At 45.5% G+C, this 487,587-nt stretch overlaps 1 protein-coding gene across 3 annotated transcripts; it reads left to right on the top strand.

Annotated features, from left to right (window-relative positions):
* Positions 1–698: 698 nt before the first annotated feature.
* On the top strand, positions 699–459,253 carry FCHO2 (FCH and mu domain containing endocytic adaptor 2). Of its 3 annotated transcripts, XM_030193296.1 has the most exons (27): positions 699–938; positions 39,108–39,199; positions 51,359–51,433; positions 51,517–51,658; positions 51,758–51,910; positions 62,732–62,836; positions 80,659–80,757; positions 105,068–105,164; positions 146,614–146,658; positions 154,401–154,473; positions 191,266–191,290; positions 201,658–201,684; positions 215,571–215,628; positions 219,616–219,794; positions 251,292–251,303; positions 259,799–259,823; positions 271,151–271,184; positions 316,358–316,434; positions 336,913–337,028; positions 357,795–357,924; positions 359,658–359,769; positions 360,107–360,262; positions 376,228–376,360; positions 395,185–395,384; positions 414,197–414,261; positions 430,037–430,201; positions 456,633–459,253. In XM_030193296.1, exons 1-27 carry the CDS (start codon positions 906–908, stop codon positions 456,653–456,655), a joined length of 2,451 nt encoding a protein of 816 aa, XP_030049156.1. In that variant the 5' UTR covers positions 699–905; the 3' UTR covers positions 456,656–459,253. The 3 variants fall into 3 exon arrangements, with proteins under 3 accessions (XP_030049156.1, XP_030049158.1, XP_030049157.1); XM_030193298.1 differs by lacking the exon at positions 201,658–201,684; XM_030193297.1 differs by lacking the exon at positions 251,292–251,303.
* The last annotated feature ends 28,334 nt before the right edge of the window (positions 459,254–487,587 follow it).

The raw sequence follows: 487,587 nt of genomic DNA, 5'->3' as shown, positions 1-487,587 counted from the left end.
ACAAAAAGGTAAAAATTACCTGCTTCTTGCTCCGAGCTGTAACAAACCGGTGTCCCAGTGAGTAGCTGCAATAAACGTTTAAATAAACGTTGAAATAAACGCCCTTAAGGACGTCCAAAAATTTTTTTTTTTTTTTTTTACGGAGCCAGCGGGAGGGGGGAGAAAAGGAGGGACCTGACACCACCAGGTTTGCACTTGCTCAAGAAGAGCCCTCAACCCCAGGTACTCAACAAAACCTAAAAATTAGGCTTGGAGACCTAGCCAGAGCTGCTGCTGTGTGTGACCACCACCTGCTGAGATAGAGAACATACTGAGGAGTTTCCGGCAGCACATGATCACATATAGGGAGGCAAAAGGATTGCTCTCTATCTCCACCTGCTGGTAGATGGACACAACCCACCACCAGTCTATGGATTGATCAGCATGATGATATGGAATTGCTTCTTCTTTCTACTTTCTGTCCGACTTGCTTTATCAATAAAATTTCTTGAATGTGAGATAGCAGTCCTTAGTGCACACATATTACATGAATGGTGGTTCGGGATTGGATAGCAGCTCAGAGAAAAAGGGTCACTAAACTCTCAATATCTACGCATGCGCGTAAAATTCTTGAAGTGCGAGGCTGCCCAAGCCCTCTACGCGCATGCGTATATTTTTCTTTTCTTCCCAATTTTTTTTTTTTTTTTTTTGGGCTTGGGCTGTCCTGAACGAGTTGGGACGTAACGACGAGTGTGGCGGTGTTTTCTAAGTCGCTTTTCTGGGAACACGGTTACAGGTCACCGCTCGGTTTTGTGTGGTATATCTGGGACACAGAATTGAAACGAGATCCTGAGCAGTGCCACCAACGGATTGGAGGGAGACTTAAAAAGACGAGCTTGTATCCGCTCCGAAAGCTACTTGGCATCATGATAATGGCGTATTTTGTGGAGAATTTTTGGGTAGGTTCCCTTTTATTAGGTTTAATGATGGTCGCAGGCACAACAGTAAACTGAAACTGCCTTCCGTGCCCATCAGAGCTGTCAGACTCTGGCCATTCGGTACAGGATGGAGAGCAGTGTTGCCTGCCTGAGTTACTGTGACCGGTGGCAAACGGCTCGGGCCTGGAAGTCACCCTAACTTGACCTCTTCCCTCTCCTCCTCCTCCCTTCCCGAATTAGGGGAGCGCAAGTTCTGGGCTGCTTGCTTATAAGTGGATATGAGTGGCAGAAAAGGTGGGGTAGTCTGGAAGCTGTATTCTTTGATTGGTTAAGTTAATTGCCTTTCGGATCACGGAAACGCTGACGGCGCTTCCGTAACGAAGTTAGTGTGATGGGACACTTAGGATTTGTATGTGTTTTGTCAAGATTTGTAAGCTGTTAATGTTGTAAGGTATATTTCCTTGCGCTTCTGTTTCTGAACTTAAGTGCTACAGTTCATGCTTTATACGTTGCACGATTATTGCTTAATGATGAAGAAGAAGAATGGAAATAAATGTGAATGAGACACATTAAAAAGTCCCATCTAGTGTGATGTGAACCAACAGTATTGTTACTTCAGTTTTGGGTTCTGAAACATCTTGTGACAGCATATTATGCATTTTTGTTGAAACTGTGTACATACTTTTCTGTATATGTTTATTTGCCTTTTAAAACAGATGACCATTAATTTAATTTCTGTGCATTGCTAAATGAAAATACATCCACTACAGGCCTCAATAGTATGTTTTTTTGTACACTGTGAATGTGACCTAGTCATAGTGTCTGGAAAAGTGAATTGAAATCTTTAATACTACGTCTCAGAACGTGTCATGATTTACTCCAGGGATCATCAAATAACTCCAGATTTTCCCAAAGTTGTGCTAGTAGTAATAGTTCTTATCATTCAAAACAATTACAATGACTGCTTATTTTTGTAGCATATGCAGCACTGTACACAAAGATGTAAGAAGCAATTCCTGCTCGATGGCTTTTACAATTGATATAAGAAAGAAATACAAAACAAATAAGAAATTATGGATTTTTGTTTATTATGGCAATGATTAAAACAGCATGGGTATTAAAGAGGCAAATAAGGAGTTAAAATTTAAAAGTAGTCTCAAAAAGATGGTGTTTTAGCCTGTATTTGAATAGTCCTAGAGGTAGAGCATGACATACCAGCTCAGGAGTACTATTCTTCTGTTCAGCAAGGTGAAAGAAATGGAGTCTGGAATCGGTGGAGAAGATCACAGATAAGAATAACTTATCTGATGAATAAAGCTCTCAAGGCGGGATGTATGTTGAAATAAGAGAGAAGAGGTTCTGAGGAGCTGCAGAATGAATGTACTTGTAGGTCAGCAAGAAAGGTTTGAACTGTATGTGGAAATGGAGCTAATCACTTGATTTGAGAAGAGGAGTTATGTGAGGGTAGTGACGGTTGTGCAACGGAATTTGTAATAGATTGAAGGGGAGAGAGCTTTGGTACAAGATCTATGAGGATCAGATTTTAGTAGTATAAGTAGGGGGTGATGGGGAGGGTAGGTAAGGGTTTAGAAAATTTCAGATAGTGTGTTCAGAAAAGCAAGGTCTAATTTTGTTGCTGTTTAAGAGAAATAATAGGTTTTAGCAGTATGTTGGATATGTGGAGATAAAGAGAAAAAAAATATAAAGATGACAGGATTTTGCTGAGGCGGTAGGGAGGATGAATCAGAGGAAAGAAGGCCAGATAAGGACCAAGGAGACGGGAAGGTGGTAGAACTAGAGGACATGAATTGAGGTTGAAGGGGGGCAGACTCAGGAGTAATGTCAGGAAGTATTTTTTCACAGAAAGGGTGGTGGATACGTGGAATGCCCTCCCGCGGGAAGTGGTGGAGATGAAAAAGGTAATGGAATTCAAACATGAGTGGGATAAACACAAAGGAATCCTGTTTAGAAGGAATGGATCTATGGAATGTTAGTGGAGATTGGGTGGCAACGCCGGTAAGTGGGAAGCAAAACCGGTGCTGGGCAGACTTCTATGGTCTTTGCCCCGATCATGGCTGAATAGATATGGATGGACTGGAGTGTAAATTTTAAGGGACTTTGACGTTAGCTTCAGAACTTTTAGTACAGGAACAGTGCTGGGCAGACACTTACAGTCTTTGCCCTGAGAAAGGCAGGGACAAATCAAACTCTGGTATAAAATATCATATAAATGAGTTTATCTTGTTGGGCAGACTGGATGGACCATTCAGGTGTTTATCTGCTGTCATTTACTATGTATGTTACTATTTTACTATGAGAGAGATCTGTACATGTTTGCTCTAGGTTAGTGAGTTGTTTAAGGTTGTTGTGTTTATTCTGAGATTAAAATGTGCGCACCATTATGTACTGATGAGATGTTGGAATATTGTTTCTGTAAACGGACCTAAATTAAAATCAGAGGCAACAAAGTTAGTAACCACTTTTAAAATGTAATGTTTTTTTTTTTTTTTTCTCATGGCATAAATATTTGTTTTAATGGTATGTGATGATATGTATTAATGACCATATGCTGACTTTGTACTTTACACGAGTAATAGTCATGCCTAATTTCAGCCATTCTAATTAACTGTCACATTGCCCATGCAAGCAATTACCCACCATGGACTGTGAGTTATAATGCAACAATTCCATACAAGTTCTACTTCTTGTGTCTTACTTACACAGGAAGTAAATTTTGTAATAGTGTAGGACACACTGGTGTCTTTTGTGCACTTAAATTTTATGCTACTGCAGAAACAAATATATAGATCCCCCAACTATTTCAGGAGAAGGGTTACAGGAGCATTTTGGATCACAGAAAGGACTGGTGGGCAGTCACATGTGGAGTTTGCTTAATTGGAGGGCCTTCCTCTTGTAGCCTGTTGTCATACCATATTTACTTCATTGTCTTTGACTGGTGAAGTCTGGGAACCCCTCCAGCTGTAATCTTTCTGCGTTTGTAATTGTTGTGCATGCAAGCAAAAAAAAAAAAAAGCAGGGCTTCTTTCTGAGCTGCAAGAATGATCTTTGTAGGCTGTAGTTTTGCTGGTAGGTGTAATAGAAGCTGCTAAAATCTGATTTAGACTCTCAAAGGAGTGGCCTTTTTATTTTTGTTTTTTTGGATTATTACTGGAAAGAGACACTGCATTCATTATTGTTTGCAATTTTTGGAAATAGTCCTTGTTTAAAATTTGTAATAGTTAATATGGTATTTATAATTGATGCCAACAGGCATTATGATAGTTCCTTTAGGAATGCAGCTCTTTATGGAGCTGTGGTGATGTTATGGTAGGCATGAAATTCCTGTATTAACATCAGAAGCAAAGGTCTCATGACCATAGTCCCACATTAAAAAAAATGTATAGATAAAAACAAAATGTATAAAGAAATTATTTTTTAGGTTTGACTTTCAAAATAATTTTCTTGTGGTAGGTGCCTTGTAATAACATCAAATATGTATTAGTCTCCTTTAAATTTCAAAGTACAAACTATAGTTTTAACCACTGTCCTTTTATTTATTTGTTTTCAAAGTTCACTGAAGATCAGAGAATACAGTACATTGAGTGATATTAAAACAGAGTTCCATATCATCAAGCAGATCAATCCATAGACTGGTGGGTTGTGTCCATCTACCAGCAGGTGGAGATAGAGAGCAATCTTTTGCCTCTCTATATGTGGTCATGTGCTACCAGGAAATCCTCAGTATTCTCTCTATCTAGCAGGTGTGTGGTCACACGCAGCAGCTCTGGCTTGGTCTCCATGTCTATTTACTTAGGCTTTGTTGAGTACCTGGGGTTGAGGGCTCTTCGTGTGCAAGTGCAAACCTGGTGGTGCCAGGTCCCTCCTTTTCTCCCCCCTCCCGCTGGCTCCGTTAAAAAAAAAAACAAAAAAAAGCCCAACATAACAATCTTGAAGCAGAAAAGATTTTACTTGCGGCTGCTCACTGGGACACCAATTCGTTGCAGCTCGGACCAAGAAGCAGGTAATTTTACCTTTTCCTAGCGGGCAGGGGTTCCCCGAACGTTTCCCTCGTAGATCATGGCATCAGATGGTAAGGGCGCGAAAAAGCGCTCCCCGGACCGCGATCGCGTGGCTAGTGGGGAGGCGCGGGGATCGGAGGCAGAGAAGCCCTTTTTGGGTGCCCTTCTGGACTTTGCTGATTTAGCTGGTTCTTCCTCCGCTGGGGCGTCGGTGGCCTTTCCCGCCTTAGGCGCCCATCACCCGATGTCCGCCCTTCCGATGTCGGCTGCTCATGCAGCTCGGACGGCCTCTGGTATGGCCGCTTTTGAGTTGGGCGGTGGTAAGAAGATGGCGAAGTTTAAGCGCCATGCTTCCCGCGCGGCTTCTCCGCGGAGTGACGCGCCGGACACCATTTTGGATGCGCAGTGCGCCTCTCCCCCGCTCTATGGGTGAGTACTGCTTGGGTACATCCCACTAGTCTATGAATTGATCTGCTTGATGATATGGAAGGTAAAATGATGTATCATACCTGATAATTTTTCTTTCCATTAATCATAGCAGATCAGTCCATAGGCCCTCCCAGATATCTGTACTGTTTGTTCTAGTTCAGTTATATTTCAGGTTCAAGTTTAGACTTCAGTTCCTGTTCAGGAGGACTTCGAGTTCAAGTTCTTCCACTTAGATTTCCCTGGAGTTGGGACGACTTTGTGTTACAGTGAGCTGCTGCTTCTTTCCCCCCGTTTTGACGGTGGTTGGATTCATAACTAAATTATGCCAGTGCTCCCTCCCGCTTCGTGTGGTAGTAGGGTAGCTTTGTTTCCCTCTCGCTTTGGCGGTGATGGGTTAAGCCAACTCCTCCTGCGGTTGCAATAGCAGGACATGCCAGTTCCCCCCGCGTTGGCGGGTGTGGGTGCCCCCCCTCCCCCCCGCTTTGGTGGTGGTTGGGTAGCGGAGTGTCCCTTTGTGGGTGTAATTCTCTATGTTTGGTGATTCCTACGGATGGAGCTTTGATATCGACTATACTGAGGATTTCCTGGTAGCACATGACCACATATAGAGAGGCAAAAGATTGCTCTCTATCTCCACCTGCTGGTAGATGGACACAACCCACCAGTCTATGGATTGATCTGCTATGATTAATGGAAAGAAAATTATCAGGTATGAAACATAATTTTACCTTGATCCCCATAATGCCCCCCATCCACTCAAGAACAGCTGATTAACAGCAACTCGTAGAGCACATCACATTGTTCCTTCACGGTGTTCCCTGAGAAGATGTATAAGAAAACCCCATTGCACCACCCACCCCAACCCTCCCCCAGTTCTCTAAACTACGTGCATTATGAGGAAATCTGTCCCAAATCGGAGACCACACTTGTTGAAATGTCCTTCACTCCCTAGGAGATCCCTGCTTGACATCCAGTCACTCCCACCTCCTCAGCTGAAAGAGGTCATTACACCACTTCGTTATGGAAGGTGGGGATGGTTGTCACAGGTTCTAGTAGAAAGCACTTTTGTAAGAGGGCATTAGCATGTCTATTAGTACTCAGCCTGACAAAATTGGAGAATAGAAGGACATTGACTCGCATCATAATATGTTCGCCCAGGGCAGCTGTCAAATAGGACACCACTCTTCTCCAGAACTATTGAATCTGGTCACCTGTCCAAAACATATGGGTCAAGTGAGCTGGACTGGCCCCACTTCTAGAGCAAACAGTAGACTATCTGGGCACGAAAAGCTCTTCTGAAGAGCAATATACATATGCATCAGAAATGTATGCTGCTGTTCCAAGAAAAGGGATGAACAAGCCAATTTCTTAATATTTTTCATCAGAATTCGTAACATATCCCCAGTCACATGCTCCGTTTCTGCTAACTCAATTCCAAGCCGTAACAAGTGGTTCATAGTCCCAAGGAGGATCCAAATTGTGCAAGCTAACTTGATAGACTGGCCCTAGCCTCTCTATAAGAGTAAACATTTCTACAGTCAGGTAGGCTGCATCTTCATTCAAGGGTGATAGTGTTAAGCACTAATATAGTGGGATATCTGTTACCAGTCTTGGGCACACAGAATACCCTTCTATAAGTCCTCAAAAAGTTTTACTATGCCCCTCTGGGGTGACGTGGAGGGGCATTTTCGAAAGGGAAGTCCAAATTGCGTTTGGACGTCCTTGCAAAACGGCGAAATCTAGGGGCGGGGAAACCTGTATTTTCGAAACAAGATGGACGTCCATTTTTCATTTTGAAAATACAGTCAGGGACGTCCCAATCCTTAAATTTCGATGTCCCTAGACATGGTTGTTTCTGATTTTCGGCGATTTTCGAAACCAAAGACGTCCATGTCAGAAATGACCAAATGCAAGCCATTTGGGCATGGGAGGAGCCAGCATTTGTAGTACACTGGTCCCTCTGACATGCCAGGAAACCAACCAGGCACCCTAGGGGGCATTCAGTGGACTTCATAAATTGCTCCCAGGTACATAGCTCCCTTACTTTGTTTGCTGAGCCCTCCAAAACCCACTACACCAACTGTACACCACTACCATAGCCCTTACGGGTGAAGGGGGGCACCTATATATGGGTACAGTGGGCTTATAGTAGGTTTTGGAGGGCTCGCTGTTTCCTCCACAAATGTAACAGGTAGGGAGGGTAAGACCTGGGTCTGCCTGTCTGAAGGGCACTGCAGTACCCACTAAAACTGCTCCAGGGACCTACATGTACTGTGATGGACCTGAGTATGACATCTGAGGCTGGCACGACATAGTTTGAAAGATGCTTTTTTGAGGGTGGGAGGGGGTTAGTGATCACTGGGGGAGTAATGGGAGGTCATCCCCAATTCTCTCCGGTGGTCATCTGGTCATTTTTGGCACCTTTTTGTGCCTTAGTCGTAATAAAAACACGTCCGGATGAAAACATCCAAGTGTTCATCAGGGACGTTCTTGTATTTTTTCGATTATGGGTCAAGGATGTCCAAGTGTTAGGTACGCCCCAATCCCTGCCTTCGGTATGCCTCCGACATGCCCCCTTGAACTTTGGCCGTCCTTGCGACAGAGTGCAGTTGGGGACGTCCTAAATCGGGTTTCGATTATACCGATTTGGATGTCCCTGGGAGAAGGACGTCCATCTTCCGATTTATGTCGAAAGATGGATGTCCTCTTTCGAAAATGAGCTCACAAGTCTCTCTCATACCATAAGCCTGTGGACCACCATCCTTGTAAATAAGACTTAAATATATCAGGGTCCAGATCCCTATTACCTGCCAAGGGTAATAATACAGTTGAATGTGGAGACAACTGAACTCGCTTGCAAATCCAATTCCACGCTTGTTGCATAGATTTTATTATTGGGTGATGTTGAGATGAAAGAAGCTGATAAGGTTTCCGAGTGTATAAATATGATAGGAAGTGAACTGGGGCCACAAGCTGAGACTCTAAAGCATAAGGTGTAAAAAAGTTCATGCCTTTGATCCAGTCCACCAGATAGAGCATCAAACAAGCCACATTGTATTTGCAGAGGTCTGGACAAGCCATACCGCTTCTACCCAGAGGCCTGGACAGTTGCATAAAGTATGTAGTAACAATTAACAACCCTCTTGCCTCTAAAGGGAAGCTAACCAAAACAGAAGACTGAAAGAAAGCCCTTCTGACAAAGGAAACACTCGAGATTAGTTTTTCTCTTTTATAATAATGCTAAAATTTATTAGAGTAAATAAATGGTTACAATAAAAATTCTTTTATCCCAGTGTTACAGGAATTCTTATTTATATCAGTCCAAATTTCAGTAGAAGGAAAATAAAATCTCTTTCTCTCTCTCTCTTTTTCCTTTGGAAGCTTAACAAAACCTGACTACTACAAGTTGTGCTTGATTACTGAAGCCTAATTTTGTCCAATCACTTAATGCCTTATATTTTCTCTTACTTATCTGGTATTCTTCAACTCTGACCTCTAAGGTCACCTTCACAAAATTCTATTTCTTTGGTATTTTTCTCAAATATTCATCATTTGCCCTTTGTAACCTCCTTCCCTCGAATACTTATCACTCATACTTGTCCTTCACTGAAAATGTCTCTGTTAATTCAGAGTCTGTTTGAAACAAACAAAGGTTTTAAAGTTTATGACCTATTATTTTAGGCCAAGCAAACCTGACTCTTAACTTGGCCCTGAGAAAGCCAAAAAGACACAGGCTATAGATCATAGATAAGTGTGGGCATCCTTAGGGGCGGTCTCACTGGCGCATCGTTGGTAGTCGAGAATCCCACCACCTGGAAGAGCCATCAAGACCCCTGACGACGCTAAATATAGCGAAACATGAACATGTCGGGTCCTGGTTTTTCAGTGGACTGATTATATTAAAGTTAAAGAACTGCTGATGGGAAGTTGTATAATAAATGCCAACAGCGATTAAATGACTATATCTGGAATGGAAAGTACTCGAGACTGTTGAGGTTTGCAGATTGAAGCTCTTGATGATCGGAGCTACCGTCACATAGAGTACAGAGATTGAGTCGGTGCAACTTGGAAAGTATTTCTGATGATGAGACTGGTGGTTTTGACCAGTTGAATAACATTTACCTCATCTTATCAGAGGATATCAATATATTATTGAATATGCGATGTTGTAATAATCTGTGAACTTGGATTACAATTGTGCAATATAGTGGGTTGCCAGCAGATATATGTCAATTAATTGTATGTTTGGGAAAAGTAAAAAGTTCTTATGAGTGGTGTTTTGGAGTATGAGTGATTATGATTGAAGTGAGTGGATGTAGAATTGTAGAATTATGGATTAGTTTATGTTGTAGTTAGGTTTTAGTATATTGAAATAATAAAGGAATTTTTTATATTTTCAAACGGTTGTTAGATGTAATTTCTATAGATAAGTGAATAAATTATATATACAAAGCTGGCTGATCTACAAAACCAGACAGCTTTATACTAAACAAGTAGCCATATGTTTCTTATTCCAAATAAATTTACGCAACAGTTTGAAATCTCACAGTGTCTCTATTAGTCATAAACATAAGGAATGTCTGCAAGTTGTAGAGCGATTTTGGGAATAACACCATCTTACAGAGTGCTATACGTCCCTGCAGACTTAAGGGTAGTGTAGACCATAAAGTTAGAACATCCATGGATGTCTGTAACAGAGTTTTAACATTTGCCTTATAGGCCTCACACGAGCAGTAAGGTAGACCCCCTAAGAAGATGAATCGTTGAAATACTTAAGGGGAAAAGTCCCTGACCAATCGGAGTAGTCATAAACGCCTAAAGGCATTGCCTCCAATTTATCCAAATTCAGCAAAAATACAGAGACTTCCCCATGTTGTCGGACCAGATGTAGCATTTTTTCCGTAGAATGGTAGGGTGGAGATAAAACTATAAGTAGATCATCGGCAAATGCCATGCACTTAACTAATTCCCTCCCCATCCAAAGACCCTGAACCTTCTCATCCTTCCGCGATTTAATCAACAAAGGTTCTAAAGCTAAAATAAACAACAAAGGAGAGAGAGGGCACCCCTGTCTCATCCCTCTGCCCAGGGGAAAGAAGACTGAAAGAAGCCTATTAACTCTAACAGCTGATGTAGGATTATAGTATAACAAATTATGCATGTCAGTAAAAGACCCCCCCCCCCCCCCCCCCACCGGCCCATACTTCCTCAAGAGTTGGAACAGGTACATAAGTATTGTCATACTGGGACAGACCGAAGGTCCATCAAGCCCAGCATCCTGTTTCCAACAGTGGCCAATCCTGGTCACAAGTACCTGGCAAGATCCCAAAACAGTACAAAACATTTTATGCTGCTTAATCTAGAAATAAGCAGTGGATTTTCCCCAAGTCCATTTTAATGATGGTCTATGGACTTGTCCTTTAGGAAGCCATCCAAACCTTTTTTAAACCCCGCTAAGCTAACCACTTTTACTACATTCTCTGGCAACGAATTCCAGAGTTTAATTACACTTGAGTGAAGATCAGACCAATGTACACAAAAGCTTTTTGGGCATCTAGGCTAATAATGCTGGGAGCCCTTGCATAGCACAATGGCCCATCACTGCCAAGGTGCAACACACATTCCAAACAGCCTGTCTATTTTGAACAGAACCTACCTGGGCCACGTTCACTACCCTTGGGAGATATTTAGCCAGATGAATGGCCAAGATTTTAGCTAATACAAGAAGACAGGAGGAGCCTCCACGGAAAGTCAAAGCAAAACAGCAAACGTAGAGGCTGACAAATGCGCAAACCAATAGGGAGATAATCTCAAAAACCAGTTTATTCAGAATATTCATATCAATATCAAGTTGTATGAATGTATTTTTTACTATTAGATCAGGATAAATATTTATGTAGATATGTTGATGTTTCATCAGCCTGACCTATGCCTTTCATTTATCAGTTCATTTATTTGACAGTTATCACTTTTCATTGTTTGATGTTTCTCTGTCCACAATATCTGCTCACATAATTATAATATATTAACATTTTTTTACATAATTTATCATTATACATTTACCAATTTGCAATACTATTATGAATGTCCGTATATGTTTGGCTACATATTTTATTAAGGCGGATATATTTTATTTGAAATCTCTTAATATTATGTTTTTAATTTGTCGTGTTTTTTTTGTAGAAAGTTGATTGTGACCCCTGAGGCAGGCGCTTTGGCGCCGAAACATGGACCATGTCGGGTCCTTGATATTGATATGAATATTCTGAATAAACTGGTTTTTGAGATTATCTCCCTATTGGTTTGCGCATTTGTCAGCCTCTACTTTTGCAAGATTTTAGCAAGCAATTTTAGTTCAAAATTTATTAATGAAATAGGGTGGTAGGATTCTAATTTGAATGGATTTTTACCAGGCTTAGGCAGGACTACTATGATAGAATAATTTTCATATGTGGACAAAATCTTCTGCTCCAGCCCTCTCTGAAAGTAAGTCTCCAAAGTCAGCGAGATCTGATCTTGCATGATTGTATAAAAACTAGTCTGTTAGGCCATCAGGTTCCGGAGCCTTGGCCAATGGGGTCTGTTTAATTGCTGCCAAAACGTCATAAGCTGAAATAGGCTTCCCCAAGGACTGGACCACCTCCTCCCCAAATTGAGGCAACTCCACAGATGACAGGTAGTCCTCATTAGCCCCCCCCCCCCCCCCCAGGGGTGTCCCTGCTCTGATAAAAAGATTAAAAATACTGACTAAACTAATATATGATGTCGAAATGTGATTGTCTCCCCTCACACAGTAAGCTTTTACAAAATTTGGGGTCTTGCCATGGGTGAACTAAATGAGCCAACAATTTGCATGTACGATTACCATATCTGTACAGCTTATGATTGTAGTACAAATGTGATTTAGTTGCTTTCTCTTGGATTTTCAAATTCAGAGTCACCCTAGAGGCCTGCAGATTGTCCAGAGCCAATGAGCGTTACAGGCCTGAATTTGACACTCTAAATATAATAGCTCCATAGCAGCCTGTTTTCATTTTTGAGCCACATATGCTATTGTTTCCCCCTGGAGAACTGACTTAACAGTCTCTTAAAACAGCACCACGTCATCTACGTGGTTAACATTGTCCTCAACATAATGCTTCCACTTATTGACTATACAGTCCTTGAAGTGGGGAGGTGAGAGCATTTTGTAGCTCCTCCGGGAAGGGCCCGCGTTTGGGACGATTTTGGTGCGAATCCGCCATTTTGAATTTCCGCCACTTTCGGCGATGGCTGCTGAGAAAGTTAAGCGCTGTTCCGTTTGTGGCAAGCGCAAATATGCAGCGGGGCTCTGTAAGGCGTGCTTTTCAGACGGTAGAGCCGGCCCGAGCATGCCAGAGAAATGTGGTAAAGGGTGGTTAGCTTAGCAGGGTTTAAAAAGGTTTGGACGGCTTCCTAAAGGAAAAGTCCATAGACCATTATTAAATGGACTTGGGGAAAATCCACTATTTCTGGGATAAGCAGTATAAAATGTTTTGTACTTTTTTGGGATCTTGCCAGGTATTTGTGACCTGGATTGGCCACTGTTTGAAACAGGATGCTGGGCTTGATGGACCTTTGGTCTTTCCCAGTATGGCAATACTTATGTACTTGTGAAAATTATCAGGTAAGGACTAATTTTACCTTCTGGAAGCACACGGCTCCTGCTTACAGAGAGCTGAGTTGTGATTGGGAAGCAAGAATCTCGCTGTAAGTAGCTCAAGCTTCTGAGTGCCAGAAAAAAGTGTTTGGTGGGCCTGGTTCTGGCCCTTGGGCCATGGGTTGGATAAGCCCGATATAGATTCTTACTAAAATAGGGTAAAGGCGTTCAGACACTGGTCTACACTGTGGATTGCCACTTAGAGGTCATGGCAGCCATTTTGAGAGCAGAGCCAGTATGGGTAGGAGCAACTGGTGATCACTACTGTTCTCACTACATCCCTAGACTGCCAGGGATTGTAAGATAAGTCCAAGGGGGAGAAGCAACTTCTGTTCGAAGGGAGGGAGAAAACAAGACAAAGCACACATTTTTGCTGAAAACAACATGGTCAGTTTCAACCGAAACTAAACAGAGGAAGGATTTTGGGCCATTTTCAGTACTGGAATTGAAACCAAAATTTGGTCGGCCTCTAAAATAAGGAGAACGCCTGAGGAACTCCACAGCCAGGTTTCCAGGTTTATTTATAATTTAATATCCCGCCCATTGAAAATCTTCTGAGCAGCCCAAAATAAAGGTTTGGATATAAAATTTCACACATTCACAGGTTAGGTATGATCTGATAGAAAAGGATGCAGCGAGGTCTACGCCTTGCCAGTAATTTTCACCTTTCCTTAGCGTCAGCAGCAGATGAATCCCGAGACTTGAGTTGTGACCATCTACCAGCAGGTGGAGATAGAGAGCACTGAACTGCAGTGTCTTATAGGCTATCTCCAGCAGGCAGGTGGATGGCAAGGTTGCCAGGTGGGCGGTTTTCCGCGACGGGAAATTTTTGCCCGCTGCGGGTCGCGTTTTTTTTGGGTTTATTTTTGTTTTTTTTTTCGCATTTTTTGTGCGGTTTTTCGGGGCGTGGGGGCGGGGTTAGATGACGTTTTGGGCGGGGTTAGATGCCGGAGGAGGTGGGGTCGATGACGGAGGAGGTGTGGTCGATGGCGGGGGCGGAGTTGATGACGGCGGGGGTGGGGGTGTGAACTTTTTGGGCGGGTTTGGGGACCTGGCAACCCTGGTGGATGGTCTCTCACAATCTCCTGGTCTCATCTGATGGTGGCTCTTGTTCTGGGTCTCAGTTCAGTAGAGCTTTAGGGTGTGTGGCTGAGCGGTGCCACTTTTAGGGGGGTACACCTGGTCATCCCAGGTCCCTCTCCCACTCTCCTCCATTCTCTTTCCTCACTGAAAAAAAATGGAGCATAATTCTTTAAAGCCCACAGCCTTGGCTGCAGGAGAGATACTGGTTTGGGCCAGTATAAAGGGCTTATTGATGGAGAGGATGTGTTCTTCCAGCAGCACGGAGTTCGACAGGCAGGACTCCTGATGGCTGACTCTCCCAGGGTGAGTGTATCTGTACATTTTCTTTCACTTTTGGGTCAGTTGTGGTATTACCTTTGTTTTCTTTACAGTTGGTGCCGAATTTGTTAAAAGCTGGACCCACTATGGGAAGCAGGGAGCAGCATTGGGGCAGTGTCCGAGTGGCTGTTCAGGTTCTCCTCAGGCAGAGGGGGCTGTGTTCTTGGAGTCTTCGTTAGCTTCTTGAGCAGGAGAGATGCGGGCTCATTCCCCTCAAGGGGCCGAAAGTGATTCGGCAACATTTTTAACAGCAGCGCGATTCGGGAGCAGCACTGTCAGCGGCTCCTTTACCTGGCACTGTGTCATAGGTTCTTACACATATGTCAGCCGCTGTGGGGGTTTCTCTGAGACTGGGATCTTTTGACCTCCTCCCCTCTCCCCCCCCCCCCCCCCCCCCCCCCCCGAGTTCATTCTGCTGCTCCATAATGTCTATATGTTGCAGAAGTCTGATAGGGGAACTGTCTGTTCCTTTTTAGCTCAGCCTTTGGAGATTTCTGGCTTGTTCCCTCCCTCAATCTCCACTTATGGACCCTGACCTGAAGAGGAGACGTTTGCACTCCAGAAGTAGTAGGGTCTATTCCTCCCCCATCTCCTTATCATTCTGAGGGAGTCATTTCAGGGCAGCCCCTTTCTGCACAATGCAGGAGGAATTGGAGGAGGGGAAGCTATTTACAGAGGACTCTGATGATTCCACCACAGTGTGAGTGTTTCATAAAGAGGAGTTGCCTTCCTTTATACCTAAGGCACAAAGGGTTCTTAATCTGCTAATCTTTAAAATGGTGAGCACTAGAAGACTGCTTCAGTATTTCTGGTGCATGAGGCTATGTAGGAAGCCATTTCTACTCAGTAGGTCACCCCATACATTGTCCTTCAATTGGTAGTGGCTATGTCGCATCTTTACCCCATTTCCATGCTTGAGCTGGAAAAGCTATGTTTGCCTAAAATGGATTTGTTAGTGGCAGCAGTCTCCAAAACGCCACGTTGTCTGTGGTGAGTTATGATTTTACTTATAGTTCAGAGTTGGTTAAATGCTATTCGTAGTGTTGGAGCTAGTGAACAGCATCAGGTCAGTGCACCATGTGTGTTAGGTCCTCTGAAAGGGCCTATTTGTGTTCTCATATTCTTAGGTACCTTTCATTTAAAGAACTTTGAGTAACCTCCAGTTTTTTTTCACAGAGGGCAGTTACTTTAACACCTTGAACGCTTACCTGACTTCTTTTGTGGAATTTTCTTGTTCTTACCAGAACTCTTATTTATATTGACAGTACAGGAATACCTTTTTTTATTTATATTGACAGTACAGGAATACCTTTTTTCATCACCTTTAGAAAGGAGTTTACTTAGTCAGGCTTAGTGCTGTTGGCTTCATGTTTCTGGAAATGTTACATATCGTTATTTTCTGAGTCTAGTGCACTGGTCTCCATGGTAACCATGGAACCTCAGTGCTGCCATGGGGGCATTTTCTCCAGGTGCAGTGTTTACAGCAAAATAGTTTTATTCTGGAAGGTGACTGGCTTTCAGCCTGAAGGTCATAGATTCAAGGCTGGTTTGTGCATCATATTTAAAAGCTCTGGAACTCAGCTCTGTTTCAAATGAGGCATATTTTACTTTACTCTCCCATTTTGCTTGCCTTGACAACAGTTCATTGCATGGTTGGGAAAGCTAAAACTAAACTTCAGTGCTTAAGGTAGCTATGTTGGTTTGCCACAGCTGCTCTGCTCTCTGTAATTGCACTCTGACACTGGCCAAAACTATTTTGTACCAGCGCCAGGCCCAGCCACCACTGTATCAGTGGCACCACTAGCTGTATGCTGTAGTGTCTCAAATGCTTCTATTGCACTTTTGCACCTTTTCATTGCATTGGACTTCTAGCAATTATTACATAGCTACTTCAATGTAGAGGAATAGCTTAATGGTTAAAGCAATCAGCTGAGAGTGAGCACAGAGATCTAGAAGTTGATGGTTCAAGTCCCACTGCACCTTGCCATCAATAGTGCACAATGGTACAAACAGCCATTTCTAATGCACAGCCACACAAGCCATTCTTGACCCTCTCAGCAAGAAGATAGCTCTGGCTTAGGCAGTGGACAGCTGATTTGACTTCTAGGTCACATATAGCAAGCTGCCTTTTAAAGGTAAACTTGTGTTTGGAGAAGATCTAGAGAAGTTGAGTAAAGACCTAGAGGACTTCAAGTCTCGGAGATTGCCAGAGGACAAGTCTAAAGATTCTTTTAAATCCTCTCAGTCTCATCTTAGGTTTCGTGAGGCCAAGTGCAGGCCAGGCAAATCCAATTTTCAAGATCCCCACTTCAACAAAGACAAACTGTCTTTCATTATGCCAGAAAGAACTTTGCTTCAAACTCCAGGTCTACCAATGCCTTCTGCATCTCCCAATCATGGGGTCTCAGTTCACTCCTTGGGTTTCATAATAGCAGAACTCCTCTCCAGGTTCCACAAGGAGTGGACCAAAATTATCTCAGACCAATGTGTCTTGGAAATACTAAAGCAAGGTTACAAACTGGAGTTCTCCCATTCCACTGCAGATTTTTTCTTGGAATCTCCATGCAAGCTCCAGCCCAAATATCAAGCAGTTCAAGCCACCTTGCAAATGCTTCTTCTTTTAGGCACAGTTGAGATTGTCCCCAGTTGCAATTGGGGAACAAGAAGTTATTCCATTTACTTTGTTGTTCCAAAGAAGTGAGCTTCCTTTTACCTGAGTTTGGACTTCAAAAAAGTCAGAGTGTTAAAGGTTCAGCATTTCACAATGGGAACATTGCAGTTGGTAATAGTTTGTCTAGCAGGAAGAGTTTCAAACCTCCCTGGATCTCAAGGAAGCGTTCTTTCATATTCCCATTTCACCTTCCCACAGAAGATTTGTGATTTGCAATCCTTGGTGAACATTATCATTTATGACCATGTCATTCAGCCTTTCCACATCGCCAAGGACATCTTTTCAAGGTCATGGTAGTAGTGGCAGCCTTCCTTTGCAAGGATGGATTGTAGGTTGGCCCCTGTGCGCACACTCTTCCTGATGCTGTCCTTTCCCAATCTACTTCTTAGCCCCAAAACACTTTACACTGCTGCTACACTTTACCCTCCCCTTACCCTCATCACCTCATCTTCTCTCCTATCCCTTTCCTTCTCCTTAGTCCTCAACCTTCAACATTTCCTTCCTGCTGTTAACCCATCTCCATTCCTCCTATGCACATCCCACCTTCGTCGCCCTACCTCCCCTACCCTTCTTCGTATTCTCTTACTCCTCCTGCTATCCGCAGGGGACATCAATCTCAATCCGGGTCCCCCACACCAATCCTCATCTTTATCTATACAGACCACTCCGGAATGTCTCCAACCTCATTTCTATTCCCCTCCTCTCCCCTTCTTCCCTCCCCTTCTCGTGCGCCCTATGGAATGCCCGATCTGTCTGCAACAAACTCTCCTTTACCCATGACCTCTTCATCTCCCGTTCTCTCCAACTCCTCGCCCTAACTGAAACCTGGATCCCACCTGACGACTCTGCCTCAGTCGCTGCCCTATGCCATGGAGGCTACCTCTTTTCCCACACTCCTCGCTCAGTTGGCCGCGAAGGCGGCGTCGGGTTTCTACTTTCACCCTCTTGCAGATTTCAGCCCCTTCTCATACCTCAGTCTCACTCCTTCTCATCCTTTGAAGTCCATTCCATCCGTTTATTTAACCCGCTGCCACTCTGAGTTGCATTCATTTACCGACCCCCCCGATAAGTCCCTTTCTTCTTTCCTCACTGACTTCGATGCCTGGCTTTCCGTTTTTCTTGAACCTTCATCTCCGTCCCTCATTCTTGGTGACTTCAACATCCACGCCAATGACGCATCCGACTCTTACGCTTCTCAATTTTTCACTCTGACATCCTCCGGTCTCCAGCTGGGCTCCACCGCCCCTACTCACCAGGGTGGTCACTGTCTTGATCTTGTCCTCTCCTCTATCTGCTCGCCCTCCAGCTTCTGCGCCTTGGCTCTTCCTCTCTCCGACCACCATCTGATCACCTTCACACTTCATCACCCTCCCCCTCAGTCCCGCCCGACGCTTATCACTTCTTTCAGAAATCTCCAGACTGTCGACCCTCCTTCCCTTTCCTCATGCGTCTCTAATCTCCTCTCTTCCATCTTGTCCTCCAAGTCTGTCAACAAGGCTGTCTCCTCCTACAATGCCACTCTTTCCTTTGCTCTGGACACCCTTGCACCCTCCACCACCCGTCCCATAAGACGTACCAACCCTCAACCCTGGCTGACCCCTAGTATCCCATACCTACGGTCCTGTGCCCGCTCTGCTGAACGCCTCTGGCTGAAGTCTCGCACCGATGCTGACTTCATTTACTTCAAATTTATGCTGACCTCCTTCCAGTCCTCCCTATTCCTCGCCAAGCAAAACTATTACACCCAACTGACTAATTCTCTTGGCTCTAACCCTCGTCATCTCTTTGCTACCTTGAACTCCCTCCTCAAAGTACCCTCAGCTCCTACCTCCCCCCTCTCTCTCCTCAATCACTGGCTGATTACTTTCATGACAAGGTCCAGAAGATCAATCTTGGATTCTCTGCCAAGCCACCTCCTCCTCTTCTTCCCTTAACCCACTCCCTCAATCACCCAACCAATGCCTCCTTCTCTTCCTTTCCTGATATCACTGAAGAGGAAACTGCCCACCTTCTTTCCTCCTCGAAATGCATTAGCTGCCCCTCTGATCCCATTCCCACCAACTTACTTAACTCCATTTCTCCCACTATCACCCCCTCTATCTGTCACATCCTCAACCTCTCTCTTTCCACCGCAACTGTCCCTGACACCTTCAAACATGCTGTAGTCACACCGCTCCTCAAAAAACCGTCATTAGACCCTTCCTGTCCTTCCAACTACCGTCCCATCTCTCTCCAAGTTACTTGAGCGTGCTGTTCACAGCCGCTGCCTTGATTTTCTCTCCTCTCATGCCATCCTTGATCCGCTTCAATCCGGCTTTTGCCCTCTACATTCGACTGAAACAGCGCTCACTAAAGTCTGTAATGATCTATTCCTCGCCAATCCAAAGGCCTTTACTCCATCCTTATCCTCCTAGATCTGTCCGTCAATCATAGTCTTCTTCTTGCCACACTGTCCTCATTTGGATTTCATGGCTCTGTTCTTTCCTGGTTCTCCTCTTATCTCTCCCACCGTACCTTCAGAGTATATTCTGCTGGATCATCCTCCACCCCTATCCCACTCTCAGTTGGAGTACCTCAGGGATCTGTCCTTGGACCCCTTCTTTTTTCCATTTACACTTCTTCCCTGGGTTCTCTGATTTGAACTCACGGTTTCCAATACCATCTTTATGCTGACGACACCCAGCTCTACCTCTACACACCTGGCATTTCTGCTGAAACCCAAGCCAAAGTTTCAGCCTGCTTGACCGACATAGCTGCCTGGATGTCACACCATCACCTGAAACTGAACATGGCCAAAACTGAGCTTATTGTCTTTCCCCCCAAACCCACCTCGCCTCTCCCCCCCCATTCTGTATTTCAGTAGATGGCACCCTCATCCTCCCTGTCTCATCTGCTCGCAACCTAGGAGTCATTTTTGATTCCTCCCTCTCCTTCTCCGCTCATATCCAGCAGAAGGCCAAAACCTGTCGCTTCTTTCTCTTTAACATCAACAAATTCCTTGTCATCAAGCAGATGAAGCCATTACGTATGGGTTATGTCCATCAACCAGCAGGGGAGATAGAGAGCACTCAAACTTTCACAGTGCCCTCTTGGCCAGCTAGCTCCACTGCCTCTTCAGTATTCTCTATCTCCCTTAGCAGGGTGGCTGCAGCTTGTTCGAGCTCCAGAAAAATCTGCCGGGAGGTGGTTCCTGGCTTGCCAGTTGTTAACCGGGGTGTTGGAGGCTATAGCAGCTTCACTTTAAAGGCACATAGGTTAGCCCTTTCCCTGCCTTACCCATACCTCTGTGGATGTGGACATATTGCCTTGCTTTCCCTGTCCTTACCCACCAACAGTGGATGCAGGCATATAGGTTCGCCCTTTCCCTGCCTTTCCCACTCATCTGAGCCTCCGGAGTCTTCAATACCTCTGCTTTCCTCACAGCTTAAAAAAAAAAAAAAAAAAAAAGTTGCGTCGCGTTTTTAAACGCAGAGACGCTGGAACAGAGGTTTTTGACCTGATTTTCAGCAGGATCGTAGTTGTACACTAGATCCTTTGAGGTAAGAGTGTTTTCCAACTCCTCCGGGTTGGACCCGCGATCGGGGCGATTTTGGCGCGAAACCGCCATTTTGGATTTTACCGCCGTTTTTCGGCGATGGCTGCGGACAATGTAAAGCGCTGTTCCACTTGTGGCAAGCGCAAATCAGCAGCAGGGCTCTATAAATCATGCTGTATTGGCGTAGGAGCCGGCCCGAGCATGGCGAGCGATGTTTCTTCCCGCTCTGAGCTGGCAGCGGGCGCCATTTTGCTTACACCGCATGGCGCGGCCTCCGTGGACACGGAGAGACCTGAGCCGGGTGGGGCACCTCGAGATGAGGTTAGTTCAGGAGTGGCTAGCACCGGACAGGATTTGGGTGCCCAGGGTGAGATTTTCTCCCCGGATTTTGTGCTTTTGCTGCTTAAAGCATACATGATGAAAAAAGCCCTTTCTCAAGGGTCGCCTGAGGCTCCTCTGATTGCCCCCCCGAAGGATTCTGGCCTGGGACTGCCCAGTGAGGCTTTTTTCCCGGATGCTTGGCCTAAAGATAAGCGCAGAAGGGTTAATTCCCCTTCAGATTGTGGTGCACCTTTTTCCCCCCCGTGGTCGGGGTGTGAGGATTCGGAGAACTCTGACAGACGTTCTTGGTCTGAGGAACCAGAGTCAGGTGCGGCTTTACCACAGGATCTGGATGATCCCTCCGCGGTGAGGATTTTCCACCGTGATGAGCTGCCAGCGCTTATTTCAGATACCCTGCAGGCCCTCTCGATTGAAGATCCTGACAGTGGCATGGCCTCCTCGGGTAATCCCAGGATGGCTAGTACCAAGAAAGCTGCTCGGGCCTTCCCTTTGCATTACTCCATCCTAGAGCTTGTTTCGGCTCAGTGGGCTGACCCTGAGGGACCTTTGAGAGTTTCCAGGGCTATGGGGCAGTTATACCCTCTGCGTGAGGGACATATGGCTCGTTTTCAAATGCCTACAGTGGATGCCCTAGTCACTGCGGTGACAAAGAGAACTACCCTCCCTGTTGAAGGAGGTGTTGCCCTGAAGGATGTTCAAGACCGTAGGCTGGAAACAGCGTTGAAACGGTCCTTTGAAATTGCAGGTCTCACTGTTCGGGCGTCTGCATGCAGCTGTTATGCTGTGAGAGCCTGCCTAGCTTGGCTGCAACAGGCAGTGGCTCAGCCCGGAGATGGAGCGGAGCCCTTCTTGGATGTGGCTCCGCGGATGGAGGTGACCTTGTCCTTTCTGGCTGATGCCCTTTATGACCTTGTCAGAGCTTCGGCTAAACAAATGGCAGTAGCAGTGGCGGCTCGCCGTCGTCTGTGGCTACGACACTGGGCAGCGGACATGGCCTCTAAGCAAAGGTTGGTGAAGTTGCCTTTTCAAGGACTTCTCCTATTTGGTGAGGAGTTAGAGAAAATTGTGAAAGGCCTGGTGATCCAAAACCCCAGCGCTTGCCCGAAGATAGGCAGAGGCCTTCCTCTAAGGGCCAGGCGGTCCACTCCTCGTACAGACCTCGCTTCCTTGAAGCTAGAAGGTACCGCCCGGGGCGTTCTGCTGGGTTCACTTCACGTGCCCGTGGTCAGCAGAGGAACTCCTTTCGCTCGGACAAGCGTTCCGCAGCCAGTGGCTCAAGACCAGGAGTTCAGGGGCGACCCTCTCAATGATGGTGCGCCGGCCCTCTCCGCGATGCCTGTCATCGGAGGACGGCTTTCCCTCTTTATCGAGGAGTGGGCCAAGATTTCCTCAGATCAGTGGGTTCTGGACCTGATCAGAGATGGATACAGAATAGAATTCAACGCCCCAGTAAGAGACGTGTTTGTGGAGTCCTGATGCGGTTCTGCCGTCAAACGGGCGGCGGTGGAGGAGACTTTACAAGGTCTGATTCAGTTAGGGGCAGTGACCCCGGTGCCTCCCGCCGAGCAAGGCTGCGGCCGATACTCCCATCTACTTTGTGGTGCCGCGAAAAGGTGGGTCCTTTCGCCCTATTCTGGACTTAAAAGAAGTGAACAAGTCCCTGAGAGTGCGGCATTTCCACATGGAATCCCTGCGCTCCCTCATTGTGGCGGTTCAGCCAGGAGAGTTTCTCACGTCTCTAGACCTGAAAGAAGCTTACTTGCACATACCGATTTGGCCCCCGCACCAGAAGTTTCTGAGGTTTGCGGTGTTGGGAAAACATTTCCAGTTCAGGGCCTTGCCTTTTGGCCTCGCCACAGCTCCCCGAACCTTTTCCAAGGTAATGGTGGTAGTAGCTGCTTTTCTCAGGCGAGAAGGTATCAGGGTTCACCCGTACCTAGACGACTGGCTCATCAGAGCAGCCTCTGCAACAGAGAGCTTACAAGCTACAGCCAGAGTGGTCTCAGTACTGCAATCTCTAGGCTGGGTCGTCAATATGGCCAAAAGTCACCTGTCCCCTTCACAATCTCTAGAGTTTTTGGGGGCCAGGTTCGACACAGTCTCAGGCTATGTGTTCCTACCCGAGCCAAGGCGGTGCAAGCTTCAGAATCAGGTCCGTCTGCTCCTGAGGATGCCCCGCCCGCGAGCTTGGGACATTGTCCAGCTGCTGGGATCGATGACAGCCATGATGGAAGTGGTACCCTGGGCGAGAGCGCACCTGAGACCTCTACAGTATTCTCTACTCCGGAGATGGTCTACTATTTCTCAGGATTACCAATGCAGACTTACTTGGCTCCCTGCGGCCCGTCTCAGCATGGAGCGGTGGCTCTCGGACAGCATGCTGCGGCGAGGAATGCCGCTGACGCTCCCTGTTTGGTGCCTAGTGGTAACAGATGCCAGCCTGAAGGGCTGGGGCGCACACTGCAAGGGGAAGCATGCCCAGGGTCTATGGACACCCGAGGAGTCGGAGTGGTCCATCAACCGCCTAGAGTTGAAAGCGGTGTTTCAGGTGCTTCTGGTCTTTCAAGTGACCCTGGAAGGATTGGCTGTCAGAGTGATGTCGGACAACACGACAACGGTGGCCTATATAAATCGACAAGGCGGAACAAGGTGCAGAGCACTAGCCGCACAGGCCGAACTGATTTGCCACTGGGCCGAGCTGCATCTTCAGTGTCTGTCGGCAGCTCATATTGCAGGTCAGAGCAATGTGCAGGCCGATTATCTGAGCAGGCATCAGATCGATCCAGCAGAATGGAATCTGGTAGACGAAGTATTCCTGCAGATCTGTGCCAAATGGGGCAAGCCCGTGATGGATCTAATGGCGACAAGTGCCAATACCAAAGTCCCGTGCTTCTTCAGCAGACGGAGAGATCCTCGCTCGGCGGGGTTGGATGCCTTGGCTCAACCCTGGCCTCCGGGTCTACTTTATGTGTTTCCCCCATGGCCCTTGATAGGGCGCCTGCTCTTGCGGATTCGGCTGCACCCAGGAGAAGTGGTCCTCATCGCCCCGGATTGGCCAAGGAGACCTTGGTATGCAGACCTCCGACAGATGCTCCTGGAGGCTCCTCTGCTGTTACCTCTGGTACCGAACCTGTTGACTCGGGGACCGGTAGCCATGGAGGACGCCGGCCGCTTTGGTCTTAGGGCATGGCTATTGAGAGGGCGCAATTGAGGGATAAAGGTTATTCCAATAAAGTTATTTCCACTCTCCTGCAAGCCCGCAAGCGGTCCACTTCCATGGCTTATGCCAGGATTTGGTGCCTGTTTGAGTCTTGGTGTGCTTCCAGAGCCATTGTTCCAATGCGGGCTCCTGTCTCGCCGATTCTGGACTTTTTGCAGGAAGGTGTACAAAAAGGCTTGGCCTATAATTCCCTGCGGGTGCAGGTGGCAGCGTTGGCCTCCCTTTGTGGTAAGGTGGAAGGCGTGTCTTTGGCTGCTCACCCAGATGTGGCACGGTTTCTTAGAGGGGTGCTTCGGCTCCGACCTCCAATGCGAGCACCCTGTCCAGCTTGGAACCTGGGGCTAGTTTTGAAAACCCTGCAGGCATCTCCTTTTGAGCCGCTTCGGCGAGCATCGGAGAAAGACTTGACACTGAAGGCCGTTTTTCTGGTGGCCATTACCTTGGCGAGACAGGTGTCAGAGCTCCAGGCGATGTCCTGTAGAGACCCATTTCTGCAATTTTCAGAGTCCGGAGTCACGGTTCGGACCGTGCCTTCCTTTATGCCTAAGGTGGTTTCAGCCTTTCACTTAAACCAGCCTATTTTCTTGCCCTCTTTTTCAGAGGAAGAGTTTCCAGAATCTTTTGGGCAGCTGCACCTTTTGGATGTGCGCAGGACTCTGCTGCAGTATCTGCGAATTACTAACTCTTTCAGGACTTCTGATCATCTGTTTGTTTTGCTATCCGGTTCTCGCAGAGGGTCTCCAGCGTCTAAAGCCACTATTGCCCGCTGGCTCAAAGAAACTATCTTTTCAGCTTATCTGCTGGCCGGCAGGGTTCCGCCTGTAGCCTTTAAGGCACATTCTACTAGAGCGATTTCTTCCTCTTGGGCTGAAACTGGAGCGCACTCTCTTCAAGAGATATGCAGTGCAGCAACATGGGCTTCTAAGCTCTCCTTTGCCCGACATTACAGGCTGGATGTGGCTGCCAGGAGGGATGCGCGTTTTGGTGCACAAGTGCTAGCGCGTGGTGTGGCTTGTTCCCACCCTATCTAGGGATTGCTTTGTTACATCCCATACGTAATGGCTTCATCTGCTTGATGACAAGGAAGGGAAAATTATGTTCTTACCTTGGTAATTTTCTTTCCTTTAGTCATAGCAGATGAAGCCATGAGCCCTCCCTGTATGATTGTCTGTATGCAGTGAATCTGTTTTTCAGGTTCTGTTCTAATTTCCTGAAGTTCCTTCCTTGGGAGAAAGTTGGAAAACAATCTTCAGGATTCATGTTCAGTTTTAATTTAGGAGGATGTGTTCATTCCCTCCAGCATGTTTTTTTTGGAGAATGTGTTGATTCTCTTCAGGAGGCGCGTGTGTTCCCCTCCAGTTCTATAAATAGGAGGATGAGTTCATTCCCTCCAGTGTGTTGGGAGGATGTGTGATTCCCTCCAGGAGGCGCGTGTGTTCCCCTCCACTTATACAATAAGGAGGATGAGTTTATTCTCTCCAGGAGGATGTGCATTCCCTCCTTTATGAGTTCATGCCCTTGTGATGGGCCATCGTTCGCTGTGAGGAAAGCTCTTGTGATTCCCATTGCGGTTTGCCATACTGCTTTGGAAGCTTCAAATACTGAAGAGGCAGTGGAGCTAGCTGGCCAAGAGGGCACTGTGAAAGTTTGAGTGCTCTCTATCTCCCCTGCTGGTTGATGGACATAACCCATATGTAATGGCTTCATCTGCTATGACTAAAGGAAAGAAAATTACCAAGGTAAGAACCTCATTTTCCCATTCGCCCTTTCCTCTCTGAGCACACCACACGCACCCTCATCCACACTCTTATTACCTCTCGCTTAGATAACTGCAACCTGCTCCTCACTGGCCTCCCACTTAGCCATCTATCCCCCCTTCAATCTGTTCAGAATTCCGCGGCACATCTTATTTTCCGCCAGAACCGATATGATCACATCAACCCTCTCCTGAAGTCACTTCACTGGCTTCCGATCCGTTACCGCATACAATTCAAGCTTCTCCTACTAACCTACAAATGCTCTCACTCTGCTACCCCTCCTTACCTCTCCACCCTCATCTCCCCCTACATTCCTACCCGGAACCTCCGCTCACTGGACAAATCCCTCCTTTCTGCTCCCTTCTCCACCTCCGCTAACTCCAGACTCCGCCCTTTCTGCCTCGCTTCACCCTTTGCCTGGAATAGACTTCCTGAACTGATACGTCTGGCCCCATCCCTACCCATCTTCAAATCCTTGCTCAAAGCCCATCTTTTTGACTCTGCTTTTGTTTGGTACTTAACCTAACCATTACTCCTCTATTCAATACCGCTATCAATCTGTCTGTATTATGCATTTGCATACCTTAATTGTGTTTAGCTGTTTAGATCTATTAGTCTGTCCCTATGAACTATTGTGCAATCAAATGTACTATGTCCTAATTTGATTGCCTCTGTTGTTATGTCCTTTAGATTGTAAGCTCTTTTGAGCAGGGACTGTCTCTCTTCGTGTTTGACTGTACAGCGTTGCATAAGTCTGGTAGCGCTTTAGAAATGTTGAGTAGTAGTAGGTTCAGCCATACCTCATGATTGGCAGATTGGCGACTCGTCCTTTCAAGAGAGTCTGCAAGTTTCATCCAAGATACCTACTCTTCTTCAGTCCTCTTGATTGGTATTCAATTTCACCAAGAGACTGTTGTTTCCAACACAAATTTTGGCATATCTGGGAGTGATATTAAACATAGGCGTAGGGAAGACATTTCTTCCTGTTGTTCATCAGCAATAGATTCACACCCAAGTCAGGTTCTACATTCCCTACCAGATCCTGGGGTCTGGGAATATGTTCAAGTTCTGGGTGCAATGGCCTCTATCTTTTACATTCTTCCATGGGCCAGATTCCACATTAGACCACTTCAGGGGTTCCTTCTCAGCTGTTGGTCTCCATCTCTCGTGGACCCTCCAAGCCAAACTCAGCCTCAACTGGTGGATTCAGCCAGCCTTCCTCTGACAATTCAGAAGTTCTTTCTCTCTGCAGGCAGCTATCTGCAGCAGCTCATATGTTGCTGGGGCATGCCTTAGCTGGGTGCAACAGATTTCATATTCCTTCCAGAAGTCCAACAGTCAACCTCCTCCTGAATTGCCAGATGTGGAGACAGGGCTGGCATTTTTGGCAGATTCCTTGTATGCCTTGATTTGGGCGTCGACCAAGCACATATCTTTGGTGGTCACAGCCTGTCATTTGCTGTGGTTGTGCCACTGGGCAGCAGATGCATCTTCAGACAGCGGCTGATTAAGCTCCCTTTTAATGGCAAGCTGTTTGGTGAGGATTTAGCAAAGCTGGTGAAAGATCTGGGTGACTCAAAGACTCAAGAATCTTCCTGAGGACATGTCTAAATGTGCTTTCTGGTCGGGTCAGACTCGCCCTCGTTCAGGGTAGCCTAGTTTTAATTAGAGATCCAGGTATCTGTCCAAGCAGAGTTTCGGAACTCCAGGCTTCGTCCTGTCGAGGTACTCCGGATTTCTCCTGAAGGAGTGACGGGGCACACAGTCCCATCTTTTCTTCCTAAGTTGGTTTCTGCCTTTCATCGCAACCTTTGTTGCTTCTGACTTCCTTGATGTTTACCATGTGCTCCTACACTGTTTGGAAGTGACCAATTAGTTCCGTTGGTCAGATCATTGTTTGTGCTTTGTTCAGGACTTCAGAAAGGTGATGCGTTTTCCAAAACCACGCTAGCTGGCTGGGTCAAGGAGGTTATCATGTTCACATATTTACTAGCTGGTAAACCACTTCCGACTGGATTCTGGGCACCTTCTACCTGAGCTGTCATGACTTCCTGGGCGGAAGCCTGTCTGTTCTCCCTGTAGGAAATATGTAGAGCAGCGACATGGCCTTCCTTGCATATCTTCTTCAGACACTACCATTTGGATGGCTCTGCTCGGTCAGATGCACCTTTTGGAGTATCGGTGCTATCTGCAGGAGCTTTAGGTTCCCACCCTATTTCAGGACTGCTTTGCTACATAAGTCTCCGGATTCATCTGTTGCTGATGCTAAGGAATGAAAAATGATTTCTTACCTGATAATTTTCTTTCCTTTAGACGCAGCAGATGAATCCAGAGGCCCACTCTGTTTTTCCGGTGGTTCCTATTGGTTACTTCTCTCTGTTGGAACTTGATGCTGCATTTTTATATTTTAGATGGACTGTTGTAAGCAGTTTATGTGTTTTCAGTTCTTGGTTTATCACTTTTCCCTATGGGGAAGGAGAAATGTTGTAATTCTGTTTGCTTCTGCTTTGTTATGAGAAATACTAACTGACCAAGGAGCATTCCATCCTATAAGACACTGCAGTTCAGTGCTCTCTATCTCCACCTGCTGGGAGATGGTTGCAACCCACAAGTCTCTGGATTCATCTGCTGCGACTAAAGGAAAGAAAATTATCAGGTAAGAAATAATTTTTCATTATTTGTCTGTCCTACTACTACTATTTAGCATTTCTATAGCGCTACAAAGCATACGCAGCGCTGCACAAACATAGAAGAAAGACAGTCCCTGCTCAAAGAGCTTACAATCTAATAGACAAAAAATAAAGTAATCAAATCAATTAATGTGTACAGGAAGGAGGAGAGGGAGGGTAGGTGGAGGCGAGTGGTTATGAGTCAAAAGCAATGTTAAAGAGGTAGGCTTTCAGTCTAGATTTAAAGGTGGCCAAGGATGGGGCAAGACGTAGGGGCTCAGGAAGTTATTCCAGGATTAGGGTGCAGCGAGACAGAAGGCGCGAAGTCTGAAGTTGGCAGTAGTGGAGAAGGGAACAGATAAGAAGGATTTATCCATGGAGCAGAGTGCACGGGAAGGGGTGTAGGGAAGGACGAGTGTGGAGAGATACTGGGGAGTAGCTGAGTGAGTACATTTATAGGTTAGTAGAAGAAGTTTGAACAGGATGCGAAAACGGATAGGGAGCAAGTGAAGCGACTTGAGCAGAGGGGTAGTATGAGTAAAGCGACCCTGGCGGAAGATGAGACGGGCAGCAGAGTTTTGAACCGACTGGAGAGGGGAGAGGTGACTAAGTGGGAGGCCAGCAAGAAGCAGATTGCAGTAGTCTAAACGAGACTAATAATAAAATAATAATAAAATTGTGTGGTCTGACACTGATGTCCAAAAGCTTTGGTGTCAGTCAAAGCTTGCAAACTCAAGGGAGGGGTCAAACCCAAGAGAGCCCTTCAAAGAGAAATCCAGTTGATCTGTATCCTCATCAGTGGCTTTTGCCACAAAGGGCGTGCTAACAGTAGGGCAATTTATATATCCTAGCATATCCAGCTGTGTGTGTGTTTTTTTTTTCAAGATTGGCATCAACTGACTGCTTTAGATTGGTTTACAGAATCCTATTCAATAAGGATAATGTAGCAATTGCTGTGAGACACTTTTAAGACATCAGCTGAGAACATCATTTTAGAGGGGCATAGATCAAACTTAAAAAAAAAAATTAGAGCTACCATTATAACATAGTTGTAAGCTAAACCCCCCCACAGTGCTTTAAAAATCTCCTGCTTAGAAGATACACAACATTAGGGAGTTTGTTTCATCACTTGTTTTAAAATAAGACCTCAGGCTGGTCTTGAATTTATAATCTAAAATCCTCCATAGAGATACAATATCCCCCCTCCCCAAAAAAGGAAGTGTCTTATAAACTGGGGATGTACTACCATTAGATGTCTCTCCCATAGACTTCCTGGCCCCCCCCCCCCCCCCCCCCAACCAAGAACTTTCTTATTTGTAACTTTTGATATATTTCAGTGGGCCTATAATAGGCATCTAAGCGGTTTAAGTTAAAATAAGACTGGGAGGGAGGGGAAAAAGAAAATAGGTAGGAACTGGGGAGAGAGAGAATTCATGGAGTGGTGGACCTGAAGGATTCTGTAAAGAGATGGATTTTGAGTAGTTTCTTGAAAGATATAACAGCTGATTTCTGATGTAGAGAGTAATTTGGGGCCTAAATATCTGAAAGCAGAATCATGTGAGATTGTGAGATAAAGGATGGACAGAGAGGGAGGGGAAATGGGACTTGATATACTGCCTTTCTGAGGTTTTTGCAACTGCATTCAAAGCGGTTTACATATATTCAAGTACTTATTTTGTACCAGGGGCAATGGAGGGTTAAGTGACTTGCCCAGAGTCACAAGAAGCTGCAGTGGGAATCGAACTCAGTTCCCCAGGATCAAAGTCCACTGTACTAACCACTAGGCTACTCCTCCACTCGTGAGGAGGTTTATTATCAGCTGAACAAAGATGGCGTAGGGGTTAAGCAGGTTGAGGTAGGCTGGAATACAGGGGAGATGAGATTTGTAAACCAATAAAAAGAATATTGTATTTAACGTGGACAGTGATCGTAAGCCAGTGCTCAAAATGGAGAAGAGGAGTAACGTGATCAAAATGATGGGAGTTGTAAAGTAGTTAAACAGCTGTGGACTAGATGAGTTGGAGGCATTTAAAAGGACATAAAGGGATACAAGCATAGAGTGATTTATAGTAATCCATGTGAGACATAATGAGTGCCAGGATTAGAGGGCAAAGGAGTGCAGCATGGGATATGATGGAGTGCAAAGGAGTGGTTTGAAAGTGAGCTTTGAATCAAAGATAACACTTAGAATTTTAATGGAGTCTTTTGAAAGACAAGAGATGGCCATCAATAGAAAGGGCAGGAAGAGTGGAGTTGCAAGAATTGGAAAAAAAGAATTTATTCACACTTAGTGGAGTTCAGAAGAGAAGATTGGGAGTGGAGGAGTGGCCTAGTGGTTAGGATGGTGGACTCTGGTCCTGGGGAACTGAGTTCGATTCCCACTTCAGGCACAGGCAGCTCCTTGTGACTCTGGGCAAGTCACTTAACCCTCCATTGCCCCATGTAAGCCGCATTGAGCCTGCCATGAGTGGGAAAGTGCGGGGTACAAATGTAACAAAAAAAAAAAAAAAAAGATTGTCTCACCTACGTTGTATCCTGGTTAAAATCCAGTCATTGAGCTGGGTGATGGAGGTGGGGTATGAGATGTGGCACAAGATCCTGTATGTCTTCTGCATAACAACAAGGAGTTCAAGCATGGTCTTGAATAATGGTGAGAAGGGGGGGGGGGGGGGAAGAAAATTATTAAAAGGGATAGGTGCAAGAATAGAGCCTTGAAGTACACCTGACTAGAGAGGAAAAAGAGGAGTTTCTGTGCGATTGAATGTAAGCTGGTAGGTGCGAATTTAGAGAGAGTTGGAGAACCAAGAGAGAACAGTTTCAGTGATGGCAATGGAATGAAGGTGGTGAAGAAGATGTAGTGAATGATTGACAAGTTAAATCAAGAGACAAAATGACAGTGGAGTACTACTGGTCCAGGGAGGTACGAATAGTCATAAAGAGCAAGAAGAAGAGTTTCTGTTCTGTGGTTACGTCTAAAGCCAGACTGGTATGGGTGAAGTATATTCCTGTTCTCAATGTGTTGGGTCAATTGAATGAGATCTAGTTTTTCAAGTATCTTGGAGAAAAATGGGAGGTTTGAAATGGGATGGAAACTAGACGGGAGGGCTCTCTCTCTCTCTAATATACTGTGCACTCCATTTAAGTGCACGTCAGATAAGAGCATGCTCTGTTTAACTGCATGCTGTACTTCGGTCCTGTTTTTGGCACCATCAATTTCTTTGGGGACAAACTTCGTTTTAGCGCACCACTGATAAATGCAAGATTTGCCTATACGCATGGTTCAAGACCGCTCCTCTGCAGGAAAGACTCCGCATAAGCGCATGCATGGAATATGGAAGCCGATTGGCGCGTGACAACCGAGATTTCAAATTTACTGCCTCTTTAACTGCCCCAGGCAGATTAGGGGAAAGAATGTTGTTGGAGCATACACCGGGGTCATCGTCACGGCGGCGGAACAGTAAGACTTTAACACTGGCTGAACGAATAGAAGTTCTTAAAAAATTAGAAAACAAAGAAAGTCAAGCATCTATTGCTAAAGAATATGGTGTCAATCCCAGTCAAATTTCACGTGTCTTGAAGCAGAAAGACCAGCTTCTGGAAGACTGGCAAAACAATAGAAATCCACAGTGGAAACGAAAACGGGCGGGAAAAGCTGAGGAAGTAGAAGATGCTCTTCGGTGGTTTTCTCAAGTCAGGAGCAGACAGTTTCCTGTCAGTGGTCCACTGCTTATGGAGAAAGCTAACCAGGTAGTAGAAAGTCTTGGACTGACTGAATTCAAAGCCACTGTTGGATGGTTGGAAAGATGGAAGGAAAGGAACAGCATAAAATTCAAGAAACAGCATGGTGAGAAACAAGATGCTGATGACTTTGGTGCTGAAAATTGGGTTGTTTCAGTTCTCCCTACCATCTTGAACGAGTTTGCACCTTGTGACATTTTCAATGCTGACGAAAATGGTCTCTACTGGCGAGCAATTCCCGATGGAACACTTGCATTCAAACATGCCGAAACTACTGGAGGTAAAACGTCGAAGTACCGACTGACAATCCTCCTTTGCTGCAATATGGATGGGAGTGAAGTTGGAACCCCTCGTCACTGGAAAGAGCAAACAGCCCCGTTGCTTCAAGAAAGTTAAGCGACTTCCTGTGTCATACGAGGCTAACGCAAATTCGTGGATGACTGGGGAAATTTGGAAGCAGTGGCTAAAGAAGTTAGACACTAGAATGCGGGCACAAAAGCGTCAGATTTTGCTGCTTTTTGATAACTGTGCTGCACACAGCGATGATGTCAGGCTGTCTAATGTCAAGGTGGTCTTCCTGCCACCAAACACTACCTCTCTGATCCAACCTCTGGATCAGGGCATAATAGCCAATTTCAAACAACATTATTGGGCTCTTGTGCTACGTCATCTGATGAGCGTTATGGATGACCAGACTGGGAAGGATAAATGTGCTGTTGAACTGGCTCGTAATCTATCACTGTTGGATTCCCTACATATGCAGAAAGAAGCCTGGAATCATGTTACACAGGCAACCATTGTGACCTGCTACAAGCGGGCAAGCATTGTTAAGGATGTGGAGAGGGACGAAACAGGTGCAGCTGTTGCAAACGCGTCAGATGAAGAGGTTATTGACATCCCAGCTGGTTTTACTGAAGAGGAGTTCCATCGCTATGTAACTGTTGATTACGATCTACAAACAGCTGAAGACAGCACTGATGTTGAGATATGCTCCTACATGCAGGCAACAACGGCTAATGATGGAACAGATGAAGAAATGAGCAGCGAGGCACATGCTGATGAAATACAAGAACCTCCTCCTGTCACTTTTCAAGAGCGCTGGAGAGTCTCAACACTGTGCAGGCCTATCTGGAGGCCGTTGGATGTCTGTGCTATGACGGTTTTTACTGTCTGACAGACACAGACGCAAGTGTACAGAGGACTATAACTGATTACTTCAAGCCAGCCTAATGTCAGTTAACTGAGACTGTATACTGTACGTATAATAATGTTTTATACATTTTTGGGATCTTGCCGGGTATTTGTGACCTGGATTGGCCACTGTTGGAAACAGGATGCTGGGCTCGATGGACCTTTGGTCTTTCCCAGTATGGCAATACTTATGTACTGTACATATGTTTATCAGATGTCAAGCTTCTTTGGGTCACAACGGTTAAGTGCACGCTCTGGTTAACTGCATGCTTTTCTTTGGTCCCAGACCCTTGCACTTAAGCGGATTGCACTGATATATATATATATAATTTTTTTTTTTTTTTTGAGCAAGGAATATATGAGGGCATGTTTCCAAGATGGAGGAACAGAGCCTTCGGTAAGGTTGCATTCAAGGAAATGCCTTATAAACTGTGGTACATCCCCTCTATTCTTGCACCTATCCAGACGTATCCCCTCCCCCCAATTGCTTCCTTGAAATAAGAAAAATATTATGAGCCATTCTCTACATTACTAACAACATAACATACTAGTCAACTGTATGGGCTTCCTTTTTTAATCCAAAAGAGCATAGGGGACATGGAGGCTAGGTGGCTTGTATCCTCAAATTCTCTTGAAAACATGGATGAAGATGTCATGATTCCCAATGGAGTCTTCTTTATTTTTTTGTTACATTTGTACCCCGCACTTTCCCACTCATGGCAGGCTCAATGCGGCTTACATGGGGCAATGGAGGGTTAAGTGACTTGCCCAGAGTCACAAGGAGCTGCCTGAGCCTGAAGTGGGAATCGAACTCAGTTCCTCAGTTCCCTAGGACCAAAGTCCACCACCCTAACCACTAGGCCACTCCTCCTCTCAGCCCAGGCCAGTGCATCTGCTGTCAACAGCAAGATAGCATAGGCCACACTGGACCCGTAGTCTGGGAAAGAAGAATGCTCTAGCATAGTCACAATGGAACATCCATGACAGGTGTTTGGATCGCTAGCAGAGCCTCGGGTTCCTTAGGATTCAGATCTAGTGCTGCCTCAGGCAAACACCAGAAGAGCAGGATCTGCATGCTGTGTTTGTATGGGATTTGTATTAAGCTCCTCACTTTGTACTTGCTGGTGATTTGAATGTTGGTTCATCTGTCACAATTTTTCTCATCTGTATAAAATAACTAGTAAAAAAAAAAAGCCTGTTTCTCAGTGAAATGAAACGGGCGCTAGCAAGGTAATCACCTTCTGCCATTAATGTTTTTAAGGGAAGTTCCAGCGTCCTCCCTCCCTGTTCCAGGGTCGTCCCTCTCTTCTTCCCAGTTCCAGGATCGTCCCTCCCTCCAAGTTCCAGGGTCGTTGTCCCTCCCTCCCTCCTTTCCAGTTCCAGGCCCCCTCCCTCCGAATTTTAAAAGTCATCCTGACTTACCTCGTCGGGGTTACGGCAGCCGGCAGCAGCGGTAAAAAGCGTGCAGGCTCGGCAGTTACTTCAGTTTTCCCTTCTCTGTCTCTTAGCTCTGGTCCCGCCCTCATTTCCTGTTTCCGCAAGGGCAGCACCAGAGCTGAGAGACAGAGAAGGGGAAACTGCAGTAAGTGCCAAGCCTGCACGCTTTTTAGCGCGCAAGGTAAGTCAGGATGACTTTTAAAATTTGGAGGGAGGGGGCCTATAACAGGGAGGGAGGGAGGGACGACGACCCTGGAACTGGGAGGGAGGGGCGACCCTGGAATTGGGAGAGAGGGAGGGAGGGGGGATGGATGACGACCCTGGAACTTGGAGGGAGGGAACGAACTTCTGGTGGGTGAATATTATATGCAGCCTTCCCTTCCCCCCGAGGGCAGGGCACTGAGAGCGAGTGCGAGGCCTGTGGTTGGTCCCTTCTCCTTCTGATGTCGCGTTTCTTTCCCTGGGCGATTACAAACCCTACAAACACTACACGGCTTCACTGCCACGGAGTCAGCTTCAGAACGTTGGAGGTGCGAATTATTATATTAGATTAGGTATGTTTTCAACAGACGTATATGTTCACCAGAGGCCAGGGGATATATAACTCTGCTAAATTTGTATTTTCATCTGCTTTACAGTAGTGGGGAGCAAGGGCAGTATCAAATTGTCTGTATAGTGGCATTGGCGCTGGCCATATCAATGCATTTAGTGCTGCTTAGTATATATATTAATTTAACTGCTGGTGTTTAAATTGATGCTGTGGCCACTGCTACTGAAAATTTACCCCAGTCTGTAGTCTAATACCTGCTGTCATATCTGTATTTTCCTTTTACAGACTGACTGAAAATTTACTCCAGTCTGCATTCTTATACCTTCCACCATATCTGTCTTTTACATTTAGAGATTGACTGACTGAATTTCATTTTCAGATTCGGCAATGAAACTGACCTCAAATCCAGGTTGGGGTTTTGGCTGAAACTGCCTGTGCATTTTCAACTGAAACAAACCTGTCTACCCCCCCTTCCTGTGTTTGCTGTCCTGCAAACCCCCCCCCCCCCACTTCCTGCCTGGGCCTACCTTGGTGAAACCCAGCTGATTTAGTGCAGTGTTTCCCAAGTCTGGTCCTGGAGTACCCCTTGCATATAATGGAGGCAGTGTATGCAAATGAAGTTCATGCACAAGATCTGTGACAGCTACAAAATGTTTAAAATATGACTGTGTTTTGAGATTTTTGAAGCTTGGAGATCATTTAGTCGATATTTAGCCAGGGTAGTCAGCCTGTTTTTAAATTACATAAGAACATAAAGAGTAACCATACTGGGTCAGACCAGTGGGCCATCTAGCCCAGTATCCTGTTTCCAACAGTGGCCAAGCCAGGTCACAAGTACCTGGCAGAAACCCAAATTGTGAAAAAATAGAGGGGAGAAGAAGTCAAACCCTCTTCCAAATAAATCTAATGAAAAAGAAAAGGGAAGGGGAATACAAGTATGAATGGCAATGCAAAAAACTGGTAATAACCAAGTGTCCTACAAAATAGACACCGAAAAACAGAGGCATCAGATGAATATAATAGGCTATTGGACCTCTTATTGCCCAAGGTAGTTCAGATCCTAGCTCCTCTTAGATGCATCAATCACTTGCCTCGAGGTCTTCAGCTCCTATTTTAATTTTATAAGTTTTATTTAATTCAAAATTTGTCATAATGTGAAAATTTGTCATAACAGCACAAAACAGGGTCAAAATATAATAAAGTACTAGCGGTGACAGCGTTGTGAGAATCTCAAAAAGCTCCCAAACCCAAATTGTGGCAAGATTCCATGCTATGAATTACAGGGCAAGCAGTTGCTTCCTCATGTCTGTCTCAATAGCAGACTATGGACATGTCCTCTAGGAAATTGTCCAAACCTTTTTTTAAACCCAGATATGCTAACCGCTTTTACCACATCCTCTGGCAGAGAGTTCCAGAGCTTAACTATTCGTTTTAAAAGTATTTCCATGTAACTTTGTTGAGTGTCCTATAGTCTTTGTACTTTTGGAATGAGTAAAAAATCGATTTACTTCTATTTGTTCTACACCACTCAGGATTTTGAGGACCTCAATCGTATCTCCCCTCAGCTTTCTCTTTTCCAAGCTAAAGAGCCCTAATCTCTTTAGTCTTTCCTCATACAAGAGGAGTTCCATCCCCTTTATTATTTTGGTTGCTCTTCTTTTGAAAATTTTCTAATTCCTCTATATCTTTTTTGAGATACGGCAACCAGAACTGAATGAAATACTGAAGGTGAGGTCACACCATGGAGCGATAAAGAGGCATTATAGTATTTTCATTCTTACCTTCCCTTTCTTAACAAGTCCTAGGATCCTATTTGCTTTCTTGGCCACCGCCTCCATGGACACTTAGATCTTTTTCTTGGGTGCAGACTCCCAAGGTGGACCCTAGCATTAGGTAAGATTATTCTTTCCAATGTGCATCACTTTGCATTTGTCCACATTAAATTTCATCTTCCATTTGGATAAAGGGGCTTGGCACATGAACTGCCTTAAAGCAGCTCTTCCCCCCCCCCCCCCCCACCCAAGAATCTTCCACAGTGTCCCTTACCAGAGCGGATCCCTGTTAGTCTAGTAGGATGGGGCAGGAGTTGCAATCTCTGCCTCTGCCCTCTTTGGCTCTGGGTGTAAAATGGCTACTATGACCCCTTAGCAGTAGTCTTGCGGTAATACTCCTAGGTGGCAGCCTTCCATATAAGGATAAATAGACTTGACTGGGCAAAGTTAGGACTGCTTTTTGTGCAGTTCTGTTTGCCCAGTTAACTTATCTAGGTCCTGGCTGAAAATCATCTGGTACCTGGATAAGTGTTGACTCTATCTCAGCTCCACCCCGGACTGCCCACACAATAGCCAGTTTGGCTTTAACTGATTAGGGGAGATATTCAGTGGCAGTATCCAGATAAGTGCCATTGAACATTGCCTTGGGACCCGCTCAGCATCAGTTTCATGTTTAAATCTCCTATCCATATAACTAGCTTTGAATTTCGACCCCAGAGGCACTTAAACTGGTTGCCAAAAAATCTTGTATTCAGTTTAAAGTGCCCACACTCATGGCCATTTTGATTATCAAATAGATGTGGAAATAAATTAGATCCTTGTGTAACTAAAAGATATTTTAAGTGAGAACAATAGCCTGTCTAGAAAAGGTGAAAAGGAAGGTTCTTTCAATAATTGGCCTCATCTTGTAAGTCTTAATGGCAGATATATATTTACACTAGTAAAAAAGCCCCGTTTCTGATGCAAATGAAACGGGGGCTAGCAATGTTTTCTTCTGTGTGCATGTGGGAGTGTGTGTGTCCCTGCCCTCTGGCCTCTCTCCCCTCCCCCCTCTGAGTCCTTCACTGTTACAGAGCCAGCGATTTGATTTCGTGCTCTGCTGTTTTCCTTCACTGACTGTGTTACAGAGAGGGCGGGGCAGACACTCATAGGGAAACCGGATATCTCGCCCCCTTCACACTTCCGGCTGGAGGCTTCATAGAACGTTGGTGTTGCTTTTTATATAGAGAGATAAGGACTATTGTGAACTACCATTTCTTTGGAGAGGTGGCCTATAAATATGGCAAATAAAATAATTGCTAAAATGATATATTTCTAAAATGATGGAAAAGCCAACAAAGACTATTTACATGATTTTTATGTTGATAGTCTCTATGTATTCCATCCTTATACCAACAATGCTATCTGCACGTTTTCAGGTGTCTAGTTTTCTCACTGTTATGGTTTCCTTTGTTCTGTTTTGCTCTATTTAATAGTTTTAAGGAAAATTTATCTCTGGTAAAGAAAAAGGGATTTTAGATACCCCATTTTGTGCTGCCTGGAGCTTCAGAATGCAGATTCAGACCTCAACACTTGTCTCTCAGGAAAATACTTTTATGTTTTGAAGAGAAGTAAATGTCTGCATTGTAGAACTGTTGTTCTTGAATTAGCTTCCTTCTTCAAGTTCTATCACAGAGATTTTCTGTTTGAGAAAGTATATTTTAAACTATAAGATGCTAAGTACAGTTTTGATAATGGATAAATGATAATATTTATTAACAAATTTAAATTCTTCATTTTAGGGAGAAAAGAACAATGGATTTGATGTCCTTTACCATAATATGAAACATGGGCATATATCAACAAAAGAATTAGCAGATTTTATCAGGGAAAGGTATGTATCTTGTTTGAATGCTGGCACATCTTAACCTTTTAAGTATGTAAGAATCATTTTTATTGCTTTAACTGTTATACAGAAAAATATTTTTTAATAGCTGAATGCCTGGAAGTTGGTTTGGTAATACTTCATCACATGACAGTTCATGACCACCTCACTTCATCACCGATCCAGATAAACACCTGACAATTCATCACATGACAATTCATCACCAGTAGACATTTTATGACATGACTCTTCTTTTCAAACAGAAAGATAAATGTAGTCAAAATTATATGCATGGAAACTTTGTGCAGCAAATTGAGCAAAGTTATTTACATTTTATGTAATGCACAGTTAATTAATAATTACTTCGAATTAGTCTCTACTTTTGTTCTTGGGTCGTGTAAACAACAAAAATCCAATAAGATTTCTGAGCATATAATTTGAATGCATTTAGTACTCATTTTCAAAGCACATAGAGTTACAAAGTTACATGGAGGGGCATACTCGAACGGCGCGGGCCATCTATATGGCTGGCGCCGCAAAAGACGCTCTCGAACCGTATTATCGAAAAAGATGGCCGGCCATCTTTCGTTTCGATAATACGGTTGGGACCAGCCAAATGTCAGAGATGGCTGGCATCGGTTTTCGCCGATAATGGAAACTAATGCCGGCGATATCAAACCCGGCCAAATCCAAGGCATTTGGTTGTGGGAGGAGCCAGCATTTGTAATGCATTGGCCCCCCTGACATGCCAGGACACCAACTGGGCACCCTAGGGGGCACTGAAGTGGACTTCAAAAATAGCTCCCAGGTGCATAGCTCCCTTACCTTGGGTGCTGAGCCCCCCAAATCCCCCCCAAAACCCACTCCCTACAACTGTACACCATTACCATAGCCCTTAGGGATGAAGGGGGGCACCTACATGTGGGTACAGTGGGTTTTGGGGTTTTTTGGAGGGCTTAACATTTACCACCACAAGTGTAACAGGTGGTGGTGGGGGGGGGGGGGGGGGGGGGAATGGGCCTCGGTCCACCTGCCTGAAGTGCACTGCACCCACTAAATACTGCTCCAGGGACCTGCATACTGCTGTCAGGGAGCTGGGTATGACATTTGAGGCTGGCAAAAAAAAAAAAAAAAAAAAAAAAATATATATATATATATATATATTTTTTTTTTGGGTGGGAGGGGGTTGGTGACCACTGGGGGAGTAAGGGGAGGTGATCCCCGATTCCCTCCGGTGGTCATTTGGTCAGTTGGGGCACCTTTTTGAAGCTTGGTCCTGAAAAATAAGGGACCAAGTGAAGCCGGAGAAATGCTTGTCAGGGCCGGCTTTCTTTTTTCCATTATCGGGCGAAGCCGGCCATCTCGTGAGCACGCCCTTGTCCCGCCTTCGCTATCTACCGACACGCCCCCTTGAAGTTTGGCCAGCTCCGCAACGGAAAGCAGTTGGTGCCGGCCAAAATCGGCTTTCGATTATACCGATTTGGCCGGGTTCAGGAGATCGCCGGTCATCTCCCGATTTGTGTCGGAAGATGGCCGGCGATCTCCTTCGAAAATAAGCTGGATAGTAACCTGTGTAACTTTGTAAATCTGTGTGCTTTGAAAATGAACCTCTTAGCTTTGTGCATTTGATGAAATATTGAACAGTCATGTGATGAAGTGCTGCGTGATTGGGTGTTCGTTTAAAATAGGACACAGCAGGCAATTTAAAATAACACATATCATATAATGTACAATTAATAATACAATTACTTTGAACTATTTAGTCTCGGTTTGTTTTATGCAGTGCAGAAAACTAAATGTATTGTATACATGGAAACTTGCACACAAAGGTGGTGATAGGCAGCAACTGAATAGTTCATCACCGGCAAGCAATCACATAGCACGTATCACAAAATGCACAATAATAAGTGTAAATGACTTTGAATTAGTTAGTCTCTGTTTTTGGCTGTGCAGAAAAAACATGGGAAAGAGCATTGGGGGTGGGGAAGCAGTTGAAAGGAAAATGAGTCAGATTTACCAGGGAAAAGGAGAGGATCCAGGTGGTTGGTACAGCCAGGGAATTACATGGAGCAAGATAATGCTCTGTTCATTTAGAGAAAATAAAGGAGGAAACGATAGTGGCTGGCATGAATAATAAACCACAGTACATGGACTAAAAAGGTAAAGAGACCCAGACGTTACCAGGCATAAATGATTCATGTATGTTGACATTGGAGAGGGGGCAGAAGCAAAATAGTGGGGGCCTGCAGAAGCAAAACTAAAAAAGACCATTCCTTAGCACCTGCACCAGATGAATCCAGGAACTGGTGGCTTATGTCAGTCTACCAGCAGGTGGAGATGGAGATAAACGAGACTGAAGGCAGAGAAACCAGACGGCCAGTTCCTGAATCAGTTAGTATATCTCTATCTCCAGCAGGTGGTGGATGGCTTCTCTCCAGCTCCTGGTTTCAAGGCCTCTAAGAGTGCTCCTGGGCCCAGTGGCTAGTTGAGCAAGGGGGTGTTTGGCCAAAGGTGCCAGCTTTAGAGGCTTACTTGGTTGCCAGGTCCCTGCTCACCCCACTTTACCTTCCTTCCAGGTGAATTGGGCTAGGCTGCTCAGACTCCCTTCCTCCTCACAAAAAAAACCAAAACCAAACAAAAAGAGGCATTTTGTGTGCGTTTTTTTTTTTTGTCTGAGCTCTGCTTTGTTCAGAGAGCTAGAGCTTCCTGCTCGGCTCTCTGTTGGGAGGTCCCATTTCAGCTGAGGTTGACAGCTGCAGTAAGTGCTGGCTCCTTTCTTCTCTCTCCCCAGGCGATTTGACTTCAGAGAATGGCGGTGGAGACTGTAAAACGCTGTTCCCGATGTGGGAAACGGCGCTCCTTGGCTGGTTTGTGCAGTGCGGAATGCGCTGAGTTTACTGGGGCAAGATGGCTGTCTTCCCTCCTCGGACGGTGCTGTTTCCTGCTCTGAACCGCATGGCGTGTATGCCATTTTTTTCTGGCGCCGCTGAGGTGGCTCCCGCTGTGGTTTCTATTCGGGCACCTTCCCCTCTTGGCAGTGAGGTATCGGGGGGGGGGGGGGGGGGGTCTGGGGTGACTGCTGGGCCTGGTTTTGGGATGACTGCAGTGCTGACAGGCTCGGGGGACTTTTTTTTCTCCTGAATTTGTCCTCCTTATGCACTAGGCCTATGTCCTGTAGCGGGCTGTCCCTCACACAGGTCCGACTCCATTCCTTGGGGTCCCGGTGGGGATCAAGGTCTGCCAGCCCCTTCTTCTGGGGATGATCCCACTCTCAAGAGGAGGCACTTGGTCTCGGAAGAGGGGTTTTTGGTTTCCGTGACAGCTGCCCGGTCTTTGGTGACGTCTCCTGAAGGATCTTGGAGACAGGTGGCCTGGATGGTGTGGGGGAGGGTGAGCTGCTACTACTACTACTTAGCATTTCTATAGCGCTGCCAGGGTTACGCAGCGCTGTACAATTTTAGCATGGGGAAGGACAGTCCCTGCTCAAGAGAGCTTACAATCTAAAGGTTACAAACTATGTAGTCAGTGTAGGTAACTTACTACTTATGTAGTCAATGTAGGTAGCTTACAATCTAAAGGTTATAAGCTATGTAGGGAAGGTGGTTAGGTGCCAAAAGCAAGGGAGAAGAGATGGGCTTTGAGTAAGGACTTGAAGATGGGCAGGGAGGGCGCATGGCGTATGGGCTTGGGAAGTCTGTTCCAGGCATAAGGTGATGCGAGGCAGAAGGGGCGGAGTCTGGAGTTAGCGGTGGTAGAGAAGGGTACAGATAGTAGTGATTTGTCCTGAGAGCGGAGGTTACGGGTGGGAACATATGGGGAGAGGAGGGTAGAGAGGTAAAGGGGGGCTGCAGATTGAGTGCACTTGAAGGTCAATAGGAGAAGCTTGAACTGTATACGGTAGCGGATCGGGAGCCAGTGAAGCGACTTGAGGAGAGGGGTGATATGAGAGTATCGATTCACGCGGTAGATAAGACGTGCGGCGGAATTTTGGATAGATTGAAGGGGGGATAGTTGGCTAAGTGGGAGGCCAGCGAGAAGAAGGTTGCAATAGTCAAGACGAGAGGTAACGAGCGAGTGGACGAGGGTTCGGGTGGTCTGTTCAGAGAGGAATGGGCGAATTTTGCTAATATTAAAGAGGAAGAAGCGACAGGTCTTAGCTGTCTGCTGGATATGGGCAGAGAAGGAGAGGGAGGAGTCGAAGATGACTCTGAGATTGCGGGCTGAAGAGACGGGGAGGATGAGGGCGTTGTCAACAGAGACGGAAAGTGGGGGAAGAGGAGAAGAGGGTTTGGGTGGAAAGACAAGGAGCTCGGTCTTTGCCATGTTCAGTTTCAGATGCCGGTTGGACATCCAGGCAGCGATGTCTGAGAGGCAGGCCGAAACTTTGGCCTGGGTTTCGACTGTGATGTCGGGAGTGGAGAGATAAAGCTGGGTGTCATCAGCATAGAGATGGTACTGGAAACCATGTGATGAGATCAGCGAGCCCAGGGAAGAGGTGTAGATCGAGAAAAGAAGCGGTCCAAGGACAGATCCTTGAGGAACCCCAACAGAGAGCGGGATGGGGGTGGAAGAAGAGCCATTAGAAAATACTCTGAAGGTGCGTTGGGAAAGGTACGAAGAGAACCAGGAGAGGACGGAGCCCTGGAACCCGAATGAGGACAGTGTGTCAAGAAGTAAATTATGATTAACCCCTCTGCGGTACAGCTATTTCACAAGGAGGAACTGCTGTCTTTATTTCTCAAGCCTTAGAGGCTTTGAATATTGTGGACCTGCAGGTTGCCGCTTCTCAGGCGATTAATCCTAAAATAGCTAGTACCCGGCGCCCATCAAGGGTGTTCCCGGTACATGTGGCTATTCAGGAACTCATTTCCGCGCAGTGGGCGAATCCAGATGGCGGCCTTAAGGTAGCTAAGACCATGGTGTGGCTTTATTCTGTGGGTGCAGATCAAGGGGAGCAGTTTTCTCTCCCTAAGGTAGACACCCTGGTGACGGTGGTCACCAAGAAGACGATGCTACAGGTGGAAGGTGGAGTAACGTTGAAGGACATACAGGACTGACGTCTGGAGGTGTCTCTGAAGCATTCATTTGAAGTGACCGCTCTGGCTTTTCAGGCTTCCGTTTGTAGTTCTTATGTGACTAGAGCTTTTCTTAGCTGGCTTCATTCGGTACTGGAGACTGACCTGTCTGATGCTCCTGGGTTTTCTCAGATGGACATGAGCCTTGCCTACCTGTCGGATGCCCTGTATGATTTAGTCCGAGCTTTGCCCAAGTTGATGGCATTGGCGGTTTCCTCTCAGCGACTTGTGGCTCTGTCATTGGTTGGCGGACATGGCTTCTAAACAGCACCTGATCAAATTGCCCTTTTGGGGTAAATTGCTGTTTGGGGAGGACCTTGAGAAGATTGTGAAGGACTTGGGAGATTCCAAGTCTCAATGCCTCCCCGAGGATAAACCCAAACCTGGTATATGGCAGGGGTCTTCGAGGTATCGGTTTTGTGAGGCATGCCGGTATTGTCCGTGACTGTCTAAGAGGCCTTTTCAGTGCTCTTGTTTTCAAAAGCACTCCTACTTTCGGAATGATAAACAAGCGTTGGGAGCACCTGCCCACCAGGGACCTGCGCCTCGATCCTCCCAATGATGGGGCACCAGCCCACTGTGGTGGAGCAGATAGGGGGGTCGGCTGACCCTTTTCTACCTGGAGTGGGTCAAGATCACTTCGGATCAGTGGGTTCTTGATGTGGTGCAGGAAGATTACAAGCTCAAATTCGACTATCCCATCACAGATTTTTTTTTCTGGAATTCTGTGCTACGCGCTCCAAGCGGACGGTGGTATTAGCCACTTTGCAAAACTTCCTACATTTGGGGGCCATCATTCCCATGCAGCCCCCTTGAGATTTGCACAGGTTGCTATTCCATTTATTTCGTAGTAAGCTCCTTGAGCAGGGACTGTCCCTCTATGTCAAATTGTACAGCGCTGCGTAACCCTAGTAGCGCTTTAGAAATGTTAAGTAGTAGTTCCCAAAAAGAGGGATGCCTTTCGGCCTATTCTCGATCTCAGAAAGGTGAATCAGTTTCTGAGGGTTCGGCACTTCCAGCTGCCTGGCCCGCCCAATGAGGGTGCACCGGCCTCAGTTGTCCTGGTGCGAGGCAGGCTGTCCCTGTTCCAGGACGAGTGGGCTCACATCACCTCGGATCAGTGGGTCCTGGAGGTGATAGGGGAGTAGTCCGTTGGAGTTTGCCCATCCAGTTCCTGAAGCTTTCTTTCATGGCCTCCTTTGGCTCCGCAATTAAAGAGATCCAAGAACTAAATATCCATGAAATTGGAAAAGTAAATATGAAGAAGGGGTCAATCGTATAATCTTTTAGTCAATGAGCCCGATTTGAGTGGAGCCCAGTAAACCCTGCAATATTTATTGAGGAAATGTAGTTGAAATTGAGCTCCCAAAGATAATACTTTAGATCTCATACCCAACAATTCCTTCTTCCTTTCATGTGTCCATTTGGAAACATCTGGGAATATTTGCATCCTGTTACCTAGAAAATTAGGTTGTGACTTCTGAAAATACAAACGAAACCAGAAGAGTAGCTCTTGACTTAATTTCTTCCACTGTCTGTCCTATCAGTAAGAATACATGCAAACTATCAAATGAATCATCCTTTCAAATCAAATTTAGTGGCATTAGTTGGTAAATAGTAGTCTTTGGATTGGAGGTAAAGCATTTTCTGAATATTTGAGCACCTCTTTTAACAGTCTGTTAAACATATCTGTAGATGAAATGGAGTAAGGAAAATTGAGTAAGAGTTAAGTTCCTCACAGTTTTTTTTCCAAGTTTTCAACTTTTTGATGAAGAATCAGTCTATCACCTGCGATCTGAGAATGATTTTCTTAAAATTTTTTTATCTATTGATGACACTGAGTCTGTTTGACCAAAATTGAATCTACTTGTGTTTGTACTCTTTTAACTTGCACTGTATTGTTTAAGGATACAGAGATATAAAGTGCAAAACCTTATGCAGCTGTCCAGATTGAGTCCATCGATATCGCAACAGGTCTTACTAAAGGTTGCAGTGCTGCTGAACATAAAGCAATTTTTCAGAAGAAATCTATTGTATCTGGGATGATATCTTCTCTTGAGATGCAACTGGTACTTCAACAAGACAATACTGGCTTCCTTCCATTCATTCTATTGTGTTGTGATTTATAGTCCACGCTAATCTCATGTTATGATCTGGCGAATGTGAGCCCTTGTGCCCCGACTGAGCACGGCAGAGATGGCGTGACACCGGACTCAGTCAGGCAGCCAGACAACCCCTAGCTTCACCTGGGAAGCGACCACCGTTCACCGGGAGTTGAGCTCCCAGCTGCAGGTGGCCACTAGGACTTCTGGAACCGGCGGGGTTGCACAGCCGCTGGCCGGGAACAGACACAGTCCAGAACCAGTACTCCGGCAGGCAAAGAATAGTCAGTCAGTCCAGGGTCAAGGCAGGCAGCAAACAAGCGAAATCCAAGAAACTAGCCAAAGTCCAGTACACAGGAAATCAGGAACAGAAGATAGCCGGCGAACAGCACTCCGACAGCAACTCCTCACACAATTGAGGCCGAAGCAATGAAGGCCTGGAGGCAGTGCTTTAAATAGTGAAGGAATCAGGTCAAAGCATATGCAGCTGAAACAAGATGGCTACTCCATCAGCAGAGAAACCTAACACCCAAATATGGAGTTCCTTCCTGTTCTCGTTATACAAGATGGCTGCCCCCTCCTGAGCTAGTCAAGATGGCTGCTGCCCTTTCTCCAAGCCAGATGACGGCTGCCAGACTAAAGGAAACCGAAACATGGCTGATTCCCCTGAGTCAACCAAGATGGCCGTGGTCTTGATCCAAGCTAGATGACAGCTGCCAGACTTAGGAAACAAACTGAATCAGATCTTCTGTCGGGAGGAGCGCCGACCAGGTGAGGAACGTGACATCTCATCAGTAGGAACTTCTCAGTAGGACCCTCTGGAAAGTTAACAACAAGAAAATTATGGATTGAAACTTTGGTTTCATATCTTCAACTATTTTGATCAAGAGACTAACAGTGATTTGCAGACTGCTGGAGGATATGAACATATTCACCTTCTGGAGATCCCTCTTATCGATCATATTTGTAACATCATCAGTTAGAGACATTGTCATAGGAACACTCATCAATGACCAGAGTAACCCTACTGAGTCATATGAGCCAACTTTTCAAAATGATTGGGGTGCTGAATGAATGCAGCCCAATATTCTCCCTCTACCTGCCACCACCAAAAAAGAAATAGTCTTAAGACGGCATTCACCTTTTTTTTTTTAAATATATTTTATTGTAACAGATAAAACAATAACAGAGCAATACGAAGTCGAAAATGAATACAATAAGTTAAAAGTCCACACTCAAACATTATAAAGGAGATTATACAGGAACATGAAGATCCCAAAGCTCAGTATCTGACCATTGTAATTTTAAATATAAAGTCCCCAAGATTCACTACCATAAGCTAGCACCACACAACATACTCGCACATTTCCCCCCACGCTCCAAGTACATTCACCCCCCCCTTCTCGACCCCTCCCCAAAAGGCTATGGTGTGCAAAATGAGTCTCCTGTTTAAGTAGTTGCACGGTACGAATGTAAAAACTTGCGCCACAGCATTTCTTATCAGCTGTGGGAGACAGTGGGACTGCTGATAGGTCCTAAGTTCAAAAGATGCCATTTCCCTCATATTGACTAACCAGTGGTGGTGAATCTTCTGCCACCCAATAGGACAGAATCAATTTCTTGATAAGCAAAAGAGCATTATGAAGGAAGTGGCACTGCGAAGCCAAGAGGCCCTGCTCCACAAAGTGTTCCTAAATGCCCAAACATAAAGAGCCATAGTCCCACTTGGGGGTGCACTGGACAACTCATGCCAACACCGAGAACACCTCCCCCAAATAGTCGAGTTCAACTTTCTGTTTATTAGTGATAATAAGATTTAATAAATTTTGTAGTATATCTGAAAATATTTTAGTCATCATATTTTGGTTAGATTATAAAGTGTTTGATGACAATAGAAGAGAGTGTTTAGCTCAGAGGTTTACTTGCATTGAATTCAATGGGGATATCCTAAAAAAACCCCGACTGGCTAGATGTTCTCTGAGGACTTGGTTGAAAACCTCTGTTCTAAAGGAGCTGTTGCTGATAAGTGGGAATTCTTCCCCACCCCTTTATGTTCTAATACATACACTCTAATTTCACTGTTAATAATGTTGGGTGTGGGGTGGAGAGGAAACAAAAGTTTTAGGGCTGGTCCCTAGATTTAGTGAAAATTTGTTGAGGCCTGCTCTGTAATATCATCAAAATTTGTTCCTTTCTGAGCACAGTACCAATCCCCTTATCCATACTCTCATCACCTCCCACTTAGTCTACTGCAACCTGCTTCTTACAAGTCCTCTCTTCCCTTTGAGCTGTTAAAATTAAAAGTTTCTTTTGATGAGGGTACAGATAGTGATGATCCTTGAGAAGACCTTAGAGGTCTCAAAGGTGTGTAAAGGGCTAGCTTATTTAAGTACTTTTGGCCCATTTTGCTGAGGCCCTTGAAAATCGAACATAGAGTTGTAAATTTAGCCCTGAAAGATACTGGTAGCCATAGTAGCTTTTGCAGGAAGGGTATGATGTGATCACGCAACGTAGCCTTCTATCGGTCATGCTGCAGCATTCTGAATTAGTTGGAGCTGGCACAAACTCTTTTTGGTTTGACCATTGTACAGGGCATTATAGTAGTGTAGTTGTGATGTTATCGTGACATGGACCACTGTTGTCAGACTCATCTTTTCAATATATGGAGAGAGATTTTGTAGCTGCTGTAGGTGATAGAGACAATTTTTGAAGATTGGTTGAATTTGTGAGATCAGAGTGAGTGAAGAGTCCAGCAGTATCCCAAGATTCCTGATCTGTGATTTTAGGGGGTGTTCATACTTCCCAAAAGGTATTTTGCAGTCGGTTATTTCTCCAGTTGTGTTTGGTATCCAAAGAATCAGTTTTATTTGGGTTCAGGCAAAATTTGTTGTTCGCCCATTCCTGAGTTGCGATTAGGCAGGCAGGTTACTCAGAGCTGTAGGTAGATCTGGTTCAATGGGTATGAGTAGTTGCACATCATCAGCATAGATGTACAGTTTTGTGTCCATTGACCGAAGCAGCTCAGCCAGAGGCTTGAGGTAGATATTAAATAAAATGGGAGACAGTATGGATCCCTGTGGCACTCCACACTTCAGTTCCCAAGGTAATGATGCGCTGCTGTTGTCTATCTTGACAGGATTTGAACAAAGTACTGTGCCACTGATACCTGCTTTTGCCAGTCTTGTAAGCATGATATTATGATCCATGGTGTTGAAGGCTTCCGAAAAATCGAGCAACGCTAGTATCGAGACAGAGCCCTTGTCACAATATCTGTGCAGATCATCAAGAAGGAACACAAGAACTCTCTGTTCCATACCCAGGTTTGAAGCCAGATTGACATGGGTCTAGTCAATTACTTTCAGTTAGCCAGTTGTTGAGTTGAGTGCAGAAAAGGAATGTTAGAAACTAGTCGGTAGTTTTTAAGCTTGTCCTGGTCCAGTGAGCTCTTTTTCTCAAGGGGGCACACCACAGCTGTTTTTAGTGGTGCTGGCAGCTGCCTTTCCATAAGAGAGGAGTTAGCAATTTTAGTTGCCCCTTCAATGAGGCCTGTGCTCACTCGTTGTACAATGCTTGATGGGCAGGGTTCAAAAGGGCAGGTTGTAGGCCTTAGACATTTCAGGATATTTTCAAGAGCTTCCTCTTTGATCTGGTTGAATGAGTCTCAGATGGCTGTGCATGGTGGGAAAGAGGGAGTGTTCTCTTCATTAGCTGGAAGGATCTTTAATGGGACTGTCTGTGGTTCCTGATTGGAGACCTTTAATTTTGTTGGCAAAGTAAGTGGCAAAGTCATTGTTGGTTAGTAGTGACTGGGAAGGCTGGTTCTGTTGTGAGGCATCTGGGCTTCTAGATTCCGTTAAAGAATACTGCCATAATCTGGTATCGTTGCACCTTATATTTACATGCCCACAGTTACACTAACTATAGACCTTGTGTAATGTGGGTGCCTAAATGTGGCTCAAAATCATTTGACTTACAGTATTCTGTAAATCAGGTGTTTAACTGGAAGCCCGCTTATGTCCTGACCATGCCTCGACCACGTAAGTGCTTCTTTTCCTTGTTTTTATGCGCACAAAGATATGCATAGTCACAGGGCGCCTATTTATAAATTTGCCCTTTTAGTGGATATGAAACCACTTTTTACATAGGACGTGTTTTAAATGGAATATCCAAGTCTAGCCTTTACATACGTAAGGATGTGCAGGAATGCACATGTATTTTCTGGCATAATGGAATAATGTTTACTGAATCAATTATGTACTAAGGTAGACAGTCTAGGGGCCTGTTTGCTCTTAGCCTGAGTCTAAGCAAATCCTGTTTTTTTTTTCTGTCTCCCCTTCCTTTAAACGTACCCCAAGCATTTCCACAGCTGTCTTAAACTGACCTAATTAATGTTTCTTCTGAGCTGCTTATTTTCTTTGTTTTTGCTAGAAAATATATATTTGTATATACTGCCTTTCTGTGGTACAATCAAAGCGGTTTACATATTGCATTCAAGCACGTTCAAGGGCAATATAAATGGTTATTACTAAGTAAGAAGAATGTTTTGTCTAAATATCTAATTTTTCTACCTAGTCATCTGGCTGCATCTGTTTGCTATGATCCCTGTGATGTCGCAAGATGCATTAATTCCTTGACTGGGGGGGGGGGGGGGGGGGCATTCCTTGCTTTGCTGCTGCATAAATTGCTATGCTGAGCAACTTGTTTTCAAGGTAAGAACATAAACCTGCTAGCCAGGAGGGTACATCACAGGAAACATACAATTTGCAAATTAGTCAAATTAGTTACTAATTTGGAATAAATACACTCTGACAACCTAGCAGGTGAAACGTGCAGTAGATTAATTGCATTTGAGTTTATTGCCCATTTTCTGATTTCTTAACTGCATGATCTCTCATTGAACCTCTTCCCCTTTATCCTCAAAAACATGAAAAGTGTTTTTAAGGCTTCTAAAGTTAATACATTGTATTATACCAACATTTTTGATTTAATAGGTCTACAATAGAAGAAGCATATTCAAGATCAATGATAAAACTTTCCAAATCAGCAAGTAATTATACACAGCTCGGGTAAGTTGGTCTTCCTTTGATCTAATATTAAATTGGTGTCTTATGAAAATGTTCTTTTGACCAGTGTATTTCTTCTGATACAGGACGTTTGGACCAGTTTGGGATATTTTTAAAACTTCTACAGAAAAATTAGCTAGTTGCCATTTAGAACTTGTTCGGAAATTACAGGAACTAATCAAAGAAGTTCAGAAGTATGGAGACGATCAACTGAAAGCCCATAAAAAGGTTGGTTTTCTTTTTATTTATATGTAAAGTCCTACAGTTATAAATAATGTATTTCAGTACAGTTCTAATTGGTATGGTGATAAATCTGATGTTTTGCAGACAAAAGAAGATGTGGCAGGAACTCTTGAAGCTGTTCAGAATATTCAGAGTATTACTCAAGCCCTACAGAAATACAAGGAAATTTATAACGCTAAATGTGTAGAACAAGAACGTTTAAAAAAGGAAGCTGCCACACAAAGAGAAATAGAAAAGGTAATTTTGCAGTTTGTGTGCCAAATTATGTCATGTTTTTATGCATATTGTGGGTTTCCTTTAAGAACCGATTCTCATCCTGGAACTGCTAAATATATTTTTTATTCAAAAGAAGAGCATGACACTTTGGTTCACAGGCTATCAGATAAGTCTGGCCTAGGAAAATCTGTGGTCATTTGGTGGTATTTTCTACTTTTAAATTTATTATATTTTATAAATGTGAAGGACTGGGACTGTGTCTTGAAAATCTAAATTGTGAAGTCATAACATTTGTGTTTACATATGTATTTTGTTCACAAAAGCTATAGAGCTGAATTTTAAAAATATTGACAATTATGATAGTAAATCAGTAAATATATATGATACTGGTAGAAAGTGAAGTATCATTTTTCTCCTCCCTGCTCATAAGCAAAGGAAAGGGACAAAGTAGCAATGCATAGGAAGCAGAGCCTAGAATGTCATTGAACGATGCTCGCATCTATGACACACTGCATATATGACCCTCATGGGCCTTTGGTCTGATACAGAATGTCCGTTCTTATATATTAAATGTAGATATGTTTTGCATCCACTAAAACCCTATCTCCCCCCAAACAATAGGTGCAGATCACAAGTACACATTTTCTCCATGGAAGTTACCATACAAGAATTTTAAAAAGATTCTGATTCTAACCTTATCTCAGTAATAGCTAAATACGTTTCTCCACTACCAGGCACATTGTGAAAATAACACAAAATCTGAAGAAAACAAAACACAACATCAATGTAGCAAATCTACCATAGAACAGTAGCACTAATTCTTATGATTTAAACAACAAGAACCCTACTTAAGGACAGGCAGCACTACAAATATTACACGGGGCCCTAGAATACCAGTACACCTACTACTAGTAAAACAGAACAAGTGGCACTGCTACAGAGTTCTACGCAGAAACTATTTACCAACAGAATACTACACCTCGCTCACACACCAATTATTTATTTATTTGTTGCATTTGTATCCCACATTTTCCCACCTATTTGCAGGCTCAATGTGGCTTACAATTTTCCACCGTAGCTTACGCCATTCCAGAATACAGATACAATCAAACATATAAACGGCACGTGACCGACTCACCTGCAAATGCGCAGTAGAGTCTGGAACGCTGAGAGTGTAGAAGTCTAAGCCCCGCCTCCACCAGCAGTACAGCCCAATAGGGAGGAGGGCTTCGACATGGGCGTGGAAATCGGAGGAGGAGGGAGCAGGGAGGGAAGGAGGGGGCGGAACTGAGGGTAACAGACGCTGGGGGGAGGGCAGGGGAGAGAGCAGGGTTGGTGGACGGGGGGAGGCCATAGGAAAACAAAAAACTAGCCCATTGTTACGGGCTTAATGGCTAGTTGGTATTATAAAGAAAGCATGGATGACATAATAAACAATCAGGTAAAAAGAGAAAACATTCAGATGGTATTACATATAGGACGTGGATGACATAGTAATAGTAAACAATCCGGTATAAGGCGAAAATATTTTAAATATTAAGTAAGTGATGGTGCATTACAGTTCCTATTATGAGTCATTATGGTATGTCTTGTTAAAGAGGTGAGTCTTCAGTGCTTTGCGGAAGTTAATTAGGTCGTGAACTATTTTCAGGTTAAATGGTAAAGCATTCCACAGCTGCGAACTCATGTATGAAAAACTGGATGCATGTATTAATCTGTATTTTAAACCTTTACAGCTGGGGAAGTGAAGATTCAGGAATGTGCGTGCTGATCTTTTAGCATTCCTGGGTGGTAAATCAATAAGGTCTAACATGTAGGCCGGGGCATCTCCGTGAATTATTTTATGCACCAGAGTGCATACTTTGAACATTATACGTTCTTTAACAGGAAGCCAGTGTACCTTTTCTCTTAGGAGTTTGGCACGTTCATATTTTGTTTTTCCATATATAAGTCTGGCTGCAGTGTTTTGGGCTGTTTGAAGTTTTTTGATGATTTGTTCTTTACAGCCAGCAAGAAGTCCATTGCAATAGTCTAAATGACTTAGTACCATTGAATTATGGAAAAAGGGATCACAAACTAGAAATATAAAGACAAAAATTGAACTGGAAAGCCCAAGAAATCAAACTAGGTGTGTACCACAACATAAGAAGAAATAAAAACAGAAAAACATTTCCTCTTGTACTGAAAGGAACCCCCCCACCCCCCCAAAGACATCCATGATGCACATTTCCCAAAGCTAACATATTCCACCAAATAAATTCAAAGTAATGCACTTTTTTCCTACCTTTGTTGTCTGAGTACTTTATTTTTCCAAGCATGTTGGTCCCAGTTTCTTCTCTTCTGTTTTCCTGTCTGTCCTCTGCTATTTTTCCAGCGAGTACGGTCCATTTGTCCTTACTCAACTTTCCTCTTATCTTTTTCTATTCCCTCACGATGTGTCTCTGATATATTTCCTCTGTCTCTTTTTTCCGTCTCTCCCCTTAAATTTCACCTTCTCGCTCTTCAGACTTCCACTTATATTTCACTTTCAGTATCTATCAAATTTTCATCTCCTTCTCTCATTCTCTTCTCTTGTCTCACTCCTTCCCTGGCCTTCTGTTCCCTTCTCTCTCATCTACTCCCTATCAGTATAATTCTACCCTCTGTACTTACTATCCTCCTCTTACTCATCTCCTTGAGAACCCCCATGGTTTCTCCAACGTGCCAAGTATCTTCCTTCCCTCTCCCTTCTTACACCCTTTTAGCCCAACATCTCTCTGCCCCCACCATCTCTCCTCCAACATTATGTTCCAGCAACTCCCCTGTCTTTCCCCTTTCCTCATTATGGTCCAGCAAGTCCCTGTCTCCTCTCCCTTCCCCTTCACTCCTATTCTGCAGCAAATCCATGTCCCCTGTCTCTCCCATTCCCCCTTATAGTCCAGCAGCTCCCTGTCCTTTCTCTCTCTCTCCCTTCCCCACCCCTCAAAAAAGTTTTAGTGTTCAGCAGGGCAGTGGCTCGGAGAGGAGAGCTTATTCAGGAAACCCAGCCTGGTGCCAGGAGACTCAGCTACACATAACCCATTGCCATGCACCTTCCCAGGTTGTATATTCGGCAAACTGCCCACCAAAAGTGAGTGGCTCGGAGAGGAGAGCCTATTCAGGAAACCCAGCCTGGTGCCAGGAGACTCAGTTACACATAACCCAATGCCATGCACCTTCCCAGGTTGTATATTCGGCAAACTGCACACCAAAAGTGAAAGCCTGCTAAGTGTGGTTTATTGCCTACACAACCCGGGAAGGAGCACAGCATCAGGGTTTGTGTACCTTCATCTCCTGTGGGTCCAGCATCCCTTCTCTTACCCACTCTCTTCCTCCCACTACGGTCTGCCATCTCCCTCTCTGCCCAGCATCCCCCATAGTCTGGCATCTCTCCTATCCCTCTACCTCTGCAGGTCCAGCACCTGTCCCATTCCCTCCCTTTCCCCCCCACCATGAGTTCAGCACATCTCCCTTCTCCCCTACGAGTCCTGGACCCTTTTCTTCCCTAAGCCCACCCCCCTTTGAATCCAGAACCTCTCCTTCTTCCCTCAGCCCCACCATTAGTCCAGCAACTTTCCCTCATGTTCCCTCAGCCTTCTCCATGAATCCAACAACTTTTCCCCTTCTTCCCTTAGCCTTCTCCATGAATCCAGCAACTTTCCCCCTTGTTCCCTCAGCCTCCTCCATTAGGGTTACCATACGTCCGAATTTCCCCGGACATGTCCTCTTTTTGAGGGCATGTCCGGGGCGTCCGGCGGATTTTGCCCCCGCCCACGTTTGTCCGGATTTCTGGACAAACGTGGGCGCGGGTGCGGGCAGGCGCGTGCGTGCGGTGGGCGGGCGATCGGCACGTGGTCTCCCGTCCCCTCCCCTCCCCTTCCTTACCATGTTCCCTGGTGGTCTAGTGACGTCTTCGGGGCAGGAAAGAGCCCCCTCTTTCCTGCCCGGAGCGCTGCCTCCCCTGTCTATCATCCTTCTCGGTCTGGCTGGGGATTCAAAATGGCCGCCGAGAGTTGAACTCTCGCGAGGCCGCTTCAACTCTCGGTGGCCATTTTGAATCCCCAGCCATACCGAGGAGGATGCAGCAGGCAAGGGCAGGCAGCGCTCCGGGCAGGAAAGAGGGGGCTCTTTCCTGCCCCGAAGAGAAGACGCTACTAGACCACCAGGGCTAGACAGTAAGTGAGGGGGGGGGTATGTGATGGGGGGGAGGGGACTATGTGACGGGGGGGGGGGGAATAGGGGCGGAACCCGGACCTGAAGGGGGCGTGGCAGGGGCGGGGCATGAGGCGGGGCGGGGGCGGGGTAGGGGGGCGTGACATGTGTCCTCTTTTTCAGAGGACACAAAATGGTAACCCTATCCTCCATGAGTCTAGCAACTTTCCCCCCTTGTTCCCTTAGCCTCCTCCGTGAGTCTAGCAGCTTTCCCCCCTTGTTCCCTCAGCCCCCTCCGTGAGTCTAGCAGCTTTCCCCCCTTGTTCCCTCAGCCCCCTCCGTGAGTCTAGCAGCTTTCCCCCCTTGTTCCCTCAGCCCCCTCCGTGAGTCTAGCAGCTTTCCCCCCTTGTTCCCTCAGCCCCCTCCGTGAGTCTAGCAGCTTTCCCCCCTTGTTCCCTCAGCCCCTTCCGTGAGTCTAGCAGCTTTCCCCCCTTGTTCCCTCAGCCCCTTCCGTGAGTCTAGCAGCTTTCCCCCCTTGTTCCCTCAGCCCCCTCCGTGAGTCTAGCAGCTTTCCCCCCTTGTTCCCTCAGCCCCCTCCGTGAGTCTAGCAGCTTTCCCTCCTTGTTCCCTCAGCCCCCTCCGTGAGTCTAGCAGCTTTCCCCCCTTGTTCCCTCAGCCCCCTCCGTGAGTCTAGCAGCTTTCCCCCCTTGTTCCCTCAGCCCCCTCCGTGAGTCTAGCAGCTTTCCCCCCTTGTTCCCTCAGCCCCCTCCGTGAGTCTAGCAGCTTTCCCCCCTTGTTCCCTCAGCCCCCTCCGTGAGTCTAGCAGCTTTCCCCCCTTGTTCCCTCAGCCCCCTCCGTGAGTCTAGCAGCTTTCCCCCCTTGTTCCCTCAGCCCCCTCCGTGAGTCCAGCACCTTTCCCCCCTTGTTCCCTCAGCCCCCTCCGTGAGTTCAGCACTACGCCTTCTTTTTCTGTCAGCCCCCGGCCTGAGTCCAGCACCTCCTTCTTCCCTCAGTCCTCTCCCCCCACCTTCGCGAGTCTAGCATCGCTTTCTCTTCTCCCTTCCCTTCCCATGGTCTGTCAAGCCTGTTTATGTAATGGCCCCTGCAATGATAAGAGGCTGCCTGATCTGGCACCGGATCCTTCCCTCTGCCACGCCCACCCCCGACATAACTTCCTTTGTATGTGAGAGTGGGACATGACAGAGAGAAGGATCCGGCGCTGGCTCAGGCCTGTTATCGTTGCAGAGGCTGCTACAGAAACAGGTTTGATGGACTGGGGGGAAGGGGAGGAAGAAGAAAAAGCGATGCTGGACTTGGTGGGGGGTGGTTTGATTAAAGAAGAGGGAGCAGTTCTAGTTCACGGCATGGCTGACACTCTTCTCCCCCCCCCCCCCCCCATGGAAACATAGTACTGTGTTTTGACCTACGACCTTCTTCAGGAGTCTAACCATAAATGGGTTGCAAAGTCTCCAATATCAAATCTTTCCAGTCGATAGTACAAAGGATTGGTCTTGAGAAAGACCTTTGAAACAATATTTCCAGTATCAGGAAATAAGTGCATCTTCTAATTGTGCGGCATGGAAGCCAAGTGACTTAGTCATTTTCCCGCTATCCCCTTACTTCTGCTTCTTCATGTGGAATTTCAGTTCTCCACCCAGGTGTATTTCTGCTGGAACTTTCTAATCCAGTTGGGAGCCATTGAGCTGGTGCCTGTACAGGAACAGTCTGGGAAGCTACTTAATTTACTTTGTGGTTACCAAGAAAGCGAGTACTTTCTTATTCATTCTGGATTTGAAGGGGGTTAATGCTTCTCTATTTTTTTAGGTTTATTAAAAGCAAGAAGCCGGCAAAAGAATCGGTTGGATCGCTAGATGACCGAGGGGTAAAAGGGGCAATCAGGGAAGCCAAAGCCAAAGCGGAGAGATTAAATGAATTCTTTGCTTCGGTTTTCACCAAGGAAGATTTGGGAGAGGTACCGGTGCCAGAAATGGTATTCAAATCTGAAGAGTCAGAAAAACTAAACAAAATCTCTGTAAACCTGGAGGATATAATGGCGCAATTTGACAAATTGAAGAGTAGCAGATTTCCTGAACCAGATGGTATTAATCCCAGAGTACAGATAGAATTGGAAAATGAACTTGCGGAACTATTGTTAGTAATATGTAATTTATCTTTAAAATCAAGCATGGTTCTGGAAGATTGGAGGGTGGCCAATGTAACGCCGATTTTTAAAAAAGGTTCCAGATGTGATCTGGGAAATTGTAGACCGGTGAGCTTGATGTCAGTGCCGGGCAAAATGGTAGAGATTATTATAAAGAACAAAATTACAGAGCATATTCAAAAGCATGGATTAATGAGACAAATCCAACATGGATTTATTGAAGGGAAATCTTGCCTCACCAATCTATTACATTTCTTTGAAGGGGTGAACAAACATGTAGATAAAGGTAAACTGGCTGATATTGTGTATCTGGATTTTCAAAAGGCATTTGACAAAGTACCCAATGAAACACTCCAGAGGAAATTGGAGACTCATGGGATAGGAGGTAGTGTCCTATTGTGGATTCAAAAGCAGTTGAAAGATAGAAAACGGAGAGTAGGGTTAAATGGTCAGTATTCTCAATGGAAAAGGGTAGATAGTTTGGGTTCCCCTGGGGTCTGTGCTGGGACTGCTGCTTTTTAACATATTTATAAATGCTCTAGAGATGGGAGTAACTAGTGAGATAATTAAATTTGCTGATGACACAAAGTTATTCAAAGTTGTTAAATTGCAAGAGGATTGTGGAAAATTACAAGAGGACCTTACGAGACTGGAAGACTGGGCATCTAAGTGGCAGATGATGTTTAATGTGAGCAAGTGCAAAGTGATGCATGTGGGAAAGAGGAACCCGAATTATAGCTACACTAGTAAAAAAGGCCCGTTTCCGAAACCAATGAAACGGGCGCTAGCATGTGGTTTTTTTTGTGTGTGTGTGTGTGTGTATGTGTCACAGAGTTATTTTGTGTGTGTGTGTGTGAGTGTGTGAGGGTGCGGTGTGTGTGCAGGTTGTTGATGTGTCTTTTTTTTGTTTTGTTTTGTTTTTTGCTTGGGGGTTGGGGGATGTGCTGTGCTGTGCTGGCAAAGTGGGTTGGATTGGTGTGTGGCTTTGAGGGTGTGTTTCTGTTGTATTGTGTGTGTGTGTGGTTTTGTCTGTCAAAGAGGTTTGTGGAGGGGGGGTCTTTCTGTTGGTGAAATGTAAATGTGGTTGTAGGGGGGTCAGCCTTTGTTGACTGTTGTTTTTTTTTTTTTTCCATGTTTTTTTTTTGTGTTGTGCTGAGGCAGCAGTGTTGTTTTAGATGGGCGGAAGGTAAAGGAGCACTTTCTTTGTCGGTATTTTTTGGCCATTTCAGGGCTGCTGTAGGGGAATGCTGGAAGAGAAATGTGCTGTTGGAAGCAGCGCCATCTTTTTCCATTGGGCTGGGGTTCTGGGCATCCTGGAGGTGGGTGACGGCTTGCCTGAGGACGGGGATGGTTGTTTTAAGTTGGCGGAAGGGAGAAGAGCACGGTCTCGGGCCTTCGGGGGGTGATCCGGTATGTTTGGTCCATTTCAGACCGGCTGCAGGGGAATGCTGGAACATTTATGCGCTGCAGGAATCAGCGCCGTCTTTTTCCGGGTGCTCGGGGAATCCCCGAGGTGGGAGACAGCTTGCCTGAGGCTGGGGATGGTTGGGCACGTCCTTGGCCGCTTCGGCAAAAGGGGAAGAGGAAGGGGGTGGGGAGTTACCTGCAGCCGCCTGAGAAACCATGTATTCTTTGTTTGTTTTGTATTATTAGTTTGCATTTCTGTTGAAGAAAGAGTGGATGCCTTTCGAATGATGGAGGTGGTGCGTCGGTGTGTGGTTGTTTCGTTAGTTTGGCAGCCAGTCTCCAGCGATTCCTAGGCAGGGAAGGAGTACTCCTCCCTCTTCCTTGGTCGCTGTTTGCTGCTGGCTGGGTCGCGGGTAATCCTTCCAGCTGGGCCGCAGCTTGTCCTGTTCTCCCACGTCCCAGATGGTGACGGGCACGTTGTTTTCCGGCTCCTCTGATTCCATGTCAAGCGATCCCAAATATAGTCTGTGCTATAGGCCCTCTGGCACTCTTCAGTACTGGCATTAGGCATTTAAAAATTTCTCCCCCCCCCCCCCCCCCCCCCCCCCCCCCCCGGTCTATTTTTGCACATACCCACAGCAGGAATATTCTTCTCTCGTTCCAGTGGAGGTTCTGTGCTCTCCGTGCTGCACAGATAATGAGCCATTCTGCTGGGGAATGCTCCTCCCTTATTGTCACGTAGTTTCCTCTGATTGGTCCGTCTTACGTTGCCTAGTGTTGCCTGGGAACGGTGTTGTGATGGTCCTTTGTGTTTCAGAATGTTGAGGGTGTTTTTTCTGATTGGTCCGTCATGCGATGGCGGGGCAGAGAGACATGGTCAGTGTTGTGGCTTCACCACCATGAATCCATGAACCCTTCAGTGAGTGACTGAGTGACTTCAGAACGTTGTCTTCAGAACGTTGAGGGTGAGTTTTATTATAGTAGATAGATAATGCAAGGTTCCACATTAGGAGTCACCGACCAGGAAAGGGATCTAGGCCTTATCGTTGATGATATGTTGAAACCCTCTGCTTAGTGTGCGGCAGCGGCTAAGAAAGCAAATAGAATGTTAGGTATTATTAGTAAAGGAATGCAAAACAAAAATGAGGACGTTATAATGCCTTTGTATTGCTCTATGGTGCAACTGCACCTCGAATATTGTGTTCAATTCTGGTCACCGCATCTCAAAAAAGATCTAGAGGAATTAGAAAAAGTACAGAGAAGGGCGACAAAAATGATAAAGGGGATGGGACGACTTTCCTATGAGGATAGGCTAAAGTGGCTAGGGCTCTTCAGTTTGGAGAAAAGATGGCTGAGGGGAGATAAGATAGATGTCTATAAAATAATGAGTGGAGTGGAATGGGTAGATGTCACCCACATGGTTATTTAAACTTGACTTGCTGACTTCGGAGAACACCTGCTACAGGTAAGTAACTTTGCTTTCACCATCCTGCCCTAGCTGTGCTAGTTGAGAGATAAGGAAATGTTTACTAACGAGTGGAAGGTTTTTTGCACTTAACTGCACCTTAAATACAAAACCTAAGGTCGGTAAATGCAAAGGTTCTATGTTAACTGTTAGTTTCGTAGTCAGTAAAGGTCCTACAGTTACAGGGCACACTTGTTTTGCACCTACCTATGTTTAACGCACCAGAAGTTAGTGCCATGAATGTACTATCTGCTGATTGCATTTAATATGGGACCTAATGCTTAAAAAAGAGACATCCTGTTCACCAGCAAAGCCTCACAGCCCCCACTCAATGGTCACTGACTTCCCCAAGACATAAACCAAAAAGCATCACCCATCCCACCCAAGACACAACCCCCATGTCGGTCTCGACCCCCAGATCCAAGCCCCCCCCCAATTATTTTATTTTATTTTTGTTACATTTGTACCCCGCGCTTTCCCACTCATGGCAGGCTCAATGCGGCGGGCAGTGGAGGGTTAAGTGACTTGCCCAGAGTCACAAGGAGCTGCCTGTGCCGGGAATCGAACTCAGTTCCTCAGTTCCCCAGGACCAAAGTCCACCACCTTAACCACTAGGCCACTCCTCCACTATGGGATCAATTCCCAAACTCTCCTTCCAGAACTTATCTATGGGGTATTTCTGATAGTCTACTGGATGGGGTGGGAGTGCTATCAAAATGGGGGCTATGACTCCTAGTGTTAGCATTGCAAATAAGCAAGAATATGCTTGTAATTTAAGGTAGTTATGTAAGGGGCCCTTTTACTCAGTTACATTAAGCAGCTGATATGACGTTGCCAGTGCGGTAGAAAGCTGCACAGGCCCGTGTTTCTGTATTCAGCACTAAACAGGATCCTTTATATTTAAAGTGCTGCGTTAGTTTCTTAATGCAGGAGTGGGCCAGGTCTGGGCATGTAAGGGGCGGGAGGAGATGTGGCTGACTGTGACAGCTAGTGCACAGGTCTTTACTGTGTGCTAGCTGTCCCAATGGTCAATAATGCATTGGAAAGCCCTACCTCAAGAGGAGGCAGTAAGTTCAGCTGTGCTAACAGCAGTCCCATAGCGCAGCGCGTTGTCACTGGCAGTGCAGTGGCTCAGACCCCTATCTCCCCAATCACCCCTCCAACACACACCTGCCTCCTATCTCCCCAATCCTCTCAACAGAAACCTGATGCTCCAAACACCCCTGAACCCCCCCTCCCCCATGACACTACCATAGCCTAGTGCAGAATTGAGTCTTTGAGATAATTCACTTGTCCCCTTCCCTAAATCCTGCCCCTCCAACCAAAATTCCATGTCCCCTCAAAGCCCTACCCTCCTCCAATATCTGATTCCTCATCTGGGACTTACCTGGGGTCTTCAGTGATGGGTCTGTGGAACCCATGTGGCAACAATCCTTCTCCTCCACTGCCACCTGGATCAGTGCCGCAAATTCAAAATGGCATGATGAGCACTAGGTACTACCACTAAGGAGGTATTCTGCCATATAGGGAAGAAATGTTTGGTTTATTTTCAAAGCAAAGCTTGTTCATAACCATCCTTTCTTTAGCAAAACAAATATGTAGTAATTTAGTCCTTTTCTGTAATCTTTCTGTTGTATAGGTGGGGCTAAAAGTAAAGAAAGCTACAGACACTTATAAACTCTCTGTTGAAAAATATGCTGCAGCTAAATTGGATTTCGAACAAAAAATGACTGAAACTGCCCAGGTCAGTAAATATTTTATAATTATGTGCCAGTAAATTCTTTTATGTGTATCAGAAAACATTGTGCAAAATCCCTATAACACTAGGTTCAAGGCGGGGTTACAGACATCAACAATAACAAATCATAAAAAAACAGCACACACCATATAAAACATTAGTTTTTCAAAAAAGCCAAGTTTTCACGTTTTTTTCTAAGATGAATTATGTCGAGTGTGCAAAGGTAAAGCATTCCATGTGCAGCCACAAAGCAACAAAAAGATCCTGCTTACAATCTCTTATAGCGTATACCTTTTATAAGATGGAAAAGACAAAAGCAAATGCTCGATATTATGAGTTCTCAAAAAATTACCCAGAACATTAATTAATAGGGGAAGATTATCAGGGACATCTCCAGCAAATGTCTTAAAAATCAAGCTACAGACTTTAAATTTAATTCGGGCCTCAGCCGTCAACCAGTGCAACTCAGAGAACAATGGAGTCACATGATCAAATTTGGATTTAGAATATATCAGTCTAGCTGCTGTATTTTGAATTATGCATAATTTATTCAGGAGTAACTTTCTTTCTCTCTTGCTGTATTCCCTCCCCCTTTCCAAGATATAATGCTGTTGCGTTTTATTCCTATATATATATTCTACCTGATTGCTAAGGATGTTGATTTGTGCTCTGACCTTTTGTATTTTATCAGCTAATTGCTTTGTTTGATTTGATCTATGATATTGTTCTAGTTCTAACTCCCCTTACAGTGATGTTAGTGGTGTTTGTTTTATTCTTCACTTTCACTCCAAATTCCACGCACTTGTCCTTTGCCACAGCTTTTGATGCATTCCCATACTACTTCTACTTTCATTTCCCCTGTATCATTCATTTTCAATAAATTTCTTAAGGAGATCCTCCTTTTCTTTTATAAATTATGGATTTGTCAGAAGTGAGTTATTGAATTTCTAAACTTTGTTTCCCATCTCGTGCTCTTTCCACCTTTTATAGCCAAGATTAACGAGGCATGATCTGACCAAACAATTTGTCAAATTTAATAGTTTATTACCTTATATAACTTGGGACATATTAGAAATAAATCAGTTCAGGAATATGTGTTGTGAGATAATGAAAACAGGTATAATTTCTTTTTAACATCTGCTGAGCTCATCACTTATCCATAAAAAAATTCTTTAAGAAGTGCAAAACTCCTCTCCCCCATCCTCCCTTCCCCTTCCCCCCCCAATCTATCTACTCTTTCATTTATCACACTATTAATATCTCCCCCCTCCCCCTTATTAAAATTGGGACATTTGTCTAGCCCTCTATCTTGTATCAGCACTTGAATAAAAACAATTGAGTTACTTTGCAGTCCATGAGGGCTTGGATTGATGCTAATCATTTTCAGTTGTCTGTTTCTAAATCGCAGATTTTATTTTTGTCTGGTAAGACTTCCCCTTCTTTGGTTTCAGAAACCCATTTGATTCTTTGAAAATTCCCATTGTGCGGAGCTTAAAGTATTTTGAGGTTCGGTTGGATTCTGATTTGTCATTTTCAACTCAGATATGTGCATCTGTTCAGAAGGGTTTTTTCAAATTACGTTTGATTAAGCGGCTGAAGTAGTAGTTGTCACCAGGGGCGTATCTGGAATCCGGCGGTAGGGGGGGGCCAGAGAGGGGGGGGCACATTTTTGCCTCCCTTCCCCCCCCCCCCCCCGCCGCCGCCGCCTCTCTCCACCCCCCTCCCCGCCGTCAACCCTTCCCCGCTGCTTACTTTTGCTGGCGGGGGGCCCCAACCCCCGCCAGCCGAGGTCCGACCCGAAGTCTTCACATTTCATCTTCCTCCGTGGCCATGCTGCAAGGAAGTAACGCTGCAGTGCTGATTCGTTGAATCCAGTTCGGAGTCTGACGTCGCAGCACGTTGTACGCGCGTACAACGTGCTGCGACGTCAGACTCCGAACTGGATTCAACGAATCAGCACTGCAGTGTTACTTCCTTGCAGCATGGCCACGGAGGAAGACGAAATGTGAAGACTTCGGGTTGGACCTCGGCTGGCGGGGGTTGGGGCCCCCCGCCAGCAAAAGTAAGCAGTGGGGGAGGGTTGACGGCGGGGAGGGGGGCCAGGGCGAAATCTGCGGGGGCCCAGGCCCCTGTGGCCCCACGCAGATACGCCCCTGGTTGTCACCCAATAACTTAGGTCTGTACTGCAGTGTGTGATCACTCCCTTGTTTGATTACTGTAATGTATTGTATCTTGGGTTACCTCTAGGTAAGATCTGTCCTTTAAAAATTGCTTAAAATGCTGCTTATTTGCTCACAGATACCTTTTGCTTGGCTCATATATTACACCAGTACTTAAGGAGCTGCACTGGTTTACCCATCCAGTGGAGAATCAGGTTTAAAAATCTTGCTGATTTTTAAGGCTTTAAGCAACGATGTGCTAGTTTCTGTGGCTAGTTCTTTGAAGTTCTATCAGCCTGCTCGTGCATTGCGTTCTTCAGACAAACTTTTGCTTGATATTCCTTCCTTTCATCATATTAGGCTAACTGAGTACCATTCGACTATTTTTTTTTTTATTGAGGGTGCGAGGCAGTGGAATTTGTTGCCCTTTAATTTGAGAGATATGACTTCACTTCTTCAGTTCAGTAAACATTTGAAGGTTTTCCTTTTTGCCCAAGCTTTTACGGTGGTTTAAAGCTGAGTGTTTAAGCTTCATATTGTTTTAGTGACGGATTTGTTTTAGTTGAGAATCTTTGCATATGTGTATGCCTTTTTTAAAATTATATTATGTATGTTATGCTGTGATCTGCCGAGAGTTGTAGGATCGTGCAGAATAGAAAGTTTTTAAATAAATTGCCCTTGTTTGGGGAGTAAATGTCTATTATATATATATATAGTATATCTTTACACTTTTAGTTCTATGGCTACTCCCCTTCCCATTGTTTCTCTACACCCCTGCACTTTTTGATCTTACCAGAGAATGAAGTGAATCTACAGTGTGGGCTGCTTGCAGCTTCCTTCTATTCCCATCTTCCAAAATGCATTTCCTAGATAGGGTACACTTCCACTTCTGTTCTATCTAACTCTAATAAGCCTTTTTTCCCCCCTATGTTTGCATTTCCCTAATATGAAAGAGCAAATTCTCAAAAAACTCCAGATAGCCCAGAACACAGCAGCCAGACTCATATTTGGAAAACCAAAATACGAAAGCGCAAAACCCCTACGAGAGAAACTACATTGGTTACCACTCAATGAACGCATCACGTTAAAGATATGCACCCTAGTACACAAAATCATCCATGGCGAGGCCCCAGCCTACATGGCGGACCTGATCGACCTACCACCCAGGAATGCTAAAAGATTGTCTTGCACATTCCTTAATCTTCATTTCCCTAACTGCAAAGGCCTCAAATATAAACTAATGCACGCATCAACCTTTTCCTATGTGAGCACGCAACTCTGGAATGCATTGCCACGGAACCTAAAAGCGACCTATGAACTGACCAACTTCCACAAACAACTGAAGACACATCTCTTCGACAAGATATACCATAAAAACCAAAACTTGTGAAATTCCCACATATATCTAGCAATGTAAGAATGCCTTATGTCATGTTATTATCTTGTTTTCCATTACCATGCTACCCAAACTACTTCTGTAACACCATATGTCAATTCTCCTCTCATTTCCACTATCCATGATCTATTGTAAGCCACATTGAGCCTGCAAAGAGGTGGGATAATGTGGGATACAAATGCAATAAATAAATAAATAAATAAATATTAAGAGGCTCATTTTTGAAATAGGAAAACATCCAAAAATTGGCACAAAGCGGCAGATGGACTTTTTTTTTTTTTGTTGCCGACATGTCCAGTCGCTATTTTTGAAACCCATTTAAAAATGTTTTTCTATGCAGTTTGTCTGCAGTGCATCCGAATTAGAAGGGAGTGTGTAGGGAGCGGGGTATGGGCATTCCCAGAACTTGGACCTTTTTCTGTCAAAGGAACAAAGCAAAAATGTCAAGGGCTAAACGTTAGACGTTTTGGTCTAGACCTGGTTCAGTCATAACTAAATCATAGAAAGATGCCCTAAATGACCAGATGACCACAGTAGGGATTAAGGCATGAACCCCTCCTCCCTTGCTCCCCCAGAGGTCGCTGACCCCCTCCCACCCCACAAACATGTGAAAGAAACAGTGCAAACCAGCTTCTATGATAGCTTCAGATGTTATGGCTAGTTCTGTTAGAGCAACAAGCAGGTCCCTGGAGTAGCCTAGTGACCGGTGCAGTGTACTTATAGATGAGGGCACCCAGGTCTGTATTCCATTCTGACTGGCACACTTGTGGTGGAAAGTGTTGAGCCCATCAAAATAAGGGCTATTGTAGTGGTGTATAGTTGGGTACAGTAGATTTTTGTTGGGCCTTGGAGGGCTCCCCATGCAATATAAAGGAGCAACGTGAGATGTGTATCTAGGACCTTTTATGTGGAGTCTACTGCAATGTCCCCTAGGGTGCCCTACTGCTCTTCAGGGATCTGCTCTTCTGGGGTGTCTATGTGGCCAGTCTACTAAGAATTTTAGTGCCCCCCCATACATCCCAATGACTTGTTTTTATGTGTTTTTCCTTTGGACTATTTTTTCCCCTGAAAATGGTCACAAAAAAACCCCAAAACATGCATTGAGCCCAAATGTCTAGGAACTGGACCTTTTTGAAATAAAAAGATAGACGTTTTTCTGGTTTGAAAATCGTTATGTTCGCCACTTGATTTTTGGACATTTTCAGCAAAATGTGCAAAATCAGATTTAGATATCATATTGAAAATGCCCCTCAGCATTCAACTGGGAACCTCTTACACTCATTCTTCCTGAATCACCTTATCTTGTTCATATTATTATTTTTTTTAATTTATGAAGTTTATTAAACATACTTCAAACATCTTCAATAACACAGTGCCTCAGCCTGTACAACATTAATACCTCCATACTTAAACTCAGACTACAAATTACAGACCGGTATTTCAGTATTTAATATCAGCCCCCTGGCACCTTCATTTTCCCCCCCTCCCCTTCCCTTCCCTCCCCCCCCCAAGCCTGAGTCACCGTAACTTCAGTCTCGCTCAGTCCTCACTCTGTTTCCCGTCTTCCCCCCTTTCAGTATAGTATTTCCCCAGTATCTGTTCAAAATGCGTCCATTCTGCAGCTTCAGGGTTATACCTCTCCCTCCGTTTGTCGGTCAGTTCTTCCATCATTTTCAGCCCCCTAATCCTCCCTATCCAATTGTGTACTGTGGGCCCCTCAGTCTTCTTCCAGAACGCTGCTATTAAAGATTTTGCAGCTGCCAAGCCTATTCGCTTGAGCCTTTGTTCCCATTTGGCCCCTCTCTGGTTTCCCTACCCCAGCAAACACCATTTAGAATCGTATATGAATGGGGTTTCCAAAACCTCGGTCAAGAGTCCTATGACCCCCCTTCCAAAATTGCTGAATTAACCCACAGTCTCACCACATATGATAAAATGTCCCATTTTCCTCCTGACATCTCCAGCATATCAATCACTAAATAGCTCCAGTCTTATTGAATACAAAATATCTTTATTAAACACGTGTGCTTCAAAACCTGCTCACGTGTGTTTAAAACCTTTATTCACAAACAATGTTCTCTTATATCTTCCATACTCATTCACACCTTATAGTACCTGCATAGAAAATCTATAACAAGGAGGATTTATATATACATGACTTTCTTGAATATCATTACACACTGTGTCAGAGTTCATAACTTCTTGTCTCTCAAAGAGACTTCACAGAATTAGAAATACGGGACCTTTGAATGTGTCCATTCACTCTGCTCTTCCGGTTTCCTGTTTCACATAAAGTTTCATGAAAGTTCAAGACAAGCCCCAACACACTTCTCTGGGGATGAACACCTCCACTTGCAATAGATTTCAGGCACTACATAAGCAGAATGAGACTTTCAATCTCATAACTGCTGTTACTCCAGTCCTTAAGCAAGCATCGGCTCCTCTATGCAGGACCGCATTTCGTTCTCTTCATCAGGAGGAACCACCATATCCCCTAAAATTACACAATTCCACTGTCACCCCTTCAATTCAAACCTCTAAACAAATTACTATCTCATCAAAATATAATGTTTTATATATAATAACTGCACTTACTTTAACCAATTCTGTTTGGCAGCGTGCCAACAAAGGACTTTCTCAGGCCGGGACCCAACTGCCGTGGCTCTGAACTAACCAGCAGGGTTGCCAGGTGGAAAATATTTTTCCAGCCTAAAGGAGCCCAAAATCCAGCCCAAAACCCGCCCAAACTCAAACCCCGCCCCTGACACCCCCGCCCCCGCGTCATCACCCCCGCCCCCGCCGTCATCAACCCCGCCTCCGCCGTCATCGGCCCCGCCTTCCCCGTCACTAACCCCGCCTCCCACATCTCTAACCCCGCCTCCCACGTCACTAACCCCGCCTCCCACGTCACTAACCCCGCCTCCCACGTCACTAACCCCGCCTCCCACGTCACTAACCCCGCCCAAAAACGTCACTAACCCCGCCCACCGCGGCCGAAAAAAGCCACCTAAAAAAACCGCCCGAAGCACAAAAACCAGCCCAAAAAACCGCAACCCGCCGCGGGCAAAAATTTCCCGCGGCGGGTCGCGGAAAACCGCCCAATTGGGCGGTAAAACCGCCCACCTGGCAACACTGCTAACCAGGGAGAATCAAAACCCCCACCCTTATATCTTCCCACAATGCATAGCTTCTTTTTTCTTTTTTTCTTCTCCCTTAAAGAAACAGGCACTTAAATCCATTCTACCTCTTGATTAAGCCCCATGGGTGTCACTGTTTGCCATGTATAAATATATCTCTGTTCTATGGCTAACAATCTAGAACTGATGTCACCCCCACGGCTCCTGTCTAGGGGAATTTGTGTTAGTATCACACACTTTAACTGATCTACAGTGTGATTACACTCATACCAATGAGCAACCAAAGGGCACATCATTTTCTTCAAACGTAAATTACTTACATGCTCTGCTAGTCTGTTCTTTAAGGGACGTTTAGTGTGACCTATATAATAAAGTTCACAAGGACACATTATGCAATACACCACTTGGGAGCTATTGCAGTTAGTATTATACCTTAATATGAATTCTTTATCACTGTGGGGTATACCAATCTTTTCAGTGTTTAGGGAAAAGCGGCAATATACACATCTCCCACATGGGGAGTGTCTGCCTTCCTCCTCTCTTTGTTTTGATTTCTTTAGTAATTCTCCCACATTAGCTTGTCGTCTATAAGCTACTTTGGGGTGTTCCCTAAATTCTGGGTGTATCGAAAGAACATGCCAGTGCTTATGTATAATACTGCTAATATTAGATGCTTTTAAAGAAAACGGAATAACACATGCCAATGCCTTCGAAGGAGATCTTGACTTAGGTAACATTAACCAGGGGCGGTGGGCGTATAATGCCCTTTTGTATGCATTTTTAAGGATCTTCATTGGGTAACCCCGAGCTCTAAATCTTTCTATCATTTCAGCAGCCTGTTTCTTGAATTCTGAGATAGAGGAGCATAATCGTCTAAGACGCAGTAATTGACCAACCGGTATCCCGGTATCTCCAGCATATGTCAGATGCTCCGGGAAACATGGTTTTTACTCTCTCTGGTGTAAAGTACCACCTGCTAAGTATTTTATATGCATTGATAAGTACACATAAAGAGGCTTTCTTTACCTCCCGACACACCCGTCTCCAATCCGAGTCTGATAGTTCCTGTTTCAAATCCCTTTCCCAAGCCTTCATGTTACTCGTGTTTTACAAAAGTAGTCCCTCGTATTTGATCATATAGTCTAGAAATGCCTTTCCCCCAAAGATCTATCTTCCCCCATGTGTCTTCCATGCTCTCCTTTGCCACTAGGCCATCTTTAATCTATCTAACCGACGCTATGTAATGTGTGACTTGTGCATACGCATATTTATCAGAAGATGGTAACTCGTATGCCTCCCGCAGTTCTTCAAAAGATTTAACTCCCTTCTCTGTCAGGACATCTCGGAACCTTATTAACCCCTTATCAAACCATGCTTTAAACACCCCTCCCTGAGTTCCTGGGGAAAACCCGGTTTCTGCGTAATCCAGGCATATGTAGATTTATTCCTAGAACCCCTCAACCTATATTTTAGTGCCCCCCACAAAGCCAAAAGATGTGAGACAAAGGGGTTCAGAGTTAACCTCTTATAGTATGTATCTGGGATTGAAGCCCACAACAATCCCTCCAATGCTCCCTCTCGGACAAATATCTGCTCCAATCTAGTTGTTGGTGACAGATCCACCTTGCTCCAGACTGCTATTTGTTTTAATTGAGAAGCCCAATAGTACCATAAGATGTTTGGCATCCCCCGTCCCCCTTGCTCTGGTGTTCCCCACATAATTTTCTGTGCTAATCTAGCTGACCCTCCCCCCCCCAAACAAATATCCCTAAATCTGATTGCAACTTCAATAGTTCCCTCTTAGGTACTGGGATTGGTAATGTTTGAAATAAAAACAAAAGCCGGGGTAAAATGTTCATCTTCACCGATGCAATGCGTCCCCACCAGGAAAGCCATCCCTTTTTCCATCTATTCATATCACTTCGCAAATCTTTCAATAGGGGTGTATAGTTAAGGTGATATAAATTACTCAGGTCTTTCGGAATCCTTATCCTTAAATATCGGAAATTAGCCGCTGCTTTTTTGAATTTAAACACCTCAGCTATTCTGTCCTCCTCTTCCCTAGATATGGTGACCCCCCATACTTTCAGACTTGTCATAGTTCACCTTAAACCCCAACACCCGGCCATAGGATTTAAGTTTCTTAATCAAATGTGGCATTGTTAACAATGGGGCGGAGATGTAAAATAAGATATCATCCGCAAAAAGCGCCATCTTATGCTCCCTCCCTCCCATCCGAACCCCTCTAATTTCCTGTCGTGAACGAACCCGTTGAGCAAATGGTTCAATGGCCAGGGCAAATAACAAGGGGGATAATGGACACCCCTGTCGGGTTCCCCTTTGAATACTAAATGGTTCAGAATACCCCCCATTGACTTTTATTTGGGCTACCGGATGCGCATATAGTTTCCTAACCCAACCCAAGAACCCTCTCCCTATCCCCATTTGGGCCATACCTTCCCATAAAAACTCCCAATCTACCCTGTCAAACGCTTTTTCAGCGTCGGTTGCTAACAGGGTCAAGGAGTCCTCTCTCCTCTGAGCCCCCCACATGATGTTCAAAGTCCGGCGAATATTATCCGCCACCTGTCTCTTGTTCATATTATACCGTCCCCAGTCCCTCATCCCTCACCTATCTTCTCCCCATGAGGTGAACCCAATACCAAGTATTCACCCACATCTAGACACTCATACTCAACCAATCAATCAAAACATCTAGAACAGTTTTAACAAAGACCAACAACTATGTGTTCCTACAAAGGCCCATGGTGGGATCTTCACCTCTCCTACACAAGGGATCTTCTGTCCTCTGTTGAGGAATCCCTTTATCCAATGAGAAACCCAGCTTTCCCTCCCTCCCAGTGCCACTTAAAACTGGGCAGCTGTTTCCCGTTGCCATATGAGTTTTTCTCTTGCCTGGTGCTCACACCAGTCTTAGTTCTTTTCTATATCATGCATTGACTTCTGTATTTTTCGACCAACACTATAATGTCAGAGTTTAAGTTAAACAGCAAATAAGAAATTCAAGGAGGAGATTAGTGTTTTCTCCTGAGGATTTCCACCATGCCACATGAATTAACCATTCTCCTCAATGTTGCTCTTGGAAAAGGGTTGAATTGGTTTTTTTTTTTTTTTACATATTGTTTAGAACATCTCATGCTTTTCTTCAGGCTGCTTTGCACAGTTGAACTGTCTGCTCTTCCCATATGTTGGGATGGGAAGAGAGGATCTTCGGGAAAATATAGTTTGAGGAATTTCCTCACTTCTCAGTTACCTGTAAAATGAATTGCCCCATCCTTCCACACCATCCTAAGTTTATCTGGGTAAAGCACAGCAAACTTAATGTTGCAATTATGCAGCCTTTTTTTAAAAACTTTCCTGAATTGTTGATACTTATGATCTAATTCAGAACTAAGATGGGAACAGTCATATCCATTTGTTCATATACTTAAGCCCTCCAATTTACCTCACTGCCATGAAGATTAATTATTTTGCCTAAAATTGAAAATTTTCGTAAATACTGGGTGTGGGTTACTGCCTGGTAGAGGGGGCTTCCTGGGGGACTCAGTTAGTGTCTTTCAATTGGTAGTTCCATGACGGACGAATTTGTTTAAGAAATCTTTCCAGAAAAGCAACTGTATTTCCTACTCTGTCCTTCTGAGATCTCCATTACCTGAACGTTGATATGTCCATATTTTGTCAGAGCTTCTGAACCATTGTGCCATGTGAGCCTGATTTCTTTATTTTCTTTTTTCCCACGATCATGATTTCATCTTCTGCCTTAGAAATGCTTTATTTATTTATTTGTTGCATTTGTATCCCGCATTTCCCCACCTATTTGCAGACTCAATGTGGCTTACAATAATACATCATAACAAGCGTTAATCAAGAGTAGATAAACAATTGGTTACATAAAGAACAAGTGTAACATAATGGATATAATCAATTCAATAAATCAGGAAATAGACAGGTTATCAAGTAAATAGTGATGTGCTAGAGATCCTATTATTGATTATTATGGTAAGTCTTGTTAAAAAGGAAAGTCTTTAATGATCGTGAATATTTTTCAGATCAAGTGGTAATGCATTCCACAACTGCGTGCCAATGTAAGAAAAGCAGGACGCATGTACTAGTTTGTATTTTAGACCTTTACAGCTAGGGAAGTGAAGTCCCAAGAATGTGCATGCTGATCTTTTAGCGTTCCTAGGTGGTAAATCAATAAGGTCTGACATGTATGCTGTTTTCTCTATTCTCTTCACCTCCTCTTTCAGTTCTTCCCAAACTCCCCTAAGCTTGACCTGAGTTTTATTCAGCTGTTCATTTAGGGCCCTGTTTACTAAGCAGCGTTATAGGTGCGTTAACATATTTAACGTGCCTATTATCCGTATAGGCGCCTTTCTCCGAGGACAAGCAGGCTGCTTGTTCTCACGACTGGGTGACGTCCGCGTCAGCCCCCACCAACCGGAAGAAGCTTCGCGGGCGGTCCGCACGCAGGGCACGCCCACCGCGCATGCGCGGCCGTCTTCCCGCCCGTGCGCGACCGCTCCCGTCAGTCCTTTTCTTTCCGCGCCTGGAGAGAGTCGTGCTACCGCCGCTCTCTCTTCGTCAGCCCCGGAAAGCCGTCGCGTTTATGCGAATTTTGTTTATTTTTCGCTTAGTTTTGATTGCCGCGCGCTCCGATTTTCTTTAAAAAAAAAAAAAAAAAAAAAGTGAGAGCACGCGCTCTATTTTTCCCTCGTTTTCGAGCGGGGGCGTCGCATTGCGGCCTTGTGGCCACGCGGTCGATTACTTTTTCGAGGTGTGATTTACCGCCACCATCGACGACTTTAACTTCGCCGACGCGATTTTTCCGTCGATGTCCTCGAAGGTCCCGAGTGGATTTAAGAAGTGTGGTCGGTGCGGCCGGCCGATCTCGCAGACCGACACCCACGCTTGGTGTCTCCAGTGCCTCGGGCGGGAGCACAATATCAAGTCGTGTTCTCTGTGTCTTGGTCTCCGGAAACGGACTCAGGTTGCGAGGCAAGTTCTGCGGGACCGTCTTTTTGGAACTTGCGCCGGCCCCTCGACGTCGACCTCGACGGCATCGGTATCGAAGGCCGGTTCTTCGGTACCGGTATCGATGCCCGAGAAATCGGCACCGATGGCATCGACCCCAGGAGCACAGGTCCCATCGGCCCGCCGGTCCTCCGGCGAATGTAGGGGTGAGAGGCCGCGTGGGCAATCGGCCCCGGTCACTCCCTCGGCCCATGGCCCTCGGGACCGAACCCTGTCTGACCCGGTTCCTCGGGACCGAGGGGGATCGACCTCCTCCTCCTCCATGCCACCTGGCACCGATGACGGGCACCGCAAGAAATCTAAAAAGCACAGTCATCGGTCGCCTTCCATGCATCGGCTCTCGGTTACGGAGCAGGAGTCGACGCCGAAACGTCCGCGTCGAGAGGAAAGGTACCCTCCGGTAGTGGACTGGGGTACCGACACGTCAGGGTCCAGCACTTCGGTGCAGTCTGCTGGACCCGACCAGCTTCACGGCACCGATGCCTCTACCGGCCCCCCCGTCTTTTCCCGGCACGAGGGCCTGGACGAGTGCCTCCGAGCCATCCTTCCCGGGGATCCTGGAAGGGCTGATGCGCCAGGCTGTGCCGGCGCGGGGGGTGCTTGCGCCCTCGGCGCCGTTGACTGTGGCGCCGGCGAGCTCTAGCCCCTGGTGCCGAGGCCGTCGGACACCGCCGCCGCTTGCGGCGCCGGTCTCGACCGCCATGCAGGTGGAGTCCCCGTCAACGTCGATGGAAGGAGCTTCGTCCCCGCCGGCGCGGGAGTCCACCGCTCGACGACACCGAGGCCTCGGTGCCTCGACGTCGAGCCGGGCCCGGTTAAGGACTCAGCTACATGAGCTTATGTCCGATACCGAGGAAGAGGCCTCGTGGGGGGAAGAGGAGGACCCCAGATATTTCTCCTCAGAGGAGTCTGCGGGTCTTCCCTCGGACCCCACGCCTTCACCAGAGAGGAAGCTCTCGCCCCCTGAGAGCCTCTCCTTTGCCTCCTTTGTAAGGGACATGTCTATTTGCATTCCCTTCCCCGTGGTCTCTGAGGATGAGCCGAGGGCTGAGATGCTCGAGGTCCTCGACTATCCATCACCACCTAGAGAGTCCTCCACGGTACCGTTGCACAATGTCCTCAAGGAGACACTGCTTCGGAACTGGATGAGACCACTATCTAATCCCATCATTCCCAAGAAAGCAGAGTCCCAGTACAGAATCCACTCGGACCCAGAGTTAATGCGGCCCCAATTGCCCCATGACTCGGCGGTTGTGGATTCTGCTCTCAAGAGGGCACGGAGTTCGAGGGATACCGCCTCGGCGCCCCCGGGGCGGGAGTCTCGCACTCTGCACTCGTTTGGGAGGAAGGCCTACCAATCCTCCATGCTCGTGACCCGCATCCAGTCATACCAGCTCTATACGAGCATCCACATGCGGAACAATGTGAAGCAGCTGGCGGACCTGGTCGATGAGCTCCCGCCGGAGCAGTCCAGGCCTTATCAGGAGGTGGTCAGGCAGCTGAAGGCGTGCAGAAAGTTCCTGTCCAGGGGTATCTATGACACCTGTGACGTGGCATCTCGTGCTTCGGCCCAAGGTATAGTGATGCGCAGGCTCTCATGGCTGCGTGCCTCTGACCTGGACAACCGCACCCAGCAGAGACTGGCCGACGTCCCTTGCCGGGGAGATAATATTTTTGGTGAGAAGGTCGAGCAGCTGGTGGACCAACTGCATCAGCGGGAAACCGCCCTCGACAAGCTCTCCCACCGGGCGCCTTCAGCATCCACCTCAGCAGGTGGACGTTTTTCCCGGGCCCGGCAGGCTGTGCCCTATTCTTTTGCAAAGCGTAGGTACACCCAGCCGGCCCGAAGGCCTCGCCAGGCACAGGGACAGCCCCAGCGCGCTCGTTCTCGTCAACAGCGTGCGCCTAAGCAGCCCCCTGCGCCTCCACAGGGCTTTTGACTGGGGACGGGCTTTGACTGGATCCACGGGAACATAGCCGCCCTCAAAGTGTCCGTACCGAACGATCTGCCGGTCGGAGGGAAGTTAAAATTTTTTCACCAAAGGTGGCCTCTCATAACCTCCGACCTGTGGGTTCTCCAAATAGTGCGGTGCGGATACGCCCTGAATTTGGCCTCCCTGCCACCAAATTGTCCTCCGGGAGCTCAATCCTTCAGCTCCCATCACAAGCAGGTACTTGCAGAGGAAACTCTCCGCCCTTCTCAGCGCCAATGCGGGTCGAGCCCGTACCACCCGGGCAAGAAGGGCAGGGATTCTATTCCAGGTACTTCCTTGTGGAAAAGAAAACAGGGGGGATGCGTCCCATCCTAGACCTGAGAGGCCTGAACAAATTCCTGGTCAAAGAAAAGTTCAGGATGCTTTCCTTGGGCACCCTTCTGCCAATGATTCAGAAAAACGATTGGCTATGTTCCCTGGATTTAAAGGACGCATACACTCACATCCCGATACTGCCAGCTCACAGACAGTATCTCAGATTCCGCCTGGGCGCACGGCACTTTCAGTATTGTGTGCTGACCTTTGGGCTCGCCTCTGCCCCACGAGTGTTTACAAAGTGCCTCGTGGTGGTAGCGGCCTACCTACGCAAGCTGGGAGTGCACGTGTTCCCATATCTCGACGATTGGCTGGTCAAGAGCACCTCGGAGGCAGGAGCCCTCCGGTCTATGCAGTGCACTATTCAACTTCTGGAGCTGCTGGGGTTTGTGATAAATTACCCAAAGTCCCATCTCCAGCCAACACAGTCTCTGGAATTCATAGGAGCTCTGCTGAATACCCAGACGGCTCAGGCCTTCCTTCCCGAAGCGAGGGCCAACAACCTCCTGTCCCTGGCTTCGCAGACCAGAGCGTCTCAGCAGATCATAGCTCGGCAGATGTTGAGACTTCTGGGTCATATGGCCTCCACAGTTCATGTGACTCCCATGGCTCGTCTTCACATGAGATCTGCTCAATGGACCCTAGCTTCCCAGTGGTTTCAAGCCACCGGGAATCTAGAAGATGTCATCCGCCTCTCCACCAGTTGCCGCACTTCACTGCTCTGGTGGACCATCCGAATCAATTTGACCCTGGGATGTCCATTCCAAATTCCGCAGCCCACGAAAGTGCTGATGACGGATGCATCTCGCCTGGGGTGGGGAGCTCATGTCGATGGGCTTCACACCCAGGGTCTGTGGTCCCTCCAGAAAAAGGATCTGCAGATCAACCTCCTGGAGCTCCGAGCGATCTGGAACGCACTGAAGGCTTTCAGAGACCGGCTGTCCTACCAAATTATTCAAATTCGGACAGACAATCAGGTTGCAATGTATTACACCAACAAGCAGGGGGGCACCGGATCTCGCCCCTTGTGTCAGGAAGCCGTCGGTATGTGGCGTTGGGCTTGCCAGTTCGGCATGCTCCTCCAAGCCACATACCTGGCAGGTGTAAACAACAGTCTGGCCGACAGACTGAGCAGAGTCATGCAACCGCACGAGTGGTCGCTTCATTCCAGAGTGGTACGAAGATCTTCGAGAGCTGGGGCACCCCCTCGGTGGACCCTTTTCGCCTCTCAGACCAACCACAAGCTGCCTCTGTTCTGTTCCAGACTACAGGCCCACGGCAGACTGGCGTCGGATGCCTTTCTCCTCTATTGGGGGATCGACCTCCTGTATGCTTATCCTCCCATACCTTTGGTGGGGAAGACCTTACTGAAGCTCAAGCAAGACCACGGCACCATGATTCTGATAGCGCCCTTTTGGCCCCGTCAGATCTGGTTCCCTCTTCTTCTGGAGTTGTCCTCAGAAGAACCGTGGAGATTGGAGTGTTTTCCGACTCTCATCTCGCAGAACGACGGAGCGTTGCTGCACCCCAACCTTCAGTCCCTGGCTCTCACGGCCTGGATGTTGAGGGCGTAGACTTCACTGCGTTGGGTCTGTCTGAGGGTGTCTCCCGTGTCTTGCCTCTAGGAAGGATTCCACTAAAAAGAGTTACTTTTTCAAGTGGAGGAGGTTTGTCGTTTGGTGTGAGAGCAAGGCCCTAGAACCTCGTTCTTGCCCTGCACAGAACCTGCTTGAATACCTTCTGCACTTATCAGAGTCTGGCCTCAAGACCAACTCAGTAAGGAATCACCTTAGTGCGATTAGTGCTTACCATTATCGTGTGGAAGGTAAAGCCATCTCTGGAGAGCCTTTAGTAGTTCGGTTCATGAGAGGCTTGCTCTTGTCAAAGCCCCCTGTCAAGCCTCCTACAGTGTCATGGGATCTCAACGTCGTCCTCACCCAGCTGATGAAACCTCCTTTTGAGCCACTGAATACCTGCCATCTGAAGTACTTGACCTGGAAGGTCATTTTCTTGGTGGCAGTCACTTCAGCTCGTAGGGTCAGTGAGCTTCAAGCCCTAGTAGCTCATGCTCCATATACCAAATTTCATCACAACAGAGTAGTGCTCCGCACCCACCCAAAGTTCCTGCCGAAGGTGGTGTCGGAGTTCCATCTTAACCAGTCAATTGTCTTGCCAACATTCTTCCCCAGGCCGCATACCCGCCCTGCTGAACGTCAGTTGCACACATTGGACTGCAAGAGAGCATTGGCCTTCTACTTGGAGCGGACACAGCCCCACAGACAGTCCGCCCAATTGTTTGTTTCTTTCGACCCTAACAGGCTAGGGGTCGCTGTCGGGAAACGCACCATCTCCAATTGGCTAGCAGATTGCATTTCCTTCACTTACGCACAGGCTGGGCTGGCTCTTGAGGGTCATGTCACGACTCATAGTGTTAGAGCCATGGCAGCGTCAGTGGCCCACTTGAAGTCAGCCACTATTGAAGAGATTTGCAAAGCTGCGACGTGGTCATCTGTCCACACATTCACATCACATTACTGCCTCCAGCAGGATACCCGACGCGACAGTCGGTTCGGGCAGTCGGTGCTGCAGAATCTGTTTGGGGTGTAAATCCAACTCACCCTCCAGGACCGAATTTATTCTGGTCAGGCTGCACTCTCAGTTAGTTGTTCTTCGTAGGTCAATTTTCTGTTGTACCCTCGCCGTTGCGAGGTTCAATTGACCTGGGTTCTTGTTTTGAGTGAGCCTGAGAGCTAGGGATACCCCAGTCGTGAGAACAAGCAGCCTGCTTGTCCTCGGAGAAAGTGAATGATACATACCTGTAGCAGGTGTTCTCCGAGGACAGCAGGCTTATTGTTCTCACCTACCCTCCCTCCTCCCCTTTGGAGTTGCGTTTTCATCAATTTTGCTTGTCATTCAACTGAGCAGGAGCGGTCGCGCACGGGCGGGAAGACGGCCGCACATGCGCGGTGGGCGTGCCCTGCGTGCGGACCGCCCGTGAAGCTTCTTCCGGTTGGTGGGGGCTGACGCGGACGTCACCCAGTCGTGAGAACAATCAGCTTGCTGTCCTCGGAGAACACCTGCTACAGGTATGTATCATTCACTATATGGTTAGCGCTAAAAACACTAATGCATCTTAGTAAACAGGGCCCTTAGTTCTGCATTCCTTTTTTTTATCGTATCCAGAGCTAACTCTGTTTCTCTTAATGGGGCTAGGCTCTTCCCCATGGCTAAATCATTTTGAACCTGGAGCTCCCTGCATACTTATCTGGGCGAGTCCTCTTTAGCTACTACTGTGGCACCATCTTGAAGATGCATGCATTCCTGCATTGTTTGCTGTCTGGAGGTTTTATGCAGTTTGCCATCAAGCACTGAGTTTTCATGATCTTTTTCTGTTCCAGCCGTATTAGCATCTCTTCAGGTAAGCTTCCTTGAAGTTTATAGGTTGCTGATTTGAAATATTAGTGCTTTGTTGATCGCGTCTTTCTCTCTGCTAGGCATCACGTGACCCCTTCACCAGCTTTTTTTTGTTGTTTTAATCCTTATTCATGGAGTTTCTTTTTCAGTTGGTTGTACTGTACTTAATTTTATATGCTAATGGTTGCCTGCTTTTGTGTAAACATAGCAACATTCTAATTTACTTATATTGAAACAGGGTGTGGCTAGCAGCAATCCCAGGAATGTAAAAATCAGCATGAAAGAGGCTTTGAATATAATGCCACCTGACTTCTATTTAAAGATACTTATAGATATTATTTTGTAATTTATTCTACAGAAATTTCAGGATATAGAAGAAGCTCATCTTATTCATATAAAAAAAATGATTGAATCCCTATCATATTCTGTCAATGAAATTCACTTACAAATAAGCCAGGTGAGTAATTTAAGTATTGAGGGTAATATTGTAAAATGGTGATTAGTCTATCATAAGATGTAGATACATATCTCACCTCTTTTATAAAGGCAACATATAGTGCCTTGTAAATATATTCACACCCTGCTACATGTTTCACATTCTGCTATCTGAATATACATTTGAAAATGCATTGGAATAGGAATCTTTCATTAACCTACACAATAGACTCTACACTTTCATTATGAAAGAACAATTATATAAGTATTACAAAAGTAATAAAGAAATCAAAAAGTCTTGATTACATAAGACTTTGTATTCCTTGTCTCTGTATTTGGTGGTAGCCAGTAACAGCTATGAGTGGCTTAGTGTAAGTGGAATGGTGCAGTTTTTGAACATTCTTCTTGGCAGAATAGTAACTTCAGGCTTTTTAAACATGACTGTAAATCATCTGTGAATTGCAGTCTGCAAGTCTTGAAACTGAGTTTTTGATTGGATTCAGGTCTGGGCTTGCGGCCATTCAAGACTGACTTTTTGCTGAGGTGATTGCATTGTTGCTTTGTTTTGTGCTTAGGGTCATTGTCCTAATAAAAGACGAATCTTTTCCCTAGTCCCAGGTCTTTGGCAGACTAGATCAGGTTCCACCAGGATCTGCCTGTACTTTGTTACATTTATCGTTCCCTTCATTCATTTCATTTTTTGTATATATAGACTACATATCATGCCACATATAAATGATTTACAGAAAATGAGTACAGGCACAGCAAACGAGGAACCTGTACAAAGAAGCAACACAAGAAGAAGAAATTAGAGGCTGACCGAAGGACGATCCAACACAGGAAATGGTGCTTAAATATACTTTATTTGCAGCTTGAGTAGAAGGACCCAACATAGTCCGTGTTTCGGCAGCACTAACCACCTTGCCATTGAGCGTCCACCTTTGAAAACTATGGTTTTCTTTCTTTGAAAATAAATGCGAGCATAAGCGACTTCCTCCTTGAGCCATTCTTCGACCTGTATTCTATTAAGAGCTTTATTATGTTTTCTAGAGGCCCTGAGCAGAGGTGTGATGCCTCCTAAACTCCCAACCACCTCTGGATCGAAGTAAATTCTGCTTAGGACTTTCTGGACCCAACTTCATAGGGCGTGCGCACTTCAACACTAATGCTGTAGGGTAGGGGGGAGTCATAGAAGGGAAGTGAATAGGGGACGTATGATTAGCTGCATGTTGCATCTCTCTGTGTACAGTGGCCTAACGCTCCTGGGAGAGGAGGAAAAAAAACAACCTATGTATAATATATAAACCAATTTGATTGTATGCTGTAACCAGGTACCTCTCTTGTGCAGCCAAGGATAGAACAATCTCCTCCAGCCACAGGCTCCCGGTACAATGAAGAAATAGATGTCCACCAGTAACTTCAATCTTAAGGACTTTTATTCCATGCAGGTTTCTAGTACACAGTTCCAACAGCAGCATAGCACATACCAGGATTCAATACAGGCTTACAGGCTCCAGTCTGGGCTCTTTATCCAGTGCACAATAAACAGTAATTCAATTCCCAAGACAAACAGTTCTTTCAGTTCATCATCACAGTTCAGTCACCAAGCAGCAGTTTCTACCTTCTATCCTCTTTACCTTCAGGAGAGTTCAATATTTTAGGGACCCCTTCTACCCAAGGGTTTTCCCCTGCATCAGCTTTCCAGTGAATTAAATACTTTTGGGACTTCCTCTCACCCAAGGAATTTCATCCTGCTTCAGTACTTTAGGGGACCTCCCTGCCCAAGGGTTTTCAGCCTGCAACTGTCTCTCTCCTTCTGCTTCTCTCTCCTGAACTGAACTCAACCCCTGGGACTCCTTCCCACCTGGCCTAATCCATCCCTGGCTTCAGCTACCACAACCAATCATTCTCCTTCCATTAGCTTCCTCACACCCAAACCAGCTGAGTTAAGCATTAGACTAATGAGGCCAAAGATGAGCTCCTGCACACAGGGTTTTCTAACTCTCCGCCTAGTGGCAGCCACTCTACACAACCTGCCAGCTTACACCCATGTCTTCCCTGATTGCAGCTAGGAGTCCAGTCCGGGTTCTTCATCTCCCCCTCTGGCTCCTTGCCTGCAATGCCTTCTGGGACTTGTATTTCAGACTGAAACTGCCTTAACCCAACTATCCTGGAGGTGACTTTATCACAATGCATAGAAAGGCAGTATTTCAAATCCCCCCATCGTGTTCTTAAAAAGCAAAAAAACAGCTCACACTGAAGTGTTACGGTTTCTTGAAAAGGTCATCCCTGTACGTTTGCTTATCTGTAATGCAAAACAACCCCTGTATAAAAAGCATTTTCTGTCTGACTGCAGCCGGATGGGCTGCTGATTTTGCTAAAGGAGAGGGATAATGGCTAGGGAAAGGGAGGGGTTAAGGGGGAAGCTGTAGACTGATCTTAACACAGACAGTACAGCATGCTTGCAAAGAAAACACTCACACAGAGTCGTTGCAGAGACTTTTGTACAGCACATTAGACAAAGTTTGCTTTTCTGTAACCATTTTCCTCAGTTGTGTTGTAACCACCAACTTTTTTTTTTTAAACATATGCTGTTTTCTTTTTTTGGTTTTAGGGATTTGTGATCTTAAAAAGCAAAACACAGTTCACACTGTGCCTTTACGGTTTCTTGAAAAGCAGAGAGGTCCCTGTAGGTTTGCTTATCTGTAACGCAAAACAATCCCTGTATATAACGTTTTCTGTCTGACTGCAGCCGGTTGGGCTGGTATTTTTGCTGAAGGAGAGACAGGAGAAGAGGAGCCAGGGGGGGATGCAGAGAGAGTATTTAAAAAGGAAACTGTGCCTTTATGGTCCATTGAAAAACAGGTAGGAACAGCCCATAATGTTCATAGTAGTTCTTTCTAAGGAGGATGGCTTAGAAGGGGAAAGTGGGGGGGGGGGGGGGGGGGGGGGTTGAGAGAAGCTGCTCTGTACAGTACACTAGTTCTTGGAAAGCAGATGGACCTAATTCGATCCAACTGAAAATAAACATAAGGTATCCTTTTGAAAGAAAAAAAACAAAAAAAAAATGGTGAATCTGTGGCTAAAAATGCCCATTTTCTTTCCAGTAAGAAAAAAAGTTAAGCTGCACACATTCCTCCAAGGCAGTAGGGGGTGGTGTCAAGGTTTTTTTTACATCACTTCCTGTCATGTCACTCCCATCCAAGATGGCGGCCAGTAGTGGAAACAGGAAGTGACACAGTATGTCCTGTGGTGGCTGCCATCTTAGAAAAGAGCTGTGGATATGATATCACTTACTGTGATATCACCAAAAGAGTGGGGTTATGCAAAAAAGGGGTGGAGTTTGGGGTAGGACTATGCAAATAAGACTGGTTTTGGTGGGGGTTATGCAAAAGGGGTGGGGCTGCTACATCACATCCAGTGATGTCATCAAAGGGGGTGGGGTGTGGGCAGGTCAGTGGGGCTTGGGCGTGGCCTTGCTTCTGACTGGCTGTCAGGACTGCAAGTGGGCATGGCCATTTGTCAAAACTATGCAAATTAGCTTTCACAAAAGGAGTGAGATACACTACTCACAGGTATAATGGTGCCATGCCACAAATGATCTTAACATATAATAACATGGAGGGGCATAATTGAACGTCGCCGGTCAAATAGAACGCCGGCGATCTATGTTGGTGGCGGCGCTACAGCTGGCCGGAACCGTATTATTGAAAAAGATGACCGGCCATCTTTTTTGTTGATAATATGGTTTAGCCTGGCCAAATGCCATGGAGTTTGCTGGGTTTGAGATGGCCGGGTTTGTTTTTCAGCGATAATGGAAAGTTACGTCGGCCATCTCAAACCCCGGCCAAATTCAAGGCATTTGGCCTTGGGAGGAGCCAGCATTTTTAGTGCACTGGCCCCCCTGACATGCCAGGACACCAACCAGCCACCCTAGGGGTCACTGCGGTGGACTTCAGAAAAGCTCCCACGTGCATAGCTCCCTTACTTTGGGAGCTGAGCCCCCCAAACCCACTACCCACAAATGTACTGCACCCACTAAATTTGCTCCAGGGACCTGCATACAGCCTCTAGGACTTACTGCTGCTGTATAACTTTGGCACACCAGTTCACACCTGAAGACTAATCTCTCTGAAAAGTCCTTTCTTGAAATAAGCACGTTTACTCACAGTTAACTGTAGATGAGAGGTTGTGCCCCACTGGCAAAGAGTCCCCTGGTACTAAGATTAGCAGTAGGTCAGAGCTGGCACAATGGTGTACAATGCCATCTTTCAGCACCATTCGAGGTAAGAACTACGTTCTCTAACGTGGGTAACACAGGAAAGGGAACTAAAACTGGCTTACAAAAATGGCCACTACCGCATGGACTACAACAGGAAACAAAACAGGGCACACTCTGACCCAGTTAGCAGGGGGGGAAAAGCACCATGGGAGTAGAGCCCAGTACCCTACACCCACCACAATGCATTGCTAATGTGACTCTCTGCAGGGCACCTAACAGAAAAGGTGTCACACTCACCCGAGAGCCACATCGCAACCAGGGAAAGGCTGTCGGAGGATACAACACATTCTGCTGTCATGGAGGTAGGTACGGCATTTGAGGCTGGCATACAGGCTGGCAAAAAAGGTTTTTAGTTTTATTTTTTTAGTATGGAAGGGGGTTGGTGACCACTGGGGGAGTATGGGGAGGTCATTCCCCATTCCCTCCAGTGGTCATCTGGTCAGTTGGGGCACCTTTTTGAGGCTTGGTCGTGAAAATAAAAGGACCAAGTAAACCCGGCGAAATACTGCTTAACGCCACTTTTTTTTTCCATTATCGGTGAAAGCCGGCCATCTGGTAGCCACGCCCATGCCCACCCATGTCCCGCCTTCGCTAATCTACCGGCACGCCCCCTTGAACTTTCGCCGACGAAGCGACGGGAAAGCGGCGATGCTGTCAAAAATGCTGCTTTCGATTATACCGATTTTGCCGCTTTTAAGAAATCGCCGGCCATCTCCCGATTTGTGTTGGAAGATGGCCGGCGATCACTTTCGATTATAAGCTGGATAGTAACATAGTAGATGATGGCAGAAAAAGACCTGCACAGTCCATCCAGTCTGCCCAACAAGACAACTCATATGTTCTACTTTTTGTGTATACCCTACTTTGATTTGTACTTGTGCTTTTCTTAACCGTTGTGATATACAGTTTAAACTGGACCCTAGCCCCACCGGAAACCAATGTAGCTTCACCAGTAGCGAAGTGGCTGATACAAATCTGCAAAACAATCAGTCGTGCCGCCATGTTCTGAATAAGCTGCAGGCGTTTGATAGGTGTCTTCGTACAACCATTGAATCTAATATTACAGTAATCCAATTTGGACAAGGTCAATGCTTGAACCAATAATCTAAATTTGTCTGCCTCAAAATAGTTTCAAATTGTTCTTAATTTCCTCTACGTATGGACTGACTTCCTAATTAAAGATTTAACATGATTAGAAAAGATTAGTAAACTATCCACTTTCACCCCCATAATTGTAGAACAGAACAGAAAATGAAAGTCTTCATTCCAAAGGAAAAATGAAGAGGAAACTTTGAAGCATCAAATGGACCCAACCAAAGAAACTTTGTTTTCTCTCGATTTAATATGAACAGTGGGTTAGAATCAAGTCCTCAATAACTTGTACACAGCTCCCAATATCTTTCAATGTACTGGTCCAAGCCCCAGTTACAGGGAACAGTGAAGTAATATCATTCACATAAATGAAGAATGGTATGCCAAAACCCTCCAACACTGGACCCGGGGGTTGGGTGCAGCACATTAAACAGTGATGAGGACAGTGGAAAGCCCTAAGGAACCCTGCAGGCCAAAGTCCAACGAACTGATAAATTGATTGCTTTTTGCACTTTATATATTCAAGTAGTCAGAAAGCCATTGAACCAGCTCAGTACATTCTTACTTATCCCTGTAGCATGCAACCTAGTCTGTAAAATATTGTAGTCGACTAGGTCAAATGCAGAAGATAGATCAAACTGAACTACAATTGCATTCTGACCTCAACAGTAGAGCTTTACCATAAGCAATGATTGAAGTAATCACTGTTTCAGTGTTATAATTCTTGCGAAAGCCTGACTGAGACGACTGCAAGATACTGCTTCTATCCAAATACATGTCTAACTTACATGGCCTTCCATAATTTTTACAAACAACGATATTAAAGCAATCAAATGATAATTGCTAACTGCCTGTAAATCTCTACTAGGATTTTTCGGGATCGTGTAAGTGCAATCTCCCCCCACAGAGATGTAAATTTATCATTAGTTAATCAATCATTAACCCATATGTTATTGCTGACAAAAATGTGTCATTTTAAAAAATTCATTAGGTATGAGGGCATGGATTCAAACTGCAGTTAGATTTAGCATATCTAGTTAACAACAACATAACCTCCCCTGTTGTCATAGATTCAAAACTATTCCTCATAATCCCAAGTGGTATTTAGGTCCAGCTTCCCAAGTAATGTCCTTAAAATAACTAGCCAGCATATCGGCTGACGGAGTACTTCTAGTGTTCTCTAATCGTAAATTGTCAGTATTCAACAGATTATCCACTAAATTAAATAATCTATGTGTGTGCCTAAAATATCTTCTTTTTAGCTATCAGTTGTTTATATAGAGATAGTGTGAAGAAACAATGTGTTTTAAGCCTCTAAAATGTATTGGATATTTTCCTGTCTTAAATGTGTCTGAAGTGTATTTCTCCTGTTTGGCCAGCAGATAGTGCATGTTTATTCTTAAAGCTGTTACAGAGGACTGACTTCTCTTTCTGGGCATCCAAATGGCAGATGAAATTTAACGTGGACAAATGCAAGGTGACGCACGTTGGACAGAATAATCCAAATCATAGTTATCTGATGTTAGGGTCCACCTTGGGGGTCAGCGCTCAAGAAAACGATCTGGGTGTCATTGTAGACAATATGCTGAAATCTTCTGCTCAGTATGCAGTGGCGGCCAAAAAAGCAAACAGGATGCTAGGAATTATTAGGAAAGGGATGGTGAATAAGAAAAAATACTATAATGCCTCTGTATTGCTCCATGGTACGCCCGCACCTTGAGTATTGCGTTCAGTTCTGGTCGCAGTTATCTCAAAAAAGATATAGCGGAATTAGAAAATGTTTAAATAACAGCAACTAAAATGATAAAGGGGATGGAACTCCTCTCGTATGAGGACAGGCTAAAGATGTTAGGGCTCTTCAGCTTGGAAAAGAGACTGTGAAGGGAAATAGGACTGAGGTCTACAAAATCCTGAGTCGTGTACAACGAAGAGAAGTAGACTGATTTTTTACTTGTTCCAAAAGTAGGGGACACTCGAGGAAGTAATCGCCCCATATGTATTTTGAATGCAATGTAAAAAATTTGACTAAAGTCTTAGCCAACCGGTTGGCTTTGTTCTCCCATCGCTTATTGACCCGGACCAGATTGGGTTTGTGCTGCATCATCAAGCTGTGGATAATGTCCAGTGGATGGTGGATTTGTTGTAAGTCTCTAAACAACTGACTATACCTATGTGCCTGCTTGGACTTGATGCCGAGAAGGCATTTGATAGAGTGCACTGTGCTTTCCTTGATAAGGTTTTGGAGACGTTTGGGGTGGGATTGTTTTATCGTTCTTAGATTAAAGGATTTTATGCTTTGCCTAAAGTTTGTGTGCAGGTTAACAGGGGCAATTCGGGGTGGTTATCCTTGTCACGTGGTACCTGTCAGGGATGCCCACCATCCCCTTTACTTTTGCGCTAGTTATAGAACCTTTTGTGGAGGATGTCTGAGTGAATCCAGATATTGGTGGGGTGGTGCAGGGTGATAGTAACATAGTAACATAGTAGATGACGGCAGAAAAAGACCTGCACGGTCCATCCAGTCTGCCCAACAAGACAAACTCATGTGTATACCTTACCTTGATTTGTACCTGCCTTATTCAGGGCACAGACCGTACAAGTCTGCCCAGCAGTACTTCCCGCCTCCCAACCACCAGTCCCGCCTCCCATCACTGGCTCTGGACAGACTGTATAAGTCTGCCCTCCGCTATCCTCGCCTCCCAACCACCAACCCCTCTTTCACCCACTTGCTCCGCCACCTAATTTCGGCTAAGCTTCTGAGGATCCATTCCTTCTGCACAGGATTCCTTTATGCATATCCCACGCATGTTTGAATTCCGTTACCGTTTTCATCTCCACCACCAGGAGCGGGAGGGCATTCCAAGCATCCACCACCCTCTCTGTGATAAAATACTTCCTGACATCTTTCCTGAGTCTGCCCCCCTTCAACCTCATTTCATGTCCTCTCGTTCTACCGGAAAAGATTTGTTTGCGGATTAATACCTTTCAAATATTTGAACGTCTGTATCATATCACCCCTGTTCCTCCTTTCCTCCAGGGTATACATGTTCAGGTCAGCAAGTCTCTCTTCATACGTCTTGGAAAGCAAATCCCTTACCATTCTCGTAGCTTTTCTTTGCACCGCTTTCATTTTTTTAACATCCTTTGCAAGATACGGCCTCCAAAACTGAACACAATACTCCAGGTGGGGCCTCACCAATGACTTATACAGGGGCATCAACACTTCCTTTCTTCTGCTGGTCACACCTCTCTCTATACAGCCTAGCAACCTTCTCGCTACTGCCACCGCCTTGTCACACTGTTTCATCGCCTTCAGATCCTCAGATACTATCACCCCAAGATCCCTCTCCCCCTCAGTACCTATCAGACTCTCCCCGCCTAACACATAAGTCTCTCTTGGGTTTCTACTCCCTAAGTGCATCACTTTGCATTTCTTCGCATTGAATTTTAATTGCCAAACCTTAGACCATTCTTCTAGCTTCCTCAGATCCTTTTTCATGCTTTCCACTCCCTCCCGGGTGTCCACTCTGTTGCAAATCTTAGTATCATCTGCAAATAGGCAAACTTTACCTTCTAACCTTTCGGCAATGTCACTCACAAATATATTGAACAGAATCGGCCCCAGCACCGATCCCTGAGGCACTCCACTACTCACCTTTCCCTCCGAGCGAACTCCATTTACCACCACCCTCTGTCGTCTGTCCGTCAACCAGTTCCTAATCCAGTTCACCACTTCGGGACCTATCTTCAGCCCATCGAGTTTATTTAAGAGCCTCCTGTGGGGAACCGTGTCAAAAGCTTTGCTAAAATCTAAGTAGATTACGTCTATAGCACATCGATGATTCAATTCTCCAGTTACCCAATCAAAGAATTCAATGAGATTCGTTTGGCACGATTTCCCTCTGGTAAAACCGTGTTGTCTCGTATCTTGCAACTTATTGGCTTCCAGGAAATTCACTATCCTTTCCTTCAGCATCGCTTCCATTACTTTTCCAATAATCGAAGTGAGGCTTACCGGCCTGTAGTTTCCAGCTTCTTCCCTATCACCACTTTTGTGAAGAGGGACCACATCCGCCGTTCTCCAATCCCTCGGAACCTCTCCTGTCTCCAAGGATTTATTAAACAAATCCCATCCGGTCCCATGGCTTTGTCCACTTTTAGCTTTCCAAGTTGTTGATACACACTCTTCCGTGAACGGTGCTTTATCCACTCCATTCTCAGGTGTACTTTTGCCAGTCCCTCGTGGTCCTTCTCCAGGATTTTCTTCAGTGAAAACAGAACAAAAGTATCTATTTAGCAAATTGGCTTTTTCTTCATCATTATCTACATAGCGGTTCGCTGTATCTTTTAGTCTCACAATTCCCTTTTTAGTCATTCTCCTTTCACTAATATACCTGAAGAAATTTTTGTCTCCCCTCCTTACATTTCTAGCCATTTGTTCTTGCGCCTTCGCCAGACGTACCTCTCTCTTGGCTTCTTTCAGTTTCATCCGGTATTCCTCCCCGTGTTCCTCTTCTTGAGATTTTCTGTATTTCTGGAACACTAACTCTTTAGCCTTTATTTTCTCAGCCACTTTCTTGGAGAACCATATCGGTTTCCTTTTTCTCTTGCTTTTCGAGGTGCGGTCACACCATGGAGCGATACAAAAGCATTATAACGTCCTCATTTTTGTTTTCCATTCCTTTCCTAATAAATACCTAATATTCTATTTGCTTTCTTAGCTGCCGCTGTACACTGAGGAAAGGCTTTCAACATTTTATCAACAGTAATGCCTAGATTCCTTTCACTGTAGTGAATACTGTGTATAATTCTGGTCACCACATCTCAAAAAAGATGTAGCAGAATTATAAAAGGTACAGACAAAAATAATAAAGGGAATGGGATGACTTCCTTATGAGGGGAGGTTAAAGTTGAAAATGACCACCTTCAGAGATGGTCGCATTGTGGCGAGCTCCGGGAGATCGCTTGAATAAGAAAAATCCAGGAACATCCAGGGACGTTGCCAGATTTGGATCCACATGTTGCAAGACTCCTTTTCATATGCACGAAGAACAGAGGGTGAAACGGCTTCCAAACTAGGCCCTCATGACCCCTAGCTCATGAAACAGGATGAGACAAGCAGCCATTGGGCCACGGCCATGGTACGAATTCTGTCGCAGTTTATCTGGTTTGAAACCAAGTGGCCTTCCCTGGTTTAAAGTCTCACTTACTTTGCTCAGCAACCAACTTGCGCTCCATGGCCGACTTGGTCTGAGACTCCATAACTTTGTTCCTGACTGGCGCTTCACAGTGAGGGACCCAGTTTCTCCCCTTACGACCCCAGCGCACTGAAGCCACCACACTGCTGAGCCTTAGTGGGGCTTACCAACTTGTAGGCTATCAGAGTAAAGAGCTCATGTCCTGCAGCAGGGGGAAGCACTTGAATGTGCTATCTGGCAGAAATGTAAAATCCAAAGGCAGAGGTAAAGGGGAAGGACAATCTAACTGCCCATGCCGAAGGTGAGGTTGAAAAGCCTGTGCAGGAGGTGGAATCTAGAGAAGGCAAGGTGGCTGGGCAGAGCGGGCAACGCAGAGGACAGAGTGGTAAATAAAGTGGGCAGGTAAGAACAGAGGGCTACGATTACAGTAAAAAAAAAAAAAATCAAACAACCCCCCCCCCCTCCCGCCCCACTACTAACATACAGAAAGGAAGCAGACTTGGCTGCTCGGCCTTTTCACCCACACAGACTTTAAAGACACCTGGGAACACAGGCACGGGAAGACAAACTGCGTGATACACAAAACAACCAGAAAGGCTACATCATACTAATCCCCAACCTGCCCTATTGATCATGATGAACGAATTATAAATAACCCATGATAACCCATGAGTGTTAGGACTAAAGAAACCCACATCCCATGTTGCCACGCACTTACATATAAGCCCACGTTCAAAGGTTGTGAGATCTGCCACATTTCCAGAGCACAGCCTGATCCAAGAACAGTCACTGCAGCACCCTAATTCACCCAAAAAAACAGCTCCGAATAGGAACGCATCATGGCTTCAATAAATATACTACTAATACTACTAATACTCCTACTCCTCGGAAGCAGCACCCACTCTTTTCTACACAGAGATGAAAAGACAATCCCTGTAATCACACAAAGCAGTAGGAGACTGAAAATTCACACAGAACATGAGGCAAATCACAACAAACAAAGCATGTCTGTCCCCACCAGGGGACACAATCCAGCAGAGAACCAGTATAATAAGGGAAACAGGAAATACCGAAACAAATACAAAAACCTTAATCAAAGACAGTTGACTAAGATAACACTAGAACCAATACTCAGGGAAAGTTATCTACCCATCCTCATAGACTATATTTAACGTAAGATCGGTACAAAACAAGGCAGAAATAAAAAAATGACTGCATTGAAGAAGAAAAACTAAGAGTAATTTTTATCACAGAAACATGGCTATGCTCCAAAGAGGACCCAATCCTATTAGAGTTATGCCCCCCAGGTTACAAAATATCACATCTGATCAGAGAAAAGAAAAGGGGAGAAGGAATAGCAGTACTATACAAATTCTTTTTCAAAATAGAGACAGTTTTGGAACTCGTAGCTCCACACCTAGAAACAACTGCTCTCAGAATAATCGATGAATCACTAATTGGCAATGTTTGTGTTATCCTATTTTATAGACCAGGCAACTGGAAGGAGTCCCAATAGGACTTTGTGGACTTCATCTCAAACACCTTTGTGACATATTCCAATACAATACTTATTGGGGACATCAACATACATGTGGATGACAGGAATGACAAAAACACCTGAGAATGTAGAGCAGTACTAAAAATGTGGGATTTCACTTATCCAACAGTAACTAAGACTCACGAAAAGTGCATGCACTAGACTTACTAGCTTACAGATTTAATACCAGCCAAAACCTACAGACTACAATTGGGGAGAAATACCATGGTTAGATCATCACAGACTACATCTCACACTTCACTGGAAAGAAACCTCATCATATATAAAAAACGCACTGACCCAATATGAAACCAGGGGGCACGATCAATGGAAAAGGGTTCTGGGATAAAATCCTATCTAATGAGACCACGTGACGCTATGAGCTGAGCAAGACGTGTGGTGCTCTGGCTCCAGGGCCCTCACTCCTTAAACATCTATTTTTGTACTCGCAAGAGGCTTCAAACGCGGTTTAGCAGAAGGCAAAGTGCTTATGGACAAGTATATTAACAAATCGCCAGCAGAGATGGCGCAAAGAACAGCAAAAAAAGAAAAAACAAGGTCGGGAGCTCAAGACGGCAAAATGGCGGACGGACAAGCTGTGGCGGCAACGTTGATAAGCTTTTCAGAACAACAATTGATTCAGCTGACCGCTGCCACTAAACAAGCATGGGAGCCAAAGTGGTCCGAGCTCCATGAAAAACTAGGTCATTATCAGACGGCGCTAGACGGCCTGGGAATTAGAACGGGAGACCTGGAGGCCAGAATGTCAGCGCTTGAAGACGAGACTCGGGAACACGGCCCAGATATTCAAAGTTTATATCCCAATTAAAAGAACAAGGAGAAAAACTTGAAGACTTAGAAGGCCGTTCTAGAAGGAATAATGTGCGTATAGTAGGGCTGCCGGAGCAACTACCAGAACGGAACTTAAGCACGTGGCTAGAAAGTTGGCTAGCAAAGGAACTGGCCCTCACGGATTCGGTGGGATCCCTGGTTATAGAGCGTGCCCACCGTGTGGGAAAAAAACCAGAAACAAATGCTAGACCACGGGTAGTAGTGGCGAAAATTCTTAACTATAAACACAAGATTGAGATTTTGCAAGGCTTTAAAGAGCGGAGAGACTCGCTGAAATATGGGGACCGAAATATACTGATTTTCCAGGATTATACAATGGCCGTGCAAGAGCAACGTAAAAAGTTTCACCCCCTTTGCTCGACTTTAATAGAGAAAAAGATTAAATTTGCGCTGCAATACCCGGCCAAATTGCGCCTATTTCTGCAAAACAGTTGGCATTCTTACTCTTTAGCAGAAGAAGCCCGGAAAGCACTGATAGACAAACAGCTCCTAGAAGATCCTTGAATATTTAATTGCATGTAATTGTAAGTGAAAGAGTAAAAGATTTTTTTTGCAGTGGGAATGTTGCTTATAAGATGTTGGGGAGTGGGGGTCTCAAAGCGAGGGATCGTGGTTCTCGCTTTTTCGTAGGCTGAGTGGCCTGGGAGGAGGCTATAGGGAATACTGGAGGCGAAAGGGGAAGAGGGGGGGGTAAACGGGGAAGGAGAGGGAGAGGGGGGGAGGGAGGGTATTAAGACATCAATATCCTCACCAGTGACAGGTACTAGATTTGCAAAGGAACACATAGATTGGCATTACATAAAAACTTGCGTTCTCGGGCGGCCCCTACTGGAGAAACCGGCAACAGATTACACTCATAGGCAGCTTTGGAAGTTAGTCATGATTTATTTAATACTACAGACATGCCTGCACGAATCATTACTTGGAATGTAGGGGGGATATCGTCCCCAATTAAGCGGGCAAAGATACTAACGGCACTCCGTAGGCATGGCGCCGACATTGCCTGCCTACAAGAAACCCGACTTTCCGAGGCAGAACATAACAAACTACAGAGAATGTGGGTGGGGGAGGTCTTGGCCAGTTCCTCGTCAGGCCGGAAGGGAGGAGTGGTAATTTTAATTAGGAAAGGCCTATCGTATAAAGCCACATTACTAGCTAGAGACCAAGAAGGACATTATTTGTTAGTAAAAATATGGCTCCAAGGGTTAGAGATGAACTTACTAGTGGTGTATGGGCCAAACAGACAAGATCCAGAGTTTTATCAAAAAATACAGCAACTAATCCATAAACATAGTGGTCTGCCCCTCTTGTTGGTAGGAGATTTAAATTTAATCATGGACCCAACCATGGACTGCACTAGCCCTACTTCACAACACTACCGAGGTAATAGAGGGGACATCTTGCCGAGTTTAGTGCAGGTCTTGGATTTGGTGGACACCTGGAGGGCACTACACCCATCAGAGAGAGATTTTACACACCGGTCTAGAGCCCATGGGACTCAGGCCAGATTGGACTATGCCCTGATAGCGCGAAACATGTTTCATAGAGTAACTAAGGTAACGATAGGCCCAGAGGAAATTTCGGACCACACCCCACTGTGGTTAGACCTGGAAACGAACATAGAGGGGATTGGAGAAAGGAGATGGCGGTTCCCAGCCTATTTATATAAGGACCAACACTTCCAGAAGTATCTTTCTGATAAATGGGAGGAATACGCAACACATAACGCCCAACACGAAGACCAGGCCTCTTTGTACTGGTCTGCCTCCAAAGCAGTTTTGCGAGGAGATATTATTGCATATGTGGGAAACATGAAAAAGAAAGCTGCGGCCAGTGTCCTGGGACTAGAAACACAATTGCAAATAGCTAGGAGGGCCCACGCCAAGCATCCATCGGCACAGACACTCGAAACTCTAAAAGCTACACAGGTGACCCTCAACACGTTATTACACGAAAGAGAAACACATTCTCAGTGGTATAGGAAATATAAGTTGGAGCGGTACGGGAATAGACCGGGACGGTTAATGGCCAGAATAATAAAAGCTGGAGGGGGTTCACGGGCAATAGACACGTTGAGGGACGACCACGGAAAAATAACAAATCAACCTGCAGAAATCACTCAAATATTGGCCAAACACTTTGCTCAGTTGTACACCAGGAAACATTTAGGGAGCCCACAAGACATAGAGCAGTATTTGACACAGGCCAGGCTTCCAAAATTAACAGAGGCTGAGAGGCAGGCACTGAATGACCCATTGACAATGAAAGAATTGCAGGCAGCCGTGAACAAATTAAAACTGTATTCAGCGCCAGGGCCTGACGGGTACTCGGAAGAGTACTTCAAGCTGCTACCATTGAAAGCTTAAGGTGCATTGTTGGAATACTATGATGAAGCCATAGAAAAAGGAGTCCTCCCGCGATATGCTAACACCTCCACTATCACACTTATCCCGAAGCCCAATAAACCAAAAGAGAAGGCCGAGTCCTATAGGCCGATATCACTACTAAACGTAGATACAAAATTAATAGCAAAAATCCTGGCAGAACGATTAGCTTTAGTTCTGCCTAGACTGATTGGGCCAGATCAAGTAGGGTTTGTCAGGAATCGGTCCTCCTCTTGGAATGTCAGGAAAGCGCTCCTGGCCATGGCCAGTTGTCAAGAAAGAGGAGACCCGGCGGTGTTGCTGAGTCTAGATGCGGACAAAGCATTTGACAGAGTAAGCTGGGATTTCCTCTTTCAAACTCTACAACACATGGGACTCGGGGATTGGTTTCAGAAAGCTGTAAAAACACTGTATAACCAGCCCAAGGCAGCCATAGTAGCTAATGGGGTCAACAGTACAGACTTTAACATAGAACGAGGTACACGTCAGGGGTGCCCCTTGTCTCCCCTCCTGTTTATACTCTCCTTAGAACCTCTGCTGCACCACATAAATCAGGCAGAGGCGGTGAAGGGAGTAGAAGTGGCAGGACATCACCTTAAAACAGTGGCATATGCAGATGACTTGCTGATAATGGTTTCAGATGTCCGAAGTTCCCTCAAGCCACTGTTAGAGCTGTTAGAATTATACGGGAGAGTGGCGGGATTCACCTTAAATTTGAATAAGTCCCAAGCCCTAATACTCACATCTGACCTGACGACAAAAGAAATCTTGGGGCTGCCAATCCCAGCAGCGGAGGGGGTGTTGAAATATTTGGGTGTGTCGATCCCGGCGGTATTAGATCAGTTATATACAATTAACATTCGTCAGTTACTAAAAGACACAAGGCAGAAATTACAGGGGTGGGAGTCCCTTCCACTGAATCTTTGGGGAAAGATAGCAATGTATAATATGTTTGTAGTACCAAAATGGTTATATATTTTTCAACTATTGCCACTGTCATTGAAATTCAGTGATGAATGTAAACTGAATAAAATGCTGAGACGCTTCTTGTGGAGTGGAAAAAAAGCACGCATATCTTTGCAAGTTATGTACACACCAACTGAGTATGGCGGGATGGGACTAATTAGTGTAAAGAGCATTACCGTGGCAAGTAGTATGCGCCACATACGGGACTGGTTCTGTCGGACATCTTATTACTCAAATACAGATTTGGAGCTGCAACTTCTGCCACAAGCGCACTTCAGTAACTGCTTGCATACAGGAGGAGCGGAGATTCCAAAAATTTTGAAACTAACAGGGATCATGAGTTCTGCAAAAGCAGCTTGGAGATGGATATGTCGTCTACATCGTTTCTCCGCTAAAGTAACACCGTTTTTGTCGGTGGCCAACAACCCAGACTTTTAGCCAGGGTGCCTTTATTCAGCCTTTAGTCATTGGAAACAAAAAGGGATTATATACTTGTTGCATGTACTGACTGCGGATGGAAACCCTAAAACGTTTCAAGAACTGGAAACGCAATATGCAATGTCTAAAGCAGATAATTTCCATTATATGCAGTTGAGGCATTACCTCCAATCTTTACCCTGGACAGACTTAACGGAAGATGTTCAAGAAGAATTATCGTCAGCCTTTTCTCTGGAGGCACAAGTGAAAGTACCCCTAGCCTACCACCACCGTCATATAAAGGATACGGTATCTGAAATGGATTACAAGCGACTGGCGGAAAGCTGGGAGAGAGACTTGTTAATTACACTAACGCCAGATCAACTTAGAGAACATATAATATCTATTCGACGACGTTCGGTTTATGCTACCCAATGGGATATACAATACAAAATAGCTTTGAGGATATATATAGCACCGAGGAGGGCATTCCACATGGGAGTGTCCCCCTGGGGCGAATGCCCGAAATGCAAAGCAGAAGGAGCAACATTGGGTCATATGTTATGGTCATGCAAGGGTATCAGAACCTTTTGGAGGACACTTATGGCCCAAGTATCAACTTTATGGAGGGTATGTTGGCAAAGCGATGCCAGGCTGTTGCTGGGCCGTTGGTCAATTCCGCAACAGGGCCCAAAGGGTATGAAGGCCTTTGTGGAAAAATCTATTATAACAGCAAAACAATACATCCTGGCTGAGTGGATTACAAATAGATACCCCACTTTGCAGGGGTGGAGATTGCGGATGATCCATTTAATTCGGATTGAGAGGATGGGCATAAAACAATTGTCCTCGGAAAGAGGCGAGAAGTGGATAAACTGTTGGAGCCTATTCATGGATACCTTGACACCAGCTGCTCGAAGCCGCCTTATGAACAGATAGTTGTTTGACCAGTACTGGTGGAGTGAATGTATTTTGACTAGTTAAAGAAGGGGTTTAATGGGAAGGGAAGGGTGGGATAAGGAAACGACTTTGACTCAAGATTGGGAATCTCATCCAGAAAGAGTAAGATGGAAAAGGTCAAGTCGGGGGATGGGGAGCTGGGGTATAAAAGTTTGAAAAAACAAAAGATCTTCAAGTTATAATGTTATGTACATACGTGATATGCTGACTGGTGAAATGTTTAGCTTGAAATGTCAGTTCTGTTGACTAATAAAAATGATTTAAACATAAAAAATCCTATCTAATACTAGAAACCTAGCAACTGAAACCACAGAATTCCTCACAACCTGGGACGAACAATGCAAATCCATAGTAGACTAAATCGCCCTGGAATAAAGAAGACGAAACGCAGAACCAAAACACCTACTTGGTTCAACGAAGATTTAAAGAAGCTGAAAAACCTCTGCAGAAAATGAGAACGGAGATGGCTCAAACACAAAACAGATGAGACAAAGCTGGAGTGGAAAAAAGCAATAAAAATCTACAAGGCGAGTATAAGACATGCAAAATGGAACCACTACAGAGAACAACTAGGAACACACTATAGAAACACAAAGAACCTATACAGAATAGTAAACAACCTAGTTGACAGAAATCCATGACATCACAGAATGAACTGACTCCATCTGCGCATAATATTCCAAAGTTCTTCGAGAATAAGATAGTAGACCTATGAAAAGGGCTAATGCAAGACAATAGAAACCTGGACACATACATAGAGGAAATAGAAGTGCAGCACAAAGGATTAGTCCTGAACAGTTTGGACATCATTCACCCCTCCCACATTTGACATTAATCAGGCTGTAAAAAAATTCTGAACAGCATTATGTTTGCTCGATGACTGTCATAACTATCTGATTAACGAAGCCCCTGCACATTTCAGAGACCAAATTCAATCTCACAGATCATACATGCTAACCAATGGCTTATTTCCATCAGAAAAGAGCAGAATAGTTCTCACTCCAATCCCAAAGAATACTCAAAAGAGTAAAAGTGAAATCTCAAACTACAGACCAGTGGCATCCACACCTCTCATGACCAAGGTCATGGAAGGCCTAGTAGCTAAACATCCTATGGACTGCCTCAACAGCTTCTCCATACTCCATAACTCACAATCAGGATTTCAGCCACAATGTAGCATAGAAACAATACTAATAACGCTATTAGCCAATTTTAAAAGGGAGATCAACAAAGGCAAGAAAATTTTGCTATTACAATTCGACATGTCAAGTGCCTTTGATATGGTTGATCACAAAATTCTGATAAGACTAATGGATAAAATCGGTATCTGTGGAGTAGTACTAAAATGGTTTAAGGGATTCTTGACATCAAGATCCTACCAAGTCAAGATGGGAAACACACTCCACACTCTCTCCCCCACCCCCCCATGGACGGCAGAGTCAGAGTCCCGCAAGGATCACCAGTCTCACCTATACTCTTCAACATAACTATGATCCAACTTGCCAAACGCACTTGCAAGCCACTTTGAACCAAAACTTGTTTTGGGATAATAGCGGGATATAAGAATGCATGCATGCATAAATAAATAAATAAAAAATGACTTCAATCCATTCATCCACACAGATGATGTGTTAAAAGGCATGACATACATTGCAACCAAAATAAACCAAGGAATGAATAATCTAGAATTCTGGGCAACTACATTCAAATTAAAATTAAACAAAGATAAAATACAATTCTTAATCATCACATTCACCTGTTGTAAGGACACCTTCTCCAGCACCGCTTTAAATGGGGTCACCCACCCAATATTAGAAAGCTTGAAAGTCCTAGATCACACTAGACTGAAACCTATCACTAGAACAACAGACAACGAATGTAGTAACAACAATGTTCTGAACAATGTGGAAACTAAGATGTATTAGAGGATACTTACTACTACTACTACTACTACTACTTAACATTTATAAAGCGCTACTAGGGTCATGCAGCGCTGTACAATTTTTAAACAATATTTGTAACAAGGAAGGACTGTCCCTGCTCAAAGGAGCTTACAATCTAAAGGACAATCTAAAGGACAATTATGCAGTAAATCAAATGGGGCAGTATAGGTTTCCAGAATAGAGGTAGGTGGTTATGTGCTGAAAGCTACAGTGAAGAGGTGGGCTTTAAGTAAGGATTTGAAGATGGGCAGGGAGGGGGCTAGGCGTATGTGCTCAGGAAGTTTATTCCAAGCATAGGGTGAGGCGAGACAGAAAGGGCGGAGCCTGGAGTTGGCGGTGGTGGAGAAGGGTACAGATAGGAGGGATTTGTCCTGTGAGCGGAGGTTTCGGGTGGGAACGTAAGGGGAGATGAGGGTAGAGAGGTAAGGAGGGGCTGCAGATTGAGTGCATTTGTAGGTTAGAAGGAGAAGCTTGAACTGTATACGGTATCTGATTGGGAGCCAAGAAACATCTTCAGAATGCTAGTGCAAACTCTTAATCTTTGCACACTTAGATTACTGCAATGCAATCTACGCTGAATGCAAAGATCAGACCCTGAGAAGATTACAGACGGCATGAAACACCGTCGCATGGAAAGTCTCGCTTCAACACACCCATCCCCACTACTCCAAGCTTTATATTGGCTCCCTGTCAAGGCAAAAATAACATTCAAGCTCTGCACACTATCTCACAGAATTATATTCGGTCTTGCCCCCAGTTACATGGCAGACCTAATAACTTTACGAATCCGCAACATCAGTAAGGAATCAAGACACTATCTCACACTCCACTTCCCCAATTGCAAGGCACTGCATTATGTATCAGTTTACTCGTTGAGTAAACCTCACATACCTACTGCATACAGAACTGGAACGCACTGCTGAAGGCCCTAAGAAATATAAACAACTACTTGCTATTCCACAAACAGCTCAATGCCGCCGCCTTTAAAACGTTCTTCTATGAAGACTTGGGATCACCAAGCTGAACATGTCAACCAGAAAGTACCTTATTAACTTGATTCTCTCCACTATTCTGAACTCAATCTTCCCTTCCTTGAACAGGCCACTAGCTGCCAACTCAAATACCGCCATTAAAAACGAGACTTACTCAACCACCATTTCTCATGAACATGCAACACTCTCAACTCTACCACAGAAACAGATCATTTCATCAAATGTAACAATTCTGTTTTGTTGGTAAGCCACATTGAAACAATCTAAATGGGGAAAATGTGGGATATAAATGTCAAACTAAATAAAGAAGCTAGGGATCTTCGAGGTTTGGACTCATATTGGGATTTAAACATCTCACTGCTGTGGAGATATGAATGAGCAGGAACAAATATAACTGGAGGTATGAGAACAGGAATAGTCTGTCACTACAGTGACAGATCAGGTACCCAGGTTTGCTTCCATCTTGCCTCCCAAAAAAAAAAAAAAAAAAAAAAAAAGAAAGAAAGAAAGAAAAAAGAGGTGTGGAGATGTCAGGATTGCAGGAGGTCAAAATTATTGCTGGACATACTTATATTAATATGAAATCAGTTTGACAATATTAAACCACCTTCTGACCTCTGATAAACTCTCCCCCCTCTCCTGCAGGAACCATTGAGGATGAAATGGGCCAAATGGTGCTCAGAGAGGCCTGATAGCCCTTTGGTTTCTCAATTACTCTTGATTAACATACCTTTTGTTTCATGGGGGAGCAGGGCTTCAGAGCAACCAAAGCTAGACAGTGTGGCTCCAGGACAACCTGTCAAAGTTGTCACCTTTCCTGACTTCAGAAAGTATCTGGAGTTCTGTAAAGGAAATAACTGGGAAAGAGAAGTCTTTGATCTCTCTCTGCTCCTGTTCCCTCTCAGTTCTTATTAGGTATAAAGCAGAGCTCACTAGGGCTCTCTCTAGCTCTGTCTTTCTCGGTGCAGCAGAGCACAGAGCTCGGGGTCTACTGCTCCCCCTCTCTCTGTCCCCGGGTACTTCTCTGTGTCCAGGGCACTAGGTCTCCCTCTTTCTTTCTCCCTGCAGCAGAGGGCACGGGACTCTGCTGGGCTGTCTTTGTTTCTTCTTTCTCTGCATACCTCCATCTTTAGCCACCAGAGCACCTGGCTCTGCTCCCCCCCCTTCTCAGACAAGCCCTAGTCCAAGGTTTCTTTCTTCCTATGAACAAACACCCTATCCTTTCTTTCTCCCTCCCTCTAAATACACACCCCAAGACAGCTTGTACCCTTTTCCTGTACTAAGTGCTGTGAGCCAATACATATATGCAAATAGAATATACTTTATATATCCAAATCTGTGTGGATTGCGTATTCTTTGGGAACCCACTGCCTCTGTGAAGGGGACCCCGGGACCAACCCTAGACAACGATAGCTGACATCTTCTACTTGGAGAAAAGATGGCTGAGGGGATATATGATAGAGGTCTATAAAATAATGAGTGGAGTGGAACAGATAGACGTGAATCGCTTGTTTACTCTTTCCAAAAATACTAGGACTTGGAGGCACGCAATGAAACTACAAAGTAGTAAATTTAAAACAAATTGGAGAAAATATTTCTTCACGCAACATAATTAAACTCTGGAATTTGTTGCCAGAGAATGTGGTAAAAACAGTTAGGTTAGCTGGGTTTAAAAAAGGTTTGGGTAACTTCCTAATAGAAAAGTCCATAAGCCATTATTAAGATGGACTTGGAGAAAATCTACTGCTTATTTCTTGGATAAGCAGCATAAAATGTATTGTTCTGTTTTGGAAACTTTCTAGGTACTTGTAACCTGGATTGGCCACTGTTGGAAACAGGATGCTAGGCTTGATGGACCTTTGGTCTGTCCCAGTATGGCAACGCTTATTTTATTAGGTTAAAATCATTCAGCCCGGTCTGAGTACGGTGAAGAGTCTGTGGGAACGTTCATGGAATTCAGAGGAGGATCCACATTACTTCTCGGAGGAGTCTTATAGGATACCCTCTGAGCCCTCCCCATCTCAAGAGAGATGTAAATCTTCACATGAGGGTTTCTCTTTCACTGATTTGTTAGGCAGATGGCTTCTGCCATCCCTTTAAGTTAGAGATGGAGGACAAGCCTAGGGCAGAAATGTTAACTGTCCTTGACTACGAGTTTCCTCCTAAGGAATCTGTCACTGTACCATTGCACCCTATCCTTATGGATGCACTGACAAACTGGGAACCTCCCCTCTCCCCTCTTGGTGCAGGTTGCACCTAAGAATGTGGATATACAGTATCGTATCCAGAAGGCTCCCAGATTTGAAAAGGCCCAGTGCCTCACCACTCTCTGGTGGTCAAATCTATCCTTAAATGAGCCTTGATGCCTCCAGGTAGAGACACTGAGACACTGGATTCATTTGGAAAGCTTTTCAGGGCTCGATGCTAATTGCCTACATCCAATCCCACCAGCTCTACAAGAGCCTTTACTTGCAGTCTTTGGTCCACAGTACACTACAGGTCTCATTTTCAAAGCACTTAGACTTACAAAGTTGCATAGTAACCTATGGAACTTTGTTGTAAGTCTAAGTTCTTTGAAAATACACTTCTAAGTCTTGTGGATTCTCTCCCACAGGAGCGGGCTGCAAAGCTTCACCAGTTTGCTAATAAGCAGCTGGAGTGTAGAAAATATCTGGTCAGGGATGTGTGCAAGTCTTTTGATATAACTTCCAGACTCTCTGCCATGGGTGTGGGGATGCGCAGACTTTTATGGCTGCGTGTCTCTGATATAGAACCAGCGGTTAAGGAGAGGTTGGCGGACGGTCCCTGTCGAGGGACAGCCTGTTTGATGATAAGGTAGAAGATACCATCCAAACCCTCTATTGCTTGGACTAGTCCATGATTGTTGGCGACACATTCTACTGAGTTGTTCTGGCCAACTTGCCTTCGTAAAATCAGCAACCCTCACATTCTTCTTTCTGATTGTTGCTTTTGGATAATGGATGATTGGGTAACCCTGAGCTTGAGAGCTACCTACTTGTGTGCCTGATTCAGTCCTGCTTGTCAACAGGAAAAGCATTGAAGCTTATCTGTAACAGATGTTTTCCATAAGCAGCTTTGATCAGGCATACAATCCCTCTTACATGTCTGAGAGCTGCATATTCCTTTTTGAGCTATGTAACTAAATTCTGGGGGCTGAGTGACTCCTGCATGGGGTAAGGGCCCCGTGCATGCTTAGAACTTATGCTACATTCTCAGCTCTGGGAGAATTGGTCCATCCTAGCATCGTCAGATATTAACCCACTTGTGTGCCTAGTCAATCCTGCTATCTACTGAATATATATTTTACTGTTGAACAGCAATGCTTTATGCATGTGTTGGATCAGTATCATGACACATTTTTTGAAATATGCATTTCCACTTCAGAATAGAACATGCACCTCTAATTGTAAGATATGCCTAAACCATGCTGTCTTCTTTCCAGATACATATACACACACACGCACATGCGCGCATACACCCACACACAAACCTATATCTATATATATCTATATATCTATATCTATATATATATATAATGTAAGCAGCACCTCTTTTGAAATTCTGTCTGGAAACTTCTAAAATCGCCTCCATTGCTATGACATGATATGTAATGATGTGTCAACAGAGGAACACTTTAGTATAATCCTTTTTATCTTTTTCTTATCATGTACATCTTTTATTTTGAAAGGTGCATGAAGAATTTATAAATAACATGGCAAACACCACAGCAGAAAGTTTGATACAAAAGTTTGCAGAATCTAAGGGCACTGGCAAGGAAAGACCTGGTAAGATCATTTAATATGAATAAAATTTTAAATAATTGTTTGTAGTATATGAAAACCCTTATATTGAGATCGAGTATCATTTCTTTTTTCTTATCTTTTATGCAGCAACACCTAGATCTTTCTCTCATTTCTTTCTTTCATGGCATCCATTATCAACAAGGTGTTTTCCTGTATTTCTTCTTTGTCTATTTAACCACCTTTGGAATGCAAGGAGGAGAGGAAATAGTGGAGTGTGTGGGAGAGGGAGAGAAAAGGGGAATGAATATGAGAAGGGGAGGAGGAGTAAAAATGTCCTGAGAAATAAAAAGCTAACATGGTTTCTTTTTTTTTTTTTGCAAATCCTTTTTATTCACAAGCAACATGAAACATATCAAAGGCATAACTGCACCATTACAAGGATTTCCAAAAGTAAAAAGCATGTATGAGGCAACTGTACAACAAATATAAAATGAGTTATTTTCTTATATTTATGGAACCAAGACAAAACAACACCCCTGCCCCCTCCTCCCCCCCAAGCATGGTTTCTTCTGCATTCACAGAAACACATCTCACCCCCACCATATAACCCATCCAACATCCAAACAAATGAAAACCCACAAACTCCCAGTGCAGACTACACACCCATAAGACATTCTCACACAGCACCCTCACACACACACAGAACTCCTCTACTCCACCCCACATAACTCACCAGCAACAATTTGCGTATATCCCATATACCTGCATTCATAGGTATAGGGACACCACTCATTGGTGGTCTGAATTCACACAGACCATCAGTCACAGACAGTTCCCAGATACTTCTCCCAGTCACCCACCCAGTGTCCGATAATCTATCGAGACCTGCTTTACCATGTCTTTCCCCATTGGCTCCGCCACATAGACCTGCCTGAGTCTATGCATGGAAGAGTGGGAAGTGTGCCATTGTGTTGCTCTGTAAGTGAGCACTTTTCAACTTGTCCTAATATTGTAAGACAGTATTTTTATTTAAAAATCACTTCCATTATGTAGTTTCCCACTATTCCAGAACCTGTGGGATAGTTGTGTCCATCAACCTGCAGGTCGACATAGAGAACTGAAAACTGAGCTGAGACATTTCTCTCTTGGCATCTAGTCCAGCTCCTCAGTATTTTCTGTCTCCAGCAGGTGGATGGACACACTTTTCAGCCTCTGGTTCTGAGTGATTTGCTCCTGATCCAGTTGGTCAACTAGTCCTCAATTGAGGTTTGCAGGTGGCGTGAGTCTTCATAGTCGTATCTGGAGGTCTTCAGACCCCTGTCTGTGGTTCTCCACGAATTTATTTATTCTCTCCTTTTACCTCTCCCCTGTTTCCTGTGGAGATCTCCTTTTGCAGCACAACAACCTTAGGAAAAAAAAAAAGAAAGGCGAAAGAAAGAGGTATACAGGAGAGTGTGGGGCAGATTATAAGTCCTGATCCTTTCTCATCTGGGATAAGACTTGTGCAGATAGTGAGCTTGTGGGGAGCAGCCGGCAGTGGTAAGTGTGACAAAAATTTGACTCGGAACTGCTTAGAAGGCTGCAAGTTCTCGTTGCAGGGGAGGTATCCTGACTCAGTGCTTGGGGACTGCATTGTGCTGCACTTGTGACAGTTGGCTTGAATGGCAACTCCTGTGGAAGCAGTTAAGCAGTGTTCTTGCTATGAGACCTGGCATTCGGGTGTTGCAGTGCATGCAAGCTAGGAATCCTGCGGGACACGGAGGAAATGGTTGGCGGCAACATGTCTTTGGATTTGGTGCAGCATCTGAATATTCTGGGGACTTTTGGTTCTCTGGCACGGTCGGTGTGCAGTTTGATGCAGGAGAGCACAAGAATGGGTGCCATTTTGTCGGGCCGACTGGCAGTGAGGAACACCCTTTGTCTGATCACGCACGGAGCACAGAGTGGAGGAGTAGCCTAGTGGTTAGTGCAGCGGACTTTGATCCTGGGGAACTGGGTTTGATTCCCACTGCAGCTCCTTGTGACTGTGGGCAAGCCACTGAACCCTCCATTGCCCCAGGTACAAAATAAGTACTGTATATATGTAAACGGCTTTGAATGTAGTTGCAAAATACCACAGAAAGGCGGTATATCAAGTCCCATTTCCCTTTTACAGCCTCAGGGCCCAACAGAGCAATCGGCTGCACCAGGATCTTTGTTTTCACTGGAGTTTATATTGCTCTTACACAAGGCCTATTTACTGAAGCAGGGACAGTGAGAGTTGCTTCAGATGCTTGTTTCTCACCTCACTGCCCCTCTGGCACCTGAGAAATCACGTTTAGACCTCCAGGAGTGGGCAAATGAGGCTATTTTTATTTATTTTTAGATTTGCTCACACCTTTTTCAGTAGTAGTTCAAGGTGAGTTACATTCAGGTACACTGGATATTTCTCTGTCCCAGGAGGGCTCACAATCTAAGTTTGTACCTGAGGCAATGGAGGATTAAGTGACTTGCCCAAGATCACAAGGAGCAACTGGCCACCTCTGGATTGCAAGACTGGTGCTCTAACCACTAGGCCACTCCTCCACTTTTTCTGTTTCTCTCTCCTTATCTGATGTATCCTTGGTCTGTTCAGAGGAACCATCATTGACGGAGCTGTTAGAGGAGGGAGAGTTCCCTTTTGAGGAGGGGGAAGATCTGAAAGTACTGACTTGGGATCCTGCCAGAAAGGGAGCAAAGTCACGTAAGGCATTCTGCATTATTACTCTGAGCTTCAAGCGATTTATCGACCACAGAGACTCCTGTTCCATCCAGGTGCTCTGTTCTAGATGGAACTTGTAATGAGCTCCTCATCCTGACTTGCTGGTGTCCGTTGTCACCACCTCTCATATTATCGGAGAGGGTGCTCAGTACTCTTATTTCTGAGGCACTGGCGGTGCTTTCCGTTGAGGAGCCTTCTGCTTCGGCATCAGGAGTTCCATCTTTGTCAATCATGAGGGAGCTTAGATGGACTTTTGAGACCTTCCCTATGCATCCAGACATTCAGGAACTGATTATAGCACAGTGGATATCACTGGATGTGGAGCTGAGAGTGGGAAGAGCTGTGACTCGCCTCTACCCTTTCGGTCCAGAGAAGAAAGTGGACTCCCTTGTTAGGGCAGTGACTAAGAAGACTACCTTGCTGGTGTAAGTGGGAGTTGCTATAAAAGACCTACAGGATAGGAAGCTAGAAGGCTCGCTGAAACAAGCCTTTGAAGTAGCCCCTTTGAGCCTTCAAGCAACAGTGTGCAGCTTATTTGTGGCAAGAGCATGCCTGAAGTGGCATCAGCAGTAAGCAACAGAAGATGGGCACCATAACGCCCAGCTGTAAGCGATTTTGGCCTATTTGGCAGATGCTATTTATGACATGTTATGGCCTGCAGTATGTCCTCGGCTGTCGCAGCATGTCGACAACTGTGGTAGTGGCATTGGGCAGTGGATGCGGCGTCAAAGTCATGTCTAGTTAAACTGCCTTTTCAGGGCAAGTAGCTATTTGAAGAAGATCTCAGTAGCTTGGTGCAGAAACTGGGGGAAACTAATCCACAGTGTTTATTAAAGGATTAGCCAGAAGCCTCGGGTCATCCGTCTTCAGGGGGTTCTCGATCTCGATTTTGATACAGCAGATGTACTGGTCTGGTTGTCAGCAATATGGCCAGAAGTCCCACTTTCAGGCACACCAATCTTCCTTTTGTGCAGAGAGGAAGTTCTCCTTTCAGTCAGCTAGAGCACCCAGTGCCTCCCGAACTTTGCAATGATGTGAAACTGATCCACTCTTCTCTTCCTCTGGTGGGAGGATATCTTCAGGATTTTTGGGAAGAATAGGCCAAAATTACGTCAGACCAGTGGATTCTGGATATTACAAAAGATTCTAAGTTGAAGTTCTGCCACCCATTGTCTCATGTCGTCTTCCATTCTTCTTGTTGAAATGAAACCTAGGCAGTTGAGGTTCAGGCCACCGTAGATAACTTGCTGGTGCTCCAGGTCATTGTTCCAGTTCCTGAGGCCAAACGAGGACTAGGCAGATAATCCATCTTCCTTATTGTCCCAAAGAAGGACGGCACCTTTTGTCTGGTCTTAGATCTCAAAGGTTTAAGCTTCTGCCTCAGACTATACTGCTTTCACATGGATACTCTTTAAGAGCAGTCATAGCCTTGGTTCAAGCAGGAGAATTTCTCACTGCCCTTGATCTCAAGGAGGCGTACTTGATTATACCCATATGGCCGCCGCATCAGAGGTTTCTATATTTTGCGGTGCTGGGCCATCGCTTCCAGTTGTGGGCTTTGCCCTTTGCTCTCGCCACAGCCTCAAGAATGTTTACCAGGGTAATGGTGGTTGTGGTGGCAGCTTTCCTTCTGTGCCAGAGAATCATCATATCTCGATGACTGGCTCATTCATGCATCATCCTATTCAGACAGCATGATGGCGACAGACAAAATTGTTCATCTTTTGCAGTCATTGAGTTGGGTGATCAATTTTTTTTTAAATTCTTTATTTATTAATTTTTCATTTACATCTATAGATATATATGGCAATATCAGAAAATTCAACACAAACAAATAACTGCTTACAGCCATTCCTGAAAAAATAAAAAGGAAAACTATTTTAAATTTGTCCACAATTAATGAATCAAGATACTAGGAAAAGTAAAGAAAGTATGAAAACAACTAAATAGTTGTAACCTAAATTCATAGCGGTTGAGCAAAACAGGATTTTACAGCCAACGTAACAGCGTTCTCAATTAGTGAGGCAAATCTTCAGGAGGTTTAACACCTTCCTTCAATACAAGAAATTCTAATAGTTTCGAGGGAGTAAAAAAATATGTAATTAACTGTGTCAAGAGTTACATGGCATTTACAAGGGAACTTCAACAAAAAAGTAGCCCCTATATTAATTATTCTAGACTTATACAGTAGGAATTCCTTTCTCCTCTTTTGTGTGCTCCTTGCAATGCCGGGGAAAATCAGAATTTTTTGTCCCAAGAAACAGTCATTTAAATGATGAAAATACAGTCTGAGAATATTATTTCTGTCAAATTCAAGAGCAAATGTCACTATTAAAGTTGTTCTCTTTGTAATCACATCCAAAGAATTTTCAAGAAATTCAGTCAAGTTTAGATTTGAAGTAGCCTGAGGCTGTTCTTTTGTAGGTCTCACTACTCCAGAGATATACTGGGCCCTTGTTACAGGGGGATAACTCTCTGCAGGGATCCCCAGTATCTCACTGAAGTATTTTCTAAGCATATCTATTGATGGAATTAAAGGGGATTTGGGAAAATTCAATAGCCGCAAATTATTCCTCCTTCCATTATTCTCCAGATACTCCATCCTTCTTTCCTGAATGTCTTTATCTTTGACCAAAGTCACAGTTAAATCCTGCAACTGTTTAATCTCAGTTTCCATCTTTAGAATCTTTTCATTTTGTTCCTGGACTTTTGTAGATAAGTTCTGAGTAGATTGTTTCAGTTCTACAATTTCGCCTTTTATAGAAGAGTTTATTTGAAGTAAGGTGTTATTTACCTGCTGGATTGCCTCCCATAGCGTATTCATAGTCACCTGGGTAGGTCTTTTCATTCCTCCGCCTTCCCCCGGAGCGACTCCATGGGAAATAGGGACCCCGACCAGCGTTTGTCCCTGAGATGTTGACTCCTTCCCTGGAGTTGAAGTACACGAGGGTCCTCCTTCCACAGACAGCATTTCTAGCTGTTGTGGTTCCACCGGTTCAGCTATGGTTCCGAGTTGTGGAGGAGCGGTGAGAGAAGGAGGACTCAGTGTCGCGCCCTCAACGCTGCGCTCTGCACCCGAATGGGGCGATCCCGTCGAAGCAAGATCCTGCCTGCCATGGGTCCCGATTCCAAAAGATTCCAGCGTCGTCTGATGAGAGACTAAGGATGGCGCTGGTGCCTTGGAGGTAGGTGCCTGCGTCTTTCCCTTTCTTTTCCCCATCTAAAAGTCGGGGATAGAATTTCTCTGTCAGGGTCGCTGTTGAGTCTCAGGAGCTCTGGAAACCTGCAACCGCTACTGACACCATCTTGATTCGCATTTCAGATCATTATTGAGTTGGGTGATCAATTTTGAGAAGAGCAGACTAACTCTGTTGCAGATGCTGGAGTGTCTGGGCATTCGGTTGAACACAGCAAGGAAGAGGTTCTTCCTCATGGAACACAGGCAATCAGAGCTGGTTCAGCAGATTCATCTTTTCCTCGGTCAAGGCAGGCACAGGGTCTGAGACTACATCCAGCCTCTGGGGTCAATGATGGTGGCGATGGAAGTGATACCATGGGCAAGGGCTTATATGCTGCCATTACAGGAGTCTCTTCTCAGCCACTGCTCTCCGGTGTCACAGAAGTACGACCTTCATCTTCCTTAGATGCCGGTTGCCAGATGGAGTATGCAGTGGTGTAGAAGCTGACCAAAATTGCAGCTGAAAATTATCGCCTAGTTTCGGCCAAAGCCGAAACCGAAAATTAAAGTTTGGATGTGTAACCAATGAGGCCCACTGGGGATTGTTAGAGCTTGCAGCTGGCAGCCCTCTTCTAAACCCACAGGATATTATTACTTTCCATTCCCAGGAACTGCAAGAACAGGCTGACAATTGGGAGAACCATTTTAACAAAGACTTCTCAACAGGTTTGTCTCATTTAAGTTCCCAAGTCAATGCAAATGTAGTTAATTATTTTCTGAGACAGGACCTTTGTGAGTACGTGTAAATAAATTCATGATTACCAGCTTTTTATGCTTACCCAAACTGTGCACACATAACAAGAGAATGTAGCACCAAGATGTTTGCTGTTTTGTATTTAGTTAAAGGACAAGCATGATATAGGTTCTTACTAAAATAGGATAAAGGAGTCCAAACGCTGGTCTGCACTGCAGACATTATAGAAGCCTGATGCACAATCTGGAATAAAAAAGCACATTGATTTTACTGAATGCGAGGACTATATGCTCTGAAAAATTACAATCAGGGCAATACATTTCTCAAACTATTTTCTAATATATAAACTTCATTTCATTGTAATATCATTTCCATACTAACACTATGTTTGACCAGTTCTTGTGTTTGAAAACACATTGCAGGTTCCTTTCTTATATAATCTAACTTCTGCACACCACAAGTTTGATTAAAATGCTGCATCTTTATCATACCCAACAGAGTCTGGAAATTCTTTAGAATCATCAAATTAGTATCCAAGCCAGAGTATATTATAATTTAAATAATGAAAGATCATATTTTACCTCCAAGCAAAAAAAGTGTTGCATACATGGACCTCAGATAATAAAAACTGAAAGTAAAAGCCACTGTGCTTTTACATTGGCTGACTTTCCACCACATTTATCAGCTTTGACCAAAAACGAAATTATAGCCATAGTCTTGACCGAAGCCGAAACCAGGCAGGAAAAGGATTTTGGCCCAGTTTCAGTACTTTAACTGAAATTCGGTCGGCCTCTACAGTGGTGGTTGTCACCCAGGAATTTGGCCATCAGAACTCCATTTCCGATAACACAATGGGAGGTAGTGACAACCGGTGCCAGCAAGTCGGGTTGGGGAGCTCATTACAAGTTCCATCTGGCACAGGGTACCTGAATTGAACAGGATTCTCGGTGGTTGATAAATCGCTTGGAGCTCAGGGCAGTGCAGAATGCCTTACGTGACTTTGCTCCCTTTCTTGCAAGGTTCTGGTCTGAGTTTTCTCTGACAAAAGCGATGGCAGTGGCTTATATTAACAGACAAGGTGGGACTCACAGCCATCCGATAGCAGTGGAGGCGGCCCCTCTCATGAGTTAGATGGAGAAAGTCTTCTTTCTTTGTGGGCAACTCACATTGCTGGGTCCTAGAATGTGGAGGCTGACTTTCTCAGCAGACACTCCTTGGATCCATGAGAATGGAAACTATCCAACCAGGGTTTCCGGCTGATAGTGGACCGATGGGGGTTATTCATTTCTCGACTTGATGGCAATGAAAAGGAATGCCAAAGTGCCCACGTTCTTCATCCATTGGAAAGAACTAGCATGTCTCTAGTCAGGTGTTCAGAAAGGATTTGTGTTAGGTTCTCTGAAAATTCAGGTTGCAGCTTTGGCCTGTTTCAGGGTTCGAGTATAGAAGACATCTGTTGTGGCTTACCCGGATATTGTTCGATTCTTGCAGGGAGCGGGCTGCTTGCGGCCTCCCTTTTGTACACCATGTCTAGAGTGGAACCTTAATTTAGTTCTTTGGGCTTTTCAGAAGCCTCCTTTTGAGCCACTCTGGAAGGCCTCCTTGAAAGATCCTACACGAAAGACAGTGTTCATGTTGGCTGTTGTGTTGGCATGTAGGATTTCAGAGCTTCAGGCTCTCTCTTGTCAGGATCCCTTTCTCTGCTTTTCAGGGGCAGGGGTCTCCTTTTGCATGGTTCCTTTCTTTTCTTCCAAATGTGGTATCAGCATTTCATCTCACCCAATCTGTGAAGCAGCTGCCATTTCGCAGACAGGGTGAGGAGGTCCAGTATTCTTCCTTGAAGCTTCTCAATGTGCATAGAGTCCTCATTAGATATCTGGAAGTTGAATTTCGCAAGTTAGACAGACAGTTTTTGCTTTTGGTAAACATTTAGCTTTTTAGTTGTCTTTGCAGAACTGTGTCAAAGACTTTGCTAAAATCTAAATATACCACATCTAGCAGCTTAAGATCATTACATATGATCACACCTAAGTCCAGCTCTTCTTTCATGCTCAAAAGTTCTTCACCCTCTAAGCTGTACTATCCCCATGGATTTTTGCAGCCCAAATGCATGACCCTGCATGTTTTAGCATTAATTCTTAGCTGCCAAATTCTGGACCATTCTTCAAGTTTTGGTACATCCACACCATCAGGGGTGTTTATCCTTTTGCAGATTTTGGTGTCATCTACAAAGAGGCAAACCTTACCAGACAGTCGTTCATCAATATCATTTACAAAATTGTTAAAAAGAAGCAGCCCAAAAACCGAACTTTGAAGCACACCACTGGTAGCATCCCTTTCCTCAGAGTGAGCTACATGTACCACTACTTTCTGTCCCGTTCTCCTCAACCAGTTTCTAACCCAGTCAGTCATTTTATGGCCCATACCGAGGTCACTGTTTATTAGTCTATGCAGAATTGTGTCAAAGGCTTTGCTAAAATGTAAATATACCACATCTAGCCCTCTCCCTCAATCCAGCTCTCTGGTCACCCAGACAAAGAAATTAATCAGGTTAGTCTGACAAGACCTGCCTCTAGTGAAACCATGTTGCCAAAAACTTTACTATTCTCTGTTTTAAAAGTGTTTACATTAATTTACTTACTGGCCTGTAGTTCCCAGCCTCTTCCTTCCTTCCACTTTTGTAGAGAAGAACCACATCTGCTCTTCTCCAGTCCTCCGGGACCACTCCTTACTCTAGAGAACCATTGGAAAGGTCAGCCAACAGAGCCACTAGAACTTTTCTAGTACCCTCGGATGTATTATTTGTCCCCCTTTAGTTTAGCCAGCTCATCATGAAAATCGTTCAGGAACTACAACCCCTCCATTCCTATTTGTGTTTGTCTTCTGCAGTCCTACTTCCGGCCCTTCAGCTGTGAACACAGAACAGGTATTTGTTAAGCAATTCCGCCTTGTCTTTATCAGCTTCTATATATTCCTTCCCTTCACCTGAGTCTCATAATGCCACTTTTGCACTTCCTCCTATCAGTAACATATCTAAAATAAAAATGTCTTGTCCCCCCCATTTTACCGTATAAGCTATTTTTTCTTCCATTTACATCTGCTTTCCTGACTCTCTACCACCTTCTCCTTGCTTTTTCCAGATGTTGCCATCTGTCTTCCTCTTTCTGCAATCTCTTTTAGTTTTATTTGAAATCATGTTTATTGAGTGAAAAAAACCCATGTGCTACAAAAGAACAGAGCAGAGCCATCTTACAAACAACCGTGAATAACTAATCATTTCAGCCAACTAAACATAGGGAATTTACACTCAAAGTTTAAAACATTTTCTCTGCCTCCTTACTGCCCCCTCTCCCCACCCCCCCCCAGCCACCTAAAGGAGACAGGCTAGGACAAGCCTGTAACGCAATCAAGCTACCCAAGTACAATAAAAATGTATAGGTTCAACAGTTCAGTATCCTGCTACGAGTAGTAGAAGTAAAAGTATTCCAGAATGGCTCCCAGATTGCCTGAAAGAGACACCCGACGGCCGGGAGGCAGCTGCATAAAGTGAACTCGGGTGTGGTTATATCAGAAAGGTCCAAAGGTAAGACACTAGCATTAAAACTGACTGCCATAGGCGCTGAATTCCCTGGCAGCTCCACACCACATGCCTCAAAGAGGCCTCAACATGTCCACACTTAGGGCAATCTGCAGAAGGGCAGATTTTCATCATAAAAGCTCTCTTGGTGAATAGTAAAGTCTCATAGTCAGTTTATAGTGTAGTTCCCCAAAAGAGGATGTGATCAGTGAGGTACCGCAACACCTGAAGCCGGGCTAGCAAACAGCCCTCCTGCAACTCGCTACCCAAATCCAGTGCTCATGTCTGCTCCAGGAGCACAAAGTTCAGTGGAGCTGCACTGTCTTTAAGATGATGATGATACGTCAGAGGAACTTACATTGAGATTCCAATGTTAAGGCAGTATCCAGTGTCTCGTAGACCTCTCTTGTCAAATGAGATTTATTCAGAGTGTCAATGTAGTGTTGCAATTGTAAATAAGAAAAGGTCTCCCTCTGTGGTGGGCGAAATTCAGTCTTCAAAGATTCAGAAGATTTCAGGATACCTCCTTCAGAACCTGATGCATATATAGTATTCCTTTTGCTTCCCAAGTCTTTAAAAGTTTTGAGTCAATCCCTGGGGAGGAGGGGACGGTTTATTATAGAGGATAGGCAGTAAGAGGCGTCATAGTACGATCAAGTCCATGGAATGTGCAAAGCCAGTGCCAAGTCGCTTGCAAGGGTCTATAATATACCAAAGCTTTAGGTATGGTAGGCAGATTCTTAGGGCTTGCATGTAAATAATAACTAAAGTGAACCTTGCAAAATTGTGCCAACTCCAAAGCAGTGCAGGTAAAATATTCAGTACCCCTAAACCAATCATTCAGATGTCTTATGCCACAACTTATTGTTAGGTAATTGAGGCTAAGGAGACCAAGTCCATCCTGCTTCCTGAGCAGAACCGCTATCCAGAGTGTCAAGCGTGGGTGTTTCTCCTGCTACAAAAATTGCTGTAGCAAGAAGTTCATAATTTTTTCCTATTTAACCCTCAAATTTAATGGCAGCATTTGAAAAATATATAGCTAGCAGGGGACAAGAAACATGTGAAATAAAGTAATCCTCCCTAACTGGGAAAGAGGATAGCCTCCCCTACCCCCGTCCTCCATCAACTCAATAGCCATAGGACGAGACTCTTGTGGACGACTGAGAATAAGAAGTCAATCATCTGCAAAAGCTAAGGTTTTCATGTGGCCAGGCCCACCTGCAATACGGTTACTCCCTCCTCCCCCCTCAAAGTGCAAAGTGAAGGCTCTAGAGACAGCACAAATAACAAGGGAGAGAGAGGGCACCCCTGTCACATACTCCACTTTATAGAAATCCTGCATGCAAATTCCATTAAAAGAGAAGCTCAAGGGTTGGCATACAGGGCCCGCACTTCCTGAAGAAACCACCCAGAAATGCCCACATATTCCAGGATGCGGAACAGAAAGGGCCAGTGGACTTGGTCGAAAGCCTTAGAGGCGTCAATACTAACCAACAGGGCAGGGTGGCCAGGCTCTTTGTAATGCCCGTGCTAATAATGCCTTGTGGACATTGTGAACTGATGGGCGACCAACCACAAAACTAGTCTGACCACCACCCACCACTGTAGGTAAAAATTCTGATAATCTGTCCAGTAAATGCGTGCAAGCAGCTTCACTTCCACATTAAGTAGTGAGATAGGGTGATAAGATCCCAGATCTTCACCTGACTTGCCTGGCTTCAACAACATCGTTATCAAAAGCCTCATTTGCCTCCCGGGGTAGGGCCTCATCTGTCACTACTGCTTGATAATAATCCAGTAAAGGCAATATGACCTGTACCCCCAACATTTTATAAAACTGTAGAGTAGCATCTATTCCATGAGCTGACCCTGGCTTCAGGCATGCAATCGCTCCATGAAGTTTCTTAGCCTGTAAGGGCCTGTTGAGAAAACGGCCGGCCTCATCTGACAGGTGAGGCATGCCCGATAGACGAAAATAGATGATTGCTCCTCCGAAAATTCTACCCTGCGCTTTACATTTCCCAAAAATAACCCATAAAAATTCACGTGATGTCCCCTTGGGAAGTTGCGTCCCATCCAGTCTTTTAAGAGTGAATATCAGATGTCGATGCCTCCATGTCTTGTGCAAGGAAGCCAGCAATTTACCTGGATTAATCCCGAAGCGGTAATAAAGGTACTTATATCCCAGCATCTTAGAGCAAAGAACTTTAGGTTGCTTGGGTAGACCATAGCTCCTTTCAGTTTTTCCCACTGATTTCTAACTTCTTGTAGATGTTCCCATCCAGACAATTCCTTGAGGTAATTCCCCATCTGAGCAAAGCTGGGTTTTTTTGAAGTCTAGAACCTTCACTTTTGAATGAACCCTCTCCACATCTATCTTAATATTAAACCACACCATCTGGTGACAACTGGATGCCAGATGATCTCCTACTATAACATCAGAAACACTCTCCTCATTAATAAGCACTAAGTCCAATATGGCCCAATTCCTTGTGGGTTCCACAACCAGCTGCTGGAATAGTTGTCCTTATGGAGAATCTGGGATCTCCCTGCTTCTAAAAGGCCCTGCAGTAGGGATACCCCAATCAACATCTGGCATATTAAAATCATCTATTAATAATACTTTCCCTTTCACAGCTATATTTTGAACGTCTTTAATTAAATCTCTGTCCATTCTGTCTGTGAAGGAGGCCTGTATATCACAACAATGTAAATACATTTGCCATTCCCTCTTTCCTGATTGACCCACAGTACCTCTTCCTTACCCTTGTAGGTTCTGCAGTTGTGTGCTTTAATACTATCTTTAACATTCAATGCCACTCCCCCCCACCTTTCTTCCTCCCCTGTCTTTCCTTAACAGATTATAGCCTGGTATATAACTATATCCCAGTCATGGTTCTCTGCAAACCATGTGTCTGTGATTGCCACTAAATCCAAATCAGCCTCTTCCATCACAGCCTCAAGATCTAAAACCTTATTTCCCATACTTTGGGCATTAGTATATACTGCTTTCCAGATGTTGCCCCTTTTTCCCATTTGTGTAGAGCTATTTAATGCATCACTTACCTGAGGGCTTGTACTTGGGGGCTGTGATCACCTTGCCCCAACAATTCTAGTTTAAAGCCCTCTTCAGTAGGTTAGCCAGTCTGTTGCTGAAGACACTACTTCCCTTCTTTGATAGATGGAAACCATCTTTGCTCAGCAGCCCTTGGATAAGCATCCCATAGTCCAGGAAGCCAAAATGCTCTTGACAACACCATCTATTCAGCCACATAATCATCTCCAGGATGTGAGCTTCTGTACCTTGGCCTTTACCCTCAGTGGGGAGGATAGACAAGAACACCACTTTTGCACCTGTCTGCTTCACCTTCTCTCCCAGAGCTATGAAGTGATTTTTGATATGTTCGGAGGGGTACCTAGCAATATCATTTGTACTAATATGGGTGATTAGCATTGGATAATAGTCATTAGGCTTGATAAGTCTTGAAAAGCTCTCTGCAACATCTTGAATTTTGGCCCCTGGCAGAAAGCGCACCTCTCGGGACATCATTTCTGGTCTGCAGATGGACACCTCTGTACCCTTTTCTTAAATTTCTCAAGCGATGTTTGTAAGCGAAGGGAAGTTGGAAGACTGTTCCAAAGTTGCGGGCCTTGTACACTGAAAATACTTTGTCTTGTGTGCTCGTGAATTATCTCTCAATAGCTTGTCCTCTTTCAGCATAGCTTCTTCTTCCCCATTATTGGAAATCTTTGAAGCTTTCTGAAACATTTCATTGATGTATTTCTCATTTTTTTTGAATATTTCTCAACCCTGACATCTCCTCTTTCAGTTCTTTTACTTCTTTTATGAGGGATTCAAACTGAAGACATCTTGCACATGGAACCAGCCCCTCTTCTTGGATCACATTTTCTGTCTGCACAGAGGCAGAAACTGTAAGTGGGGCCATAGCCTTGGTGACACATGTTCCCCAGCCATACTGCAGTTGCAGAAATATTTGTACCTGTAGATAGAAAATAGAAAAAGCCCTAGTAAAGTCCCTAACTTTTCCTTAGCTGTGCTGTGGGCTAAAAGTATTAGCTGTCATCTTTTTTGTAAGGTCTAACCCTCAAAAATGTGGGGTACTTCAAAAGAGATTAGTTAGATCACCTCTCCTTTTGAAATATAGGTAAAAAAATTCTGGAGCAAAGAAGCTTCTTAGAGAAAATTAAACTAGCCTCTCTACTAAGATCAGAAAAAGAAATAAAGCAACAGTTTCCCCAGCAATTTAAAATTAGAATTTAAATTGGGCACAGCACTTGTTGCAAAAAAAAAAAAAAAAGCTCCCCAAAATCTACTTCAGTCTACAGTGTCTTCCTCCTAATTGGCTGGAGAGCCTATAAAGATCAGCCTTGGGGGGGGGGGGGGGGGGGGGGAGGGAATTAAACAGTAAACAGAGGCTTCCCTCAACTGGTATCTGTGCTCTAAACTGATGTTATGCCAAGCTCTAAAATACTAAAGTAGACTCTAAAACACTATTTATATAATACCCTAATAGAGATGTAAAAGGCTAACTATTGTCTAAACCGACTTTGCTAAATAAGTAGAGTAACAAAAAAAGACAATGAAATTACCTATTCAACCCCAAGTTTACCTTTTCCCAAGTTTGAATGCAATTTCTAGCAGGTAAGATATACCAGTGAAGTGTTCCTGCCCTCAGCAGGTCTTCTCTAGGACAAATATAATGAGACAAATCATCATATGTTACTCTTGTTGACCAGTCAGTGCATTGAGTTGCCATTAACAGGCAGCCATGCAGAAAGACTGTGGTGATCAAGAGGCAGCCATGCTAGTGTGGCTGTTTGGATTATTGTTAGTCCTCATAATTGGAAATGGCAAATCAGGAAAAAAAAACCATACTCAATGGAAACAAAAAATGGAGATCCTTGTAGCTAAGCATGCTTCCTTAGCGTATGCAGCAGATGAATACAAGAACTGGTGGGTTGTGTCCATCTACCAGCAGGTGGAGATAGAGATTACAAAGCTGAAGGCAGTGATACCAGACAGCCAGCTCCTCCTTCACCTCAGTACATCTCTATCTCCAGCAGGAGGTAGACAGCGCTTCAGCAGCTCCTGGATTTGTCTGTTGGGGATACTCCTGGGTCCTGTGGGCCAGTTGAGTTTAGGGGTGTCTGGCTGGTGGTGCTGACTTTGGGGGCATACTCAGTCTTCTGGATCCCTGCTTCACCCTTCCCCCCCATGCAGTGGTGTGCTGGAGCCGGCTCGCACCGCCTCGCAAGAGCCGGTTGTTAAATTTACTGGCATCTTGCGAGCCGGTTGTTGGCCCGTGCGAGCCGGCTCGCCTCTGATCCCCTGCTCGTCCATCTTCCGTCTGCCCTCTGCAGATCTGCCGATAGTAGCCCTGGTTTCCTTCTTGCCCCGCCGCCCTGCCTTTAAAATTTTTATTTTCCCTCGAGGCGCACCAGTGTTGAAGCGAAGGCAGCAGGCTCAGCTCGGTTCCAGCCTTCGTTCCGTTCCTTCGCATCATGGCTCCGCCCTCTCGCAAACAGGAAATATGTCAGGAGGGCGGAGCCATGATGTGAAGGAACGGAACGAAGGCTGGAACCGAGCTGAGCCTGCTGCCTTCGCTTCAACGCTGGCGCGCCTCGAGGGAAAATAAAAATTTTAAAGGCAGGGCGGCGGGGCAAGAAGGAAACCAGGGCTACTATCGGGGAGCAGAGGGCAGACGGAAGATGGACGACCAGGGGAGTGGGGAGGGCTGGAAGAAGGCAGATGGAGGAGAGGAGGGCAGGGGGGAGATGAGGGTTGCTGGACATGGGTGGGTGGATGGAGGGCAGGGGAGAGGAGGGTTGCTGGACATGGGTGGGTGGATGGAGGACAGGGGGGAGATGAGGGTTGCTGGACATGGGTGGGTGGATGGAGGACAGGGGAGAGGAGGGCTGCTGGACATGGGTGGGTGGATGGAGGACAGGGGGGGAGACGAGGGTTGCTGGACATGGGTGGGTGGATGAAGGACAGGGGAGAGGAGGGTTGCTGGACGTGGGTGGATGGAGGACGGGGGAGACGAGGGTTGCTGGACATGGGTGGGTGGATGGAGGGCAGGGGAGAGGAGGGTTGCTGGACATGGGTGGGTGGATGGAGGACAGGGGGGAGACGAGGGTTGCTGGACATGGGTGGGTGGATGGAGGGCAGGGGAGAGCAGGGTTGCTGGACATGGGTGGGTGGATGGAGGGCAGGGGAGAGGAGGGTTGCTGGACATGGGTGGGTAGATGGAGGGCAGGGGAGAGCAGGGCTGCTGGACATGGGTGGGTGGATGGAGGGCAGGGGAGAGGAGGGTTGCTGGACATGGGTGGAGGAGAGGGAAGGGAGAGAGAAGAAATGCTGGACATGGGTGGAGGGGAGGGAAGAGTGAGGAATGAGATGAGAAGAGGGAAAAGGAAGAGAGGAGAATAACTGCAAATGGATGGAGAAAATAGGCAGAAGCTGAGGACCAGAAATGAAGAAGAAAGGAGGAAAGAAATAAATGGAAAGGAAGCCCTGGAAACGGAGTTAAGAGGACAGATAGCAGCAGAATCGGATACTGGGCCAGCATGAGCAGAAAAACGGTCACCAGACAACAAAGGTAGAAAAAAATCTCATTTTATTTTCATTATAGTGTTTGGAATATGTTCACCTTGAGAATCAGGTGCTCAACATTAAAAGTTTATATTTATTTACTTATTTATGGCGTTTTATCCCACATTAAACATGAATTAGATTGGAACCTGGGATCATTTAATAGTTTTTCCTGGAGAGAGTAATGCATTGCCCCCCCCCCCCCCCCCCGGCTATAGCCAGCTCTGCAATTTGGGGGGGGGCGCAGAGGTGGAGGGGGGGGGGGGGCGCTGAGGTGGACCGGGGAGAGAGCCTGTTGTTAAAAATTTACCAGCACACCACTGCCCCCATCCATGCCTCCCGGTCTTTAGAGCTCTAGTCTTCCTCACCAGTTAACCCCCCCCCCCCTAAAAAAAAACCCCAAAAAACAAGAGAGCTCCTTTGCCTTAATTCGATGTTTAAAAAACTCTACCAAAAACAGAAGAAACGGAAGATTTCTGACAGGACCGGGCAGTACAGGGTTTCCTTGTCTTAGTGCTGTGCTTTCAGTCTGTGTGCCGGTTAGGCAGCAGGCTACTGCGTCGGTGGGACTTTGTTTCTCCTCCGGAGCGGGACCCTGTTTGGTGGCATGTTTGAATGCTGGGGAGGGAAGTGCTGAAGTTCCCCTTCCCCGAGCAGCCTTTCCCCGCGCTAAAATGGGAACGCATGCCTTTTTGCTGGTGTGGCCTTCTCTTTTCTCCTGATTATTTATTTATTTATTTATTGCACTTGTATCCCACATTTTCCCACCTATTTGCAGGCTCAATGTGGCTTACAAAGACCTGTTATGGCGTCGCCATACCAGGGTAAAAGGTACAGTTGGTGTTCTCCGAGGACAAGCAGGCTGCTTGTTCTCACTGATGGGTGACGTCCGCGGCAGCCCCTCCAATCGGAATCTTCACTAGCAAAAGCCTTTGCTAGCCCTCGCGCGCCGATGCGCACCGCGCATGCGCGGCCGTCTTCCCGCCCGAAACCGGCTTGAGCCGGCCAGTCTTCTTTTCTCCGCGCTCGGTACGGTTGTGTTTTACCGTTCGTGCCCCAGAAAGTCGACCTCGTGCGTCGTTTTCGACATTTTTTCTGTGTGAAAACCAGAAATTGTTTGGATTAGCCTTTCGGTTTTTCCTTTTCCTCTACTTCGAGTTCTTTCGCCCCGTTAAGTTTTCTTTCGTCATCGGGGTAGGCCTTATTTAGGCCCCGGTCGAAATTTCCCTTTTTTCTGTGCCAAATTTCGCCATTTCGTCTTTCGACTTCGCCGGCGTGATTTTTCCACCCATGACATCGAAGCCTTCCAGCGGCTTCAAGAAGTGCACCCAGTGCGCCCGGGTAATCTCGCTCACTGACAGGCACGCGTCGTGTCTTCAGTGTCTGGGGGCTGGGCACCGCCCTCAGGCCTGTAGTCTGTGTTCCCTTTTGCAAAGGCGGACTCAGGTAGCGAGGTTAGCCCAGTGGAACATTTTGTTCTCGGGCTCTTCGTCGGCATCGGCACCGGGGGTATCGAGTGCATCGACGTCTTCAGCGTCCAGACCTTCAACCTCGGCGGCCAGTGCATCGAGTGCATCGAGGCATCGACCCTCTGCATCGGCGCCGAGACATCGGATAGCTGCATCGATGTCGGTGGTACCGGGACCTCGTCTGCTGATGTCGTCGGACGGTGGTGCGTCGTCTGGAGTGCAGGTGAGGGCTGTCCATTCCCCTGCTGGTGGCGGTGAGCCTTAGGGTGGGTCTCCCCCTACCCTGAGGGCTCCTGCGGTACAGCCCCCCCCGAGACCGACCCTCTTCGGTCTCGGCCCCGAGGAAGCGACGGCTGGATTCTACGTCCTCCTCATCGGTACCGGGAAGCTCCGGTGACATGCTTCGCAAGAAGTCGAAGAAGCATCGTCACCGGTCCCCTTCCCATGTCGGTACCGAGAGCTCTGGGTCGCCGAAGGAGTCGGCACCCAGCAGACCGCTCACCCTCTGTTCAGGAGGTGTCGATGCGCTCCACTCTGGACAGCCCGGAACAGCCTGCACGCCCGGAACAGGTTCTGACGTCGACGCCTGCATCGACTTCCATGCCTTTCTCTGCAGCCGCTCTGAACGAGAGCCTCCGGGCCGTTCTCCCAGAGATTCTGGGAGAGCTGTTGCGCCCTACCCCTCTGGTACCGGCGGTGCTTGCGCCACCGGTACCGTCGAGCGTGGCGCCGGCGGGCCCATCGCCCGAGGTGAGGTCTCCGGCGTCGGTGCCGGCTGCCGTCGCCTCCCAGGAAGGCTCCCCGACTACGTCGGCGGAGGGAGCTTCGCCGATGCGGGTGAGGGAGTCTACCTCTCGACGCCCCCATCGTGGACGTGGCTCCACGGAGTCGAGTCGGGCACGGTTGCAGACACAGATCCGTGAACTTGTGTCTGACACCGAGGGTGAGGCCTCGTGGGAGGAGGAAGAAGACCCCAGATATTTCTCTGACGAGGAGTCTGAGGGTCTTCCTTCCGATCCCACTCCCTCTCCTGAAAGGCAGCTTTCTCCTCCTGAGAGTTTGTCTTTCGCTTCCTTTGTCCGGGAGATGTCTACGGCCATCCCCTTCCCGGTGGTTGTGGAGGACGAGCCCAGGGCTGAAATGTTTGAGCTCCTGGACTATCCTTCTCCACCTAAGGAAGCGTCCACTGTTCCCTTGCACCATGTCCTAAAAAAGACATTGCTTGCGAACTGGACAAAACCTTTAACTAATCCCCACATCCCCAAGAAGATCGAGTCCCAGTACAGGATCTATGGGGACCCAGATCTGATGCGCACTCAGTTGCCTCATGATTCTGGAGTTGTGGATTTGGCCCTAAAGAAGGCTAAGAGTTCTAGGGAGCATGCTTCGGCGCCCCCGGGCAAAGACTCTAGAACCTTAGACTCCTTTGGGAGGAAGGCCTACCATTCTTCTATTCTCGTGGCCAAAATTCAGTCTTACCAGCTCTACACGAGCATACACATGCGGAACAATGTGCGGCAGTTGGCGGGCTTGGTTGATGCGCTCCCCCCTGAGCAAGCCAAGCCTTTTCAGGAGGTGGTCAGGCAGCTGAAGGCGTGCAGATAATTCCTGGCCAGAGGGGTGTATGACACCTTTGATGTTGCGTCCAGGGCCGCTGCTCAAGGTGTGGTGATGCGCAGGCTCTCATGGCTGCGTGCCTCCGACCTGGAGAATAGAATCCAGCAGCGGATTGCGGACTCGCCTTGCCGTGCGGATAACATTTTTGGAGAGAAAGTCGAACAGGTGGTAGAGCAGCTCCACCAGCGGGACACCGCATTCGACAAGTTCTCCCGCCGGCAGCCTTCAGCCTCTACCTCTACAGGTAGAAGATTTTTTGGGGGAAGGAAGACTGTTCCCTACTCTTCTGGCAAGCGTAGGTACAATCCTCCTTCTCGACAGCCTGCGGCCCAGGCTAAGCCCCAGCGTGCTCGCTCTCGTCAGCAGCGTGCGACTCAGCAAGGCCCCTCGGCTCCCCAGCAAAAGCAAGGGACGAGCTTTTGACTGGCTCCAGCAGAGCATAGCCGACATCCAAGTGTCAGTGCCGGGCGACCTGCCAGTCGGAGGGAGGTTGAAAGTTTTTCACCAAAGGTGGCCTCTCATAACCTCCGATCAGTGGGTTCTCCAAATAGTCCGGCAAGGATACACCCTCAATTTGGCCTCAAAACCTCCAAATTGTCCACCGGGAGCTCAGTCTTACAGCTTCCAGCACAAGCAGGTACTTGCAGAGGAACTCTCCGCCCTTCTCAGCGCCAATGCGGTCGAGCCCGTGCCATCTGGGCAAGAAGGGCTGGGATTCTATTCCAGGTACTTCCTTGTGGAAAAGAAAACAGGGGGGATGCGTCCCATCCTAGACCTAAGGGCCCTGAACAAATATCTGGTCAAAGAAAAGTTCAGGATGCTTTCCCTGGGCACCCTACTTCCCATGATTCAGGAAAACGATTGGCTATGCTCTCTGGACTTGAAGGATGCCTACACACACATCCCGATACTGCCAGCTCACAGACAGTATCTGCGATTTCGGCTGGGCACACGTCACTTCCAGTACTGTGTGCTACCCTTTGGGCTCGCCTCTGCGCCCAGGGTGTTCACAAAGTGCTTGGCTGTAGTAGCAGCAGCACTTCGCAGGCTGGGGGTGCACGTGTTCCCGTATCTCGACGATTGGCTGGTGAAGAACACGTCCGAGGCAGGAGCCCTGCAGTCCATGCAGATGACTATTCGCCTCCTGGAGCTACTGGGGTTTGTGATAAATTACCCAAAGTCCCATCTTCTCCCAGCGCAGAGACTAGAATTCATAGGAGCTCTGCTGGATTCTCGGACGGCTCGCGCCTATCTCCCAGAGGCGAGAGCCAACAACTTGTTGTCCCTCGTCTCGCGGGTGCGAGCGTCCCAGCAGATCACAGCTCGGCAGATGTTGAGATTGCTGGGCCACATGGCCTCCACAGTTCATGTGACTCCCATGGCCCGCCTTCACATGAGATCTGCTCAATGGACCCTAGCTTCCCAGTGGATTCAGGCTGCTGGGGATCTAGAAGACGTGATCCACCTGTCCACGAGTTTTCTCGAATCCCTGTATTGGTGGACGATTTGGTCCAATTCGACTCTGGGACGTCCTTTCCAAATTCCTCAGCCACAAAAAGTGCTGACCACGGATGCGTCTCTCCTGGGATGGGGAGCTCATGTCGATGGGCTTCACACCCAAGGAAGCTGGTCCCTCCAGGAACGCGATCTACAGATCAATCTTCTGGAGTTGCGAGCGATCTGGAACGCTCTGAAGGCTTTCAGAGATCGGCTGTCCCACCAAATTATCCAAATTCAGACAGACAACCAGGTTGCCATGTACTACGTCAACAAGCAGGGGGGCACCGGATCTCGCCCCCTGTGTCAGGAAGCCGTCAGCATGTGGCTCTGGGCTCGCCGTCACGGCATGGTGCTCCAAGCCACATATCTGGCAGGCGTAAACAGTCTGGCCGACAGACTGAGCAGGATTATGCAACCTCACGAGTGGTCGCTCAACTCCCGAGTGGTGCGCCAGATCTTCCAAGCGTGGGGCACCCCCTTGGTGGATCTCTTCGCATCTCGAGTCAACCACAAAGTCCCTCAGTTCTGTTCCAGGCTTCAGGCCCACGGCAGACTGGCATCGGATGCCTTCCTCCTGGATTGGGGGGAGGGTCTGCTGTATGCTTATCCTCCCATTCCTCTGGTGGGGAAGACTTTGTTGAAACTCAAGCAAGACCGAGGCACCATGATTCTGATTGCTCCTTTTTGGCCGCGTCAGATCTGGTTCCCTCTTCTTCTGGAGTTATCCTCCGAAGAACCGTGGAGATTGGAGTGTTTTCCGACCCTCATCACGCAGGACGAAGGGGCTCTTCTGCATCCCAGCCTCCGGTCCCTGGCTCTCACGGCCTGGATGTTGAGAGCGTAGACTTTGCCTCTTTGGGTCTGTCAGAGGGTGTCTCCCGCATCTTGCTTGCTTCCAGGAAAGATTCCACTAAGAGGAGTTACTTCTTTCATTGGAGGAGGTTTGCCGTCTGGTGTGACAGCAAGGCCCTAGATCCTCGCTCTTGTCCTACACAGACCCTGCTTGAATACCTTCTGCACTTGTCTGAGTCTGGTCTCAAGACCAACTCTGTAAGGGTTCACCTTAGTGCAATCAGTGCATACCATTACCATGTGGAAGGTAAGCCGATCTCGGGACAGCCTTTAGTTGTTCGCTTTATGAGAGGTTTGCTTTTGTCAAAGCCCCCTGTTAAGCCTCCTACAGTGTCATGGGATCTCAATGTCGTTCTCACCCAGCTGATGAAACCTCCTTTTGAGCCACTGAATTCCTGCCATCTGAAGTACTTGACCTTTAAGGTCATTTTCTTGGTGGCAGTTACTTCAGCTCGTAGGGTCAGTGAGCTTCAGGCCCTGGTAGCTCAGGCCCCTTACACCAAATTTCATCATAACAGAGTAGTCCTCCGCACTCACCCTAAGTTTCTGCCAAAGGTTGTGTCGGAGTTCCATCTGAACCAGTCAATTGTCTTGCCAACATTCTTTCCCCGTCCTCATTCCTGCCCTGCTGAACGTCAGCTGCACACATTGGACTGCAAGAGAGCATTGGCCTTCTATCTGGAGCGGACACAGCCCAACAGACAGTCCGCCCAATTGTTTGTTTCTTTTGATCCCAATAGGAGGGGAGCGGCTGTAGGGAAACGCACCATATCCAATTGGCTAGCAGATTGCATTTCCTTCACTTACGCCCAGGCGGGGCTGGCTCTTGAGGGTCATGTCACGGCTCATAATGTTAGAGCCATGGCTGCGTCGGTAGCCCACTTGAAGTCAGCCTCTATTGAGGAAATTTGCAAAGCTGCGACGTGGTCATCTGTCCACACATTCACATCTCATTACTGCCTGCAGCAGGATACCCGACGCGACAGTCGGTTCGGGCAGTCAGTTCTTCAGAACCTGTTTGGGCTTTAGGATCCAACTCCACCCCCCGAGGGCCCTGTTTGTTCTGTTCCAGGCTGCACTCTCAGTTAGTTGGTAAATTTTTTTAGGTCAATCTCAGTTATGTCCTCGCCGTTGCGAGGCCCAATTGACCATGGTTGTTGTTTTGAGTGAGCCTGGGGGCTAGGGATACCCCATCAGTGAGAACAAGCAGCCTGCTTGTCCTCGGAGAAAGCGAATGCTACATACCTGTAGAAGGTATTCTCCGAGGACAGCAGGCTGATTGTTCTCACAAACCCGCCCGCCTCCCCTTTGGAGTTGTGTCTTCCCTTGTTTTTTGTCTTGCTACAAATGAGACTGGCCGGCTCAAGCCGGTTTCGGGCGGGAAGACGGCCGCGCATGCGCGGTGCGCATCGGCGCGCGAGGGCTAGCAAAGGCTTTTGCTAGTGAAGATTCCGATTGGAGGGGCTGCCGTGGACGTCACCCATCAGTGAGAACAATCAGCCTGCTGTCCTCGGAGAATACCTTCTACAGGTATGTAGCATTCGCTTTATAAAGAGATCAAGGATGTTAAAGAAGAACTAAACAGACATTTATAGAAAGGCGTCATTCGAAGTAGGGGTGATGTGGTGAGGTGTTCTAGTTAGGCTAAGTATTCTCGTGGTAGGCTTTGTTGAAGAGGTAGGTTTTCAGAGATTTACGAAAGTTAGTGATTTCGTTAATTGTCTTCAGATTTGTTGGTAGTGCATTCCACAGCTGTGTGCTCATATAGGAAAAGCTGGAAGCATGTATTAGTTTGTATTTTAATCCTTTCTCTGATCCTTTCCCACCCTTCAGCCTTGATGTGGGGGGGGGGGGGGGGGGGGGGGGGAGAGAGGCGGCTTCTCCTAAAGGACCTTGTGTTCCATTAGAAACTGCTGGTACAGGAGATTCCCCTTTATTTTCTCAAGCCTTTGGTTTCCTTTACCAAAATCAGTGTTGAGTCAGAAACTGTTTGCATATAGCAGGGGCAGTGGCACAAATTCTTCTCATACTGCCCCCACTATGCAAGGGGATCCAAGGGAAGAACAGAATTACTTTAAGCTGTTTCTATATCTTCTGAGCAGGATCTCCTCTTCTCTGGGACCCTTAATTTGAACCTTTCTTCTTGAGAGCTTGGCCTCAGTAGCCCTTTTTGTGATTGGGGGAGTTTTTATGCCCATCTCGGGTGCTAGATGGCTACGTTTTCCAGAAGGAATCTGATGGTCCTGCGATGCGCCTTGTTTTTTTGGGATGCACGTCAGCCGCTCCGAGCTCATTCTGTTGCTCTGTATGTTGCAGAAGTCTGGTAGGGGAATTGTCAGTTCCTTTTTAGTTCAGTCTTTGGAGTTTTCTGGCTTGCTCCCTGTCTGTCTCTTCTGGTGGACCCTGCACCAAAGAGGGGATGTTTTCTCTCCGGCTCAGCAGTAGGGTCCATTTCTCCCCGTCTTCCTCTATTCGGAGGGAGTATTTTAATGGCAGTCACTTTCTGCACAAAGGCAGCAAGAATCACCTGGGCTGGAAAGCTGTGTTTGCCTAAGTGGGTACATTTATTTATTTGTTACATTTGTATCCCACATTTTCCCACCTATTTGCAGGCTCAATGTGGCTTACATAGTACCGTAAAGGCGTTCGCCAATTCCAGTTTGAACAAATACAGTAATGTTGTGGTAGAATAAGGTTCGTGTTTACAGACACATTAGGGAATCGTAGAGAGGAAGAGTTGTTATATGTCCATTTCGAGCTTAGGCATCACTGTCTGTGTTGAGTTTAGATTTTCTTATAGTTCCTGCGTTGGCTAAGGCTGTTCTGGTGTGGGAAGCAGTGAACTGCATCGGAGCAGGGCTCCTTTGTGTTGGGCCGCTGAAAGGGCCTATTTGGTATTTTTATTTACATACTTTTCTGTCCCCTCAGTTTTTCTCTGAGGGCTGTTTTCCTCCTTCCTTTGTGAAACTCTTTTATACTGGCAGTACAGGCTTTGCCTATGAGCATACCACCCTGAGTGTGCCTCATCTCTGATCTTGGAAGCTCAGCAGGGTTTTGCCTGGCTGGTTTCTACTTGGATGGGAGACTGCCTGAGAATACACCAGGTGCAGTAACATAGTAACATAGTAGATGATGGCAGAAAAAGACCTGCATGGTCCATCCAGTCTGCCCAACAAGATAAACTCATATGTGCTACTTTTTGTGTATACCTTACCTTGATTTGTACCTGTCCTTTTCAGGGCACAGACCATGTAAGTCTGCCCAGCACTCCCTCCCGGGTGTCCACTCTGTTACAGATCTTAGTATAATCCGCAAATAGGCAAACTTTACCTTCTAACCCTTCGGCAATGTCACTCACAAATATATTGAACAGAATCGGTCCCAGCACCGATCCTTGAGGCACACCACTACTCACCTTTCCCTCCTCCGAGCGAATTCCATTCACCACCACCCTCTGGCTTCTGTCCGTCAACCAGTTCCTAATCCAGTTCACCACTTCGGGTCCTATCTTCAGCCCATCCAGTTTATTTAAGAGCCTCCTGTGGGGAACCGTGTCAAAAGCTTTGCTGAAATCTAAGTAGATTACGTCTATAGCTCGTGCCTGATTTAATTCTCCTGTCACCCAATCAAAGAATTCAGTGAGATTCGTTTGACACGATTTCCCTTTGGTAAAACCATGTTGTCTCGGATCTTGCAACTTACTGGCTTCCAGGAAATTCCTTCAGCATCGCTTCCATTACTTTTCCAATAATTGAAGTGAGGCTTACCGGTCTGTAGTTTCCAGTTTCTTCCCTATCACCACTTTTGTGAAGAGAGACCACCTCCGCCGTTCTCCAATCCCTCGGAACCTCTCCCGTCTGCGAGGATATATTAAACGAATCTTTTTTTTTCCTGCATCTTTTGCTTCTTTACAGTGGGCGTTTCTAGGCTTAGTGCCTTTGGCTCCATGTTTCTGTGGGAAATATTACATATTGTTATTTTCTGGGGCTAGTGCTCTGGTCTCCATGGTAACCATGGAACCTCAGTGCTGTCATGGGGGCATTTTCTCCAGGTGCAGTAGTTTCAGCAAAATAGTTTTATTTTTCTGGATGATGGTTGGCTTTCAGCCTGAAGGTCACAGGTTTAAGGCTGGTTTGTGCATCATATTAGAAGCTGTGGCCCTCGGCTCCTTTTCTGTGGGGCATATTTTACTTCCCTCTCTCATATTGCTTGCCTTGACAAGCAGTTTTTTCCATAGCTGGGACAGTTTACACTATGCTACGGTGCCAATGGTTAGCTGTGGTGGTTTCCCACAGCAGCTCTGCTCTTCTAGTTTTGCTCTCTGACACTGATCAAACTGTTGCATTCCAGCTCCAGCTTCCACTGTATCTGTGACACCTCTAGCCAGCTGTTTGTTGCAGTGTCTCTAAGGCTTTTATTGCACTTTTTCTTTATATTGGACAGTAAGCTAAATTCAGAGCTACTTCAATTTAGCATTCTTCCCTGTACTTCTCCCTTAGGAAGCGTTTATTTTCTTTCCTCTTTGGCCCCCTCATCAGTGGTTTCTTTGTTTGGCTGTTTTGAGTCCTCATGTTCAGTTCCAGGCTTTGCCTGTCGGCTTGGCTATGACTCCAGTCACCTTTTCCTAGGTTTGGGAGTTTTGCGGCATTCTCCGCAAGGACAGCATATCTTCCCTGGTCTTCTCGGAATCCTTGAGCTGGGTGGTCACCCTTCAAATGAGCCACCTCGTCCCATTCCAGACAGCTCTGATACGATTTTTTTTCTTGACCGAGGACTGGAGGATCTAGGTTCAGATTTGGTGCGCAGTCTGCTCAGGGCGCTGAGTCCTCTGGCCTGGCTATGCATTCATGTCTTGGGATCTGTGGCGGACACTTTGGAGGTAGTGCTGTGGGCGGTGCTCATAGATGACATCTACAGCTCTTGCTTCTCGATGAGTGGTCTCCTGTGTTCCAGGAATGTCAGAAGTGCATTCCATCGCTGTTCTTGGTACGCCTGTGTATGAACTGATGGCTTCATAATTCCTCCCTGTGAAAAGGATGCCTTGGTGCTTCCGCAGTGGATGGTGGTGATCACGGATGCGAGTCTCTCGGACTGGAGAGCCCTTTGCCGCCTCCTTCTGTCTCGGGGGTGGTGGCTGGCACAGGGAACGGTGTAGCCGATCTCCCGCCTGGATCTTCTTTTGGTGCTGTTTGTCTTCTAACCTTTCAGGACACATTGCAGGCCAGGCTGTGCTTGTGCCATCTCCCCCGCCTGGACCTTCTTTTGGTGCTGTTCGTCTTCTAGCACTTCAGGACACGTTGCGGGCTAGGCGGTACTTGTGATTTGTGCCATCAGAGAAGATGAGGCGGTGGCTGCTTCTTCGACAGAGTGGGACTAGGAGTCAGACTGTGGCCATCAGGTCATGTCGCCCCCATGGAGTGGGCAGATGACCTCGTGTTCCGTTTCTACGTGGCCCACTTTGCGGGCTTTTCCTACAGTGAGTTCTCTTTTCTGCTGTCTTCTGGTCTCGGCAGAATGGTTATTCCACATCAGTGCTTCACCAACATGGCCTCAGGTATAGTGCTCCATGGGTAGATCTGATGGCATCTAGGCTGGACACCCATGTGCCTTCTTTCTTCTGTCATCAGAGAGAGGGTAATTCGGCAGGGCTGGGTTGTTCTATTGCTTCCTTAGCCGGAGGGCGTTCTTCGATAGTGTTTCCTCCGTGTCCTCTCTGCGGCCAAGTTCTTTTCGGATCGCTCTCCACCGGGGTCGGGTCATTCTGGTAGCTCCGCATTAACCACGACACCCTTGGTATGCGGATATGGTGAGGCTCCTGGTGTGGTGCCTTCATTTTGGATCCGCTTGACTCCGGGCTCTTCCTTCTGGGTCCGCTCCTGAGTGGATGATCCCTCTCGCTTTGGTCTTACGGCCTGGTTTTTTGAGAGGTGGACTCTGAGGAACAGAGTTCTTTGGATGCCATGGTTACTGTTCTGTTGCGATCTTGTATGTGGTCCATGTTCCTCTGCAACCGCGTATTCTCGGGTGTTGAGGATTTTTTGAGACTGGTTACGGCGTCTGTTCCTCAGCGATTGAGTTCTTTCTGCAGGATGGGTTGCAGAAGGGCCTGGCCTTGCACTCGGAGGTGGTGCATTGCTCCTCCACTACTGCAACCTTCTTCTCCCTGAAACCTTGTTTGTATTCTCCAAATCTAGCTTGGGGCTCCTTGTCTACCGAGCATTGCTTCGGACTCCTTTTGTTCCTTTACAGAATGCTTCGCTTAGGAACTTACATGCAGTGTTCTTGGTCGCCAGTTCTTTGGCACGCAGAGTTTCTGAATTTTTAGCATAGCCCTGCTGAGCTGTTTTTTCTGCAATTTGCCGAGTCTGGAGTGACCTTGCTTTCGGTCCCTTCTTTCTTTTCCGGCTGTGGTTTGGCTTTTCTTTTTCAGCCTCTCTTTGTTCCCTTCTTTTGGGAGGGGGATTTTCACACGGAGTACACAGCGCTTCGTCTTCTGGATGTTCAGAGAGCTCTCTGGTATTTTATTTTATTTATTTATTTATTTATTTATTTATTTATTGTATTTGTACCCCACATTATCCCACCTTTTTGCAGGCTCAATGTGGCTTACAGAGTGTGGAAATGAGAACGTCATTACATGATCTAAGAGAACAGTTGTTCGATCATAAGCTGAGGTGAAAGAGGAAATTAGGTAGGAGGTGTTAGGTAAGGTTGTGAGAGAGGTGATTTGGTGTACTTGGGTGGTTTAAGGAATGATTTGTTTCATTATGGGTGACTTTTGTAGGCTCTGTTGAAGAGATGCTTTTTCAAAGCTTTGCGAAAGCTGGTTTGATTGGTCATGGTTTTTAGGGCCTTGGGTAGTGCGTTCCAAAACTGTGTACTTTTGTACTCAAAGGTGGTAGCATACGCCTGTTTGTACTTCATTCCTTTACAGCTGGGAAAGTTCAGGTTGAGGAATTTGCGGGCCCATCTTTTGGCATTCCTGGGCGGTAAGTCCACTAAGTTTAGCATATAGAGCGGGGCATCTGCGTGAATGATTTTGTATACAGTTGTGCAGATCTTGAACTTAATTCGTTCCTTGAGCGGGAGCCAATGTAGTTTTTCTCTGAGGGGTTTCGCACTTCCTTATTTAGGTGTTCCAAAAATGAGTCTGGTTGCGGTGTTCTGGGCTGTTTGGAGTTTTTTGATGGTCTGTTCTTTGCAGCCTGCGTATAGAGCGTTACAATAGTCCAAGTGGCTTAATACCAATGACTGTACTAGGGTGCGGAAAATGTTTCGATTGGAACATTTTTTTCGTCGTGTTCTTCGCGTGGGTGTCGAGAGTAAGATTTCGATCGATAGTGACTCCAAGGATTTTCAGATTTTCTGAGATAGGGAGTGTGCAGTAGGGTGTGGTTATTGTGGGGTATTTGTTTGTGTTGTATTGGGAGGTGAGAACTAGACATTGAGTTTTTTCTGCGTTGAGTTTTAGCTTGAATGAGTCCACCCAAGAGTGCATAGTCTGGAAACTCTGGTTGATCTCGTTTGTTATTTCGTTTAAGTCACTTTTGAACGGGATGTTTTTCAGCGTTCAGATCTTCTCTTTGTCTTGGTCACTAGTTCTTGCTGTGGGACGGCAGCCTCTGATCTGATTTTTTTTCCTCGGATTGCAGATACTTTGTAGATTTCTTGGAAAGGTTGTGTCCCGCTGGTGGCATTCCAGGCTCGTTTCACGAGTTTGCTATCTACTTCTTGGAACGGGAGTGCTTTCACTATTCGGATGCTGCCTTTGCAGTGGCGGTTCTGTCTTGGGGAGCGACGAATTCATACCCTAGTTAGGGATTGGTTTGGTTAATCCCACCAGTTCTTGGATTCATCTGCTGCATGCACTAAGGAAGGTAAAATTATGCCTTACCCGCTGATAATTTTCTTTCCTTTAGTAGCAGCAGATGAATCCAGGATTCCGCTCTTTGTCAGCCGCGCTTGCTTTGCCTATCTGTTCTTGTTCTGGTCTTTAGTTTCCAAAAACAAAAAAGGAGAAGAGGAAAGAGAACAGAAACCACTGAAGAGGACTTAATCGCAGTCGTGGTTTCTCTTAAGTCAGACTGACAAGTTTCTGTTTTTTATGGTTGGTGAGGAAGGCTTCCTGGTTTCTTGTCTGATTCTGCTTGGTGATGAGACATGTACTAAGGTGAAAGAGGAGCTGGCTGTCTGGTATCACTGCCTTCAGCTTTGTAATCTCCATCTCCACCTGCTGGTAGATGGACACAACCCACCAGTTCTTGGATTCATCTGCTGCTTTTAAAGGAAAGAAAATTATCAGCAGGTATGGCATAATTTTACCTTAGTTACCTAGGAGAATGGAATACAGTAGAAGAAGTGGACAAATTGTCTTGGATAAGGGTGATTGTGCTCTGTATCTGGAATCCCTATGTTTAATAACAGGAGATGTGAAATGGTCATATTTCACCAATTTTTTGTGAATGTCGGTGACAACTCTTAGCTGTTCAAATAATTTAAAATGTGCTTGCTGCCTTTTAAATCATGACAGGGTCTTAGCTTGATGTATCTCCAATTCTTGCTTAACCCGGATGTTTCAGTGCATGCTTTGTACTCATCTTAGCAGCTGCTTCTTTTAGTTTATTCAAGAGATATGCCTAATACTGCCACAAGATCGAGAGCTTTCTTCAGTGGTTGACTGACCACTTTGGAATGCACTTCTTAATTCTCTCCATATCAGATCTGCTTTATTAAAATTTCAAAAGAGAGTGAAATGAAAGTCTTTTTTGAACAGGGTCTTATTGATTCCTAAATGATAAGTTGTTGTTGTTTTTTAAAGTAGTTTAGTTGCAATAATGTTTATCTTGTCCAGCTTGTTATGGTCTGATGTTTATTTTGTACACCACTTAGGATTGTTGTAAGATAGGACATACATTCTTTTAAACAAATACATATTTGTGGACTTGAATAACTGGATAGAGTGGATGGACCACTTGCTCTGTTTCAGTGATTATCTATTGTGGTATTCTGTTAAGACTTCACCTGCCAATTCATCCTATATACAGCGCACTTGGGCTTCTGACACCATGTAAATATTTCTTGAACTTAATATTTATTTTCTCTTTGAAAACTCTCATCAAATGCTTGTCTGATTTCAGCAGTTTAGTTGGGTACCGTTCCATACAATTGATACACTACAGTAGAATAATTAACTGTGACTTAATTTATATCACTCTAATTCCTTTAGTCACAGCCAAACTGGTTCATGAGTTTTGGGCTAATTGACCAGTATTTTGTTTACATATGAAGTTTTAGAAAAGGTGGACGACCTGCGGCCCGCCATTACATTTTATGCGGGCCCCTGATTCCATGGGAAGTATACACAGAAAATGTCATTAACCTGAGTTTGGGCGATTTTAAATATTGTATGGCAAATATTTTCAGAATAGCCACTCTCCTAGTTTGTTTCCTTCATTTTTAGTTAAAAGTTTACTTATTTATCTCAGAAGGTCTATGGAGCTCTGTACATTCTGGTTCTGACATTACATGATGTGGCCTACTAGGGGGTAGTACATTCATGCAGCCCTCTGTGTGTAAAGGTTGCCTACCCCTGTTTTAGAATATAGTAACATAGTACATAGTAAGTGATGGCAGATAAAAACCTGAACAGTCCATCCAGTCTGCCCAACAGTCATATTTATTATCATTCTAAGATTAAATCAACAATGAACGTGATTATATACTTAATCATGGTCTTTCTCTGGTGTTTCTGGGACATAGACCGTAGAAGTACACCCAGCTCTACCCTTATGTTCTAAGTATTGGAGTTGCTGTTAAATCTCAATCCAGTCTATCCAAATCCGTCTTGTCATTTGCTGGACACAGACTGTAAATGTCAGCTTGGCACTATCCTCACATCCCAAATAATTGGAGTGTCCATCGAAGCTCTCTCAAGCCCATCCTAAACCAGATCGCTATAAGTGGGTGTCTGACCGTAAAAGCCAGCCCAGCACCGGCCTTTAGTTGATGCAGCCAGAAATGCCATCTAAGCACCACTTGACACGCAAACACATATAAAAAAACAAAAATTTAAAGGGTTGCATCTCATTCATTTTCTAAATTAGAGATTCTCTTTGTTCATCCCACGCCGTTTTGAATTCTATCACAGTTTTTTTTCTCCACCTCCCTCGAGCGGGCATTCCAGGTATCAACCACCCTGTCCATGATATAGAATTTTCTGACATTTTCTACCACCCTGCAACTTCAATTCACGTCCTCTAGTTTTGCTGTTTTCCCTTCTCTTGAAAGTATTTGTTTCTATATTAATACCTTTCAAATATTTAAACATCCGTATCATACCTCCCCTGTCCCTTCTCTCTTCTAGGGTATATATATTCAGCAAGTTGGTGAGGCAAGACTTCCCTCAGCTGAACCCATGCTGACTCCTTATCTTCCCACCTAAACCAACCTCTCCCCTCCCCCCACTCTCTATTTCTGTCGACAACATGGTCATTCTTCCTGTCTTATCTGCTTGTAACCTTGGGATCATCTTCGACTCCTCCCTCTCCTCTGCACATATTCGATTGCTAAAACCTGTCGTTTCTTCCTGTATAATATCGCCAACATTTGCCCTCTCCTTTCTGAGCATGCTACCAGAACCCTCATCCACACTCTCATCACTTCTCGCTTGGACTACTGCAACTTGCTTCTCACAGGTCTTCCACTCAGCCATCTCTCTCCTCTGCAATCTGTTCAAAATTCTGCTGCACGTTTAATATTTCGCCAAAGACGCTATGCCCATATCAGCCTTCTTCTGAAGTCGCTTCACTGGCTCCCTATCCGTAAACAGTTCAAGCTCCTCTTATTAACCTATAAGTGCATTCACTCTGCTGCCCCTCACTACCTCTCCACCCTCATCTCTCCCTACACTCCTTGAACTCCATTCACTAGTCAAATCTCTCCTAATTGCACCCTTCTCCTCCATCGCTAACTCCAGACTCCGTTCCTTTTATCTCGCCGCACCTTATGCCTGGAATAGACTTCCTGAGCCATTACGTCAACCTCCATCCCTGGCCGCCTTCAAATCCGGGCTAAAGGCCTACCTATTTGATGCTGCTTTTAATTCCTAACTTGTCACCTGCTCGTACTTTATCTTGTCTTCCTATCTTCAATAGTCCCTTTTCCCTATGTATCCTAACTGTCTGTCCTACCCTTATCCCTTATTTGTCCTGTCTGTCCTGAATTAGGTTGTAAGCTCTTTTGAGCAGGGACTGTCTTTTCTTCATGTTCAATAGTGAAGCGCTGCGTACAACTTGTAGTGCTATAGAAATGATTTGTAGTAGTAGTAGTAGACTCTGTCCCATTAAACCATGTTTGTGTACGTGTTCTATAATTTTATACTTTATAATAGTTTCCATTATTTTGCCCGGCACAGACATCAGGCTTACCAGTCTATAATTTCCTGGATCAACTCTAGAACCCTTTAAAAAAAATCGGCATCACATTGGCCACCCTCCAATCTTCAGATACTACGGACGATTTTAACGATAGGTTACATATTACTAACAGCAGATCAACAATTCCATGCTTGAATTCTTTGAATACCCTTGGATGTATTCCATCGGTCCAGGTGATATACTACTCTTTAATTTGTAAATTTGGCTCATTACATCTTCCAGGTTCACTGGTATTTCTTTCAGTTCTTTTGCATCATCACCCTTGAAAACCATTTCCAGTACGGGCAGATCTCTTGCATCTTTTTTTAACCATTGTGAAGAAACAGTGTGTTTTAAGCCTGTAAAATGTATTGGATACTTTCCTGTCTTAAATATATCTGAAGTGTATTTGTCCTGTTTGGCCACCAGATGGTGCATGTTTATGGTTAAAGCTTTTACAGAGGACTGATATCTCTTTCTTTTATTTGGCACACAGATAATAGCAAGTGCCTGTAGTGATGTAACCGGTTTTTATTTGAAACTTGACTGTTCTGGGCTGTGATTGGCCTGGAGTTTTGAAATTACCAAGCAGATGCTGGCTGTTGATGCAGTCTTGGCCTGGAAGAAGAGGGAGAAAGATCTCTTTGCTAAGGCTCTGTGAACAATTATATGTCCTGATCTTCCCAGGTACTGTTTAGACGTTATGTAGATGTTTAGTTAGTGCTACCATTGATCCATATTTCAGTTACCTCTTTGCCAATTGCACATTTTTGTTCACTGTTCCGAGAAGAAGCACAATTGTATGTTCGTTCTGCCTATCTGGACAATCCTGGTGGTTTGTGTGTTGGGTCTGTGAGTGCTTTCTGGGAACCGTGGGACCACTGGGAGTGTGGTCCCAGTAACCTAGAAATCACTGGGGATAATTTGAGTGCGGGTGACTCACCCAGAGGTGGTTGTGACCCAGTCAGTGGGAGGAGGGTGCTAGTGTAGAGCACAAGTGGCACGTGCAGGCAGACCTGAGCTGCTCTGGGGATAGACTCTCTTAAGTGGCCACGGGACCCAGGCAGGTGGCTAGGTGTTTCGTCACACACATAAAAAAGGCCTTTTATATGAAATTCTATGGCCATTTATGTGCATTTTTGTACACACACTGAGAAGGTGTGTGCACATGCATTTCTTGGGGCATAGTTTGGGCAAAGCCGGAGGTAGAGTTTGTGTACATGGGTACTGTTTAGTATAGAGCTGTCTGGTTTTGCAGATCAGCAAGCTTTGTATATATAACTTATTCCCTTATTTATGATCTAGTAGGGCAATTAGCTAGATTGTGTCTTCTTGGTCTTCTCAGAGACCATAGACAGGCTTGCATAGCCCTAGTAATGGGCCATAAACTTTAACAAGTGTCTGTTTGCTTCAAACAGGCTCTAAACATAACACAGAGACATTCTCAGTGAAGGAGAAGTATGAGTGATAAATATTCGAGGGAGGGAGGTAATTGGGAAAAATACCAAAGAAGCAGAATTATGTGAAGGTGACCTTAGAGGTCAGAGTTGAAGAATACCAGATAAGTAAGAGAGAAATTATAAGGCATTAAGTGATTGGACAAAATTAAACTTCCGTAATCTGACGAGCATATTAACAGATTCACAGCACAACAGAAAATAATTTTGTGTGCTACTGGGCAAAAACCATTGTCCTATACTAAATTCAGTGTGCTTATTCCAAATCCGAAGTCAGAATTGTTGTAACACGTCAGGAAATTTTGTTATGCATAAGTTTGCCCAAATGAATTAAGCACTTGGAAAGCATTGAATAATTTTTTACAGAACGAGTTTTACTCCAACAATTTACCTGATCTACATCAAAGTTTTAAATGGAATGGAATAACAAAATTTCAAAAACGTCTCGTATTCCAGTTTAAAAGTCTTACTTTAGCAAGGCCCAGTACTGTTAAAAGTGCTTCAGGCATCTGCTTTTGCGTTTGTGACCGGTCATATTTTCCCGTTGCAAAAACCAGCAGTAGTCCCCCATCATGTTGGGATTCCAGCAGCCTTGATATCTGTTCTCCATTGTAGAAATATCTTTATGGAACCTCTCTCCATGTTTGTCACTTGCGTGTCCCAAATTGGGTGGGAAAAAGTCAAGATGGGAATGTAAGAAATGCATTTTCAATGACATTCGGCAGCCAAGTTGTTCATATGCTTTAAACATGTTGTCTACTAGTTCAGCATAGTTTTCAGCTCGTCTGTTCCCAAGGAAGTTCTGCACTACTAGCACAAATGCATCCCAAGCTGCAAGTTCCAGAGGGTTGAGTTTTGTTCTGAATGTGTCATCATGCATTAGTTTGTTGATTTTGGGGCCAATAAAAATTCCTGCATTTATTTTAGCCTCAGTTTTCAGTGTGCTAAACATCTCCTTCAAATACTGGAAACCATTTCCATCATGATCAAGTGCAATAAAAAATTTTTTTTATTAAACCAAGTTTAATGTGAAGTGGTGGAAGATAAACTTGAAGTGGATCGACCAGTGATTTGTGTTGTATATTGTACCGACCAACTGTGTGCTCTACTCTGAGAGGCCACTGTCTCAGTTTGTAATGATTTTTGTCATCACTACTGTTCCATAGGCACAAGAAATACATATGCTTCGTGTACCCTAACTGTAGGCCAAGCAGCAGTGCTACCACTTTCAGGTAAGCACAGATATTCCATTTATGTTCAGAGTATTTGATCATTTTCAAAATTAACTCCATAGAAGCATGGGTCTCTTTCTTTCCAACCCCATGAGCCAATGGAACAGATGGTTTTTCATTACCATTGTGCAACAAGACAGCTTATTAAACTCGTTTTGCTAGAGTCTATGAATAGCCTCCATTCATCGGGAACATATGTACCATCTAACTCCATCATAAGATCATGTACATCAGTACAGAAACAGACATCACTTTCCATTGCATAGTATGCAGCTAACTTGGTGTGACGATGACGAAAGTGTGAAGTTGTGGTGCTTCGTTGTAGCAAATTCTATTCCCGAAGTCTAGAAGCTAGCAGTTCTGACTTTTCTTTAGATAATGACAGATCTCTTACCAGATCATCTAAATCTGATTGGCTCAGGAAGTGTGGCTGACCCTCCAGTTGTTCTGGATCAGGAAACACATCATGCCAATCAACATCATCTTCTTCATCAGGATCAGAAGTGTCAGTTTCAATTGCCGTTCCTGCTGCGGGAGGAGCAGGCACGGGATTCTCTTCATCATGTGGTACTGGTTTAAGAGCAGACTCACAGTCAGGATACACAATTTGTGACTTGTTTCTCTTTGAATATCCGGTGATTTTAGTCATGCAAAAATAACAGTCTGAATGGTGATTTTTCTGCTCACGCCAAACCATAGGCACTGCAAAAGCCATTCTTTTCCTTTTACCATTCAACCACTGCGTTAGCCCAGAGTAACACACAGTGCAACAAACATGAGGTGCCCAGCTTTTATCTTGATCTCCAATTTGACAGTCAAAGTAATACTTGTAAGCAAGGCGCACTCGCTTTGTCACATTCTTGCGCTGATCAGTGTATTTGCCACATATGTGGCAGAAATTGTCCGGATCGTTAACACATTTGCGTCTATCCATCTTGCCTTATATACTTACTGCTGACATCAGCCAATAGACCTGCCTGAGCGTGTCCAGACAGGTCCGGGCATGTCCGTTGGAATATTTCCAATATATAATGCATTAATATTATAAGTGAATAGGCTTTGCATGTATAACTTAAAATCTAGACGTGTCAGGCAAATTCGGAGTTCATCTTTGGAATCGGCGGGTTCAATTAAGTATAAATCACATGTTTTTCTCTCAGTAGCAAAATCATTGTTGCATGTTAAGCTTCCAGGGAAATAGACCAGAGAGAGATTTTATTTTCCTTATACTGAAATTTGGACTGATATAAATAAGAATTCAATTCTCTGTAACACTGGGTTAAAAGAATTTTTATTGTAACCATTTATTTAATAAATTTTAGCATTATTATAAAAGCATAAAACTGAAGTGTTTTTCCTTTGCCAGAAGGGCTTTCTTTCAGTCTCTTCTGAAGTTGTTCAGCCCCCCCCCTTTAGAGGCGGGGGTGGGGTTATACAATACTACAATGCAAAAGGTATTTTCTTGGCATGGAGAAGGGAGCATACCTTATTAAACGTCTTCCACTTTGCCGACAATGGCCAAAAACTCTTGAAAGCAGAGAATCTTTTGGTTGTCATGCTGTAGAGGTCCTTCAGAGTGGGTAGCCCTGAGAATGTCCTGCTTATGGACAAAGTTTACGACTTTAAAAATCACCGTTCTCGGAAGAGAGTCATTGGTCCTTGATTGACAAAATTGGTGTGCAACGTTTTCTCTAAGGAGTGGCTTGGTGTGTGCAATTTTTTTTTTTTGTATGAGCAACATGTTTTTAACCAACAATTTTTGAGCGCCAGTATTAGCAATGCATTTCTGTATATAGCATTTTTGTGAGCAATCATGTAAAATCTGTGAGCGACGCTTCTAAAATATAAAATGGAGCGCAATTAGACATCCAGGTCATTCAGCATAGCTGATTGAATATGCATGGAAAATATATCCAGATAATAGCTCCAAACTTTAAGAAATCTCTTTTTAGCCAGCCAGCATCCAAGTTCCACTAATAGGTGCTCCATTCTTGACAGTTTGTGCATTTGGTTTCGCCATTGTGTCAAGGTGGGTGGGGAGGGTTGTATCCATTGGAGGAGAACACAGTGCTTAGCGATAAGACAGTCTTTACATTGAAAAAAAAGTATAAACTTGGGTACTCTCCACAATATCATCAAAGACATCTAATGCACTACATTGCGGAGTGGCTGCCCAAGTGTTGTGATGCATACAACTCAAATGAGCCCATAAATTATTCCAAAAAAATGTAAATCCTTGGGCAGTCCCATATGCAGTGTTTATACACTTGCCTTTAGATGGATGTACTATTTTCCTAGCACGTGAAGGATGGATATACATATGCATTTAACATTTATAGTTTACTCGAAGTTGTGCACATTCTCTCAGTGAGGACATTTCTCATAAACTTGTGAGTAAATATTCTACTGAATAAGATCCAAAGTCTCAAACCCATTGGGCAAACTTGAATACAAACATTTTAACACTTCGCTTACACCCAGTCTCCTTTCAGTTCTATTCATGCCCTCCTTTCTTCCCTGAAGAACAAACAGAGTGAAGAGTGAGGAGATGTTGTCAACTTCAGTGAATCAAGTAGGCTTTATTCCAACCAGCGTAGCATATCTTGAGTACAAGACCCAAAATAGCCATGTTTTGGCAACAGTGATGCCTGTGTCAGGGGTCAACAATGTTTCTCAAAGTGGATAGCTGGAATCAAAAAGTAAGTCAGCCGATCTTAGTTTTCTAACAGCAAGCACTATTGTTTGTCGTCGGAGACGCCAAAGTGGACAATAGATTTGATTCTTGTAAGTTGACAGCATCTCCTCACTTCGTTTGTTCTTCTTGCCTTCTTCGTGAAGTGTTTGCTCCAATTCATTTTTGCTATTTTTCTGCCGAGGCTTGCTCCTCTGGGTACCTCCTCCAGTAGGCCTGCCAAAGCTCCAGGTATGTTTTTTTTTTCTACTTTACTTTATCTCCCACAAATAATTCCTATCTAGCCATTTCATACATGTGCATTCCCTAAGCTGTACTGGGGGTGGATCTTCTTATATCCAATATTTTAAGATCTCTTTGGGGGCATGTTTATAAAGTGGCAGTACCTGTACCACTGCATTGCCACGCACCAAATCAGGCCTACCACTGGGCATGCTCAGGAGCCTGGCGGTAGTTTCAGCTTCTGGTACGTGGCAACTAGGGTGTGCCCAGAAGTAATGGACAGCGCCGTGCAGTAATTGCACTGCCAGGTTACCGCCAAAGCCCCTACCACCTTCTAAATAGGAGGCGTAAGGACTCCCCCAGGAAATGACTGCTCAGGAAGTGTTAAACTTTACCACACGACCATTTCCTTCTTTAAAACAAAAAAAAGCCTTTTACCTGTGGCAGTAAAAGGGGGTCTCAGCGTGTGGCAAACCCGAGTGCTGATGCCACTGCAGGGGGTCCTTTTATCGCCACTTGGTAAAAGGACTTCTTTGCAAAAAGCAATGCTATTTTGACAAAGCATTTCTCAGAACAGCTACATTCTAATTCTGCTTCTATATTAAGGTTTTTATATATTCTGAAGTGAAAAGTTACATGATATTTCTTTTGTTAAATTGTCACAATGTATACAAAAGGCCTTAGGCTTGCATAATGTTTTTTTTAAAGACACTTTTGTCATACGTGCATTATCAGTGGACAAAATACTGATTTAATAGAGAAATATCATCATTGTGTCAGAAATCCATGAAAGTCTCCTTGAGAAACTAGTGGTATTTACTTATATATTTGCTTTTATGAATATTTATTGTCGTGGATTTTATTTTTTATTTCTGTACTGTTGTTGTGAAGTTATCATCTTGAAATATTACTTTCAAATGTTTCCAGCAGAATTGTTAGAAATAATACAGCTATCCTTTTTTGTATTGTTTCTTATGCTTTAATGTGTTTTATTGTTTTGAGGTAGTGCTAAATCCTTATAGTTGGCATTTTTAGAAAAATCATTTTGGTAAATTAGTAGTAAAATCATCACTGAGATTTCTTGTACACCTGATAAAATTGCTGCCTGGCTATCTTCTAATGGGTTGAAACTTAATGGTTCTAAGACTATCACTGTTCTTTTTTTCTTCTAATCCATCTTCTGTGCTTTCTGTTTCACCTACCATCTTAGGTGAGCAAATTACCCTTGCCAAGTCTGTTAAAATCTTAGGGGTCATCTCGATTAGTCAGTTATCCTTCTCTTTTCAGGTTTCACTAAAGCAAATCCGATCAGTTTGCCCTTTCTTTGACAGGCCTTCTCTTTGGTTGCTTATTCATTCTTTAGTGCTCTCCTGTCTAGATTATTGCAACTCTGTTCTCTCTGGCACCCCACAATGCCAGCTGCACTATCTTCAGGTTATTCAGAACAGTGCTCTTAAACTTATTTATGGGGCTAAGAAATTTGACCGATATCCTACTTTCTTGTTGAGCACTGGCAACCTGTCCATTTCCGTTTACCATCTCTATATAACCAGCTGTTAACTATGTCCTTTCATGTTCTTCATTCAGGTTCTCCGTCTTTTCTGCATAGCTTTCCCTCTCCTTACCAGCTGACATACCCTGTACGTTCAGCCAATCAGCATTTTCTTGTTCCTTCTTTTCATCAGATTTGCTCAGCTTCATGCCTCTCTTCCTGCTTTAGTATTCTGGTCCCTTCCCTGGGGAACTCTTTACCTTTATACTTTTGTTCTGAATTGTCTTGTTTGAAATGTAAAGCCCTACTGAAAGCTTACTATTTCCATTGTGCTTTTCCTTTTTCCTAAGCTTGCCTTTTTTTTTTCCTTCATTCAGTTTCCATTTGGACTTGCAGTAGCCTCTTCACTTTGTCTCACTAGGGTCTTGTCTTTTGCACTTCCTCCATTCCTTTTGGTAATTTAGTCATGTGTTCCCCATCTCTTATAATTATTTATTTGTAACCTAGCCTCCTTACATATCTTTCCTAACCACTTTCCATATTTTTACTCTTTGTAAACCACTTAGATGGTTCCAGTATTTGTGATATACTAAATAAAGATGAAATGCTGAAAATCATTGTGTAAAGTATTTTGTATTAAAACCATGAAATGGAATAATTAAATTCTTATTCTTTTACTAAGGACTGATTGAATTTGAAGAATGTGACCCAGCCACTGCAGTAGAAGGTAAGTTTTTGAAAGGAAGCGTTTATGATTAGTAGCCCAGAAAAAGATCAGCTTTTGTAGTATTGAATTATTGTTTTTCAAATGCATGATTCAGATATAATGAGAAGCAGTTCTGAGTGTTTGTGATTCAGCAAAACTTTGTTATTATAGTCTCTGCACCTAAAAATAAGTTCTGTAGTGATGTGAAAAAGTCTCTTCCCCCCCCCCCCCCCCCCCACCATTTCTCCAGTAATTATTGCAATGGTTTATAAACTGTGTTGTGTTTACTGAGGTTCCCTTTACCTAATATTATATTAGAGAGAGAGAGAGAGCGAGATCTCATTTTTCACGTCTCTGTGTTCCCACGGTATCTTACTCTCTATTTTGTCCACTCAGACTGTTTGTTTAATATTATTTCTAGCTTGCGTAACTCAAGTACTAGGTGGGGTTCAACAAGCATAAGCAATATTCATTTTGTCCTACCTAGACCAGTCCAGAATGTAGAGGTTATTCCTATCTGCCAGTAAATGGAGACGGAGGCCAAAGAGCTGCAAGCTCAGATTATAAAAGGCACCATGTAGCATCAGTGCGTCAGCATTCTCTGATTCCAGCAGATGGTGTCAATGTATTCTGTGCAGCTGTGGACTAGAATGATAGGTTGCTCCTGGGCCCAGTTGAAGAACTGGTCACCAGTTGATCTGAGGTGGACAAAAAGAATACAGGATTCTGCACCTTCGGGAATATCTAGAGGAGACCAGGCTCCTCCCCTGTTATTAGCCATCTGGAGATCCTCTCAGGTACTTTCTTGGCTATAAGGATAATTGCTCAGTCAGAGTGTGCTTTGAGACTGGGATTATATGCAGGTACTGGGATTCATAGCTGCAACTCTGGGTTTGGTACCATGGGCTTGTGCTCAGCCTGTGCAGCCATTTCTTCTGAGTCAGTGGTTCCCTCAAATTCAGATTTTTGAAGTTCACCTAGCTTGGTTGACAAGAGTTAGAGTTTCCATGCTTTGGTGGTTGAGCACCCAGAATATGACAAGGGAATGCTTCTGGAGACTTCAGGTTGGTTAGTAATCGCCTCCTCAGCTGGAGAGCTCATGGTCTGTAACAGGTAGCTCAGGGTCGCAAGCTGAAAGTCGAGGCAACTTGCTCCATCAATTGATTAGAAACTTGAGTATCAGGAGAGCACTGGCGGCTTTTCTGTTCTCAGCCAATGTGAAGGCCAGTTGCTTCCTTCTCTCTGTTTACTAAGATCATGAAAGGAAGGGGTACAAAACAACTAGAGGATTATCTGGACAAATTTGATAGCTTTCACTCATCTCAGTCAGGATTCTGTAAAGAATGTAGCATGGAGACAATTGGATCTATCCTTTGCTTTTGATCTGGTGGATCAAGATCTCTTATTACAGATCTTAAATGAGATTGGAATCACAGGCGTGGTCTGGTACTGTTCCCTGGTCGGTGACTCCTAATGTGGAACCTTGCATTATGTAACTATAATTCGGGTTACTCTTTCCCACATGCATCACTTTGCACTTGCTGACATTAAATGGCATTGGCCATTTGAATGCCCAGTCTCCCAGCCTCGTAAGGTCCTCTTGTAATTTTTCACAATCCTCCTGCGACTCAACAACTGAATAACTTTGTTTCATCAGCAAATTGAATTACCTCACTAGTTATCCCATCTCTAGATCTTTGTTCATTGAGAATACTGACCATTTAACCCTACTCTCTGTTTTCTATCTTTTAACCAGTTTTTAATTCACAAAAGAACACTACCTCCTATCCCATGACTCTCCAATTTCCTCTGGAGTTTTTCATGAGGTACTTTGTCAAACGCCTTTTGAAAATCCAGATACACAATATCAACTGGCTCACCTTTGTCCACATGTTGGTTCACCCTTTCAAAGAAATGTAATAGATTGGTGAGGCAAGTTTTCCCTTCACTAAATCCATGGTGGCTTTGTCTCATTAATCCATTCTTTTGAATATGCGCTGTAATTTTGTTCTTTATAATAGTCTCTACCATTTTGCCCATCACCAACGTCAGGCTCACTGGTCTGTAATTTCCCGGATCACGTCTGGAATCTTTTTAAAAAATTTGTGTTACATTGGCCACCCTGCAATCATCCGGAACCATGCTTGATTTTAAAGTTAAATCACATATTACTTACAATAGTTCCACAAGTTAATTTTTCAATTCTATCAGTACTCTGGAATGAATATGTCCAGGCGATTTGCTACTCTTCAGTTTGTGAAATTGCGCTATTACATCTTCCACGTTTATAGAGATTTCATTCAGTTTCTCTGACTCGTCAGCTTTGAATACTATTTCTGGCACCGGTTTCTCTCCCAGATCTTTCTCGGTGAAGACCAAAGCAAAGAATTAATTTAATCTCTCCGCTATGGCTTTGTATTCCTTGAGTGCCCCTTTTACTCCTTGGTCATCTAGCGGTCCAGTTGATTCTTTTGCCGACTTTTTGCTTTTAATATACCTAAAAAATAGTTTTGCTATGTGTTTTTGCCTCCAGTGCAATCTTTTTTCTGGTCTGCATTTCCTTGTCTTGTGTCTGTGTTCCTTTTTAGTGGCTGCTTGGCAGCTTTCAGTCCTGACTCTCACCTGTCTGTGTTTCTGTCTTAGAGGCTGCCTGGCAGCTTTTAGTCCTGACTCTGTTGTGTGTTTCCTGTTGGTATCCAGTTCCTGCCCTGTCCTGTAAGTCCTGCCGGCTGCCTGCACCCAGGGGCTCAACTCCTGGGGAACGGCGGTCAAGGGCAGGTGAAGTCTAGCTGTTCCTGCTCTACCTGTCTCAGCTTGTTTGCCTCTGCTGAAACTCCAGTCTGGGGTTCCAGTCCTGTTCTGCCTTGCCTCTGGTTTGGGAATGGTTTTGCCTGCCACTGCCGCTCCACGGCAGTGGTCCGAGGGCTCACAAACCCTGTGCTTCCGTGAGAAGAATGACAGCAGCGTCTCTACGCAGACTAGGAGTGCATGTGTTCCCTTATGTCGACTGGCTGGTGAACAGCACCTCGAAGGAAGGTGCTCTGGAGTCCATGTGAATGACTGTTCAGGTGCTGGAGCTACTGGGGTTCATTATAAATTATCCCACCAAGTCCCATCTCACCCCAGTCCAAAACTTGGAATTTATTGGAGCACTGTTGAACACTCAGACAGCTCGAACTTATCTCCCCGAGGCAAGGGCGGACAACCTTCTGTCCCTGGTGTCCATGGTTTGAGCGTCTCGGCAGGTCACGGCTCGGCAGATGTTGAGGCTTCTGGGTCACATGGCCTCCATTGTTCATGTAACGCCCATGGCACGTCTACATATGAGATAGCTCAAAGGATTCTAGCTTCCCAGTGGTTTCAAGCTGTGGGGGATCTAGAGGATGTAATCCAACTGTCCACCGACTTTCGGAATTCTCTTCAGTGGTGGATGATTCGATGCAATTTGACTTTGGCGCGACCATTCCAAGTTCCTCAGCCACAAAAACTGCTGACAACGGATGCATCTCTCCTGGGGTGGGGAGCTCATGTAGATGGGCTCCACACTCAGGGAGACTGGTCCTTTCAGGAAAAAGGTGTGCAGATCAACTTCCTGGAATTAAGAGTGATCTGGAACGCTTTAAAGGCTTTCAGAGATCGACTGTCCAACCAAATCATTTTGATTCAGACAGACAATTAGGTTGCCATGTATTACACCAACAAGCAGGGGGGCACCGGATCTCGCCGTCTGTGTCAGGAAGCCGTCCAGATGTGGCTTTGGACACGCCGTCACAGCATGTTTCTCCAAGCCACTTATCTGGCAGGCGTAAACAACAGTCTGGCCGACAGGTTGAGCAGGATTATGCAACCTCACGAGTGGTCACTGGACATGGGTGTAGTCCGCAAGATCTTCCGAGCGTGGGGCACCCCCTTTGCTGGATCTTTTTGCCACTCAGATCAATCACAAGGTCCCTCATTTCTGTTCCAGGCTTCAGGCCCACGACAGACTAGTGTCAGATGCCTTTCTCCTTTATTGGGGGACAGGCCTTATGTATGCGTATCCTCCCAGACCTCTAGTGGGGAAGACTTTGCTGAAACTCAAGCAAGACTGCGGAATCATGATCCTGATTGCACCCTTCTGGCCGCGTCAGATTTGGTTCCCTCTTCTGGAGTTGTCCTCTGAGGAACCGTGGAGATTGGAATGTTTTCCAACCCTCTTCACCCAGAACGAGGGTTCGCTTCTACATCCCAACCTCCAGTCTCTGGCTCTCACGGCCTGGATGTTGAGAGCTTAGAATTCGCCTCCTTGGGTCTTTCAGAGGGTGTCTCCCGAGTCTTGCTTGCTTCCAGAAAAGATTCCACGAAGAAGTGTTACTCTTTCAAATGGAGGAGGTTTGCTGTCTGGTGTGACAGCAAGGCCCTAGATCCTCTTTCTTGTCCTACACATACCCTGCTTGAATACCTTCTACACTTATCAGAGTCTGGTCTCAAGACCAACTCTGTAAGAGTTCACCTTAGTGCTATTAGTGCTTTTCATCGTCGTGTAGAGAGTAAGCCTATATCTGGACAGCCTTTCATTGCTCGCTTTATGAAGTTTGCTTTTGTCAAAGCCCTCTTTCAAATCTCCACCAGTGTCATGGGATCTCAACGTCATTCTCACTCAGCTGATGAAAGCTCCTTTTGAGCCACTGAATACTTGCCATCTGAAATACTTGACCTGGAAGGCCATTTTCTTGGTGGCTGTTACTTCAGCTCATAGGGTCAGTGAGCTTCAGGCCTTGGTAGTACATGTACCTTATATCAGATTTCATCAGAACAGAGTAGTCCTCCACTGTGCAGAATCCTGTGCAGAAGGAATGGATCCTCAGAAGCTTAGCCGAGATTGGGAGGCGGGGCTGGTGTTTGGGTGGTGGGGCTAGTTCTGGGCAAGACTTCTATGGTCTGTGTCCTGAAAATGGCAGATGCAAATCAAGGTTAAGTATACACAAGAAGTAGCACATATGAGTTTATCTTTTTGGGCAGACTAGATGGACCGTGCTGGTCTTTTTCTGCCGTCATCTACTATGTTACTATATGTTACTTGCACCCTAAGTTCCTGCCAAAGGTGGTGTTGGAGTGTTACAAAGCAGCTGGGTTAACAAATAGAATACTTGAGAGCATAGGGGCCCTTTTACTAAGCCTTATCTGTGCGCTCCCAACGTGCGCCAATTTTGAGTTACTGCCCAGCTACCACATGGCCCTCACAGTAATTTTATTTTTGATGTGCACTGGAACATATTTTTATTTTCTGGCGTGCTGGTGGTAATCAGCATTTTACTTGCGTAGACCATTACCGCCCGGTTACCGCTTGAGACCTTATTGCTAGATCAGTGGCTGGTGGTAAGGTCTCAGACCCAAAATGGGCGCGCGTCAAATTTTCATTTTGCCACACGTCCATTTTTGGCAAAAATTTAAAAAAGGTATTTTTTACAGGTGCACTGAAAAATGATTCTACGTGTGCCAAAAACGCGCATCTACAGTACCACAGGCCATTTTTCAGCATGCCTTTGTAAAAGGGCCCCATAAAGAGGTATCGAAGAGCGATGTAATATTACTTCTCTAGAGTTCTCTTGTGATATCCTACGCAGAGTACTGTGTTCAGGTTTAGTCTTCCTCTATTAAATTTCATTGACAAGTTGGAGGCATTTCAAAATAGGCCACACATATACCATTTTGGTAGCCCTGCAATTTAATTGACTACAGAGAGGCTGAAAAAGTTAGATGAACTCTCTAGAAGAAAGAAGAACTATGATATAAACAGTCATATCAGGTTTTAATAAAATACCCAGAAAGAAGCATTCTCTGAGGACAAGCAGAACCCCTAAATCTTCACATATAGATTAAGGGGGTCTTTTACTAAGGTACGCTAGTCACTGACAGAGCCTGTTTTGGGAAGCACTACCCCAGCAGCTTTTCTAGAAGCCTTTGAGTAGGCTAACCGGCTCTTTTTCCATTTTACTATTGTTTTTAGGCCCCTTGTACCCTTCCCTAATTAGCATATACCAGCCATCCACAATTTGGGAGGATAAAAGAAACCAAGGCTACGTGTATATGAGAAAGTATAATTTTTTATTTGTTTACCAAGTACAGATACAATTTATAGTTTCTCATGAGAGATCAGTACAGTTACCTAAAGAGAGATTCACTGTCTGCATCTCTGAAGTACTGTTCTGATTCTGCTGCTTATATCGTTTGTTTCAGACAATGATTTACATGGCTTTTTCTGCAAATCATCCTTCTCATAGATTATTATCTGGTTCTCACCATCTGCTTTCCTAAACCTGTTTAAACCACATTCTCCCTTTTTGTTTACACTAGTTTCTTTCCCAAGCCTGCTTGCCAGTAAGGGTATCATAATAGATCATAAATTCCAGAGTCCTGCAGTCTCATCAATCTCTGGCCTTTTGACCCATTCCATAGTGCATGACTGTGCTCATAATTCTACACTATGCTGCTTTTTGTTATTGTAAACTGTTTTGATTTGTTAGTTAGTGAATGGCGGTATATCAAAAATAGCATACTAGATCAGACCAACGGTTCAGCTAGCCAAGTATCCTGCATCCAACAGTGGCCAATTTAGATCACAAGTACTTGACAGAATCCTAAATAGTAGCAAGATTCATGCTACTGATCAAGGGACAAGCAATGGCTTTCCTCCATGTCTTTCTCAGTAGCAGACTATGGACTTTTCTTCCAGGAACTTGCCCAAACCTTTTTTAATACTAACTACTGATACCACATCCTCTGGCAGTGAGTTCCAGAGCTTAATTATTTGTTGAGTGAAAAAATATTTCCTCCTATTTGTTTTAAAAGTAGTACCATGTAACTTCCTTGAGTGTCCCCTAATATCTGTACTTTTTGAAATAGTAAAAAATTGATTTATGTTTACCCATCTTATACCACTCAGTATTTTGTAGACCTCTATCATATCCCCTCTCAGCCATTTCTTTTCCAAGCTGAAGAGTCCTGACCTCTTAAGCCACTCTCCCTTGGGAGAAGGTCAACAAGCTTCAGCATCTAGTACGCAGGAGGAAGGAGTGTGAAAAATACATGGTCCTTGAAATCTATGATATTTTCAATATGACATTGAGAACCTCCTCAATGAGAATTGTTCTCTGCAGACTCACTTGGTTGTGGGCCTCAGGCCTCAAGCCAGACGTGCAGGAGAAGTTTGCTGAAAAGCCATGCTGTGAAGTGGAATTATGTTATCTTTTTAGCTGCAGAAAATCTGAATAATGTTATAATAGGTCCCGTGGATATAAACTACTATTTTCTATACATAAATGGCTTTTAAAATTGTCCCCAAAATTTACACCTCAAAGCACTTAAAATGAATTGGTAGTACCATGGTTAAATTGGTGAGGTGTGTTTTATTACAATACCTTAGAGAAACCTTTTTGAAAAAGGCCAAGAGGAATCTTCACCTGGATATACTTTGGAAGTAGGGCCACAGTATTTTAAACTGCAGTTTTTCTTTTTCATATACCCCTTATGATTGTCATTCTTTTGTGATTTCATTATTTTGTTAAAATCTTTTTGATTAATTGCATAGAAAATGGTTAACTAATGATCTTTAGTGATAGATAAAATGACACCACTGTCGAGTTCAGCAAAGAAAAAGAAGAGGAATGGTTAACATTGATATAAACAATTGTTTTTTTCTGTAGAGAACGCTCTTCTCTCAATGTAGATACAAACCAAAATAATTCTTTAATAAAGAAGAAAACCTTAACATTTCATTACAGGTATCAAACCACGGAAAAGAAAAACTTTTGGATTACCAGTAATAAGTAAGAAAGAAAAAGACCCAGAATCTGTGTAAGTATTAATGCTACCACTGAAAACAAAAAGGAGAAACCAACCCTTATGTAATCAAAACCACAAAACAAGAAAGAAATAGGGGTGGTGGACCCTTGGCATTGCCAACTTAAAAGAAAAAAAAGTGCCAAAACGAAAAAAAATGTGGAAATAACCAAGAGGCTTGTGATGATGAATAATGAACTTGACACGGATCTGTGTTTCGGCAATCACACACATATATATACACACATTTGTTTTTAGAGTTTATATATATATATATATATATATATATATATATATATATATATATAGTGAAAGATCCGTCCCTCCTCCAGGGGTTTTCAGGATCCCGTCTCTTCCTTTGGAGACTCCGGCTGTGGGCCAAGCTTCATGCCCGGCCCCATAACCCACTGTAATCCACAGGACACGACTCGGGTAACCAGTGCTTTTTTTGTGCCGGTACGCGCCGGTACGGCGTACCGGCACCTTTTTTCCCTAGGGTTCCTGACTTGCGTTCCTGCCGCCCGTCGAGATCCAGCGCCCCTGCCCCAGCTGCCCGCCCTCTTTGCTTCCCGACAGCCCTGCTTTCCGATCCAAACCTCCCCCCCCCGCGACGCGTTTCAATCTTTTATTTATTTTTTTTACTTGCAGTCACAGCGCCGGCGTTGTTGAGAGGACCAGGCTCGCCTCCTCATGCTTTCCTTCCCTTCGCTGTTCCGATTCACTGCCTCTCAGTGTCCCGCCTTCGCGGAAACAGGAAACACGTCACAGGAAGGCGGGACACTGAGAGGCAGCGAATCGGAACAGCGAAGGGAAGGAAAGCATGAGGAGGCGAGCCTGGTCCTCTCAACAACGCCGGCGCTGTGACTGCAAGTAAAAAAAATAAATAAAAGATTGAAACGCGTCGCGGGGGGGGGGGGGGGGGGGTTTGGACCGGAAAGCAGGGCTGTCGGGAAGCAAAGAGGGCGGGCAGCTGGGGCAGGGGTGCTGGATCTTGACGTCGGGTGGGGAGAAGGTCTGATGTGGGGGTTGGATGAATGGCAGACCCTGGGGATGGGAGAACAGGGCACATGCTGGGCGCTAGGGGTTGAGGAGAGAGAAGGGTATTTTGCTGGGGCTGGGAGAAGGGAGCTGATTTAGGGAGAAGAGTCTGACTCTGTGGCTGGGAGAAAAAGGGACCAAGGACAGACGCTGAGGTTTGGGGCTGAGGGTCTGATGCTGGGGCTGGAGAATAAGGGGAGGGCAGGGAAGAGAAAATTGCTGGACATGAAGGAGAGGGGAGGGGAGAGAGGATAATCAGTGGACATGGATGGCAGGGGAGGACAGGGGGCAGAGAAGAATGGGTCGCGGATGGCAGGGGAGGACGGAGCAGAGAAGAATGGCTGGTCACAGATGGCAGGGGAGGACAGGGGGCAGAGAAGAATGGGTCGCGGATGGCAGGGGAGGACGGAGCAGAGAAGAATGGCTGGTCACGGATGGCAGGGGAGGACGGAGCACAGAAGAATGGCTGGTCACGGATGGCAGGGGAGGACGGAGCACAGAAGAATGGTTGGTCACGGATGGCAGGGGAGGACAGGGGGCAGAGAAGAATAGCTGGTCACGGATGGCAGGGGAGGACGGAGCACAGAAGAATGGCTGGTCACGGATGGCAGGGGAGGACAGGGGGCAGAGAAGAATGGGTCGCGGATGGCAGGGGAGGATGGAGCAGAGAAGAATGGCTGGTCACAGATGGCAGGGGAGGACAGGGGGCAGAGAAGAATGGCTGGTCACGGATGGCAGGGGAGGACGGAGCACAGAAGAATGGCTGGTCACGGATGGCAGAGGAGGACAGGGGGCACAGAAGAATGGCTGGTCACGGATGGCGGGAGGACAGGGGGTAGAGAAGAATGGCTGGTCATGGATGGCAGGGGAGGACAGGGGACAGAGGAGAATGGCTGGTCATGGATGGCAGGGGAGGACAGGGGACAGAGGAGAATCGCTGGACATGGGAGGGGAGAGCAGGGGAGAGAGGAGACATGCTGGACATGGATGGAGGGGAGAGCAGGGGAGAGAGGAGAATTGCTGGACATGGATGGATGGAGGGGTTGGCAGGGAGAGAGGAGAAATGCACTTGGATGGAGGAGAGGGGAGAGAGAATTATTTCTTTATATGGATACAGGGGAGGGAAGAGAGAGGAGAAATGCTGGACATGGATGGAGCAGAGGAAAGAAAAAAAAGAAGATGCACATGGATGGAGATGAGGGAAAGGAAAGAGAGGAGAAAAACTGCACTTGGATGGAGAAAATAGGCAAAAGCTGGATCCATGTTGTACCTCCTCCAGTCAATTCCACAGAGGAGGATCCAGCTTTTACTTATGGATGTAGGGCAAGAAATGAAGAAGAGGAAAGGAAAGAAATAAATGGAAAGGAAGCTCTAGAAATGGAGTTAAGAGAACAGATAGAGAGCAGCAGAATCAGAGGCTGGGACCAATATGGATAGAAAAACAAAGTCACCAGACAACAAAGGTAGAAAAAATCATTTTATTTTCATTTTAGTGTTTACATCTGTTGTCTTATTTTGCACTGGGTATATTGGAGCTGTAGCAGCTTACAGAAATTATTTATAATGAAAAAAATCATGTTATTTTTTTCTCCTATACTAGTATATTTTCAATGATGTCTGTTTATATGCGCCATGGCTGCTATAAGGGGTGTGGCCAATGTGGGTGTGGCTATCATAGGGGTGGAGCCATATGTGGTGACCCCGCCCACAATGAGTACCGGCACCTTTTTTTCTACAAAAAAAGCACTGCGGGTAACTAATAATTTCAAAAGAAAAACCAGCAAGTTTTTATTTCCTTGGTGCTCACAGTCCAGCAGTTCAAAATAAAACAGGGACAAAAACACAGCCCCCACTGTTTTTCCTCTTCAATGGAATCAGCACAGCAGGGCAGAAAGAAACATAAACCCCACTGCTTCCAGAACTCAGTTCGTTCCCCTTAACCAGTCCTACAGCTTAACGCTTCCCCCCACTGGGGGAGCATCTGCAGGCTACAGCTCAAAAAAGGCAAAACCACTGCTACACGTCTTCCCCAGGTGCAATGGCAAACAGTTCCAAAAAAACATCGTCCTTTCTCTTTGAGTAGTCCACACAAGAAAAAACAATAATCCCTCCCAAAACAACACACTTTTCACTCTAAGTAGTTCAGCAGCACACAGTTCAAAACAGCTTGAAGTCTCTGGGGAGATACAAGGGTCCTACCCTTTCTGGGTCACACTTTCACTATCACTGACTCTCCTCCCGCATGACCCTTTTCTTCCCCCTTTCAGACCAGCTGCTATACCAAGAAGTCACCTGCTTCCTCAGCTTTTTCCCCAATGATTGAGCCCATGCTACTATGTCCATGGGTTCCTCCAGGCTTTCCCCCTTCTCTCTCTCTCCAGCCTCTTGCCACTCCATGGGTTCCTCGTCCCACCCTTTTCTCAGCTGTTCCTCCTCCTCCTCCTCCTGATTAACCCCAGGGGACACCTGCCTTGCCTTGTCATGGTTCTCCCCTGGAGGCTGCTGGGGAGGATAGTTTCTAAACCATGGTTTTCCCTGGGGCTGATGGGTATTGTAGTTATTTTCCAGCCTCCATTTTTCAGTGGGAAGAAACCCTTTTCTTTTCTCCCTCTGCGGAAGTAACATAGTAGATGACGGCAGAAAAAGACCAGCACGGTCCATCTAGTCTGCCCAAAAAGATAAACTCATATGTGCAAGTAGCACAGGCAAGGCTCTGTTCTGTCTCCCTTTCCTCTGGACCCTCTTCACTTCTTCTTCTTCCACTTCCATTTTATCCACCCCCTTGTTGTCCTCTTCACACAATATATATATAATACACCAAGAGAGAGAACTCAAATATAAAATGATTGTCATAAGTTGCACAAAAAATACAAATTTTAATAAATACAACATAACATATATAATATTAAGAAAGTAGAATAATAAAATCAATTCCACAAATACTGAAACTTGTTGGTTCAAACAATAGTATATACATATATCATGGCTGCCACAGAACAATATAATAAAACCCATAGGATATACAAAATTGCAAAGGATACAACACTCAAATAAATCAATTTGGACATAGTTACCAGATAGAAAAATACAGAAATAAAAATGGATAGAGAATGATATTATATGTAAAAGAAAAATAGGAACTTTCTTGATCATACTATTGAAGCTACCTAATTTAACGTTAAAATCTATAGAAGAATAATCCATAGAATGCTATATCAATATGAAATGTGATGGTGACTGTATTGTATCTTCTCATTATATTTAAGTGCTTTTTTAACCAAGGGCTGAATCGATCCTTCTCTATTAGTGATAAATTTACATACTTTTGATACAGCATTCTATGGATTATCATTCTACTAGAAAAAAGGCCCGTTTCTGAACACAATGAAACGGGCGCTAGCAAGGTTTTCCTCGGAGTGTGTATGTTTGAGAGAGTGTGTGTGAGAGTGACTGTGTGAGAGAGAGAGAGTGAATGTGCGTGTGTGTGTGTGTGACAGAGAGAGAGAGTGAGACTGGGTGCGAGTGTGTCTGTGAGAGAGTGTGTGTGTGAGAATGAGAGTGTGTGCCATGGGCCCCCCTCCCTCCAAGTTTCAGGGTCGTCCCCCCCCCTCCGAGTTCCAGGGTCATCCCCTCCCTCCCTCCCTCCGACTTTCAGGGTCGTCCCCTCCCTCCTTCCGAGTTCCTGGGTCGTCCCCCCCTCCCTCCGAGTTCAAGGGTCGTCCCCCTCCCTTCCCTCCAAGTTCCAGGGTCGTCCCCCTCCCTCCCTCTGTGTTCCAGGGTGGCTCCCCCTCCCTCCCTCCGAGTTTCAGGGTGGCTCCCCTCCCTCCAAGTTGCAGGGTCGCCCCCCCTCCCTCCCTCTGAGTTCCAGGTTCGTCCCGCTCCCTCCCTTCCTCCCTCCTAGTTTCAGGGTCCCCCTCCCTTCCTCCCTCCCAGTTCTATGGTCGTCGTCCCTTCCTCCCTCCCTCCCAGTTCCAGCCGCACTCGCTCCAAGTTTTAAAAATCTTCTTCACAGGAAAGCAGCGTTTAAAGACGTGCAGCCTCGGTCCTTCTCTCTGTGTTAGCTCTGGTTCCGCCCTCATTGCGGAAAGAGGAAATGAGGGCGGGACCAGTGCTAACAGAGAGAGAAGGGCCGAGCCTGCACGCCTGGTGGCGGCGACTTGGGGGGAGCGTGTCGTTGCAGCAAGGGCGGCAGGGGCGGTGCCTTGTGCGGTTGGTCAGTGCTGTGGCTGACGTTCCTGGAACTACATGACGTTCAGTAGCCTTACAGCAGAGCAGCGCACAAATGCCTCAGCCAGACAGACACGCAGTCAGCTTCATAACGTTGGAGGTGCGTTTTATTAGATAGGATAGATTTTAATGTTAAATTGGGTAGTTTCAGTATTATGAGCGAGAAAGTCTCCTCCTTTTTCCTGTTTTATATATCTATATCTCTGTTTTCCTATTTTATATCTATATCTATCTCTGTCTCTATATCTATATTTATCTATAGAGACACACACACACACACACATACGTTTGTATAGTTTATATATATACTAGTGGAACCAAGCCTGTTTCCTCAACAATGAAACGGGCCCTAGGAAGGCTGTCTAGTCATTTTTTTTCTCTTTCCCCTGTCCTCCCATCCATGTCCAGCTATTCTTCCCTTCCCTCCCATCCCATCCCCTCCCCTCCATGTCCAGCGATTCTCCTCTTCCCTGCCCTCCCATCCGTGCACCGCGATTCCCTCTCCTCTCTTCCCATCGATTCTCCTGTGCTCTGCTCTGCCCTCCCCTCCCTGCCCTCGATGTCCTGCAATTCTGTTCTTCTTTGTACTTGAACATTCTCTGGCTGGCTGGCTGGCTTTGTTCCGTTCGTAACATCCCCTGACGTGAGCTCGCCTCCAGCGTTGCCTTCCCTCTCACTGTTCCGCCCTCCTCTGACGTCATTACATTTTGACGCGAGGGCAGGACAGTGAGAGTGAAGGGAACGCTGGAGTCTGGCTGACGTCAGGAGATGTTACAAACCCAGCCAGCCAGCCAGCCATGGAACGTTGGAGGTATAAATTATTATATAGGATATTTTTTATGGTTGTAGATGTTGAGACTCCTGCCGCAGGCATGGTGGCTGAAACATGGACCACTGTTAAGTCCATTCATCATCACAAGCCTCTGGGGAAGAGTTGTGGATTGATTAATAAATTATTTACACATTTTCTTTGTTTTGGCACTTTTTTTAGTTGGGAAAGGGTCCATGCCAACTTCTTGTTTTGCTTTAAGTATTAATGCTAGAAATAAAAGAAAAAGGTAACGTATATTTACTTTTGTGTTCAGTCATAAGGTATCATCTTAGAACTTCATAAAATAACATGATAGCAAGTATTTACACCATCCAGTGCAAGCATAGCTGCATTATTTAGCATTGAGCAGTTATCACATTTTGTAGATGCTAGTACTATGGCAAGTTTAAATTTTATAAATCAAGTTTTACTTTAAAAATGCATTCTCCTATGCTGTGCATCATTTAGAAGTGTACTTAACAATATCTATAACAGTAGGGTTATCTAATTACATAAGTGTATTCTCACCAGAGTAAAGAAAAAACTTAGCTGGAAAGGTAAACGTTATTTTTTTTTTTAGGAAAAGGCCTCGAGAAGCCCCCAGCTTTATTTTTTGAAAGCGGGGGACTGGACTTCTTCATCATTGGCCTTAAAAAATCTCTGGCTTTCTAACTTATCTTTCTTGCCATCTTTATATAGGGAATCTTATAGATTACTTAGCTTAACATAGTAACATAGTAGATGACGGCAGAAAAAGACCTGCATGATCCATCCAGTCTGCCCAACAAGATAAACTCACATGTGCCATTTTTGTGTATACCTTACCTTGATTTGTACCTGTCTTTCTCCGAGGACAAGCAGGCTGCTTGTTCTCACTGATGGGTTGACGTCCTCGGCAGCCCCCTCCATCGGAAAGTTTACTAGCAAAGGCCTTTGCTAGTCCTCGCGCGCCCATGCGCACTGCGCATGCGCAGCCGTCTTCCCGCCCGAAACCGGCTCGAGCCGGCCAGTCTTCTTTCAGTCCGCGCTCGGTACGGTCGTGTTACGCCGTTCGTGCCCCAGAGAGTCGACCTCGCGCGTCCTTTTCGACGTGTTTTTCGGTATTTTCTTCTAAAAAAGTTTGGGAAGCGCTCCGGAAGTGTTCCGGAAGACCCTGTCGGGTTTTCTGCCCTTCCCGTATTTTTCAAGTTTTGCCCCGTAAGTTTTCTTTCGTTGTCGGGGTAGGCCTAGTTTGGCCTCGGTCGAGATTTTTCTCCCTCTAAATTTGGTGCTTCAATTTTCGCCATTTCGGCTTTTGATTTCGCCGGCGTGATTTTTCCGCCCATGACATCGAAGCCTTCCAGCGGCTTCAAGAAGTGCACCCAGTGCGCCCGGGTAATCTCGCTCACTGATAGGCACTCTGCATGTCTTCAGTGTCTAGGGGCCCAGCACCGCCCTCAGAACTGCAGTCTGTGTTCCCTGTTACAAAGGCGGACTCAGGTAGCGAGATTAGCCCAGTGGAACGTTTTGTTCTCGGGCTCTTCGTCGGCATCGGCACCGGAGGCATCGAGTGCATCGACGTCGTCAGCGTCCGGACCATCTCCCTTGGCTGCCGCTCCATCGACTGCATCGAGGCATCGGACCTCTGCATCGGCGCCGAGGCATCGGGCGACTGCATCGACGTCGGTGGTACCGAGACTTCGTCTGCTGATGTCGTCGGACGGAGGTGCATCGTCAGGAGTGCAGGTGAAGGCTGTCCATTCCCCTGCTGGTGGCGGTGAGCCTTCGGGTGGGTCTCCTCCTACCCTGAGGGCTCCTGCGGTACAGCCCCCCCGGGATCGACCCTCTTCGGTCTCGGCCCCGAGGAAGCGACGGATGGATTCTACGTCCTCCTCGTCGGTGCCGGGGAGTTCCGGTGACATGCTTCGGAAGAAGTCGAAGAAGCATCGACACCGGTCTCCTCCCCGTGTCGGCACCGAGAGCTCTGGGTCGCCGAGGGATTCGGCACCCAGTAGACATCGGCACCGAGAGGACCGCTCACCCTCTGTTCAGGAGGTGTCGATGCGCTCCACTCTGGACAGCCCGGAACAGCCTCCTCGCCCGGAACAGGTTCTGACGTCGACGCCTGCATCGACCTCTCAGCCTTTTTCTGCAGCCACTCTGAACGAGAGCCTCCGGGCCGTTCTCCCAGAGATTCTGGGAGAGCTGTTGCGCCCTACCCCTCCGGTACCGGCGGTGCTTGCGCCTCCGGTACCGTCGAGCGCGGCGCCGGCTGGCCCATCGCCCAGGTTGAGGTCCCCGACGTCGGTACCGCGTGCGGTGCCGACCGCGGCCACCTCCCAGGAGGGCTCCCCGACTACATCGGCGGAGGGAGCTTCGCCGATGCGGGCGAGGGAGTCTACCTCTCGACGCCCCCACCGTGGACGGGGTTCCACCGAGTCGAGCAGGGCGAGGTTGCAGACACAGGTCCGTGAACTTGTGTCTGACACCGAGGGTGAGGCCTCGTGGGAGGAAGAGGAAGATCCCAGATATTTCTCTGACGAGGAGTCTGAGGGTCTTCCGTCTGATCCCACTCCCTCTCCTGAGAGACAGCTTTCTCCTCCCGAGAGTCTGTCTTTTGCCTCCTTTGTCCGGGAGATGTCTACGGCCATCCCCTTCCCGGTGGTTGTGGAGGACGAGCCCAGGGCTGAAATGTTTGAGCTCCTGGACTATCCTTCTCCACCTAAGGAAGCGTCCACTGTTCCCTTGCACCATGTCCTGAAAAAGACATTGCTTGCGAACTGGACCAAGCCATTAACTAATCCCCACATTCCCAAGAAGATCAAGTCCCAGTACCGGATCCATGGGGACCCAGAGCTGATGCGCACTCAGTTGCCTCATGACTCTGGAGTTGTGGATTTGGCCCTAAAGAAGGCTAAGAGTTCTAGGGAACATGCTTCGGCGCCCCCGGGCAAGGACGCTAGAACCTTAGACTCCTTTGGGAGGAAGGCCTACCATTCCTCTATGCTCGTGTCCAAGATCCAGTCTTACCAGCTCTACACGAGCATACACATGCGGAACAATGTGCGGCAGTTGGCGGGCTTGGTTGATGCTCTTCCCCCTGAGCAAGCCAAGCCTTTTCAGGAGGTGGTCAGGCAGCTGAAGGCGTGCAGAAAATTCCTGGCCAGAGGAGTTTATGACACTTTTGATGTTGCGTCCAGGGCCGCTGCTCAAGGTGTGGTGATGCGCAGGCTCTCATGGCTGCGTGCCGCCGACCTGGAGAATAGAATCCAGCAGCGGATTGCGGACTCGCCTTGCCGTGCGGACAATATTTTTGGTGAAAAAGTCGAACAGGTGGTAGAGTCTCTCCACCAGCGGGACACCGCATTCGACAAATTCGCCCGCCGGCAGCCTTCAGCTTCTACCTCTACAGGTAGACGATTTTTCGGGGGAAGGAAGACTGTTCCCTACTCTTCTGGCAAGCGTAGGTACAATCCTCCTTCCCGACAGCCTGCGGCCCAGGCTAAGCCCCAGCGCGCTCGCTCTCGTCAGCAGCGTGCGCCTCAGCAAGGCCCCGCGGCTCCCCAGCAAAAGCAAGGGGCGAGCTTTTGACTGGCTCCAGCAGAGCATAGCCGACATCCAAGTGTCCGTGCCGGGCGACCTGCCAGTCGGAGGGAGGTTGAAAGTTTTTCACCAAAGGTGGCCTCTCATAACCTCCGATCAGTGGGTTCTGCAAATAGTCCGGCAGGGGTACACCCTCAATTTGACCTCAAAACCTCCAAATTGTCCACCGGGAGCTCAGTCTTACAGCTTCCAGCACAAGAAGGTACTTGCAGAGGAACTCTCCGCCCTTCTCAGCGCCAATGCGGTCGAGCCCTTGCCATCCGGGCAAGAAGGGCTGGGATTCTATTCCAGGTACTTCCTTGTGGAAAAGAAAACAGGGGGGATGCGTCCCATCCTAGACCTAAGGGCCCTGAACAAATTTATCGAAAAAGAAAAGTTCAGGATGCTTTCCCTGGGCACCCTTCTCCCCATGATTCAGCAAAACGATTGGCTATGCTCTCTGGACTTGAAGGATGCCTACACACACATCCCGATACTGCCAGCTCACAGACAGTATCTGCGATTTCAGTTGGGCACACGCCACTTCCAGTACTGTGTGCTACCCTTTGGGCTCGCCTCTGCGCCCAGGGTGTTCACCAAGTGCCTAGCTGTGGTAGCAGCGGCGCTTCGCAGGCTGGGGGTGCATGTGTTCCCATATCTCGACGATTGGCTGGTGAAGAACACATCCGAGGCAGGAGCCCTGCAGTCCATGCAGATGACTATTCGCCTACTGGAGCTACTGGGGTTTGTGATCAATTATCCAAAGTCCCACCTTCTCCCAGTGCAGAGACTCGAATTCATAGGAGCTCTGCTGGATTCTCGGACGGCTCACGCCTATCTCCCAGAGACGAGAGCCAACAACTTGTTGTCCCTCGTCTCGCGGGTGCGAGCGTCCCAGCAGATCACAGCTCGGCAGATGTTGAGATTGCTGGGCCACATGGCCTCCACAGTACATGTGACTCCCATGGCCCGCCTTCACATGAGATCTGCTCAATGGACCCTAGCCTCCCAGTGGTATCAGGCCGCCGGGGGTCTAGAGGACGTGATCCACCTGTCCACGAGTTTTCTCAAATCCCTACATTGGTGGACGATTTGCTCCAATTTGACTCTGGGACGTCCCTTCCAAATTCCTCAGCCACAAAAGGTGCTGACCACGGATGCGTCCCTCCTGGGATGGGGAGCTCATGTCGATGGGCTTCACACCCAAGGAAGCTGGTCACTCCAGGAACGCGATCTACAGATCAATCTTCTGGAGTTGCGAGCGATCTGGAACGCTCTGAAGGCTTTCAGAGATCGGCTGTCCCACCAAATTATCCAAATTCAGACAGACAACCAGGTTGCCATGTACTACGTCAACAAGCGGGGGCACCGGATCTCGCCCCCTGTGTCAGGAAGCCGTCAGCATGTGGCTCTGGGCTCGCCGGAACGGCATGGTGCTCCAAGCCACATATCTGGCAGGCGTAAACAACAGTCTGGCCGACAGGTTGAGCAGGATTATGCAACCTCACGAGTGGTCGCTCAACTCCCGAGTGGTGCGTCAGATCTTCCAAGAGTGGGGCACCCCCTTGGTGGATCTCTTTGCATCTCGAGCAAACCACAAAGTCCCTCAGTTCTGTTCCAGGCTTCAGGCCCACGGCAGACTGGCATCGGACGCCTTCCTCCTGGATTGGGGGGAGGGCCTGCTGTATGCTTATCCTCCCATCCCTCTGGTGGGGAAGACTTTGTTGAAACTCAAGCAAGACCGAGGCACCATGATTCTGATTGCTCCTTTTTGGCCGCGTCAGATCTGGTTCCCTCTTCTTCTGGAGTTATCCTCCGCAGAACCGTGGAGATTGGAGTGTTTTCCGACCCTCATCACGCAGGACGAAGGGGCTCTTCTGCATCCCAACCTCCAGTCTCTGGCTCTCACGGCCTGGATGTTGAGGGCGTAGACTTTGCCTCTTTGGGTCTGTCAGAGGGTGTCTCCCGCATCTTGCTTGCTTCCAGGAAAGACTCCACTAAGAAAAGTTACTTCTTTCATTGGAGGAGGTTTGCCGTCTGGTGTGACAGCAAGGCCCTAGATCCTCGCTCTTGTCCTACACAGACCCTGCTTGAATACCTTCTGCACTTGTCTGAGTCTGGTCTCAAGACTAACTCTGTAAGGATTCATCTTAGTGCAATCAGTGCATACCATTACCGTGTGGAAGGTAAGCCGATCTCGGGACAGCCTTTAGTTGTTCGCTTCATGAGAGGTTTGCTTTTGTCAAAGCCCCCTGTCAAGCCTCCTACAGTGTCATGGGATCTCAATGTCGTTCTCACCCAGCTGATGAAACCTCCTTTTGAGCCACTGAATTCCTGCCATCTGAAGTACTTGACCTGGAAGGTCATTTTCTTGGTGGCAGTTACTTCAGCTCGTAGAGTCAGTGAGCTTCAGGCCCTGGTAGCCCAGGCTCCTTATACCAAATTTCATCATAACAGAGTAGTCGTCCGCACTCACCCTAAGTTCCTGCCAAAGGTCGTGTCGGAGTTCCATCTGAACCAGTCAATTGTCTTGCCAACATTCTTTCCCCGTCCTCATTCCTGCCCTGCTGAACGTCAGCTGCACACATTGGACTGCAAGAGAGCATTGGCCTTCTACCTGGAGCGGACACAGCCCCACAGACAGTCCGCCCAATTGTTTGTTTCTTTTGATCCCAATAGGAGGGGAGTGGCTGTAGGGAAACGCACCATATCCAATTGGCTAGCAGATTGCATTTCCTTCACTTACGCCCAGGCGGGGCTGGCTCTTGAGGGTCATGTCACGGCTCATAATGTTAGAGCCATGGCTGCGTCGGTGGCCCACTTGAAGTCAGCCTCCATTGAAGAAATTTGCAAAGCTGCGACGTGGTCATCTGTCCACACATTCACATCTCATTACTGCCTGCAGCAGGATACCCGACGCGACAGTCGGTTCGGGCAGTCAGTTCTTCAGAACCTGTTTGGGCTTTAGGATCCAACTCCACCCCCCGAGGGCCCTGTTTGTTCTGTTTCAGGCTACACTCTCAGTTAGTTGGTAAATTTTTTAGGTCAATCTCTGTTATGTCCTCGCCGTTGCGAGGCCCAATTGACCTTGGTTGTTGTTTTGAGTGAGCCTGGGGGCTAGGGATACCCCATCAGTGAGAACAAGCAGCCTGCTTGTCCTCGGAGAAAGCGAATGCTACATACCTGTAGAAGGTATTCTCCGAGGACAGCAGGCTGATTGTTCTCACAAACCCGCCCGCCTCCCCTTTGGAGTTGAGTCTTCCCTTGAACTGTATTGTCTTGCTACATACTGGACTGGCCGGCTTGAGCCGGTTTCGGGCGGGAAGACGGCTGCGCATGCGCAGTGCGCATGGGCGCGCGAGGACTAGCAAAGGCCTTTGCTAGTAAACTTTCCGATGGAGGGGGCTGCCGAGGACGTCAACCCATCAGTGAGAACAATCAGCCTGCTGTCCTCGGAGAATACCTTCTACAGGTATGTAGCATTCGCTTTTTCAGGGCACAGACCGTATAAGTTTGCCCAGCACTATCCCCGCCCCCCAATCACCCGCCCCGCCTCCCACCACCGGCTGTGGCACAGACCGTATAAGTCTGCCCAGCACTATCCCCACCTCCCAACCACCAGCCCTGCCTCCCACCACCGGCTAAGCTTCTGGGGATTCCTTCCTTCTGAGCAGGATTCCTTTATGTTTATCCCACGCATGTTTGAATTCCGTTACTGGTTTCCTCTCCACCACCTTCCGCGGGAGGGCATTCCAAGCATCCACCACTCTCTCCGTGAAAAAAATACTTCCTGACATTTTTCTTGAGTCTGCCCCCTTCAATCTCATTTCATGTCCTCTAGTTCTACCGCCTTCCCATCTCCGGAAAAGGTTCATTTGCGGATTAATACCTTTCAAATATTTGAACGTCTGTATCATATCTTCTCCGAGGACAAGCAGGCTGCTTGTTCTCACGACTGGGTTGACGTCCACGGCAGCCCCCACCAACCGGAACAAAACTTTGCGGGCGGTCCCGCACGCAGGGCACGCCCACTGCGCATGCGCGGCTGTCTTCCCGCCCGTGCGCGACCGTTCCCGCTCAGTTCTTTCTTTTCCGCGCTGGAGAGAGCCGCATTCGTCTCTCTCTCTGTAAGCCCTGGAAACCGGATCGCGTTTCGCACAAATTTTCTTCTTTTCTTCTTTTTCCTTGTTTTCGTTTTCTATTTTTAGTTAAAAAAAAACAAACAAACGCTGAACTTTGTTTCCCTCGTCTCTTAGCAGGGACGTCACGTTGCGGCCTTGTGGCCGCGCGGTCAATTTATTTTCGAGGTGTGAATTTTACCGCCACCATCGACGACTTTGACTTCGCCGACGCGATTTTTCCGTCGATGTCCTCGAAGGTCCCGAGTGGATTTAAAAAGTGTGGTCGGTGCGGCCGGCATATCTCGCAGACCGACACTCACGCTTGGTGCCTCCAGTGCCTCGGGCCGGAGCACGATACCAAGTCGTGTACCTTGTGTCTCGGTCTCCGGAAACGGACACAAGTAGCAAGGCAAGTTCTTCGGGACCGTCTTTTTGGAACTTGCGCCGGCCCCTCGACGTCGACTTCGATGGCATCGGTATCGACGGCCGGTTCTTCGGTACCGGTATCGATGTCTACGAAATCGGCACCGATGGCATCGACCCCAGGAGTACAGGTCCCGTCGGCCCGCCGGTGACGGCAGGGGTGAGAGGCCGCGCGGGCAATCGGCCCTGGTCACTCCCTCTACCCAGGGCCCTCGGGACCGAACCCTGTCGGACCCGATCCCTCGAGGTAGAGGGGGATCTACTTCTTCCTCGTCAGTCCCACCGAGCGCCGATGACGGGCACCGCAAAAAGGCGAAGAAGCACCGTCATCGGTCGCCCCGCAAAAAGGCGAAGAAGCACCGTCATCGGTCGCCCTCGACGCATCAGGCTCCTGGCGCCAGAGATGAGTCGATGCCGAGGAAGCGGCAGCGTCGAGAGGAGAGGTCCCCCTCTGTAGTAGAGGTACCGCCACGGCACGGTGCCAGCACTTCGGTGCAGTCTCCTGGACCTGAACAGCTTCCGGCACCGACACCTCTACCGGCCCCCTCGCCTTTCCCGACAGCGGGCCTGGACGAGTGCCTCCGAGCCATCCTTCCGGGGATCCTGAAAGGGCTGATGCGCCAGACTGTGCCGGCGCCGGGGGTGCTTGCGCCCTCGGCACCGTTGATGGAGGCGCCGGCATGCTGTAGCCCGGTGCCGAGGCCCTCGACGTCGACGCCGCTTGCGGCGCCGGTCTCGACCGCCATGCAGGTAGAGTCTCCGTCGACGTCGATGGAGGGAGCTTCATCCCCGCCGGCGCGGGAGTCCACCGCTCGACGACGCCACCGAGGCCTCGGTGCCTCGATGTCGAGCCGGGCCCGGTTGAGGACTGAGCTGCAAGATCTCATGTCCGACACCGAGGAACAGGCCTCGTGGGGGGAGGAGGAGGACCCCAGATATTTCTCCTCAGAGGAGTCTGTGGGCCTTCCCTCCAACCCCACGCCTTCACCAGAGAGAAAGCTCTCGCCACCTGAGAGCCTCTCCTTTGCCTCCTTCGTCAGGGACATGTCTATATGCATTCCCTTCCCCGTGGTCTCTGTGGATGAGCCGAGGGCTGAGATGCTCGAGGTCCTCGATTATCCATCACCACTTAGAGAGTCCTCCACGGTGCCGTTGCATAATGTCCTCAAAGAGACACTGCTTCGGAACTGGTTGAGACCATTATCTAATCCCACCATCCCCAAGAAAGCAGATTCCCAATACAGAATCCACTCGGACCCAGAGTTAATGCGGCCCCAACTGCCTCATGACTCGGCGGTCGTGGACTCTGCTCTCAAGAGAGCATGGAGTTCGAGGGATACCGCTTCAGCGCCCCCGGGGCGGGAGTCTCGCACTCTGCACTCGTTTGGGAGGAAGGCCTACCAATCTTCCATGCTCGTGACCCGCATCCAGTCTTACCAGCTCTACACGAGCATCCACATGCGGAATAATGTGAAGCAACTGGCGGACCTGGTTGACAAGCTCCTGCCGGAGCAGTCCAGGCCTTTTCAGGAGGTGGTCAGGGAGCTGAAGGCGTGCAGAAAGTTCTTGTCCAGGGGTATATATGACACCTGTGACGTGGCATCTCGTGCTGCGGCCCAAGGTATAGTGATGCGCAGGCTCTCATTGCTGTATGCCTCTGACCTGGACAACCGCACCCAGCAGAGACTGGCCGACGTCCCTTGCCGGGGGGATAATATTTTTGGTGAGGTCGAGCAGCTGGTGGACCAACTGCATCAGCGGGAAACCGCCCTCGACAAGCTCTCCCACCGGGCGCCTTCAGCATCCACCTCAGCAGGTGGACGTTTTTCCCGGGCCAGGCAGGCTGCGCCATATGCCTATAACAAGCGTAGGTACACCCAGCCGGCCTGAAGGCCTCGCCAGGCACAGGGACAGTCCCAGCGCGCTCGTTCTCGTCAACAGCGTGCGCCTAAGCAGCCCCCTGCGCCTCCACAGCAAAAGCCGAGGACGGGCTTTTGACTGGATCCATGGGAACATAGCCGCCCTCAAAGTGTCCGTACCGGACGATCTGCCGGTCGGGGGGAGGTTAAAAGTTTTTCACCAAAGGTGGCCTCTCATAACCTCCGACCAGTGGGTTCTCCAAATAGTGCGGTGCGGATACGCCCTGAATTTGGCCTCCCTTCCACCAAATTGTCCTCCGGGAGCTCAATCCTTCAGCTCCCATCACAAGCAGGTACTTGCAAAGGAACTCTCCGCCCTTCTCAGCGCCAATGCGGTCGAGCCCGTACCAGCCAGGCAGGAAGGGCAGGGATTCTATTCCAGGTATTTCCTTGTGGAAAAGAAAACAGGGGGGATGCGTCCCATCCTAGACCTGAGAGGCCTGAACAAATTCCTGGTCAAAGAAAAGTTCAGGATGCTTTCCTTGGGCATCCTTCTGCCCATGATTCAGAAAAACGACTGGCTATGTTCCCTGGATTTAAAGGACGCATACACTCACATCCCGATACTGCCAGCTAACAGACAGTATCTCAGATTCCGCCTGGGCACACGGCACTTTCAGTATTGTGTGCTGCCCTTTGGGCTCGCCTCTGCCCCACGAGTGTTTACAAAGTGCCTCGTGGTGGTAGCGGCCTACCTACGCAAGCTGGGAGTGCACGTGTTCCCGTATCTCGACGATTGGCTGGTCAAGAACACCTCGGAGGCAGGAGCTCTCCGGTCCATGCAGTGCACTATTCACCTCCTGGAGCTGCTGGGGTTTGTGATAAATTACCCAAAGTCCCATCTCCAGCCTGCCCAATCTCTGGAATTCATAGGAGCTCTGCTGAATACTCAGACGGCTCAGGCCTTCCTTCCAGAAGTGAGGGCCAACAACCTCCTGTCCCTGGCTTCACAGACCAGAGCGTCTCAGCAGATCACAGCTCGGCAGATGTTGAGACTTCTGGGTCATATGGCCTCTACAGTTCATGTGACTCCCATGGCTCGTCTTCACATGAGATCTACTCAATGGACCCTAGCTTCCCAGTGGTATCAAGCCACCGGGAATCTAGAAGACGTCGTCCGCCTCTCCACCAGCTGCCGCAATTCACTGCACTGGTGGACCATTCGGACCAATTTGACCTTGGGACGCCCATTCCAAATTCCACAGCCCACGAAAGTGCTAACGACGGATGCGTCTCTCCTGGGCTGGGGGGCTCATGTCGATGGGCTTCACACCCAAGGACTGTGGTCCCTCCAGGAAAAGGATCTTCAGATCAACCTCCTGGAGCTCCGAGTGGTCTGGAACGCACTGAAGGCTTTCAGAGATCGGCTGTCCTGTCAAATTATCCAAATTCGGACAGACAATCAGGTTGCAATGTATTACATCAACAAACAGGGGGGCACCGGATCTCGCCCCTTGTGTCAGGAAGCCGTCGGGATGTGGCGTTGGGCCTGCCAGTTCGGCATGCTTCTCCAAGCCACATACCTGGCAGGCGTAAACAACAGTCTGGCCGACAGACTGAGCAGAGTCATGCAACCGCACGAATGGTCTCTCCATTCCAGAGTGGTACGCAAGATCTTCCGAGAGTGGGGCACCCCCTCGGTGGACCTTTTCGCCTCTCAGACCAACCACAAGCTGCCTCTGTTCTGTTCCAGACTTCAGGCACACAGCAGGCTAGCGTCGGATGCCTTTCTCCTCCATTGGGGGACCGGCCTCCTGTATGCTTATCCTCCCATACCTTTGGTGGGGAAGTCCATACTGAAGCTCAAGCAAGACCACGGCACCATGATTCTGATAGCGCCTTTTTGGCCCCGCCACATCTGGTTCCCTCTTCTTCTGGAGTTGTCCTCCGAAGAACCGTGGAGATTGGAGTGTTTTCCGACCCTCATTTCGCAGAACGACGGAGCGCTTCTGCACCCCAACCTTCAGTCTTTGGCTCTCACGGCCTGGATGTTGAGGGTGTAGACTTCACTTCGTTGGGTCTGACTGAGGGTGTCTCCCGTGTCTTGCTTGCCTCTAGGAAGGATTCCACTAAAAAGAGTTACTTTTTCAAGTGGAGGAGGTTTGTCGTTTGGTGTGAGAGCAAGGCCCTAGAACCTCATTCTTATCCTGCACAGAACCTGCTTGAATACCTTCTGCACTTATCAGAGTCTGGCCTCAAGACCAACTCAGTAAGGAATCACCTTAGTGCGATTAGTGCTTACCATTATCGTGTGGAGGGTAAAGCCATCTCTGGAGAGCCTTTAGTCGTTCGATTCATGAGAGGCTTGCTTTTGTCAAAGCCCCCTGTCAAGCCTCCTGCAGTGTCATGGGATCTCAACGTCGTCCTCACCCAGCTGATGAAACCTCCTTTTGAGCCACTGACTTCATGCCATCTGAAGTACTTGACCTGGAAGGTCATTTTCTTGGTGGCAGTTACTTCAGCTCGTAGGGTCAGTGAGCTTCAAGCCCTAGTAGCTCATGCTCCATATACTAAATTTCATCACAACAGAGTAGTCCTCCGCACTCACCCTAAGTTCCTGCCGAAGGTGGTGTCGGAGTTCCATCTTAACCAGTCAATTGTCTTGCCAACATTCTTTCCCAGACCGCATACCCGCCCTGCTGAACGTCAGTTTTACACATTGGACTGCAAGAGAGCATTGGCCTTCTATCTGGAGCGGACACAGCCCCACAGACAGTCCGCCCAATTGTTTATTTCTTTTGACCCCAATAGGAAAGGGGTCGCTGTCGAGAAACGCACCATCTCCAATTGGCTAGCAGATTGCATTTCCTTCACTTACACCCAGGCTGGGCTGATTTTTGAGGGTCATGTCACGGCTCATAGTGTCAGAGCCATGGCAGCGTCGGTGGCTCACTTGAAGTCAGCCACTATTGAAGAGATTTGCAAGGCTGCGACGTGGTCATCTGTCCACACATACACATCACATTACTGCCTCCAGCAGGATACCCGACGCGACAGTCGGTTCGGGCAGTTGGTGCTGCAGAATCTGTTTGGTGTTTAAATCCAACTCCACCCTCCAAGCCCCGAGTTTATTCTGGTCAGGCTGCACTCTGTTAGTTGTTCTTCGTAGGTCTATTTCTGTTATGGCCTCACCGTTGCGAGGTTCAATTGACCTGGGTTCTTGTTTTGAGTGAGCCTGAGAGCTAGGGATACCCCAGTCGTGAGAAGAAGCAGCCTGCTTGTCCTCGGAGAAAGCGAATGATACATACCTGTAGCAGGTGTTCTCCGAGGACAGCAGGCTGATTGTTCTCACCTACCCTTCCTCCTCCCCTTTGGAGTTGCGTTCTTGATCATTTTGCTTGTCATTCAACTGAGCGGGAACGGTCGCACACGGGCGGGAAGACGGCCGCGCATGCGCGGTGGGCGTGCCCTGCGTGCGGGACCGCTCGCAAAGTTTTGTTCCGGTTGGTGGGGGCTGTCGTGGACGTCAACCCAGTCGTGAGAACAATCAGCCTGCTGTCCTCGGAGAACACCTGCTACAGGTATGTATCATTCGCTACCCCTGTTTCTCCTTTCCTCCAAGGTATACATGTTCAAGTCAACAAGTCTCTCTTCATACGTCCTGCAACGCAAATCCCATACCATTCTCATAGCTTTTCTTTGCACAGCTTCCATTTTTTTAACATCCTTCGCAAGATACGGCCTCCAAAATTGAACACAATACTCCAGGTGGGGCCTCACCAACATCTTATACAGGGGTATTAAAACCTCTTTTCTTCTGTTGGTCACACCTCTCTCTATACAGCCTAGCAATCTTCTAGCTACGGCCACCGCCTTGTCACACTGTTTCGTCACCTTCAGGTCCTCAGATACTATCACCCCAAGATCCCTTTCCCCATCTGTACCTATCAGACTCTCACCGCCTAACATACGTCTCCTGTGGATTTCTACTCCCTAAGTGCATCACTTTGCATTTCTTCGCATTGAATTTTAATTGCCAAACGTTAGACCATTCTTCTAGCTTCCGCAGATCTTTTTTCATGCTTTCCATTCCCTCCGGGGTGTCCACTCTGTTGCAAATCTTGGTGTCATCCGCAAAAAGGCAAACCTTACCTTGTAAGCCTTCGGCAATGTCACTCACAAATATATTGAATAGAATCGGCCCCAGCACCGATCCTTGAGGCCCTCCACTACTCACCTTTCCCTCCTCCGAGCGAACTCCATTTACCACCACCCTCTGGCGTCTGCCCGTCAACCAGTTCCTAATCCAGTTCACCACTTCGGGTCTTATCTTCAGCCCATCTAGTTTATTCAAGAGCCTCCTGTGGGGAACCGTGTCAAAAGCTTTGCTGAAATCTAAGTAGATTACGTCCATAGCACGTCCTTGATTTAATTCTTAAGAAGTAGCTTAGCTTGCTTGCTCTTCTGCTCGTTTATTTTTTTCTTTCAACAAGCCACTCGATCTTTCAACCAGATTGAGTGGCTAGTTGAAAAAAAAGAAAAAGAAAAAATAAACCAGCAGAAGAGCAAGCAAGCTGGGGGCTTCACGAGGCCTTTTCCTAAAAAAAAAAAAAAACGTTTACCTTTCCAGCTAAGTTTTTTCTTTAGTCTGGTGAGAATACACTTATGTAATTAGATATCCCTACTGTTATAGATATTGTTAAGTCACAAGAAGGGGATCACCTCACAGTGTGATATAGTTAATGATTCATCATTTAGAAGTGCCCATTTATACCAGCCATAGATGTGGCATAAGTGGTTGTGCCTAAAGTTAGTCACCTAAATGTTGACATAAGCTAGTATTCTATAACAGATTCACTAATGTGCCATTATAGAATACTAGCTGAGCACCCCAGTTTTAGGCACTGAGTTCAAAAGGTCAGGGTCTTATTCTTACAGTATATTTTTCTCCCAGCTTAGGGCTGCCAACTTCCTAATCACCAGCCTCTAGTTCCAGTCCCTTTCATCCCTTCACAGAGCAATTAACTCCATGCAGATGGTAAAACTCTTGTACCAACACTTATCTCCAAATGACCTTGATGATCACACATGCAGCATGAACATGAATTGTATGGTTCATAAACTTCCAATTAAGGAAGAGGGAGGGTGAAGGTGGGTGCTTGGTGTCTTCTAGCTTGTGCTGGAATTTTTAATCTACAGTAAGAGAGATGTGTCTGCACCGCAGTGTCTGTATAATCTTACCATCAGCACACATACAGGCCCTCATATTCAGTAGGCCTTCATATTTCATAGTTGTGCCCCCAACACAACACTTCCAAGATCGATCATTTAATCCACTTACACAGATCACCTGGTTTGTACAGTTATGAAGTTTTACTGTTTTGCACAGCTCACTCAATGACAAAGGGACATTAGACAGCAATTTTACTCCACTTCAAAGTCTCTGTTTTGGGGGCACAGTGTATAATTCTAAACCCATTAAGCTCCCATCTTTCTTTATCCTAGCTGTGTATCTCATATTTTTGTGCTGTGTTGAGCCTGATGCTCTCTTATGGTTCTTAGCTAAGCAGTTGACTTTTCATGTCTGAATATGGCAATTTGGACACTAATTCCCGTATTCTGTATAGTGCGCCTAGATATCGGTGCGGATTCTATAACCATGCGCGTAATTTAACAAGCTAATGAGCACTGGTAACAGCGTTTAACAAACAATAATGAGCACTAATTGGCACTGATTAGAATTTAGACTCACGATTCACTAAGCATATTCTGTAATGATGTGTGCCGAACTTCTAATGCGCGCAGGCAAAAAGGGGCATGGTTATGGGCGGGGAAGTGGGTGTTCTGAAATTGATGCGCCTAGGTATAGAATATGGCCCAGTGCACCTAATCTTACGCGCTGGGATTTACACCACATTTTCATTGGTAGATCTAGGTGCTGAAATATCAATTAAGCATATTCTGTATTCAGCACCTAAATCTAATCACCAATTATAGTATATGTTTAGTCTGCACTGATTTCAGCGCCAATTTTTTAGGCGCCATATATAGAATCTCCACCTAAGGGGCTCATTTTCAGAGCTCTTAGACTTGCTCTGTAGGTTACTGTGTAACTTTGTAAGTCTGAGTGCTCTCACAATACGCCTCCAAGTCAACTCTAGCCATTTTCTTCAGGCCACATTGACCACTCTTCTTTACTCTACCCTAAAGGTACATAAGTACATGCCACACTGAGAAAAGACCAAGGGTCCATCGAGCCCAGCATCCTGTCCACGACAGCAGCCAATTCAGGCCAAGGGCACCTGGCAAGCTTCCCAAACGTACAAACATTCTATACATGTTATTCACAGAATTGTGGATTTTTCCCAAGTCCATTTAGTAGCGGTTTATGGACTTGTCCTTTAGGAAACCGTCTAACCCCCTTTTAAACTCTGCCAAGCTAACCGCCTTCACCACGTTCTCCGGCAACGAATTCCAGAGTTTAATTACGCGTTGGGTGAAGAAAACGTTTCTCCGATTTGTTTTAAATTTACTACACTGTAGTTTCATCGCATGCCCCCTAGTCCTAGTATTTTTGGAAAGCGTGAACAGACGCTTCCCAGCCACCTGTTCCACTCCACTCATTATTTTATATACCTCTATCATGTCTCCCGTCAGCCGTCTCTTCTCCAAGCTGAAAAGCCCTAGCCTCCAGTCTTTCTTCATAGGGAAGTCGTCCCATCCCCGCTATCATTTTAGTCGCCCTTCACTGCACCTTTTCCAATTCCACTATATCTTTCTTGAGATGCGGCGACCAGAATTGAACACAATACTCAAGGTGCGGTCACACCATGGAGCGATATAACGGCATTATAACATCCTCACACCTGTTTTCCATACCCTTCCTAATAATACCCAACATTCTATTCACTTGCCGAGCCGCAGCAGCACACTGAGCAGAAGGTTTCAGTGTATTATCGACAATGACACCCAGATCCCTTTCTTAGTCCGTAACTCCTAACGTGGAACCTTGCATGACGTAGCTATAATTCGGGTTCTTTTTTCCCACATGCATCACCTTGCACTTGCTCACATTAAACGTCATCTGCCATTTAGCCGCCCAGTCTACCAGTCTCGTAAGGTCCTTCTGTAATTTTTCACAATCCTGTCGCGAGTTAACGACTTTGAATAACTTTGTGTCATCAGCAAATTTAATTACCTCGCTAGTTACTCCCATCTCTAAATCATTTATAAATATATTAAAAAGCAGCAGTTCTAGCACAGACCCCTGAGGAACCCCACTAACTACCCTTCTCCATTGTGAATACTGCCCATTTAACCCCACTCTCGGTTTCCTATCCTTCAACCAGTTTTTAATCCACAGTAGGACTGTTCCTCCTATCACATGACCCTCCAATTTCCTCTGTAGCCTTTCATGAGGTACCTTGTCAAACACCTTTTGAAAATCCAGTTCCTTGTCATCAAGCAGATGAAGCCATTACGTATGGGTTATGTCCATCAACCAGCAGGGGAGATAGAGAGCACTCAAACTTTCACAGTGCCCTCTTGGCCAGCTAGCTCCATTGCCTCTTCAGTATTCTCTATCTCCCTTAGCAGGGTGGCTGCAGCTTGTTCGAGCTCCAGAAAAATCTGCCGGGAGGTGGTTCCTGGCTTGCCAGTTGTTAACCGGGGTGTTGGAGTCTATAGCAGCTTCACTTTAAAGGCACATAGGTTAGCCCTTTCCCTGCCTTACCCATACCTCTGTGGATGTGGACATATTGCCTTGCTTTCCCTGTCCTTACCCACCAACAGTGGATGCAGGCATATAGGTTCGCCCTTTCCCTGCCTTTCCCACTCATCTGAGCCTCCGGAGTCTTCAATACCTCTGCTTTCCTCACAGCTTTAAAAAAAAAAAAAAAAAGTTGCGTCGCGTTTTTAAACGCAGAGACGCTGGAACAGAGGTTTTTGACCTGATTTTCAGCAGGATCGTAGTTGTACACTAGATCCTTTGAGGTAAGAGTGTTTTCCAACTCCTCCGGGGTGGGCCCGCGATCGGGGCGATTTTGGCGCGAAACCGCCATTTTGGATTTTACCACCGTTTTTCGGCAATGGCTGCGGACAATGTAAAGCGCTGTTCCTCTTGTGGCAAGCGCAAATCAGCAGCAGGGCTCTGTAAATCGTGCTGTATTGGCGTAGGAGCCGGCCCGAGCATGGCGAGCGATGTTTCTTCCCTCTCTGAGCTGGCAGCGGGCGCCATTTTGCTTACACCGCATGGCGCGGCCTCCGTGGACACGGAGAGACCTGAGCCGGGTGGGGCACCTCGAGATGAGGTTATTTCAGGAGTGGCTAGCACCGGACAGGATTTGGGTGCCCAGGGTGAGAATTTCTCCCCAGATTTTGTGCTTTTGCTGCATAAAGCATACATGATGAAAAGAGCCCTTTCTCAAGGGTCGCCTGAGGCTCCTCTGATTGCCCCCCCGATGGATTCTGGCCTGGGACTGCCCAGTGAGGCTTTTTTCCCGGATGCTTGGCCTAAAGATAAGCGCAGAAGGGTTAATTCCCCTTCAGATTGTGGTGCACCTTTTCCCCCCCCGTGGTCGGGGTGTGAGGATTCGGAGAACTCTGACAGACGTTCTTGGTCTGAGGAACCAGAGTCAGGTGCGGATTTACCACAGGATCTGGATGATCCCTCCGCGGTGAGGATTTTCCACCATGATGAGCTGCCAGCGCTTATTTCAGATACCCTGCAGGCCCTCTCGATTGAAGATCCTGACAGTGGCATGGCCTCCTCAGGTAATCCCAGGATGGCTAGTACCAAGAAAGCTGCTTGGGCCTTCCCTTTGCATGACTCCATCCTAGAGCTCGTTTTGGCTCAGTGGGCTGACCCCGAGGGACCTTTGAGAGTTTCCAGGGCTATGGGGCAGTTATATCCTCTGCGTGTGGGACATATGGCTTGTTTTCAAATGCCTACAGTGGATGCCCTAGTCACTGCGGTGACAAAGAGAACTACCCTCCCTGTTGAAGGAGGTGTTGCCCTGAAGGATGTTCAAGACCGTAGGCTGGAAACAGCGTTGAAACGGTCCTTTGAAATTGCAGGTCTCACTGTTCGGGCATCTGCATGCAGCTGTTATGCTGTGAGAGCCTGCCTAGCTTGGCTGCAACAGGCAGTGGCTCAGCCCGGAGATGGAGTGGAGCCCTTCTTGGATGTGGCTCCGCGGATGGAGGTGGCCTTGTCCTTTCTGGCTGATGCCCTTTATGACCTTGTCAGAGCTTCGGCTAAACAAATGGCAGTAGCAGTGGCGGCTCGCCGTCGTCTGTGGCTACGACACTGGGTAGCGGACATGGCCTCTAAGCAAAGGTTGGTGAAGTTGCCTTTTCAAGGACTTCTCCTATTTGGTGAGGAGTTAGAGAAAATTGTGAAAGGCCTGGGTGATCCAAAACCCCAGCGCTTGCCCGAAGATAGGCAGAGGCCTTCCTCTAAGGGCCAGGCGGTCCATTCCTCGTATAGACCTCGCTTCCGTGAAGCTAGAAGGTACTGCCCGGGGCGTTCTGCTGGGTTCACTTCATGTGCCCGTGGTCAGCAGAGGAACTCCTTTCGCTCGGACAAGCGTTCCGCAGCCAGTGGCTCAAGACCAGGAGTTCAGGGGCGACCCTCTCAATGATGGTGCGCCGGCCCTCTCCTCGATGCCTGTCATCGGAGGACGGCCTTCCCTCTTTGTCGAGGAGTGGGCCAAGATTTCCTCAGATCAGTGGGTTCTGGACCTGATCAGAGATGGATACAGAATAGAATTCAACGGCCCAGTAAGAGACGTGTTTGTGGAGTCCCGATGCGGTTCTGCCGTCAAACGGGCGGCGGTAGAGGAGACTTTACAAGGTCTGATTCAGTTAGGGGCAGTGACCCCGGTGCCTCCCGTCGAGCAAGGCTGCGGCCGATACTCCATCTACTTTGTGGTGCCGCGAAAAGGTGGGTCCTTTCGCCCTATTCTGGACTTAAAAGAAGCGAACAAGTCCCTGAGAGTGCGGCATTTCCACATGGAATCCCTGCGCTCCCTCATTGCGGCGGTTCAGCCAGGAGAGTTTCTCACGTCTCTAGACCTGAAAGAAGCTTACTTGCACATACCGATTTGGACCCCGCACCAGAAGTTTCTGAGGTTTGCGGTGTTGGGAAAACATTTCCAGTTCAGGGCCTTGCCTTTTGGCCTCGCCACAGCTCCCCGAACCTTTCCCAAGTTAATGGTGGTAGTAGCTGCTTTTCTCAGGCAAGAAGGTATCAGGATTCACCCGTACCTAGACGACTGGCTCATCAGAGCAGACTCTGCAACAGAGAGCTTACAAGCTACAGCCAGAGTGGTCTCAGTACTGCAATCTCTAGGCTGGGTCGTCAATATGGCCAAAAGTCACCTGTCCCCTTCACAATCTCTAGAGTTTTGGGGGGCCAGGTTCGACACAGTCTCGGGCTATGTGTTCCTACCCGAGCCAAGGCGGTGCAAGCTTCAGAATCAGGTCCATCTGCTCCTGAGGATGCCCTGCCCGCGAGCTTGGGACATTGTCCAGCTGCTGGGATCGATGACAGCCACGATGGAAGTGGTACCCTGGGCGAGAGCGCACCTGAGACCTCTACAGTATTCCCTACTCCGGAGATGGTCTCCTATTTCTCAGGATTACCAATGCAGACTTACTTGGCTCCCTGCGGCCCGTCTCAGCATGGAGTGGTGGCTCTCAGACAGCATGCTGCGGCGAGGAGTGCCGCTGACGCTCCCCGTTTGGTGCCTAGTGGTAACAGATGCCAGCCTGAAGGGCTGGGGCGCACTCTGCAAGGGGAAGCATGCCCAGGGTCTATGGACACCCGAGGAGTCGGAGTGGTCCATCAACTGCCTAGAGTTGAAAGCTGTGTTTCAGGTGCTTCTGGCCTTTCAAGTGACCCTGGAAGGATTGGCTGTCAGAGTGATGTCGGACAACACGACAACGGTGGCCTATATAAATCGACAAGGCGGAACAAGGTGCAGAGCACTAGCCGCGCAGGCCGTACTGATTTGCCAGTGGGCCGAGCTGCATCTTCAGTGTCTGTCGGCAGCTCATATTGCAGGTCAGAGCAATGTGCAGGCCGATTATCTGAGCAGGCATCAGATCGATCCAGCAGAATGGAATCTGGCAGACGAAGTATTCCTGCAGATCTGTGCCAAATGGGGCAAGCCCGTGATGGATCTAATGGCGACAAGTGCCAATACCAAAGTCCCGTGCTTCTTCAGCAGACGGAGAGATCCTCGCTCGGCGGGGTTGGATGCCTTGGCTCAACCCTGGCCTCCGGGTCTACTTTATGTGTTTCCTCCATGGCCCTTGATAGGGCGCCTGCTCTTGCGGATTCGGCTGCACCCAGGAGAAGTGGTCCTCATCGCCCCGGATTGGCCAAGGAGACCTTGGTATGCAGTCCTCCGACAGATGCTCCTGGAGGCTCCTCTGCCGTTACCTCTGGTACCGAACCTGTTGACTCAGGGACCGGTAGCCATGGAGGACGCTGGCCGCTTTGGTCTTACGGCATGGCTATTGAGAGGGCGCAATTGAGGGATAAAGGTTATTCCAATAAAGTTATTTCCACTCTCCTGCAAGCCCGCAAGCGGTCCACTTCCGTGGCTTATGCCAGGATTTGGTGCCTGTTTGAGTCTTGGTGTGCTTCCTGAGCCATTGTTCCAATGCGGGCTCCTGTCTCGCCGATGCTGGACTTTTTGCAGGAAGGTGTACAAAAAGGCTTGGCCTATAATTCCCTGCGGGTGCAGGTGGCAGCGTTGGCCTCCCTTCGTGGTAAGGTGGAAGGCGTGTCTTTGGCTGCTCACCCAGATGTGGCACGGTTTCTTAGAGGGGTGCTTCGGCTCCGACCTCCAGTGCGAGCACCCTGTCCAGCTTGGAACCTGGGGCTAGTTTTGAAAACCCTGCAGGCATCTCCTTTTGAGCCGCTTCGGCGAGCATCGGAGAAAGACTTGACACTGAAGGCCGTTTTTCTGGTGGCCATTACCTCGGCGAGACGGGTGTCAGAGCTCCAGGCGCTGTCCTGTAGAGACCCATTTCTGCAATTTTCAGAGTCCGGAGTCACGGTTCGGACCGTGCCTTCCTTTATGCCTAAGGTGGTTTCAGCCTTTCACTTAAACCAGCCTATTTTCTTGCCCTCTTTTTCAGAGTAAGAGTTTCCAGAATCTTTTGGGCAGCTGCACCTTTTGGATGTGCGCAGGACTCTGCTGCAGTATCTGCGAGTTACTAACTCTTTCAGGACTTCTGATCATCTGTTTGTTTTGCTATCCGGTTCTCGCAGAGGGTCTCCAGCGTCTAAAGCCACTATTGCCCGCTGGCTCAAAGAAACTATCTTTTCAGCTTATCTGCTGGCCGGCAGGGTTCCGCCTGTAGCCTTTAAGGCACATTCTACTAGAGCGATTTCTTCCTCTTGGGCTGAAACTGGAGCACTCTCTCTTCAAGAGATATGCAGTGCAGGAACATGGGCTTCTAAGCTCTCCTTTGCCCGACAATACAGGCTGGATGTGGCTGAGCGTTTTGGTGCACAAGTGCTAGCGCGTGGTGTGGCTTGTTCCCACCCTATCTAGGGATTGCTTTGTTACATCCCATACGTAATGGCTTCATCTGCTTGATGACAAGGAAGGGAAAATTAGGTTCTTACCTTGGTAATTTTCTTTCCTTTAGTCATAGCAGATGAAGCCATGAGCCCTCCCTGTATGATTGTCTGTATGCTGTGAATCTGTTTTTCAGGTTCTGTTCTAATTTCCTGAAGTTCCTTCCTTGGGAGAAAGTTGGAAAACAATCTTCAGGATTCATGTTCAGTTTAAATTTAGGAGGATGTGTTCATTCCCTCCAGCATATTTTTTTTTGGAAGGATGTGTTGATTCTCTCCAGGAGGCGCGTGTGTTCCCCTCCAGTTCTATAAATAGGAGGATGAGTTCATTCCCTCCAGTGTGTTGGGAGGATGTGTGATTCCCTCCAGGAGCCGCGTGTGTTCCCCTCCACTTATACAATAAGGAGGATGAGTTTATTCCCTCCAGGAGGATGTGCATTCCCTCCTTTATGAGTTCATGCCCTTGTGATGGGCCATCGTTCACTGTGAGGAAAGCTCTTGTGATTCCCATTGCGGTTTGCCATACTGCTTTGGAAGCTTCAAATACTGAAGAGGCAGTGGAGCTAGCTGGCCAAGAGGGCACTGTGAAAGTTTGAGTGCTCTCTATCTCCCCTGCTGGTTGATGGACATAACCCATACGTAATGGCTTCATCTGCTATGACTAAAGGAAAGAAAATTACCAAGGTAAGAACCTAATTTTCCCATACACAATATCAACCGAGCCCCTTTGTCCACATGTTTGTTTACTCCTTCAAAGATTTGAAGTAAATTGGTCAGGCAAGATTTCCCCACACAAAAGCCGTGCTGACTCGGTCTCAGTAATCCATGTCCTCGGATGTGCTCTGTAATTTTGTTTTTAATAATAGCCTCTACCATTTTCCCTGGCGCCGACATCAGACTCACCGGTCTATAATTTCCCGGATCTCCCCTGGAACCTTTTTTAAAAATGGGCGTTGCATTGGCCACCCTCCAGTCTTCCGGTACCACGCTCGATTTTAAGGATAAATTGCATATCACTAGCAGTAGCTCCGCAAGCTTGTTTATATTATATTAGTTGGTTTCTACTCTTTGTCACAGATTTATTTATTTATTAGAATTTATTAACTGCCTTTATGAACAAAGTCACCCAAGGCGGTGTACAGCAGGTACAGTTTAACATAAAACTTACAATTTTGTTAACACATAACAATAGTAAAAATAACCAAGTATTAGCACAAATACAATAAATGAGGTAAACTCGAGAACAGCAAATTAAAACCAAATAATAGGCCTACCCATGAAACAGTATCAAAAATATACACATTTAACAGCACTGAAATTGACTGCTCATGTCTTTTGAATATTTTTCCCCTTGTTACAGCAATTAGAAAGCTAAAAAAATGTGTGGGCACACACAGCCAAGTAACTCAACCTGATGCTTATACACAAGAATTAATGCATGAAAACCTGGGAGGAAGGGGATTTTCATTTATTCCTTCTTGTCACTGGTAATTGATAAAAGTTTCCCTTTAAGGAAGAAAGCCCAGACGCAGTATCACAGCAGATTGATAGCTGAAACATTTGGTTGATGTTCAATTCCTGAGCAAGCTACTCGTCTGAGGAGTTGGCAAGGAAAGGACAGTTGTTCGTCAGCCCCTGATAGCTTTCTTCTTTTTCGTTCTCTGAATTGCTAGTCGATATTTAAAATGATTTATCCAGCCAGAAATGGCTGTTGACTGGTTAAATCGCTTGCTCAGGGCTATTTACTAATTTTTAGCGGCTTAACTGGTTATCACCGCTGAACATTAGTGGTTAGCACCTAAGTGAAAGCCAACTATTTAGGGGCATTCTTTAGGTCGATTCGGCACTTCGCAGGTTAAGGGCTGATATTGAGCACTTAACCAGGGTGACCTTATAAAACACTATCCTATCTTTATGTAGCAACCCATGGCCGCTTAAGTTCTGAATATCGACTTATGCAGCCATTTTTTTAGCTGGCACCTCATAAACCAGATATTCAGTGCTGATGCCTGAACATGGGTCAGCATTGAATATCCAGGAATAATGCCAGTGATAGCCAGCAAAATGCACACCACATCTGGATGAATATTGACCTCTTGGTTTCTATTCACAAAACTGTTCATTTTGAACCTTGCTTGAGTTCTTACATATTTTGCATGTTTTACAATTTTATTTCCTGTTATTCCTGACTTGTCATAGAACCCTCTCCCCCTCTTCCCTTGTCATGGAAACCTTTATCAGCTTTGCTTCCATAGCCTTTCTTTTTCTTCTTAATTAACATTTTTGCTTTGTGACATTGGTGCAATGTTTATTTGTAGAGTTTTTCTCTTTCTTGTAATTACATTTTAGACCCACCCTATCTGGGACACTGCTTTACTACACCCTACTTGTTCTGGACTGGTCAGATATGAATGAAAAGGAAGAAGAAATTATCTTACCTGATTGTCTTCCTTCCTTTAGTCCTACCACACCAGTCCAGAACCCTTTTTTGATTAATTTTTTGTGCGCGGACAAGCAGGCTGCTTGTTCTCACATGTGGGTCGACGTCCGCGTCGGCCCAGGAATCGGCATTTTGCAAGCAAAATATAATAAAGGTTTTGCCAGAGTCTTCTGGCACGCGTGCAGCGCACACTGTGCATGCGCAGACCAATTTCCCGCCCATTGCGTGAGCACGTTTCCTCAGTTGTTTTTTCTCCTCGTTGAGTTGCGGTGTTTGCTTTTGCTGCTCTTCTCAGGCCCAGGAGAGAGTCTTCGTTTTTTTTAATTTTTTTTTCTTTTATTATCATTTTAAAAAACAAAAGAAGAGAGAGTACCTTTACTTTTGTTAGTTTTTTCTCCCTTTTAAAGTTTCCTTTCTTTTTTGACGCGGCCAGGTTTTTCCCCTTATTTTTGTGCCTTTTTCTTTTAACAGGCACAATCGTGTCTTTTGATTTTTGCCGAAGCCGTTTTTCCTTCCCTGTCATCGAAGACTCCCAGTGGCTTCAAACTTTGTACTCGGTGCAACCGGACCATCTCAGCTACTGATACCCACGCCTAGTCTATCCAGTGCCTTGGGCCCGACCATAGCCCTGCCGCTTGTAGTCTTTTTCGACGCGGCCATGTTTTACACCAAGGAAGCCGTCCAGATGTGGCTTTGTGCTTGCTGTCACGGCATGTTTCTCCAAGCCACTTATCTGGCAGGCATAAACAACAGTCTGGCCGACAGGTTGAGCAGGATAATGCAACCTCACGAGTGGTCACTGAAAATGGGCGTGGTCCGCAAGATCTTCTGAGCTTGGGACACCCCCTCGGTGGATCTTTTTGCCACTCAGATCAATCACAAGGTCCCTCAGTTCTGTTTCAGGCTTCAGGCCCACGACAGACTAGCGTCCGATGCCTTTCTCCTACACTGGGGGGCAGGCCTTTTGTATGCGTATCCTCCCATACCTCTAGTAGGGCAGACTTTACTGAAACTCAAGCAAGACCGCGGAACATTGATCCTGATTGCACCCTTCTAGCCGCGTCAGATTTGGTTCCCTCTTCTTCTGGAGTTGTCCTCCGAAGAACCGTGGAGATTGGAGTGTTTTCCAACCCTCATCAGTAAGAACGAGGGGTCGCTTCTACAACCCAACCTCCAGTCTCTGGCTCTCACGGCCTGGATGTTGAGAGCTTAGAATTCGCCTCCTTGGGTCTTTCAGAGGGTGTCTCCCGAGTCTTGCTTGCTTCCAGAAAAGATTCCATGAAGAGGTGTTACTCTTTCAAATGGAGGAAGTTTGCCGTCAGGTGTGACAGCAAGGCCCTAGATCCACTTTTTTGTCCTACACATACCCTGCTTGAATACCTTCTATACTTGTCAGAGTCTGGTCTCAAGACCAACTCTGTAAGAGTTCACCTTAGTGCTATTAGTGCTTTTCATCGCCGTGTAGAGGGTAAGCCTATCTCTGGATAGCCTTTAGTTGTTTGCTTCATGAGAGGTTTGCTTTTGTCAAAGCCCCTTTCTGACCTCCACCTGTGTCATGGGATCTCAACGTCATTCTCACTCAGCTGATGAAAGCTCCTTTTGAGCCACTGAATACCTGCCATCTGAAGTATGGAAGGTCATTTTCTTGGTGGCTGTTACTTCAGCTCGTAGGGTCAGTGAGCTTCAGGCCTTAGTAGTATATGCACCTTATATCAAATTTCATCAGAACAGAGTAGTCCTCCACTTGCACCCTAAGTTCCTGCTAAAGGTGGTGTCGGAGTTTCATTTGAACCAGTCAATTGTCTTGCCAGCATTCTTTCCCTGTCCTCATACCCACCTTGGCGAAAGCAGTTTGGATACCTTGTACTGCAAGAGAGCATTGGCCTTTTATGTGGAGCGGACAAAGCCCTTCAGACAGTCCGCCTAAATGTTTGTTTCTTTCGATCCCAACAGGAAGGGGGTCGCCATCGGAAAACACACAGTCTCAAATTGGCTAGCAGATTGCATTTCCTTCACTTATGCCCAAGCTGGGCTGACTCTAGAGGGCCATGTCATGGCTCAGTGGAGTGGAGGAGTAGCCTAGTGGTTAGTGCAGTGGAGTTTGATCCTGGGGAACTGAGTTTGATTCCTACTGCAGCTCCTTGTGACTCTGGGCAAGTCAGTTAACCCCTCCATTGTCCCTTGTACAAAATAAGTACCTGAATATATGTAAACCACTTTGAATGTAGTTGAAAAAACCTCAGAAAGGCAGTATATCAAGTCCCATTTCCTTTTCCCTTTTGCTCATAATGTTAGAGCCATGGCTGCGTCAGTGGCTCACTTAGTCAGCCTCCATTGAAGAGATTTGCAAGGCTGCAACGTGGTCATCAGTCCACATATTCACATCTCACTACTGCCTTCAGTAGGATACCCGATGCGATAGTCGGTTTGGGCAGTCAGTGCTGCAGAATCTCTTCGGGGTTTAGAATCCAACTCCACCCCCCTAGACCCATTTTTGTTATGTTCTAGGCTGCACTCTCAGTTAGTTGTTTATGGTTTCAGGTCAATCTGTGTTATGTCCTCGCCGTTGTGAGGCCCAATTGACCAGTGTTCGTTGTTTTGAGTGAGCCTGATTGCTAGGGATACCCCACATGTGAGAACAAGCAGCCTCCTTGTCCTCGGAGAAAGCGAAGATACTTACCTGTAGCAGGTATTCTCCGAGGACAGCAGGTTGATTGTTCTCACAAACCCGCCCATCTCCCCTTTGGAGTTTTTTGCCTCTTTTTATGCTGTTTGATTTAACTGAGGGAACTTGCTCATGCGATGGGTAGGAAATCGGTCCGCGCATGTGCGGTGCGTGCTGCACGCACACCAGATGACTCTGGCAAAACTTTGTTTATATTTTGCTTGTAAAATGCTGATTCCTGGGCCGACGCGGACGTTGACCCACATGTGAGAACAATCAGCCTGCTGTCTTCGGAGAATACCTGCTACAGGTAAGTATCTTTGCTATTTTGGCTTATTTTTTCTTGGATATCCCTGCTTCTTCTTTTGGAATTCCCCTAACCATTGATTTTACACATCTCCTAACTCGGTGAAATACCTGTATGTTAATAAACGTTATACTTCAGTGCTAGATAAGACTCACACCTGAATGCCACATTTGGGGGTCTTTTTACTAAGGTGTACTGAAAATGGCCTGTGGTAGTGTAGATGCATGTTTTGGGCGTTTGCAGAATCATTTTTCAGCACACCTGCAAAAAATGGCTTTTTAAAAATTTTTTTCCTAAAGTGAATGTGCGGCAAAATGAAAATTGCTGCGTGTCTATTTTGAGTCTGAGACCTTACCAACAGCCACTGACCTAGCAGTAAAGTCTCATGTGGTAACTGGGCGGTAATGAACTACATGCGCCAAATGCCACTTGGCTTGCGTAGCTGATGCGCACCAGAAAATAAAAAATATTTTTCGGGCGCAAGAAACGGACATGCGCCAAATATGAAATTACCGCAAGGACCACGTGGTAGCTGGGCGATAACTCCATTTTGGTGCGCGTTGGGCGCGTGTAGATGCTTAAGGTCCCTTTAGTCTCTAGTTTTCAGTATAATCTGACAGAAGGATCCAAAGCACCATTGCTTTGCTATTTGAAATACAGAGCATTTTATGCTGCAGTGCTGCACAATATTCATGTCCTGTTCCTGGCCAGATCCAAAGATCTCTATTCTATCCTCATCCTTCTCGATCTATCTGCTGCTTTTGACACTGTTGATCACTGCCTACTCCTTGATACGCTGTCCTCACTTGGATTTCAGGGCTCTGTTCTTTCCTGGTTTTCTTCATATCTCTCCCATTGTACTTTTAGTGTATACTCTGGTGGATCCTCCTCCACTTCTATCCCAATATCAGTTGGTGTACCTCAGGGATCTGTCCTGGGACCTCTTCTTTTCTCCATCTATACTTCCTCCCTTGGTACTCTGATCTCATCCCATGGTTTTCAGTCTCACCTTTACGCAGATGACTCCCAGATCTACCTCTCCACACCAGAAATTTCAGCAGTAATCCAGGCCAAAGTATTAGCCTGGCTGTCTGACATTGCTGCCTGGATGTCTCACTACCATCTGAAACTAAACATGACCAAGACTGAGCTTCTTATCTTTCCCCCTAAACCAACCTGTCCTCTTCCCCCATTCTCTGTGGATAACACTCTCATCTTCCCCGTCTCATCTGCTCATAACCTTGGGGGTCATCTTCGACTTCTCTCTCTCTCTCCTTCTCTGCACATATTCAATAAACTGCTAAAACCTGACGATTCTTTCTCTATAATATCACCCAAATTCATACTTTCCTTTCTGAGCACACTACCAGAACCCTTATCCACACTCTTGTCACCTCTCGCTAATACTATTGCAACTTGCTTTTCACAGGTCTCCCACTAAACCATCTCTCTCCCCTTCAATCTGTTCAAAATTCTGCAGCATGACTTATATTCCGCCAGTGTCGCTATGCTCATATTAGCCCTCTCCTTAAGTCACTTCATTGGCTATCCATTTCCACATACAGTTCAAACTCCTGTTATTGACTTAGAAGATCATTCACTCTCCAGCTCCTCAGTACCTCTCCACTTCTATCTCCCTACGCTCCTCCCCAGTTATTCAGTTCACTGGGTAAGTCTCTCTTATCTGCACCCTTCTCCTCCACTGCTAACTCCAGACTCCATTCCTTTTATCTTGCTGCACTATGTGCCTGGAATAGACTTGCTGAGCTGGTATGTGAAGTGCCATCTTCAAATCTAGGCTAAAAGCCCACCTTTTTGGTGCTGTTTTTAACTCCTAACTCATACTCACTTATTTAGCACCCATTTTTATCATCCCCACCTTAGTAATTCCCTTATCCCTTATTTGTCCTGTTTGTCATAGTTATATTGCAAGCTCTTTGAAGCAGGGACTGTCTCTTTATCTCCAGTGTACAACGCTGCATTCGACTAGTAGCTCTATAGAAATGATAAGTAGTAGTAGTATATTCATAAAGGGTAAATCGCCTGGAACTATTTTTTTCTCTCTCCGTCCACTGGTCAAGAGACGTAGCCAACTTGTTCTGGACTGGTCTGGTAGGACTAAAGGAAAGAAATTTGTCATGTAAGATAGAATTTCTCCTTAAGCCCTTGTGTAAAGCCATGGCTGAAATGAATACTTTTTAAAATTCCGTGCATGCCTTTGAGCTGGTATAAAAGCTGATGAGGAAATTTTTTCCCTTTGTAAAATGGAGAATACACATGTAGATTTTTATCCTGCCTGAGACATCTCTAAATGGTATTCCAACACTCCCCCTTGAAATCTTTGGTATGGATCTCCAAATGTAAATAGTGGCTTTCTGAAATCACTGTTCAAACTTTTTTGCTATCTATACATATAAATGCTGCTATTGACACATGGAGATGCTTCTAAAATAACCCCTAAAACCCATGAGTCCTCGTAAATAAACCATGTAAAGAAATGTTTTTTTCCAGTAATGTGACTGTATTCCATATGAGGGATTGTTATAATGAAATCCAAGGTTTATAACCCAAAGGTTGCTGCATATTTCTTACATTTAGTTGAATTTGTGTGCGAGTAGAGGACTGGAAGTTGAAGGAGGAAGAATGGTTAACAAAACTGGTCCAAAATTAATCTTTTTTTTTTCCCCAAAAAAAATGCTTTATGAAATTTGTCTTGTCTTTGATGTATTGAATAGTATTTTTTCTTTCCTTTAAAAACAGGGAATGCACAGATACTGATTCAGTTGTAAGTATTTGTAAATTTTATTTAAGAACCATTTTGTATTGATGATGTTATGACTAAATATTGTAGGTTTGTCTGTTCCTTCATAGCAAAAACATTGCCCTATCATAACAAATTCAGTAGTAGCACTGTAATCTTTTAACTTACAAACCTGTTTTTCTCTCCATGGAAGTTGAACACGCAGAACTTTGTCCAGTTGCAGCTATAATTGTTGGATAATTCTTAAATTAAAGGCATTTCCATTTTAATTATATGCTTAACATTCTTCTGTGAAAGTGCTCAGTACACACAAATTTCCTGAAGAATAAAACTGTACTGGCTTAGTATTTCTCTTATGTTGTGCTTATGTTAAGGGAAGAGTACAATAATTAAGAGATAGGTAGATATCAGTGAGATCATTGGGCCGAATCTAAGCAGGAAGGATTAGTCACACAGCATTCATTATAAGCTAAAACCTTCCAATTTCCCCAGTTAGATTACTTGATTTTAGATTTTTGAGCTATAATAATATTTCTGTCTGGAGTTAGTGAGAATCTGTATTATCTTTTATATAGCTTGCCCAAATGCAAAAAAAAAAAAAAAAAAAGAACTGCTACTGTGGGAGACTAGATTTACAGAATAATTTAACTTTCATGTAAGCTAAGTTTGTTTTACAGACTGTTTCACTGAAGGCTAACGTCTTTGAAAAGTAGAAAAAGCCACATTTTTTGCTGTTTATTTTCCTAATTTATGCGCCTTCTATTTTCTTGATAAGTTAAATCATGTTATATATTTTGATGTAAAAAAATGAATTGTGTTTACTTGTATTAGTGTTGAAAAAATCCTGCATTACAATATGTTATACTAGTAACAAAGGCCCATTTCAAATCGCAATGAAACGGGCGCTAGCAAGGCTCCCCTCTGTCCCTTTGTGTCTCCGTGTGTCGCCGGCCCCCCTGCAGCCTCTGTGCGAATGTGCTGTCGCCCTGGCCCTTTTGGCACGCCCCCCAGCGTCCGTGACTGTTCCCTTCCCCCCGATGTGTGTGTTGCCAGTGCACCCCCTTCCACCCCCACCGATGTCGTTGCTGCCGGCGCTCCCCCCTCTCCGAAGGCCCCCCCACCCCACTGACCTGCCGAAACAGAAGATTTTAGCGTCATGTGAATGCCCCTGCAGTAGGAACCGATAGAGTAACGTGTGCCCCGCCCTCGACGTCATCGCGTTTTGACGCGAGGGCGGAGCAGAGCTACAGTGCAGTACAACGTTGGAGCTGAGAATGTGCTCCGCCCTCAACGTCATATCGTTTGACGCGAGGGCAGGGCCCACAGACTGTGATTTTGTGTGGCTTCAGACCTTCGAACTTACGAACCTGGCTTCAGTGACGTCAATGCAAATAGAACGTTGAGGGTGAGTTTTATATATATAGATGATTTATCATTTTTTAATATTGTCCTATTTTAATTTAATTGAAATGATATCTTTCCTTTATCCCACTCTGAAAAATGCTGTAGAGATTTAGTTTTGGTCATAGATTTCCTATTTTTGAGTGAATAAGCCAAAGGTGCAAGTAACACTGAAATTGTACTAGAAATATTGGGTTCTAACACCTCTATGGTAAAGTCATTGGTGTGACTTAACATATCTATTTGCTTGTTTTTCTGGTGATAGAAATGTGGACAAATGCTAAGTGATGCACATTGGGAAAAATAATCCAAATTGTATTTATCTGGAGTTAGGGTCCACCTTGGGAGGTCAGCACCCAAGAAAAAGATCAAGGTGGTGGTGTAGAAAATACGTTGAAATCTTCTGCCCAGTATGTGGTGGCGGCCAAAAAAAGCAAACAGGATGCTAAGAATTATTAGGAAAGGGATGGTAATTAAGACCAAAAATATTATAATGCCTCTTTATTTCTCTGTGGTGCAGCCTCACCTTGAGTATATTGTGTTCAGTTCTGGTTGCTGTATCTGAAAAAAAGATATAGTGGAGTTAGATAAAGTTCAAAGAAGAGCAATCAGAATAATAGAGGATGGAACGCCTTTCATATGATGAAAGGCTAAAGAGGTTAGGGCTCTTCAGCTTGGAAAAGATATGATTGAGGCCTAAAAAATCCTGAGTGGTATAGAAGGAGTAGGAGTGAATCGATTTTTTTTTTACTCTTTCAAAAGGTACAAAGTTACATGGAAACAGTTTAAAAACAAATCAGAGAAAATATTTTTTTCACTCAACGAATATTTAAACTCTGGAACTCTTTGCCGGAGGATGTAGTAACAGCGGTTATCGTATCTGGGTTTAAAAAAAGGTTTGGAAAAGTTCCTGGACAAAAAGTGCATAGTCTGCATTACCACCTGAGAGAGCTGCAGAGCTCTGCCAGCTATTAACCAAGCAGCAGGATTGTAGAAAGTACATTCCTCGAGCAACTTGTGATGCATTCAATGTGGCATCCAAGGCATGCTCCATGGGTACTGAGATGTGCAGACTTACCTGGCTGCGAGCCTTGCACCTAGAACTGACAGTTCAGGAGTAGCTGGCAGATGGCCCATGTCAGGGTGACAGTCTTTTTGGTGACAAGGAGGAGGAGGTCACTGACCTCATCAAGAAACCTACTGATAACATTAAGCCACTGTCCCGGCCCACTCCTAATGTGGCCCTCGTCTAGGAGGTATTCAGGCTTAGGACAGTGGAGGCACTACTGCTCTTTGTAGGGTCCTTCCACCCTCTCATTTATCCCAGACAGGTCAGAGTTCTTGCTCCCATCCACAGTGGCAGAGAGTCTCATCTGGTTTCTCGGTCAAAGCAGAGGAAGGGCTTTTGACTGGTTCCACAAGAGCATAGCCGAAGCAAAAGTAGCTGTTTGGACAACCTACCAGTAGGGAGGCAGCTGATTTTTTTTCTTTTTTTTTTTTTGAAGAAAGATGGTCCCTTATTACCTCATATCAGGGGAGACCACGTGATGCGGTGGAAGCAGCAGCAGTGAATTCTATGCTGCTCTGAGGGACCCCGCTCTACTTTGGCTTTTTAGCCTCATCAGACCCTCTTCCGACTACTGCTGGCGCTAAAGAAAAGTGGACGAAGGTGCATGGAACACTATTTTGCCCCGATGCCGCTAGCTAGCACCAGAAAGGGCAACAAAAACGAAAAAGAAAAACCGACTGGGCCCGGCGATGAAACTAAGATGGCGGCCACGTCTCCCTGCAGCGGAGCAGAGTTCACCCCCCGACAATTGGAACAGCTGGTTACGGCGGTGGGAAGCGCTCTGGAGCCTCGTTTTGTCTCACTGGAAGGCCAGCTGGGGAAATTTGACGGGCTGCTAGCGGACATCGCAAGTCGAACCACGGAGGCGGAGAAACGGGTTTCTGATCTAGAAGACAGCTGGAAGAGCTGGGAGCCGGAACTAACAGGGCTAAAAGATAAACTGACAAGCCAGACGGAGAAACTAGACGACCTAGAAAACAGAGCGCGAAGAAATAACCTCCGTCTGGTAGGCATCCCGGAAAGCATCACAGAAAGAAACCTTGGCCCTCTGTTGGAAGATTGGCTTTCAAAGGAATTTGCATTTTCAGATAGCAGAGGCCCGCTTTGTATTGAGCGTGCGCACCGATTGGGGCGCACCCCTCAGAATGGTCAGCGGCCTAGAGTGGTGATTATAAAAATACTTAATTACCTACATAAAGAGGAGATATTGAGGGGATATCGCCAGAATCGAGAGGCTTTGAGGTACGCTGAGGTCCCGGTGCGCATCTTCCAGGATTACTTTACAAGCGTGCAAGACCGAAGAAAGAAATTCCATCTGATATGCACAGAGCTGGTAAAGCGGAAGGAGAGGTTCATGCTGATCTACCCAGCCACACTAAAACTTTTTCATCAGGGGAAATGGGTTCCTTTTACATCGGATCAGCTGGCCTCACAGTTCATAACCGAGAACTAAAGAAAGAGGAAGAACCCACTTGACTTTGAACGACATATACATTCCTCGAGAATGGGGCTGGCAGAAACTAACTGTTTTCACCGGAGCACCGGTGAAGAGGAGATTCGTATGTATGGAGGGCTAAAAGTTATAAGTACATTGAGTGGAGGGGGGGGGGGGGGCTGAGGGGGGCGGGGACCTCTGCATGTCGTCTCACCTTTGATGGGAATTTTCCTGTCTAAAGGGAAAGCAGTTCACTGGGTAGGAGAGGGGAATGGGGGTAGGGATAGTTGGGGGGGAGGGGAGGAAGGGGAACGGGAAGATGAGTGGGGGTTTAGTGGCAAAGCTACTGGTCAGTTATGGATCAGTAAGGCAAATGTCCTAAGTGTGGGGTATGAGGTCATAAGTACTAAAGTCCCGGGAGGAGGGCTGGGCTCCCGGGTCTGGAAGTATCTGGGAAATTTGAAAGAGCACAGCTACTGGGATCACGGCTAGTTGTAACTTGATCTGGAATGTGGGTGGAATCACTTCTCCCATTAAGCGACACAAGATTTTGACACACTTAAGGCGGCTACAAGCTGACATAGCATGCTTGCAGGAAACGCGGTTGTCTGATGAAGAGCATAACAAATTAAAGCGGGCATGGGTGGGTCAAGTTCATTTTGCGTCATCAGGGGCCCGACAGGGAGGTGTGGCAATTTTGTTGCATAAAAGATTAGCGCAGAAATCAGAGGTTATTTTCAGAGACACGAATGGAAGGTTTCTTTTAGTCAAGCTGTGGCTCCAGGGGAGAGAAATATATTTGCTAAATGTATATGCCCCAACACCCTTTGAAAAACAATTTTTCCCAAACTTATTGAAAATACTGCTAACATATCAGCAGGAAAATATTGTAATGGTGGGAGACATGAACACCCTTATGGATCCGAGGCTGGACTGTACCGGGGCAAGACGTGGCGGGTCCCTGGGAGGGCATGAAAAAGGGGTTCTGGAGGCACTAACAGACACCATGGGCCTAGTTGATGTGTGGAGGTTGTTGCATATGGGGGAGAGGGACTATACCCATAGATCAAGAGCGCATGAGACTTGGGCACGGCTGGATTATATCCTGATGTCAGCATCTTTATTCTCGTCGGTGACAGATGCGCAATTGGAGCAAGCAGTGGTGTCAGATCATGCTCCGGTATGGGTGAGGCTGGAGGCTGCAAGTGGATTTCAAACAATACAGAGATGGAGGTTCCCCAATTACCTAGTTAAAGATCTGGATTTTCAAGAGTTTATACGGAATAAATGGGAGACATATGTGGGTAATAATGTTCAACATAGAGTCGATCCCAAATTGTTCTGGTGTACGGCGAAGGTGGTATTGAGGGGAGAACTCATTTCGTATGTGTCACGTCTGTGGCCGTGACCACCCTCAGCCTTACCTTTTTTCTGGGGGTCAGCAGCTCTGCTGGCTTCTGTCTGTGTTTGTGTTAGTCTTGTCTCTGTCCTGGTGTGCTGGCTGCTTCCAGCATGAACCTGATTGCTTCACTAGACCTCACCTGTGTGGGCTATGCCTCTCTAGGGAGCCAGCATCTAAGATGGCTGCCACCGGCTCTGTGCCAGCTTCCAAGATGGCTCCTGCTTGTCTTTCCTGTGGGCTCACTTCCTATGTGTGTCAAGCCTCTCTTTGGGGTCAGTGTACTTCCTGCTTCTGTCCTGCTGCTGGTGACTCATCAGTGAGAGCCTTCATAAGGAAGTGCTGTGCTTGCAGTCAGGGCCTTTTGCATAAGTGTTATGCTCTTAGGCCAGGTCAGGTTAGTAAGTGTCTGCTGCACTACTGCTTAGCTTTTCTCTGGGTTCCAGCCCAGCTTCACTCTGTGTCTCTGTTGTCCTTCCGTGGGGTGTCTTCCCTGCCACTGTCTGTCTGTGGACTGCGGTCCTTCCTGGCTTACCCTGAGTTGGGGTGAAGCCTCTGTCTGTGGACTGCGGGTCCTTCCTGGCTTACCCTGGGTTTGGGGTGAAGTCTCTGTTCCTGGCTTACCCTGTGTTTGGGGTGAAGCCTCTGCTCCAGGCTTACCCTGTGTTGGGGGGAAGCCTCTGTTCCTGGCTTACCCTGTGTTGGGGGGAAGCCTCTGTCCCTGGCTTACCCTGGGTTGGGGTGAAGCCTTTGTCCTGGTTTCTCTGTCTGTTCTCCTGTCTGTCCCAAAGACCCTTGGCCTGTTAATCCTGGTTACTCTGTTTGCTCTGCTGCCAGCCCAAGACCCCTGGCCTGTTCTTCCTGGTTTGCTCTCTTTACCCTAAGTCCTGCCTTGCCTAGCCTGTGTGCCTACCCTGCTTGTATATCCTGAGTGTATATCCTGAATCCTGTATCTGTCTAGCTAGTGTGTATTTCCTGGGTGGTTATTCCTGTATCCTGTTTCCACCTAGCTAGAGGGTTTACCCTGTGGGTATCCCCGGATCCCCGTTCTGCCTAGTGTGTATGCTGCCCTAGTCCTTGCTCCTGCTAGGCTTCTGTACGCCGTGTGTTCCTTGGTCTGTCTTCTGGGTCTTGCTAGTGGCTGTGCAGCAGCACACTGTCTGAGTCTAGTTCCGTGCCCTGTCACCCTCGTGTATCCCAGACCCAGGGTGGGTCCTCTGGATCTTCAGTTCCTGCCTTATCCTGTAAGTCCTACCGGCCGCCTGCACTTCGGAGCTCAACTCCGGAGGAACAGTGGCTAGGTGCAGGTGAAGCTGTTCCTGTCTCATCTGTTCTAGTTGCCTGCCTTGTACTACTCCAGTCCAGAGTTCAGTACTGCTCTTCTGTGTTTCCAGTCCCGAGGTGGTCTTGCCTGCCACTGCCGCTCCTCGGCCGTGGTCCAAGGACTCATGTACCCAGGGTTCCCGGGGAAGAAGCCTGACAGAATGTGAAGGCCCTCGAGAACGCAACAGTATGTGGCCGCAAGACGAAAAAAGGTAGCTGCCAGTATTTTGAATTTGCAGCACAGCCTTAGCAGGGCAAGGCAGAGGTTTTTGCAATTCCCCTTTAGGGTTAACAGAGAGCAGTATTCATCCCTGCAGATAACACTAAACACTTTGTTGCAAGAGCAGACCCAAAGATGGATGATATGCCAAAAGTATCGACTTAATCGGTTTGGCAACCGCACAGGGGGCATGCTGGCGAGACTGGTGTCCTCAAGGGAGAGCCCCCGAGCAATTACAGTGCTGCGGGATAAACAAGGGAAGATGACTAATAAACCAGAGGAAGTGAAGCAAATCTTATATGGTCACTTCCAAAAAATGTATAGTGCAAGCAGCGCCTCATGAGAGGTAGATATTGGGAATTTTCTGGCCAAAGCAGGCATGCCCAGGTTGCCGAAATCGGCTACAGAGGCAATTGGGATACCTTTACAAATTACAGAATTACAGCAAACCATTAAAGGATTGAAAGCCAATTCGGCGCCTGGTATCGATGGGTACTCGGGCGAATTTTACAAGCTTATGCAGCCTAATCTGATAGGGGATTTATTTGAATATTATAACATGGTTATTCAGGAGGGCAGACTACCAACACATGAAAATACTGCACTGATAGCGTTATTGCCTAAACCAGGTAGGCCTGTGGACGAACCGGAGTCCTACAGGCCTATCTCCCTTATTAATGTAGATATTAAGATTTTGGCAAAAACGCTGGCTAATGTAACAGCTAACAGATTGTCACCATACATGGCAGAATTGATAGACACTTCACAGGTGGGATTTATTCCTAATCGTCATTCTGTATGGCATGTTCGGAGGATTTTACTCTCCATGGCACATATTTTTATTTATGTTGATTTATATACCGTGTCTTGTTGCAACTGCAAAACAGAACGGTTTACATATATATAAAAAATTGGTATATACAAATAAACAGACATAGGAATTCCATTCATGACAGGAGAGCACAGCAATCAGGATAAACTACATAATAAATCAGTACAAATTAAAAATCTAATATACAGTTAAGCTACCCCATTTTTCTTTGTCTTTTCGACCTTATCTCATTATGCTAAGTTCTGTTCTACATAGCTTATAAAGAGAAAGGTTTTCAGAAGTTTTCGGTAATGGAGATAAGATTTCTCTAGTCTGATCTCCTTTGGAAGGCTATTCCAAAGGGAGGGTGACAGGTAGAAAAAAGCCGATATAGTAACTGGCAGGGGGAAAAAGCAATGTTGGTTAGCCTAGATGCGGCTAAAGCCTTTGATCAGGTGATCTGGAATTATTTGTTTAAGGTCTTGGACTGGGTGGGTCTACCAGAGTGGGTGCTGGCGGCTATACAGACACTATACTCGGGCATGTTTGCCCAACTATTGGTTAATGGGGGACTGTCAAAGAACCTAGCAATACAGAGAGGAACCCGGCAGGGATGCCCTGTATCCCCATTTCTTTTTGATCTCTCCCTAGAACCATTGATTAGGTTGCTAAACAAAACTAGAGAAGTTGCAGGAATCACAGTGGGGATGGAAACAAAGGTAGCGTTAGCTTATGTGGATGATATAATGCTCCTATTGGCTGATCCTCAGAATTCTTTGGAGAAGGCTCTAGAAATAATAGCAGAATATGGGGAAATATAGGGGTTTTTATTAAATCTGCAGAAATCATGTACGTTAGCCTTAGATGATGAGTTAATTCAGCAGTGGAAAGGTAAATTTCCTCTCAGATGGGCTGAGGGGACTTTGAAATATCTAGGGGTACAGATCACTAGAGACATACCGTGGCTATATGCAGCCAATGTGGGTCCCCTAATAGAGATGACCAGAAGGAAGCTCATGATATGGCAGGATCTGCCTTTTTCATCGTGGGGTCGGATTGCATTGATCAATATGATCTTAATTCCAAAGTGGCTATATGTATTTCAACAATTACCGTTGTATTTATTAAGGAAAGATGAGAGGATAGTGAACAAGCTGATACAGACATTTCTATGGAAAGGGAAAAGACCCAGATTAACGATAGAAACTCTGATAACCCCAAAAGACAGTGGAGGAATGGGACTTTTAAGTATACAAAATCTTACGATTGCATGCTCCATGCGACATATTAACGATTGGTTCAGGGGAACATCAGAATTCTCATTAACAAAGCTAGAGACATCCAGCCTTCTCACCGGGGTGGGGGAGGTAGTGTATTTGGGCTATGGGCAAAAAAGGGTATTATATATATAGCCCAGACTATTAATGAAGAGGGCCATATTAAATCATTTAGTGACTTACAAAAGCAATATGGGATTTCCCCGGGTCATTACTTTGCCTATTATCAATTACAACACTACATCTCCTCCTTATTGTGGACGGATCTGACAGAAGATGTAATTGATGTCCTGACAGAAAGTTATTCATTAGGGTCGCAACAATCAGTCCCGCTGAGATTTCATCATCAACAATTAAAGGATACAATGCCTGAAATAAACTATGAACGTTTGAGCAAGAATTGGGGGGCCGACTTAGGTTGTGTAATCACAACAGACTTATGTCGTTCATATATCAAGGGGATATACGCGTTAAGGCTATCTGTGTACCAACGAGAAAAGGTGTATCGCTTTATAATGAGACTACATATCTCACCGAAACGGGCAATGTTGGCAAATATAGGTGGGTCAGGGGCTTGTCTGAAATGTGGTGCTGGCATGGCCTCCTTGGGGCATATGTTTTGGTCCTGCCCCTTGATAGGTAAATTTTGGCAGAGATTATTAAAAATGGTGCAGAGTATGTGGGACTGCTCATTGATATGGGACCCGCTGCTTCTGTTTCATAGCTTCAGATACACCTCGGATCCTCCCGCGGGCCTAAAGGGATTTCTGGGAATGGCCATATTTTGCGGCATTAACAGCATTTTAAGGGTCTGGCTCTCCCCGTCGGGCCCCTCGCTGCAGATGTTTAGAACTCAAATGATACAACAAATGAGAGTGGATAGATGTGGGGTTAAAAAATGGGATAGTGATCCTGGTGCTCAGTTCATGGCCAGATGGGAACCGCTGTGGCTAACTCTACCACATAAGGGAAGAAGTTATATATTAAATTACTGATCCATGAGTACTGTAATTTACAGCCGTGCTGCCAGGGATATGGGGGGGGGGGGGGGGGGGAATTATATAAAATATGCAAAAGTTCTTGTTGACAAGACAAATGTTTTGCTGTTATATAGAAACAGGTATAGTCGTGTTTTACAACTATGTGGACGATTGGAAGCTGTTGTGTTGGAAATGAAGCGTCCTCTGTAAAAGATGGGACTAAAGGGGACATGATACATGTAGTAGATGGCTGTGTTTCCTCATGTACACCTGAATTATTTTTGTTGTGGTTTTTTGTCTTCAATCTGGAATGTTAATAAACAGATTTAAATATAACCTCACATCAGTGGGTCCTCAAAATAGGCCAGACATGCTGCACTCTGCAGTTAGAATGAACTCCTCCAAATTGTCCACGAAGAGCATCAAAATTAAGCTCACCACTGGGAATTACTTATGTGGTCTTCTCCTTTTTACAGACCAGTGCAGTTGAACCATATCACCAGGTAATACATTTATGTCAACTGGGCTGAAAATTTTATTGGCTGTATTGTACAATGGTCAATACTGCATTGCAAACTATGAAGTAAAACAATTTTTGTAATGGGTTAATCGGTTTGCATTGCTGGCCTTGCATCAGTATCAATGCATGTGCTTTCTATAAATGCTTGTTTTTGTTGCAGGACCAAGTGGAAAGTGGAGCAGAGTTGGTTAGAGAAGGAGTTATGGTTGGCAAGAGGAGAACAAGAAGAGAAACTGGGACCATGAGGGTTTCTCATGGTCCCAGTTTCTCATCTCATGGTTTCCAATATCATCTTTATGCTGACGATACCCAGCTTTATCTCTCCACACCAGACATCACTGCAGAAACCCAGGCCAAAGTATCGGCCTGCTTATCTGACATTGCTGCCTGGATGTCCAACCGCCACCTGAAACTGAACATGGCCAAGACCGAGCTCATTGTCTTTCCACCCAAACCCACTTCTCCTCTCCCTCCACTCTCTATTTCAGTCGATAACACCCTCATCCCCCCCGTCTCATTTGCCCGCAAACTCGAAGTCATTTTCGACTCCTCCCTTTCCTTCTCTGCCCGTATCCAGCAGACAGCCGAGACCTGTCGCTTCTTTCTTTATAACATTAGCAAAATTCGCCCTTTCCTCTCTGAGCACACCACCCGAACTCTCATCCACTCTCTCATTACCTCTCGCCTTGACTACTGCAACCTACTCCTCACTGGCCTCCCACTTAACCATCTATCCCCCCTTCAATCTGTTCAGAACTCTGCTGCTCGTCTTCCGCCTAGACCGATATGCTCATATCACCCCCTTCTTTAAGTCACTTCACTGGCTTCTGATCAGGTACCACATACAGTTCAAGCTTCTCCTACTAACCTACAAATGCACTCAATCTGCAGCCCCTCACTACCTCTCTACCCTCATCTCCCCTTACGCTCCTACCCGTAACCTCTGCTCACAGGACAAATCCCTCCTCTCAGTACCCTTCTCCACCACCGCCAACTCCAGACTCCGCCCTTTCTGCCTCGCCTCACCCTATGCTTGGAATAAACTCCCTGAGCCCATATGCCAAGCCCCCTCCCTACCCATCTTCAAATCCTTGCTCAAAGCCCACCTCTTCAATGTTGCTTTCAGCACTTAACCATTGAACCTCTATCCAGGAAATCTAGACTGCCTCAATCTTGATTGACTGCACTTTTTGTCCTTTAGATTGTAAGCTCCTTTGAGCAGGGACTGTCCTTCTTTGTTAATTGTACAGCGCTGCGCAACCCTGGTAGCGCTTTAGAAATGTTGAATAGTAGTAGTAGTAGTGGAGCTGTAGCTCTTTTAGTTGGAAACATAGTTGGTGGAGGAACAGCTACCAGCTATGCCGTAGGTGTTTGGGATCACTAGTTCATGCCTTTTTAGTGATTGGGAGATAAAGTGGAGAAATAAATAAAGCTAATGTGCATCAGAGGGAGAGCAGTGAGGGGCTGGTGTGTGCTATATAATTCATGCTCACCTTGGTCTCCTCTGTGGGGTGTTTTCACACATCTACTTTCAAATTATGATTATTTCCTGTGATATATAATGTTATATTTCCCCACTTCAATTTAGTTACCATCCTTGTACATAAGGACATAAGAGTAGCCATACTGGGTCAGACCAATGGTCCACCTTGCCTAGCATCCTGTTTTCCAAACAGTGGCCAAGCCAGGTCACAAGTCCCTGGCAGAAACCCAAATCGTGGCAAAACTCCACTTGTGTATTTATAAATACATACTTATAAAATTGCTATTGTTTGTATTTACTGTACTTATAAACCCAGATATATTTGTAACTTACTTTGAACTCTACTTGAAAAGCTGGAGATAAATAAACAATGATGATATGTCCATTTCATCGGGCTAGGAATGTAGAGGAATGATCACATATAGTGAAGAGATTTTTACCAGAATGCTATTTACTCTTCTTACAGAGTAAGCTAGTAACTGAAATCCAAACATTTGTTTAGAGTGCCCCACAGTATAAACAAGGGGAATTTAATTTCCTTTGGATTAAAGGAAGGTTGTCACAATTGATACTGCTAGGACTCCTTGACTGACATTAGAAAAGATGTGCTGGGCAGGTGTCATGGTGTACCTACTCAGAGGACAAGCAGTGGGAGCCCAGTTGGGAGCATTCTCCCAGCTTCTTTCTAGAAGCTTTTGGATCTGCCATTGTGCATGCGTACTCGATTTCCCACCTGTCATTGCTGTGCGGGACTAGCCAGTCTTCTTTCAATCTCTGAGAAGTGAAGATGATCGTTGCATCTCACCACCCCCCAGAGCTCGCGGCTGCTATTTCTAGGCATGATTCGACTTAATTTCGTAGGTATTGTATGGGATCATTGTCTTCTTTCCCCTTCCTTTTGTTTCTTTCTAGTTTTTGTCAGCACTTATTTAGTTTTCTTTGTTTTTCTGCGACTCGCAGCCCCCATAGACCTGAGTGCTCCAGTCAGGGTATATTTTTTTCCTTCATTTTTCATCATTGAGTCGTTTGATTTTGCTTTGGCTGTTTTCTCCAGTATGTCCCAGAAAACTCCCAGTGGTTTTCAGAAGTGCTGCTGCTGTGGTAAGATCATGTCATATACTGACACTCAAAATTGTTGCCTCTCATGTCTGGGACCCAACCTTAGCCCTCGCCAGGTCGGGTTTTCAGGATTTTCTCAATGAATATTCATGAGATCTGTTTGCATACAATGGGAGCAGTGCATGCAAATAGCTTTCTTGCATATTCATTGGAGAAATCCTGAAAACCCAACTGGATTGTAGCCCTCGAGGACTGAGGTTGGACAACCCTGATCTAAACTATGTCAGCAGATGTCCAAGAGAACCATAAGAGTCAAGAACAGTGCAGAACTATTTTTGGCATCGTCAAGTCCGGTCCATTGACTTCGACATCGGAGGCATCACTCCCTTTGGTCCCTGGAGTTGCATTGAACACTGAGGATGCATCAGCATAGGTCTCTACTTGGCTTGACATTGAACATCGATAAGAGCCCATTGGGGTCAAGAATCATCACACCCTGCACTGAGGATACATATAGATTCAACATTATTCTTGACACCAAAGGATTCCAATGCCATGTGCCGGGGTGGATGCCAAGAAGTATCGGCGTCTCCATTGAATCACGCTGGTGACCAAAACATGTTCATGTCGAGAAGGTGGCTCTCCTTCCATTGATTTAATGCTGATGCGCCAGCCTCCTTTGAGTCAGGACCAGCCTTCTGATTCAGCCCGATACCTTCTGTGAACCTGACCACACTGACTGAGCCCTCACCTTTACTGGTGCCAGTCTCTGAGGTGCGGTTCAGAGCCATGCTCCAGGAGGAGCTGGGGTGATTTCTTGCCCAATGCAGTGCTGTGGCATTGAAGGTGTCGAACCCAGTGCCAGTCCAGTCCATACTAGAGGCCCATTTTCTCACTATTGGCCGAGCATTGACACTGATGCCCGAAGGGATGTCAGTATCCAGGCTCTTGGCGGAGGAAGCTTCCTTGAGGCCCAGGTCCCGTACTGTTTTTTTTTTGGTGCCTGCCCATCTGTCTAAGTGCCCTAGACAAGTGAGAACTCAGAGAAATGGTTTCCTGAGTCTCTTTCAGACTACGAAAGAGACTGAAGCTCTCTTGGAGGCGGAATCTTTGGAACTTCCTTCAGATTCCTCTCTGCCACTTGACAGGAGAAAGTCTCTCCCTGAGGAGCTTTCCTTCACCAGTTTTGTCAGGGAGATGGCTCATACTAGAGCTCTTTCTCCTCCTTTCCTGATATCTCCGAGGAGGAAACCGCCCGCCTTCTTTCCTCCTCAAAATGCACCACTTGTTCCTCTGATCCCATCCCCACCAACTTACTTAACACCATCTCTCCTACTATCACCCCCTCCATCTGTCATATCCTCAACCTCTCTCTCTCCACTGCAACTGTCCCCGACACCTTCAAGCATGCTGTAGTCACGCCACTCCTCAAAAAACCATCACTAGACCCTACCTGTCCCTCCAACTACCGCCCCATCTCCCTCCTACCCTTCCTCTCCAAGACACTTGAGCGCGCAGTCCACAGCCGCTGCCTTGATTTTCTCTCCTCTCATGCCATCCTTGATCCGCTTCAATCCGGTTTTCGCCCTCTTCACTCGACAGAAACAGCACTTTCTAAAGTCTGTAATGACCTGTTCCTTGCCAAATCCAGAGGCCACTACTCCATCCTCATCCTCCTGGATCTATCCGCTGCTTTTGACACTGTCAATCATGACTTACTTCTTGCCACACTGTCCTCATTTGGGTTCCAGGGCTCTGTCCTCTCCTGGTTCTCCTCCTATCTCTCCCACCGCACCTTCAAAGTTCACTCTCATGGATCTTCCTCCACCCCCATCCCCTTATCTGTTGGTGTTCCCCAGGGATCGGTCCTTGGACCCCTTCTCTTCTCAATCTACACCTCTTCCCTGGGCTCCCTGATCTCATCTCATGGTTTCCAGTATCATCTCTATGCTGATGACACCCAACTGTATCTCTCCACACCAGACATCACCGCGGAGACCCAGGCAAAGGTATCGGCCTGCTTATCCGACATTGCTGCCTGGATGTCCAACCGCCACCTGAAACTGAACATGTCCAAGACCGAGCTTATCGTCTTTCCACCAAAACCCACTTCTCCTCTTCCTCCACTTTCTATCTCAGTTGATAACACCCTCATCCTCCCCGTCTCATCTGCCCGCAACCTCGGAGTCATCTTTGACTCCTCTCTTTCCTTCTCTGCGCATATCCAGCAGATAGCCAAGACCTGTCGCTTCTTCCTCTTTAACATCAGCAAAATTCGCCCTTTCCTCTCTGAACACACCACCCGAACTCTCGTCCACGCTCTCATTACCTCTCGCCTGGACTACTGCAACTTACTCCTCACCGGCCTCCCACTTAGCCATCTATCCCCCCTTCAGTCTGTTCAGAACTCTGCTGCACGTCTCATATTCCGCCAGAACCGATATACTCATATCACCCCTCTCCTCAGGTCACTTCACTGGCTTCCGATCAGATACCGCATTCAATTCAAGCTTCTCCTTCTTACCTACAAATGCACTCAGTCTGCTGCCCCTCACTACCTCTCTACCCTCATCTCCCCTTACGTTCCCGCCCGTAACCTCCGTTCACAGGATAAATCCCTCCTCTCAGTACCCTTCTCCACCACCGCCAACTCCAGGCTCCGCTCATTCTGCCTCGCCTCACCCTATGCTTGGAACAACCTTCCTGAACCCTTACGCCAAGCCCCCTCCCTGCCCATCTTCAAGTCTTTGCTTAAAGCCCACCTCTTCAATGCTGCGTTCGGCACCTAACCCTTACCGTTCAGTGAATCCAGACTGCCCCAATTTGACTGCCCCGATCGGACCGACCGTTCACTTGTCTATTAGATTGTAAGCTCTTTGAGCAGGGACTGTCTCTCTTTGTTAAATTGTACAGCGCTGCGTAACCCTAGTAGCGCTCTAGAAATGTTAAGTAGTAGTAGTAGTAGTAGTAGCTAGGGCAGAAATGTTGTACATCTTTGATTTAATGCTCCTCCTAAAGAAGCTGTGATAGTGCCCATTCATAACATCCTTAAGACTGTACAGATGAGACAGTGGGAGACACCTCTGTCTCACCTATTCATAAGAAGTCTAACTTTGAGTCCAGTAGGCTCCTGGATTCAAAAAGCTCCAGCTTTTGCACCATTCCATGGTTGTCAAATCTTCTTTCAAATAGGCCAAGAGTTCCAAGTCTCACTCCTTGATTCCCCTGGGGACGTTAGATTTTTTTGGGAGGAAAATATTTCAGAATGCTATGCTAGCCTCCCACTTCATGAGCATGTACTCGAAGTCCTTATTGAACAGTGTAGTGAATTTTCAGACACTCTACTATTTGAGAAGGCTATGGAACTCCGCCAGTTCGTAGCCAAGCATCGGGAGTGTCAAAAGCACCTGGCACTGACAACCTATGATACGTTTGACCTATTGGTGGGAGGGAGGATGAATATTTTCCAGGAAAGGTGTGACCCCTTGTAACGTCAGACCAGTGGGTTCTCAAAATCAGTCCAGGTAGGTTACTCTTCATTGGTGAACACTTCCTCCAACTTGCCTCTCGAGAGCAACAAGGTTAAGCTTTTAGCACCAGGAATTGTTTCTACAGAAACTCTCTTTTTGCAGGCAATTCAGTTGAGCCTGTTCCACCAAGGGGAAAAGGGAAGACATTTTACTACAAGTATTTCCTGTCCCCCCCCCCAAAACTGGCGGATTTCATCCCATCCTAGACCTCAGGGCCCTGAACAAGTACCTGGCCAAAGAAAAGTTCAGGTTAGGCACCTTAATCCCCTGATTCAGGAACGATTGACAATGCTGTCTGGACTTAAAGAATATTTATTCCCACATTCAGATACTTCTGAGGCACAGGAAATATCTAAGATTCAAAGTAGGAAAACACCAGTACAAGTGGTGAAGGGCAATCTTGTCTCATCAATCTACTACATTTCTTTGAAGAGGTGAACAAACATGTGGATAAAGGTGAGTCGGTCAATATTGTGTATCTGGATTTTCAAAAGGCATTTGACAAAGCCTCCAGAGGAAATTGGAAAGTCATGGGATAGGAAGTAGTGTTCTATCGTGGATTAAAAACTGGTTAATAGATAGAAAACAGAGAGTAGGGCTAAATGGTCAGTGTTCCCAATGAAGAAGGATAGATAGTGGGTCCCACAGGGGTTTGTGCTGGGACCACTGCCTTTTAACATATTTATAAAAGATATAGAGATGGGAATAACTATTGAGGCAATTAAATTTGCTGACGTCACAAAGTTATTCAAAGTTGTTAAATCGCAAGAGGATTGTAAAAAATTAGAAGAGGATCTTATGAGACTGGGCATCCAAATGGCAAATGATGTTTAATGTGAGCAAGTGCAAAGTGATGCATGTGGGAAAGAGGAATCCGAAGTATAGCTACATGATGCAAGGTTCCCCATTAGGAGTCACCGATCAGGAGAAGGATCTAGGTGTCATCATTGATGATACGTTGAAACCCTCTGCTCAATGTGTAGTGGCAGCTAAGAAAGCAAATAGAATGTTAGGTATTATTAGGAAAGGAATGGAAAACAAAAATGAGGACGTTATAATGCCTTTATATTGCTCCATGGTGCGACTGCACCTTCAGTACTGTGTGCAATTCTGGTCACTGAGTCTCAAAAAAGATATTGTGAAATTAGAAAAGGTACAGAGAAGGGCGACAAAAATGATAAAGGGAATGGGACGACTTCTCTATGAGCAAAGGCTAAAGTGGCTAGGGCTCTTCAGCTAGGAGAAAAGATGGCTATGGGGAGATATAATAGAGGTCTATAAAATGAGTGAACAGGTAGACGTAAATCGCCTGTTTACTCTTTTTCCAAAAATACTAGGACTAGGGGGCATGCAATGAAGCTACAAAGTAGTAATTTTAAAACAAATTGGAGAAAATATTTCTTCACTCAACATAGAGAGGTGTGTAATTAAACTCGAATTCATTGCCAGAGAATATTGTAAAAGAAGTTAGCTTAGCGGGGTTTTAAAAAGGTTTGTATAACTTCCTAAAAGAAAAATCCATAAGCCATTATTAAGATGGTCTTGGGAAAATCCACTTATTTCTAGAATAATTACTATAAAATATATTCTACTGTTCTGAGATCTTGCCAGGTACTTGTGACCTGGGTTGACCACTGTTGGAAATAGGATACTGGGCTTGATGGACCTTCAGTCTGTCCCAGTATGGCAAACACTTCTGTTCTTAAGTATCATGTTCTGCCTTTTGGTCTTGTGTGAACACCAGAGCTGCTTTTGTGCTCATTGGGGTGCCTTCTGGGGTGCTTCTTGGCTGTCCCTCTTGGCAGTTTTTTTTACTCTTCTTCTCGCTTTTCAGTGTCTTCTTTATGTTTACCCCACCCCTCGTTCTGCACACCATGGTCTCCTTGATCCCAGTTGTCTTCAGCCCTTGACTCTGCTGTCCTTACTGACATCCACCCGGTCGGCGTTATCTTACCTTGATTCCCTCTGCTCTCCCCCCCCCCCCAACTGATGTAGCCCCCGGGTCTCAGTTCCACTTTGGTCTCCTGAATGATTTCTTCATTGAAGGCTCCGACATCCTTTATCCTTATCAATCTAGTTTCCTTACACATCACAGGACCAAAACTCTTCTTCTAACTCTTTACTATAATGTCCACATTGCAGTTGATCATAGTCTCTGTTATCATTGTCTCTCTCAATCTCTCCTCTGCGTTTGACTTAATCACTCTCCTCTGTCATCTTCACACCATTTGAATCTCTGGCTCAGTTTGCTCATGGTTCTCCAGCTATCTTTCAGATCGCTCCTTTCAATGTACCCACCACACCAGTCACTCCCTTTCTTTCCCTGTTTGGTCTGGGGTTCCACAAGGATCCATTTTCTCTCCCACCATATTCAACATTTTCTTTGCACTACTTCTTACCTTCATTCAGGAACAGGGCTGTTTACCTTTCTATTACGCTGATGACATTCAGATTCTTTACTGGGTTTCTGATCCTCTTTTCTCCCCTCACTGCTTTCTCCTCTTGACTCAAAGATCATATATTTTTCCTTAACCCTTCCAAATGTGAAGCTAAAGGTGTCCAAGGTTCAAACCTCTTGGCAGGACACAGCTGAGCAGATGTTGAGATTACTGGGCCACATGGCCTCCACAGTGTATGTTACACCCATGAAACATCTTCACATGAGGTAACAAAAGAGAGAGAACAAAGTACAAACTAAAGTCCAAACAAAAAAAACAGCACCACGGGCCTTTAAAAATGGAACACAGTTCTTTAATGAATGAGCCTTGACAAAAAGACCCGACACGGGCCGTGTTTCGGTGACTAGCACCTGCGTCAGGGGTCTACATAGAATACAAAACATAGAAATAATATATTTTTAAAAAATTGTTTTAAATATAATGAGTAAAACCAAAGATTAATATTTAGACTCATCAAGCATACATATATAAGCCTATATAAACACCTAAAGCATTTAATATTTTAACATTCTCATATATTATTATATAGTAATTTGAAAATAAATGGATAATTAATCAAAACAAAAATGGTAACTCACCACAGTGATGACGTGGAAAACTTGGGGAATAACTCGAATATATTCCTCTACAATATATTATTCCTTACTTTTGGACAAAAAATTTTTCATATATTAATATTATATGTTTAAAACGCTTATTTTAATTATTTATAATATATTTTATAAAAAGGTCATATTATATAATGGCTATAACTAAATTTCATATTCATAAAAGCTTAAACTAACAGGTCAAAAATAATTTTTTAAAACATTTTAAAATATACAATACATTTCAAACATTACACTGATAATATCATAAACATTCAAATCAGCACAGAAATGAATAAATATATACATCTTCAAATATAAAAAAGCCAAAACTATAATATCTAGTGGCATTACTTGATCTTAATTTTAAAAAGACAACATTTTGTCACTATATGTGCATGTGTATACATACACATATACATACATACACACATACACATACATACATACATATATATATATACACACACACACACATACATACATATGTATGTGTGTGTATGTATACACATACACATATATTATAGCATTAATTGTGATTGGCAGATAACAAAATAAATGCAAATTTTAAAGGTATTTTGTCACTAGCTAAAATACCATTAGCAGTTACAAATAAAATTTACATAATTAATTGTAATTGGCAGATAACGAAACAAATATACCCAGAGCTCCAAAAGATAATAGAAGCCCTGTTAATGCTATAATATATGTGTATGTGTATGCATACACACACATACATATGTATGTATGTGTGTGTGTGTATATATATATATGTATGTGTATGTGTGTATGTATATGTGTATGTATACACATGCACATATAGTGACAAAATGTTGTCTTTTTAAAATTAAGATCAAGTAATGCCACTAGATATTATAGTTTTGGCTTTTTTATATTTGAAGATGTATATATTTATTCATTTCTGTGCTGATTTGAATGTTTTTGAAGGTTTATGATATTATCAGTGTAATGTTTGAAATTTATTGTATATTTTAAAATGTTTTAAAAAATTATTTTTGACCTGTTAGTTTAAGCTTTTATGAATATGAAATTTAGTTATAGCCAGTATTATATAATATGACCTTTTTATAAAATATATTATAAATAATTAAAATAAGCGTTTTAAACATATAATATTAATATATGAAAAATTTTTTGTCCAAAAGTAAGGAATAATATATTGTAGAGGAATATATTCGAGTTATTCCCCAAGTTTTCCACGTCATCACTGTGGTGAGTTACCATTTTTGTTTTGATTAATTATCCATTTATTTTCAAATTACTATATAATAATATATGAGAATGTTAAAATATTAAATGCAATGTTAAAATATTAAATGCTTTAGGTGTTTATATAGGCTTATATATGTATGCTGTGAGAACAGGACCCTAGATTGTCTTCCTTGTCCTAAATGGACCCTGCTTGAGTACCTTCTACACTTGTCAGTCGGGTCTCAAGACCAACTCCGTAAGGGTTCACTTTAGTGCAGTTAGTGCTTATCATCAACGTGTAGAAGGTAAGCCCATCTCTGGACAGCCTTTAGTTGTTTGATTCATGAGAGGTTTGCTTTTGTCAAAGCCCCCTGTCAAACCTCCACCAGTGTCGTGGGATCTCAACGTCATTCTCACCCAGCTGATGAAAGTTCCTTCTGAGCCACTGAATTCCTGCCATCTGAAGTACTTGACCTGGAAGGTCGTTTTCTTGGTGGCTGTTACTTCAGCTCGTAGGGTCAGTGAGCTCCAGGGCTTAGTCGTGGATGCACCTTAAACTAAGTTTCATCACACACACCCTAAGGTCCTGCCGAAGGTGATGTCAGAGTTCCATCTGAACCAGTCGATTGTCTTGCCAACATTCTTTCCCTGATCTCATGCCCACCCTGGTAAAAGCAGCTTGCACACTTTGCACTGCAAGAGAGCATTGGCCTACTACATGGAGCAGACAAGGCCCCACAGACAGTCCGCCTAGCTTTTTGTTTCTTTTGATCCCAACAAGATGGGGATTGTCATCGGGAAACACATCATTTGTAATTGATTGGCAGATCACATTTCCTTATGCCCAGCCTGAGCTGGCCTTAGAGGGTCATGTCACGGCTCATAATGTCTGAGCCATGGCTGTGTCGGTAGACCAATTGAGGTCAGCCTCCATTGAGGAAATTTGCAAGGCTGCAATGTGGTGGTCAATCTACACATTCGTAGTGGAGAAGTGGCCTAGTGGTTAGGGTGGTGGACATTGGTCCTGGGGAACTGAGGAACTGAGTTCAATTCCCACTTCAGGCTCAGGAAGCTCCTTGTGACTCTGGACAAGTCACTTAACCCTCCATTGCCCCATGTAAGCCGCATTGAGCCTGCCATGAGTGGGAAAGCGCGGGGTAGAAATGTAACAAAAAAAATGTCACTACTGCCTTGAGCAGGATACCTGACACGACAGTTGGTTTGGGCAGTCAGTGTTGCAGAATCAGTTTGAGGTCTATAAACCAACTCCACCCACCTAGGCTCGTTTTATTCTGTTCCAGGCTGCACTCTCATTCAGATTGTTTATAGTTTCAGGTTAATCTGTGTTATGTCCTCGCAGTTGTGATGCCCAGTTGACCACTGTTGTTTTGGGGGAGCCTGTATACTAGGGATTACCTACACATGAGAATATGAGATCCTGCTTGTCCTTGGAGAAAGCGAAGATACTTACCTGTAGCAGGTATTCTTCAAGGACAACAGGCTTCATATTCTCACACTCCTGCCCACCTCCCCTTGGAGTTGTCTATTTCATTATTTTATTTTCCTTATTTTGCTTTAAAATTAAACTGAGGGAACTGAGTTCTCATGGCAGGCGGGAAGGCACTCGCGCATGCGCAGTGGAATGCAGCGCTCTCTCTTCACAAAGCTCTGTTTTTTTCAGTTGAGTATAAATCCACTGTCTACCCACACATGAGAATATGAAGCCTGCTGTCCTCGGAGAATACCTGCTACAGGTAAGTATCTTCGCCTTATCCAGTTGGTTAGCAGGATGAGCTGACTTTAGAGGATCATGTCACAGCTCATAATGTCAGAGCCATACGTAGTGATTAGTCCACACATTCACATCCCACTACTGCTTAGGACAAGACTCCCAATGTGGAAGTTGGTTTGGTCAGTCCTACAGAATTTATTTTGAGTCTAGAACCCAACTCGACCCCCCTCCCCAGCTCATTTTTTTTTCAAAAAAGGTGTGTGTGTGTGTGTGTGTGTGTGTGTATGTATGTATATATATATATATATTTTTTTTTTTTTTTTAATTTTTTTATTAATGTTTTGGGGCTTAATCTATTGCAGGCCTTGTTTCCCCCCCCCCATTCCCCCCCCCCATGTTTTCTTTTTGGACAGCCTGGTAGCTATGGATTCCCATATATGAGAATATTATATCCTGCTTGTCCTTGAAGAAAGTGAATTTGCTCACCTGTAGCAGGTGTTCTCTGAGGACGAAGGGACACCTATTCTCATGTACCTGCGCACCTTCCCAGGAATTATATTCTTTTCACTCTTGTAATAGACTGACTGGTCCTGTGCGGCAGCTGCATACGGGAAGTTGTGCACATGTGCACAGTAGTAGTTCCAAAAGCTTCAGGAAAGAATCTAAGGGTTTGCTCTGCATCAGGCTCTGTTAGATGTGAGAATGTATTCTGCTGTCCTTGGATCACACCTGCTACAGTTGGTCCAGTCTGGAAAGTATCAGAAATAGTACATATGTATCCTGTTGATCCATATAGGTTTTGTGATGTCATTTGCAAAATATTTAATTGTCTTTACAAATATGTACTGAAGGTGAAATATAGTAGGTATATCCCTGTCCCAGAGTGCGCTATAATCTAAGAGTATGTATCTTATTTTGACATTTCCCCCTTATCTTCCCAGAAAGTAAAGGACATTCCAGAGGGAGTTGTTTAATTAATGTGCTTCTTATAATTTGAACTTTACAGAACTTAAGTTTTGGTGCCCACCCCGTGTACATTTTAAGCACTGATGTGTGTATTATACATAAAGTCTCTTTTTAAATGGTGTATGCATTAACCTAAGAACTTTGATGAGTATATAAATGGATCACCATGGAGTTATTTAGGGCTTCTTTTACTAAACCGCACTAGTGGTTCCCGATGCAGCAAATGAGAGGAAGCCCATAGGAACTAAGTAGGCTTCCTCTCATTTGCTGCGTGGGAATTGCTAGCTCGGCTTTGTAAAAGAAGCCCTTAGTTTCTCAAAGTATGCTTAAGATGCAAGATCAACATGAAATATCCATCATTGAAACTTTTTTTCATCGAGTCTTTTGTATTCCAAAGGTATGCAGTTAATATTATTTGTGCCATTGTTGAGATGAAATATCTTTAGATGATAACTATTTAGAAAAAAAGGAGCAAGTAAATAAGTTATTCTGTACCTTTAACATCTGACTGAAAATTACAAGTGAAAATCAGTGTTTACCATGTAAACGTATCTTTATTTGCATAAAATAATCAGGTTTAGAAATAAGGGTAATGGAGCTGGAAGTCATTACTGTTACATACTATGAACTGTATAAGTCTCTAACTTTTGCAGTAACTGGTTACTAAATCTTAACATGGAAAGTTTTCAAGAACATGAAATTCCAAGTTGCAGAGAAGGTCTGAATGGTGTGAATTTGTATTAGTTTTTTATTTATTTAAAATATGTATAGCCTTCATATCAAGATATCTATGCAGAGTACATTAAAGTTAATTTATTTTTTTCTTCTTTTCTTTATCTAGAACATTCCTGCTGTTGATGAAGAAGGCTATAGTATAAGGCCTGAAATAGTTCAAAATGATATCCTTTGATTCTTGTGCTTTTATTTAGATTGGTGAAATGTAGTTTGTTTTAACTTAAAAGAAAGATGTTTTGATACTTTTGCCATACTTTGCAAACATATTTAAAGATAAGTGAAATGGTAACAGTATGATCACCATTCAGTTTCTAGGATCCTCGGGTGGGGGTGGAGGGGAAGACCTGATCATAAGAATAGCCATACTGGGCAAAACTAGTGGTCCATCTAGCCCAGTATCCTTCCAACAGCGGCTAATCCAGGTGACAAGAACCTGGTGGAATCCCAAATAACAGCAATATTCCATGTTACCAATCCCAGGGACAGCAGTGACTTTCCCTATTTCTATCTTAATAGCAAACTATGGACTTTTCCTCCAGGAACTTGTCCAAACCTTTTTTTAAACCCAAATATGCTAACTGCTGTTATTACATCCTCTGTTAATGAGTTTCAGAGCTGAACTATTCTTTGAAAAATTATTTCCTCCTATTTGTTTTAAAGGTATTACAGTGTAACTTCATTAAGTGTCCCCTAGTCTTTGTATGTTTTGAAAGAATTAATAATTCATATTTACCTAATCTACACCACTCAGGATTCTGGGGACCTCTTATCATATACCCCTCAGCCATCACTTTTCCAAGCTGAAGAGCCCAAACCTCTTAAGTCTTTTCTCATATGAGAGGAGTTCCATCCCTGTTCGTACTGTCCTGGCGGACAGTTGTATATCCCTACCAGTATACTCTTTCCCTTCACATATGGAATTCCTATCCATAAGGATTACACGCTGCTATTTGTTTCATGCAGAACGTTTATTTTGTTTGACTCAGTTCCCTCTTTAACATATAGTGCCAACCCTTCCTCCAGTTTGATCCACTCTGTCATTATGATATAACTGATAACACAGTGTCCCATTGATTTGTAGTTATTTATAATCCACCCTTATCCATAGAGGAGAACAAGTAGAACATGCATAATCATAAATTCAAACAACACAAACAATTAAAACAAACCTCACAAAAAACAGAGCTGCAAATACATCAGAGCAAAACAGCTGCAGTCAATCCAGTCAGGACAATTCATATGCCAAATGTAACAAATGATGCTTTAGCAAACACTTGAAAGCAGTCAGGCTTCTCTCTCACTGAATCTCCAATGGTAATTTATTCCACTTCAAAGGACCAACAACAGTGAAAACTCTTTTTCTCGTGCTATCAAGACAAAAAGCATGAAAGTCCGGTACCATAAGTCCACGGATAGTTGCACAACGAAGTGTGCGAGGTAGAACATATTGCTACAATCCAGAACATAGATACAAAGAAGAATCCTGGTACAAACATAGGTTAAGGTGGAATTCATCCTTTCTCAATAGGCTCCTCACCCATTGAGACTTCAGAGTTCTGCCTGCCTCTTGGGTCCTGCATGTGGAACAGGGAGCATTTCTGAAAATGCTACCCTGGAGGATCTGGATTTCAGCGTTCTACCTAAGAGCCTAAATTTGGCTTCCAGACCCTCACTCCCACATTTTTAAATGTCATTGGTACCCACACGTACCAAGATAACTGGCTGCTCCCCAGAACTATCTAAAATCCTATCAGGGTGACCTGTGAGGTCCACTTCCTTTGCACCAGGGAGGCACGTGACCAGGCGTTCCTCACATCTGCCAACCACCCAAGTAATGCCTAACAAATCATCAACTACAACGGCTTTCCTAACCTTTCCCTTGTGGGCAGAAGTCCCTGGAGACATTCTTAGTGTGAGAAGATAGCATCCCCTGGTAGGCAGGTCCTGGCTACAGAATTGCTTCCTAATTCACCAGGATAATGCTCTCCTTTTAGGAGACCTCCTTCCTCCAAGGCAGCACAGGGGTTGCCAAACTGGAGGTGGAACTTCTCTATTATGGCCCTGTAGGTCTCCTCTATGTGCCTCTCTGTTTCAGCTCCTTCAAATCTGCAACTCTAGCCTCAAAAGACTGTATTCATTCTCTGAGAACTAGGAGTTCTTTGCATTGAGTACACACATATAACGTCTCACCAACTGGAAGATAATTATACATGTGACACTCCGTTCAAAATACTGGATAGCACCACTCTCGAGCGGGAATGCTGTCTGCATCTTAGCATTGTTGAGTTGGTTATTTAAATAAAACTTAAGGTACTGAGGATGTTAGACTAATATAAAGAGCCTTAAAATTATATAGTATATTGTGTAGTTTTCTTGTTAGTATAGTTTAGTAATAGTACTCTACGAAATACATAGGCTGAATGCCAACCAGTACACACAGTTGTCAGATTCCTATGGATAATCTGGAGTCGTGAGCCCTTGGACCACTGCCGAGGAGCGGCAGCGGCAGGAGAACCACCCAAACATGAGACAAGGCAGAACAGACGGACTGATAAAAACAGGACTGGAACCTCCGGACTGAAGCTGCAGCTGAGGCGCAGAGCAAGCTGGGACAGGCAGGGCAGGAACAGCTAGACTTCACCTGTGCTTGACCGCCGTTCCCCAGGGGTTGAGCCCCTGGGTGCGGGCAGCCGGCAGGACTATGGGACAGAAGGGAAAACCAGAACTGCAAGGTCCAGCAGGTGGCCAACAAACAGTCATGTAGCCCACGAAACAAGCAGGAACAAAGGCAGGCAGCAACAGTAGAATACTCCAGAAAACAAGCAGGGTCAAAGGCAGGCAGCAACAGAATACTCCAGAAAACAAGCAGGGTCAGAGGCAGGCAGCAACAGTAGAATACGCCAGGAAACAAGCAGGGTCAGAGGCAGGCAGCAACAGTACAATACTCAAGGAAAGAAGCAGGTTCAAAGGCAGGCAGCAACAGTAGAATACTCCAGGAAACAAGCAGGGTCAAAGGCAGGCAGCAACAGTAGAATACTCCAGAAAACAAGCAGGGTCAAAGGCAGGCAGCAACAGTAGAATACTCCAGGAAACAAGCAGGGTCAAGCCGGAATAAGAAGTAAGCAGGGTAGCACTGCAACAAACACTCACCGACGAGCAACTCATCAGATGACCTCTGTTGCAAAGGCAAAGCCTGAAAGGTCCCAGGTGCTAAATGAAGGCACTACAGATGAGGTCACCAGTAAGGGTTGGGGCATGGCAGCAACAACAGCAGAACATGGCTTGGCTGGAACAGGCTTTGTATTTCCCTTTTTGTGCCTTTCTTTTTTGGCGAAATCGAGTCATTTAATTTTGCAGCTGCCGTTTTCCTGTCCATTTCATCGAGGAGACAGAAAAGGAGAAGAGGGCACCACACAGCACAGGAATATTAAGCGCTGTTAAGACAGATAATGCAGTTGACCAGTGATTTAGACACAGAAAAGATAAGTGCTTTAAGTACACTGCCAGTACTCTGAGGAAGCTGTTAAAGTGTAATAGTGTACCTGCTAAGAATTAAGTTAGTGAGTCCTGCACGTATTAACTTTAGGCAGGAAACAAATTAGATAAAGGAAAAAAAAAAGAAAATTACAAGAATAATATAAAGATTTATTTTTTGAACATTAAAATATTTGGAAGGTTTTTTTAGGCCGATGATGAAGCGAGGATTAAATGGATCCACTAAGCTCTGCTAAGAATGGTACATTAGAGAGCTCTTTGAGGCCTTTTTCCTTCCAGAACTGTAAAGTCATTGAAAATCCTTAGTGGGTCTGAAACTGATAGTGGGTTAGAGTTTGATTTGTGTTACCTTGCGATATTGTTCTCCAACTCCCCATTGAGCATGTTTAGTTGATTCTAGAAATGAGCGACACATGGACAGCCACCCGATATTGATGACTTAAATGAGGCATATTTTCTAATAAATTTCTCACATTACAGTTTCTATTCCTTACTTCTTAGTCTTAATCTACTAATTTGCAATTTCCTTAACTTTTTTTTTTTTTTTAATCATTTATAATTTTTCGTTTTACAAGGATCACTTGCAAACAGTAATACAGAGTTGACTGTACATTAATACAATATTAGAAGAAAACAATGCCTTAACTATTTCAAACATACCAAAGAAAACCATTTGTGCTCATCTAGTGATTCTGACTCTGAAGATGATGAACCAAAGAAGTTCCATGTGGAGATAAAACCTATACAACCAAACAATGAAAATCACTATACAGTTGCTTCATTGGACGAGTTAAAAGTATCTATTGGGAACATCATTCTTTCACCATCTGTATCTGTGAGTAACATTTTGCATGCGTTTTTGTGTTACTTTACATATAGAAAAAAGTGAGATAATAAGTTAGACATAGAAAATAATGTTCATTGGTGTAGATAGTTAGGGAGTAATTTCACCTCTTGTCGCCTCCAATGTAAAACTACATGGGATGACAAGAGTTAGCAAACTTTTACATGATGCGGATGGGGGAATGTTTGGGGGCAGATTTTGAGCAGAACCCAGATGGTGTTGTAATTGAAGTACTTACTTTATGTGCAAACATTTACACCTGTTCTGGAGCAGGTGTAAAAGAGATTCTGCAGCTTTTGTTGGGCAATTTTATAAAGACAAGGTAGGCTCCTGTGTATCTTTATAAAACAATCTAGACAGCCTCTTGCAAAATTATCTGTCACCTGTCAGAGAGTTGAAGCCCCGGAGTATAGACATAATCTTTAGATGTTTGCTTCTTGCTAAATGCCTTAGTTTTGTCTTACAAGTATCAGAAATCATGGCCTTCCGTCTACTTTGTTCTCTGGTAGCCTCTATGAAATCTGTTGGTATTTCTATTTCCAATCTAGTGACTTATGATCACGCATTTGTGTGTCTTTCTCTGTTTTGTCTCCCTTTTATCTGACCTGTTTTCCAATAACAAGCAGGGTGAAATTGGCAACACAAATAGGTGATGATTTGTTGTAGTGCAAACACGGAACAGTTCTCTAAGTGTAGGACAAACCTAAACATTTTCTGACCATGTGTGGAAATTCCCAAATAGCCATTGACACTTGAGCCTAGTAAGCCTTTTTTCATCTGCTTGGACAACCGACTGTGTTCTTGTTTTTAAGATAATTTTTTTCTCTCAGCCTTGAATATCATAATTTTGATGAATTGTTTCCCATTTTCTTCTTTTTATTTATTCCCCTTGAGACTCAAAAGAAAAACAATAGCCCTCTTCCTTGTCATCAAGCAGATGAAGCCATTACGTATGGGTTGTGTCCATCAACCAGCAGGGGGAGATAGAGAGCACACAAATTTCAGTGCCACATGGTCAGCTAGCTCCACTGCCTCTTCAGTATTCTCTATCTCCCCAAGCAGGGTGGTTGCAGCTTGATCAAGCTCCTTAAAAAATCTGCCTGGGGGTGGCTCCTGGCTTGCCAGTTGTTAGCTGGGGTGTTAGAGGCTATAGCAGCTTCACTTTAAAGGCACATAGGTTAGCCCTTTCCCTGCCTTACCCATCCCCCCAGTGGATGTGAGCACATTAGTTTCACTTTTCCCTGCTCTTTCCCACTCTATACTTGGTGGATGCAGGCACATTGGTTCGCCTTTCCCTGCCTTTCCCACTGTTTGTACCTCCGGAGTTGATTTGATTGCCTCTTTTGCTGTTTTCTCTACTTTCCTCACAGCGTTAAAAAAAAAAAAAAAAAAGCAAGAGGTTTTCTTCAGTTTCTACAGCGTGACCGGAGCTTGTATACTCGGTCCAGTGAGGTAAGAGTGTTTTCTGACTCCTCCGGGGAGGGCCCGCGATCGAGACGTTTTTGGCGCGAAGCCGCCATTTTGAATTTTCTGCCATTTTTCGACGATGGCTGCAGAGCGTGTTAAGCGCTGTTCCAAGTGTGGCAAGCGCAGATCAGCAGCGGGGCTCTGAAAATGTGCTGTTCAGGCATAAGAGCCGGCCCGAGCATGGCAAGCGATGATTCTTCCCGCTCGGTGGAGCTGGCAGTGGGCGCCATTTTGAAAGCACCACATGGCGTGACCCCCCCCTGAGGCAGAGGGTCTGGAGACCGGAGGGGGCCCTCGAATTGAGGCTGGCCAAAGAGCTACTAGCCCCGGACTGGAACCGGGTGCCCAGGGCGAGTTTTTCTCCCCTGACTTTGTATTATTGCTTCATAATGCATATATGCTTAAAAGAGCTCAGCCACAGGGGTTTTCTATGGCCCCCCTTTCTGCCCCTCCGGTGGATGCAGGCATGGGATTGCCGTCTGAGGCGTTTTTCCCTGATAGCTGGCCGCAAGAGACGCGCAGAAGGGTAAATTCCCCTTCAGAGAGTGGCGCACCCCCCCCCCCCCCCGTAGTCGGGATGTGGTGACTCTGAGGGGTCTGGCAGGCCCTCGTGGCCAGAGGAAACAGAGGAAGGTGCAGAAGGGCCACTGGATCCAGATGATCCATCCGCAGTGAGGATTTTCCACCACGAAGAGCTGCCAGCGCTTATTTCAGATTCTTACAGGTCCTCTCTATTGAAGATCCTGGGAGTGGCGTGGCCTCCTCTGGAAATCCGAGAATGGCAAGTACCAAAAAGCCTGCTCGAGCCTTTCCTTTGCCTGACTCCATCCAAGAGCTTATTTCAGCTCAATGGGCTGACCCCGAAGGACCTTTGAAAGTTTCCAGGGCTATGGGGCAATTATTCCCTCTGCGTGGGAAGCATTTGGCTCGCTTTGCAATGCCTAAGGTGGATGCCCTAGTCACAGCTGTGACAAAGAGAACTACCCTCCCTGTTGAAGGAGGTGTTGCCCTGAAGGACATGCAAGACAGTAGACTGGAATCAGCACTTAAACGGTCCTTTGAAATTGCTGGTCTTTCTATTCGGGCGTCTGTATGCAGTTGTTATGCTGCTGGAGCCTGCCTGGCATGGTTGCAACAGGCAGTGGAACAGCCCGGTGATGGAGCGGAGCCCTTGTCTGAAGTGGCTCCGCGAATGGAGTCGGCCTTGTCCTTTTTGGCTGACACCCTTTATGATATTGTCAGAGCTTCGGCTAAACAGATGGCTGTAGCAGTGGCGGCTCGCCGTCTTCTGTGGCTACGGCATTGGGCGGCGGACATGGCCTCTAAGCAAAGGTTGGTGAAGTTGCCCTTTCAAGGCCTTCTCCTGTTGGGTGAGGAGTTGGAGAAAATTGTGAAAGGCCTGGGAGATGCTAAACCCCATCGTTTACCCGAGGATAGGCCGCGGTCTCCCTCCAAGGGTCAGGCGGTTCACTTCTCTTATAGACCTCGTTTCCATGAAGCTAGAAGGTACCGCCCGGGGCATTCTGCTGGGTCCACTTCTCATGGCTGGTTTTCAGCAGAGGAACTCCTTTCGCTTGGACAAACGTTCCACAGCAGCAGGCTCAAGACCTGGAGTTCAAGGGCGACCCTCTCAATGAGGGTGCGCCGGCCCTCTCCTCGATTCCTGTTATAGGAGGACGTCTTTCCCTCTTTCTCGAGGAGTGGGCCAAGATTACCTCAGATCAGTGGGTCTTGGACCTGATCAGAGAAGGATACCGAATAGAATTCAATGCCCCGATAAGAGACGTGTTTGTGGAGTCCCGATGCAGTTCTGCCGCCAAACGGGCGGCGGTAGAGGAGACCTTTCAAGGCTTGATTCACATTGGGGCGGTTTCCCCCGGTGCCTCCCGCCGATTTCGGCTGCGGCCTCTACTCCATTTACTTTGTGGTGCCGCGAAAAGGTGGGTCTTTTCGCCTTATTCTGGAATTAAAAGAATTAAACAAGTCCCTAAGAGTGCGGCATTTTCACATGGAAACCCTGCGCTCCGTCAGTGTGGCGGTACAGCCAGGAGAGTTTCCCACATCTCTGGACCTGAAAGAAGCTTACTTGCATATTCCAATTTGGCCCCCACACCAGACGTTTCTGTGGTTTGCAGTGATGGGAAAACATTTCCAGTTTCGGGCCTTGCCTTTTGGCCTCGCCACAGCTCCCGAAACCTTTTCCAAGGTAATGGTGGTAGCTGCTTTTCTCAGGCGAGAAGGTATCCGGGTTCACCCGTACCTAGACGACTGGCTCATCAGAGCGGACTCCGAAACAGAGAGCCATCAAGCTACAGCCAGAGTGGTCTCAGTACTGCAATCTCTGGGCTGGGTCGTCAATGTAGCCAAAAGTCACCTGACCCCCTCGCAATCTCTAGAATATTTGGGGGCCAGGTTCGACACAGACTCGGGATATGTATTCCTACCCGAGCAAAGGCGGTGCAAGCTTCAGAATCAGGTCCGTCTGCTCCTGAGGATGCCCCGCCCGCATGCTTGGGACATTGTCTAGCTGTTGGGATCAATGACAGCCACCTTGGATTTGGTGCCCTGGGCGAGAGCGCAACTGAGACCTCTGCAGTATTCCCTGCTTCAACGATGGTCTCCAGTATCTCAGGATTATCAATGCAGACTCTCTTGGCTCCCTGCGGCCCGACTCAACATGGAGTGGTGGCTCTCAAACAGCATGCTGCGGCGAGGAATGCCGCTGGTGCTCCCCGATTGGTGCCTAGTGGTGACAGATGCCAGCCTGAAGGGCTGGGACGCACATTGCAAGGGGAAGCATACCCAGGGTCTTTGGACACCCGATGAGTCAGAGTGGTCCATCAATCACCTAGAGTTGAAAGCGGTGTTTTAGGCGCTTCTGGCCTTTCAAGTGACCCTGGAAGGATTGGCTGTCAGAGTGATGTCGGACAACACGACAACAGTGGCCTACATAAACCGACAAGGCGGCACACAGTGCAGAGCGCTGGCTGCGCAGGCCGAACAGATTTGCCACTGGGCCGAGCTGCATCTACAGTTTCTGTCGGCAGCTCACATTGCAGGTCACAGCAACGTGCAAGCCGATTATCTAAGCAGGCATCAAATCGATCCAGCGGAATGGGAACTAGCAGACGAAGTATTCCTGCAGATATGTGCCAAATGGGGCAAGCCCGTAATGGATCTTATGGCGACAAGCTCTACTGCCAAAGTCCCGTGCTTTTCAGCAGACGGAGAGATCCTCGCTCAGCCGGGTTGGATGCCTTGGCTCAACCATGGCCTCTGGGCCACTGGTATGTGTTCCTTCCGTGGCCATTGATAGGGCGTGTGCTCCTGCGGATTCGGCTTCACCCAGGAGAAGTGGTTCTCATCGCCCCGGATTGGCCCAGGGGGCCTTGGTATGCGGACCTCCGACAGATGCTAGTGGAGGCTCCCCTTCCTTTACCTCTGGTACCGAACCTGTTGTCGCAGGGACCGGTGGCCATGGAGGACGCCTGCCGTTTTGGTCTTACGGCATGGCTATTGAGAGGGCGCAATTGAGAGGCAAAGGCTATTCCAATAATGTTATTTCTGCTCTCCTGCAGGCCCGCAAGCGGTCCACTTCCATGGCTTATGCCAGGATCTGGCGCCAGTTTGAGGCTTGGTGTGTTTCAAAAGCTATCACACCCATGCGGGCTCCTGTCTCGCCGATTCTGGACTTTTTGCAGGATGGTGTACAAAAAGGCTTGGCCTATAATTCCCTGCGGGTGCAAGTGGCAGCATTGGCCTCCCTTCATGGTAAGGTTGCAGGCGTGTCTTTAGCTGCTCATCCAGATCTGGCACGGTTTCTTAGAGGGGTGCTTCGGCTCCGTCCTCCCGTGCGGGCACCTTGTCCAGCTTGGAACCTGGGGCTAGTTTTGAAGGCTCTGAGGGTTCTCCTTTTGAGCCGCTATGGCGAGCTTCAGAGAAAGATTTGACACTAAAGGCTGTTTTTCTGGTGGTCATTACTTCGGCGAGACGGGTGTTAGAACTCCAGGCGCTGTCCTGTCGAAACCCATTTCTGCAATTTTCAGAGTCCGGGGTCACGGTTCGTACCGTGCCTTCTTTCATGCCTAAGGTGGTTTCAGCGTTTCACCTAAACCAGCCTATTTTTCTACCTTCTTTTGTTGAGGAGTTTCCAGAATCCTTTGGGCAGTTGCACCTGTTGGATGTGCACAGGACTCTGTTGCAGTATCTGCGAGTTACTAATTCTTTCAGGACCTCTGATCATTTGTTTGTTTTACTATCAGGTTCTCGCAGAGGGTCTCCAGCGTCTAAAGCCACTATTGCCCGCTGGCTCAAAGAAGCTATCTTTTCAGCTTATCTGCTTGCCGGCCGGCCTCCGCCTGTAGCCTTTAAGGCACATTCTACAAGAGCGATTTCTTCCTCTTGGGCTGAAACTGGAGCACTATCTCTTCATGAGATTTGCAGTGCAGCAACATGGGCTTCGAAGCTCTCATTTGCCTGACATTACAGGCTGAATGTGGCTGCTAGGAGGGATGCGCGTTTTGGAGCACAAGTGCTAGCACGTGGTGTGACTTGTTCCCACCCTATATAGGGATTGCTTTGATACATCCCATACGTAATGGCTTCATCTGCTTGAAGACAAGGAAGGGAAAATTAGGTTCTTACCTTGGTAATTTTCTTTCCTTTAGTCATGTCATAGATGAAGCCATGAACCCTCCCTGTATGATTGTCTGTATGATGTGAATCTGTTTCAGGTTCTGTTCTTGTTTCCTGAAGTTCTAATTCTTCCTTGGTAGAAAGTTGGAAAACAGTCTTCATGATTCTTGTTCACTTATAGGAGATTGAGTTCATTCCCTCCAGTTCATGTGTAGGAGGTTGAGTTCATTCCCTCCAGGAAGATGTGTGTATTCCCTCCATAAATACAAAGAGGAGGACGAGTTTATTCCCTCCAGGAGGATGTGTTCATTCCCTCCTTTTGAGTTCATGCCCTTGTTATGGGGCCATCGTTCGCTTTGAGGAAAGTTCATGTTATTCCCATTGCGGTTTGTTACACTGCTTTGGAAGCTTCAAATACTGAAGAGGCAGTGGAGCTAGCTGACCATGTGGCACTGTGATATTTGAGTGCTCTCTATCTCCCCCTGCTGGTTGATGGACACAACCCATACGTAATGGCTTAATCTGCTATGAGTAAAGGAAAGAAAATTACCAAGGTAAGAACCTAATTTTCCCTTCTTCATTGTGGACCCTCAGCTTCAGTCAGATGGTAATTGTGAATTGTTCTCTTTTCTAAACAGATGAATCAGATTGGACTCAGTGGTCCTCCATAATATGGCAGAAATGCAACAGAGTAGGCTCAAAAGATGTCAGTTATGCAATTTAAAAAATGCCTACCATGGATCACCACTAAATTAGAGTAATTTTATAACAGGATACTTCATCTGGAAAGTCCAAAAAGGCACCTATTTGATATAGGCAACTTAGATGCCTTTGTAAAGTAGGCAGTCAGAACCATCCCAAATAGCGTGCAAATGTTCAGGCACAGATTTACACCTGTGTGGAAAATGGTAAAAATTTGTGCACGCACTCTGAGGGCAACTGTCTCTAGGGGTCCTTATTTGGAGCCAAGTCTGTAGTGGAAGCAGGAATCTACTTTACAGGATATTAGAGTAGCAGGATACAAACATACATATATTTAAAGTTCAAGCACTTACATAGCAATAGAGCTGATGTAAATGCTCGTGCTTAGATTTGAGAAATATGAATTTACTAGTAAAAAAAGGCCAGTTTCTGACACAAATGAAACAGGCGCTAGTAAGGTTTTCCTCGGAGTGTGTATGTTTGGGAGAGTGTATGTGAGAGTGACTGTGTGAGAGACAGAGTGAAAGTGTGAGTGTGTGAGAGAGAGAGTGAGTCTGGGTGTGAGTGTGTTTGTGAGAGTGTGTGTGTGTGTGAGAATGAGAGTGTGTGCAAGTGTGTATGTGAGACACAGTGTGAGAGTGTGTGTGTGTGTGTGTGTGCGAGAGAGAGAGTGTGTGTGAGACACAGATTCTCTGTGAGAGTGAGTGTATGAGACTAAGTGAGTGTGTGAGTGACTGTGTGGCACATAGAGAGTGAATGTGATACATTGTGAGACAGAGTGTGTGAGAGTGAGAGTCAGAAAGACATTGTATATGAGAGAGACAGTGTGAGCCTTGCCCTCCCAATCCATGCCCATCTGTCCCCTGCCCCCTCCATTCATCCTTTTCCATCAATTCCCCTCTCTCCCTGAGCCCTGCCCTCCCAATCCATGCTCCTCTGTCACCTGCCCCCTCCATTCATCCCTATACAGCAATTCCCCTCTCTCTCTGAGCCCTGCCCTGCAATCCATATCCATCCATGCCCATCTGTCCCCTCCATTCATCCCTATCCAGCAATTCCCCTCTCTCCCTGAGCCCTGCCCTCCCAATCCATGCCCATCCATGCTCCTGTCACCTGCCCCCTCCATTCATCCCTATCCAGCAATTCCCCTCTCTCCCTGAGGCCTGTCCTGCAATCCATATCCATCCATGCCCATCTGTCCCCTCCATTCATCCCTATCCAGCAATTCCCCTCTCTCCCTGAGCCCTGCCCTCCCAATCCATGCCCATCCATGCTCCTCTGTTCCCTGCCCCCTCCATTCATCCATTTCCAGCAATTCCCCTCTCTCCCTGAGCCCTGCCCTCCCAATCCATGCCCATCCATGCTCCTCTGTTCCCTGCCCCCTCCATTCATCCATTTCCAGCAATTCCCCTCTCTCCCTGAGCCCTGCCATCTCAATCCATGCCCATCCATGCTCCTCTGTCCCCTGCCCCCTCCATTCATCCCTTTCCAGCAATTCCCCTCTCTCCCTGAGCCCTGCCCTCCCAATCCATGCCCATCCATGCTCCTCTGTCCCCTGCCCCCTCCATTCATCCCTATACAGCAATTCCCCTCTCTCTCTGAGCCCTGCCCTGCAATCCATATCCATCCATGCCCATCTGTCCCCTCCATTCATCCCTAGCCAGCAATTCCCCTCTCTCCCTGAGCCCTGCCCTCCCAATCCATGCCCATCCATGCTCCTGTCACCTGCCCCCTCCATTCATCCCTATCCAGCAATTCCCCTCTCTCCCTGAGGCCTGTCCTGCAATCCATATCCATCCATGCCCATCTGTCCCCTCCATTCATCCCTATCCAGCAATTCCCCTCTCTCCCTGAGCCCTGCCCTCCCAATCCATGCCCATCCATGCTCCTCTGTTCCCTGCCCCCTCCATTCATCCATTTCCAGCAATTCCCCTCTCTCCCTGAGCCCTGCCCTCCCAATCCATGCCCATCCATGCTCCTCTGTTCCCTGCCCCCTCCATTCATCCATTTCCAGCAATTCCCCTCTCTCCCTGAGCCCTGCCATCTCAATCCATGCCCATCCATGCTTCTCTGTCCCCTGCCCCCTCCATTCATCCTTTTCCAGCAATTCCCCTCTCTCCCTTCCATGATCCCCCCTCGCATCCATGCTCTTCTGTCTCCCATGTCCCAGCCTGTCCCGCCCTCTTCTTCCCCCCCCCCCTTCGCATCCTTGCTGTCGTTTCTCCTCTGCCCTCCCGCTCCCATTGTTCAACTGCCCACCCTCTTCTCTCCCCCACCCCACATCCTTTTTTTTTTTTTAAATTTACCTCCGTGGCGGCGGTTCCGGCAGCGCAGCGTTAGGGAAGGAGACGGCGCTCCAGACGTCTAGCCTTCCCTTCGCTGTGTTCCGCCTTCTTCTGACGTCATCCTTGACGTCAGAAGAAGGTGGAACACAGCGAAGGGAAGGCTAGAGACGTCGGGAGCGCCGCCTCCTTCCCTGACGCTGCGCTTTGTTTGTTTGTTTTTCCGCCCTCGACGTCATGACGTTTGCCCTCGACGTCATGATGTTTGACGCGAGGGCGGGGCAGAGACGGCTGGCAGCCTGGCTGGCTTCACACCACGAATCCACGAACCCTTCAAGTAATGTTTGAGTGACTTCAGAACGTTGTCTTCAGAACGTTCACGGTGCGTTTTATTATATTAGATAGTATTCTATAAGTTACGTGCATACATGTGGATTCCTCCTATGTTCTATTCATGTGAACGCCCTCCTGTCAATTATGCACTATCAAAGATATATGAGTACTTAACATAATAGCATGTAGCCAGATTATTATTTATGCAGTATGGATTAGATTCTACCAAAAACATTAGCGTGGAAAAAACACAGTTAATGCTATTCTATAACATTAGACACAGTTTATAGAATATATATAGCACCCAGACCAACGACTAAATTTAGATGCGACTATTTTACACCAACTAAAACCTGGTGTAAATGCCCGCACGCCCGCACCTAACTTAAGCGCAGATTGGGTGTATTCTATAACAGCTTGCATAGTTTCTAGGAATGCCCACGATGTGACTGTGCCCTTCTATGGCCACACCCCTTTTGAGATCAGTGCATTAGAATTTATGTACACCACTTTACAGAATACACTTAGAAAATTGTGCACGTAGATTCTAATTAGTGCTGATAATTGCTCGTTATTGGCAAATTATTGGCACCAGTTGGTTTGTTAAACAATTAAGTTGTACATGCAGTTTGGCTGCACTGCCAAATTTGCATGTGCAACTTTAGTCACCATACAAAGAATCTGGGGATATGTGTTCACATATGTGCGTAAATGACTAGAAGACTGGCATTTACATCTGTACTTGCTGCCTAACTTTAGGTGGCTCCTTATAGAATTATCTTGTGTGTTTTATAAAGTACAGGCATATGTGGAATTTCATCCCAACTGCAACCTCAAGTATACCTACACACAGATCATGTAAAATAGGTATGGGCATAATGGGGGTCTTTTACTAAGTTGTGGTAGCGTTTTTAGTTTGCAGTAATCAGCTAACGGTAAACACCCAAGACTATTACTACTACTACTACTCATTTCTATAGTGCTACTAGACGTACTCAGCATTGTATACATTAAATGCAGGTACTTTCTATGTCCCTAGAGGGCTCACATTCTAAGTTTTTGTGCCTGGGGCAATGGAGGATTTAAGTGACTTGCCAAAGGTCAGAAGGAGCTGCAGTGGGAATTGAATCCAGGTTGCCAGGATCAAAACCAGCTGCACTAACCATTAGGCTACTCCTCCACTCAGTATATTTTTCTGCCCCTTTTAGCCTCAGCAGAATTTAGCTGTGCATTTATTGCTAGCTAGGAGGGGGGGGGGGGGGAGGCACAAACAAAGCAGTGGGAAATGGCTACAGAGAAAACCAGCTCGGTTCGTACAAAAGCAAACCCCCTGGCATTTTTTCTTTCTCAGTTCAGCTGACGGCTGAGGGGAGACATGATAGAGGTATATAAAATAATGAGTGGAATGGAACAGGTGGATGTGAAGTGTCTGTTCACACTTTCCAAAAATACTAGGAGTAGGAGGCATACGATGAAACTATAGTGTAGTAAATTTAAAACAAATCGGAGAAAATTTTTCTTCACCCAATGCATAATTAAACTCTGGAATTCATTGCCGGAGAACGTGGTGAAGGCGGTTAGCTTAGCAGAGTTTAAAAAGGGGTTAGATGGTTTCATAAAGAACAAATCCATAAACCGCTACTAAATGGACTTGGGAAAAATCCACAATTCCAGGAATAACATGTATAGAATGTTTGTACGTTTGGGAAGCTCGCCAGGTGCCCTTGGCCTGGATTGGCCGCTGTCGTGGACAGGATGCTGGGCTCGATGGACCCTTGGTCTTTTCCCAGTATGGCATTACTTATGTACTTATGATTAAGGCACGATCTCTCTTGAAAACAGGAGAGAGGCAAGCTCTTGCATTCTTTTGAAAGAAAACAAATGCCTGTTTTCTTCCCTTTGAGAAAAAAAGTGAAGAAACTGCTTTAAAAAGTAAGCACGAGATATCCTTTTGAAAGAAAAAAATTATAAGAAAAAGAAAACAAAAATTTATTTTTTTCATTCCTGTGAGAAAAGAATGTTAAAGTGCTCATACACGACTAAATTCCTCTGAGGCTGTAGGGGGGTAGTGTTGGGGATTTTTGACCTCACTTTCTGTCACGTGACCCCTTTCCAAGATAGCGGCTAGTAGTGGAAACAGTGGGACCAGTATCTTGAAAAGGGGCGTGGCTATGATGCAGCTTCCTGCGACATCACCAAAAGGGGGGTGGGGTTTGGGGGCAGGCCTTTGCAAAAAGTGGGACTGTTTGGGGGTGAGGCTATGCAAATAAGGCAGGGCAGGGGCATGGCTATGCAAAAGGCATGGGGCTTTGGCAGGATCAAGACATCATTTCCAGTGATGACATCCAAGGGGGCAGGGAGTGTGCATGGCATTGGTGTGGTTTGGGCAGTGGCTTCATCAAAAAGGGGAGAGGGAGTGGGCATGACTTGGGCATGTCCTCACTTCTGATTGACTGAAACCTGGAAGTGGGCGTGTCACCTGTCAAATTTCATGAATGCTATGGAGATACTCTACTTTCCTGAATAAGGGGGTCTAAAACCATCACAAAAAGCAGTGGTGACAAGAGGCATTCCTGTCTAGTTTCCCTGCTGGATTGGAAAGAGTTCACTGCGCACCCCATTCAAAGCTATAAAGGTCAGTGGAGGGGCATTTTTGAAAGAAACGTCCAAGTTGCGATTTGGACGTCCTTGCAAAACGGCGAAATCCAGGGGCGGGGAAACCCGTATTTTCAAAACAAGATGGACGTCCATCTTTGGTTTCAAAAATACCGTCAGAGATGTCCAAATCCTTAAATTTGGACGTCCCTAGACATGGTAGTTTCTGACTTTCAGCAATTTTCGAAACCAAAGACTCCATGTCAAAAACGTCCAAATGCAAGCCATTTGGGGCGTGGGAGGAGACAGCATTTGTAGTGTACTGGTCCCCCTGACATGCCAGGACACACTAGGGGGCACTGCAGTGCAGTCATAAAATCCCAGGAACATAGCTCCCTTACCTTGTGTGCTGAGCCCCCCAACCCCCCCCCCCCACAAAAAAACCCACTACCCCCAACAGTACACCACTACCATAGCCCTTACGGGTGAAGGGGGGGGCAAAAATATATATGGGTGTGGTGGGTTTTGGAGAGCTTTCTGTTTCCTTCACAAATGTAACAGGTAGGGGGGGTATGGGCCTGGGTCCGCCTGTCTGAACTGCACTGCAGTACCCACTAAAACTGCTCCTGGAACCTGCATGCGCTGTCATGGACCTGAGTATGACATCTGAGGCTGGCACGATATATTTTAAAAAATGTTTTTTAGGGTGGGAGGGGGTTAGTGACCACTGGGGGAGTAATGGGAGGTTATCCCCGATCCTCTCCGGTGGTCATCTGGTCATTTTGGGCTCCTTTTTGTACCTTATTCGTGAAGAAACACGTCTGGGTGAAAACGTCCAAGTGTTCATCAGGGATGTCCTTGTTTTTTTCAATTATGGGTCAGAGATGTCCAAGTGTTAGGCACGCCCAAGTCTCACCTTCGCTACGCCTCCGACACACCCCCTTGAACTTTGGACGTCTTTGCAACGGACTGCAGTTGGAGATGTCCAAAATCGGGTTTTGATTATACCGATTTGGACGTCTCTGGGAGAAGGACATCCATCTTCCGTTTTATGTTAAAAGATGGATGTCCTTCTCTTTCAAAAATGAGCCCAATAGCGTTCTAATTGTGGCAAGAAAGGTTGTTAAAATGCCATATTTCTGTAGAAATCCAAACATAAACCTCCAAGACACCCTATCGATTGCCTTCTCTGCATCAAAACCGAGGAAGATTTGAGTGGGATACCGGTGCTAGAAATGGTATTCAAAGCTGACGAGTCGGAGAAACTTAATGAATTCTCTGTAAACCTGGAGGATGTAATGGGGCAGTTCTACAAACTGAAGAGTAGCAAATCTCCTGGACCGGATAGTATTCATCCCAGAGTACTGATAGAACTGAAAAATGAGCTTGCAGAGCTATTGTTAGAAATATGTAATTTATTGGAGAGTGGCCAATGTAACGCCGATTTTTAAAAAAGGTTCCAGAGGAGATCCGGGAAATTATAGACCAGTGAGTCTGACGTTGGTGCCGGGCACAATGGTAGAGACTATTATTAAGAACAAAATTACAGAGCATATTCAAAAGCATGGATTAATGAGTCAAAGTCAACATGGATTTAGTGAAGGGAAATCTTGCCTCACCAATCTACTACATTTCTTTGAAGGGGTGTACAAACATGTTAGGCAGTGAAGTGGGACCAATAGGGCACCATTATTAAAAGATGCCACTGGTAGGTTAGTTAGGTCAGAGCCTGAAATTGAGGACACCTTTAAATGCTTTTCTGCAGCACTTATCAGGAAGATACCACTAATGATCTATTTAGCATCTGCCTTTGCACCTCTGACTGAGGTGCAAAGGCAGATGCTAAATAACCCCATAATACAGAAGAAGTATTTTTGACAATTCAACAGAGTAAATTAGGGAAGGCTTCAGGACACGATGGATACAGAGCCGAATTCTGTAAATTGCTGAGAGCAGAAGTAGTGGGGCCAATTGCAGCACACCCAAATGCAATGATAGCTCAACAAACGCTAGCTGGAGTACTAAACCAGGCCATGCTAACAGTGCTCCTTAAACCAAGGAAAGATCTAACTGTACCAGACTCTTACAGATCTATATCCCTACTTTTCTTCGACACTAAGCTACCGGCGAAAGTATTATCAAGCCAACTAGCAAGAGTACTACCCAACCTAGTGGTGGAACCACAGGTTGGAGTTTGTCTGCAATCGTCATACAGTTAAAAGCATTACAGCCATCCTGACAACTCTAGAAGAGGTTAGGCGCTGCTCGACGCCTTCTCTGGTTGTACATAAGTATGGCCATACTGGGAAAGACCAAAGGTCCATCAAGCCCAGCATCCTGTTTTCAACAGTGGCCAATCCAGGTCACAAATACCTGGTAAGATCCCAAAAAAGTACAAAACATTTTATACTGCTTATCCCAGAAATAGTGGATTTTTCCCAAGTCCATTTAAAAATGGTCTGTGGACTTTTCCTTTAGGAAGCCGTCCACACCTTTTTAAAACTCCACTAAGCTAAATGCCTTTACCACATTCTCTGGCAACGAATTCCAGAGTTTAATTACACGTTGAGTGAAGAAACAATTTCTCAGATTCGTTTTAAATTTACTACATTGTAGCTTCATCGCATGCCCCCTAGTCCAAGTATTTTTGGAAAGCGTAAACAGACGCTTCACATCTACCCGTTCCACTCCACTCATTATTTTATAGCCCTCTATCACATTTCCCCTCAGCCACCTTTTCTCCAAGCTGAAGAGCCCTAGCCACTTTAGCCTTTCCTCATAGAGAAGTCGTCCCATCTCCTTTATCATTTTCTTCGCCCTTCTCTGCACCTTTTCTAATTCCACTATATTTGAGGTGCAGTCGCACCATGGAGCGATACAAAGGCATTATAACATCCTCATTTTTGTTTTCCATTCCTTTCCTAATAATACCCAACATTCTATTTCCTTATTTAGCTGCAGCAGCACACTGAGCAGAAGGTTTCAACGAATCATCGACGACACCTAGATCCCTTTCTTGGTCCGTGACTCCTAACATGGAACCTTGCATGACGTAGCTATAATTTGGGTTCCTCTTTCCCACATGCATCACTTTGCACTTGCTCACATTAAACGTCATCTGCCAGTCTCTTAAGGTCCGCTTGTAATTTTTCACAATCCTCCCGCGATTTAACAACTTTGAATAACGTGTCATCAGCAAATTTAATTACCTCACTAGTTACTCCCATCTCTAGGTCATTTATAAATATGTTAAAAAGCAGCGGTCCCAGCACAGACCCCTGGGGAACCCCACCCTTCTCCATTGAGAATACTGACCATATAACCCTACTCTCTGTTTTCTTTTAACCAGTTTTTAATCCACAATAGAGGACTACCTCCTATCCCATGAATATCCAGTTTCCTCTGGAGTCTTTCATGAGGTACTTTGTCAAACGCTTTCTGAAAATCCAGATACACAATATCAACTGGTTCACCTTTATCCACATGTTTGTTCACCCCTTCAAAGAAATGTAGTAGATTGGTGAGGCAAGATTTCCCTTCACTAAATCCATATTGACTTTGTTCCATTAATCCATGCTTTTGAATATGTTCTGTAATTTTGTTCTTTATAATAGACTCTACCATTTTGCCCAGCACCGGCGTCAGACTCACTGCTACTACTACTACTATTTAGCATTTCTATAGCGCTACAAGGCGTACGCAGCGCTGCACAAACATAGAAGAAACAGTCCCTGCTCAAAGAGCTTACAATCTAATAGACAAAAAATAAAGTAATCAAATCAATTAATGTGTACAGGAAGGAGGAGAGGGAGGGTAGGTGGAGGCGAGTGGTTATGAGTCAAAAGCAATGTTAAAGAGGTAGGCTTTCAGTCTAGATTTAAAGGTGGCCAAGGATGGGGCAAGACGTAGGGGCTCAGGAAGTTATTCCAGGATTAGGGTGCAGCGAGACAGAAGGCGCGAAGTCTGAAGTTGGCAGTAGTGGAGAAGGGAACAGATAAGAAGGATTTATCCATGGAGCAGAGTGCACGGGAAGGGGTGTAGGGAAGGACGAGTGTGGAGAGATACTGGGGAGTAGCTGAGTGAGTACATTTATAGGTTAGTAGAAGAAGTTTGAACAGGATGCGAAAACGGATAGGGAGCAAGTGAAGCGACTTGAGCAGAGGGGTAGTATGAGTAAAGCGACCCTGGCGGAAGACGAGACGGGCAGCAGAGTTTTGAACCGATTGGAGAGGGGAGAGGTGACTAAGTGGGAGGCCAGCAAGAAGCAGATTGCAGTAGTCTAAACGAGAGGTGACAAGGGTGTGGATGAGGGTTTTGGTAGAGTGCTCGGAAAGAAAGGGGCGGATTTTACGGATGTTGTAAAGAAAGAAACGGCAGGTCTTGGCGATCTGCTGGATATGAGCAGAGAAGGAGAGAGAAGAGTCAAAGATGACCCCAAGGTTTCGAGCTGAGGAGACAGGGAGAATGAGAGAGCCATCAACAGAAATAGAAAACGGGGGGAGTGGGGAGGTGGGTTGGGGGGGGGGGGGGGGAATGAGAAGCTCGGTTTTGGTCATGTTTAATTTCAGGTGGCGTTGAGACATCCAGACAACGTCAGACAAGCATGCTGAAACTTTGGTTTGGATGCAAGGTGAGATGTCAGGGGTAGAAAGGTAGATTTGGGAGTCATCAGCATAGAGATGGTAGGAAAAGCCATGGGATGAGATTAATGAACCAAGGGAAGAAGTGTAGATAGAAAAGAGGAGGGGACCAAGAACAGAACCCTGAGGTACGCCGACAGGCAGAGGGATAGAAGTAGAAGAGGATCCACCAGAGTGAACACTAAAGGTGTGGAGGGAGAGGTAGGAAGAGAACCAGGAAAGGACAGAGCCCTGGAATCCAAGTGAGGACAGGGTATCGAGAAGTATGCTGTGATCGACAGTGTCAAAAGCAGCGGGAAGATCAAGAAGAATGAGGATGGAATATTGACCTCTGGATTTAGCCAGTAATAGGTCATTGGAGACTTTAGTAAGCGCAGTTTCGGTTGAGTGGAGAGGGCGAAAACCAGATTGTAGTGGGTCAAGAATAGCATGTGAGGAGAGAAAATCAAGGCAGCGGTGATGAACAGCACGCTCAAGTAATTTGGAGAGAAAAGGGAGGAGGGAGATGGGTCGGTAATTAGAGGGACAAGTAGGGTCGAATGAAGGCTTCTTAAGGAGAGGTGTGACCATAGCATGTTTAAAGGCAGTAGGGACAGTTGCAGTGGAAAGTGAGAGGTTGAGAATGTGACAGATAAAAGGTGTGCCATCTTAATTGGCACTTACACGCCAGCGCAATACGTACCATTCTACACAAATGTCTTTAGTGTGTAACTGCAAGAGGGCATGCACATGGACAGAATATGGAAGGGGAACGGTCATGTCTCCAGTGAGAGGTTGAGAATGTGACAGATAAAAAGAATAAGAGCAGGTGAGATGACATTAAGAAGGTGGGTGGGAATGGGATCAGAGGAACAGGTGGTACATTTTGAGGAAGAAAGGAGAAGTGTAGTTTCCTCTATAGTAACTTCAGGAAAGGAGGAAAAGGAATGAGGGGAAGGAGAGAGAGGGGAACGGACTAGTGGAGGGAGAGGTGACGAGGTAGAGAATTCAAGGTTTATCTTTTGAACCTTGTCGTGAAAGAATTCAGCAAGGGTCCGAGGAGATAATGAAGGGGGAGTTGGGGGAGGGGGCACCTTGAGGAGAGAGTTCAATGTGGTGAAGAGAAGTCGAGGGTTAGAGCCAAGAGAGTTGGTCAGTTGGATATAATAATCCTGTTTGGCGTGTAAAAGAGCAGATTGGAAGGAGGTCAGCATGAACTTAAAGTGTAAGAAATCAGCAAGGGCCCGAGATTTCCGCCAGAGACGTTCGGCAGAGCGGGTACAGGAACATAGGTAGCGGATATTAGAAGTCAGCCAAGGTTGGGGTTTTGTACGCCATATAGGGCGGGTCATCAAAGGTGCAAGTGAGTCTAAGGCAGAGGATAGAGTATTGTTGTAAGAAGAAACAGCCTCGTTGACAGACGTGGATGGTGCCATAGTGGAGAGGAGGTTTGAAACATGGGAGGATAGAGATGAAGGGTCAATATCGTAAAGATTCCTAGATAAATTAGATAAGATAGGACGGGACTGGGAGGGAGGAGATTTAAGTGTGAAAGTTATAAGATGGTGGTCAGAGAGGGGAAGATCAGAGGCAAGGAAACTAGAGGGTGAACAGTTGGAGGAGAAGATGAGATCAAGACAGTGACCATTTTGATGAGTGGGGGAGGTGGAGCATAGTTGGAGATTAAAGGAGGATGTTAAAGCGAGTAACTTGGAAATATAAGAGTTGGAGGGATCATTAGCAGGAATATTAAAGACACCAAGGATGAGAGAGGGTGAGGAAGGATTATGGAAGAAGGCAAGCCAGGCATCAAAGTCACTGAGAAAGGATGAAAGGGACTTATCAGGGGGACGATAAATGACCGCTATTCGAAGAGGCAGAGGAAAGAAAAGGCAGATAGAGTGGACTTCAAAGGAGGAAAAACAGTGAGATTGAGGTGGAAGAAGGGGTTGAAATCTGGAGGAGGGAGAGAGAAGTAGTCCAACACCGCCCCCGCGACCAGCAGGGCAAGGAGTATGTGAAAAAAGATAACCGCCATGGCAGAGGGCTGCGACTGAAGCAGAGTCATCAGGGCAGAGCCAGGTTTCTGTTATGGCGAGCAGATGGAGGTGACGCGAGATAAAGAGGTCCTGGATATAGGGGAGTTTGTTACAGATAGAGTGGGCATTCCATAGGGCGCAAGAGAAGGGCAGAGAAGAGGAGGGGAGTAGAGGAATAGAGATGAGGTTAGAGAGGTTGCGGTGAGATCTGTAGAGTTGGGATAATAGTTGGTGAGGAGGGCCAGGATTGGGATTGATGTCACCGGCTGAGAGTAAGAGAAGGAGTAAAAGAGAGCGGAGGAGAGTAGGAGAGGTGGGGCCACGACGGCGTTGAAGGCGAGAGGTATTTAGGTGGAATGGGGAAGGCAAAATGGAGGGAAGAAAGAGACTGAGATTAAAAGCCAAAAGGGAGGAAGAAGGTAGGAGAGAAGGTGAGGTGATGAAGTTGATGGATGGGCAGTGAGTTCCTGTAGCGGAGAGAGGTAGGGGGTGAGGGAAAAGATTAGGAGGGGACAGGGCTAGGAAGAGAATGTGAATAGGGGCCATAAATGCCTGAGGTACTTTAGCAACTGGGAAGAAGATTAGATGTAAAGATGATAATGCGCGCGGCACCTAGAGTGGAGGCCCTGAGTGGATCGGAGTGGACCTGGGTGTCACCCCGGAGAAGGCTGTAAGGATATGCAGATGAGCTGCAAGTCCTCCACAGCACCTGAAAGGCAGCCGGTGGTAGAACTGGGCACCTCTCAGCTGAGGAAAGGCTTACCAGGGGTTAGGCCGAAGCCAGCATTCCTCCCCCTGAGGGTCACCTGGTCTATAATTTCACGGATCTCCTCTGGAACCTTTTTAAAAATCGGTGTTACATTGGCCACCCTCCAGTCTTCCGGTACCACGCTCGATTTTAAGGATAAATTACATATTACTAACAATAGCTCCGCAAGCTCATTTTTCAGTTCTATCAGTACTCTGGGATGAATACCATCCGGTCCAGTAGATTTGCTACTCTTCAGTTTGTAGAACTGCCCCCATTACATTTCCCCATTAACATTGTATGTTAAACAGGGCCTTGAATCAAATAGATTCTGCAGGAAACAAAACACATCTTGGAATCCCTATGGATTGAAATTCCATGTGTTAAGGGGAAAAGGATAGTGATAAGAGTGTACTATTGTCCACCTAGCCAGGATGTACAGACGGATGTAGAAATGTTATTGGAAATTAGAGAGGCTAACAAACTGGGCAACACAATAATAATGGATGATTTCAATTAACCCGATAGTAGCTGGGTAAATGTAACAGGGCATGCTAGGGAGGTAAAATTCCTTGATGAAATCAAGGACTGCTTTATGGAGCAGCTGGTACAGGAGCCGACAAGAGAAGGAAAAATTCTAGACCTAGTTCTTAGTGGAGCGTATAATCTGATGCAGGAGGTAATGGTGCTAGGGCCACTTGATAACAGTGATCATAATATGATCAGATTTGATATTGACCGTGGAGTAAGTACACACAGGAAATCCAATACGTTAGTGTTTAACTTTCAAAAAGGAGACTATGATAAAATGAGAAGAACTGTGAAAAAAAAAGTTTAGAGGAGCGACTGCGAGGGTCAAAAATTTACATCAGGTGTGAATGCTGTTCAAAAATACCATCCTGATAGCCCAGGCCAAATATATTCCGTGTATTAAAAAAGGAGGAAGGAAGACCAAATGACAGCTGTCATGGTTAAAAAGTGAGGTGAAAGAAGCTATTAGAGCTAAAAGAAAATCCTTTAGAAAATGGAAGAAGGAACCGACTGAAAATAATAAGAAACAGTGTAAGGAATGTCAAGTCAAATGCAAAGCACTGATAAGGAAGGCAAAGAGGGACTTTGAAAAAAAGATTGCATTGGAGGCAAAAACACATAGTAAAAATATTTTTAGGTATATTAAAAGCAAGAAGTTTGCAAAAAAATCAGCTGGATTGCTAGATGAGTGATGGGGAAAGGGGCAATCAGGGAAGACAAAGCCATAGTGGAGAGATTAAATGCTTTGCTTTGGTCTTCACCGAAGAAGATTTGGGAGACATACCGGTGCCAGAAATGATATTCAAAGCTGACAAGTCGGAGAAACTGAATGACATCTATATAAACCTGGAGGGTGTAATGGGGCAATTTGACAACTGAAGAGTAGCAAATCTCCTGGACCAGATGGTATTCATCCCAGAATGTTGATAGAATTGAAAAATGAACTTGCGGAACTATCGAACATGGTACCAGAAGATTGAGGGTGGCCAATTTAATGCCGATTTTTAAAAAAAGGTTCCTGAGGAGATTCGGGGAAATTTTAGACCGGTGAGCCTGATGTCTGTTGCGGGCAAAATGGTAGAGACTATTATAAAGAACAACATTACAGAGCATATTCTGAAGCACAGATTGAGACACAGCCAACATGGATTTAGTGAAGGGAAATCTTGCCTCATCAATCTATCACATTTCTTTGAAGGGATGAACAAACGTGGATAAAGGTGAACCAGTCAATATTGTGTATCTGGATTTTCAAAAGGCGTTTGCAAAGTACCTTGTGAGAGACTCCAGAGGAAATTGGAAAGTCATGGGATAGGAGGTACTGTCCTATTGTGGATTAAAAACAGGTTAAAAGATAGAAAACCGAGTAGGGTTATTTTCTCAATGGAGAAGGGTAGTAGTGGGATTCCCCAGGGGTCTGTGCTGGGACTGCTGATTTTTAAGATATTTATAAATGGTCTAGAGATGGGAGTAATTAGTGAGGTAATTAAATTTGCTGACGACACAAAGTTATTCAAAGTTTTTAAATCGCGGAAGGATTGTGAAAAATTACAAGAGGACCTTATGAGACTGGGCACGTAAATGGCAGATTACGAGGAGTAGCCTAATATTGGGAGGAGTAGCCTAATGGTTTGTGCAGCAGGCTTTGATCCTGGCAATCTGGGTTTGATTCCCACTGCAGCTCCTTGTGACCTTGGGCAAGTCACTTAACCCTCCTTTGCCCCAGGTACAAAAACTTAGATTGTGAGCCCTCTATGGACAGAGAAAGTACCTGCATATAATGTGTACAGCGCTGCGTATGTCTAGTAGCGCTAAAGAAATGATTAGTAGTAGTAGTAGTTTAATGTGAACAAGTGCAAAGTGATGCATGTGGGAAAGAGGAACCCGAATTATAGTTACGTAATGCAAGGTTACAAGTTAGGAGTCACCGACCAGGAAAGGAATCTAAGCAGCAGTGTTGATGATACATTGAAACCCTCTGTTCAGTGTGCGGCGGCAGCTAAGAAAGCAAACAGAATTCTCCATCCTGCACGAATCGTAATCGGGCTTTCGTTCGGCCCATAGCACTGAAACGGTTCTTCTTACCTTAATATCCAAATTCAAACAAGAAATAGCAATTGGAAACCGTATCCTTCCCTACAATTTGACTTATCCAGCGCTTTTGACATGGTTGATCATACTATCTTAACTAAACTTCTGGACAAACTTGGGATCGGTAGCAATATCATCAACTGGATAAAAAGCTTTATTATCACAAGATCTTACCAAGTCAAAGGAACTACAAACATATCTTCCCCATGGTCATCAGAATGCGGGATACTGCAGGGATCTCTGCTTTTCCCCGATACTCTTCAACCTCATAATGATTCCCCTAGCCAGGTTACTAGCCAAACATGGCCTTAATCCCTTCATCTATGCTGATGACATCACTATATTTATCCCATTTAAATCCAATCTATCTGAAATCTCCGATAAAATAAATGTAGGCATGACCGTCCTAACCTCTTGGGCTAACGTTTTCAAGATGAAATTAAACAAAGAGAAAACACAGTGTCTAGTCCTTTCATCTCAATACTCTTCACTTCTCCCGATTACTCTTAGCACCCCAGACGTTAAACTCTCCATATCTGACAACCTAAAAATACTTGGAGTAACGATTGATAACCATTTTTCATTCAAAAACCATGCTACATTTATCACAAAAAATGTTTAATATGATGTGGATTTTGAAACGAGTGAAATCATACCTTTCCCTGGACACCTTTCGGAACATAGTACAATCCACAGTACTCACGCACGCAGATTACTGCAACAGTGTTTTCTTAGGATGTAAGACCCTAATCCTGAAGAAACTTCAGACTACCCAAAACACGGCAGCCAGACTTATCTTTGGCAAGTCAAGATTCGATAGCGCAACACCTCTTCGAGAGAAGCTTCATTGGCTCCCCATTAGAGAGAGAATAAATTTTAAAGTCCACACTTTGACTCATAAGATCATATATGGAGAATTCTCTAACTACATGAATAACCTCATCGACCTCCCAACCAGAAATAGATCATTGTCTTTTCGTACTTACCTCAATTTACACCTTCCCAACTGCAAAGGTATTAAATACAAGACCTCCTATGCATCCAGTTTCTCCTTTTTGGGCAACCAGCTTTGGAACGCTCTGCCAAGATCCATCCGAACAATCAACGACCATTTACCATTCAGAAAAATGTTGAAGACCCATCTCTTCAAGAAAGCTTACCCTAATGGGCCCAACTTAACTTTTTAAGCCCACCCACATGATTCCTGCCCCAACGATTATTGTACTTTTGACCATGTCTCACAATCTCCTTTTGCTTATTCCTCAATCTCTTCCTCTCCATCCTTCCTACTCCTTACCCCTCCCAATCTCTTCTCCTTTTGCTCATCCTATCTTTGTTTACCTCTCCATGCTCAATTTACATATCCTCAAAACCCCACTACTACTACGTTTACTACAACTTGTAACATTCTCCTTCAAGACTTTGTAATTCTATTTACTATGTAAGCCAGATTGAACCTGCTATGTGTGGGAAAGCGCGGGGTACAAATGTAATTAATAATAATAATAATAAGTATTATTAGGAAAGGAATGGAAAACAAAAATGAGGACATTATAATGCCTTTGTATCGCTCCATTGTGCGACTGCATCTCGAATATATTGTGTTCAGTTCTGGTCACCACATCTCAAGAAAGGTATAGTGGAATTAGAAAAGGTACAGAGGGGGGGATTCAAGATGGCCATTGCATGAATCTGGCGTACCTGCTGTTTCTCTGAAGTTCCTATCTTTTAGCGATGCCTAAAAGAAGGGGTCGGCCCTCCTCCACCGCTCCTGAGCGGCAAAACTTTCCCTCTTACCAGTCTACTTTACAAACTTTTCTTCAGAGGAACTCTGCTCTAGAGATGCCGGGGAATAGCCCGTTGGTCCGTTCCAGGGTGAATGGAGACCCCGCAGCGTTCCCAGGGCTAGAGCTTTCGCTCAGCCCCGATGGAAGAGCTCCTCCCCCTCAACCATCGGGCTGTAGTACTCCTCGGATGGCGTCCTCTATCCCGAAGCCCACAAGTGGAATGGAGGAAGAGAGATTGGAGGTGCAACTAACAGGAAGAATTCGGACCAAAGGAGACTTAGAGGGGCATAATCGAACGGCGCCGGCGAAATAGATCGCCAGCGATCTATTTTGGCGGCGGCGCTACAGCTGGCCGTAACCATATTATAGAAAAAGATGGCCGGCCATCTTTTTTTTTTCGATAATACGGTTTAGCCCGGCCAAATGCCAGAGTTTGCCGGGTTTGAGATGGCCGGTTTTGTTTTTCAGCGATAATGGAAAAAAAAATGCCGGCAATCTCCAACCTGGCGACATCCAAGGCATTTGGTCATGGGAGGAGCCAGCATTTGTAGTGCACTGGTCCCCCTGACATGCCAGGACACCAACCGGACACCCTAGGGGGCACTTTTTAAAAAATATACAAATACTTCCCAGGTGCATAGCTCCCTTACCTTAGGTGCTGAGCCCCCCAAATCCTCCCCCAAAACCCACTCCCCACAACTCTACCATAGTCCTTATGGGTGAAGGGGGGCACGTACATGTGGGTAGGGTGCATTTTGGGGGGGGGGGGTTGGAGGGCTCAACATTTACCACAACAAGTGTAACAGGTAGGGGGGGATGGGCCTGGGTCCACCTGCCTGAAGTCCACTGCAACCAACATAAACTGTTCCAGGGACCTGCATCCTGCTGTCAGGGAGCTGGGTATGACATTTGAGGTTGGCATACAGGCTGGCAAAAAAGGTTTTTATTTTTATTTTTTTAGTGTGGGAGGGGGTTGGTGACCACTGGGGGAGAACGAGGAGGTCATCCCCCATTCCCTCTGGTGGTCATCTGGTCAGTTCGGGCACCTTTTTGAGGCTTGGTCGTGAAAATAAAAGGACAAAGTAAAAGCGGCGAAATACTGATTAACACCCGTTTTTTTTCCATTATCCGCAAAAGCCGGCCATCTGGTAGCCATGCCCATGCCCGCCCATGTCCCGCCTTTGCTTTGCCGCCGACACGCCCCCTTGAACTTTCGCTGGTTCAGTGTCGGGAAAGCGGCGATGGTGTCAAAAAAACAGCTTTCGATTATACCGATTTTGCTGCTTTTGAGAGATCACCGGCTATCTCCCGATTTATGTCGGAAGATGGCCGGCGATCACTTTCGAAAATAAGCCTGTTAATCACCCAGACTGAAAGAGTAGTATTATCTACTTTTGGAACATCAAAAGAGACTCCAACCGTGAGTGAGGAACACGGACTTTCTTCTACTAACACAGAGGTAACAACAACTTTTTTTCCTATATAATTGGATAAACCAAGTGAAGTAACGCTGGATAGTCTATGGACATTGATAGTAGAGTTGGGAAAAGCAATATCACCACAGGTTAAAAAAAACTGACTCGAGATTTATCAATATTAGAACAAAAGACATTGAGCTTAAAATGGACACAATAGTAAATAAAAATAAGGAATATGAAAATGAAGTAAAAAAAGACACAATCACATCAAGAATGTATGACTAGAGACCTAATATTCCTCAGAAGAAAAACTGAATCATTGGAAAACGCTAAAAGAAATAATAATCTTCGTTTTTTGAATTTCTCCAAACAATTTGCGACTTCTCCAAGTGATATGCTAAGAAAATATATAAGAGACATACTGGGACTAGCCGAGGAGGCCATACCCCATTTTCTCAAATATATTATTTGCCAACAAAAATAAGAGAGAGTCAGATTCAAGAACTTGATGTCTCAGAGATTCTAGAAGCTTCTGAAAGTAACACTGTCGACCTTACTTGCAACTGTGGCATTAACTCCAGATAAAAACTGGCTAATGAGACTATTCTTTCAGAATAGAGAAAAAAGTTCCCTTGGATTGAAAATTCGAGTTTTTCCTGATGTAACTAAAGACATTCAGAAGCGTAGACAACAATTTCTTATGATGAAGCCAAGGGTTCTTCATTTGGGGGCAACATTTTTTCTAAGATATTCCTGTAAGTGCATTAAGTACCAGATGAATAAGTATGTTTTTTTCGATCCACCTCAACTCATTGCATTCTTATCAGCTAAGAGGCCTGTTGGGAGGGGTGAGAATAGTTCAGTGTAATATAAACTGGAACCTTTTTGGGAATCAGATTCTGCAAATTCCTGTTTTGTTTTTTAGGTATTTGAATTAAATATCCATATATGTAACATTTTGAATCTACAAATTGTGGACTTGACGATAATCTGGTGAAAATATTTTCCTTATGTTTTCCTAAATGTAAAATCTTGATTTTATATATTGTATAACTGAACCAGGTAACCTTTCTGTACAAGTATTATGCTTGATTGTTATTTAAAACTTATAAATAAAAGGAGAGAAAAAAAAGAAAAGGTACAGAGAAGGGTGATGAAAATGATAAAGGGGATGGGAAGACTTCCCTATGAGGAAAGGCTGAAATAGCTTGGGCTCTTCAGCTTGGAGAAAATATGGCTGAGGGGAAATCTATAAAATAATGAGTGGAGTGGAACGGGTAGATGTGAATCAGTTGTTTAGTCTTTCCATAAATACTAGGACTAGGGGGCACACAATGAAGCTACAAAGTAGTAAATTTATAACGAATCGGAGATTATTTCTAGGATAAGCAGCATAAAACGTATTGTACTTTTTGGGATCTTGCCAGGTACTTGTAACCTGGATTGGCCACTGTTAGAAACAGGATGCAGGGCTTGATGGACCTTTGATCTGTCCCAGTATTGCAATACTTTTGTACTTAGTATCAATATGATAGATCTTAGTCTGTTGCATTTTCTTGAGCATTGACTCAGTTTCTTGATATTGCAGCAGTTTCACTACTAGTGCTCTAGGTGATAAATTTATATCTGGTTTGGGATGCAACTCCCTATGTGGTCTATCAATTTCATATGGAGGATTAGCTAATGCTTCGGGAAAACTTTGTTTTAAGAGCTTTTGTATGAATCCTATAGGATTAGGTCCTTCTCTTCCCTCTGGTATTCCAAGTATCTGCATGTTCACTCTCCTGCTGCAGTTTTCTTGATCTTCTAATTTGTCCTGCTATGCCTCCAATGGAGACTGGAGACAGATGCTCTCGCTCCTCCGCTTCAAGCATTTTCTCCTTCAAAGTTTCTATTTGGGTAATCAAGGCTTCCCATCAAGCAGGGACACTTAAGTAGCTCTTCTAACAGGTGACCCTCCTCAGAGTTCCCCTTGTTGTCTTGCCCTCACCACTGCAGTGTTTTGTTATCTGGAGCCGTGATCACATTTCCACACTGCCATGCTTATACATCATGTTGGCTCAGAAACATGGTATTGTCAGCTGTAAAGTCCTGCTCCTCAACAGGGTTGCACATTTAAGCTACAGCCTCCTTTAATAGGACTCTGAGGTGCCTTGCGACTGGTAAGAGGTTCATTAGTCTGGAGGAGTAGATGTCAGGGGAGGGGTAGCTGATGGCTATCTTGACCAGCTGCTTCACTGGAAGTTCTGGAATAAAGAAGTTTAAGATAGTACCGTAATACTCTTTTAAGTAAGGGAAGACCACCTGTGAAATAGCACAGTATTATTCTTCATCAGAGAGCTGACAGAGCCACTCACTGCAGCCTTGAATCAAATGGTCACCAACCATCATATTCTAAAGTTGGTCCATTCAATGCCAGGATGGTGCAAGGCCATATGTATTAGTAAAGGCTGACCTAACAAATACTAGCCATCACTATCACAAACCCATTTTCTTGTCACATTAAAAAAAATTAAATACTTTTATTTAATCGTTTAATGTCATGGACACAACATCTGAATAGCAGCTAAGGCACGCTGAAATTGTAGTGCCCTTATCTGTAGTGACCCTTTCCTCCAGTTCCTTCTGTAAGGATTGTAAACTTTCTTCTTGTTCCTTCCTCATTGTTTCTCTTATAATGTTTTTATCCTTGGCTTTAAGGTTTTTTTTTTTAATCTCTCCCCCCCCCCCCATTATTTTATAGTTATTTTCAACTGCTTAGATATCTCTATTTTATAGGTAGTATATCAAATAAATTGGAATAGATCAGTACCAAGGTTTTATGCTATATCACATATGTAACATGCATTTATGACTGAAACAGCATTACAGAATTATTGCACAGGAAGCCACAAAAAGTAACAACACTAAATAAGCACACATTTTAAAAATGGAAATGAAATGAATGCCAATGATATGAAATTTCACTTAGTTAAAAACAATAGCGATGCGTAGACTCTCATGGCTGTGTGTTTCTGACCTGGACCATTCGGTCTAGCAGAGAATGGTGGATGCCCCTTGCCAGGGGGATAATCTTTTCGGAGAGAACATTGATGAGCTGGTGGACAAGATTTATTATTTATTTGTTACATTTGTATCCCACCTTTTCCCACTTATTAGTAGGCTCAAAGTGGCTTACATAGTTCCAGAGAGGTGGTTACAGACTTCGGTGTGAATTACAGTATATGAGTACTATTACAGTGACAAGTACAGTAATGAAGTATCGGTAAATAGGTTGGGGTGATTCAGACAAAATGTTAGGGTGTGATCATGCGTCAGGGTTGAAAACTGCATTTATTGATTAAAATGCCATATTTAATTATTCGGTGTTTGTCAGATACTGTGGGGTATGCCTTCTTGAACAGGTGAGTTTTTAGGTTTTTTTGGAATTCTTAGAATGGTCTAAGGTTTGGCAATTAAAATTCAATGCAAAGAAATGCAAAGTGATGCACTTAGGGAGTAGAAACCCACGAGAGACTTATGTGTTAGGCGGTGAGAGTCTGATAGGTACTGAGGGGGAGAGGGATCTTGGGGTGATAGTATCCGAGGATCTGAAGGCGACGAAACAGTGTGATAAGGCGGTGGCCGTAGCGAGAAGGTTGCTAGACTGTATAGAGAGAGGTGTGACCAGCAGAAGAAAGGAAGTGTTGATACCCCTGTACAAGTCGTTGGTGAGGCCCCACCTGGAGTATTGTGTTCAGTTTTGGAGGCCGTACCTTGCTAAGGATGTAAAAAAAATTGAAGCAGTGCAAAGAAAAGCTACGAGATTGGTATGGGATTTGCGTTCTAAGACGTATGAGGAGAGACTTGCTGACCTGAACATGTATACCCTGGAGGAAAGGAGGAACAGGGGTGGTATGATACAGACGTTCAAATATTTGAAAGGTATTAATCCGCAAACAAATCTTTTCCAGAGATGGGAAGGTGGTAGAACGAGAGGACATGAAATGAGATTGAAGGGGGGCAGACTTAAAAAAGATGTCAGGAAGTATTTTTTCACAGAGAGAGTGGTGGTTGCTTGGAATGCCCTCCTGCGGGAGGTGGTGGAGATGAAAACAGTAGCGGAATTCAAACATGCGTGGGATAAACATAAAGGAATCCTGTGCAGAAGGAATGGATCCTCAGGAGCTTAGCCGAAATTGGGTGGCGGAGCCGGTGGGGGGAAGAGGGGTTGGTGGTTGGGAGGCGAGGATAGTGGTGGGTAGACTTATACGGTCTGTGCCCTGCCAATGGTGGGAGGCGGGACTGGTGGTGGGGAGGCGGGGAATAGTGCTGGGCAGACTTATACGGTCTGTGCCAGAGCCAGTGGTAGGAGGCGGGGCTGGTGGTTGGGAGGAGGGGATAGTGCTGGGCAGACTTATACGGTCTGTGCCCTGAAAAAGACGGGTACAAATCAAGGTAAGGTATACACATATGAGTTTTATCTTGTTGGGCAGACTGGATGGACCATGCAAGTCTTTTTCTGCCGTCATCTACTATGTTACTATGTAACCTATTCCAGACTTTGCACATCACAGTAGGTCTGTGAGTCTCTGTAAAAAAAAAAAAAAAAAAAAAAACTTTGTCAAGACACTTTGGATTAGAGTTGTGAAGCAAGTGGATATTGTATCAGTGCGTGAGATTGACTGAGATTCGTCCTTTGCAAATTAAGTAAAGCTGGCAGTGCACTGTTTTGGCTTCCTCTCTATGAAAACATTTTTTCTTGGGACATTGCTTTAGGCATATTATGTAGATCCTGATTTTTCAAAGCATTTCTTCCATTATTTATTTAGAGATTGTTTGCTTTTTTTAACAGTGGCCTTTTTCTCCCAACTATTAGGGGAGTTTTTTTTCCACTGTTCGTTTTGCAGATGCTCTGAAGCCAGTGATAGTAACTCTATTGAAGTTGTTATAATTAGCCATTGTGGGCTTCCCTCAGGGTAGTTGAGAATTCTGTTTTGTAATGTTTCAATGTTTTCTGCAACAGTAGCGGATTGTGAATGCTTTGTATCAGCTTCTTGATCAAAACTTATATTGTGAGTGGTGGTTCACATTATTTTGCTGTCTAATTGGTGGTTATTGTCAATCTCATTTCTTACTGGAGCCTCTGTGTATGTCTAGGAGAAAGGAAATGTCTTGCATAAATGCTTGCTTTTGTTTATGCAAATAGAACAAACCACCAGATAACATTCATAGAGCTGAGTCATTGAAAAGATTTATATGCCTCTTGAAGATCTGTGTATGTGGTCAATGGGCTGAATGAGAAGAATCAAATCAAATCAATTCTTGTGTACCGCTAATATCCCCTTTCCAGGGTTCAGTGTGGTTTACTTTTTAGGTGAGACAAAATGTTAGTTTGAGGTATGAGAACAATTAGAGACTATAAAAGAAGAAAGAAAGAATCTATTCTGAGTTGATTCATTTTTATTGTATTTTAAACTGTTTTATTGCTCGCATGTAACTTTGTAAGCTGCTTTGATATTTATTTATTTATTTTTGTTACATTTGTACCCCGCGCTTTCCCACTCATGGCAGGCTCAATGCGGCTTACATATTGTATACAGGTACTTATTTGTACCTGGGGCAATGGAGGGTTAAGTGACTTGCCCAGAGTCACAAGGAGCTGCCTGTGCCTGAAGTGGGAATCGAACTCAGTTCCTCAGTTCCCCAGGACCAAAGTCCACCACCCTAACCACTAGGCCACTCCTCCACTCAAAGTGACATGTAAATCTGGAGCAGGGTTCATTTTATTCCTATGGGCCCTGCTGCAGATAACTCGAGCTAAGCTTTAGTAAAAGACCCCCTAAGTGACTTTCCCAAGGTCATAAGGAGCATCAGTGGGATTTGAATGCAGTAGAAATAAAATTACTATATTGACCTGTCTTCAAATCAGTAAATACAACTTGTATTTGTAGAATATTGAAGAAAAGCTCTACTATTGAGCATATTATGGTTTTCTTTTGTGTTTCTATTAAAAATAGTTTAAAACAGGTCTAGGAAGCTGTCTGCTTATCATGTGGATTTCACAGCTTCTGCCGTTAGGGTGAAATATGTCCCTTCAAGTTTTATAATCGTTAGTGAAACTAAACGTGAAGAAAGATCAGATATGTCTGTTTCTTTTTATTCCTATCCATTATAGTTAAAAGATGTTTTCTTGAGCCAACATTGCTTTTGAGTTATTATGTCAAATCATCTTTTTCTTTTTCCTTTCATATGATAACAGAGGCAGAGTCCGGTGAGTATTAGCTAAAAGTAATTTTTTGTTTTCCTTTTATCAGAACTAAAAGTAATGGGCAAGAAACAATGGGATAATGTATAAACTGTTTGAGCAGTGGTTCCCAAATCTGCTGTGCGGGACCCATCCAGTCAAAGTTTCAAAATATCCACAGTGAATATTTTTGAAGTAGATATGTATGTGCTGAGGGGGGAGATATGATGAGAGCGCTATAAAATTCTTTGAGAGGAGTGGAATAATTAAAGTAGCATAGGCGATCTACTGTTTCAAATTGTACAAAGACTAAAGGACATGCTATGAAGTTAACTAAGCAGTACATCTAAAATATAGGAGAAAATATTTTTTTATAGTTAAGGTCTGAAATTCATTGCCAGTGGATGTGATAAAAAAAGTTAGTGTAGCTGGGTTTAAAAAGGTAGATCTGAGGGGAAAGCCATTGCTTATTCCTGGAGATAGGCAGCATGGAATCTGTCAACATTGTGGGATCCTGCCAGGTACTTGTGACCTGGATTGTGCGGTGTTGGAAAATAGGAAACTGGGCTTGATTCACCTTTGATCTGACCCAGTATGACAATTCTTGTGTTCTTATTGCATGCAAATTTCTCATTGCTATTTATTGTGGTTATCCTGAAAAATGACAGAGTAGGTATCTGAACTGCTATGGATTTACAGCCTGTCTCACTGACACAGACTACTCAATTACCGTGGATTCTTTTGGATTCGTAATAAGTAAATGAAACCTTTATTAGAGGAGCTAAATTCTACAATGATTAAGATATATACAGTGGTTAGCACATATACAATCAATGATTAGAAACAATCATAAACAATCATTACATCACTGGTCTCTACATCAAAGCAATGCAATGAGTTCTTAGACCAGGAAAGAAAAAATAATTACACTGTACATAGTAACATAGAAGATGACAGCAGAAAAAGACCTGCACGGTTCATCCAGTCTGCCCAACAAGATAAACTCATATGTGCTACTTTTTGTGTATACCTTACCTTGATTTGTATCTGCCATTGTCAGGGCACAGACCGTATAAGTCTACCCAGCACTAGCCCCGCCTCCCAACCACCAGCTCCGCCTCCCCCCACCGGCTCTGCCACCCAATCTCGGCTAAGCTTCTGCGGATCCCTTCCTTCTGAACAGGATTCCTTTATATTTATCCCACGCATGTTTGAATTCCGTTACCGTTTTCATCTCCACCACCTCCCGTGGGAGGGCATTCCAATTATCCAACACTCTCTCCGTGAAAAAATACTTCCTGACATTTTTCCTGAGTCTGCTCCCCTTCAATCTCATTTCATGTCCTCTCGTTCTACTGCCTTCCCATCTCCGGAAAAGGTTTGTTTGCGGATTTATACCTTTCAAATATTTGAACGTCTGTATCATATCACCCGTTTCTCCTTTCCTCCAGGGTATACATGTTCAGGTCAGCAAGTCTCTCCTCATACGTCTTGTAACGCAAATCCCATACCATTCTCGTAGCTTTTCTTTGCACCGCTTCTATTCTTTTTACATCTTTAGCAAGATACGGCCTCCAAAACTGAACACAATACTCCAGGTGGGGCCTCACCAACGACTTATACAGGGGCATCAACACCTCCTTTCTTCTGCTGGTCACACCTCTCTATATACAGCCTAGCAATCTTCTAGCTTTGGCCACCACCTTGTCACACTATTTTGTCGCCTTCAGATCCTCGGATACTATCACCCCAAGATCCCTCTCCCTATCCGTACATATCAGACTCTCACAGCCTAACACATACGTCTCCCGTGGATTTCTACTCCCTAAGTGCATTACTTTGCATTTCTTCACATTGAATTTTAATTGCCAAACCTTAGTGGCTGTGGGGAAACGCACCATTTCAAATTGGCTAGCAGATTGCATTTCCTTCACTTATGCCCAGGCTGGGCTGGCTCTTGAAGGTCATGTCACGGCCCTTAATGTTAGAGCCATGGCAGCGTCAGTGGCCCACTTAAAGTCAGCCACTATTGAAGAGATTTGCAAAGCTGCGACGTGGTCATCTGTCCACACATTCACATCCCATTGCTGCCTGCAGCAGGATACCCGACGCGACAGTCGGTTCGGGCAGTCAGTGCTTCAGAATCTGTTCAGGGTTTAGAATCCAACGCCACCCCCCTAGGCCCATGTTTATTCTGTTCCAGGCTACACTCTCAGTTAGTTAGATAAGTTGTTAGGTCAATCTCAGTTATGTCCTCGCCGTTGCGAGGCCCAATTGACCATGTTTGTTGTTTTGAGTGAGCCTGGGGGCTAGGGATACCCCATCAGTGAAAACAAGCAGCCTGCTTGTCCTCGGAGAAAGCGAATGCTACATACCTGTAGAAGGTATTCTCCGAGGACATCAGGCTGATTGTTCTCACATACCCGCCCGCCTCCCCTTTGGAGTTGTGTCTTCCCTTGTCTTTGTTTTGCTATATACGTTTCTGACGAACACGAGCCGGTTCGGGTGGGAAGACGGCCACGCATGCGTGGTGCGCATCGGCGCGCGAGGGCTAGCAAAATCCTTTGCTAGTGAAGTTTCCAGTTGTAGGGGGCTGCCGTGGACGTCACCCCATCAGTGAGAACAATCATCCTGCTGTCCTCGGAGAATACCTTCTACAGGTATGTAGTATTCGCTCTCCCTATCCTTGAGGGCTTTTTCAGTTGAAAAGAAACTCTGGAATGGGGGGGGGGGGGGGGACGTAGGATGTGTTGGAATGTATTGTATTTTTACATGCATTGCCTGTCACCTATTATTTCTCTGTGATTACTCTGTGACCTCTGATGTGAATTACTTAGAGAGGTCACATAGCTATGCAACTTCCTGTGGGGGTTAGACACTGCAGATGCAGCAGATGCAGCACATGGAGCACATGGAGCTCATGATCTCTCCTAACCTGAGAGGATCTATGGTGGTGTGAGCATCCATTACCATCTAAGCACATGGAAGGAGCTGATAATACAAATGTATAATAATATGTATATATAAGCCTGTCTGATTATAATCTAACTGCAAACTGTGAGTAAACAGATGTTTTGTTACTTCAACTTTAAAGTGACTCAGCAGTGAATTATTCAGGGGTGAATGAGAGAGAGATGAAGAAAGAAATTAACATTTCTAAAGCTGAAGCTGTGTATACTAAAATCTGCTAATTATTTACTACAAATAATCCAACAAAAGGGTTATGGGCCCAGGGTCCAGGAATTGAAAAAGAAGAGAAATATTACCAGGCAGAAAAAAAGGCCACATTTTTCTCTTAAGTTTTAAAGGAAAGATTCAGTCTGTCTCTCTCTCCCCCCACACAGCAGACAGAAGGCTAAGAAAATGGCTGAGGGAAGAAATTCACCATTGTTCTATTCTCTCAAGGTGCCTAAATTAACTGAGTTTAATTATCAGCAGTGGGAACTAAGATTCATATGTCTCCTTCGAGCAAAAAGATTAGATATATGCTTAGACCAAGACAGAACAGCTGAAAATATGGCTGAATGGGACAATGCAAACTATTATGTGAAGTGCATGCTTTTGGAAGCTCTCTCAGAGAAACAAGCCATATTAGTGGAGGGAAAAGATACACCAAAGGACATTTTATATAAACTGAGAACTATGTATGCAACTACATATGCAAAGCAGCAACCAATTTGGCTGGCAGAGTTGAATGAAACCAAATTAAGGGATAAAAGTAAATGTAATGATCACATTATGCATCTTATGTCTTCATTTCAAAAGCTAGAACTTTCTGGAATTCCCATGTGTGATGCATTGAAAAGAGCATTTCTTTTTACCTCACTATCAAAGAAGTTTGATGTTTTTAGGTCTGTAAATGAGGCCATTGAAGGGCAATCTTTTGAACAGACAACATCAAAACTAAGGCAGGAATGCATAATAAATGATTCTGAGGAGATGTGTTCTCAAAGCAAGTCAGAGAGAAATGAAACAAATTTCTTGGCAAAGAACAGAGGAAGGCGGAGCTATGGGAAAACTCCACCCAAGGGCAAGCTGATTTGCTACTCATGTGGAAAGGAGGGACATGTATCTAAATGGTGTAAGGAAACACAAAACACTCCCTCTAGCTCACCTAAGCCAATGGAACTAAAGAATTTTCAAACCAGGAAATGTATGAAGGACAAAGATAAACACAAGGGTTTTCTAATGGCAGAAAAATCTTTGACTATGGTAAATAATAATTCAAATGAAAGTACTTGGATTTTGGATTCAGGGAGCACATGCCATTTAACCAATTGTAAGGATTTCTTTCAGGAAATGTGTCCAGAGGAAGGTATTCTTAAAACTGCAAACGCAGGGACTGCTAAGATCCAAGCAAAAGGTATTGGATTCTTAAAATGCAAAGTGTCTAATGAAGTTAAAGAAATTCCTGTAAGTGATGTCTTGTATATTCCCCAAGCAGTTTGCAATATGCTTAGTGTATCTACATTAGATAAGAAGGGATTTGCGATTCATTTTGAAAACAGTAAGTGCACAATCTCTAAAAATGATGAAGTGTATGCTGAAGCTTTTATGCATAATGATGTTTATAAGCTGAACATTTCAGGTGAAGCCTCACATCTGGCGCAAGTAAGGAAGAATGATGGTAAATGTAGTCCGGAAATCTGGCACCGCCGCCTGGGACATCGTGATTCTAAGGTGATCCAGGATCTTTACAGTAAGCAACTAGCCACTGACATTCAAATCAGTGCAGATGCTGGTAAAATGGAGAAATGCATAGACTGTGTTACTCAAAAAGGTGTGAGACCCTCATTTCCTGCATACACAGGAAATAGGAGTAATAAAGTGCTGGACTTAATACACAGTGACTTATGTGGACCGTTTAATATCCCATCATTGGGAAATAACAGATTTGTGCTAATATTCTTGGATGATTTCTCTAGATACTGTGTGGCCTATTTGCTGAAAGAAAAAAGTCAAGTCACAGACATGCTGAAGAAATACGTAGCCATGGTGAGCAATAAATTTGAAAGAAAACCAAAGGTTCTTCAGACCGACAATGGTGGTGAGTTCACTTCACAAAGCATGCGCACATTTCTAGAACAAGAAGGCATTCAGCATATCACAACAGTAGCTTATACACCAGAGCAAAATTCTGTTGCAGAGAGAAAATTTAGGTCACTTGTGGAAATGACCAGATGTATGCTGTCAGATAGCAATCTCCCTAAAAGACTATGGGGGGAAGCCATTCTCACAGCAGTGTACCTACAAAACAGAATGCCAACTAAAGGCGCTGAGCGCACACCACATGAGACATGGCATGGTAGGAAGCCAAACCTGTCACACATAAGAACATTTGGAAGTACAGCATATGCTCATGTACCAAAGCAAAGAAGGCATAAGCTGGATTCCACAACAGAAAGGGGCATTTTAGTTGGCTATGCTCCAGGACACAAAGGATATAGAATTTTGAATCTGAAAACTGGCATTGTTGGCATAAGACATGTTACATATTTTGATGAAAACAAAAGGGTTGATAAAGGCTGGATTATCCCAGATGAGCCTTATCATCCAGAATATGAAACTAGAACCATAATAGACATGCCAGTGTATATAAATGCCATACCAAGGCAGATGTCTGAAAGCAACTCACCTGTATCTAACGAGGAACAGGCAGAGGAAACAGACACAGAAAGGATCATTGAAGAAGACAGTACAGTTGGAGAAGGGGAATCAATTGGAGAAGGACTCTCAGATTTAGAGGATGCAGAAAGGTCAGACCAACCTGTTGTCAGACGCTCATCCAGGGAAAACAAAGGTGTTCCACCCCCAAGACTGTCTTACTTAACAAAGTCAGCAGAAGCTCAAGAGCCCTTAACATGGGATGAGATTGAGAAAATGTCAGCAGAAGAAGCTGCTGAATGGCATAAAGCTGCACAAGAAGAAATTGATGCATTGGATAAAAATAATACTTGGATTCTTACAAAATTACCTCCTGGCAAGAAAGCTATAGGATGCAAATGGGTATTCAAGTTAAAAAGGAATGCACAAGGAAAAGTGGAAAGGTATAAAGCCAGATTAGTGGCAAAGGGATATCTTCAAAAATATGGAGAAGATTTTGATGAAGTGTTTGCACCTGTAGTGAAACACACGACAATAAGAACACTTCTGAGCATTGCAGTCTCAAAAGGCATGCAAGTCAACCACATTGATGTGAAAACAGCATTTCTTCACGGAGATATAACTGAAGACTTGTACATGGAACAACCAACAGGTTTCATAAATACAAAACAAAGACAGCTAGTGTGTAAATTAAACAAAGGTCTTTATGGATTAAAGCAAAGTGCAAAATGTTGGAATGATAAATTGCATGAAATATTGACAAATTTAGGATTTAAGCAAGGTGAAGCAGATAAATGCTTGTACACTAGGTGCACAAATGGACAATATGCATACATTTTAGCTTTTGTTGATGATCTGCTCATTGCAAGCAAAAGTGAGCAAGAGTACAAGGACATTGTAAAGTGTTTAAACCTCAATGTTGAGATAAAAGAACTTGGTAATGTGTCATACTATCTTGGTATAGAAATTGAGAAACAAAATGATGGTTCTTATCTTCTAAGCCAGAAGCAGAAAATAAATGAGCTTATTGAAAGTTTAGGTATGCAAGATGCCCAAGTTGTAAGCACTCCCATGATCACTGATTTTCTGAAGGATGAAACAGTAAGAGAACCTTTACCAGATAACATCCAATATAGATCAGCCATAGGTAAGCTTTTATATCTAGCTACCACATACAGGGCTGATATAGCAAATGCAGTAGGAATTTTGAGCAGAAGGGTCAGCTCACCTACCAAATCAGATTGGACTGCAGTTAAAAGGATGGTAAGGTATTTAAAGGGTACCATTGATTGTAAATTAAAGATTTCAGCCAATAGTAATCCAAAACTAATATGTTACTGTGATTCAGATTGGGCAGGGGATCATTCTAATTATAAATCCACAAGTGGATATGTGTTTATGTATGGAAATGTACAAATTTCATGGGCCAGTCATAAACAAAGTATTGTGAGTTTGTCTTCTACAGAAGCTGAATATGTGGCCGTATCGGAAGCGTGCAGAGAACTGATGTGGATTGAAAAACTTTTACTGGATTTTGGAATAGCTGAAAAGAGACCAATCCAGATAATGGAAGATAATCAGAGCTGCATCCGACTGTCACAGAATGACAAGGTTCAGTCACGCACCAAGCACATTGCAACGAAATACCACAACGTGCGAGAGTTGGCGAAAGAAGGGGTCATCAGTCTACACTATTGTCACACCAGTGAGATGACAGCTGACATCATGACCAAACCGTTACCCAGAGAACATTTTGTGAATCTGCGTATAAAGCTTGGACTTTGTATGAATAAATAATTGCATGACAGTTATGCATGAGAAGGGGTTTGTTGGAATGTATTGTATTTTTACATGCATTGCCTGTCACCTATTATTTCTCTGTGATTACTCTGTGACCTCTGATGTGAATTACTTAGAGAGGTCACATAGCTATGCAACTTCCTGTGGGGGTTAGACACTGCAGATGCAGCAGATGCAGCACATGGAGCACATGGAGCTCATGATCTCTCCTAACCTGAGAGGATCTATGGTGGTGTGAGCATCCATTACCATCTAAGCACATGGAAGGAGCTGATAATACAAATGTATAATAATATGTATATATAAGCCTGTCTGATTATAATCTAACTGCAAACTGTGAGTAAACAGATGTTTTGTTACTTCAACTTTAAAGTGACTCAGCAGTGAATTATTCAGGGGTGAATGAGAGAGAGATGAAGAAAGAAATTAACATTTCTAAAGCTGAAGCTGTGTATACTAAAATCTGCTAATTATTTACTACAAATAATCCAACAGGATGAAGGTGAAAGGAGACAAACTCAGAATTAACCTGAGAAAATACTTCTTCACTGATAGGGTAGTCAATTCATGGAATGGCCTACCGGTGCAGGTGGTGGAAATGAAAACTGTAACTGAATTCAGTAAAGTTTGGGACAGTACATAGGGTCTTAGGAGAGAGGAATGGGGATAATAGATGGTATGGATGGGCATACTGGATAGTCCATATGGTCTTTAGCTGCTTTCATTTTTCTCTGTTTCTTTGTTTGCACCTGAAGAAATCGAGGGTTAAGTAACTTGGCCAAGACCACAAGGAGCCACAGTGAGATGTGAACCAAGTTTCCCTGCTAGTATGACTATGATGCTACTTTTCCAGTCCTGGTGGACTGTTATGATGGTCCCCCTGGACAGATTTGGGAACCACTGAGTTAGATATATGGCAAGGGAAAACAGTTTTGTTTTTTTAAACTGTAACTTATGCAATGTTGAATAGCGCATAATTCCAAAGGAATTGTAAGAGCTAATTGTGTATAAATATTTATTTATAATTCACATCTGATACAATTCTTCAGTTTTATTTCTTATGTTAACTGAATGTACAAAAAGATCTTCTATTTCTAACAATACATTTTTTGTTGTAGGCACAGATGATCAGAAGTTCACCAAGTAAGTTATTAATTTTTTTTTTTATATATATGTAGAAGTTTTCTTAGTTTCCAAGATAAAAACACAGTCCCAAAACAAGTTCCTTAGGCTTCCAAAAAACAAAATATGTGTCCAGCCACTTATTATAACTGCTTACTTCCACTTTAGTAACTTCTTCTCTGGGAGTGGCTTCTCTTTGTTTCCTAAAGGGTTGCTATTTTTAAAAGTCCACACAAAAAAAAGCATTCACAGTTTTCCTTCAGTCCAATTGTCAAAAGCCTTTTTCCTGCCCAAGTGGTATGAGCAAGGAAATGAGGATGGCCACCACCCACTTGCTTTCCCCCATCTGGCCTTCTTACAAAAAAAGCTCCAGCAAATAACAAAAAGAAAGCGACCTTATCCTATATAATAAAATGCACCTCCAACATTCTGAAGCTGACTGCATGGCTGAGGCAGTCCTGCTCTCTGTATCCCTCTCCTGAATTGTCATCACGTACTTCCAGGTTCGTCACAAGCAGAAGTGACCAACCACACGAGGTTTCTCGGCTTCAGAATGTTGGAGGAGCATTCTATTAAATAGGATTGGTCAGTTCCTTGAAGCACAGCCAGAGCTCAGCGTCCTGCACAGTAACACTCAGACACCAGAGAGAGAGAGGGGGGGCCTGACCAGAGAGAGGGAGGGAGGGGGGGGGGAGGTATCTCTGTCACACACACACTCTCTCTCACAGTCAATGTCTTTCTCTCTCTCACACACTGTCTCTCATACACTCTATGTCTCACACTGTATCGCATTCACTCTCTATGTGTCACACAGAGGGGAATAATCCAATGGCGCCGGCGAAATACATGGCCAGTGATGTATTTTGGCGGCGCCGCAAACAGCTAGCCAGACCCGTATTTTCGAAAAAGATGGCCGGCCGTCTTTTGTTTCGATAATACGGTTCCGGCATTGGATTTGGCCGGGGTTTGAGATGGCCGGCTTTGTTTTTTAGCGATAATGGAAAGTTATGTCGGCCTGTGGAACACCGAATGTGGTGTTCCACAGGGATCCCCTCTCTCACCAACCATATTCAACCTAATGATGACACCCTTGGCCAGACTACTATCTAATCAGAACTTGAACCCACATATATATGCTGATGATGTAACGATCTTCATCCCATTCAAACAAGATCTAAGGGAAATCTCCAACGAAATCAAGCAAAGCCTACACATCATGAACTCCTGGGCAGACGCATTGCAGCTGAAACTTAACGCAGAAAAAACCCAATGCCTTATACTCACTTCGCAACTCAATAAGAATAAATTCACCACCATCAACACAACTAATCTAAACCTACCAGTATCGGACACCCTAAAAATTCTTGGAGTCACCTGACACTTGAGAATCATGCTACAAACATAACCAAGAAGATGTTTCACTCAATGTGGAAGCTAAGAAGAATTAAACCATTTTTTCCACGGTCCGTCTTCCGCAATCTGGTACAATCACTAGTACTCAGTCATCTGGACTACTGTAATTCATTATACGCTGGTTGCAAAGAGAAAATACTTAAAAAAACTCCAGACAGCGCAGAACACAGCAGCCAGATTAATGTTCGGTAAACCAAAATATGAATGCGCGACACCACTACGAGAAAAACTATACTGGCTCCCACTCAAAGAACACATCACGTTCAAACTTTGTACCCTAGTCCACAAGATTATCCATGGAGAAGCCCCAGCCTACATGTCAGACCTAATAGACCTACCTCACAGGAACGCAATAAAATCTTCTCGCACATTCCTCAATCTTCATCCTCCCAATTGTAAAGGTTTGAATTACAAATTGTTGCATGCATCCTCCTTCTCCTATATGGGCACGCAGCTATGGAACGCCCTACCACACAACCTGAAAATGGTCCATGAACTGGCTAATTTCCGCAAACTAGTGAAAACCTATCTCTTCGAAAAGATATATCACTAAGATCAACACGTGTAACTGCACAATCTCTAATATAGATAGGAATGTCTTATAAAGTCTTTTGCTGTAATACAACCATGTACTTCACCACCATGTAACCCAAACTCTCTATAAACCAAATGTATACTTTCTATTCTCTATTTCCAATATCCACAATGAATTGTAAGCCACATTGAGCCTGCAAAGAGGTGGGATAATGTGGGATACAAATGCAATAAATAAATAAATAAAATCTCAAACCCGGGCCAAATTCAAGGCATTTGGCCGTGGGAGGAGCCAGCATTTTTAGTGCACTGGCCCCCCTGACATGGCAGGACACCACCGGGCTCCCTAGGGGTCACTGCGGTGGACTTCAGAAAAGCTCCCACGTGCATAGCTCCCTTACTTTGGGAGCTGAGCCCCCCAACCCCCTCCCCCCCAAAACCCACAACCCACAAATGTACTGCACCCACTAAAACTGCTCCAGGGACCTGCATACAGCCTCTAGGACTTATTGCTGCTGTATAACTTTGGCACACCAGTTCACACCTGAAGACTAATCTCTCTGAAAAAGTCCTTTCTTGAAATAACCACGGTTACTCACAGTTAACTGCAGATCAGAGGTTGTGCCCCACTGGCAAAGAGTCCCCTGGTACTAAGATTAGCAGTAGGTCAGAGCTGGCACAATGGTGTACAGTGCCCTCTTTCAGCACCATTCAAGGTAAGAACTATGTTCTCTGACGTGGGTAACACAGGAAAGGGATCTAAAACTGTCTTACAAAAATGGCCACTACCGTATGGACTACAACAGGAAACAAAGCAGGGCACACTCTGACCCAGTAAGCAGGGGGAAAAGCAGAGCCTACCAACTACCAATACCTATACCCACCACAATGCATTGCTGATGTGACTCTGCAGTGCAAATAACAGAAAAGGTGCCACACTCACCCCAGAGCCACATCACAAGCAGGCAAAGGCTGTCGGAGGACAGAACACATTCTGCTGTCATGGAGGTGGGTATGGTATTTGTAACCAGTTTTTTATGCTGGGAGGGGGTTGGTGACCATTGGAGGAGTATGGGGAGGTCATCCCCGATTCCTTCCGGTGGTCATGTGGTCAGTTTGGCCACCTTTTTGAAGCTTGGACCCGAAAAAAAAGGGACCAAGTAAAAGCGGCCAAATGCTCTTCATCGCCGTTTTTTTTTCCCATTATGGGCTAAAGCCAGCCATTTCGTAACCCCGCCCATGTCCCGCCTTCGCGTCGCTGCCAACACGCCCCCTTGAACTTTCGCTGGCTCTGCGACGAGAAAGCGGCAATGGTGTCAAAATAGCGGCTTTCGATTATACCGATTTGGCCGCTTTTGCGAGATCGCCAGCCATCTCCCGATTTGTGTCGGAAGATGGCCGGCGATCACTTTCGAAAATGAGCTGGACAGTGTGAGAGGGTAGGTAAAAGGGGATCCGGGAAGGCACGCAGAAGGGGGATGCAGGCAGCCGGGGAACCCCAATGGGGCAGACTTCATGTGCACAACACCCACATTCAGAAAGCTGCGCTACTGGAGGCAAAGAGGTTGGCCGGGTTAAGGAAGAAGAGGAGGAACTACCAGTCCCAGAATCCCTCTCTTCCCCACCCAGCTGTGCAAGAATTAGGGGAGGAGATAGAAGATTGGGAAATGGTCTCTGAGGGAGGTGATGAGGGCCAGCTGGAGAGGTTGGGGGCGGGGGAAGTTGAAGAGGAGGATAAAATGGAGGTTACTGAAGGACTAGAGGAGGAACAGATGGAGATTGGAGCTCTGGCTCAAACCCGAAAAGCTGCTGTAAGAGGGTGGCTAGCTGTGCCTTGGAGAGACTGGTGGAAGACCAGAGGAGAGAGACTGAGGCGCTGGGGGACATCTCTATTAAAGAGAAAACAGGTGCAGCCCCTGGGAGAGAAAGAGGGCTGGGCACAATTGAAACCCCAGTCTGAACCCGGTGGGACCAAAGTTATGTAGCTGTGCTGTAAGAAAGACTGTGTAAACTGTTTCATACTGGAAAGGTCTGGGCCTGCAACCTACCAAGCTATTGTGTTTTCTTTCTGATAATGTACTGTTCCCTAAAAGAAGTAATTTTGGCTAAAGTGAAGTTATATGGACTGTTTAAACCCTGAATGAGACTTTGGCAGCAAACCTTAACAACCTGGGAGTAAGGTGTTTTCCTTTTGTGTCTATGCTGAATGGAAGCAAGAAAATAAAGGTTTTTTTTATAAACGTTTTGCCTTGATTGAGCCTCTGTGGAAACAATAGAGAGAGGAGGAAGTCCTGCAAGCTCTCAGGGGGTCTGGCGCTGAGTTCCCAGAACAGGCCAAGGTGGTGTGGAGTGAGGCAACAGTCGAGTGAAGAAGGAAGCTAAGCAGGGTCGAGCCCGGCTGGGTTCTGGAAGGGAGACCCAGCTACAACAGTCACTCACACACTCTCTTGGTCTCATACACTCAGTCTCACAGAGAGTCTGTGTCTCGCACACACTATATCTATGTGAAACACACTCTGTCTCTCACACTGTGTTTCACATACACACTTGCACACACTCTCATTCTCACACACACACTCTCTCTCACAGACACTCTCGCACCCAGACTCACTCTCTCTCTCTTACACACACACACTCGCACATTCACTCTCTCTCTCACACAATCACTCTCACATACACACTCCAAGGAAAACCTTGCTAGCGCCCGTTTCATTTGTGTCAGAAACGGGCCTTTTTTACTATCCTTTATAATAAAACGCACCTCCAACATTCTGAAGCTGACTGCATGGCTGAGGCATTCCTGCTCTCTTTATCCATCTCCTGAATTGACATCACGTACTTCTGGGTTTGTCACAAGCAGAAGTGACCAACCACACGAGGTTTCTCGGCTTCAGAATGCTGGAGGTGCATTCTATTAAATAGGATTGGTCAGTTCCTTGAAGCACAGCCAGAGCTCAGCGTCCTGCACAGTAACGCTCAGACACCAGAGAGAGGGGGGGAGGGGGGCCTGACACAATAGAGGGGGGGGGGGGGGGGAGATATCACTGTCACACACACACTCTCTCTCTCTCTCTCTCTCTCTCTCTCTCACAGTCAATGTCTTTATCTCACTCTCACACATTGTCTCTCACACACTCTGTGTCTCACACTGTATCACATTCCCTCTCTATGTATCACACAGTCACTCACACACTCTCTTGGTCTCATACACTCAGTCTCACAGAGAGTCTGTGTCTCACACACACTCTCTCTCTCACACATACTGTATCTGTGTGAAACACACACTCTCTCTCTCACACTGTGTCTCACATACGCACTTGCACACACTCTCATTCTCACACACACACTCGCACCCAGACTCACTCTCTCTCTCTCTCTCACACACACTTGCACATTCACTCTCTCTCTCATACACAGTCACTCTCACATACACTCTCTCAAACATACACATTCTGAGGAAAACCTTGCTAGCGCCCGTTTCATTTGTGTCAGAAACGGGCCTTTTTTACTAGTTCCTAATAATTCCTAACATCCTGTTTGCTTTTTTGGCCGTCACCACACACTGAGCAGAAGATTTCAGCCTATAATCTGCATCCGGGCCACTTAATCCTCATAGTACCCGACTGGCTCAGGAGACCATGGTATGCGGATCTGATTCGTCTACTGATAGGCAAACCTTATCTCTCCCTTTTGTCCGGGATTTCTCACCCAGTGTCCAGTGCGGATGGAGGACTTGTCCCCCTTTGGTCTTGCGGCCTAGCTCTTGAGAGGTCAAAAGTAAGGAAGAAGGTTTACTCAAAGGAGGTCATTGCTACTTTGCTGCAGGCAAGAAAGTGTTCCACATCATCTGCACTATGGTTGGGTGTGGCAGCTCTTTTGAGGCCTGGTGATTGGAAAGGAATATCTTTCCTTTTCATTCTTCTTTGGTGCAAATATTGGCCTTGTTGCAGGAGAGCTTTGTGGCGGCATTAGCGTGCTACCATGGTCAACTTCTGAATTATTCTCTAGCCGTGCATCCTAATGTTGTGCGTTTCTTGAAGGGGTTAATCGCCTTAACTCTCCTCTACATCCTCCTTGTCCGGAGTAGAATCTGAATCTGGTCCTTTGATCTCTCCAGAAGTCTCCCTGTGAACTGTTTAAAAAGACTACCTTGAAGGATCTTACATTTAAATCAGTTTTTCTGGTGGCTGTTTCCTCAGCTCACAGAATATCAGAGCTTTGAGCCTTGTCCAGTAGAGATCTGTTTCTTTGCTTCTCGGAGGCGGGCGTCACCATTTGAAATGTTCCATATTTTCTCCCTAAGGTAGTTTGTTCCTTCCACTTGAACCAACCATTGTTTCTTCCATCATTTAGGGAGGATGACTATGGTAAGGATTTCCATCATCTGCATTCTCAGTTCTTCAATACCTGCAGGTCACCAATGGTTTTTCGGCATTCAGACCACATTTTTGTTTTGCTGGTGGGTCTGAACAAGGACAGTGCTGCATCGATGGTGACTATTGCTCGCTGGATTAAAGAAACTATTTCTTCAACTTACATTCTTTCAGGGCAGCATCCTCCTTTCAGGGCTTGCTCTACCAGGGCTGCTTCTGTGTCCTGGCCCAAGTCTCGGGCATATTCTCTGGAAGAAATCTGCAGATGGGCTACATGGTCCTCTTTGCATACCTTTTCCAACATTATTGCTTGGACATTGCAGCTTGATCAGAGGTGTCCTTTGAAGCTTTGGTTATCTCTGCAGGGTCTTTGTTTCCTGCCCTGTTTGAGGACAGCTTTGCTACATCCCACAATTTCCTGGATTCATCTGTTCCTGATGACAAGGAAGGAAAAATTATTATGCCTTGCCTGATAATTTTCTTTCTTTTAGTCACAGCAGATGAATCCAGGTTCCCCTCCCTTGCTCAGCGGTGTACTACTCTGTAGTAGTCTGTTTATCTGTTTAGGCTTTGCTGCATATTCCTGTATTTTAAAGTTTGCATTAATTGTTCTTGCTTCATTCCTCTGAGGAAGGAAGCATGTATGTTTGTTAATTTTTGTTTCTGCTTTGTTATGGGACTCAAAAGACTTTGCACCTGCTTTTCATCAGGGAAAAAGTACACAGCTGACACCTATGGGGTTTTCAGAAATTGAATCTCTTTGCAAGGTCAGCTGTTTATCCATAGAAAGGGCTTTGAAAATTGAAGAGATGAGATGAGTTTCAAAACCTGTTTTTGGGCCCGATATTCAAAAAGGTTTAACGGGGCAGAAGAGGCTGAGCTGGCCATCTGGCAATATTCAGCAGCACTTAAGCAGTTAGAGTCACTGAATATTGCCTGTGACCGTCCAGGCACTGCCCGGTTAGTGACATGGTGATCTGGGGGCAGAGCCTGGACAGAGCCAGAACTTAACCAGTAAACAGCAATATTCAGTCCCCTGACTGGATAAGTAAGTGGATAACACCGCCTTGGGTGAATCTCATCTTTATGAAAAGGTGGTTAATAAATCCCAAATAAATAAATAAGGCTGTCCTAACTATATCCGCTGAACAAACCAGGCATCAGCCTGAATATCGGCAGGTGCCCGGATACCTTCCCTGGTTAGTATACCTGGATATTCAGTGCCATAGCCTGTACATGGCCTGGCATTGAATATCCAGTATTAATTTAGCCTGTGGCTGTAAGTGGCGTAAAAACTACTGTCCACTGTGGGCTCAATATCTACCCCTACATTATTTTCAAAAATCAATTCATATCAGAAACAGACAGCCTTTATAGATAGCCATAGGATGTGTGAAATTTGCATGAAAAGGCATATATTCATAAACTACAATGAACGAGCATAGGCTTCATTGAAGGGGCCACTGACATTTATTCCTCTCTTGTGGAAGGGCAGCTGCCAGCAACACTAAAAAGAACTCTCTTGACCAGGACAACCTCAAAAACTACTGACCAGTCTCCAGCATTCCTTTCCTGGCAAAGTTTATAGAACAGGCAGTCCTGCATTCAACTCAGTGACAGCTAAATGAAAGTAATTAGCTAGACCCATGCCAATCTGGATACAGAACAGACACAGCTCTCATGTCCTTTCTTGGGCATCTGTCTGCCTTGATACTAGTGTGGCTGGATTTCTTAGTAGCCTTTGACATTTTGGATCATCATATGCTTACAAGGCTAGCAGAAACAGGTATTTACATGGTTCAAATCCTATTTGTCAGAGACTGTTAACAATCAGTTCTGTTCAGCAACAGCACATTATTACCTTGGTTACTGAACTGTGGAGTGCCACAGGGATTCCTTATACTGTCTCCCATTTTATTTAATATGTACCTCAAGCCTCTGACTAATCTGCTTTGGTCAATGCATATGAAATTCTGTATCTGTGTTTGTGATGTGCAACTACTCATACCCATTGAACCAGATCTACCCACAGCTTTGAGTAAATTTGACTGCCAGTCTAACTGCAACTCAGGAATGGACAAAAAAGCAACAAACTCTATCTTAACCCAAGCAAAACAGAGATTCTTTGGGGACCTAACACAAGTGGACAAATACCTGACTTCATAATACCTTTTGGGAAGTATGAACTCCCCCTGAAATCAAAGGTCAGGAATCTTGGGTTTCTGCTAGATTCATCACTCACTCTGATCCTGCAAATTCAAATAACTTTTAAAAATTGTCTCTATCATCTGTGGCGGCTATGAAATTGCTTTCCATATAGTGAAAAGACTAGTCTGACCACAGTGCTCCATGCCATGAAAGTCACGACTAGGCTACTGTAATTCGCTGTACACTGGTCAAACCAAAATGAGTTTGCCTCAGCTCCAACTAATTCAGAATGCTTCAGCACTACTGATAGAAGGCTGCAAGTGGAATGATCACATTACATCATTCTATATAATAATTCTCACCTCCAACGTTCTGAGGCTGCCTGTAACCGTGGTCTGCTAGGTGCTGTAGATCAAACTGACGTCATGAATCCCACTGATTGGCTGCACCTCGGGTGAAGTCACAAAGCAAGCAAACCTATGAGATGCTGCAGGACGTTTAATAGACAGGAGTGGAAGTGAGCAAAGCAAGTCTAAGGTAAGCAAGGAAGCCCATTGGTTAATCTCTGTTTCCACTCCCCTACGCAGCTGTCATTGGTATACACTCAAAAACAAGCAAACCTAGGAGCTGCTGCTTCACATTGTCGTTTTTAAATTGTTGTTCCATCTGAAACAAGTCTAAAGCTGTTTCAACTGGATAGACAGTGCCTTAAAACGTAGAGGACAAAAGGAGGGGGGAGACAGACAGACCCTGCAACTGGGAGGGAGGGAGGAGGGAGGGGGGACCCGGCAACTGGGAAAAAGGGAGGGAGGGGGGGACCCTGCAACTGGGAGACAGACCGGGGGGGGGGACAACGACCCTGGCACATACTCTCATTCTCACACACACACTCGCACTCAGTCTCACTCTCTCTCTGTCACACACGCACTCGCACATTCACTCTCTCTCACACAGTCACTCTCACACACACTCTCTCAAACATACACACTCCGAGGAAAACTTTGCTAGTGCCCATTTCCTTTAAAACAGAAATGGGCCTTTTTTACTAGTTTCTTCATAAACTGCATTAAATTTAAAACTCTGTTTGATTTTCATGGTCCTCAGATAAAATGGGCCAGAGTACTTAAAGAATATGTTGACCCTCTACACATCTTCGAAACCTCTAAGATCCTCTCAAGATGTATCACTATCTGTACCCTCATCAAAAGAAATTGTACAAAGTGATACCCGCCAGCGAGCCTTCTCAGGAATTAGCCCCATGCTGTGGAACTTACTCCCAGAAGGGCTGCGTCTAACTTGGGACTACCTCTTTTTTAGGAAGCAGGTGAAAGCCTGGCTCTTCTTCCAAGCCGTTAATACTTATGGGGCTACCCAAACTGGCACTCAAAAATCGGCACACAATGCTATTCTATAATGGACACTCAAAGATGAGTGCTTATTATAAAATAGCATTGAGTGCCGATTTGGGCTCCCAAATTTGGGTGCCAGGACATACATCTGCTTAAAGCAGGTGTAATTCCCACTGCCCAATTTGGGTGCACATCCCCAGTATTCTAGAACACTGCTCACAAATTGTAGGAGCATCTATGTACCTCCCATGGCCGTGTCCCCTTTTGAGTTGCATGCTGTGGGATTTGGGTGCATGTTGTCATATAATATAGCATGTAGCAAGATGTGGGTACAAATCCAAATTGGTGCCAGTTGGCACCCAATTATTGGCACTAATTGGCTAAGTCAATTGAGTTGGATACATATCTTGAATGGGCACCGTATATGAAATCCAGGGGATGGTGACTATACACTCATTCTGCACCAGGACTAGCTTGCTTACCCACACTGTAACATAGATCAGTTTCTTGTATTTGTTTAACTGTACAAGGACTTGCCTCGAGTTTAGCCACCCATCTATTTATTTTAGCTGACTCTGTACTACCCATCTTCTCCTAATTTATATATCTGCACTTGGCCCCTGAGCTACATGGTAAGCTGTATTGTAGTAAAACATCAGCATCATATCTAGGTTATTTGAATGTTCTAATGTATTCATATTATGTTTTTCATTGGTATCATGCTGACATTGTATTATATCTGTTGTTTAAATGTTCTTCCATGCTGTCTATTATGATATTTGTTTTGTACTGGCATTTATCATTTTTCAGTTATATGGTATATTTCTGATTGTTTCTTGATAGTCTTGTTATTACGTTTTTTTTTTTTTTGTTACATTTGTATCCCGCGCTTTCCCACTCATGGCAGGCTCAATGCAGCTTACATGGGGCAATGGAGGGTTACGTGACTTGCCCAGAGTCACAAGGAGCTGCCTGTGTCTGAAGTGGGAATTGAACTCAGTTCCTCAGTTCCCCAGGACCAAAGTCCACCACCCTAACCACTAGGCCACTCCTTCAGTTTGCTGAAACTTTATTGTATTTGTTTATATTTGATCATTTTACTATTGTTATGCTGTTAACAAAACTATAGGTTTTATGTTAAACTGTACCTGCTGTACACCACCTTGGGTAAATCTCTTCGTAAAGGCAGCTAATAAATCCCAATAGATAAATAAAGGTATATGATGTTCAATGACAAAAATATTCTTATGTTGGATAGAACTCTTGAAAATAAAAATGTACTTTTATCCATAAAACAGCCTTTTGTATTTAACAGACTTTGGAACTCAGTCCTTCAAATGCCCTCTATAGGCATCCAGCATGTTGACTTATTAGGATTTATTCGCTAGAAAACACAAACCGACTTGATCATTCACTTTAGGTTTCTCCAGCAATTATGGATAGAATTTAACCATGCATAAAAGAGATAAGAGTTATATGTTCATTAGTTGTAGTTCTTTTAATGATGATGATTTTTTTTTTTTTTAATTAGGTGAAGAACTAATAAAATCAAAGCTTCCTCCTGAGTAAGTTTCTTATGAAAATACTCCTTTGCTGCTTTCTTTTTCTTCCATTGATTCTGGTGTAGAATTCAGTTTATTTGCATGCTCATGTGTGTGAATCTTCTCATTTTTAAAATTTTGACTTGTATTAGTTTTTATTACATTTCCACTATTATCTGGTCAATATTTTATTTATTTATTCATGGCATTTATACCCAACATTAGCCCGAAATAGACTCAATTTCAATGTGGCTTACAAACAGTAAAGTGAATAAAATATAATAATTTACAGAATATAACACAAATTACAATAAGTTCAAGCAGCAAATTAATACATGTGCAGTAAGTAACCAGGGATTTAGACTATCTCAAGTATAAACAAATAATTAAGGATGGATAGGTGAGAGCATAATTAGGCAGGACTAGATGGGAAATCAGATTTAGCCCATGGCAGTCAGCTTTTGTTTAAAATGCTTACCACTGCCAACAGAATTAGCCCTGGATATTCATTGACTGGCAATGTCTGGCTGAGTATCCAGGGCTGATTCAAAATGTGCTGGCTGCTGGAGCTTGTGAGTCTTGGCTGATATTCAGCTGAGGTCAGCATAAGACACTTATGTGGGCCCCGGCTGAATATCGGCCAGGACCCACATGAGAAGAACCAGGTGGCTGAGTCCCTCCCTCCCTCTCCCAGTCCTTCTTCTCCCCACCGAAATAATAGCCCCGGCATGAGCCCCCACACCCATCAGCACCCCCCCCCCCTCCTACCTGTAATCTCCCTAGAGGCCTGGGGGTCCTATAACAGGAGTGATAACCATTCTTTCCTGTACATCAAGGGCCTGGCCTCAAAATGGCCTCCATGACCCCTGGCAGCAGAGTCTCATTGTACTCACAAGTACCAAAAGACTGCCACTAGGGGCTTGAGTGTTTATTTTGAGGCCATATTTTTGATAGGGAGTGAGTGAGCATTGCTTCTTGCTGTAGGACCCCCTAGACCACCAGGGAGATTCTGGGTAGGAAAAACTCCACAAAATTGGACAGCTAAATAATTTTTTTTGAAATTTTTTTAAACATTAGGCTGCCTTATGTATTAGTATAATTATCTTGCTTTAACAAAAATATGATTCATAATTGCTGAACTGTTAAATTTACAGCATCAAAAAAAGTGAGAACACTTAACTTGATAAAGTAAATAAAGCACTCTTACCTTTATGTTCGACGGGGGCCACCTCTGTTTCACCCCGACATCAAGGCTTCATCAGGAACAGAGCGCTAAAACATGATGCTGGAAATAGCTAAACAGAGCACCAAACGATTCAAAATGGCGTCACTTTTTTGATGCTGTAAATTTAACAGTTCAGCAATTAAGAATCATATTTTTGTTAAAGCAAGATAATTATGCTAATACATAAGGCAGCTTAATGTTTAAAAAAATTTCAAAAAAATTATTTAGCTGTCCAATTTTGTGGAGTTTTTTATACCCAGTGATAGAATCTGGGCATGTGTTACTCTTGTTATTAGTAACCTCGCTCTAAACCTGCGGCAGTTTGCCCCAGGTCTCTGAGGGTTTTTCTCCACTTTAATGCACTTTCTTTGAAGTTTTGTCTCCTAGAGTCTCTGTATATTTTGTATTACATTACAAGCTTTTTGACTCTAGCCGATACTGCAATTTGTGTTGTTCTTTCGAGATTCTGGGTAGGCCCGGCAGGACCTATGGGGTGGAGGTGGAGGTGGGGGTGTTCAGGTCAGTATTCCTCCCAAACTCCACCCATGGACTGTACCAGGACTTTCTCCGAGGACAAGCAGGCTGCTTGTTCTCAAGACTGGGTGACGTCCGCGGCAGCCCCCACCAACCGGAAGAAGCTTTGCGGGCGGTCCGCACGCAGGGCACGCCCACCGCGCATGCGCGGCCGTCCTCCCGCCCGTGCGCGACCGTTCCCGCTCAGTCTTGTTTTTTCCGCGCTGGAGAGAGTCGTGCGTCGCCGCTCTCTCTTGTTCAGCCCGAAAAACCGTCGCGTTTTCGCGAATTTCTTAGTTTTTGTTTGTTTCTAGGCGCGTTCCGGCCTTTTCTTTCTTAAAAAAAATTTTAAAAAAGTGTGAACGCGCTTGTTTTCCCTCGTTTTCTAGCGGGGGCGTCGCGTTGCGGCCTTGTGGCTGCGCGGCCGATTTATTTTTCGAGGTGTGATTTACCGCCACCATCAACGACTTTAATTTCGCCGACGCGATTTTTCCGTCGATGTCCTCGAAGGTCCCGAGTGGATTTAAGAAGTGTGGTCGGTGCGGCCGGCCTATCTCGCAGACCGACACCCACGCTTGGTGCCTTCAGTGCCTCGGGCCGGAGCACAATATCAAGTCGTGCTCTTTGTGTCTTGGTCTCCGGAAACGGACTCAGGTTGCGAGGCAAGTTCTACGGGATCGTCTTTTCGGAACTTGCGCCGGCCCCTCGACGTCGACCTCGACGGCATCGGTCTCGACGGCCGGTTCTTCGGTACCGGTATCGATGCCCGCGAAATCGGCACCGATGGCATCGACCCCAGGAGCACAGGTCCCGTCGGCCCGCCGGTCCTCCGGTGAGGGTAGGGGTGAGAGGCCGCGTCGGCAATCGGCCACGGTCACTCCCTCGGCCCATGGCCCTCAGGACCGAACCCTGTCTGACCCGGTTCCTCGAGACCGAGGGGGATCGACCTCCTCCTCCTCCATTCCACCTGGCACCGATGACGGGCACCGCAAGAAGTCTAAGAAGCGTCGTCATCGGTCGCCTTCGATGCATCCGGCTCTCGGTACCGGCGAGGAGTCGACGCCGAAACGTCCGCGTCGAGAGGAGAGATCCCCTTCGGTAGTGGAGGTACCGACGCGTCAGGGTCCCAGCACTTCGGTGCAGTCTCCTGGACCCGAGCAGCTTCCGGCACCGACACCTCTACCGGCCCCCCCCCCCCCCCCCCCCCCGTCTTTCCCGGCAGCGGGCCTGGACGAGTGCCTCCGAGCCATCCTTCCAGGGATCCTGGAAGGGCTGATGCGCCAGGCTATGCCGGCGCCGGGGGTGCTTGCGCCCTCGGCGCCGTTGAGGCGAGCTCTAGCCCGGTGCCGAGGCCGTCGACACCGCCGCCGCTTGCGGCGCCGGTCTCGACCGCCACGCAGGTGGAGTCCCCATCGATGTCGATGGAGGGAGCTTCGTTCCCGCCGGCGCGGGAGTCCACCGCTCGACGACACCGAGGCCTCGGTGCCTCGACGTCGAGCCGGGCCCAGTTAAGGACTCAGCTACATGAGCTTATGTCCGATACCGAGGAAGAGGCCTCGTGGGGGGAAGAGGAAGACACCAGATATTTCTCCTCAGAGGAGTCTGCGGGTCTTCCCTCGGACCCCACGCCTTCACCAGAGAGGAAGCTCTCGCCTTCTGAGAGCCTCTCCTTTGCCTCCTTTGTAAGGGACATGTCTATTTGCATTCCCTTCCCCGTGGTCTCTGTGGATGAGCCGAGGGCTGAGATGCTCGAGGTCCTCGACTATCCATCACCACCTAGAGAGTCCTCCACGGTGCCGTTGCACAATGTCCTCAAAGAGACACTGCTTCGGAACTGATGAGACCACTATCTAATCCCATCATTCCCAAGAAAGCAGAGTCCCAGTACAGAATCCACTCGGACCCAGAGTTAATGCGGCCCCAATTGCCCCATGACTTGGCGGTCGTGGATTCTGCTCTCAAGAGGGCACGGAGTTCGAGGGATACCGCCTCGGCGCCCCCGGGGCGGGAGTCTCGCACTCTGGACTCGTTTGGGAGGAAGGCATACCAATCCTCCATGCTCGTGACCCGCATCCAGTCGTACCAGCTCTACACGAGCATCCACATGCGGAACAATGTGAAGCAACTGGCGGACCTGGTCGATAAGCTCCCGCCGGAGCAGTCCAGGCCTTATCAGGAGGTGGTCAGGCAGCTGAAGGCGTGCAGAAAGTTCCTGTCCAGGGGTATCTATGACACCTGTGACGTGGCATCTCGTGCTGCGGCCCAAAGTATAGTGATGCGCAGGCTCTCATGGCTGCGAGCCTCTGACCTGGACAACCGCATCCAGCAGAGACTGGCCGACATCCCTTGCCGGGGGGATAATATTTTTGGTGAGAAGGTCGAGCAGCTGGTGGACCAACTGCATCAGCGGGAAACCGCTCTCGACAAGCTCTCCCACCGGGCGTTTTTCCCGGGCCCGGCAGGCTGTGCCCTATTCTTTTGCAAAGCGTAGGTACACCCAGCTGGCCCGAAGGCCTCGTCAGGCACAGGGACAGCCCCAGCGCGCTCGTTCTCGTCAACAGCGTGCGCCTAAGCAGCCCCCTGCGCCTCCACAGCAAAAGCCGGGGACGGGCTTTTGACTGGATCCACGGGAACATAGCCGCCCTCAAAGTGTCCGTACCGGACGATCTGCCGGTCGGAGGGAGGTTAAAATTTTTTCACCAAAGGTGGCCTCTCATAACCTCCGACCAGTGGGTTCTCCAAATAGTGCGGTGCGGATACGCCCTGAATTTGGCCTCCCTGCCACCAAATTGTCCTCCGGGAGCTCAATCCTTCAGCTCCCATCACAAGCAGGTACTTGCAGAGGAACTCTCCGCCCTTCTCAGCGCCAATGCGGTCGAGCCCGTACCACCCGGGCAAGAAGGGCAGGGATTCTATTCCAGGTACTTCCTTGTGGAAAAGAAAACAGGGGGGATGCGTCCCATCCTAGACCTGAGAGGCCTGAACAAATTGGTCAAAGAAAAGTTCAGGATGCTTTCCTTGGGCACCCTTCTGCCAATGATTCAGAAAAACGATTGGCTATGTTCCCTGGATTTAAAGGACGCATACACTCACATCCCGATACTGCCAGCTCACAGACAGTATCTCAGATTCCGCCTGGGCGCATGGCACTTTCAGTATTGTGTGCTGCCCTTTGGGCTCGCCTCTGCCCCACGAGTGTTTACAAAGTGTCTCGTGGTGGTAGCGGCGTACCTATGCAAGCTGGGAGTGCATGTGTTCCCATATTTCGACGATTGGCTGGTCAAGAGCACCTCGGAGGCGGGAGCCCTCCGGTCTATGCAGTGCACTATTCAACTTCTGGAGCTGCTGGGGTTTGTGATAAATTACCCAAAGTCCCATCTCCAGCCAACACAGTCTCTGGAATTCATAGGAGCTCTGCTGAATACCCAGACGGCTCAGGCCTTCCTTCCCGAAGCGAGGGCCAACAACCTCCTGTCCCTGGCTTCGCAGACCAGAGCATCTCAGCAGGTCACAGCTCGGCAGATGTTGAGACTTCTGGGTCATATGGCCTCCACAGTTCATGTGACTCCCATGGCTCGTCTTCACATGAGGTCTGCTCAATGGACCCTAGCTTCCCAGTGGTTTCAGGCCACCGGGAATCTAGAAGATGTCATCCGCCTCTCCACCAGTTGCCGCACTTCACTGCTCTGGTGGACCATCCGGACCAATTTGACCCTGGGACGTCCATTCCAAATTCCGCAGCCCACGAAAGTGCTGACGACGGATGCATCTCGCCTGGGGTGGGGAGCTCATGTCGATGGGCTTCACACCCAGGGTCTGTGGTCCCTCCAGGAAAAGGATCTGCAGATCAACCTCCTGGAGCTCCGAGCGATCTGGAACGCACTGAAGGCTTTCAGAGATCGGCTGTCCTACCAAATTATCCAATTCGGACAGACAATCAGGTTGCAATGTATTACACCAACAAGCAGGGGGGCACCGGATCTCGCCCTTGTGTCAGGAAGCCGTCGGCATGTGGCGTTGGGCTTGCCAGTTCGGCATGCTCCTCCAAGCCACATACCTGGCAGGTGTAAACAACAGTCTGGCCGACAGACTGAGCAGAGTCATGCAACCGCACGAGTGGTCGCTTCATTCCAGAGTGGTACGCAAGATCTTCCGAGAGTGGGGCACCCCCTCGGTGGACCTTTTCGCCTCTCAGACCAACCACAAGCTGCCTCTGTTCTGTTCCAGACTACAGGCACACGACAGGCTAGCGTCGGATGCCTTTCTCCTCCATTGGGGACCGGCCTCCTGTATGCTTATCCTCCCATACCTTTGGTGGGGAAGACCTTACTGAAGCTCAAGCAAGACCACGGCACCATGATTCTGATAGCGCCCTTTTGGCCCCGTCAGATCTGGTTCCCTCTTCTTCTGGAGTTGTCCTCAGAAGAACCGTGGAGATTGGAGTGTTTTCCGACTCTCATCTCGCTGAACGACGGAGCGTTGCTGCACCCCAACCTTCAGTCCCTGGCTCTCATGGCCTGGATGTTGAGGGCGTAGACTTCACTGCGTTGGGTCTGTCTGAGGGTGTCTCCTGTGTCTTGCTTGCCTCTAGGAAGGATTCCACTAAAAAGAGTTACTTTTTCAAGTGGAGGAGGTTTGTCGTTTGGTGTGAGAGCAAGGCCCTAGAACCTCGTTCTTGCCCTGCACAGAACCTGCTTGAATACCTTCTGCACTTATCAGAGTCTGGCCTCAAGACCAACTCAGTAAGGAATCACCTTAGTGCGATTAGTGCTTACCATTATCGTGTGGAAGGTAAAGCCATCTCTGGAGAGCCTTTAGTCGTTCGATTCATGAGAGGCTTGCTTTTGTCAAAGCCCCCTATCAAGCCTCCTACAGTGTCATGGGATCTCAACGTCGTCCTCACCCAGCTGATGAAACCTCCTTTTGAGCCACTGAATACCTGCCATCTGAAGTACTTGACCTGGAAGGTCATTTTCTTGGTGGCAGTTACTTCAGCTCGTAGGGTCAGTGAGCTTCAAGCCCTAGTAGCTCATGCTCCATATACCAAATTTCATCACAACAGAGTAGTGCTCCGCACCCACCCAAAGTTCCTGCCGAAGGTGGTGTCGGAGTTCCATCTTAACCAGTCAATTGTCTTGCCAACATTCTTCCCCAGGCCGCATACCCGCCCTGCTGAACGTCAGTTGCACACATTGGACTGCAAGAGAGCATTGACCTTCTACTTGGAGCGGACACAGCCCCACAGACAGTCCGCCCAATTGTTTATTTCTTTCGACCCTAACAGGCTAGGGGTCGCTGTCGGGAAACGCATCATCTCCAATTGGCTAGCAGATTGCATTTCCTTCACTTACGCCCAGGCTGGGCTGGCTCTTGAGGGTCATGTCACGGCTCATAGTGTTAGAGCCATGGCAGCGTCAGTGGCCCACTTGAAGTCAGCCACTATTGAAGAGATTTGCAAGGCTGCGACATGGTCATCTGTCCACACATTCACATCACATTACTGTCTCCAGCAGGATACCTGACGCGACAGTCGGTTCGGGCAGTCGGTGCTGCAGAATCTGTTTGGGGTTTAAATCCAACTCCACCCTCCAGGACCCGAATTTATTCTGGTCAGGCTGCACTCTCAGTTAGTTGTTCTTCGTAGGTCAATTTCTGTTATACCTTCGCCGTTGCGAGGTTCCATTGACCTGGGTTCTTGTTTTGAGTGGGCCTGAGAGCTAGGGATACCCCAGTCGTGAGAACAAGCAGCCTGCTTGTCCTCGGAGAAAGTGAATGATACATACCTGTAGCAGGTGTTCTCCGAGGACAGCAGGCTGATTGTTCTCATCTACCCTCCCTCCTCCCCTTTGGAGTTGCGTTTTCATTTTTTGCTTGTCATTCAACTGAGCGGGAACGGTCGCGCACGGGCGGGAGGACGGCCGCGCATGCGCGGTGGGCGTGCCCTGCGTGCGGACCACCCGCGAAGCTTCTTCCGGTTGGTGGGGGCTGCCGCGGACGTCACCCAGTCGTGAGAACAATCAGCCTGCTGTCCTCAGAGAACACCTGCTACAGGTATGTATCATTCACTAACTGGACAGCACAGGGGCAGTTAGTGGTGATATTTAGTGTCATTGTCCAGTTATGTGCAATATAATGTAATGCCACAAATGATTTAACTAGGCAGAAGCCTTTCCTACAAGGTTAAATTCCATAGAATATCAGGCAGCATGTATCTAACCAGTCATAGTTTTCTGTATAGTGGTATTAGGTATAATATATTTTATTATTATTACAACAAGATTTTCACAGATGTTGAGAAAGATTTGAGTATCCATAGTTTTGGCTCCCTACTCACATCCTGCTTCTTTGGGTTTCTAACAAAATCAGAATTGGTCTTTTCTAGGCTATTATACATGAGATCTATATTCAGAGCTACTCAAGGACCCCCCCATCCCCTTACTTTTGACTCTGTGGTTTCCTACTTCTCCACAGCTGGAACTAGCACTATGAGTGTGTCTTGTTTACTAAGAAGCAGTACTGTATTTGTGCATGGTAACTTAACTTATCTCAAAATTTCTGATATCCTGCTGAATCACCTTCTGCATTAAAACTTCCAAATGAAATTTACAAAGAAGTGAAGTACAGTCATTTGATTTATATCTCTTGGAAACAAAAGTGCCTTGTTAGATATTAAAACTAAACTTTAAACTAAGATTTAAAAGCACAAAATATAGATACAATAATCAGTTTACAGGCTTGACTGACTATGTATCTCCTAGAGAATTTCAATTTCCTAGGAAACAGACACTTCAAAGGGGCTCAGACAGACTGTCATCAAGCACAGTCTGCAAATAACACTTTGCTGTTAATTGCTGACAAAGACAAATTGGCTTTTTGTTATACTGAATTGCTAAAGAGCTTTGCAGTTTTACCCTGCTTAAAACAAGAATGTGCTTTGACCCAGTAAACAAAGATCTTCATATATCCCAGTAATTTGGGTAAGAAGAAACAATAGACTCTCCTAGAGGACACAATCTCAAGAGAGAACACATGAATACCTGCACCATCACCTAACCCCTACACTAACAGACCACTACTTTTATAGTGGATGAATACCACCTAGACATCCTGGGAATAACTAAGACCTGACTGGATGAAAGGAGGATCCCATTGGCTGAATTATGCTTCACAGGATTCACTATCCTACACCAATTAAAACCGGGGTAGCAATCCTGATCCAAGAGACAGTCGAACTGTGCAGAGTCTCCATCCCCTGCCTGTGTGAATCAGAATGCCTCCTATGCCAGCTCGGAGATAAGGAACCAGTGTGGCTGCTAGTAGTCTACAGAGCACCTCACAACAACACATCATTTGTGCAAGAACTACTGTATCTGGTAACTGAGGTAACCCTGAGCTATCTTAGGTTACTGATCAAGAGAGACTTTAACTTACATATCGAAACTCTAGACGCCACCACTGCGACTTTAGACATGAGTTTGAAGTGACGTTACAAGAACTGTTTCCGGTTCCAAGCATAGATGGACACCTTTTAAACAGCTGAGGAGTGCTAATGGACGCCACATTCAATCTGAGAAAGCAGAAGGCTTCACGTTTAGTCTTGGTTCGGCTTTAACCCAAGTCCCTGATGAAAGACTCGTTGAAACCCGCGGAGTCGGGCGTTTCCAGAGGAAGCCAAATTTAGTTCCTTGTCATCAAGCAGATGAAGCCGTAACGTATGGGTTGTGTCCATCAACCAGCAGGGGGAGATAGAGAGCACTCAACTTTCCACAGTGCCTCATGGCCAGCTAGCTCCACTGCCTCTTCAGTATTCTGTATCTCCCCAAGCAGGGTGGCTGCAGCTTCTTCGAGCTCCATCAAAAATCTGCTTGGGGGTGGCTCCTGGCTTGCCAGTTGTTAGCCGGGGTGTTAGAGGCTATAGCAGCTTCACTTTGAAGGCACATAGGTCAGCCCTTTCCCTGCCTTACCCATGTCCCGTGGATGTGGACATATTAGCTTGCTTTTCCCTGTCCTTTCCCACTCAGTGGATGCAGGCACATTGGTTCGCCTTTCCCTGCCTTTCCCACTTATCTGAGCCTCCAGAGTGATTTTATTTACCTCTTATGCCTCTGCGTTCCTCACAGCGTTAAAAAAAAAAAAGTTGCGTTGCGCTTTAGCGCAGCGATCTTGGAAAAGAGGTTTTTTTCTTGAGATTCTTCTGCAGGACCGGAGCTGTGATACTCGATCTAGTGAGGTAAGAGTGTTTTCTGACTCCTCCGGGGTGGGCCCGCGATCGGGGCTGTTCTAAATGTGGCAAGCGCAAATCAGCAGCGGGGCTCTGTAATTCGTGCTGTACAGACGGTAGAGCCGGCCCGAGCATGGCGAGCGGCGATCTTTTGCGCTCTGAGCTGGCAGCGGACGCCATTTTCGATTTTCCATGTGGCGCAGCCTCCGTTGCAACGGAGAGCCCTGAATCCGGGGTGGGGGGGGGGGTCCTCTGAGTGAGGCTAATAATAGAGCTGATAGCCCTGGGCATGATCCGGGCGGTCAGGGAGCGGTTTTCTCCCCTGATTTTGTTTTAATGCTGCATAGGGCATACATGCTTAAAAGAGCTCTTCCACAGGGAAATTAAATATGACCAAAACCGAGCTTCTCATTTTCCCCCCCAAACCCACCTCCCCGCTCCCCCCGTTTTCTATTTCTGTTGATGGCTCTCTCATTCTCCCTGTCTCCTCAGCTCGAAACCTTGGGGTCATCTTTGACTCCTCTCTCTCCTTCTCTGCTCATATCCAGCAGACCGCCAAGACCTGTCGTTTCTTTCTTTACAACATCCGTAAAATCCGCCCCTTTCTTTCCGAGCACTCTACCAAAACCCTCATCCACACCCTTGTCACCTCTCGTTTAGACTACTGCAATCTGCTTCTTGCTGGCCTCCCACTTAGTCACCTCTCCCCTCTCCAGTCGGTTCAAAACTCTGCTGCCCGTCTCATCTTCCGCCAGGGTCGCTTTACTCATACTACCCCTCTCAAGACCCTTCACTGGCTCCCTATCCGTTTTCGCATCCTGTTCAAACTTCTTCTACTAACCTATAAATGTATTCACTCTGCTGCTCCCCAGTATCTCTCCACACTCGTTCTTCCCTACACCCCTTCCCGTGCACTCCGCTCCATGGATAAATCCTTCTTATCTGTTCCCTTCTCCACTACTGCCAACTCCAGACTTCGCACCTTCTGTCTCGCTGCACCCTACACCTGGAATAAACTTCCTGAGCCCCTACGTCTTGCCCCCATCCTTGGCCACCTTTAAATCTAGACTGAAAACCCACCTCTTTAACATTGCTTTTGACTCGTAACCACTTGTAACCACTCGCCTCCACCTACCCTCCTCTCTTCCTTCCCGTTCACATTAATTGATTTGATTTGCTTACTTTATTTATTTTTTGTCTATTAGATTGTAAGCTCTTTGAGCAGGGACTGTCTTTCTTCTATGTTTGTACAGCGCTGCGTATGCCTTGTAGCGCTATAGAAATGCTAAATAGTAGTAGTAGTAGTAGTAGTAGTAGTAGGGATCTTCGGACCCTCTGCCTGCCCCCCCTCCCCCCCGGTGGATCCTGGCCTTTTGGAGTTGGCTTTGCCTGTTCCTTATCCTCCTGATAAACGCAGAAGGGCTAATTGCCCTTCTGAGTGTGGCGCACCCCCCTTTTCCCCCCCGTGGTCGGGCTATGAGGATTCTGAGGGGTCTGGCAGAACTTCTTGGGGGAGGAGCCAGAGTCGGGTGCAGAATTGCCACAGGAGCTTGATGATCCGTCTGCGGTGAGGATTTCCCACCGCGAGGAGCTGCCAGCGCTTATTTCAGATGCCTTACAAGCTCCTTCGATTGAAGATCCTGGGAGTGGCACAGCCTCCTCTGTTAATCCAAGGATGGCTGTTACCAGAAAGCCTGCTCGAGCCTTTCCTTTGCATGACTCCATCCAAGAGCTTATTTCGGCTCAATGGGCTGACCCCGAGGGACCTTTGAAGGTTGCCAGGGCTATGGGGCAATTATACCCTCTGAGTGAGGAACATTTGGCTCGCTTTGCAGTGCCTAATGTGGATGCCCTGGTCACGGCTGTGACCAAGAGAACTACCCTCCCTGTTGAAGGAGGTGTTGCCCTGAAGGATATTCAAGACCGCAGACTTGAGTCAGCTCTGAAGCGGTCCTTTGATTTGGCAGGTCTCACTGTTCGGGCGTCTGCATGCAGTTGTTATGCTGCTAGAGCCTGTCTGGCTTGGTTACAGCAGGCAGTGGAACAGCCCGGTGATGGAGCGGAGACCTTATCTGAAGTGGCTCCGCGGATGGAGTCGGCCTTGTCCTTTTTGGCTGACGCCCTTTACGATATGGCCAGAGCTTCGGCTAAACAAATGGCTGTAGCAGTGGCGGCTCGCCGCAATCTTTGGCTACGACATTGGGCAGCAGACATGGCCTCTAAGCAAAGGTTGGTGAAGTTGCCCTTTCAAGGCCTTCTCCTGTTTGGTGAGGAGCTGGAAAACATTGTTAAAGGCCTGGGGGATTCCAAACCTCAGCGCTTACCCGAAGATAGGCCGAAGCCTTCCTCTAAGAGCCAGCGGTCCACTCCTCTTACAGATCTCGCTTCCGTGAAGCTAGAAGGTACCGCCCAGGGCGTGCTGCTGGGTTCACTTCTCGTGCCCGCTTTCAGCAGAGATACTCCTTTCGCTCGGACAAACGTTCCGCATCTGCCAGTTCAAGGCCTGGAGTTCAGGGGCGACCCTCTCAATGATGGTGTGTCGGCCCCCTCCTCGTTTCCTGTCATCGGAGGAAGACTTGCCCTCTTTTTCGAGGAGTGGGCCAAAATCTCCGCAGATCAGTGGGTCTTGGACCTGATCAGAGATGGATACCGAATAGAATTCGATGCCCCGGTGAGAGACGTGTTTGTGGAGTCCCGATGTGGTTCTGCCGCTAAACGGGTGGCGGTAGAGGAGACTTTGCACAGTCTGTGCCAAATAGGGGCTGTGACCCCGGTGCCTCCCGCCGAACAAGGTCTAGGCCGCTACTCCATTTACTTTGTGGTGCCACGAAAAGGCGGGTCTTTTCGCCCGATCCTGGACTTAAAAGAGCTAAACAAGTCCTTAAGAGTGCGGCATTTTCACATGGAAACCCTGTGCTCCGTGTTTGCGGCGGTACAGCCAGGAGAGTTTCTCACGTCTCTGGACCTGAAAGAAGCTTACTTGCACATACCAATTTGGCCCCCGCACCAGAAGCTTCTGCGGTTTGCGGTGTTGGGAAAACATTTCCAGTTTTGGGCCTTGCCTTTTGGCCTCGCCACAGCTCCCCGAACCTTTTCCAAGGTAATGGTGGTAGTAGCTGCCTTTCTCAGGCGAGAGGGTATCCGGGTTCACCCGTACCTAGACGACTGGTTCATCAGAGCAGACTCAGAAAAAGAGAGACATCTAGCTACAGCCAGAGTGGTTTCAGTCCTTCAATCTCTGGGCTGGGTCGTCAATATGGCCAAAAGTTACCTGACCCCCTCGCAATCTCTAGAATATTTGGGAGCCAGGTTTGACACAGCCTCAGGCTATGTGTTTCTTCCCGAGCAAAGGCGGTGCAAGCTTCAGAATCAGGTCCGTCTGCTCCTGAGGATGCCCCGCCCGCGAGCTTGGGACATTGTCCAGCTGTTGGGATCGATGACGGCCACCTTGGAAGTGGTGCCATGGGCGAGAGCGCACCTGAGACCTCTACAGTATTCTCTACTTCAACAATGGTCTCCAGTATATCAGGATTATCAGTGCAGACTTTCTTGGCTCCCTGCGGCCCGCCTCAGTAAGGAGTGGTGGCTCTCGGACAGCATGTTGCAGCGGGGAATGCCACTGGCGCTCCCCGATTGGTGCCTAGTGGTGACAGATGCCAGCCTGACGGGCTGGGAGGCTCATTGCCAGGGGAAGCATGCCCAGGGTCTGTGGATGCCCGACGAGTCGGAGTGGTCTATCAACCGCCTGGAGTTGAAAGTGGTGTTTCTGGCTCTTCTGGCCTTTCAAGTGACCCTGGAAGGATTGGTTGTCCGAGTGATGTTGGACAACACGACAGCAGTGGCCTACATAAATCGACAAGGAGGCACTCAGTGCAGAGCTCTAGCTGCGCAGGCCGAACAGATTTGCCACTGGGCCGAGCTGCATCTACAGTCCCTGTCAGCAGCTCACATTGCAGGTCAGAGCAACGTGCAAGCCGACTATCTAAGCAGGCATCAGATTGATCCAGCGGAGTGGGAACTAGCAGACGATGTATTCCTGCAGATATGTGCCAAATGGGGCAAGCCAGTGATGGATCTTATGGCGACCAGTTCCAATGCCAAAGTCCTGTGCTTTTTCAGCAGACGGAGGGATCCTCGCTCTGCCGGGTTGGATGCCTTGGCTCAACCCTGGCCCCTGGGCTTGCTGTATGTCTTCCCTCCGTGGCCCTTGATAGGGCGAGTGCTCCTGCGGATTCAGCTGCATCCAGGAGAAGTGGTGCTCATCGCCCCGGATTGGCCCAGGAGGCCTTGGTATGCGGACCTCCGACAGATGCTGTTGGAGGCTCCCTTTCCGTTACCTCTGGTTCCGCACCTGTTGTCACAGGGTCCGGTGGCCATGGAGGATGCCTGCCGCTTTGGTCTTATGACATGGCGATTGAGAGGGCGCAATTGAAAGATAAAGGCTACTCAAATAAGGTAATTTCCACTCTCCTGCAGGCCCGTAAGCGCTCCACTTCCGTGGCTTATGCCAGGATTTGGCGCCAGTTTGAAGTCTGGTGTGTTTTAAGAGCGCTTTCTCCGTTGCTGGCTCCTGTCTCGCCGATTCTGGACTTTTTGCAGGATGGTGTACACAAAGGCTTGGCCTATAATTCCCTGCGGGTGCAAGTGGCAGCATTGGCCTCCCTGCGTGGCAAGGTTGAAGGCGTGTCCTTAGCTGCTCATCCAGATGTGGCACGGTTTCTTAGAGGGGTGCTTCGGCTCCGTCCTCCCGTGCGGGCACCTTGTCCAGCTTGGAACCTGGGGTTAGTATTGAAGGCCCTTCAGGGGGCTCCCTTTGAACTGCTTCGGCGTGCTTCAGAGAAAGATTTGACACTGAAGGCCGTCTTTTTAGTGGCCATTACCTCGGCGAGACGGGTGTCAGAGCTCCAGGCGCTGTCCTGTAGAGACCCTTTTCTGCAATTCCAGAGTCAGGGGTCACGGTTCGGACCGTGCCTTCCTTCATGCCTAAGGTGGTTTCAGCGTTTCACCTAAACCAGCCTGTTTTTCTTCCCTCCTTTGTTGAGGAGGAGTTTCCAGATTCATTTGGGCAGTTGCACCTTTTGGATGTGTGCAGGACTCTGTTGCAGTATCTGCGAATTACAAATTCTTTCAGGACCTCTGATCATCTTTTTGTGCTGTTTGCAGGTCCTCGCAGAGGGTCTTCAGCGTCTAAAGCCACTATTGCCCGTTGGCTCCAAGAAGCTATCTTTTCAGCATATCTGCTGTCTGGCCGGGCTCCGCCTGAAGCCTTTAAGGCACATTCCACAAGAGCGATTTCCTCTTCCTGGGCGGAAACTGGAGCACTATCTCTTCATGAGATTTGCAGTGCTGCAACATGGGCTTCGAAGCTCTCTTTCGCCCGACATTACAGGCTGGATGTGGCTGCCAGGAGGGATGCGCGTTTTGGAGCACAGGTGCTAGTGCGTGGTGTGGCTTGTTCCCACCCTATTTAGGGATTGCTTTGTTACATCCCATACGTAATGGCTTCATCTGCTTGATGACAAGGAAGGGAAAATTAGGTTCTTACCATGATAATTTTCTTTCCTTTAGTCATAGCAGATGAAGCCATGAGCCCTCCCTGTATGATTGTCTGTATTGCAGTGATTCTGATTTTAGGTGCTGTTCTTGTTTCCTGAAGTTATATTCCTTCCTTGGGGAGTCGGAAAACAGTCTTCAGGATTCTTGTTACAGTTATAGGAGGATGAGTTCATTCCCTCCAGTTCATGTTTTGGGAGGATGAGTTTATTCCCTCCAGGAGGATGCAAGTATTCCCTTCGTTTATACAAAGTGGAGGACGAGTTTATTCCCTCCAGGAGGATGAGTTCATTCCCTCCTTTTGTGAGTTCATGCCCTTGTTAAGGGGCCATCGTTTGCTGTGAGGAAAGTTCATGTTATTCCCATTGTGGTTTGCCATACTGCTTTGGAAGCTTCAAATACTGAAGAGGCAGTGGAGCTAGCTGGCCATGAGGCACTGTGAAAAGTTGAGTGCTCTCTATCTCCCCCTGCTGGTTGATGGACACAACCCATACGTAATGGCTTCATCTGCTATGACTAAAGGAAAGAAAATTATCATGGTAAGAACCTAATTTTCCCTTCACAGATAGAAGTGGATAAGAGTGAAGCAGCAAGTTCAAGTATCACAGCATATTTTGGAGAGAACGATAAGAGATAAGTTCACGTTTTGAGTTATTTAGATTAAGCACTATATTATAGGCTATAGCACATAAAAAAACAAGAGTGACCCGATGAAAGAAGTGCTATGTCCACGTGGCATTAAAAAATATATTGCCGTAAACAGTGGTGGTTGCTGAGGGCACTCTATAATCTTAGAAAGAAAAAATAAAATAGAAAACAGAAAAAAGAAGTAACTGATATATACATTTAAATGCTGGTAGCCTTATCTATATTTCAGTCTTGGTTTTGGTAGTTTATGTCTTCCTTGATATGATGGCAGCTTTAGAATCACTCAGGTGATCAAATCTCCAATCCCATGAAAAGGGCCATATGCTGGATATGGTGTTCTGCAAAGGGGTTGACATCTTTGAACACAAGGCTGGTGTCATCGATATAACATCCCTATCATGGATAGATCATTTTCTAATCAGATTTTCTATTAAGGACTACCTAAAACAGATGGGCCCAATCAAAGTTTAGGAGGAGATTCAAGACATGAGAAATCTGACTGCTGATAACCTTCTAGAGGCCTTGTCCTACCCTAAAGATTATGACCATGTTAGAACAGGTTGATATCTGGGATGTATGTCTAGCGATGGCATTAGAAAAAATGGCTTATGTATCGCACACACTTGTACCAAATGGCAATTATAAAAACAATAGCACAGTTTCAAATACATATCTCTCTATATAAAAAGCAACACCAACGTTCTATGAAGCCTCCAGCCGGAAGTGTGAAGGGGGCGAGATATCCGGTTTCCCTATGAGTGTCTGCCCCGCCCTCTCTGTAACACAGACAGTGAAGGAAAACAGCAGAGCACAAAATCAAATCGCTGGCTCTGTAACAGTGAAGGACTCAGAGGGGGGAGGGGAGTGAGGCCAGAGGGCAGGGACACACACACTCCCACATGCACACAGAAGAAAACATTGCTAGCCCCCGTTTCATTTGCATCAGAAACGGGGCTTTTTTACTAGTTGCCAATAATTCTTTCAGATAGTTTTGCACTGCAAACCACACAGTTAATAATAATTCAGATGGAGAAAAAAGTCTCAAATTTAAGTGATGGCTCAACTCAATTTTAACTTACCAGCTGTCTTCACTACTATCATCAGCAAAAAATTCCATCATTTAAGAAAACTCTATGGGGGTTTAACATTTAAGAATGCCCAAAGAATCTCATTCCACAATGCACTAGGAAAAATCACTTACCTGCAATGCTTTTCCAAACACTTGTATTCCATTCATGATGCACTTAAATCATGTCCATAAATCCAAGCATGCAGATCTTTTTAGACAGTCCCATGCATGCAGCAGTTAATACATTTCCGACAAAGATCCTTGTTTCACCAGCTAAAAATGGCAAAACAATTCATACCTTCATTCACACTTTTATCATGTCTTGTATAGATTACTGTAATACGGTTTCTCCGAGGACAAGCAGGCTGCTTGTTCTCACTGATGGGTGACGTCCAAGGCAGCCCCCTCCAACCGGAAACTTCACTAGCAAAGGCCTTTGCTAGTCCTCGCACGCCGATGCGCACCGCGCATGCGCGGCCGTCTTCCCGCCCGAACCGGCTCGTGTTCGTCAGTCTTCTTTTGTCCGCGCTTGGGACGGTCGTGTTTTACCACCGTTTCGTGCCCCTCAAGTTGACCTCGCGCGTCTTCGCGATTTTCGCTAAAAAAAAAAAAAAGAGAGACCGATCGGTCTTTACCCTTTTCCCGTGTTTCCAGCTTCCCCCCCCCCCCCCCCCCCCCCCCCCCCGTAAGTTTCCTTTCGCTTTCGGGACCGGCCTATTTGGCCTCAATTCGGGTTTTTTCTCCCTTCTTTTTGGTGCCCTCTGTCATCATCGCGAATTTTGATTTCGCCGGCGTGATTTTTCCGCTCATGTCATCGAAGTCTTCCAGCGGCTTCAAGAAGTGCACCCAGTGCGCCCGGGTAATCTCGCTCACTGATAGGCACACTTCGTGTCTTCAGTGTCTGGGGGCTGGGCACCGCCCGCAGGCCTGCAGTCTTTGTGCTCTTTTAAAAAAGAGGACTCAGGTGGCGAGATTGGCCCAGTGGAACGCGTTATTCTCGGGCTCTTCGACGACAACAGCACGGGCATCGAGTGCTTCGACGTCGACAGCATCAAAGTCTTCGACCTCGGCATCGGCATCGACTGCATCGAGGCCTCTACCTTCGGCATCGTCGGTACCGAGGTATCGAAAGGCTGCGTCGACGTCGGTGATACCGGAACCTCCGCTGTTGCTGATGTCATCGGACGGTGGTGCTTCATCTGGAGTGCAGGTGAGGGCTGTCCATTCCCCTGCTGGTGGCGGTGAGCCTTCGGGTGGGTCTCCCCCTGACCTGAGGGCTCCTGCGGTACAGCCCCCCCGAGATCGACCTTCTTCAGCCTCGGCCCCGAGGAAGCGACGGCTGGATTCTACGTCCTCCCCGTCGGTACCGGGAAGCTCCGGTGACATGCTTCGCTTGAAGAAGTCAAAGAAGCATCGTCACCGGTCTCCTTCCCGTCTCGGTACCGAGAGCTCTGGGTCGGCGAGGCAGTCGGCACCCAGTAGGCATCGGCACCGGGAGGACCGCTCACCCTCTGTTCAGGAGGTGTCGATGCGCTCCCCCTTGGACAGCCCGGAACAGCCTCCACGCCCGGAACAGACTCTGACATCGACGCCTGCATCGGCATCTCAGTCTTTCTCCACAGCCGCTCTGCACGAGAGTCTCCGGGCCGTTCTTCCAGAGATTCTGGGAGAGCTGTTGCGCCCTTCCCCTCCGGTACCGGGGGTGCTTGCGCCTCCGGTACCGTCGAGTGAGGCAACGGCTGGCCCCTTGCCCAAGGTGAGGTCTCCAAGCGGTACCGGCCACGGCCGCCTCCCAGGCAGACTCCACGACGACGTCAGCGGAGGGAGCTTTGCCAATGCTGGCGAGGGAGTCCACCTCTCGATGCTCCTACCGTGGCCGTGTTTCCACGGAGTCGAGTCGGGCACGGCTTCAGACACAGGTTCGTGAACTTGTGTCTGGTACCGAAGGTGAGGCCTCGTGGGAGGAGGAGGAGGACATCAGATATTTCTCTGACGAGGAGTCTGATGGCCTTCCTTCTGACCCCACTCCCTCCCCTGAAAGGCAGCTTTCTCCTCCCGAGAGTCTGTCTTTCGCGGCCTTTGTCCGGGAGATGTCTACGGCCATCCCCTTCCCGGTGGTTGTGGAGGATGAGCCCAGGGCTGAAATGTTTGAGCTCTTGGACTATCCTTCTCCACCTAAGGAAGCGTCCACAGTACCCATGCATCATATCCTAAAAAAGACATTGCTGGCGAACTGCACCAAGCCACTAACTAATCCCCACATTCCCAAGAACATCGAATCCCAGTATCGGATCCATGGGGACCCAGAGCTGATGCGCACTCAGTTGCCTCATGACTCTGGTGTGGTGGATCTGGCCCTGAAGAAGGCTAAGAGTTCTAGAGAGCATGCCTCGGCGCCCCCGGGCAAAGACTCCAGAACCTTAGACTCCTTTGGGAGGAAGGCCTATCATTCCTCTATGCTCGTGGCCAAGATTCAGTCCTACCAGCTCTACACGAGCATCCATATGCGGAACAATGTGCGGCAGTTGGCGGGCTTGGTGGACGAGCTCCCTCCTGAGCAAGCCAAGCCATTTCAGGAGGTGGTCAGGCAGCTGAAGGCGTGCAGAAAATTCCTGGCCAGAGTGGTATATGATACCTTTGATGTTGCGTCCAGGGCCGCTGCTCAAGGTGTGGTGATGCGCAGACTCTCATGGCTGCGTGCCTCCGACCTGGAGAATAGGATCCAGCAGCGGATTGCGGACTCCCCTTGCCGAGCGGACAACATTTTTGGAGAAAAAGTCGAACAGGTGGGAGAACAGCTCCACCAGCGGGATAACGCTTTCGACAAATTCTCCCGCCGGCAGCCTTCAGCATCTACCTCCTCAGGTAGACGTTTTTATGGGGGAAGGAGGGCTGTTCCATACTCTTCTGGTAAGCGTAGGTACAATCCTCCCTCTCGCCAGCCTGCGGCCCAGGCTAAGCCCCAGCGCGCTCGCTCTCGTCAGCAGCGTGCGCCTCAGCAAGGCCCCACGGCTCCCCAGCAAAAGCGGGGGGCGAACTTTTGACTGGCTCTAGCAGAGCATAGCCGACATCAACGTGTCCGTGCCGGGCGATCTGCCGGTCGGGGGGAGGTTGAAAGTTTTTCACCAAAGGTGGCCTCTTGTAACCTCCGACCGTTGGGTTCTTCAAATAGTCCGGCAAGGATACACCCTCAATTTGGCCTCGAAGCCTCCAAATTGCCCACCGGGAGCTCAGTCCTACGTCTTCCAGCACAAGCAGGTAATTGCAGAGGAACTCTCCGCCCTTCTCAGCACCAATGCGGTTGAGCCCGTGCCATCCGGGCAAGAAGGGCTGGGATTCTATTCCAGGTACTGCCTTGTGGAAAAGAAAACAGGGGGGATGCGTCCCATCCTAGACCTAAGGGCCCTGAACAAATATCTGGTTAAGGAAAAGTTCAGGATGCTTTCCCTGGGCACCCTTTTTCCCATGATTCAGGAAAACGATTGGCTATGCTCTCTGGACTTGAAGGACGCCTACACGCACATCCCGATATTGCCAGCTCACAGGCAGTATCTGCGATTTCAGCTGGGCACACGTCACTTCCAGTACTGTGTGCTACCCTTTGGGCACGCCTCTGCGCCCAGAGTGTTCATGAAGTGCCTGGCTGTAGTAGCAGCAACGCTTCGCAGGCTGGGAGTGCATGTGTTCCCTTATCTCGACGATTGGCTGGTGAAGAACACATCCGAGGCAGGAGCTCTACAGTCCATGCAGATGACTATTCGACTCCTGGAGCTACTGGGGTTTGTGATAAATTACCCAAAGTCCCATCTTCTCCCAGTACAGAGACTCAAATTCATAGGTGCTCTGCTGGATTCTCGGATGGCTCGTGCCTATCTTCCGGAGACAAGGGCCAGCAACCTGCTGTCCCTCGTCTCCCGGGTACAAGCGTCCCAGCAGATCACAGCTCGGCAGATGTTGAGATTGCTTGGCCACATGACCTCCACAGTTCATGTGACTCCCATGGCTCGGCTTCACATGCGATCTGCTCAATGGACCCTAGCTTCCCACTGGTTTCAAGCTGCTGGGGATCTAGAAGACGTAATCCACCTGTCCACGAGTTTTCTCAAATCCCTGTATTGGTGGACAATTTGGTCCACGAGTTTTCTCAAATCCCTGTATTGGTGGACAATTTGGTCCAATTTGACTCTGGGACGCCCTTTCCAAATTCCTCAGCCACAAAAAGTGCTGACTACGGATGCGTCTCTCCTGGGGTGGGGAGCTCATGTCGATGGGCTTCACACTCAGGGAAGCTGGTCCCTCCAGGAACGCGATCTGCAGATCAATCTCCTGGAGTTACGAGCGGTCTGGAACGCTCTGAAGGCTTTCAGAGATCGGCTGTCCCACCAAATTATCCAAATTCAGACAGACAACCAGGTTGCCATGTATTACATCAACAAGCATGGGGGCACCGGATCTCGCCCCCTGTGTCAGGAAGCCGTCAGCATGTGGCTGTGGGCTCGCCGTTACAGCATGTTGCTCCAAGCCACATACCTGGCAGGCGTAAACAACAGTCTGGCCGACAGGTTGAGCAGGATTATGCAACCTCACAAGTGGTTGCTCAACTCCAGAGTAGTGCGCCAGATCTTCCAGGTGTGGTGCACCCCCTTGGTAGATCTCTTTGCATCTCGAGCCAACCACAAGGTCCCTCAATTCTGTTCCAGACTTCAGGGCCACGGCAGACTGGCATCGGATGCCTTCCTCCTGGATTGGAGGGACGGCCTGCTGTATGCTTATCCTTCCATACCTCTGGTGGGAAAGACTTTGTTGAAACTCAAGCAAGACCGAGGCACCATGATCCTGATTGCTCCTTTTTGGCCGCGTCAGATCTGGTTCCCTCTCCTTCTGTAGTTGTCCTCCGAAGAACCGTGGAGATTGGAGTGTTTTCCGACCCTCATCACACAGAACGAAGGGGCGCTTCTGCATCCCAACCTCCAGTCTCTGGCTCTCACAGCCTGGATGTTGAGAGCGTAGACTTTGCCTCTTTGGGTCTGTCGGAGGGTGTCTCCTGCGTCTTGCTTGCTTCTAGAAAAGATTCCACTAAGAGGAGTTACTTCTTCTTATGGAGGAGGTTTGCTGTCTGGTGTGACAGCAAGGCCTTAGATCCTCGCTCCTGTCCTACACAGACCCTGCTTGAATACCTTCTGCACTTGTCTGAGTCTGGTCTCAAGACCAACTCTGTAAAGGTTCACCTTAGCGCAATCAGTGCATACCATTACCGTGTGGAAGGTAAGCCGATCTCAGGACAGCCTTTAGTTGTTCGCTTCATGAGAGGTTTGCTTTTGTCAAAGCCCCCCATCAAACCTCCTACAGTGTCATGGGATCTCAATGTCGTTCTCACCCAGCTGATGAAACCTCCTTTTGAGCCACTGAATTCCTGCCATCTGAAGTACTTGACCTGAAAGGTCATTTTCTTGGTGGCAGTTACTTCAGCTCGTAGAGTCAGTGAGCTTCAGGCCCTGGTAGCCCAGGCCCCTTACACCAGATTTCATCATAATAGAGTAGTCCTCTGCACTCACCCTAAGTTCTTGCCGAAGGTAGTGTCGGAGTTCCATCTGAACCAGTCAGTTGTTTTGCCAACAACCTTTCCCCGTCCTCATTCCTGCCCTGCTGAACGTCAGCTGCACACATTGGACTGCAAAAGAGCATTGGCCTTCTATCTGGAGCGGACACAGCCCAACAGACAGTCCGCCCAATTGTTTGTTTCTTTTGATCCCAACAGGAGGGGAGTGGCTGTGGGGAAACGCACCATTTCAAATTGGCTAGCAGATTGCATTTCCTTCACTTATGCCCAGGCTGGGCTGGCTCTTGAGGGTCATGTCACGGCTCACAATGTTAGAGCCATGGCAGCGTCAGTGGCCCACTTGAAGTCAGCCACTATTGAAGAGATTTGTAAAGCTGCGACGTGGTCATCTGTCCACACATTCACATCTCATTACTGCCTGCAGCAGGATACCCGACGCGACAGTCGGTTCGGGCAGTCAGTGCTTCAGAATCTGTTCAGGGTTTAGAATCCAACTCCACCCCCCTAGGCCCATGTTTATTCTGTTCCAGGCTACACTCTCAGTTAGTTGAATAAGTTGTTAGGTCAATCTCAGTTATGTCCTCGCTGTTGCGAGGCCCAATTGACCATGTTTGTTGTTTTGAGTGAGCCTGGGGGCTAGGGATACCCCATCAGTGAGTCCTCGGAGAAAGCGAATGCTACATACCTGTAGAAGGTATTCTCCGAGGACAGCAGGCTGATTGTTCTCACAAACCCGCCCGCCTCCCCTTTGGAGTTGTGTCTTCCCTTGTCTTTGTCTTGCTACATACGGGACTGACGAACACAAGCCGGTTCGGGCGGGAAGATGGCCGCGCATGCGCGGTGCGCACCGGCGCGCGAGGACTAGAAAAGGCCTTTGCTAGTGAAGTTTCCGGTTGGAGGGGGCTGCCGTGGACGTCACACATCAGTGAGAGCAATCAGCCTGCTGTCCTCGGAGAATACCTTCTACAGGTATGTAGCATTCGCTTTATGTAGGTTTGCCTAAAATTCGACTGCGTAGCTTATAAATATTACAAAACTCAGCAGGTATGCTCCATAAAACTAAGCACTATGATCCGGTAATACCACTTCTCATGAAATTGCATTGGTTACTGGTCTTATATCAGATTTGGTTCAAGATTCTTCTTCTCATGCATAAAACATTTTATGCAGGTGAGCCGTTTTATCTCTCTGTACTTGTTATTCCTTGAACACCTTCATGCGTACTTCTATCTCTGGATTCCAATCGTTTAGTACTATCTTCTCCCAGGCAGGCTTATTATGAGTCCCCCCCCCCCCCCATGTATCAGCCTTCTTTTTTCTGACCCCAAGTCTTTGGAATTGTTTCCCCGACCCCCACTCCCCACCCCAGATGTTAGAAATGAATTTTCCCTTACTAAATTTAAGGTGAAGCTGAAAACTCACTACTTTCAGATGGCATATAAGGCCAATCTGCCCAGAGACTGGCTGCTTCAGGGGATATATTGTTTCAACAAGTGCATTATATATCCAAAATGGCCCCTGGATTTTAAAAAGATGCTACACTACTACTACTACTATAAATCATTTCTATAGCGCTACCAGTCGTACATTTCTGGTCTTACTGCTGGATGCTGATGTCATAAATAACAACAACAACAATAAATATATATCAATATAAACCAATATGAACCATTCAATTCTCTGATTCAGTTCTTGTGGCCAAACCGTATTTAAAGAATGAATCCACCATTATTCTTTTTGGTGAAGCCTTGTCTTAATATTTTCCTGGCGTTTTGAAGAGATTAAAGGTCAATCACAGCACATTTCAACTCAAGAAAAAAGAATGATGACGTTCATTGCAATGGTGAATCAAAGATTCTTCACCTCGCTGATGAGTGACATTATAATGAAGATCAAATAGTCGACTCTTGAAGTGTCGAGATGTTTAATGTAGAGAATTCTGCATGGGCATAACAAAAAATAAATAACATTGGTAGAGACACAAGTAGTATACTGTTCAGTTATATGTCAAACCAATTAGGGATAGTAACACAAGCGCCGGCTATCAATATCTCACACACGGCATTTCGCCCACATTTATAATGTTCAACCTCGGCACTATTTAGCTGTGTCCATACATCTGTTTTGCATAAAACATCCTTGAAATTGCAGTTCCTATTATAAGATAAATAACTGGACTCATGAAAACATTTATGTACTGCCAGCATCTTTCAATATTTCTTAACATTCTTGGCAACTTCTAAAGACATTGATGGCATTAAGAACACAAGCTATGAAGCTATCACCTCAGCTTCAGGTTTTTGTACATGATAGGTCAATAGCTGTTCTCTAGGATTAAATAAAGCTCTCTTCCTTGCTTTTTTAAATTACTGTGCTTGGATATCCATGTGCTTGAAATTTATCACTCAAACCCATAGCATATACGTTGATACCTCAAAAATTGTGATATTGGAAAACTATCACAATCTTTGAGGTACCGACGTATATGCCATTCTAATAAAGAGTTTGTATCACAAGCTGTGGGTTTGAGTGATAAATTTCAAGCATGTGCATATCCACACAGTGTTGCTTGGTTACCTGGATGTCCTGCCATCGGATGGCAGAGTTCCTGTTATTCTCTTAACAACTCTGGTTGTTAAATGCGCAAGTACACAGATTCGACAGCCGCTTCAGGGAGAAAGACTCCCCTGGAACGGATATACTGGTACAGCCTTGGCCCTCGGACGACCTCCTTTGTGTTTTCTCCATGACCTTTCATGGGAAGGACGTTGCACAGGATTGCGCGTCATCCTGGGAAGGTGGTTTTTTGAGCTCCAGACTGGCCCAAACATCCTTGGTATGCAGACATCTGTCTTCAAATCGCTCCTTGGTTGACTTTCTCCACAGACAGGCTTATTACCTGACTCTTCTTCCCCCTTTCCCTCTCTAAGTCCCCCCAATTGTACCTTCTATACATGTACCTCATTCTACCACAATATCACTTTGTATTCATTCATACCATGTATTTGTTCAGACCGGAATTGGCTAACGCCGTTAACAGTTATATGTAAGCCACATTGAGCCTGCAAAAAGGTGGGAAAATGTGGGATACAAATAAATAAAACAGGCACCAGAAACTTAATGCTCTAGTTTGAGTGGTTTTCATTGACCCCTTAAGTAAGCGGGCTGTTCGCCAAAACACGGCACTGTATCAGGTCTTATCTTGGTGCCTTAATAAAGATTCTCACATTTTACTACTCCGTGTGTGGAAGTGATTGCATCAACCTGTACGCCTTGGAATAGGCACAAAACAGAGATTCTTTGGGTACCTAACACAAATTGACAAATACCTGATTTAAAATACATTTTGGGAAGTATGACTTCCCCCTAAAATCATAGGTCAGGAATCTTGGGATACTGTTAGATTCATCACTCACTTTGACCCCACAAATTCAAACAACCTTTACAAATTCTCTCTGTCACCTGTGGCAACTATAAAAAGATGAATCTGACCACAGTGGTTCATCCCATGATAACATCACGACTAGACTAATTTAATGCCTTGTACACCAGCTCCAACAACTGATAGAAGGCTGTAAGTGGCATGACCACATCACACCCTTCCTGTGGAAACTGGCTACCAGCATCTTACATGGCTAAATGTAAAACTTAATGTTTGATTGTCAAGGACCTCAGACAAAATGGACCAGAGAACTTGAAGAATAAGTTAGCCTTCTACATGCCTTTAAGACCTCCAATATCCTCTCAAGGAGCATCACTATCTGTACTCTCATCAAAAGAAATTGTACGATGTGATACCTTCCAGCGAGCCTCCTCAGGAGTTGCCCCCACGGTCTGGAACTTACTCAGAGAGGGGCTATGTCTAACTCGATACTGCCTTTACTTCAGAAAGCAAATAAAAGCCTGGCTCTTCTCCCAAGCCTTTAATGCATGTGGTGACCGAACATTCACTGACTCCACATCTGGACTAGCTTGCTGCATACCCTGTAAATTACAGATATATTTGGCAAAGAGTTTTTAAATTTATTTATTTATTGCATTTGTACCCTACATTTTCCCACCTTTTTGCAGGCTCAATGTGGCTTACAGAGTGTTGTAATGATATAGTCGTTACATGATTTTAAATACAGTCGATAATAAGCTGAAGGTAAAGAGGGTTTAGATGGAAGGTGTTGGGTAAGGTTGTGTGAGAGGTGTTTTTTTGATGTACTTGGGTGGTTTAAGGAATGATTTGTTTCATTAAGGATGTTTTTGTAGGCTTTGTTGAAGAGATGTGTCTTCAAAGCTTTGCGAAAGCTGGTTAGATTATTCATGGTTTTCAGGGTCATGGGTAATGCGTTCCAGAACTGTGTGCTTAGGAACCTTCAAACTCTAAGCATTTAGTCATATAAGGATCCTAAATACAATTAAACTCCCTCAACTTTATCCATAAACCACCATCATACTTCTTATAATCCTTCCCGTTTTCGACTCAGCGATATTATTATTGCGATATTAATTGCCTATGAAGAATTTGGTACATTTATGCATTTCCAACATTGAATGAAGGTTGGATATGAGCACCGTTGAGGCGAAAACGGGAAGGATTATAAGAAGTATGATGGTGGTTTATGGATAAAGTTGAGAGAGTTTAATTGTGTTTAGGATCCTTATATGACTAAATACCCTGTAAATTAGACAAGTTCCTCATACTTTGTTTAATTGTATGTAGAACTTACCTTGAGTTTAGCCATCCATTTATCCCAGTTGATTTTGTACTGCCAGTCATGTTCCCGTCTGTATATCTGCACTTTGCTCCTGGCTACATAGTAAGATGTGTCATTGTATTGTATGAACAACATTAGCATCATATCTGTTATTCGAATGTTCTGTTCAGTGCTTATTAGATATTCTGTTGCTTGTATGCTGTCATCTATTATATCTGTTGTTTGGGAACCAACATTATGGTCAGATCACTACAAACTGAATTTTACAACTTATTGGAGGGAAAAGAGTTAGAAGAGAGAAAAGAAGGAAATACAGTGCTATGAGAAGAGAGGGAAAACTGAAATAGAAGAAATTTGGTCTAAAGTAGATTTATTTTTAAGAAATCAAGAACAGCAGGTAGACTGGACATTGGTTAACTGGAATGAAATTAGTTGGAAAATATTTGAAGAAATAGCGCCTGTGAAGCAAGGAAGGCGATCAAAGAGTTGAAGAGTAGGATGGTACACAATGGAGCTCCTAGATGCTAAAATGAAGTGCAGAGCATTAGAGAGAAAATTGTATAAGTCCCAAAACAATGAAAATTGTATTCATTTAGGGCTTTCATCCAATTTTTCTATGTAAAGATTAGGCAAGCAAAGATAAATTATTACTCATCCTTGATAGGAAAAGATTACTTGAGTATAAAAAGTCAGGTTTTTGTTTAGTATTTATTTATTTACTTATAATCTTTCATTTTACAAGGGTCACTTGCAAACAGTAATACAGAGATGACTGTAGTCTAATACAATCCATAAAAAGAAAACAAAATAAAGGCAAGAATATGTTTTATCCACAGTCAATTGCTTTCTTAGACCACAAAGAGAAGAAAAAAACAGGGGGGGGGGAGGGGAGATTTATAAATGAGGAGGTATTTATATAGTAACACCAATTTAAGGAAAATGGCCTGGCCAGTTCACATATCTTTAATCTTTAAACTTTTAATCTTTAACCTCCGACCCACCCCCATCCTCTCACCCTGTCAGACTGTCATAGTAATGCTTGAAGGTTTTCACTTATATACACTGTCAGCTAGCACATTTGCTTATTTCCGATCTGACGAAGAAGGGCAACCTTCGAAAGCGAATCAAGAAATGTATTAAGTTATGTCCAATAAAAAAGGTATCGTATTTTCTTTTCCATGTTTTATTTTGTTTGATTTCTATTGATAATCTTTAATCAGAAATCTTATTCTCTAAACCTCTTGATTATCTGGAATCTTTTTACTATCTAAAAAAACTTGAAGCTGATCCGGTTCAAAAAAGACATATTTTATCCCTAAGAACTTTATCAGGCATTTACATGGATATACTAAAGAAAATGTTGCCCCCAGATTTTTTGTTTCTTCTCTCAGAGCCAAAAATCTCTTTCTTCTATCCTGTGTTGATTTCGTGACGTCATGGAAGAGCCAAATCCTCTGTCCACAAAATTTTTTTAGAGAGTTTTTGAAGTATAATTTTATAATCGAATTTACATCTTGCTCAAATACTAAAGACACAATTAAAGTTCTTCGCTGAGTAACGACAGAAAGAGAGTCTTCTAATAAAGCTGATATATTCAATGGTTCAGTTGGTATGTTTTCCATTTTTGAAGATTCTGTTCCAGTTAATGGCTGCAATGACAAATAATATATTTTATTCACCAGAGGAATAGCTGAGTTTGGATAGGCGGTATTTTCTAAATAGTTCCATTTGATTTATACCTTCCACCACAGGAAAATTGAGGATTCTTAAGTTTAAACGTCTATTAAAGTTTTCCAATTGTTCAATTTTTCTGTTAATGGTAATTTTATCTTTTATCAGTACTTCCTCTGTACTTTTAATTTCTTTTATATCTTGTTGAATTTGCATAATCTGGTTCTTAGATTCTTGCTTAGTATTTTCCGAAGATTGAGTTCAGAAATCAACTTTACTCACAATTGCTGACTTGTCTTGGGCTGCTTTTGTTACCATTTCAGTCAGATCTTGTAAAGACTTCCAAATAGCCTTGAGGTTAATCTCCTTGGGAGCTAATAAGCTCCTTGTTCTCGCTCCCTGCTCGCTGGGTTTGTGCAATGCCGAATGGAGTCCTGATTTCTTCGACTTCCGAGTCATTCAGGGCCCCTGCATTTCTCCCAGCATAAGCAGGACATGGAGGAGGATTAAGTTCAGGAGGCGACAAAGATGTATCAGTTGCCCGGAGAGCCGAAGCTCCTCTGGCTCTCAGCAAGGGCTCAGTCACTCGAGCTGCTTGTGAACTTGCTGTTGTGTATCTGTCCATCGACTGCTGAATCGGGGAAGATGTTCTGACCAGCGGCAGTTGGCCTTTCACCAGTCCCTTTCTCTTCATATGAGGCATGAAGAACAACGATTTGCAAGCAAACAGCAGACAATTTGAGAGACAACCAAACGGTCAGACCACCATCTTGGCTCCTCCCCCAAGTCTGTTTTAAGAGATGAATAAACTTGTCACCACATATGATTCTCTGGTTACTAGTGAGTTAACACTGCATGCAGAAAATTTAGCAGAGCATTTTAAAAGTAAGGTTGATGTAATTAGGACTTCCTTATTACTACAGGGCAGCTGTCTACCTATGTTTGAGAATAACACTATGGAGGAGGTAGGAATAAGCTCTAATAGAATCTGGTCCCAGTTTTCTGAACTGACAATTATCACCATAAAGAATTATTTTTAAACGTACTCAGTTCACAATGTTCATTAGATGTTTGCCCAACTCATTTAATGAAGTCAACATCCAAAGAGTTAATGAATTATTTGAGACTCCGCTTAGTGAATATTTTCTCCACTGGATCCTTTCCATATGAAGGTGGGAGAATTGTTTTAACCCTTATCCCTAAGAACGCCATATTAAAATTGAATGATCCTACAAATTATCACCCCGTAGCGTCTATATCACTATTGACAAAGGTGATGGAGGGATAGTGGCACAACAAATGGATTACTTGGATAATAATAATATCCTCTACCCTTCCCAATCTGGATTTAGGAAAGGTTTCAGCACAGAAACGGCACTGATGACTTTCTTGTCAGATATTAAAAGAGAGATTAGTATGGGATGCAGAGCTTTAGTTTGTTTATTTCCGAGACTTGATTAATTGCCAAAAATTGGACCTGCCAAGACAAGGCGATGTACAATTAAAAACAAAATCAAAATAAGAAAAGAAACTCCAGTTTTCGATAGGAAAGATATCACAAACATACTAAAAGCAAGATCAAACAAAGAAACTGCTGCTCTCAGCAAACCTTATAGTGATGAAAGGAAACCAAAAACCTTAGAAAATAGGCAAGTTTTTAAGCCAACTTTGAAGTTCTTCAGGGACAATTCAACTCCTAAGTTATGGGGCAAGCCATTCCAGATGACAGGGGCCAAAAAGAAAACACTGGACTGGGTAGATTCCCAGTGTACTCTAGACAAAGAAGGGATAACGATGGTCATTCAGTGAGCATAAGAGCCTAGTTGGAGCATGTGGTATAGTTAGATTAGTCAAATAATCAGGGATCCCTTCTCTTAAAGCCCGAAAAGTTAGAAATAGCAGTTTAGTCTGAATTCTATAGGAAACTGGAAGCCAGTGTAACTTCTTATATAAAGGAGTGATGTGATCACGACGTTTCACATGGCATAAAAATTGTGCCGCTGTATTTTGAAGAGATTGCAGACACTTTAAAGCTGACTGAGGAAGCCCAGTATAAATGATTTTACAGTAATCCATCCATGAAGTAATAAAAGTGTGATTAAGCATGTGAAATGTTTCTGAAGTAAGAAACGGATGTATAGTGTGAAGCTGACGAAGTACTAGGAAGCCAGCTACTGTAGAGATTTGTTCTTGAAAAGTAAGATGAGAGTCAATAATGACCCCAAAATATTTAAAAGAATTAACAGGCTGTTGTGGAATGCCAAAAATTACAGGTATAGGAGATGGTTGAGGTAGGTGATTTGAAATCCAACATGGAGTATTTTTTTTCCTGTGTTGAGAACTAGATGATTTGTCTTTTAACCATTCTGTTACTGCAGAAAGACAGGATTGAAGAGACTGCAAATCAGGCTTAACACCATCTGTGTGATAAACCAAAAGAATATCATCCACATAAATGTGAAATGAGATATTGAAAGTTTGGGTGAAGGTAGCTAGAGGACTCAAAAAGATATGCAGTTTGATATGTTCTGCACGTTCGATTTGGTAGATCACATACTGCTGCTGGATTTATTGGATTATTAAGGTGTGATAGGCATAGTGTTGAACTGATTTAGAGCTTTTTTTTAATTTATTGGTCATACCAGGTCAAGGTGAATGACTGTTTATACACCAAATGAGCTCCTAAATGTGGAGGCCCTGAGGGAGCATCTGTATCTCCCGTTGTGTTTAATATTCTGATGTCACAGTTGGGAATAAGTCTTTTGGCGCAGGGTTACCGTACATTTATATATGCAGATAATATTACAATATATATTCCTTTTAGGGTGACTGTTTCTGACATAATTATTCAAGTAATTAATGGCTTGTCTATTTTGGAATACTAGGCTTTAGAGTTTAAACTAAAATTGAATAGCGAGAAAACAAAACTTTTAGTATTGAGCAGCTTTTATAAACTTTTTAGCTCAAATAATCTGGATTTAAGGTTCAACAATTTTTTATTGATGAAATAACAGAATTGACAGTCAACAAGCTCCATCTGTGACCTTTGGAAACAAGACAACCTGAGTACACGGATGGTGATAATCGCATCATCAAAATTTAAAAATTTGCTCCCCCCCCCCTTTCCCAACTCCACCCCCCACCCCTTCAAGGTTCATGAAAACTATTCTTACAGTGAAACATACGCGTAACACAATAATCAGTGTAGTGCAGATTCAGCAAAAAGACGAGCTGGCATCCTCAGAAAGCTCTATAGCATAGAGCTCTAGTGTTCCATATCATAACCATAACAACGTTATAGAACTTCCTTTTTCTCCGCCCCCTTCCTCACCTGCCGGTACACTCAGAACGGATAACAGTAACCACATGAAGAACTAGTAATAAAGTTTTCAACCACTGCTGCATATGGGCTCTTCAATTAATTAATTACGCTCACACTAATACAGCAGAAATCTGGTCCTCTAGGCATATTCCACCTTCTGCTGTTCATCCTTCCCTCCCCCCCCCATACACACCACATTCAACCACGTTCATCCCAATGTGTTCAACACTTGGCTGTGCGCTCTAGGCGAAATTCCTTTTAAATACGCACCCCAGACTCTAATGAAAAGTTGCCGCCTTTTTGCCGTATATCGGGCCTCACGTGCCTCCCACAGCATAAGCTCGTGTTGTTTATTTCTCCAATACCAATAGGATGGTGCTTTATCAGTGACCCAGTAATTAAGGATGCATTTTTTCCCCAGGATGCAAGATTTACTCAAAAATAATTTCTCTTCCCTTGCCCCTCTGCCCCATACTCCCACCGCACTAAATATTACCTTTTCAAAAGACAGGTTAATCCAACCCTCTAGGATCCTAGAAAGAAAACGGGAGAGAGCTGACCAGAACATCTGAATGACCCTACATTGCCAGAGCCCATGGGTTAGCGTTGCAGTCTCCACTCTGCATTTCTGACACAGTTCGGAGGCCAAGACTCCAGCATACCAGGCCTGCTTACCCGAGAAATATGCTCTGTGTATGGTTCTAAAGTGAGCCTCCTGCAGTTCGGCACTATGCACCACCCCCACAATCCCTTTAAGAGCTGTAATAATCTGGATTTAAAAGGCATGAATTTTAAACTTGAATCCCAATTTAAAATCTTAGGATTCATATTTGACAACCAGCTAACATTCGAAGATCAGATAAAGTCCATGACTGAAAAAGTAATTAGATTGCTGTGGAAATTAAGAAGGATTACAGCTAGTTTACATGTCTTTTAAGATCAATTATACTGGCTCATATTGATTATTGTAATTCTATTTATATTAGAGCTAAAGGTATTGTAATCAAAAGTGTGAAAACTTTATAAAACACAGCTGCGTGTTTGATATATAGATCCTCAAAATTTGACAGAATCACCCCATTGTTTTTAAAATTTTACTGGCTGCCAGTTAGAGCTTGCATAATTTTTAAATCATATTTTTATTCATCCATGGAGGCACCCTAGGGTACAGGTGTGATCTAATTAACTTATCCATGAGGAATTGTGACATTATAAGCGCTTATTTCTCTCTTCACTATCCAGATATGAGGAAGGTGTTTTATAAATTGAGCTGGTTGGAGTCTTTTTTTTTTTTTTTTATAATATCAAGCCACATATTGGTGGAATTCTTTACCATCCATTTTAAAGACACTGACATGCTACAAAAAATTCAAGAAATCATGGAAACTTTAAGAAATTTGTGCAAAAGATTGTGATGATTATTCCAAAAGCCGTACTGCCTGTGGTGTTTTGGTGTTATTTTCTGTTCTGTTCCTAGGAATACCTAACTTCTTTACATTGTACATTGAGTAGAACCCCTAATGAGCTTGTGCGGGATATAAGAGCTTATTGTATTGTATTTAAGTTTTGGATTAACAATCTCCTCATTTCAGAGGTCTTGTGCTACTGTTTTTGAATGCCAGCTTTGAACAAGTGTTGAGGCTATCTATTTCTTTGTTCCTATCACCTTGCTGCCATACCCCTAAAAAGAGGAGAGACAGGGGAACATAAAGGACATTTAAATATATGAAAATTATGTCTTTTTTTTTTTTTTATTTTTTTTTATTTTTTTAATGTCACTATTATTTGCCTGTGTCTCTCCTCAGGGGGTATAGTTATTTAGGCCCTTCTATTCAACACATAGTTTTTGGTGCAGATCCTACACTCTCTTTGTTTCCTCTTTCTGGATATCTTCTAATCTGTCTATAGCTTCCAGACATGCCATCTCATCAACACCCTCTATTTACACCTCTCCCTATCCAGCTCATTTTCGAAAGAGAAGGGTGCCCATCTTCCGACACAAATCGGGAGATGCGCGTCCTTCTCTCAGGGGCGCCAGAATCGGTATAACTGAAAGCCGATTTTGGGCGTCCCCAACTGCTTTTCATCGCCGGGATGGCCGAAGTTCCTGGGGGCATGTCGGAAGGGTAGTGAAGGTGGGACAGGGGCGTGCCAGGGCGTGGTTAAGAGATGGGCGCCCTTGGCCGATAATGGAAAAAAGAAGGGCATCCGTGGTGAGAATTTGATCCACTTTATTTGGTCCCATTTGTTTTCAGGTCCAAGTCCCAAAAAAGTGCCCAAACTGACCAGATGACCACCGGAAGGAATCGGGGATCACCTCCCCTGACTCCCCCAGTGGTCACTAACCCCCTCCCACACTCAAAAAAAACACTTTAAAAACTTTTTTTGCTAGCCTCTATGCCAGCCTTAAATGTCATACTCAGGTCCATCGCAGCAGTATGCAGGTCCCTGGTGCAGTGGACTTCAGGCAGGCGAACCCAGGTCCATACCCCCCCCCCCCCCACCTGTTACACTTGTGGTGGAAAATGTGGGCCCTTCAAAACCCACCCGAAACCCATTGTACCCACATGTAGGTGCCCCCTTCACCCCTTTGGGCTATGGTAGTGGTGTACAGTTGTGGGGAGTGGGTTTTGGGGGGGGTCTTTGGGGGGCTCAGCACCCAAGGTAAGGGAGGTATGCACCTGGGATCAATTTCCAAAGTCCACTGTAGTGCCCCCTAGGGTGCCCGGTTGGTGCCCTGGCATGTGAGGAGGACCAGTGCACTATGAATCCTGGCCCCTCCCACGACCAAATGCCTTGGATTGGTTCATTTTTGAGATGGGCGCCATCGGTTTCCATTATGGCCGAAAACCGATGGCGCCCATCTCTAATGTTGACCCAAATTGGAGATTTGGGTGCCCCCAACCGTATTATTGAAACGAAAGATGGACACCCATCTTGTTTCGAAAATACGGTTGGCCCCGCCGGGCGCCCTTAGAGATGGGTGTCCCCGTTCGAAAATGCCCCTCCACGTGCCCCACCATATCTGGCACTGGCCATAACCTTATTATATTGTTATCCTACTTTGCAGCCTTCAGGTAATGTCACCCTGATGTGTGTCTCTTGGCTAGAGTAGATCAGTTTTTCTCCTCCCGTTCTGTTCTGTTTTTTCTCAGATGCTTTACTCCACTATTTTTCATTAATTCTTAACTGCCAAGCAATCACTCCCTCTGTAAGCTTTCTTAGATCACTTCTTATTTTTGTTAACTCTATCTGGATTATCCACTTTGTTGCAGATATTTGAGCTATCACTTCTAGCCCCCAATTGGTACTTACAAATGATATTTAGCCGCTACTCATTGCCCTCCTCCTCCTTTGTTCCTCTTTACCCTGTAATTCCCTTGCCCGTAATGTCTTGTCTGTCTGTTTTACCTAGATTGTAAGCTCTTTGAGCAGGGACTGTCTCTCTATGGCAAATGTTCAGCGCTGCGTGCGTCTGGTAGCGCTATATAAATGCTATTAGTAGTAGTAGTTTTATTTGATATGTAAACATAGAAACATGATGGCAGGTAAGGGCCAAATGACTCATCCAGTCTACCAATCCTCAGTAACTGCTCCTACTTTTCCTTCTGCCTTATGGTTGACAACAAAAGTAATTATAGTAAAAGAGCAGAAGTAGAAATGATGAACTATATAATTTAAATAGAAAGAATACTCTGTTACTGCACTCACAGACCTCAATGTATCAGTCTCCACATCCTCTGGACACTAGCCAAAAACAAGGGGAAAAACAGAGTCCAAATGCTTTTTGAAAGAGAGAGTTCTTGAGAGAAATTTTAAGCTTCCAGTGAAGTTTCTGAATGTAGGAACAAGGGAAGTTCATTCCAAAATGTATCTAGAAAAGCAAAGCAGAAGATGGAGCTACTAAGAGATTCTGCTGTGATGAATGGAGAAATTGTGAAGTAGAATATGGGTTTAAATAATGAGCCAGAAAAAGCAGTTGTCCTCAGTGATGGTTTTATGTATTAATATTAGTAATTTGTATATTATATAGAGGTCAATGGGTAGTCAATACTCCATTTTCAAGAGCGGAGTAACATGATCAAATTTTCTGGCTCCAGTGAATGTTTTGGATAAGTTGCAAGGGTCTGATTTTTCTCACATGGAGCCTTCTGAATAAAGCATTACAATAATCTTAATTCTGAAATTACTAAGAAGTGTATAAGAATTTGCAGGGCCTTGGTTTTGAATATATGTTGAACTGAGTTGATTTGGTGTAGTTTGAAAAACACATTTCCCAATAGTGGAGGTAATATGCGGATGAAAATACAAATCAGTGATTACACCCAGGATTTTTATGGTTTCAGTAATGAGGATTTTCAGCAATATTAATACATTCTAAGGGTTTGTCCTTCTGAGTCCTTGAAAACAATGATTATTTAAATCTGAGTTACATTCTGTTTGTTTTCAGCCAGTTAGAGATGGTTGTCAATTTGGTGTTGAGTATTGTGAAGATGTGTGCTTGCTAAGGATCTCTAATCATCTGTGTAAATATAAGGGGTTTGTTCTGTAGCTAATGATGCCAAGAGTATATTAAAATGAAGGCCAAGGGGGGAACACTGCAGCACTCCATATGCTCTACCTCTCTAACTGCTATGGCTGAGCAGAGCGGTGTAGAATCTAAAATTTAGAAAGGAACTCTATTAATGACAGGAAAGGTAACACATTCGTTCTAATAAAGAAAAAGGTAGAGGAGCAGAACAGTAAAACAGAGATAAAATGTAGTGGGCAAAGAATAAGTCCATAAACCACTACTAAATGGACTTGGGAAAAATCCACAATTCCAGGAATAACATGTATAGAATGTTTGTAAGCGTTCGGCACCTAACCTCTCATGAAATATAGTATTACCTACCAGACGAACTCTACACTTGTCTTTAGATTGTACACCTGTCTTTTTAGATTGTAAGCTCCTTGAGCAGGGACTGTCCTTCCATGTTAAATTGTACAGCGCTGCGTAACCCTAGTAGCGCTTTAGAAATGTTAAGTAGTAGTAGTAGTAGAAGCTCACCAGGTGCCCTTGGCCTAGATTGACCGCTGTCGTGGACAGGATGCTGGGCTCGATGGACCCTTGGTCTTTTCTCAGTGTGGCATTACTTATTTGCTTATGGACTTATGTAACTATCGCAGGGAATCCCAAGAGAGCCATCAGTCCCCAAAAGCTTGCTTGAGAATCCAGGTCTTTAGATTAACCTTAAAGGATTTCAGGGAGGGGTCACTATGGAGGGAAAGGGGACGTGTATTCCAAACATGGGGGAGAGGAAAAAGAAGGCACTGTTTCTGGTGGGCAAAAGTGGGCAAATTTGGGTCTGGAGAGAACTAAACGGTGATCATTAATTGAGCAAAGAATTCTAGGAGATAGTCAGGAATGCCGGTCCTAAAGGTTTTGAAGGTCAGAAGGGCTACTTTGTATGTGATCCTGTATTAAACGGGCAGCCAGTGCTGGTGTTTCAGCAAGGAAGTGACTTGATTGGTTCAGTGAGCATGGTACAAAAGCCTTATTGCAAAATTTTATAAAGTTTATAGTCTCTTAAATGTGGCATGGGGAAGACCTGTGTAAATGATATTGCAGTAGTCAAGATGGGAAGTGAAGAGCGAGAGGACAAGTGTGTGAAAGTTATTGTGGTGAAAGAAACAACGAACAATCTGCAATTGACAAAAAGTGAAGAAGTAGAGTTTTGATACATGGGAGAGTTGAGGTATGAATAAGAGGTAAGAGTCCAAAATTATACCTTCATAGCAAAATGGCAGGACTGGTTGGAACAGAGATCCAAAAAGGGTGATAGGAGAGGATGGTGGACCGATGGATCCTGAGAACCAGAATTATCCTTATTAAGAAAAAGGCGATGTTCAAAGAGCCAAGTTAATGGGGAGAGGATAGAACCCTGGGGAACTCCACACTGAAGTTGCCATTTTTGAGAGATAGCGGTGGTGGGAAAGAATAGATGTGAACCAGGCCAGAACTATATCTGAAATTCCCAGAGATGATAGATGAGAGAGAAGAAAAGAATGATTAACAAGGTCAAAGGCGGCTGAGAGATCTAGGGAGTCTCCCAGAACCAGTTTGTTGATCAAAGTGGGAGTGAAGTTCACTTAGCAAATATGTCATGATAGTTTCTGTACTATGGTGGGTCCGAAAGCCCGCTTGACGGGGGTGTAAAGTTAGTACTTTTTCAGAGAAGTCATATAGCTGTATAAATACAATTTTCTCAAGAATCTTAGACATAAAGGAAAGATTTGAAACTGGACAGTTGGATCAGAGCCAGATTTCTTCAGGATAGGACGTACAACAGCTGTTTTCCATAAAAGGGAATTGTTCAGAGGCTAAGCAAAGATTAATGATTGACAGAAGTATGGGGAGTAGACCTAGCTCTGGGATTTTGTCAGGATGAGGGAATAGGGTCACAGTGACAATAGGTAAACAATGGTGGAGATAATAGATTTAAGTGAGTGGAGGGTTTGTGGTGGAAAGGAAGACCAGCTGGATAAGAGGGGGATGTGGTGATGGGAAGTCAGAAGTGGCACATGAAGTTGAGAGGTTTCAGAAGGGCATCAATTTTATCAGCAAAAAATGTGGAAAGTACTTCTACAGATGGAGTTGTGTGTACATCCCTATTTGGAGGCAGATGAGACAACTGCTGATAAACTAGATACAAATCTTTGGAAGGATTTGGTTACCTTAGAAGTTTATTTTGTCTAAAGGTCTTTTCGCTTTCCTAAGGGCAGAGTTAAATTCGTGGTGAAGTCTTCTGCAATTCTGCAGATCAGATGGCGTTCTGGATTTTTCCCAGTGGTGTTCAATGTAGCGGTATTAATGTTTAAGCAGACAAAGGTCTGTGGAATACCATGGATTGGAGTAAGAAATACTGGACCAGCAAAAGGATTTTGGTGCAATGAGTCCAGACCATGTTCAAGAATTGAGTACCAGGATGCCACTTGATCATTGATAGACGAAGGCATAGCTGGAGCCGCAAATAATGATGGGGTGAGGGAATTGGGATCAATATGTGTGAGTGATCTAATCCAATATCCAGAATATGGGGAGGGAAGATGAGGGGATGAGACTGAAAAGAGGTCAAAAAGTATTAAGAAATGGTCAGTCCAGGAAAGAGGAGTGATAGAAAAAGAACTTGGCAGAACGGTTGTGTCTCGAGATGTAAAAAGCAAATCTAGGGTATGAGCTGGAGAAGAGACCCATTGATGGAGAGAAAGGCTGGACATAAGATCCAAGAAGTTTTTTGCTCTATGAGTCTGGATCGTCAATATGAACATTGAAATCCCCTAAAATACTAAGGTTAGGAATAAGGATGGTAGCTTCAGAGAGAGCTTGAAGACACGAATCCCAGAGCTCTGCTGATAGTGATGGAGGGTAGGATATCAAAAGAATTTGAAAAGGGTGCACAATGCTTACCTTGAGCACTAGAAGTTCAGGATAGGAGAAAGGGGAGGGTACTTCGGTCACCTGTAAATCTGCAGAATAAATAACAGCCACGCCACTACTTGCGCTGTGAAAACATGATGCATAGTTTTGGGGGAGGGGTAGATAAGCATTGTAGCTGGGTCGCCCATCCAGGACCCAGCCAGGCTCGACCCTGCTTAGCTGCCTCTTCCTCCACACGACTGTTGCCTTCACTCCACAGCAATCTGGCTCCACTGAGCCTTGGCTCCAGGCCCTGTGAACTCCCAGGACTTCCTCCTCCCTCCGTTCCTTTCACAGAGGCACATTCAAAGCCCAATATTTATAAGTAAGAGCTTTTATTTTCTTGCTTCAAATCAACAAAACACCCTTCACTCCAGGTTGTTTAGGCTAGCAGTCCAGAGCACAATTCAGGTTCAACACAGTCAAATTCAGGTTCAAAAACAGTCCATATAACTTCAAACTCAGGTTCAAAATCAGTCTATATAACTTCACTTCACTTTAGCTCAGATTACTTCACTTAGGGACCAGTACATTATCAGAGGGAAAAACCAAATAGCTTGGTAGGTTGCATCCCAGACCTTTTTAGTATGAAACAGTTTACACAGTCTTTCTTGCACCTTCTTACAGCACGGTTACACAGCTTTATTCCCACCTGGTTCAGGCTGGGGTTTCAATTGTGCCCAGCTCTCTTTCTCTCCCACAGGATGCACCTGTTTCCTCTTTAGTAGAGATTTCCCCCAGTGCCTCAGCCTCTCTCCTCCGGTCTTCCACCAGTCTCTCCAAGGTACAGCTAGCCACCCTCTTACTGCAGCTTTTTGGGTTTGAGCCAGGGCTCCAATCTCCATCTGTTCCCCCTCTAGTCCTTCAGTAATCTCCATTTTATCCTCCTCTTCAACTTCCCCCGCCCCCAATCTCTCCAGCTGGCCCTCATCATCTTCCTCAGAGTCCATTTCCCAATCTTCTATCTCCTCCCCTAACTCTTGCACAGCCGGGTGGGGAAGAGAAGGATTCTGGGACTGGTAGTTCCTCCCCTTCTTCCTTAACCCAGCCAACCTCTCTGCATCCGGTAGCCCAGCTTTCTGAATGTGGGTGTTGTGCACATGAAATCTGCCCCGTTGGGATTCCCCGGCTCCCTGTACCCCCTTTCTTCGTGCCTTCCCGGATCCCCTTTCACCTGCACTCTCACAGCATAGAGAAGGGTTTCTTCACCTATTTTAGTCCAAGTTTCGGTGAGGCAGAGTAGAGAGCATTTCTGTTCTATAATAAGTCTCACGGACAAAGGAAAGATTTGTTGCGGACAGATTTACAATTTACAAGCCCTATAGGAAGTTTTGTAGGAGCGACCGGTAGTTGCACCGGCGAGTGGGACTGTAATTGGTAAACAAGAGGGGGAGTTCTTTGTTTAAAATTAAGAGACAGGACAGTTCCCCCATACCATGGGGATGGGGAAAACAGGGAGAACCAGAGGTAGAGAGGATAAAGTAAAAACAGTACCAGCAAAGTAGTACCAAGAGAGGAATGTTGTTCCTATTTCCTTTAATCTATCAATTAGAAATCAGTAATCTACCAGATTGAAAGCCTCTGAAAGATCAAAGGACAAAAGGATCCAGGCAGTCTTGGTCTAAGGCTGCCTGGTTTGGTGTGGGCGTGCCAGTGACGGTTGTTTCAGTATTGTGATGTCTGCAGAAGCCAGTCTGGTTAAGATGTAGGATATCCTATATAATAAAAAGCACCTCCAACATTCTGAAGCTGACTCCGTGGCACTGTGGCAGTGTAGGGTTCGTAAGTCTGTAACTCAGCGTTTCATTGGCTCTCACTGTCCCGCAATGCCACAAGAACGAGGAACCAATCAATGGTCTGTAAAAACGCCCAACCCGCCTGCCCGGTCCATCATTGCCACCCAGCGATTCTCCTCTCTCCCCTGCCCCCCCTCCAGGCACCCACCGAGTCTCCGTCGCTCCTTTGAAAGCCCTGCCCATCTGTAGCCTTCCCTTCCAGTTCGTTCTCTCGGAGTCCTGCCCTCGCGGAAAGAGAAAATGACGTCAGTAGGCGGGACTCAGAGGGAACGAACTCGAAGGGAAGGCTACAGACGGGCAGGGCTTTCAAAGGAGCAACGGTGACTCGGTGGGTGCCTGGAGGGGGGGCAGGGGAGAGAGGAGAATCTCTGGGTGGCTACAGGGGGGCCAGGGGAGAGAGGAGAATTGCTGGTTGCCTGGAGAGGGGGGGCAGGGGAGAGAGGAGAATCACTGGGTGGCTGGAGAGGGGGAGCAGGGGAGGGAGGAGAATCGCTGGGTGGCTGGAGGGGGGGCAGGGGAGAGAGGAGAATCGCTGGGTGGCTACAGGGGGGCAGAGGAGAATCACTGGGTGCCTGGAGGGGAAGCAGGGGAGAGAGGAGACAGTCTCACTCTCTCTCTGTCACACACACACTCGCACATTCACTCTCTCGCTCTCACACACAGTCACTGACAAACACACTCTGTCAAACATACACACTCCGAGGAAAACCTTGCTAGCACCCGTTTCATTTCTTTGTTCAATAAAAGTAGTCAGGTAATCTGACACAATTAATTTTGTTATCTTTTTGAGAAAGGGAAGATTTGTGATAGAATGATAGAGACTTTTTTAAGGTGGGGATCGTTATGACACAGTCTTATCACTGTGCCTTTCGAGGTATCTACTTTTCAAAACCGTTGTTTAGATAAATTGATTTAAAAGATCACTAAGGGGGTCTTTTACAAATCATTGCTAGTGTTATTTCAGGTTTAGGTCTCTCTTGAGAGATAAAGTGCATTGATATCTTCCATATGCAGATTAAGGTCACTCAGTATAATTGTTGATTCAAAAAGATGGTGAGCAATCATGGCCTGGAGATCTAAAATTGAGTTTGAAGGAGGGTAGAGGTAGGTGATAAAATACATTTCAATGTATGAATGGAGTTTAAAGGAGGAATTCTCAATTATAGGTTGTGTTTGAGCTCGAGGCCTCTAAGAGACAGAAGAGGAAAACAAAACTGATCAGCTCCCTCTTCTCCTTCCTATTCTATTAGTAAAGTGGAATGAATATCAAACATAAACGGCACCATTTCAGAAAGAACGGGTCAGGATGTTTTAAGTTTCACTAGTGTTTTAGTTAATAATCTTCTGGTATAGAGGCTATTGTAAAATACAATAGAAATGGACATTTATGGGGCTGATTCAAGATGGCGTCGAGTTAAGATGTGCCTGCCAAACTCGGAGAAAGAATTTCCTGCTTAACTCTTTTTTTCTGCTTTAATTATGCCTAAGAGAAAAGGAAAAGTCAGAGGAGGTTTCTCCTCACCCTCGACGGACCCCAATTGAAGGCAACCTCCGATAACAGCTTTCACAGTACCTGTTACACCGCTGGGCGTTTCGCTGCCCAAAGCTGAGAGGAGCACGGGCTTGGAGAGTGAAGTTTCACTTAGCCCCCGAAGTCCTGGTCAGGCTGTTGAGGTGGAAAACAGCTCCAGGGGAAGTCCCGCCTATCAGCCAGTGTCAGAGGCTATGCAGCATGGAGAGGAGAACTCCCCTGGTGATATGGAAACACCACAAACAGAGGACACTCCGGAAGACTGGAGCCTGACTTCTACCCCCCAAGTTAGCAGGGGGAACATCATGGAGCAACATTCTGCTGTGTTTGAAACTCAGCCAGTCTCAGAGATACAGCTGCTACCTTTAGAGAAACCATCAATGGTAACCTTAGAGTCTCTGTGGGGGGCAGTGGAATCACTGCATAAAGGCAAACTTTGTGAAAATTGACTCTTTACAAACTGAATTAGCCTCACAAGGGACTAATTTAAAGAAAGTGGAACTTTCAGTAACTCAGTTACAAGAGCAGGAAAACAAACTTATTTAGAACGCTGCTCTGGTACATAGAAAAATTGAAAACTTAGAGAATGGGGCAAGAAATTTAAATTTGAGACTCTTGAATTTTCCTTTCCTCAAATTTACCCCATTAAGAGATTTGTTTAATAATTTTCTTAAGGAAGATTTTAAATATCCTGAATATAATCTCCCTCCAATACAAAAGCTTTATTTGTTGCCCAATCGTGGTTTAAAAGCAAAAGACCAAGCGCCTATAATTCAAGCTCCTGAAAATCTGGATATTTCTGCTTTGCTGGAACAGTCACAGGAGGACATTGAATTTAGATCTACGTTATTGGTATCTTTTGTCTTTCTTATGGATAAAGAGGCGTTATTGAGACAGTATTTAAGACAGATTTCATCAGTAATTTTTATGGGGGAGAAAATCCAGATATTTCCTGATGTATCCAGAACTACGCAAGAAAGGAGAAAGAAATTCTTACTCTTGAGACAAGAGTCAATACAGATGGGGGCGAAATTCCAGTTGAGATTTCCATGTAAATGTGTGATATTTTTTGAAAATAAGACATACCATTTCTTTGAACCAATACAACTAAGATCTTTTTTAAATGCAAGGGTTCCAAAACCTCCATAGATATCTAATTCAGGACTTTGAATTATGAAGATGTAACAATAAAATAGCTCGACGCTTTCCTTTCTAATATAAGTTTCTTAAAAGTATCTTAATCCTCTATATAAGATTTATGTTAATCAGCCTCTTTATTTGAGGACTATACATAAAGGAACTGATTTTGTTGTCATATGGATTAAGCATAATGACCATGTATATTGCTTTGGAATTCCCTTTTTTTTATTTTCTTGACAAAGTTTAACTTTGGAATGTAATTGAAAAATTGAATAAATAAAGAATTTTAAAAAAGAAATGGACATTTATATGCCGAGCGCAGGTGGCATAAACATCCAATTTAGAAAAATAAAGTCTAAAATTTCAGTGGCTTGAAAACAGGTACATAAACCTGTTTGTGCTGGCACATACACATTTATGCTTAGAATAGCAACATAAATGTGTATGTGTCAGCTGAAGAAGGCCAGCCAGCCTCTTTAAGTTAAGTAACTGTTACATCACGTTAAGGCAATGCTTTGTTACCTGTTAAGAAGATAATTTACTTAGACAAGGAGGTTTTTAGCCTGTGATGAAGAAGCCCTAGCCCTCTGCCTGTTAAAGTACGGAAGAGGAGTTTCTTGAGCCGTTTTCCTCCTTTAGAACGGACTACTAGTACTTATTTGGACTGTGTTTCTTTATTTATATGCATGTATTAGAGAGGAAACCAGTTCCCCTATAGTGGTTATAGCTCATCCCTATAAATATATATGCTTCATATTTATTTGTCTGTGCAATCTGTTGCAGGAGGGTGAACAGTGATCTGCTTGCTTGGGATCCATTGTTTGGACCGTCTTATGATTCATCTTCATTGTCTTCCTCAGGTATAAAATAGATTGCCCTGGAGTAGGGAAATCCTTTATCTTTGTTTTTAAAATATTTGGTGGTGGTGGGGGGTGATTTTATATATCCTATCATTGGATTAGTGTACATGCACTCTTTTCACTCTATGGACTTTGCAGGATATTTACTTTGAAAATAATCCTTTGAAAAGTTTCTGTACACATTTTATATCTGCTAATTTATGCAAATAACTGTTCTGAATAAAAATTCAGAAGTGTGCTTTTAATTCAAAACTCAGCCCCAGGAATGCCACCCCCCCCCCCAAAAAAAAAAAAAAACTAATAAAAATGCTTGTGAAAGGTACCGCATACATAACTTTTTTTTTCACATGTAGGGGGCCAATTTTATAACAGTTTAATAGAGCAGGAAGGTGCCTATTTTTAGCTTATTGTATAAAGACAGTGGCACTTGTGTTTTTTATACCATACTACCCCAAAACCTGCAGACCTAGATTGCAGGAATAAATGTAATAGTACAATGCATGTGTAAATTGTGGACCCACCCAAATTCCTCCCCTGACCATGCCTATTGTACAAGTACATGATAGCTGGCATTGTGTATACTTTTAGATGTGACCTATAAACATAAGCATTGCCATAATGGGACAGACCGAAGATCCATTAAGCCCAGTATCCTGTTTGCAACAGTAGCCAATCCCAGAATAGCAAAACAGGTTTTATGCTGGTTATCCTAGAATATGCAGTAAATATTCCCAAGTCCGTCTTAACAATGGCATGGAGGGGCATTTTCGAAAGGGACGTCCAAGTTGTGATTTGGACGTCCTTGCAAAACGGCGAAAATCCAGGGGTGGGGAAACCCGTATTTTCGAAACAGGATGGATGTCCATCATTCGTTTCAAAAATATCAGATTTGGACGTCCCTAGACATGGACGTTTCTGACTTTAGGTGATGCAGTTACTGGACCTGCACACAGTATTTGAGGTGTGGCCGTACCCATGGAGAGATACAAAGGCATTATAACATTCTCAGTTTTGTTTCCCATTCCTTTCCTAATAATTCCTACCATTCGATTTGCTTTCTTAGCCGCTGCTGCACATTGTATTCCTTATTTGAACTGTCTAAACTGTGCTGCAGAACTAACGTTAAAACTCTATTCTGGGGCTTCCTGTGACTTATCAGCTCTGCTCTACACTGATGCTATGGTAAAATCTAGAATAATCTTTTCACTGCTAGCCTATGGAACTGTAATTGAGACTTTAAATGCTAAACATACAAAAAAAAAAACCTAAATTCCTTAAACTAAATGAGTAGAGTAACTTAAAAATAAAGACACTGAGATAACCTATTTAACTCTAAATCTACCCTTCTCAAATTTAAAAGAAATTTCCCAGCAAATAACTTACCAATGAAGATTTGTCCTGCTCTGGAAGTCTTCACTTTACATATGTAAATTTGAAATTGGCCTTATAGAGTGGACTGTTTTATAAAAATATATTTTCTTTTAGTAAAGCACTGCTTTACCTGCAGAAATGGTTTTGGAAACTACTCTCATGGGGCAATTTTGATTAGCTCTTGTGTTTGGAATGTTATACAAGCATTTTATGCACATTTTTTGCTGTATACAAAATACAGATGCTTAAAATTGCAATTTACAACCGAACAATTTTACTGAGTAATTTGACTTTGAAAATTTAACTTTTCATTATTTTCCACTTTACTGTGATTTTCCAAATGTGTAAACCCATGTGTATTAGTATTTCACTTCTTTGAAATTTCTTTCTTCTGTCTGAGGGACTGATGCAGAAAGCTAGTGCAGTTGGAAGCACATGGTTATTGACACATCTGTGCTCAGGCAATTCTGTAATTGGATGCCTCGTTAGGCAATCCAGTGCCATTTGCTGAGCACCAATTCTATAATGGCATCTGTGCACCAAGATGCTGTTAAAGAACACTAGCATAAGTTGGCATTGGCATACGTACATTTAGGCATGGCTATTTATACCAGGATCAATGGTTGGTGTAAATGAGCAATCCTGTGTGTGTAACTGATTGTATTCTATAATGCACGTATATATAAGTTGGAGACATGACCGTTCCCCTTCCATATTCTGTCCATGTGCATGCCCTCTTGCAGTTACACACTAAAGACATTTGTGTAGAATGGTACGTATTGCGCTGGCGTGTAAGTGCCAATTAAGATGGCACACCTTTTATCTATCACATTCTCAACCTCTCACTTTCCACTGCAACTTTCCCTACTGCCTTTAAACATGCTGTGGTCACACCTCTCCTTAAGAAGCCTTCACGCGGCCCTACTTGTCCCTCTAATTACTCACCCATCTCCCTCCTCCCTTTTCTCTCCAAATTACTTGAGCGTGCTGTTCACCACCGCTGCCTTGATTTTCTCTCCTCACATGCTATTCTTGACCCACTACAATCTGGTTTTCGCCCTCTCCACTCAACCGAAACTGCGCTTACTAAAGTCTCCAATGACCTATTACTGGCTAAATCCAGAGGTCTCTATTCCATCCTCTTTCTTCTTGATCTTTCCGCTGCTTTTGACACTGTCGATCACAGCATACTCCTCGATACCCTGTCCTCACTTGGATTCCAGGGCTCTGTCCTTTCCTGGTTCTCTTCCTACCTCTCCCTCCGCACCTTCAGTGTTCACTCTGGTGGATCCTCTTCTACTTCTATCCCTCTGCCTGTCGGCGTACCTCAGGGTTCTGTTCTTGGTCCCCTCCTCTTTTCTATCTACACTTCTTCCCTTGGTTCATTAATCTCATCCCATGGCTTTTCCTACCATCTCTATGCTGATGACTCCCAAATCTACCTTTCTACTCCTGATATCTCACCTTGCATCCAAACCAAAGTTTCACCGTGCTTGTCTGACATTGCTGTCTGGATGTGTCAACGCCACCTGAAATTAAACATGACCAAAACCGAGCTTCTCATTTTTCCCCCCAAACCCACCTCCCCACTCCCCCCATTTTCTATTTCTGTTGATGGCTCTCTCATTCTCCCTGTCTCCTCATCTCGAAACCTTGGGGTCATCTTTGACTCTTCTCTCTCCTTCTCTGCTCATATCCAGCAGATCGCCAAGACCTGTCGTTTCTTTCTTTACAACATCCGTAAAATCCGCCCCTTTCTTTTCGAGCACTCTACCAAAACCCTCATCCACACCCTTGTCACCTCTCGTTTAGACTACTGCAATCCTGCTTCTTGCTGGCCTCCCACTTAGTCACCTCTCCCCTCTCCAATTGGTTCAGAACTCTGCTGCCCGTCTCGTCTTCTGCCAGGGTCGCTTTACTCATACTACCCCTCTCCTCAAGACGCTTCACTTGCTCCCTATCCATTTTCGCATCCTGTTCAAACTTCTTCTACTAACCTATAAATGTACTCACTCTGCTGCTCCCCAGTATCTCTCCACACTCGTTCTTCCCTACACCCCTTCCCGTGCACTCTGCTCCATGGATAAATCCTTCTTATCTGTTCCCTTCTCCACTACTTCCAACTCCAGACTTCATGCCTTCTGTCTCGCTGCACCCTACGCCTGGAATAAACTTCCTGAGCCCCTACGTCTTGGCCCATCCTTGGCCACCTTTAAATCTAGACTGAAAGCCCACCTCTTTAACATTGCTTTTGACTCGTAACCACTCGCCTCCACCTACCCTCCTCTCCTCCTTCCTGTACATATTAATTGATTTGATTTGCTTACTTTATTTTTTGTCTATTAGATTGTAAGCTCTTTGAGCAGGGACTGTCTTTCTTCTATGTTTGTGCAGTGCTGCGTACGCCTTGTAGCGCTATAGAAATGCTAAATAGTAGTAGTAGTAATTTATAAAATTGCCATGCCACATTTTGGGAACCCAGTGCAGAGAAAGGATTTGCGCAAAAGCAAAACTTCATGTTTGATACCACTACTACTACTACTACTAATCATCATTTCTATAGCGCTACTAGACATACGCAGCGCTGTACACATTATATGCAGGTACTTTCTCTGTCCATAGAGAGCTCACAATCAGCACACAGTATATTAAAATAGAGGCTATTAGGTAGTCAGGCCCTATGTAGAGAACTGCTGCAGAAAGCTTTAAGATGAGCACAACTCGGGAAACCTGAATGCCATATCTGAGTAGATGTAAAAGGGTTAGCTCGCTTTAAAACAGCAGTTGCATCAGACAGAATAGTTAAATGCACCCCACCTGGGTCCCCAGACTCATCCCCATCCCTGAAAGGTCCCCCGTGCTGCAATCCCATACCCCTGATCCTCCAAAAGTAATTCCTGTTAGTGTAGTGGACCTGACCACAATCCCTCCAAAAATATCTCTTATATCAAGTAGACCCTCCTTCTATACATTGAAGAAGAGGCATCAACGATGGCCACTTGATCCTGCCTCCATGCTGCCATCTTCCAAAATGACAGTGCCTGACCCTGTGTGGTGCATTCCGGGATGACATATATAGGGTCAGTCTGCCAAATATGGGAAGTTAACCAAATAAGGGAAATCTATGCCCAGATTACCAAATAAGGGAAAAATTCCCTTATTTGGCAGACTTGACCCCCACATGGTATTTCTCAGGATGCACCATGTGCTTCCAGTTTGGAAAATGGCTGCGTAGAGGCAGGAGCTAGTGGGCATAACTTCTATCTGTTCTTTAAGGTACGCACTGGGGAGGAAAGACTTACTAGAAACCAGGGACATATTTTAGGGAGCCCAAGGACTCCACTAGAGACCATGGATATTTTGGGGGGGAGGTTGGGGAAAGGAAATCAAGGGCATTAGACGATCAGGGTCATTTCAGTGGGGTGGGGAGGGGATCAGAGATTGTGGGGTTATCTCAGGGGGATCCTGGGAATTTGGGGGGGGGGGCAGTGAAGGTGACCTTTGTGCAGTACATGAGCCAGTCACTTCTCACACATGACTTTTTTTGCTCTTCTGCAGCAAATGACTGCATACTACTGCCTCCGTGTGTACTATTATTTGATAGCACACACTTTTTAATGCAATAATTTGCATGCAATTAATTTACCGTATCAGAGAGAAAAAGTTTCACATTAGGTTTGCATTAGAAGCCATGTGCTTAGCCATCGGCACACAGTTCTGTTGCGTAGCTTTTTGCCTTGGCCCATGTGAAGTTGAACTATTTGGCATTGCTTAGACCATTTATTGTTACTAGGTTCTAGTAATGCTTTTTTTAGCCAAAATGTGTAGTCTGAGTCAGAGGCCTAGCCATTCCTCTGATTTGGAGGCGCTCAAAGGTGGACTGAGGGGGCAACATATTCCCTCCCAACCCCCCACCCTCTTGAGTTAAAAATGATACCTTTTCTGGCAGGGATGTGAAGCTTTTGCCCCCTCTAAACCTACACTGGACCTGTTAAATGGATGGCGGAGTTGCCAAAGCCCTGCCAGCCAAAGAAACTCCCTGCTGAGCCACTCCCCTCCTCCTTGTGCTGCTGCAGTAACCTGGAAGTCGGTGGGGTGCGCGAACTGAGCATGAGAGAGGAGTCCTAGTTTTAGTGGCTGGAGGTACCCAGCCAACTTCTTTGAGAAGGAGGGCAGCAGCTTGGAAGGGAATTGTTTTGGCTGGCAGGGCTTTGGCATCCCCACCAGACATTTAATTGGTGCAGTGCAGGTTTGGAGGGGGCCTGAACCCAAAGTAGGGGGCCCAGGGCCCCCCCAGCGTCTATGCCACTGGTCTGAGTACAGGTTTTCTGGGAAAGTTTCAATCTGCTCATTCTTAATCTATTATTGGACTTTATAAAACAATGCATATTTATTGCACATATGTCATTTCAAGAAGCTTTTCAGAATTTTAGAGGATGCTGAGGAGGTTAGTAGCATAGCACCCTCACTGTGTAGATCACTTGAGATGTCTCATTACGTATGTGGTCCTGAAGATAATCATGTTTATGATGATTTGCATATCTTTTAGTACACTCCAAGAATATTCAGTATTTGTGAAGCTTTACTTTGTTTTAGTATAGAGACCTTCTATGGTGTTGTAACGCAGTTTTCCATATCATCATGCTGATCAATCCATAGACTGGTGGGTTGTGTCCATCTACCAGCAGGTGGAGATAGAGAGCAATCCTTTTGCCTCCCTATATGTGGTCATGTGCTGCCGGAAACTCCTCAGTATGTTCTCTATCTCAGCAGGTGGTGGTCACACACAGCAGCAGCTCTGGCTAGGCCTCCAAGCCTAATTTTAGGTTTTGTTGAGTGCCTGGGGTTGAGGGCTCTTCTTGAGCAAGTGCAAACCTGGTGGCGCCAGGTCCCTCCTTTTCTCCCCCCTCCCGCTGGCTCCGTTAAAAAAAAAAAAAAAAAAAAATTTGGACGTCCTTAAGGGCGTTTATTTCGACGTTTATTAAACGTTTATTGCAGCTACTCACTGGGACACCAGGTCGTTACAGCTCGGAGCGAGAAGCAGGTAATTTTTACCTTTTTATAGCGGGCAGGGGGTTCCCCGATTGATCTCCACGTGGCCTATGGCGTCGGAGGGCGAGGGCGCGAAGAATTGCTCCCTGGACCGCGTGTGCGCTTCTAGCGGGGATGCGGGGGTTTTAAAAGTCTGATTCACCCTTGGTGGGTGTCAGTGTGGAGGCCAGTCAGTGTCCCGGGTCTTCCTCCGGCGCGGCGGTTTTTCCCGCCATAAACGCCCATCCCCCGCTGCTCGCCTCCGCCATCTTGGCCGGCCACTCTGCTCGGACGGCTTCTTCTTGGGCCGCCCTTGAGCTGGGGAGACGTTCATGCCATGGCCGCCCTTGATTTGGGCGACGGCAAAAAGCGGCTAAAGTTAAGCGCCGTTCTTCCCGCGCGGCTCCTTCGCGGAGTGTCGCGCCGGACGCCATCTTGGATACGCCAGCATGTTGCTCCCCCGCTCTTGCGGAGCCGCCGGTTTGAGGGTGCGTCTAGGGCTGTGGCCCAGGCTGCTGAAATTCACAGTCTGGGGGGTTTCTCCCCCGAGTTTATTTTGCTGCTGCATCAGGCCTTCCTTATGCAAAACGCTGCCCCTTCTCCCTTGTCCGATAACAGGGTTGAGGCCCCCGGAAGTAAACGCCCTCGGGTGGATTCCCAGGCCTTAGAGGACGCTGTTTCCTCTGATGTAGATGAGGGCAGCGTATCTGAGTTCTCCCAACGGTCCTTTGGGGATTCCTTGGAGGAGACGGATTCCCGCTCGGATGGAGCGGATGACCCCTCTGCAGCGCGGATCTTTCGCTCAGAGGATTTGCCCAACCTGTTACTGCAGGCCATGAGCATTTTGAAGATTTCCTCGCCAGAGGACGTCTCTCCCTCAGTCCCTGTTGGCTCTGGCATTATGCTGGGGACGAAGCGCCCGCCTAGAACCTTCCACGTGCATGATGCCATGCACACCTTAATTTCGGCTCAATGGGATGTCCCGGAAGCGAGCCTCAAAGTGGCTAGGGCTATGTCCCGCCTCTATCCTTTGCCTGAAAGTGAACGTGAGGCCTTTATTTGGCTTACCGTGGATTCTTTAATCACTGCGGTGACTAAGAAAACGGCGTTGCCGGTGGAAGAGGCACGGCACTAAAGGACGCCCAAGACAGAAGATTGGAAGCGGCTTTAAGGTCGTCCTTCGAGGCGGCTGCCTTAAGTTTGCAGGCCTCAGTTTGCGGCTCCTATGTGGCCAGGGCGTGCCTGACGATGGTGCAGCGGGCTTCCCCCTCGGATCCTTCCTTGAGGGCTGACTGGCCGGCCCTGGAATCGGGCTTGGCTTATTTGGCAGACTTACTGTTTGATGTCTTGAGAGCCTCGGCTAAAGGCATGGCTCAGACAGTCTCTGCGCGGCGCTGGCTTTGGCTGAAACATTGGTCTGCGGACCACGCCTCTAAGTCCCGCCTGGCAAAGTTGCCTTTTAAAGGCAAGCTGCTCTTTGGGGTCGAGCTGGACAAAAATCGTGACCGATCTCGGCACGTCTAAGGGCAAGAGGTTACCAGAGGTCAGGGCTCGGGCCAATGCTCGCCCGGTATCTCCAGAGGACGGTTTCAGGAAGCCCGTCGGTACCGTCCGGGCAAGTCGGGCTCCTCTGCCCCCTCTTCCTTCAAAAGGAACTTCTCCCCCAAGCAGCAGTCCTTTCGCAGAGGACCGCCGTCCCGGAGGTACGCCCTCCGGTCCTCCCCCAGGGTCTCGTACCCATGACTGGGTCCTGGTCCATGGCCCAGTGCAGATTGGATGGACAGCCTGTCCTCGTTTTCTGGGCGAGTGGACCAGAGTAACTTCAGACGCTTGGGTTGCTGGAAGTCATCAGAGACGGCTACAAGTTAGAGTTCTGCCGACCCTTAAGAGACGGGGTTTGTACTCTCTCCCTGCAAGTCTCCGGTCAAAGCTGTGGCAGTGCAGCAGACCTTGGACAACCTGATACGCCTGGGTGCGGTCGTTCCGGTGCCAGAAAATCAGATTGGCAAGGGACGTTACTCCATTTACTTTGTGGTACCAAAGAAAGGAGGTTCTGTCCGGCCTATCCTCGACCTCAAAGGGGTCAATCGGGCCTTGAAAGTGCGGCACTTTCGCATGGAGACTCTCCGCTCTGTTATAGCGGCAGTGAAGGCAGGAGAGTTCTTGGCTTCCTTGGACATCAAGGAAGCGTACCTGCATATTCCCATCTGGCCTCCTCATTAACGCTTTCTGCGTTTTGCAGTCCTGGGCCGACACTTCCAGTTCAGAGCCCTCCCTTTCGGGTTGGCTACTACTTCCGCGGACCTTCTCCAAAGTAATGGTGGTCATCGCGGCCTTCCTGCGAAAGGAAGGAGTACAAGTCCATCCTTATCTGGACGACTGGTTGATCCGAGCCCCCTCTTATGCAGAGTGCGGCAAAGCTGTGGACCGGGTGGTTGCTCTTTGAGCTCCCTGGGGTGGATCATCAACTGGGAGAAGAGCCAGCTGCGCCCGACTCAGTCCCTGGAGTATCTGGGAGTTCGATTCGACACCCAAGTGGGCAGGGTGTTCCTGCCAGACAATCTGATTGTCAAACTTCAGGCTCAGGTGGACCAGTTCCTAGTAGCCTCTCCTCTTCGGGCTTGGGACTATGTACAGCTGTTGGGCTCTATGACGGCCACGATGGAAGTAGTGCCCTGGGCCAGGGCTCATATGAGACCACTACAACTCTCTCTGCTGCAGCGCTGGACTCCGATGTCGGAGGATTATGCTGTGCGCCTTCCCTTGGACCCAGCAGTGCGCAAGGCGCTGAGCTGGTGGATGCAGACAGACAAGTTGTCTGCAGGAATGCCTCTGGTGACCCCGGAGTGGATTGTCGTCACGACGGACGCCTCTTTGTCGGGCTGGGGAGCCCACTGCTTGGGAAGGACAGCGCAGGGGCTCTGGTCTCCTGCAGAGGCAAAGTGGTCTATCAACCTCCTGGAACTCAGAGCCATTCGGTTGGCGCTTTTGGAGTTCATCCCGGTACTGGCGTTGAAGCCAGTACGGGTCCTGTCGGACAATGCCACGGCTGTGGCCTATGTCAACCGCCAGGGAGGTACCAAGAGCGCCCCTCTAGCCAAGGAGGCCATGAATCTATGCCAGTGGGCGGAAGCGAACCTGGAACAGCTGTCAGCGGCCCACATTGCCGGAGTCATGAATGTCAAGGCGGACTTCCTCAGTCGCCATACCTTGGAGCCCGGAGAGTGGCAGCTATCTGCTCAGGCGTTCTTGGACATCACGAAGCGCTGGGGCCAGCCGAGCCTAGATCTGATGGCGTCATCGGCCAATTGCCAAGTGCCGCGCTTTTTCAGCAGAGGACGGGACCCTCGATCCCTGGGAGTAGATGCTCTTCTCCAACAGTGGCCGACACAAGAGCTTCTCTATGTGTTCCCGCCCTGGCCCATGTTGGGCAGGGTGCTAGACCGGGTGGCAAAGCATCCGGGCCGGATAATCCTGGTGGGTCCGGACTGGCCCAGACGTCCCTGGTATGCGGACTTGATCAGGCTCTCAGTCGACGATCCTCTGCGGCTGCCAGTGGAGCAGGGCCTGTTACATCAGGGTCCCGTGGTGATGGAGGATCCCTCCCCCTTTGGTCTTACGGCCTGGCTATTGAGCGGCAGCGTCTGAGAAAGAAGGGCTTCTCAGACAAGGTCATCGCCACTATGCTGAGAGTGAGGAAGCGCTCTACTTCTACTGCTTACGCCAGGGTTTGGCGTACCTTTGCAGCGTGGTGTGAAGCAGGCTCACTTTCTCCCTTCACTGCTCCAATTTCTTCAGTGTTGGCATTCCTGCAAGAAAGTCTGGAGAAAGGCCTGTTGCTCAGTTCCCTTAAAGTCCAGGTAGCGGCTCTGGCTTGCTTCAGGGGCCGCCTGAAGGGTGCTTCCCTGGCTTCGCAGCCAGATGTGGTGCGCTTTCTCAAGGGAGTTAATCACCTGCGCCCTCCTCTGCACTCAGTGGTGCCTGCGTGGAATCTCAACCTGGTGCTAAGAGCCTTGCAGAAGCCGCCTTTTGAACCCTTGTCTAGGGCATCTCTGAAAGACCTGACGTTGAAAGCAGTCTTTTTGGTGGCTATCACTTCAGCCAGAAGAGTTTCCGAGCTCCAGGCACTCTCATGTCGAGAGCCTTTTCTGCAGTTCACTGAGGCAGGAGTGACTATTCGCACAGTGCCTTCCTTCCTGCCCAAGATTGTTTCTCGCTTCCATGTGAATCAGCAGCTCTGTCTCCCTTCCTTTCGTAGGGAGGACTACCCAGAGGAATACTCTGCTCTCAAATATCTGGATGTGAGACGAGTCATCATCAGATACTTGGAAGTGACCAATGATTTCCGGAAATCGGATCATCTGTTTGTCCTGTTTGCAGGTCCTCGTAAGGGTCTGCAGGCTTCTAAGCCTACAGTGGCAAGATGGGTCAAGGAGGCCATTGCAGCAGCTTATGTGGCCGCGGGGAAGGTGCCGCCTATCCAGCTGAAGGCTCACTCCACTAGAGCTCAGGCGGCCTCGATGGCAGAGGCCGGGTCCGTCTCCTTGGAAGAGATTTGCAAGGCGGCAACTTGGGCATCGGCCCATACCTTCTCCAGGCATTACCGCTTGGCTGTGGCTGCTCGGGCGGAGGCCCGGTTTGGAGCTTCAGTGTTGCGGTCAGGGATTTCAATGTCCCGCCCTGGGTGAGTACTGCTTCGGTACATCCCACCAGTCTATGGATTGATCAGCATGATGATATGGAAGGTAAAATGATGTATCATACCTGATAATTTTCTTTCCATTAATCATAGCTGATCAATCCATAGTCCCTCCCAGATATCTGTATTGTTTATATTCTAGTTGCATTTCAGGTTCAAGTTTAGTCTTCAGTTCCTGTTCAGGAGGACTTCGTGTTCAAGTTTTTCAATGGATTCTTCAAGAGTTGAGACGAATTTGTGTTACAGTGAGCTGCTGCATTCCTCTCCCCTCCGTTTTACGGGGCTGGATTGAGACCTAAATTCTGCCGGCGCTCCCTCCCGCTTCGTGCGGCAGTAGGGCAGCTTTGTACCCCTCCCGCTTCGGCGGTGTTAGGGTCAGTCAGCTCCTCCCGCGGTTGCGGTTGCAGGATAAGCCAGATCCCCCCGCATCGGCGGGGTGGTGTCCCTCCCCGCTCCGCGGGGATGAGCTGGACGGATTCCCCTCCCCCACTTGTGTGGGGATGAGCTGGGTTAATTCCCCTCCCCCGTTTCGGCGGTGGTGAGCTGGGCAGAGTGTCCCTTTGTGGGTGTAATTCTCTAAATGCTGAGTCCCGCGGTATGGAGCTTGGATATCGACATACTGAGGAGTTTCCGGCAGCACATGACCACATATAGGGAGACAAAAGGATTGCTCTCTATCTCCACCTGCTGGTAGATGGACACAACCCACCAGTCTATGGATTGATCAGCTATGATTAATGGAAAGAAAATTATCAGGTATGATACATAATTTTACCTTACTTACCACTGTAAAATTCCTCTTTTGCACTAACTTTACTATTAATATTTTATTGTCTAATACTGTAGAATGTTCTTATGAGAGCTGGTAAATTAGAAAATAACTAAATGAATATTGAGTTTGTGAAAGTCTTGACACCCTTGTACATTTTCCACATTCTGTTTAAAAATAGAATTCAAAATACTTAAAATACATATTTCACTGTTCTATGCAACATTCTTTATACTTTCAACATGAAAGAACAATTATAGAAATATACAAAAGTCATTAAGAAACAAAGGTTTTGATTGCAGAGTCTTCACATCCTTTGTCATAAGAAAAGCAAATTATCTGCCTTCCAAAAATTGCCTAAAGGCCCATAAATTAGAGCCCACCTGTGTCCAATCACCTTATTTGAGTCGATTGAGTACTTTTGGAAAAGCAAGAAGCTGGTAAAAGAATCAGTTGGGACCACCAGATGGACTGAAGGGTTAAAGGGGCACTCATGGAGGACAAAGTCACAGCTGAGAGACTAAATGAATTCTGCTTCAGTCTTTAGTGAGGAAGATGTAGGGTAAGATACCTGTGCCAGAAATGGTATTTAATGGTGATCAGTTGGAGAAACTGAACAAATGTCTGTAAACCTGGAAAATGTAATAGGGAAATTTAACAGACTAAAGAGTAGCAAATCACTTGGACCAGATGATATACATCCCAGAGTACTGATAGAACTAAAAAAATAATGAACTTGTAGAGCTGTTATTAATAGTATATAATTTATCTTTAAAATCAAGCTTGGTACTGGAAGATTAGAGGGTGGCCAGTGTAGCACCAGTTTTTAAAAAGGGTTCCAGAGGTGACCTGGGAAATTGTAGATTGTGATCGTGACATTGGTGCTGTGCAAAGTGATAGAAACAAAGGGGTCCTTTTACTAAGCTGCAGCAAAAGTGGCTTACAGCAGTGTGAGCACACATGCACTGGGCCAGTTTTTACCGTATTCTGGGAAACGGTTCCTTTTTTAAGGGGCCATAAATGGACAAGTGGCAAAATAAAAACCAGCGCACATCCATTTTCAACCTGAGACCTCATTGCCACCCATTGACGTAGCGGTAAGATCTCACGCACTAACCTGGGCGGTAGGCATGCAGCACACACCCACTGCTGTTAACCACCGGATAAGTGTCATGCGATAGAAAATATTTTCTGCCACATGTTTTTGGCGCATGCCAAATTCAGAATTACCACCAGGGCATGCAGTAGCTGGGTGATAATGCTGATTTGGTGCCTGCCTTTGTAAAAGGGTCCCAAAATTACTGCGCATATAGATAGGCATGGATTAATGGGTCAAAGCCAACATGGATTTAGCCAAGGGAAATCTTGTCTCACCAATCTACTACATTTCTTTGAATAAACATATGGACGGGGGCCAAGATGGCGGCGATATAGGAAGGCTGTAAAGAACGCTCTTCCACAAGCGTTAAAATTTCTTTGAACTCTTGCTTACTTGATACGAGCATGCCAAAGTGTCATGTCCCCTACCTCACGCAAGCGGCGTCCTCAGGCTGCGCAGAGTCCTGTCGACACGCACACTTGACTGGCACAGCCCTGAGCCATGTGTGTGTAGTTCTTCTCTGGCTGCAGACTCCTTGATTGCTTTGCTTCTATGCACCTGGCTCTGCTTTCTCTCTGCCTGACTTCCAGACTCCTTGATTGTTTGCTTCCACCCACCTGGGTCTGCTCTTCCTCTGCCTGGCTTCCCTTGCTTCTCTCCTGTTGGTCTTCCGGTTCCTCCTTCCCCTGCTCTGTCCTATGGCTGTGCCCCTTCTCCCTGCTGATATCAGACGCCATCACTTTATCAGCTGAGCTCTCCTAGACTCCTTGCTTCGGCTTCTACTTTGGTAGGTGTTACTTGCTCAGTAGTGGCTTCTCCTCTACTTTGTTCTTCGTGCTGACTCTGCCTGTACCTGGATTACTCTCGTGTCTGCTGCCTGCCTACTGACCTTGCCTGTACCTGGATTACTCTCGTGTCTGCTGCCTGCCTACTGACTCTGCCTGTACCTGGATTTTTATTTATTTTTATTATTTATTGCATTTGTATCCCACATTTTCCCACCTATTTGCAGGCTCAGTGTGGCTTACAGAGGCTTGTTATGGCATTGTCATTCCAGGATATCAGATACAGTTAGTGATGTTACTAAGATTAAGTAGGGGAAAAGAAAGAGTTAGGTGGGTGAGTATAGAAGGTAGACTTTCTTAACTGGGTTGGATTGGCGAAGTAATTTATTGAGGCTATGGGTATTCTTTGTAGGCCTTGTTGAAGAGATAGGTCTTCAGAGATTTACGAACATTGGTTATTTTGTCAATAGATTTCAAATCCTTCGGTAATGCGTTCCACAGTTGCATGCTCATGTAGGAGAAGGTAGTGGCGTGTAGCTGCTTGTATTTTAGTCCTTTACAGCTGGAGAAGTGCAGATTGAGGAATTTGCGGGCTGATCTTTTGGCGTTTCTGGGAGGCAAGTCCACTAGGTTTAGCATGTAAGTTGGGGTGTCTGCGTGGATGATTTTGTGTACAATCGTGCATATCTTGAACGCGATGCGTTCCTTGAGTGGGAGCCAGTGAAGTTTCTGTCTCAGGGGTTTTGCACTTTCATATTTAGTTTTTCCAAATATGAGTCTGGCAGCAGTATTCAGGGCTGTTTGGAGTTTTTTTGATGGTCTGTTCTTTGTAACCAGCGTATAGTGCATTGCAGTAGTCCAAGTGACTTATTACCATTGACTGTACTAGGGTATGGAAGATGTATCTCGGGAAGAAAGGTTTTACTCTTTTGAGTTTCCACATAGAAAAGAACATCTTTTTTGTCGTATTCTTCACGTGAGTATCGAGTGTGAGGTTTCGATCGATGGTAACTCCAAGAATTTTCAGATTTTGTGAGACTGGAAGAGAACAATATGGTGTGGTTATGGTGGTGAAGTTGCTTGTGTTATGTTGTGAAGTGAGTACAAGACATTGTGTTTTTTCTGCGTTAAGTTTTAGCTGGAATGCATCGGCCCAGGAGTGCATGATTTGGAGGCTCTGGTTGATGTCGTTGGTGATTTCATTCAGGTCATGTTTAAACGGGATATAGATCGTGACATCGTCTGCATATATGTAGGGGTTGAGGTTATGATTGGCAAGTAGTTTAGCTAAAGGTATCATCATTAGGTTAAAGAGGGTTGGTGAGAGGGGGGATCCTTGGGGAACTCCGCATTCAGGTATCCATGGGGCTGATCTGTCCATGTTTGTTGTTACTTGTTATGATCTTGTGGTCAGGAATCCTCTGAACCATTTGAGAACTGTGTCTCCTACTCCGAAGTATTCTAGTATATGTAATAGTATTCCATGGTTTACCATGTCGAAGGCACTGGACATGTCGAATTGTAAGAGGAGTATGTTGTTGCCAGTTGCAATTGCTTGTTTGAATGAGTTCATTGCAGACACTTAGAACAGTTTCAGTGCTGTGATCTGTCCGAAATCCTGATTGAGACTCGTGTAGAATTGAATGTCTGCTGCCTGCCTACTGACTCTGCCTGTACCTGGGTTACTCTTGTGTCTGCTGCCTGCCTACTGACCTTGCCTGCACCCACCTGGATTACTTTTGTGTCTGCTGCCTGCCTACTGACCTTGCCTGTACCTGGATTACTCTCATGTCTGCTGCCTGCCTACTGATTCTGCCTGTACCTGGATTACTCTTGTGTCTGCTGCCTGCCTACTGACTCTGCCTGTACCTGGATTACTCTTGTGTCTGCTGCCTGCCTACTGACTCTGCCTGTACCTGGATCACTCTCTTGCCTGCTGCCTGTCTGGCCGTCACATTCATCACCCTGCTTCCTGCTCCATCTCGTAAGCCCTGCAGGCTGCCCGCACCTAAGGACTCAACCTCTGGGGAACGGCGGTCAGCGCAGGTGAAACCCGGGGTTGTCCGGCCGCCAAGCAGAACCTGGTCCGAGTACCAGGCTCGGCAGCACTTTACTTGGTACAAGAACTCAGGTCTGACACAAGGAGGAAGGGGAAGCTTAAGGGACCTCCTCTCCTGAAGCTAGAAACGCCTTTAACGCGTCAAACTTCTATTACAGACTTTATGGTATCAACCCCGATTTCAGGCACGTCTGTATCCGGGTCTAGGAAGAGCCCCAGACTAGAAAGCGAATTTTCACTTAGCCCGGCGGGACCAGCTACCCCTCCATTACCACAACCAGATGAGGTAACCGTACCGAGACCACATGTAAATGGAGTCTCGAAGGGGAGGTGTTAGTGGGACTGCTGCTGATGGTACGACTCCTCGGCTTTCAGCGGAGGGGATCCAGCACTCCTTGAATATGGCGTCGGAGGAGGCAACGGTCGAAACCGTTTCTGCTAGCTACATGCAAGAGGAGATTTCCCTATGTGCCTCAGTGATTCAGCCATTGAAAAGACCACAAGAAATATTGCTGGAATCCATTTGGACTGCCTTTGAAACCCTGCATAAGGTCTGTACTTCTTTTGTCTCTGTGTCCTTAAATAATTCTGTACAAACAAGAAGTTAAGAAAATCATTGAAACTATTATTACTAAACAAACTAAACTGGAAACGGACATGGTAAAATTACAAGAGAATCAAGCTCAGTTTGCAGGGGATAGATTACTTCTTCATCGTAAAATGGAAAATTTAGAGAATAGACCGAGGAATTTAAATCTACGAATACTTAATTTCCCATATTCAAAACTTATCTCACCAAGAGCAATGTTTCATAAATTTCTGAAGGAGAATTTAAATATCCAGATCATTCCTTTCCACCTGTTCAGAAGTTATATTATTTCTAGGCTAAATATTTTATTGGTTTTGTTATAAAAGAGAGAAAGCAACAACAAGTAACAATGCTAATCTAATACATAGTGTAGTAAGTACAAGTCTTCAGGTACATTAACAAGAGCTTATGGGAGAAAAGAAAGAGAGGAGAAGGAGAGAGAGGGGAAAAAAAGATGTATATTAGTTGAGGACATAATTAGCACATGTGGAGGGCATTTTCAACCTGGGACGCCTATCTCCGAGGACGGCGCCGTGAAGGGGCGGGGCCGACCGAATTTTCGAACGAAATGGGCGTCCATCTTTCGTTTCGAGAATACGGTTGGGGCCGGCCAAATGCCTTGGATTTGGCTGGGTTTGAGATGGCCAGCCTCGGTTTCGCCGATAATGGAAACCGAGGCCGGCCATCTCAAACTCGGCCAAATCCAAGGCATTTGGTCGTGGGAGGAGCCAGCATTTGTAGTGCACTGGTCCCCCTGACATGCCAGGACACTAACCGGGCACCCTAGGGGGCACTTCTAAAAATTAAAAAAAAAATTAAAATAGCTCACATGTGCATAGCTCCCTTACCTTGGGTGCTGAGCCCCCAATTCCCCCCTCAAAACCACTCCCACAACTCTACACCATTACCATAGCCCTTATGGGTGAAGGGGGGCACGTACATGTGGGTGCATTGGATTTTGGGGGTGGGGGATTTGGAGGGCTTCCCATTTACCACAAGTGTAACAGGTGGGGGGGGGATGGGCCTGGGTCCAACTGCCTGAAGCACACTGCAGCTACTAAAAACTGCTCCAGGGACCTATATACTGCTGTCAGGGAGCTGGGTATGACATTTGAGGCTGGCATACAGTCTGGCAAAAAAAAGTTTTAAAGTTGTTTTTTTGAGGTGGGAGGGGGTTAGTGACCACTGGGGGAGTCAGGGGAGGTCATCCCCGATTCCCTCCGGTGGTCATTTGTCAGTTCGGGCACTTTTTTGGGACTTGGACATGCCCCCTTGCAGTTTGGCCGACTCCGCGACGGACTGCAGTTGTGGCCGGCCAAAATCAGCTTCGATTATGCCGATTTCACCGGCCTTGAGAGATGGCCGGCCATCTCCCAATTTGTGTCGGAAGATGGCTGGCCTTCTCTTTCGAAAATAAGTTGGATAGTAATTCCTGCATATAACACAAATACAAAGTAGTCTACAACAGAAACACACCGCTCAGCTTGCGTTGAGAGATATGATGCTAGCACAGACCATTTTTTTCTTATATCTGACAAAGCGTGGCGATTTTTTAGCCAGATACATTTCAAATTTGTAAGTTTGGAGCAACAAATTCCACCATTCCTGAAGTTATATTATTTGACGACACTGTTGAAGTTACAGGACAATCAAATGAGGCAGGAAGATCAAGTTCAACAGGAAACATATTTGGATAATTTAGACATTTCTACCTTATTGGAACAGTCTAAAGTAGAAGGTTAAAACTAAAGCCACACTCTTGGTTTCTTTTATGTTTCTACAAGACAAATAAGCTTTATTGAGACTATATTTCAAAAAAGCCCAACCTAATTTTTAGGAGGGAAAGTGTTAATTTTCCTGATATTTCTAAGTGGACTCAACAGAGGAGAAAAAAATTTATTGAAATGAGACGATGTCAAAAAACTGTGCAATTGAAGAGGTTAAAAAAACACATATTTCTAATCTTTAAAGGAAAGAATTGTCACGCTTCTAGCGGTACTTCTGGGTTTAGTGAGCCCTTGGGCCACTGCCGAGGAGCGGCAGCAGCAGGAGAATCACCGAACACAGACAGACAGAACAGACCTCCCGGTACCCCGGGTCGGAACTCTGTGGCAAAGGCTGCCGCCGAGGCAGCGCAGACAGGCACCAACTGGACCGGAAATAGCCCAAACTTCACCAGCACTTAACCACCGTTCCTCTGGGGTTGAGCCCCAGAGTGCGGGCGGTCGGCAGGATTTACCGGGCAGGGCAGGAAAGCAGAACTGCAGGGACTAGCAGGATAAAGGCTCCAGGAACCCAGCTGGAGCAGGGCAGGCTGCCGGAAGCAGAGCAAGCCAGGCAACAAGCCGGGTCTGGGCAGGCAGCAGTCAGTAGATAAGTCAGCAAACAAGCAGGGTCAAAACCTAAAACAGGAAAAACTCAGCAGCACTGCAAACGACTTCCACCAAAGGAAACTCCTCTGAGGACCTCTGGTGCAAGGCAACTAGGAACCTTTCCAGGTGGTTAATAAAGGCAGCCCACAAGGGAGTTCACCAGGTACGGATATTGCTTAGTTCCAAAAAACTCCCAAAACAATCTGGAGGGCTGGAAGATCCGGAGTGGACCAGCATATCTTCTAGAACATGGGAAACGGTAAACCATCAATTCGCAGCATTCCCCGGGTCTAACTCCCGGGGCCCGAGGTGACTGCAAGCCAGGAACCTGGACACAACCGTGACAAGAATACATTTACATGGAAATCGTTTCCAGCTTCGATTTCCATGTAAATGTATTATTTCCTTTAAAGGTTAGAAATATGTGTTTTTTGAACCTCTCCAATTGCACAGTTTTTTTAATTCTCAGGGTAGCACGGGAGAAGATCCAAATGTTTAGCTGTTCAAGAGTAAAAGGGGAAAGACCACCTGTATCTTTTCATAGTAATAGTTTTCCTCATATTCCAACTTCCTTTGGATTTATTCATGGACCCTCCTAAATTGTGGACTAATTAACCAAGTAAAGAATTTGTTTCTGTTGTTATTATTTTCAGACTGTATTTTTTCTAAATCTTGGTGTTTTCCTTCAAAGATTATTGCTCTTTGTAAAACTTTAAATTCATAAATAAATAACATATGGACAAAGGGTGAGCTGGTTAGTATTGTGTGTTTTGAATTTTCACAAGGCATTTGACAAAGTACTTCATGAACGCTCCTGAGAAATTAAAGAGTCATGGGAAAGGATGCAGTGTTCTATTTTGGATTAAGAAATGGTTAATAGAATAGAATAGAAAATCGAGAGTAGGGTTGAATGGTCAATATTCTTAATGGAGAGGAGTCAGTAGTGGGATTCCCCAGGGATCTGTGCTAAGATTGCTGCTTTTTAACATATTTTTAAATGATCTGGAATGCAGAATGCAGTGCTTGTGGTAACATAGTAAATTATTGCAAATAAAGACCTGTACGGTCCATCCAGTCTGCCAACAAAATAAACTCATTTTACATGGTAGGTGGTGGGCAGTATATTCTCTAAGTTGCTGTTGTAATGATGGGCACCTCTTTATTCAAGGCTTTGTAAATTAAAACCAAAATCTTTAACTGAATTTGCTATGTCATAGGAAGCCAATGAGAGCAGGTAATACAGGTAATATAAAGTAGAAAGTTTGGCACCACTAAGGAAAATGCCTCAATCAGCTATCCTCCAAAGTCAGTAGTGCTGGGGTAAGGAAACTGTTAAGGAAGGTCATTATGAGGCCAAAGTTTATTTTAAAATAACTAAAACGGTTTTTGACTAAGACTGGGAAAGTGTTGAACTGTTAAGAATTTCAAGATTACTCTAGAGTAGAGAGATGTGGTAGCCTTGTTAGTCCATTTTCAAAGGTAGTCAATAGAAATAAAAGAAAATAAAACATAGGAAAATAAGATGATACCTTTTTTTATTGAACTAACTTAATACATTTTCTGATTAGCTTTCGAAGGTAATCCTTCATCATTCATTAATATTCAGCCTTGTGTTTCAAGTTTAAAATTTGAGACTTTACCAAACATTTTATATGCCTCTAATATTATGATTTGATAATACTAACTAGAACTTTTTCTCAACAGTATCCAATCCCTGCCAGACCCACACTCCTCTGTCTATGGGAACTATTGTACCCCCTCCAAGGCCTTCTTCCAGACCAAAGCTTTCATCGGCGAAACTCAGTGGAATTAATGAAATAGTATGCATTTTGTTATGATTTTTGCATTTAGCTTTTTCAATTAGCAGTGCAACATAATTTTATCTTGTTTTTCAAAGAACAAATTATTTCTTGCCAGTTCAAAGTTGGGCTGTAAATGTTAATGATTTATAAAAATATCAGAATATAATAGTTCATTGACATGCTTTAAAGACTAATATGTTTAAAAAACCTTTCAGGATATTTCCCATTTTATTCAATGCACATTTTGTTAGGCTTTCTGCATGGTAATTAATGCCTTATCGCAGTGCTGTGATTTCAAAGGCCTAGAAAGTTAAACTTTGTTATTAGGACTTTCTGTTTATCAAGCTTAATAACTCTTCTTGTTTTCTAATTTGTTTAGTTCAGAAAATGTTAGCTTTACATTCTGAGTATAACTTGTACTACATTAGAGAGACTTAAGAAAGAAAACATTATTCTAGTCATTTTAAATTTAAAAGAAAACATTCTTTGTATCTGTAAAGTCCTCAAATGGGGATAAGCTAACCCAAAGTGTTAATTTAGAATTTCTCCTGCTTGAACCTAGAAAATGAGGAAAATTACAACCTATGTGGTACATATCAGACTATATAGAGGTATAGCTAATTCTCAAATTATCCATAAGAAAGGATAAGAAATTACTAGTTGGAGACTGCATAAATGTATCACTGAATAAAAAAGGATAGATAAAAAAATTTTTAAATACGTATTTTAACATCCCTATAGCTAATTATACACTTGCAAGAAAACTTATAAAAGAATTATTATACCCCTATCTGCAAACACCAGGATGCATCAGCCTTGCTATATTTGGAAATATTAAGTTATGACTGAGGGAACTGATCTTGCCTATATCTAAAATAAATCTAAGAATTAAATTCTGATCAGATTCAAAGACAAAGAAACAGTCCTTAGCTGATTCTAAAAAGTGGTCAGATCCAATCTATTGACAGAACTTGAGGCATTGCCAACTGTTGCCTAATGGAGTCTCCTTCCTCAAAACTGATACATGAAATGTTCAGATTAAGGGAGGTAAAGAATTTGGTGAAATCTTCACCATATAATTCTTAACATCTCTTTTGCTGAAATTAGCCCTGATGTAGGAGAGTTTATAAGGCATATATTCCTTTCCAGTTCCTTGACTGTCCTATGGATAAGAACTGTTCCCTCTCCTCCTGTAACTTAGCACCATCTATTAGATGCCAAATGCATGTATAGGTTTAAATAATGCTGGCATCTATATGTGTCAGAGGCACCAGTAGTTACATTTACAGTGTATTAGTGCTATTTAATAAAGCACGTGCCAATGTCAGTTGTGCCCAGAAGATCAGAAGCAGATATGGGTGCTAGAAGCTATTAGCGCTGGACTAGCGCCCATGTTGACTTGTGCCCCAGGATCCAGAGTTGGCAGGTGCATGAAACAGTGCACTCACCAGCTCTGACTGTTAGTTGCATGCAAATGAGGGTCTCTCACATTCCTCTCTCAAGACCAGCAGGCAGCGTGCCAAACAAGGGCACTGCTCCTGCTGCAAACCCTACTCCACCTCAGAGCTGACGTTAGGGTTTGGAGGAAATGAGGGAAACCAGGTTTGATAGGTCTGGAATTTTCTCCCGAACCTGTCAAACCTAACCCACCACCCCAAAACACTAAAAAAACCTGGTGGTCCAGTGGAACTGCTAGCCCTTCACAGCTGCACCCCCCCCCCCCCCCAGCAGCCTACCTGGAAGTTGGAGGAACAAGGGACTAGCATTCCCTCCCTCCTCTGCAGGCACCTTCTCAAATTGGCAGCGTCCTGCCCTGTTGAGGACATCCTGAGATGAGCTGGGCGGGACTTAACCCTTATAAGGAAGTTAAGCCCTTCTCAGTGCATCCCAAGATGCATAGAGCAGGGTGCTCGTAGGGGAGGGAGGGAGTGCTAGTCTCTCCCTTCAGCTTTGAGGTAGGCCAGGTGGGTGGGGGTGCAGAGGGCTAGTGGTCCCACTGGACCACCACAGTTGTGTTGGGGGTGGGGGCTAGTGGTTCCACTGGACCACCTGGTCTTTTTAGTGTTTCGGAGGGCGAAATAGGTTTGACAGGTCCGTGAGAAATTCCCAGACCTGTCAAACCTCTTCTGCTGTTTGACAGGTCTGGGCTTTTATTTTTGACAGCCAGGACTTGTCAAACAACTGCGGGAGGATTGTGCCTTGGGTGCATGCCCAGGCACAATCCTCCTGCAGAAGTACTCCTATGATCAGTGCTAATAGTATGCCTAAATTTGCATACTATTAGTGCTGATCTTAGGGGTGTTAATGCCCCATGCTGTTCCAGTGCTTCTGATCATCTGCACCTTGGCACATAACTGAGAAGGGTGTGTACATATGGAGCATAGGGGAACAGTTTCAGGTTTATTAGAAACAAGCAGCGCGCACAAAATAGAATATTAGTTAGGGCGGGTTACATAGACCATGCACGCAAGCCTAAACTAGCCATTGACTTGTAAGTGGCCATTCATAACTTTTGGGTGCGCCAGTGTGGCTTTGTGCTAGTATATATAATAGGTATGCCAAAGTGCTGTTATAGAATTCACACAAGCGTGCCCAGTGCCCTAGTGTGGTGCCGCCATTACGGCGCCAGTTATAGCATTGCCCCCATTATCTTTAATCAAGTGATCTTCACCCTGTTTAATTTTCTCCTGTAGGTTCTGACATCTCCAGTCTGATCTTATTCTGGGCATTTCAAACTTCTTGAGTGGTCATTATTTCTTTTTCTTTTTTTTTATATTTATTTTATTGCAATGATGAGTATAGAAACAAACTGCCTCAGCAGCAAACATGACAGAACATGAGTAACAAAACAGAACATAGGAATAGGAACCAATGGGCCCATAGTAATCAAAAACATAATTTGTCCCTTCAATTACTCTCTAGAAAACACAACAGGTATAGTGGAAAGCAGGTCTCTGCCGCCTGCCATTGAGCTTTTAAGTAACACATATTGAAAACCAAAACATAACAATCATCCCTCTCACCAATACACCCAACTCATCCTTACACACCCTGATGCAGATTTACCCACACTAGATCATACTCACACAACTGTCAGGAATGGTGAGCCCTTGGACCAAAGCCGGAGCTTTGGCAGACAAATCACTCGGGTTGGCACAGGCAGGAATCAGAACAGACTGGACTAGGATAATCTAACAGACTCAACAAGACACGACAGGTAACTAAACACAATGGGACAGCACAAGAACCGGATCCAGATGAGGCAAGGAAAAGAAGGTAAAGGGCCAGAACTGGAACCCAGACAGGACAAGGCAAGACTCAGAACTGGATTAAAACTAGGACTGAGACCCAGAAATGCAAGACAAGGCAAAACACGGAAGTAGATTAAAACTGGGTCCAGAAAAGGGCAAGACAAGGCAAGGAGTGGATCCGGACAGGACTAGACTGAAAGAGACAAGACAAAGCACAACTAGACAGGCAGGATAGGGTAGGAGCTAGGCAACAAGAAAAACAGAAGCAAGACACAAGGCAGGGACAGGATTCAGGATTCTCGAACAGGCTTGGCTGGAACAGGATTCAGGATTCTCAAACAGGATTCAGGGTTCTCAAACAGGCTTGGCTGGAACAGGATTCAGGATTCTCAAACAGGCTTGCCTGGAACAGGATTCTCAAACAGACTTGGCTGGAACAGGATTCTGGAACCAGATTCTGGAACAGACTTGGCTTGGCTGGAACAGGATTCTGGAACCGGATTTTGGAACAGACTTGGCATGGCTGGAACAGGATTCTGGAACAAGCTTGGCTTGGCTGGAACAGGATTCTGGCATAGACTTGGCTGGAACAGGATTCTGGAACGGGCTTGGCTTGACTGGAACCGGATTCTGGAACAGACTTGGTTTGGCTGGAACAGGATACTGAAAGGGACTTGGCTTGATAGGGAACAGGAACAGAACTAGCTCAAACACAGAGCAGGGGCAGAACCTTGCTCAAACACACAACAGGAACAGAACTTGGCAGAAACCCAGAGCTCAACAGCCAGGAAGCAAACATAGCACGCAAAGGATTAAACAGACTAAGGGAAGACAAAGAAACAAAGAAACAATGTGCTTACCAGCACCCACAGCTGGAAACGGAAAGGCCAGGCAGACTAAGAGGCAGCCACAGCTGTATAGTAGTGAAGTAACCAGGGCAGGGTGAGGAAGTGACGTCACGGGAGCAATGGCAGCATAAATGCTGAGCTCCTGCCTGCCCATAGCAAAAATAGAAAGATTCCCTACCATAATCAAAAATTAAAAAACATCTACCGGAGGGGGCAAAGCCTCTGACAGTGCAGGTAAAAGGAAATTGGCGCTGATCCACTGCCAGTAGCGAACTGCGGAGTTTTGCCCCGGGCGCTACGGAGAGGTGGAGGAGCGACGGAGGGTGAAATATCCATCGGCTCCGTGTTAAGCAGGCGAACAGAGCGCGGGAGAACAGACCCATCAGCACGAGTGCAAAGCCTCTGACAGTGCAGGTAAAAGGAAATCGGCGCCGATCCACTGCCAGTAGCGAACTGAGAAGTTTTGCCCCGGGCGCTACGGAGAGGTGGAGGAGCGACGGAGGGAGAAATATCCATCGGCTCCGCGTTAAGCAGGCGAAAAGAGCGCGGGAGAGCAGACCCATCAGCACGAGTGGAAAACAAAAAATAAAATAGCAACAGGGGAGAAAACAGAAGCGATGGAGTCCAGCGCTACGACGCCAAGCCTCTCCCAATTCGCATATGCGGGAGCCACGAGGCAGAACAATATGGCGGCCAGTGGAGAGGAAATTGCAGCAAGCGGGGACCGAAACGCAATCCCTCTACCGAAGATATGTTCCCGACGCCAGAACAAATGAATCAAGAGGAGGAATCCCTCCCAGAACTAAGAACTTTGCTGAATGAAATTCGCACTGATTTAAAAGCTATGCGAGCTGACTTAGCTAAGATGGGGGCAGATCTCAGAAGTGAAATCAAAGAACTTGGGCACAGAGTGGAGGAAACAGAGACTAGACTGGAGGAACAGGGGGAGAACATGGGGCCCTGGACCGAGAGTTCAAGATATAGACCTGGGGCAAGAAGCACTAGCTGACAAGATTGAAGATTGGAGAATCGCAGCCGGCGGAACAACCTCCGATTTCGGGGGTTACCGGAGTCACCCACTTACCAAGAAACGGAAAAGGTGGTACAACAGATAGTATGTGCATTGGTGGCAACTTCCGAACAGCCCCTGGAGCCCGAGCAAGTGCTATTGGACAGAGCTCATAGAGCCCTTGGGGCCACAAGAAACAACCTTCCCAAAGATTTGATCGCCTGCTTCCGGGATTATAAGCTCAAGGAGCGAGTTCTCCAAGCAGCACGCCAAAAGCAAGATTTTAAATGGGACACATACAAAATCGAGATATATCAGGACCTGGCGGCGGCAACACTGAGGAGAAGAGCAGACCTGAAACCAGTCACCAGGAGATTAAGGGAGATGGGGCTTCAGTACAGATGGAGGCACCCATTTGCCCTGGTATTCTATAAAGATGGGAGACAACATCAGATAAAAACGCTAGCAGAAGCACGGGAGCTGCTGCCCGAAGATATTCCAGTAACAGCATCCATGGATGTGGAAACGAGGCGCTCTCAGACGAACATGAGAAATTATCCGAAGTGGCAGCGAGTAGGCCGCAAACGCCTGCAACGCCAGCAATCAGCTGGACGCCTCACTTGAACACAAATGCCAAGGGTAATGTCAAGGACTGACATATTCAGTGGTTGATATGGTTAGAGATAAGGCTCTGTTTGGGGGAGTATAGCATATAAGGGGAAATGGGGATTCTGGAAGATCAAACGGGGGGAGGGAGGCAAGTAGGTAAGGGGAAAGAGCAAAGGGAAATGTTAGAAATACATAAGGATTGGAGAGGGGGAATCTAAAATGGTAATTTCTAATCAGAGATGGGCAAAGGGGATCACTTCCTCTCTACAAAGCACCGTTTTATTTGAGATGAACGGGTGCTCTGGATTTGGGAAAGGAAGATGGGGGGGGGGTGGGGTGGGAAGTTCAGAGGGGGGAACGGGGGGAAGATAAACCTTAGGGGTATATTACAAGATGGGGGGGGAGGGAAAAAAGGGGGACAGGATGTTATGATGTTACAGTATGGTGATAAATATGTTGAAGGTTTATTATTACAAGTTATAAAATGTTTAAATGTATAACACTAAATGTAAGAGGCCTCATACACCGCAGAAGCGTAGGCAGGTGTTTAGAGAATGACCCGACAAAAGTCGGGTGTTGTGTTTCTCCAGGAGACCCATCTGAGAAGAAATCATGAACACCTGATGAAACATAAGAGATATCCCACTGTCCAATGTGCTTCCAATAGGGCGAATAAAAAAACGCAGGGAGTCCTGATAGCTTTGTCGGGATCCCTCCCATGGCAAGTACATACTACAGTGAAAGATAAAATGGGACGATATATATTGATGACAGTGTCACTATATAATAAGCATTATACTCTAGTGTGCATGTATGCCCCTAACGTGGGGCAGAGAGAATTTTTAGATACAGTGGAAAAGGTGATACAGGAAAATATACAAGGAGAATTGTTGGTGGGAGGTGATCTTAATCTCACGATAGATCCTAAATTGGACAACTCAGGAGGGAGAGTAGAATATGCAAAAACAGACAGGAAAGCCCTCATAAGGTGGATGGCCCGATGGGACCTAGTAGACATATGGAGAGAGAGACATGGGACAGAGAGAGATTACTCCTTTTTCTCTCCCAAACATAATACCTATTCACGAATTGATTACTGGCTAGGAGGCAGAGGGATGAGAAATGATATCAAATTAGTGGAGATAGAACAATGTAGCTGGTCTGATCACTCGATGGTGCTATTGGAGGTGACGGGAGAGGGAGGGAAGACAAAGAAGAGAAGATGGCGCCTAAATGAAACACTTTTGATGGACCCACAGAGTGTCCTAGAAATAGAAAACAATATAAGAGAATACATACAGTTCAATGATACTGAAGAGGTTAAACCGACAAGTTTATGGGAGGGCCTGAAAGTAGTTATTAGGGGCCAATGTATAGCGAAGCAAGCATATATCAATAAGAAAAAAGCAGAGGCAGAAACCAATTTACGGAAACAAATAACGAAACTAGAGAACATGCATAAGAAAGACCCAACAGATAGTAAAAAAACAGAAGAAATACGCCAACTTAAAGCTCAACTTAATGAAATACAACTGGCGGATATAGCCGGACAGTTAGAACAAGTACAGCAGGAGTACTATGAATTTGGAAATAAAACAAGCAGATTACTGGCTAATAAGCTTAAAAAGCAGGCACAGCGCAATTATATACAGGGCATACACAGCCCCTCAGGGGAGCTAATAACACAAACAGAGGAAATGGCAGGGGTATTTTGGGATTTCTATAATCAGCTATATCAAGCAGAACAAGATACATCAAGGGAGGACATGGAACAATACGTGCGGGACCTGGAAATGATTAGAGTCACGGGAAGGGAGCAGGAAGCGCTGTCAAAGGCCATAACATTAGAAGAGATAGAAGAAGCAATAGCAGATTTGCCAAACAACAAATCCCCCGGGCCGGATGGCTTCCCTTCTAGATTTTATAAAAGGTTTGCAAAAATACTAGCCCCAGTACTACTGAAAGCTATTGCTGCCTTCGAGGAGGCACAGGAGCTGCCATACTCATGGAGGATGGCTGAAGTGACCATACTCCTAAAGCCAGGTAAAGACCCGCTACAGTGTGGCTCCTACCGGCCAATATCTCTCCTGAACACGGACTATAAGATTTTTACTAAAATAATGGCACGCTGCCTACAGGAGGTAATGCCACGATTAATACATGAAGACCAGACTGGCTTCATTAGGGGTCGTCAAACACATGATAATACTAGGACACTGTTACATATCATACAACAAATACAGGATGAAAAAACACCAACAATAATATTCTCAGTCGATGCTGAAAAGGCATTTGATCGTGTAGATTGGGAGTTTCTATTTACAGTAATACGTCAGATAGGTATAGAGGGACGATTTATGACATGGCTGCGCCTATTATACACGAAACCGATGGCGGTATTAAAGATAAATGGGACACATACTAACATACTAGAGCTGCACAGAGGAACAAGGCAAGGATGTGCAATTTCCCCATTATTATTCGCAATATCAATCGAACCACTAGCGAGGATAATACGGACACACAAAGATATAAGGGGAGTAGTACGGGGGCAAAGGGAACATAAAATAATGCTTTTTGCCGATGACGTTCTCCTGACATTAACTCATCCATCACAATCAATACAAGAGATAATGGAGGTGATGACAAACTATGGAAGGGTCTCAGGATTTAAAATTAACATAAATAAATCAGAAATATTAAATCTCTCGGCATCACCTAGGGAAATACAAGAGATAACAGATAAGTTTCCGTTCACATGGGCAAATAAGTCAATTCGCTATCTAGGGATACAGATTACACCGGAAATAGGGGGATTATATCAAGCAAATTATCCCAAAAAATCAAAGAACTGTTTGAGGAAGTGGACAGATGGGAAGGACTTACTATATCATGGCTGGGAAGAATCCATGCTATAAAAATGATACTCTTACCAAAGATATTATACCTGTTCATGGCCATCCCAATACCTATCCCACAAAAGTTCTTCCAACAACTAAATAGGAAAATGTTTGCCTACATCTGGAGGAAGCGACCCCCCAGGGTAAATAGGGATATGATGTTCCAGCTGCCCGTGGAAGGGGGAATGGGAGTACCAAATTTCCACCTATATTATCAGGCAGCCCAACTAAGAGTATTAGCGGAATGGACTCCTGGAAATAATAAAAAATGGCTACATTGGGAACGTTCATGGTTGAGTACCCGCTATATAGGAGATATACTTTGGAGGAAGGGGACTGAAATTATGTTTCTAACTAAAAGGGTGCCGGTGGGGATTGGCCTCTTACTGGAGACATGGTTACGGATACGACGAAAAGTGTTTCCGGAGAGGAGATATTTTTTACAAATGGCTATATGTGGGGCTCCGGGGTTTCCGTTAGGAGAATCAGATAGTGTATATAAAAATTGGGCCCGTAAGGGATTATACATGTTAGGCCAGATATGGAACAATGGAGAAATTAAAATTTTGAAGAATTAAAAGAGGAATATGAGTTGGAAGAAAGGGATATGGCATATTATCATAGCCTGCGGAACTATATAAAAAGACGGGCAGGGGAAGAGCTGGAACTTACAGAAACAGGGTTAGAAAGGGCAATTAAGGGAGGAGGGGGCAAAAGGGGGAGTGTCACGATTATATAAGGCACTATTAAAAATGTCCAGCCCTCAAGATCACTATATGAGAAGGTGGGAGGGGGCCTTACAACAAACCTTTACAAGAGAATGCTGGATGAGGGGACTTAGATATTTATTGAAGGCCTCTATCACTCAGTCAGTGGCTGAGAATGGTTATAAAATATGGTACTGGTGGTACTATACACCGGATAGACTGCAAAAAATATACCATAAGATATCACCGAACTGCTGGAGGGAATGTGGTAATAGAGGTACATTTATGCATATATGGTGGGAATGTCCCAAGATACAGGCATTTTGGACTCAAATTCGAGCAATGGTATACCAAATCACAAAGATAGAATATCCAAATCAGGCGGAATACTGTCTTTTACACTTCCGGCCGGGAAGATGTAAGATACACCAACATAAAATGGCTAGCCAGATTTTTGCAGCAGCCAAAATGACAGTGGCAAGGGCATGGAAGCAGATAGAGATACCACATATTCAAGTAGTAAAGCATAAACTTGATTATCTGCATCAGATGGCGAAACTGACCGCATTGAGAAAAGGCCAATTACATAGGTTTCAACAAATTGGCAACCTTATGAACAGATGAAAGAACATGTAAATCACCACATTAAGAAAGGGGAGGGGGGGAGGAAGGGGGGAAGGATTGTTAAGAGTTTATTTGCAAATATTGTTATAGAAGAAGAGATAAATATGTTACACATATGGTGAGCGTTGCAAATATGTGGAGATGTATTTAACATGTTAAAATATAATAAAGAAATTTAAAAAAAAAAAAAAAAAAAAAAAAAGTAACCAGGGCTGATGCTGGCTTCTACAGACTCTCATAATAAATGGATATAGTAAACATAGTAGATGACGGCAGAAAAAGACCTGCACGGTCCACCCAGTCTGCCCAACAAGATAAACTCACATGTGTCATTTTTGTGTATACCTTACCTTGATTGTACCTGTCTTTTTCAGGGCACAGACCGTATAAGTCTGCCCAGCACTATCCCCACCTCCCACCCACCAGCCCTGCCTCCCACCGCCGGCTAAGCTTCTGGGGGTCCCTTCCTTCTGAGGAGGATTCTTTTATGTTTATTCCACGCATGTTTGAATTCCGTTACCGTTTTCCTCTCCACCACCTCCCGCGGGAGGGCATTCTAAGCATCCACCATTCTCTCCGTGAAAAAATACTTCCTGACATTTTTCTTGAGTCTGCCCCCCTTCAATCTCATTTCATGTCCTCTAGTTCTACCGCCTTCCCCTCTCCGGAAAAGGTTTGTTTGCAGATTAATACCTTTCAAATATTTGAACGTCTGTATCATATCACCCCTGTTTCTCCTTTCCTCCAGGGTATACATGTTCAGGTCAGCAAGTCTCTCCTCATACATCTTGTAACGCAAATCCCATACCATTCTCGTAGCTTTTCTTTGCACCCCTTCCATTTTTTTCACATCCTTCACAAGATACGGCCTCCAAAACTGAACACAATACTCCAGGTGGGCCTCACCAACGTCTTATACAGGGGTATTAAAACCTATTTTCTTCTGCTGGTCACACCTCTCTCTATACAGCCTAGCAATCTTCTAGCTACGGCCACCGCCTTGTCACACTGTCTCGTCGCCTTCAGGTCCTCAGATACTATCACCCCAAGATCCCTCTCCCCGTCCGTACCTATCAGACTCTCACCGCCTAACACATAGGTCTCCCGTGGATTTCTACTCCCTAAGTGCATCACACACAGGAAACAGAACAGGGAATATAGAAAACAGGAACCGAGCTTGGTTAAACACAGAGAGTGGCTTAAACACAGAGCTTAACTATAGCAAGAGTCAAAAGCAGGGCTAGACTAAAAGCAGGAGCCAAGGGTAGAGTCAAACACATACAGACACCAAGAGCAGGGTATAGCTCTAGAGCCAGGCTTTCAGGATCAAGGTACAAAAGCAAACACACAAAGCAAAGCATTGAAACACATGACTCAAAGAAACAACAGAACAGACCTTCAGGAGCAAGATTCTCAGGAACAAAGCCAAGCAGGGAAATGATCTAAACAGGTAACACAAGATTAAGAGACCTCTTGCAAAGCCCACGTAGGAAATCTCCCTGGGTCCTTATAAAGGAGTAGGCTGATGATGTCACCAGTAGGAAATGAAGCAGAAGCAGCGAGACTTGGCTTCAGGGACACCAAAGTGAGGCTTGGCTAACAGGAAGAACAACAACAGGAAATGAAGCAGAAGCAGGGAGACCAAAACGAGGCTTGGCTTACAGGAAGAACAACAAGAGGAAATGAAGCAGATGCAGGGAGACCAAAGCAAGGCTTGGCTTACAGGAAGAACAAAAATAGGAAAAAAGGCAGACTGGAGAGGTCACAGAGCTAGAGGTCACAGAGCTAGATACAGAGAAACAGTAGGTCTGAACATAAGGGCACGGCCACAACCGTGATACATACCTCATCCACACTCATTCATACCGTCACCTCCCCCTTCCCTCCCCTAAATACCCATATAATATTGAACTAGACGCATTGTGTGCTGTATAGCTATCTAGAAACCTGTTCCACAGAGCTACATAGCAGCGTTTATCAACATGGGATATGTGTTGGTATGCCTGTATTTCAAAGTGGGCATGTTCTTTCATGGTAGCCAGCCATTGCTGCAGTGGCAGAGCTTCATCAGAAACCAAATATGACAATATCAGTTTTTAAACTAGTAAAGTCGCATTGAAGAGAAAGCGTCGTTTAGGTATTGGGCCCTGTGTTATCAGAGTCTCCTGTATCCCCAGGAGTAAGGAACCATAGTCCCACTCAGGTGTATATTGAACTACATTGGCCAGGATCTCAAAGGCCTGGCGCCACATTCCAAGAGTCACATTCCAAGAACATATGTATCAGGGTTCCTAAGACATGTTTGCATCTAAGGTAGGTTCCATCCTCTTACATGCCAAAACTTGCTCCCTTTTCCTGAGACAAATATTCTCTATGCAAGGTTTTGTATTGAGTTTCCTGCATTGTTATAGATTTGGCAAAACCATACAGTGTGGTGAAATCATCCAGGAATTGCTGTTCGGGATATGTTTGTCCAATCTCCCCTTCCCAGAATGTTTTCAGCTTCCATATCATATATAAAGATAAGTCATGTTTCAGTAGCTTATACCAGAAGGAGAGTTTGTTAGAGGAAGCTGGCGTCTGAGCACTTAATCCAGAGGTCCCACCTATCTTGGTATTGGTGTGACAGTGTTTCCCAGTAGTGTCTGACCTGCAGATAAGAGAAAACCATATTTATGGGAAAGGCTACATTGTTCCCGTACTTCAGAAAACGATGGGAAGGAACCATCTCCCAGTTCCAGGATACTAGCTATGGATTTGCACCCTCCGAGTCCTCAGGCCTGAAAAGCAGAATGACCCTACCCAGCTGGGAAATTTGCATTATCCTCCAGTGTAAGAAAAAGGGAGACTTCTGAGATTTTGTCTTGTCTCAACTTCCACCATTTCCATGCTCTGCAAAACGGCTCCAAAAATCTTACTTTCTGTTGGAGATCCGGGTGTCCACTCTCTTATCCTTGCAATAAATTAATGTCCATAGGGAGCACTCCACCTACGCACTCAACCACATGGAAAAAATTAGGGCCGCCACATTGTAAAGTCGAGTGTCGTGGACATTGAGCCCTCTCTGTGACTTGTCTAGTATTAACTTCGCCATCCCTTTTCTTGGAGACTTTGCCCTCCAAATAAACCTAGAAATAATTGATCTAAATGTACATTTGTCTCTGCAAGTCGGCCATATCGGCATATTTTGAATAGGGTATAAAAGTTTGAGTAACATCATTGTCTTAACCAGAGCTACCCTACCTACCAGTGAGAGGGGGCGAACCTGCCACTTCTGGCAGAGACTGGTGTATTGCCCCAGGTGGCAGGTAACATTTGCATTATAAAGAGTCATTTGGTCGGTGCTCAGATTGATGCCTAGATACCACATAGTTACTTCCGTTGGGGAAATAGCAAGATTCTGGTTCCATGGAGCTCTCTGTCCCCCCCCCCCCCCCCACCCAAGAACAATAATTCCAACTTGGCGCAGTTAACCCGTAGCCCCGGAAAGTTGGCCAAATTCTTTAACTGTTGCCATACGGGATCAGGTGTTTGCTCTAACTATAATAAAATGTCATCTGTGATAGACTGATCTTACATTCTATGCCCCCAATCCTTATTCCCTGAAGGCCATTTGCAGAGCGAATCTTGATGGCCAGGGGGTTCCATGGCTAGGAGAAACACATAGGGGAGACATCGGGCATCTCTGATAGGTTCCTCGCTGTGGTTCAAAGGGAGAGGAAAGGCTGCCATTCACCATCAACCTTGCATAGGCTTAGTATATAGAGCTTTTATCCAGTTAACAACCTTCCACTTAGGCCATACTGTCCAAAATCCAGTATAAGTATTCCCATGGTATACTATCGAAAGCTTTCTCCATAACTAAACCCGCTACAGCAGCTGTACTCCCTTCCCTCGGTGATCATGGATCACCACCAGAACTTTCACTAAGCTCTTTGATGCATATTGCCCTGGTACAAAGCCCACTTGGTCTAGATGCACCAGAGAAGGCAGATATGCACTGAGAAGGCAGATACGCATTGAGATGCTTTGCCAGGGAGGCTGCCATTATCTTAACATCCTGATTTAGGAGAGAGATTGGCCTACATGAGATAGATTCTCCTCAACCTTACTTGTGTCATGAGCCAGGGCATTGCACACAGATGTTGATGGACCCGCAATTAAATCCTGTAAGATACGGTAGTATTCAGGGCCTAACCCAAATGGGCCGGGGGCCTGATGGTTGCTAAAACCTCCTCCTTGGTAAGGTTCAGGGCTCGGAGCTGCTCATCGCCCAACTGCGGTATAGCCAAGTCCTGGAAAAACCCTCCCGATTCAATCCTGCCTGCCATACAAGATTTTGTAAAATAGAAAGAACTGATCCACTATCTGACTTTCCTTCGTGTTCGTGTGGCCTGTAGTATATCTAATGGATGTTATTACTTGCTTCTTTTTTTGGGAGTCAGACTAAATTAGCCAGCAAATTCCCAGTGTGCCCCCCCCCCCCCCCCACACACACACCTGTGAAGTTTATATCTCTGGAAATATAAAGTTTGCTCAGTTTTTTGGTGAAAAATAGCATCTGTCTGTTTCCTAAGTTCTCCTAATTGGCCCCTAATAACTGTCCATAGTTTTATTGTGCCCTTTCCATAAGGAACAGTACTGCTGAGTTAAATCAAGCAAGGCTTTGTCCCTTTCCTGTCTTTTATGCACCATATATGCCAGGAGAAACATATGCTAGGACCTCCTTAGATGCATTCCAAAAGACCACCTCTCCCACATTTGGGGTGTCATTGTTCTGCAGGTAATCCAGCCACTTAGCTCTCAGAAACATTTTGAAGTCAGTATCATAATACAGATGGGGCACCATTCTCCATGTGCAGACACGTTTAGTGGAAGCGAAAGATAGGGTGAGTGTCACTGTAGCATGGTCCGAGACAACCGGAGCAAGAATGGTTACATCCTGGATCCGAGAGAACAAAGTATTTGCCAGTAGAAAGTAATCTAACCTGGTGTAGCATTGTGTACATGGGAATAGAATGTGAAATCGCTATCAAATGGGTGATGTAGCTTGCACGCATCCAGAAGGTCTAGATGATGGCTCAAAAATTCATTTCCTTAGCATCATGATCCTTTCCCCAGGTTTTGGAGGATTACTGTCATATTGAAATCACCTCCCACTGTTAATTTATAATCCGGGTAGCCCACTAATCTAGACAAAAGCTGTGAGAAAATTTGTGTGTGTAAACATTAGGGGCGTACACATTACATAACAAGAGTTTCACTTCCCATAGCTCTCCCATCAGAATATAAAACGTCCCACTTTGTCCTGGATCTGTTTATGTACTTGGAAAGGTAACTGCTTATGGAGGAGAATTTCCACCCCCGCTGATGCCCATTAAAGGCCGAGTAATATACCTCCCCCACCCATCCTCTGTTCAATTTTTCATGTTCCACTGAGGTGAGGTGAGTTTCCTATAAGTAAACGATTTTTGCATGCAGCTGTTTCCGATAGTTGAAAATTTTTGTGTGCTTTATAGGAGAATTAAAGCCCACCATATTCAATGAGACAAACTTCAAATCAGCCATGCCACAACAGCCAAAGCGTGATTCCAAGCAGTCTCGAATAGCCACTACCCTGGTAGGGCTGCCCAGCTAGGTCCCCTCCCCCTCAACTGGGCATTCCTCTGTCTGTACCAACCTCCACATACAGCATGTCTCATGGTGTTTTTCCATACCCAATCTTGACATTCTCCCCTCCCCTGCTGCACTCTCCTATCAGTCACATACACATCTGCAATCCCTGCACCCACACATCATTCAACAGAATGGTCCTCCCCACCCCCCCCCCCCCCCCCCCCCCCCCCCCCCCCGGTCACACTCACCCCCTACATCGAGTGCCACCCTCAAGTTCCATTTTGAGATCTTCGTGATCACCTCCTTATTCAGAGCAAGGTGTCTCCCAGATATGTCACAGGTTCAGCCAGTAGGCTGGGTTAGAAGTGTGCAGAATCAGAGCCCAGGACACTGGAGTACTGTATGAAGCTCACTTTCCAGGGAAGCCCCCAGTATAGAGAGGCAGAGGTGAAGTTCCAGTCTTGGAGAGAAAACATACGTATTAAAATTATGTCATATATAAAGATACATCTCATGAGCAAGAATGCTTATGACTGCTGGATGCTCAACCATTCTGTGGTCTGCATAATTTTTATAATGTTTGGTTTACCAAAATCTAGACACCAAGGTATCTTATGGAATCCTCCCAACATGGCCGCAATTCTATATTTAAGGCCTCCGATCTATTCCGGTTTATTTTTAATTAAGACAGTTGACCAAACCCATGGAGCACTTCCAGCATATGAGATCAGTTAAAATCATTAATATGTTATCATCAAAGGCAAAACCCTTGATCTCTACTTCTTCCAGTTGTACCATGTATCTCCAGGGTATCCTTTATGGCACATAAAAAGTGCTCCAAAGACAGGATAATAAATCAGGGGTGACAGTGGGCAGCCCTGCCTTGTGCCCTGAAATTCAAAAGCTCTCATAAGGATACTTTTTATCAAGACTGCTACTTGTGGTTAAGTGCATAAGAGTGGTAATACTGGGTAAGACCAATGGTCCATCTAGCCCAGTATCCTGTTTCCAAACAGTGACCAAGCCAGGTCACAAGTACCCTGCAGAAACCCAATTATTAGCAACATTTCATGCTATCAATCATGGGGCAAGCAACTGCCTCCCCTGTCTGTCTCAATAGCAAAATATGGACTTTTCTTCCAGGAACTTGTCCAAACCGTTTTTAAACCCAGATACGCTAACCGCTGTTACCACATCCTCTGGCAAAGAGTTCCAGAGCTTAACTATTCATTGAGTGAAAAAAATATTTCCTCCTATTTATTTTTATTTCTGTATAACTTCTTTGAGTGTCCCCTAGTCTTTGTACTTTTGGAACAAGTAAAAAATCAATTTACTTCTATTCGTTCTACACCACTCAGGATTTTGTAAACCACAATCATATCTCCCCTTATCCGTCTCTTTTCTAGACTGAAGAGCCCTAACCTCTTTAGCCTTTCCTCATACAAGAGGAGTTTAATCCCCTTTATCATTTTCATTGCTCTTTGTACCTTTTTTAATTCTGCTGTATCTTTTTTGAAATACGGCGACCAGAACTGAATGAAATACTCAAGGTGCAGTCACACCATAGAGCGATAACAAAGGCATTATAGTATTTTCGATCTTATTCACCATCCCTTTCCTAATAATTCTTAGCATCCTGTTTGCAACAAATCGACACTTATCTTTAAGTAACTGAGACTCAGAATGCAATATCTTTTGTGCCATCATTTGTTTCCAACAGCTAATGTAGGCCATCATTTCTCAACACAGTACAACTTTAGCAATGTCCCAGAATAAAGTAGGTCATCTAGACATATTGAATTAAATTCACAATACTCCTTCCATTTAAATATTAGATGTCTCTGAAAGCCCAGGTCCATATATAAATAAGACAGAAATTGGCATCTCCACCCCATTGGAGGAAGGTACTCCATTTAACTATGCTCAGAAGGATGTAATGTTCGTGATCTGTCATGTCTAAGGCTATGCATTGATAGGGCAGATCTTTATCTCTTCTCAGGTTGTGGTTCCCTCCTGCAGGATCTGTCTAGCCCAGAACATATAAGTTGCTGAAAATCAGGGGGATCCTAATATGTTAAGAATATGTCCAAGCTAATTAAATGAAAAAAAGCAGGGCTGCAGATTTTGTACACTAAACCTTTGACTCTGATGCCTCTATTTTTCTACTGTCTGACTCCTATTGATATTAGGCTTTAAAGTTTTTGTTCTATATCTAAAGTTCTGGTAAATATATCTTTTAGATTCAGGACAAAGATTTTATATATATATATATATATATATATAATACACACACATTACATATTATATATATATTTTTTTTAATTTTGAAGCTGAAGTCGCAATCTGTATATTTTTACAGACTGTGACTCCACCCAAAATTGTTTCTGACTCCACAGCTCTGGAAAAAAGAGTGATTATAAACATTGCATAAACGCTCACTACTGTAAAGTCTCTTATGAAATAATAAAGTAAAACCTCCCTTCCATTCTCCTGTGGCTACACTTAACATCCCATAGCCAATCCTGCTTAAGGTTCTCATGCTCCTCGTCTATCAGTTTAGTTTCCTGTACACATGTAATGTCTGTTCCACGTCATTTCAACTTGCACAGTATTTTACATCACTTTGTAGATGAAGTTAGTCCTGCCACATTCCATGACACATTTGCATACTTCACTTAACTATACACAATTCATTTCAATGTGATAGTCAAAAAAGCTATTAAACAGAGCATGGGGTTCCCAGCCTTCACCCCCCACTCACTCACCAATGGTTCAACCATATTGTTAAGATCAATTCTGCATTCTTTTGCAGTCTATTTTTCCATAAAGGAAGCAACAGGCCATCACTACATTCCCTAAAACTGGCCCCAACAAACACTTTGCACTGTCTTCCCCTAAATTCTTCCCATTCATTTCCCATATTACCTCTCCACCCAGTTCACAGCTGATGGGCCTATTGCCAATCCAACATCCACACTCACATTCACACACAATACATTAAATCATCTCATACTAAGATGGCTCTTTACAATCATTGATTATCTCTATCATGTTGAAGCAATGCAGCTGCCCCTCAGGTGCATGATGGTCCACCAGGGTCATCAGAGAAGGACCGCAAAATGTCATTGTGACCAAGCCACAAGGAGTTATCCACAAACCATGACGAACCACAGGGAATCTGTTGATGAATGACAACTTGGAGTTTATTAAATGACCCAGCATGGACCATATTTCAGTTTTTGCCTACATCAGGAGTTTAAAAACATTCATTAAAAAACATGAATAAACATACATACAAAGACATAAATGTTATCAAAATATATGTATCATGTGGACACAGGATTTTAAGGAAAACAGCAGGGCTACATCATGCCATTACACCCAGCCCTAATTGTTCATATATTTCACAAATCAGGAATGTGCTAGGCACCTTCAGTCACCCGCTTGGTGTGGTGCATTCACTATTGTATAGCAATAGCTCTGGGTTGGAGATAGTGGGTCAAACACCATTGGGAAATCCATCATTCTTGTATGAAGGCACTGAGAGCCCATAATCAACAGGGGCTGAAGTTTCAGTCCAAATCGATATTCTCACCTCTAAGAGGAGGCACCCTTTTCAGACTGGAGTTGTTTCAAAAAAATCAGTGTCAGTTTCCACACTGGTTTAGGAAATACATTTACTGGCTTGCTGCACTTGTAGGACTGCTGGGTATTGTAATATGATGCATGCGTGTATTTTTATGAGTTCTGTTCAAATGGGATTGAATGCTTTTTGCTTAGCAGCCAGAAGCTCAGAAAAGTCCTGAAAAATATGCACAATTCAACATTCATAACTTAAGTCACACTTCTGTCTGTATTTAACAGCGCCTTTTTTTTTTTTTTTTTTTTTTTTTTTTTAAAGCTTAGTTCAGGAAGTGCACAATTACCACTGGGCCAGTAGTTACTGTCCTGTTGTAGGCCCAGGTGATGCATGTGCTCAGTGTGTAGATGCCCTGTTTTGGTGCTCGGAGCAGGAGTGTGCATCAGCTATGTCGACAGAGTGCCCACCAGACTATGGTTAATGATCGACTCCCCACAAAGTGCAAATTATTTAATCAAGATGATTCTCTAGATAATCAATTTTCGCATTTTGGGTGCCAATCATTGTTTGCAGGGCCACAATTTCTGCCAATACTTAGCAGTTACCAGATGGGACTCTAGTTCACCCATGTATTTGGAACATTCACCAGATGTCTGCTGCATGACATCTAAATGTCAAATATTCTCTCTGAGTAGAGGTTTTACCACTGCATGTGTTAGATCCACTATTAGGAATTAAGGTAGGCCCCATGTGTAGCGTCTGCCATCTTGTCCTTATCCTCATGATGCCATTTCAGCTGCAGATTTGGTAGAAAACTTGTCCATATACTAAATTTAACTGTATAAGTAAAAATATTATGGATTCTGCTATGTAAATCTAAGGATGAGGGTAGATTAAGGAGCAATGCGGATCTACATCTTCCCTTGCTTACAACATCACTTGACCTCAGTTTTTTATTTGTTTTATTATGTAAAGTTGCTAATTGTTAAACTGATACAAAGTCCCTTAACTTTATTACTTTTACACTTTTATATTTTCTTTTCAATGAAATGTGAACAGTCTGCAATTAATCTATTACTGTGTTAATTTCATGCTGATGAAAATGCCCAATTAGCCCCTATTATGAAAATTTCTCTCCTGTCTTCTAAACTGTCTTATGAGCCTAGAAATCAAAGATTCCCACCCCTGGATGGATGAAAGTCAGACAGATATAAAGCTTTGACCTAACATATTGCTTAACTTTCTTTTCTTAATAAACAGTTGCTTAAATTATAATAGATAAAATCTCCAAGAGATTACTAATATTTTTGCACAAACATTTTGCAGTTGGAAATGTTTTGCTGTTGTACTTGAACTAAGGCAACCAGAAATTGTTACTTTTTCCCTGGGTACATTTAACTAGGGGTGTGCCATAATAATGTTTTCTGGCTATGAATTTTAGTCTTCTCAGCTGTGTTTTTAAGACCTTTTGTTCTTTTATGTTTCTTCAGCTGGAATGATGAGTGGTATATTCGAACAGAAAATGGATGCTGTTAAATGGGGGAGACACTTTAATGAAATCATTATTGTGTATTTGAATTTCTGTGCTCCTTTCTCTCATATTTCTTTGCTAATAATTTTGTCTGATATTTTGTTTTAAGCCTAGGCCGTTCAGCCCACCATTAACATCTAATGCTAATGCACCCTCTACGACTCCCTTGGCACGTGCAGAAAGCAACTCCTCAGTATCATCTTCTGCTTCTCACAGTGCAGCAAACACACCTACTGTGGGTAAATATCTACACGCTAATTTGTAGTCTTTCTGACGTTCCCTTTTCATTTCAGGCACTTTTGCTTTGTGTTTTTCTGTGTTGCTTTATCATCTTTATAGTGCACGTAGAGGGGGATAATCGAATGGGGACGCCCATCTGTAAGGACGGTGCTGCGAAGGGGTGGGGCAACCCGTATTATCGAAACAAGATGGGCGTCCATCTTTCGTTTCAATACTACGGTCGGGGACGCCCAAATCTCAACATTTAGGTCGACCTAAAAGATAGTCAACCTAAATGTTGAGATGGTCGTCCTTAGAGATGGGCGACCTCAGTTTTCGCCGATAATAGAAACCGAGGACGCCCATCTCAAAAACGACCAAATCCAAGCCCTTTGGTCTTGGGAGGAGCCAGCATTTGTAGTGCACTGGCCCCCCTCACATGCCAGGACAACAACCAGGCACCCTAGGGGGCACTGCAGGGGACTTGACAAATTGCTCCCAGGTGCATAGCTCCCTTACCTTGGGTGCTGAGCCCCCCAAAACCCACTCCCCACAACTGTACACCACTACCATAGCCCTTTGGGATGAAGGGGGGCACCTAGATGTGGGTACAGTGGTTTTGTGGTGGGTTTTGGAGGGCTCACATTTACCAGCACAAGTGTAACAGATGGGGGGGATGGGCCTGGGTCCGCCTTCCTGAAGTGCACTGCACCCACTAAAAACTGCTCGTGGTCATTTGGTCAGTTTGGGCACCTTTTCAAGGCTTGGTCTTAAAAAAAAATGGACCAGGTAAAGTCGGCCAAATGCTTGTCGGGGACGCCCTTCTTTTTTCAATGATCGGCCGAGGATGCCCATCTCTTATCCACACCCCCGTCCCGCCTTCGGTATGCTGCCGACACGCCCCTGTGAACTTTGATCATCCCCGCGACAGAATGCAGTTGAAGACACCCAAAATCGGCTTTTGATTATGCCGATTTGGGCGACCTTGGGAGAAGGACGCCGATCTCCCGATTTGTGTCAAAAGATGAGCGCCCTTCTCTTTCGATTATCCCATAATAGTAGGTTTCATTCTAATCTGTATACTGTTGTGCTTCACATCTTTACTGTTTTGACAGTGTAACTAAACATTTTTTCAGCCAGTTGTGCCATCCCAATGAGTGACATTGAAGAGATTTATACTATTTATTTGAGATATAAAATATTGTGTATTCAGTTGTCATAAAATTCTGTAATAGTTTGCATTGCCTCTAACTTCAGGGGGTTCAGTTTTCAAAGAAAGGTAGGCTGCACTCACTATAAAAGATGATCAGTTATAGTATACACGTCCCAATTTTAATAGTAGTATACAGCTATTCTGTTATGTTGCAAGTTTTCTTCAATTAAAGGAAACGCTTAGTTTTGGTAACTAGTTTAGCAGGATTGATCATTTGCCAAAGAGTTTATGCATTTCAGGCTCAGTATATGAAATATTGTTTGATTAGTATTTGCTACTACCCAAAATTTCATAGTAAATTTTTCCCTGCCAACCAGTAGATATTGGTTAGATTCAGTACACAAATCTGTGCCCCTTAAGTCCTTTGCATTAGTTTGATGTATACTTTTTCAAACTGAAAACTCAAGTTTGTGAGTGCAGATAATCATCTTTTGTCCAGTATGGCTTGCTGAAACACAGAGCTAATTATGCATGGTAGTGATCTAATAGTCTCTTGCAGACATCACATAAGAACTAAAATCTTACTTATTTGTGTTTTAGGTATATCACGTGGTCCCAGCCCAGTTAGCCTTGGAAACCAAGACACCTTACCCGTTGCTGTGGCCTTCACTGAATCTGTCAATGCCTTCTTTAAAGGAGCAGATCCTACAAAGTTAGTCATCTGATTTGAATTTAATTTAAAAGCTTAAAAAATCAGTACATATATTGAGTTAAATGTAGCATGGAGCTACTTAATATTCTGTGATAAGGGAAAGCAACTGTCACTGACTAAATTCACGCATGTAGTTGCTTTGCAGGTTTTCAAATAGATTTCCAGGTGATACTCAGTCCAGTTGGTTGAAAAGAAATAAAACATTCTTTTAAATGTGAATTGAATATCTTTAAATAATTATTTCTTCCTGAAATAATTTAAATAAAATTCAATTGCTATTACTAGATTTAATTTTATTTTACTGTTTATAAAATATGTTCCGTTCTTGTTTATTTAGATGTATTGTGAAGATCACTGGTGACATGACTGTTTCTTTTCCAAGTGGAATTATAAAAGTCTTTACCAGCAATCCATCTCCAACTGTACTGTGCTTCAGGATAAAAAATACCAGCAAGCTGGAGCAGATTCTTCCGAATTCACAGCTTGTATACAGGTTTTGTATTTAAATAATTAAAACGTGCAATGTTCAAGCCAAAAGATGCAACAGAGTGGCTATAATTTCAATGTAGGACAGATTTAATGTACTTTTATTATGAACTTGCTAAAATATTTTTCCCATATGAATGTACTTTATAATGTCATTTTAAAAATGTACATATTTGAGAATATTCTTTGATTTTGAAAAATTCATGAAAAAAAGAATGCAGTCATTAAAAGAGCATTGGCTTGACTTTATAACAGGACACTTACATGAGAAGTCCAAAAAAACACCTATTTTATGTCTTTTTGACTATGTTTAACTGTCATAAAAGTAATACTAATTGATAATATCTGTTACTTTGATTTCACTATATTTAGTTTTTGAACTCATAGGTGGACTATTTTTATATTCCTTATTTTATAAAATCAACATACCAGTAGGTTGCTATGAGTTTTCACAAAATAAAAACATAAGAATAGCCATACTGGGTCAGACCAATGGTTCATCTAGCCCAGTATCCTGCTTCCAACAATGGCCAATCCAGGTCACAAATACCTGACAGAAACTGAAGTAGTAACAACATTCCATGCTGCCAATCTCAGGGCAAGCAGTGGCTTCTCCATGTCCATCTCAATAACAGACTATGGACTTTTCCTCTAGGAACTTGTCCAAACCTTTTTTAAACCCAGGTACGGTAACCACATCCTCCGGCAACGAGTTCTAGAGCTTAACTATTCATTGAGTGAAAAAATATTTCCTCCTATTTGTTTTAAAAGTATTTCCATGTAACCTTATTGAGTATCCCCTAGTCATTGTACTTCTTGAAAAAGTAAAGAATCGATTCACTTGTACTCGTTTTACACCACTCGTGATTTTGTAGACCCTCAGCTGTCTCTTTTCCAAGCTAAAGAACCCTAACCTCTTTAGCCTTTCCTATGAGAGGAATTCCATCCCTTTTATCATTTTGGTTGCTCTTTGAATCTTTTCTAATTCCGCTATATCTTTTTGAGATACAGCAACCAGAAATGAATGCAATACTCTAGGTGAGGTTGCACCACAGAGCGATGCAGAGGCATTATAGTATTCTTGGTCTTATTTACCATCCCTCTCCTAATAATTCCTAGCATCCTCTTTGCTTTTTTGGCCGCCGCCACCTCACACTGGACAGAAGATTTCAACAACGACAACAACAATCTTTTTCTTGGGTGCTGACCCCCAAGGTGGACCCTAGCATCAGGTAACTATGATTTGGATTGTTCTTCCCAATGTGCATCACTTTGCATTTGTCCACATTAATTTTCATCTGCCATTTGGATGCCCAGTCTTCCAATTTCCTAAGGTCTTCCTGCAGTTTTTCACATTCCACTTCTGTTTTAACAACGTTGAATAATTTTGTTTCATCTGCAAATTTAATCACCTCACTTGTTCCAATTTCCAGATCAGTTATAAATGTTAAATAATACCGGTCCAGTACAGATCACTGAGGCACTCCACTATTTATCCTCTTCTATTGAGAAAGGGTAAATAGTGGTGTGCTCCCAGATGCAGACCCAGCTGTGCACTAATGCTCAAGCACAAATTTACACCTGGTTCAGAAATGATGTAAATTTGGGCATGTACTCTATACTTAATCTTGGTGCGTCACTACTGAAAATCGTTGCTCTCCTGCATTTCTTCATTAAAAATTTTTTTTTTCAGTATTCATTCTTCATTCTCCTCAACGATGAAGAAGAGTAAGCCTGATGCTCAATTTATTGTCTCAACGAGCCTTAAAAACTTAAATCTGATCCGCCTTCTTCTGACAAGGCTAGTAGCCATATCAGTGCTGAATCCGGGAATGACCTAATAATGGTAGAACTAAAATACATTTAAAGAACTTTAACATACACATAAGGCAATATCACATGATTTCTACCAACGTAAGCTCCACCCTAACCAGATATCCTGTTCCTCTTGATTATACCACTTTGTCTTAATTCACCTTCTTGTTGCTGTGATGCCACCGTATTTTTCCTCCTATTTAGGTAAAGTATTTTTCCTTTTGTTAAATCGTGGCTTCACGGTCACTAATTTTGCTGTTAACTGTATCTTTTATTCCACCTACTTCTCAACAGTGTAACTTCCTCCTCTGTAATCAATATCGCTTGTATTTCAGCATACTGATTCTGGCTGGAAACCGTTTAGACACCCCTTCTAAATACCACCCACCACCACTAGGTCAAATACTCTCTTGTATCCAATCTGTCTCCTGTACTTCACAGGTTGCTAACTCAATTCGAGTGGGTCTCCTGAACTGTAGGGCTCTCTGTTCCAAAACGTCCCTCATACATGGCTTTATTATTTCATTTGGTTTTGACATTCTTTGCTTTATCGAAACCTAGATTCAAAATGGTGAGGAAAGTTATCTTTATGACTCTCTACCATATGGCTATGATGTGGTTTCTCTAGCTAGAGTGTTGAAAAATGGTGGTGGTCTAGCTATCTGCTATTCTTCAAAACCGAATTAGCTCCTAAATTTGCGTACCTTGAGGCACTTGCAGTTAGGTATGCATACCCATTCCATTTGTCATTATACTTTGCTACTGCCCACCTTCACTTACACAATCATCTTGGGACTTTGGTTATCAATTGCTGCTTGAAACATTGGTCCTTTATACTAATACCTTAATTCTGGGAGATTTGAACACTCATGTAGACAGTCCCCAGCACTCTTGCTCCAAATATTTCCTCTCACTTCTGTCTGATTTGAATCTTTTTCAAAAGGTCATTTCCCCACCCATCAAGGAGGCCATACATTAGATCTCATAATTCTCCCCGGCGATTCAGATTTTACGCTTGAGTCTTTTTCTTCCTCCTCAATTCCTTGAGCTGACCATTGTGCACTCCAGTTTTCCATCACGCTGCCTTGTAAGGTACCTGAAGTCTCCTCCTCTTCTCTTTTGACAAGGCACCTTTCTCACATTGATCTTTGACTTCCTGTTAGACTTCAGCTCCCAGGAATTAGATGCCCAGGCTAACTCGCTGCACTTAACTCTAGCAATTGCCATAGGCCAGGTAGCTCTTGCTAAACTCATTAGACGCACTCTGTCCAAATGTCACCAACCATTGTTCCACAGTGGTCTGAGGTTTCTTAAAAAACAATTGCAGAAATATGAACATGCATGGAAGAAAACGCATCGTGATTCCAACCTCCACTTTGAAGGTGTGAATAAACATGTTGATAAAGGTGAACCGGTTGATGTAGTGTATCTAGATTTTCTCCGAGGACAAGCAGGCTGCTTGTTCTCACGACTGGCTGACGTCCGCAGCAGCCCCCACCAACCGGAAAAAGCTTCGCGGGACGGTCGGCACGCAGGGCACGCCCACCGCGCATGCGCGGCCGTCTTCCCGCCCGTGCGCGACCGCTCCCGCCAGTTCCTTTTTTTCCGCGTCTGGAGAGAGTCGTGCTTTGCCGCTCTCTCTGTTTTCAGCCGCCGGAAAGCCGATCGCGTTTACGCGGATCGTTTTTTCTATTTAGTTTTTGTTCACCGCGTCCTCCGGTTTTTCTTTTTTTTTTAAAAAAAAAACTGAGCGTGTGGAGCACGCGCTCCCCTTTTCCCTCGTTTCTAGCGGGGACGCCGCGTTGCGGCCTAGTGGCCGCACGGTCGTTTTTTCCTTTTTCGAGGTGTGATTTCCGCCACCATCAACGACTTTGACTTCGCCGACGCGATTTTTCCGTCGATGTCCTCGAAGGTCCCGAGTGGATTTAAAAAGTGTGGTCGGTGCGGCCGGCCGATCTCGCAGACCGACACCCACGCTTGGTGCCTCCAGTGCCTCGGGCCGGAGCACAATCTCAAGTCGTGTCCCCTGTGTCTCGGTCTCCGGAAACGGACTCAGGTTGCGAGGCAAGTTCTACGGGACCGTCTTTTTGGAACTTGCGCCAGCCCCTCGACGTCGACCTCGACGGCATCGGTATCGACGCCCGGTCCTTCGGTACCGGTATCGATGCCCGAGACATCGGCACCGATGGCATCGACCCCAGGAGAACAGGTCCCGTCGGCCCGCCGGTCCTCCGGTGAGGGTAGAGGTGAGAGGCCGCGTGGGCAGTCGGCCCCGGTCACTCCCTCAGCCCGTGGCCCACGGGACCGAACCCTGTCTGACCCGGTTCCTCGAGACCGAGGGGGATCGTCCTCCTCCTCCTCCATACCTCCCGGCGCCGGTGACGTGCATCGCAAAAAGAATAAGAAGCGTCGGCACCGGTCGCCCTCGATGCATCCGGACATCGGAGAGGAGGCGACGCCGAAGCGTCCACGTCGAGAGGAGAGGTCCCCGTCGGTTGTGGAGGTACCGACGCGTCAGGGTCCCGGCACCTCGGTGCCGTCTCCTGGCCCCCACCAGCTTCTGGCACCGACACCCCTACCGGCCCCACCGCCTTTCCCGGCAGCGGGCCTGGACGAGTGCCTCAGAGCCATCCTTCCGGGGATCCTGGAAGGGCTGATGCGCCAGGCAAGCACCCCCGGCGCCGATGGAGGGTGGAGTCCCCGTCGACGTCGATGGAGGGAGCTTCGTCCCCGCCGGCGCGGGAGTCCACCGCTCGACGACACCGAGGCCTCGGTGCCTCGACGTCGAGCCGGGCCCGGTTCAGGACTCAGCTACATGAGCTTATGTCCGATACCAAGGATGAGGCCTCGTGGGGGGAAGAGGAGGACCCTAGATATTTCTCCTCAGAGGAGTCTACGGGCCTTCCCTCGGACCCCACGCCTTCACCGGAGAGGAAGCTCTCACCTCCTGAGAGTCTCTCCTTTGCCTCCTTTGTGCGGGATATGTCTATTAGCATTCCCTTCCCCGTGGTCTCTGTGGAAGAGCCGAGGGCCGAGATGCTCGAGGTCCTCGACTATCCATCACCACCTAGAGAGTCCTCCACGGTACCGCTGCACAATGTCCTCAAGGAGACACTGCTTCGGAACTGGATGCGACCGTTAACTAATCCCACCATTCCCAAGAAAGCAGAGTCCCAGTACAGGATCCACTCTGACCCAGAGTTAATGCGGCCACAATTGCCCCATGACTCGGCGGTCGTGGATTCTGCTCTCAAGAGGGCACGGAGTTCGAGGGATACCGCCTCGGCGCCCCCGGGGCGGGAGTCTCGCACTCTGGACTCGTTTGGGAGGAAGGCCTACCAATCCTCCATGCTCGTGACCCGCATCCAGTCATACCAGCTCTATATGAGCATCCACATGCGGAACAATGTGAAGCAACTGGCGGACCTGGTCGATAAGCTCCCGCCGGAGCAGTCCAGGCCTTATCAGGAGGTGGTCAGGCAGCTGAAGGCGTGCAGAAAGTTCCTGTCCAGGGGTATCTATGACACCTGTGACGTGGCATCTCGTGCTGCGGCCCAAGGTATAGTGATGCGCAGGCTCTCATGGCTGCGTGCCTCTGACCTGGACAACCGCACCCAGCAGAGACTGGCCGACGTCCCTTGCCGGGGGGATAACATTTTTGGTGAGAAGGTCGAGCAGCTGGTGGACCAACTGCATCAGCGGGAAACCGCCCTCGACAAGCTCTCCCACCGGGCGCCTTCAGCATCCACCTCAGCAGGTGGACGTTTTTCCCGGGCCCGGCAGGCTGCACCCTATTCTTTTGCAAAGCATAGGTACAACCAGCCGGCCCGAAGGCCTCGTCAGGCACAGGGACAGCCCCAGCGCGCTCGTTCTCGTCAACAGCGTGCGCCTAAGCAGCCCCCTGCGCCTCCACAGCAAAAGCCGGGGACGGGCTTTTGACTGGATCCACGGGAACATAGCCGCCCTCAAAGTGTCCGTACCGGACGATCTGCCGGTCGGGGGGAGGTTAAGATTTTTTCACCAAAGGTGGCCTCTCATAACCTCCGACCAGTGGGTTCTCCAAATAGTGCGGTGCGGATACGCCCTGAATTTGGCCTCCCTGCCACCAAATTGTCCTCCGGGAGCTCAATCCTTCAGCTCCCATCTCAAGCAGGTACTTGCAGAGGAACTCTCCGCCCTTCTCAGCGCCAATGCGGTCGAGCCCGTACCACCCGGGCAGGAAGGGCAGGGATTCTATTCCAGGTACTTCCTTGTGGAAAAGAAAACAGGGGGGATGCGTCCCATCCTAGACCTGAGAGACCTGAACAAATTCCTGGTAAAAGAAAAGTTCAGGATGCTTTCCTTGGGCACCCTTCTGCCAATGATTCAGAAAAACGATTGGCTATGTTCCCTGGATTTAAAGGACGCATATATTCACATACCGATACTGCCAGCTCACAGACAGTATCTCAGATTCCGCCTGGGCGCACGGCACTTTCAGTATTGTGTGCTGCCCTTTGGGCTCGCCTCTGCCCCACGAGTGTTTACCAAGTGCCTCGTGGTGGTAGCGGCGTACCTACGCAAGCTGGGAGTGCACGTGTTCCCATATCTCGACGATTGGCTGGTCAAGAACACCTCGGAGGCGGGAGCCCTCCGGTCTATGCAGTGCACTACTCGACTTCTGGAGCTGCTGGGGTTTGTGATAAATTACCCAAAGTCCCATCTCCAGCCAACACAGTCTCTGGAATTCATAGGAGCTCTGCTGAATACCCAGACGGCCCAGGCCTACCTTCCCGAAGCGAGGGCCACCAATCTCCTGGCCCTGGCTTCGCAGACCAGAGCGTCTCAGCAGGTCACAGCTCGGCAGATGTTGAGACTTCTGGGCCATATGGCCTCCACAGTTCATGTGACTCCCATGGCTCGTCTTCACATGAGATCTGCTCAATGGACCCTAGCTTCCCAGTGGTTCCAAGCCACCGGGAATCTAGAAGATGTCATCCGCCTCTCCACCAGTTGCCGCACTTCACTGCTCTGGTGGACCATCCGGACCAATTTGACCCTGGGACGTCCATTCCAAATTCCGCAGCCCACGAAAGTGCTGACGACGGATGCATCTCGCCTGGGGTGGGGAGCTCATGTCGATGGGCTTCACACCCAGGGTCTGTGGTCCCTCGAGGAAAAGGATCTGCAGATCAACCTCCTGGAGCTCCGAGCGATCTGGAACGCACTGAAGGCTTTCAGAGATCGGCTGTCCTACCAAATTATCCAAATTCGGACAGACAATCAGGTTGCAATGTATTACGTCAACAAGCAGGGGGTCACCGGATCTCGCCCCCTGTGTCAGGAAGCCGTCGGGATGTGGCGTTGGGCGTGCCGGTTCGGCATGCTTCTCCAAGCCACGTACCTGGCAGGCGTAAACAACAGTCTGGCCGACAGACTGAGCAGAGTCATGCAACCGCACGAGTGGTCGCTCCATTCCAGAGTGGTACGCAAGATCTTCCGAGAGTGGGGCACCCCCTCGGTGGACCTTTTCGCCTCTCGGACCAACCACAGGCTGCCTCTGTTCTGTTCCAGACTTCAGACACACGGCAGGCTAGCGTCAGATGCCTTTCTCCTTCATTGGGGGACCGGCCTCCTGTATGCTTATCCTCCCATACCTTTGGTGGGGAAGACCTTACTGAAGCTCAAGCAAGACCGCGGCACCATGATTCTGATAGCGCCCTTCTGGCCCCGTCAGATCTGGTTCCCTCTTCTTCTGGAGTTGTCCTCCGAAGAACCGTGGAGATTGGAGTGTTTTCCGACTCTCATCTCGCAGAACGACGGAGCGTTGCTGCACCCCAACCTTCAATCCCTGGCTCTCACGGCCTGGATGTTGAGGGCGTAGACTTCGCTGCGCTGGGTCTGTCTGAGGGTGTCTCCCGTGTCTTGCTTGCCTCTAGGAAGGATTCCACTAAAAAGAGTTACTTTTTCAAGTGGAGGAGGTTTGTCGTTTGGTGTGAGAGCAAGGCCCTAGAACCTCGTTCTTGCCCTGCACAGAACCTGCTTGAATACCTTCTGCACTTATCAGAGTCTGGCCTCAAGACCAACTCAGTAAGGAATCACCTTAGTGCGATTAGTGCTTACCATTATCGTGTGGAAGGTAAAGCCATCTCTGGAGAGCCTTTAGTCGTTCGATTCATGAGAGGCTTGCTTTTGTCAAAGCCCCCTATCAAGCCTCCTACAGTGTCATGGGATCTCAACGTCGTCCTCACCCAGCTGATGAAACCTCCTTTTGAGCCACTGAATACCTGCCATCTGAAGTACTTGACCTGGAAGGTCATTTTCTTGGTGGCAGTTACTTCAGCTCGTAGGGTCAGTGAGCTTCAAGCCCTGGTAGCTCATGCCCCATATACCAAATTTCATCACAACAGAGTAGTGCTCCGTACCCACCCAAAGTTCCTGCCAAAGGTGGTGTCGGAGTTCCATCTTAACCAGTCAATTGTCTTGCCAACATTCTTCCCCAGGCCACATACCCGCCCTGCTGAACGTCAGTTGCACACATTGGACTGCAAGAGAGCATTGGCCTTCTACTTGGAGCGGACACAGCCCCACAGACAGTCCGCCCAATTGTTTATTTCTTTCGACCCTAACAGGCTAGGGGTCGCTGTCGGGAAACGCACCATCTCCAATTGGCTAGCAGATTGCATTTCCTTCACTTACGCCCAGGCTGGGCTGGCTCTTGAGGGTCATGTCACGGCTCATAGTGTTAGAGCCATGGCAGCGTCAGTGGCCCACTTGAAGTCAGCCACTATTGAAGAGATCTGCAAGGCTGCGACGTGGTCATCTGTCCACACATTCACATCACATTACTGCCTCCAGCAGGATACCCGACGCGACAGTCGGTTCGGGCAGTCGGTGCTGCAGAATCTGTTTGGGGTGTAAATCCAACTCCACCCTCCAGGACCCGAATTTATTCTGGTCAGGCTGCACTCTCAGTTAGTTGTTCTTCGTAGGTCAATTTCTGTTATACCCTCGCCGTTGCGAGGTTCAATTGACCTGGGTTCTTGTTTTGAGTGAGCCTGAGAGCTAGGGATACCCCAGTCGTGAGAACAAGCAGCCTGCTTGTCCTCGGAGAAAGTGAATGATACATACCTGTAGCAGGTGTTCTCCGAGGACAGCAGGCTGATTGTTCTCACCTACCCTCCCTCCTCCCCTTTGGAGTTGTGTTTCATATTTTATTGCTTGTCATTCAACTGGCGGGAGCGGTCGCGCACGGGCGGGAAGACGGCCGCGCATGCGCGGTGGGCGTGCCCTGCGTGCCGACCGTCCCGCGAAGCTTTTTCCGGTTGGTGGGGGCTGCCGCGGACGTCACCCAGTCGTGAGAACAATCAGCCTGCTGTCCTCGGAGAACACCTGCTACAGGTATGTATCATTCACTTTCAGAAAACCTTTGACAAAATACATCATGAGAGACTCCTGAGAATATTAAGAATTAATGGGATAGGACTGTGGATTAAGAATTAGTTATTGAACAGAAAACAGAGAGTAGGGTTAAATGGCCATTTTTCTCAATGGAGTAGGGTGAATAGTGGAGTACAGCAGGAATCTTTACTGGGACTGGTGCTGTTTAACATACTTATAAATGATCTGGAAATCGGAATGGTGGGTGAGGTGATTAAATTTGCAGATGACACAAAACTATTCAAAGTTGTAAAAAAACATGCCGATTGTGAAAAATTGCAAGGAGACTTTAGGAGATTGGGTGACTGGGCATCCAAATGGCAGATGAAATTTAATATAGACAAATGCAAAGTGATGCACATTAGGAAGAATAATCCGAATCGTAGTTATCTGATGATGGGGTCCACTTTAGGAGTCAGTACTCAAGAAAAAGGTCTAGGTGTCATTGTGGACTATATGCTGAAATCTTCAGCCCAGTATGTGGCGGTGACCAAAAAAACAAACAGGATGCTAGGAATTAAGAGAAGGATTCAAAATATGATCAAAAAATAGTATAATGCCTCTGTATCGTTCCATGATGCGACATTACCATGAGTATTGCGTTTAATTCTGGTCTCTGTATCTCATAGCGGAATTAGAAAAGGTTCAAAGAAGAGCAACCAAAATGATAGAGGGTAATGAACTGTTCCCATATGAGGAAAGGCTAAAGAGGTTAGGTTACTTCAGGTTGGAAAAGAGATGCCTGATGGGGGATATGATTGAGGTCTACAAAATCCTGAGTGGTGTGGAGTGGGTGGAGGTGAACAAAGACCAGGGGACACTTAATGAAATTTCATGGAAATACTTTTAAAACAAATAGAAGGAAATAATTTTTCACTCAACGAATAGTTAGGTTCTAGAACTCATTTCCGAAGGATGTGGTTACAGCGATTAACATATCTGGGTTTAACAAAGGTTTGGACAAGTTCCTGGAGGAAGTCCATAGTCTGTTATTGAGATGGACATGGGGGAAGCCACTGCTTGCCCTAGGATTGGTAGCATGAAATGGTGCTGTTAATTGGGTTTCTGCCAAGTACTTGTGGTCTAGATTGGGCACTGCTGGAAGCAAGATACTGGGCTAGATGGATCATTGGTCTGACCCAGTATGGCTATTCTTATGTAATTGGGAATCCAAGCTGTAAGCTGTGGTGAGCATCTCCTGAACATCAATAAACAATTTAATTGAATCTAATATTGATATGCAATGCTGGAGTAGCAAGTAGGCAAAGTGATCTTTCAATTCTAATTCATGCTTTTCATGTAATATCTGAAAACTTTTAATTTTCCCCACATTATCTAATACATGAAACAAAATAGGAAATTTCCTTCACCACCTATGTGCAAAATGTTTTATTTGTGGAACCAAGAAGGAACCTAGGGTTGTTACGCATGGGCAAAAATGGAGTTGTCATCGAGGAGTAGTGAGGTTGTTTACACACCCATCTCCAAGTGAGTCATGCGGGCTGAAATATAGGATAATCCTCCTTGACAGAGGAGATATTACTGCTACTACTACTACTTATCATTTCTAAAGCGCTACTAGACGTACGCAGCGCTGTACACTTCAACATGAAGAGACAGTCCCTGCTCGACAGAGCTTACAATCTAATTAGGACAGACAGAACAAACAAGAGATAAGGGAATATTAAAGTGAGGATGATAAAATAAGGGTTCTGAACAAAGTGAATAAGGGTTAGGAGTTAAAAGCATCAAAAAGGTTGGCTTTTAGCTTAGATTTGAAGACGATCAGAGATGGAGCTTGACGTACCGGCTCAGGAAGTCTATTCCAGGCATATGGTGCAGCAAGATAAACGGAACGGAGTCTGGAGTTAGCAGTGGAGGAGAAGGGTGCAGATAAGAGAGATTTACCCAGTGAACGGAGTTCCCGGGGAGGAATGTAGGGAGAGATGAGAGTGGAGAGGTACTGAGGTAGCTGGTGTATGCAGCAAGTAACTAAAATGTTCTGAAGGTGATAACTTAATTTCTATTGGAGAGAGAGAGAAATCTGAGGTGCGTCTGAACCAGTCATTTATGTATTGCATGTTACAAGCTACCATCAGATTTCTAATATTCAAGAGGCCAAAACCACCTTGAGCAAATAAATTTTTTTTTAAACACCTTGACTACTTTTGCCTTTATTGCAATCTCTGATTTGGAATGCTTCAACTTCACTGTTTTGGTATTATCCTTCAAAGACATTACTTAGAACTACATGCTTCTAAGTAACTATTGGCTTTCCCCCAGGTTTTAATTTAAAAGCTGCTCTCTTTCTCTGTCTTTGAAACAACAACATCAGTTTGGTTTCACCCTGCTTAAGTTGGAGCCCATCTTTTCGGAATAGGCCTTCCATTTTTCCAGAATATTGCCCTGTTCCTAAAACAAATCTTGAATTCTTCCCCCCTGCACCATCATTTCATCCATGCATTGAAATTTCAGAGCTCTGCATTCCTCTTTGGTCCTGTGAGTGAAACAGGATGCATTTCTTTTTTTTTTTTTTTTTTTTAATTTTATTTTATCATTTTACTTAATTGCATTCACATTTATCACATAAATGTAAGGAAATACAGAAATTAATAGAAAAAGGAAAACATTTTCTCTCAACAATATATATTTACATAATTGTCCACAATTGGAAGATCCAAGATCAGGAAAACAATCAAAGAAAATAAGAAAAACTCAAGATGGTTAATCTTACACTTCACATTTTCTGAGGGAGGAAGGTTAATCGGTTATTGCAGCCGGTACAGTGGTAACTGAAGGAAGTTGCTGCAGAGCATTCTTCATCTGTTTCCACAAACTCTTATAATTTCTTAGGTTCAAACAAATAAGGAAATAAAAACTTACAAGGGAATCACGCTAGGAAGGTCCCACCTAGGGCAATGATTCCTGGCTTAAAAGTCAAGACTTCATACCTCCCAGTCTGCGATTCCCTTGATGTGTCAGGAAATATATGCATCTTTGAACTCAAAAAACTATCAACCATGTATCGGAAATACAATTTCAAAACATTGTTCCTATCTAAATCAAAGACGAAAGTCACTAATAATATAACTCTATCTATAACTTCTGAATTTTCCAAAATGTCGGTTAAACTTACATCTCTTTTCTCTAATAAAGAAGATTTATAAAGGAAATATAATTTTAGTCACCAATAGGTGGCTATCAGAAGGTATTAGCAAAGTATCAGAGAAATATTTCTTCAAGAATTCAGTAGCTGATATATAGGATATTATAGGTAAATTTATCATTCTCAAGTTTTTTTTCCCTTAATTGGTTCTCCAGAAATTCCAATTTTTACAAGAAAGATAACTATTCTTCATTACCAAATTGTCTGATTTTCATAGAGAAGCCATTTCCGTAATCAAAGTCTCTATTTTTATATCTTGGACTTCCACTTTGTTAGATAAGTATTAATATAAATTCTTTAACTCACATAGTGAAAAATTTTAAACATCTGAAGAAAAGAGTTATTCACATTCTGCTGCAGTTCCTATAGTACGTCCATTATGACATTATTGCTTCACCAAGTCCAATTTCTCCACAGAAACCGCTCCATATCTTCGGGGGGAAGAGCTCACTCGCCAATCCCCCAGTTGGTTTATTATCCGAGTCGATGCTGCGCCAGGACCTCCTCGGGTCACGTGAAAATCCTAACCCACTTCGGGCGTTTCCATTATTGACCTCCATAGCGAAGCAATACTGTTTCCGGGTCTTGGAGGGATCGTGCCAACTGGGGGACTCAAAGTCACTCCCTCGCCACTGAGATTCGGCAATAAAGCCTTGCTGTTCCCCGAAGCAGGAACCGATATCCCCGACGTTATGACCCCGAATCTCTCCAAAATAGACTGAGAAGTGGTGGGAACCCCAGCCATATTCGAGGAGGACAACACCATGGCTTTGCCTTTTCTCTTCCCCATTCTCTGGGGAGCACGCCTTCTTCTTCAGGCATTCTGGTGTAAAACGGGATCTCAACTAGTGTACGTCCTCCCTCAACGCCATCTAGGATCCTCCAGGTTGGGACACTCTTTGTCTGGTTTCTCCTCAGAGGCCTGTCTGATATGGGTAACCCTACAGCATAGCCCTCTGAGTCATTGAAACACGGAAGCCCCTCCACCACTTACAAGGTGGTGTCCCTTCGGAGGATGCATTTCTGAGGATGCTGCCCTGGAGGTTCTGGATTTCAACTTTCTACTTAAAAGCCTAAATTTGGCTTCCACAGTCTTCCTCTCTCATTTTCCTATGTCATTGTTACCCACTTGTACCAAGACAGCTGGCTGCTTCCTAGCACTGTCTAAAATCTTATCTAGATGAAGCATGAGGTCTGCCATCTTCTCACCAGGCAGGCAAGTTACAAACAAGCTTACTCACCATCAGACCCAACACAAACCCAGCGCCACGGCCATATCAACAGGCAGTCATAGATGCAGAAGATCAGAGTAAGGAAGAGAAGTAGCATGTAGAAAAAGAGGGGAAAGAAGGCAAAAGGAAGAAGAGGGTGAGAGCACAGGCTTAAAAAATAGTATGGGAGTAGAAAAGAGGATAAGCAAAAGTATGAAGAACACTGACTGACTACAAACTCTCAAGCAAATTTTCATTATCCACCTGTACTCTGTATACCAGGTCTTGAAAGACAAGTCACTGCGGGGTCCTTTTACCAAGTTGTGAGAAAAAGGGCCCTGCGCTAGCTGCAGGGGTGTTTTTCCCACACACCATTGAGGTGGTGATAAGGGCTTCTGTACTAACCTAGCAGTAACTGGGCGTCTATCTTTCGTTTCGATAATATGGTCGGGGACACCCAAATCTTGACATTTAGGTCGTCCCTAGAGATGGTTGTCCCTAGACTTGGTTGTTTCCTGATTTTCGGCGATAATGGAAATTAAGGACGCCCATCTCAGAAATGACCAAATGCAAGCCCTTTGGTCATGGGAGGAGCCAGTATTCAAAGTGCACTGGTCCCCCTGACATGCCAGGACACCAACCGGGCACCCTAGGGGGCACAGCAGTGGACTTCAGAAAAAGCTCCCAGGTACATAGCTCCCTTACCTTGTGAGCTGAGCCCCCCAAACCCCACTACCCACTACTATACACCACTACCATAGCCCTTACGGGTGAAGGGGGGCACCTAGATGTGGGTACAATGGGTTTGTGGTGGGTTTTTGAGGGCTCACATTTATCACCACAAGTGTAACAGGTAGTGAGGGAGGGATGGGCCGGGGCCTCCTGCTTGAAGTGCACTGCATCCACTAAAACTGCTCCAGAGACCTGCATATTGCTGTGATGGACCTGAGTATGACATTTGAGGCTGGCATAAAGGCTGGCACAAAATATATTTAAAGTTCTTTTTTGAGGGTGGGAGGGAGTTAGTGACCACTGGGGGAGTAAGGGGAGGTCATCCCCGATTCCCTCTGGTGGTCATCTGGTCAGTTTGGGCACCTTTTTGTGCCTTGGTCGTAAGAAAAACAGGACCAGGTAAAGTCGTCCAAATGCTCGTCAGGGACGCCCTTTTTTTTTCCATTGTGGGTCGAGGATGCCCATGTGTTAGACATGCCCAAGTCCCGCCTTCGCTGCGCCTCCGACACATCCCCGGGAACTTTGGTCATCCCCGCGACAGAAAGCAGTTGGGGACACCCAGAAGTGGCTTTCGATTATGCCGATTTGGGCGACCCTGTGAGAAGGATTCCCATCTTCCGATTTGTGTCGAAAGATTGGCGTCGTCCTCTTTCGAAAATAAGCCTGATATGTGTCTAGGTGCCCTGTCCAGTACAAGCTTATTCATCATCGCCTTTCTAAGCAAGTACTTCTCTGTGTGATGTCTTATGTGGAAGCATATAAAATATATGAGAGAGTGATGAACACACAATCCTGTGACTATGTAATTTGTACCTGCGTACAGTACTTGGCAGATATTTGTGAAATTACCCTGTATAGGGTATAATTTTTTAAAGTTTTTATGCAGGTAAACTCTCTTTTAACCACAGAAAAATGCTTTTATAAACTTACCCCATAGTATATGTATGTAAAAGTATGTGTGGTGACAGGGAGGTGTTTACTTTTATGTATGTTTGGGCAGAGCGCAGGCAGAATCACACAGATGTAAATGTACACAGGTGCATGTTAACCTGTGATATCTGCAGGTTTTATGAGGCTATTTTATGACTACACATAGATGGATTGTCTGTTGTCATAAAATAGCCCCAAAACAGGTGCTTATTTTGCATTTCCTAAATGGGTGACCTTTTATAAATTTACCATCCACTTGCAGGAAAAGAATGAATTGACAATGTGATTTGCTGGCTAAAGCTAAAAGTAAAACCTAATGCATCTGAGGCTAGATTTACTAAAAGGTGCTGCTGCGTTATGCGCTAATACATATTAATGCATTTACTACCAGTGACATTTTATGCAGTGGGACATAATTGCTAATAATGCGTATTATGCCCTCTGAATTTCTTCAAAAGGGCAGTAAATAAATCCTAGTAAATAAAATAGCAGGATGAAGTGTTTTAGTAAATATAGCACTAAATTTGATCTACAGTTAAGAAAATTGACAACATATAAATCTACAAGAAATATATAAATTTATGTAAATTCTGATTAAGATAACTTTATTGATATTACAATTTTACATGTGTTTCCAAAGTAATACAATTAGTTACAGTAAAATAAAATATATTCTAACTCTTACCTTATTGCATTTAGTGACCCCTCCCAGACAGACCCTCATACAAAAGATTTTTGGATGAATATGCAAGCTGTTACTGCCTACCTCAAGAAGATAGCCGATCAGAATCCAGCAGCATCTTATTACAATGTAGATGTGTTGAAATATCAGGTAATTTTTTGTTATTTTGAGTACAATAAGTATTTCAAATAGTTGGAAGTCTTGTTCAGTAGCATTAGAGTCAGTCTGTGTCAAGTGGACCAGGGGTCCCCACTTGACAATGGCTAATTTTGACTAAACTTTGTATGGATGTTCTAGAAGGTCTCAAAGTAAATGGCACAGTATTTTAAGGACAGAAGTCATATAGTCATGGAATTATAGGCCACAGATAAAAAGCAGCATTTCAAATATGCAAAGCATTGCAACAATAATGCCAGGTTCATGATCTTATTATATTTGAGCAACAGTTACAATGGCTTCTAAGTTAGCACACTACCAGTACCCTTATCCACACTCTTATCACCTCTCGCTTAGACTATTGCAACTTGCTTCTCACAGGTCTCCCACTTAGCCATCTCGCTCCTCTTCAATCTGTTCATAATTCTGCTGCACGATTTATATTCCGCCAGTGTTACTATGCTCATATTAGCCCTCTCCTCAAGTCACTTCACTGGCTCCCTATCCATTTCCGCATACAGTTCAAACTCCTTTTACCGACTTACAGGTGCAATCACTCTGCAGCTCCTCAGTACCTCTCCACTCTTATCTCTCCTAGCACTCCTCCCCGGGAACTCCATTCATTGGGTAAATCTCTCTTATCTGCACCCTTCTCCTCCACTGCTAACTCCAGACTCCGTTCCTTTTATCTTGCTGCACCATATGCCTGGAATAGACTTCCTGAGCCGGTCCGTCAAGCTCCATCTCTGGCCATCTTCAAATCTAGGCTGAAAGTCCACCTTTTTGATGCTGCTTTTAACTCCTAACCCTTACTCACTTGTTTAGTACCCTTATTTTATCATCTCCACCGTGGTAATTCCCTTATCCTCTTATTTGTCCTGTTAGTCCTAATTAGATTACAAGCTCTGTCGAGTAGGGACTTGTCTCTTCATGTTCAAGTGTACAGCGCTGCGTACATCTAGTAGCGCTATAGAAATAAGTAGTAGTAGTAGTTCTGAATAAGAATCTCTCACTTAAATGTGTTTGTAAAAACAAACCTAAAGTAGGCTGAAAGATTTGTATAATATTTAAGACAAGGTTTAGAGTAATGTTCTTCAGCAGTAAATGGCTTCAGGTAGATAATAATTGGCCAGCTGCTTGATTCTAAGATTGTCATTCTAATATTAAAGAGAAAATATTTCTTGTGTGCTTCTTTAGTATACTTGATTGAATATGGTAAAAAAAAATTTGTGTAACATTTTACCTTATTTTCAGTTGAAAATATCTCAATAGGTGTCAGACCATATTTTCTTTTCTTTTCTTTTTAGCACCACTCAAAATAGGAATATTTCACTATGGGGCCAAGGTGCTTTATATACCAAACCAAGCATTGAAATCCATGATGTCTGATGTTTGCATATAACATTTTGCAATGTGCAACACAGTCATTGCTAAACACAAAAAAGATTGGTTGCTAAATTTTTTCATTCCTGTTGCAAACGTGTGGGATGAATCGCCTTGGCTGAACAATAATGCTAGCCCGTATGGAATTGGATGCTAGTTATAGTGCCTTGAAGTTTATGCGAATCAAGCAAGATGTTTGATGTTGCTGGTCACTAAAGATCTCGTTCTTAAAACAAAGAGTTCAGGTGTGACATTCTAAATATGGTGCCTAAATTGTCTTATCTGCTTCTTTATATCTTATCAGAATAAATGTTTAACAGTGTTATTGAGTGTACGCCACAGTTCCAATTGGTAGTGTTGCATTGCTTTGATGCCATAGCCATTTCCCAACTGTAGGGCACATTCATTACCTCAAAAACCTGTGCCACCATAACAAGGATTGTGGCTCTGTGACTCGGTCTGGTGAGGTAAAAGAGTCTTGTAGCTCCTCCGGGGAGGGCCTGCGATTGGGACGTTTTGGTGCGAATCTGCCATTTTGAAATTTTCCGCCTTTTTCGGCGATGGCTGCGGAGGTTGTTAAGCGCTGTTCACGTTGTGGCAAGCGCAGATCCGCAGCGGGGCTCTGTAAATCGTGCTCTTCAGATGTCAGGGCCGGCCCGAGCATGGTGAGCGAGGTTTCTTCCCGCTCGGTGGAGCTGGCAGCGGGCGCTATCTTGGATGTGCCACATGACTCGACCCCCGCAGGAGCGGAGGGGTCTGAGGCCGGAAGGGAGCCTCGGATGGAGGCTACCAGAGGAGCTGCTTACCTCGGATTGGAACCTGGAGGCCAGGGTGAGTCTTTCTCCCCTGAATTTGTGTTGCTTTTACATAAAGCGTTCATGTTAAAAAGAGTTTTGCCGCAGATGTCTGACTCTGCGTTGCTACCTGATTCCCCTCCGGTGGAGACTGGCCCGGGATTGCCGTCAGGCGTTTTCCCCCAGACAGTTGGCCGCAAGACAAGCGCAAAAGGGTAAATTCCCCTTCAGAGAGTGGTGCACCCCCCTTTCCCCCCCGTGGTCGGGCTGTGGGGATTCTGAGGGGTCTGGCAGGCCTTCGTGGTCCGAAGAGCCAGAGGAATGTGTAGGATTGCCACTGGATCCAGATGATCCCACTGCGGTTAGGATTTTCCACCGCGAGGAGCTGCCAGCGCTTATTTCTGATGCCTTACATGCTCTCTCTATTGAAGATCCTGTGATGGGCGAAGCCTCCTCTGGTAATCCGAGGATGGCAAGTACTAAGAAGCCTGCTCGAGCCTTTCCTTTGCATGACTCCATCCAAGAGCTTATTTCGGCTCAATGGGCTGACCCTGAGGGGCCTTTGAAAGTTGCCAGGGCAATGGGGCACTTATACCCTCTCGGTGAGGAGTACTTGGCACGCTTGCCGTGCCTAAAGTGGATGCCCTAAAGACTACCCTCCCAGTAGAGGGAGGGGTCGCCCTGAAGGACATGCAGGACCAACATCTGGAATCAGCAATCAAACGGTCCTTTGAGATTTCAGGCCTAGCCTTACGGGCATCTGTGTGCAGTTGTTATGCTGCTCGAGCCTGCCTCGCATGATTGCAACAGGCAGTGGAACAGCCCGGGGATGGAGCGGAGCCCCTTGCGGAGGTGGCACCGCGGATGGAGTCGGCCTTGTCATTTTTGTCTGTCGCCCTCTATGATCTGGTCAGAGCTTCGGCTAAACAGATGGCTGTGGCGGTGGCTGCTCACCGCCTTGTATGGCTACGGCATTGGGCGGCTGACATGGCCTCTAAGCAAAGGTTGGTGAAGTTGCCCTTCCAGGGCCTTCTCCTATTTGGTGAGGAGTTGGAGAAAATTGTTAAAGGCCGAGGATAGGCCAAGGATAGGCCGTGGCCTTCTTTCAAGGGTCAGGCGGTTCCCTCCTCTTCCAGACCTTGCTTCCGTGAAGCTAGAAGGTACCGCCTGGGGCGTTCTGCTGAGTTTACTTCACGTGCCCGCTTTCAGCAGAGGAACTCCTTTCGCTCGGACAAATGTTCCGCAGCAGCCGGCTCAAGGCCTGGAGTTCATGGGCGACCCTCTCAATGATGGTGCGCCGGCCCACTCCTCGATTCCTGCAGTTGGAGGACGTCTTTCCCTCTTTCTCGAGGAATGGGTCAAGATTACCTCAGATCAGTGGGTTTTGAACCTGATCAGAGATGGCTACAGATTAGAATTCAATGCCCCGGTGAGAGACGTGTTTGTGGAGTCCCGATGCGGCTCTGCCGTCAAACGGGCGGCGGTAGAGGAGACCTTGCAAGACTTGTTGCACCTCGGGGCGGTGGGCCCTGTGCCTCCTGCCGAGATCGGCTACGGTCGTTACTCTATTGACTTTGTGGTGCTGCAAAAAAGAGGGTCTTTTCGGCCCATACTCGACTCAAAGGAAGTCTACAAGTCACTAAGAGTGCGGCATTTTTGCATGGGAACCCTGCACTCCGTCATTGCTGCGGTACAACCAGGAGAGTTTCTCACGTCTCTGGACCTGAAAGAAGCTTACTTTTGCACATTCCTGTTTGGCCCCCGCTCCACCGGTTTCTCCGGTTTGCGATGTTCGGAAAACATTTCCAGTTTCGGGCCTTGCCTTTTGGCCTCGCCACAACTCCCTGAACCTTTTCCAAGGTGTAATGGTGGTAGTAGCAGCTGCCTTTCTCAGGCGAGAGGGTATCCGGGTTCACCCGCACCTCGACGACTGGCTCATCAGAGCGGACTCTGCAGAAGAGAGTCATCATGTAACAGCCAGAGTGGTCTCAGTACTTCAATCTCTGGGCTTGGTCGCCAAAAGTCACCTGACCCCCCCTCAATCTCTAGAATATTTGGGGGTCCGGTTCGACACAGACTCGGGGTTTGTCTTTCTACCCGAGCAAAAGCGGTGCAAGCTTCAGAACCAGGTCCGTCTGCTCCTGAGAATGCCTCGCCTGCGAGCTTGGGACATAGTCCAGCTGTTGGGGTCGATGACGGCCACCTTGGAAGTGGTGCCATGGGCGAGAGCGCACCTGAGACCTCTGCAGTGTTCCCTGCTTCAACGATGGTCTCCAATATCTCAGGATTACCAGCGCAGACTCACGTGGCTCCCTGTGGCCCGGCTCAGTATGGACTGGTGGCTCTCAGACAGCATGCTGCGGCGAGGAATGCCGCTAGCGCTTCCCAATTGGTGCCTGGTGGTACAGATGCCAGCCTGCAGGGCGGGGGGCACATTGCCAGGGAAGGCATGCACAGGGTCTCTGGACACCTGAGGAGTCGGAGTGGTCCATCAATTGCTTGGAGTTGAAAGCAATATTCCAGGCGCTTCTGGCGTTTCACACGACCCTGGAGGGACTGGCTGTCAGAGTTCTGTTGGACAATACGACAGCAGTGGCCTACATAAATCGACAAGGCGGCACTCAGTGCAGGGCACTGGCCGTGCAGATTTGCCACTGGGCCGAGCTACATCTGCAGTTTCTGCCAGCAGATCATATTGTAGGTCAAAGCAACGTGCAAGCCGATTATCTAAGCAGGCATCAAATCGACCCAGCGGAGTGGGAACTGGCAGACGCAGTGTTCCTTCAGATCTGTGCCAAATGGGGGACGCCCTTAGCGGATCTTATGGCATCAAGCGCAAATGCCAAAGCCCCGTGCTTTACAGCAGACGGAGAGATCCTCGCTCGGCAGGGTTGGATGCCTTGGCTCAACCCTGGCCTCAGGGCCTCCTCTATGTGTTCCCTCCTGGGCCCTTGATAGGGCGAGTACTCCTGCGGATTCGGCTACATCAAGGAGAGGTGGTTCTCATTGCCCCGGATTGGCCCAGGCGGCCATGGTATTCGGACATCCGGCGGATGCTGGTGGAGGCTCCCCTTCCTTTGCCTCTGGTACCGAACCTGTTGTCACAGGTCTTACGGCATGGCTATTGAGAGAGCGCAGTTGAGAGACAAGGGCTATTCCAACAAGGTCATCTCCACTCTCCTTCAGGCCCGCAAGCGTTCCACTTCCGTTGCCTATGCTCGGATTTTGCGCCAGTTTGAGTGCTGCTAAAGCGATTACACCCATGCGGGCTTCTGTCTCGCTGATACTTGACTTTTTGCAGGATGGTTTACAAAAAGGCTTGGCCTATAATTCCCTGCATGTTCAAGTTGCAGCCTTAGCATGTTTCAGGGGAAGGTGGCTGGCCTCTCCCTGGCTGCTTATCTGGAGGTGGCACGGTTTCTTAGAGGGGTGCTTCGGCTCCGTCCTCCCGTGCAGGCTCCGTGTCTGGCCAGGAACCTGGGGTTAGTTTTAAAGGCCCTTCAGTGTTTGCCCTTCGAGCCGATTAGGCGAGCTTCGTAGAAGGATGTGACCCTAAAGATGGTCTTTTTGGTGGCTATTACATCGGGGAGACGGGTGTCTGAGCTCCAGGCGCTGTCCTGTCGAGACCCATTTCTGCAGTTGCACCTTCTAGATGTGCGAAGGGCTCTGTTGGCAGTATCTGCGCATGTCAAATGATTTCAGGACCTCTGATCACCTTTTTGTTTTGTTGTCAGGTCCTCACAGAGGGTCTCCAGCGTCTAAAGCCACTATAGCCCGTTGGCTCAAGGAAGCTATTTTTTCAGCCTATCTGCTGTCTGGCCGGCCTCCGCCTGAAGCCTTCAAGCACATTCCACAAGAGCAATTTCCTCTTCTTGGGCTGAAACTGGAGCACTCTCTCTTCAAGAGATATGCAGTGCAGCGACATGGGCTTCTAAGCTCTCATTTGCCCGACATTAAAGGCTGGATGTGGCTGCCAGGAGGGATGCGCATTTTGGAGCACAAGTGCTGGCGCGTGGTGTGGCCTGTTCCCACCCTATCTAGGGATTGCTTTGATACATCCCATTCGTAATGGATTCATCTGCTTGATGACAAGGAAGGGAAAATTAGGTTCTTACCTTGATAATTTTCTTTCCTTTAGTCATAGCAGATGAATCCATGAGCCCGTCCTGTTTGATTGATTGATGCTGTTTTGGGTTCAGTTTTTCCTGTACATATGTTCCCTCATTGGGAGAAGTTGGAAAACAGTCTTCAGGATTTCTTACAGGAGGTTGAGTTCATCCCTCCTTTGAATTACTGCGCCTGTTCTGGGGCGTTCGTTCGCTATGAGGAAAGTTCATGTTATTCTACTTTGCGGTGTAACACTGCTTTGGAAGCTTCAAATACTGAGAGGGAGATGGAGCTAGCTGGCCAAGAGGCACTATGGTTTTCAGTTACCTCTATCTCCTCCTGCTGGTAGGTGGACACAACCCATTCGTAATGGATTCATCTGCTATGACTAAAGGAAAGAAAATTACCAAGGTAAGAACCTAATTTTCTCTTTACAGGCTGTGTTCAGTTATTCACTAAAAAAGATTTAAACATAAAAAGGTTTTATTTATTTTATTTATTTATTGCATTTGTATCCCACATTTTCCCACCTTTTTGCAGGCTCAATGTGGCTTACAATACATCATGAATAGTGGAAATAAGAAGAGAATAAACGTTTGGTATTACAGAAGGATTTTGGTTACATGATAATGAAAAACATGATAGTAATATAACAAGAGAACATTTTAAGACAGTTTTGTATACATGTGGGGGAGTTCACATGTGTTAATCTTTGTGGTATGTCCTGTTAAAGAGATGGGTCTTCAGTAGTTTGCAAAAGTTGGTTAGATCATAGATAGTTTTTAGGTTGCGCGGCAGCGCATTCCAGATTTGTGTGCTCATATATGAAGATTAAGGAATGTGCGAGTTGATTTTTTAGCATTCCAGGGTGGTAAGTCTATCAAGTCTGACATGTAGGCTGGGGCTTTGCCGTGAATGATTTTGTGAACTAGAGTACATATTTTGAACGTGATGCGTTCTTTGAGTGGGAGCCAGTGTAACTTTTCTCGTAGGGGTTTAGCACTTTCATATTTTGATTTTCCGAATATGAGTCTGGCTGCTGTATTCTGGGCTGTCTGGAGTTTTTTGAGTATTTGCTCTTTGCAACCAGCGTAGAGTGCATTACAGTAGTCTAGGTGACTGAGTACCAGAGGTAATCAAGGATGTTATAGACCGGTGAGCCTGACATCGGTGCCAGGCGAAATGATAGAGACTATTATAAAGAACAAAATTACAGAGCATATTCAAAAGCATAGATTAATGAGTCAAGGCCAGCATGCATTGGAAGGGGTGAACAAACATGTGGATAAAGGTGAGCCGGTCGATATTTTGTATTTGAATTTTCAAAAAGCATATGACAAAGTTCCTTATAAAAGACTCCAGAGGAAATTGGAGAGTCATGGGATAGGAGGTAGTGTTCTATTGTGGATTAAAACCTGGTTAAAAGATAGAAAACAGAGTGTAGGGTTAAATGGTCAACATTCTCAATGGAGAAGGGGATAATGGGATTCCTCAGGGGTCTGTGCTGGGACCGCTGCTTTTTAACATATTTATAAATGACCTAGAGATGGGAGTAACTAGTGAGGTAATTAAATTTACTGACGATGCAAAGTTATTCAAAGTTATTAAATCGCAAGAGGATTGTGAAAAATTGCAGGAGGACCTTACAAGACTGGGAGACTGGGCATCCAAGTGACAGATGACGTTTAATGTTTATGTGAGCAAGTGCAAAGTGATGCTTGAGGAAAGAGGAACCCGAACTATAGTTCCATGATGTAAGGTTCCACATTAGGAGTCACTGACCAGGAAAGGGATCTAGGTATCATCGTTGTTGATAACTTTGAAACCTCTGCTCAGTGTACGGTGGTGGCTAAGAATGCAAATACAATGTTAGATATTATTAGGAAAGAAATGGAAAACAAAAATGAGGACATTATAATGCCTTTGTATTGCTCCATGGTGCGACCGCACCTCGAGTATTGTGTGCAGTTCTGGTCATCGCATCTCAAAAAAGATATAGTGGAATTAGAAAAGGTACAGAGAAAGGCAATGATAAAGATAAAGGGGATGGGACGACTTCCCTATTTATTTATTTATTTGTTACATTTATATCCCACATTTTCCCACTTATTTGTAGGCTCAAATTGGCTTACATAGTACCGGAGAGGCGTTACAGACTCCGATGTAAACAAATACAAAGTGATGTTGTGGTAAGATAAAGTTCATGTGGCACAGCCTATGCTAAAGCGGCTAAAGCTCTTCAGCTTGTAGAAAAAAACGGCTGAGGGTAGGTTTGATAAAAGGTATATAAAATAATGAGTGAAGTGGGAGGAAGTGACGTCATCGAACAAAATGGACATCTGAGCAAAGAGCTCCCGCATGCCCCTACAAAGATAGCGAATAACCAGCGTCAAACACGAAAAAAAAATAACGATAAGCGAACCTCGAAGGCAGCTGAAAGCAGGGCGGTCCCCACGGCTGATGAGCCAGAAATCTAAAACGGCGAACTTAGCGCAATTTGCCTTCAAGCCGCAAAGGGACGGAGGGGCGAACAAAATGGCGGAGCCAGAGGAAAAATCGCCACCAGAAGGATTGACGGAGCAACAAAGGCAGGTCACAGTGCAGGGGCTAGAGGGAGACTCCCCGCCCGGATCGGCGATACCTGCAGAACTGAAATCCTGGCTCCAAGATATCAGTGCTAAACTGCAGAAGTTGCGCGATGAAGTGGTGACGCTGGCATCAGAACTTAAGGCCGACATACAGGACTTGGGCTCCAGAATTGAAGAAATTGAAACGCAAATGGAAAACCAAGGGGTGGCCCTGGGCCAGTTGGACCAGCAAGTAATTGATATAAGGTCCACTCAGCAACAACAACAAGAAAAACTAGAAGACCTTGAAAATAGGAGCCGGAGAAGCAATCTGAGGTTCCGGGGGCTACCAGAAACACCAACATATCAAGATAGCGAAGTAGTGGTCCAAAAGATGGTGGTGGAGCTATTAGGCGCAGGCGGCACGCAGATCACAGAGGACGCTGTTCAGATAGAGAGAGCGCATAGGGCGATGGGCCCAGCTAGAAACAGTGCGCCGAAGGATATTATTGCCTGTTTTAATAGCTACAAGCTCAAAGAACAAGTTCTTAAAATGTCTCGCCAGGTACAGGTCTTCACCTGGGATTCATACAAAATAGAAATTTACCAAGATCTAGCGGCCGCAGCCCTGAAAAGGAGAAATGAACTACGCCCATTCACCAGAATGCTGAGAGAAATGAGCATTAAATATAGATGGAGGCATCCTTTTGCTTTAGCCTTTTACAAAGATGGTAAACAGCATCAGGTGTGCTCTATAGCAGAGGCGAGAGAGATTTGTCCGGAAGTCGAGACAGAGAAAGATCCACTGGACCCCGCCAACACTCAGAGAAGGAATCTGCAAGCCGCCCCACCGAAATGGAAACGCGTTGGAAAAGGGCCGAAGCGCCTGCACCGGCAGCAGTCGGCGGCGAAGGTCTCTTGAGATTATACACAGAGGGAAGCTTTTCGTCTCCGGTAACCTGGGTCCGTAAATATTGCCGAAGAAGCAGAGCCTGTGAGGACACGTGAGATAGTTTGACTGGTTTGGTTCACTATGTTGTTTAATAGGAGTTGGGGCAGCGGTAAGCGTTCCATATGTCACCTTCCCTTACCAAGGGGTCCAGGGTTTTTCCACTGGCCACCATAGAAGTTCGGGGAAAGAAGGGGAGGGGGGAGGGGGAGATGGGGCTTAACGGGAGAGGAGAGCCACACATAGCATCTCTGGGCCGGGAGATCAGACAAATAGGGGCCCACAATATAGTGAGGAGAGGGCGTCAGGGAACTAAGAGGGAAGGAATGACATCTAGACTTAATGGTTGATGTAAAATGGTTGTCGCTGAATGTTAAGGGATTAAATACCCCACGGAAACGACAACTCTTATTTAGAGAGCTTAATCACCTTCAAATAGACGTAGCGTTGATACAAGAGACCCATCTCAAGGCCAAATATGAGCGCTTGTGTATCAACAAAAACTATCCAAACATATACTATGCATCTTCATTTGGGGGCACAAAGAACAAGGGAGTACTGATAGCTCTGCGAAATTCCAAACCCTGGGAGATAAAAAAGGTAGTCCGGGACAAAGAGAGCCGTTATCTGCTTCTGGTGCTGGCCTTGGCGGGGCAGTCCTATACGGTGGTGAACATTTATGGGCCCAATATCAATCAGGGAGACTTCTACCAGAAAGTAAACAATATGCTAACACAGCATGTCGAGGGCTCCCTCCTACTGGGAGGGGACTTCAATATCATAATACAGCCACAGGTAGACAATTCCTCCCCGGGAGGACACCAAGCTAAACTAAATAGGCGCCAACTAAAAGAGTTAATTGAGCACTGGCAACTGACAGACCTTTGGAGACAGGCCCACCCTGCACAAAGACAATTTACATACTACTCAGCGGTCCACAAGACCTCCTCGCGCATAGATCTATGGCTGGGGGATGGTTGGATCACGGGACAGATGGCGTCAATCGAGATCCTTTCATGCCCCGGGGCACGGAGACCTTGGCAGCTAGATGATGCGCTCTTGTCAGACCCAGACAATATTCCTATTATAGAAAACCACATTAGGGAATATATACTTTTTAACAATAATGGGGAAGTTTCTCCGGTGACAGTGTGGGAGAGCTTTAAGGCGGTCTTAAGGGGCCACCTCATTGCTCTGAGCGCTCATTGTTGGAAAAAACGATCAGCTACGGGAACTACATTGAGAACAGAATTGCAACACCTAGAACACCCGAGTCAGGGGGTAGACACACATACATCTATAGAAAGAGAGACCCAACAAAAAAGGTTAAGGAACCAACTACAGGAATTGGAACTGGCAGACATTTCAGAACAGATGCAAAGGGCACGCCAATCCCATTTCGAATTTGGTATCAAGGCCAGTCGTTTATTGGCCTACAAGCTAAATAAAATAATGAGTGAAGTGGAACAGGTAGACGTGAATTGCTTGTTTACTCTTTCCAACAATACTAGGACTAGGGGACACACAATGAAGCTACAAAGTAGTACATTTAAAATTAATCGGAGAAATTATTTCTTCACTCAACGTGTAATTAAACTCTGGAATTTGTTGCCAGAGAATGTGGTAAAAGCAGTTTAACTTAGCGGGATTTAAAAAAAGGTTTGGATAGCTTCCTAAAAGACTACTACTACTACTATTTAGCATTTCTATAGCGCTACAAGGCATACGCAGCACTGCACAAACATAGAAGAAAGACAGTCCCTGCTCAAAGAGCTTACAATCTAATAGACAAGCCATAAGAAAAGTCCATAAGCCATTATTAAGGTGTACTTGGGGAAAATCCACTGCTTATTTCTAGGATAAGCAGCATAAAATGTATTGTACTGTTTTGGGATCTTTCTAGGTACTTGTAACCTGGATTGGCTACTGTTGAAGATAGGATGCTGGGCTTGATGGACCTTCAGTCTGTCCCAGTATGGCAACACGTATGTGCTTATGTACTTATTATATTACCTTACCAAGATAATGCAGATTTATCTCTAGCCTCAGATAGAATTTGTATGACCTGAAGGTATCTCAAAAAATTAGTACAATAGGTCAAGGAAACTTCTGCTGTTGAGTCAGCTTGTGGGATGGCACTCTGAGTGCGTTCAGTTTCCAATGGGTCATCAAGGTGAAAGGCAAGGATTTCTGGTATTTTTTGCAAAAAGAAATCATATTGTCTGCCTCGGAGTTTTCTGGCATCGCAAGTATACTCAAATTATTGTGTCTATTATGATTATTAAGGTATTCAAGTTCAGATTTTAATCTTTGAATATGTTTTGCATTAGTATCAATGGAAAGTAACATTTATTTATTTGACACATTTGTATCGCACATTTTCCCACCTATTTGCAGGCTGAATGTGGCTTACATAGTACCGTAAAGGTGGTCGCCAATTCTGATATGAACAAATACAAAGTGATGTTGTTGAGAAGTGAAGTTTGTGTATAACAGACCCATTAGGGAATCATAGGGGGAAGAGTTGTTATGTCCAGTTCGATCTTTGGTTTCGTTGTGTTGCCAGGTTCAGGCTTTTAAGTTGGATCTGAGGTGCACTGTTCTAATTTGTGCATTTTGCGATTCTAAGTCCTGTTGTAATTCTTTTATGACAGTGATTGTTTGTGATCAAGTCTTTAATTAATTTTAATTCTGCTAAGAGTTTTGATGAATTTTGAGCTGCGTCAGTGTCCCTGTTTTTCCTAGTGACAAGGGGGGGATTTATAGACAGGAAGAAGCTCAATTGTTTAGCTGATCACATTTCTAGGCATATAAAGCTTCTCTGTAGAGAAGATACCTACTAGCTGTAATTTTGTTTCTCCGAGGACAAGCAGGCTGCTTGTTCTCACTGATGGGTGACGTCGACGGCAGCCCCAGGACTGGAATTCTCCCTAGCAACAAAGTGTTTGCTAGCCTCGCGCTCCCGTGCGCATCACGCATGTGCAACCGTCTTCCCGCCCGAACGCGAGCGTGCTCCTCAGTCTTGTTTTTTTCCGCGGCTCGGGATGCTGCTTCGCGGCTGTTCTCTGCCCCAGAGACCCCTCGCTGTGGTTTTACGGACTCCCCGTGAGTTTTTTTGCCGGTTTTTCGGCTATTTTCGCTTTCACAATCTTCTGTTTAAAAAAAATTAGTTTTTCTCATTTTATTTCGTAGAACTTTGCTCCCGTAAGCTTTCTTTCTTTTTCTTCGGCGGCCATTTTGGGCCGCCCATGCGGGACCCCTTTTTTCTTTGTTTGGTGTCCTCTTTTTCCAACACCATCGCGTTCGACCTCGCCGGCGTGATTTTTCCGCCCATGTCCGCGAAGCCTACCAGCGGCTTTAAAAAGTGCACGTCATGCAACCGGACAATCTCGCTCACTGACAGACACATTTCGTGTCTTCAGTGTTTGGGAGCTGGTCATCGTCCCAACACCTGTATTTGTGCCTCCAATTGAAAAAGAGGACTCAGGCGGCGAGATTGGCTCAGTGGAACATTCTGTTCGGAGCCAGGTCCGGTCCTTCGGTATCGACGGAGTTGGCGGTATCGAGGTCATCGCCGGTATCGATGTCGGTACCGGAGACTGCATTGACGTCCGGAGTGCAAGTAAGGGCTGTCCATAGGTCTCATGTTGGTGGCAGTGAGCCATCAAGCGGGTCTCCACCTGCCTCGAGGACTCCTGTTTTACAGGCCCCCTGGGATCGACCTTCTTCGGACCTGGCCCTGAGGAGACGTGTGGATTCCACGTCTTCCTCTTCGGTACCGGAGGGTACCCTTGGCGTGCTTCGAGTAAAGACTAAGAAGCATCGCCATCGGTCACCTTCCCGCCACGGTACCGAGAGCTCCAGGACACCAAGGTCTTCGGCACCCGAGAAGCGCCAACACTGGGAGGATCGCTCGCCCTCCATTCAGGAGGTGTCGGTGCGCCCTACACAGGACAGCCCGGTACTGACTCCAAGCCACAGAGTCGTCGCCTGTACCGGCTCCTTTGCCTTTCTCTGCAGCTACTCTGAACGAGAGCCTCCGGGCCGTACTACCAGAGATTCTGGGAGAGCTGTTGCGACCATCTCCGGTACCTTCGGTGCTTGCGCCGTTGGTACCGTTGAGGGAGGCAGCGGTTGGCTCGTCGCCCGTGGTGAGGTCTCCGACCCCTGTACCGCTTGCGGGACCGGTATTGGCCACCACACAGGTTGACTCCCCGCCGACGTCGCTGGAGGAAGCTTCATCGCCTGCGGCTCGGGGGTCTTCCTCGCGACAACGCCACAAAGGACATCGTTCCTCAGCGTCGAGATGGGCCTGGCTTCAGACCGAAGTTCACCAACTCATGTCCGATACCGATGGAGAGGACTCGTGGGAAGCGGAGGAGGACACCAGGTATTTCTCGGATGAGGAGTCCTGTGGTCTGCCTTCCGATCCTACTCCCTCACCTGAGAGAAAGCTTTCTCCCCCGGAGAGTCTTTCTTTCTCTTCATTTGTTCGGGAAATGTCTACGGCCATTCCCTTCCCTGTGGAGACGGTGGATGAGCCCAGGGCTGAGATGTTCAAGGTCCTGGACTATCCGTCTCCACCTAAGGAATCCAACACAGTTCCTCTTCATAATGTCCTTAGGCAGACATTGTTAACAAACTGGGTGAAACCATTAACTACTCCCCACATTCCCAAGAAAATTGAGTCCCAGTACCGAATCCACGGGGACCCAGAGTTAATGAAGACCCAATTACCTCATGACTCTGGGGTGGTGGATTTGGCCCTTAAGAAGGCCAAGAGTTCTAGGGATTACGCCTCGGCGCCCCCCTGGGCGTGAGTCTAGAACTATAGATTCTTTTGGGCGGAAGGCCTACCATTCTGCTATGCTCGTGTCCAAAATTCAGTCTTACCAGCTCTACACGAGCATTCACTTGTGGAATAATGTGAGGCAGTTGGCGGACTTGGTGGACAAGCTCCCTTCTGAGCAAGCCAAGCCTTTTCAGGAGGTGGTCAGGCAGCTGAAGGCGTGTCGTAAATTCCTGTCCAGGGGTGCTTACGATACTTTTGATGTTGCATCCAGAGCCGCTGCTCAGGGTATAGTGATGCGCAGACTCTCATGGCTGCGTGCCACTGACCTAGACAGTAGAGTCCATAAGCGAGTGGCGGATGCGCCTTGCCGGGGGGGGGGGGGGGGGGGAATAATATTTTTGGTGAGCGGGTCGAACAGGTGGTAGAACAGCTCCACCAGCATGACACTGCATTCGACAAGCTCTCCCACCGGGCGCCTTCAGCATCTACCTCAACTGGTAGACGTTTTTTTGGGGGGGGGGGAAAGAGGAATGCTTCCTACGCTTTTAATAAACGCAGGTACAATCCACCTTCCCGATAGCCGGCTCAGGCTAAACCCCAGCGCGCTTGTTCTCGTCAACAGCGTGCGCCTCAGCAGGCCCCTGCAGCTCCCCAGCAAAAGCAAGGGACAGGCTTTTGACTGGCTCCAGTTGAGCATAGCCGACATCAAAGTGTCCATGCCGGACGATCTGCCGGTCGGAGGGAGGTTAAAATTTTTTCACCAAAGGTGGCCTCTCATAACCTCCAACCAGTGGGTTCTCCAAATAGTCCGGCTAGGATACACTCAATTTGGCCTCCAAACCTCCAAATTGCCCACTGGGAGCTCAGTCCTTCAGCTTCCAACACAAGCAGCTACTTGCAGAGGAACTCTCTGGCCTTCTCAGCGCCAATGCAGTCGAGCCCGTGCCACCGGGGCAGGAAGGGCTGGGATTCTATTCCAGGTACTTCCTTGTAGAAAAGAAAACAGGGGGGATGTGTCCCATCCTAGACCTAAGGGCCCTGATCAAATACCTGGCCTGAGAAAAGTTCAGGATGCTTTCCCTGGGCACCCTTCTTCCCATGATTCAGGAAAACGATTGGCTGTGCTCTCTGGACTTAAAGGATGCTTACACTCACATTCCGATACTGCCAGCTCACAGACAGTATCTTCGATTCCGTCTGGGAACACGGCACTTTCAGTACTGTGTGCTACCCTTTGGTCTCGCCTCTGCGCCCAGAGTATTCACAAAGTGCCTGGCTGTCGTAGCGGCGGCTCTTCGCAGATTGGGAATGCACGTGTTCCCCTATCTCGACGATTGGCTGGTGAAGAACACCTCAGAAGCAGGCGCCCTACAGTCAATGCGGATGACTATTCAACTCCTGCAGCTACTAGGGTTTGTGATAAATTATCCAAAGTCCCACCTTCTTCCAGTTCAGAAACTAGAATTCATAGGGCCTCTGCTGGACTCTCAGACAGCTTGTGCCTACCTTCCCGAGCCAAGAGCCGACAATCTCCTGACCCTCTTCTCTCAGGTGCGGGCGTCTCAGCAGATCACAGCTCGGCAGATGTTGAGATTGCTGGGCCACATGGCCTCCACAGTTCATGTGACTCCCATGGCCCGCCTTCACATGAGATCAGCTCAATGGACCCTAGCTTCCCAGTGGTTTCAGGCTGCTGGGGATCTAGAGGACGTGATCCACCTGTCCACGAGTTTTCTCGAATCCCTGCACTGGTGGACGATTTGGTCCAGTTTGACTCTGGGACACCCTTTCCAAATTCCTCAGCCGCAAAAAGTGCTGACTACGGATGCGTCTCTCCTGGGGTGGGGAGCTCATGTCGATGGACTTCACACCCAAGGATTTTGGTCCCTCCAGGAAAGATGATTTCAGATCAGTCTTCTGGAGTTACGAGCAGTCTGGAATGCTCTAAAGGCTTTCTGGGATCGGCTGTTCTATCAAATTATCCAAATTCAGACAGACAACCAGGTTGCTATGTATTACATCAACAAGCAGGGGGGCACAGGATCTCGCCCTCTGTGTCAGGAAGCCGTCAGAATGTGGCTTTGGGCTCGCCGTCATGGCATGTTCCTCCAAGCCACGTACCTGGCAGGCGTAAACAACAGTCTGGCCGACAGGTTGAGCAGGATAATGCAACCTTATGAGTGGTCTCTCAACTTGGGAGTGGTACGCAAGATCTTACAAGCGTGGGGCACCCCCTTGGTAGATCTTTTTGCCACTCAGATCAATCACAAGGTCCCTCAATTCTGTTCCAGGCTTCAGGCCCACGGCAGACAAGCGTCGGATGCCTTCCTCCTTCATTGGGGGGAGGGCCTCCTGTATGCGTATCCTCCCATACCTTTTGGTGGGGAAGACTTTACTGAAACTCAAGCAAGATTCTGGAACCATGATTTTGATTGCGCCTTTCTGGCCCCGTCAGATTTGGTTCCCTCTTCTTCTGGAGCTGTCCTCCGAAGAACCGTGGAGATTGGAGTGTTTTCCAGCCCTCATCACTCAGAACAAGGGGGCGCTTCTGCATCCGAACCTCCAGTCCCTGGCTCTCTCGGCCTGGATGTTGAGAGCGTAGACTTTGCCTCCTTGGGTCTTTCAGAGGGTGTCTCCCGAATCATACTTGCTTCCAGAAAAGATTCCACTAAGAAGAGTTACTTCTGTTTATGGAGGAGGTTTACTGTTTGGTGTGACAGCAAGGCCCTAGATCCTCGTTCTTGTCCTACACAGACCCTGCTTGAGTACCTTCTACACTTGTCTGAGTCTGGTCTCAAGACCAACTCTGTAAGGGTTCATCTTAGTGCGATTAGTGCATACCATTACCGTGTGGAAGGTAAGCCGATCTCAGGACTGCCTTTAGTTGGTCGCTTCATGAGAGGTTTGCTTTTGTCAAAGCCCCCCATCAAGCCTCCTACAGTGTCATGGGATCTCAATGTTGTTCTCACCCAGCTGATGAAACCTCCTTTTGAGGCACTGGATTCCTGTCATCTGAAGTACTTGACGTGGAAGGTCATTTTCTTGGTGGCAGTTACTTCAGCTCGCAGAGTCAGTGAGCTTCAAGCCTTAGTAGCTCATGCTCCTTATACCAAGTTTCATCATAACAGAGTAGTCCTCCACACTCACCCTAAGTTCTTGCCGAAGGTAGTGTCTGAGTTCCATCTGAACCAGTCAGTTGTCTTGCCAACATTCTTTCCCCGTCCTCATACTCGCCCTGCTGAACGTCAACTGCATACATTGGACTGCAAGCGAGCATTGGCCTTCTATCTGGAGCGGACACAGCCCCACAGACAGTCCGCCCAAATGTTTGTTTCTTTTGATCCCAACAAGAGGGGAGTGGCTGTAGGGAAACGCACCATATCTAATTGGCTAGCAGATTGCATTTCCTTCACTTATGCCCAGGCTGGGCTGACTCTTGAGGGTCATGTCACGGCTCATAATGTTCAAGCCATGGCTGCGTCAGTGGCCCACTTGTAGTCAGCCACTATTGAGGAGATTTGCAAAGCTGCGACGTGGTCATCTGTCCACACATTCACATCTCATTACTGCCTACAGCAGGATACCCGACGCGACAGTCGGTTTGGGCAGTCGGTGCTGCAGGATCTGTTTGGGGTTTAGAATCCAACTCCTCCCCCCTAGGCCCATTTTTGTTCTGTTCCAGGCTGCACTCTCAGTTAGTTGGATAAGTTAGGTCAATCTCAGTTATGTCCTCGCCGTTGCGAGGCCCAATTGACCAATGTTTGTTGTTTTGAGTGAGCCTGGGGGCTAGGGATACCCCATCAGCTTGTCCTCGGAGAAAGCGAAAGCTGCATACCTGTAGAAGGTATTCTCCGAGGACAGCAGGCTGATTGTTCTCACAATCCCGCCCACCTCCCCTTAGGAGTTGTGTCTTCCCTTTCTTTGCTTTTTACTGGACTGAGGAGCACGCTCGCGTTCGGGCGGGAAGACGGTCGCGCATGCGCGATGTGCATGGGAGCGCGAGGCTAGCAAACTCTTTGTTGCTAGGGAGAATTCCGGTCTTGGGGCTGCCGTCAACGTCACCCATCAGTGAGAACAATCAGCTTGCTATCCTTGGAGAATACCTTCTACAGGTATGTAGCTTTCGCTTTTCAGGACCTTTTTATTTGTTTCTTGTGACTAATTTTGTCTAGCTATATAAAGAAAACTTGCATTCTAGGTATTTTACTTTAAACATATTTTTCAAGGTATCTTCAAATGGCATCCAGTCCACTCCTTTGAATCTTGCAACTTACTGGAAATGTACTTCCAGCACCACCGATGTTAGAGTGGATTATAAATATAACCCAGAGTCTATGGTGGTTCCTAGTGCTTTATCCAATATTCAAGTTGTGGTACCAGTAGATGGAGGAGTAACAAACATGCAGTCACTTCCAACAGCAATATGGTAAGAATTTATACATAATTTTCTTTACATGTTGAAGTTTCTTCTAGTGAAAGCAGTATTTCATTAAATAGGCTACTCAATAGTGGGCTATTTGAAAACAAGTCATCTTATTAGTTTTGTGATATATGTTGTGTTGTGGGCACCTTTTCTTGTATAAAGATTATTTTCTTCTGTTTTGACAATACAGTATTCACCTATAGCTGTGCTGTGCCTTCCTAGCTTTATTTCACTCTTATATGCTGTTCAAAAGCAGATATGTTGCAAGGCCATCTGGCAACTGAGATAGTCACATGCAAAAGAAGCTTTTCTAACACTTTTTTCCCTAAACTTATACTGCTGTAAATCTGAATGTGCAGAATGTATATCAAATTGGTCAAACATTGGCCAACTAGGCTAAACTTCCCCATTAAGTTGCCTCCAGTGTTTTTAAGTATTGAAGAGCTGTTTGACACGTGATAGGTTTTTAATATGTAAAGTTCAAGTAATCATTTTTCTCTGAGTTCAAGCAGGATAGAAAGTCCTAACAGCACAGGATGACATCAGTCATTGAGCCTCTAAAAGAAAGCTTCTCCAGCTAATTAGTAGAAGCTTTGAGTCACTTTATTGCACATGGGTGCCATTTCTTGCCTGACACTGTTGCACAGGTCTACCACAGTCTTTCTTTCTTTGGAGCTGGTCAGTTGCCTGTCACTGGAGCCCATGTGAAGATAGTGTTCTTGTTGATTTTACTGTTTTTTTTGTAAGGTTTCTTGGACTAGTTCTGTCGTTGTCATGCAGTACTTTTCCCTGATAGCCTTGATAAAAGCTATCCGCATTAATCATCATCCACCCAAAAAAAGAGAGAATTTGTCCGTGGATGCTGAGGGGCAAACTCCAGGTTAAGGTTAGGGCACATCGACATTGTACCTCTTCGGAGCATGGTACCGAAGCACTAAGGTTACCAGTGTCCTTGAAGTGCTGCCAGTGTAGGGATCTCTGATTGTCCTTGGTATCTGAGGGGATGCAACTGCTTCTGAGGACCCATGGCCTGGCATCTAACTCATGAGGGCATGGCCACTCCTACTGTGTTCTGTATGCCTTTTTTGATAGCAGCCTTCAAAGAGCAGCTCATAATGAATGGATGGAGTGCTTCTTTGCTCAGTGCTGTGGCTTTGATACTGTCATTGTCAACAAAAGATAGATCCAGCATGTCTTCAAGACTCAGATATTGCCTGTTGCAAAGCATTGACACCAAGACCTTGAAAGACATTGGGGTAGACGTTGGCAGCACTACTATCGATCTCCAGTGTGTCAGGGGAGGGAAGGTACTCCGAAGAATCGGACGCCCTCATTCAAACACCACTGGAGTATTTTCGAAGGTCTGACTGAACACTCATGGAATTCTGATTATGAGCCAGAGGTGTTACCCTCTAAAGACGGTTCAACTGGCTTACCATTGTACTCTCCCTTAGGCCCAGTATAAAGAGCCTTAATCCAGTCTAAAAAATTTGGTCCAAACCCAAACTTTGTGTGGCCTCCATGAGCATGCAGTCAAATGCCTTTTCAGCATCAATCAACAGCAAGACCAAAGGGACATCCCCTGCCCTTGCTAGAAAAATTAATTCCTTAATGTGCATGCATTATTTCCAGCTATGAAAAACTGCTGTCTAGTCTTGTTAGATTGAAAGTCACCTGCTCCTCCCACAAAGCTCATGGCTGTCCCTGTAATGCTGCTGAACTCTTCTGCAATTGACGATTAGGTCACCCCATTTTTTCCCGCTCGATCTCACACTCTAGCCTCTTCACCTGAGCCTCTTCAGCTTTCTGTGTCCTGCTTGCTAACTGCAGCACATGTCCTCTTATCATTGCTTTGAACCCATCACACAAAATGCCAAGTCTTACCTCCTCACTCATCTTTAGTGTAAACTACTTGATTCCTTCAAGTGTACTAATCCCCTCCATCTCACTTAGGGCTTCAGTAAGTTTCCAGAATTGCAGCCCTTGCTTACACACTCTCCATCTCTACTCCACCCAAATTAGAGCATGGTTAGACCCAGGGGTGTGCTGGTAAATTTTTAACAACGGGCTCTCTCTCCGGGCACAGCCGGCCCTGAAATTTGGGGGGAGGGGGGAATACATGCCTCTCTCTCCCCTCCCTTGTGCGGGCACTCTAGGCATACCTTTGCCGAGCCCCACCAGCCAATAAATGGACTGCCACCATTCTCTGCTGCTTGTTTCTGGCTCTGAGCAGCATGATGGAACCTTCTTGCGTTTGCATGAAAAGTCCCAGCCTGATGCTCAGAGTCAGGAGCAGGGAGCAGCAGCAGTCTATTTTCTTGACTGGTGAGGCCAGCATCACTGCCAGCAAAGTAAAAGAGAATTCAGGAGGGGGCCCAAGCCCACATTTTGGGAGTCAGTTGTTAAAGTAGCCATGGGGAGGCCTACTTTAACAACCGGCTCCCAAAATTCTTAAAAACTTAACAAAAGGCTCTTGCGAGCCCGTGAGAGCCCGCTCCAGCACACCACTGGTTAGACCACACCTTGCACTCCATTCTGCCTCCAAAGCACAGAGCACAGGGACCTGGCCATTAACATGTAGTCTATATGAGAGTATGAATTTTAAGTGCCACAGAAAAAGTTATAGCCTTTCTGTCGGGTGTTGCAGGCTCCATATATCTACCAGGCCAGAAACTTAATAAATAGCTTGAATGCTGCTCTGTCCCTGATTCTGTATTCCCCCTTAGTAGAAGTATCCAAAGTTGGAGCCAAACACAAAATTCTTCTGATTTGCCATTAGGGGCATAAACTGAAACCATATTCAGGACCTTTGAATATAGGGAGAACCTAATTGCCAAATATCTTCCCCCCCAGGATCCTCTCACCTGATCCAACAACTTGGGTTATACCTCCTAAGAAAATAAGATCCCTACCTCTCGTTTTCTTCTCATTCTGATTAGAAGCAAACACAAAGGAAAGTAGGAGGATCTTTCCTAAGTAAATGGGTCCACTGTATTAAACAGTAATGAGATGCCTCCGTTATTAAGGATTACCTCTTCTAAGGTGAGTTTAACCCCTTAAAATTAATTGAAACCTGCTTTAGTCTTTTTTGTGCCATGTTCTTCTAGTCAACCCACTTAGCCAAAGTTTACATGCCCAGCCTTCCCCATGCACCCCTTCTCCCTTCCTGTCTCACAGTCCATCCTACCCCCCACCTCCCAACCAAGTCTCCCAATCTCCCCCTCATTACACACTCACCAGTTCCACACCTGCCAATACCCAACCCTGCAGGCCACCACCTTGGGAGGGCATCCTCTGCACAGACCACCTACCTAGTTAATCATACAGAAGCACAACCCTCCCTTTCAAAACCTTAGTAGACACCCCCCAGCTCACATATCCAAGACCCCCAGAATCTCCCTTTGTAACTCTGGAGGTGAACAAACGTGGATAATGGTGAGCCGGTCAATATTGTGTATCTGGATTTTCAAAAGGTATTTGACAAAGTACCTCATGAAAGAATCCAGAGGAAATTGGCGAGTCATGAGATAGGAGGTAGTGTACTATTGTGGATTAAAAACTAGTTAAAAGATAGAAAATAGAGAGTAGATTTAAATGGTCCGTATTTTCAATGGAGAAGGGTACATAGTGGAGCTCCCCAGGGGTCTGTGCTGGGACCGTTGCTTTTTAATGATCTAGAGATGGGAGTAACTAGTGATGTAATTAAATTTGCTGATGATACAAAGTTATTAAATTGCAAGAAGATTGTGAAAAATTACAAGAGGACCTTCCGAGCCTGGGTGTCCCGTCTTCCGCCGGGACCAACGCGCACCTGCTCGCCGCTGGCGCCGGTGGACCGTGGGACCCGGGGCCGCCAGGGATGGCCGGCCTTCACCGCGGGTCCTCCGGTGGCCGGCCATCGCCAGCCAGAAGGGAAAGGCGGCCATTCCCTTAGTCCGGCGGCAGAGGATCGCCGGTTGTTCCCGCCGGTGGCCGGCCTTCCAGTTCCGCTAGGGAACCTCTGCAACATGGCACCAGCGGTAGATAACCGGCGTCTCTTCTGGTTGCGGGGCCAAGCAGAGGAACCGGTGGCTGGCGTCATCTTGGATTGGATGCGGAAAGGCTCATCCGCAGGAAGCACCAGCTGGGGCCCCACGCTAATGGGAAGGCCTACTTAAGGAGCACCACTCCTCTTGGCCAGTGCTTCGGCTTCTCGTTCCTGAGAGCTCCGCATCATTGGTGGAACTCTGTACCTTGCTATCAGACACTGCCTGTCTCGACCACTGCCTGCTACTGACTCTCCTGGACCGCTGCCCGTCTCGACCACTGCCTGCTACTGACTCTCCTGGACCGCTGCCCGTCTCGACCATTGCCTGCTACTGACTCTCCTGGACCGCTGCCCGTCTCGACCATTGCCTGCTACTGACTCTACTGGACCGCTGCCTGTCTCGACCACTGCCTTCTACTGACTCTCCTGGACCGCTGCCCGTCTCGACCATTGCCTGCTACTGACTCTCCTGGACCGCTGCCTGTCTCAACCACTGCCTGCTACTGACTTCCCTTGTTCGCTGTCTGCTTCTTCCAGAAGCCCTGTCCGCCCCCTGTTCCCGAAGCCCTGTAGGCTGCCCGCACCTGGAGGCTCAACTTCCGGGGAACGGCGGCCTTCCCAGGCGAAGAGTGGGGGTGGGTCGGCTGTCCTCTGGAGAAGGAGGGGTTTACTCCGCCGTCTCCGGCCGGATCCAAGAGCTCACACCCGGAATCTGCTCGACCTTTGGTGGAGCAAGACACTGGGAGACTGGGCATCCAAATGGCAGATGACGTTTAATGTGAGCAAGTGCAAAGTGATGCATGGGGGAAAGAGGAACCCAAACTATAGTTACATAATGCAGTGTTCCACATTAGGAGTCAGCGACCAGGAAAGGGATCTAGGTATCATCGTTGATGATACGTTGAAACCCTTTGCTCAGTGTGTGGCGGCAGCTAAGAAAGCAAATAGAATGTTAGGTATTATTAGGAAAGGAATGGAAAACAAAAATGAGGACGTTATAATGCTTCTGTATCGTTCCATGGTGCGACCGCACCTCGAATATTGTGTTCAATTCTGGTTACTGCATCTCAAAAAAGATATGGTGGAATTAGAAAAGGTACAGAGAAAGGCAATAAAAATGACAAAGGGGATGGGAAGACTTCCCTATGAGGAAAGGCTAAAGTGGCTAGGAGGCTTCTGCTTGGAGAAAAGACAGCTGAGGGGCAAGACAGTAGAGGTCTATAAAATACTGAGTGGATTTGGTAGAAATTGATCACTTGTTTACTCTTCCCAAAAATACTAGGACTAGGGGGCACGCAACAAAGCTACAAAGTAGTAAATTTAAAATGAATAGGAGAAAATATTTCTTCATTCAACGTGTAATTAAAGTCTGGAATTTGTTGCCAGAGAATGTAGTAAAAGCAGTTAGCTTAGCAGGGTTTTAAAAAAGGTTTGGATTGCTTCCTAAAAGTCCATAAGCCATTATTAAGATGGTTTGGGGGGAAATCCATTGCTTATTTCTAGGATAAGCAGCATAAAATATATTGTACTGTTTAGGAATCTTGCCAGGTACTTGTAACCTGGATTGGCTACTGCTGGAGACAGAATGCTGGGCTTGATGGACCTTTGGTCTGTCCCAATATGGCAATACTTATGTACTTATGGTAAGACCATACAGCATCTCTTTTAATTATACACTGTCCCAATAAATTCCAGGTGGTTGGTGGCCTGTTCAGTTTCCTTATGGCAGCTTTTGGAACACTTCAAACCTTCATCTTCCACTGTCAACATCTCCAGCACTCTGGACCAAATGACGTTTCAGTCTCCCCTAGAGGACTCTTGAAGGTGAATTCCTTGGTGTCAAATTTGCAATCCCAGCCAAACCTTTGGCCTCAGGTGCTCAGTTCCCTTCATCCCTAGATCTAATAGGATAGAACTTCATGTTGATCATGAAGCCAAAAGGAATGCATCTACTTGTAACATATGTTCTCTCCACGCACTTTGGCAATCACCTCTTTAAGGTCTATCTTCAATGGGCCATGACTTTGCACCTGGCCTGCCAGCAATGCCTTCTGGATCACCTCTTCACAGTTAGTTTACGCTGGTGTCTCTGGAACTCCCCCCCCCACCACCACCACAAAAACGATGGTTGCAGCAGCTTTGGTTTACCAGATTTCTGCTTTTATCATCTAGGACTATATTCTCTTGCTCCAGCTCCTCCACCGATTGCTCAAGGCTTTTAATCACCTTAGAGTACTGCTCCATATGTTTCTTTTTTTTTTTAAATCTTTTTATTAATTAACAGTTTTTCAGTACAAACATTAATGCATGCTAACAATAGACTCCATTCTTTATGCAGTACAAAACCCACAGATCTCCCCCCTCCCACCCCCCTCAGGATAACACAGCCAAGAAAATACACATTGTTTTGCCATAGAAGTCACCGAATACAAACATCAGCCTGTAAGCCCCCGCCACTCTACATAAGTAGACCAGGTTTTAAGAAATCTCACCATTCCTCCTCTTCGCAGGGCAGTTAATTTATCCATCATACAACAGTAGTCCACCTTGGTAAGTACTTGGTCCACAGTGGGTAGTATTTGTTGTTTCCAATATTTTGCAATTAAAGTCCTGGCTGCTGTAACAATATAGCGTAAAAGTGCAGAGCAGGAGCCTTTACTCTCTCTTGCAACTATGTTCAACAGACACAAGCCAGAATCAAACTTTATCACAAGCCCCATCCCGCTCTGCAATCTGGACTGTAAGTCCTGCCAGAACTGCTGTATCATTGGACACTCCCACCAGATATGCCAGAATGTACCTTCTGCCCCGCACTTACGCCAGCAAGCTGCCGATCCATTTTTAAAAATGCGGACAAGTCGGCTAGGGGTCATACACCATTGATACAACATTTTATACCCATTTTCCAGTAAAGGAGTAGCTACTGAAAATGCCAATAAACGTTTAAATATTCTTTTCCAAACCAGTGGGTCATATGTGGTACCCAGTAAAGTCTCCCATTTCTTAATGTATTTGTCCAGTGGTTGGGTCTTATGTAACAGAGCTCTGTAAATGCGAGATATCCCCCCTTTACCTTCCCCTGATCTCATGGCTAACTCAAGCTCTGTGTCTGCAAGGGACAAGTCCTCTCTCGCTTTTCTCTGTATAAAGTCTCTAATCTGCATATAAAAGAAGTGGTCTTTGTCCCCTAATCCAAATTCCTCCTGGAGTGTGTGAAACGAATGGCACTTCCCATCTTCCCATATTTGGCCCAGCAAGCGCAGCGAAGCTGCTGACCACTGTCCATATACCCCATCTGCCCGACCTGGAGTAAAGTCGGTTGCATAGATGATAGGGGTCATCACATGGTATTTACGTCCAGGGAACCAAGCCGCTCTACATCTAACCCACTCCCCCAGGATCACCCCCATCGGACCTCGTATTCCAGAGATAAGGCTTTGCAGGAGCGGCAAGGGGAGCCATGCCACAGCCCATATTGGCACCCCTTTTAAGCCCCATTGCGCATCATAGGTCCATAACTTAGTCGGGCCTCTCTGTACCGTGGACAGCATCTGAAATAGGGCAGCTTTATAATATAGGCTAAAATTAGGCACTCCCATACCCCCATCTTTCCGCCGTTGAAAGAGGACACTACGAGCCACTCGGGGTGGTCTTTTACGCCAGATAAAGGCAAACATTTTCTTATGAAGAGTGTGAAAAAATGTATATGGTATATGAACTGTCACCGCCATAAAAAGATACAGAAGTTTGGGGAGTAGTGTCATCTTAACCGCTGCTATTCTACCCATCCATGACATATGCAGCCCTCCCCATCTGTCCAATTCTTGCAAAAGTTCGCGTAATTTGGGTAGAAAGTTTTCCCGAAATAGGTCCCCAGTGTCTGGCGTCAAATTAACCCCCAGATATCTAATATACTTAGGGGACCAGAGAAAATGGAAGGAGGCTTGTAACTGCTCCTGTAGTTCATTCGAGCATTGTATAGGCATGATCTCAGACTTTTGCATATTAATTTTGAGACCAGCCACCTGGCCATATCCCTGAAGTATCTGCATCACGGCTTGCAACGATTTCTCAGGCTGCGACAGTGTCAACAATATATCATCTGCATAAAGCAGTAGCTTGGTTTCATGCCTCCCTATTCTAATACCTTGTACTGTAGCGTCTGCTCGGATCAAAATTGCTAGCGGCTCCATGGCTAGTGCGAACAGTAATGGGGAGAGGGCACAACCCTGTCTTGTACCTCTAAACAATTCAAAAGGCTTCGTTGTCGTGTCATTAATCCGCAGCTGACTCATCGGCTGTTGGTAGAGCGCTGTGACCCAGCTTAAATATTGACCACCAATTCCAACCTTCCGTAACAATTCAAACAGAAAGGGCCACAGCACCCTATCAAACGCCTTTTCGGCGTCCAATGACACAAACACTGCCGGATGTCCCACTTGTTTGATTCTAGCCAATAGGTGCTGCGCCCGCCTAGTGTTATCAAAGGTCTGCCTATTTGCTATGAACCCGGCCTGGTCTTCGTGAACCAGGTATGGGAGCACTTTCTGCAGCCGGGCAGCCAAGATGGCGGTCAAAATTTTATAATCAGTCCCCAGCAGGGAAATTGGCCGATACGAGCCACAACTCTGCGGGTCTTTATGCGGTTTTAGTAATAAGACCACCTCTGCCAGACGCCAAGATCTCGGAAGCCCGGTGTCAGCCTGTATAGCATTAAATACTCTAAGTAAGATTGGTGCCAATAACGAGCTAAAATATTTGTAGAATCGGTTATTGTACCCATCTGCTCCTGGGGCTTTTCCACTAGGCAGACCCTTGATTGCTGATGTCACCTCCTCTAGCTCTATAGGGGCAGATAGCATCTCATAATCATTCCCCCTCAGACTCGGCATATCTATGTTACTCAAATAGGTCTGAAGGGCTTCCTCCGCCACCCCCCCATCAGGTCTATAGAGCCTCTGATAGTACTCCGCAAAAAGTCTCTTAACATCTGCAGGTTGATCCCAAATCCGCCCATCCTCCGTTCTCACTCTACTAATGACATTCCTTTGCCTTAGCTGTCGTAATTTATATGCTAATATTTTACTGGCTTTGTTATTGAATTCATAAAATTCCTGTTGTGTCCTCTGCATCTGCTCTTTAATAATCTTGAGGTCTAAGTCCAGCAATTGCACCCTAGCTCTGTGCAGTTCCACTTGCTGGCTCGGGGAGGCCTGATTCTGTTTGGCTAATGGTTCTAACTGTTGTATTGTTTGTCTCAGAGCTGTTTCTTTTTCCCTGTGATCTTTCTGTAAAAAGGCTTGCATTGAGATCAAAGACCCCCTGATCACTACCTTCAGGCTTTCCCATAGAGTCTCTGGTGCTATGCCCGGGACATCATTGAATTGCAGAAACTCCCTGATCTCTCCTGCGAGTTTCTGAACGTTTTTTGGATCGTCTAACACTCTATCAGGGAACTGCCACTTCATCTGTCTATCTTTTACTGGAAATCCCCGGAGAGTTATAGAAAGAGGGGCGTGATCCGACCAGGCTCTTGTATGTATTTCTGAAGATTCCACCTGCATAGCCACGCCCGCACTTCCCATCCACATATCTATTCTCGAATAGGAGTCATGAGGAGCAGAGAAGCACGTATAGTCCCTCTCTCCCCTATGTAACACCCTCCAAATATCCACCAGGCCCCACTGATTTAACAACTGAAGCAAATTATCCCGGTCTGATTGCGCATAATTCGCTGTCCCTCTCGAGTTATCTAAAGAAGGGTCCATCGTCAAATTAAAGTCCCCACCAAGCAAAAGCTCCCCTTGCACACAACGCGACAGTTGAGCACCAAGTGTATCATAAAATGCTCCCTGAGCGTGATTCGGGGCGTAGATGTTAACTAATGTATAAGTATGACCCCCAAGATTCCCCACCACAATCACAAACCTGCCCCCCACATCTTTCTTGACCGTTTGTATTTCCCATTGTTGCCCTTGTTTAAGTAGTATCCCCACACCCGCTGTCTTTGCTGGCTGCCTATTAGATGCCAAGTATTGATGTGGGTATCTAGAGTGCTGCAGCAAATGTTCATGTCGGGGTAACAGGTGTGTCTCCTGTATAAAGAGAACCTCAGCCTTCACCCTCAGCGCCTCTCGAAAAAGCCTCCTACGTTTTAGAGGAGAATTAAGACCTCGTACATTGAGAGATAAGCATATAAACCCAGTCATGGTGGATCCTTATCAGCAACTCTATCATCCTTCCTCATGGTCCGTTTCAACTTATCAGAACAATGTGTAGTGCTATCAGTTTCCTGAGAAATCCCCGGATCCCACCCCCCTCCCTCCTCCCTTCCCCTATCCTTATTTAACCGATGGGAAAACTGTATCCCACCTCCAAAATTATGAGAACGGTGACTACCCACACGCCAGTAGATGTCCCAACTATCCCATATACTTGTATATAACCACATTATTATTGCCCTTACTTTCCCCAAACATATCAACCCGTGAGCACACAAATCACATCAACCAAACATTGAGCCTCAATGTTCATAGCACAACAGTCAAGTTATATTAGAACGGGATGATGGCAACTGCTTATCAGATTGTTGTCTAGTGAGGCGCCCCTTGCCTCTCGCCACTCGCGTCCAGCGTTGTCTCATCGGGCGTGCGGCCCCCTCCACTCTGGTCTGCTCCTCCGGGGTGCCTCCACCTCTGGCCATCTTTCACGAGCTTCCTCCGCATTAGCAACCCGATGCCATGTTCCATCTTGATTATATGCCAAAGCAAAAGGGTGCTGCCATCTGTAGGGTATTCCTTTATCTCGCAGATATCTGGTAAAGTTCCGCAACTCCGCTCGTCTTTTTAATGTGGAAGGGGCAAGATCTTGATAGATTTCAATCGGGAAGGATTCCCAATGCACCACTTCCAATTTCCGTGCCTTACGGAGAATTGCTTCCTTCGTTTTGTACTCCGAGAAACAGGCGATAATGTCCCGAGGCACATTGGCTTTCATGCGCGCCAGCACTCTGTGCGCTCTGTCGATTTTGATCATGGTAGGGGTCACTTCTTGCCCATCTTCAGATAGCAACATACTCGCAATTTGCTGTGTGACCTGCTCACAATTCGCATAATCAGCTTGCTCCGGGATGCCTCTAATACGGAGATTAGATCTCCTCCCCCGATTTTCTAGATCTTCCACCTTTTCATTCAGAGACCTACACATGGCCTGTTGCGCCTCCAGCGTAAGCTCGACGGAGCTCAGGGCTTCCTGCTGGCTCTCCATTTGCTCATCTAGCTCCTCCACGCGATGACCCATCTCGGAGACCTCGCCGCGGAGATCTGCTGCTAGGGTTGCGAAATCTTCGCGAACCCCTTTAATGTCCGCTCGGATCACCTCCAGCAGTGCCCAGAAATCTTTTGCAGAGAGTTCCCCCTCCACCGCAATATCCTCTGGGGAGCTGTCGCATCGGGCCCTATCAGCTTTCCCGCGCTCTTCTGCGGGCGCCATCTTGTCTGCCATCTGAAGCGGCTGGTAGGAAAAATCTTTTAAAGATTTGCGGGGTCCAGACGCCTCTTTGCCTGCCATCCCCGTGCTCCGCTGCTCCTCTAGTACTCGCTATATAAGTCCGTGTGCTCCGAGCTCGCCACCATCGGCTATATATTATCGATCTTTGCTACTGGCGTGCGGAGCTGTTCTCTCACACCGCCATTGCTCAGCGTGACCCTGCTCCATATGTTTCTATGCCTCCTCTATTCTCTTGCCCATTAAATTGCCCATGGGCATGAGGTCATCATGCAGGTCAGAACCAAGTACTGCTAATTTGGCCTGTTCTGCCACAAAATCATGCTTATAGCAGTGTTTTTCCAACCAGTCCTTGGGGCACACTTAGCTTGTTGTCTTTTCAGGATATCTTGAAATGAATCTGAATGTGCATAAGATAGGTTTCTCCAAAGACAATCAGGCTGCTTGTTCTCACTGATGGGTGACGTCCACGGCAGCCCCTCCAATCGGAACACTTACTAGCAAAGGCATTTGCTAGGCCTCGCGCGCCGATGCGCACCGCGCATGCGCGGCCGTCTTCCCGCCCGAACCGGCTCGTGTTCGTCAGTCTTCTTTTGTCCGCGCTCGGTATGGTCGTGTTTGCGCCGTTCGCGCCCCTTAAGTTGACCCTCGTGCGTCTTTTGACTTTTCGCTTTCAAAAAAAAAAAAAAAAAGAAAGAAGCGATTTCGGAGAAGGGCCTTTCGGTCTTTTTCCCTTCCCCGTATTTCTAGTTTTTGGCCCCGGTAAGTTTTTTTTTCGTTTTCGGGGTAGGCCCTTTTGAGGCCTCGGGTCGAGTTTTTTTCTCCCCCTCTTTTTGGTGCCTTACCGCAATTACGAGTTTTGATTTCGCCGGCGTGATTTTTCCGCCCATGTCATCGAAGTCTCCCAGCGGCTTCAAGAAGTGCACCCAGTGCGCCCGGGTAATCTCGCTCACTGACAGGCACGCGTCGTGTCTTCAGTGTCTGGGGGCTGGGCACCGCCCGCAGGCCTGTAGTCTTTGCGCCCTTTTACAGAAAAGGACTCAGGTAGCGAGATTGGCCCAGTGGAACGTTTTGTTCTCGGGCTCTTCGTCGGCATCGGCACCGGGAGTATCGAGTGCGTCGACGTCGACAGCGTCAAGACCTCCGCCCTCGGCCACGACTGTATCGATTGCATCGAGGCATCGACCCTCTGCATCGTAGGGGCCGAGACATCGGAAGGCTGCGTCGGCGTCGGTAGTACCGGGACCTCCACTAGTGCTGATGTCGTCGGACGGTGGTGCTTCGACTGGAGTGCAGGTGAGGGCTGTCCATTCCCCTGCTGGAGGCGGTGAGCCTTCGGGTGGGTCTCCCCCTACCCTGAGGGCTCTTGCGGTACAGCCCCCCCGAGACCGACCTTCTTCGGCCTCGGCCCCGAGGAAGTGACTGCTGGATTCTACGTCCTCCTCGTCGGTACCGGGAAGCTCCGGTGACATGCTTCGTTTGAAAAAGTCAAAGAAGCATCGACACCGGTCTCCTTCCCGCATCGGTACCGAGAGCTCTGGGTCGCCGAGGGAGTCGGCACCCAGTAGGCATCGGCACCGGGAGGACCGCTCACCCTCTGTTCAGGAGGTGTCGATGCACTCCACCTTGGACAGCCCAGAACAGCCTCCACGCCCGGAACAGACTCTGACTTCGACACCTGCATCGGCTTTCATGTCTTTCTCCACAGCCACCCTGCACGAGAGTCTCCGGGCCATTCTCCCAGAGATCCTGGGAGAGCTGTTGCGCCCTTCCCCTCCGGTACCAGGGATGCTTGCGCCACCGGTACCGTTGAGTGAGGCGCCAGCTGGCCCCTTGCCCGGGGTGAGGTCTCCGACATCGGTGCCGCTTGCGGTACCGACTGCGGTCGCCTCCCAGGAAGGCTCCCCGACGACGTCGGCAGAGGGAGCTTCGCCGGTGCGGGCGAGGGTGTCTACCTCTCGACGCTCCCACCGTGGCCGTGGTTCCACGGAGTCGAGCCGGGCATGGCTTCAGACACAGGTTCGTGAACTTGTGTCTGATACCGATGGTGAGGCCTCGTGGGAGGAGGAGGAGGACATCAGATATTTCTCTGACGAAGGAGTCTGATGGCCTTCCTTCTGATCCCACTCCCTCCCCTGAAAGGCAGCTTTCTCCTCCCGAGAGTCTGTCTTTTGCGGCCTTTGTCCGGGAGATGTCTACGGCCATCCCCTTCCCGGTGGTTGTGGAGGACGAGCCCAGGGCTGAAATGTTTGAGCTCCTGGCCTATCCTTCTCCACCTAAGGAAGCGTCCACAGTACCCATGCATCATGTCCTAATAAAGACATTGCTGGCGAACTGGACCAAGCCTTTAAGTAATCCCCACATTCCCAAGAAGATCGAGTCCCAGTACCGGATCCATGGGGACCCAGAGCTGATGCCCACTCAGTTGCCTCATGACTCTGGAGTTGTGGATTTGGGCCTAAAGAAGGCTAAGAGTTCTAGAGAGCATGCTTCGGCGCCCCCGGGCAAAGACTCTAGAACCTTAGACTCCTTTGGGAGGAAGGCCTACCATTCCTCTATGCTCGTGGCCAAAATTCAGTCTTACCAGCTCTACACGAGCATACACATGCGGAACAATGTGCGGCAGTTGGCGGGCTTGGTGGACAAGCTCCCTCCTGAGCAAGCCAAGCCATTTCAGGAGGTGGTCAGGCAGCTGAAGGCGTGCAGAAAATTCCTGGCCAGAGGGGTGTATGACACCTTTGATGTTGCGTCCAGGGCCACTGCTCAAGATGTGGTGATGCGCAGACACCGGGAGCTCAGTCTTACAGCTTCCAGCACAAGCAGGTACTTGCAGAGGAACTCTCCGCCCTTCTCAGCGCCAATGCGGTCGAGCCCGTGCCATCCGGGCAAGAAGGGCTGGGATTCTATTCCAGGTACTTCCTTGTGGAAAAGAAAACAGGGGGGATGCGTCCCATCCTAGACCTAAGGGCCCTGAACAAATATCTGGTCAAGGAAAAGTTCAGGATGCTTTCCCTGGGCACCCTTCTCCCCATGATTCAGGAAAACGATTGGCTATGCTCTCTGGACTTAAAGGACGCCTACACGCACATCCCGATACTGCCAGCTCACAGACAGTATCTACGATTTCAGCTGGGCACACGTCACTTCCAGTACTGAGTGCTACCCTTTGGGCTCGCCTCTGCGCCCAGAGTGTTCACGAAGTGCTTGGCTGTAGTAGCAGCGGCGCTTCGCAGGCTGGGAGTGCATGTGTTCCCCTATCTCGACGATTGGCTGGTGAAGAACACATCCGAGGCAGGAGCTCTACAGTTCATGCAGATGACTATTCACCTCCTGGAGCTACTGGGGTTTGTGATAAATTACCCAAAGTCTCATCTCCTCCCAGTACAGAGACTCGAATTCATAGGAGCTCTGCTGGATTCTCGGACGGCTCGTGCCTATCTCCCAGAGACGAGGGCCAACAACTTGTTGTCCCTCGTCTCGCGGGTGCGAGCATCCCAGCAGATCACAGCTCAGCAGATGTTGAGATTGCTGGGCCACATGGCCTTCACTGTCCATGTGACTCCCATGGCTCGTCTTCACATGCGATCTGCTCAATGGACCCTAGCTTCCCAGTGGTTTCAGGCTACTGGGGATCTAGAAGACGTAATCCACCTGTCCACGAGTTTTCTCAAATCCCTGTATTGGTGGACGATTTGGTCCAATCTGACTCTGGGACGTCCTTTCCAAATTCCTCAGCCACAAAAAGTGCTGACTACGGATGCGTCTCTCCTGGGGTGGGGAGCTCATGTCGATGGGCTTCACACCCCAGGGAAGCTGGTCCCTCCAGGAACGCGATCTGCAGATCAATCTTCTGGAGTTACGAGCGGTCTGGAACGCTCTGAAGGCTTTCAGAGATCGGCTGTCCCACCAAATTATCCAAATTCAGACAGACAACCAGGTTGCCATGTATTACATCAACAAGCAGGGGGGCACTGGATCTCGCCCCCTGTGTCAGGAAGCCGTCAGCATGTGGCTGTGGGCTCGCCATCACGGCATGGTGCTCCAGGCCACATACCTGGCAGGCGTAAACAACAGTCTGGCCGACAGGTTAAGCAGGATTATGCAACCTCACGTGTGGTCGCTCAACTCCCGAGTGGTGCGCCAGATCTTCCAGGTGTGGGGCACCCCCTTGGTAGATCTCTTTGCATCTCGAGTCAACCACAAGGTCCCTCAGTTCTGTTCCAGGCTTCAGGCCCACGGCAGACTGGCATCGGATGCCTTCCTCCTGAACTGGGGGGAAGGTCTGCTGTATGCTTATCCTCCCATACCTCTGGTCGGGAAGACTTTGTTGAAACTCAAGCAAGACCGAGGCACCATGATTCTGATTGCTCCCTTTTGGCCGCGTCAGATCTGGTTCCCTCTTCTTCTGGACTTATCCTCCGAAGAACCGTGGAGATTGGAGTGTTTTCCGACCCTCATCACACAGGACGAAGGGGCGCTTCTGCATCCCAACCTCCAGTCTCTGGCTCTCACGGCCTGGATGTTGAGAGCGTAGACTTTGCCTCTTTGGGTCTGTCAGAGGGTGTCTCCCATATCTTGCTTGCTTCCAGGAAAGATTCCACTAAGAGGAGTTACTTCTTTCTATGGAGGAGGTTTGCTGTCTGGTGTGACAGCAAGGCCCTAGATCCTCGCTCTTGTCCTACACAGACCCTGCTTGAATACCTTCTGCACTTTTCTGAGTCTGGTCTCAAGACCAACTCTGTAAGGGTTCACCTTAGTGCAATCAGTGCATACCATTACCGTGTGGAAGGTAAGCCGATCTCAGGACAGCCTTTAGTTGTTCGCTTCATGAGAGGTTTGCTTTTGTCAAAGCCCCCCGTCAAGCCTCCTACAGTGTCATGGGATCTCAATGTCGTTCTCACCCAGCTGATGAAACCTCCTTTTGAGCCACTGAACTCCTTCCATCTGAAGTACTTGACCTGGAAGGTCATTTTCTTGGTGGCAGTTACTTCAGCTCGTAGAGTCAGTGAGCTTCAGGCCATGGTAGCCCAGGCCCCTTACACCAAATTTCATCATAACAGAGTAGTCCTCCGCACTCACCCTAAGTTCTTGCCAAAGGTTGTGTCGGAGTTCCATCTGAACCAGTCAATTGTCCTGCCAACATTCTTTCCCCGTCCTCATTCCTGCCCTGCTGAACGTCAGCTGCACACATTGGACTGCAAAAGAGCATTGGCCTTCTATCTGGAGCGGACACAGCCCAACAGACAGTCCACCCAATTGTTTGTTTCTTTTGATCCCAACAGGAGGGGAGTGGCTGTGGGGAAACGCACCATATCCAGTTGGCTAGCAGATTGCATTTCCTTCACTTACGCCCAGGCTGGGCTGGCTCTTGAGGGTCATGTCACGGCTCATAATGTTAGAGCCATGGCTGCGTCAGTGGCCCACTTGAAGTCAGCCTCTATTGAAGAGATCTGCAAAGCTGCAACGTGGTCATCTGTCCACACATTCACATCTCATTACTGCCTGCAGCAGGATACCCGATGCGACAGTCGGTTCGGGCAGTCAGTGCTTCAGAATCTGTTCGGGGTTTAGAATCCAACTCCACCCCCCTAGGCCCATTTTTATTCTGTTCCAGGCTACACTCTCAGTTAGTTGGATAAATTGTTAGGTCAATCTCAGTTATGTCCTCGCCGTTGCGAGGCCCAATTGACCATGTTTCTTGTTTTGAGTGAGCCTGGGGGCTAGGGATACCCCATCAGTGAGAACAAGCAGCCTGCTTGTCCTCGGAGAAAGCGAATGCTACATACCTGTAGAAGGTATTCTCCGAGGACAGCAGGCTGATTGTTCTCACAAACCCGCCCGCCTCCCCTTTGGAGTTGTCTTCCCTTGTTTTGTCTTGCTACATATGGGACTGACGAACACGAGCCGGTTCGGGTGGGAAGACGGCCGCGCATGCGCGGTGCGCATCGGCGCGCGAGGACTAGCAAAGGCCTTTGCTAGTGAAGTTTCCGATTGGAGGGGCTGCCGTGGACGTCACCCATCAGTGAGAACAATCAGCCTGCTGTCCTCGGAGAATACCTTCTACAGGTATGTAGCATTCGCTTTATTCTTTGAGGAGATCAGCCTATATTAGCCCCATTTGTATTGTAAAAGAGTTTAACAAATTATAAATCTTTGCATTTTATTAATTTTTAAAACATGGCCCATTAGAGTGCATTTGATATTTTTTTCCCCATTTGAATCACCAGAGGTTATGTATATGGTAATATTTACATTGCTTTTTTTTTTTTTACATAACATTAAATAGAGCAGTTATAAAGATATAGGGGTCCTTTTATAAGGTGTGCTAGAAAGTAGCTGGTGCTGCGATTAACGTGTGGGGGAAAATAGCAGCAGTCGGGTTTGTTTTTTTTTAATGGCCACATGCTAATTTTCCCATTATTGCATGGCCGTTACCGCCAGGGGCCCTTATCGCCACCTATTTAGGAGGCAGTAAAGACTTTCATGCTATTCCTGCACTAATCAGGTAGCACGCAGTAATGTGCCTTCGCTGCCTGATTAGCACAGGCATGCATACTCTCTGCCCCCAGACAAACCTTCCATGGCAAAAAATAAAAAATATTTTTTTTTACGACATGAGTAGTGTGCGCAGTGCGCCGCTGGCCAAACTACTGCGGGACACCTCACCACATCCCACGGTATTGCCCTTTTACAATGCAGTAGGCCCATGTTAGGCCTACCGCGCCTTAGTAAAAGGGCCCCCATATTTTGGTTAATGATTAGCTGGGACGATCAGCTTTTTATTTATTTATTTTTATTTCAAACACCACAGTTAAATCAAATCTGGATATTCACTGTTGGTTTCTGGATAATGTCTAGAGCTGAATATGCGGATGGTGTGAAAAGTGCTGGCGCTCTCTAGATAGTGGTGATATTCAGCTCACTATTTGAGTAGCTAATGGAATAAAGAGGACAGCTTTTTGGCTGTCCTAAGTGTACCAGATAGTTATCTATTTAGCAAACTGAATATTGGCACTAAATGGATAACTCTAGGAACTGCTGTAACTTTGCCTACAGACTGGACCAGTGCTATCCGGAAAGTGCTGAGATGATCTGTAATAATTTCCATCGGTATTCAGTTAATGCCTCTGAAAATTGTTGACTGGCTCATAGTTCTTCTACCCAGATAAGTGCTTTTGAATACTGGACCAAAGATATTTTAAAAAATGAGTAGATTTATTTTTCGTAGTGTTGTCCATGTAAAAATAACTTACTAAATGCGATATTGGATTTTATTTTGTAGGAATGCAGAACAAATGAAAGCTTTATGGAAATTAACCAGTATTTCAGAAAAATCTGAAAATGGAGGTAAATAAGTACGAATTGTAAAATGGCTGAGTCCCTGATGTTTTTTGCTTCTGAAAGTTCCAGCCAATTTGATCAGAACCATACTGAGCTATAGTTGCACCCTGTGCAACTTGCCCACTGGTGTTCCCCACCCCACCCACTTCACTACTACCAATGAACAGAGATGGTGAACTGGGAGAACAATTTTGTGCCTTGGGCAGCTATGTTGCTTGCACAGCCCTTGATATGGTGCTGAATACTGTTGGTATGGACCTCATAGTTTGAGCTTGACAGTTGCTTTTTAATTTTTGATTATACACATGAAAATCTAATGCAGTGCTTATCAATTTTTTGTAGCAGTGATTATGGCCAACCCCCCCTACCCTCCCCCGGAGGTGCAGAATAGTGGTGCACCTGTGAAGAGCCTACCCAAGTCGCAACCCCAAACATGGGTTTTGTGACCCATTTGGGGTCCCAACCCAGTTTGGGAAGCTCTGATCTAATGCTTAAAGGTAATTCATTTAATAATGGGGTAGCTTCTGACTATTTCCCCACATCAAAAATCAGCCAAGCTTTTGTGTTTTGAAACAGTTGAAGCCTCTTTTCTGTGCTTCAATGTAAGAGAACAATACATTGAATTACAATAATCCTGATGAGGGAGTAAAACTGCTTGTGCACTGATTCTAAAAATAATGGGGCTTAAAGAAGATCTAATAAATCTAAGTTGACGCAATGTACAAAATAATCTTTTGACTAAAGTATTATCTGATGATCAGAAGTTAAATTGGAGTCTAAACTAACTCCAAGAACCCTTGATTTATCTTCAGATTTAAGGGTAACTCCAGAATTTAAAACTATACTAGCCATCAAGGCTTGTTTTTGATTGCCAAACCATAACAATGTAGTTCAATTAAAAAAAATTAGATTTTGCCTGATCTTCTACCACGGCAATCAGATGCTGTGCACTCTGTTTAGTATCATCTAGAGCAGTGATGGCGAACCTATGGCGCGCGTGCCAAAGAGGGCACGCGCGCCGTCGCCTCAGCCAGTTCCAGCCCCCCTCCGAATAAAAGTCATACCTGCTTGGGGTTGCAGCGGCAGTGAAAAGCGCTGGCTCGGCGCGCCTTCAGCCTACCCTTCTGTCTCTCAAGCTCTGGTCCCGCCCTCATTTCCTGTTTTTGCAAGGGCAGGACCAGAGCTTGAGAGACAGAAGGGAAGACTGAAAGCGCACCGAGCCAGCACGCTTTTCACTGCCGACGCCGCCTTAACCCCGACCAGGTATGACTTTTAAATTTCAGAGGGGGGCCCTGGTGCTCAGAGGGAAGGAGGGCGGGCAGGAGGCTTTGTGCTCAGAGGGAGGGTGGCCTTTTGCTCGGAGGGAGGGTGGCTGGCCTGCCTGTTGCTCAGAGGGCTTGCCTGGTGCTGGGAGGGAGGCATGCATGCATGCCTGGTGCTGGGAGGGAGGGAGGCCTGCCTGGTGCTGGGAGGGAGGGCGAGCGGGAGGGCAACAGCCCCAACGAGAAAAACCTAATGGGAGGTGCAGACCTCCCGTTAGGTTTTCCACCGTAACTTCCTCGGAAAATGGTAGTGCATCACATCGGATTAGTATTTTAATACTAATTTGGTCATTTGCATACCATTTTCGTTGGCTGCTACTGTGACAGGAAAATGCCCTTTTGTGCATGTCCTCGGTTTAATACTTGCGTTCTAAACTGGCTAGAACCAGTTTAAAACCCACGTTGCTGTTATTCAGGTTAAATTGCCCTGTTGGCACTTTGCGATAAATAATTAGATTTTGGGTTGCTGTTTGGGCACTCGGTCTCTGAAAGGTTTGCCATCACTGATCTAGAGTATTTGAACCTGAACAGAGTACAAAATTATCATCTGCATAACTCAGGGAGAAAATGTTTAATGTCTGTAGATGTTTCCCAACAGAGCTTTAAAAAAACATTGAACAGTTGTGAAAGGGACGACCCCTGCGGAACTCCACATTTTGACAACCAACTAGAAGATTGTTGTCTTCTTAATGACAATGTATGTTCTATATTTTAAGAAATCTGAAAACCAATTCAGAACTGAGCCCACAATCACCATCTCAGTCAATCTGTACAACAATAGTTCATGATCTACAATGTCAAACGCTGCAGATATATCAAATTGTAGAAGTATAATATTTCTCTCTATAGCTAAATATTTCCTTACTTTGGTGACTAATGTAATCAGCAGTGAGCGAAACCCGTGTTGTGAGGAATGCAAATATGGAAATGTAGATAGAAAATCTGAAAATTGTATATTCAGGATAAATTCAAGAAGCTTTGCCATCCATGGAATGCTTGCTGTTGGTCTAAAATTATCTACTATTGTCATATCCCCTCCTATTTTCTTAAGTATAGGTGTTAAAGCAATTCCTGCAAACTGTTTAGGGTATATTTCCTCTGTTAAAATGAGAGATGCCCTACATCTTCTTGGAAGAGGGGTTCCTTAATCTTCCTTCAGATCCCTCCCCGCTGTATGATGGAATTTCCCCCTGAGGAGCGCTCTTTCTTTGATTTTGTAAGGGAGATGGCCAAGTCTGTCCCATTTGAGTTGGAAACTTGAAGATGAGACCAGGGCAGAAACATTGGACATTCTCATCAGGTTTGGTGACACTCACCCCCCCCCCCCCCCCCCCCCCGTGAGAACTAATCACAATTAACATGGCCCGTTAGAGGTCAGGTAAAGAGAGGGAAGTACAAATGTGACATATAATAGTAATTTAGCACTCTGGGATTAGATCACAAACTTCCTACTCATTCAATCCAAATTCAGAAGTCCAAATTATAAACAATGAGAGGAAAGAACACAAGGCTCAGGTATTAGAAAAATAGAAAAGCTGTTTAGATAATGGCTGCAAATATTATGCAGAATTACCCACAATGATGGTAGAACAATGATTTAATATACCTGTCAAGGCAAAGATAACGCACACTACCCTAGTCCTAAAGTTTGTAGGACACCTGACACCCCAAGCATTAAGGCGAAAGCAATTCAACCTGACAGGTAACACTCATGAACACTGGATCCATAGGAAGTCAGGGACTGAAGACAGAGGCTGGCAAGTTGGTTTCACCTCACGATCAGGCAAGGCAGCAGCAGAGAACTCAGGCTGGTCAGTAGATGGTAGCTCTACTTAGGCAGGTAAGCATTCATCAGAGGGGCCACATATCTTTAATGAGCCTTTATCATGTGGCTAACTCGGGCAGGCTAATAGCAACTGTCATGTGAAGTGCCCCAGATAACAGCCAGATCAACCATTGTTTATTTTGTATCCTTTTTATACCTTTCCCATAGAAATTGATGTCATTATGACCAAAGACTGAGTTTGGTGTTTACCAATGTTGTGTCTTTGGGGACCCAAGGACCCAGCTCTTTATGTCTTAGGTGTTTTTCTCTTGTCCATGAAGTTCCCCAGAACAGTAGACAAAAGTTGTTGTGAACAGTTGCTTTGCCTCTGTTAGCCTTGATGTGTCAGCAGTGTTCTTGAGGCCTATTACAGGAACAAGCCTCTGTAGGGAAACTGACATGGCCCAAGTCTGTGAAAAGTCAGGTTCATAATGTAGAATAGTGCTTGATTGTAGTGCTACACACTTTGTCCTTAGCCCCCCCCCCCCCCCCCCCCCTCCACACACACACACACACACAGGAAGATGTGACCATGCGCAGAATTCTTAAGTTGGTTCAGATGAAAATGTAGGAGATCCCCCTCTCTGTACACAGGGCCAGTCTTAGCAGTTGCGGGGCCCTATGCAGACCAGTTTGGTGGGGCCCCCACTCAGCCCCACCCTTGTCCCCACATAGCCACACCCCGCACTTGCCCCCACATAACCACACCCCCCACTTAGCCACACTCCTTGTTGACAAGGTGTGGTTTAAATTTTTTTTATTTCAAATAAAGACAAATCAAGCAAAACTTGTACAGAAAACCTAATTCAAATAAGCACAATACTATCATAGGAAACCTTTGGGTTTAAAAAGCAAAGCCATGTGAATGTGTAAGGACTGGATAAATGAATTAAAACAAATGCCCTTAATATGTAATACTTGGTAGCAGTAATGAAACAGTGATTAAATATTCACATAGCAAGCAGCCTGAGCCAACAGATTTATTTTCCACTGAACATAATTAACATTGTATGAACTTGGCGGCTAATGGTGTTCTGAACTGGACAATGTTGGCACATTTAGACTGACTCTGGACGGTTCTATAGGAAGGAAACCCTTCCCTCATTATTCAATACCTTCTCTGTGAAATAGTAGTAAAAGGGAGCAAGTACATTTTTATAATATACCACTGCATTCCACAAAGCAAAAGGAGCAAGTTCCACATGCCATCTTTTTCTTTTGATGTAGGCATGGGAAAAAAATATGTTAAATGCTCCCAGGTCTCAATCTAATTAATGATTTCTCTAAACTGTACTTATAGTAAGTCTGATTGTTAAGCACCTGATACTCATAATGTCTGTTTTGGTGGCCCTTTACTAGGTGAAGACATCAGACTAGAGTGAGTCCCTATAAACCAGCCCCTCCAAATGACACAATGATTACGTTTTAGAACTAATACCAGTACTTCCTCTGTGTACATCCATACGCTACACAAGCCAGCAACTTTGAAAATATGTGAAGTCCAATAAAAATGCTACCAACAATAAAGAACAACAACGTGGATAGAGCAGCTCATAGATTTGCTTGCTTTGTTTGGGTAAGGGGATGAGAGGTGTGCGGAGGAGAGGAAAAGGGAGACCAACCTCATGGGCTTCAGCGGCCATCTCAATCTAACTGCCTTCAGCTCTCTCCTACCCACTCCTTTAGTTCTGGCTCGCAGCGCTGCTGCCTTCAATTTTCAGGGCCGCCGGTAGCGTCAGTGAGGTAAGCACACTGCCTTCGGTTGCCCCAGAAGCTCTCCCTCTGTTGTAGCGTCCCGCCCAGTGGCATAGCCAGACCTGACATTTTGGGTGGGCCCAGAACTAATATGGGTGGACATTGTTCATATAGGTATGAGTATAGTTTCTTGTATTTCTCTGTTTATCACCCTCCCCTCAACTACCCACACCCATCCTGTTAGACTATCAATTGAATGCTTTGATGTCCCCATGCATACCTCCCACCCACCCTGTTACACTCTCAATGAAAGGCTTGGATGCTTCACTTATATATACTGTCAGCTAGCACATTTGCTTATTTCCGATCTGACGAAGAAGGGCAACCTTCGAAAGCTAATCAAGAAATGTATTAAGTTATGTCCAATAAAAAAAGATATCATATTTTATTTTCCATGTTTTATTTTGTTTGATTTCTATTGATTACCTTTAAGAGTGGACTAACACGGCTACCACACCTCTCTACTTTGGGATAGTACAAAATACTGCCTTAGAATGCACTTGATGCTGGATTTCTAAGTAGTCTGCCCAACAGCTGCCCTGCATCAATATAACAGACAAAAACAAAAAAAGGCAAATACCTGCCACAGAAATAGCAAACCAAAAGAAAAAAAGCAGATCAAAAAAGACAAAACGTAGAACAAGAGGGTAACAGAAGAAGTGGTTTATTACAAGGTTACCCGACGTGGCCACGTTTCGCCCTCAGGCTACGTCAGGGGTACAAAAAGCTAATAGGGGTAAAAAGCAAAGTGAACCCCTAAAAGTAGTCATACAACCACCTTACATAAGTGCTTCCCAAGCTTACTCAGCAGACTTCGCAATGCTATGTTGAACCCACCAACAAAAAAAATATAGAACCTTTTTTAATTATTTTAACTTGGGTACTGAGCCCACCCCCACCCCATCCCCACCCAGAAGCCTAACAACATTAAAATTTATCGTTGGTGGGTTTCTGAGTGGTGGTATGCTCTTCACTGCTTAGGGGGGGAAAGGTATGTTTGATTAAATATAACTTTTTTCCCTAGGCAGTGAAGAACCCACCCCCACCATTACACTGTACATTTAAACATATTTTATCTGGGCAGCTGGGCTTGAGCTTCCAAAATGTGTGTGCATGTGGTGGCTGGTTTTTCAGAGAGCACTGCAGACTGTACTCTGTGTGTGCTGGCTGGGTCCTGTGCCCGTTGGGGAATCCATTTCTCCTCTCTCCCCTCCCTCCATCCATGTGCATCTCCTTCCTCTGTTTTCCCTCCCCTCCATCCATGTCCAGAATTTCTTCTCTCTCCCTTCACCTCCATCTGTGTGCATCTCCTTCCTCTGTCTTTCCTTCCCTCCATCCCTGACCAACATTTCTCCTCTCTTCCCTGCCCTCCACTCCATCCATGTCCAGCATTTCTTCTGCCCTCCCCTCCATCCATCCATGTCCAGCAATTCTCCTCTCTCCTGCCCTCCCCTCCATCCATCTATCCCTAGCAATTCTCCTCTCTCTCCTGCCCTCCCTTCCATCCATCCCTAGCAACTCTCCTCTCTCTCCTGCCCTCCCCTCCATCCATCCATCCCTAGCAACTCTCCTCTCTCTCCTGCCCTCCCCTCCATCCATCCGTGTCCAGCAATTCTCCTCTCTCTCATGCAATCCCCACCATCCATCCATGTCCAGCAACTCTCCTCTCTCTCTCATGCCCTCCCCTCCATCCATCCGTGTCCAGCAACTCTCCTCTCTCTCTCATGCCCTCCCCTCCATCCATCTGTGTCCAGCAACTCTCCTCTCTCTCCTGCCCTCCCCTCCATCCATCTGTGTCCAGCAACTCTCCTCTCTCTCTCCTGCCCTCCCCTCCATCCGTCCGTGTCCAGCAACTCTCCTCTCTCTCATGCCCTCCCCTCCATCCATCCGTGTCCAGCAATTCTCCTCTTTCCCTTGCCCCCTTCCATCCCTCCATGCCCAGTAGTTCTCCTCTCCCCTGCCCTCTCCTCCCATCCATGTCCAGCAGTTCTCCTCTCCTCTCCCCTGCCCTCCCCTCCATGTCCAGCGTTTCTCCTCTCTCCCCAGCTCTCCCCTCCATCGATTCTCCTTTGCCACCTATCCTTCCCTCCCATCCATGTCGTGACTTGCCTCAGCCCCCACCTGCCCCCTATTCAGTCCCCAAGTTCCAGTTCAAACCCCAGCCCCACCTACCTGCCCTCTTCTCTGCAACATCCCCCTTTTCATTTCTGCGGCCCTGTGTTTAAATCTTTTATTTTACCTCAAGTTGCAGCGGTGGCAGTGAAAGCAACATGCTCGCCTCCAGCCTTCCCTTCCCTCCCAATATCCCGCCCTTGCGGAAGCAGGAAATTACATCAGAGGAAGGTGGGACATTGAGAGGGAAGGGAAGGCTGGAGGCGAGCCTGCTGCTTTCACTGCTGCCACTGTGACGAGGTAAAATAAAAGATTTAAACACAGGACGGCAGGAATGAAAAGAAGGTTATTGGGGAGCTGAGGTGGGACTGAGAGCTGCCTGCTGCTTGGGCTGGAACTGGAACTGTGAGCTGCCCGGCGGCGGTAAGCATGGCTTGTGTCACCCTCCAGAGTTCAGCGCCCCCATGCCATGCTTACCACGCTTACTGGGTTGCGCCGGCCCTGGCACAGACCCCGTTCTTCCCTGTGTCTTCCCAAAATCCCAGGTAGAACTGGAGAGCTCCTGTTGTTGCTGCCTACTGAGCTGAGTGCTGCGCCATGGCAGATTTCCTGAAAAGCTGTGCAATGTGCACTCCCACTGCAGCCTAACCAAGACTCTCCGATTGGAGCATCAAGAGAAACTGGGTAGCCCAAGTAACTGGGTGGGCCACCAGTAGCCCACCCTTAGCTGTGCCCCTGTTCCTGCCTATACGGGGCAGGAAATTGCAACAGAGAGAAAGCTTCTGGGCTGCCGAAGGCAGTGTGTTTACTTCACTGATGCTGCCGGCTGCCCGGATTGAAGAAGCCAGCGCTGCAGGGAGCCGAAAGGGAGTAGGAGAGAGCTGACCAAGGCGGTTAGATTGAGAACAGGAGACGGCAATGATGTCTGAAGCAGGGAGCAGGAGGGAGATGCTAAGGCTGCCGTGGGGCCCCTGGGAGTGCGAGGCCCTGTGCAACCAGAATTCAAGAAGCTCCAGCTTTCTTGACATTCCATGGTGGTCAAATCTCTTCTCAGAAAGGCCAGGAGTATGAATACTCCCTCTGTGCCCCTGGGAAGAGAGGCAAGGACCTTGGGGTCTTTTGGAGAAAAGGTTTTCCAGAATGCTGTGCTTACATCCTGCATAACTTCCTACCAACTCTTAATGAGCATGCACTTGCGAAATGTGTGCAGTATGGTAGAGTTTACTGACACTCTTCCTGGAAGAGGGTTGATGAGCTCCATCAGCTAGCAGCTGAATAGTGTGAGTGCAGAAAATACATAGGACAACCTATGATATTTTCAATATGTTTGTTTTGTTACATTTGTACCCCGCGCTTTCCTACTCATGGCAGGCTCAATGCGGCTTACATGGGGCAATGGAGGGTTAAGTGACTTACCCAGAGTCACAAGGAGCTGCCTGTGCCTGAAGTGGGAATTGAACTCAGTTCCTCAGTTCCCCAGGACCAAAGTCCACCACCCTAACCACTAGGCCACTCCTCCACTTATGGCTTTCAGAGCCTCCACAATGGGACTTGGGATCCACAGACTCACTTGGCCACATGCTTCAGACCACAAGCTTGATGTACAGGAGATGCTGATGGGCATTCCATGCCAGGGAGATAACCTTTGTGGCAAAAAGTTACAAGAGGCTGCTAATCTCATCAAGGAGCACTTGGACATGCTTAAGTCACCCTACAGGCCCACTCCCAGTTCTCCTCCTTATCCAGAAGGTATTTTAGTGGAGGGTAGCCAAGGACCTACTACTCTCAAAGGTATGCTCCCCACTCCCTCTCTTCAGCTCAGAGACCATGTTGTCCAAGGTAGCAGAGGACCCCAAAGCCCCTGCTGGCTCCCCAGTGAAAAGAAGGGGATGAGCTTTTGTCTGGCTCCAGGGGAGCATATCTTCAATCCCCATAACCATCCTGGATAACTGCTGATAGAAGGGAGGCTGAATTTTTTTTCCATGCAGTGTGGCCATTTATAACTTCAGATTGTCCTCTGAGAGCATCAAGGTTAAGTTCTTAGCATCAGGAATTGCTTACCAAGGAACTCTTTCCCCTGGTAGAACAGGTTCTACTGCACTGGCCTGAAGAGGGAAGTAGGGATTGTGTTCCAAGTACTTCCTCCTGATCCCAAAAAAAGGCTGGGGGATTTTTGTCCCATCGTAGACCTGAGGGCCCTGCACAAATATCTGACCAGACAAAAGTTCAGGATTGTTTTCTTAAGCGCTCTGATTCACATAATTTAAAAAGGAGATTGGACTTGAAGAATGCTTATACGACACACCGGTGCTCTGTGGTCTTGAAGGTTTCTTATACCAATATACTGATACATGCAAGTCACGAGAAGTATGGCAGATTCCAAGTAGGGAAACACCACTTCCGGTATAGTTTACTGCTGTTTGGCCTCATGTCAGCACCAAGGGTATTCACAAAGTATTTAGCAGTCACCATAGCATTCCCACACAGACTGGGGGGTGGACATGTTTCTCCAATTGTACAATTGGCTGGTCAAGAGCACATCGGAGGAAGGGGGCAAAAGAATCAGTATGCATGGCCATTAGGCTGCTGGAGCTACTAGGGTTGGTCAGAAATTATTCAAATTCCCAGCTCAGTCCGAACCAACGATTGGAGTTTATAGGAGCCCTGCTAAACACGACTCAGCAACGGATATAATCTCTGACTTAAGTAGTTACAGAAGTGCACCAGAGTCAGCAAGTATTAGCTCAGCAGATGTTGAGATTGCTAAGCCACATGGCATCTACTGTCCAGTAACTCCCATTGCACACACCTCAAGTTGAGGCAGGCTCAGAGGGCCTTGCCTTCCCAATAGATGCAGAACCTGCAAGATGTAATATCTGTCACATCCTCTCTCAAGAAGTCTCTGTCCTGGTTGATAGTTCACTGCAGTCTGGCCAGAGGAATACCTTTCCAAACTCTACAAATTCAAAAGACATTGACAACAAATGCATCCAACCTGGGATTGGGAGCTCATGTAGATGGGCTCCACACTCCAGGATGTGTGTGGTCTGCTCAGGAGAGACTTAAGCAGATAAATGTCCTAGAGCTCAGAGCAGTCTGGAATGCTTTAAGGGCTTTCAGAGGTTGGTTGGTGAATAAGTATTTTAGGCTTTCCTTTCAGATTTGATTGAGTTCTTTGAAATTATATTGTATTTGTTTATTTTAAACACCTGGGATCTGTGCAATTAAATGGTAAATTTTAATAAAACATAAACATTAAACATTATTCTAATTCAAACAGACAATCAGGTTGCAATGTATTACATCAACAAGATGGAAAGCACAGGGTTTTACTTTTCTTTGCCAGGATGTGGAAGTAGGCTGTATTTCAAGGAATGTCGGTCAGAGCCACATATCAGACAGGGAAAGACAATTGTCTGGTGGACAGGCTGTCAGGTCCTGCTACCTTACAAATTGCCTTTGGACGTGGGTATGGCCTAGAAGATATTTCGAGAGTGGATGGATCTTTGTCACTCATTCCAACAAGAAAGCCCCTCAGTTCTGTTCCAGACTAGGATCACACAGCAGACTAGCCTTGGATGCCTTTCTCCTCCATTTGAGGATGTGTATCTCCATTCTGTATGTGTATTTTCATTCTGTATATGTATCTTCCAATGTATCTCATAGCAAAAACTCTTCTGCAACTCAGGGAGGACCAAGGAACCATGATTCTGATCGCACTTTATTGGCTGAGATAGATCTGGTTCCCACTTCTTCTAAAGCTTGCTTCTGAAGATCCTTGGAGCGCTTTCCAACTCCCATCACTCAAGACAGGGGATCCCTTCTACATCCCATCCTCCAGTCTGCAGCTCTCATGGCGTGGATGATGAGAGGGTAGTGGTGGATTCTCTGAACCTACTGGAGAGCATATCTCAGATTCTGCTAGCTTCCAGAAGAGATTCCACTAGGACGTTATATGGATTCAAATGGAAGAGGGCATAGCTCTAGATCCTTCTCCTATCCTACACAAAAACTGCTTGAATACTTTCCACATCTATCAGAATCAGGTCTCAAGATCCAACTCCAGTAGAGTTCACCTCAGTGCATTTGGCACTTACTACTACTACTTAATATTTCTAGAGCGCTACTAGGGTTACGCAGCGCTGTACAGTTTAACAAAGAAGCTTACAATCTAAAGGACGAAATGTCAAGTTGGGGCAGTCTAGATTTCCTGAATAGAGGTATGGTGGTTAGGTGCTGAAGGCGACATTGAAGAGGTGGGCTTTGAGCAAGGATTTGAAGATGGGCAGGGCGGGGGCCTGGCGAATGGGCTCAGGGAGTTTATTCCAAGCATGGGGTGAGGCGAGGCAGAAAGGGCGGAGCCTGGAGTTGGCGGTGGTGGAGAAGGGTACTGAAAGGAGGGATTTGTCTTGAGAGCGGAGGTTACGGGTAGGAACGTAGGGGGAGATGAGGGTAGAGAGGTAGGGAGGGGCTGCAGATCCGAGTGCATTTGTAGGTTAGTAGGAGAAGCTTGAACTGTATGCGGTACCTAATCGGAAGCCAGTGCAGTGACTTGAGGAGAGGGGTGATATGAGTATATCGGTCCAGGCGGAAGATAAGACGTGCAGCAGATTTCTGAACGGACTGAAGGGGGGGATAGATGGCTAAGTGGGAGGCCAGTGAGGAGTAGGTTGCAGTAGTCGAGGCGAGAGGTAATGAGAGAGTGGATGAGAGTTCGGGTGGTGTGCTCAGAGAGGAAAGGGCGACTTTTGCTAATGTTATAGAGGAAGAAGCGACAGGTCTTGGCTATCTGCTGGATATGCATAGAGAAGGAGAGGGAGGAGTCGAAGATGACTCCGAGGTTGCGGGCAGATGAGACAGGGAGGATGAGGGTAGAAGGTAAACTCATCTCTGCTCAGCCCTTAGTTTGTTTCATGGAGAGCTTGCTTCTACTGAAGCCTCCCTTAAAACCCCTGACAGTATTATGGGATCTCAATATCGTGTTAATACGGCTGATGAATCCGTCTTTGAGCCAATAGATACCTGTCACATGAAGTACCTGATCTAGAAGGTCCTATTTATGGTGGTGGTCACTTCAGCTTACAGGAGCAATGAGCTCCAGGCCCTAGTAGCTGATCCACCTTATGCTAAGTTTTTCAACAACAGAGTGGATCTTTGTCACTCATTCCAACAATGATGCACATGCATCCTAAGTTCCTTTTTAAGTTAGTGTTGGAATCCCACCTTAACCAGTCAGTTGTTCTGCCAGCATTTTTCCACAGACCGCATTTCCAAAAAGGTGAAGGTATCTTCACACTTTGGTCTGCAAATGAGCCTTGGCCTTCTATCTGTAGTGGACTCAAGCCTGTAGAAATTTCACCCAGCTTTTTTGTTTATTTCAGCTCATATAGAATGGGTATACTATTGGCAAATACACTCTAGTTGGCTAACAAACTGCATTTCCTTTGCTTATATCCAGGCTGGGCTGTCCCTAGAGGGTCATGCAGCTCATAATGTCAAAGCTATGGCTGCCTCAGCCCACTTGAGAGCCTCCGTAGATGAGATTTGCAGAGCTGCAACATGATATTCGATCGACACATTCACATCTCACTACTGTTTAGAACAGGACTCCTGACACAACAGTCAGTATGGTCAGACAGTCCTTCAGAATCTATTTGAAATCTAGAATACAACTTTATCCCATTAGGTCCATTTCTTTCCATCCAGGTTGCTTTAAAATAAAATAGCAAGTTGGCTGTTCCAGTTTCAGAATTCTGTTGGCCCTGCCTGTTGTGGACATTGTTATTGTTCCCTATTTTTTTTTATTTAAGGCAGACTGGTAGCTAGGGATTCCCAGTTGTAAGAATATTCTATTTTCTTGTCCTTGGAGAAACAAAGTTATTTACTTGTAACAGGTGTCCTTCAAGAACTGTAAGATGAATTTTCTTACATCCGTGTCCACCTCCCCTTAGAGTTGAATCCTGTAAGTTATATACTAGACTGACTAGGTCCTACATGACAATAGCTGGCAGGAAGACATAAGTAGTGCAGTGCTCTAAAACGTTATATTAAACAGGTTAGTGAGCATTCCCATGTGGGCTCCGCTCCATTGTATGATGTCACCAGTTGTAAGAATGTTCATCTTGCTGTCCTCAGAGAACACCTGTTACAGGTAAATAATTTTATCTGTAAACTTTTGGACTGAACTCGTGTGTTGTTTATAAAACCTGAAACCAGAAAATTGTAAGATTAAAATATCACTCCCTTATCTATATAACAAAAATAGAATGAAGAGACTCACTAATTATTCAAATTAAACCTCAAAATAGAAAAATAAGTGAGTGAAGGTGCTCAGAATCTTATGGAAGTCTCTGCTGAATAGCCTGAATAGCTGATAACTTGAAATTCAATCATTGCACCTGCTTGAGCTGATAACTATATGATCAACTATTCTTCAAAAAGTGCTGGAAAACTGCTGAAACCCCATTGAAACGGCACTGTGAAAAAGTGTCCAATCAATATCCAAATCAACATCCAATACAGTGCAACAAATTACTCCATAACGCGTCAATGTCTAATTCTAATGGTGTAAATAGTATAATGAAGCACTGATCTCTACCACAGCACTGCGTTTCACCAAAAGCATCTTCAGGAGATCAGACTAAAATAAAATAAATTCTATAAATTAAATGTACTTCAATACTGTCTACACCTCACTACATAACTTAAGCAGCAATGGCTTACTCTTATGAATTATATCAAAAACATCTAAATCTTCAAGGGATCAATCTGGTTTGGAGCCTACTGGAGCTCACCCTCCCTATACAGTAGACATGCACGGTAACTCCACTTGTAACTCTCCCACCTCTCTCCTACATCACACTTCTAAGGCATTTATCTGTGCTGAAATTCAACAATGGTTATTAAATTGACTGCCATTCAATCTCATTTAAACCTATGGGAACTATTGTTTGCCAGGTGAAAATCATTTTCTGCTCTTTATAGAGAAGCAATTTAGATATATCTCCCCCACTAACATTAGTAACATGCAATAATACTACAAAATGCAATTCACCTGCAGAGTGTTGAGCGTCAAGCCATTGCTCTATCAAGGGCACCTGCATGTGCTCATTACTATTATGACATAAATGCAGTGCAGAGCTTTATTTTTCATTTTGTTTGCCCAATATACCGCTTAGAGCAGGGGCATACTTTCTGGAACATTTATGTCATATTCTTAATATGCATATGCAGTCGCCCTTGGTGGAGTGCTGACTTTGAGACGCGACACTCCATAGGTGAATTGCGTTTTGCAGTATTATTGCATGTTACTAATGTTAGCAGAGGAGATATATCTAAATTGCTTCTCTATAAAGAGGAGAAAACGATTTTCACCTGGCTTCCCAACGAATAGTTAAGCTCTGGAACTCTTTACCAGAGAATGTGGTAACAGCGGTTAGCATATCTGGGTTTAAAAAGGTTTGGACAAATTCTTGGAGGAAAAATCCATAGTCTTGCCGTGGGATTTGTAGTAGGTAGTGTTGCCACGATTTGGGTTTCTGCCAGGTACTTGTGACCTGTCTTGGCCACTGTTTGGAAAACAGGATACTGGGCTAGATGGACCATTGGTCTGACCCAGTATGGCTACTCGTATGTTCACAGGTTTAAATAAAGAGATTGAACGGCAGTCAGTTTATTGCTATTGTTGAATTTCAGCATAGTTAAACGCCTTAGGAGTGTGACATAGGAGAGAGGTGGGAGGAGTTATAAGTGGAGTTACCTTGCATGTGCGAGCATCTGTCATATAGGGAGGGTAAGTTCCGGAGGGCTTCAAATTGATCCCTTGAAGATTTGAATATGTTTTTGATATAATTCATAAAAGTAAGCCATTGCTGCTGAAGTTATGTAGTGAGGTATAGTCAATATTGAAGTACATTTAATTTATAGAATTTAGTTTAGTTTAGTTTGATCTCCCGAAAATGTCTTCAGTGAAACACAGTGCTGTGTAGAGATCAGTGCTTCATTGTACTATCTACACCATTGGCATTAAACATTGAAGCGTGGAGTAATTTCAATTTGGATATTGATTGGACACTTTTTCACAGTGGTTTATAGCATTTTTTGAAGAATATCCTGAACACTGGACTGTACTTACTTGACTCAGATAAGTGGACATTTGTGAGTTTTATACATAGTTATATGACAGTAATTTGGTATCAGCTCAAGCAGGTGCAATGATTGAAATTCAAGTTATCAGCTATTGAAGCTACTCGGTTGAGCCTTCCATAAGATTCTGAGCACCTTCTCTCACATACTTATATATTTATTTTGAGGTTTGATCTGAATAATTACTGAGTCGCTCCACTGTATTTTTGTTTATATAATCTGCACGTATGTGTGTACTTTGCATGCAAGCATTTACACCAGTTTCCAAGTAGGCAATTGCAATTCCATTTGCAGTCTAGCTACAATTTCTGCTGCTTTGCCTCTAATATTTTATAAAATCACATAGGCACCTATGTGTCTTTTTAAAACATGCTGACAGCAACTGCCTACTTGCCCTTCATACATATGTGACCTGTTTATAGATAAAACTGCACAAAGAAAGAACCATCAAAAAAGCAGTATGTGAAAAACATAGCTGATATTGTTGAGCTTAAGGTACCATATAAAATTCAGAGCATATTAATTTAATGTTATAATAATCTTATTTGATGTGACTTATTTGGGACATCAAAATGATACTATTTGTGATCTGTGTTTGCAAAGAGTATTTTATTTCTTTTAGGTTCTGGATCTCTTAGGGCAAAGTTTGATCTTTCAGAAGGACCCAGTAAACCAACAACTCTTGCAGTGCAGTTTGTTAGCGAAGGATGCACCCTGTCAGGTATAGATCTTGAGCTTGCAGGCACTGGCTACAGACTTTCCTTAATTAAGAAGAGATTTGCATCTGGTAAGTAAAAATGTTCTTAGCCATGCAGTGCCTCTTTATTTACTGTCATTTCATGATTTTCTTGAATTTATTGTACTTTCAGTAAGCCAAATTTTTCTTTTGTATTGCTTTTAACCAGGACTTGTCAGATACAAAGGGATGAGGAAATATGTAATCAAAGTAATACTGCTTCAGCATAACCAGAAAGATCAATATATAGGAAATAAGGAATAAGTAATTTAGTATTATTGTAGGTAGTCACTCAGATGAAGTTCTTTATTACTATACTGTCCTGCAGTGGCAGAAGGAAGTCCTTTTAGGCACTTAACTTATTTATGAGTATATCTGTAATCTAGGAAGTATGTCCCATTATAATGTATATTGGACTTCTGCATAGCTCCTTCAGGATTCCCCAATATTTCAGAGGTAAAAGGCCATAAATTTGATTGCCGAGAATCCAAACAAAACATGTTTTTCAATTTTACCCACAAATCAACCAGAATGGACTTAAGGGCCTCTTTTTATCAAGCCATGCTAGCGGTTCTTGCATGACAATGCTGACAAAGCCCATTCAAAGTGAATGGGCTTTGTTGGCATTACCACACCAGGGAACACTAGTGCAGCTTGATAAAAGAGGCCCTTACTACTCTTTGCCATTGCAGGCAGTATAACAATTCCTATAAAACTTTATATGCTTCCAAGTATATCACTATTCCTGACCACCACAGACAGAATTAGCCCCAGATATTTAATGCCAGGCCATATCCAGGCACTGGCACGGAATATCTGGGGCAAATTCCTTAGGTGCTAGCCACTAGTTCTTTTGGAATAGCATTCCAGGCATCCATTACCCTTTCTGTGAAAAAATATTTCCTGATGACAGATAAGCAATTTCATGTTCAAGCTCGTTCAGGGCGCTGGGATGACTACCATCCAGACCTGTTGATTCTTTTGAGTTTGTCAGATTTACAGTCATATATTTTAGTCACTCTGAATCATCACCATCAAACATTGTTTCTGGAGTGGCTGTGACCCCATAGCTATGTTTTTAAAATTCTTTAATTAATTGAAAACAACCTTATGTTGAGTCACTAGGTCCAAAACATTTACATTAGTCCATATGCTCAACATGTTTTGGCACCTAGTGCCTGCTTCAGGGGCAAATTGTGACTGGACTGACAGTCCTCCTAGACGGTCGCCTAAAGTGCTCATGAGCTTGCACGTATAGGGATATCTGTCCCCAGAGAGTAAAAAAAAAGTTATGAGTGTGTTGAAAATACTCAAAATACATTTTTTACATGTAATATTCCAGTGCTTGTGTTAATCTCTATATTCTTCATTACAGTCTGATTTCCATTTTCTTAAAGATGCTCGTTTGGTTTTCACCACCTGTTCCACCTGATCATTAAAACACACTAACTGTTTGGCCTTCCTTCTTTTTTTTTTTTTTTTGTTACATTTGTACCCCGTGCTTTTCCATTCATGGCAGGCTCAATGCGGCTTACGTATTGTATACAGGTTCTTATTTGTACCTGGGGCAATAGAGGATTAAGTGTCTTGCCCAGAGTCACAAGGAGCTGCCTGTGCCTGAAGTGGGAATCGAACTCAGTTCCCCAGGACCAAAGTCCACCACCCTAACCACTAGGCCACTCCTCCATTTCTTTTGGCCACGTTTAATACATAGAATATGTTTTATCTGGGCTTCCAAAAAAGGTCTTTTAAAAATATGTCCACGTCTGATACAAACTTTTGAACCTGACAATTGTTTGTTTTTTTTTCTAATTTCCATATGTTAGCATGTTCTTCCTTTTTAAAATTAAGGGAGTAATTTTATAAAGTCATTTTTGCACACACATGACATTATATGCATGTTTAATATCCTATATAATAAAACGCACCTCCAACATTCTGAAGCTGACTGCATGGCTGAGGCGTTCCTGCTCTCTGTATCCATCTCCTGAATTGACATCACGTACTTCCGGGTTCGTCACAAGCAGAAGTGACCAACCACATGAGGTTTCTCGGCTTCAGAATGTTGGAGGTGCGTTCTAATAAATAGGATTGGTCAGTTCCTTGAAGCACAGCCAGAGCTCAGCGTCCTGCACAGTAATGCTCAGACACCAGAGAGAGAGAGGGGGGGGGGCTGACACCAGAGAGAGGGAGGGAGGTATCTCTGTCACACATACACACATCATAACAAATTACATTGTACAAAAAGAGTTTTGTTAATACCAAGATGTACAGAAGGTGGTGCCTGTATTCTCAGGGTTTATATAGTGCACAAATGGGTCCTTTTATGAAGCTGAGGGAAAAAGGGTCCTGGGGTAACAGTGGGGGCTGTTTTTCCTGCACGCCAGGGCCCTTTTTACTGCATGGCAATGTGGCAAGAGTACTCTTACCGCGTGGCCATGTGGGGGAGACCACTTACGCCACCCATTGAGGTGGCGGTAGGGGCTCCTGTGGTAATCGAGCAGCACACAGCGATGCCCAATAACCACCAGGTTAGCGCCATGCTACTAAATAAAAAATATTTCCTGGTGCACCGGAAATGGCGCACGCTCAAGCCAGAAGTACCATCTGGGCCGTGTACAGTGTGTGTACTACCATACTCTAATAAAACCTCAAGGGGGCTTTCTTTGAAAGAGCAAAACAGATATAGTCTTACATAAGTAAATTACTTACCTATATAGTACCTCAAAATTACTGAATGGGAAAACAAACTGAAAATAAGTCAATGCTATAAAAAAACTCAAGTTTTTTTGTAGCATATACCTATATAGTAACAACTCAGTTGTATTTCAAAGCAAGGATAAACCAAAACTCTGTAAACCTCCTGTACCGAACAAGTGACTTATTCCAAGTGATATACTATGTTGGTCTTTTAAAATAGTGCTGATAAAAAGAACATGAGAAATTACGTAGGTGGTGGGTTGGAGATTACTACGAATCCCCGGCGCAAGCCAAAAAAGCAGGAGTTATAATATTAATCAAAAAAGGGATTCAAGTCCATACTCATAAGATTGTTGCAGATGCGGAGGGCAGATATGTACTTGTACACTTAACAATAGAATGACAAACAGTAGTGTTGTGCAATGTATATGCCCCCAATACGTATAATAAAACTTTTTACAAAAAACTCCTGCAACACCTAACAGGCTTTGATGGAATTCCCATGCTAGTAGGGGGAGACTTTAATGCAGTGGCTGATTCTAGGTTGGATAGATCACATGGGGAGAAGAGGGGGTCGGGGTCGGATTCGAGAGGCATAAACATGTTAAGTGAGGTCCTAGACTTGGTGGATGTGTGGCGGACTCTGCACCCATTAGAACGGGATTATACCCATTTGTCCCGCGCACATGCCACCATGTCACGAATTGACTACATATTTCTTTCACGCAATTTATTTACAAGGCTGCGGGAGACAGACATAGGTCCCATAAAAATATCTGATCATGCGATGGTAACTGCAGTACTGGAGCCACCCGAGCCCGCACCAGGACAATTTCAATGGAGATTTCCTACTCGGCTGTACACTGACAGAACATTTCTAAACTACATAACACAGAAGTATAAGTATTTTCAAGAAACTAACCAGGAGCATAGGGACAACCCAATTTTATACTGGGATACAGCTAAAGCCGTACTACGGGGAGAGATTATAGCATACGCGAGTCATCAAAAAAGGGTACGGGAGAAGGAGTTGTTTAGATTAGAAAAAGAAGTAACAAGAGTGCGGAAAGCATATGGGCGACATCATAGTTTGCAACTTAAAGCCCAACTTTTAGAATTGCAGCAGGCCCTAAATGAAGGGATTCATCAAAAGGCCCAAAAAAATTATGCTTATTACAGATACCAACTATACAAATATGCCAACAAAAATAGTAGGATGCTCGCACGGTTGTCAAAATCTAGGCAAGGGCCCTCAAAAATAGACGCCTTGTATTCTCCTAGTGGGCTATTAGAGAATACGGATGTTCAAATCAATAAAATCCTGGTAGACTATTACACGCATTTATACTCGCCCCCTGATCCACCCCCGTTAGATAGCGAGATATACTTCAGTAGACAAGACAACGTCCGAGTGGACCCGGACGGTCTGGCTATGTTAAATGCCCCCATAACAACTGACGAAGCAGCGTGGGCAATACAGCAGGGTCCTTTGGGGAAGGCCCCAGGCCCAGATGGATATAGAGGGGAATTCTATAAAATGCTGAGGGAGGAGGTGGCACCACCACTCACAGATATGTTTAATACCATAGTGCAGGATCAACGAATGCCTCCCTCCTTACGACTAGCACAAATTATAGTGATACCGAAGCCGGGACGCGATACGAAGAAACCAGAATCCTATAGGCCGATTTCGCTTCTTAATTATGAGGCCAAATTATACGCCAAAGTCTTAGCCAACCGATTAGCCCGTATATTGCCAGATATTGTTGAGGAATCGCAAGTGGGTTTTGTGCAGGGCAGAAGTATTACCAAGAATATCAGGAAAATACTTACAACGTTGGAGGTAGTATCTAACCAGGCCATACCATCTGTGTTAGTCAGCTTTGATGCCGAAAAGGCATTTGACAGAGTGGTGTGGGATTTTTTGTTTGGGACGTTAGAAGCATATGGAATAAGCGGGTTTTTTCAGGAGGCAATACGGGCGTTATACTATCTTCCACAGGCCCAAATGTGGGTTAATGGAATACTATCTGCCCCCTTCTCGATATATCGGGGAACTAGACAAGGCTGTCCACTGTCACCTTTGCTATTCGTATTAACATTAGACCCCTTGATCAGAGATATTCAAGGGACGCCTGATGTGAAGGGAGTGGCGGTGGGCGCAGAAACGTTCAAGATCGCAGCATTTGCAGACGACCTATTAGCTCATCTGACTAATCCAAGTACCTCATTGACAGCTTTATTAGAATGTATGGTAGAATATGGGGATTTCTCAGGTTTTAAGTTAAATTTGGAGAAATCAGAAGCATTGCTGGGTGGGGAGAAGCGCGAGGAGAGTTGGCAAGGCCGTGTTCCATTGAGATGGGCAGATGGGTCATTTCGTTATTTAGGAGTGCAGTTGTCCATGGATACCTCAAAGTTGTATCACCTGAATATAGAGAAACTGCTACAGGATACAAGACACTCTCTTGAGCGGTGGAGCCATCTGCCCCTATCACTTACTGGGAGAATTAATATGTTTAAAATGTTCATCTTCCCTAGATGGCTCTACATCTTACAAGCCATACCAATACACTTATTAAGAAGAGATATATGAAAGTTAAATAGGATTTGCAGGAAATTCCTTTGGGATGGGAAGAAGTCCAAATTACGTTTAGAATATCTTTATGATAATTGGACACAAGGAGGCTTGGGATTACCCAATATTCAAAGATATAACCAGGCCTGCTTACTGAGACATCTCAGAGACTGGGTGCTAGGCACAAATCAGTATACCCCTATTGGGTGGGAGAGGGCACTGTATAGGCCTTGGCATATGAATTTTCTTCTGCAGGCTAAGTCAACTAGTTTACCGTCTATATGTAAGAACAGTATTTTATTACAACCTTTAAGACAGATCTGGCGTATCCTAATGATGGCTTGGAATCATAATCCAAATGTCAGTGATCAGTTACCTCTTCAAGGGAATGGGGACTTTCAACCTGGAATGGAAGTAGGGACCATTAAAAACTGGGCAGAAATGGGAATCACTTTAGTGGAACACTTAACCAATGCGGATGGAAGGTTGTATACATTCCAAGATTTACAGCAGAGGTTATCCCTAACAAACAAGGATCACTACACTTATAGACAATTACACCACTATTGGTATAGCTTAGATCAAGAGGCTCTGGGTACAAAAATGGGTCAAAAGCTTAGGGAATTTTTAAAGGGGGGTGCATACGATCAGGTTTCCATATCTAGTTTACATAAGGCGCTTCTGTCGCTTTGCCCACCTCGCAATTATGAAGCACTCACTGCAGCCTGGAGTAAAGACTTGGGATATGAATTGAAAGGAGTAAATTTTACGAAACTGATCATAGATATCCCAAAACAGGTGGGGGGGGGGGGGGGGCGGAGCTGCAGGAGAGTCAATACAGAATAATACACAGGGGATACATGACACAAACACAAGCAGCGAGAGCGGGGTGGACACCCGATGCCCAATGTTCCAAATGCAACAGAGGACGGAATACCTTTTTGCATGCATTTTGGAGGTGCGATAGAGTAAAAATATTTTGGAAGGCGGTGCATAAATACCTTGAGAGCATCATTGATCAAAAAATACTCCCATCCTGGAGAGGAGCACTTTTAAATAGAAGGACAGCCTACGGGATTTCAGATAGGAATTTGGAACAATTGATATGCAGGGCTTATGCCGTGGGGAAAAAATGCATACTTAGACACTGGATGCAGGAGGTGCCGCCCTCCTTCTGGCATTGGAGAAATAGGTTTCATGAATTGATGCTATGGGAGGCCAGGGAAGCCCAGGGCACTTCCAAGAAAAGAAAGAAGTTTATCTCCATCTGGACCAAGTATATACAAAGTATATCCCATAAAGCGAGAAGTGCAATATTAAATAAATTTTCCACATAGGGGATCATAAAGGTGGGAGAGGATAATGGCAAATAGAGTTCAATAACACAACATAAGGCAGAGCACCTTAACCAACACTGTAACACAAGGGTGAGTGGGTGAAGCAACTGAATGGCTCATGAAGTGAAGGTGGAATATTTCATGATAAAGGGGGGAGGGGGGAAGGGGATGGAAGGGAGGGAGATATTAGATAAGGGGTTAACCGCAACGCAAATACAAGTTATTATTCTTGGAAAGTGCAGATAGTGGACAATGTTTATTGATGTTTATTACTCTATTTTGATATAAGGAATAGGTTAAAGACAGTATTAAGGGGGGGAGGGGGGGAATTGGGAAGAAAACTGTAAATCAATTTGATGATAATGACCGCGGATTAATGTACATATGACTGACAAAGTTAAAACTGTTATGTATTTAATCAAAGAACTGTATTAATCTGTGGCATCATCAATAAAAACTTTGAAACATAAAATAGTGCTGATAAAATCTTTTCTTCTTAAATTATGCTCCATTCATCACAATGGTCCCTATTCTTTTTAAAAACAAAATCTTGTCAGATAATTAAAAACAACTAAAACTCTATAAAGGCAGTAAGAAATCATTTTATCCAATGGACTATTGGTAATTCCTTTGTTTTAAAAAAATAGATACAAAATGTTTTTCTCTATAAAAAAAAACATGCACTTCATCCAAATTATGACAATACAGTGCTTATTTTAGAAGTGCCATTCGCATTTTGTATGTCCAGAAACTGGCATAAAACTGACTGTTAGATGTCTATCATGCATAGACATCTTAAGTTGTGGGATATGGACATCTAAAACTGAAAAATGGCAAGGGGGCTTGTACTGGGCAAGTTATGGGCAGCAGTAGGACAAGCCTAAAAAATAGGCATGTATTCCCCATCTCAAAAGGGGAATGAAAGCCCATGTCCAAAAAGATGGGCATTGGGGGATAGACCTGCTACACAGGATGTCCAGATTTCAGACATTTCTCCTATTGAACAGCAGTCCACTGGAGGGATTAGGATGGTTATTTCCTTCAGCCCCCCCCCCCCCCCACCAAAAAAAAAAATTTAAACTGGCAAGGGGATACCGGGCTTTGTAACTGCTTCAGAAGAAATAGACATCTTTATTTCTAAAATGGCTGACATAACCGTTCTAGAATATAGATGTCAATGTTGCCATTTCATAATGTAGACATTCATATGCTGCCACAGAGACATTTAAGGGCCTGAGTTACCCCATTGATATTTTAGACATTTTTTTTACCACATATGAATGTCCATTTCACCATGTATTTTAAAGCAGGCTTTGTATTGGCAGATCGTGTTCTAAGATACTAAGATACTAGCAGAACTTTAGACATCCCTACTTGGACATCTAAATAGCAATTTGAATGTTCTTTCTAAATTGTCACTGCACGTCATTAATGTTTTTAGATTATCCATGCTTAGCATTATGAACTTTCTTAGTTCAAAATTGATACAAAATAAATAGGGCACATAAGGAGTAAGAATACAAATTAAAACCTTGAAAAACAATGTCCACCATCATTGCTTTGATCTCACTATCAGCAAGAATTAATCTTCTTCATGTCATCAAATGATGTATCAGCATTATCTATTAGCACTTACTAAAAAAAGAAAAAGACAGGCGTACTGTCAGCTTAAAATTGTGATTTCAAAAATATCAACAAAAGGTATAGCATTTTTCTTTGCATGAAAAAAACTTGTATCTCCTCTCATCAAGATATACATCATCAGTGACAGCTGTGAATAACAGTGGTGAAAAATAAAGCCCAAAGAGGACTTTTGGTTGGCACAGTCTCCTAAGCTGATAAAAATTAATTCTCCAATGATAAGCAGGCATGATATTCTTACATGTGGGTGATGTCATCCACGGAGCCTGATGCGGACACTACCATAGTTCACTGTCATTTTAAAACTTTGAGGCAGTGCCCTCACTGCGCATGCACGGATGCCTTCCCACTTGATGCTCGAGCGCTGCACTAGGAGTCTAGTGTTTTCCGCAGAGCAAAGAGGTCGGGTTTCTAATCTTTCCTCAGTATGGGACATTTTTTTCCTATTTTTTCTTTTACTTGATCAATTTATTGATTTTTGTTTTTAATTATTTTTCTTTTTTTGGCCTTTGAGAGATCTTGATCCCTTCTTTTGGCTGAGAAGCAGCGACCATTTTTGGGTACGAAACTACTCAGTCAGCGAAGCCAAGTGGCTTTAAAAAGTGAAATTGATGCAGTAGGACCATTTCAGACACAGACCCCCATTATTTATTTATTTATGACATTTATATCCCACAATTTTCCCACCCACGGGCAGGCTCAATGTGGCTTACAACAGTTTACAAAAACATGCAACAATTCAGCAAACAAACAATCAATTTCAAAGGAGTGAAAGAGAGAAAGGGTAATAGCAAAGGAGGGAAAAGGAGAAAGAGTAGTGGTGATCAAAATGCCGCTATGACAGTTCAGAAGTAAGAGATGCCAGGCCGAGAGGATCGCTCCCCCTCTATTACGGAGGTACCAATGCGTGGGTCACCTGGCAGCCCAGTCCCGGCTCCCCAGCCTCACCATGCGCAGTATGCCCGCCCGCGCGACTAGGGACACTTGAAGATTTCGAGACTTTGCTAGAAAGTCGTCCGGGCCGACGTGATGTCACCCACATGTGAGAATATATAGCCTGCTGTCCTCGGAGAACACCTGCTACAGGTAAGTAACTACTCTTTACTGTGCAGGACGCTGAGCTCTGGCTGTGCTTCAAGGAACTGACCAATCCTATTTAATAGAATGCACCTCCAACATTCTGAAGCCAAGAAACCTTGTGTGGTTGGTCACTTCTGCTTGTGACGAACCCGGAAGTACGTGATGTCAATTCAGGAGATGGATACAGCGAGCAGGAACGCCTCAGCCATGCAGTTAGCTTCAGAATGTTGGAGGTACGTTTTATTATATAGGATATATAATTATAATTCAGTTATCCCAGGTATAAAATACCTTTATAACCCAAATATAAAATAACATTATCATGACTCTTCTAAAAAAGCTATATAATGAAGAATATTTTTAATAATAGAAAAGGTTATTTCTCCTTACAAAAATCTTTGAAATAGCCAGGTCTTTATAGCTTTTCTAAAACTCATATAGGAAGAAATATTTCTAAGAGCAGAAGGGAGGCTATTCCAGGACCCTGGAGCAATGCCTGGAAAAAGCACGTTTGTTTTTTTTAGTATGGCTTAAGCGACAGACAGTCAATGAAGGTAATGCCAACAACAGTTCTCCCGTAGATCTTAGACACCTAGAGGGTTTATACACACTCACCAATCTGGTGAAATATGCAGGACACAGACCATATAAAATTTTGAACACAAAAGACATTTTGAATTAATTTCTGGCCCGAATAGGAAGCCAATTCAAATCCTGTAAAAATGATGTTGCATGATCATATCTACTACGATTCAGTGCCAGTTTGACAGACGTATTCTGTTATACTTTCAATCTATGCAATTGCTTTGCAGAAACTCCTAATAAATATTATAATCAAAAGTTGTGAGAATAACTGCCTGGGTAATCACCTGCACAAGCTACAACTCAGGCTGCTTCTACACCGTTGTCTCAGCTGGCACCGACACCTACTCTACAGGAGGAAATTCAAGCTATGCTCAAAGTAGTTCTCAGGGCTACTGCATACGCAGTCTATTCAGGCTTACAGGGTGCTTGCAGCAGCCTCAGTCCAGTCCCTGAATATATCGGAGAGGCAGTCACGGGGTACATCCTGCACACCGGCTCGACATCGATAGTTGGGGACATCATGAACCCGATCGATGCATGTGTCTGTATCAGCAGAGGAATTTTCTCCAGCTGAGGGAGTCTATGGCATTCCATCTGATATTTCTCCGCTGCCTGAGAAACGAAAGTCTTCTCCTGAAAGGTATATCCTTTCCTGGCTTTATCCGTGACATGGCCTAATCCATACCTTTCAAATTGGAGCTAGAGGAAGAACCTCGTTAAGAACTCTCTGAGGTTCTGGATTATGACTGCTCCTCCTAAATAGGAAATCTCTGTTCTACTTTATACAATTATGAGAAATACTCTGATCAAAAACTGGGAGTCTCCACTAACAGTTCAAGTTGCTCCAAAGAAAACTGATACAATGTACAGGATACAAAAACACACTGGGTTTGAAAAAAAATGCATCATTCCTTAGTTGTGGAATCTGCTTTGAAGCGTACTTGCAGTGCGAGATCTCATGCTTCTCCTTCTCCGGGCAGAGAAACTAAAACGTTAGACTCTTTTGGCAGGAGAACATTTCAAGTCTCTGTGCTAACCAACCACATATTAGATTATTAACTTTATTCCACAATTTACTTGGAGTCTCCAGTCCAGAGTACTCTCCTTTGCAGACTTTCTTCCTCCTGAAAAGGCTGATGAGTTCTTCAAGCTTCACAGGAAACTTCTAGATTGTTGTAAATATTTGGCAAGACAAACATGTGTGACACCTGTCGCGTTCTCGAGGACCTTGGCATTCTGTCAGGCTTTTCCCCGGAAGCACTGGGTTTGTGAGTCCTTGGACCACTACCGTGGAGCGGCAGTGGCAGGCAAGGTCACCTTCAAGGCAGAGACGAGGCAAGGCTGGACTGGAACCCCGGACTGGAGTTCTGCACAGGGAAACACAGGACTGGAACGCACCGGACGGGTGCGCACTGGAGTGGAGCCCGCTGGACCGGGACACACTGGAGTGGAGCCCACTGGACTGGAACCCACGGAACCTGAACCCGCTGGACAGGAACACACTGGACCTAGGCTTCACCTACGCTTAGCCACCGTTCCCCGAGGGTTGAGCCCTCAGGTTCGGGCAGCCGGCAGGGCTTACAGGAAAACCGGAACTGGAACTTGCAAGCAGGAACAACGGGAATCAGGATACAGAAGTGCCCCCAAGCACCTAGGCGAAAGCAAGGCAGACAGGCAGGGAATGTCCGGGTTCCGGCAGTAGGCAGGTTCAAAGCAAGTCTCAGGGCAGGCGGCTAGCAAAGCAGTAGTCAGGGTCAAAGCAAAGTCTCTGGGCAGGCGGCTAGCAAAGCAGTAGTGAGGTTCAAAGCAAAGTCTCTGGGCAGGCGGCTAGCAAAGCAGTAGTCAGGTTCAAAGCAAGTCTCTGGGCAGGCGGCTAGCAAAGCAGTAGTCAGGTTCAAAGCAAAGTCTCTGGGCAGGCAGCTAGCAAAGCAGTAGTCAGGTTCAAAGCAATGGTCAGGTCAAGGAGCGCTCCAGTATCAAGGAGTACTGGCAACAGACAGAACAAGGGCTGAAGCTCCAGAAGCAAAAGAAAACACACACGGGAAAACCAGAAAGCTAAACACAAGAAGACTAGTAAAGCTGTACACAAGCTAACAGGAAAGCTATGCCCAAGCTAAGTGGAGGAGTGGCCTAGTGGTTAGGGTGGTGGACTTTGGTCCTGGGGAACTGAGGAACTGAGTTTGATTCCCGGCACAGGCAGCTCCTTGTGACTCTGGGCAAGTCACTTAACCCTCCATTGCCCCATGTAAGCCGCATTGAGCCTGCCATGAGTGGGAAAGCGCGGGGTACAAATGTAACAAAACAAAAAAAAAACCAATCATACGCTAGGAACTCACACTAAGCAAACACAGGAGAACTAGTAAAGCTGTACACATGCTAACAAGCAAAGCTGTGCCCAAGCTAACTAGTCGTACACTAGGAACTCACACTGAGCAAACACAGGAGAACTAATAAAGCTGTACACAAGCTAACAAGCAAAGCTGTGCCCAAGCTAACTAGTCAAGCTAGAACTCACACTGAACTGGACAGTGTAGCAGTGCACAGAGCACTCTAACATACCAGGGACCTTAGACGATGCAAAGGCAAAGGCTGCAGTCTCTAAATGCTTAATAAAGCCCTTCAACACCAGAGGCGCAGCTGCAGCAATCTCTAAGTAACTACGGAGGCTGTTCAGGCACAAACCACAGAGCAGGCAGAAAGCACGGTGAAACACAGAGAGGCTTCCCACACCCAGGTGTAGTGTAGTGAAGCAATTAGAGTCATGCTGGAAGCAGCCAGCACACACACACAGAGAAAGAGCTAACCCAGGCAACACCCACAGGTGCAGTATAGTGAAGCAATTAGTGTCATGCTGCTGGATGCAGCCAGCACAGAGAGCCAGAGCTAGCTCAGAAAGGACAGACAGAAGAAACAGGAACCAGCTAGGAAGCTGACCCTCAGGAATAAGGTAAGTCTGAGGGTGGTCACGGCCACAGACGTGACAACACCTTTGATGTCTCTTCTCGCACTTCTGCCTTGGAAGTAGCAACCTCGAATCTTCTGTCCAGGAGCATCTAACAGATGTCCCTTGTCGTGGAGACAGTTTATTCGGTGACAAAGTTAAGACGGTGGCCAACATATTTAAAAAGCATACTGCCACTGACCAGTTGTGCGTGCCAAGCAAGTAGGAGGCAGACTGCTCTTCTTTCAACAGAGGTAGCTGCTCATAACCTTTGGCCATTGGGTGCTACGAATTATCCAGCACGGTTATGCTCTACGTTGGGAAAAAAAAGACCCTCCTGATCATCCACCAAGCGATCCTTATTTCAACTCAGTCCAAATGATAGTACTTCAAGAGCAGTTCTCTACCTTCTCCGGCAGAATGCAATAGAACCAGTTACTCTACCAGAGAAGGTTTGAGGGTTTTACTCCAGGTACTTTCTAAGCTAAGATAAGCTAATATAATGCTTGTATGCAGCCACCTTTTTTAGTTCTGTGCAGAGTGCATGAAAAAAAAAAAGAAGCCAGGCATTCCTGGGAAATACATCTTCCTATTACATAATCTTATCATAAAAAACTCGTTATACCAAGAGGTGGGGGGAGGGGAGGTACGACCAATTCTCCTGTGAGTTTTAAACAAGTTCCTGCTCAAAGATACTTTGAATAGTTTCCCCTGGGATCACTTCTCCCCATGATCCAACTAAATGACTATTTTTGCTCTCTAGATCTGAAGGAAGCATACACTTACATATCTATTCTCCCTGCCCACAGAAAGATCCTGTGCTTCCACTGTGGGACTCTGCATTAAAATTCAGCTTGGCTTCAGCTCCTCAAGTCTTCACAAACTGCCTGATAGTGGTAGCTGCAACACTGTGCAAGTGGGGCATATTGCATACTCGTCTTCCCCTACCTCGATGACTGATCAATCAGGGTAGCAGCACAGACCTTAATTCATTTTTTACTTTCAATTTTTTATTATGCAATACAAAACAGATACACAAATATGCATGGAGACATACTATGTTCAATACCATAATATAGAAACACAACAACAATATAAACAACCACAACACACTCAGGTAGAGACCACCCCCCTCCCCCAGCCAGACTGCTAATCCAAACAAAAGATTTGAAGTATATCCCAAGCTGGAAGAGAGAGAATTGTCCAAATGATCTTGTCCAAGAGCTGTTAGATATTCTATCAGAATAAGAAAATGCAGTCTCTGGTGCCATCTGGTGATAGAAAAGGGAACTGAAGATTTCCAATCACAGGCAATAGCATAACGAGCAGCATAAAGACAACATTTCAACATCAGTAAGGCAGTAAAGTCCAACCCATCTGGGTACAAATTAAACAGATAAATCTCAGAGATAAATGCAATAAGAAACCCCATAAGTACATGTAAGTACATAAATGCCATACTGGGACAGACCAAAGGTCCATCAAACCCAGCATCCCGTTTCCAACAGTGGCCAATCCAGGTCACAGATATCTGGCAAGATCCCCCCAGAAAAACAAAACATTTTATGCTGCTTATCCCAGAAATAGTAGATTTACTCCAAGTCCAATTTAATAATGGTCTATGGTCTTTTCCTTAGGAAGCTATCCAATCCTTTTTTAAACTCTGTTAATTACCACATTGTCCGCCTTTCTCTGCACCTTTTCTAATTCCACTATTTCTTTTTTGAGATACATCGACCAGAATTGAACACAATATTCGAGGTGCGGTCGCACCATGGAGCGATACAAAGGCATTATAATGTCCTCATTTTTTATTTCCATTCCTTTCCTAATAATACCTAACATTCTATTTGCTTTCTTAGCCGCAGCAGCAAACTGAGCAGAAGGTTTCAACGTATCATCAACAAAGACACCTAGATCCCTTTCTTGGTCCGTGACTCCTAATGTGGAACCTTGCATGAAGTAGCTATAATTCAGGTTCCTCTTTCCCACATGCACCACTTTGCACTTGCTCACATTAAACGTCATCAGCCATTTAGACGCCCAGTCTCGTAAGGTCCTCTTGTAATTTTTCACAATCCTCCCGCGATTTAACCACTTTGAATAACTTTGTGTCATCAGCAAATTTAATTACCTCACTAGTTACTCCCATCTCTAGGAACCCCAAGTTAAACTTGGCAAGTACTGCAACACTGAAGAAATAAAAACTGAAATGTACTTCCTTTTGTACTTGAACACATTCAGTGGCATAACCACAGGATCCCTGGGTCCCTCCCACTTTGGCCTCCCCCACAATTAGCCATCACCCTTGCTGTGATGCTGTGGCTGGCAGGGATCCACAAGCTGAGCCAGCAGAAGATCAACTCCTCTGATCTGTTAGCCAGAGCTTCCCAAGCTCTGCAGCTGGTAGCTGTGTCCTCAGGCTGCTGCTGCATTGCTGGCTCCCCCTCCCCCCTCAATGCATGCTCAATTTTTATGCATGCAGCAAAACCAAGCATTCACAGGGGTGGTGGGAGCAGCTCAGGGACACTGCCACCGGCTGCAAAGTTTGGAGAATTCTGGCAGTCAGAGCGGGAAAGGGAGAGGAAGTCTTTGCCTGGAGGGGACTGGAGATCCCTACCAGCACAGGGATTTATATTTTGCATTCAGCTGGGAGGGCAGGCAGCAAGGAGAAAAATTGGTGCCCACCCACTTTTGAGTTCAGCCCTTACCTCCCCCCACCCACCCACCCATCAGCCATCTGGCTATGCCACTGGACACAATACAAAGGCATCTATGATATGTATATACACACCTTTTGCATTGTGTTCAGTGGCATAGCCAAACGGTTGATTGGTGGAGGGGAGGGGGGGCAGGGCTGAACTCAAGGTTAACATATTTCAGTTGATAAATTCAAAATAAAACACTTTACTTTATCTGGACATTTTATTTTTCCATCATGGTGGTCCCAGTCTTTTGCTAATTCTCCTTCCAGGAGCTTTTGTACATTTGTCTTCTCTTCTCTCTCCTGTCTTGTTCTGTTCCTTCACTACACCTGTCTCTGACATATTCATCCTTCCTTTACAGGTCTTTCCTCCATTTTTTTCTTTTCTGCCTCTCTATCCAGTCAAATTTTATCTTCTTTTTCACACTTCTCCTTCTTTTAACTTTTTAGCTACCTATTAACTTTACATATTCTCCTCTCATTCCCTAGCTGTCCCATTTCCCATCTCACTCATTCCCCAGCCTATTATTCCCTCCCATCTGCCCTCCATTACTATATTTCTACCCCTGTGTTCACTATTCTACTCTCACTAATTATCTTACCACCCCTTCTTGGCCTCTTCAACTTGGTTCTGCTATTTCCACTATTTCCCTTTCCCCTCCTCCCTCCTCCCTCCCTCCAGTCTTGTAGCGCAGTATCTCCTCTCCCCGTCCCTTTTCCTCCACATACTACATAAGTATTGCCATACTGGGACAGATCAAAGGTCCATCAAGCCCAGCATCCTGTTTCTAGCAGTGGCCAATCCAGGTCACAAGTACTTCTACTACTACTACTTATCATTTCTAAAGCGCTACTAGATGTATGCAGCGCTGTACACTTGAACATGAAGAGACAGACAAACAGGACAAACGAGATAAGGGAATATTAAAGTGAAGATGATAAAATATGGGTTCTGAACAAGTGAATAAGGGTTAGGAGTTAAAAGCTGCATCAAAAAGGTGGGCTTTTAGCCTAGATTTGAAGACTGCTAGAGATGGAGCTTGACGTACCGGCTCAGGAAGTCTATTCCAGGCATATGGTGCAGCAAGATAAAAGGAACGGAGTCTGGAGTTAGTAGTGGAGGAGAAGGGTGCAGATCCCAAAAAAGTACAATACATTTTATGCTGCTTATCCTAGAAAAAATAAGCAGTGGATTTTTCCCAAGTCCATTTTAATAATGGTCTATGGCCTTTTCCTTTAGGAAGCTATCCAAACATTTTTTTAAACCCCGCCAAGCTAAACACTTTTACTACATTCTCTGGCAACAAATTCCAGAGTTTAATTACACGTTGAATGAAGAAAAATTTTCTCTGATTCATTTTAAATTTACTACTTTGTAACTTCATTGCATTCCCCCTAGTCCTAGTATTTTTGGAAAGAGTAAACAAGTAATTCATATCTATCCGTTCCACTCCACTCATTATTTTATAGACCGCTATCATATCTCCCCTAATCTGTCTTTTCGCCAAGCTGAAGAACCCTATCCACCTCAGCCTATTCTCATAGGGAAATCTTCCCATCCCCTTTATCATTTTCGTTGCCCTTCTCTGTACCTTTTCTAATTCCGTTATATCTTTTTTGAGATCCGGCGACCAGAATTGAACACAATATTCAAGGTGTGGTCACAGCATGGAGTGATACAAAGGCATTATAACGTCCTCATTTTTGTGTTCCATTCCTTTTCTAATAATACTTAACATTCTATTTGTTTTCTTAGCGGCCACCGCACACTGAGCAGAGGGTTCCAATGTATCATCAACGACGACGCCTATATCCCTTTCCCAGCCAGTGACTCCTAACATGGAACCTTGCATTATGTAGCTATAATTCGGGTTCTTCTTTTCCACATGCATCACTTTGCACTTGCTCACATTAAATGTCATCTGCCGTTTAGATGCCCAGTCTCCCAGTTTCGTAAGGTCCTCTTGTAATTTTTCACAATCCTCACGCAATTTAACAACTTTGAATAACTTTGTGTCATCAGCAAATGTAATTACCTCACTATTACTCCCATCTCTAGACCATTTATAAATATATTAAAAAGCAACAGTCCCAGCCAGCACAGACCCCTGGGGAACCCCACTAACTACCCTTCTCCATTGAGAATACTGACCATTTAACCCTACTCTCTGTTTTCTATCTTTTAACCAGTTTTTAATCCACAATAGGACACTACCTCCTATCCGATGACTTTCCAGTTTCTTCTGGAGTCTTTCATGAAGTACTTCACACCTTTTGAAAATCCAGATACACAATATTGACCGGCTCACCTCTATCCATATGTTTGTTCACCCCTTCAAAGAAATGTAATAGATTGGTGAGGCAAGATTTCCCTTTACTAAATCCTCATCAAGTTCCTGTCTCATCTCTATTCCTGCCTCCCCCCTCCCCTGGCATGGTCATTCATCTCTTTCTCTCTCTCCCTTCCATGGTCCAACATTGCTCCCTCTCTCTTTCCTGCTCCAGTTCCCTCCTTCCACCCCATCCCACATGAGCCAGCATCTCTTTCTCTCTCTCTCTCTCTTCCCTCCCTCCCATTGTTCAGCACTTGCCTCTCCCTCACTTGCTTACCTAGGTCCAGCATCTTTCTCCTTCCCAACTGCTCTCCCATCTAGTATTTCTCCCTCCCACTCCTGGGTCTAACATCTTTCCCTCTCCTTCCACCACCCCATTGTCTGCCTTTTCTCTGTCTTCCACCTCTCTGTTCCCGGGCTCATCATTTCTTCCTTCATCCTTTCCCCCACTCCCAGTATGACATGTTCCCATATCTCTGAAACCCCTTTGCCCAGTCTTCTTTAAAAAGCTCCAGGGGGCCCCTGCGGTCTGAAATCTCTTCCCTTTCTCAGCACCCTGATCCAAGGTCTCCCTCCTTTCCCATCATCTTCCCTTCCTTATATTATTGTAACATAGTAGATGACAGCAGATGAAAACCTGTATGGTTTTTATCTGCCTGTGCGGGCTTTAGTCTACCCAGCAAGATAAATTCATTTATTTACTTCATATGTATACGTGATCTTTTTAAATCAACTTTTTATTCACAGGAGGTCACCAGCGTGGCAGCGATTCTTATACACTCCTTGCATCTTCCCCTGCACAGTTTCTCTGCCGCATTCCTCCTAGGCTGAAACAGGAAGTTGTTAGAATGGGGTGGAGTGCAGCAGAGGGACAGCTCCAGTGTTTAAGAATTGCTGCCACACTGGTGACCATGTCAACAATAATGCGATGTAAGGTAGACGGGGAAAGGAGGGAGACTTCAGATTGGGGCGGCGAGAATGGGAAGAGATGGCAAACCATGGGGACCTCCTGAATCTGTGGGGGCCCAGGTCAGCTGCCTTGTTTTTGTCTCCCCCCCCCCCCCCCCCCCCCCAATGCCAGTCCTGCAGTTCGTGCCTACTAGGGTGAGTATGATATTAAGGGACTCATTTTCAAAAGAAATGAATGTGCAAAAAAAATGACTCAAGGGGCAGATGGATATGTTTCTGACAGGAAAACATTTAAACCATATAATATATATTTTTTAAAGTTTTAAGTCTGATATTTACCAAAAGAAAAGCATTTTGAGAATGAGCATTTCGGGGGCATGTCATGGGCATGAGATAGGTGAGGCCATCCATTTGAGTGGCAGCTTGTACTCACACAGCTTTCTGTGATCAGTGTACTGTCTTCCTTGCACTCTTTTGTCAAATGTGTGTGAAATAGGGGTTAGGCTGTGGGCCTTCAGTGCAGGAGACATGGGTTTAATTCCCATTGTGGTCCTTTCTGGTTACAGTTTTATTTACCCTGCCATAGCTGCTGCAATGTGTTTGGTAGCTGTGTGTGACATGCTGGCTACTTTTCTTTGGGTCACAGGAGGGAGCTGTCCAACATCCCTTCCCCCTCTTCCTCCATCCTTTCCATGTCATCTCATATTTGGGTTTGGCTGCAGCCCATTCTGGTGCATATGGGTGTTGGGGATACACTGAAATGAGGGTAGCTGCATACTTAGACCTTGATCCAGAACAGAGCTGATATAGGGGTGCAATGTCAGTGGGACTTAGTCGAGCCCTGAGACGCCAGATGAGGCCTCGGTCTTCATTCCATATCTTCCTGTACCAGCACCTGAGCACCTCAAGATCCCTGTGGAATCAGAATTGTCTACAAAACACAAGTTGGTGAAGACAGGATTCAGGTGATTGGGCCTTCTTGGCATCACATACAAAAAAAAAAAAACAATTTTGGACATGTGCAGTGCTCCTCACATAGCCTGTGACAGATGGCTACAATTAGCTTTTTTGGGGGGTGGGGGGTGCTGAGGGGGTATACAGTACACAGGCACAGGTGCTGTGTGAGCTGAGGTGGCCATGGGAACAGAGGATTGCATGGTGGCCTTTCTGTGGAGCATGTGCACTGTTGCTGAGAGGTGGGGATGGGTAATGGGGTAAAGCAGGTATGCCTTTGGGTTGCTCAGCGTTCTTTAGTAAGCTGCTGCCAATGGTTCCCTTCATTATGTAGGCATGGGGCAGGATGCTGGAGCTTGGTGGGGGAATAGGGTTCGGATATCTGCAGCCCCTCATTTCAACATTGAATGGTTAGTGAAGAAGGCCCCAGAATTACTTGTCATTGGATATTCTGATTTCACCAATATTTGGTTATTCTTTCTTATGAAAAATCAATAACATGTATTGCAACAACAAAGGGACCTCGTATGTGACCCTGCCTGTGTATGGTGCTTGCACTTGAGTGATGCTGTGATCCTGGGGAGCGCTGCTTCACACTTACCTTTCCAGACTGCCTCTAATTAATCTCCATGCCCTCTGAGAGATGCTGTGGGTTGGTGGTAGTTGAAGGCACAGGAGGACCAGGAGCTCTGTCTCTGTCTCACTGAAATTAGGCTCCCTCTGAAGAGACATGACTGGCCACACCGAGGAACGTTTCTCCACGTTCAGAGGGTATATATGCACGTCTTGCACATGGAGAGAACATGCTGCCATTGCTGCAGATTCTTTCTTAATGTGGGGACCAGTAACGCCACTGCACATTTTATGTAGTCTATTTCCGATTGGCGGTGATGTTTATCTCAGAATGTCTGTGACATTTTCAGTGCATCCTCTTTCTAAACATTTTTTTGTGTGTGTATTTCCAAATATTGGAACACATTTATTTCTTCCATTATGGACTTGCATTTTTAAACATTTTCTGATAAAACATTTATTTTTCCATTTGAATGTCATATCGAACCCCCCCCCCCCCCACACACACACACACATGAACTTAATTTCTAATAATAAGACTCTAGCATCTATGCTTTCCTTGTGGGGGGGGAGGAGGAGGGAGAGGAAAAAGATTGGATATTATAGTTGATTGGTTGTATCTTCTTGCTTAAAGCACAAGGAAGGGAGACTGGGGAGTTATTCATTTTTATGTTCAAACTTATTTAAAATGAGAATTTTGTTAATGTTGGATCTCTTTTCTCTGTTATTTTATTGGTTTGTAACTGTTTATTCATTCAATAAATAGACTATATACTAAATAAAGCCCAAAGAAGCTTTCTAAAAGCCAGGCTTACTATTTATTTATTTTTGTTACATTTGTACCCCGCGCTTTCCCACTCATGGAGGCTCAATGTGGCTTACATATTGTATACAGGTACTTATTTGTATCTGGGGCAATGGAGGGTTAAGTGACTTGCCCAGAGTCACAAGGAGCTGCCTGTGCCTGAAGTGGGAATTGAACTCAGTTCCTCAGTTCCCCAGGACCAAAGTCCACCACCCTAACCACTAGGCCACTTCTCCATGCATACTATCGGCTCAAAACTATGCTGTCAAGTGTGTTGTCAAGTGGTATGATGCCTTTTTTTTTAAATAAAAACTCTTTACCTCCTCAACAGCGGTTGAGGCCTTATTAGGGTTATGATATTATATATGTTTCCAAGGTTCTTATTTAAGTCTCCATTAATATTACATACATACATTTAGTGCATTATATAGACCCTGAGAATACAGTCGCCAATTTGTGCACACCATGGTATATACAAAAATCATTTTTTTCTATGTTATTCATTATGTTTATGGTATTCTTATTATAATCAACACATGTACATCCACTGCATAAATCTGTATCAATTGTGTTTTAAAGCTTAATGGATACTCTTATTGACATTATTTTCATTTCCTTTTAAAAAATTATATTTGTTATATTTTGTTGTTTCACAGTTTGATTCCCCCTGATGCAGTGTCTATGAAACCTGGCCATTTCAGGTTGTTTGCACCAAGTGTTTGGTTGATCTGGTTGTTTGTCCATTTGGTTCGCTGGTTTGTTTGCTGTGATTTGTGTGGACTATTGCTTCAGCTTTATCCTGCTATCCATAATGAAAATCCATAAGATAAATTTGCATATTACTTCTATTGTAAGCAAATCTATCTCATGCATATTCATTGTAGGTATCCTGAAAACTTGTCTGGTTAGACATGTACCAAGGACTGAGTTGAAAACCTCTGTTCTAGATGAGGAGTATGCTTGAGTCCTCTTCCAGTATAAAGCAATGCACCCCGTAAGGGCTTTAACTAACATGTCACGGACAGGCCTTTTCTTCTCCACAGTCCCTTTGCCACAGCTGCACTATAACCATGTCTCCTAACACTCCTCCAGAAACCATGCATTACTACTCATTTTCAACTTTAATCCAATAAACCAAAAATTGAACATTTTGATGTTGACCATAAAACTTTCTTCATCAAATTGGCACTGTTGTAAACTCTTTCTTGAGTTTACAGCATATACTGGCAAGTCAGTTCCAGCCATTATTCCAGTGTACAGGTCAGGCTCTTTGTCCTCCCTGTGCAACTCCTCTGGTGGCCTTCTCAAGGTCCTGCTGAATTTCCAGCTATCTCCACTTTCTCTAGCCACAAGCGCCCTTCCTCCAGATTAGTCAACACCATTTGATCACCATTGTGCTTGAAATCTGGCAGGATATTGCAGCACATATTTGATTTTTTTTGTGCGCTAGTTTGCTGCAAATAGTTGAGTAATCCCTCCATAATCTAATCATTTTAGCTGAGTAGTCTTAGAAGATCAAAGTGCATTTATCTTGCTGCCTCAGGTCTTTTACCTTTCTATACTCGAATGAAGGTGCTCTTATGTGTGAAATTGAGGATCTTTGCAATTGCCATTCTCAGCTTTGTCTTCTTAGACCCAATTCTATTAGCTCTGTCAGTACGAAGCATATGCATTGGCTTGCCAATGGGTAATACATCAAGTAGCCATCACTCTAAAAATCCCACCAGCTTCACTTCCTGCAGTGACTCCATGCTCCATAAATCTTAAATTGCTCCATCTTGCTCTGTTTTCAAGGTCTTCCATGTTTTTGTGATAGGCTGCCACCTTAGCCTTCAATGATCCAGCTATGTCAGGGCCTCTTACACCTGTCTTTCCACATCCATAACCCTGTGCTCCATGATTTCAAGTCATCAAGTCATCTGCGTGCAAATGGATGAAGATGGCCCAAAAGCTTTACATAAGTACATAAGTAGTGCCATACTGGGAAAGACCAAAGGTCCATCTAGCCCAGCATCCTGTCACCGACAGTGGCCAATCCAGGTCAAGGGCACCTGGCACGCTCCCCAAACGTAAAAACATTCCAGACAAGTTATACCTAAAAATGCGAAATTATTCCAAGTCCATTTAATAGCGGTCTATGGACTTGTCCTTTAGGAATCTATCTAACCCCTTTTTAAACTCCGTCAAGCTAACCGCCCGTACCACGTTCTCCGGCAATGAATTCCAGAGTCTAATTACACGTTGGGTGAAGAAAAATTTTCTCCGATTCGTTTTAAATTTACCACACTGTAGCTTCAACTCATGCCCTCTAGTCCTAGTATTTTTGGATAGCGTGAACAGTCGCTTCACATCCACCCGATCCATTCCACTCATTATTTTATACACTTCTATCATATCTCCCCTCAGCCGTCTCTTCTCCAAGCTGAAAAGCCCTAGCCTTCTCAGCCTCTCTTCATAGGAAAGTCGTCCCATCCCCACTATCATTTTCGTCGCCCTTCGCTGTACCTTTTCCAATTCTACTATATCTTTTTTGAGATACGGAGACCAGTACTGAACACAATACTCCAGGTGCGGTCGCACCATGGAGCGATACAACGGCATTATAACATCCGCACACCTGGACTCCATACCCTTCTTAATAACACCCAACATTCTATTCGCTTTCCTAGCCGCAGCAGCACACTGAGCAGAAGGTTTCAGCGTATCATCGACGACGACACCCAGATCCCTTTCTTGATCCGTAACTCCTAACGCGGAACCTTGCAAGACGTAGCTATAATTCGGGTTCCTCTTACCCACATGCATCACTTTGCACTTGTCAACATTGAACTTCATCTGCCACTTGCACGCCCATTCTCCCAGTCTCGCAAGGTCCTCCTGTAATCGTTCACATTCCTCCTGCGACTTGACGACCCTGAATAATTTTGTGTCATCGGCGAATTTAATTACCTCACTAGTTATTCCCATCTCTAGGTCATTTATAAATACATTAAAAAGCAACGGACCCAGCACAGACCCCTGCGGGACCCCACTAACTACCCTCCTCCACTGAGAATACTGGCCACGCAATCCTACTCTCTGCTTCCTATCTTTCAACCAGTTCTTAATCCATAATAATACCCTACCTCCGATTCCATGACTCTGCAATTTCTTCAGGAGTCTTTCGTGCGGCACTTTGTCAAACGCCTTCTGAAAATCCAGATATACAATATCAACCGGCTCCCCATTGTCCACATGTTTGCTTACCCCCTCAAAAAAAATGCATTAGATTGGTGAGGCAAGACTTCCCTTCACTAAATCCGTGCTGACTTTGTCTCATCAGTCCATGTTTTTGTATATGCTCTGCAATTTTATTCTTAATAATAGCCTCCACCATCTTGCCCGGCACCGACGTCAGACTCACCGGTCTATAATTTCCCGGATCTCCTCTGGAACCTTTCTTAAAAATCGGAGTAACATTGGCTACCCTCCAGTCTTCCGGTATTACACTCGATTTTAGGGACAGATTGCATATTTCTAACAGTAGCTCCGCAAGTTCATTTTTTAGTTCTATTAATACTCTGGGATGAATACCATCAGGTCCCGGTGATTTACTACTCTTCAGCTTGCTGAACTGACCCATTACATCCTCCAAGGTTACAGAGAATTTGTTTAGTTTCTCCGACTCCCCCGCTTCAAATATTCTTTCCGGCACCGGTGTCCCCCCCAAATCCTCCTCGGTGAAGACCGAAGCAAAGAATTCATTTAATTTCTCCGCTACGGCTTTGTCCTCCTTGATCGCCCCTTTAACACCATTTTCGTCCAGCGGCCCAACCGACTCTTTGGCCGGTTTCCTGCTTTTAATGTATCTAAAAAAGTTTTTACTATGTATTTTTGCTTCCAACGCTAATTTCTTCTCAAAGTCCTTTTTTGCCCTCCTTATCTCCGCTTTGCATTTGGCTTGGCATTCCTTATGATCTATCCTGTTACTTTCAGTTGGTTCTCTTCTCCACTTTCTGAAGGATTGTTTTTTGGCTCTAATGATTTCCTTTATCTTACTGTTTAGCCACGCCGGCTGACGTTTAGTCTTTTTTCCCTTTTTCTAATACGTGGAATATATTTGTCCTGAACCTCCAGGATGGTGTTTTTAAACAGCATCCACGCCTGATGCAAGTTTTTTACTCTGCGAGCTGCTCCTTTCAGTCTTTTTTTCACCATTTTTCTCATTTTGTCGTAATCACCCTTTCTATAGTTAAACGCTAGCGTACTTGATTTCCTAGTTTCACTTCCTTCAATGCCAATATCAAAACCGATCATATTATGATCACTGTTATCAAGCGGCCCTCGTATCGTTACCCCCTGCACTAGATCATGAGCACCACTAAGGACTAAGTCTAGTATTTTTCCTTCTCTTGTCGGCTCCTGAACTAGCTGTTCCATGAAGCTGTCCTTGATTTCATCAAGAAATCTTATGTCCCTTGCGTGTACAGATGTTACATTACCCCAGTCTATATGCGGGTAATTGAAATCCCCCATTGCAAATGTATAATCTAAGCCCAAACAACTGAGTTGGTAAACTGAACTATCAGTGTATCGCTTACTAGCAGCATGTCTCTGGCATCATTTGCCATTTTGCTTTCACTCTTCTTGCAACAATCCCTTGATGTTGCTGATAAATATTTATCCATGTATTTTTGATGGTACCAGCACATTTCTAAATGATGATAGTTTGAGGTGAGCTGGGAAGCTCAGTCGAGATGCAGGCATCCAGCTTAGCATATCACATGACTTCTCCAATCATGCACCATTTCTGTAGCCATGGGTGGGTGTGGATAAATAATGTTGTTTGAGGACAAGCAGGCATGATATTTTCACTGGCTGATGTTATCTGACAGAGCCCAGTGCAGACACTGCCAAAGTGTATTGCCATTTTAAATCTTTAAGGCAGTGCCCCCACCATGCATGCACGGGTGCCATCCTGCCCAACGTTCGAGCACGGGACCAGCAGTCTTTCGTTTTCTGCGGAGCAGCCATTGACCTAGCGGTAAATTCTTCTATTTAATAAATGAATACTACAGTCAGCCTCTGGACAGATGTTTATTGGTTGACCAACATCTCTTCCCTACTGTTTCTACCTTTCTGGGTTTATTGCAGGGAAATTTTCCTTGTTTTTGGTGGTGGTGGTGGTGGTGGTGGTGTACAAACATAATATTTGTCAAATATATATCAAATTTCCCAATATTTGTAGTTAATATTTCACATTTAGGGGTCTTTGTCAAAAATATAAACTGCATTCTTTGACTGTCATTTATTTATATAACGACACCATGTACATACTTAAGTGTTTATTATTTGTGTTTCAGGTCGATATATGGCAGAGTGCTGATGAACCTGTGAAAAATCAGTACATAAGAAGAGCATTAACACAATCTAATGTGTTGTCTGTAACTTCCAAACACTATTTTTACATTTATTGAATTATTTTGTATTTTAATCTTTAACTTGTTAGAAGCTAGTTCTATTTTGCATCCAACTAGAAAATATGAAAATGCACTTTTTAAAGATGTCATGGGGGGAGGGGAGAATATTTTATTAAACTATAATAGCACTGAAGTAATCTTCAACATTGTCTTGAAATCTGCAATATTCAGGAAACTTGTTAAATTTTACAATAGTAAAATGCAATTATCATACCAGTAGTCAAATTAGTTAATCAGTCACTGTATTGAAAAGTGTAATATATTTTGGAACTGTATAAAAAGTATAGAAATTGTGGGAGAACAAACTCTAAACACTTTGGCTTCCCTTAGCTGTTGTAAATAGATGTGTAATACTTTAAAGTGCTTCACACTACACATGAAATGTGGCAGGAAAGCTTCAAACAATGGTAATTTGTCTACCGTCTCCTAGTGATCTGCACATATGCAATAAAGTGGTTGAGCTTCAGAAATAATTAATTTCTTTACATATTTATACATTACCAAAATATTAACAGACTCTTTAATAGAAGATTTAAAATTCTCTAAGTGCAATGTGTTAAAATAAGCTTAAAAAGGTAGCCAAAATACATACTCTGGAATTAGTTAATTTTATGGGAGCTGTGATTGTTTTGATGAATTAATGTTATAGATTTAATTTATTTTTATATGGATTACATAACATTTGTGCCTTTTATGAGCTGTGCCTGGCCTGTTTGTTCTCATTAAGGTGTCTCATTTCCTTGTTTAGTGTGTGGGCCTTTTATCTAGCAAACTTTGTTTCAAATTCTCTATATGTAATACATAATATTGTATCATAAAATATTTCTTACTGGGATTTAGAAGGGAAGTGTGGAATAACTGGAGGTTGCTTTAAAAGTATGTTGAGAAATACTGGATTACTTCTCCATGGGGTAATTGCAATAAATTTAGTCATTGTAATGGGAAATGCATAGTGTATTATTTGACAAAACAAATTCTGTCATAGTTACTATCACCAAAGATGTGTGAACCTTGAAACTATTTTAAAAAGCTCCATACAAATAAAATAACCTGCAGTGACTGGTGTTGAAATATAGTATTTCCCTTTAGTGTGACTGTTAAGTCACTGAAGATGTAATTCCTTTTTGGATGTGTTTAATGTGAATGTAAATGTTGAACACTCTACACAAGGACTAACAATTTTGAAATATATATTTTCAGTTTGATAGAAAAAGCACTGTATTCATTTTACCAAATTGATTACATACAGTTGCATAGGTTTCTAGGGGCCCTGTTTACTAAGCCTTGCTAAGGGCGTGCTAGCGTTTTTAACGCATGCTAAACCTAAAGTTGCCCATAAGAATGTATGGGCGACTCTAGCGTTTTAACACATATTAAAAACACTAGTGCACCTTAGTAAACAGGGCCCTGTATTGGAAAATATTTGAATTGCCATTGATTTCACCCTGACAACAATCCAGACATAGGAAAGTGATTTGAGGAAAGACATTAGTAGATGTAATATTACAATAAAGACCTTGTTTAATATTTTTTTCACAGACACAGAATTGCTAACTTCATAGATATCTCATACTTATGTGCCGCTTGATTTTTTTTTTTTTTAACCAAAATCCTTTAATACCCTGTCAATAGAAAGTTATACAACTGAATGCAAATGTCTACCCCAGATATTGTTACAAGCAATAAGTTTTATTTAGAATAATTACCATTGGACTTTTTAGCTTTACATTAAATACACTTATCGTAGACGGTTATTAAAAATAGTAATGTACGTTACACTTATTAATGATAAAATTTTCCATGTTAAGTAATATCTACACTTTCTATATTTACTAATTGTTAAAACCAATCTGAATTGGGCAATGAATGTAACTGGATTTGCTAAAATGATAATCTATTTCTGAATGGCAAACAGCCACAATTTCTAGCTATTACAGTATGATTTTAAATGATCATAGCTAATTTTTCTGAAATCCCCACTGTAATTTGCTCTGCAATAAAGCTTCTTGTTCAGCCAAGCAGTTAACTTTTTTTTTACTGAAATCCAGAAACAATTTTACTGCCCATGGAATTAATTTTTTTATCTAGTCGTTACATAAACTTCTAAATTATCAGATTGAATAATTTTCATTATTTTAACACTTTAATACTAAGTCTTGGAACATACATTTATAATGGGTGTAGGTTAACAGTTTTGAGGCGATAGCATTTATATTGACTTTTCCTATTAAGATTCCTGAACTGGGTAAACCCTTAAGTAGATACTGGTATCTGACATGAAATGTATTTAGCAAGCTGGTTCTTGCTTTTGTATACAGTGATATTCTTTGTAGCTCTCTCTTGGTATTAAAAAATGAATTCATAAACACTGAACTTTAAAGGATCTGAGTTTTCATGGAATGTTACTACTTCCGGATATAAATTAAAACAATGCAAGTTTATCTTTCAGAAAATCTGTAAATATTTTTGATTTTTTCATAAATGTAAATGTTACAAATATGGTTGCACCCATAATAAACATGTAATATATAATTTACAAATGTGTATTTCTCATTTTCTTCTAAAGACTAATTTTCTAGTTTGATTAAATATAGCTTAAGCATGCCCAGTAAACACAGTTCTTAATCATTTGAGGTTTTGATTTATTGAGGCCTGCTAAATACTGGCCATTTTTGTGGCACCCAGAAAATACAATGAAAGATGATAGTTTAAAAGAGTATCCACTATATGTGGTTTCTCAACCTTAGCTACTAAGGCATCCTTTTACTAAGCTGCGGCAAGAGGGCCTGCGCTGGCATCAGTGCATGTTTTTGATGTGCGCTGAGGCCTCCTTTTACCGCAGCAGGTAAAAAAGGCTGTTTTGGGTTTTTTTTTTTTTTAAAGAAATGGCCATGCAGCAAGTGAAGCAATTGCCGCGCAACCATTTCTGGGGGGGGGCACACCACCACCCATTGAGGTGGCGGTCAGGGCTCCTGCGCCAACCCAGTGGTAATCGTGCAGCGTGCGGCACTGCCCGATTACTGCCAGGTAAGCACTGGAAATGGGGAACTATTGCCGGGCTGCAGCGGTAGCCCAGTGATTTCCAGTTTAGCAAGCGGTAAGCCCGCAATGGGGTTTCTGGCACTTAGTAAAAGACCCCCTAAAAGAATAATGGCAATTCTGTAAAGACCCCCTAAAAGAATAATGGCAATTCTGTAAAACTGGTGCCTAGAGGTATGTGCCACTTCCTTGTCATCTATACCAGACCAGTCCAGACAAATGGGTTGTGCCCATCTACCAGCGGAAGGACACAGAGAAAATAGTTCCAAGTAAACCGCCCCTTAAGGGTATCGTGCAGCCTGGAATGTTCAGTATTTTCTCTGTCGCCAAGCGGATGGTGGGCAGATTGTGCAGCTGCTCTGGATTGCTGGCTGGTAGCTCCTGTCCCAAATTCTTCTGGTGACAGTGGAGCCAGGGGTGTGCTGGTAGCCATGTTGGGGCTAGTTTTACATGATACTCAGTGGTCCTGAGTTCCTCATCTGCCAGCTAGGGTGATATCCAGTGACCCTGGTTCCCTCCCCTCCCCTACCTCCCCTGGCTGTCTTTCTAGCAGGGTGATGGTTGATTGTGGCATGGAGTACCTTGTCTCCCCTGTGGGGTTCTTCTCTTCTGTGGTGGTAGGTATATCTGAATTTCTGCCTCTGAGGTAAGCTTTATTTATTCCTGTCAGTAGTGAAGAAGGTTCTTTAAAAAAAAAAAAAGAAACTTTGTTTTTCCTTCTTTCTCTTGCCTGTTACCTGATTTATTTTCCCACCTTTGACAATATATTCTAGGGGGCCGCTTGCAAAGTTTCTTTGAATTTCACTGACTGGCGGCTAATTCTGATCTTGGACCCTTCTGAGCTGGTACCAGTTGCTTTGATTTTTTTTTGTGGGGCACGGCTCGTGTCTGGATCACTGGTCAGTTTTTCTCCTCTTCATGGACCTAGACGACGGCTGGTTCAAAGGGCGGCCCCATTGCTGGAACTTGTACCTTTGCGGTTCGGAAGTCTTAGTTTGCCATTTCCACAGTCGGGGAAGTCTCTCGCTGGCTCCATTTGGCTGCAGGCTTGGTCTTTTTAGTCCAGGGCTATTTTTTCATTCCTGTCAGCCTTACGCGGCTGTTGGTCAGTTCTTTTTCAGACTGTCCGGTCTCTGCTGCTTCTGGCATCTTGCTTGAGAGGCCCTTCTATTTGATTTTTGTTTTGGCAGCAGTTTTTCCTCCCTTCCTTAGGGAGGTTCTGGTTCTCTCATCCCCATGGATTCCTCCTGTCTGCTCTAGTTTGTCTGCAGGGTACTTTCCTTCTGGTAGGGGTCCGAGTTGCCCTTGGTGTGCAACTGCTAGCTCAAATCCCTCTTCTGAGTACCCTCGGGAGCGCCATTCTTGCCAGTCTTTTGCATGGACTCAGTTCAGTATCTCTTTATGGGAATTTGCCTTTTTAGGACTAGTTTGCCACAGCTCTTCCTTGCTTCCCTTGCTTTTGGGCAGGAGTTTTAGCCTGGCAAAGGCGGATTTTGCCTTTTCTAGTTTCAGGTGCCTCTCTCCTGGCACATTTGGCACTCCTTCCATTTTCTGTAAGGGACGCAGTTCTTTCCTGCTGAGCAGATCTATTGCTGTGCATCTGGATTATCGCCTCTTAGCTCTGCGCTTTTCTCTACTTTTCTGCAGGGAAGTGGCTCTGTTCTAGGTCTGGAGTTTGACTCTCCCTTAGCTGGTTTTTCCTCAGTTTGGTGTTAGTGGCCAGCTTCCTCTTTGTTACTGGCCTGGTGAGAGTTGTTTCTTCCTCACTGCCTTACGGCTGCATTTTGCTCCCTATGGTCTGAGTATTCCAGCTCCGTGATGCTTACCTCCCTCTTGGCGGGAGTTCTTTCTCTACGTTGACTGCTGCTTCGTATCGGTTGCCTAGGTGTCAGGTTCAGAGCCCGCGGGGCCGGGCTCTGGAGCAAACGTGAGCCCTTGGGCTGCTGCCGAGGAGTGACAGCAGCAGGCAAAACCCACCAACCAACACTGGGTAAGCACACCGGCAGGGACTGCAGGCACTGCCCAGCGAACCAGAACACATGGACTGGAATCCCCCGGACTGGAGGACACAGGACTGGAACAGTGGACTGCAATCCCCCGGACTGGAGGACACAGGACTGGAACACACACCGGACCGGAACACACTGGACTGGAGCGCACCAGACTGGAACACACACCGGACCGGAACACACTGGACTGGAGCACACTGGACAGCTTCACCTGCGCTTGGCCACTACCCCCCTCCCCCAAGGGTTGAGCCCTTGGGTTCGCGTGGCCGGCAGGACTTACCGGATACCGGATGACACAGGGACCAGGACTGGAAACAGAAGTACTCCTAAACCTAAACTGATCTAAGTGCTCCCAAGCCCTAACCCAGTAGGAGTGTTCCTAACAGAAAACTGACAAAAGGACTTCCTAAGCCCTATACTAAACAGGAGCTCCTAAGCCCTGCTCAACAAAGGGACTTCCTAAGCCCTAAACTAACAGCGCAGGGAACTAAATACACAAGCTAACACAGGTGCTACTAAGCACCAAGCTACAAGCAGTGCTCTACAACTCTAAACTAACTAAGGTGCTCCTATGCACCAAACAACCAAAAGAGCTCCTAGCACTATAAAAGGGAAGACAGGGAAGGCAGAAGGAAAAAGCAGGAAAGCAAACACACGCTAGCAAAGGAGCTTCCTAAGCCCCCACGCTACAGCAGTGCACCACCGCACTAACCTAACCCAGGTTCCACTAAGCACCAAGCTACTGACGTACTTCTCACAGCGAACTGAAGTGCCTCTAACAGCACCAAACCCAGAAGTACTTCTAACAGCAAACTGTGCTTTCTACAGCACCCAAAACCCAAACAGCAAAGACTGCAATGCTCCCAATAGCACAAACACCAGAAGTACTTCTAACAGCAAAATTTGTAGTGTTCCTAACAACACCAAACCCTGAAGTACTTCTAACAGCAACAGAGCTTCCAAAGCCCTACACACAGCAATGCTTCCAAACCAAGAGGGAAAAGCAGGGGAACCACAAGGGAAAAGCAGGAAAGCTAAACACACAAACACCAGTGCACACTGCACTAACACTAACCTGGACCTAAAGCAAGTAGCCAGAAGCAAACGTTGCGAAGGCCCTGAAGGAAAGAACCCACTTCCTTATCAAGGCCCTCCCAGATGATGTCACTCTCCCTAGAGCCAGGCAGAACACATTCAAACCCCGAGAGGCCCAACCCACACCAATGCAACACCGTGAAGCACTTGAAGCCAGTACACCCAAAGAGAGGTAGAGCAACTCAGGAAACACACACAGGTGCAGTATAGTGAAACAATTAGAGCCATGCTGCTGGAAGCTGCCAGCACAGAGAGACAGAGCCAGCTCAGAAAGGAGAGACAAAAGAAACAGAAGCCAGCTAAGAAGCTGACCCCCAGGAAAGAGTTAAGTTTGAGAGGGGTTCTGGCAGCACCTTCTTCTCTGGCTGTTCCCCGGGACTCCATCTATGCATTTTGCTTGTTGAGCACAGCTCCATCGCTGCATGTTGAGCACGGCTCCATGGCTGTATGTTGAGCACGGCTCCATGGCTGTATGTTGAGCACAGCTCCATGGCTGTATGTTGAGCACGGCTCCATCGCTGCATGTTGAGCGCAGTTCCATCGCTGCATTTGAGCATAGCTCCATCGTTGTATGTTGAGCACAGCACCATCGTTGTATGTTGAGCGCTGCACCATCGCTGCATGTTGAGCACAGCTTCATTATTCCATGCAGTTCCACCATTCCATGTTGGGCACGGCTCCATCGCTGCATGCTGGGCACAGTTCTACAGTTCCAGGTTGGCTTTAGCTCCATCGCTGTATGTTGAGGACAGCTCTATCATGGCATGTTGAGTGAAGTTTCTTCACTGCTTTTTCTGCAACCTTTCATCTCTGCATGTTGAACGTAGCTCCATTGTCACATGTTGAGTGTAGTTTTTTCTCTGCAGGTCTCAGCGTGGGCACAGTACTGTGTCTACGTGTAGAACGCAGCTCCTTGTCTGTGTGTGGCATGCAGCTCTCTCTTTGCATATGGAACGCAGCTCCCTGTCTGCGTGCAGAGCGCAGCTCCACCGCCTGTTGAGTGTAGCTCCATCTCTGTATGTTTAGCACAACTCTTCTCTGCAAATTGGGTGAAGTAGAGCACAGCTCTGTGACTGCAGGTGCTACACAGCTTCATGTCTGCGTAGGAAGCATAGCTCCATGTCGGCGTCTGGAGCGCTGTTCCTTGCTGGCGTCTGGAGCGCAGTTCCTTGCCGGTGTCAGGAGCGCAGCTCCTTGCTGGCATCCAGAGCGTAGTTCCTTGTTTGTGTGTGGAAAGCAGCTCCTTGTCTGCGTTTTATACACAGTTCCATCGCTACCGCAGCTTCAGTTCTGCAGATACCTCTAACATCCAGCTCTTTCAGTGGGGTACTGCTCATCCTCTGTCTGTTACTCTCAGCTTCTTCTCTGATTGTTCAGTGCATTTCTATCTTTGCCAGAGGTGTGCAACTCTTTCTCTGCCTGTGGTGCGTGGCTCAGTTTGTGTGCTTTGAGTGCAAATCCATTTGTTCTCGTTGAGCACGGATCCTACTCTGCCTGATGAGCGCAGCTTCTTTTCTGTCCCTTGAGCACAGTTCAGTCTTTGACTGTGGAGCATATTTTTACCTTTGCCTGTTGGGCACTGTTTCACCTTGTCGGTCAACCCCAGCTCTTTTCTGCGGGTTGGATAAAGTAACTTCTCAGCAGTTGTGGCATACCGCAGTTTAGACTGCTAGACAAGACTGTCTTGTCTCCTGTTAGCTACCATTCCTGTGGCACCTTTTCAAGCCGTAGCCTCTTGGTGGCTGGCGAGAAGCTCCTCCATTGCTGGAGTTTGAATTAGTCTCTGCTCCGTTTGTGGCTACTTGGCACCTTGGGGGTCTTTTCTCCACAGTGTGGCTCTCGACTCTCTTTCTTTTATCTCCTTTTGTTCTCTTGGCTCTGTTCTTTCATCGCTAAGTCCAGAGCGAGCTGGTTGAGGAGTATTCTTTCTACGGTTGTACCCTGGTATGCTGCTGCCCTTTTCTTCATGGTTCTCCTGGAGACTAGCGCTCCAGTTAGTTGGTTCTCTCGACTCTGGAGTCTCTTCTTGTTCTGTGGAGTTTGATTCTCTCACTAGGTGTGGGTCTGGGTGGTTCCTGGGTCTTGCTTCCTTTCTTCTATAAAGTGTGGTGCACTGTTTGGGGTTGCATACTCCTAGTACTTGTTAGGATTGCTTCATCTGACCATTTTGGACTCAAGGCAGACCGGCAGGTTTAAGAATTAGGCAGGTTTAAGAATTAGGCTTTGTCCTGCCAGGGTTCGGAGAAGTAGATCCTGGTCTAGGAGAGACAGTTCTTCTGCTTGTTGCTCGGATACGACTGTTGCCTTCCTTCCAAGTGGGGGGGGGGGGGGGTCCTTTGGCATGAGTATCTTTTGCTGCTTCTTTTACTACTCTCGGGACAGAGGTACATAATTTTTCTTTTGCTCAGGATGTTTGTTTTACATCCTTCGGCTTCAGTTCCTTTTCTAGTGTCTAACTCTGTTCCATTTTGGTAGCCTGGTGGTTCGGATGTTCAGATCCTTTCCTGCTGATCAGTTTTTTGCTGTGTGTATAGGTTTGTTAATTTTTCAACCTTCTGCATTCTTCTTTTCTTCCCCCCCCCCCCCCCCCCCCCCCCCCCCCTCTTTGGGAAACTGCTTTGCTGCATCTCATTAGTCTGGGCTGGGCTGGTATAGATGACAAGGAAGGAAAAATTATGTTCTTACCTGATAATTTTCTTTCCTTTAATCATGCCAGACCAGTCCAGATGCCCTCCCTGGCTAAAGTCTGTCAGAGTGTTGTTTCCTTTAGGTATTCCTGGCTGTTCCATGACGCTTCAATGCGCTGGGATGTCCTACAGCACTGCCTACTTCATCTTCTCTATTCAATCTCCTGCCACTTGTTTTTGTGCCAGCTCTGTTTGATTCCTGTTACTTGGCATCACAGAGTTTTTTCCCCAGATTCAGGGGTAGATTTGTATGTGCTTGAGCAAGCTCAGTATGGACCATTCCCTCCCGCTTACTTTACTGTGAGAGGAGGTTGCAGTTGCCTTTGGCCAAGCAGGAACAGTGAGGTTCTGCATATTGGCTCCAAGAGTTTGCCTGTTTGGTATTAACTGTGTTTTCTTCTAGACTTCAGAGCACCATTGCTTGCCTATTTGAAATACCGAACATTCCAGGCTGCACGATACCCTTAAGGAGCGGTTTACTTGGAAATATTTTCTCTGTCTCCTTCCGCTGGTAGATGGACACAGCCCATTAGTCTGGAGTGGTCTGGTATGATTAAAGGAAAGAAAATTATCAGGTAAGAACATAATTTTTCCTTATGTGTGCCAATGGCACCAATAATTGACAGGCACCTACACTCACTAAGTGTATTCTCTAAGATAGTGCCTAACTGCAAGGGGGCAAATATGTGGGCAAAGAATGGGTTGGCCATGGGTGTGTCTCCCAATTACGAAGGTTATCGAATATTATAAATAACATGCATCACTTGGCATCTGCCAGCTAATCAGTGCTGTTAATTGGATATTAACAAGCAATTATCAGCACTAATTGGCATTAACTGACATTTACTCTCACAACTCGCTAAGTGTATTTTGCAACATGGTGCACCTAAATTCTAAGTTGCATAGTTAAAAAGGGAGTGGGACATGGGTATTTCTAAAATCTAGGCACATTGTTATAGAGTACACCCAATCTGCACCTAAATGGACGCAACCAAATTGTTGCATTGCGAGCCACTCAGTGTATTCTATATACTGCATGGAAATTTGTCTATTCTATAAAATTTAGACATACTTTAGAGAATACGCCTAGGCGTAATTTCTTTTCACTGGGATTTTTCAGGTGCCGTATATAGAATCTAGCCCTACGTGCATGACAGGGCACCTAAACAGAGGCATTGATTTATAGAATTGCCCTGTAAGTCTTCTTCACTTTTACACTGCACCAAGAAAAAGACATATAATCCTCCCAGGGTCTTTATTTCGGCAAAATATTGACTTCAGAATGAATAAGTAGATGCCTATACCAGTCTGGCATCTTGAGGACCACTGACCAGTCTAGTCTTTAGAATAATCACAATGAAATATATATAAATTATATATACATGTAGTGCCTCCACTATATGTATCTTACGCTATTTGCTATAGATATCCTGAACTGCTGTCCTATCTTAAACTGCTTAGCAATATAGGACTAGATTCTATGTAGTCCTTTTTACAAAGGCCTGCTGAAAAATGGCTTGTGGTAGTGTAGATGCATGTTTTGGGCGCACTCAGAATCATTTTTCAGCGCACTTGTAAAAAAATGCCTTTCACATTTTTGCCAAACATGGATGTGCGACAAAATGAAAATTACCGCACATCCATTTTGGGTCTGAGACCTTACCGCCAGCCATTGACCTGGTGGTAAGGTCTAATGCGGTAACTGGGCGGTAATGGTCTACGCACGTAGAATGCAGATTACCGTCCTTGCACTGGAAAATAAAAATATTTTCCGGCACACATAATGGACGTGTGTCAAAAATGAAATTAGCGCAAGGGCTACACAGTAGCCGGGTGGTAACTCAAAATTGACGCACGTTGGGCACACGTAGGCACCTACATGGCTTAGTGACAGGGTCCCTGTGTATGGTGCTGAAAAACATATGGTCTGAAAAACCTGCTTAACACTCTCCTATAAACCTTGCCTAAAGTTAGGCATGGTTTATAGAATATGTATCGCACCTGATCGTGGGACTAAATTTAGTCACGGCCATTTACGCCAACTAAAACCTGGTGTAAAAGCACATGATTAGTTTAGGCGCTAATCAGGCATATTCTATGGCACTGCAAATACATTTTAGGAACACTCATGCCCCTCCCATGGCCACACCCCTTTTGAGATCTGCACAATCCGATTTATGTGCATCACTTTATAGAATACGTTTAGCAAGCTATGTACATAAATCCTAATTAGTGCCAATTACTACCGAAAATTGTTTTAAAATCCAATTATCTGCATTGATTGGCTTGTTACCCAACTAAGTTCTGCGCAAAAATTGGCTACACATGCTAATTTGCATGTGGAACTTTAGTCGTTGTATATAGAATCTGGGAGATAGCAGCTGAGTATCATTATTATCTATATAGCAGCACTGAGTATATGTGAATGTTTTAAACACTGTGGCTGATGATCCAGAAAAGTGCAGACTGGGGGGTTTTAACATTGACCTGTATGTTGGCAAATAGACCATAGGACCCATCTTGTTTGCTTATTTTCCCTTGCTGTTATATACTGAACATTATACTTGAACTCTGGCTTTACCTTTTCAGTACTCCACAACTAAGGAGAGTATATTTATTTCATTCACTCAAATTCTGATATCGTTTCCACTACTTCTACTTTGAGGATTTTTCTGTGATAAATGAATTTATTTTCAGCCCCATACCATGAATGTTGTTTTATAACCTCCTTTCCAATGACATTTTAGTAAAGTTAAGAGTCCTCAAATCATTTCCAAAAATTGCTTTAAAGCACTCAAGAAAAATTATGTTCATACAAACAGAGGAAAACTGTATAATGAAAAACTTTTCCAATGACATCAGAATGACTTTTAACCTGGATAAGGGGTCCTTTTACCAAGCTGTGGTAAGCACTAACGTGCGCTTTCTGCAGCTTAAAAGGGCTTACCACAGGATGCGCCGAGGCATCCCTTAGTAAAATTTCAATGTGCGCATGGTATCCATGTGCTAAAAAAGAAATTGTATTTTTTGGCTGAGAGGGCATGTCTGCGTTAATCATCATGTGAGCTCTTACCACCTACAAAATGGGTGTCTATATGGGGCCACACACTAATGTTGCTATTAGCACTTAGCCCATTATGGCGAAAATAGCAAATTGGCCATTTTCTTGCCATAGCAAAAAGTGGCCTTAGCACACAGAAGAAACCTGTGTAAGTACGTACTAAGGCCATTTCCTTCATAGCTTTGTAAAAGGACCTCTAAATGCGTTATGGAACCTCCCTTAGAGCAAAATTGAGCAAAGCTGAAAACAACTTTCTGACTGATGACTGTGACATAAGGAACCTGAATAAGGAAGGTGAGTATAAATATCGAGGAGTAGAGGAGGGAGCTACAGTGCAACAACACTGAGAGAAAAAAATAACAATGACTATTGCAAGATGTTAAATCTGATAGTGAAAAGTACTTCAACCTGACAGAAAAAGATGCAAGCTATAATCATCTTGCAGTTCCCATAGTCTCACATAGCTTTAGAATTGTAGACTGACCTTATAAATATTTTGAAAATCTAAATGTACAAAAAAGAAAACTAATTGCCCACAAAGTAATTATAAAAATCGCTGTATTCTAAAATCATATATTCCTTAACCCAAAGAAGGAATGAGGCTCAGAGAAATAGATATATACAGAGCTAATATCATAGGCCTCCATGCCTACTTGACAGTATCAATAGACCACACTATGCAAAGAGTGTGGAAGTATGAAAATAGATGTTCAAAATATGGCACCATCATCAAAGTTGAACAAATGTTCCGATATGTAGAAGAAATGAGTGAGACTCTATCAGTGCACATAAGGAAGAAAACAACAAAATTTTAAGTGGTAAATAAACACAAATACAATGCTAATACAAAGTGTTACTCCAGGAACTGTGTCGATCAAAACCAGACATGCAAATGGTTATTGTGATGTGAGCTGAAAGCTGTGGCCCAGGTCAATTATGGATGAGAAAGATACCTCATCCACTGAAAACTTTGTAAATACTATAACATAGCTGTATCAGAAAAGCACTGGGATCACGATCCTATGAGAATTATGGAAGAACAAAGAAGTTGTGATTACCTGGCACATTTCCATACCTACTGATAAAAATCTGAATTGAAAAACATAAGAACGGCATTGATAATAGATGTGTTGGTGCTAAATGGTTAATTTGTGAATCATGTGGAGAGGGAGAACTTCAAAATACAAAAATGATGCAGTCAGAGACCAAGAAAATGTAGCAGAAATATACAGAAATATTTCCCATCTTTACTGTGTGGAAAAATAAAAAAAGGGGGAAAAGACCTCAGAAAAGGTGACACACAGCAAGACTGCTGGAATTGTTTAAAAAAGGAACGGCACCATAACTTCTTTAATCATCGGTCTCAAAAACCCCCGGTCCACCCTGTGCGTGGATTTCCCAACGTGTCGATATTTGTTTATTTTTTGAATTTTGCTAAAGTGTACTTCAACAACAGGGTTGCGAAGTCTTAAAAACAAACACTTAGCTGGCTGCAGCGTCTTGGGCAGGCATCCACTAGACACTTTGGCCTTAAGGTTTTTCGATTCATCTTCCAGTTTCAGTTTTTCTGCATCCAAAACCGATTTACTTTTCTCAATGACCGCCAACATCAAATCTAAAGAACATTTGTTGAGAATCATGTTCCATCTAGATACAAAGTCCGGGTCTTGTTTGAAAATTTGTGGAGCCTTGAAAATGCGCATCCCACAAGGGATGCAGCCTTGATCGAATACTGTAAGGCTGAGTGAATCCCTCGTGGGATGCGCATTTTCAAGGCTTCACAAATTTTCAAACAAGACCCTGACTTTGTATCTAGATGGAACATGATTCTCAACAAATGTTCTTTAGATTTGATGTTGGCGGTCATTGAGAAAAGTAAATCGGTTTTGGATGCGGAAAAACCGAAACTGGATGATGATGAATTGAAAAACCTTAAGGCCAAAGTGTCTAGTGGATGCCCAAGACGCTGCAGCCAGCTAAGTGCTTTTTTTTCCTTCTTTTTTTAAGACTTTGCATCCCTGTTGTTGAAGCACACTTTAGCAAAATTCAAAAAATAAACAAAATATCGACACAGGAAATCCACGCACAGGGTGGACCGGGGTTTTTTGAGACCGATGATTAAAGAAGCTATGGTGATATTCCTTTTTTGAAAAATTCCAACAGTCTTGCTGTGTGTCAACTTTTCTGAGGTCTTTTCCCCCGTTTTTTCTTATTTTTCCCTGCGGAATGTATAGTGTGAACAGACTCGTTTCTGGATTATTGTTGTGGTACACAGACTTGAAGCGAGTCCACCTTTTTTTCTGTTACTTGGCCATCTTTACTGTGTGCCATAGGCCTGATTAAAAGCTACTTCCAAGCACATCTCGATAGGTTGCCTATATATATATATATATATATATATATAATCCTATGAACTCCAGAAGGAAGCTTCTTATTGCCACAAGACAAATACTATAGCGAGTGTTGGCAGTAAATTTGGGAGACTGAATTCATATTTCACATACCTTAGGAGTGGTTGTGATGTGATTTCGATACATTACTCCAAAATAAAACCACAGAAAAGGTACCTGAGTACCCATTGTAGTAGCATACATCCCAGACTGAGACAAACTAAGAAAAATCATATTCTCCCTTTACAATGGAGGTTAAATCACTGAAATAAATATTGGGTCCTTTTACTAGTGGATAAAAGCCTGCTTTGTTTGTTTTTAAAGAAATGGCCATGTCGGGGGGGGGGGGGGGGAGCACTTACCGCCACCCATTGAGGTGGCAGTAAGGGCTCCCACGCTAACCTGGTGGTAACCGGGCAGCACGCAGCACTGCCCAATTACTTCTAGGTAAACACCGGCACTACAAAAATAAAAATATTTTTGTAGCGCCAGAAATGGTACATGCTGGGGGTGGGAACTACTGCCAGGTTGCTGCAGTAGCCAGGTGGTACTTCTGATTTAGTGAGCGGTAAGCCTGCGTTGGGCTTATTGCCGCTTAGTAAAAGACCCATATTGCTTGCTGTTCCAGTTCTAGCTTTCCTTCAGTCACCTGATTGTGACTAGATTGTGAAAAATTACAGAAGGACCTTACGAGACTGGGCGGCTAAATGGCAGATGACGTTTAATGTGAGCAAGTGCAAGGTGATGCCTGTGGGAAAAAAGAACCCGAATTATAGCTACGTCATGCAAGGTTCCACGTTAGGAGTTACGGACCAAGAAAGGGATCTGGGTGTCATCGTCGATAATACACTGAAACCTTCTCAGTGTGCTGCTGCGGCTAGGAAAGCGAATAGAATGTTGGGTATTATTAGGAAAGGTATGGAAAACAGGTGTGAGGATGTTATAATGCCATTGTATCGCTCCATGGTGCGACCGCACCTTGAGTATTGTGTTCAATTCTGGTCGCGGCATCTCAAGAAAGATATAGTAGAATTGGAAAAGGTGCAGCGAAGGGCGACTAAAATGAAGGCGGGGATCGGACGACTTCCCTATGAAGAAACACTAAGGAGGCTAGTGCTTTTCAGCTTGGAGAAGAGACGGCTGAGGGGAGACATGATAGAAGTATATAAAATAATGAGTGAAGTAGAACAGGTGGATGTGAAGCGTCTGTTCACGCTTTCCAAAAATACTAGGACTAGGGGGCATGCGATGAAACTACAGTGTAGTAAATTTAAAACAAATCAGAGAAACGTTTTCTTCACCCAACGCATAATTAAACTCTGGAATTCGTTGCTGGAGAACGTGGTGAAGGCGGTTAGCTTAGCAGAGTTTAAAAAGGGGTTAGATGGTTTCCTAAAAAACAAGTCCATAAAACACTACTAAATGGACTTGGCAAAAATCCACAATTCCAGGAATAACATGTATAGAATATTTGTACGTTTGGGAAGCTCGCCAGGTGCCCTTGGCCTGGATTGGCCGCTGTCGTGAACAGGATGGTGGGCTTGATGGACCCTTGGTCTTTTCCCAGTGTGGCATTACTTATGTACTTGAAGTAATCAGTTATAGTCCTCTGTACACTTTTGGGTCTGTGAGTGCCATAGACTACGTCTGCCAGACGGTAAAAACTGTCATAGCACTGACATCCAGTGGCCTCCAGATAGGACCGCACGGTGTTGAGACTCGCCAGTGCTCTTGCAAAAGTGACAGGAGGAGGTTGTTGAATTTCATCAGCATGTGCCTCGCTGCTCATTTCTTCATCTGTTCCATCATCAGCCGTTGTTGCCTGCGTGTAGGTGCATATCTCATCATCAGTGCTGTCTTCAACTGTTTGTAGATTGTAATCAACAGCTATGTAGCGATGGACCTCCTCTTCAGTAACACAGGCTGGGATGTCAATAACCTGTTCATCTGGCGTGTTTGCAACAGCTGCATCTGTTTCATCCTTCTCCACATCCTTAGCAAAGCTTGCCCACTTGTAGCAGTTCACAATGTTTGCCTGTGTAACATGATTCCAGGCTTCTTTCTGCATATGTAGGGAATCCAACAGTGATAGATTACGAGCCAGTTCAACAGCACATTTATCCTTGCCAGTCTGGTCATCCATAAGACTCATCAGATGATGTAGCACAAGAGCCCGATAATGTTTGAAATTGGCTATTATGCCCTGATCCAGAGGTTGGATCAGAGAGGTAGTGTTTGGTGGCAGGAAGACCACCTTGACGTTAGACAGCCTGATATCATCCCTGTGTGCAGCACAATTATCACAAAGCAACAAAATCTGATGCTTTTGTGCCCGCATTCTAGTGTCTAACTTCTTTAGCCATTGCTTCCAAATTTCCCCAGTCATCCATGAATTTGCATTAGCCTCGTATGACACAGGAAGTCGCTTAACTTTCTTGAAGCAACGGGGCTGTTTGCTCTTTCCAATGACGAGGGGTTCCAACTTCTCACTCCCATCCATATTGCAGCAAAGGAGGATTGTCAGTCGGTCCTTCGATGTTTTACTTCCAGTAGTTTCAGCATGTTTGAATGTAAGTGTTCCATCAGGAATCGCTCGCCAGTAGAGACCATTTTCGTCAGCATTGAAAATGTCACGAGGTGCAAACTCGTTCAAGATGGTAGGAAGAACTGAAACAACCCAATTCTCAGCACCAAAGTCTTGTTTCTCACCATGCTGTTTCTTGAATTTTATGTTGTTCCTCTCCTTCCATCTTTCCAACCATCCAACAGTGGCTTTGAATTCAGTTAGTCCAAGACTTTCAGCTAGCTGGTTAGCTTTCTCCATAAGCAGTGGACCACTGACAGGAAACTGCCTGCTCCTGACTCGAGAAAACCACCGAAGAAGAGCATCTTCTACCTCCTCAGCGTTTCCCGCCCGTTTTCATTTCCGTTGTGGATTTGTATTGTTTTGCCAGCCTTCCAGAAGCTGGTCTTTCTGCTTCAAGACACTTGAAATTTGACTGGGATTGACACCATATTCTTTAGCAATAGATGCTTTTGTTTGTTTTCTAATTTTTTAAGAACTTCTATTCGTTCAGCCAGTGTTAAAGTCTTACAGTTCCACCGTGATGACGACCCCGGTGTACGCTCTAACGACATTCTTTCGCTTATTCTGCCTGTGGCAGTTAAAGAGGCAGTAAATTTTAAATCTTGTTGGTTGTCACGCGCCAATTGGCTTCCACATTCCATGCATGCGCTTATGCGGAGTCTTTCCTGCAGAGGAGCGGTCTTGAACCATGCATATAAGCGAAACTTGCACTTATCAGTGGTGCGCTAAACCGAAGTTTGTCCCCATAGAAATTGATTATGCCAAAAACGGGACCGAAGTACGGCATGCAGTTAAACAGAGCATGCGCATATCCGACGTGCACTTAAATGGAGTGCACTGTATATTGTTACAAAGGTGGAGCATAGCTTCCAGATTCACTCTAGTTAGCCTCACCTGCAGCTTGAGAGGGGCTAACGTGGCCAGACTGCAAAAGGTTTCGGGACCAATCTCAGCCAGGCACTCGTGTAGCTCCTTACTACCACCACCAAGATCTCTCCCCAAGGTGATGGTGTCTCAACCTATGCCAATGCTAATGCTGTAAATACTTCCGGGTCTACATGGAACACTGACCGAGGCATACCTGATCCATTCCTGATTCCCTCCATTGCCTTGGCAACTGATGCCTACATCAGAGGAAGAGGAGTAGACAGTCCACTTTGGCTCAATGTCAACTCGTCATTCAAGCTGGGCTCCTTCCTCAGCCCAGCAGCAGATACGCCCATAGCAGCAGGAGTCTGACGTAGGAAAGAGGTAACAAGTTGTGCCGGAGGGTAGACCCTCTGTTTCCCCTGATGCTTAGGCATTAATTGAAGCAAGCCAAGTGTCAAATTAAAGGTAAAATTTACCTAGGTCAGAGGGAGCTCTTACACCCACATCTCACTCTGATGCCATCTTGGTTCCCCTCCCCTGTTTCTTTTAGAAAAACGTACAAAATTATTCTGTTCTATACATTCCAAATACAACATGCAGGTGTACCTTTATTTATTGATCGTTCTCTTACTCTCTACTCTCCCACATGTGCTTTGCATTCTTCGCAGCATAATCTACTCACTGTTACCTCTCACCTATGAATTAAATCTCATCTAGACTTTTAGTGGTGGTTCTTCCGTCTCTCTGGACTACATTTCCACTGGAACTTAGACATGAACTTTCACACTTAAAATTCAAATCATTGCTAAAAATGTATCTGTTTACCAGTAGTGTACCCATGGGGGGGATCCTGGTGGACTGGACCCCCCTACTTTGGGCTCAGGCCACCTCAAAACCTGCAGCACCCTGTTAAATGGCTGGCAGGGATGCTGAAGCCCCATCAGCCAAAGAAATTTGGGGTCTGAGCAACTCACTACTTCCTTGTGCTGCTGCTGTAATCAGAAGCCAGCGGTGTGCCTCCAGCCGCCAATGCCAAGACATCTCATGCGTGCTCAGTTTGTACAAGAACTGAGCATGCTTAGGGAGTCCTGGAGTTGGCAACTGGAGGCACACTACCAGCTTCTGATTACAGCAGCAGCAGCAGCCCAAGAAAGAGGTGAGAGGCTCGAACCCCGAATTTCCTTGGCTGGCAGGCTTTGGTATCCCTACCCACAAAGGTATTTTTAATGTCCATGGGATAGGGGGGCAGGGAGAGGGAGGATGAAATGTGTTGCCACTCAGTCTACCCCTGGCTCCTCCCCAATTTGGACGACTGGCTATGCCCCTGCTGTTTTATGAAGGCCTTTCCTCACTAAATTATTTACCCGTCTGCATGTATCCTTTAGCAGCAATTTTCCCATAATGTCCTCACACAATCTGTGTCTATCTGCACCCTCCTCCCTTTTTGTTATGTCTTAGATGTAAATGCACATGTAATTATAAATGTAGGTTTAAAGTTCCTATCTCTTACCATTTGACGTTGATATTATTTTTCATTTTAGGTGGCCAACTTGAAACCTAGGCCTTCCCTTCTCCCTTTCATGCTCCTCTTTAATTTCTATATATATTATTTTTAAAATGTGTTAAACACTTAGCTGTTATGGTTTGCGGTTATGGTTTGGGGCCCATTTTTGAAACAGAAAAACATCTAAACAATGGCACAAAGTGACAGATTGACATTTTTCTTGCAAAAAAAGTCCAAATCGCTATTTTTGAAACACATTTTGTAGATGTTTTTCTATACAGTTTGTCTGCAGTGAGTCCAAATCACAAGGGGGCATGTCAGGGGTTGTTTTGGAGGCGGGATTTGGATGTTCCTAACTCTTGGACGTTTTTCTACCATAACAAAATAAAGCAAAAACATCCAAGGCTAAACAAAAAGTGCCCAAAATGACCACTGAAGGATAAAGGCATGATCCCCTCACCACCCCCCCCCCCCCCCCCCAAAAGATGTTAAAAAAAAAAAAAAAAAGCAGTACTTACCAGGTTTTATGACAGCTTCAGATGTTATGGCAAGTCCTATTAGAGCAGCAATCAGGTCCCTAGAGTAGCCTAGAGGTTGGTGCAGTGCACTGTAGAGAAGTGAACCTAAGCCCATAACCCACTCTAACTGGTACACTTGTGGTGGAAAGTGTGAGCCCTCCAAAAACTGACTGTACCCACATACAGATGACACTTGTAGGCATAAGGGCTACTGTAGTGGTATACAGTTGGGTTCAGTCGGTTTTTGGAGGGCTCACCATACAATATAAGGAAGGGGGTAACAGTGAGATGTGTTCCTGGGACCTTTTATATGAAGTGCACTGCAGTGCCCCTTAGGGTGCCCCACTGCTCTGCTGGGATGTCTCTGTGGCCAGTCTACTAAAAATGCTGGCTCCTCCTACATCCAAGTGGCTTGATTTTGTGCGTTTTTCACTTGGACTTTTTTTTTCCAAAAATAGTCCAAAAAGATAGATACACTGAGCACAATGTCTAGCAAATGCTCATTTTCAGAAAAAAAGGTTCGCTACTAGATTTTTGAATGTTTTCCATAAAACATCCAAAGTCAGATTTAGACGTCATATTGAAACGCCCCTCCATATAAATTTGAACTGTGAACAAGCACAAATCCTAATAAGAATGTAAGAATCATCATACTGAGTCAGGTGAAAGGTCCATCAAGCCCAGTATCCTGTTTCCAACAGTGTCCAATCCAGATCACAAGTATCTTGAAAGATCCCAAAAAGCAACAAGATTTAATGCTACTTACCCTCATGGATAAGCAGTGGCTGTCCCCAAGTTTACCTTAATTACATTCTATTGACTTTTTCTCCAGAAACTTGTCCAAACCTTTTAAAAAAACTCAGCTGTGCTATCTGCTTTTACCACATCCTCTGGCAGAGTTCCAGAGCTTAACTATGCACAGAGTGAAAAACAATTTTCTCCTTTTGTTTTAAATGTACTTCTTTGTAACTTCATGGCATTTCCCCAGTCTTTCCTGAAGAAATAGTGTCTGGATCAAGGGTATCAGCATTCATGCCTGCTCAGGAGCAAACCTAAATGTTAGGGCTAAATTTCAATAACAATTTTAATTGCAATTAATCACGCAATTAAAGGTACTGATTTTCCTGCTGCAGCTCCTTGTGACTCTGGCCAAGTCACTTAACCCTCCTTTGCCCAGAGTCACAAGGAGCTGGGGGATGACGACATACCTTTAGTTGCACGATTATTCACAATTTTTAATTGAAATGCAGCCCTAAGAAATTAAAGAATAAAAAGTAATGAAAAAATAAGAAATACAAAATAGAAATTGAAAAATTACAAATTATAGAATCTAAAATATACAGAATAGCTATAAACAGCCTTACAGGTTTCACAACCTACTTCTGAAATGCAAGCAAGCTTAATACATGTAAATTGCAACTCTACTCATGTTTCATGCAACTACTCTAAAGTCGCATTTAGAGATGTGCCCAGTTTCACCATGCATACTTTTACATGTCAGATAATTTAAAAAAATGGCCTTTTATGTGCAAAAATTAGGGGTCATGCACAAAAAAAGGTTAATAAAATTACTCCCTATATGTCAATACTATCAGCCTGCTCGACTACCATGTCATTATAATCACGACAATCACATTTACGTCTGAAAAAAAATGTCTTTGTGGTTTGTGTTCTTTGCTTTTAAATTTAATAAGGTAAAATGCTAACATTATAGTTATCTGAACTATTATTAGGTACAGTTAAGGTTTAGAAAGAATGTTATTAAATATGCAGAACTGGTTTGTGGCAGTAATTACTCACTTTCAGGTATGAGATTCTGTTTTGACAGTTGAGCTCTTTTATTTTTCACAAGCAGATCATCAGATTTCCATCTAAAAACCTCATATGAACTCCCTTGTTCTGAGTGTCATTGCACTGTTATAAATTCATGCTTTTCAACAAATATTTCTAGGCTGATAAACCCAGACTTTGATACTTTGGTATAAGATTTCTTGCCATTCCATCTAAATTGTGTAAGGATTTAATTAATTTACATTAATTAACATTTAGGCACCCTGATCAAATCAAGTTCAATGTGGGTAACAACTATTTTACCTCAAAACAATACATTAGGCATGTTTCATGCATGTAATATATGGACAAAGCCTCCCCAACATGTACGATCCTTCTCATTCTCTAAAATGGCACCTTAATATAGGCCGTGTTCATATCCTCTCTATTCCAATATTAATAAAGAAATGGTATTCTTAACCTTAATACTTTTTACAGCCGAAGAAACACTAAACTTGGGTCCCTTGAAACAGCAGTTCAGTGAAACATGGTCTATGTCGGGACTCAGGACTCTTTAAGCTAAGTGGCATTTTATGCAGTAAAGCATTGAGGGGTCCTTTTACTAAGATGTGCTGAAAAATGGTTTGTGGTAGTGTAGGCAAGATCCATTTTTCAGCGCCTGTGGCCTTTTTAAAATTTTTGCTGAAAATGGACGTGTGCCAAAATAAAAATTGCCATGTGCCCATTTTGGGTCTGCGACCTTACCACCAGCCATTGACCTAGCGGTAAAGTCTCACACGGTAACCGGGCAGTAATGACCTACGTGCGTCAAAGGGCACTTGGCGCGTGTCTGATATGAACGACTGAAAATAAATATTATTTTTTGGCTGCGTGTATTGGACGTGCGCCAAAAATGAAATTACTGCAAGAGTCGTGTGGTAGCTGGGCGGTAACTCCATTTTGGCGTTTGTTGGGCATGCGTAGACGCTCACGTGGCTTAGTAAAAGGGCCCCTTAGAATATAAGAATGCATATTTTGGTCCTTATGAAAACTTATGAGCACATCAAAAAATAATTTGAAAAAGTATTAAGTTTATGAATACAATTTCTTTATTAGTATTGGAATAGATGAGATTTCACATGGTGATTTTTGTATCCCATAACTTTAGCATTATTCCCATTGTTTTGTGACCTAAATATAGGCACCAGTAGCACACCAAATGTATATAATACTAGCACTTACACATGTGATTGACGCTAATAATTGGCATTTGTAATGGTTTGTGCAGTTGCCTAAGAACCAGGGGAACCAGATTAAGAGATTCTTTTACTAAGCTGCGGCAAAAGGGGACCTGCGCTGTCACCAGTGTGTGTTTCTGACACGCACTGAGGTCCCTTTTACTGCAGCGGGGAAAAGGCTGGGTTTTATAAAAAAGAAATGGCCATGCGGCAAGTGAAGCACTTGCCGCATGGCCATTTTGGGGGGGAGCATTGGTAAGGGCTCCCATGCTAACCTGGCGGTAACTGGGTAGCACGCAGCACTGCCCAATTATCGCTGGTTAAAAACACGGGCTCTACATTTTTGTAGCACCAGAAATGGCATGCGCTGGGGGTGGGAACTACCGCCGGGCTGCTGTGGTAGCCCAGCGGTACTTCTGGTTTGGCGAGTGGTAAGCCCAACGCGGGCCTACCACTTAGTAAAAGACCCCCTTAGGAACTATTCAATAAGTGTTATGCTCCTAAATTTACGCGTCTAAAATTTATGCTCCTAATTTATGCGGAAGTCTTGCGAAGCCGCCACTTGAACTTTCGGCAGTCATTTTGAATCAGCGCTGGGAGCAAGAGAAGTCTACAGTCGTGCCAGGCAGGAAAGAGGGAGTTCTTTCCTGCCCTGAAGCGGTCACTAGACCGCCAAAGCACCACACTAAGGTGGGGAAGGATGGGACACCCCTGAGGCCTGCACACCCTCACATCCTCCCCCACCAGCCTGCCCGTTCGTCCGCAAATCTGAACAAACGGGCAGGCTGGCAAAACCTGTCTGGATGCCAGGCCATGTCCTCAAAAAGAGGACATGTCTGGAAAAATCCAGATGTATGGTAACCCTAGGTGTAAGCGATCATGCTTTAAATGTAAGCATGTTCTCTGACACTTGCATTACATTTTTTTTTTGTTATAAAGAAAAGTCTTCCTACTTACCCTTTAAGGAGGGAAATTTGTAAGGAGCCCCTAAAGTTAAGTAGCATGTACATGCATAAAATGCTAGTTTCTAGTCCAGTGGCATAGCAGGGGGGGGCTGCCACCCGAGGCGGGGCAGTTTGCCTTTGCACCCCCCCCCCCCCCGGGTGCAGCATGATGACACCCCCTCCCCCCCGACCAGCTCCCGCACCCTACCTTTAAAAAGAATGTCGGAATCCGAGGCGAGGCGCAGCCCCTCGCGCCTGCCCTGCACGTAAAAGAAATGTGGACCGTCGGGCCTTCTCTCGCTCTGTCCGTCCCGCCCTTGCGGAAATAGGAAGTTGCGTCAGCGGAGGGCGGGACAGATAGAGCGAGGGAAGGCCCGACGGTCCACATTTCTTTTACGTACAGGGCAGGCGCGAGGCGCGGCGCCTCACCTCGGATTCCGATATTCTTTTGAAAGGTAGGGTGCGGGAGCTGGTCGGGGGGTGTCAATGCACCGGGGGAGCTGGCAGGGAGCACCCCCCTGAGCTGACACCCGGGGCGGACCGCCCCTCCTGCCCCCCCTTGCTACGCCACTGTTCTAGTCATTTACATGTTTGTGTGAACACAATAATCTGAGGATATGGATGTCTAAAACTGCAGTACATCTATATGGCAGGGGGTGGGGGGTGTTTTGGGTGGAACTAGGGACGGGCAAAACTATGGACGTCCAACTCTGATTTCAGAAGGGGAAGAGACATCCATGTCAAAAAAAGATGGACATTGATATTAAGGCCTGGTACTTGGTACCTCCAGGTGACAGAAAGTTGTCTCAATTGAGCAGTTCTCCACTGGAGGGAGTAAAGGAACTCACTGACAGGGCTGGTGCAAGGGTTTCTGGTGCCCTCCTACAAACCTATAAATTGGCACCTTCAGAAGATTATAGAGAATGGCATGGGGGCAAAATTGGCCCCGTCCCCACAAGCTCTGTCCCTGTCAGTTCTGCATAAGCCTCAAACAGTTATGTAGTACATATAGAAAGAGATGCATTTATTCTTGCATTGTGAAAAATATAAAGATGGTACATGTCGAGCAGGGACTGTCTCTTCATGTTCAAGTGTACAGCGCTGCGTACGTCTAGTAGCGCTATAGAAATAATAAGTAGTAGTAGTACATGCAAGGGATGGTGTTAGGGGAGTGTGACTAGGGCAATTGCCCTTGGCACCTGACCAGGGAGAGCCCCAAGCCTGCTGGAAGCTGAAGAAAGTGTAGCCTGGTACTGGGCTATGGGTTCCCCTCCCAAATTTCTGTCTTGGGTCCCAGCTATGTCTAACACTAACTCTGGCAAGATGTACATTTCAAATCTTTGTACCATTGATGTCATTTCTGTGTATTGCCGTCGAGGCGCTTTACAGCCGATTTCTCAACTTCTTCATTTTAAGGAAGTCTGACAACCATCTTTTCTTTTGGTTTTTAACCGAGTGACAACCATAGAAGATTTGTTTGACCCCTGATGCTGGCTTTGATGCTGAAACACGGCCGTGTCGAGTCGTTAGTTGATTACCAATAAAGGTTCTTGGATTTCCTCCATATTTGTCCTCACTCTTGTTTTTATTGTTTTCATTTCACGTGAGGATTCTCCTCCCCGCTTGTTGCTTTCCATACTCTAATCACAAAACAGAAAAAAATATATTTTTTCTACCTTTTGTTGTCTGGTCATTTTATTTTTTTTAACTCATATTGGTCTCAGGCTCTGGTTTCTGCTTCCCTCTGTCTTCTCTTAACTCACTCACCAGGTTCTCCTGTCCATTTGACATCTCTTCTCTCTCCATGCCCACCATCCACTTTCCATTTCTGTGTCCCTATCGTCCTCTACATAGTAACATAGTAGATGACGGCAGAGAAAGACCTGTGCAGTCCATCCAGTCTGCCCAACAAGATAAACTCATATGTGCTACTTTATGTGTATACCTGACCTTGATTTGTATCTGCCATTTTCAGGGCATAGACCATAGAAGTCTGCCCAGCACTAGCCCCGCCTCCCAACCACCAGCCCCGCCTCCCACCACCTGTGCTGCCACCCAATCTCTGCTGAGCTTCTGAGGATCCATTCCTTCTGAACAGGATTCCTTTATGGTTATCCCACGCATTTTTGAATTCCATTATCGTTTTCATCTCCACCACCTCCTGCAGGAGGCATTCCAAGTATCCACCACTCTCTCCGTGAAAAAAATACTTCTTGACATGTTTCTTGAGTCTGTCCCCCTTCAATATAATTTCATGTCCTCTAGTTCTACCGCCTTCCCATCTCCGGAAAAGGTTTGTTTGCGGATTAATACCTTTCAAATATTTGAATGTCTGTATCATATCACCCCTGTTTCTCCTCTCCTCAAGGGTATACAAGTTCAGGTCAGCAAGTCTCTTCTTAAACGTCTTGTAACGCAAATCCCATACCATTTTTGTAGCTTTTCTTTGCACCACTTCAATTCTTTTTACATCCTTAGCAAGATACGGCCTCCAAAACTGAACACAATACTCCAGGTGGGGCCTCACCAACGACTTATACAGGGGCATCAACACCTTTCTTCTGCTGGACACACCTCTCTCTATACAGCCTAGTAATCTTCTGGCTAAGGCCACCGCCTTGTCACACTTTCGTCGCCTTCAGATCCTCAGATACTATCACCTCAGGATCCCTCTCCCCGTCTGTACATATCAGACTCTCACTGCCTAACACATACGTCTCCCGTGGATTTCTACTCCCTAAGTGCATCACTTTGCATTTCTTTGCATTGAATTTTAATTGCCAAACCTTAGACCATTCTTCTAGCTTCTGCAGATCCTTTTTCATGTTTTTCACTCCCTCCGGGGTGTCCAACTCTGTTACAAATCTTGGTATTATCCGCAAAAAGGCAAACTTTACCTTCTAACCCTTCGGCAATGTCACTCACAAATATATTGAACAGAATCGGCCCCGCCACCGATCCCTGCGGCACTTCACTACTCACCTTTCCCTCATCCGAGTGAATTCCATTAACCACCACCCTTTGGCTCTGTCCGTCAACCAGTTCCTAATCCAGTTCACCACGTCAGGTCCTATCTTCAGCCTGCCAAGTTTATTCAAGAGCCTCCTATGGGGAACTGTGTCAAAAGCTTTGCTGAAATCTAAGTAGATTACATCTAGCGCACGTCCTCAATCCAATCCTCTGGTCACCCAGTCAAAGAATTCAATCAGATTCATTTGGCACAAAATGCCTTTGGTAAAACTATGTTGTCTTGGATCTTGTAACCTATTTGATTCCAGGAAATTCACTATTCTTTCCTTCAGCATTGCTTCCAATACTTTTCCAATAACTGAAGTGAAGCTTACAGGCCTGTAGTTTCCAGATTCTTCTCTTTCACTGCTTTTGTGAAGAGGGACCACATCCACTGTTCTCCAATCCCAAGGAACCTCCCCCATCTCCAAGGATTTATTAAACAAATCTTTAACAGGACCCGCCATAACCTCTCTGAGCTCCCTCAATATCCTGGGATGGATCCTGTCTGATCCCATGGCTTTGTCCACCTTCATATTTTCAAACTGTTCATAAACACTTTCTTCCGTGAATGGTTCTATATCCACTCCATTCTCATATGTACCTTTCCCAGTCAATTGTGGTCCTTCTTCAGTATTTTCTTCCGTGAGCACAGAACAGAAGTATTTGTTTAGAACGTTTGCTTTTTCCTCATTATTCTCCACACTGCAGTTCACAGCATCTTTCAGTCTCACAATTCCATTTTTAGTCTTCCTCCTTTCACTAATATATCTGAAAAAATTCTTGTCACCCCCTCCTTACATTTCTAGCTATTTGTTCTTCTGTTTGTACTTTTGCCAACCGTATCTCTCTCTCTTGGCTTCATTCAGTTTCATCCAGTATTCCTCTCTGTGTTCCTCTGACAACAGGCTGTATGTCATCAAATCCTATTCTAAAATACAGGATGAGGCAAAAAAACAAAAAAGTAATCCCCTAGAGTTTTTTGCTGTTTTCTCAGCAACTGTTTGGAATTTCAACATGAAATTTCACAGCTTTATTTGTTGTTACTATCTACATTTATGTGCCTAGTGGAATGAGATTACCTTTAAACCCGATGAAGTTACAAACTTTTTAGTGTGACCACCCAGCGATTTTCATGTGTTCAAAACTGTTTGCACTCTAAAACTATAATTATTAAGAAAAATATATTTTGGGGAGCAATATTGGAGACCTGTATATTTGAATGAATACTGACAAGCATCCTCGTGTTGTCCCTATCACAAGCTTCACCTAAAGCCCCAGTCACTAAACTCAAGGAAGCGTCCGCAGATGATCTGGGACTGTTGGCCACAGGGGACTGATCTACAAGGCTTTTAAGAACTTAAGTGACTGAAGGACTGTGTTAAAACTGGGGGTGGACACAAATTGTATCATTTGAATGATGTTATTTTACTGTTTTTTAGCTCAACCATTTTTAATGGACAATTATATGTTGTTTATCAGTAATATGTAAATATGATGATTAAATAAGTATGAACAATTTCTCATTAAAATTCAAAGCAGTTGCTGAGAAAATAGCAAATAAAAATGGGGGGGGGGGGGTACTTTTTTTTGCCTCATCCTCATAGGCGGTCGGTGGCCCAACTGTTTGGGGAGGCTAAAGGGGGTGGGGTCAGGGGCCTTGCTTCTCTGCCCCCCCAAATATCCAACATCTAGCCTTGCTTCTCTGACCCCCCCAAATATCCAACATCTAGCCTTGCTTCTCTCCCCCCCCCCTAGTATCCAACATTGTGCCTCTGCCTTTTCCCTCCCCCATCCTCTCTGTTTCCTCCCATTTCCTGCCTCCAGCATTATCTTCTCTCTCTTTTTCCTTCCCCCTGGCCTAGCCACAAAAAGAAAAAAAAGCTGGAAGTTCTCTTCCATGCTGCCCTGCCGGGCCCTGCTCCTGGCAGCATCTGACCAGCTTCTACCCAGAGTCCTGCCCCAGCATCCTCCTCTGCCTAAATCCCTGCACCGTGTCCCGGCTCCTTCTCACCCTCCCCCGCCCACCCACCCACCTACCCACCTGGAGCTCCGCTGTCGGCACACCTCGTGTTCCCGGGCATCTTCAGCAGCTCTTTCCTATTTCCGTCTCGATCAGCCATCGACGATCGTCTTCCCTGCCGCCAAACCCGCTGCCTCTCCGATTCAGTGGCGATCGGCAAACAAACAGTGTGCACGGAGCCATAGAGCTCCGCATGGCAGCGCTGACAGCTCTTACGGTCTCACCCTCTATGATGCAATCGTTGCATCATAGAGGGTGGGACCGGAAGAGCTGTCAGCGCTGCCATGCGGAGCTCTATGGCTCCGTGCACAGTGTTTGTTTGCCGATCACCACTGAATCGGAGAGGCAGCGGGTTTGGCGGCAGGGAAGTTCCAGCTTCTTTCCGGCAGGAACCGGCAATCTGCCAGGCAGCGACGTGCAGAGCCCCATGCTGCATTTGGGCTGGGGAGGCTTAGCCTCCCCAAGCCTCTTATACGGGGCTCCTATGCTCATCCTATACATGAGAAATGGACACACATATGTGATGTTCAGACTTGGACATTCATATTCTGAGTTTTATGTGCTTTCTAAAACTCTGCTCCAAATGTATGCAAAAAACATAAGTTAAAAAGTGTCCTTTTACAATTAAAGGTGAGCTGCAAATAGCAGTAAAGTTCATAACTTGTACAACTGTCTTTAATTTCGGTGGTTAGAGATGGGAGTGAAGTCTACATCATACCTGAGCTGGTAGTGCACTAGCAAATATAGATTTCTGACTTCTAAGTGTAATAATTCATTCTCATGGTCTTATAATTTATTGGATTAATCTTATGGTGACCTTGTAGCTTCTGCTCAGGTAATTCTAATGTTTCAGATCCTCTGCGTATACATGCCATGATACATTTATGGCTTTGGAAGCATTTAATAATATCTTTAAAAAGAATAGTTAAACAGGACAGAACCTGATTTTATTAGTGTATACTAGTACAAATTTTGCCAACAAAGCTCTATTATGTGTATTTTTCCCCCTTTCAGGTCACATTGTTCAAGCTTGTTTGATTAGGCAAAGGCAAGGGTTTGTTTTTACATATATGTCAAATTTGAATGCCAGGCTAAATGTCAGGATTCAAATGTAGGTCATGGAGGAATTGCATGTGGATTGCTGGATAAAGTACTGTTAATAAAATAAAAAAAAAGTCAAATACAAGGCATTCAGATTCAGCTTCTTAAAATCTATCGGAAACCCATAGCAAGTCAAAGAGGAGATTCACTGAAACTTTTCATCATAATCAGTACTGTAGTTGTTGCCGTCAGGATTCAGTTGTTTCTTTCATCAAATGTCAAAGTCAAGATAAATGTTACAGTGTAACGCAGACATGCTGACCTTTCTCGCTTTACGAGTGCTCCTGGAACATTAATTCTTCATAGCTGTGGTGGAAAAAAAAAGTATGAGTAATAGATACTCCTGAGATTTGAAAATCAGATGAAAGGACATAAGCAGAAAGGAATGAATGGCTTTCTGCTGTCCATAACCCTTTTGATTTTATACCTATGTAATCTTTAGTTCCATTGGGATTCTCCACCACCCTTTCTGTGATGCAACATAAGGAAAGATTGTCTGTTGTTTTCCTTGACTTGATTTTCTATTTGAATTTGTTCTACCATTTTTAATACTCTGTAAAATGTTAGATTTTGTTCTGATATCTGGTTTACTATAACACATTTGAAACTTGAAATATTTTCTTCCTCCAGCTCCAGCAGGAAGACTTCCTCTACCTCCGCGGCTCCCCAACTCTACTTACTCACTCTACCCTCCTCCCAGCAGGAGCTGCCACTGATTGGTCAGCAGCTCCCACCCAAGCACATTTGAAAAACTCCAACCAATCAGGTTACTCCTGTGTCCTCATCCTGCCTGCCTGATGCCAATGTGGACAGGAAACCTTTGCTCCCGACACTTCCCTGCATCTAGAGGGGGGGGGGGGGCGCTCACCCCCTCGTTAACAGCAGGCTCCGGATGGAGCAGTTCACCTTATTCACTTCTTCATAAAAAGGTAGTAGGCAAATGGAGCAGACTTCCAAGAGGTGGAGACAAAAGTTTTTCGGGCATTCAAGAAA

This window comes from Microcaecilia unicolor, chromosome 2 (assembly GCF_901765095.1).
Source record: "Microcaecilia unicolor chromosome 2, aMicUni1.1, whole genome shotgun sequence".
NCBI classification, from domain to species: Eukaryota; Metazoa; Chordata; class Amphibia; order Gymnophiona; family Siphonopidae; genus Microcaecilia; species Microcaecilia unicolor.
This window is presented reverse-complemented; position numbering and strand designations above follow the sequence as displayed.

What these genes read in the sequence shown, in the direction of transcription:
- FCHO2 (XM_030193296.1), top strand. Translation starts at nt 906, where the DNA reads ATGATAATGGCGTATTTTGTGGAGAATTTTTGG. An exon ending in GAAAAAGACCCAGAATCTGT is followed by an intron (nt 154,474 to 191,265) that starts GTAAGTATTAAT and finishes CTTTAAAAACAG; the next exon opens with GGAATGCACAGATACTGATT. An exon ending in AGAAAAATCTGAAAATGGAG is followed by an intron (nt 414,262 to 430,036) that starts GTAAATAAGTAC and finishes TATTTCTTTTAG; the next exon opens with GTTCTGGATCTCTTAGGGCA.